We start from the raw sequence: 576,716 nt of genomic DNA, 5'->3' as shown, positions 1-576,716 counted from the left end.
AAGCCTCTGCCTTCAGCTCAGGTCATGGTACCAGGGTCCTGGGATAGAGCCCCACATTGGGCTCTCTGTTCCGCAGAGAGCCTCCTTCCTCCTCTTTCTGCCTGCCTCTCTACCTACTTGTGATCTCTGTCAAATAAATAAATAAATAATCAAAAAAATAAAAAAATTAAAAGATGTGTCTGCCCCAAATAGAGGAAAAAAAAAAACACTACTCATACATTTCTTAAAAAATGATACTGTTGTGGGGCATCTGGGTGGCTCAATAGGTTAAGTGGCTGCCTTCGGCTCAGGTCATGATCCCAGGGTTCTGGGATCAAGCCCCATGTCGGCTACCTGTTGAGTGGGGAGTCTGCCTCTCCTACTCATGCCTGCTTGCTCTTTCTTACTCCCTCTCAAATAAATGTATAAAATCTTAAAAAAAAAATGATACTGTTGAGAAGCAAGTAACAATGGACTTTTCAAATAACTCAGAAAGAGCCTTCTAATTTCACAGTATTGGGAGATTCTACCTGTCACCTCTAGTCATAGCTATTATTACATAACCATATAGGTTTATTAGCTATGTCAAAGGTGAAAATCAAATAGAGTGTTTGCTGTGTATGTCTTTGTACCCATGTTCGTGAACATAAAAAATACTTTTAAACAATGGAGGGAGGCATGGAAAGTAAGGGAGAAATTCAAGTGGATCATTTTATATTCCTCAAAGTTTTCAGTACCCTTGATCACCATCTTTCTTTTCCTAGTATGTCACTCATTACACTTGCAAAATTCAGAAATACAAAAATATTCCTGAATACTAAGCAATCTTTCTATCTTGACCATTCTTCCACACACACTGTGTACTTTATTTGGTTTGCCACACCAAATCTCTTTTCACAAAGCCAAGTTCACTTTCCAAGGCAAAACTGTTTTCTATTGTATATGCCATAAATAAAAATTAATACAAAATTACCAAGGTTGAGTTTTATTGTCACAAGATATATTTCATTGTTGCTCCAGAGGAAACTACATAAATATCATCTTTATCTATAACAACATAGAGGAGTAACAGTCTGTATAAAATTATCTCCACCATGACAGTAAAAGTTAAAATGGTATTGTTTCACTAAGTGGTCAGGCTATGCCCCAGGATAGAATATGAGTACAGCCAAGGTTAAAAGGCAGGTAAGTGCCACCCAGGGAAAAGACCAGTGCATGCTTTGAGATCCCTGAGAACAGACAACAAGCATACCAAGTTCAAGTGGTACAGTGTTTATTTACAGCAAGAGAAGTGAGTACACGAGAGCCAGCTCCTTGCAATGTGCTGGTCCCCCATGGCTGGCTTCTCTCTGCAGCTGACATGGTCACTGCAGCTGTATGTACTCCACATCATGCTTCAGCAGAAGAACCCCAATCTTCACTCTGTGGGTCCTATAATACAAAAAACTGGGGGCATGCCCAAGGTCAATAGCAGCATATATAGATAAGCCAAAAAGTTTGCCGGTGCCAGATACAGAGGAAACAGGGATGTGTGTACTGGCTATGCTCTGAAATTTTTGCATGCAGTGTGATCTGTGAGCTTGCCAGCATGTCCTTTATTAAGTGCAAAGCTCTTCTTGGGAACACAGAGGAGGTGTTCAGCTGAACTTGGATCCTACCCACATCGATATAAACCATTTTTTGGGAAAAAAAAAAAAAAAAGACTGCAATAATTGTAATCAATTATAATACTTACATTTTATAAGCAACTCAGAGATTAGAAGTCCTTATATAATCACAGTTGATCTTCTCAACAACCCACAGAATAGGCTGGCCATGTTTAATAATCCTCATTTTCAAATGAAGAATAAACTATAATTTAAAAAGTTTTAGGAATCTACCAAAAAGCCCACTGTAAATGAGTGGTGGGATTACTTAACATAATGATTCTGGTTAATTTGGTATGCACTTAATATCTATTTCAACTACCATGTTTTACTAAAGGTTTAAAAGATTGGAAATGATAATGCTTTGCTATCTCTGTGGAAATGCTGATTAGTCCTTATTGGCAATTATAACTATGAAGATATATTTGAAGGTCTTTGCACTGATATCAGACCTTTTTATAAAAAGGATTTTATGATTGGGGTTTTATTTTTATATTTAATTTATGGAATATACTGATTGGAATTTAGGTTTAATTCTAAACTTCAGTTGTTCAGTATCATTTATAGAGGGACATGAAAAGAGATTTAAACTGCTAGAGATATGGATATGCTCCTTTAAAAATTAATATAAGGGGCGCCTGGGTGGCTCAGTGGGTTAAAGCCTCTGCCTTCGGCTCAGGTCATGATCCCGGGGTCCTGGGATCGAGCCCTGCATCGGGCTCTCTGCTCAGCGGGGAGCCTGCTTCCTCCTCTCTCTCTGCCTGCCTCTCTGCCTCCTTGTGATTTCTGTCAAATAAATAAATAAATCTTTAAAAAAAAATTAATATAAGAATTTGTTACAGGATGCTTCTTTATAAAATGCTAAGTATGCAGTTATTTATCTCATCACTTATCATTTAGTATGTTTCAATATCTATATCATGAGCTGAAAACTTAATTATGACCAGTTCAACAAATATGTATGGTATACCTACTAGAGGTAAAGCCCTCTGCTCACCTACTACAGGGACACAATGATTAATCAAACTTTGATCTCACTTTCTTTTTAATTAGATTTTTTAAAATTTAAATTCAACTAACATATAGCATATTATTAATTCAGAGATAGAGTTTAGTGATTCATCAGTTGCATGTAACACCCAGTGCTTATTACATCATGTGCCCTCCTTAATGCCTATCACTCAATTACCCCATCTCTCCACCCCCCCTCCTCCAGCAACCCTCATTTTTTCCTATAGTTTAGTCTTTTGTGGTTTGTCTCCCTTTCTGATTTTGTCTACTTTTATTTTTCCCTCCCTTCCGCTATAGTTATGTTTTGTTTCTTAAATTCCACATATGAGTGAATCCTTTGATAATTGTCTTTCTCTGACTGACTTATTTCCCTTACCATAATACCCTCTAGTTCCATCCACAGTGTTGTAAATTATAAGATTTCAAATTTTTGATGGCTAAATAATATTCCATTATATATATATACCACATCTTCTTTATCCACTTGATCCCACTTTCAAGGAGTTTTTACTATTATAAAAGATGAGATATAGGTAATATGATTATATTACGATGCAGAAAGACAGATATATAAAACTTCCATAGAAAAATAACAGTGGGGTTTAGAGGGACAATAATTTAGAGAGACAATAATATATTTAGTAAGGAAGTCTGGGAAGGTTTCCTGGAATAAGACTTGGAGAAAAGTCTTTCAATGAAATGTGAACATACTAAGTAAGATGGAAATACTTTATATCCTGGGTGAATAAAAAATAATTTGTGAAACCAGAAAGTGGAGTTCAGCCTATATATTAAGAAGAAGTGGTTTCATAGAAGGTAAGTTCAGAACAGAAGGAGCCAATTCATTGAAGGCTTTGACTGATGGACAAAAAAGTTTGTATTTAGGTAATTAATATGGTCAAGCATACCAGGTTTTATCAATTGCTTAAGTTTTCTGGCAAATTATAATCCCTAAGGTCTATTTTTTTTTTAAAGACTTTTATTTACTTATTTGCAGACAGAGATCACGAGTAGGCAGAGAGGCAGGCAGAGAGAAAGAGGAGGAAGCAGGCTCGCTGCTGAGCAGAGAGCCTGACTCAGGGCTCAATCCCAGGACCCTGGGATCATGACCTGAGCAGAAGGCAGAGGCTTTAACCCACTGAGCCACCCAGGCGCCCCAGCCCTAAGGTCTTAATCATAACATTTGTCTTACTGAGGTCTATCTATTCATGAAGATAAATGATGAAACTAAAGGTAGTAGTGTCCATTAAAAATATAAAGAAATAAACTTATTACTAAAACATTGCCTCAGTGTAACATGTTTCGTATAATACAGAAGAAACAATATAAACATTATTTTAAAAGCATCATTAAAAAACCTGGCTAAATGTACATGTATTAATGCCAGTATGACTTAAAACTTATATTAAGTGTACAGGAATTTTTGTCTTAAAAAATCAATTACTGTTTCTAGCAGTAATAAGAGTTAATCTTTCCTGAATATATATATATCAGGTGTTATACAAAAGTTGGGTTTACATACACTATCTTTGACCATCATAGCAACTTTATAATTTGGGAATTGCTAACACTACTTTACAGATGATGAAATTAAGATTCAGGAATGCCCAAGGTCACATAGTAATATAAGTTTTGGATATGGGATGATTTCCTAGGTCAGCCAAGCTGCTACACTAGTGGTGTCATTTCTTTTTGCCATCTTAAACACCAAACTAGTATCTCTAAAAGTAAACCTGATCTCTGGAGATACTAATACCTTTAGGTTTTCCAGATACTAACTTAACTTTTATAGGATTAAAAAAAAAAAAAGTGAATTGTTTTCTATGTTCTTCTTTTACCTGGTCACAGAAATAAATGATATTTTTAAGGAAAAGCAACAAGCCCAATGAATACTGGAGCAAAGACAAGACAGAATTACTGATTCTGCAGGAATTCATTCTATTCACACTTTTATAGAAACTCTATTGGCACCAAAACTGATGTTTAAAAATGTCAAGTCAATTTCAAGCATAATCAGTTCTTGTGAATCCCAAGTCACACAGAAGTTAAAGGATGATACAGAACACATAAAATTTAATTTTCTTATATTAAAAAAAACTGCTGATGCGGAACCTCCAATACAATTCCTAGAAATCAGTTGGGAAGATGATCTGATAATCAGAGGTATAACACTGAAAAGGGTTTTCTCCCTCCCTTTCTCCCTCCTTCCCCCTTCTCTTTGCTTAGCCAACACCCCCTTCTCCCACTCCCTTAAACATTCCTCCCATGTTGTAAAAAGTGATAAGATACTACAAGGAATGTTGAAAGGTCAGTCTACATGCTAATAAGGGATTGTGGTCTGGCCAATGCCGATGGTCAGTCTACATGCTAATGAAGGATTGAAATCTAGCCAATACTGTCTGTTTCCCTTTTGTTAAGGACCAATGAAAGTAACTTCCCACTATGTAAATGAAGGATGCTGAGCGAACCAATCAGGGGTATTCCCGCTCACCAAGTATGCCTTTACATTCAAACCAGCCAATGAAAACTTTGTAACCGTGCTTCTGCTTCTGTACGTATGCTTTCGCTTCCCCAAACCCCATAAAAAGGCCCTGAACTAAGGGCTGGCGTGCGAGTCCTCCTAAGACTTGACCGCCCGCAGGTACCTGTGTCTACTCAATAAACCTCGTGCTGTTTGCATCTGACCAGTGGACTCGGCTCGGTTTTTGGGTCCGGGGGTCTCCTCCTGAGAAGGGGTCCATTCCGGGGTGCTTGGAGCCCCGGGGGGATCTTTCATTTGGGGGCTCGTCCGGGATACGAGACCCCCCACCCAAGGACCACCGACCCACTGTCAGGAGGTAAGCTGGCCAGCACTTTATTCGTTGTGTCTGTTCGTTGCGTCTGTGGCTGCGTCTGAACCTGTTACTTGTGAATTTGCGCATGCGTTTGGTTTGGGGTTCGATCGGATCCATTTGTATTTGGCGGGGGCCAGAAGGAGCTGACGGGCTCGGACTTCTCCCTTGCAGCCCTGGAAGACGTTCCAGAGGCGTTTGTAGTCCCGCCGGGCGGGACATTTGGGTCCTTCGGGACATTTGGGCCCCGGTGCAGTGGGGCATTTGGAGCTCAGCCTGTATCAGAGAGATACGTGGCCTTGGTTGGAGAGGGGGAATCCGGACCCCCGGGATCTCCGCTTGAGTTTTTGCTTTCGGTTTTGTACCGAAATCGCGCAGCGTCCTTCTTGTTAACTGTTTTGTGTGTCTTACTTATTGTCCTTGGTGTTTTCTTTGACTCTAAAATAGGGCAAACACTTACCACCCCCTTAAGTCTCACTTTAGGTCACTGGAGAGATTCTGAGTTTCTCCTAATAGATGTGGGGGTTTCTCCCTCCCTCACTTCCCATGTTAATGGCTATAACTGGAACCAACTGGGGTTGGTCTAACTCGAGACAGAGACCATAAGGAATATTCCCGAGCAGCTGCCGAAACTCTCTTTGTTTCGGGGAAGTTTCCCTGTGTTCTCTGGCCCGACTTGGACTGCTTAACCCCTCCCCCCTTGCTCGTGGGAAAGCATGGCATCTGCTCCTCTGTTGGGGCTTATGAGCTCCAAAACTGGGAATCCTTTCTCTGCCTCCTAGCAGCACTTTGTTTTCCTCTGTTTCCCCCTTATCGTGTTTCTACACCAACGTGCGTGCAGCCTGCATGACTAGCCTCTAGATCATGCACCATGGCTCCTCTCTCCACTGTCAAGGAGCAAAAAGAGCACCCCCTGGACCTAAAACCCCCACTCCAGATCTTCCCATGCATGTCTCAGGTAAACATTCAAAGTGGAGTGGGCCCAGGTGAAAAGTAAATCACTATTGGAACTAAGTTAAGTTTGTTGGTTTAATTAAGATAAGACCTGTCTTTTAAGTTAACAGTAGTAAATGTAAAACTTGAAAGTTTACTGAAGGTCAAACAAGCTTGTGTTATTTATTAAAATTTGTTAGCAAAGAAATGACTAAACTGATGGTTAATTGTCTGTCCCAAAGTTCTAATGGGTAATTGCTGAAGTAGCTTTCAAAGTCTTTGGTAACCTGAAAGTTTTAAAGTTTTGCTTGGATGACAAACGGAATTGAATTGTGGACATCTATATCTTAACCAAACAGGATAAAATGCTAAGTCGTTAATTACTGGATGTAGGTTTGTGCTTTTGACTTCTTAACTGCAAAGAAACTAAGAGTATTTAAATCTGCTGGTAAACTTGTTTTCCACTTAACTGATTCATAAATTTGCCACCTGAAGAATTCTGTTGTAACAGTTCACAAATGGCTAATAACTAAAGGTGTTTCTAACAATACAAAGTTCTGCTTAGTGTAACTAAGACTGATAGAAATAAGGGAAACTCTGTATGTAGGAAAGTAGGAGATATGTAAGAAAGATTTAAGGAATGGGAATACATTTTGTTGAAGGTAAGGGAAGGTAATTTTGTCCTAAATGAGATGGTCGTTTGGAAGGAAATGGCTTGGGACAAAACCTGAATGCAAAGGAAAGTTGTAGAAGGTTTGTGAAGGGAAATCTTCAGAAAAGGAATTTTAGCTATGGTCAAGAATGGACTAAGATTGAAATGGATGGGTTTTAAAGGTACATTGGTACAAGACTGAAATTCTCTGTTCAAAGGACAAAGTTTTTCTTAGATTAATTGATCTGCTGTTAAGAAAATGTAAATGGTTTTCTCTTTGCCTGCGCAGAAAATTCAGTTCCTATGTTTTGTTTTATCAGGTGTTTAACATCCCTAATTATATTTAGGCAGGTGCTTTAAAACTTTATAAGATTTTAGCAAATGTTGACAAGATTTAAGTTGTAAATCTCTTTAACTCAGGCTTTTCCTTGGTATGCGAAGTTGCTCATGAAGTACTACTGAACCAATGATAAACCTTGGCTTACAATTGGGAAAATGCTGTAACTCTTCTAGAGATTCTACGCACTTCTAAAGTTTTAATGTTTTGAGAGATCATCGCTTGATATTATAATTATGGAAATGTTACATGTCACAGAAGTAACCTGATTTCCTTGCAGCTAAATTGTAAACTCCCGTCTCTTCAGCTCTAACCATATGCATTCCGAGTTTTTGTCATTTATAATTGTTTTAATTATCTTATTTTTAATGAGTTTTATCTTCAAGGAGATTCATATAAAGGACTTCCAGGACAAATACAGGTATTTGATATACTTGAAAATCCTAAAACTGAAATGGGTAAGAATTCCCAAAACTAACTAAAGGTGCATTCACCAGAATTAGTAACATGGAACTAAATGAACTAAAAGATTATAGTGTTGTGTCTCTTAATGTTTTGTCTTACTTTAAACATTGCTGGTTCTCTCTAATGTTTGCTCTTCCAGACTAGGGATACTTCCTCCTAGTTATCAGTAACTCATAGAGATGTAAAAGTGCTCCTTTGTAAACGAGTCAAAGCATTCAACTTTTCTCTCTATCTGAACCCTCTGAAACCAAAAGGTCTCAGTTAAGTATTCTTTCTTCCATGGCAATCAGTCATTTGCATAAGTTCAATAAGAATCTGTTCTCCTTGTAACAGGACACTATTGGAAACTGGTTATTTTACCAAGGCTTTGACTGGGATGTCATATTTGAAAAGACTCAGATATGACCAGACAGTTTAAAGGAACTAAGGTTGACTTTATGAAACCTGGAGCCATAAAGCCGCTTGGGACCGTTGGCCTGATACCTTGCTTACAGAGTTCCCAGCAGCCTCACCAGGTGAGTAAAGAATGTCACTCCTTGGTAGGTGCAGTCTCAGAAGAGGAATTCGCCCAAATTGACAGGTATTGCAGGCACACCTGATGGCAAGTACAGGGCTTGGCTTCTGGCCCGGAGAGGCTACTAAAAGTTCAACCTAGAGATTCCTTATAAGAAGTTCCAGCAAAGCAGATTCTAAAAGATTTATTGATCACACTCACTGTTCTTGCTGAGCTTATGTAAATAATTAGGCCAAGTCTGTTAAAACTGGACTTGTTTCACAAGTGAATTAGGCCTGATTTGGCTATCTCTGTAAATGAGGGTTATTTTAGAGAGAAAAATTATGTTTTAGTAACACACCTTTATGGATGATGGAGGCCGACTTATTAAATACTGGGCTATACTTACAGATATGCCAGAAATAATACTTAAAATTTGTCAAAGTTTAAACCTAGTTACCTGTATGCCTGAACCTGACCACTGTACTTCTTTCTCTATAGAGCAAAACTGTTCAGAGGTTATTGATCTTGCTTACTCTATCTGGCCAGATTTAAGATGCCCCTGTTAAAAATACGAATGACAGTTGGTTTTCTGATGACAGTAGTTTTCATAAAAGCTAGGTATACTGTAGTGCTCGCTAGCACTTGCAATTGCCAAAGCCTAAGAATTAATATTTATACTGACTCCAAATATGCTTTCTTGGTACTACATGCCCATGGAGCTATTTGGAAGGAAAGGGGATTGCTATCAAGCCATAACTCCCCAATCAAATATGGGCCTAAGTTACAAACCCTCCTTATCGCTATACTGAAGATGGCATATATCAGACCTGTGATGCATATCTGTGGCTTACACCCACGATTGGACGGCTCAGTCAGAAGGCAGTTTTATGCTGGGAACAAAGAAATCATACGAGTGATATTTGGGCAAATAACACACGATATCTGGGACGGCTATCATTAGAAATGTGTTGCCAAGTAATAGTTCTCCAGGCTATTGACTGGACAAGGTGACCTGGCATTAGATGGCCAGCTCCAAACAGAACCCACTGGATATGTGGAACAAACCTGTGGCCCTGGCTTCCTCCAGGGTGGATAGGTCGCTGTACCTTAGGATTTGCCTGGATTCATGGGCGCATTACTAAAACCATTACAACTCCAGCTAATCTCCCCAACTTGAAACAAAGATGGATGCGATCTATTTTTAAATGGTATGATCACTTAGCATCCATTTTTGTTCCATCTTTGGGACTAGAGGATGTCATGTGGCATATGTGCAATTATCAAGACAGAATGTTATGTGTACATCCCAGACTATCACAAAAATGTCACAGGATTAATAAAGGATATGAATGCCCAGATTAAGGCTCTACAAGATCCTTCTCTCTCTCTCAGCAATTGATTAGCTTACTGGTTTGGAGGAGGACTGCGGCCAAATCTCCTTTTTGGGCTTCTCATTCTTATTGCCTTATTAGCCTTAATATGTTGCTTTGTTCGCTGTTTCTCTACTTGGTGCCGAGACTCCATCGCTGCAATGACTTCACCACAACAGATGATCCTTACCATGCGCAAAGATACTTTTTCACTGTCAGCACTGGATTCAGCTGCCTCCGCCTTTCGTAACTCCCCTATACATTCCTCCACTGATCAATGTTGACCTGAGTAGGTAGGGACAGCTCTACGCCCCTATTCAGCAGGAAGAAGTTACAGAAGATAAGACCTTCCACCTTCAACCACCTTAAAGATTTAAGGGTCAAAATTGTTCAGGAGGCTGGCTGAGGAGGGAGCAGGGGCTGGCGCCTTGCACCCCCTCTCCACCCACTCCCCTTGGTAATATGTATGACATTTCACAGGCACCCCTGACTGCCCTGAAAGAAGAACAAATGTTTATATTGCAGAGATCACAGTCTTGTAAGGCAGAAGTCTCCCTTTGTTTGCAAATGTCCTTGAGATTTGCAACAAAGAAGTTACCTTACAAAACAGAAGAGGCTTAGACCTACTGTTCCTAAAAGAGGGTGGCCTTTGTGCTGCTCTCAGAGAAGAATGCTGTTTTTTTGCCGACCAGACTGAAGTAGTAACAGAAACTCTAGACAAATTAAAGAAAAGGCTAAATAAGCGTAAAAGAGACTTTGAATCCCAACAGTCTTGGTATAAAGGAGTTTGAAATCGTTCACCCTGGTTTACTTCCCTAATAACCTCCTTCGGGCCATGCATCATTAACAGAATAACCCAATTCGTAAAGGATAGATTGTCGCTTGTCCAAACCATGGTATTAACCCAACAATATCATGCAATAGGGCAGCGGGAGATTAGCCCCTAGTAAAGTAAAAGATTTTACTCGGGCCAAAAAGAAAATGGGGGAATGAAAAGGGTTTTCTCCCTCCCTTTCCCCCTTCTTCCCCCTTCTCTTTGCTTAGCCAACACCCCCTTCTCCCACTCCCTTAAACATTCCTCCCATGTTGTAAAAAGTGATAAGATACTACAAGGAATGTTGAAAGGTCAGTCTACATGCTAATAAGGGATTGTGGTCTGGCCAATGCCGATGGTCAGTCTACATGCTAATGAAGGATTGAAATCTAGCCAATACTGTCTGTTTCCCTTTTGTTAAGGACCAATGAAAGTAACTTCCCACTATGTAAATGAAGGATGCTGAGCGAACCAATCAGGGGTATTCCCGCTCACCAAGTATGCCTTTACATTCAAACCAGCCAATGAAAACTTTGTAACCGTGCTTCTGCTTCTGTACGTATGCTTTCGCTTCCCCAAACCCCATAAAAAGGCCCTGAACTAAGGGCTGGCGCGCGAGTCCTCCTAAGACTTGACCGCCCGCAGGTACCTGTGTCTACTCAATAAACCTCGTGCTGTTTGCATCTGACCAGTGGACTCGGCTCGGTTTTTGGGTCCGGGGGTCTCCTCCTGAGAAGGGGTCCATTCCGGGGTGCTTGGAGCCCCGGGGGGATCTTTCAACACTGGTGAGAAGCCCCCTCAGCAAAGGACATTTCTCACAGAAATGTATTTGCTTTAGGAATTCCTAATGGTCATTAAGGTAAAAAAGGCTTCATATAATTTCACCCAGTCAAGCTTACCCCTTTCCTCTCTGGGTTCCTAAGTGTATTCGTGATGGTATTTGGAGGTGGGGCCTTTGGGAGTTGACTGGGTTATGATGGTAGATCCCTCATAAATGGGACTAGCGCCCTTACAGGAAGAGACCCTAAAGATCTTCCTCCACCTTTTCCATCTTGTGAAGACACAGCAAGAGGAGAGCTGTCCACAAACCGCTAGACACTAAATCTTCTAGCACCTTGATTTTGGATTTCCTAGTCTCCAGAATTGTTAGAAATAGAAATTAATTTATGTTATTTTCATTTATAGCTGCCCCAGTGGACTAAGATATTAGAATAAACTACAGTCAGGATGGCTACATTGTTTAAATTATAATCCATGAAACAAGATGGGATAGGGAGGGAGACAAACCATAAGTGACTCTTAATCTCACGAAACAAACTGTGGGTTGCTGGGGGGAGGGGGGTTGGAAGAAGGGGGGGTGGGGTTATGGACATTGGGGAAGGTATGTGTTTTTGGGTAAATTGGAAGGGGAGGTGAACCATGAGAGACTATGGACTCTGAAAAACAATCTGAGGGGTTTGAAGTGGCGGGGGTGGGTGGGAGGTTGGGGTACCAGGTGGTGGGTATTATAGAGGGCACAGCTTGCATGGAGCACTGGGTGTGGTGAAAAAATAATGAATACTGTTTTTCTGAAAATAAATAAATGGGAAAAAAAATTAAAAAAAAAATTACAACTGGAGGATCCCAAAAGACTTTGACTTAACTGTTTACTCCTGTTTGTGATTTAAATATTGAAGATCTCCTTCAATAATAATTTTTTTATGCAAAAATTGAATAATAATACTCTTGTTTATATTTTCCAAAAACAGAAGAGAGAGATTCAGAATTTTATTTTAGGAACTCAAAGTATCATTTTAAATAGTGTCAATGTTTTTGGAAAAGTCTTTTGGTTAAACCTTAAGGCATGATGGAAAATTTGTATTTTAAAAATTATGTCACATTTCTTATTAAAATTCACAACTACCTTATTGAAATCAATGTAAATATTTCACTGAACTTAAACTTCATCTTATCTCTTAATCTTTTCAGGTCCTTCCAAGTAAAATGGCAAGATTTTTATTCCTTTTCCACCCATATTTATTGTTCAAATATGATTTTGGAGGTAACCTCTAAAGTACTTTAATAAATTTCTAACCTCTCATACATTTGTCTTAATCAGTTTTGATATCGTATTTTTATGTCTCCCACTGAGGTTTCACTAAAATTGCTCACAGTTAATGTAGTAAGACTTGATTCCACTTAAAAGGAAATAATAGTTGAAACACAAAGAATGAAGCATTTACTATGACCTAAATGTCTTTCACTTAGTATCAGAGCCTTTTTTTTTTTTTTAAGATTTGTTATCCAGAGGATCAAAACATTTCTTTTTTTTTTTTCTATTAGCATGTTGTTATACACCTAGATAGATTATCATCCCCAAGGAGAGTTTGTCGATTGTCATTGCATTCACCTACCCAAAGCCTCAAGTTTAATTTAATTTCAGAATGTGTTTGATTAGTATGAGAAGGAAGAGAAAAAGATGTTGATTATAACCACATGATCAAAATAAAATACCGGTGCAATAAGATGTTAAATGAATTTAAATGATATGTAATAGTTCCTCAATTATACTGCTTTTCTTGTCCTTTCTCTTCACTTTTGGAAATGAAGATGAGTTTTTTGGGCATTGAGTAGACAAGTTATTTCTTTTTCTCCAGCTTTATTAAGACATAATTGACATCTAACATTATATAAATTTAATATGTACAGCATATTGATATTGAATATTTTAAATTGCAAAATGATTCCTATAGATAGGAGCAAGCTGTGGCTCAAGAGTTTTATTGGTATAGGTTAAATCCTTATTTATTTCAATTATATTAATAGACCATAATTTTGGGGCGCCTGGGTGGCTCAGTGGGTTAATGCCTCTGCCTTCAGCTCAGGTCATGATCTCAGGGTCCCGAGATCGAGCCCCACATCGGGCTCTCTGCTCAGCAGGGAGCCTGCTCCCCCCCCCCACCATGCCTGCTTCTCTGCTTCCTTGTGATTTGTCTGTCAAATAAATAAATAAAATCTTTTAAAAAAAAAGACCATAATTTTTACCTGTTACACAATTTATTAATCATATTTGTCAATTGTAATTTATGTATTACTTCTCTAATGATTTTAAAAATTAAAAAAGAGGGGCGCCTGGGTGGCTCAGTGGGTTAGGCCGCTGCCTTCGGCTCAGGTCATGATCTCAGGATCATGGGATCGAGTCCCGCATCGGGCTCTCTGCTCAGCGGGGAGCCTGCTTTCTCCTCTCTCTCTGTCTGCCTCTCTGCCTACTTGTAATCTCTCTCTGTCAAATAAATAAATAAAATCTTTAAAAAAAAATTAAAAAAGAGATGAAAATAACTGGGGGACATTAGAAACTGACCACCAAATAGCCATCCACTCTTCTCCCTCGTCATCTTCCTCTACTCTAAAGGCAAGACTTGGAAATGTGATCCAGCTCTGGCAATGCTATGTAATTAATAGTCACAGGATATATGCGAGGGGAGTTCTTGGGCAGTTGTTTCTAAAAGTATATCCTCTTTAATCCTTTGCTATTTAATTTCTTTCCAATTCCCCTATCTAATCCAACCTGAAAAAAAGAACTGAAACCTGAAGATACAGAAGTCATCTTGCAACCATAATGTAGAAGGCCATACTGTTGACCATATACTCATAAACCACACCTTTTTTTCTTTCTCCTTTCATCACTGATAGAACATACTGGATTAAATAAAAATTGGGCTTCCTAGTTGATGAATGTGATAACAAACTTTCTTAGGGTATATGAACCATTAGTATATATAGATGAAGTGCAGAACACCATCTTAAGAAGTAGAAGGGAAAAAGCAGTTTTCTTGCCCCACCATCATAGAAATGGCTGATCAGAAGATGGAAGGAGCCTGGTTCGTCCTAATATCATTGAGCCATCAAGTCAGTCCTAGACTGCTTAAAATGAATTAATGTTTATCTAAGGCACTGTTGACTGTTTTTCTAATGTTTGTAGCTGTAGACATTCCCTTGGTGTTTCAGATTTCTAAATTCAGGAAGAAAAAATATTCAAACCATTGAATTATGTTTATTTATCATCAACTGTATCACTGGATTGCTTTAGAATAAAAACCCCCTAAACTGAGTTTCAACTGACGAAGTCAATCACATGTTTGCAAAAACATGGATATATTAGATCCAAACCCGTCTATTGTCATAAAGTAAGTTTGCTCTCTTGATCCTTCTCTGGGATTTCATTTTTCACTCAAACTGCTTCACACTTTTCATTTTTCACTCAACCCACTTCACACTTAAAAGTTTTACGATTCAAACATTACCAGAGAAAAGATAGAAAAAAATAGAAAGCTATTTCTTACCACTACAGAATTTTTGAATTTTATAATATTCACAGACACTCAATATAGTAGGCAGGACAAAGACCTTCTTTCAAGAAAGAAAAGATTAATAACTCCTGAATGCCCCTTGAGGTGACATATTTTGGGGCCACCTTAGGAGCTCATTTTCTTTTGTTATTCTTTCTCCTTTGAGAAAATTCTAAGAACCCAGAAGCACAATTTTCTAGATAATAAAAAAGAAAGCAGTAAAAGCAGGTGTTAAGTACTATGACAACAGACACATAAAATGGTGTCCCATGACCAGTCAAACCCTTTATGTGCAGTAACATACCAGGCTAGGTACAGGTGGAAGTAGACTTACAGTTAAAGAAACAAGAAACTCAAAAAAAAAAAAAAAAGATTACAATGGGAAGAAAACAAACAAACAAAAAAAGAACTAAATAGCCAGAGAATGTACAATAAGCTCATTTCCAGCAGTATTTTATAAGTTATTTCCTATTGATAAATTCCATCTTATATTAGGAAATATTGATTCCAAGACTTTTCTTCTCTTCTTAGATATTTTCAAGATGTATCTTTTTATTTTTGGCTAATATTTGTTTCATATCATTCTTTTTAATTCTCCTCAGAGACTTGGATTTTTTAAAAACCTTAAAATTCTTTATTAAATTTAATTTTTTTATAAACATATAATGTATTTTTATCCCCAGGGGTACAGGTCTGTGAATCGCCAGGTTTACACACTTCACAGCACTCACCATAGCATATATCCTCCCCGATGTCCATAACCCCACCACCCTCTTGGGAGGGAGACAAACCATAAGTGACTCGTAATCTTACAATTCTTTATTGATTAAAGCAGTATCTTTCAGATGTTTTCAAAAAATTTAACTTGAATTTTTTTGGTTATTTTGTCTATTGTGTGTTCCTTCTTGTGATCAATAGCATGGTTGTATTTTTAATTTCCATTGTCAGTAATTTTTGTTTGTACGGTAGACATTGCATATTTTTTTTAAAAAATGGTAGAGGTGGGGCACCTGGGTGGCTCAGTGGGTTAAAGCCTCTGCCTTCGGCTCAGGTCATGATCCCAGGGTCCTGGGATCGAGCCCCGCATCGGGCTCTCTGCTCAGCAGGGAGCCTGCTTCCTCCTCTCTCTCTGCCTGCCTCTCAGCCTACTTGTACACTCTACCTGTCAAATAAATAAATAAAATCTTTAAAAAAAATAAAATAAAATAAAAAATAAAAAATGGTAGAGGTTATGGATGATGATATTTTCAACTAAAGAAGTTTTACTCTTTCTTTTGCTGGGCAGATGGGGTGGGTGTAAGCTGATAATCTTAATGCAGTCTTGGAGAGAATGATGTCAAGGTGAGGAGTCTACTTTGATGGACCCAGGCTACCTCTGGTTTCCTTCCTTCTTACAGGATGGTCTTTCATGACCCTGCTTGGAAATCTTTGTGAATCTTCGTTTCTTCAGTGACCGTTTCACCTTTTTGTAAGACCTTTATGACTTAGCTGTTTAGCTCCTGCCTTGTAAAGCTTCATTTCATTTGACAAATGTCTCAATAAAAAGAAATTAAAGGCATTCAAATCAGCAAAGAAGTTAAACTATTGCTCTTTGCAGATGATATAATACTTTATGTGGAAAACCCAAAAGACTCCACTCCAAATCTGCTAGAACTTATACAGGAATTCAGTAAAGTGTCAGGATATAAAATCAATGCACAGAAAACAGTTGCATTTCTATGCACCAACAAGACAGAAGAAAGAGAAATTAAGGAGTCAATCCCATTTACAACCGCACCCAAAACCATAAGATACCTAGGAATAAACCTAACCAAAGAGGCAAAGAATCTGTACTCAGAAAACTATAAAGTACTCATGAAAGAATTTGAGGAAGACACAAAGAAATTGAAAAATGTTCCATGCTCATGGATTGGAAGAACAAATATTATGAAAATGTCTATGCTACCTAAAGCAACCTACACATTTAATGCAATCCTTATCAAAATACCATCCATTTTTTTCAAAGAAATGGAACAAATAATCCTAAAATTTATATGGAACCAGAAAAGACATCAAATAGAGAAATGCTGAAAAAGAAAGTCAAAGTTGGTGGCATCACAATTCCAGACTTCAAGCTCTATTACAAATCTGTCATCATCATTTGACAAATGTCTTAAGGGAGATTACATGTTTTTGTTTGTTTGTTTTTAATTTTTTTTTAATTTCTTTTCAGTGCTCCAGAATTGTTTATGCACCACACCCAGTGCTCCATGCAATGCGTGCCCTCTATAATACCCACCACCAGGCTCACCCAATCTCCCACTCCCCTCCCCTTCAAAACCCTCACTTTATTCCTCACAGTCCACAGTCTCTCATGGTTTATCTTCCCCTCCAATTTCCCCCAACTCCCTTCTCTTCCCCATCTCCCCATGTCCTCCATGTTATTCCTTGTGCTCCACAAATAAGTGAAACCATATGATAACTGACTCTCTCTGCTTGACTTATTTCACTCAGCATAATCTCTTCCAGTCCCATCCATGTTGATACAAAAGTTGGGTATTCATCCTTCCTGATGGAGGCATAATACTCCATAGTATATATGGACCATATATATCTTTTTTATCCATTTGTCCATTGAAGGGCATCTTGGTTCTTTCCACAGTTTGGTGACTGTGGCCACTGCTGCTATGAACACTGGGGTTCATAGCCCCTTCTTTTCAGATTTCAGATTTCAGAAAAGATTGCCCTTCTTTTCACTAGATTGCATGTTGTTTTGAGGCTCCTTAAGTCCCTGATTTTATAACATCAGCCCTGCTCCACTGTCCAAAAGTTGTATGTCTGTGTGTGTCTGTGTTTCTGTGTTTCTGTCTGACATCTGTGGTCTTCCTTCCTTCCTTTCTTCCTTGGGATAAGGAGGTTGAGGAGATCATCAAAGCCACTTTGCCACTCCCTCAAGAGATTTCAACTCTCACCTGGTATTCTCATGTACCTCTCCTTGCATCCACCATCAATAAGTCTTTATTTTCCAAATATATACAAATACTAGTAACTCATACTTTTACAAAGTTTTTGCTCAAAGCCTGTATAGCTTAAGAATTCAGGAAATGTCAGAGTTGGAAACTGTACATGTGTTTGAGACTTCTCAAATTCCACTTTTGTTAATCCAACCCAATAATGTTGTAAAAAGTTCTACTAGTCTGCCTTTCCACCAGTAACCTTCTGTCTGAGCCTCACCCAAATTTGCAATTTGCAGCCTCTGTGTAGATCCAGTAACTGTCCCCAGTGACCACTGCAGATCCAAAACTCACTTTTGAAAGGTTCTCCCGGTCTTATTTAACTCATTTTAGTTCTCATTGTTTCCACTGCTCACTAATGCCTTAAAAAAAAAAAAAAAAATATATATATATATATATATATAGAGAGAGAGAGAGAGAGAGAGAGTAATTATTTGGCTTCTCTGTTTGTTTTAATTAGAGTTTTGGCCTACTATAAACTATTTTATCCTTCTTGGAAATGGATGACTGCTGTTGTTTAGAATTCCCATTATGCAAATAAAACCCTCATTTGCTTATAATTTTAAGGCCTGCAAAAGACACACAGAGAATCCTCCATCCAGCTTAAGAAGTAAATGTTTGCAACTCTATCCTCTTCCCAACTTAATAAATTACTGCAAGTACAGTAAGGTCTATGTATACAATTCCTTCCAAAAAATTATTCATTAACATAAATTTAATATTTATCATTCTTATACACATCTTCATGCCTTTTATTTACACTCACCCACAACCACATCCACAATCCCCAAACCCCCACACATATGCATTCAAATTCATAATTTACTTAGTATTTTTGTAAGTTTCTAAACTTTACATAGTTGGTATCATACATTGATTTGTATAATTTGTATAATTTTGTACAATTTGTTTTAAAAATTCAACATTCTTATTTTGAAATTTGTGTTGACAAAGGTAATTCTTGTAATATGCTTTCCTGAGCATTTCGATTTTTTTGATATTTTGCCATTGCAGTCAATACAGCTATGAAAATCCTTATGCAGCTTCTTCTTTCACGTATGTAAGAATTTCTCTGGAGCTTATACCTAAAAGGACAATTGCTGGTCAGATGTTATGTACATCTACAAATTGCTAAGGTGACAATATTAATTTAAATGCCATCCACATTTTATAGGAGTTCTGTTTCTCTACATCCTCACTAATACATTATTTGGCCTTTATAGTTTTGCCAATCTGGTGGCATGAATATCTCACTTTACTTTTTAATTTTACATATTCTTATTTATTGAAGGAATTTTTACATATTCTCAACATTAATGTTTTTTTAATTATATGTATTGCAAAACGTTTTTTCAATCTATGAGGTTTTTTGTTTTTTACTTTATTGAGTCTTTTAATGTACAGACATTTAAAACTTCAATGTATTCACTTAAATGCTCATCTTAAATATTTTGGGCTTTAATTCATCTATAATATCTGAAAAAGGTATGAAGTAACTACCCAATTTTATTTCTTTCATATACATAGCCCATGCATTCAGCATTCCTTCGCTGATTTACAATGCTACTTTAATCAGCTGCTTACTTTTCAGGTATGCATGTATTATTTTTTGAATGTCTATTCAATTACATTCATATTTATTCTTTCATCATATATTTATTTGTTTTCAAAATAAGTTGCCTATTCTGGGCATTTTTCCTCTTTGTATAATTCTGGGCATTTTTCCTCTTTGTATAGTTTTGTTAATCTAGATAGGTAAGGCTCTGCTCTTTAAACAAAACAAAACAAAAAAATCACAAAATTATAATGACTTTTAAAAAAGTGACTCTCCTTCAAGTGATGAAACAGGGAACTAGGCTACCTCATCTGTAGCTTCTTGGCCATCTCAGTGGTTTCAAGGTCACCTAGATGCATATGATTTCCTCTCCTGTTCCATTGACTAGTGTTAATCACCTGGCTAAACCAACTGTATGGAAAGCTGGGAAATGTAGAGGTGCACAGTTTCTGCTATATGCATAAACATTTATGCACATCTGTTGTAATTTAATTATATTTCATTGCATTCATGGATGAAATTTAAGGTAATTGATTTTTTTAAGTTAAAACTTTAATTATTTAGAGCAGTTTTAGGTACGCAGCAAAATTGAGGGAAAACAATACAGGTCACTCATTTACTCCCTGCCCCTACACATGCATAGTTTTCCTCATGGTAGTTAAGACTATCAACATCCCTTATCAGAGTAGTGCCTTTACTACAATTAATGAACCCAAAATGACACATCATAATCATCCAAAATCCATAGTTTACATTATAGTTCACTCTTCGTATTATACATTCTATGGGTTTGCACAAATATATTAACATATATCAATCATTATTGTGTCATACAGAATATTTTCATTGCCCTAAAAATCCTCTGTATTCTATCAGGTGTGAGTTCTGTGTCTGGATTCATTTTTTTGCCTATTGTCTAGTTGTTCCAGTACCATTTGTTAAAAAGACTATGTTTGTTCCATTGTGTTGCCTTTGTTTATATGGGGGGTTTTTTGGTCAAATATCAGTTGACCATATTTCTGTAGGTTTATTTGTGGGCTTTCTAATTTGTCCTTGACCTATTTGTCTACTCTTTTGTTAACACCACACTGTCTTGATTTTTGCAGGTTCATAATAAATCTCAAAGTCAGGCAGTGTCAGTCCTCCAACTCTAGTCTTCTTCAAATATTGACTATTCTAGGTCTTTTTGTCTCTCCATATAAACTTTACTATTAGTTGTTGATATCCACAAAATATCTTGCTGGTATTTTGACTGGAATTGCATTGAATCTTTAGATCAATTTTGATAGAACTGAACCTTTATAATATTGAGTCTTTCTATCTATGGATGTGGAGTATTTCTCCATTTATTTCATTCTTCTTTGATTTCATTCATCAGCATTTTGGAGTTTTCCTCATATATGAAATCATTCCTCACATATTTTGTTAGATTTATACCTAAGAATTTCATTTGGGGGATGCCTACATAAACGATAATGTGTTTTTAATTTCAAATTTCACTTGCTTATTGCTGGTATATAGGAAAACAATTGACTTTTGTATATTAGCCCTATATTCTACAAACTTGCCGTAAACATTCACTAGTTCCAGGAGTTTTTTGGCAAATTCTTTAGTGTTTTTAAATAGATGGTTATGTTATCCAAAAACACAGTTTTATTTCTTCCTTCAAATCTGTGCACTTTTTGTTCCTTTTCTTGTCTTACTGCATTTGCTAGAACTTCCAATATAATGTTGGAAAGGAGGGGTTAAAGGAAACAAAATTGGTATCTTTCCATTATTGAATATTTCTGCTTATAAATGCAGTATGTATCCTCTAATTTATTTAGATTCTTTTTAGAAAACTCCCCACTTATAGAGAAGGGGAACTGGCTACAGTGTTATAGAGACATGTGAGAGTAGGATGACTTAACTTTGCACATTGATGCATTCCCTCCACAAACTTTGGTAGTCCATCTACTATCTGGCTGGCTCTGTGTGCCAAGACCAAAAACTAAGATGACTAAAAGCCTATTTACTCTAGCTTAGCACTTTTGATAACTCCGATATACTTTCCTTGTGATCTAAGAAATAACAGATTCTACCTACTGTGTATAACCATGTTGGCCTTATTCATTTTCCCTAAGATGAAAATTTAGGTTATTTCTTTCAAAAATATTGAAAATATGCAATTTTATCACTATCTTCGTCCATAACATTCAGTGTTTCTCTTACACATGTAGAAAAATGCAACAAGAGCTGTTAACCCATTGCCTGCTTAGATTTCAGAGTTTTTTCTATATGGCAGTGAAAAGAAGGCAGTATGCACTTGAGATGCTTCCTCTAATCAGTTCCTGGGAATCCAGACAACTGGTCCAATGAGGGTAATAACCTTTATTATTCTTTATTAGTAGTAACTTGAGAAAATAAATGCATATGAATGATTCCTTCTTTTAACTACTTTTCATGCTTTTTACATAGTAAGTGCTAAAAAGTCATCAAATAGAAAGGTATATTTAGTTTAACACAGCTGTAAGTACCCAAAGTTCAGAATTTAAATACAGATATCCCATGCAGCAACTGTGCACTAACAAAATTGTCTCTAGGAATAAATAACTCAAAGAGAGGACATTTGAAACTAAAGGAGGTGCATTCTTTGTTATTTTTTAAATTGCTAGGATGACAGTTAGCAAATGAATACTCAAGTCTATTTCAGCAGCCTGAAAGAATTAATTATATACCCCAAATGCTAAAGTTATTGCTAGAAAATAAATTATACAGGAGACCCAGCTGGTCAGATGCTTCTTCACAAAGCAAATGTATTTTGGGAAAAGTTTTATTGTGGTGTGTGTGCATGTATGCATATGTGTGGTGAGTGAGTGAGAGTGAGTGTGTGTTTGTGTACATGCGTGCGTCCTTGAGGAGTGTAGTAAAGAAATGGATAACAGACAGACATTCTCTCTCCAGAAATAATTTTATATACTCCAAACTTCACAGTATATTACCTATATCTCCTGGTACGCAGCTGCATTGTAAGAAGCCACAAAAGTGATATCCTTTGGCTTTTCTGTAGAGGAATATATTTTTCAGTGAAAATTAAAGGACAAGTTTCCTCCAACTATAGTTTTGAAGTAGCCCTATTGTAATGTTTGTATTATTCAACATTCCCATCCTGCCTTAACCAGCCCTATGGAAGTTCAATATTCCTACCTAGCCCTAGTAGATGAAGAAGGGATTTCCAGGTAGATTCTGTGCTCAATCATGGCTACAACTGAAGTTCCAATCAGCTGGGCCAAATCCAGGACAAATTTCAAGATACAGACCCTTGTGGGAAAAGTTTAAAACTTTTAAAATTATTGTAGGGCATTTATTGATTTAAGAAAAAACAAAATAACTACATAGCCTGTATCCATCAGTTTAGAGACTTTATGGAAGACTGCTTAAAAAACAAATGAACAGGGGCACCTGGGTGGCTCAGTGGGTTGGGCCCCTGCCTTTGGCTCGGGTCATGATCTCGGGGTCCTAGGATTGAGCCCTGCATAGGGCTCTCTGCTCAGCAGGGAGCCTGCTTCCCTTCCTCTCTCTCTGCCTGCCTCTCTGCTTACTTGTGATCTCTCTCTGTCAAATGAATAGATAAAATCTTAAAAAAAAAAAAAAAAAAACAAATGAACAAACAACAACAACAAAAAAAAAACTTTAAAAAACAAGAATTACTAATAAGTATATTTTAAAGGAGATAAAGAATGGATCTAGGAAATAGAGACATCTAACTTAACTTCTATACTTGTAAAAAGGACTAGAACAAATATAGCACCAAGTACCTAGAAAAGAAGAAATGGAGAAAAACCACCAGCCTTGCTAGACAAATCCAACCTGCTTTTATGTAAGAATGACCTAGTGGACCTTACAATGTGCCCATAGTCCAACAGCAGCAACACCTTTCAGAGATTAATTTGAATGCAACCTAATTACTGAGTATGAGCAGCATCTTTGTTGATGACCATTAGAGCAAGTGCTTCTGGATGGTAAGCCCTAAAATACTCACCAAACATGATCCCAATACCTGCTCTCTGAAAGTGTGGAGGAAATGTGTATGATTTCTAAAGACTCTATTCATTATGTTTACTTTTCCAGTGGTTTTTGATGGCCTGAAACAGTGGGAACCTGGCTGGTATGCAAAAGTTGACTTCAATCTGTAGCCATAAATTTGTGGAAATAGAGTAAACTTTGTCAGGTTTTCCTCTGGGGTTCCTACCAATATAAAATTAACAAACAGTTCACTGACTAGCAAATATAGTTGAGGTAAGGGAAAAACAAGCAATAACACATGCAAAATATTTCGGTTTGTTGTTTGTTTTTTAACAAAAGTTTTAAATTCTCCCAACAATATAGTCACCAATAAACTAACAAATTAGTTAAAATTTGTTACCATTTAGCTGCGGAACTCTGGTAAAAATCCCAAATTTCCCTAGGTCCTCAATTTCTCATCTCTGAAATGAAGGTGTCAAATTATTAGGTGATCTCTACAAATCAATGCAGCACTAAAACCTTATGGTTCTTAAAAATAAACTGGAATTAGGGACGCATGGGTGGCTCAGTTGGTTGGACGACTGCCTTCGGCTCAGGGCGTGATCCTGGAGTCCCGGGATCGAGTCCCGCATCGGGCTCCCAGCTCCATGGGGAGTCTGCTTCGCTCTCTGACCTTCTCCTCGCTCGTGCTCTCTCTCACTGTCTCTCTCTCTCAAATAAATAAATAAAATCTTAAAAATAAATAAATAAATAAATAAATAAATAAATAAACTGGAATTATATGCTTCCCATTATGCCTATCAAAATTATAACTGTAAGCTAAGTAAAGAATGTCTCTTAGCAGTTATTTTTAAGGTGCTGAGCTGGAGAAGGTGGATAGTATCCTGTAAGTGGTTATTGTTATACAAATCAGACTTTTATATTAAATGAATAGTCAACCAAAAATATACCTGTTGTCATTAGAAAGACAAAAAGCTAATTCATTTTTTAGAATAAGCTGTGCTGCCTTTTTTTTTTTCTTTTGAGAGGTTTTGGAAAAAACAGACCATGAACCAAGCAAGAGCTAAAGAGAAGTAACCTAGGTTTTTAAAGAGAATGGAGCTTCACCTGGAGATCCAGGTATGCATACAAAGACAGAAGTTCCACCTAAAGCTGAAATACAAAAGAGGAAAGGAAGCTTGAATATTCTAGTAAGAGAGCAATAGTAGCAGAGCTTCAGCAGGAAATCTAAGAAATAAAGCAAGGAACAGGAAGGAAGGACCAATACTTTAAAAATAAAGAAAATTACAGAATAAAATCACCTGCAATTTAAGAGAAAACAGACCTAAGAAAATTATTTTGCCACCAAGAAAAGAAAAATCCCCTTTCTATAACATAATTCTAAAGAGATGATTCCAAAATCAGTCTGTGCAAATAAACTTTTGGTTACACTAAAGTATTTCTATTTTTTGTCCCCACCCCCGAGAGAAAGAGAGTGAGGGCAAGTGGAGGGGAGGGGCTAGGAGAGGGAGAGAGAATCTCAGTGGGCTCTAAACTCAGCACAAAGCCTGAGGAGGGGCTTAATCTCATGACCCTGACATCATGACCTGAGCCAAAATCAAGAGTTGGACACGTAACCGACTGAGCAACCCTGGTGCCCCTAAAGTATTCCCAATTGTTGAAATATATCCGTATTCACCTTATTCACCATATTTCATCTGCTTTTATAAATAAAATTTAAAACTCCTTATAAAGATACTCTAAAATACTACTGTGAAGGAAGAGAAATTACACTACCATCTTTCACTTAAGGATTGCAAGTTTGTTTGTTTGTTTTTTAATTTGAGATATAGTTATATTTGTGCTTTTTTTTTTTTTTAAGATTCCACTTATTTATTTGACAGAGAGAGATCACAAGTAGGCAGAGAGGCAAGCAGTGAGAGAGGGAGAAGCAGGCTCCCGCTGAGCAGAGAGCTGGATGCGGGGCTCCATCCCAGGACCTTGGGATCATGACCTGAACCGAAGGCAGAGGCTTAACCCACTGAGCAACCCAGGCACCCTGCAAGTTTCTTTTTATTGGACATTTCACTTTCCTCTTCTTTCCATAAGTATCCATGTAACAATGGAGATTATGTTTCAGTACTATTATATGTCATATATATATATATATATATATATATATATATATATATATATATACCTATCTCCAAAGATCTTTGGTTCAAAGCCGGCTTCAGGGGGAATTACAAACCTGAATGAGACAGCTCATGACCTCCTTTAAGACTAACTTCAGAAATGACTGCTTCATGCTTCATCAACTGTCTTTAACATAATGAATTATAAGCCATGGTTAAATCACCTTGCAGGGACTATTTAAAAGTGAATAGAGTCCCTTTACTTTCCAACTTATTACTCCTCTTTGAGGAAGATTAAGAGAAGACACCAGATGGTTAGTTGTCCATCCATACTAATCTTAAAGGCAGTCAAATGTCAAATGATCCATACTACCATTAAGTTCTTTTGTGCATAGTGTGTGAGTCATTTTTGAGGGTCACTAGTAGACTAATCATAGTAAGTAGGTAAAAACAGTTGTTGAATTGCACTGCATCATACTTATTATCCAATATAAGTAGGGTCATATGCTAAACATATATCTAATTATAATATAATAATTGTACTAATTGACATAGGTAATAAAATAAAGATAAGTACCTGAATAAAAGTTTTAGTAAACTATTATCTGGAAACTAAGAAAATAAGAAAAAAGTGCAATGCTCTCACACTACAAAGAAAAAAAAAGCTCCTTAAACCTAGATAGTAAGATTTCTCAGCACCACCAAATGCAACTCTGAGAAGAGAGGGTGTTTTTAAGTCTTTTAAGTATGTCTTTACCTGTGCATTCCCAGGAACTTTACCATAGTTTGAACTAACCTAGTTAAGTTCTCTGAAATATCGCAAAACTTAAATCAATTCCTTTTGGAGTGGGGGTGGGGGGATGGAGTACTTGGTGATGGGCATTAAGAAGGGTACATGATGTGACAAGCACTTGTTGTATGAAACTGATAAATTATTGAACACTACATCTGAAACGAATGACATACTATAAGCTGGCTAAATGAATTTAAATTTAAAAACTAAAATAAAAAATTTAAAAAGTTACTTCCCTTTATACTATCTAACTCTCATCTGTGCATTCTACAAACCACCAACCAATTATTTCTCATGACATTGTCCAGGTCCAAATCTTGAGTTGCATATACTGTTACCAATAGAATTTACCTACGTCCAAAGCATTCCTTTGCAGAATCATTCTGGGTTATCAGATAGTTTCTATGTAGGTAGAAAGGAGCTCATAATCCAGTTTTTGTATTCTCAATCACTAGCTATTTGAGCTTGAAGAAGGCACATTAGGCCAATCTAATACTGATCTTCAGATTGTAAAATTCTGCATCTATACAGAACTTTGGCAGGCAGAAAGCAGTTGGAGATCTAAGGACTTCACTTATTCTAAAACAGAATTTTGACCAATTCTCCTGGCTTTAGCCCTGTTTTACACTTACTTCCAAAAGTACCTCTTAGCACCCAATGAAACCTTTGGGAGATCTAGATATAAGCTCTGTACTTTCTTGGCTTTCTGTGCAATTACCCTAAGATTTAACTTTTTTAATACTACTAGATTAGCTATCACCTGTCCATCCACATTTTGGTTTCCAAGATTATGCTGCTATTGTCTCCTCTTCTCTTTTCTGTATGGGTTCATATCTTTAAAAAAGTTACTCTATCCTTTTAACAGAATTTCAGAAAAGAGTGAAATAAAATGCACATGTCTGATTTGACATCATTACTCAGAATTAAATTTTCTTAAACTTGTTTCAGAAAAGGTCTGCTGTGAGGGCTAATTTCAGCAGACCTATAATTGGCCTGAGCTATGTTACTAAAATAAGAAATGTACCTGCACAGCAATGACACCAGGTTAAGGCATGAAATGTACTGATTAATAGTGTTGTTTTATAACCACAGGTCCAAAGAGTTTGGAGGAGGTTTGTAACAGCTAGCATTGTTTATTGGTAACAGTGACATTGATGATTTGCATTTGGTCTCCATGAGATCCCTATAGGGCCTGCTGTTGGGGCTGGTTATGTAGCATAAATCTGTCTACATGGACCAGCAGAGTCAGCTCTGGGCTGAGACCCCATTTGGCGTTCTTGCTTCTAAGGAATTTTGTGTACATCTCCATGGTTCCTGATCTGAGAGAGAAAGTGCATTCAGTATGGTCTTTATTAAGGAGGGCAATTGGAGCTGGCCTCTGCCCCTTCTTGAGCCCTGGCTGTGAAACAGCCCTTGGATGTAATGCTTTTCCTTAATTAAATGCTGTTCCTCTATTTCATCATTTTTCCTGAAATAAATTGTAGGTTTGTATGCATCCTTATTTTGGGTCCAGTGACTCTTCTTAAACAATCCAACATTATTTAACTGCCCTTGTTAGTGCAACAGGTATTCACATAATTTACATTTTCATAATATTGCTTCAGTAATTTCTGCACAACAAATTAATGTGTTATATTTACTAGGTAAAAATAATTTTTATTGGCTTCAGGTCCTAATAAAATAAAAGCCTCAGGTATGAGTAAATCAAAACATGCCAATAATTAATCTCAAAACAAACAGAGGCTTAAGAAACAAAAAAAAATGAAAAATATAAACCAGCACCAGGCAGCAAAGTTAAGCACATTTTTCATGCCATGTGGATAAGGTATAAATAATTGATTACTCATAATTTACACTCTAACACACACCATCATCTGTTATGAAGTAATGCACCTTGTACTGTGAGTTTAATGTCATGAACTAAGGAGTCAGAATATATAGAGAATTCCATAGATATAGATTTTCCATCAACATACCTGAGAATTTTTAACCGAACTGCTGCTGTTAATTTCAGCAGTTAAGCTAATAAAAAGGAAAAAGGATCAGAGTTGTGGTAATTCTGGCCCATATCCAGAGGAATTTCAAAACCCACAGTGATCATTTGAAATACATTTTGAATCAAGGTTAGTGTTCACTCTGAAGATACTAGTGTGTTTCTTTTTTTTTTTTCCTAAGATTTTATTTATTTATTTGACAGAGAGAGGAGATCACAAGTAGGAAGAGAGGCAGGCAGAGAGAGAGGGGCAAGCAGGCCCCCCACCAAGCAGAGAGCCCAATGTAGGGCTCAATCCCAGGACCCTGAGATCATGACCTGAGCTGAAGACAGAGGCTTAACCCACTGAGCCACCCAGGCTCCCCACCAGTGCATTTCTAACCAGAATAACATTGCTAAATCTTGTACTTGCTGAAACACTAATCAATCACATTTATATATGAGCCATGGAAACAATAAGCCCCCATGGAGACTGGTGGTGGCCTGGGTTGCTTCTATCAAGCTCCCCTATCAAGACGGTATCATTGGCCATATTTCAAAAAGAAATCAGGCAACTGAGCCAATGTTAAATTCTGGATGCAAAGTATAACTTTAGAGCGCTAGGTCTGAGGAGTCATAGACAAAGGACGAGTACAATTTCTCACATAAAGCAAAAAGAGCCCTATAGTTTTTGGACATCTACCAAACGTGAAGCATGTGATCTAAGAGTTTTATATGTAGAACCTGATGAGAAAAATGTAATTATTCCCATTTTATGAATGAGAAAACTGAGGCTCGGTTTTATGAATGAGAAAGCATAGAGTTTAAGTAATGGGCTGAGATTCCCAGTGTTTGAAATGTCATAAACAGAACCTGAACGTCAGTGTGCGTCACTACAATATATTTTCTGCTCTATCAGGCTCTCCTAAAACAGCTCTATTAATCTCCCATCCTCTTTCTCTACATACTCATAGTTAAACCCCCTTTGTATTTAATGTGGCTATCTTGCTCAGTTATTTTCTTAATAATCTGAAATTTCAACAAAGTAGCCATTTATTCAACCATTTAATCATACATACATTAAATAAACAGTTTCTGAGCACCAACATATTCAAAGTGATATAAAAAATGCAGCGACCCATACAAATAAGAATACAGAGACCCTGACCAAGGGATTATCCCCAGAATAGAAACCAACTTGCATTTAGGATATACTTGATCACCTAAAATGAATTTCACATATCCAACAGACACATCACACACCATTTTAAGCCTTATTTGCTCACATTCTTAAATTTCTTCCCCGTGCTAAATTATAACCTTTCTAACTTCAGCTGATGAACAAATATGTCAAGCTACTGAACAGTGGGACTACCTGATCACCAGCTTTGCATGGCTGTGCCATCACATAAAATGTACTTTGTCTATACAATGACTGTTTGAAAAATCATAATGATATTTTATTGCACTTTGCCTTCATTTTATTAAAAAATGACCAGAAAATAGAAAAAGAAGGCATTGTTTTAGAGATAATACAATTGAGACAAGATGAAAATGGTTAGTCATGCCAAAAGTGATGAATCCTAAGCTGATTGGCTCTGTTTTCAATTGTAAGGAAAATAGCACAATCCAAAATCACGAAAAAGAACTGCCAGACTGCTATCACTGAAGATTTTGTTTGAAAGCCTCCATTTAGTGGTAGATAAAATAAATAAGCATTTTAAATGATAAGCTTAAAAATAAAGGTTCAAAAGCTCACCAGTAATTTGGATTTGGAGAGGGTTTTACAGTCCTACAGAAATACAGCGATAGTCATTATAGCCTCCTTTACCAAGAAGAAAACTTGGAGTTCACATTTCTTTTGACAAACTCTTCAAGGAAGTTGATGAGCCATTCCCCCCATACAACACTTTTTGGGTTCCCAGACCCAATTCCAATGTGGAGGAGGGGGTTCTCCGCAACCCCCCCCCGGCTCCCCAAACACAATACCAAATAATTCCCAGATACCTTGCAGGTGTCTAAGAATTTAACCCACTTCTGACACTACCTACCATGAGATAGCACGAGATTCCACAGGTTTAGGGCTCAATCTTGCAAGACAGCCCCTATCTCCCATTTCAGATGCCAGTCATAAGCCTCAAGGCTACATACATCAGCGGTTTCCAAGAAATCCTCTTCAGGTTCTTTAATTTGCTCAATTAGCTCACAAAACTCAAGGAAACACATTTAGTAGTTTACTAAAGGATGTGATAAAACACACGAATCAACAGCCAGACAGAGAGATACACAAGATAAGCTACGGGGAAACAGTGGTCAACCTGGAAGCTCTCTGAATCCAGTCCTTTGGGGGTCTTATGGAGCCTTCACTGCACACTCATGATTGACCAAGTTAGTTATTGTCTCCTGGAGGATTCAACCTCCTATGCCTCTGGTAGCAAAGAGTGGGGTGCTGAAAGCTCTAACCCTCTAATCACATGGTTGGTCCTCCAGGCAACCAGCCTCCAACCTTGGGTGGGGTCTAAAGTTAACTTCCTTAATTACAAAACATCCGTGTCGTTGTTGTTGTTGTTGTTGTTCTGAAGCATTCTTCAGGGACTGTGGATGAAGACAAAATATATATATTTCTTACCGATCATTATATTGCAGCCATCAAAGTGAACAGCAGAATCTTCTTTTCTTTTTCCTTGCACAATCATCATTAAATACTTCTCACTATCCAGGTACCTTACCTGAATTTTCCTAAATGTCATTCAAGGAAGCTGTGAAATTAGCTAATTAAGTTATAGGAAAAATATTGCACATTCATGTGTTTTAAGTAGATCAGGTAAACTCTCCTTTTAGAGATAAATTTGTCTATATTTAGGATATAACCTGGTTTTTAATTTTTAAAATTGCTACAAACCATACATCATTAAAATTCAGTAATTATATAATAATTATAGATTTTATCTCTTTTTAACTTTCTGGAAATGGAATCTCATTTATGAGAGTCTACTGTTTTTCTTTCAGGTATTCAACTATCAAATACATTTTTTAGAAACGTTTTTACTTGGAGGTAAGTGACAGCTTAAACCAGGATAATTCCTTTAAAATATGTTTGGGAAGAACTTTTCATAGAAATTAGTTATAATTTAATAAGAGTATTTCTCCTTGTAGAAATTAGGCAATATATTTAAGTATTAAATTAATGTTTAGATGTTCAAAATAACCAGATTCTAACTTTCTGCAAATATATGTCTTATTTCACATAGGTAATGGACAAGAGAAAGTTTCGCTTTCAGTACCTCACCAGAACAACTAAGACATCAGCTGGATTCTTAGAGCCATTCAAAAGTTATTATTTTAAAAATTAGACTCCCCTGCCTTAGAAATAGTTCATCTCTCAAATGAAATATCTCTGTAATTTTTCCCACTCAATATCAGTGTTCTCTTTTTTATTAAAAACCTTATAAATATTAGATGGCACATATCTTTGAACTTGTTAAATATATTAAGTTATCCTTAGATAGCTAAATCTAATGGGATTTATTACAGGTCTTTGTTACACTGGAGCCTTTGAAATACATGCCCAGTTCATTTTGAAATGTTTTATGCAACCATCTCTTTTTAAGAGCAAACATCTCAGGATACAGAGTGTACTTCTGCTCTTGGGAAGGGAGAGAGGTATTAATTAGGGTTAGATAATTTTTAGTACCATACAACAAAACTTTAAATGGAAATCATTCCATTTAATTTTTGAAAAATAAGAAAGATAGAAGTAATAATTTCCTTGTTATTTTGTTCTAAAAGTGTGTTTCTTTTATTATTTTCAAGTCTATTATAATAAAATAGCTAATAGTTTTGCATGCCATTCCTTTCACAGAAAATGCTATCTTATAAAATAGCATTTTATCATCCTCTAACAATGTAAATGCTTCCATAAAAATAGGGAAGGAGAAAAAATGACCATGCCCTTAAAAACACAAGGACATGATTTTAGTTTCTCCATTTTTGGTCCATTATTTTTTCAACCTTCTGCCACCTAGTCAATATTAACGTGAATAGAAAAGCTGTAAAATTGTCTATTACAGGAAAAATACAGCACAGTGATGCATTTTAATTATTTTGAATGTCAGATTTTGAGTCAGAGGCTCTAAGTAAGACATGGCAGAAAAAGAAAAAGAGAAAGAGAAAAAGAAAGAGTGAAAGAAAAGGAAAGGGAAGGAGAAAAGAAAGAAGGAGGAAACAAAAGAATGAGAAAGAGAGAAGAGAAGGTAGGGAAGGGAGGAGGCAGGGAGCAAGGAAGGGAGAAGGAGAGAGAGTGGGAAAAGAAGGAAAGAAAGAAAAGAAAAGAAAGAAGAGAGAGAAAGCAAGAAAGAGAGAGAAAGAAAGAATAAAAGGGAAGGAAGGAAGGAAGGAAGGAAGAAATTGTCCTAACATTTTAAGGTACTTATAGACAACCAAGCCATGGTAAGTGCCAGGTTATGAGGTAGATACCTAAATTTCAGCAGAATAAAAGCATGAGTAAGCAAATTAAAATATCACTTCTGTCATTTAAAGAATTGACAGTAGAAAAGAAACTGAGGTTGAGCAACCAAATCCTAGTAAGAACACCAGCATGTTGTAGTGTCTGAAATATCAAGAAACAGTTTCTGAGTAAGGAAGGAGTGGCCAAAGATACTGGTTGATGCCAAGATTTCAAGCAATAAACGGACCAATTGCCCTGCATATTTAGCCCCTTGAATATTAATGGAACATTAACATTCAGTGGAATGATCTCAGGTGAGTGGTAACTACAAAAGTTGGATTATAATCAGTTGAGAAGTGCATAGGAATTGGGAAACTATACCCAAGTTTACATTACCATGTTGACATGTTTATAAGCAGAGGGAGAAAGAAACGGTAGCTGTTAAAATGGGACAAAGGATACACCAGCACTTTGTTTCTGTTATTGCTTTAAAGCTAGAAAGAAAATCTTTAAACATATAAAGAGAGGCATCAATAAAGCAGGAGGTAAGGTTTCTAATAAAATATGAAGGAAACATCTTTTTTTTTAAGTTTTATTTCATTTTTTCAGTGTTCCAAGATTCATTGTTTAGGCACCACACTCAGTGTTCCATGCAATATGTGCCCTCCTTAATACCCACCAACAGGCTCACCTACCCCCGAACCCCCTCCCCTCCAAATCCCTCAGTTTATTTCTCAGAGTCCACAGTCTCTCATGATTTGTCTCCCCCTCCAATTCCCCCCAATTCACTTTTACTTTCCTTCTCCTAATGTCCTCCATGTTATTCCTTGTGCTCCACGAGTAAGTGAAACCATATAATAATTGACGTTCTCTGCTTGACTTACTTCACTCAGCATAATCTCCTCCAGTCCCGTTCATGTTGATACAAAAGTTGGGTATTCACCCTTTTTGATGGAGGCATAATATTCCATTGTGTAAATGGACCATATCTTCTTTATCCATTCATCTGTTGAAGGGCGTCTTCCACAATTTGGCCACTGTGGCCATTACTGCTATGAACACTGGGATACAGATGGCCCTTCTTTTCACTACATCTGTATCTTTGGGGTAAATATACAGTAATGTAATTGCAGAGTCATAGGGTAGCTCTATTTTTAATAATATAAAGGAAAAAGCTTGACAGCAAAGTAGAAGGATACTTCTTCTACCCTGACCTTATTAAATGATCAGTGACATGGTGGAAATGCAGGTGTATTGGTAAATGTGATGTATGGGTATTGATTCTGTTCCTAACTTTGTTCCTTTGATTTTCTCTGTGCATTGACAAGAGATGTTAAAGGTTGAGAATGGTGGGGAGATGGTATTCAAAGCTATATAAGCAGAAGATGTAAGAGAAAAAATAGACATCATAGATAGTAAATATTTAGCTTCAGTGTTTAATATAGGTACTTTAATAGTTTGCATACTAAAACCAATAACTTTATGTATACTAGAACACTTTTTTCAAAGTTTTTTTTCAGAGATTTTTTTTTTTTTTAAGTAGGCTCCACACCTACCAAGGAGCCCAATGCAGGAGGGCTTAAACTCATGACACTGAGATCAAGGTCAAAGCTGAAATCAAGAGTTGAACACTTAACTGACTGAGCCACCTACACACTCCTGAGATTTATTTTCTGTAATAGGTTTGTAAGTACTAACTTTTTAGCATTTATTTACTTCACTTCAGTGAATATCCTTTCTTCATTTTTTCGTTAACTTTATAAGTATTATATACATTAATGGGTATCACACCATCATATGTTGACTATGACAGAAAATATCACATTTAAAAATAATGCATCAAAAGTTAAAAAATACATAGGAATAAATTTAATGAAGAAAGTGAAGGATATAATGCTAAAATTTGTGTGTAACCTCAAAAGACCTTGACAGCTAAAGCAATCCAGAGAAAAAACAAAGCTAGAGTCATCACACTTACCGATTTCAAACTGTAATATAAGCTAGAGTAAAGCAGAATAGAACTAGCACCAAAGTAGATATATGGACAAATGGAATAGAATTGAGAGCCCAAAAATAAAACCCACATATACAGACAACTATTCGACAAGGGAACTCACAATATTCAATGAGAACACATAGTCTCTTCAATAAATGGCACTGGGAAAACTGGATAGCCACATATAGAAAAAATGAAATTGGACTTCTATCTTACACCACTCAAAATGAATTAAAGACTTAAATGAGGGTGCCTGGGTGGCTCAGTGGGTTAAGCTGCTGCCTTCGGCTCAGGTCATGATCTCAGGGTCCTGGGATCGAGTCCCACATCGGGCTCTCTGCTCAGCAGGGAGCCTGCTTCCCCCTCTCTCTCTCTCTGCCTGCCTCTCTGCCTACTTGTGATCTCTCTCTGTCGAATAAATAAATAAAATCTTTAAAAAAAAAAAAAAGACTTAAATGAGATACTTGAATCATGAAACTCCTGGAAGAAAACATAGGAAAAAAGTTCTTTGACAAAGGTATTGGCAATGATTTTTTGGATATGATACCAAAAATGCAAGCAACGAAGACAACAATGAAAACATCAAACTAAAAATCTTCTGGACAATGTAAGAAACAATCAACAAAATAAAAAGACAATCTACGGAATGAGAGAAAATATTTGTGAACTGCATATGTGGAAACAGGCTAATATCCAAAATATATTAGGAACACATACAAATCAATAACAACAACCATACAACAATCTGATTTAAAGATGGGAATAATAATAATAATAAATGGGCTTGATGCCAAAATCCTAAACTGGAAAATTAATTAAAATAAAATAAAATTTAATTTAATTTAAAAAATAATAATAAGCAGAGGAATTGAATAGAAATTTCCCAGAGAAGAAATACAGGTAGATGGTCAACAGATGCATGAAAAAATGCTCAATATCAGTAATTATTAGAAAAATTCAAATCAAAACTATAATAATCACCCCATATCTGTTAGCATGGCTGTCATCAAAAAGACAAGAGAAAAAGTGTTTGTGAGAAAGTGGCAGAGAAGGAACTCTTGTGCACTGGTGGGACTATAAGTTGGTGTAGTTGCTATAGAAAACAGTATGGAGGTTCCTCAAAAAATTAAAAATAGAACTACCATAGGAACCAGTAATCTCACTTCTAGGTATATATCCGAAGGAAATGAAACTAGGATAATAAAGAGTTATCTTCATCCCCATGTTTACTGAAGCATTATTTGTAATAGTCAAGATACAGAACCAACCTAAGTGTCTGTCAATGGATGAATGGATAAAGAAGATGTGTATATGTACACAGACAGACAGACAGACACACACACACACACACAGGAATCTGACCCAGCCATGAAAAAGAAGAAAATCCTAACAATATGGATGGTCCTTGGTGGCATTGTGCCAAGTGAAGTAAGTCAAACAGAGAAAGACAAATAATGTTTCATATCACTTATAGGTAGAATCTAAAAAAAAAAGTCAAATTCATAGAAACAGAAAGTAGAATGGTGGTTACCAGGGGCTGGGGAGTGGGGACAACAGAGAGATGTTGGTCAAAGGGCACGAACTCCCAGTTAGAGAATAAGTTCTAAGAATCTAATGCCCAGTATTTGATTACAGACAACAGGACTGTGCTCTATCCTTGAAAGCTGCTAACAGGTGACATGGTGAAGGGGTTAACTAACACTCTCGTGGTAATCATATTGCAATATATAAGTGTATCAAATCACACATTGTGCACCTTAAAGTTACACAATGGTATGTATCAATTACCTTTCAAAAAACTTGGGGAAAAAGAGAATGATCAAATGAGTTAGAAGACAAATCACAGACTGGGAGAAAATATTGGCAAAAAACACATCTGATAAAAGACTTATCCAAAATATACAAAGAACTCTTATAACTCAATAATAAGAAAACAATCTAATTAAAAAATGGGCCAGAAACCTTAACAGACATCCCACCAAAAAAGATATACAGATTGCAAAGAAGTATATGAAAAGATCCTTCACATCATACGTCTTCAGGGAAATGCAAATTAAAACTGTGAGATACCATTATACACCAACAGAACGGCCAAAATCCAGAACACTGATACCAAATGTTGATGAAGATGGGGAGTAATATGAACTCTCATTCATTGCTGGTGGAAATGCAAAATGTCACTTTGGAAGATGGTTTGATGGGCTGTTACAAAACTAAATGTATCTTACCATACGATCCAGCAATCACATTCCTTGGTATTTAACCAAAGGAGTTAAAAACTTATATCCATACAAAAACCTGTACACAGATGTTTACAGCAGCTCTATTCACAACCACCAAAACTTGGAAGCAAACCAAGATGTCCTTCAGTGGGTGAATGAATAAACTGTGGTACAACCAGACAATGGAATATTATTCAGTGCTAAAAAGAAATGAGCTCTCAGGCCATGAAAAGACATGGAGGAAACTTAAATGCACATTACTACGTGAAAGAAGCCAATCTGATAAAGGTTACATACACTACAATTTCAACCATATGCCATTCCAGAAATGGGGGAAAACTATAGAGATAATAAAAAAATCAGAAGTTGCAGGAAAAGGGTTCATAAGAGATGAATAGGCAGAGCATAGAGGATTTGGGGGACAGGAAAATATTCTGTATAATATAATAATGATGGGTATATGTCATTATACATTTGTCCAAACCCATAGAATGTACAGTACCAAGAGTGAACCATAATGTAAACTAGGATTTGAATGATTATGATGTGTAGCTTTGTCCTTGGTTTGAAAAAATGTACCATTTGGGTGAGTGATGTTAATAATGGAGAAGGCTAGGGCACCTGAGTGGCTCAGTATGTTAAGCAGCTGTCTTCAGCTCAGGTCCCAATCTCAGCATCCTGGAATTGAGCACCATATTGGGCTCTCTGCTCAGCGACAAGCCTGCTTCTCCCTCTCCCTCTGTGCTCCCTATCCCTTTTGCTCTCTTTCAAATAAATCAAGTCTTTAAAAAAAAAAAAAAAAAAAACTTGGAGAAGGTGATGCATGGGGGTGGGGGGCCAGGGGATATGTGGGAAATGTATATACCTGCTTCCTCCTCTCTCTCTCTCTGCCTGCCTCTCTGCCTACTTGTGATCTCTCTCTGTCAAATAAATAAATAAAATCTTTAAAAAAAAAAAAAAGGTGATATGAATGCCTAGGCTTAATTTTATTCTCCTGTTTTAGCTTCTTCTCTATTTTTAATGCATACTAGCTTTTCAACTTGTTTTTCTTTTCAATCTTTTTAATGATTTGATTTTTGCCCTGATTATCAAAACTCCGTTAAAAATGTGACTTTACTGGTACCTGGGTGGCTCAGTGGGTTAAGTATCTGCCTTCGGCTCAGGTCACAATCCCAGAGTCCTGGGATCAAGTCCCTCATCGGGCTCCCTGCTCAGCAAGGAGCCTGCTTCTTCCTCAGCCCTTCGCCCCACTTTTGTGCACGCTCTCTCTCTCAAATAAATAAAATCTTTGGACTTAACATTTTTCATTGCCTAGGATATGTGAGAGGGAGGGTTCTGTTTTATAATGATTAATAGATTTAAACTTGGATATCTTCCTTTTAACCTAAAAAGCAGATGTTAGATGAACATTTTTCTTAAGGAGCCATTATATAGCTCTAGGGCCCTCTTCTGAATTGCTTGATTCCCACTGATCCACTTAAATATTTTCAATTGATTTTTTTTAAATGTTGTTTCCTAAAAAATATAGCTACATAATTTCAGTTTATAATCTTTTTTTTTATTTTTTTTTAAAGATTTTATTTATTTATTTGACAGACAGAGATCACAAGCAGGCAGAGAGGCAGGCAGAGAGAGAGGGGAGGAAGCAGGCTCCCCACGGAGCAGAGAGCCCAATGTGGGGCTCGATCCCAGGACCCTGGGATCATGACCTGAGCTGAAGGCAGAGGCTTTAACCCACTAAGCCACCCAGGCGCCCCAATTTCAGTTTATAATCTATATAGGAAACATTACTTAAAGTGCCCTGAAAATATTTTTATGCGTGTATGTGTTGGGGTAAGGACATTCTAAAGTGAGGAAATACAAAGAGATGATAATGGAAAGTGGATTTCACTCTTTAACACAGGCATGGCAATGTACAGCTTTAGGAGGAACCTGAAAGCCTAGATCCAGAGCAACAGAGGCAAAATCTTAAAAAATAACCCAGGATGTTGAATTTCATAAATGGGAAAACACTAAAACAGTTCATAATACCAGAACGTTCTTCAGCCTCACTATAAAAGGCAAGTTTTATTGTGTTTCAAAAAGAGAGCAAGCAAAAGGGTACAAACTTTCAGTTATAAGATAAATAAGGATCTAATGTACAATATGGTGACTATAGTTAATAACACCCTATTGCATACTTGAAATTTGCTAAGGGAGCAGAGCTTAAGTGTTCCAACTGCACACACACACACACACACGCACACAACAATATGAGGATATAAGGTGATAGATGCTTTAATTAACTTGATGGTGGTAAACATTTCATGATGTATACATATATTAAATCACCATGTTGTACACCTTTAAAAAGGGGGCAAACAGTATAGGACAGTGATTCATCACACCAACACAGGATTCTAATAGATCTGGATTCAAATCATAACTTGATCACTTCCAAGGTATGGAATATAAAGCATACAAGTAACCAAGTCATTTAGCCACAGAGTCACAGTGCCTTCATCTGAAAGGGGAGCTAGGTAGTAGTACCTAGCATGTTGAGATCAAATGGGTGACCATAACAGAGGACTAAACACTGGCAATAATTTGGTGGCATTAGGCATAATTATCCCCCATGAATAGACTTTTCTTTATGTATGATTAAGTAACTCTACTTGATGAATTGCAAACACCAACTATACTACGATCTGTTATGCCCCCCTTTTAGATGACACGAAGATAAGTTCCTTTATTTGAACTAAAGAGAATGTGCTCTTTTTTTTTTTTTGGTCCCTCGTGTAAAAAAGTAATTAGGCCAGTGGTGTGTTATTCTTGTAAAAGAATTCTTAGAAAGTTCAGTGTATGTGACATAGAGATTCTCTATGCTTTTCTATCTTCTCATTACAGTGGCCACTGTTTCAAAAAATCTTTTATCACTTTCTTCTTTGCACAGGTATTTGATAACTGAAAACCACTTTGCTTTTGGTGCATCTGTGCTTGAGTACCCTCTCCAGGCTTTAGGTGAGAAGACCCCATTCTAAGCTTCCTGGAAAGAAACTTCAATTCTCAGAGAAGCAAGTTACTAAAGGTAAACTACTCCAGTGAGGAAAACATGAAAGATTTAGAAAGCTCTCACAAAAGTTCAGAGATGTTTGCGCGCAGACTTGCCAATTGTAGAAATGAAATCAAGGGCATGGAAATTAATGGCAGCTTCACCCCTAATGTGCTCAAGACAGACCTCATGAGCAAAAACAGGTCAACCTTCAGTTTGCTCTAGCTATTATTATTCCTCACAAAGAGTTTTAAAACCCATCACAAAGCAAGATGGTGGCATCTAATGCTGAATTCTCTAACACCAGCAGTTTGACTCATCTAAGGCACGTCTGGAAATCATCCTTCTTCCCAGCTATAAATAGAAGTGGCTCAAGCTCCCTGAGAGCAAAGGTGGCAGAAAAGGTGTTCCTGACAGCAAACGGCACCTTCAGCTACAATAGGCTGGACCCTCCGGGCTGCCCAGGGGCCCACTGTCCCATTTGCAGCTGCTTTCTGTGGCTGATTTTTGGCTTGTCAGAGAAACTTTCCTCAGCCTCCATGCACACCAGAGTCTATCTGCCACGGCAGCTGAGCCTGTCTCCCAGAGAGGCTGGCGGAAAGCCCAGGTACCTCAGGGATTCCAGGAGGTTGGAGAAGGAATCTTTCCTCTCCTTAGATAGGAGTGCAGTTGGCTTGCAATTCTGAACCCAAACTGGATAATTAAGATCAACAAATGTTAAATTAAATAATTATAAAATCTTAACTGAACATTTAAAAAAATAACATAATCCTTTATAGAAAATAACTGCAGTAACACAAGCTGGCTTTTTTGTTTTTTTTTTTTTTTTGCCTTCCCAAACTTCAGATTCCTTAATAGGATAAGGAGGATAAGGGCCTAACTGGAGAGAGGAAACTAATGGTAGAAACTGTTTAGAAATGACTAGATTTGAAAGTTGACAAAGAAATTTGTCCTATTAAAATAAGGAAATCCTATTTTATACCTAGATTTGTTTTAGGAAATGAAACTTGGGTAAATGTCAGTTATTATTTGGGTTTCAGCAGGATTTTTTTTTTCAGCAGGATTCTTTAAAATGTAAACCTCAGAATATTAAAATTACAAAAGAATCAAACACATATGATAATAATTTTGGTATTGAATATAACTAACCAACTAATTTTGAGTATACTGGCAAATTTTTATCACGTTTTATTTGGTTTGTAATATTGAATTTTAGGTTTTTATATTGGAACTGAGTCTATTTGCAAGGTGAAAACTCATCTTCCAGAAATTCTGAAAGTTTTCCCATTTTTAAATGAAATAATCTCAAATTCAAATTCTGCAATTTGTTTAGGAAAATAATCCTATCATTTTCCTTACACATAAGCAGCAATCATTTGCATTAAAGTTACAAGATATATTGATTTCTTTTATTATAGTTGCTATGACAAAAACAATCTTTAATTATCTGACTTTTGCTTTTTTTAAAGATTTTATTTATTTGATAGACAGAGATCATAAGTAGGCAGAGAGGCATAGAGAGAGGAGGAAGCAGGCTCCCTGTGGAACAGAGACCCCAATGCCATGCAGGGCTTGATCCCAGGACCCCAGGATCATGACCTGAGCCAAAGGAAGGGGCTTTAACCCACTGAGCTACCCAAGTGTCCCATCTGACTTTTGATTTTTTTAACAGGAATTTGTAAATATGCTGGATTATTAAGTATGAAATCTATATCCACCCCAAACCATGGTGATGCTACATAAGGAGAAGGTAATGCTTTCTTTTGGAAATTCAAAGAAGAGGGTAGGTTTCCTTATTATGATTTCCTTAGTATGGTTTCCGATTAGTCTGGGTGCTCAAGAGGTTCACATACTATTAAGTGTGTCTTCAAGTCTTCCCCAGCAACAATGTGACTGTACTGTGCTGGAAGAGTTAAAGTACCCTGGCTTTTTCTTCTCCATACCCTCAAGGAACTGGAAATAGGCTGAGTCTTATTAGCAAATGCTCCCTTTTAAAGCTTGATTTGTCCACTCATTTATCTGTCCTACTGCTATCCCAGGTAGCTGAGCTGATTATCCAGACTAACATGTTGCAATGTTCATTTATGTTTTGATCAATACTGGAATAGCACACATGTTTCAAATCTATCCTCTGACACACACACATTATTTATGTAGTCCTCTAAATGCTTATGTTGTTTCACAGTTAAATAATTATAGCTGTTGTCTTTGATTATTCATCTTATTCTAAGATATCCACCACACGCAATCTTTACTAGCCTGGGGAAATGGAGTAGTTAAGTTACCAAGTCTCAGGGGAATGACATAAACTAGGAATTGGTAAAACAACCAAATAAGCAAAACACTTGACCAGTCTATCCCTTCAGTACCTGTGCTATAATTTTTCCCTTGTTAGTGTTCACAGAATTTTATGGAAGGTACTTATGTTAGCTTGGATTCTGCCAGAATTAGATCCCCCAGAATTAGTGAGGAGAGTTTGAGTGCTAGTATGTAGTTGAAAGCTGATCTCAGGAAGCACCAATAAGGGAGTACAGAAGTGAGATAAAGATAGGTACATAGCTGAGTAGGTTAACGCCTTAAGCAACTGTCATGCTAGGGAATGCTGGGAGACAATACAGAATATTCCTCAGACTTATCCCACCTGGCAAACAAGAAGCTGGAAACTTACTTCCAACTTGAATATGTTATTCGCTGAGGATGCTCCTGGTCACAGTAACCTCTGGGCACGCCCCACCTGCCCTGCATGACGTCCAGAAACCCTCAGCTAGAGAGAGACAAGACTTGCAGCAACGACATGTGCTAGTATGGCCAATGTTGAGAGGGTTATGGGCAAAAACAAAATAAAGGGTGGGTACTACTCTCTTTTACATAGCAAGTAATGTCAAAATATTTTATATACTTTAAAGGATTTAACAAGACTGCTATTTATGCAACAATAGTTTTTCAATTGCCTATGATGGGCTAGAAAGCATTGTGCTATGCTAGAGTTCTATCACAAAGTTTTTTGCAAATCAAATGCCCATTCTCATTGAGTTTTTTGCTGTTCTTACAGATTTTCACACTTAGGTGTGCATAAAGCATTCCTTACCATTTCCTCCCAGAAACAGAAAAGTCCTAAAGAGGCTGGTATGGAATATTTTGTACCAAATACCTTAGTTCTCCCACCCTCCCATCCATCTCTATCAGTTTTCAAATTCTTGATAAAAGTGCGACTATGCTAGAATTTCAGCAGGACTTTTTTCATTTTATTTCCAAGGCCTGGTACAAAGTGAAAGAAAATCCTGCTCAACAGCCTTATATTTATTCTCAAGCTATTAGGAATTATGGACTAGGTATTGGAAAACCTATAAAAACTTGTAGTTTATGAATAGGTAAAATAATAAATTTATTGTTAAATATGATATAGTATGTAGAAATGCTTCAAAACATACCCTATCTTATCAAGCCAAGTGAAGCATTTCCCTACCACATGGACATTAAACTATCATTACATTTTCAAAATATCTCAGCATAAACCTTGGGAGTAAACAGAAAAGCTGTGAAGTCAGGTCTGCAAGAGTTAATTCTGCTCAACTCACTGAGCTAAAATGGGATTATGTTTGGCAATGGAAGGATAAAGGGGGGGAGGGAATATTTTGAAATTTCACAGCAATTATACAGTATTGTTAGTCTGAGTTTTCAAGTTACATATATTTCATCCTCATAAAACTTTTCTGAGGTAAAGTGCTGCTTCATTCCATTTTCTAAATAGAAAATTTGGTAGCACTGAAGATTTCCCTGCCAGCCTTGCAAGGAGCTAGAAGGTAGGGGATGATGAAGGTAGCTGCCATGACGCCTCCTACCTTTGTTGCAGAAAACCAAATACCATGCCACAGGCCACTGGCACTCTGAAAGAATCCCTTCTAAGACCGGAAAAGTTCAGTGTTTCTCATCGACATATAAGCAGAAAATAGCAAGACTATAAAAAAAAAAATCCTCACTTCATTTTGTATGGAGATTACTAACCATTCTAGAAGCCTCTTCACAGTAGATGGATTTATACTTAGTCACTATGATATTAAACTGGGACTTTTTAAATATGAGTTGACATAAAGCAAAAAAGCATAGTTTATTATTCTGTAGCTTATATTTTATTATGTAGAACAAGCTCTTCATTTCTAAAAGGTTACCTAATATTTCAATTAAGTTTCAAGATTCAATGGATGTATCACTATTACCACTTTAACAGAGTTCTTACTAAATATGCATGATTTGTTTTAATAATGTTTAAGAGATATAATTTATTAAGTATTCCTGCTCTGGAGCTATTTTGCAATCTAACGGACACATTGAACTGAGCCATGAAACAGCTCTCTAATTAGAAATAGATAGTCAATATGTAACAACCCATTTATGTAAATTTAAGAGTTTTATTAGGATATAAGATTATACATCCATATAATTTATGCAAAACATCTCTTATAACCTTTATTTATAAGAAAGGATAGTCCCAAATCTTGAAGGGCTTTAAAATATTAAACAAAAGTATTATTTTAGTTGATATAAGTGTACCAAAATATTTCAATTGCCTAAGTTAACAGTATTATCACACTCAAGAAAAAAAGAAGTGCCCAAAAAAGAAGTATCATATTTGCAAACAAGAAAAAAAATGTATTTTTAATAAAAATAACAATGTATGGGGCACGTGGGTGGCTCAGTGGGTTAAAGCTTCTGCCTTTGGTTCAGGTCACGATCCCAGGGTCCTGGAATTGAGCCCCCCACATCAGCTCTCTGCTCAGCAGGGAGCCTGCCTCCTCCTCTCTCTCTGCCTGCCTCTCTGCCCCTTTGTGATCTCTGAAAAATAAATAAATAAAATTTAAAAAATGTGTATGTCAACTATGCCTCAATAAAAATGAAATAAAAATGATAATTTAGAATGATAAATAAATCACTATTAATAGTTCTGAATATTTTTAAAACAAAATAACTCTGTAGTTTGATTCTACACAAACAATTTGATAAAACCACAAATGATTGATCAACTCCTGACACAAATTGTGTCTTTACTAGAAGAGCTAGCAAACATATGTGACCAGAAGAACACTTGTTAAAGACACACTGGCAACATACCAATTAAATCATAATGTTCATACAAGTGAAAGTAAAATTGTATATGCTAATCACAGTGACAGACTTGAGTCTGGTGCTGGTAAGAAGCCAGGTTAAATTATTAGGTCAAAGACACCATTTGAGCTTTTTTTTTTTCTCCCCTGCCAAGGGACTCTTAGATTCTTCAGCATCTAAGACAATTTTTCCAAAACCTCTTTTTAAAAAATTTTATTCTTCCACATTTTAAATCTGAAAACCAATGTCAAGCAGGATTTCTACATACTGAGTGGAAATATTTTATTTTATTTTTTTTCCAATTTATTTATTTTCAGAAAAACATTATGAGTGGAAGTATTTTAAAAAGTTTACTGCTAGGCTCAGTTCAAAAGCACATCAGGCTAATATTGTTGACAATTTTTTTTGTGAAGGATTGGGACCCTCCAATCTCCTAGTCAGCAGCAATGCTCACAATAGGATATGATCTTATTGAGGATTTTAACCTAATGACAAAGCCACATTATTCTTAGTGGGTGCAACATGAGAAGAGATACTCTTAACATACTTCAGGACTGAAGATATGCAATCAAAAGATATAAGTGCACTCTTAATTCATCAAAGGAAGCGCTAGCAAAGAAAATCTAAGTGACTACAAGTTACCTGGGTTTTGACATGTCTGAAAAAAAAAAGAGAATATTTTTGTTAAGTAGATTAACTTGCTGTATTGTCCATCAAATACACAATTATCCCAACTGTCACCTGATAAGTATCAACAAATCAATTATTTTCGCAAAAACTGACTCAGGGAGATTAAGACTGGAGACCAGTTTTCAGAGAGAGACAGTCTCGAAGAAATTCTATATGACAGCATCCAAATGCTGGACTAAACAGAGAACTGTTATCTCTCCTTGCCTTAACCATTGTAAAAAAAAAAAAAAAAAAAAAAGTTGAATGCTTTGCATTGGTGGGGAACTTTATCTGACCTCCTACCCTACGGTTATCAAAGGACCAGAGTTCTTAGAGTCCTTTTGGATTGGGAAATACAACCTAAAAGTTGAAATTTTATCATAAAGAATTTTTCCAGCTTTATTGAGGTACATTGAGGTATAATTAACATGTAATATTGTGTAAATTTAAGGTACATGTTGATTTGACTCATATGCATACTGCAAAATATGGTTACCAATAACATTAGTGAACACTTTTATCACCTTACATAATCACCTTGTGTAGTGAGGAGTGAGAACATGTAAGATCTAGTCTCTTGGCACCTTTCAAGTATAAAATCCAGTATTGTTAAGTATAGCAGACATACATCCTCAGAACTTATACATCTTACAACTGGAAGTTTGTACATTTGACCAACATCTCCCCATTTCTTCCATCCATAGCCCCTGGCAACCACAACTCTACTTTCTGGTTTGTTTGTTTGTTTTTTTTTAGTTCAGCTTTCGTAGAATCCACATATAAGGAAGATCACACAGTATTTCTCTTTCTCTCTCTACCTTATTTCACTCAGCATAATGCCCTCAAGTTTCATCCATATTGGTGCAAATGGCAGCATTTCCTCCTTTCTTAATGACTGGATTGATGGCCCTGTGTGTGTGCGCACATGTCTGTGTGTGTGTGTCTATGTACACCACATTTTCTTTATCCATTCACTCATTTATGAACATTTAGGTTGTTCCCATGTTTGGGTTATTTTAAATAGTGCTGCAATGAACATGGGAGTGCAGATACCTCTTTGAGATCCTGTTTTCATTTCCTTCAAATATATTCCCAGAAGTCAGATTGCTGGATCATAGGATAGTTCAATTTTTAATTTTTGGGAGAATTTCCATACAACTTTCCATAGTGGCTGTACCAATTTACATTCCCATCAACAGTCCACAAAGGTTCTTTTTTCTCCAAATTCCTTACCAACAGCTGTTATCTCTTTTTTATGACAGTCATTCTAACAGGTGTGCAGTAATATGTCATTACGGCTTTGATTTGCATTTTCGTGATGATTATATCACAAATAATTTTTAATTATCAATACTGGTATATTTCTCTCAGATGTATAGGTTTGTAATCCTTACCTTGCCTGAATTGATGTGCTATCTTTGAAAAAGCCATTACTACCCACATATGAATCAGTCAGTAGTGGTAACTTTTTCTTTCAAACTTTCCACATCCTAATGTTTTGCATGTTCCTTTGAAAACACTACATTATTATATTTTTTAACACTGTCCAACAGTCTTTGAGATTGAGATAATTTAACCATTTTCCATTTTATGTCATTACCAAAATATTGGTTGTGACCTGGCCATCTCATCCTTTCTATTTATTCCAACTCTACTCACAATTTTTTTTTTAATTTTTAATTTTTGGTTTCCTTTTAGACTGAATGTGCTTTTAATTAGCATTTCACTTTTTCATCCAGTATTATACAGTTTTCCATTCTCCCAGAATTACTCTAGAAATTATAGCACACATTCTCAATTTATCAAAGTCATATGCCCCTCCCTCTTCAGATAAATCAAGGACCAAAAAAGCCAGTTTAAGTTCATTTAACTTTCCCTTGACTCATATAATTTTTTTGTTTGTGTATTTTAATTCTCTCAACTCAATTTATTAAATTTCATTATTTTGTAAAGCCAAATTTCATTTTGATTTATGTACACATTTATCATCCTTTTTGCTCTTTATCGTTTCCTATACCTGTGGGATCATTTTTTTTAATCCACAAATTAACTCTTTCAGTGCAGGTTTGCTGGTGATAAAGTAAGATTTTGTTTGGCTTTTCCTTTGTCTGATTTTCCCATTTTTTATACTTTGTTGTTTTATGATTATTTCCATTAAGTATAAATTTATAGATAAGCAATTATTTCCATTCAATACATTGAATAAAACATTTCACTTTCTTCTGTCTTCCCCTGGTGTTGCAGATGTTCTATCTAACTTTTGAAGGAAAGCTGTGTTTCCCCTCTGGTATTACTGGTTCTGTAATTTTATTGTGATGTGTCCAAATATGGTCTACTTTTAAAAAATTTACTTGGGATTGTTTGGACTCCTTAAATCTTTGGATTAAAATTTTTAATCAGTTCTGAAAATTTTGTAGGCATCATCTTATCAAATATTGCTTCTGCTTCCTTCTTTCCTTTCCTTCTAGAACTCTATTAAATGCCTGGAAAGTCCTCCCACTATTCTCTTGTCCTCCTTTCTTTATCTTAACCTGACAATCACAATTGCTTCTTCTGCCTCAACTTCCAACTTGGTAAGTACCTCTTCTTTTGTATCTAATTCAGTAGATTCTTAGTTTCAGTTATTGTATTTTCAATTCATAACTTCAATATGATTATTTTTCAATTCTGCTATTTCACCCTTGCATAGATTTTCAAGTATGGGTACTTTTCCTCAATGAAAATACCAAAAATATATTTATTTTTTTATTTAGTGGTATTGCAGTTTGCATCTGATAACTTAGATATCTTAGGTCCTGGTGGGCCTAATATTTCTTTTCAACTTCTCATTTTCATATAATTTCAAAGCTACAATAAATTTCTAAGAGTAAAAGTAATACATAGAACATCCACATAACCTTTCCTTGATTCAATACTGTTAACATTTTGACTCTTTGCTCTGCTGTTCTATTTATAAATATATGTAATACATGTAAGTGTCTCTAAATAAATATTATGTGTAATTCTCTTTAAATAAATGCTATGTATAATTCTTCCCTGAAAAATTTGAAAGTAAGTTATACACACAATTCTACTCATAAAATCTTTAGTGTTCAGTTTCTAAGATGAGAATATTATCTTATATAACTACAAGACAACTACCAATAAGCTAATTTAACATCATTATAATACTACAATGACTCAATGTTTGTGTCCCTCCAAAATTCCTATCTTGAAATCCCAATCCCAATGTGATGGCATCTGGAGGTGGGTCCTTTGGGAGGTAATTAGGTCATGAGGATAGTACCCTTATGAACAGGTTTAGTGCCCCTATAAAAAGAATTCGTAGAGCTTGCTAGCTCTTTCCATCATGTGAGTGAGGATACAGTGAAAAGTCAGCAGTCTCCAATCTAGAAGAGGTCTCTCCCCAGAACCCAACAATGCTAACACTCTGATCTCGGACTTCAATGCTCCAGAACCAAGAAAAGCAAATTTCTGTTGTTTATAAGTTACCCTTTTTATGGTACTTTGTTATAACAGACCAAACTGACTAAAACAAATAATCTTATCTAGTCCTCCATCCAGGATTCTATTTTATGAATTGAGACAATAATGTCACTTTTTAAAAATATATTTTATTTATTATTAGACACACAGAGAGAGAGATGACAAGTAGGCAGAGAGGCAGGCAGAAAGAGAAGGGGGGAAGCAGGCCCCCTGCTGAGCAGAGAGCCCAATGGAGGACTCGATTCCAGAACCCTGAGATCATGACCTGAGCCGAGAGCAGAGGCTTAACCCACTGAGCCACCCATATGCCCCAATGTCACTTTCTTTTTAAAGATTTATTTATTTGAGAGAGAAAGAGCAGAGGGAGGGGCAAAGGGAGCAGGAGAGAAATCCTCAAGCAGACTCCCCACCAAATGCAGAGCCCGCTGTGGGGCTTGATCCCAGGACCCCGAGATCACAACTTGAGCCAAATCAAAAGTCAGACCCTTACCTAACTGAGCCATCAAGAGTCAGTCCCTTACCTAACTAAGCCATCTAGGCACCCCAGTAATGTTACTTTATGCCATATTTATCTTTGTGGTACAGAATCTAATTTAAGATCATGTATAGCATTTAGTTGTGATGACTCTTTAGTCTCCTTCAATTTGGGACATTTCCACAACCTCTGTCTTGTTTTATAACACTGACATACTTGAATAACATAGTCTTGCTCTCCCTCTTTTAAATAGAATGACCTTTCATTAAGGCTCATCTGTTGTTTCTCAATGATTAATTTATACATTCTGAACCATCCTATTATATAAATGATACTGTCTCCCTGTCAGAACATTATATCAAGAGGCATGTGATGACCATCTGCCCTTCATTGACAATGTTCATCTTGATGACCTGTCAATGTGTATTTGGTTTAAATGTATACTGAGTATTACACATGAAAAATAATTCACTAAAACATTTCAAGCCTAAAATGATACTTCCTTCAGAGAGGATTTTCATTTTCTTCTGCCACACACTCAGGATGCTACCGGCTTGAACCACCTTAATCTGATTTCAAGGTTTGTGGTTTTCCAGGCTACTATATAACATACAGGTGGATTGCAAGTTGATGCAAAGAAAAGTTGGCTTCCAATAAACTTACTTTAAGGCTCAGCTTCTTAAAAGTCCAGTCCCAAAAGAGGGATAGTTAGTTATCCCCCTATGGAGGTTCTGGGATTCCACCCAGACCCACAAGATCACCAAGATTACAACTCAGTCTCTCATTTTTCTTTTGGATGGTAAAAATATGCTCCAATGGTAGACGCAGCTCTCTCCCAGATTTCAGCACTATAATCCTTCATTACCTTTGTTACTTTTAAGGTTTTCATTTTCTTCTCAATTTCATGCAACTTTTGGTGGTGGTGGAAAATATGGTTCAAATTAATACGTGCATCATCACTGGAAGTTATGGTTAACAGAAAATGATCTGCCCATTGTTATCTAATGGCCATTGGGCAATTTTTGCATTCACCCAAATGCTAATGAGGTTTGTTCTGTTCCCTTGGAGTCTATACATCTTTTCTCACAAAAATTAACCCAGAAATAAGGAATGGCAGCTTCCAAGAAATTCAGAAAGCTGAAGTTTATTTGTAGCAAGTCAAATGAAGTGGATGTAATTTCTTTTTGTATCCTCAACAGCTTTTGTTAGGCTCATGATCAGTCCTTGTATGTAGTTCCAGAGAAGAAATGTATAGGCATATGAGTCAGCACTCTTTTCTCCTGATCACACTGATTCAGTCACGTCACCCAAATTGTGACCTTTCCCAGAGTTATGGGACAAGAGCTTCATGCTTTTTTTTTTCTTTTTTCTTTTCTTTTTTTTTTTTTTTTTTTTTACCATTTTTGACATCTTTAATTTGGAGATTGCCAACCTTGGGGTGAGAAAGGGGGAATGTGAGATGTGAGGAGGAGAAAGAGAAACTGCCTGACAATAAAACCAAGCAGAAGCTAGCCATAATACAATGAAGCAGGGCTACAGAATACCTCCACACCCCTGGTCGGAAAACTTTGATCCTGCTACAACTGAATTTACCCCTTAGGTCACTCAGTGATACAAACCAATAAATTTTTCTCACCTATTTTGAATTGGAATTCTGCCTCTGGCAACTCATAGCTCAGACTGATTAAAACGTTTTAAATTCTATGTCCCCACAATAAAAATCTCTGTGTAACTACAGAGTATGTCTCCTCTCAGAACTTGCAGGTCAGTAAGCAATAACCAAATGAGGAGGAGAAAGCATATAAAATGATAAATTGTGTAGTAGGAATTAAATCTAAATGGAAGAAAAGTTGGAAATGCTAATAGCACATTTAGCTTTCACATAGTCAAATCTTTTAGTGTTTTTATTATTGATAAGTTGCCTTAGGAAATATAAAATGCACATACATGATAAGTGTCCAGTACTGTTCCCCAGTGAGTCTACAGCACTTTGGTTTCTGCCATTATCCTCATATAGCACGTAGAATCAAAAGCCAGACATTAGCAAACAAGATAATTCATACTCAAAGTGCTTGAACATAGCTGAAGTGTTTCTTCCCTGTTTCCAAGACCACCATTCTCTCTCTGTGGATCTCTGAAATAGCTCTAAATCATTTCTTACTGGGCCTCCTCTTTCCTATTGTGAGCTCTACACCTGGCAGCCAGAAACCCATCAACCCATCTTCCCAGTCAAAACCCTCCATCTGTTGACACTTCCAAGTCTATAATCCTTTCTACAGACTACAAAGGGCTTATTTTCCTTACCTCTCCAATCTCACCTACATTCTTCCTTACTCCTTCCCTCTAGTAGCACTAGGTTGACTAAAGTGTTTCTGACACACCAGGCTTATTCCTTCCACAGCATCTCTACCTGGAGGATTTGTTCCCAAATAGTAATGTAGGAACAAGGCATGGTCCTTTTTTAAATTCAGGTCTCTGCTCAATATCACATCTTCTGAAAAACCTTTCTTAACCTTACCTAAAACCTTAACCTTACCTAAAACCTAAAGTTCATACTTCTATTAGTGCCTATGTCCTTCTTCTTTGTTTTTATTATTTTTTAAGTTTCTATTTACTTATTTATTTGAGAGAGAGAGAGAGAGAGAAATGAGCAGGAAGAGGAGCAGAGGGAGAGAGACAAGCAGATTTCTGGCTGAGTGTACAGAGCCCAACATGGGGTGTGGCAGGGTCTCCATCCCGTGACCTTGACTGAGATCATGATCTGAGCCTAAATCAAAAGTCAGAGACTTAATCAACTGAGCCGCCCAGGAGCTCCTGATTTTGTATTTATTCATAGCATTCACATTACCTGATATGCTATTCTATTGCTTCTATGTTGCCTCTCTCCTCCTTCCCCTGTCCTGCCCAGTCTATTACCTTCCTCACCAAATAAAATGTAAACTCCATGAGAATATAGAGACTTTGCATTCTCAGCCCTTAGAACAAAATCTGGCACATAAAAGGGACTAAAACTAGAGCTGAATACAGAACTATAATTGAGGCTAAATATTTTTTAGTTTTTTAAGCTAGCCAATAAATAAATACATAAATACATACATACATACTCAGCAAGGAAGATACTGGCTCACCAGACAAATAAAAGTTGCTCAGTGAAAATAATGCATTCCACTGAAAAAAATTAAATCATAAACAAGATTGCACATTGCTAAAAGAAAACGGTTCACTCTTTATGTCTACACAGAAAATTTTGTATATATTCTTGTTCATTGTTTTTGTGGTATGCACATGAAATTTCTGTTAAAACTAATACTTATTGCATTGTGTATGATATCCAAATATTCATTAATGCACTAGTTATTCATTCAGTTGAATTGTAGTTCACACTTGTTTTGGACAACAGCATTTGCTGAAAAACAAAATGTGAGTAAAATACATAAATAGAGAAAAGAATCTATATACTTCTTTCTGATTACAGTATACCTATTTGAAAAATGAAAATATAATACTAACTTTGCTATACATGTATTTTCCAAATTAAATTTTTCAAAATCATCAAGTTAAATTGGTTTATAAGGTATTATCTTTTCACCCTTCGTTGTTAATGAACTGGGTTCTTGGAACTACAATGTGACTTGAAGATAACATGGATATTCATTATTTTCTAATTCATTAGATGACTAAGATTAGAAAGCAACCTAAATAATTTTTAAAAGGAAGGTCCATGTCACTATGACCACTAGAACCTACACTAATTTTGCCACACATAAGAAGTGGTTCATAAATATGAAGTAATACCCAAGACATGGATATATGATTCTAAAGCACATAAACTCTTGAGTCTCCATCTTTCTTATGTTTTCATATTATCTATTTCTTCATTCTGGGGAACTCTGAAAATCTTGCTATTTTTTGGGGGGGAAATCTTAGAGTACAATAATTTAGTTTTGAGCTAGCACTGTATGTATAAAAAGTAACTGAAAAGAAAGCAAAACAAATGTGAGGAAAGAAAAACAATAATAATGATTAATGCTCAATCTACCTTTTCTGTTCTGGAGCATCTAGTATCAAATATAGACCAAGTTACGCTTAATAGTCTTCAGTCAGAAGCTATGAGAAGTCAGTTTCTTGAAATACAACATTAATGTGTTTAATTTTAAAAAAAAGTCATGATTGTGATTCATGGCCCCTTGGATGTTAAGCTAGGTCCTGCTGGGTAAATCACTTTTGCAAGTGGTAAAGCTGCAGATATAAATATGACAATGAATATGACATTAAGAGAGCTAGGAAACAAGGCTTCAGGTGTAAGTCATCAGTTCAAACATGAGTTAATCACTGAGTTTCTGAATACTAAAATCTTTGCTTTAGATTATTTTTGGATATTTTTCAGAATTTTATGTACATGAAAATGATCAGCCATCATAAATAGTGGTATAAAATACTGATGGCAAAATATAGATTTGAAATCCTATCTGAGTTATAGGGGAAAATTAAGTAGGGGATATCATTTTCCCCTCACCAACTAAAAAAATGAAATAAATTATCACCCTAAAATGAGGCTTTAAAAAAAAAAAATCTAATAGTAGTAATGCACTCAATTCCTCATTCCCATTCTCCCTCCCCACCAACCAAAGGTTTGGTTAGTAGCCAAATATCTTAATTTTATTTTTAAACTGACTATCTGGAGGGAATCTTATTGGAGGATTTCTCAAATTTGATTTTTAAATATCCCTTATTTCATTTCTCCATTTTAAATTGCAATGTGAAATAGTAAAACCGCATAGTAAACTATATGACAAAGAATATGAATAAGACAGAAATTATAGTCAAAGTTAGAGGAAGATGCACTTGTTTTTCCATTTATTAGACTAATCTGGGCCTGTTTTCTTGAAATCTCCTTTCTTGCAATAGATATAAATAGATTTATATACACATATATTCGTATATAAATATACATAAGCACATGTATGAACATGTGTGTATGTATGTATATCATAAATTTCACCTCCTTTATTCAGTTTGTTCAGCAGAGGGAAAAGTTGAAAATTCGATCACTTTATGCTAAAAGACAATTAACAAAAATAGAACACTTTTTGTTTGCAGCTCTGGTGTTGGATCCCTGGCTCTATCCAAAACACACTTTTAAATCTTAGAAAGATTACCTAACCTTTATCTTGTTCTTAGTTTCAACATCTATAAAATGGAAAACCTACCTCCTAAGGTTTTGCTAAGTTTGAAGTCATATTATGTCAATAAAATGATTAACACATAGTAACACTAGTACTAACTAGTATTAACACATAGTAACACTTCCAAAGTTATTTACTCTGAAAAGCTCTCAGTGAAAAGCTCAATGAGGCAGGAACTACTGTCCCGTTTACTAAAATGATATTTTAACTTTATTTTCAAATTTTGTTATGTCACCCCTACTCCTAATCATGGACTGAACATTTAATTATAAATGTTATTTTATTTTATTTTATTTTTATTTTTTATAAACTTAATTTTAAATAAATGTGTTTTTAGAGCCTTCAAGCTATTCAAAGTTATTTTAATAAAAATACTCACAAGTTGAAGCTATTATCCGGTGTCGGTGGGAAATTTAAAAGTGAAATCTCTGAGTTTGGCTAGGAAAAGACAAGAGAAGAGAAGATCTTGGCAATGATATGGCTAAAATGTACAATGGAGGGAGGTTTCTGCACTTATAAGCAAAACAGAGGGGCACCTGGGCTGCTCAGTCAGTTAGATTAAGAACCTGCCTTCAGGGCACCTGGGTGGCTCAGTGGCTTAAAGCCTCTGCCTTTGGCTCGGGTCGTGATTCCAGGGTCCTGGGATTGAGTCCAACATCGGCCTCTCTGCTCAGCAGGGAGCCTGCTTCCTCCTCTCTCTCTCTCTGCCTGCCTCTCTGCCTACTTGTGATCTCTGTCCAATAAATAATAAAATCTTTAAGAAAAAAAAAAAAAAAAGAATCTGCCTTCAGCTCCAGTCATGATCTCGGGGTCCTGGGATTGAGCCCCACATTGTACTCTCCGCTCAGTGGCATGTCTGCTTCTCCTTCTCCTCCTCTGTGGTCTGTCTTGCTCTTGCTGTCTCTCAAATAAATAAAGTCTTTAAAAAAATTAAGCACAACATGTTGTATTCTTTAAAATGTGACCAAGCCTCAGATGACAGTCCTGGCCGGCCGTAGATGGGGCATTGTCCAAAGCAAGTCCTTTAGAAAGCATTTCTTTCTACTGTGACTTCAAAATGATCCCATTATCACTGATGTACCATCTCAGAAAATAACATCTTTATTATGAAGAAATTCAAAATCAGCTCACTTGACAGGAAAGATAAGTAGACAGAACTGTAAAACAGTGCTTCAAACGTGAGATGACACTCTTCTCATTGCAGTCTCCTTGAAATTAACTGTGAGCTTTACACTTTGAAGATAATGTGATAATCAACTGGGCAAAGATAACAAGATAGTCTACGATACAAAATGCACTTCAGTAAAGAGAGACAATGCCACCACATTCATTTTCCAAAGAGCTAGTGGAGGAAAAACATACTTCACATTTTCCCTTCCTACTTCACGTCAACTTAACAAACTAACTCATATGTTAAAAGAAAAAAAGGGGGTTATTTTTCTCATTGTATTTTAGTTATTTGCTTTTTCTTAAAGATACACAACTGTCATGGGCAAGCTTATCTAGTGTCCATCTATTCCACAGGGTAATCCTATGTGCATGATATATTTGCTAGGTTATTAACTTTCCCTGCATATATTTTAATGAACTACGTAGCGTTTAATTAAGAATTAGGAGACAGTCTGATTTGGCTTAGAGTGTTTGATAAGGAGAAAGATCAGCATGATAGAAGCTTAGTGAGCAGAGGGGAGAATGTTGGGAGATTAAGTCTAAGAAGTAGGCAAAAGCCATGTTCAGGACTGTTTAAAATATCTGAATTTTTCTTCCAAAGAGAAAAAATATCTATCACAAGGAATGAGACTGAAAAGAAGTTCAGTGATTAAGATGTCTTTAGATGTATAGAAGGAAGTGAGAGAGCACTTATGAAGAAAACATGCATTGCACTGCACAGTCCAGGATAAACTCACCTTTGTATAAAAGATGAAAAATCACATATCACTGAGTAGTGGTAAAGAACATAACCAAACACTATGATTTATATTCAGTGCAAAATATCAAAGACAAAAGGGAAAATCTAATTTTTTTTAATTTAAAATGTTGTAAAACATTCTAGAAAACGGGATAAAAAGATAGGGAATGAATTACCTGTTTTCCCACCACTTTACAATCCATTTGTAATTTCAGTGTTGTTACATGCAGGTTTTATACAGCTATGGTAGGACTAATATGTAATTTTGTACCATGTTTTCCCCAAGAAACATTATAGCATATGTATTTTATTTTTTTATAATTCTCATATCTACTTTTAATTGTTGTATGTTATCCTCAATTTTACATGCCTAGATGTATTATTGGCCATTTGAGTTGCTTCTGATTTTATATTTTACATAATACATCCATCAACATCTTCAAACATAAGACCTTTTCCATATTTTATACTATTTCCTTAGGATAGATTCCCAGAAGGAATATTAATGGATCAGACCGTATGAATATTTTGTATTTTTTTTCCCAACATGCTGCCAAATTGCTTTTCAAAAGGGCTGTGCCAATTTTAATTGCAACGAACAGTTTCTGAATGCTCCCAGTTCACTGTATCCTTGCCAACATGGGACATGATTATTTTTAATATTGTCATTTAGTAGACGAATATCAAGCACTCACAATGCTCATATAATTTGTTAGTCTAGTAGGCCAGAGGATAGGAAAAAAAAAGATTTGAAATTAAGGAACAATCTGACAAAATTTCCCTATTTTCATAGCTATATTTGTGGCCAAGATGGTTAAGCAGATGCTGGAAGATCACCAAACAAAATTAGTTCACAATAAATTGCATACCTACAAAGCATGCTGATAGATAAGTGTAAACCTGGGCAGGAGTCTCTAGGGAAATAGGATGAATGGGAGTCTTGGGTCCAGTCTCGTTAAGCATTATTTTTTGTTTGTTTGTTTATTTATTAGAGAGAGATCACAAGTAGACAGAGAGGAAGACAGAGAGAGAGAGGGAGAAGCAGGCTCCCGGCTGAGCAGAGAGCCCGATGCAGGGCTCAATCCCAGTACCCTGAGATCATGACCTGAGCCAAAGGCAGAGGCTTTAACCCACTGAGCCACCCAGGTGCCCCTCATTCAGCATTATTAATCATGCAACTGAAGACAAGAAAAGCAAGATAATTGAATGAGAAAACAAATGCACATTCATTTTCAAAGTAAACAAACACATATATCTAAATCCAGGGATTCTATGTCTAGGTCCTGCAGAGTCTTGCATATGTGAAATAATGTACAGAAAGTTATTAATGACAGCATTGGTTGTGTTAACCAGAATATTTGAAAAAATGAAACCGTTCATCAGGAGGAGACTGTTTAATAACAAATAAATTACGGTAGTTTCAACAGATGTTATACCATGGAGCTTAAAAATGAGGAAACTTAATGTACCTACTTTGACTGTCGCCCAAGATTGCTGAGTTTAAAAAGCAGGAAGTAAAGTATGTAAAAAAAAAAAATGTTACCATCTGTATAAAAGCTGAGAAATGGAAAAGAAAGTTTCAAAGTTTAGTGTTTGTATGGGCTTGGCAATCTCTGAAAATACACTAGGCAACAAATGAGTGGTTACCTATTGGGGGCCATGAGGACTGAGTGTAAAGGACAAGGATAGAGAAGAGAGAATTTTTACTGTGCATTTTTTGTATATATTATCCATTTGGAAACTGTATACATTAATTTAATAAGAGAGAATAATAACAACAAAATTGGCCCTATCCTACAGCCTGGAATGGAACTAGCTATCAGATTGTACATCTCCATGAGTCACAAGAAAGTGGCGGCTTTTAGAGGGAACCAATGATCAGCCAATTTTCTTTCTCCTCTTCTGTTCTTTTCCAATTAATGCATTACTTGTTCAAGTATAAGTCACAAGATCATCAAAATCATTCTGTATAGAGCTCAGCCAATATGCCAGAGTAAACTGCTATTGAAAAATGTATTATAATAATAGCATACTTATGCTTTTAGGAAAATTCCACCCATTGCTATATCGAGACCCCTTTGTTCTTCAGCATGTGTAATTTCTAAGCGGTAGGGTATGAACCAAGAAGAAAAAAAACATTTAGGGGCACCTGGGTGGCTCAGTGGGTTGGGCCTCTACCTTCGGCTCGGGTCGTGGTCTCGGGGTCCTGGAATCGAGCCCCGTGTTGGGCTCTTTGCTCAGCGGGGAGTCTGCTTCTCTCTCTCTCTCTCTCTCTCTCTCTCTCTCTCTGCCTGCCTCTCTGCCTACTTGTAATCTCTGTCTGTCAAATAAACAAATAAAAAAATCTTTAAAAAAAAAATTCAACCATTCAACTATATTTGCTCTCTAGTTTATATAAAGACACATGGTTTTCCATCTTGGGATAATGAAATTTAACAGAATATTTAATTGTACTTAATAAATAGCTGGACCAGACTATAATTTATCTTTTTAAGATATAGTAGCTCATATTGCCTCAATTTAAGCATGAGCTAATGAGTATTAGCAAAGTAACTAATGGAAAACACACACATATCAATACATGTAATCACTTTTATTCTTTTTTTAACTTCTTATGCCAATAAAAATTCTTCATTTGAACCATAAAATGCAAACACATTTCCAATTCTATTATACTGAGATAAAGACTTGAAAAGCAAAGTCCAAAAATGACTCCTGACTTTCAAAGTAGGAAACCTAGCCAAACTTCACTTACAGTAACTTATAATATGGAAAAAAAAAAGAAAGAAAAGAAAGGATATTGTATAATTCGCTCCTTTCCTTTCAAAATTAAGTATAGGAGTCCAATGTTTTGCTTCCAACACATTTGTCTGGAAGCCCAAAGCCACTATCATTTCTCTAATTATTCTTTTGTTTGTTTTAATATAGATTTTTGTGTAATTATTAAAGCAGTGCCTGCTCCTGGCAAAGAATATTTTTCTACACTTAAAAGTAAAATTCCCATAATCCCAGTACTCCCCCCAAAACAAACGTTAATATCTTATTCAGGACTTTTTATATACGTAAATGTCAGTTCTTCTTGCATAATAAATTTTGCATTCTGCATTTTTCACAATTATTTTATCAACATTTTCCAATTCAACCTTTCAAATTTATGATTTAATGTTATACACCATAACTTAATCATTCCTCTATTATTGGCCAAATAAATTATTTTTACTATCAATCTACTACAAACAACAAATTTTTAATGACACTGTGTGTATTTCTAGTTAGTTACAAGGAATTAATTCCTAAAAGTGGTGTTACTGAAACAAAGGGAACATTTTTAAGGCTTTTGATACACATGGTGGAAATCTGTTGTTTTTTACCTGTCAAGTATCCTTTTTCCCTTCTCCTGGTAACAGTGTCTTGATTTTCCTTTGAATGTGTTCTTGATAAGACTGCCCAATGATTCACTGACTAAACTGTGGGCATGAAACCTGAGCTAGGTCCTATCTCTCATTCCAGGAATTTGGTCCTGAAGCAAACGGACACGTGGGCAGAAAAGGACTGACGCTGATTCATCCCAGTGATGATACCTGGCAAAGATTTCATCACCTTCTCCCGTGATCTCTGTAGCTCTTCTGTTGATTTTAATTTCTTTTTCTTTTCTTTTTATTTTGTAACCTACAGAATACCCTCTTTTAGTGTGGATCTTACTCCTTATATTAGTCACAGGTAATTTCTGGAGCATGCAAGGGAAGAATTCTGTAAAAACCAATGAATGAATCTTACCAGAAATTTGGGAGAATCTGCAGTTTACTTTCATCTTCAACATCTACATCAACTTTTTTTTTTTTTAAATGAATCAACCTTCACTTTTAATCTTTGTTGTTTAAATGGGCTAAAAAGTACTACCATTTAAAAATTTGTGGTAGTACTCTTCATCATTAACTTAAAATTTTAGATGCATATTAGCCTTATATATTTCTGGGATTTGTAGATTATTTTTCTCTTTTTCTATTGGTATACTTATAATTTTCTAGTAGCCAATAACAAGGCCTCTCACTCCCCAATTATGTTCAAGACACTGGGGAAAATGATGAATAAAAATCTCTCTTTTTCAAGAAGTTCTCAGATAGTAAAGGGAATGGATATAAATTGGGAATGACAATATTTTGAGATAAGTCCACTAATAGAAGAAAACACTGAAAGGTTTTTGTAACAGTGAATATGAAACTGTTATTAGCAATCTGTGTTGAAAATGTTTCCTTTATTTACTTTTGGCATTTCTGACTTAAAACTGTTAAATTTAATAAGGTCATATCTTTATATTTGTCCCACTATATTTGTGTTTATGAGGTCTCTATTTTCTTCTAACTTGAATCAGAGTTTCTTTCTATTAAGTCTTTGTTTCATCTGACATTTATTTTGGAATGCAATATGAGATAGGGAGTGTATGTTCTTGACAAATAATTACTCAGTTTCCCCAACACCATATATTGATCATTTTTCATTTTCTCACAGACTTGTGATTATTGCATATTATACTTTATTCTCACATATCTCAGACTTTGTGTCTTATTTGTCTGCATGTTGATTCACTGTATTAATTATTGACATTTTTAATATCTTTTAGTAGTTGATAGCTCAACTCTGTCTCAATGTTTTATTTATTTAAAAACTTTTTGCCCATTATAGCTTATTGGTTATTCCATGGGAACTTCAGAATCTCTAAATTTTGCAACAATCTCTTCAGATACAAATTTGGATTGTCTAAGTATATGAATGCCTATATACATGTATGCATGTTTGTAATGCTATCATCATTTTACCGACACAGAAACTAAAGTAGTGATGGGCTATGATGGGAACTCACCAGCACTCTGACTGGCACAGACAGATGTAGAGTGGAATCTAGCTATTAGTTCGTATGCTCTATTCATAAAGCCTATTCATCGTGCATTGTGTACATCTAGTGTAATTTTTCTTGTCTAATAGTAATTAAATTACAAGTAATTGTTAACAACCAAACTCTATTTCTGGCAGTTGTTTCTGATTGAGTGCTAAGGGCCCTGATGAAATCACCCACAAATTTTATTGTCCCATGAGGAACTGATTCAGTCCTTGATGTCATCTTGTATGTCATGAAAATATTTCATAGTTAAAGACCAAACAAAATGCTAACTACAATAACTCAAAACCAAGTGCAGTTTTATAACTACAAGAACTAAACCATTCCTTCAGTTGCAAGTTTGAATTTTAGGACAATGAAGCAGCTCTTCCAACCACTGTAGGAACTGTTTTCTGATGGAATTTAGCAGGAGGGTTTCCTTATCTTCTTCTTTTTCTTCTTGAGTCAGAAAAGTACTAGTTCTTTAAAGCCCTCTCCCTATCCGTACATGTTCCCCTTTCTGCCTGCTTTTGTGTTTGATTTTTGTTTTTGTTTTAAGTTTTTGTTTTAATTACTAAAGCAGTAGCTCTTAAGCTTTTCTGAAAAATTTTTCCTTACAATGGAACATTCAAAAATGCAAAAAGTTTGCAAACAATTTCGGTGTTTCTTGGAATCCCTGAAGCTCACCTATTGATTACTTTGAAGTCCAAAGACCTTTGGAAATTAAAAAAAAAAAAAAAAAAATTCCTATGTTAGAGACATAAATATTTAACAGCTGAATTAAGTATAAATATTTTACACACAAACTTACCTCCAGCCCTATAAATCTTAGGTGATATTTCTAAATGCATCCCAATTTATCATTTTCTTGATCCCAACATAATATTAATACAATGCAGTATTATGTTAAATATTAAAATACTTAGATGTGCAAATTGGTGGATGCAGTTATTTCTTATCATTACTATTTTATAAAATGTAGAGCTGTTTAATAAGCAACTGGAATGAAGTTAACTTACACATTTAGTAGTTGACAAGCAGTGTTTCTAGATCTGGCTCTACTTTCAACTGACTTAGGGCAATTATCAACTTCCAGGAGTAAAGTTCTTCCCTTACACATAGGGAAGGTTGGTCTAATGACCCAAATTCTTCCCAGGTGTAAATATCTGGCCCCTACATAGCTCTCATCTAACATTTTCATCATCAGCCAGAGCTGACTTTGTATGCAAGGCATGATAATTACTGTTGGTTTACTTGTTTTATTACAACACTGTTTTCTTAGGGTTTTGCATTTGGGACAGAACAAAACAAATAAACAAACAAAAACAGGCAAAAAAGGTAAAGGCTTAAGCTGACAGTATATACATTCTTAAATCTAAATAAATAAAATATTGTGATATTAGACTTATCAGAAGACTTTTCTCCATCTCCTAAAACTGGATTATAAAGCAGCAATCTAGAAGATTTTTTCTTAAATGATGGAAATCCACTCAGAAATGAATGTTAGCATTGTGTTAGTGTTAATATTTTATCATAATAGAACTTGTGAATACGTTGGCATTAGTTCATTATATAGTACAGCTTCTTAAGCATACAATTTCAGCTTTCCTCTAATATGAAAATATTGTTCACAAACCAATTATTGGAAGTCAAGCTAGATTCTTGATTTTCTTCATATGAGGGTTTAAAAAAAAAAGAACTTTGGAGCTGTAAGCTCAAGACCCTAAAGGAAATAATTACATGAAAGTACAGAAAGTAAAACTGGAATTACAGTTATACTCTCTTTTATGCATCATAGAACCTGAGAAATTATCACAATGTTTTATCTGTAATTGGACTACCTGGATAACCAAGTTGATTTTGAAATAAAGGCAAAGTTATTTTGAAATATTTGAAGTGTTTTGGTATTTTTTTATTAGAGAATTGGATCATGAGTCTTTTTTTCTGATGCATCAACTTTAGGGAAACTTTGACCTCAGATGCTAGAATTTTTGATCAACTTTCACAGAGGTACAGGAGTATGTCACTCTCAATGTGGAAGAAGAAAATTTTTCATTAAAATTATGTTTTTGGACCTTTCCTTACTACTTCTAATTCACTCATCCTCTTTAAATGACATTATATAGATTTGACCTTGGATAGTCACAAATGCCTTTTAAAATACTGTTAATTTGAAACAAATTTGTTAAAGGATAATGTTTCCCATTTCAGTTCCTTTGAAAAATATAATTTGATTTTAAAGCATTTTAAAGGACAGATATTCGGTTATTTCATTGCTTAATCACCTTTGCATCCCTCTCTTACCTTTAACCTTCATCTTAGATAGTGCTGTGATTGTTCAGATATATTGCTTCATGAGTAACACGTATTAGATTATCACCATGATTACCTTCCAGTTCTTAGATTGAGTACATTTATGGGGGTGTGTGGATAGGTGTATATTACTTGGAAAGAAAATGAGATGCAAAGAGATGGGGCCATGGGATGGAGATTTAGAAAAAACTGGTCAGTAGGAGAGATAAATATTCTGTACTTTTTTACTTATTATGTTTCTTGTTTATGATCTATTTCATCCCCAATAAAATATAAGCTTCATGAGGGCAAGGGCCTTTGTGATTTATTCTCTGATATAGTCAAAGCAACCTGAACAGTGTCTTGTACATCACAGAAACATAGAATTTGTTAAATTTTAATCAAACCAGTATCATAATTAAATAAAAGCTACAGCTTTTGCCTTATAAAGTACTTTCATCATTCAGGGTGGGTTGGTGAATTTGTTTCTAATGGAGGGTGTTTACACTCGTCCTGAGAGACTTTCCAGTATATGTGTGTATGTTTGCATGAGACAGAGAGACAACACAATGAATTTCTGATATACTAAACTGGCTGAGGTTTTCCAGTCCCATAAGTGTGTTAGTTTTCAATTAAAAACTGATTTGGTCATTACTTAAATGAAAACAAGCTACTATTAATAAAATTAAATAAACCTCACTATCTGACCTAATAATATAGAAAATCTAATCATGGCTATTTGACAAATTAAATGTTTACTTGATAAGATCATAATATTTTTGTACTATTTATAGTAAAGGTGATATTTTTAGAAAAGTTATGCAGTGTTGAAAGTAAAATCTGGTATAGGTCAAAAAGTGAATTTAGTGGCCTAGAGACTTGACAAGTTGACATTTACTAAAATCCATATAGAAAATATGGCAGTCTGAGCTCTTGGGCTGCCCTGAAGCAAAACAAGTCAAAACTGAAGTGAATTTGCAGAACTGGCAGAACTTGAATTGCTCATATAAACTAAATGGCTGGCACTATTACCTCCTTTAAGCCTGTGCTCCTCCACCACACACACACACACACACACACACACACCCTGCCTCATATCTGCTTTCAGTCATAGATCTTACTGCTTTACCCTAATATTTATGTTCTTTGATGCATTTCACTACATTTGATAAATACATCTGCCCGATATGGTTTTAAAAATGTATTTATTTGAAAAAAAAAAAACTCCCCAAGTAAAAGTTCCCCTGGTTAAAAATACCCACACACTCCTTAAAATGAGTACAAAAGCTCTGTTTCTGTTTAAAGACTTGTGGCTTAGCCCAATACATAATGCAGTGGATTTACAAGATGTTAGTTTACAGCTATGTGAAAAACCACTTTCTTAGCTAAGTAGTTAAAATATTCCTCAAAATTTCCACTTTTAACACTGATAACTTGATTTTAACTTAATCTTATCTTTAAATTATTAATTATTGAAACACAATTTAATTTCCCCATATCAATTCATAGGGGAAAACTATTTTGCCATCTCATAGCATTGCACAAATGGAACACAAAACTAAAATCAGCTGCTTAATGTGCTTAATAATCTTAATAAAGTCCTGAAAGTTAGAATGACTAAAATACTGCAACATTAAATTAATCACCTGGCAGCAGGTATTGAAACATAACAACCACAAGCTATACTCTATTTAATTATATCAGAAAACTCAACTTTTAAGACACATGTGATGACTACTAAAGGAAAAACATTTACTACCAATTTTCTACCAGCCCGAATGCATAGTGTAAGTGTTCAATTAAAAGAGTATTAAAAATTCCATTTACAGTTCACGAATTAAGTGATGAAAAACGTACAACCATCTTCGGACAAAAAACTAATATCACTGCTAGTTTACCAGTAAGTTATTCATCGCTACAGAATAATTTACATTACAAAATTGGGAGAAAATTGAACCTTTACAATCAAAAACGTAAAAAATGCTGACATTTTGGACAGCTCCCTTCTGATCCCCCCCCCCTCCCCCGGATTTCTATTAGGTGTCTCACTTTCATTTCTTTGGGCTTTACCAAATCCAAAATGAGCCTGACCAAAGTGGTTTCTACTGTTTGGGTCTGGGTTTTATTTTTGTTGTGTTGTGTTTTGTTTGGGGGCGAAAGATTCTTCCAGGGAAAGGAGATTAAGGAGCTACGTAACAGGGAAAGTGCTGTTCTCAGTTCCGGCTCCCTGTACTGAGCCAGTTTATGGGTTTCCAAAGATTCTAGCTGGCAAGCTGGGAGCTGCCCTCTCCACTTCCATTTCCCGCTGCCACCCCATGGCCTCTGTAAAAGACCACAGTCCCTCTCCATCTGCGCCTGAGTAGGGACAGTTCGTTAGTGCCGAGGTATTTCAGGAACTTTCCCTAGCAGAGACTCCTAAGGAGACACAGGTCACATAAAAAAACAATCGCCAAGAGTAAGTTTGTGCGTCCTGAAGAGGGATGGAGAAACCACTCCACTGAGCTACGAGATTCGGACTCAACCCGGCAGCACGATCCATTTACAGCAGCACATAAAATCCGCCTTCTGCAGAAAGGTTTGCAGCGCGGGTCCAACTCCCAGAGGCTTTACAGGGAAAATAATTTAATACAGAATAAAAGCAGCGTCGGCACTGGAGGAAGCTGGGTACGTAAACCTGGCTCCACTTTGTGGTCAACGTGCCCTAGGTTGGGTTGCCCGGACCCCAGCTGGCAGGAACTTTCTCGGAGAGCAGAGCCGCCCGCAGTCCGCAGCTGCCCCGGGGATGCAGGCCGGGTCCCGACCCCGGAAGATGCCCCGGGCGAGGCTGCCCTGAGAGGCAGTGGCTCCACCTGGACGCCCGCTCAAGCCCCGCCCCGCTTCGGCCCCGCGGTCGGGTCGCTGACACGCGTGTCCCACGCCGGCGCGGGCCAGGAGCGGCCTCTGACAGCCCATCAAGGCGGGACTCTCTATCCCCAAATCTGCGCTCCCGAAAAGTGGAATGAGCTCCCCACCAGGAGCGTCAGACAAAAAGCCGCCACTCCCCAAGCCTAGCTGCACTCCTCCTTTCCTTTAGTCTTTCTCTTCAGCGAGGCGGACTAACCGTTACTTTCCCCTCCCTTCCTTCCTCTCCTATCCTCTCCGAAGTCCCCGGCGCAAAGTGGGACTTTGGGGAGCCTCAGCGAATGCGCCTGTCCCCTGGCGCGCTGCATGCACAGCTCCCTCTTTTCATTAAAGCAGTAAAGTTCCATTTGCCCGGCTCTTCACGAGCCACGGCGGACTTCCCTGGGCTTTCCGCGTGCTCTCGCTCCCGCTGAGCTAAGAGGCAAACCTATTCACTCCAGCCCAGCCTGAATCCCTGAAGGACGCCGGCTCACGTCAGAGGGGACCCACCGCGCTCCCTGCGAAGTGCCCCAAGCCGCGCGCCCACACACGCTTATACCCACACAATGCCATCTCCGCTCTATCAAAGTCGGGCAGCGCCGACGGGAGAACGCACGAACAGGAGCGGCTCCGGCGCGGGCATCAGCCTAGCCGTGCGTCCGGACTCGCTGTCCGGGTCCCAAACACCGTTGTCAGGATGCCCCGGGCACAACAAGCCTCGTAACCCCCAAAGACAACACCGGCGGTCCCGGGAGCGCGCGGGCGCCGCCGGGCCGGATCTTACCCGCGGGGCGCGCGGTCTCCCGCCGCTCAGCTGGCCAGCGGGCCACGGGGACGCTGCAGCCGGGGTCCCGGAGATGCTGCTGCTCCGCTACCGCTGTCCGGATCCCCCGCGCCAGCATCACTTCTCCGCCGCCTCCGCCTCCTCGTGCTCTTCTCTCGGCCGCCCCTCCCCGGCGGCCGCCAGCAAGACCGGCAGCGCCAGCGGCGCGGCGGGGTGGGCAGCAGCGGAGGCGGCGGCGGCGCCGGCGCCCGCACGAGCTCGCCCAGCTGCACCAGCTCGAGCAGCCGCGGCGGCAGCCGGAGCACCCGAGCCCGCCTGCGCTTCCCCGGAGAAGGCTCCGGCCTCGGCGACTGACAACGCCCGGCAGCCAATCGCTGCCTCGCCCCGCGCGGCGGGGGGAGACCAATCAGAGCGGAAGGCCCAAGGTTTTCCTCCGCCTTTGCTCAGCAGGCTTGTTTCCGGGAGCGGCGGCGACGCTGCTGGGGTCTGGGATGGGGGGAGGCGCGGGAGCGGCGCTGGGTGGGGGACTCCTGGCTCGGGAGCCCAAGGTGCGGCGAGACGGCCGGGCCCGCCGAGGTGGGCCTGGGGCGCTTTCTGAATGCCAGGAGCCCGCGGTTTGGCTGCAAAGGGCGCCGCGCGGTGACTCTGTCTCCAGAGCCTCGGCCCCGCGCTTCAGCGTCTTGGCAGCCCTGTGGAGCGGTCGTGGGTCCCAAGTACGACCCGCGCTGTGGAAGAACGGATCCCTGGAGGTGGTCGCCGCCTTGAAGGAATCCTGCGAACAGTCACCAGACAGCGCCCCCGTCCTTCTCCCTTTGGCAGTTTTGGTAGCGGCAGAGTGGTACTCCAGAGCTGCCGAACCACCCAGTGATCCGCCCAGAAGTGTCTGAGCTATAAAGAGGCACATGGAGAAATGTTCTCAAAGTTGTAGGCAGAGTGGACCTTCCTTACCCTCCCTCCAAATAAACTGTCCTACCTTCACCCCGCTCAACAAAACAAAAAACGCCTCAAGAACCAATGCAGAAAGATAGTTTAAGCAGTCAGTCTACTTGGTTTGCTTCCCCCCTCCCCTTTGGAGAATCACTTCTGAATAATACAGTAGGACTGTGTGTGTGTGTGTGTGTGACACAAACACCAGATAAGTGATGTCATTTAGATTTAGCAAGGCAAGGAAAAGAAAACAAATGTGGGAAACTTTTTCCACACCAGTTCTCCCCAAAACTATAATGATCTTTCTTTGTGAAGCAAATACATCAGAATGGTCCAGGGTTCTAAATCTATAATTCATGTTGCATTAAAAAAAAAAAAGTAAACTAAGTTCTGCATGAAGACTTAAAAGAGGTGTGGATCTTTTCCCAAGTGATCTTTTCTATCTTCTCTCTTACAAGGTTGTCCTGAAGGTCAAAAACCAAGTACATGAATTAGCTACAGGACTGGCTGACAGTTGGAATCAGTATGTATTAGCTATGCTGTTGCTGCTGTTTCTAATTATATTTTAAGTGATCTTTTTTTCTGGCCATAATCACTTCTTTCTTCATTTACCTCCCTTTTAAGATAACTCCTTGCATCCTGTGATATCTAAAATAAATCCTGCCTAAATTTTATGAGCACTGTATGGAAAATTCAATTGCAAATAGAGTTATGTATTACCATCTTTTAGTATACCAAAAATGCATGCATATGAGCACAATTCTTGTGCCTCTTCCCCCCACCTTCAGTCATTTGACCAGTCTAGTTTGGGAGCTAGACTATTTCTTCTTGAGGAACCAATTGTGCTAAAAGAGGTAGTGATGTTTATTTTTTAGGCTAAAACCAGAAATATGCAACATATCACTTTGAATTTTTTTTAAGATTTTTTTTATTTATTTGTTTGACAGATAGAGATCACAGGTAGGCAGAGAGAGAGAGGAGGAAGCAGGTTCCCTGCTGAACAGAGAGCCCGATGTGGGGCTCAATCCCAGGACCCTGGGACCATGACCTGAGCCAAAGGCAGAGGCCTTAACACACTGAGCCACCCAGGCACCCCTCACTTTGAATTTTTAATCAAAAGAAGGTTTTTTAGGGGCGGCTGGGTGGCTCAGTGGGTTAAACCTCTGCTTTCAGCTCAGGTCATCATCTCAGGGTCTTGGCATGGAGCCCCACATTGGGCTCTCCACTCAGCGGGGAGCCTGCTTCCCCCCCACCACCCCTCTGCCTGCCCCTCTGCCTACTTGGGATCTCTTTCTCTGTCAAATAAATTTTAAAAATTAAAAATTAAAAATCTTTTAAAAATTTGCTTTTAAAAAAAAGATTTTTGTCATTTAATTTTTTCTAATTATTATTTATTGTTTATTTTTGTTATTGTGTAACTTACAGTGAATACCCTCATCTACATGAGGTGATCCATAAAACAATGGAGTTTAAGTGTGGTAGAAAAAGAAATAAAAAATGTTTTATCATTCAAACTTCATAGGGAAAAGAGTTAATATTTGAAAAAAGTAGAAATATTAAATAAGTATTAAAATTAGAAAATTATAACATAATGGCAATTTAGATCTCTGATAGAAATTAAGAATTATCTTCAAGCAAAAGAAAAATTTGACTAAAGAATGTTAAATGTGAAGATGTTATCAAACTCCGGAATGTGGTATGCTACTTAGAAACTGTGATATGCATAGACAGTATTTACATAATTTTTCTAACCGCTTCTCCATGCCCTGACAAGTATATTATTTTTCAGATATACTATCTTTTTATGTTATCTGGTATTTTGCAATATTAATCCTGAAAACATATGAGTTCTACATACCATATTCCTTAGTGATTAAGATAATGAAATGACTATATTACTGAAGCAAAAAAAGTTAAAACCAACAGCATGCACACAGATATAAAAGTAATCTATCATATCACTAGTGCTATGAATAAGCAGCTCTGAGTAAAACAAAACTGCACAATTAAGAACCTACTAACAGTGAAAACCATGTAATATTTCAAATCAATAAAAAAAAATTAAGAAATTCACTTTAAAATTAAAAATTTTTAAAGTGACTTTCTTAATTTTTCTTTAAAATTTTTTCTTTTCTTTCTTTTAAAATTAAAAAATTTTTAAATCGCTGAAAGAATGCATGCTATGCTAGTTTATATATTACTATAAATCTCACGGGATGTATTGGATAGAGAGTCTAGTGTTAATTATATCAGTATTTAATTAGCTAATTATATTGAATTAAATAAATTATGTTTCTTTTTTTTTTTTTTTTTTTTTTTTTTTTTTTTTGCTTACTTACATTTGTGTGTTTTTCTCCCCATGCAATGAGAGAACTCACTCATCTTGTTAGTGGAGAAAGAAATTTGTTTAGGCACTCCTTAAATCAATAACCATTTACCTAATCTTGAAAAATAAAAAAAAAAATATATTAATTGGTGCTGAAATATATATTTATCAATAATAGAAACTGAAAACTTCACTGGAATCAGTTCTGAAAAAAGCTAGATCTAGCAGGCAGAAAACTGAAGAAAAAGAAAGAAATCAGTCTAGTTCCAGCTCCGGTTATGACTGGGTGAGTGATTGCAAGTCACTTCAAGTTTCCCAGCATTCTATGTCTGTAAAATAGAGATTAACAACAAAATCAACCTCATAGCTGCTTTTCCCAGATGTGAGGATTAATTTATAATTGGAACAGCAAGCCACAGAAAAGCCCTTCCTGGAAGGTAGAGCACTGGACTTTCATGATGTTATTATCCTCCCTCCAGTGGGGCTGAGCTTCATTCTCATGATGACCTATTCATCCAGGACATGTGATACCTATTTCTACAAAGAAACATATTAAGTTCCAAAGAGGTTCTTTTACCAATTTTGTGATAAATTGACTATCAGGCACATTCATTTATTTGTTGATGCTGTCCAGCAGAAATGTTTTTCCCATGGTTCTTTCACTGTGCCACTTCCAATATGGTTGAAATATGCAAGTTTCAAGTCTGTCACCTTAATTTAAATGAAGGACAAACCATTTCATTTAATATTCGAGGTCAGTTTAGCCTGGGATAAAGCTGTTTCCCCAAATAATATAATTAATTAGGCAACTTTGCCACATAAAGCCCGTTTTCATATTTAAATTCTAGAACATCTATCACAATGGATATTGCTCTTACTTATGTTAAAAGATTACTATTTAAGTCTTTTGTGTAAAAGATTGAACCAAAATCAAGATGCAAAACCACCCAAATGGAATTAGATTCTATTTAGTTCATCACAACTATTTTTTTAAAAAAAAAATCCATAAAACAATGGAGTTTAACGCACCGGAACCAGTGCGTTCTCTCTCACACACACACAGATATTCACACATACAGGCACACACACACACACACACACACACACACTCATTAAGTGGAATAAAGTCACTCATCAAAATTTTATAGGAAACAGGACGCCAAACCAAACGTTCACATTCCTAACCCAACAGTCTTCCCACCATATCATACCTTCCTTCTGAGATTTGGGAGTTATCAACAGAGATGTTGTCATTGAAAACTAAGAGAACATAAAAAGATATTCAAGTATAAAATGTAGACAAATCAACAAGCCTAGGAGACCATTCATAGTTAAAAGAAAATAAGGATTTGGGGTTTTTTCGGTTAGGGGTTGGTGGCAAAATTTAATCTGATATTTAGGAAGACAATAAAAAGTAATTTGGTATCATGGACTCCAATAAAAGGTAAGTTTGTTAAAAGACTGAAAGTTGAATATATCACCTTAACTGTAAACATCGACAAGAGATCATGGATTAATTGAGATCTTTGGTTTCTTTTGAAAGGACAGTTATGGTAGGGTGATTAGGATAAAATCTTTTGGTCCACAAAGAATGGGGAAACGGTCATTCAAGTGAATATATTTCTATTACATTATGTGATTTTAAGTTCAGTATTTTGAAATAGCAGTAGAGTTGATTTATGCAGAAGGCTGTGTAAAGAAGCGTGATTGACCTAAAGTCTTAAATTATTGAGCCTTTATTGTTATCATTAAAGTCATTTGCAGATTTGCAGCCCTTTCGGGAGTATGTATGTTATAGAATCAAACCATCATCAAAATTGAAGAAAAGGTATTTATTTAAATACCCTATAGAGTCCATCTTCAATTATTGTGATTTTGAAGTAGGTTATTTGCTCGAACAAGAGAATCCAACCTATTTTTTTATTTAAACTCAATTAGCCAACACAGAATACATCATTAGTTTCAGATGTGTTCAGAGACTCATCAGTTGCATATAACACCCAGTGCTCATCCCCTCACACCTCCTCCTTACTGCCTGTCACTCAGTTACCCCATCCCCATCCACCTTCCTCCAGCAATTCTCAGTTTGTTTCCAACCTCTTATCATAATGAGCTTCCTTTTTCCCCTTTGGCCTTAATCACTAAAAAGGAGCTGCCTATTACATTGGTCCGTCATGTAGTAGAAAAGTGGAAAGGAGACAAGTGCATGTGTGTTGAATGTGTGGGGGAGCTATGGTAGGTGGGTGAGGGAGGGACTAGGACAACTAAGGAGAGAAGGAGCAAAGTTTACAAGTAATTTGCAGAGCAGTTCTCCACAGTTTTATTAATCAATCCTTCTTTCAGAAGCCACTTAAAGCAGAGGACACTAAAAAATTAATTTTAAAAAATTAATGACGTCTACATCACTACAACAAAATGCTATTTAGGTGCCTAGTGTAGTGCTAGGAGCTCGATAAATGTTTAATCAAGGAAAAATGAATGCATAAATGTTGCATGGGAATTTTTTAGGGGTTAAGGTGGGGTTGCAGCTAACAGTTGAAACCAACTGGTAACATTTAACATTGTCCTTGGGATTATGGCTATTTTAACTTTACATAAGTGAAATCTTAACATGTAATTTTATTTTCCAGGATTTTCCAGGGCTTCTGGTCAGATTACACAATAGAATGTGTCCTCACACTGAATTTTCATTTTCCCTTAGCATCCCAGTCCCTCCCCATCAGGCTTTTAACTAATTCTCCAGGTGTTTTAAGGTGATTAGGAAGTGTGCCTGGAGAAGGATCCTATCTGCTTGGGAGAAAAGTGCTAATAAAAGGTCAGAGCTGAGTTCCTAGGGACTGTGGCTGCTGAAGCTAATAGCATGAATCATCATTAGCTTTTACTGATGCCAAGTCATGCAAGTCTGTGAAGTTCATACAGAAAGAGAAATTTCGATCAATAGGACTTTATGCTACCATGCAGCTTGATAATTACTTTCTAGAAATTAAGTTTGTAAAGCTTTTTTCCTTTCTTAAAAAAATTAGTCTTTATTCTGAAAGCCTGCCTTAGTCTTTGTAACTATAGTGTAAGAGAAACCTAAAGTGTTTTCCTTTAGCAATCTTTTTCTTTTTGGATTTGCATTACTATGGAGGTTGGCTGCATGCATACTTTATATTCAGTAACCTTTGGTGTGTATTTAACAGTGGGATAATATCTCATAACAGGATTGATATTTTAAATCCACTTCTCGACTGTCTGTCTACAATGCTAAGTCACAAGCATATTTTAGTATTTCATTTGCAGTCTGCTATTATACTGACTGTTGACCTGGTGATTCTAAGGATAGGTGGGCTATGTTGTTTAGTTGATAAGTGAAGCATGCAAACCAGCCCTATTTCTGTTTTATTGCCTGTTGATTACAAAAGACAAGTGAGAACAATGGAACACATTTACATTCACAGGGAAAAATGAAATAGACTTGCATCTCTCAGTGTCAAAGACCTTATAAAAATAGCCAAGAAAATATTTTATGCCCTCACTACGTCAAGATATTTCGAGGTTTTATTTTTATTTTTTAAAGATTTTGTTTATTTACTTGAGAGAGGGAGGGAGAGGGAGAGTACAGAGGAAGAATGAGAGGGAGAAGAAGACCACCCTCTAAGCAGAGGGCCCTTGGATCATCACCCGATGAGCCAAAGGCAGCCACTTAACTGAGTGAGCCACCCAGATGTCCCAATAATTGTTGAGGCTTTGAAAAGAAACAGGGAGTTGGGAGCATGTGTTATGTGCTTACCACTACAGAATGTAAGTTAACTTTGCATGTAGACACAGTCATGACCATTTGCCCTTAGCTGCCAGCAGAAAGTACTTTTACATGTGATTAGAGAAAGAAAGTAGAAGTAAATTTTTTTAAGTGTTAAAAAAAAAAAACACGAATTTCCTTATTGGCATTCATTTAATCATAAAGCAAAACTCTGGTTTCATATTTTGAAATTTTCTTAAAATCTAGCTTACTTATATATTAGAAATTCTGTAGTCTCAATTTTTATGTTCCAGGCTTACAATCCTTTCTAAAATACTTACAGCTCTATTCATCTACAGATGATTTTTCTCACCCCAAAAATGTGAACTGCGAACAGTTTATGTGACTGTCTCTGAATAAAAAAACTCTTTTAATTTAAAAAACTTATAATGATAATGGCTTCCATGTTTGTATCCTTTAGTGCTTTGACTTAGATTTTATGTATATACTATGTAGTCAAAAAAAATTTTTTTTACATTAAACTCACCAGTTAGACCAGTCTAGTACTTGACTTGAGGACTTCATTCTTAGAGAAGCAATTCTGATTCTGTATCAAGAACTTCTCCACTGAGACATTAATTATAAATATTTATAACAAGGACATTGTCAAACATGGGTGCACAGGGTAAGATAAGTCGGATTTCCAACATCATACATTTATAACATCTCCGTTAGCTTTTAGGTACTCTAGAAATATCCTATATTAAATTTAATGTTAGTATGTCTAAAAAAGATAGATGACAATGTATTTTATTTTGCTTGTATTTAACTATCTCCCCCACCCTCCTGGGTGGTCAACTCTCATAAAGCCACTGACCTGTGATTTTTAAGTCTATAGTATAAATCTCCCTGAATAAATCCAGTGCTAAGCCACATGCCATCCTAAACCCTTCTAACAGCACCCAGGGTTACATCCTCTGATCAAGTATACAAAAGATACTGTAACAGGACAACCTATTAGATTCTATATAAAGTCTCAGCAATTGTAGCAACTTGGAAATCCCTTAACAGAACATTTAAATCAAGTACTTTAATGTAACTAATTAGTGTCTTTTTAGTCTTTGAAAACATTGTTATTTCTGAGAATTAAACAGGAGACCCTGGAATCTAAAAGCAACAGATCGAATTTGAGCTGAAAGATAATTTCCAACAGCTGGTATTGGCACTAGACCATAGATCCTTTTTGTTGGGCTTTAGCCTCTGGGAGAAGAACATCATGATTTTCTGAAGAGTAATAGGATAATTACATGAAACACAATTTTACATCAGCTAAAAGAAGAAAAGAAAGACCAAAAAAATGTGCAAGTATCATTCTTTGCTTGACTTTTAATGAGAAACTAATGAATATTAACCATAAAGTCATTAATACATTATGTCAATATTCACTAGAAGTGAGTGGTTAGTATACAATGATATAAACACAAATAAGTTATAGATTTTTATGGGGTTTTCTGGACATTAAATAATAGTGGTATGACAAGACAAATGCTAGTTTTGGTGATCAAAGGAAAATGTGTTTAACAAAAGCACAGTTCAGATCAGTTTGGAAAACTTAACCACAAAATCTCAATCATCCCATGCACATTTTCAGTTATATCAAGTGGGTAACGGCAGGGAAATTTGAGTGTTTTACTTCCTAAGAAATAGAATGAAGCAATTAAGAATGGAGATTTTAGGGGCGCCTGGGTGGCCTAGTGGGTTAAGCTTCTGCCTTCGGCTCAGGTCATGATCTCAGGGTCCTGGGATCGAGCCCCGCATTGGGCTCTCTCCTCGGCAGGGAGCCTGCTTCCTCCTCTCTCTCTCTGTCTGCCTCTCTACCTACTGTGTTCTCTGTCAAATAAATAAAATCTTAAAAAAAAAAAAAAGAATGGAGATTTTAGGAGCATAACAACTAACAATGAGTTGAAATTCTAGTTCTACCTCTTATGAAATGTGTTACCCGGGCAAGTTACTCCATATCTCTGTGCCTTAGTTCCCTATTATATAAAATAAGGATAATAGTAATATCTAGTTCTTAGAGAGACTTTGAAATTTAAATGAGAACAGATTCTGAGTGTTTAGTACCGGAAGATAACTTATCAATATATATTAGCTGTACAGATAACTGTCATTATCAATCAGATCCCTAACATGATACATTTGTAACATCTTTATTATTATCAAATCAGCATTATTATCATAAAAGTGAGGTGGTTGACTTACCTCAATTTCCATCCATTATTTCAAAGATCAATCCAGTCATTCTCTTTGCTCATGCTTTCCCCACTAAAGTAGATCTGTTTCTTCATCGCATGTGAATTTCAGGAGCCATATCAGTTTCTTTCCTTTTTTTTTTTTTTTTTTCCTTCTGGGAAGTCTTAAGAAGTCTTTCTTAAAGTATTTGTTAGGATAGTTATTCTGCAACACATAAACCCTCAATATATCAATGGCTTACTATAATAGAAATTTATTTCTCAATCATTCTCATTCTGTTGGTATAGAGAAGAGGAGAAACAAAGGGATTTGCTCCACCCAGTCATTCAGTGTCTTTCATCTTCAACACATAGTTTTAAAATGCTGTATATAATTTTGGGAATCAACATACAGATGAAAGATAGAATATGAGACAGGATGGATTATTCAGGTGTAGCACCTGCCATTTCTATAGACGTTTTATTTGCCAAAATTCAATACCATGGCCATCAGTTGCAAGGGAGTATGGGAATGGCAATCTAACTAGGAACCCAGAGGAAAAATAAATGCTTTCAGTAAACGGCTCATCAGTTTCTCCCACAGATTGCCCTTCTTTAGTTTTACTCAATCCTCACTATGATCAGAAAGATAAACCAATTCCCAACTAGATACTGCATCTGGCTCAAAACCAAGACATATGTGTACTGCATGGTCTTCTCATAAACTATAAACTAAAAGACTGGTTATCCACTATCCCCAAACCCAGTGAACAATGGCACACTTAAAAACTACTTTCTTAGAAATGAGAATTATGGGAGATACTGAGGGGACACGGGTTGACAGCAATCAAGAAAACTTTATTGTAGGCTTTGTGAAGGCCCACATATTACAATGGCCAAAATCCCCAAACCAACAGCTGGTGAGAATGTGGTGCAACTTAAACTCTCATTTATTACTCATGGAAATAAGGAATGATTCAACCACTTTGGAAAACAGTGTGGCAAGTTTCTTAGAAAGGTAAATTTTGCTATGCTTTGCTAGATGGTATCAATAAACCACACCATCAACAATTATGCTCCTGGAAATCTACCCAACCGATTTGAAAAGTTACGCTCACACAACATGTTTATACCTACATACAATCATTAATAGTAACTTTTTAATCACAAAAATTGGAAGCAACCAAGATGTCCTTCAATAGGTGAGTGAGTAAACTACAGTAACCCATGTAATGGAACATTATTCAGAGAGGAAAAGTAAAAGTAATGAGCTATCAAGATATACAAAGACATGGGTAAATCTTCAATGCATAATGCCATGTAAAGGAACTCAGTCTGCAAAGGTTAAAATATTGCATTATTCCATTTACATGATATTCTAGAAAAGACAAAATGATGGAGACAATAAGCAGACAGGTAAGTGGTTGCCAGCAGTTCAAGGTGGGTGATGTTGAATAGGTGAAGAAATTTAGGTTGCTGAAATTACTTTTTGCGACACTACAATGGTGGATACATGACAGTATGCTTCTCAAAACTCATAGAACTTTTTAAAAAGTTTTTATTTATTTTTTAAAAGATTTTATTTATTTATTTGACAGAGAGAAAGATCGCAAGCAGGCAGAGAGGCAGGCAGAGAGAGAGGGGGGAGCAGGCTCCCTGCTGAGCAGAGAGCCCAATGTGGGGCTCAATCCCAGGACCCTGAGACCTGAGCTGAAGGCAGAGGCTTAACCATTGAGCTACCCAGGCGCCCCTAAAGTTCAGTTTAAATTTCAGTTAATTTCAGCTAATATAAAGTGTAATATTAGTTTAAGGTGTACAATATAGTGATTCAACACTTATCTGGTGCTCTTCACAAAAGTGCCCTCCTTAATCCCTATCACCTGTTTAATCCATCCCCACACCCACCTCCCCTCTGGTAACCATCAATTTGTCCCCTATAAAAACTCATAGATCTTTATACAAGAAAAAGCAAACCTTAATATATTAAACTAGAAAGAAATTATTTAGGGGGTTGGTGAATCTCAGGAAGAAAATTCTATAAATACATAACTGGAAATAACAATTACCTCTTGATTATGAAATTGCATTGACTTTTAAAAGAAATTTAATTATATCAAAATGGGGGGGGATAGACACCATTATATAAATTCTAAATCTTGTCTTAGGGATTTCTTGGCTCATACTACTTCCACTACTCAAAATTCAGGCTCGTGGAGTCTTCTCCCAACCCCATTATTACTCAAGTATAGAACTTGGAACACTTTCCTTACTAAGACCAACACACTCCTAGTCAGTTTCCACTATTAGAACCACTGCACACCTCACTCATTTCTGTCTACATCTCCAAAAGTTACACACCAGGAAATGGTCTTCTTACAATTTGTCAACTCTTACCACCTGAGGTCATTGCCATTGTCACTTACACCAAGTGAATTCTTACTAGACTCCTAGCTTGCTTTTTGGTGCATAGCAGCAAACAGCTGCTGCCAAGGTCATCCATGCTTTCCTTGGCACCTGAGCTGCTGGATGTCTTCCTGCTCTGATCTACCCAGACTGCCCAGCAGTTTTGGCAGGGAGGATCCTCACTTAATTCTAAATGTACGCTAAGCTTACATTATATAGAATTCACTTGATTTCTCGTTTATTTTGCTCTTATGTCTTAAAAATGATACAAATTGGGGTTGGAATATTACAATACACCCCTACTGTACTGAAGGATTTGTTGTTCCAGAATTGTTTATCCCATCTTTAACACCAAAACATATTTTGGTAAATCTGTCATTTATTTATGAATGTAGTTTTAGAAAACTATCAAGAAAAAAGTTGCCTTATTTTTCTATCTACATCCTTTTTCTTTTGTTTGGTTTTGAAATAATCATGAATATTACCAAGAGGGTTTCCATCAATAACATTTAGAAAAGAAGATATGAAGGAGATGCCTTTTTTGGAATACAAAAAGGGTAATCTATATAATATTCCATTTTTTACCCCCCTGGCTGGCACTCAGTGACTTTTCATTTTTTCATTTCCAAACTTTTTTGGACAGATAAGACTAGTACTATCAATGTCTTAGGATAGGGCAAACTAGAAACGCACTGTGGACTCTCTTTGGTTTTCATACATGTTTGCTCTGGTCATTCAGTGTCTTAAAACACCCTAACATTTGGGAGATTTAACGTAAAAATTCAAATTTCTGGCTTATCTGTTTTTTTACAGAGGACTATCTGCCAACCTGTGCCCACATTCTCCAAAATGGCAGTAGTCTCTTACTGAGAAGAAGCTGCCCCTTCTGATGAGCTAAGTACACTCCAGTTGCCACAGGTCCTGCTGCTCCCTTTTCCTTGTCATGGAAGGTAAGTATTAGTTACTACTTATGACTGAGCTTACATTCTAAAATCAACCCTTATCTTATTTAGTAGTCCTGATTGACTTGATGGGCATTTGTGTTTGCTACCTCTTATTGTGTATTTTCAGACCTATAGGAGAGAAACACGCAGTATACCAAGTCTACACCAGTTTCTATGTCCTGTGCCTTCTAGACTACTCTGTGCTTCAGTCATAAATCTGAAATTTGAAAGGGATTGAAATGTGTTCAACTTTTGCAGTTTCATTCAAAATGAGCAATATATTTAGGAAAAATTATAATGATGGGTCAACATCTAAATTACTTTTTTTCCTTCCTGTGAAATGTGAAATGTCTGGTGAATCCAGGAATTATTCTTTATTTTTTATTCACAAGGAAAAATTACAGAATCATGGAAAGAACACTAGATTTATAGATAGAAAACAAGGATGTGGTATTCACTAGCTGTGTCTCTTTGGACAAGGCATTGAACTCTTATGAACACATGCATAAATTTATCCATAAAATGGATCTAGTATCTCCTCTATCTTTCAGATAATTGTTTCAAGGTTCAGGTATGATTATGAGCATGATAATGCCTCAAAAAACACGAAGCTCTTAATGTAAGGGATTATTTTACAATGAAAAATAGACTCTCAAATATTAATGAATGAATGAAATTCAGGCATTTGCCTATTTTTTTATTGCCTTTCAACTGAGTTAGGCTGAATAATGTCCTCCCAAGGATAAACATATTATCCTCAGTCCCTGTGATTATGTTACATGGCTAAAGGGACTTTACACACGTGAGATGTGAAGATGGCATTATTATCCTGGATTGCTACTCTGCTGACTTACATGAGACAAGGGTTCTATGAGGCTCCTAGAAGCTGGAAAAGCAAGGAAGCAGATAAAATCTGCTAGAACCACTAGGAGGAAATCTCTCCTGTGGTTATCTTCATTTGGGGAGTTTGACCTCCAGAAATACAAGATTATAAATTTGTGTTGTCTTAAGCCACTAAGTTTTTGGTTATTTGTTAGAGAAGCAATAGAAAACTAATGCATCTTCACAATATGCAGAGTCTGAACATTAAAAATGAAAGGGAAGCATGCCACAAGCAATATCGTATTTCCTGTATTACTTGGAAATTTGATTACTCTTGTCTTAATCCTGGTCCCACATGCCTTGGGCACATTTACCTCAGCATACTTGTTCTTTATGTGATTTCCTATATTTTCATAATCATATTCTTAGCATTATTTCCCCTCTCCAGTATCTTATCTAACTCTCCTCTTCTTGGTATCTAAATATTTCCCCAAATATTATTTCTCATTTTGTTAGAGTGAAACTAGAGCTATAGTATCTGAAAGCTTTTGGGCTGCTCCTATTCTTTTTGACTTATGTTACTTGTTAAGCGTTTATATTCATGCTTCTATTTTATTTAGTTGTGGTGGTTTATTAGGTTGTCAGCATCAAATGTTGTCTTATCCTGGGCTCATAGGTACTGCATAAAAATTCAATCATTTATTTTGAAAACAAAACACACTGTCATGCTCATGTACAATTTGGTATTTTCAATTCATCAGTCCTTATATATTCTGCTTAGGCAATTTCACCCATATCCATATCTATATCCATATCCATATCTATTTTGTGTGGATGAACCCTAAGGCAGTGCCTCTTTTTTTTTTGAGAATACAGACATGATAAAGACACATTTTCCCAGCCTCAGGATGCTTGACAACTTGTTGTATTTCCATGCACAAAGGTAATATGAAGTGTAGAGGACAGGTACCTAAGTCAGTCTAGGGTGGTGAAAAGGATCTTTTCAAAATGATATGATGCTAGAATTGATCTTGAGAAACATGTGAGGTATGAATTAACCTAGAGAAATGGTTTCCTGGAAGAAAAGACAGCACAAGTTAAAGAGAAAGAGAAAAATGGGGAGAAAAAGAAAGCGATGAGACAGACAAAGAATAAAGAAAAAAAATAAGGATGATGACTAGCTTGCTGAATTAAGTCTGTGACCATCCCACTCAATTAACAGATCGCAGCATGTGGCACACAAACATACAAAAGGGCAATGCTTGTGGAGAGCTTCAACCTGCTGTATTTAAGGTCTTTGTGAAAAAGCAAACAATTAAAAACAAACGGCCAGAGCTCAAGAGGAAGTTCTGGACTCTAGAGCTAGGGACATAGCTGTGGGATTGTTCATACAAGGTGAACATGGAGAGTGTTTAAAGACAGAAGGAGAGAGGGATGAAAAGAAAAGTGTAAATTCCAGAGAGAGATAGAGGTGAAGTTGCACATGGAAAAGGCAGAGAATGAACCACTAGAGAGTTGGAAGAGAACTAGGAGAGATGTGTATCAAAAGGTAAGGTCAAAGATTGTTTTCAAGAAGGGTGTAGTCAACAGTGTCAGATATTGCAAAAAATTGAAGGGAAATGGGCCAGACCTCTTATTTCAGGGGCCATTTTGAAGTGACCAGCTCTGGGAAGAGTTTGAGGGTCCACAGTTGGGGGAACAGGTCAGGGGTCTTTGTGTGAGGGAAAGGATCTCCACCACAAAAGAGGAGGTAAAACCAAAGATCATGAAAGGCTCCAAGGTTCCAGAAGCCAAGGGAAGAATAAAAAACATCACCACATCTAGGAAGGTCAATAAAAGTATGAAAATGCAGTTATAGAGCCACAAGGACAAAGAAAAGAATTCATAGGACCTGGAAACAGAGCAGTATTAGAGCTTCAAGGATCAGAGACAAACAGATTGAAAGTGGTCTTTAGGTTCCCTAAGAAGATGTCACTAGGAATAGCTCGGTGATTCCAGGTTATAGTTGACTGAGCTGCCTATGAAAGATGAGGGAGAATCAACTGCAACTAATATATCTATATATATATATAGATATATAGATATATGCTTTTGGGAAGATTCATTGTGAAAGAGAGAAGACACATTGTAACTAATGGAGGATGCATAATTAGAAAGCCTGGTTTCCCCTTAAGATAGAAATGATCAGAACATGGAAAAACAGACAGAAGTTTGGGAAACAGGAAATATAATTATGGAGCAAGATCCCTGAAGAGGCCAAAGGAAGAAATCCAGAAGAGAAGAGGAAAGTTCAACAATAATTTAGCTTCTGAGATTTCTGATATTGGGGAAAAAAGAAAAAGAGAAACTTGTGCTTCCTGTATTTTGTCCATAATAATGATGAAGTTAAATAAAATGTAAAAGTGTAGTATGAGAGCCTTGTTGCACCATTTAGAGAAGTATATGCACAACATATTTATACCTATAGATACAGCACCACACACTTTTCAAAAGTCTAAGTTCATTTAGTATGACAGATCAACAGTTTATTTTTAAAATCAGCTTTGAAAAAGCCAACTCTATAATAAGGTGACACCTGAATCTATTAATTATATATCTTATTTAGTGCACCATAAGTCACTTATTTATTTGATGGGGGAAAATAAACAACTCCTCTTTCATAGGCAGAATGTGTTCCCTAAATTCTTTCAACACATTACTCAGTGGGTGCTAGTAATTTCATGTTCAATAGAATTGAATTAACTTGTTAGTTAATATGTTTGAAGTGTATTTCAACAATTAGAATTCAAATAAGCTTTAGAAGACACCTGTGTCTGATTAGGCATCTAAGCCAGGTTTCTCTATAAATATAATTGCGTTTCAATACTTGAAAAAAAATAATTTATCCATTTATATATTAACATTATTTATATTCTGCTCCATGCATCTGGGCTCTAAGAGACCACTTTATTGTCCTCTTATCAAGAACAGAGTATGAATCATCTTTTGACATGTAGGAAGGCCTGGATTGAAAGTAAAGACCATACTTTCCAAAGTATTCCCAGATTTTTGCATCCATAAGCTCAAATAGGCACCCAATTTGAATAAACACAAGAAAAATATGAGGGAACACACAAAGCATACAGAGAAAACTATAGGGCTAAATTAAATAGTTTTAGGTGGCCAAGTACTCAGAAGTATCCTTGCAGGAAGAGGGGGCAGAGCCATGTTATGGGATCCATGGGTGTGTCATATACCATTGCCTGCCTCCCAAAATGTGGACTTTCCCATAATCTTCTCTAGCAAAAAGGAAGAGGTCACAGCTAATGCAAAGCAGTAGCTACTGCCAATACCAAACCATTTGTGTTTGGATTTAGAATGTTTTGTCCCCAGCACATTTATCTAAAAATGCTAATGATCGACTTTTGGAAATTGTCCCATTTTCCCTCAGAATCTGGCGCTAGAGCTATATCTTTGCCAACCCATTGGTAATTTCTATTCTCACCATCTCTTTGCTTTCTACATTCTTGTAGGTTTAGCGGCAGTTCCCCAGTCTCCGGCATGGCATCTTGAAAACCTCCTGCAAACGACTCTGGAAACAGTAACCAAGTCATCCATATCCGCAGGGCTCTCACTCGGGCTCTCCGCTTGTTCTCAGTTCTCACAGCTGAATCAATACCGAAGCCTCTCTCTGACCACAAGCCTCCCACCTGGGCAGCCTCCTTACCCTTCTATGGTTGGAGGGGGGCTGCTTTGAACTCTCAGGTGTTTCATAGGCTTCAAGTTTGATTGAAATCCCCCAACCTGAATTCTTGAGTTCTGGAATGTGAAGTGCCTGCCTGCTTGGTCTCCACTTTGCCTGATGCTAACTCCTGAGTCTGAGTGCTGCTGGACTTTTGGGATATCCTTGAACTAATTGCTCAACTCCCCAGATATTGCTTACAAATTTGCTTTAGCTTAGATTCATTAATACATATAAAAATATCTAGGGAGGCTTTCTAAGTTAAAGACTTAAACCATACATGTACAAATTTTAAAGAATCATTTCCAATAATAAGCTACGGAAAACCAGATGTGGTTGGGTATCTGAAAGTCTGGATTTCCTTTTCTTTAAGATTTATTTATTTATTTTGGAGCGAGAACAAGTGAGCAGGGGGAGGGGCAGAAGGCAAGGGAGAGACAAAATCCAGCCAACTCCACACTAAGCATGGAGCCAGACTCAGGGCTAGATCTCCCGACCCTGTGATCATGACCTGAGGCAAAACCAAGAGTCAGCCGCTTAACGACTGAGCCCCCCAGGCACCCAAAGTCTGGTCTTCCTTTTATCTTATGGTGGCAGAGGTTCAGTAACATGCATGTTTTCATTTTCTTCCTGGGTCTGAGATTGTCTGCATTTCCCAGGTCCCTTACAGGTTGGCGTGGCCATGCTCCTGAGTTCTGGAAAATGAAGTTTAGGCAAAAGTCACAGACCCCCCACTGGGAGGCCCAGTCCATAGAAACCTGCTGCTGGGGAGCCTTATTCTCTTCTCCCTCTCTGTCCTCCAACTGAGGGCATTCCAGGGCTTCAGAGAATGACGAAACTGCCATAAGGAAGGACTGAAGCTTTGTACGACTTTATGGAGCAGAGTCCTCACCAACCCACTGCGGATTGTGATATACCAAGAATTAAAATTTTCTTGTCTTAAGCCACTAAGATTTCAGGGTGTATCAGTTACACCTGGAGCTACTGTTACCAATATATTACATTTAAATACTTTCTTTGCTTCTAAATTTTCAGTGCTAGAATCTGAACCAATCTGGTTACCTATCCTCAGTGACGGAGCACCAGTGATGGTGTTATGTCCTTTACTTTTCCTGCATCCGTTCATTACCGCCTTCATTTAAATGAAAAACAAAACAAACAAAGAATCAAAATATCCTTTTAAACTCTTTCTCTGGATAGTTTTCTCCCTTACTCCTTCCCACACAACTCTACTTCTCAAATCCCTGAGATTAATTTAGGCACACTAATTTTTGGCCAGTGTCCCCATGGTCTCTCACAACTTACTGTGATCTGCCACTTTTGAAAGCAGTTTCCTAAGGGTAACCTTGGGAAAGTAGTTAAAGCCCTTCAAAACATAAGTTCTTTACCTAGAGATGACAACATCTCAGAACTATGTTGTCAAACCAGATGAACGTCAGTTAACTCGATTACCAAATCATGACACTAAGAGGTACTTTATATATTTTAATATAAGTATCAAATGGATATTAACTGGTCTTTATTTTAAAAAAAAAACAAAACCCTGAACGTTGGCAAAATGTAGGCATTCTTTTTTAATTTCTTCAGTGCTCCAGAATTCAGTGTTCCAGAATTCATTGTTCATGCACCACACCCAGTGCTCCATGCAATACGTGCCCTCCTTAATACCCACCACCAGGTTCACCCAACCCTTCACCCCCGTCCCCTCCAAAACCCTCAGATTGTTTTTCAGAGTCCACAGTCTCTCCCCATCCAATTTCCCCAACTCCCTTTTCCTCTCCATCTCCCCATGTCCTCCATGTTATTCCTTATGCTCCACAAATAAGCAAAACCACATGATAACTGACTCTGCTTGACTTATTTCACTCAGCATAATCTCCTCCAGTCCCATCCATGTTGATACAAAAATTGGGTATTCATCCTTTCTGATGGAGGCATAATACTCCATAGTGTATATGGACCACATCTTCCTTATCCATTCGTCCGTTGAAGGGCATCTTGGTCCTTTCCAGTTTGGCAACTGTGGCCATTGCTGCTATGAACATTGGGGTATAAGTTTCTACTTTCCTTCTTCCTTTTCCCCTAAACCTATATTCTTAGCTATGTTTGGGGACAAAGGACTGAACACGTTTTCTGCAAAGTGCCATTATTTGCCCACAGGAACCTATACATTCACTCATTCATTCAGTTATCAAGTATTCATTGAGTGCCCATCATTTGCTCCCTTAAGGAAGACAGAAGCAGGCTGCCATAGCTAATGAAAAAAATCTAGAAAAGCTGGTGGGGGAGTAAGTGTATCCCAGAAGGTGGGAGGGAGATGAAAGGGAGGGCCCTACGGGCAAGTCTTCAGCTGGATCTTAGTAGAGGATTGCCACTGAAAGCAGGAGCAGCCAAAATTCAGGGTATGCCATTTCTGTTCACAACTCTCTTCCTCCTGCCTTGGAATAAAAATATCAGTGGAAATTATTCTGTAAATGTGGCCATTATGTTTTACTTCTGATATTGAAGTTCGTCCTTGTTCCCCGAGGACACAGGTGAGGGTGGAAGGGAGGCAGTGGTCTGGGTAGGTTGGAGACACCAGCCTGGAATTTAATATTTTCTGTAGGCAATCTCTTCATGGGTAATTGAAAGTGGGCTCTTTGAAATGCTAGTGATTTAATACTTTTCTTATGAATTAAAAAATAGGCACATGCTCTTCCTTTATTCTTTATAAAGTAGCCATTTAAACATCTTCCAGTGTTGGAAGTATTTCCAGCTTAAATATTTTAGAACATTGAAAATTAAAAGGTTTAGTATTTAGGGCAAATAGTCCCTGTCCCGTTTCACGTAACCAGAGCTGAACCTTTAATATCCTGACATTTCCTGGCACAGGGACAAATGCTGCCATGTTTTACAGCTACACAGAGAGTGAGGTAATCACTAACAGCAGAGGCATTGATGTCTTCCTCTAAGTTATTCACAATCTTCAGGTCCCACATGTGCCTATTCCTACCTGACATCTCCTCTCTGCCACATTCAATTGCTTTTGTTAATTTCATCGATTTTAAAAAGAGCAGTTCTGCTTTCTGCTTGCCTTTAAGGTAGGCGGGAGGATTGATGTATTTCCTTCACTTCCATTCCCTGCGGTTGGTGACATTTTCAATAAATAATCTTATTTTTTTGTTCTCTACTTTGCATTATAAATGTCTTCGGAATGTACAGGCATAGGTACCTGGTTTTACTCACTATTACATGAGCACCTGTGTGTCTGTACAAACATACATATACACAGAGATGTACTCACACAGGAAAAATACAATGTGTACAAACATTATAAATATGTAATTTCACAAGGTGGGTCAGTGGGTCAGTCCTTAAGCATCTGCCTTAGGTTTATGCCACGATCCCAGGGCCCTGGGATCAAGCCCAGGGTCAGACTCCCTGCTCGGCAGGAAGCCTGCTTCTCTCTCTCCCACTCCCCTTCTTATGTTCCCTCTCTTGCTGTCTCTTTCTCTCTCTGTGTCAAATAAATAAATAAAATATCTTTTAAAATATATAATTTCACTATAATATAAGAATTTATATAGTCAGGCAAATTACTGATTCATATTTATATGTATACATGTGAACATTTCATGTATATATTTTTACACACACATTGAAGTGTTGAGAAGCCAGAAGGATGTAGAAAACCATGTTTAATATTTCTGGTCAGTTAGGACTAATTTCAGTCCCTGTCTCTACACCTAAAAGCTGGGTTACTTGGTAAACTCAGTCAAGTAACTTAACTCCCTAACACACATATTCTTCATCAGAGTTAATAAGAGGTAAGGTTTTATTAATATGCTCATGGGATATTTGTGAATATTAAATAAAATCAAGAACCACAGTACTCACCCTTGCTGTGAGCTTAGAAAACAGCAAAAGATGAATGTTCCCTGCTACTAATTTATATTGTTTTTGTACAGACATGAATAGCCATTCTCTAATTAATGATAATTGGTTCCCTGCCTAACTCTAATTTCTCGTTAAAGAATGGTTAATCCAGACCTTTTTTTTTTTTTCAATTCTTGTTAAGAATCTTCCCAAACCAATGGACTCTACAGGTTATCTGAGTTTACTAAAATGATCAATGTGTTAAATTTCTAAATATATTGAAATTATGCTTTATGTACAAAATCTAATAAATTATATTTTTCAGCCAAATCACGAGTAGGATGTTAATTAAGCAATGGATGTTTCATGTGGTTCTAGAACATATACATGTATATGTACACACATAAATGTACATATATGCATAAATAAGATATGTGCATATATATACAGTACAATAATATACAATGATAAATGCAAAAGCATAAAGTTAAACCAGAGAATAAAAATTAAATTCATGAGAGCAAAATCACAACACTTTCATAGAGGCTAGCTTGGGTAGAGAGTAGGGCATGGGACTTAAAACAAGAATTCTTTTTCATGTCTTTGTGTCACAATACTTCAGCATGTGATCTCAGACAACTCAATATCTACAAATCTTGCTTTTAACTATTCAACCTAAATGTTCTATAAAAATTATTGTGCAGAAAACTTTAACTTCAAGGTATGGGAAAATGTATATTTTACATTTTAAGGCTAATAGAGATTTCATGTCCATGTATCTGTGTGTGTTTATATGAATGAATTCATCTATCTTTAGGTACTGGATTCATTTTGGCAATCTTTAAGATAATGTGTTTTCCTGTAACATCTGCCTAGCCTTATTTGTAATAATGAAATCTACTCATGAAGCCATTGTTCTAAAGTTCTATCCAATGGTGGTGTCTCTGGCATCTAGATATGCAATTTGGGAGCATAATGGCAGCTCTTGTGAAAGTATTATTTTTACATGGTATAAACATGGCCTGTGGTTGATACTTAGCATATAATCCAAAAATCACTCCAGGATATATCCTTATCAATTTTCACAGGTTACTCTATGTACAGTGGCTCAAGTTTTAGATTTGTATGGTAATTGACTCTTCAAACAAAATTTACCAAATGCCCAACTATGCCAGACTTTGTGCTGGGAACTGGGGAAATCTGGAGAGTAGAATCAGACCCAGTTCCTGTCTTTGTAAAGCTTCCAGTCAGTATGGGGAGCAGCATGCGAGAGAGTGCCATGGGCACACCTCAATAACTTACAAAAATGTGTACAATTGTAAATGTGATTATGTGTTAGGAAGAAAAGAGGAGAGCAATATTTAAGTAGTAAAAATCAACTGGATTTGGAGACAGATTTTAATTGCGACTGGATTAAAGAAATAAGGATATAAAATATGACTCTTCATTTTCTGGTTTAGTAACTGGATAGATAATGGTGTCTGAGATATGAACTGCTAGAAGAATACCAAGGTTGAGGTTGGAGGTGAGATGTGAGTGATGCTTGGGTTTGGATAATTTGGATTTAAGGTGCCACTGAAACATCCAAGAGAATCTATCACGCAGGGCAGTTATCTATATGATTCTAGCATTCAGAGGACAGTTCAGGGAAGGTGATATACATTTGGGAGTCACTAGTGTTATGAAGATAATTGAAACCTTGGGCATGTATAAAATTACTAGGAATAGTATAGACAAGGAAGTAAGAGAGATTAGCAAAACATTTTGAGAAACTATAAATAGTTATCTATGTCAACAACAACAAATTGATGCAGGTACTAACAAAATTCAGGAGTAAAGTGTATAATCTGAATATTACAACTGATAACATAAATATTATCCATTTGATAATTAATATTTATCTACCTAATGCTATTAACTTATGACAAATATGTATTCAGAGTTGGTGATTTTGATGGCATTAAAACTGAACATGTTGGCTTGCTAAAACCAGCCTGAACAGCATTGAAAATGCTGATATTGATGTTTTCATAATTTGGACATTAACTATTAAACACATATTCACATGCTAACATTCACGTGAACATATGCACTTAGCATATGAAATGTAGAAATTGAGACTTAAAAGAGATCAGTTAATGAGGTAGGGCAGAGCATTTAATAAGTTTTTTCATTATTTGTTCTTAGACATTGCCAGCATTAATTGTGTTTTATATATGATCTCAGTTACAAAATCACTGAAACTTTTATTGAACAATAAATATTTTAGATCAGCTAGAGTTCAGGAAATAATAAATTAATTTTAAATTGGCTTTTTAATTAATTTGTTTGGGGAAATACCTATATGGGCAAATAATGATAATGTAGAAAGGTATGTTCAACAGAAATATCCTTTAAATAGTTTGTCCTTCTCCTAAAGGAAATGGTTTAATGGGGATGAAAGGAACATCATGATAATTAATAAATAAACATCTGCCACCATCTTATGAAACATGCAGTAAATTAGAGGGTGGACACAGTAGTGGTCATTACCAATTACTTTCTCTTTGAACCTTTTAAATCATCATTCATCAAAAACAGGTTAAGTTGAAATGATAATGAGATGGATGGATCCAAGTACAGCTGGACACTTTCCTTTTGTTCCTGAAAAGAACCTGTGCTTGCTAAAGGACATGCTGACAAGCTCACAAATCAAAATGCAAAGAGCTCACAGCAAAACCAGTACATCCCTGTTCCCTATGTATCTGGCACATGTAAACTTTTCTTGGAACTGCTTAGCTAAAGTGAATAAATGGCTCTTGGGCACTCACCCAGCTTTCTGTGTTCTAGATCCCATGGGGTAAGGGTTGGGGTCCATCTGCAGCATGAAATGGGGCGCCTATAGCCACAATGTCCACATTGGATGGAGTAGATATACCGGCCTTGGAGAGCTTATGCATTACAAGAGGATGGATTTTGTGGACTGCCCTCTTCTTGCTGTAAGTAAACACTATACCACTAGAGCCTTCTGGGGCTATTTCTCAATCTGACTCTTTGAATACAAGACTTGCTTTGACCATTAGAAGGAGGCAGAATTACTGGTGAGCCAAAATCTTCCTTTCTTTTCTTTTACTTCTGTCTTCACCATGAGAAGGGCATGCTCGAAACAGCTAACTGGTCACAGGAAGAGGACATTAATAATCTAATCAGAGCTATTCTAGCTAATGTGCCCCAACCAAGCCTAGAACACAATTCCCAGCATACTTGCTGATGATTGAGTGAGGCCAACCAAGACCACCAAGAACACCCAGCTGAGCTGGAGAGAGGTGTCTGCATCATTTCTGAGCAAAAGTATGGATACTAACCTTTAATATATAGGAACATCCCACTTCTATAGCCTCAGAGGGCCTGGAGAACTCTGGGGTTTCAACATTCTTGTTGAAAACTTATTTCCATCCATGCTCTGGATCCCATTCTTTTCCAAACAAGTCCTTGACCCTGGCAAAAATTAACCTTTCATGGGGTGTCAGCTACTTTTAAAATTGTTGATTGACACTACCAGCTTTGTGTTAATTTTTTTCCTAGAGTGATAGGGGTAAGCAATGAGCACTCAATTCAATTTTCATTGTGACTGCTATTTCTCCGCCATGTCTCAAATATTTGATACATGGTACCAGCTATGCATTTGCTTCAACCACTATAGGCATCCTTGTTTACTACTGCTGAGAATTTTGGCAACTGCTTGGCCATCTTATGCCCCTTGTCAGCCAGCAGCAAATAGTTCAGCTTTAAAATATCATCCCAGTGTCTGCTTTCTTGGGCCACTCCTAGCATAAGGTTGTCCAGGTTGGGTTCTCAAAGATGTAGATTATGAGACAGGGATTAATGTTGAGGAGGTTTACCAGGGTGTTCTCTTGATATCAAGGGAAAGGAAGGGACATGAACAAAGCAGGGTTGACATAAGGAGAAGTGGGATAGTTGATGGAGGCTCAGTGGAGGTCTCGGCCAACCTTACAGGGTATAGTGACCCTTCTGAGTTCTGTGAGCTTTTCTTCACCGATCACTTATTGAACATAGCCCATGTGGAGGAAGTGACTCTCTTCAGCTAAAGCAACCCTGAAAGCTGAAAGTTGAAGGTTTTCTGTGGGCAGCACTTCCAGTATCTGGAGAATACCTTTATTCCTGAAGGAGGATCTTGAGTCTTCAACTACATAATTACATTAAGTAAATTATGACTATGACACAAGGAAGACAGTTCAGCTTTTAAACCAAAAGTTTTCACCTATTTACTTACTATTATTCTGAAGTCTTCTAATTTAAGAGAACTCTTTGTGGCTATATATTTTCCTGTGTTAATTCACTCTACATACATAAATATCAACTTCAATTAATTTTTTTAATGTCCCTTTTTCTAGTCAGAGAGATTGTGTAGAAGATGCCATGAGTTATCCTTAAAAAACAAAAGTCACTCTGCCAGCAAATACCAAGGACTCCATTTTGTTGAGTTGCTGTTGACAGGATGATAGATACCACAGTATTTATTTGTCTGACTTTCTAACCATTACTCTACTTTCTACAAAAAGGTAGTATATCAAAAGATAATGAATACACTGTAGATATTCCACTATTACTATTTTTCCTCTACTACTTCATTTGCATACCTAAGGTTTTACAATTTTTCATGATATTTAAGGGGAAAACAGCTACAGTAAATGGTCCATGTTAAATAGATTGAATTAGTCTTTCCAAAGGCCTCTATCAAAGCTGAGATTAAACTACTTTTAGATTATATTTATCTAAAAATTTATTTTATCTTCTATTAGAGTTAATTTCCAGGGGATTGAAGCTCTGCACTGATCACCACCTCTCATATGCTCTCAAAGCTCTTATTTTGAAACTGAGTATCATGTCCATGACCTATTTCTGATCCCCCTGCAAATTTGATTTTTCTAAAATTAGATTTCACATTACTGTTAATACCTGCAGATTTCAAAACTTTTACATTAGATTTGGAAATCACTCTTGGTTCTCAATAACATTTTTCGGAGAGAGAGAGAGAGAGAAAAGTATTGCACTTCTCTTTCACTTCAACATCTGTGATTATCTTTCTCTAAGTTCATTTTCTTGGCAATGGAAAAATTTTCTACTCCTCAATTGGATAGTAACCAATAGTCAGTAACTATCAAAACACAGCAGAGAAAGTATTTTTCCTATCTTCCCATTCCTTAAAAAATTGATGTGCCTTTAGAAATTACTCTAGAGATGTTTATAGAAAATTGTTAGTTTGGGGAAAAATATGCCAGATGCACATGTTGGTTGCACATTAGGGAATGGGTGGTAGGTTTGCATTCCATACTTTTACTGCACTGTGGGAAAACCATTGTTCTAATCCAAAAAATGTGCTTCCCAGAGCCCCAAATCTGTCACTAGGATTGATTGTGTGGAAGCTGCAAAAGACAATTCAGCACAATTTTCTGGGGGATAAAACATTTTTACAAGATTCATTGGAAGGCCCAGTCTCAAGTAAATAATGCAAAGACCCTTACATGCCAAGCTCTGCCATCACACAGCTTCCTCTGGTAAAACATTTGGTTTATCATGGACCCATTTTGACTCCTTTGAAAGAGAATTCTCTTCCTGGAAATATTAATTTTTATAGCATAAATATAGATATGATATAACCTGTGATTAAATCTCGAGTAAAAAATAATTGAGATGTTGTTTCATAACATTAACATGTTAAAAAAAAAAAAAAACCCTAAAGGTAAAATGTGGTTTCTTGATGTTATGGGTTGAATTGTGTTGCCCTAAAATTAGTATATTGACATCTGAATCCCTAGCATCTCAGAACATAACGATATTTGGAGTCTTTAAAGAAGTAACTAAAATAAAAAGAGGTCACAAGGTGAGCCCTAATCCAATATGACCGGTGTCCTCATAAGAGGAAGAACTTTGGACTCAGACACATACAGAAGGAATGTGCATGGGCAGAGAGAAGCTGACCATCAAAAAGTGAAGTAGATAGGCTTCAGAAGAAACTGACTTGCCAACTTGATCTTGGACATCTAGCCTCCAGTACTGTGAGAAAACAACTTTATTAAACTTTTGTTTAATCCACTCAGTTCAAGGCATTTGGTATGGCAGCTCTAAAAAACTAGTAACATGAGTCTTAGATCTATTTGTTGAGAACATGCTAGCAAGAAGTCATTATACTTTCTAAGGAGAAATAGTTTGCAACACTATATTGTGTTTTCAGACTTAATAGAAACACAGTGGTTTGTATTTATATTAGAGAATAGGGAATAAGACCTGTTTTCACGTATGTACACTCCAAATGAATGAGAAGCCACTCATTTATATTCACATCATTTTTTCCTCGCAAAACCATCAAATGTATTTGCGAGAAGGCAAACTACGGAAAATTCAGAAGACAAATTTTCCAGACTATTGTTGTAATGGAAAAACTCAATATCCCTCAAACACAACAAAAACCTGAAAAATGTAGTAGTAATATAATTCATAGATTTATTGATTACATATGGTAAGCAGTAAAATGAAATTTGCCTACTTTATTTAAATAACTTCCAAAATCTTTGTCATTTAATTTCCGAGTAATTTAATTTACATTATTTTGAAGAAAATTTGATATTTTTCATTAAATGTTAATAGATATATTCCATGATACTTTAATATAGGTTATTATTTTAAAAACATAATAATCATCATATCTTTAAAAATACAGAGCAAATGAGATGCCTGGGTGGCTCAGTCAGTTAACAGTCAGGTAGTTAAGCCTCTGCCTTCGGCCCAGGTCAAGATCTTGGGAGTCCTGGGATGGAGCCCAAGGGGAGTTCCCTGCTCAGTGGGCAGTCTCCTTCTTCCTCTGGTGCACCTCCCTCTTGTGCTCTCTCTCACTTACTCCATCTTTCTCAAATAAATAAATAAAATCTTTAAAAAAATACAGAGGGAAGTGTTATATATAACTAATGAATCATTGAACACTACATAAAAAACTAAGGATGTACTATATAGAGGCTAACTGAACATAATAAAAAAGGAAAATTTTGGGCGCCTGGGTGGCTCAGTGGGTTAAGCCGCTGCCTTCGGCTCAGGTCATGATCTCAGGGTCCTGGGATCGAGTCCCGCATCAGGCTCTCTGCTCAGCAGGGAGCCTGCTTCCTCCTCTCTCTCTCTCTGCCTGCCTCTCTGCCTACTTGTGATCTCTATCTGTCAAATAAATAAATAAAATCTTAAAAAAAAATTAAAAAGGAAAATTTTATATTTTCTAATAATACCATGGCTTTGATTTAGTATTTTATTTTTTCCAAGTGTGTGTGTGTGTATGTGTGTGTGTTAAATACATGCCCCTGAAAAGACAGTTCCTAAATTATGGAAAACATATATACTTAAGATGTCAATATATTTGGAAAAAAGTTACAGAAGTATTTTGGTTGCACCCCAGGTAATTTCATTTTATTTCAACAGAAATTATAGAGAAGGTATAAGAATTGTGATAAATATCAGCAGTACAGAATCTTGCCTGTGTTGTTATCCAGCATGGTGAAAAACAGAACGATATCCTTACATGTCATTTGACAGGAAAACAGAGCCATATTGTTTCATCTTTTCATTCCATTCAGAATAAAAGTAGATTCAAACCGATTATGGAAAACATTGTATAGCTTAATAAGGAAAATCCTGTTGTGACAGACATGAAATTTCTGACCATCAAGTTTACAACAAGTTCAACAAAATGTTATTAAACTCTCTCGTCTTATTTCGTGACATCCAGGTTTCTCGGTGCCTGAGTGTGGACTACGAGTGGCCTCTAGAGATGTTTTACTCAGTGTCACTGTAGCACCTGTTCCTTTTAATTTGCTCTTCCACAGTGAGTTGTTCAGGCTGGACCTCCACTCTGGGAAATGAAGGCTTAGCTGCACATTCACTGCTCTGTGGACCAAAACTTGGATTCCCATTAACAGGGGCTATTCCTATGGCTTCATCATGCCAGTGTTTGACATCCTTCCCCAGTTCTCTTAGATACAAACATGGCATATTTTTCATGTGGTCTACAGAATCTATGAAGTCATGTTTGAAAATATTCTCATCCTTTTTGGAAAAAGCAGTGATTTTCATGGTATTAGAAAAGAAGAAGTGTAGATTTTTGTTATTTGCATGGTTTCTTTTGATGTTTAAGATATTTTTATCAGAAGAGGTTACAGAACTTTCTTCCTTTACTATTAATCCGCCACCGAGGCCCGGTTTGGGAGCAGACTGCACGGGACTGCCCACAGTAGCTCTGTCAGCCTGTTTTCTGAGAGCCATCCCAAGTACATTCCTCGAATATGCCTTTTCAGATTCAAATATGCCAAGTAACTCTGAGATTCTAGATGCATTTTCTAAATTTTCAATTTGATATTCATTTGCAGTGTAGTTTGCTTCTCTTGACAGTGGTAATAGATTAGGAAATTCTAAAATAGATGTCTTCTGCCTGCAATTATTCAGACATGAGACGGCCACATAATTGTTGTTATTATTCTTATTCAAATTCTCCTTACAACTTTCTGGCACCACTTCACCATCAGTGTTAGTAACCTGTAAAACTTCTGCACCATCAGGTTCATTAGTTTTCTCATTTTTCTCCTTCTCAGCACTCTGCACAATCACATTATTGTTGTCATTAAGATCCATTTCACTTTTCCTTTTATAGTTTGTATCTTCAGCCTCATTCAGCTTATCTTGCACATTCTTATTTCCTTCCTTCTTCTCCTCTTTTCTTGCTTCGTACATTTCCGTTTCTTTGATTCCTACAACATCCTCCTTCTGACATGTATGGATGGACTGCAGACACGGTTGCAGGAAAGAAATGTTATCTTGAGCTGGTCTTTTATTTTCCAGAGTTTTAACGTGTTCTATTAGTGATTGACTTTTGAATTCAGCAGATGTAGCAACTGTCATTTCCGGTGGCCACTTAGGTTTACTCATTTTGAGCTCTTCCTCAAGGGGGCAGGTTTTCTTAGGCATCTCCTTGGAAGGGGGCCAAATGATTTTTAATTTTCCCCTCTCCCTGAATTTTCTCAAATCATCTCTTTGCCCTTTACTGAGACCATCGTCTAAATGTTTATGAGGATCCCCAAGTATGGCAGCATTTTCTGCACTACTTTTACATGTATTTGTTTTTTCATTAGGAGTAAAGTCCACTGAGCTGCTTTGATTTTTGCAATTCCATTGATCTTTATGTTGTTTGTGTCCAAAACCTTCATCATAATTTCCTTTAGATTTGAAAAGTTGGTTAAAGTGAGGTTTACAATATATTTGTCCATGAAGTGATGCATAATTTCCCAAACTGCCAAGAAGAAAAAAAAAGTTTAACATTCCATATATACACTGCAAATTCATAGGGAATTGGGTAATTAATTATTTCAAGAATGAGTCAGAGATTCAGTGCAGCTAACTTACTGGCAATAAGAATGTGCTTATTAATTGAACATCCTTGTTAGGTAACAGTTACCGCTAATACCCCACATGATGCATGTCTTATAGTATTTAGAATTTCATGCTAGATGTCAAGTATTGGTATAATAGGTATTATAGTGTAATGTATGTGTGGTTATAGATGGTAAAAAATAATAGGACTAAATCTCTGCTAACCCAGTGATTTATGTGAGAGGGCCGCAATTTTCAATAAATACTGAATAGCAAATACACACACAAAAATTAACCATTTAAATTTCCTCGTTAACAAGATTTGAATGAATTGGAAAGCTTGACCATGCAATTGTTTATTTGGCCTCTTTTGGGGAGATTAACTAGTAGAGTGCCAGTTAAAATTAAAGTCAGTTTAGTCAAAGGCATCATTTTTAATATCTCGGAATCTCCACATACAATCAGATAGACCAATTAGATAGTAAAACTTAAACCCATGGATAAAATTTATAAACAAATTAAGTGACAAGGTACCCCTTCCAACCCCAAGACACAAGGAGGAAAGAATAAACTAAGAGCTATAGTGGCATCTGTGTGAGTGATAGCAGAGAGAGTAAGGAAGTTGTATGAAAGACCAGCAAATATGAGACCACAAAATAGCCAGCCAGTGTTTCCGGGAAAATATCATACACCAATCAGAGAACAGTAGCTGAACAAGGAGGGATTTTACCTTCTCCATTAGCCAGTGAGTGCAAGGGCCCTGTGGTAGGAAAATCTGAAGAGGATAGAGAAGTCAAACTCTCAAAGCTGACAAATTAAGATTCTCCTTTTAGGACAAGACTTTACACTGACAAAAAAAAAATGTGGGGATGGAATCAAAATGTAATTGGATATTGATGACAGCAAAGAAAGACAAGGTCCTGACTAACATGGGGGAGAGGAATCAAGGCAGGAAAACCCAGAAATCAAAACATATATTTTTTGGACAGTTTATGAAAACTGGAAGAGGTAGTTCTATGAAGTTTGGGAAACCATCCTGAATTTTGCCTCTTTCTAAGATTTGGGAAAACAAATGCAATAAAAAAATAAGTAACAGGAGAGTGTTGAGGCCAAATATTATATAATGTTATTGTAAGAAAAAACAGAGTAAGGAGCTTTCATTAATATCCCCACAGACAATGAAAACATGTTAGAGAAACATGTTTTCAATATCAAAATTTTAAAAAATGGACTAAGAGACCTTAACACATGATAGAGACTTGAAAGAACAACACGAATTATAATTAGAAAACATCATAAATGTGGTGTTAGAAATAAGGGAAAAAAAGAAGTAAAAGAGAGAAAGTCAGTAATAAAAACTAAACTAAAAGAAATAAAAGAGTAAATAAAGACAAAATAAAGTATTTTAAGAAGAACTAGGGGAATAAAAAGATGAAAATTGACAATCAGAGAAAAGGAGAAGGATTTGAGAGAAAGATAAATATTAAAGATAGGCACAAAATAACAATGTAGGGATAAGAGGAGTTCCTGAAGTAGAAAATAAAACAATGAAATAGGTTTAATATTAAAAAGCTATAATTTAAGGAAACTCTCCTGATATAAAGTGGTCTGAAACTGCATACTGATAGAGCACACTTGGCAACTAATGTTGTTGACCCACAATGACCAACATCAAGAACTATTCTAGTCAAATTAGTGGACTTTATTTTCATTTTTTATTTTTTGGACTTTAAATAAAAAAAAAGTTCCTTTGTATTTATCTAAAAAGAAAAAAAGAGAGTCTATGATTTATAAGGGAAAGAAAATTAGATTATCAGTCATTTGCAACATTTTATGCCCCCCAAAATGGAATAATGAATTTAAGATATTCAGTGAAAGTAAGTATAAGTCAAAGATTTTACTTTCAGCAAAATGGGCTTCCCATTATCAAGATCACAGGACAGACTTTTCTGAGGGAGATGCTAGAAAATAAGCTTGCATAGCCAGACGGGCTACAGAAACATCTTCATATAGATTGGTGGCAAACATTGTCTATATTGTCATCTATAAACTGATGAGATGAGGACTGAGGGAGATGGTGTGACACATGATGGCTGTGTCATATGACACCAAAGACAAAGCACACTTTTTTAAAAAAATGGGGTGTGGGGGCGTCTGGGTGGCTCAGTGGGTTAAGGCCTCTGCCTTTGGCTCAGGTCATGATCCCAGGGTCCTGAGATCGAGCCCCGCATTGGGCTCTCTGCTCAGCAGGGAGCCTGCTTCCTCCTCTCTCTCTCTCTGCCTGCCTCTCTGCCTACTTGTGATCTCTATCTGTCAAATAAATGAATAAAATCTTTAAAAAAAATAAAATAAAAAATAAAAAATGGGGTGTGGATGAGTGGGGAGCAAATGCCATTTTTAAAAGTTTTCATAATCAAATTAGGGATGCTGATAGTTTTGCTATTCCAAAATTTTTATTCAAACAAATATGGGATGTTCTAATTCTGTCATCTCCTTTGTCTTTGAGGACCAGAAGTCCTGAAGCGAAATCAAGGAGACAGACATGGAATAGAGAAGAGGCTAAAGCAAAAGCAATTTAGTTTTGAATTCAATTTGGAAATATTCCTACAAATTCATGATGTATTTTTTCATTATATATAAATATTTGCTACTCTTAACACTAAGAGAGCTTCAAAATGGTGAAAAGAGCATGGAGATTATAGTCTTCAAATGCTATTTCTTATGTGAAGAAACCAGGGCTTCAGGAAATGACTGATTCCAGGTTTGGGGAAGTAAATGTACCAAATGAACATGCAACATCTGGTCCTATCAGGTAGTGAGGAAACTATCAAAGATTACTTAGTCTTGCCAAAAAGACTCAGGAAGCAACACGAAGAGGCCAAGGATAGAATAATTTGAGCTTCAGTAGTAATAACTGCATCCAGTTGGAGCCAGTCACATATATGCAAATCTATGAGATTATAAAGATACTACAAATATTTTTTAAATTGGTTACCTCTAGAGGATGATAAGGAACCATTTCATTACATTGTTAAATAAATAACTGATACACTGGCAAACCAGATAAAGGGAAGAAGTTATGCATTTCTTCTGCCTTTCCTCTACCAAGGATACCACTAAGTAACCAAATAGTAGATGAAGGGAAGCAACTTCTGTAAAAGTACTCAAACTAATAATGAAAAAGGAAGACTGAAGTGAGAATATCAACATTTTGCAAATGTCAATTAATGGATATGTGTTGAGCTTCAATATCTGCTATGATCACAAAATGAGAAACAAGCAGACGCTGTGCTTACTCTCTTCTTGCCAACATTCCCTGTGTTCTTGCAAAAGGTATCAAATCTTTACACTAGAATCTAGATTCAGCTGACAGTTTCTCAGAAATGCAAGAGAGAAAGGAGTATGTGAATGGCATGGCTAGTGTGTAACCAGCAAATCCAGACTAGAAAATTCTACAGGTCAGGTATCTTGGGCTCTTCACAAATAAATTGCAAGGAATGAAAGAAATGGACAGGAACCTTTTAAAAGACTTAAAAGAAATGTCAAAGTTTAAAAAACTGAGCAAAACTATAGTATCTATGAGAGTATATTTGGATTTAAAAAACTATAAAAATGTAAGGAAGCAATGATGAAAAAGAATACTGTTCACTCACAGAGAGGTGGTGTTTGCGTGGGGCACATAGAAGGAGCTTCTGAAATTACTAGCAATGTTTATTTCTTGAACTTGGTACAGGTTACAAAATGTTCAATTTCTAATCATTCATTAAACCATACATTTGCTTTGTTTTTCTGTATTTGTGGCTTTTTGTACAATGATTTTTTTTAAAATATCAGTCATAAAATACTTTTGAGTCCCTACTGAAAGTCAGCCTTTACTAGGTGTTGACATTCAAACATGAACACATTTCCTACAGCTGGGTAACAATTACATTAGATTGTGTTAAGAATGGGCACATCAGGGGGTGCTCTGGGAGCACACAGGAGGGACTCCTGATCCCTATATGGGGCTCAAAGCAGCCTTCTTCAAAGACATGAACTCTCAGTTGAGGTCAGAAGAATGAGTACATATTAGCCTGGTGGAGAGCTGGAGGCGAGACACAAGAAAATTCCTACAAGGAGTGGAAATGATACATGGGACCAGCTAAATAAGAGAGAGAAAGATAATGATTTTAAGGAACTGAAAGAAATGAAGTCTTCATGAAAAATAACACACAATGGGAGGAAGGGGTGTTGGGAAAGGAGCTGGGACAAGATTCTCTATTGCCTGTAGTAAGATGCTAATTTGACTTTGATAGAGAAAACCATAATATTTTAAACACAGAAGTGATCTCATATTTGCATCTTAGAAAAATCATTTTCACTACAGCATGGACCATGGCATTGGGACAAATTCTTGTCTGTGGTGATGGAGGTAAGAGATAGTGGAGGCAGGGAGACTAACTTGTTAGAAAGACTGTTGCATTAGTACAGGTGAGAGATGACATTTGGAGGATACCTGGTCTGTGGTATCTCCATCTGGGGATGGAGAAAAGTACATTTATAGGACCTCAATTATAGTACTTGGTCATTGCTTGGACATGGGGAATGAAGAAGAGGAAGGAGTCAAAGGTAACTTCATGTTTCTGTCATTGAGTTAAAGTTAATGTTAATTTATTGAGAGAGTATCATATAGATCATGGGTCAAGGAAGGAATTTTGGTAGAGAGAAGATAATGGGGCGTGTTGAATTTGGTATTCTTATGAGAAATGTAGTTGGAGATAAATATTAGTAATTAAGAGATAAGCATCTGATAGATGACAGTACTGGGCTACCCCTACAGATTTCAGAGTTAATCCACATGGATGATGATTAAAGTCATGGGAGGGGATGCAATAACCCATATTTTGATAAAGAATATTGACAGTGAGGGGGCGCCTGGGTGGCTCAGTGGGTTAAGCCACTGCCTTCGGCTCGGGTCATGATCTCAGGGTCCTGGGATCGAGTCCCACATCGGGCTCTCTGCTCAGCAGGGAGCCTGCTTCCCTCTCTCTCTCTCTGCCTGCCTCTCCATCTACTTGTGATTTCTCTCTGTCAAATAAATAAATAAAATCTTAAAAAAAAAAAAGAATATTGACAGTGAGAAGAATAAATGGTCATAACAGAATTCTAAGAAACTCTGTTATGGTATTTCAATAATTGACAGAGAAAGAGTCACCCACATAGGAGTCTGAGAAGGAACACCCAGGAGGTAGGAAGAAACCATTATACTCTGGTGTGATGGAAACCAAGAAAAAACATGTTTCAGTAAGGAGTGTTTGACATTGTCAGTTAAAGCCAGGAAAGATATAGCCTGATACACATTAGATTTAGCAAAATAATGACAATTTCAGCATCTCAGGTTCTAGCCACACCAAATGCCACTCACTAAAATTCATTTGTAACTGTGTTGATATGGTACTTCTGTGGCACCAGAGTGTTGGGGGAGAGTGTATTTAACCTGACATTGACAATACTCTAAATTATTATTATTAGTTTTTACTTAGATGGAACACTCAGACCGAGGTAAACTCCAGCCCACCACCTGAATGTGTATACACAGTTTAATGGGAATAGAGTTGGGCCCATTAGTTTACAGCCACACTTGTTTGTTTCGTTATCTGTGAAAGTTGTGTAGCAACAGAACTAGTATGGCCTATACAGTAAAAGATATTTACTGCCTGGCCCTTTTTAGAAAAAGCTTGCTGACTCCTGATCTGAAATCTAGTTTTTAGGGGCGCCTGGCTGGCTCCATCTGTAGAGCATGCTAACTCTTGATCTCAGGGTCTTGAGTTCAAGTCCCACATTGGGCTTACTTAAAAAAAGGTCAAAAGTAGAATCTAAACTTTAGACTAAACTAATAACTTAAAAATCCTGATCTGCATAGCATTTCTTGATTTTTCTTATCTATGTGATCTCCAGGTTTGGACAAAAGGGACCCTTCTGGATTTAATCAGGAAAGCAAAATTTCAATAGGAAAAAGTCATGGCTATTCTGAAAACACATAACAGAACCTGGCCACATTCCCCTTTATAGTTGTTTTAATGAATGACAACAAGATCTAGATACATGTGTATCTTCTAGAGACATGTGTACATTGCAGATTCCTCCAAGATTTGAGCCCCAGACTACACATTTTACCTCAGCTGACTCTTGCAGTGGTGGCATCGGAAGCAGGACTTATGGAAACTCTGCTTGTCTGCTACTAGGCACTCCATTGGATAAACAGTCTTTTGACAGAGTATACATATTTCCTTGTCTTGGAGTAGCAGCTTCTAAAAATAAAAATTTGCCAAAGTTTACATGATACTATTTTCACTCACATTGTAAAACCAAAACAAAATCACAGCACATCAACTGGCCATGCAGTTATAATCAAACCTCAAGATGGTTGTCCTCTTCTCGGGACATAGGCCAATTATCAGATTTGGGGTTTTAGCACAATCAACAACCAAAGTTTTCATTTTTAAGGCATTCTGGAGAGATTTTTCTACAGTACCTACACATCTTTTAAAGCTGAGGTTATTGTATTTATTTAAATACTTCCTCGATGACTTCGTGTTGGCTCTGTGACATCATTTCTGAACTTAAATACATGAGACTCGTGAATACACTGAGATGCTCCAGGTCATTTCCCCTCAGTCTAAATGGCTTTCCATTTTAGGGTGCTTTGGATTCTCATGTTTGCCTTTTATACTTTTCCTACTTCTTCCCTTGATCTTTGGCTCCAGGCTGCTATGCTCAGGTGAAAACTGGCTCCTGGGACTCACAGTGGTTCTAGCTATAACCAGGTTTAGACAGTGGTTCCAAACGGACACAGAACTTTTACTTCAGTATTGTTTTGATCCTCACCACAATCCCATGAAACTAATGAACAAGCTTTCATATTAGTTATATATAAGAGTATATATGCTCAGGGTTCTTTTTATAAATAAGAATGTCCTTTAGGGCTTTGATGCTTGATTTGAGCTACTAAGTGATCTCCTTTGTTTATTTGGTTCCCGTAGGACACATATTTCTATATTTACACCGGGTGTTTTTGGTTTTGTTTTGTATTTTCTATACGCTTTTAGCCATCTTAACAGAAACTGAGCATTTGAAATTAGACAGCTTTGCTTGATTATGCCAGAAGCAAACACATTGTGAAATCATATTAATCTAATAAACTAGACACATATGTTGCAAATATGATAGAGGCAAGATTATTAGATTCAGCAGTTTTTATTTTTGAGCTTGATACTTCCTTCAATCTGTTTAGAAGAATGGACTACCCTAAAGGTGTACATTAATTATGTCAAATCCTTTTATTGTAAAGCCTCATTAAGTATAAAAAGTGGGGAAATATAAAGAAATAAACTGTTCTCTGATGTTCAAAAAATACTAAGTTCATGTGTTTTGAATCTCCCTCCTTCTAAATATATAGTCAAAATTTTTTTAATGTATTGTCCATATTCATCTGTGAATGAGGCCAACTGAGCTATCAATTGGAATTTAAGACAGGTGAAATGAAATTATTTATAGAAAAAAAACTAGCAGCCTTAGAGAATGCTAACTCCATACGACTTAAAAACAATAATTAAATATACAAAAAATCTAATTCCATCCCTATACTTTTATCAAAGATAGCAATCAATAAAAATCATTAAAGCACCTGTGGAGGGTGTAAATTGTTTGTGGGACTATTACCAGGCTGTATTGAATTCAAACACAAACACCACTTAAGTCTGGTAGTTAAATTATGTCAAAAGTAGGTCAATAGATGTTATTAAATATTGTCTTAAGTGGATAAAACATTAACTTTTAATAAAAATATTAATGTGCTTTGGGTGTACCATTATTAAATATACAGTTAGATACAATTATCAATGCTATTACAATAACAATTATTATATCTGCTGCTTTATCCAAAGTCTTATTTAACTTGACAAATCCAGATCTCACTAATCTATGTAATAGCGTTTGTTATTCTCACACAGTGCAGATGAATCCTGTATTAGGTGCTTTTGTAAAAAGAAAGCAGTAAGAGCAAGCATTGTGAAGAGAAGGCTATAACAGCCAGGGAACGCTGTTAGTTTTCGGTTATTTCCCAACACCCTTTGAACAGCAGATCACCCCAGCTAGGGACCAGGTGCCTTTAAATGGGTTAGTCTTCACACTCCACCAGCTGGTTTACCGCTTATGAATGCAGATTCCTCTTGGAAGGTGGTTCTCATCTCAGTGGCAGAAGCATCTGAGGTTTCAAACCCCAGACTTTGAAACACGCTTTCACTCTCCTGCCATGCCTTCTGAAAGTTCCTCCTGAGCTCTTTAGGTGAATCAGAAATATCTAAACTATGGCCAGCGATGACATCTTCGTAGGTCGGCGGGGCATGTTTGAAGTCAAAGCCGGATTTGCCAGCCTCTGAGCCATGTGATGAAGACACCGTGGTCATCGTCGACCCCACGACTCGATCCTCAAACGCATCCACCCCCGAGAAACATTCACTGACAGACCTCGTTTCGGAGCGGATGCCGGGATGCCTCACGGGATTGCTTTCTTGCAGCTCTCCAGCACGATTGCAAGAAAAGCCCGTAAAACTCGAGTTTTCTACAGACGTCGATCCATATTCCTCCTTACAGAACGAGCGACTTTCTTGCTTAATGCTGTGGTCGGCCTCTCCGTTTGTATAAACTCTCCTGGTCGACTTCGCTTCGAACACGGGGCCAGCCTCGAACTCGCGGAACCACCTGTCTATTTCATTCTCGTGGTCGCTCAGGAAACTGTCCGCCAGGCTGACCGCGCGGCTGGCGGCGTCGAACCTCTGCGCATGCTCCGCGCGCCGCGGCCCCTGCACCGTGCGGATGATTTCCACCGAGTCGAAGCTCTCCGCGTCCGGCAGGCGGCGCGGCGCCGAGCCCCCCGCGTCGTGGTGAACGTAGGTCGCCATCTTCTCGACTTGTCTAATTTCCTCTTGAGCTTCCCGGGAGCCTCGGAAGGACCCGCCTTCGACAGGGTTTACACTAATAGGGATGGTGATCGTGGGGGGAGAGTCCCTACCACGAGTGTCTATCTTAATTTGACGCCGAAGTGTTGCAGGAGACGTGATGATCTCAGATCTTCTCTCCACTAGGGGAACCGGGGTCCCTGATGGGCACGGGGCGGCCCCTCTGGCTAGCTTGGCGGTGGTGTCCTTGAGTCTGACGAGCTGCTCGGAGCGGCTCCTGGGTGGAGAAGGGGACGCTTTTGCAGGGCCAGCTCCGGATGTTTGTGGCGCAGGGCTTCTCGGGGAAGCTGCCGCAAAACCGTCTTTTCTCGGGGACTGAGAGAGCTCGTCCTTAGGAGAGGCTTCTGGCCGCCGGGCAGTGGACTCGATTGTTATAAAAGTTGGCGACGGTGGACGTGTTTTCAAGGACGGAGGAGGGACCTTGCTGTCCTCTAGTCTGATTTCCTGATGGGTTTTCATGTGATGGCGAGCAGCTGCTTCGTGCTGAGCGGCTCCTTGGCGGCGCTCTGTCTTTTCTACGATTGTATTTTCTTGCCGTTCACGAACGTTCGACAGTTCAGATGACGTTTCATTAAGGCTAGTGGGTTTATTTCTCTGCTTTTCTGCTTGGGAGGACATCATGGCTGTCTGAATTATATTCTCACAGGACACAAGCATCTCCTCTGCTTGCCTTTTAATATGCGTTATTTCTTCTTTGATTTTTTCTGTGTTGTTCTCCATAGCAATGCAAACACCATATTGTCTTTTTTCTTCACTTAATAGCCATCCCGGAATAATATTTAGCAGGGTCTGAAATGTGTTAAAGCCGTTTTTATTTGGCTCCACTTCAAACTGTTTTACCCTAGACAGAATCTGTTGTAGTTCTTCACGTTTTCTCAAGAATTCCAATATATTTATAGCACACGTTCCATCATCCTGCTGGGATTCTTTCACGGAGGAAAATAGAGATTTGTTCTGTGTAATCTCTTGCTTTGAATCTTTAGTATTAGAAAAGACTTGTTTTTGTGGTATGCCCTTGACTCCAAGACATTTTTCTTCCTGCAGATTATTAGATGGCTGGGGCAATTTTTTATGTTCAGCTTGACTTCCAGAAGTCTGTATTTGCATTTGCTGAAAATTCTGTGTCCGTGAATCAAGATGTACATCAGTAACCTTTTGCTTGACTACCTTCTGTGATGATTTATTCAAATGTTCTTGTTTTCTTTCAACTATTAGTCTCTCTTCCTTTGGACCAGTTGTTGATGGTTCCTGATTTGTTCTTCCATGTCCTGGAGGTTTCCCACTCTCAGATTTTCTAAATTCTCTTTGCTTCTCAGAAACTATATTGAGTTTACTTTCATGGCTTTTCTCTGTGGGTTCCGTAGGTAGTTTCATTGTTACTCTTTTCTCCTTCTTAGGTAATTGATAATATTTTTCAGCTGCAGATTGCTTATCACTATAGTCAGTGCTTGCTTCAGTTTTCTCGGTTTTCTGGTACTGTTCTTTGCTGATGGTTTGAACATCAACGTCGGATTGCTTTCTGTGGCTTTCATAGATGTGGTCTGCTTCATTTGATTTGTGATCTTCAGTAGGAAGCTTGATAGTTTTAACTTTGAAACTTGGGGAAACAGGTTTTCTTTGGGGCAAATGCAAGTCCTCCAGATATTTCTGTTGTGTTTCTTGTGCACTATACTCCTGGTGCCTCTGTTTAATTTCACAAGATGATATAGATTGTAACGTGTCCCACGAGCTCTGTAAAACTTCCTTTTTCATGGTAGCTTTTTCTTCTGAGGCTGCTAGAACATGTTGGAGCCCCTCGGTGGTGACCGTCCCCGTTTGTGTTGTGGAAAGCTGGTTATCCATACACACTCCTAGGGCTTGAGAATGACTTTGGGAGTCTGGGTTAGGTTGAACCAAAGTGACCCCTGAATCCAGTCCAGGTAGGGGAGCCTCCTCATTTGTTTTTTGTAACAGTACTTCCTTTTGTAGCTCTGGCATGTTTTGATTGGGGCTTTCTCTTTTGACTATGTTGTAGCAAGAACTCTCAAGTTTCTGTTTTTCAAGCTCTTCTCTTTGTTGTCTGTACTTTTCTTCAGCTATCATTAAAGGTGTCTTAAATTTTCTCATATACGGTTTTGGACTTTGTTGTCCTGAATCTGCTGAGAATGAATGAGATTTTATAAGAGGTGCCATTGTTTTTTCCTTGGGTAGTGAAGTTTCTGGAACTGTCTGTGAGAGAGACCTCCTAGAGTCCATAAATAATTGTTTTCTTTCATCAAGACTTCTAGACATGTTCTTCTTCATCTCCGTCTGTTCATAGCTAGTCGCCATTATTACTCTTTCCTGACCCTTTGAGGGAGTAATTTTACATTCCGTATCTGGCAGGGAAGTTTCCAACTCAACTTTTGGGGAACCGTGGTTCTTTTTATCTTCTATCTGTTTGGGAAATTTGGGTTTAGGGAGTGTGGGAGGTGGTAAAAGTACTCCTGATTTTCCCATTAAGACTTTAGCCTGAGAATGAGTTTGCTGAGAACTCGAGCCTTCTTCAGAATATTGTATGAATGTTCCCCTGTGCTTTTCTTGAACAGAGGAGGAAAGGAGATGCGCTGGTTTAAGAGATGGAGTTGGAGGAGGGGGAGGTGGTAGAAACGCTGATAGACATTCTCTTTCAGATTTATCAACTTCTGGTGGTGGAGGAAGAGGGAGGCCTGGGAAACTTTCAAATTCAGCCTTTATCATCTCTGGGGCATTTTTTTCAGACAACATCATTAAAGGAGGTGGAGGAGGAAGAGGAAATTCAATTTCAGATGATGCATTGGAAGGTGGAGGAGGAGGTGGAGATGGAGGTGGAAGAGAGCACTCACTTTCTTTTCCATTATTTGCAGGGTTGCCGTTGATTGAATTAAAGGACATTTCCATTGCCATTTTTAAGTCTGTGGAAGTATTTGTCTTCATTAAAAAGTCCTGGCTCTTCAGATGAACATCAGCCTGCTTCTTGTCAGTTGCCTTAAATTTACTATGACTTTTGGGGGAGACTTTCACTTGTGTTACATCTGATATGTCTTGATCTGTAGGCAAAGTCGGTTGAGGGTTCATGTTCTTTTTCTTTCTATATTTATTAGAACATTGTAGTTCTTGCTTTAACAAAGTTTGTGTCTGCAAGTCCTCAGAAGCTTTACAAGTTTCCCCGACTGTCATGTTGACCAGACCCTGGGTTGGGCTGGGCTTAAGGCTTTGTTTATCTGTTGGTATTTTAGTGTTTTTGGTATTTTTAGAACTCTTTACAGAGAAAGATTCAGTCCTCTGGTGGTCATTCCTCAGTTTGCAAGTTTGAGTCTGTTGCTTTTCTACTGTTTTATCGACAGATTGGATAGAGTTAAAGACAGCATTCTTCCATTCTGTCACAGTCTCTGACTTCTTAGTTTTTAGATTTTCCTTAGCTGACACCGTTGAAGTCAATTGTCTGCTCACATGTTCATCACTAAGATGCTGCTCTGTTGTGGTATCAGTCCAGACGTCTATTTTGTCCCCTGATTCCAGCATATTGTTAATAGCTTTGTGGTGTGAATTAGATAGTTTTCTAAGGCTTTTCTCAAGAGCATCATTGTTCTGTTCACGATCTATGATAATCTTTACAGTGCCTTTGGGGGCTCTGGGGAGAGTAACTTCAGTTCCTTCTTCTATTAAATTCCCATGATAAGATTTGCCTGTAGTTTGATTAGGAACGTCTGCTCTTTCTTGCCACCTGGCTGCTGGCTCAAATGGTCCTGGTCTTGGCTGAAGAACACTTCTTGTGTCCCTCTGGACAGCCACCTGATGAATCTTTGTTTTCTGCTCTTCTGAGGATCCTCCCATCACACCTTTCACATTTTCTTTTACTACAGCTCTTTTATCTACCTCTTTGAAAGCTCTCTCTGCTTCTTTCAGATTCCTTAGTGATATTTCAAGGTCATCTCGGATAAGCTCCTTTTTCAGGATTTCTGTTCTTGTGTTCGCGGTCTTTTCAAGGCATTCAATCGCTTTTTCAATGTCACCAGGGATGGCGTTGGGCTGTTTAGATTCTTTCCATTGGTGGTTTGATTCCTTAAGTGATTCGAGTGTGGCCAGCATGTCGCCTTTTATAATTTCTTCAGTTTTAGCCACTGTTTTCTGATTTGTGGCCTGGCTGAGGGAATTTAGAGTTGATTTCAAATCGCCTTTTATAATTTCTTCTTTGGGGGTCTTGCAACATGTTGTCTGAGGCTCTGTCATAAAAACCTTAACTGTACTCTGCACATCTCCTGGGAGGACGTCAGTTTCACAAACAGTACGTTCAATATGAGACTGCCTTTTCTTTAGTAACAGTTTTGTACCCTCCACATCGCCACCAATTATTTCTTCCTCTCTTTCTTGTTTCCTAGCTGTCAGTGTTTCACTTGACTCCATCTGGAGTTGTTTAAGATAATCCAAAGCTCCAATTTCTATGCATGTTGTGAAAAATTGAACATTTCCCCTCTCAGAAGCATCGATTTTAGCCCTTTCAGATATTTTATTGTTTGATATGGAAGATAGCAAATTATGAATGGTATGTTTTATATCACCCCCTATTACTTCTTCACGCTCAACTCTGTCACCAGCATTTTCATGAAGAAGACAATAGATAGTCATATTAATATCTCCTCTTTCATCTTCCTGAATTAAAATGCCCTTCTTTATGGATCTTTCCTCGGAGAACAGGTTTTTTATTGCTTGTTGTACATCACCACTCACTATTTCTTCTTTTTCAGCATGAAATTCTGTTGATCTGTTTAATAATTGAGTTTTGGTCAAATTAACATTTCCCTTCTCTTCTTCACTAACCCAAATTTCCTTTTTTGTACAGTCTCTTTTGGAAAGCAGGTTCACCATTATATTTCTAAGATCAACCCTGATAATGTCTTCTTTCTGTATCTCAGGAGACGCTTGATTCATTAGCTTGTATTTTGCCATGCGAACATCCCCAACTTCATCAGCTTCAATGATGATTCCAGGAGCTGCAATAACTTTTTGAGAGTAGAGTTCTTCTAACGTTTCCTTAATGCTCTTGCCGATAATTTCTACCTTCTCTACCCTACTTTCATTAAATTCATGAAGGGGTGTAGTTTCAAAGAGCCATGTAGTTGTCTTGACATCAGAGGGAGGGATTTCCTCCTTGATAATTTTTGTGGTGTTTTCATCTGCTTCCTTAATAGAATCCAAAGTTTGATTTTCAAAAAGCCACACTGCCTGCTTAACATCACCTTTCTGCATATCTTCCTGTGTGACCGTTTTGATATGTTCAAATTCTGACCCTTCTCCTCTCAGCTCATCTAGGGTGTGGGTTTCAAATAGCCAAGTAGATGTTTTAACATTGCCCTTTTGTATTTCGTTGACACTTACTGTTCTTATATAAGTATTCTTACCACAATTTTCAGACTCAAAAAATTGTTTACTTGTCTTTACATCCCCACCTTGAATATGGTCCACAGTGGACATAGCATCATGTGATTCTTCTGAAATCTGATCCAGCGGCTGGGTTTCAAATTTGTATCTGACAGAACTAACATCTCCCTTCTGAATGTCTTCCTGTGTGACAGACTTAATAACATATACAGTCTCTGACTGATTAATTGAGTCTAGTGGTTTTGTTTCAAAAAGCCACCTAGTTCCTCGTACATCTCCATGAATTACTTCTTCCTTTTTAACTGTTGTCACTTCATGGTAATACCCTTCTCGGTCTTGAATCGCATAGAGTGGCTGGGTTTCAAAGAGCATTCTGTAGCTTTTTACGTCACCCTTCATTACTTCTTCAGTAATTGTTTTCTTGGTGCTGAGACAGTCAGATTCTTCTTTAATCTCATCTAAAGAAAAAGTCTCAAAAATAAAGCACCTCTTTCTTACATCCCCACCTTGTACATCTGTCACTGTCTTAATTAATTGATCACCTTCTTGGCTCTCTTTTATCATATCAATTGGTTGGTTTTCAAAAAGCCACCTGCAATTTAAAACATTACCTTTCTGAATATCTTCAGTCTTTAGGGCTTTGATCTTTTTCAAAACTTCCTCTGAACTGGAACTTATAGAATCTAAAGATTGATTTTCAAATTTATGCCGCATGCTGGAGACATCCCCAGCTTGGATATCCATTTCCATGACCTTAATTTCTTTTCCTTCTTCTCCTTGTATGCTGTCCAAATTTTCTGTCTCAAAAAGAAAACATGCTGTACGAACATCTCCACCTTGGATCTCTTCCTGTTTTACAGTTTGCAATTTGACTGTTGCTTCAGAGTCATCTTTTATGGTGTCAAGTGGCTTAGTTTCAAAGAGCCAGGTACAGGCTTTGACATCTCCCTTATGAATTTCTTCACTGCCAGTCATTAATGAAACTTTTTCATAAAGAGACTCCATTGGTTGGGTTTCAAAAAGCCACCTGCAAGTTTTGACATCCCCTTTAATGATGTCTGTCGCTTGTTCAGTTTTACTTTCTCCTTCTTCCACATTACTAAAATACTTAATCGAATCAAGAGGTTGGGTTTCGAATAGCCATTTAGCAGATTTCACATTTCCGGTCTGTATTTCTTGAGCAGATATTCCTCTGATTATCTGGAATTTATGAATGCTTTCATCAAACTGGTCAATGGGCCTTGTTTCAAAAAGCCACCTACAACTTCTCACATCACCTCTTAGGATTTCTTCTTGTTGGACTGTCTTAACTTGATGATATTTCCCAAGGTGATCTTGAATGGCATATAGTGGTGTTGTTTCAAAGAGTGATTTGTTTAACTCTACAGCACCTCTGGTGACTCCTTCCACCTCTATTTTATGTGATGCATCAAATTTAATTAAATTGTTTGATTCAAAGATATGTGTGTAATTCTTTACATCTCCTCTGTCAACTTCTTCAAGTTTCACTGTTCGTATGTACTCTTTTTTATTTTCTCTAATGTCTTCCAGAGGTTGGGTTTCGAAAATCCATTTTTGGTGCCTAACATCCCCCTTTTCTTCTTCAGAGGCAGTAATTTTTTGAAGTTTTCCTACATCAGGGCTATCTTTTAAAGCTTCTATTGGAAGTGTTTCAAATAGATGCTTAGTAGTTTGTACATCACCCCCTATTATCTCTTCAGATCTTAGAGGACCTGCATCAGGAACTTCTTTTAGAATGTCTAGTGGCTGAGTTTCAAACATCCAACACTTTCTGGAGACATCTGTACCTATTATTGTCTCCTTTTCAATGATGACCTCTTCTGACTCTTCTTTGATTTTCTCCAGAGGTTGAGTTTCAAATAACCACTTTGCCCTACTCACCCCACCTTTGACATTTTCTTCCATGGATATTCCTCGGACAACTTTAATTTCTGTGATATCCTTGTTAATTGTGTCCAAGGGCTGTGTTTCAAACATCCAATGTGCTGTTCTCACATCTCCCTTTTCAACATCTTCTCTGTGAACAGTTTTAATTTCTAGCATTTGACCTAAACCATCTCTAATAACATATAACGGTTGGGTTTCAAAACATTTTATACTTCTCCTAACATTTCCCTTAATTTCTTTGAGCTCAGACCTGAGTTGCAATAAGTGAACTTCATCCACTGAATGAAGGTGTCCTAGCTGATCCAGATGTTGAGTTTCAAACATATATCTCACAGTCTTGACATCTCCACCAGTTATGTCCTTTATAGCAGTTACCCCTGATTCTTCTTGATGCATTTTATTCATTGAGTCTAATGGCGTTGTTTCAAACATCCACCGGGCTGTGCGGACATCTCCTCTGGCTAGCTCAGGAATTTTCTCAGCATTTTCTTCAGTGCCAGAAGAATGATCCCCTAGTGTATCTATGGGTTGGGTTTCAAACATCCATGTGGTATATTTCACATCACCACCAGCAATGATTTCTTGATTAGCAATGCCCTTGTTGATATTATTTTCATCTGGAGAGTCGTTATTGATGGAATCTAAAGGCTGGTTCTCAAAGATCCATCTCATGGACTGTACCTCCCCCTTCAGAATTTCATCCCACTCCAAGTGTTCTCTTTCTGCGTTCAGAGCTTTTTGAGAAGTGTCATTCGTATTTTCAAAAACATACCGGGCTTGTTGCACATCTGCTGAAACTGAGCTCCCTGGGTTCACTTGACTAGAGACAATTTCAGAAACCTCACTGATATAATCTTTTTCTAAGTTTTTTCTTAACTCAGGATGCATGTGTTTATATAAACGGTTTAATTCGTACAAATTTCTTTGCTTAGAATATAATTCTTTGGGTACTGGTGGTATTCTAGGAGGGTTGGGGAATTCAGGGGACTGGGAAAATGCTGCCATATCTATTGGAGTTTGAAATATATCAGGTGGGGGAGGAGGAAATTCTTCTGTTTTTCCCATAGCAGTGGCATTAACTTGTACCAGAGTTGAAGAAGTGGCACTGTGGTCATTATGTTTTGTGGTTGATGTTTCCTTCCTCTGGCAGGTCGACATGCAGGAAGTGGAAGAGGTATCCACAACTGATGATGCTTTTAAAGTCTCTTCATATTCACTTCCGATCTTTAAGGGAGAGAAAGTCAAATCTTATAAAAATGGGTGTAGTGGTGAAGACTTCCTAGGCATTGCCCCTCACCTGTTCACATGCTGTGATACCTCCACTGGGAAACAAGTGACAGACTCCTTTGAAAGACCTACTTAGGAGCGATATTTTGTGTTTGTTACTATCTTTCCTATAATGCATTGCGCTTTCAGAGTTATATTCCCCATTCGAGACATCAACAGTTCAGTATTTTAACAATCACACATAATCTTGAGTATTCTTCCTCCTTTGCTTAATATGCTATGCTGAGTAATCTAGAGGGAAACAATAAAAGCCTTAAAGTACTTTTGAGGGTTGTTTTGTTTTCCTTGGAATTTTAAGCAAAGTATCTGACATTTAAACTTGACTTTATTATTTTATCTAATGCTAGTTATTAAACTTTAGAGTGCATATAATTTTTCCATTTTTCTCTAGTGAAGAAAGTTTTAGCTCTACTGCTTTTCTTATGTAGATTAATATCATCCTTCGGAACAGAAGAGTACTGGCTCAGGATTTATTTCAAAAACTGCATCAAACATTCAATAATTTGAAAGTGCTAAGCATCTACTTCTGGTTTTACACTTAACATATTTCTATGTAGAGAAATTGTCTTACTTTACTCTGCTTGGCGGGGGTCATCTCTTTGTCAGAATAAAGGACCTTTTCCTGGGCAGACTTTTCAAAGTGCTCTTTTAAAAACTTAGTTGAAACCTTCGGAATCTCTTCGTCCTCAGGTGTATCAATGACTACAAACAGAAAATAATACCAGGGGTGTTATATAGCAAATAAACATGACATTTGAGAAGAAAATTATAATACTATGGGAAGCTTCTCACAATATATGTTAAATAAAAAGGTTCAAGGTATATATAGTTAATATATGTACACAAGTTAATATATGTCAAGAAATATAGGAAGAACAGTGGTGATGGTTATATCTGGATAGGAAGTCATAAGTGATGAAACTGTTGTTTATTTTAATTGTATATATTTTTCAAGTTTTAAGACCTACTTCCTTTTAGGAAAACAAAAATAAAGCCAAAATAGATAGAGCCAAGTAATGATTGGGTCACAACTGGCTTAAATCATCCTTTGTAGCTCTTCAAGGCAACAAAGCTTTTCATTCCCCTTTTATAGGCAAGACAAATTGGGCCTTATGCAAACTTGCACAGATTTGTCTGTAGTTTAATGTCATATCTGTAGGTCTCAAAACTGAATTTAGAAGTGTTTAAATCTGTTATTAGAAGTAATACAATCCAGATAACATTTCTGTGCCCAGGGAGCTTGATAAACATTAAGTTTTATTCTAGGTCCCTGAGGCAAAAAGCAATTCAGAGGTGGCTGGCGTACCACCTTCTAGGCTTTTAGGATGAATTCATAAGACTGATGGGCAGTGAACTATTTCAGAAGCTTATTGCATCTATTACCACACACAGAACCTAATTATATATAGAAATACTACTCTGTCCCCTTTGGGACCATGAGTCATAGTTACTAAATGTACTCAGTGGGAGGGATTGTGCTTTGGAAGGCTTCCATTCAAACACAGACACATCAGCAGGAGCAAGGTATATTGGGGACCAATAATAACAGATTCTCACCTGTTTCTTGAACATACTGATGGAGCTGAGAAGCTTGGCTTATTTCCTCAGTGTGCTTTTTAAGATGAGAGGCCTATGTTTAAAGATAATTTTAAATCAATAATTGTTTCTAAAAAGTCAGTTATTTTAGTACTATAAATATATTCTCCATTTCACAGTGATTTTCTTTCAAGACTTCAGTGAACATTGAGAGATGCTAATTAAACTTCTATTCCTTATTTTTATGCATGGGCACATGCTGTAAAATAATATATATGAATTAACATCTAAAGTGCACTCATATTTTTAGGATGCTCGTTTTATTTTTTAAAGAATGTCAACTCCAAAGTACAGAAATAAACTGATATATATTGATATTAAACACATAAAGGACATTAAAAGCAATTGCTTCCAACAAGGTCAGAATTTCCACACAGCTTTGTAAACTGTTTGGAAAGTATTGTCTTTCTAAGTAGTTACCATTTCTGTTCCAAGAACATCACTTTTGTGTGTTTTGGAAACTTCTTGTTCATTTCTTTCCGTCTCCTGGCTGTTTCTTGAAATGTCGACCTGGCTACTGTGGATTACCTCCTGAAAATAAATGAATAAAGAAATATACAATGTTTTAAGAAAAGTCTGAAAATGTTAACTTTTTTAATTAATGGAAAAACTTAATAAAATTAAAATTAATAAAAAAATGGAAGTTCCTCAGTGTATTAGTTTGCTTGGATGCTGTAACAAATTATCACAAACTTAGTGGCTTATAACTGCACAAACTTAATATTTTATGGCTTTGTAGGTCAGAAGCCCTGACTGGGGATTTTGACAGGTGTTAGTAGGTCTGTATTCCTTTCTGCAGGCCCTAAAGGAGAATCTATTCAATCCTTGTCTTTTGCAGTTTGAAAGACTTCCTGTTTTCCTTGGCTCATGACCCCACTCTATCAGGCTGAGGCTTTCTCTCACTGCCATCTCTGATTCTCTCTTCCAATTCCCTGTTCCACTTTTAAGAACCTTGTGTTTACAAATGGGGCCAATCTGAATAATCCAGGATTCTCTCCCTGTCAGAAGGTCAGCTGATTTGCAGCTGTAATTTTATTTGCAATCTTAATGCTCCTTTGCATGTAATTTACATAGTCACAGATTTTGGGAATTAGGACATAAATATCTTCAGGAACCATTATTCTGCCTACTACCCTTAGTGAGCTGCAATGTAAGAAAGATGAACCTCAAAAAGAAAATGCAAATTCTTGATGAAAAAATTGTATTTTGTTATTTACAAGCCAACTTTTCAGGTTACAGAAAGACCCTGCAGTCTTCAACTTGGCCATCTAGTTTGATGACACATCCAGAGTTCAAATGAAGACTATAACCAACATAAACAGACCATATTATGTTAATGTGTGTTTCTCTCTCTTCACACATGGGGCTACTTTTGATTTTATTCAAGTTAGTACAGGTGACCCTGGCTGATTTGGATGCATTGAAGCTCCTCTTTATTTTGGTGATCCAGTCCTGCTGTTACTAGAGACTGTGATCTGATACAAGTATATGACTGACTGATTGATTGATTGATGTGATGAGTCACTTGGCATATTGTTAAAAATCTTAACATCAAAAAATAAGGATATGAAGAGATTACTCTTCAAGAACCCATGAAACTGAACTTGTTTGAAGTTGGGCATTCACTTTCATCTACTTTACCATCAAACACTATTTTTGAGATACGATTTTTTAAAAATTTGTCTTTGTAGAGAATAGTCAGGTGAGCAAATGTCCATTATTATTCATCATATAGGAGCACTAATTTTTTTTTACACAAAGTTAAAGATTTGAGCTGTCAAATTCTAGTCCTTTAAACCAACAATAAATTTAAAATTAATTAACAAGACCTTGATTTTTTGTTTTTATTTTATTTTTTTAGTGGGCTTGTAGTGTGTGACTTTCCCCCCCTAAGGGTATTCAGTATACAGGGTATAAATTCTGGTTAACCAAGCAGCTGTCAGACATCTGCTTAGAGATACATAGTTCGATCTGATCTTCTACTTTTCTAGGAAGGAGACTTAAGAAAGGGCATCTTCCTAAAAGTTCTACAGAGAATTGAAGGCAAAATGTAGGTTTATACTTTAGAAAGTAGATTATATTTCATTGGATGTATTAGTTAACTAGAAATCCTTTCACAATGTATACATATATCAAATCACCATAATGTATACTTTAAATGTCTTATAATGTTGTTAACTATACCTCAACAAGGCTGAAAAAATGTGGACTGTATCTCATTAAATTGAATACCAGTGTAATTTTTTTCCCCTTGAAGCAGAATGGTTTTCTAGCCTGAGTTAATAATCCACATATATAAAATGATTTTTAATAATATGCTTGGCATACATATGTGCCAAGGAAAAATTTACTTAATTAGTGGATGACTAAATTAGCAAACTTCTATTAATAAATTATTTTCATTGAATCTTCTATTTGCTGGAGAATGTCCTGGAAATGAGATGAAACAATGAGCAAGTCGTGTACTTTACTTTCTCAAGAGGGAGTACAGAAAATAAATAATCCATATCCTTTCCTTTAAGTTCAAATAACCAAAGTTTGATTTAATAGGAAGCTTTGCACAATCAAATTTTATTTAAGGGTATCAGTAACATCAGACTGTAGGGAACAGTAACAATCACTGAAAATGCATGAGCACAAATAACAATTCTTTCTGTGACAAGTGTTTACAACTGTGAGAAGACTTTCCATCTATAAGGATACGATGGAAATATTCTATGGCCTTCTTATGATGCTGATTAAACAGACAATGAAAGGACAAAGGGCAGTGGGAACCTGACCAGTATGAAGGTTCTTAATGAAGTGCACCATGATCATTACTACAGAATCATGCCTCTACTTACAGTTCCATGGGACAAGCCATGGCACAGAGACATGCTTATTTGGTCCAGGTGGTGCTTTTACATTTAGAATTAGTTATTACTTATAAAAATTAAGACTTCTGCCTGCTTTTGTAAACTTTAAAGATCTGACAGTCCTGGGTTCATAATCCAACATGTGAGTCAGTTTCTTGCTGGAACAAAGTAATAGCCAACCTTTTTACCTGGGACATGTACTTTTCAGCTGGTCACTATTCCCATCATTTGCTAAGTAACACAAGTTGGTATTAAAAAAAAAAAAAAAAAAAGCCTGCCTGGAACCTATAGAAATTCTAGTTTCTTACACTTGCCGCTTATTATCAGACTGAAAGACTAGAGTTAGTGATTTGAATCTGTACATTGAGAAAGACAAATGCAAACGTTGGGAGTAAAAAACAGTAAATAAACGTATTTTTGATATATTTTGAAAGTTATTTTTTGGGCACTTTATACTGAACGTGTATCTACTTCAGTAAAAACAATCCATGCTGGGTGCCTGGGTGGCTCAATGGGTTAAGCTGCTGCCTTTGGCTCAGGTCATGATCTCAGGGTCCTGGGATCGAGTCCTGCATCGGGCTCTCTGCTCAGCAGGGAGCCTGCTTCCCTCTCTCTCTCTGCCTGCCTCTCCATCTACTTGTGATTTCTCTCTGTCAAATAAATAAATAAAATCTTTAAAAAAAAAAACAATCCATGCCTATCCTATCTAAATATATTTTCTTGTAAGAGATGACACAACATGAACAGTACCAGGGTACATAAATTTGGCTAGCGTTTCTACTTGTGCTATTACTCAATAGAACTGTAATTGCTATGTGAGTTTGGTATGTTAGTGTCAACATATCAATTTTACTGCCCCCAGGTTGCTGTAATTTATATAAAATCTCTCTTAAAATATGCCAAGATTTTATTTCTATTGTTATGGTGTTTCATATTTTGCAACTAGTTGAGCTTGAATTTTTTTTTGAACTTGTGAAAATTTTTATTTTTTTTTAAGTTTTTATTTATTTTTTAAATTTCTTTTCAGTGTTCCAGAATTCACTGTTTATGCACCCCACCCAGTGCTCCATGCAATACGTGCCCTCCATAATAACCATCACCAGGCTCACCCAACCTCCCACCCCTGTTCCCTCCAAAACCCTCAGATTGTTTTTCAGAGTCCATAGTCTCTCATGGTTCATCTCCCCCTCCAATTTCCCCCAACTCCCTTCTCCTCTCCATCTCCCCATGTCCTCTGTGTTATTTCTTATGCTCCACAAATAAGCAAAACCATATGATGAGTGAGCTTGGATTTTAAATCTGTCTTTCACTCTTCTCAGTGGTTGGTGTCTACAAAGAACAGGGTTAGGTAAAAGGATGGATCATCATAATGCTCAAGAGAAATCAAATTACACAAATAAGATGTAATAAAAGAATTCTGGCAAGAACACTATACATAAATTCACACAAAAATATTAATAAAATTGGTTCTTGAATATTAAATTCAACTATAGCTCAGGCTACAAGAGACAAAATGCAATCCTGTTTACAAGTTGGATCAACCAGGAGTCAGAAACAGGATTTTATATTAACTCGCTCCTCTACAAGGTATGTTGTAATCTTGGGTAAGTCACTAAATCACACTGGAACTTTTTTTTTTTTTTCATCTCATTCACCCATTTATAGAAAGAGAAACAGATGATATATGTGCTCTAATATGGAGTCTAACAAAGAGAATGTGGCATAATCTCAAAATAATATGATGCTTATATAGTTCTTACCAATCTGATGTCAGCTCATATGTTAGACAAGTATCTTACAAAAAATCTATCCTTGATATATACTTCTTTTTCTTTAAACAATTTTATCTATTTATTCATGAGAGAGAGAGAGAGAGCACAAGCAGGAGAATAGCAGGCAGAGGGAGCAGGTTCCCTGCTGAAGAGGGAGCCTGATGTAGGACTCAATCCCAGGACCCTGGGATCATGATCTGAGTTGAAGACAGATGCTTAACCGACTGAGCCATCCAGGTGTCCTTGACATACACTTCTAAGGAGATTTCTCCAGCACAGAAAAGACTTCATGTTCTGCCTATCCAACTTGTCATTGTTACTATTAGTACCGGAAAAGGCACTGTATATTCCTACCAATAAAAATTCAAACTCATTGTAGCATAACGAGTAAGGAAAGAATAGAACGATTTTTTTTTAAATGGTGACTCACTGTTATTGTGACTTTTGGAAGTATACCCAATAGAAAAAAAATATGATAAAAATTTGGTAGAATAGTATGGAGTAACTGCCTCCCTAGAGTGGAAAAAACAGTTGATGCTCAATGCCAATAATTCAGCCATTTTACCTATCACTAATCTCATTTTTAATAAAACTAGGAAGAGTTATGATGTATTAATGCTATTTGCATCTTTGTCAAACAGACATAAACAATACCAAAAATGTGCTATTTATGTTACCAAAACTGTCAGCAGATTCAAGGTTTGAAAGAATAAGCAATTTTTTTAAAGTGATGAACATAACAATTTCTGGTTAATGTATTGTGTTTCTCTAGATTTGGATATATTCAAATTCAAACCTGTTTCTTTGGTCATGGGCTTTATTTTTAAAAAATTTTCTTTAAAAATTTACAATATAAAATTTGATTTCCCTAGGGTTTGAGCTTCAGGTTAAGGCTTTTCTACATTTACTATACATTTTTGAAATCATGGCTCAAAAACTATTTTCTGTTTAAAACCTTTCCTGAGAGGCACCTGAGTGGCTCAGTGGGTTAAAGCCTCTGTCTTTGTCTTGGATCGTGGTCTCAGGGTCCTGGAATCGAGCCCTGCATCGGGCTCTCTGCTCAGCAGGGAGCCTGCTTCCCTTCCTCTCTGCCTTCCTCTCTGCGTGCTTGTGATCTCTGTCTGTCAAATGGATAAATAAAATCTTTAAAAAAATAAAATAAAATAAAACATTTCCTGACTTTTCTAAGTCATCTATTCCTGCTTATTTTGTTGTTGGTGTATTTCCATTCTGTCAGTACACATCTTTATTACCTACTTATCACATTTCACAGTCATTATTTGACAATATGAATCTCCCATTTAACTGAAGTCATGCATCCTCAAATCTCAGTTTTAGCATCCTGGCAGATAGTAGATGACTGCCCCTGCCCTTCCCCCCCCCCCCCGCCAGCCTTAAATGTCAAGGAGTAAGTGCATGGGCAAATAGTCATATTTTTTCCAAGAGTATGAACATTTTATAATTTTAAATCTAGTTTAAAAACTGAGAGTCTAAATTTTTCCCACATAATTCTACAGTTTTTTAGTATTTTAGCTAACAGTCTTTGATACTGAACATTTCGTAATTGGTTGGTGAAATTACTGAAGCTGATGTGTATAACAATAACATGTCCATCACTTTACAAAGTTCTCAGAAAGAGCCCTCTTGAAAACATTGCTAGGGATCAGGACATCTTTGAATGAATATGGGCACTGTAGTGATGCTATAAGGAGTAACTGGCATTAGAGGGAGGAGAAGCCTGTACCAAGAAACCAAAACATTTACAAAGACAACGAACATACACAAAGGGAAAGAACCTTTCAAAATAGAAAAATATATTTTCAAATAGGCTTTTATAAAAGTAACTTCATAGTTCTGGAGTGCCTGGGTGGCTCAGTCGGATAAGCATCTGCCTTCAGCTCAGGTCATGATCCCAAGGTCCTGGAATCGAGGCCTGCATTGAGCTCCCTGCTCAACGGGGAGTCTGCTTCTCCCTCTCCCTCTGCTCCTCCTCCCTGCTCCTGCTGTCTCTCTTTCTCAAATAAATAAACAAAATCTTAAAAAAAAAAACAAAACAACTCTTCATGGTATTAAACAGACTAGTTTGTATTTCTTTTTAGTGAATTAGTATTCATTGAGTTGATGAAATTGAAGTGTTGTCAAGCATCATCTAGAAACAGCAGTATGCATTAAGCAGAATTACTATGACATAAATTAAGTTGAGATATTTATGATGACAATGAAAGACAATACTTTATCCTAATTTTTAATTTATACAAATAGGGAAAGATATCAAGGGGAAAGAAGAATCAAGCAATTGTAAGTCCTGATTCTTTGTCTAACTCAATGTACTCAGAAGTGAACCCTCCAGTTTCATTTGGCTCAATAGTAAAGCTATGAGCATGTAATAGTTGACTTGTCAGATCCAAAGAGACTGATGGTGCAAAACATTAAAAGAAGCTTAAAAACGTAAGGTGGTGACATTTTCCTTTGAAACCATTGCATCCCTAAACATAAGTGATGCTATACAGCTTCACCTACTCATTTATTCAACCAACAGCTCCTAAGAACCAAACAACTATCTCCATCACATTGTGTGAGGCATTGTCAGTATTGTTTTAATAAAAGTTTCTACAACTAAATTTCAATCTACTTAAATGCCTATCAATCATCTCTCTATCCATCTATCTCCGTATTTGTGCAATACAGAAAAATGTATTCATATATATTTAATGGAATAAAAAAGCTCAGCTTGAAATTCTCTTGAGGCAAGACTTGTAATAAATAAGGTACATGAATTATGTAGTTTTATTACATAAATCTCTAGGAGAAGTATTATCATTCAATTAATTACAACTTTTTTTTTTCACTGAAAATAATTAGGCATTGGTCATGTTTAGCTACTAAGAGCAAAACTTATCTTTTCTAATAAAAAATACTTGATTTGAAAGTAGAAATATTTGACTTCAAAGAGAGATTTCTGAATAAACAATGCCAGCTTTAACTGCTAGAACTCTGTCCTCTTCATTTCAAAAAACATTATTTATAGAGCCATATCCCTGCATCCAAAAATGCTGAAGATCCATAAAAAGAACATATAAAAGATGTACTCTCAACTGGGCCATCAAACATATTAGTTATATAAATAACAATATTTATTTGACAAACTAAAAAAGCAGGATACATAAAAACATTCAATTTGCAGTAAAGGATGCCCTCTGGAAGTTTTATGTAGATGTGTGTTAAAGATACACATACGTATACAATATTTCAATCCAACATAGACATAAAGCATCTTAAAACCAAAGTGCCACAAGGATATAAATAAATATAAAAGCACAATAAAAGAGGATAAAACTTTGAGTCTCAAGGAACACTGAAATGACAGATAAAAAGCTTATAAGAAGAATGAAAATATTTTAAGGAAAAAGAAAACCAGAGGCTACATATATCTTATGTTAATTAATGCAAACTGAAATAGAGAAACAGAAGAATTCTGCCTCTTTATTACCACCCTATATTACCGATATCCAATAGATTTTTAAGCCCTACTAATGCTATGTTTAATTATCTCTCAAGTCAATGCAGTCTCTACACTAAACTTCTGACCCATGAAAGTCCTTGTATAATCTATTTCAGCAGTCTCCTAACTCTCCTTCTTCCTTCTAAATTGGCCCCCTTTATTTCAACACTATAGAGCCAGAAACATCTTTCTTAAGTGCAGATCTATTCATCTTACTCTCTTGTTTAAGTTTCTTCAATGGCTCCTGATTGCCTTCGAATAAAATAACAGTTCTTTAACATAACATAGAGTTTTCTTTATTATCTGGGCTTTGCTTACATCTCCAGCTTCATACCACAGTTTTGCCTCACTGTATTCACAAATATACTATTTTACCTTTTGTATAAGGTGCTCTTCTTGCCTAGAATGTAATTCTGTATTCATGAAAAATTATTTCAAGTCTCAGCTGGAGCATTCTCTGCTCTTAGATGTCTTCCTTGGCCTTCTTTTATTCAGAGTAAAGTTTATCACCTCCTGGTGTCCCAACAATTCTCATTTATATTTTCTATCATAGAATAATTGTGCTTTAATTATTTGTTATATGTCTATTTCTCTGATATAGTGAGCCCCTTGAGGGCAAAATAATATACACATCACTGAATTTTTGTTCCTGACATATGGTGGGTGCTTAATGACTATCAGCCGAATTAAAAAAATACAAGGCATAGACTCCAGAAGCAACCTTCTTGAGTTGGGATCATTTCTGTTTACTTTCTTTGGGCAAGTTACTTAACCCTCCAACATGTCCATTTCCCGTCCTCTCCACCCTCCCCCACCAATAAAAAGGATTAATCAGGGAAAAATAATAGTGCCTATGTCAGAAGGTTATTATGAGGAGGAAGTAAGTTAATATAAGGGAACACCTGACTCATAAGTGTTACATTAGTGTTTGCTATCTTTACGTAACAGATATCCATTGCACACTTACTTTGTGTCAGCTATTTACAAGGTAAGAAAGGCCAAAAAAAAAAAAAAAAAAAAAAAGATGGGATGAAAGTATTTTGTCTATGACCCTATGAATTTTACTATTGAAATTTACCATGAATTTTTCATTATAGAACTAAGCCCAGAAACTAAAGAAGAAACGAGCTCTAATATATACATTTTTTTTTTTTTCCCACCAGAGAAGTAGTGGATTTGGGGGATTTATTCAAAGAGAGAGAAACAAAAAGCTGCCTGTGCACATTAGGACTCTTCCAAATCGTTCTGGCTGCTAGGACGTGGAAATACTCTACAGAGACATGGCCAGACTGTGGCTTTGTGATCACCTATTCAGTCCATCTTTCATGAACTCATACCTAGTGAACAGTCAGTTCACAGTGATTTAATCCACAATTATGCATTTCTTCTCACACTTGCTCTTTCCTAAAGATCCTACTGTATGACTATCATTTAGACAATAAATTAAGAATGTTAAGATTTATGTACTAGCCATATATATATATATATATATATTTTTTTTTATCCAGTCACAGCTCCCAGTTTCAAACATCAGAATCTGAGCGATTTAAACAGGAAAGATAATTTGTTAAAGAGAAACTGAGTGGCAGAGGTGGGGAGTGGAATTCATGGAATCTCCAGATTTCAGAAAACAAGACCTGGAGGTTTTGTAGTCAGTAACAGAGCTGAATAATGCTGCAGAGCCATCTGGTGAACGCACCCCATGCTGTTGTCACTGAACACCAGACACATTCATTGCCGAAGTTATCAAAACTACATAATGGATGTTGCTTCTAGAATAGTTACTTCTTGAGATTGGATGCTGCTAATCTCTTGCCACCAGCCATAATTAAGATTAATTCCACATAGTCCCTGCCTCTCATGTCATTTCTTCATTTCTTTATGCAAAGTCTGATTTGGGGGTATCTGATTGGTACAATCTAGTTCATACATTTGAGTCCTAGTTGCCAGGAAGCCTAGGAGAGTAAGTGTGTGGTATTTGCAGCTTCTACTCATGGAGGCTGGTTCTGCCTCATTGGTAAAAGGCATTCCCAAGTAAAGAAGGAGTTTCGAATGTCAAAAAGAGTGAAAAGTGGCTATTACTCTTGTTATAATAATGTAATTCATGAACACTGAGGTCTTCTTAACCAAACGGAAACCAGCTAAAAACGTTAAGTAAAGGTGTTTATTTTTGACAACAGATAACATAGTAGGAAACACTATTCATGTCTTATAATGGAATTGATTTGGGCCTATTTCTTGGCCATATATGTTCCATGTGATACTACAAGGACATATACGAAGACTTAGAGATAGTACAATTGGCCTGCCAAGAGGTTGGAAAGAGTTCCTGTTATACAAACTTTCCTCCTCCTTTTACTGTCCCTCTGTGTCTCTGTGAACATCGGTCTTGTTCACTGGGAGGAATGACATTTTAAATCTTTATATAAAATCCAAACAGAGGGAAGAAACACAATAAAGTGGATTTGGCTCCGATGCAACCATTTCAAGATTATCTGTGCAAACAAGGCAGTGTAATTATCAATTATGGCTACAAATGAATTATTCTGATCACTTGGGTTTTCTTCAAAAGGAAAAAGGAAAAATGGGGGGAAATAAAAGGGTAACTAATTGCAGTTTCACTGGTGAATGTATCTACTAGCAACATGGGGAATGAAAAGAGATTGAAGTGGCAGACAGGGATATTAGATTATAGCTGGAGTTTGTCATCAATTCAAGTGAGAAATCAGGTAAATAAGTTACAACTAATTTCAGCCTCACTTAGAATCCTCATTTGTAATCTGCCGCAACAGAAAGTGGGGAAGCACTGAAGGAGATAGAGATGAGGCGCTACCATGGATTGAGTGTTGTACGTGTCAGGAAATGTACAAGGCGCTTCACACTTGTATAAAACCTCATTTCCTTAGAACTCTACTGTTCTTAAAATCTACATGCTGATTATATACAAAAGGGATGGAAGGAAGAATGATACACAAATTTTAAAAACACCAAACATACACCACGAATATAATGTTTTCATAAGAATTCCATCAGCCAGCTATTTTGAACCAATGTTTTTAACACCTAAAGGCAGTAAATGACATATTCTATGTGCACTTATTATGTGCTTAGAGTGTGTTTAAGGTAGAGACAAGAGAAAAGGAAAGACATTATCCTCAACCAGTTAAATACCTTGAAGAACAGCACAATTCTGAGAGTCCTTGAAAAAACCCCAAAATTAATAATCATGTACACTAATTTGTATTGTGTCTTAACTCTTGAAAAATCACTGGGTCTTTCACTACAATATCTTTTTCACTACTATACCAGGTAACTACACATTTGTTTTCCTTTCTTTTAGGGCTGGTGATTCAGTGAAACATCTTTTCTATCAATTTAATATTGGTCATCAATGCAAAGGTTTGACAAATACAAAAAAATCAATGCCAGAAGTTTAAGAGGTCTCAAAATTGAAAAGAGGTTCTTACTAAAAAGGACCAAGGACTATTTGCTTTAAGTATGTGCTTATGTAGTTTCATTTTACATTAAAAAAAAAAATCAACAATTATTTTAAAAATTGAGCCATTTAACTCCTACAGACTTATTTAAAAAAATCAGATGACATTTAAGGACATACTCTCTGATCTGTAATAGAAGTCCTCCCAAATAAGCTAATATAATTCTGGTGCACTGTAAATGACAGAAAACCTACCCATCTGCTGGAGGCTCATAACTGAAGATCAGGTTTGTTTTTAAGGATGGATCAGAGCAGATGAGATTCAAACAGGCATTGATAAAAAGAAATGATAGGTCTTTACAACTTACTTCAAATATTCAGATAAATACTTGATCTCCTATCTCAAGGTGATAAGAAGAGAGATTATATTGAACGTAAGTGTCAAACACAGAGCCCATGATTATTAAATGATTTAACTTGCATTTTGTGTGAAAAGATATTCTCTGTCTCACCACTGTTCTTATAGGAAGAAATCAACATATTTACGTTTGGCTGGGACCGTACACCTGTCAAATGGTAACATAGGTGTCCTAAGGCGAGCTCAGGGAGGACAGAAACCTTCCGTGGAGCAGAAGGGTCAAAGCTCTCTTGATTTTGATTTTCAGTACTAATACGAACCATGAAAGTTGGGCCTCGTGATCCTTCTTACTTTTTAGGTTTTAAGCAGGAGGTGTAGAGAAAAGTTACCACAGGGATAACTGCCTTGTGGCAGAAAGTGTTCACAGCTACGTCACATTTTGAAAAACAACAACAACAACAATACACACACACACAAACATATTTGCATTTGGTTCTGATATAGAAAACGTAAATCTGTATGTGTCTGTAATTCTCTCATGCATAGTTTTTTCACATTCCTTCTTCTCTGCAAATTATTGCTTCTTTTCTTTGTCTGTTTTCTATAACCAGACTTGATGGTACACTTTGTCATTATCATAACTCCCCCTGTAATGGAAAAGGTCTAGAAAAATAAGAGCATGAAGGAAAAGGAGTTGAGCGGGAAAAAAGGAAAACTCCTTTTTTTAATCCTCTAAAAGAAAAAACAAACAAACAATATAATTGGGGGGAGCTGTTGATATTTGTAGAATAATGGCACAAAATATTTATGATAAAAGGCTCACAAACTGAACCCCAACCTAAAGGGCTGACTTCATCAAAGTTCCCCCAGATCTCCCCAAAATGTGTCTGAATACCATGTGATATGAATTCTCGTATTAACTTTTTGTGATTTGTACTCTGGAGACAGAAACGAATTTCAAATGCAGGATGAGGTCTTTAGCATTCTTGGTATTTCCCCCGGGGCGGGGGGCGGGGGGGGGGGGAAGGAAGATAGATTGAGCACTTGGCTCCCCCTGTTGGTATCAGTTTGGTGGCTGTCTACAATGTGTTTTGTCCTGATGGGGTAGGAAATGAAGTAGCCTCAGCTGGTTCCTACAGAGATAATAACTTGCTCCTTTCCATGGTAGATGACTCTGGACAGAGAGGGATAAAGAACAAGGCTGTTGGAAGAAGATGTGATCTTATTCCCTGTGCTGTGATCTTGAGATCTGCATAGAAACTGCAAAATAAATTTACCAAGCAATATCCCAAACAGTTATCTCTGCAATAGATGGTTCTGAAGACAGAATGCTTTAACATCGCTTCCTTTTCTCAGGCCTTGTTTTTTCCCAGGTTATTGGGGGTGGGGGTGGGGAGGGGAGTATGCTAATTTGTTTGTAATTATGCAAACTAATCAATGAACATGCAAAAGAATAGACAAACGTATCTCGATCTAATCATTTTCAAAGACCCATGAGGATGGGTTTATTTAGAGAAATACTAGATCCAGAAGAAGTAGAAAAAGCTAATATTCTTATGTCAAGTGCTTACAGAAAACACCCATTTTCCTAAAACTAACTGTGGAAAAAACATTTTGCCCCTTCTACAAGTTTTATAAGCATAATGATTCTGTTACATTACGGTTTCTTTTGCTATAATTTTCCTTGCTCCTCAAAAACTAGCAAAGTCTGTGAACTTAAAATCCCGTAGCTTGCCATTCTAACAATTCAAAAATAAAGCACCTCTAATTAGTATAATGTATTATTTCTATATTTGAGAATTCTATTAAGTATAATTATACAAAGAGCACATTTCCACTTTTAAACTAATATGAGACTTCAAATTGAAGGAGGGGCTGTATCAACACATTCCTTCCTCCAGCTTTCCCTCTGTGGCTCCCACCTCCTGTAAGTACAAGATGACATAAAATTCCATCATGTCCCAATGTCTGTCTTTTACCTCTTCATCAACATCAGATACTTTGGGGGATCCCTGGGAACAGGAAACTCTGGGCGGTGATTTTGTGTTTTGTGGGAAAGGTTTCTGGTGACCCTCTCTCAATATCCCTGGGCCCTGAGATAAGAACAAACAATACCACTCCTTTCCCCCTAAAGCAATCCCAATTCATTTTCCTTGAAAGGAGTGAAGGGTGTATCTGTAAGTGCACTTGTCTTCTGCAAATGAAATTGAAAATGGGTTCTATAAGAACAAATAGGTTTACAGAAACCCACAATACCATTAAGAAGAAAAGCTGTGGTAGTGGTACTCCAATAATTGGGGTAAACATTGCTCCTACAAATTCTATTTTGGAGCACAAGTAAGATGAATCTTAGAAAGAATAGCAACCAGTTCGGGACTTTTTGAAAGCACTTATGTCTGTGCTTGCAACTCAGTCTTACTTAGCGGGTTTTTGTACTAACCCCCAGGCTCTGACAGCCTGAGAAATAGTGCCAGGGCACCCTTTGTAGGATAATATTTCGCATCCCCTCCAAGTCACCAGGCAGATTAGCTCATTTAATTATTAATGGCATAGGAAAGGCGCCCAGGCTGATTGCACATACCAGAAGGACTGCATTATTTCATCAAGAGGACAGAGTTTCCACAAAGGACCAAGGCAAACATTTTGCCAGGGGTTAGAATGAGTTTCCCTTTTTAATGATGCACTGGATTGTCCTGAAGTGCTGTCCAGGGAAGGTAGGAGTGAATCCCTCTCTGCACTAGCAGGAGAACTCACATACCAACCAATTCTGCAGAAAGTAGCTGAAACTGGAAGTTGCAAAGGGACCATGACGAAGGCTTTATGGTCACACCTCAGCAGGCAGTTAGTAATTACCATCGACTTCATCTGGGGACAGCCGCCGTTGAGAGTTACAGTGTGTGGCTCCAAAGTAATGCTGTTGATGTTGGTAGATCACAGACATTAGTCTTAATTGTACTTTTTGGGCATACCTCGTGTCTTGGGGGAAGTGGACACATTGCTTTAGTTATGTGAAGAGCCAAACGACTATGAGCCGGTTTACTATGTTATTTAATAAAGTTGATCACTTTGCAATTAAATCCCATGTCTTTCAGAAAATAATAACCATATAGAAATATCAAAGGTATAAACTCAAGAGACATTAGGTGTACAGACTGTATAATCTTATAAAATTAAAGCTTTTTTGATAAAAGATTACAATAATAAGAAGTTAAGTATCAGTTTTAGTTAATTATTGGTACGTTAGTGTGGCCTAAACTAATAAATTCATTCACTTTTTAGTTTATCTTTGTTCTAATCAGTTTTCCTTAAGACTTTGGATGTATCTTTCCTTAGTTCATTTATACCATTATCTAGTTTAATTTTAATATTGAAATATAACTGTATATATACAAATAACAGTATTTCAATAGTGTCTGAAATTAACAAAGGAGCTAACAGGGTTTGGGTACAGGTAAATTGGTTGTTTGGCTGACTGACATTTATTATATTCACCATGATTTCCTTATGCTTTTGTTTTCTCTGTTCTCCACAGACCCGAAGTGCAGTACCATTCCCCCATCCCTGACCGCAAGCCAGAACAACTTAATCAGAATGACCTGGGCTGCCTGGGGAGTTCCTTTATTAATTTACACTTAAGGGTCTAACCTTACTGAGGGCCTAAGTGACTCAGGGGACCTGAGCTCGCTCAGAGACTCTGTCCGTGTCTCAGCCTCACAGGGAGAATGGTTTCATTCTAAATCCTTATCTCATCAGAGAAGAAAGAGGTAGGAGGGGACAAGTCAAGGGCTCTGAAAAGCCGTCCTGCTTCAGGTTGGGGGTGATGCAGAAACTGATGGACAGAGGACTCATTGGAGACCCACCACCACTGCACTGCTGCACCCCCAAACAGGAAGCTTCAGGTAGAAGCATGGAATAGGGGCTTCATAAGGAGGGTGGGGCACACTTCTAGATGAACCAGGCTCATGCAGGCCATAATGGAATCAGGGTTTGGGGAGCCCATAGGAAAAGACTTTCTTTCTTTCATCCTGAGAAATACAACTTCTTACAGAGTTTAGTTTGTGTTTTTGCCTTTGTATTCATTGTAGTTGGTGTGAGTAGTACTAACTGTGGTTAATTTACCTTGCAACTTGAGCAAGGAATTGTTTTTACAAAATAGAATTCTTTTCGATTTGGTATCTCTAGAAAAAAGTATGGGCTTCCATCAAGTCCTACAGAACCAGAGGAAGGTAGACATGGATAGGAAGAAAAGAGACAGGTGGAGACTGAGTTAATGGCAAGGTCCCTGGTGGCAAGATGGCAAGGCAGCTTCGACCAGGGCACAGGTGTGGAAAGCAATAATGAAATGTCCATTCATGAAGGTAACGCAGATAGTTTTGAATGTAAAAGTAGAGGTGAAAAATTCAGTTTAGCAAGTGTGCATCTCCAAACCCACAACTGGATCAAAGTTTGCATTTCTACTTCTTGTTGAATTAAAAAGGAAACTGAGTTGTTAGTGTAGGGCAAAGCTGGTTTGCTATATGGCACCAGGAACTGGGATGTTTTGATTAATAAATAACTCAAGTGAACCAAATTCTGCATAAACCAGCTTGTACAGGCCTGACTGTTAGTGGGTTATAGACCTCAGTTGGTCGAGGCCATTGTTTTATTGCTTGCTTTATTTTGTAAACTCTTGTTCTTCTGATTCTGACTCAGCATTCAAAAATTAATCTTATTAGTTCTTTTCAGTACCAAAGCTCACTCACAATAGGCACTGAGAAAGAGCTGCAGAAGATGGTTTAAATGGTTTGGCTAGTGGGAAATTTATGTGCATTCACTGGTCTATCTGGAGAAAGGTCAGGCTGATTGCCTGGCTGGTGTCAAGGAAAGAAATGGTTCTCTGGCAAATAGGGGCCCTTATTTCTTAGTATTTGTACATATTAGCATTGATGTTGAAAAAAGCACTTACTATATTTTATTCAGAAAATTGGTGGAATGTATTTTACCTTCATTGTTTTGAAGCACAAACCAGAAAATGTCACAAGGTAGGTTCTACTCCTTACAAATGTTTTCCTCTCCCTTCCACTAAAACGAGCTGAGAGGCTACAGCACTTGCAGAGATGGAAAAAATCAACACTGGCTCAACTCTTTCTCTTTTCCTCATTTATTCAAGCAGGGTAGGCTTTTTTCTCTCTTGCCTGATTCAATTCCTATATTAATTATATTTTCCTCTCAGTACATCATGTCACAATAAAGCAGTGAATAAAGCAGTCTTCAAAAGCAAATGCTATGTTATTCATTTGCTCCCACTTGAAAAAACATGCTTTTACTCATAACGGCATCCCGGGGCGGCAGTGAACCTGTGTAAAGTATGTCCTATACATATTCCCTTCTTTGGCTTTCCCAGAGATCGCCCTCATCTTGTCATTGCCTAGAGTGGGGGGTTAAGCACTTTTTCCTCAGAAGGAGACCTGTTATTATAATTTTTAAAATACGCACTAAAGTTACTGACTACTTCAGAACAACAGATGCCCAAAGCATTCAGAGAGATGTTAATTTTAAACTAATCTTTAATTACTTAATGAGCTCCTAGGAAATGATTCTGTCTCCAAGGGCCAAAGAGCTAGGAAAAAAAAAAAATTGAAGTGTGTGAGTTGTGAGGCATAGAGCAATGTTATCCTTCTTTGTCTTTTTACATATACATAAAATGTTTATGAATCATATTTTCCTTTGAGAATAATTAGCACCTGATTATTCTCTCTTAGCTTTAGCGGAAATATTGCTGATGATAATTGCTGGTGTTTATTGAACAATTCATATATGCCAGACATTTTACTAACAACCTTACAGGGAGCACCTTATTCTATTCTTAAAACACACCCGCTACTTCATCCTCATTTTACGGAGATCAGGAGGCTAACACAGAGGATTCTAACCTGGGCTGTCTGGCTTTGGAGCTAGCAGGCCTGCCATCACTCTGGATTCCTGTTTGCATGATGTTACTTTAAGTTGTAAGAGTCATTAAAAAATACTATTAAAAAAATAGCATACACAATTAAAATACAATATGAGACGCACTTTTGATCATAAACTTATCTGTTGATAGAGATTTAGGTTAGATTGGGGCTGTCAATAGAAATCTACGACCTTGAAGAATTACGTACACGACAGAAAGCTAAAGGTAGGTTTAAAGCACTTATATGAGAAATGCTTTGCAATGTGGACATTTCCCTGATGAAAAATGTTTAGTCTGCTAGAAAATAATGATGGGTCACCTTTAAAGAGTCTAAAACACACAGATGTCAGATTATATCTGTCACAAGCTGTCAAAAATGTTTTCTATCAACCTAAAATTGTCTAGGGATTGTTTCAAATCCACGTAACTTTACAGAGTGCTAATGTTTGCATTTGGGTTTTTGAGACAGCAGATATATACAGAAAGATGCATACTGGCTCGCAGCTTCCTCATGGCCCACATGAAGGGCGGCCGCTGGAGCGGTCAGGAAGACCTCACATTCTTGACATGGATTTGGTGTAGCCATTTTCACATAAAAGCAGTCGCCTAAGCGCTGTGTTGCACTGATTACTTCCAAAATTTGGGGGGCTCCATCTGCTCCTTCCCACTTAAGCCACTTAGAAAAGAAAACACCAAACCAAACCAAGCAACCTCAGAAGAGTACAGGCTTCCAGGACTCCAAAATTAATAAGCAAAGAGCTACTCAGGACGGTGTAAGTATGGGGGAAAGAAAACAAAGACATTCCTGTGAGAAGATGAAGGTCAAATCCTGAGTGTGAAAATATGGCACAAAAAGGAATGTTGGAGACTGCTAATGAGTCCAAGGTTTATCTTGGGGGTGACAGGGAATGTCGTAAAATTGGATAGCAGTGACACTGTATGACTTTGTAAAGACACTACACAGCCACCGAATTGTACGCTTAAGATGGGTGGCTTTCACGGTACGCCACTTCTATCTCAATAAGGCTGTTAAAAAAGAAAAAAAGAAGGAATGGAAAGTCTTGAAAACACGGAAACCATAGTATAGGCAAGTAAAAATGAACTCAGAAAAGAGATGATGGTCGTTTCACATCAATAACACATGCATTCTAATACTTTCTGCAGCGTATTTCAAGGCACCCTTTTAAGAATTCGGGAAAAGGGGACACCTGGGTAGCTCAGTTGGTTAAGCAGCTGCCTTCAGCTCAGGTCATGATCCCAGCATCCTGGGATCGAGTCCCACATCGGGCTCCTTGCTCACTGGGGAGCCTGCTTCTGTCTCTGCCTGCCACTCGGCCTGCCTGTGCTCAATCTCTCTCTCTCTCTCTGATGAATAAATAAAATCTTAAAAAAAAAAAGAATTCGGGAAAAGATTAAATAACATTTCCTCAACACATTCTTTTAAGAAGCTGAACCCTCGTCCCATGCCTCCCTCACCCAGTGACTCTGATGGTCCAGAGTGGCCGCTTTTTCTAATTTACATAAGGATTCTCCACAGGCTAGCAGTGGTGATGCTGCTTACTGAAACAGGCAGAACCATGAAGCATGACAAGTCTAGAATATATAAATAGGACATTATCCCAGACGGCATAAATGAAGTTCCTATATTTTATACCTCCCCCCCCTTTTTTTCTATTTCAGAATCCCTTTTTGAATAAAAGGCAGTCTGGTAAAATAGTCTGATCAATCAGCAGACAGAGGGATCTTTAACCTGAGAGATAGCTTAATTTCCAAAACTTGTCTAACCCTGTTGTTCATCTCCCAAACGACTACCAAATAGCTAATTACCCTGAAACATCTGACTTTAGTATATTAGAAAGGAGAGAGGGAGATTGAATTTATTACACCTTATAAGATTATTAGTAATTGTGACATCAAATATTGTCAGAAATTCAAAACAAATGCTCTTTCTTAAGTCTAATTAAATTTGATATTCAAATTAGTATTAGTTTTTATATGTTAACAATTTTTTTTTTTTTTTTTTTTGCCAGGGCAGACTTAGCGGAGAGGTAAATCTCAAGTACTTTCAACAAGCAGACTGAAAATACCATCTGGGTGGACAACATCTTTGGGAAGACAGAATTAACTATCTGCCTTTACCTGTAAACATCCTCAATCCCCGCTGATAAGAGAAGCAATTTTTAGAATACATTAGATAGCTGTAAAAGTTTAAGTGAATAGATAAGACATGATTTTCTACGTTTTCCCCTCTATAATCAAATTTGATGTGTGTCTCAAATTTGTAATAAGGATTATAAATTAGTCATTTTATTTTCTAAGTACAGATGACTTTTTTTCTTTCATCTTCCCACAGAGTTCAGCATACAGTTCAATAAAAGATATTTACTAGTTTATTCTAACATGTTTCCTTTATGTATTATTTATATTACATGGCATCATGACCAAGGCTTAGTCGTTCCCCATGGAATTTTTGCGTATTATTAGTATGTCTACAAGTAGATAATGAAACTGAAGTTCAGAGAGGTCACTATTTGCCCAGGGTCCTGCAGATATTCAGACTTCTAGTGCATGGTTTTATTTATTACACTTATAGGCATTAGTATTTCATGTTCCAGAGGAGGGACTATCGCATATGATAATAGATTCCATTCTCAAGGAGCTTATAGTATGTATGTGTGTGTGTGTGTGTGTGTGTGTGTGTGTATGTGTGTGTGTGTGTGACATTTATATGTTACTGCTGTGGGTTGTGCTTTTATCCAGCATCCATTTATTTTCCCTTGATAACTGAATGCCGAGAATTTCCACTTAGGTCAACAGGTACAGAGGCTTCAGCCAATCAGTGTCCCCCAGCTGTAGCAATTAGTTCTAGGAAGAACGTGAGTGTTCCATTTAGAGTCAATTAGATGCAGTAAGGCTTGGTCCCAAAACTTCTGGGAAAAAGATCTCACTTTTTCTCTGCATCTTTTTTACTACTATCTGGGGGAAACCTGGGTGAGAATGGGACTAGCCCAGAAGAAGTGAGGTTAAGAAAAAAAAAAAAATAGAAAGAAAGAAAAGAAAAGAAATATGTTGAAGGTGATACTTATTATTTTTAAATACACACTGTGTTATGCTTACAATAGGCCAGGCAGGCATAGCCTTAAACGCTTTACAAATATAATCCATTTAATCCTCTTAACAAACTTATGAGGTAGGAACTATTACAATCTTGACTTTATAATTGAGGAAACTGAGGCACAGATAAGCTAAGGAACTTGCCTAATGTCACACAACTAATAGATGAAGGAGTATGGATTTGGACGCAAGTAATCTGGCTCTGGTTTCTATGCTCTTAACTACTATGCCAGGGACATTGTTGAGACCATACATTAATAGTAAGGAAATACATATTTAACAATGGGTTCTCAAGGAAAAAAAGAGATAAAAAGGAGAGAAGGAAAGGAAGAAAGAAAGAGAGAAAGAAAGAATATTCCTGATTTGTTGTATTTGCCAATTTCTCTATTTCAAATACTCTGGCTGTGGTGGATTTCAAGCTATTAACATGACATTATCTGGTTTGCAGCATTCCTAAACACTCAATAACCACAGTCTTGGTACAAGACAGCTGCTTCAATATATCAGTGGAGTGGATACCAGATCTCCCTTCCACAAGACTGCATGTTTGTGAATCTATGATGTTCCACTTGGCTTAAGCCACTGTTGGTTGGGCTTTCTCTCTCTTGCAATATTAAGGAGTCCTAACTGACTTCAGGTTTCATGGATAATGAAATACTTTATGGAAACTGCTCTTTGTCATATGAGACCTCCACATGACATGGACAAATCCTTCATCAGATACCCCCATCTTAATCAGAAACAGAGAGTTGAGGGGTGATGAATTTGGTCTATGTGGCACTGACTACATAATTTTCCAGACCTGGAGCAAAATGAGAATGCCAGGCCCAGATCCCTTTTTCTAAAAGTATTAAGAATTTCAAGATGATGATAGCAAAGCATTAAGCTAAGTGCCGCTCGCCTCTGAGAATGCTGCCCTGAGGGACTCCCCAGCGCCATGACGGTGAAGGTGTCCTTGTGTTAGTGTCACTCAGCTGGTAGGTGGCGGGGTGGGGGGGTGCGGCAGGTGGGGGGGGCTCTAAAGTCAGATCTACAAATCCCGTAGTGCTTACACTCTTTCACAATGTTTCCTCACAAAACAAAGGATCTGTCCATACACAGACTTCCCTCTGGAATTTTTTACTTAAGTTATTAATGATAACTAACAACACTTTGTATTGTTGATGCGTTTTAAGCAAACACACAACTGACTCACTTATAGACTCCTGTGTTGCTGCAACAGCTATATATTAGACCACAAATATATCTAGTCTTAATTTCTTATTTACATTTTGTTTCCTTTAGGCAAAGTTAATTCTTCCCCTAAATTCATTGAGCTATTTATATTGTGCAATTTTTATTTCTCAGACAAAGCCAGAAAAAGAAAACAAATACTATTTCACATATCAGATTTTTAATCATTCTGTTTGGTATATTCTCCCCCTTCCTCCCCCACCCACACTATACGATACAATTGCCTTAATTTTAAAAACATAGGTAACTCCAAATATCCTAAAGATTTTTCTTAAAACAAAAACCAAATGAACAAAAACCCACCTTTTATCTTCCACTACAAAATTTTAGAAGTACCCCAGTTACTCTCTTCCTCATGGAAAACATGGACCTAAATACAGCTGTTTCCAGTGCAATTACTATTTTTCAAAGTGCCGAGCTCAATCTAATGGGTTTTATTACTGAGATTCTCACATTCAAAAATCATTATAACCCATGACAATATTTGGTGATCTATGATAATGGAGGAATGAAATGGGGGAAAATCTTTTATGTAAGATAAAATATAGTAGTTGCATTATGCAGTTTTATGTAACATCTGGGTTCTACTACTCAATTTTTGATGATTTTAAAGAAAACAGAAAACTAACCACAATGATCAGCTAAACAGTGCTTCACATTTAATCTATAAAAACAACCAATGGATAGTTTATCATGAATCATAACCTAGAAGCAGAGGCTCAATATAAACGTGGCCTTCAACATTTCTATTTACCTGTTGACTAACCCAGGCTATTTAATTTTCATTTATGTTTGAAACATGAGAAGTGGAGAAGAAAAATATTCCAGCATGGTTTCCTAGAAATATGAAAAAATGCTCCTAGAAATATGAAAAAATGCTCCAAGAAAGCAAATCAATACATTGATATGCTTTAAAGATGATTTTCTAAAGCATCTTAAAATTACAATATTTGTTAATGAGTAATGAAAATAAATGTACCAGTGAACAGGAGTCTTTCTGCTTTGGCACAGAAATGAGAACACTTAGACCATATGTGATTTATCCATTTACCTGAAGTCACATTACCTGCTCAGATCTGTTGTGGTGCTGGTATTGGTACTGAGACAAGGTATTACAAGAAGAAGCAAATTTGTCCTTCTCAAATTGTTTCTTCACTCTGGCCAAACCACCAGGTACTGTGCACATTCCAGATTCTTCCATCATCTAAGACAATTTAAGAAAAAAGGAAAATTCAGCTTTGTATTTGCTCAAGATGGGACTTATAAGTTATTATTTTTTATAGTTGACAATTATTAATGGGTGGTATATTAAAAAACGTGAACACACACAATTATTTCAGTAGGACCTTACAGAAAACCTTAATAAAAAATAATCTCTCCATGTTGTTTTCTCATTTATCAGTGTTTGATATAAAGTCAGAAGGAACTTCAAAATATTGAGTTAATTCTCCTTATCTCAGATAGATTTTGATATCTGGAGATGAGACCTGTAGGATTGTAGGATGTATTTCTCTAATAATACACAGACTAGAAGAAATTAGAATAATGGATTCAATTTTAACTCACAGTAAGGTTGTCATTAAAATCCCAAACATCTACATAAACAACACATTATTAAGAATATTAAAAAATTTGACTCATTCCAAAATGTATTCAAACCACTAAAGATGAATAAAATAAGCATCTCTTATGTAAAAATGTCAATATCAGTCATAGTAACAGCTACTTAATACTAGTGCTGAGTGGTTTGTATGTGTTTACATATATCTTGTCATTTGATGTTTCTCCATATTCTGCGAGACATGGGCATTTATTCTCATTTTAAAATGGGGAGATTGAGGTTTGAGCACGTAAGGCAGCTTGTTAAGTTCTCATTGCTGGGGTGTGAGTAGAAGCTAGAATTTGAAACCATATCTGTCTTAATGACTGCTGTCTGTCTTAATCCCTAGTACGAAAGGACAGGCAGAAAAACTACTCTGGGAGTGGTATACCGCAGGACTTAGCTTGGAAGGTTTAAGCTTAGAAAGATTCTAGGCTACTACTGGCATTTTGCAGAACAGAAAGCCTTATTCAACAGACATCATTTGGAGCAACTTGAAAAACACTGAGGAGCCTTGTCAGATCTTATGCCCCTGTGGGAAGTGTGGTAACTTGAGGGCTTTGGTTCTGATGATTCAACACACTCCCCAGCCCAGCAGGCACTCAAGCCCAGATGGAATGACAACTCTCAAGCAAACAGGCCCCATGCCAACCAGTCCTCCTCCAAGAAGCTTCCAGGACCGCTTAAAACTGGGAAGGGATTCAGCAACCCTTCAAATCACAGGAGGTTTCCTGAGGTCTGGCCCAGTCCTGACATAACCCTGAAGCCTTGAGACCTGGAAGTAACTTGATGTTCGTGAGCTGAAGTTCCCCTACCATGGACTGTGGACTGCTGGGATCCGGAAATCATGACCCAATATGCAGTTTCTCAAACAGATACTAAAAACACAACTGTAATCTTGGGGTTTCCCATATTCCAAAATATCGGAGAATGAATTTATAATAGGCATTATCGGAATTACTAGCAAATCCAAATGGATGCTTTAACAAATTTATAAGCTTTCTAAGAATATGTATATTTGCAGCATGGGAAGAAAGGATAAAAGAATGCATCCTTCTGTGTTTTAGATACATATTCTAACAAATTCTGCAACGAACTTCAAATAGAAATCCTGGTCAGTTACTGCCATTTGATACGTGTTAAGGTCATGAGAAAGTGTGTCATCTATTTTGAAATTTAAGATAAAGAAGGGAAAGGGTGAATTAAGGTCATAATATTTCTTATACCCCTCCCTGACATTTAATGTACATAAGTGGCCTTCCGTGATTGATCAAACATAGATAATATATGAGTATTAAATTATGAAAATTAAGGCAATTATTGTTAAGAAAAAAACCTACGCTTTCCAACAACTATAAACAAGGTCCAAATCATGTGAAATTAATCTACTAAGCCTCAGTAATCATGCTAATGACTGAATACTTTCCTAATAAGTGCATTTTCACAAAAATATCAGTTCCTATGCTGAACATGTTGCCTCTCGGATTAAAAATCCAAAATATCCATTCTTTTCTTTAACATTGTGCTTTGGATTCAGACCATATTACATGTGCAAAAATTCATATAGTTAATGAATTTTATCAGTAGTCCTTCTATTACACTGTTACTGCTGCTCACCCACTTAAGTGAGAAAGTCTTTTGAATTATAATTGAGCAGTGGTGATGTGGTTTCTTTATTTAGCTCAGCTTGTAAGTGAACATTTATATATGTGATCTGGCTGGACTTGCTCAAGGAGCCGTCTGTGGGCAAGAGCTGCAGTGATGTTTCCTTGCGCGGAAGAACATGCCTGTGACTTTGCCTTGTTTAGCCCCACATGCTACATAGTTCAACTAATCCACGTTATTCTAAGCGACTACCTAACAGGTTGTTTTGTGTTAAACATTTTTATGCTTATCCTTATGGAATGTTTCTTATTCTTGGACTCAGAAATAAGATTCGGAATCTAATGGGTATGCCCATAATAATTAAGTCATTTTATTAACAAGTTAATTTAAATACCTACTTAACATTAACTCCTTTCAATAATAAGGTACTTTGGGCACCTGGGTGGCTCAGTTGGTTAAGCGACTGCCTTCAGCTCAGGTCACGATCCCGGAGCCCTGGGATCGAGTCTCACATTGGGCTCCCAGTTCCACAGGGAGTCTGCTTCTCCCTCTGACCTTCTACCCTCTCATGCTCTCTCTCAAATAAATAAATAAAATCTTAAAAAAAAATAATAGGGTACTTTAACTACCTGACACTTACTTGGGTTAATATATTACACAATTATCTATTGTCTTTACAAAGAACTATTGTTGGGTCCTTGGGCATAGTAGAAATAACATAATTTGGGGGTTGGATAAACCCCAGTTCTGACACTTATGATCTCAGACTAGAATTCAAGTTTTATTTCTTATAAACTGTGAATAACAATATATTTTCCACATATTTCTTGCATTAAAAAAGATAACAGAAATAAAATCTCACAGCACAGAATCTGACATTTTAATCCATCGCTTAACAAATGTCACCTCCCCTTTCTCTTCTGGGACTCTCCCGCAGACCACTGCCTTTCCACAGGCATGACTTTTATTTAGGTTCCACCAAAAGCCATCTGGCTAGGGCTAGGACCAAGAGAAACTGATCTCAGTGTGACTGAAACATAATGGATTCAGTTTGGGGCCAAATCAGAGACCTCCAGATTTTACATAAAACACTTCAGTTATGTGTATAGACAGAAATGTTGTTAAAGGCAGTTTCCATGATTTTGTAATTGAACAGACATTTGATATGTCTGACCAGATAAGGCAGTGAGGCAGTTACTTTGTTTTTCTTTAGATATTTACCAGGATTTCTCTGAGATAATATATGGGCTCTTCCTCCCCAACACCTGCATAATATAACTTAGGCATTTGTTGGGCCACAGGTGCTTTCTTGTGTGAGAGGAGGCAGTTGAATTCAGTTAGAAGAGCCCGGGAATCCACACACCAGGGATTTAGTCTGGCTTTGTCTCTAATGCATGATCTCCCATAAATCACTTCCCCTCAGTTTGTTTTGCTTATAAATGGGCAGAGAAGAAAGGATTATTAAATTCTTTACATGTAGGCTACCTTTACGATATAATTAACGTTTCATTTTTGCATTAAATAGTGGGATAATCAAGTTTTCTTAGTGCCCGATTTAAATATTCTCTTTTGTATAAAAACAAATTTGTCTTATGGTGTATTCTCCTAGTACCTGTAAAGATAAAAGTCTTCCTAAATATATGTACATAAAATGTTTACTGAATAACCCTTCTCTCACTGGGTACTTTCAAAATCTGTTTGTTTCCCCAAAAGTCTTTTCTCCAATTTCAAACACTAATTTGTAGTAAAGTTTCTTGATGATCCAGCAGGGGGCGCTATCTAAGAAGACTGGCAGGAGGCACTGGTGTGAGTCTGTTTATTTTGGAAGAGCTTGAGCTACTTCTGTGATTTCTGTACATTCATTCAAAATCCATGCTGCATCTGAAATGGATTTTAATGACTATGTAGAAACTTAAATGTCATTTGGAATTACAATATTGTTAATGAGTTTGGCACAGTTAGACTTGTCTCTAAATAATTTGTAAAGAAGAATGTTAAGAGTGGCTATTTTAGAACACCACTCTTCTTGGCTATTCTTTCTCTTTCTCTTTTGGTTAAATGAACAACTTTGCTAATTTGGAGATTATAATTATAAAAGAGTATCCTTACATTCCATTAAGCTATAAAGCTGCTACTAATAAAATGACTCATCAAACCCTGTGGATTGAAGGCCACAGATGATGGAACCCAACAAATTCTTTTGAATATGACTTTATTATGCTTTGGCTCTAAAAATTGGTGGTCCTACTGAATCCTGCTGTTTCCTATAATCATAATTGGTTTAGCAGAGTGCCTACATTGCTAATCTCCCTCATTTCTATGTTGATTAAGCTACTCCTAATGGATTTAGTGCATACAGAGAAATGAGAAAAGCAAAAAAAAAAAAAAAAAAGATACTGCCAGTGAATTTAAATGAACTATCCATGAGACCGAGGAGGGCAGCATGCAGACCCACATTATTAAAATCTGAAATTAATTCCCAACCTTCCTGAGGAGAATAGCTATAGGTTAAATGATAATGATGGCAATAATAACACATTTCTACCCTGCCTTATGGCTTACACGTAAATTATCTCTTTGACTTCTCTCTAAGACCCTCTGTGCTGGATGGCTAGTCCCATTTTGCAGTTAAAGAAACTGAAGCTCAGAGAGGGGTTAGGATAGTAGCCCAAATTCACACAGTGAGGAATTAGCAGCTCTGAAGCTTAAACTCATCATCTTCTGACTTTGATTCAAACTAGGTCTGCTTTTTCTACTATATCCCACTGCCCTGCCCTATCCTGTACTGCGAAGGAAGGAGGGTGTGTGAAGCGCAGACCTCAGTGAGCCCATTGCCTCGTGCAGAACCATGGGGAGCAGCTTACATTGGCAGAGAAGCTGCGGTAGTCACCCCTGGAAACAGCTGCCTGGTACCTCTCCATCCGCTCCTTCAAGGTCACCACTTCCTGGAGGTCTGACGTGCCCTCGCTCTGTGCACCACTGTCTTCCGCAAATCCACTCGCAGGTTTGTTAGGGCCAACAGTCACTGAAAGCAAATGTAGCGCACTCAGATATGTGTTTCGGGCTTTGAAAAGAAAATAGCAGCCCCTTATGAACAGTAAAGGCATTTTAAATATCTGCTCTTATAAAACAGACTGCGACCTTTCACAGTACCGTGTTTTCAATGTCCCACAGTCACCCTCTTCAAGCTTTCAAGCAAAGCTACAAAATGCCTATACGGGGCATATGGTCATGCACACGTCAAACAAAAATATTGTCTCCACTCTTACTCTTGTGATTACTCTGATGAAAAACAGTTATTAAGAGTTCCATAATGTTAATAATGAACCTTCCTGAGGCACCGTGTGTTGAATTTAGGTTAAACGCTGTGAAGAGCATGATCTCACTTACTTCTCTAAGAACCTCATGAGGTAGGTGCTATTCTTTTCTGAAATTTATAGCTAAGAACGTAGAGAGTCACAGTGGTTAGAAAACTTTCCCATGATCACACAATTAATTAATTTGATGGGTGGACTAAATCTTTAGCAAGTCTAAAAATTGCTTCTCTCTCTCCACCCCTTAACACTCGAGGAGATGGATCTAGCTAATATAAAGGATTGCCATGAGAATTATAGACTGTGGATTTATTTCTTTTATTCACAGAGACATGTGTTACGTGAGAAAGAAATAATAGTACTGTTAGAAAAAGCTTTGTCAGTCACCCATTTCAGATGGTCTGATATTTTCCCATTTACGCCATCTAGCTGACAAAAATACAGGGTAACAAGAATTGCATGCCTGGAAACACAGCAAAAGATTGACTGCATGATCACAGATAACAGTGGTTAGAAACAGAAAGGTCTTCAAGAGCATGCAGTCCAACCTACTCTAACCAGCTCCTTTTAGGCATATGGAAACATGTCTAAGTGTTTCCTTATGTGAAAGGAAGACAAGGACTCTCCATGGTTCTTCAGTTACATGTGCCAGAGCTGGACTCAAAACTAGATTTTCTTCCTAATCTAGTATTCTTCGCTGTTATCACTTTGCTTGATGGTTTGCCGTTCAGTTTCAAAAACCCTAATTCCAATATCATTGCAAGGGCTTTTTCTGGGGCCATTCAGTGTATGGTCCCTATCTACATGGAGATACACATGTACATGTGTGCATGCATGCCTGTATCATGAATATTCACTACTCGTTCATGCACCCCCTGCCATTCACCTTTGGACTGGTAATTTCTGGAACTCACAGAGCAGGGCTCTTCAGTGTACTTTGTTACTTGGATTGGTTTAATTTAATCACTGTAAACCAAGACCCATACAATTCCTGGTAAGAGATAACCAAGCTGTTTCTTCCCTTTCCTGTTCTTCCTACCTCCTTCCCCAGCTCCCACACTGAACCATCTTATAGAATTGTTTGCTTTTTCTATTTTTAGTTTCTTTTAAGGTTTATGTACACAACAGATGAGAACAACTTCTGTGATTCAGAAAAAATGAATAATTATTTGTTTTGGCTCCCTGAGTATCTGATTTTCCATAGGGAGTTCTTATTCAAATAAACATTTTCACATATTTAATTAAAATTGTAAATATATTTTACTTTACATAAGTACAAAATATATGAGAATACGAAGTTGTGATATATGCACATTATGACTGTACAACGCTGATCAACACTGATTTGTTCATAACAAATGTCAGTTTTTGTGAAATTCACCTGACATTCAAAACCTCATATCCATACAAAAGTACATTCCTCCAGTTGATTTTGATAAAAAGACATTCTCTCATGCTACTGAAAGTCTTTCACATGTAAAGAAAGTATATCTTTATTTTCCCCTGTGGATTATCTATCTACACAGATGAATTCACTTTCTATTCAACTATACTATGACTTTGTTATGAATGATCACTATATAGATTTTACTGAACTTGATTCCATAAAGTTTTTCCACATTAAAATATAAATTTCACTTTGTATATTATTCATAAAAGATGTCATTCTTTTAGTTATCTTAACAGAAAGTCAGCAATTTATTTTTGCTAAAATTTACAGATGATATTTAATTTTCAGATATTTGACTTTTATCATTTTTCATCCTACAGGGAAAGGCCCAAGATTAATGGTCAGGAAATCAATGGCCTGATTATTAAGAGATTCGGATTCCATTGCCTTGTGGGCTTTCATTTTGATCACAGAAAATACACTACATCTTAATTTCTCTCTCTTTCCCATCAGTATTTGCCTACACAGATAGTCATAGAGTAGAAACCTTACCTTGAGTTAACGAGTTGTGTCCATATTGTTTCTTAACCTTCTAACTCAATGTTTATCCTTTCCTCACCTGATAAGTGATTTTTCTTGCCCAGTGTACTATAACACGCTGTATCTATCTGCTCCTATCCTGATGTTGATGACACCTGATATAACTTTTTAAGGTTGATCAGACAGCCCCCTATTTTTAAGATTGTTTATTTGAGAGAGAGAGAGAGAGAGAGAAGAGTTGGGGGTAGGTAGAAGCAGAGGGAGGAGAGAGAGAATCTTGAGCAGACTGCATGGTAAGCACAGAACCCTACTCGGGCCTCGATCTGACGACCCTGAGATCATGGCTGGAGCCAAAACCAAGAGTTGGATGACCAACTGACTGAGTCACCCAAGTACCCCTAGACAGCCCCTTTCTTAGGGATAGATGAGGAAGAAGACAGGGACATTGGTCCCCCCACCTCTTACTGTGCCATCTCAGAAGGCTTGAATGCAACTGAGATTGGAGAACACCGTGAAATGAGTTTAGGGAACCTTTAAAGAGAGGGGTGACACAGAAGAACAAGTAAAGATGCTCATAAAATACCTATGGAAAAATAGGGGGAGATTTGCATACCTATAGGTATAGAAATCAGACTGTGAAAGAATATGGGACAAAGCTAAAGTGGTCTGTGAAGAAGGAAGGGAAAACAAACTTTTCAAATGACCATTTCTGCTAGAAATCATTATAAATATTAACAACACAGAATCATTGTACTAGAAGTGACTTGACTCCGGGGCTTAATGGCAATCATTGTTGAGATGAGTAAACGAAAATCCAAAGAAGTTCAGTGAATTCTCCCAAATCTCCAGAATTAATGGCTTATCTGGACACAGAATCCATTGCACCCTAAATGTCAACTGTTCTCTTTTGTTTGCTGATGAGAAAATAATTGCTAACCCACCCAAAATAGTTCTATGTAGAACAGAATAAATCCTATAAAGCAGAAGGAACATATAAAGGAAGCACTTTGAAAGAAAATAAAACACTAAAAAATACAAGCTGTTATGAAAATGATTATATGCCAAGGATAAGAATGTCTTTTATAAGAATTCTGAGGTTCTTAGGGAAAAGATTTATATTATTATTTTTATATTTTTTTGTAATATACTACACATACATCTAACTTATGTCCACTTATGTATACTTATGTACATACATAAATATACATATTTATAATATACATACATGTACATATATATGCATACATAAGTGTACACTTACATGTACTATTTCCTTAAATCATGAGAGACTGTATGACTACAGATCTATTTTTTTGGGCTTGAAATATGTGCTTTTCCTCTGCAGTTTTAAAAAACAAGATAACTAAATTAACCAATAAAATCTGCCTAGTTACAAAACTCATACCTTCCCGAATTTTACTTTTTATGGAGAGTCCATGTTTAAAAATTTTTTTAAATGCAAAGTAGTATAATATAAGATAGAATGCTCTTCCTTTCCTGACCAATTATTCACCTGCCTATAGTCAGTCACAGAAGGACTGCGTAGACACCCTTCTGTGTTTCTATGGAGTAAAATAAAATAATAGTTTTAAGAAGTCAGATATGGAAAACAATGAGGAATAGTCAATGTAATTAATACACTCTGGGATTTTCTTCTCATTTCACAACTTCTATTATCAGTGAAAGAATTCTTAGAAATATGCACAGATTAGTATTAACAGACATTTCAAAAAGGTTCATTATTGGGGCGCCTGGGTGGCTCAGTGGGTTAAGCCTCTGCCTTTGGCTCAGATCCTGATCCCAGGGTTCTGGGATAGAGCCCCGCATTGGGCTCTCTGCTCAGTGGGGAGCCTGCTCCCTCCCACTCCCCCCGCCCCCCCCCCCGCCCCCACCACCGCTGCCTGCCTTTCTGCCTACTTGTGATCTCTGTCTGTCAAATAAATAAATAATATCTTAAAAAAAAAAGGTTCATTATTATGAACCATTCTTCTAACCAGCTGTTCAGGAAAATTTAAGTTTGGAATTCAGTGGTCTATAAAAGGATATGTTCTTACAACATTAAGAAATAACATCTCTCTTCATTTTCCATTAAACAAATAATTGTCTAGAAATTTGGAGTAATAAATTATATATATTATCCTAAGATCTTCATAGAGTAAGAATTTGGAAGTCAAGGTCAATATTTGATATGATAGTGCTGGGGTCAGTGCCTTGCTCAAAAATATGGTCAAAGGCAGAAAAATGTCTCTTTAGAAAATACCCAGTGTGGCACAGTTCACAAAGCCAAGTGCTCTGTCATGATCTTATTTCTAAAGCAAGATTCCACCTCAGCACATTTTCTAAATGTAATTTCTTACTTTCAAAATATGGGAGGCACATTTCTAAACTGTAGTTGAACTTGATAAAGTTTTATGGAAAAGAGGACCATATAACAATACTATAATGGACAAAATTGGATGAAAGGTAGGTATTAAACCCCAGGGCTTCAAAACTGGCTTACACAAATACTGTTTAAATTTTTGTGAGTCACCTTATTTCTTTCTTCTTTTGCCTACCTCATATGGATTATGTGGAAGTCTGTAGAATAAAGTAAGATACTTTGACCTCTACATTTCATTGACAGACCACTTGCTAGTGTTGCAAAGCTGGTATTAGCTGTGTCTGAATTACAGCAGGCACCTGGCTGAGATAAAGTCAGAAGAAAAGAAAGCTGCCAGAGATGAGAAAAGAACTAGGGGTGTTAAAGTTTTTAGAAGGGTTAAAATACACACTGGGGGCAGTAAATAGTGTAATATATGTTGTGGAAAAGAAAATCACTAACATTAACAGCAATGTGAAAGGCGATGACAGAAAACAGAGAGCAAAATCCAAACTGTAAATTGATAGCATTTCGATGAGAGGCTGGGATGGGGAGAGTGGGAGGCAGAACAAAAAAGATATATTCGAAGAAAAATTACTGAAAATAAAATTTGGGCATGGTTTTAAAATATGTACTATAATCCAGAAATAAAATTAAGTTTGAAACATCAGTATAACAGTAAATCCTTTTAAAACATTGCAAGTTTTGCAAGGAAAGAGAAAAATTCTATAATTATTTAAAATTATGAAGCATTTCTGTGATGAAGAAACAAAATTCAGACATTCTTAGATGCCTTTCTTATAATATTGAAAACCAAAAGGAATTAGAAAACTGGTTACTGGTTACTGAAATTTTAGTTCTTTGAGCTACAGTCTGTATGAATCCAAGTTGGTACTGGTGTGGCGTCAACATCAAACTTAAAAGACAGTCCATACAACAAAAGACATCCAAAAAGAAAACAAAAGTCTTTACATTTTAAAAACCTAAACAAGAAGGTAGGAATAAGATCAGTTGTAATAGTCATAAAGATAAACACAGTTCAAACTCCACACTGAAAGACAAACAAATAAATCCAACCATATGCCACTCACAAGACATCAACCTAAAATAAGACATAAAGTTCAAAAAGAAAATATTGGGTAAAAATGTTACAGGTAAATATAAAATGAAGAAAAGTCATTGTGACTATATTATTTTCATGCAAAATTACATTAAAGACAAAGTGTCCTAAATGAGATAGCAGGGCCATTGACAGTTGGAAGATACTAATCCCACTGTGAAGCTTTAACACTGTAAACCTCTACATGCGGACTAGCATAGTACAGAAACATGTAAACACCATCAAAAACAAGAAAAAGGAGAACTGCAGGGTGCCTGGGTGGCTCAGTGGGTTAAGCCTCTCCCTTCGACTCAGGTCGTGATCTCAGGGATCTGAGCAGAGAGCCTGCTTCTCCCTCTCCCTCTGCCTGCCTCTCTGCCTACTTGTGATCTCTCTCTCTCTGTGTCAAATTAACAAACTCTAAAAAAAAGAAAAAGGAGAACTCTATGGGAATTTAAATGCTGTGAGTGACATTCATGTATCTCTCTCCATCTTTACCATATGACATTTCTTTTAAAAAATATTTTATTTATTTATTTGAGAGAGATAGAGATAGTAAGAGAAAGATGAGGGGAGAAGCAGACTCCGCACTGAGCAGAGAGCCCGATGCAGGGCTTCATCCCAGGACCCTAAGATCATGAAGGCAGACCCTTAACTGACTGAGGCGTCCAGGCGCCGTGCTATATGAAATTCAAAAGGAAATGATTCATACTATATAATTAATATGACTTCCTTTAATGTATTTATTCATTACCGTTAAACAACGTGGGTTATCTACAGTAAGCATATGACGCACTCACTATGCTTTCCAGCTTTCAGACTAGTTGGAGAGAAAGAGAGGCAATTATAACCCAACAGTTAATGGGTTTGCACCAGGTGAGTGGAGAGCCTCCCAGGGAGGACATAATCCACTCGGGTGTGTGAACGAGCAGGTGTCAGGGAAAGCATCCTGAGAAGTAGGACATCTGCACTGAATCACGAAGGAGCTGGCCACATGAGTATGTAGATGAGCAACAGGACGAGACAGCAACATTACTAACAAGGCGTGTTGGGGAAACTGGGTAATGATTTTGTGGAAAACATCCAACAGTTCTTCACCTTGAAGCACGTTACAGAGTATCAGATGGAGTAAAGAGCTAAATGCTTTTTGAAATGTTGAAAAATCTTCGGAGAAGTAGAAAATGATTTCAGTTGGAGTTCCTAAGCTTAAAAAATAGTGTGAAGTAAGAAACCTTTTAAACCAAAATAATTATAGGACAAAAGGAAAACTGGAGGGGGCAATTATAATAAATAGGCCGAAAGTATTACTTTTTTAGTAAAGAACATGGACATATCAGAAATAAAACTGCAAACATTACTGAACAATAAAGGACTCAAAAGAATGACTCACAAGTAAAAAAGTAAGAGCACATATATATGAAGTGTTTTCTGTGTGTCAGACATTAATCTACTGAATGCCCTCAACCATCCTATGAGGTAGAGACTATTTTTATTTTTTTATCTCCATTTTACAGATAAGGAAACAGAGACACAGCAAGGTTACAATACTTGCTCAAGGACAGGGGGCTGGTGAGCGTCCGAGCTGGGAGGGGAAGCCACGCAGTCTGGCTCCGGGTTCTGTGACATTCCAATTCTGCGCTACTTCTCAAGGAATGCACGTGTCCAAAAACCAAAGCCAAACCCAAATAATCACCTTCCCAGAGTCTTCAAGCGACAAAGCGGTGCCTTCTTCTGGGGTGAACTGACTCCTATCACGTGTACCATAAAAACAGAAAAAATAGTCCTAGATCGCTAACGCAGTGTATAATCATAACTCAAAAGAAATCCTAAGGTTTAATAGTAACTTGAACTCTTGAGCAAATAAATGAGAATGTAATGATTTTTTTCCTTGAACTTTTCTAAAGTCAATCCAGGAAATCTTTATTTAGTCCACACTAAGAACCGGACAGAACGCTGGCAGGCCCCACAAGCCCACGAGGCTGAGGCGAACACACTTCCGGTGACACGGCGATAGTCTCGTGATTGTATTTTGGATGGGTTATAAAGAAGTCAACTGCTTGGTACTTGAAAAATTGATTTAGAACTAAATTGGGGAGTGATGAACTAAATTCCATCAAATCGAAATATATGATCTATAACCCAGTTTGAATTTGTGAATCAGGATCTCATACTGATGGACATAGCATTGGCTCACAGCCATTAGCATGAATAAGATTTCTAGAATTCTTTTTTTTTTCCAATTTATTTATTTTCAGAAAAACAGTATTCATTATTTTTTCACCACACCCAGTGCTCCATGCAAGCTGTGCCCTCTATAATACCCACCACCTCGTACCCCAACCTCCCACCCCCCCACCACTTCAAACCCCTCAGATTGTTTTTCAGAGTCCATAGTCTTTTATGGTCCACCTCCCCTTCCAATTTACCCAAAAGCACATACCCTCCCCAATGTCCATAACCCTACCCCCTTCTCCCAACCCCCCTCCCCCCAGCAACCCACAGTTTGTTTCGTGAGATTAAGAGTCACTTATGGTTTTCATATTCCTCAGCTGATAATGAAATTCATCTCTCTTAAACATCTAGAATACTATTGCTAAGTCAAATTTGTAATCAATTTTTTAAAAGATTTTTATTTATTTATTTTAGAGAGAGAGAGCAGTGGGAAGGATGGAGAGAGAGAGAGAGAGAGGATTGCAAGCAGACTCTGTGCTGAGTGCAGAGCCCATGGCGGAGCTTCATCAAATGACCTGAGCTGAAATCAAGGGTCGGGCATTTGACCAACTGAGCCACCCAGGCACCCCTACGTTTGTAATCAATTTGAGTTTTATGTATTTTACTCCATTTGAATATTATAAAATTAAATAGATGGAGAATAAAATTAAAGAGATAGTATATAGTACAATCTTGCATTTACAGCTCTCAAAAAAACATGGGGAGGAAGGGCAAAACATAAAATGAGTGGATGTTATGCCACACTTCCACACATAAACTTGGCTCTGGCATCCATCCAGCATGTGAGCAGAGTGAATCAGATTCCATTTTTTTTTTTTTTTACATTTTTTAAAAAAGATTTTATTTATTTATTTGACAGAGAGAAATCACAAGTAGGTGGAGAGGCAGGCAGAGAGAGAGAGAGAGAGAGGGAAGCAGGCCCCCTGCTGAGCAGAGAGCCCGATGCGGGACTTGATCCCAGGACCCTGAGATCATGACCTGAGCCAAAGGCAGCGGCTTAACCCACTGAGCCACCCAGGTGCCCCCAGATTCCATTTTTGAACTAACCTCCCTATAGTCCCATTCCCTCCAAATGCACTGTGTTGTTGTGTGTATGCTTGTCACCTTCCCCCAAATCAATTCTTTCATCTGATTTCATCTGCTCACCATGCTTTCTACATTAACAAAAACAGAGAATCTCTCAGGATAATACAAAGAATTAGTTCTTGCCTCCTTATTCACCCTTCCCTAACCAGTACTCTCCCAGTTCACCAGATACTGGAAGAGATGCTGTGTTTCCAATTGCCTGTTAGAGGAGGAAGACAAGATTCAGCAACATTGGAAGCAAAATATCGGTCCTCCAAAGATGTTCACATCCTTCTCAGAATCTGTGACTTTATTATTCCACATGGCAAAGGGACTTTGCAGTTGTGATTAAGTTAAGGGCTCTGAGATGGGGAGATTATCCTGGATTATCTACGTGGGTTCCATGTAATAGTCTCAAGGGTGCTCATAAATGACAGAGAGAGGCAGGAGAGTCACAGTTAGAAAGAAAAGGTGGGGACAGAAGCAGAGGTAGGGGTGAAAGAGAGGCGGGTGGGGACAGTACAAATTTTATGTTACTGGCTTTGAATGTAGAGGAAAGGTCCCACCAATTAATGAATGTAAGCAGCTTCCAGAAGCTGGAAAAGGCAAGAAAACAAGATTTGCCTCCGGAGCTTCTGGAATGAGCTTGGCCCACCCAACGCCTTGATTTGGTCCAGGGAAACCCATTTTGGATTTTAGACCTCCATACAATACTATAACAAATTGTGTCATTGTAAATGACTACTTTTGTGGTAATTTTCTGGAGCAGCAATAGGAAACTAACACGAACATCCACAGTACACATTCGTGCAAGTCTTCAAGTCAGAGATCACCACACGGTAGATCCTCTCTAAATCATATTAGTTCCAGCTCCCCCAAATCACTCCAATTTATATATTCAAACCACCTTGCAATAGAAACATCCTTGAAGTTATTCTTCATGCTCCCCTAAAGAAATATCCATCTTCTTATAGATAAGACTGGGTTTAGATGTCCATTTAGATTTTAATCTCTCTGAGTAAGAGAACTGCCATTTCTAATTGTAATGATGTACTAGCATATAGACTCATCCTGTTTCCTGCAGCTCCTGTCATCTCACAAGAAGTACTTTTTATACTAAAGCAGTTATGAATGAATAGAATTTAGTCAGAAATTAGATAATAATTAGTAAAGTAATATGCCAGTTTGGGCATATTCAGAAATTTAATCATATTGCTGTTACATATTTTTAAATTGATTGTTTAATTTAGTTAAAGAATTGCCCCCAGTTACAAAAATCAATAATTGAATACACTGACTTAAATATTTTTGGAATGGTCAAATAAATTAGAACTATTAAATGCCTATTGATGGTTCATATTTTTACAGCCAAGTCCCTTGTTAGACATTTCCCTAGCATAATCAAATTTATATTTCATTATAACAATAACTGTCTGTTAATGAGTACTGATTATGTGCTAAGCATTTTACATGTATACTTTACATCTAATTTTTATAGGAACCATATATGATAGGTGGTATTATTTCCATTTAGCCAATGAAGAAAGTAACATTCAAAAGATAAAATCATATAGTAAGTGTCTGAGCCTGGAATTGAGTTCAGGTATTTCCAAACTACCTAGTCAACTCTATGGAGTCTCCTATGCAAATATTTTTAATTAAAATAAAGTGTTTTATTAGAAAGTACATTTTTAATTGAGGCTATATGAATCCTCCTTTCCGCTTCCTAAACATCTGTCCACAAATCCTTTCTGAACATTTATTTTAGTGCATGTAGGGATAAGTCAAATGGAGACCAATAAAGTTGAATATCTCTGACTCTAATTGGCTCTTTTTTCGTCCTCATAAGCTTGAGTTTAGAACTGGAAATGGAAGCAACTTTTTCAATTATACTTCCTTGGTCACTACAGAGATCAAACTTGAGACAGGATTAGGTAGCTATCTGACCAAGCAGGGAAAGGGACGAACTTCACTCTAAGGGAAGAGAGATGCAAAGCAAGGACCACTGCCCTAATTTTCTCTTGATCTATTGTGCTCCACGGCATAAGAGTTGGTGTCATGCTTCCATCACAGTGTCCTCCTGTTAAATCTGCATGTCAGATATACAATTAATCTCTTATACAATTATAATTAATCTGTATATCAGATATACAATTAATCTGATAATCTCTCTTCTTAAGGCTTCAGTCATGCATTCAGTAAATAGCTATTGCCCTTCCACTGTAGGCCAAGCACAGTGCTCCAGGCTGGGTGCAAATTATATACAACCCTGGTCTGCTTGAAGAGAGAAGAAAAGGAAAACACCAGAGAAAGCCTCAAGAAATATGGTATTCTAAGAAGTGTTGATCTGGTCTTATGTCTAAAAACAGGAATACAACAGGTTGCATCATTTCAACATGCTGACTTCTTTTTTTTCTTTTTAAAATTTTATTTATTTATTTAACACAGAGAGAAAGATCACAAGCAGGCAAAAAGGCAGGCAGAGAGAGAGGGGGGAAAGCAGGCTCCCCACTGAGCAAAGAGCCTGATGTGGGGCTCGATCCCAGGACCCTGAGATGATGACCTGAGCCAAAGGCAGAGGCTCAACCCGCTGAGCCACCCAGGCCCCCCAACATGCTGACTTCTGAATAAAACAGGCTCCCAGATGACTGGTCCTGCAAAGGAAGTTGGCTTGTCTGGAGACACACCAAGTGCAGCCCTTCCTAGAAGGGGAATCTTGAGGAAACTGGTGGCACACACTCCATATCTCCACCCCCAAAATCACATTTATTTATATCGAGATGAAATAAATTAAGCTGGATCAAGCCCAATCATATTTGATGGAATTAAAAAGCCCCTTACAGGTAGCCTGCCGTGAGGCTCCATTTCCCTTCAGATTTCCCCCACTGAACCCAGGCGGAGAGTAGCTCCCTCTGCTGTGCCCTCCTATCACTTAAAAACTATACTTCTAAAAAAAAAAATTATACTTCTATTTGTATGACATTACTTTGTGGTGTATCTTTGAGTCCCCTCCCCCGCCCTATCCCCACTTCTGTCACCTTCCACCAAAATGCACGTCCCTCCAGCCCAGGGCAGAGCTAAGATAATTTTGTAAACCTGTTCTGCTCCAGCCTCTGTCTTGGGCTGTTATCCAGCAGGATGCAGACCCACATGTGGATTAACTATCCACTCTGGACCCAGAAAGCCCACTATTTAACCTATTTCCAACACTCACTTTTGACTTTAGGCAAATTGCTTAACTTTTCTGAGCCTCTTCCTTCTTCTCTATGTCTTAAGAATGATAACAGAACCTAGGGATTACTGTGAGGACTGAAGGAAATCTTACAAAAGTAGAGTTTACTGAATATCTTGTGCATAGTAAATAATAAATGATCACTAGCTTCCAGTCACTCTAGGTGTTATTATCTCTCCCCTGCAAGTGTAATCATCCAGATAATCTGAGCTGATATAAGTCGGGACAATAAAAGTTATGAAATTTCCCAAGGCTCAAAGCTGTAAGTGGAAAGGACAGGACTTGACTCTGATCCACCTAAACCTAAAGCCTTCTGTAAGGATAGTCCATTCCTCTTTACAAATCAGGTATCCACCGTGTTTCCCGAGAGAAGGAAAACACAAAAATAATGAAGGAATGGACAACTACATGCTGAGATTGAGACAAAGAAGTTGGCGTAGTCCTACTCATCTGGCCACAGAGACAAAGAAAATATATGAAGGAGGTGAAATTACTAACTCAATGTTATGATATCCAAAGCATGTCTTGGCGCTAGCTGATGAATCATGAATTTTTCACCAGCAAGCAATAAGGTAGTACTCTGAAAATGTGAAGTTCATGAAAATCACCCTAGTGTATCACGTGATAGGGACAGATTTATTCTCTTCCCCCCTAAAAAAAATATTCTTTGTGGTTTCCCCTGTTCTACATAATTTAGGTAAAATCATGAAACCATCACTCAGTTAACATTTTTCATTTCCCTCTGCAGCCTCTGAGCAGTGGGCACAACATGGCAAACTCTGGTCTGGACCAGCCAGGTGGGAAGGATGGGGGCCCTCCCTAGTCTCTGCTGCCCTGTGGCTGCCTACCACTGGCAAGAAGGGTCCTAGATTTCCTCATCTGTGATCCATTCCACCATTGCTCTGCTAAGTACCTATGCACCGCTAAGTATTACTGCTAACTACTTCTACTAAGTACCTTTATTTAGGTGTTAACTAAGCAGTTGTTGCTAAATTCATTTAGTTTTGAATATAGATATTCTTCTTTATTGAGTATTCCTTCAGAATTCCCTGATACTTTCCCTTTGTCCGACTTTCACCTCTCTCCTAAGGTTAGCAGGTGACAAAGGATATTCAAAGAAAGCCCAAACCATCAGATTCTGACTCTCACCAATTTAGGCAATTGAAGCTGTGGCAGCTTTTCACCTACTAATCACCCTCTTCCTCTGGATAATAAAATATATTTAATTTAGGCCTTTTGTCTTACAGAAAGTCAGTCCCTGAATTTACACAAACTCTTTTCAAAGACCTTAAGTCTTTGTTTAAAGTGCTTTCTCTGCCCAGATCCTTTGATATCTTTTTTTTCTTTTGAACTTAATGTCTCATAGGCTTGATCAAAGAAGGGAAACCACACTGATTCTACATACTTTCTTTACTGAACGTTTTTTGGAAAAACTAAGCAATTGAGGGGAAAGAGAAAATGCTGAAATAATGTAACATATTGCTCAGTAAATACCTGACTCTTCTGGAAATAAGTTCACCTTTCCACAGCAGTGATGTACTTAGAAAAATTCCACCTAAGAGAATGAATGCTTTCAAAACAATGTGCTCTTTAATCATTTAATCTCAGGTAGGAAGACAAAAGTGTTAATGTTCAGGAGAAATGTTAAGAATCTGGTAGAATACTGTTTTTCTTACCAAAGCTATAGGTTTTTCCAATGTGCTCTAAAATGAAAGGTAATTGGCATCTTTTTCACATGTTTGTACTCTCTCATATACTTCCTGGTTATTGTCCCCATTATTGTAGGGGGCACTAGAAAATGCTCTGTACATTTTAAATAGTCTTTTAAGTATAGAACTGGTATGTTTATAAGTTAAAGTGTAATAATTTTAATGTATCAAAACTTTGGTTCAGTCAGGTGCTGGGTTATTATTCTCCCTGTCACCATTACTGTGCCCTCCATGCCCTTTGCCTAGAAATGCAGACTGTAACTTCAAAAGAAAAAGATGATGTCAGTTTCCTAATGAAATGTCGGTACTAGGATTGGTCCAAAGAGTGGACGTAATTTAATAGTCTGCCCTGCTTAAGATACCCATGAAGTACATAGTTAGTCAGTCTCATCATCCTTTAATTTATTTATACTTATTTATCTTTACAAATTTGGCACTGACATTTGTTTCTTTTCTCAGATTCAAAACCTAATCCTGTAAGTGCACCATCACTTTATGCTGCTTACTTCACTCCTGTTTTTAAAGGGTGAAGTGTAAAAATCACCCTTTAAATGTTACTCAGATTAAAACTTGCTCTTTCCATGCACATTAAGACAGTGACAACTGTGAACAACAAAGAATTCAATTAAAACTTGCAAACAAAAGTTTTCTTAGACCAATGGTATTTAAACTCAAGTGTGAAAGAAGGTAAAAAGAGTGAAGTTGGGGGGAGTGAAATGTAAAAAAAGCAATTTAAAAATTAGATATTGGGCTTCATTGTAAAATTCCATATGAAGCTTTAAAATAGAATCACTTCCCTAGACTCTTCATTTTAGGTATCAAAAGCCTTGGGCAGAGGGACAATGCATTTCAACTTAGTGTAACCTGCTACGGTATCAGGACAACTCACCTGAAAGGGAAGAACTCAGATGTAATGTTAAGCATCTCTTTGTCTTCAGATATTATTTTTAAAATTTTAGACACAGAAAGACAATTGCAGGTTATCAACCACTAGCCAAGAGCTCAGCATCAGTTTCCATCTCTTAAGTCTTGTTTGCTTAACCATATCTACCATGATTTCAGTCAAAGAGTCTCTTAGCTTCATCAGTTTACAAAATGGCAACACATACATTGTGCATATGGAGGGATGGTCGTCACTGAGTGGTCCCCAAAGCTCCTCATGCGCTCTCATTTGAGAGTAGGAAGAATATAAAGCATGTCTAAGAATGATATGCTTGTGCTTTCCCCAACAATGAGTGGCAGAGCCTTTCCTAACATTTTTGCTGAAGCAGTTATTAAATTTTTATTGTCATCTAAAACTAAAATTCTAGATGGACAGTTGAGAGTCAGACAGCCAACTTCATAGTTCCTTAACATTTGACATCATGGCTGATACACAGTGAATGACCATGAAGCATTTATCAAATGGATTTGTCTAGAAATAATAGTGCAAGATCCAAGACCCATCTTTTGATGGTTCCTGTTGACAGATTTTGTTACTTTCTCTCTCCTACTTCTTTTTAAAGGGTAGAAAACAAATTCCAAATTCTGCAACAGAAGTTGTTTAAGCAGCCCGGAGATGTGAAAATTGGGATTAGAGCTTCTAGGAGGGAGCAAAAATAAACTTCTTGCCTGTGAACCTGTGAGTCTCCCACAATAAAATCCAGCTCATCACCAAAAATGCTCCACAGGATACCACATGAGCAAGTGAAAATTAGAACCACACAAAAATGTTTGCTTGAAAAGTGAAACCAGTCAACTTTGGGCTTTCTGCCAAATTAAATCTCTGCCAGAAATTCTCCTGTTATTACATATCTTCAGAAAGCAATTAGAAAAATATTATAGCTAAAAAAATTCCAGATACACTCATGTCTCCATTACAGTTTGGTCCAGAAGAAAATACTAGCCTCCCGAGTCCAGTGGGCCAAACACAGGAGTATAGGCAGACAATGCAAACACTGACATACACACATTTTTCCTTGGAGTACCATCTAATCACAAGTAGTATCCCGTTTGTTTTGTGAGAGCTAGGAGGAGGACCTCAGAAAGTTTTCAGGGTGTCCCAGTGCACTTCCGAGTTGGAAGCTTGCCAAGGAAAGCAGGTGTGACAGAAAGCCCTAGGTCTCATTCACCAGCAGTGCAGGGCCTGAGGAAAATGTCATAAACCTCACCAAGCCTGACACTTGCCATTACAGAAAGTATCTCGGAAGGAGGAATTAAAAATGCTGATGCTTTGCAGCACTCTTTGCATTGTTCTTTATAAAAAATCTCAAACCTGAGTATGGAGTTGGTAAGTAGCTTAGACCAGATACAAATAACACTCATCTATCATGACCAGTCTCCTGAAAAATTCCCTGACACCCAACCATGTGTAATCTCCTGGGCTCCATCCCTAGTCTTCTGTTTTTGTCTTATCACACACACACTATCAGCTCTCGGCTTCATCTATATTATACCCAGTGTCTATCTCTGGTGACTATTTAAGCCCTGATTGTACACTGCCAAACATTTCAAAATTCAACATAGACTTTTTTTTTAAAGTATTACCCACGAACTTGTTTCCATTCTCAAATTTTCCAGTTGTAAATTAGAATAGACAACATCTAGGATTGTCAGGAGTAATGTTGAATGTGATAAGGAGTGTATATAATATATATAACATATATAATATATACATATAAAATATATATGCATATATAATACATATATAATATATATAACATATATAATATATATAATATATATATATTTGAATGGAAGCAAAGATCATACATTAGGGGAAAATGTTGAATTGGTTTTTGTTGAGGTAAATTTAGCTTAAGAACATAGGGACAAATGAAACGGGGGGGCATCAGTGGAAGCTGTACTGTTGCAGCGGACAGTGGGGTCCTGGCTGAAAGGGCATTAGGTCTAGTATGGTTCCCTTAAACTATTATACCCATCCCTGAAGCCTGGATACAGGGTCCCTTAACTTCAGGCCTCCAGTACTCCTGAATTGTTCTTGGTCTTAGTTTGAAATGCATACCTGGGTCTATCACAGGCTCTAATACTATTTTATTTCTAGTCCTCCTTATTTCTGACCTTGGCATTTATTTTCCTGTTTATAGTTTATCTGGATCCCCCAAATATGATGCATTGCACCTTTCATTGGCTCATGATCTTTTGCTTTTATTTTATTTTTTTAAAGATTTGTTTATTTATTTGAGAGAGACGGTGGGTGCACGAGTGAAAGGGGCAGAAGGAGAGAGGCTAACCTTGCTGAGTGGGGAGCCTGATGATGAGGGCTCCATTGCACGACCCTGAGATCATGACCTGAGCTGAAATCAAGAGTTGGATGCTTAACTGACCACCCAGGAGTCCCAATTTTTTGCTTTCTTTTCAGTTTTTGGATTCTTCTTTGCCTTTGCTGATCAGATTCCCTTGAATAAACAGTCTGGTCCCTACAGCCCCATCTTTCTGTGCCTCCCTCCTGAATGAGTGTTCTTCCATCTTCACTCAGACATTGCAAGGGGACCCAAGATGCAGAGTAATGAGGCAAATAAAAGCAGAGAAGATGATGGGCGGAATGTGTTCAGGAGGGGACGATTATGCTGAGGGCCAAGATCAGGTTTAGTAGAAAATAAAGAAAACTGTGGTCTATATGTCAAGAGTCCAAGAACTAAGTCAAAGTAATGACAAGGTCCAATAAGTGGCTGGGAGCAGCTCCATCAGAAAGAAAACAGAGTCATTAGGTTTGAGGGTAGTTGAAGAGTTTGATTCCTTGAAGTAATGTGATGTTGACATCGAGAATAACAGGAAGGTTATTAGTTTCAAGTGTTGAAATTATTATAATAGAAAGAGAGCACTTAATAGCTTTCTACAACTCTGGAGAGGACAGAAATTTAATTTGAGCTGAAAAGTGCATCTCTGCAAGGTAAGGATGCCTTTAACAACAGAACATCTTATTAAATCAGGAAGCTGATTTTCTCTCTTCAACAGTTTTTAGTGTGGTAGTTTTTTTGAATGGTCAGTGTCTAGGAAAACTTGGTACTTTATTTTCTTATCTTGTTCTCTGAGAAAGAGATAATGATTATTATGTTGTAAGGCCTCATATATTAATAATAATGACAGCAATAATAGCAAAAGCTTATACAACACTATGTACCAGGATTATTGTTTAAATCATTTTACAACTATGAATTTATTTAATCCTCCAAACAACATTATGAAATAGATATTAACAGTATCTCCATTATCGGATGAGGACATAGACACAGAGGTATTAAATAATTTGCCTGAAGTCATTCAGTTGGTAAGTGTAGGAGTCAAATTCAAACCCAGGCAGTTTGGTTCCAAACCAATAAAGTGTTATCTGGAATTCATTTGGAACCTCTTCTGGCCCTAAGAGATGGTGTTTTGTGATTCTGATAAACTGAGGACACTGCATATACATTAAGGATAATTTCGGTCTCAAGGTTAAGGAATATATTTCAGAGGTCTTTAATAGAAATGAGATAAAAAAAGAAGGAAGAGGAAAGACAAGATGGGAGAACATGTTACAACATTTAAGAAATCTTTCTGATTTCAAGAACTATTCAGATGATTAAAATGTAAAGATGATATCGATAATGAAATTTTATACATCAGCTCCAGGAAATTTTAAATTAAGTCTATCCAAGGGAGAATAATCCCAAAGAAAACGTTTATGTTTATTATTATTATTGCTGTTGTTGTTGTTATAAAAATGTCGTTTGGCACTTTCTCAATATAAATGTTTACAAAATTTTGTGTCACATTCTCCACACAATGTTCTGCAAAGAGTAAAAAGAAATGTCATTTTGGATTATATTGTGGTTATTGGCTTTGGTCTGAAGATTACTCTTCTTTAACTGAACATGCAAATGCACTTCAAGAACGTAAAAGAAATGGAAAACAATACAGAGGCATCAGTAACACCATTCTTTACAGAAAAGAATATACACATACATATATATGTGTATGTATACATATAGATATATAAGCATAATGGAACATGATGGGAAGAAATGGTAATAACATAATATAATGACATAGTCAAGAAGCTGGGACCAGTGGGTTGAAGTGGTGAGGTAAGTGGAAAGAGGTGAGCATTGAAGTGTGCGGTATTTTACAGCTTCTATTTAAAGGATGGAGTATTAGAAACTATAAATAGTAGTTTTGAGTCAATAACTGCAATAGTTAGACTAGATCTTTTCAGGAAAAGAAGAGTCTGTGGCTTAAATACAAACATATGCCTTTCTTTTCAATTTTACTTCTCTGGTATTTTACAGTGTAAAAGGTGGGGCTGTTGTCAGGCTCTGGATGACACATGAGTGTTGAATCCTGAAATTATTCCCATTCCAGGATGAGTCAGGACCTGAAGCAGACATGGACTAATACAGTTCCGTTCCTAAGAATACATGGTTTTTCATCTTCTGGGACTCAGGGAGTTAGCATAGTTTCTACTGAAGAAGTCAGGGCTGTGATAAAGTTCTGCTCCCACTCTGAGCATCCCGGGATGGGCCAGAGGACAGAAGGAACTGAGCAAGCTGCTGCTTGCTGTCTATTGCTCTTCCACTGGCATCCCCAGCTCTAGCCCCTGTGTTCCAAAAGAAAACTGCTGCCGGGTGTCACCCCTGGTAGTGAAACAGCCGACTTCCACTCTATATAGCACTCAGGAAAATGGCTTGGGATCCAACAGAAGAAGGCCCAGTGAATTTTAAATGGCACTTTTAGCTGGAGTTGACAACCTTTAATAATGTGAACGAACTCACTTTATTCTTGTCTCTATCCCAGAAATATTCCAATTTAGCAAAAAATCCCTTGTGTGGACAGTCAAAAATTCTAACTTATAAAACAGGTACATTAAAAGGTGACCTCTAGTTTTATGAAAAGATTTCTCATTGTTTCCCTGGAGCACTCATTTACTATGTTACCTATGAACCACAAATTATTTGACAGAAAGGCTTACTGGTTAGATAAGGTAAAGCTAAATTATTACGACAGTATTGACTACAAACAAACAAACAAAATTATCATCAGCAACAGAGATAGTTATGAAGCACCCATGAAGTTAAATGCAATTCAACAGGGAAATGTGACTCTACATATCACAATTTATATAGTTAAAAAACCCAGTCTCTTTATAATGTAAATTCTACCCACATTTTATTTCAATGCAATTAAGTTCCTATGAGTTAAAAAATTTTAAAATAAATGATATTCAGATTCTATTTATTTATTTATGTGACACAGAGAGAAAGAGCAGAAACAGAAGGAGTGGCAGGCAGAGGGAGAGGGAGGACCAGGCTCCCTGAAGGGCAGAGAGCCTGATGCGGGGCTTGAACCCAGGACCCTAGGCTCATGACCTGAGCCAAAGGCAGACGCCCGACTACTTAGCTACCCAGGCACCCCAATAAATGATATTCAAACATTAGTTTATATTCATTCCACATTTATTGAACTTTACATGAAGAATGTGTTTGGAAACCATTTATAATGCTGGACTCTGCTTGTAAAATTAATGTTTTTTTTTTTCTTTTAGGTTTTTCAATGGTAGTAACTACCAAGTTAATGCATTTAGAAATATACATGCTGATATATTCAGATTCTTTAGGAAGATGCTATTGGATATTTTACAAACAGAGAAATTTCCCAAAATAAATTTGCGTATTATATTTATTTTAAATCGTGTGTATGCCTAGAGCAAGTTGGCAATTACTTACTTTTGAACAGTCAGATATAGCTAAAGTGTTCAGTTCACCAGGCAGCAGGATATATCCTACATACAATTAGAAAAATGGAAAAGACAAATCTACTTGAAGGTCTGCCAGAAAAAGTATTGAAAAATCATGTTCCAGTGAGAAGACAGTGGGGGATGGGGAAAGCTCATCTAACACAGAAGATGAGCAAACTTACATGTTTAGTAAAATTTAAAAAAATAAAGCAATCATCATATTTTTCATTTTAACTGAATACGTGGATCAGGTCTCCTTTTCCACTATTTTTCATCTATTTTTTAAAGATTTTATTTATTTATTTGACAGACAGAGATCACAAGTAGGCAGAGAGGCAGGCAGAGAGAGAGGAGGAAGCAGGCTCCCCACTGAGCAGAGAGCCTGATGCGGGGCTTGATCCTAGGACCCTGGGATCATGACCTGAGCCAAAGGCAGAGCTTTTAACCCACTGAGCCATCCAGATACCCCATACAATTTTTTATAATTTTAAGAGAACAGGACATACACAACAAAAAGTATCAAAAGCCTACTACTGGCAAAAAAAAAGGACTTTACTAAGGTATACCTAAAAAGGTGTTATAACTCATGGGAGTAGAATGGGATTGGTTGATGTCATGGCATAAATCTTTGTAGAATGACATATAGCATTGAAATAGAAGTCAAGAGAGTTGGCTTCTATTTCTCTGTGCTTAGTAAGAGTTACTAGTTAATGTTCCTTTGCCTCGGTTTTCTTATCTAGAACTTAAAAGCGTTATACCAAATAGTCACTGAGGTTTTCTGGGTTATCTGTGTAATAAATTCCTTTTATTCTTGGCAATATTTTAAGAAGTCCAGCCACTCTACCAAGAATTTGGATTACCTACTGCACTGCTTACTGGTAGATTATTTTTATGCCACCATTTATGTTCAAAAAGCTCATTAAATATAGCCACACCATCATCTGTTGTATCTAAACTGATACAAATAATTCATTGAATTTGCCGATTTTCATCATTTTTAAGAAAATAAAATCTCTGCTCTTTTTGTCGCCAAATTGTTATTGTCCTTTGTGCTTTTACTGGTTATACGGTACAAATCAAAAATACCCAGGTTAGTTATGTTTGTGAAAGAAGGATTCTAATGATTAGGAAAGTAAATAGTATGAAAGTTTTACTCTGGAGTTCCTAGGTAGCATTTCAAAGAAGAGATTTTGCAGACACATGTGACATATGTGCTCCTGGCACACAGCTCCTACAACTCTTGGAATCTCTTGTTGGGCAGTGTCTATGGTATGTTAATGAGATGACTCCTGGTCTCTTGTGGGCATTAAGGAGGAGTAGAAATGGCTTCAGGATGGTGGCTGATTGCCAGAAAAAACAACCTAGTGATTAAAGAGTTAGAACATTCAACCCCACTTCCCACCTTGGAAAGGGAGAGAAGGGCTACAGATTGAATCTAATGACCAGTAGCCAATGATTTTGTCAATCATCCTATGTAATGAAATCTCTATGGAAACCCTAAACAACAGGGTCTGGGAGGCTTCCAGGTTGGTGAACACATTGATAGGTATGGAGCCCAGAGAGAGTGTGGGGGGCTCTGTGCCACTCTCCTCCACCCGCTTTGCCCTATGCATCTCTTCTATTGGGCTGTTCTTGAATTCGTGGCTGAAATGGGGACAATCTGTGCGGTTTTCTCTAACTCCGGGAATGAGTACGAAAATTGAATTAAGTTGTATACCCAACTGGTGTCAGAGAATTGGAGAATTGGTTAGTGCCAGAAAATACCACACATCTGTTGTCAGGAAAAAAAAAAAATGCAACATATCCCACAGTCCTATAAAAACCATGCACCTGGGCGCCTGGGTGGCTCAGTGGGTTAAGCCGATGCCTTCGGCTCAGGTCATGATCTCAGGGTACTGGGATCGAGTCCCGCATCGGGCTCTCTGCTCAGCAGGGAGCCTGCTTCCTTCTCTCTCTGCCTGCCTCTCTGCCTACTTGTGATCTCTCTCTGTCAAATAAATAAATAAATAAAATCTTTAAAACAAAACAAAACAAAACAAAAAACCATGCACCTATGTGGAATAAATCAATGCTCTAAAAAAGTTATTCCTGAATCAGAAAAGCTGAAGTTACCCTGCCATTCCACAAGGGATGAGCCTGTAATTTGAATGACCAAGTGTCTCTAACAGAAGCAAAACTAACAAACAAAAAACAAATTACAATTTAATTAAATTTCAAAGTGTAATTTGAATGCTTTTAAAATAAGAGGTGGGAAACAAATAAAAAGGACAATGTAATGTCAATTAGGCTCTGTCCCCCATAGATTGTTCAATCAAACATGTTGCAGTTACACTGCCAACCATTTTTGGTCTGCCCTGCTCCATAAATTACTGAATCTAGACATAACTCCCATCTGTGAATCAAGTCTTACAAAATGGTCTTTGGGGTCCAGAATTGTGTGTCTGTGTGAGGCAAAGACAGAGAGAAACAGAGAGGAAAGGAAATAGTTTCCAGGACCAAGATTATAAGGAAAGTCCAACTCCAAATCACCTCAACATAAATAATATTTTACCAAGTGAGTAGAAAGAATACTGATGTACATAAGTTGTTCAGTTGTGGTAAATTTGAGAGACAGAACAAGGGAGCTGGCTTACTAGCGATAGCTCTCAATGGTAGACAACTGGAAATGATCTATGAACTCTGTGGGCTTTTTACCCAAAAATAAACCAAAGGAAAGGCAACCAACCCTCTCTTCCTCTGTATTCACTGAAGACTTGAGGCCTGGGCTGACATTTTTACATGAGCATATTTTTTAAAACCCTCTGTGATCATTAAAGAATGTTACTTTTATTTTTCAGGAGGTGGAGGGAAGCAGTATCTTAAAGATGCCCAACATCGGATGAAAGCAGAAACATTTACTCCGGACTACGTTTTTCCCCAAACACCTGGCATTTTGCCATATTTGCAGACATCCAAAATGCTGGCTTTAAAAAATGGGACTTGTTGTGCATTTACATGTTAATAGTAAGGAGGTAAAATATTCAAAGATTAGGCAGAGCAGTAGAAAATATTTAAGCATAGAATTCAAAACTCCCTCCTTTCTGATCCAATATTTTGCCACTCAATGGTAATATCTTCAAAATTCAAAACAGGCGCTCTTTCATATTAAAATTCATGGCTCTGAATGTAGCTGAGGTAAATATTTTACTCGTCCTTTGGCACTCTGCACATGAAATTTTAAAATAATTTAAACAACCTACAGCTCGTCAGTGACCAAATGGAGCTCTGGTAAAAATAACTATCTTTCAGTTCAGCACCAGCTGGCTATATTTATACCCTGTATTATGTAATCTTAAAGTGTCCTTGCTTTTAGTTGGTGTCTTAAGATATTCTGTTATAATGCCTGTCCGAAATCACTTCAGCCTCTAACATCTAAACACTTCAGGCACAACAGGATCAAATTAAACTGTTCACAGGCAATCGAAGACAGAAAAAATCCATTTGAAACAGTATATAGGCCACGATACCTTTAAAGTAAAATCTCAGTCTTCTCTCTTTAAGTTTGTAGTTACTATAATTAGGGCTGGCAGATCCAACTGGCGGTGGTTTTCTTAATTCTGCAAAACATCTAAGAACCTGATTCTTTAATCCTTACTCCAGTAATACTCCCAAAGGAGAGGAGACTGTGGCTGGGGCAAGAAGTACAAAATCAAACTGAGGCTGGAGAAAGAATCATTTTCAATACATTTTTCTGAGCAGGTGGCGACAGCTGAAGATATTTTAAACTCTTCCTTTCCTTCACCAAATTCCAAGTAACACAATTTGTATTTTTTTTTTTTACTATATTCATTGTATATTGTATTAATTTATGGTCATAGAAGATACAGTAATTTTTTCAGTTTTCTCTTTTAGCTATAAGCTGAAGTATAATTCTCACTCACGGTTTTCTAGCTTAGAGTCTGGTTCATTATTTTTCAACACTGAACACGAAACATACCATCTGGCAGGGATTAATATACGAAGCTTTACGTTTCATAATATAAAGTAATACCAAATATTATCTTCAAAACAAAATCTGATTGGATATTTTCTTTTATAACAATTATAATTTGATCTATGGTCTTCACTGATCTCAAGGAATCAGTAAGAACACGTTACACCCAGGAAGCGGATATGTCTCAATGACGATCATCACACATACCTTCTGTAAAAGTGAGACCTAACTCCGAGTCAGTGAAGATGTCATATATCTTTATAGTTCTTCACTGGTGAGCTTCCTCCCTGGTTTCATGTACAGCAAATTTCCCAGTCCCCTGAAAACAATCGGCGTGGAGGCCGGCTCCACTGAAGGGTCTATCAAGCAAGTCGATGGGACGGCTGAATTTATTTTAGCCCTCTGTCTAAAGGGTGCAACTTGGCACCTATTTTTAGGAACTGAGCTCTGTATAGGTGGGGCCTGAGTCAACCACTCTTTTCAGAAGTGTGCCTCTGAGGGCATTCTGCCTCATAGTGTCCTCAGTAATGTATGCATGGCTTTAACACATGTGCAGTCAATCAAACCCCTTCTAAAGCCATAACCATCGAGCCCCCGCTCAACTTCGAAAGGAAGCCTAAACGACAACCAGCACTGATAAGGAAAAAAAGGGCTTAAAGGCCTTGAATTTCTCCTATCTCTTTGAAAAGCTTCAATCTTTTAAGAGTCAAGAATACGAAGATAAACCACGTAGGAAAGAGTTCTAATGTATCCCGGTGGAATTTGGATTCTCAGAAAGAGGAAGCATTATTTTTATTTAGAAAATGTGCTTAGGTATGGGAAATGTTTGCTTTTTGAGGCTTCACATGCAAAGATTAACATTGTTGTAGTGTTTTTAAAGTAAAGAGCGAACTCTGGTTAAAGAAGCGAGGAAAGAAGGGGTTAAGAAGGCATTCTAGCTTAAAATTATTTGGCATGTGGAAGAGCAGTCAGGGGAAAAAGTCACCTCACATGCTCCTGGGGTCATAATATTAAATGTCCTGTGCTGCCACCCTACTTACTCAGCATGACCTGACCTAGAAGAAGGTAGACCTCCCTAAGAATTGTTATTTAGCTCCACAATGCCAAGACCTAATACATCCTAAGTAAATAAAAACAACCAGCTTTCCCTATCTGTCCTCTCTTGTATTATTTTCTTTATGCAGCGTTAGGTGTGTATGCTTATGGCCTCACAGCAAACCCAAATAAGGAACAAGAAAATTGCCCTTTGACTTAAGAAAAGACGACATATGTTTATACTCTCGTTTACATAAAATGTTTACAAGCGAGCTCTCTCCCATATCACTTACTAAGAAACACCAGTAAAATTACATTTTTCCATATACAATATTGAATTCTTTTAAAAGTAGGTCAAGGAGTGATATCCCGGCTGATCAACTCCAAGAAAAACCTTCTAAAATGGTGTTCCTGCACACTTGACGAGATCTTTCAGGGCCAGGAGCCCGTATAGTCTAATTATTTTAGACTGTGAGGTCCAGTGTGGTAGCCACTTGTGGCCATTTAAATTTTACTTGATTACAGTTAAGTAAAGTTAAAAATTCAGTTCCTCATTGTGGCATTTGCTACATTTTAAGTACTCTATTGCCACTTGTGGCTAGTGGCAATGCCTTAGTGCCTATATAGCACGTTTCAGAAGATTCTAGAGACAATGCTGATTGAGAGCACAGGATTTCAACACAGCTTTGATAAGAACTAACCTCTTGGATTGGCAAGTTTCCTATGTTCTCTAAGCTTCACTTCACTCATCTGCGATTAAACACAACTAAGTTTAACTACTTTAAATGGTTGCTGTAATATATAGGGACGCCTGGGTGGCTCATTCGGCTAAGCATCTGCCTTGGCTCAGGTCATGATCCCGGGGTCCTGGGATCCAGCCCTGCATGGGGTCAGGCTCCCTTCTCAGTGGGGAGACTGGTTCCCCGTCTGCTCTTCCTTGCCATTCGTGCTCTATCTCAAATTAAAAAAAAAAACACAAAAAAACTGTAAATAGAATAAAATAATATATGTAAAATATTCAGTTCAGTCTAAGTCTAGGGCAAAATGTTTATTTTAAAATGATTATTGTTATGTTATCTTGCTATATATTTAAAATGGCACTAGATCTAAAATCACAGTAATTTGATTGAAATTATGAAGATCAATCTTATAATGTGTATGTAGTCAACTTTACTCTTATATTTGCATACAGATGCTAATGATGTTTATAGTGGTTTTATTCTTTCTACATATTGTCAATTACTCAAAGATTTGACTGATAGCTCCTTCATTTTTTCTTCTTATTCAAAACTACCTGCTTTCTCATTCCACTGTGTGTTAGATTTCTTCAACTGGTTCTTTAATTTCACTTAAGATAACCTTTCTTCAAACCTCCTGTTTTTACCCTTTCAGGAAGGAAATATATTCGATTTAAATACATATACATAAATAAAATTTTATTTTCATATTTTTTCTCATTATAAATTTTCCAGTGTTCAAAATCATCCAAAAATTCAATAATTATACATTGCTAAAAGGAAAAAAAAAACAGATAGGAAAAGAAAACTTGGTGGAACATCATGATATAACTGGTAATGGATTAAGAGCAGTAAATGTCAGCTCTATAGTAGCATGCATAAATTAATTGACCTAAGATAAAGCAAAAGTTTGCAGTTACAGAACTGATTAGCTATCATACAATTTGGTTTACTCATTTTAGTCATGAAGACAATGAAAACATCAGCACCCAGATTTCCTTACCATTTATTATTTTAGTTGTTTCAGACACTGATTTTCATTCTTCATCTGATAGGTGGATGAGTGGATGGATAGTTGGGTAGGTGGATTATAAGATAGATATATAGGTAGGTAAATAGATGATAAATAGGCAGGTAGAAAGATCCATAAGGTGATTCCTTGTATCAAAAATTTTAGAAAGTTGAAGTGGAACATTTGCTCCCTGTCCAATACACAAAAGTACTTTAAATTATCTTCATAGTGCCTGATACCTATATCTGTTACAACCTTTTGGTACTCAGCTGAAACCTATATAAGACTGTTGCTTCTTAGGATCAGACCAATGCCCTCACTGAGACTAATTTTAAAAGCTGGATCAATTACAAATATGTGTGTGTGTTTATGTGTGTGTGTACATGCATACATATATATGTACATATATACATACATATACATACAAATATGTATGTATCATCAGGGATCAGCCAAACAATAAGGACCAGAGGGAGTACAATTCAAGAAAGGCAAGAACTTTGAATGTGAGCGGACGATCTGAGGCGCCCCTGGCGGTTATTTGTTGATCTGGATGCAGTTAGAGGCTGAGCATCCACGCCGGCCAAGAAAAGCACTGCTGTTGGGGAACAGGAAAACACAACTTTTGGCAGTTCCATCAAACTGGAATGACAAAATTAGAGAGTAGTGGGACCTCAAATTTGGTTTTCTCTCCAAAATACCTGCTAAATTCCAACATTTCATGGGATAGCACGTATCATCATAAGCCCAAATACAGAAAAGAAAAAAAAAAAAAAGGAATAGTCCACATGTTCACGTTACTTCGGAAACAAGATCTACGAGGAGAACAAGACAGTTGAAAGACCTCAAAGAAAAGAAATGACTAAAGAAATCTGCAATAACTGCTTTGTCCCTGCAGGAGCTTAATAGCATGGAATTAGCTAGAGGAGGAATGAGGATTCTTACTGGAAGAGAGGGGATGAAATAGCAAAGATTTTGGAACTTGATCTGGCTTCAGGTGATAAAATTGGTGGCTCGAGTACACTCAAACACAACCAGTCCCCCCTCGAGACATTTATCAAATTCTGAAGTTTCACAGGGTGTGAGGCTAAATATCCAAGCTGAAGACTTCTGAAAAGTAGAACAAAAATAGGATCTGACAGATTCTCAATGAAACCCTAAATTAAGGTAGTCAGCCTCCTCCCCCCTCCACTCCATCTGCCTAGCAGAGAAAAGGCTGAACCTCTCTGATGAAAATAATATCACCTGGAAATTTTTCATTTTTGTATTTGGAAACACAGTGTCTGATTTTCAATTAAAAAAGCAGGGTAAGCATACAAAGAGAGCACTGTTACTGAAACGGAGAAGAAAAAAAAATGGAAAAGAAGCAGATGCTGTAGATATTTGAGTTTGCAGATAAAAACTTCAAAATAATAATGATGGATACATTTTAGAAAATATAGGAAATAACATACAAGGTATATGAAGGTATTGGGGTGGCTGGGTGGCTCAGTGGGTTAAAGCCTCTGCCTTTGGCTCAGGTCATGATCCCAGGGTCCTGGGATTGAGCCTCGCATCAGGCTCTCTGCTCAGCAGGGAGCCTGCTTCCCCCTCTGTCTCTGCCTGCCTCTCTGCCTACTTGTGATCTCTGTCTGTCAAATAAATAAATAAAATCTTAAATATATGAAGAGATGGACAATTTTATAATTAAATTATATAATTTTATAATTAATATAATATCAATCATATAACATATATTAATATATATTATATATTATATTAATTAATATAATAAACTATATAAAATTATATAATTTTATAATTAAAAGTTAAAATTCCAAAGTGATATTGAAATGGACATCTGGAATTAAAAAAAATACAATTATCAGAAATTAAGAACTCAATGGAAATTTTAACAGTAGATTGGAGACAGCAAAAGATAAGATTAGAAATCTTGAAAACAGATGATTAAGGAATAGAAAGATTTGATTTGTATATTTTATACTGAATATCAAAAAGTGCTCACCAGATTTTCTGCAGCAATATAAGACTATTGGATCATACAGCTACAGTCCATTAAAATCTAGGTCTTTTTTGCATATGTTTTTGAAAGTCACATCCACAGTTTCTTATATTTGTTTAGTTTATGCCTAAGTGAAGGGCAATAGTGCCACCCCCTTATTACAGCTTACTTCTGCCATCCAGTATTGTTGGTCTCTTCCCAGGTTGCAATATATATCTTATCTAAGTCTGTGATAAAAGATATTGAACAGAAGAGAGCCTCTAACATATATAAAGTCAGGCTACTCCTAAAGACCTCCCTCTGAGGGGAAACTCAAAAATGAGTTTAGGTCTACTCATGTGTCTGCATTTGTAGGTGTTCTTGATAACCTGAATTAAGACATATCTAGTTAAGGGATTTCAAAATTCTATGTGCTTCTTTACTAGGTCATCAGTCATCTTGAATTTGTTCCCTTTCCTACTTTTGCTGGTACTACCATTTGGGGCTGAAAGCCTATTCTCCTTGACATAAAGTATAGACATCATCTCAGAATTCATTTGGTTTACTTTCTTTTTTTGTTCATTAATATTAAAGCTTTCCAAGAAAAGCTAGTGAATATTCTTTTTTTTTTTTTAAATTTTCCCTTAACAATTATATATATACAAGAGTTCTGCCAGGGATTTAAGTAGGTGATTTACATTTGCTCTCTCTTTTGGTCACAGTAATCCCCAAAAGTTGGTGTTATCCCCATTTCATATAAAGAAATTGAGGACGAGTGAAGTTAAACTTTCCAAAGACAAAAGTTGATCATCAGCAAAAATGGGGCCTGGACTCAATTCTGTTGCTTCTAAATGTTTGGATTATTTGGGATATATTATATATCATGACCTTAATCTAAAAAAATTCCATCCAATCACTATTGTGTATGCTGATTGATATACTTTGAAAGGGATCACCTCTTTTACATATTAATGAACCCTATGGTTAGGCATAGGGTAGATCTAGAGTATATAGGCTCTGATAAGGCCTTTCTTTTACATGGTAACAAAGTGAATGATGAGTGGACACTCTAGAGATAAGATGAATGAATGAGTGAGGGCTTTAAAGTTGTGACAACTAAACTTCAGTCATCTGAGATGTAATCCCTGGACCAATGGGGTCAATCTAAGATTTTTTGAAGAACAAAAATTTTAGAGTTTTTAGAATTAAAGAAATTGTATATATAAATATTCAAATCCTACTTTATTATCTAAGCCCCCCAGGTAGAGTTGAGCAATATGCTTTGGACAGTTAGGGATATAACTCATTCAGTTGTCATGAAAACAGAATTGGGGTACTAGTAACTGAATTGTAGTTGAATTTAATTAACTATAATTTTCACCTGCTCAAGTGTAATTCTGTTAAAACTGTGTCATGATGTTAAGGATACATGAATAAAGCCTTCAGGCATATAGACTCATATTTAAATCATATCTCATAATCTTATGTAGGGTGATCATATGATTTGTCATGCAAACCAGCTGGTTGTACGAGTGAAAGGAACACTATTAATAATCATCCTAGCACAATCTAGGACAGTCCAGGGAAAACAGGGACGTGGAATCACCCAACAATAAGCCAAACATGGACTCTCTTGACTCACCATTGGTGTCCACATGTAGGGAGATTTTCAGTGACCTGGATTCCAGCATAAAAAAGAAAAAAAGAAAAAAAGTTCTTTCCAAGGTTCTTCAGTGTTTGGATAACTCCTATTGTTTAAATATAATTTGGATTAAACCTGTCCCTTTTAACAGAGACTGGAGTGAATTAACGAACTCCAGGGAACCTATGAAATTTGATCCAGAAAAAAAGAGAAGTAAGTTATAATTAGGGAACTACCTGGTTAAAAAAATGGACAGAGGACTATATATTCCTGATAGACTTCTTATTAAATTTTAATAAAATAAGAAAATAAGTAGGAAAAAGCAGGATAAAATAGTATGAATTGCTAATAATGGGAGAGAGAATTTGTATGTTTTTGTTTGTATAAGAGAGATGAACACAAAGAAGAAAATGAGGAAGAGGAAGGAAAGAAGAGGAGAAAGGGGGAGGAGGAGAAAATATGCTGAAATTTTTACAGAATTTCCAATGGTGGTTATCACTGAGAACAAACATGAATCTCTTTTGGATGACACATTGCACTGAGCACCCTCTGAATCAGAAGAGGACACAGAGCTTTCCCAAATAACAGAAAAAGACTTTGACTCATGTTACTATGACCAAAACTATGAGGTCTTCCCTCAGTACCATGTGAGATACCACTGGGACCCACCCAAGCTCTAGTCCTAACTCATCTCCACTCCTACCCCTCTCAGTATGTATTCAGCCATGTACCACATCTCTCAGAACAGAAGGGAAAAGATGAAGTGGGCCCTTAGGTTCTTAACGAAGCCCTTTAGAGATACATGGTGGAACTCTGTATAATTTTTAATGCTTCGTACTATACAAAAGATAGTTTACACATTATATCTGACAACCTAAGTTAATCTTGTAAGGTATGGGTTAGAAGTTTCAGGCTCTACTCAGCAAATTTGGATAGGATCAAAAATTAAAGACTTCAGATGTAGTTCTGAAGAAAAAAAATTCTTAAAACATTGAGAGAAATTATAAGAGCCAAGTGTTCAGTGATGGTAGAATGAAAAAAAAAAGAAAAAAGATTGCCTGCCTTATCCAAAAGAAATGCCACACTCGAATCAATTTCAACATAATGCAAGTAAAGTAAATAAGTCAAGATATCATAAAAAAGCACTGCTGGAGGATGGTAAGGGGCACTGAATTGATGAGGCAAACTGATAACATAGCTTTTAAAATTAGTTCATTTTTGAAATAGTTGAAAAATTTACATGTTATATTTCTTGATGTGTGCAAAAAGATTCAGGAAAAGAAGCTTCTACAGAACGATTATAGGTGTTATTAAAGAATGAATAAGATAAAATAAAAGAAAGGGGAAAAAGGCTAAAATAGGTTGCAAGAAGATATAAAAGTTAAGAGAAAATTAAAATAGAATTTGAGATAGTAACAGGCACTTATGAAAAAAATAAATTCCATCAATGGAGTGGGGGAAAGACCTGAGAAATCTTTCTGTAACACAGGAACAAAATCAAAAGATGAGAACGATGACCTAAATAATGATGGGTATGAAGGATAGAGATATGATCAAAGGAACATAACTGCTTCAAAGGAAGAAAGGGAAAAAGAGCAAGGACATATAAAATTAAACTTAAAAGAAAAGTTTTCAAGCTGAAGAAGGATCTGAGAGGACAAAACCAAAGGCGCATCAAGATACCTGGATGTGCCCTTATAAATTTTTGAATTTTAAAGATAAAAATATAACAAATAATAAAAAAGACAAGCTGATCTCAAAGTTCTTCACCAAGACATTGTATTTGGGATAGAGTAGAATATTCTGTATAAGGTGTTTTACTTTTGTTTGTTTTCATGATGGACATAAATTTGAATGAAGAATTCTCTTTATAGACAAGATTCTATTATTTATGTATGTGGGATTAGAGTCATATTTTCAACATGAAAAAAAATTCTTAGATAAAAAAATGATTGATATATCCTCACTGGGGAGGAAACTAAGATACTATGCCTTTTGCATCTGAATGCAAAAGATGGTTCCAAATTAAGAATAGAATAGGAAATTTATTTTATAAAAAGGCTTATTATTTGAATTAAAACCAAACTAATATCATAAATGTAGTTGCAAAACTGAATGTAAATGCAAAAAAACCTTAAAAATGTATATGGAAAAGAATATATTATAGATATTCGTGACATTTATCTTATCTTAATAATTGATAATTCAGGGTTCTAATCACAAATTAAAATAGATTATGTAAATGTGGAAAGTGAAGAAAAGCAAGCGAAATAAAACTGAGGTTTTTTTTTTGGAGTTTGATGGATTTAAACATTCATACATTCATTCATTGAGTGAATAAGTCATCAAATATTTATGGAGCACCTGTATGTCAAGTTCTGTGCTAGATACAGTCTTAATAAGGTAACATACAACATCTGGGCCCATGAGAATGTTTCTTATTCATGGGCCCAAATAAATACAGAAATATATATAAAGTGGGATAAGTTTATGAAGGAGAAGAAATCACTGGTACAAAAAGGAAAAGTGAACGCTTTAATTTGAGTAGTCAGGGTAAGCACCTTAAGGTGCTGACCAAATTTTAAATTTCATCAGAATAAATAAAAAAAGGAACAAAAAGAATGAGGCAAAGGACTTGATAAACCAATATGGCATACTAACTCTAACGAAAATTATAATTTACAAAGGTAACATGAATTCAAATGTAGTGAAATTACCATTGAAATCAACTTTCCTTTTATTGGAATAAAAATAATCATCCTGAATTAAACAACAGTGCTTAGTAAATGTAAGAAAATGTTTTTTTTTCCCCCAGAGTTTGGAAACTCAACTAAATAATTAAGGGAAAAAAATCATTTCAAAGGCTCATCTTATACTTCAAAACATATTCCAAGCTAATAAAATGCTTAAGTGTAAATGCAACAAATAACAATAAGAAATAGAAGTATGGCTTTTCAAAGTTATATATAGTCAACATTTCACACAGCATAAGAGTATGCATAAAATAAAAACTTTCTCCTGGCCCAGACACACAATGCTTTTTTCATATGCAAAACAGATTGCTGTTAAATTCTTTATGTATCCTGAAATGTTCTCTGTATATAAAAGCATATGTATGTGTTATATGTGCATAAAACATATGTATACATATATGTCTCTGTATAAAGCCATACTTTTCATTTTTATACAAATGGGAGTATTATATACCCAGTGTTAGTTTTTACTGAATAATGATGCAAATCCATTTCTATCACCATACTGAATAAAGTCATTCACCATAATTAAATATTAAAAAATGTTTAAGTTATTTATCATTTCAATAAGTGAAGAGACAGGAATGCCTGGGTGGCTTCAGCAGGTTAAGCATCTGCCTTGGGCTCAGGTCATGGGATAGAATCTGCATCAGGCTGCCTGCTCAATGGGGTGCCTGCTTTCCCTCTCCCTCTGCCTGTTGTTCTCCCTGTTTGTGCTCCCTCTCCTTCTCTCTCTCTGTCAAGTAAATAAATAAAATCTTTAAAAAAAATAACTGAAGAATATTCAACACCTATTCATGACTAAAAACTTTTGACTAAGAATAAAATAAACTTTAAACTTCGCAAACAGCATGTGCAGAGAATCCTACAACTAATACCACACTTAATGATATAAAGTGAATGCTTTATCTTTAATAAGAATGATATGGGAGCACCTGGCTGTCTCAGTTCATACAGCATGTGACTTTTGATGACAGGGTCATGAGTTTGACCCCTGGTTAAACCCCTGGTGTAGAGCTTACTTTAAAAAAAAAGAAGAAGAAGAAGAAGAAGACAAAAAGACAAAAATGTCTTCTCTTGCTCCCTTATCTTGGCATCGTACTGGAGGGTTCTGCCAGTATAATAGGACAAGAAAAAGAAATATGAGGCATAATCATGAGAAAGGAAGTACAATTATCATTATTCATAGATAACAAAATTATGTATTTTAAACACTCCCCAAATTACTATAATTAGTAGAAGCACAATCAAATACCACCACACATCTAGTAGAATGTAGAATACTACAACACATTTAGCAGCACAGCATTTTAAAAAAATGAGTATTTCTGTATGCTCATATGCAGGTCCATATGTAGCGCAAAAAACTAGGAGGAAAAACATCTGTTTCTCACTAAGTAGGAATATCAATCATTTTTTATTTTCTTTAAATTTTCTCTATCTCTTAATAGAAAACCACATAGTGGATTTACAAGAACCAAACAATAAACCCCCTTTACATTTTTTCAAATAAGAAACATACTGTCATTTGCCATCAGACAATATGTATTTATGAGTAGATGAACTTTGTGGCAAGAGACTTTTATGTCTTGTTTTTCTGTTGTCTATATACATAAGAAACAACTAGATTGTTTTTTGTTTTTTTTAAGATTTTATTTATTTATTTGACAGAGAGAGATTACAAGTAGGCAGAGAGGCGGCAGGCAGAGAGAGGAGGAAGCAGGCTCCCTGCTGAGCAGAGAGCCCGATGCGGGACTCGATCCCAGGACCCTGAGATCATGACCTGAGCCGAAGGCAGCGGCTTAACCCACTGAGCCGCCCAGGCGCCCGAGAAACAACTAGATTGTTTACAGGATTATTTATTAACAATCTTCTCTCCACCAAACCTGCACATGTCATTCTACTATTTTCTAGTATTTTTATAGGTTGGAGAAATAGTCTGGGCAGCTAACTTTTGTTGCTTTGTACATGACTGATTTTTTCTTTCCAGGATGCTTCTAGATTTTTATTCTCTATCCTAGATATTTCAGATATTTTAATGGAAGAAGTATATAATATATGATAATAACAACAGTAGTCTACAAATAAGTATGTGTAAGTATATGTATAAGGAAGTATATGTAAGTATGTGTATGTATAAGTCAATTAAATTCCAACACATTTCAAACATCCGCCAATGTATTCATAAGAAATATATGAAAAAAGGCCCCCCTTTTGATTTTTGGTTGCTTTTGTTTATTTTTGAATGAAGAAACAGAGATACAGGGAGGTTAAATATTTTTCCCAGCGTACTTTCCTGATCAGCAATTAGACCCAAAGAGTCAGAAATTAGACCCAAACAGTCTGGTGCCAAATTCAGTGCTTTCAATTGTGAGGCTGTAAGTTTTGTTCTCTACAATAATGGGCAAAACATTTAATATCAAAATTCTTTATCTTTCAGAAATAATATTTTTACAAATAATTCATAAAATGTTTTTAAATTACTTCACCCATGATATAAGAATAAAATAGACTTCCCCATAGTGTAGTTGTATCAAATAAATGATGTGATATAATTCATCTCAATATTCTTGCTATACCAGTGTGCCATTTATCACTCTATTCCTCTAAGCTGCAGATCTACCCTCTGTGGGCACTGCTCAGGATATGGAACATTTCTCCCTTGCTAGCTGGCAAGACAGTAAGTTTCATCAGTGGAGGACCCTGGAGGGATCCTGGAGGAGAAACTGTTCTTGGTTTCTATGCATTCTCTCTACTGGCAGGCTCCTGTAGTGCTCTGTGGCCAGAAGCACATGGTACCTCTCCACGGGACCTGTCTTAGCACCTGAGAAGGCGATTTCCTGGTCAGTTTTTCAGTGAAGCCCCTCAGTGACTATGTCCGCCATCCAGTGGGCACAGGGATGCCCTCTCCAGTGCAGTCTGACTTTCAGACTTACAGGTTAGGGATCTGTTTCCATATTTGGTTCTTCCTTGGGTGCTTGGGGTTTCCCTAGAGATCATAGCTATTCCCTGTAATCTGCTTTTTGCACATTCCTTAGAATTCTATTTAGGCCTTTGTACCCAATCACATACTCTTATCTCCTGTTATAGCTAATGATTCTTTAAACATCCCCCCCTTTAGATTTACTCTATGTTTCTTGTCTCCTCATTGAATTCTTACTGGAAAAAAAAAAAACATTAAATTCTATAAAATACAAATGGCTATTTTCGTGGTTGAATACCCTGTATGTGTATTTGTGGTTATTTCTGAACCTCCTAGTCTTAAAATGTCCAAGTTTCAATAATCTTATTTATATGCTAGAAACAGTAACACCTATCTTCAAGGATAGGAGTAGATAATACAAATGTTTGTAAAAATACTTTCCATGGTGTGAAAGCACAATAGAAATGCAAGTTATTATTAAGAGAGAGTAACGTCTGTGAGGGTGGGTCCATTTCTATCTTGCCATTCGTCGGTAACCACTGTCTCTCACAGGGCTTGGCACACTGTGGGTGCTCACTACATGTTGGTTTGGTAGACAGATGTGTGTATAAACCCATCTCTATTACTTCATTTCATTTTTGTTAGATCTATTTGAACTGAATTTCAAAAAGGTCACATAAATCAACTGCTTTCAACTTTGCAAAAGGTAAATATTATATCATAAAATATACACAATATTATTCAACTATATCGCAAAGTCTTCTGGAATCTTACCTCAAACATATATGTTGTTATAAACAAAGATAGAAAATATGGAGCAAACTATGTGATCAGAGACCAAAACTTTCGTGCACTGTTTAATTTAATTAGCTATTTTCAGGTGCATTTTGTAATGTTATTCACTCTTTACAACCTGATAAGACACATATAATTGACTATAATTCTTCTTTTGTTATCTTTAAGTGAAAATGATAGTTTCTGATGGCTAACTGTTTATAATATGGCATACCTTGAAAACTGTTTAAGGTATTTATTAAGTGGATAAATAACTTCAGATTTGATGCCCTTTATTTTTAGGGAGAAGAGAAATTACTTTCATAAATTGTTTTTCACTCTCAATAGTCTCTCCTACAATATTTTCACCAAAAATTTTAGACAGATATCAAGCTAAAATATGTCACTATGGCCAAGAGGAAGCCATAGTATAATTTTTCCCTCTTTCATCAGTACATAGGCTTGTGTACATATACACTGTTCGTTCCTTCCATTGTAACATTTTTTTTCTTAATGATCTCCAGTAGCTTTGTCAAGGATTTTCATTGTTCTTTGTTTTTTCCCTAAGAGTACAGAATTAGTAACATTTCACAAGCTGCACAGATTATAAAGAGGAAAGAAAAGCAAGGATTCTGGATTGCAAACACTTTTTCTCAAAGTAATAAAAAATTACTTATTTTTAGGAAACTTCGTGTGTGTGTGTATGTGTGTGTGTCTGTGATGTTTCTAAAAAGAAAGGAGACAAAGGAAAACCTCTGAGCCATTATATGCTTATATTTACACAGTGTAATATATGTGTAGATGTTTCCCTTTTGCTTCACATAAATTAAGAACAACATCTGTATAAAGTAGATACTGACTTTGTGATTTAACAACATCCCACTGAATGTTCTAGAATCTCATGCTACCCCGAACAAGAATAATGAATTAAATAAAAAACACACCTGAAACACATATTTGTCTTATGAAATATGTAATAAATAAATAGATAAGGGAATGAATGAATGGATGAATAAATGGAAGCTGAGAGTTTTTGAGGGACAGATTTAGCAATACACAACTAGGAACACTGGGCCCTCTCATGAATTGACCACTTTTTTCAAGAATGTCATAAACTGCTTTGTGTGTCTATTAAGAATGTTTGCATCCTTCATTACATTTGTTATTGTAAGTAACAAAGCATAGTCAACATTTCTAAGTAACATTTGGTTCGTTTCTATTGGGAATTGGGAGAATATGTAAGAATGGCTTAGCATAGGCATTTTAGACAGTGAATTGAAAAAATAAGCAAGAAGAAATAAAACTCTAAACAAAAAGTCACTGGGCATGGAAGAGGGAAATCCAGAACAGCTGGTGTCATAGTCTTTGAGGCTTTAACTGAACATCGTTTCCTCATCTGTGTTTATTGACTAGCCAAACAGCTGGTCATGTTTTGCTTCAATTATCATTTTAGGTTGATAGGTCAGTTTCTCTTACTCTTCAAGACTCAGTCATTTAAAAAAACAATATGCTATTGACAGGTCATAAAAACGTGGGCGTTGGCAGTTCTGTTTAACACAAAATTTCTTCAGAGCTCATCATTTCAGTTGTATTAGAAGCACAGTCCACAGCTGATCACCTTGCCTCAAAGTGGGAAATCATGTATTCGCACAAACATTCCTTGCCTGTGTGCTAGGCACAGAGTAGGCAAGTACAACTTGTCTTGCACTTGATGATCTTAAGGTTGTTTACTGATTCAAAGAACCTGGAAACATTTTTTTTTTTGAAGATTTAATTTATTTATTTGACAGAGAGAGAGATCACAAGTAGGCAGAGAGGCAGGCAGAGAGGCAGGCAGAGAGAGGGAGAAGCAGGCTCCCTGCTGAGCAGAGAGCTCCATGCAGGGCTCAATCCCATGACCCTGAGATCATGACCGAGCGGAAGGCAGAGGCCTAACCCACTGACCCACCCAGGTGCCCCTGGAAACAAACATCTTACAGAGATGTTTTAAAATAGTTCACTCTGATTATAAATGTATCTTACAGAGGTTTTACAGAATACACTTGCCCTGGTTGGCAAACAAAAACTCTGTTTTAAATTTCTATTAAAACTACTGCCATTTTGAATGCTATACAGCATACTTTTCATGTAATTATTCCAAATAATATTCACAACATGTCCAAGAGATACTACTAATAACTTTATTATCTTAAAAAGTAGAAAACTAAAGCCAAGAGTATTGAACTAACTTTCTTAGATTGCACAATTTTTAAATGCTAAATACAAGATTTAGCCTGGGCTTGCCTATCACCAAAGTATATTTTCTTTTCTTTTCTTTCTTTTTTTTTTTTTAAAAGATTTTACTTATTTATTTGACAGAGAAAGATCACAAGTAGGCAGAGAGGCAGGCAGAGAGAAAGGAGGAAGCAGGCTCCCCGCTGAGCAGAGAGCCTGATGTGGAGCTCAATCCCAGGACCCTGGAATCATGATCCAAGCCGAAGGCAGAGGTTTTAACCCACTGAGTCACCCACGCGCCCCACCAAAATATATTTTCAAAAATTTTATCACATGAGTCTGTATATGAAAAAGGATACTGTCATATGTTCACAAATTATAGCTGTGTTCAGTGATTCTCAGTATTTCAAAAGTAAGTAATGTATTTATTAAGTATTTTGAATATATACTCCACAGAGGGCACATACTGTAATGTAATTGTGAATAACACAGACAATAAATCATAACACAGTGTAGAACATACCAGAATCATCATATAGATATATAGAGAGGATGACGGTGCTATTTTGAAGGAGGGCCTGCATTTGGGGGAGCATCAGAAGGAGACATCCTGGGATCACGTCATCTGTCACTCTAATGCCGGTGGCTCAGGACACCAACTTCCCTTTAAGTCACTCAGCATTTTCTATTTTGTAGAATCCTGTACTTCTCAAAGTGATTACATAGGGGGACATCAAAGAGGTGAACAATTTTCCACAGACTAATGTCTCTTATTGAAACAGCTACTCACATATTTAGAGCTGAGGTTTCTACCATACTGTCGTTCCAGTCCTGATTAATGATAGTTTGACTTGTCTTGCTTTTCGAGTCCAGGATATGCTGGGCATAGAAGACATACCAAATCTATTGTTGTGAGGAAGTAAACGATTATAAATGTATAAATGAAGCATATAAAAAAAGCAATAATAGCAGGACTAAAAGAAGTAAGCTTGAGCTGAATGAAATGAAAATAGATGGTTGGAACAATTCTATTACAGAAAGAAGTATCAGGCACAGGAGCTACTTCAGGAACTGCTGTAAATTGATTTACAAATATGCCAACAGGAAAAGAGGATTGATATCACTTCTGCAATCATCTGACAGCCTACTAGCACATAAAGAATTCAGAAAATATCTTGCCAGATTCAAGAGCTAACTCTATTGAAACCCAGTTAGAAATTCAATTTTAAAAATTATGTTTAAGTGGTTCCCTTGTCCTTAATAATCTCATAGCCACTCAGGGGACCCAGTTTTCTTCCTTTACTCTCACAGTTCATAACTGCCTATTTTGTACAGGATTATGTATTTACTGTCTACCTTCTCCACCAGAATGAAATCCCATTTGGGCAGGAGACATGTTTTTGTTCACTATGGTCTAGCAGGTGCCTGATCCACAGGGTCATTCCATGAATTTGCTGCTTGAAAAAAATGAATAGTGATTTTATAGTTCTATTAGTATTTACTCAATAATTTTGTATACATGTCCCTCTTCTCCAAAAGAAGAGAAGAACATCCGTAAGAACCAGATTATAATCTTAACTTGTATTTGTGTCTTCTGAAAGAGATACTCAACCATTTAGGGTTTGGTGAGTTAATTCCCCCCGGAAGTTGCAACATTGCTTCACTGATGAAGACAATTCCAAGACAAAACTTCATCAAATGACTATAGTGGAGAGAGAGGGAAGATCCTAGGACTTACTGAAAATAGTTTTGTCTATTTCCATCTAAAGAAACTTTTGTTAATTTGAATTTTTATAGTACTTTTCCGTGTTTATGTGCCTTATATTGTTAGTCACTTCCATGTTTATGTGCCTTATATTGTTAGTCACTTCCAGTGACCTGTCAGTCACCTGTCAATCTTGAAACTTTGATCCCACTCCAGCCCCACTCCAGCCTCTCTCCAAACACAGGCTAGATCTTGGTACAAATGAGAATTCAATGGTATTTTCCCTTAGCAAACAAAAATCCAAGATAATAGCTTACTAGACAATAGTGCAAGAAATCATTTGGGAAGTTTATAAAAATGCACTGATACTCAGAGAGTCTAAATCACTGAGAGTAAGCTACATTTTGCTCTAAACTATAGGTTGCACAGAGAAATCTGAATTTTAATAATCATGCTAGGAGGGTGATTTGAGAACCTCTGAGCCAGATCATGAGTTGGTAGTCTAAAAAGGATGTTTTATGCAACCTTGCACTGTCAGTGCCTATGTCTGACACATAATTGGTGTTTACAACCTCCCTTAAAATGTAGATGTCTATGCTCCCTAGGCAATCTGTTTTTCATGATATATTTTCTTTTGTTAAACTCTTTCCACCACAGAATTCAGTTCCTATTATTTCTTGCCTTATGCTTTGGTTTGGCCACAATAGAAATTCAGCCTATTGACTTATATTTAATGAGAACCTTCTTTACACCATTAGCAACTTCCAATGTCACTTAAGATATCTGAATTGTTTATTGAGAGTCAGTTGAACACACAAACTTAGGCAAAGTCCTATAGCCACTGGGACCCATCCAAACTGCTTAGTAACAAATGAATAAAAGTTGAATTCACTCTTTTACAAACCAGCAAAAGAATCTAGATTTTGTTTGTCAGATAATGCAATGTCATAAATTGAAATGTTCTTAAAAATAAATTTTATTTCAAGTTATATGATTTTATATTAACTCTCCTAAAATACTTTATTCACTACGATTTTAAAATTGTGACTCTCTAATAATCTTTCACAAAACTGAACAGAAATTAAACCACTGGTATCTAAAAATATGTGCAATTAAACAACAAAAGGACAGTTTCACTGCCCAAGTGACCAAATTTTAATATGATAGTTTTTGTTCATGTTATTATTAAAAAATTTAAACTTAAAATTTTTTATAACTTTTTACAGTTCTTAAGCTCATGGATATATAGGCTATAAAATTTTTAGTATCATAGTACCACATTTACTTAGAAAGATGTCACCTCTTAGAGATTTTTCTATTTTAAAATTTTTTAGTAATACATGAACAGTGTTTTCTTGCTGTTAAGAATTATAACAGTACCGCAACCAAAATGATACATCTTAGAAAGTTCTCCATATCAGTACCAACTGAACTATCCCTTTTTAAAAATTCTGTATAATATTTTGTGATATGAACAAACCACAATTTACTCATTCCCCTATTAATAGTTATATAAGTTTTGTCCAATTTTTTTCTTCTAAAATCAATACTGCAATAAATACCCTCCATCATTGTTGGTTGTACTCATGCATAATGTTTCTTTTACATAAATAGATACAAGTTGACATGGAAGTTTTTGGCTGATATTTTGAATTTTAATTAAAACTATTGGGGCACCTGGGTGGCTCAGTGGGTTAAGCCTCTGCCTTCAGCTCAAGTCATGATCCCAGCGTCCTGGGATCAAGCCCTGCATCAGACTCTCTGCTCAGCGGGGTGCCTGTTTCCTCTTCTCTCTTTGCCTGCCTTTCTGCCTACTTGTGATCTCTCTGTCAAATAAATAAATAAAAATCTTTAAATTAAAAAAAAAAAACCTATTAAATTGTCCCTCCAAGAGAGCACACCATTTCTGTTCTACCCCCAACAACATATGACAGGGTCTATTTCTTATATATGATACAAATGTGAATTGTTACACAACTTTTTTTTCATTTTGATGAAAAATATTATGCTTATTATGTTAATTTTATTTTTTCAATTATTTGTAATGCTTTTCACATTTTCATATGTTTATTACCCATTTATAGTTTTGCTTTGGTTTACATACTTTGCTCCAATTTTAAATTTGCTTGTGTCTTCTATATGCTTCCTATATATCCTGGACACTAACGTTTTGTTGCTTATATGTGCTGTATTATTTTCTTTCTTTTTTTCTAGTTTTAAAATTAGTTAATATATTGTTCATAGAACAGAAGTTTAACTATTTTTGTGATATCAATCTCATATTTTCTCTTTCTGGTTTCTGTTTTTAGTGTTTCTTACAAATTATTTTTCCCCCTCTGAAGGATTAATAAATATAACCTTCTATAATTGTTCTAATGTATGTTAGAGTTTTGAGTTTTATGTTTGGCACTTTAAAACATCTAGAAGGGATTTTGTGTATGATGAAATGCAGGATTTTATTTGTTTATTTATTTATTATTTAGACAGACAATTATCCAAGTCCTATTTCGGTGCTAGTCTATCCATTTTCAAGAACTTGAATGCTAAATGTTTTACAAACTAAATTCCATAGGATATAGGATTCCCCTTCTGGAATCTCTGATTCATACCTGATGTCTATGTAGGTATAGTTCTACTTAATTATACTTGTTGGCTCTTTTTTTTTTTAAATTTTATTTATTTATATGACAGAGAGAGACAGATCTCAAGTAGGCAGAGGCAGGGAGAGAGAGAGGGGGAAGCAAGCAGGGAGCCTAATGCGGGGCTCAATCCTAGGACCCTGAGATCATGTCCTGAGCCAAAGGCAGAGGCTTAACCCACTAAGCCACCCAGGAGCCCCTACTTGTTGGCTCTTACGTAGCCCTGTTTCTTATCTATATTGTGATTTTTGATTGTGAGCTCATGTTCATTGGAACTTTTTCTTTGGGATTTTATTGAGGCCCCAGTTGAAGCTACATTTCTCCAGAGAGGATTTATATTTTGTTTTTATTAGTCATTTACCAAACTGGATCCATTATAAATTAATATTAAAATTCCTTAATAGTTTCCTGTCTGTAATATAAATAAAACTAATGGAATACCTGTTCTAATACCATCTCCCATAGTACAGTATGTCAGCCTTAGGATTGGAGAATGAAGATAGTCAAGCAATGAGTCGAAAGTATTATGACTTGTTGGTATAAAATAAGTTTGAAGGTGGTGTATCAATTCTTCCCTGATGTTTATGAAAAGAATGGTCCTACCAAGTCACAAGAGAGTGATTACATATCCTCTAATAAGTCTGGAACTATCTAGAATTTTAAGTGCTGAAATACTAGACCAAATAACTGTTAAACAGAAAGAGTTTGGCAAGAAAGGATTTTTTGTTTTTTTAAACAAATGGAACAACTGGTTCTTTGTCTTAGGCAATACAAAGTTTATGGTATTCTCTAAGAATTTCCGAGACCCTCTGGCTAGGACTTTGTGTACTCTTCTAATTGAGGCCTCATATACTATTTCATCAGTTTGGTATTGCAAATAAAGAATCCTAACCGTGACCTGCAGAATTTATTCATAGAATATTATTTTAGCTCCATCCCCATATTTATAGATATGGAAAAAGAGTCAAATATAGAATCATGTATTTCTTCACAAAGAGAAAGTTTCATGTGCTATTATTATTTGTGTTTCACATTTATTATTAATAGATTGTTATTCTTAGAATTCATCACAGACTCTATATATTTTAAAGGGCATATGAATCTTCATTAACCAGGAATAAGAAGTTTTAAGTTAAGTACTGGTAATTAATTTTAATTTCAAGTAAATAAGGTATTTCTAATATTAAATATCCATACAAATTTTACAGGGAAAATACACATTTTTAATAAATATATTTGGCCCAAAATCTGAAAATACAATTACATCACAAATTTCATATATTTTGAAAAATGGATTTTTAAAAAATCGTTAATTAGTGAATACTTTTAGTGGCTTTTTGCCTTCTTCACATATCTAGGGATATCTAGAGTTTAGGATTGCCCCTAGAATGTTTCTATCATAGTGAAAAATAGCCAAAAACTGCACTTCTTTAATTTTGTAACATTTTTTAAAACATGTCAGTGAACATTTTAATCAACCCTGGAAGCACAAAAGTTAAGTGTTCCCTTTTCATTTAAACCTGAAATCCTTGTTAATCTGACAGCTGAGTATAATTAACCTGAATTGTTTTACTATAAGCTTAGAATCTAGTACTTTCTCTTGCCCTACCTCATGGGGATAGAAAGACATTTATTGAATTGCTATGCATCAAACATATAAAAGCATCCCTATTTCATCTCAGATTTCTTACTTTCAATGCTTCTTCGTGATTTTGCTAGATCTACCTGGAATTTTCACCTTTCCTTCTCAGTAAATATTTCTTGAATTTATGGATATTGCTACTACTTCCTTTCTGTCTTTCTTTCTGACACTACCACCACCACCAACAACAACAAATAATTCTTTAATAACTGGACTCTAGCTACTTCTCAAAAGATTCATAGAACTGTTTTATTGTTTTTTTTTTCCCATTCTCTTCTGAATTTTTTCTCTCCATTCTTGTTTTGTCTCTCTTTGTTTCTTTCTCTTCCTCCCTCCCTTGTCCTCTCCTCTCTCCCTCTCACTCTTGATTCCTTTCTTTTTTCCTTCTTTCCTTTCATTAAAAACCATTGCACCAGTGCATTCTCTTAGTCATGTGCTAATCCTTAGTGACAGAGCTTTTCTTCCTTAAACCCAACTAGGATTGCATCACCAACACCTGTCACCAAACTTGTCCAGTATGGACCTTCTGCATTCATGAACCTCTAACGTTGCCTTTATTTTGGAACACTGATGGTTATTTGAGCTGTGCCAACCTGGATAAACACATTGAATCATAAACTCAGTTTAAGATGTTGGGTTCTTGTGTTTCACCTTTGCGCTAACATTCTAATTCCAAACTATTAGGTAATTCTCAAGTCCCTTTCCCTAGAATAACCAATTCCTGTTTGGCTCCCATATATGGACTTCACCTCTTCAAGCCAGCTCTGTGATTCTGCCTGTACTCTTTGCCTCCTATCTGGATCTGTCCTCTGGAGACCACAAGAGAGCAAAAAAATACCTCAAATATGCAAGACCTAAACTGAGGATCAAAGGGAGAAGTAGTTCCATACACTTCGCATTGGCAATAGCGATAAAGTATAAGGGTTTTAATGATGTATATCTTTCCTCTGCTTCAAGTTACTAGGTAGAAACTAGCAGTATAGTTGCTCTATTGATGGGAAAGAAGATCACCTAGGGAGGATTCTACTCCAAATCTTCCTGAATATCATCAAAATAAAACTTTGTATGCTTTTAAGAATGAAAGAAAAGGGAAAATATTTTTTTTTCAAGTCTTAGCTTAAATGTCATCTTTGTGTTATGGCTGATCATAACCATTCCAATAAAAAAATGCAAATCTTCACCATGCCCAGTTCCCTTTATCACAGTTGTATTTTCTATAGAACTTACTATCTTCTGGTGTGTAATTTACTTCTTCATTATTTTATTGTTCAGGGTGTGTCTCTGCTTGTTATAATACAGGTCACACAAAAGCAGGGCTTTTCTTTTCTTCTCTCTCTCTCTCTTTTTGGTCTGTTTTATTCATTGATGTCCCCAATCACTTAGACTAGTACCTGGGAGATTTAGACAGTCAAAAAATACTTACTGAGTGAAAGAATAAATGGGCAAATGAAAATACCACATCAAAAATGTTCTCTAGGAATAGATATACATTCTGACTCTATAATCAGAATATTTAAAAACAACAGTTCTTTCCAGCTGCAAGGAGGTAAAATGAATGAATGAGTTTTAAGAGGGATATTTATATTTGTTGTTCTCTTTCTTTGGTGGCATCATGTTTTAAAATTAAGTATGACCTACACAAGCTCAAAATGAGGTCCTGGGATTTTGATTATTAATTAAATGGAAATTATCCAGCATTCCAAGGTGCTGATTTATAGCCTCCATGTGAAAGACCTCATGAATAGACCTTTCATTACAATTTCCTCAGAATAGCAAACTCCCAGCTGCCCCTTCCAGTGAAGCCCATGATTTAACTCTGGAATTTGTTTTGACTCACAGACTATAAAAGCAACATGTGGGAGTCATTGAAAAACTGCAGGTAAAACCCACTTTAAGAAAGAGGGAGGTGGGAGAGACTGAATAAACTGAATAAACACATGAAACATACCAAATACTTATGATATGACAAAAGGATTCTTCGTTTTATAAAGGGTGTTATCTCAGGATTATTTTATTTTATTTAAGATTTTATTTATTTGTTTGTTTATTTATTTATTTATTTGTTTATTTATTTATTATTTATTTATTTGTTATTTATTTATTTGTTTGTTATTTATTTGTTTATTTATTTATTTATTATTTATTTATTTGCACTCAAGCAGGGGGAGGGGCAGAGCAAAAGGGAGAAACAAGACTCCCTACTGAGCAGGGAGCCCAACATGGGGCTTGATCCCCGGACCCCAAGATCACAACCTGAGCTGAAGGCAGATGCTCAACCATCTGGGGGAGCCACCCAGGCACCCCCTCAGGATTATTTTAAATTATGCTTCACTGACAACATTTTTACTAAGGAAAAGTCTCCTATGTGAGTTAAAATGACAAGGGTGTTTTATAGGAGATTGTCTGGGGCATGAAAGAAGATATGGAGCCTGTGTTGGGAGTCTTGGGTCCACCATGGTATTTGTACATAGATTAGGTCTAAAGCCTGTTGTCTGAGTCTCATTAGACAGAACAAATCAGTCAGAGCCAATGGTCTTCAGTGGAGCTGCTCTGTGACTAAATATCTGATTTATTTATGTTTCCAAACAAAGTTCTTTTTTTAGTAAAGGAATATTTCTGTTAATTTTAAAATATCCTATTACTGCATTTCCTTTAATTTTGTTGACTTTAGGTATTTAGAACATGATTTGCTTCCTGACCTGAGAGGATTCATATTCCCAAGAAAATTAAGCCCTAGAAAAGACATTACAGAAAAATGCATAACCTCACAGCAGATATTTCTGTTCCAATGGTAAAAACTTATTTTTCAGTATGCTGAAAAGGAAACACAGGTAAAATGGTTTTTTCCTTCATTTTATCACTAGGAAATACTACAGAGAGGAGACCATCACTAGCTCTTGAAGGCAATCTTTTTAATATGTGGATTATTGATACCGATTTATTTTACAAACATGGATTATCTTTACACATATCCACATGCATTTTAATTAAGGTAAATCTCAGAGAAAGGGTAACTTAAAATCAACAACTAGCATCTGAATCCCTTCCAATTAAAAGGGTGGACAAGTTCTTTGGAGAAATGACATCTGCAAAGAGCAGGCTGTCCAAAACAGTGACCATTTAAATTAATTAGGATTCAATAAAATCAACAAGTTACTTTGTTGCACTAGTGATTTTTCAAGTGCTTAATAGCCACAGTGTGCTAGTGGCTAGTGGTTAGCACATATATGACAGCAAACATAAGGAGCACTTCTATAATACAAAAGCATTTCTCTAAAATGTCTCTAAAATGATTTTAAGTGAAAAGATATATAAACAGTGACAGACATAAACACATATATTGCACATATATCAGTATTTCAGAAACACTGATAACTGAAAGGATCCCACCACCTATAGAGCAGTAGAAAATTAAAAAAAGAAAAACCAGAGCCCTCAGTTTGATTTGTAAAATCTATCAGAGAAGATGAATGGCCATTCTAAGAATAAAGAATGAATCTGCTTTAATGGAGCAGAATAAAAAGAGAAATACAACAGGTAATTTCTAAGGTTTATTACAAAAGCCTTGAAAGAGGGACTTTGTATATTTTATCTGTTAGCATTTTACATGTTGATGACTTAGAAGATTAATATTAAAATTATGGTTTAGGGACTAAAAGTGAAAAGCAGGTAATTATCATATTAAAACATTTAAACTTGATGGACATTACCCAATCACCTATGCTCTTTGAAGCACCCTTTGATTCAGAGTTTTTCTGCAGAAAAAATAAATGTCTCACTCTACATACAGGTAGATCAAACTGAAGTAGATCAAACCATATAAATAAGATAGATACTTATTTATCTAAGACTCCCAATATTCACTCTCCAACTTACTGGTTTTAAAATATCTAAAAGAAATTTCACAGATAAGATTTTATATCACTGTGGTACAGTTAGTCAAACCATTTATATGCATTTGTTTGTTTCTCTTGTATCATTACATCACTCAGATTTGTCAAATTATGGATTTGTCATGCTTGACATTTAATTTCAAGTGAGCCGAGTCTTCCTAGAATCATTGGAACAACTAACAATTAGAGTACATCCCAAAGAAAATGTGAATGGGATGCACCAATGTTCACATGAAGCACTATGATTTTTTTCGACACATGTGTATCTGTAAGGAAAATGGAGCAAACACAATAGAGGGTAGTGGAAGCAATTAAACACAACCTGGGAGTCGGTGGATTATCAAGCATAGAAAGAAATCTGGAGGGTTCCCAGTGCCTTTCTGTGCAGCTACCCAGGACCTGTGGTTGAGGATAAGCCGTGGGAACTAATCCAACAGCCATTGCTATTCCTGAGTCCTGAGATGCATCCTTTGAGCCATTTGCCTTGATTTTACTTAATTATAAGAATGCAGGTCATTAGGTAGCTACATTGTGATGATCTATTGAAGTCTCTTTCTAAGATTCTACTGTTTATGAAAGAGCTATAAATAAATATTGCTTTCAAGTATGAAACCCCTGAGGCTACTTAAGATATTTAGCACGTGAGCTATCACAATTACTCATCTGATCCTACACTCTGACATCTTTGTTCCCACTTTTTATTCGGATACACATGTTTATCTTCTTGGAACAAATTCTCTGTGCAGCAGAACAGCAACATCAGTGTACTCTTCAGTTGTGTAGGTTTTGTCAAGCCTGTCAAAGCCTGTCAAAGCTAACTACAAGTATTAAAAGGGCCCATACTTTTGTCCCACCAAAGATAGGAATTTTGGGCACCTTGGAAGAGTTAAAAGGATCCTATAATGAAGGAAGTTTCTTTCTTTTACAAGCAGTGACACGTAGAAATTACAGTGCTTGTGCATTGTGCAGATAAAATAAAAGTTAGCTGCTATGTTCATCCCTAGTGCCATTTTCCCACCCAGTGTTTTTCAGTTTAGCACTTGATATTTTCAATATACTGGGAAACTGAAACCTGAGGTCACTCTTAAATTTAAGTCATATATTGACACTCAATAATGGTTACCTTCCAGAACACCTTTTTAAGTGTGTAAAATAAAGAGGCTTTTGAAAAAATCTTTGCATGGGATCTAAGAAAACAGAGGAGAGAAGCCAGGCAGGCTGACTCAAGGTGTTTATGTCATAAGACACTGATCAGTTTGCCAACCTCATCTTTGCCTCCCTATGCTAAGATCTCCACAGGGCCGCATCTGAACATAAATCATTCCTAAAGCTTCCCTTTTTTGGCCTCTTCTAATCTAATTCTATTGCATTCAGCCAAGTACCCATTAAGTTGAATCACAAGCCCGAAATACGTGGAGTAAATTCCTTAAAACTTATACTAATCATATGAGGATATCAAATGGGCATACATAAATGAAATTAAAATGAAAGCTAGAAATTGAGATCCCAAATCACCTGTATTTAGAAATCCATATCTGTCCAGTTCTTCTTTGGCAAACTCCCCTTTAGTCTTCCCACACCCACCTCCCTCTCCAAATTACAATACTCAATCAATTTGCATCAGAATGGGCTGAATCATATATAAAATTATCCAGAAGTGCATAAAGTTTCTCAGACTTGAATGTGCCACATGAATTATCTGAGGATCCTGTTAAGATGCAGATTCTGGTTTGATAGGACTGGTCTGAGGCCCCGAGTTCTGCATTTCTAATATGTCCCCAGGTGACGCTGATACTCTGAATAGCAAATGTTTAAAGCTGAGCATTATTAGCTTTCCAAAATTGTGAACTGCCTGTCCATGCTGACTGGCAACTTGACTTCCTAAAAGTTGTACTGATTAGGACCTTTAACAAATATCACAAATACTCTAATATGCATTACTTGGCTGAAATGAAAAGAAAGCAAAATGTGACGAATCAGAAATAATAAATGATATAATTTCCAACAAATTATTTGTATTTTGCACTTCTGTCATAGTTGAAAATTTTATTAACAGTGTAATTTCTAACATATGAGCTATTAACTTTTTAATGACATTTGTAAAAGATTAATCAAATTTATGAGGTTTTCTCTTAAATTGTGACACTCTCATGTCACTTTTTATTCCAAATTCATTAGGCACATTTGGTTTAATTGTCTGAAAAAAGAGATGCTGAAGGCATTTTTAATTTTTTTAAATTTTGCCACTGACAGTTGCTTATATTTTATCCTTTTATTATCCCACAAAGAGAGACAAATACGTTTCCTTTCTTTTCACAAAAGAAACAGTCAGACGATGGCCAAATGATGGTTCAAAAGTCTAATACTGAAAATGCTTATTGTGCTAGTTTAGAATCAATTAAAATATATTTTATTTAGCTTTAAAAATTAAACTATAATAGGGATAGAAGTATTTAAATCTAACTCTATTTTTCCTAAATTGTTTCTTGAGCTATATTCTCTCATTTTTTTCTTCTTAATTTTGAAAACAAAACCTTAAATATTTTCTTATTAAGCACTCATGTTGTACAATATACAATCCCAAGAAATCACATCAAAATATTGTGCTAACCTTCAAAGACATGGCTGTGACCACTTTCAGGTGACATCTTGTCAAAAGATGTTTCCTCGCCTTTCTTGTCTGAATCATTCACAGAATCATCGGACTGGCTCCTGGGGTAACTCTTAAATGTTGGTGAACATAAACTTCTCTCAATCTCCACTTCCTGTTAGAAGACATTAAAAGGATGCATATTAAAAGCTATCAGTGGGAAACAGATGTGGTTTTCAAGGGGTTTAGAGGCAGGAATGGGGGGGGTTCCCATGACTGATATTTTCCAATATGCTCCGGGTAAAATTTTTAGAACTTAGCCAAGAATTGCAAACACATATCTGACACTGAGTTTACTTTTCTGCCACTAGTTCCACTTATGAATTAGCTTTTCTTTCATGTGCCTTTTTTCACTTTCATAAAAGAGAGAAAGTGGAAATAAGGGTCACAATACAATGTAATATATGTTAATAGATGCAACTTCCCAAGACATGAGAAATGTCCATGAGGGACTTCAAAAAAATAGCAATATATTGACATTAAGTGCTTAGGAGAGAAGGAAATGAGCTTTTTTTTTTTTTTTTTTAAATGTCATGCTCACCGTGTAATAATAATCCTAGAAATTACAGAGCTCCCAAATTACAAATCCATTCAGCCACTATACAGTAAGTAAGTCTGGCAATTCATAAAGATTGCAAAATTACTTCTTCAAGATAGTGGCTTAAAATCCAAGCGATAAAAGTCCCCCCCCTAAAAAAAGGATAAAGAATATTTCAAATAGAGGGGATCTACTATTCTTTATTTTATAGATTAAGTAATAGAATCTAATAAAACAAGCCACATCAATCCAGATTAATCATTTCAAATAAAAAAACTGTAAAAAGCTTGTAAATGAGCTAAGACAGCTTGAAAAGCAAACGTATATATATATATATTTTTAAAAATCAAGTAATATAGTGAAAATTGTCTCAATAGCTACTCATACATTTTAGATTTTTGTATATGAAGTTATATTTTCTAAATAACAGCAATTCAAACAATGATGTGACAAATTGCTCTTCCCATTCATTACATCTAAAATATACTGGAAGGAATGAGTTAAGTCTAAGAGACTGCTATAAACTCCAGAATATCTCTTAGAATAGATATACACTTTCTATGTCTATGATAGGATGGAAAGGCAAGGCTTTTGGAAAATAACTTCTTAGCATGCTTATGTTTTCTAATTTTCACGTCCATTTACATATATCATATCAAATGTATATATCAATACATAATTAGAAAATAGTGGTATGCATTTAATCATCTCATCTTCAAATACCCTCCAAATACATGATATATACTATCTTCATTACTGTGAACTTGGTCTGGAACTAAAAACATTTACAGGAGAAAAACAGAGGAAAAGGGGTTTCCGTTTTTTCAGGGCATTGCCCTTAACATTTGTGCTTGCAACTACTATAAAAAACCCAAAGTTTCATAACAGTAGTGACGTTTACATTGTTGAGACACAATGTCAGACATGCCTGGCATGGGGGTGTGAGCTCTTTAACTAGTGAATATGCAGAATCCTCACCTCGGTTCATTCTGGTATCCTCTCTCCCGGTCATGTAAATTAAATGCTACGAAATGGATGCAGTATTCATTTGCCTTTGTTTCAGCAATTTAACCCAACTCCTAGCACCAGCAAAAATAAAAGAAGATAAAGAGAAAATGAAGATGCCTAAAAAGCAGTGATTCCTGTTCCGAAAATTTTGTTTTGACAAAGGGTGGAATACTAAATATGGTCCCTGGACTCAGTTCTTGACATAAAAAGATCACCTCTCTGTTTAATATAGAAATATGGTAATGTGATTTGGTGAAACTGTTCAATAAAATATCTCAGCCAGTGATGACACTAACTTATGCTGTATTGGTGTTCTCAACTTCAAATTCACAAATGCCAACGAAACATCATATACCAACGTGGTAAAAGACCCCATAGTCCACATATGAACATGATAGACCTTTTTTCCAAGCCTTGACCTTCAGATCCAAGTCATTCTGTGGCAAGTTCCTTAGAGTGAATTCCTTAAGTCAAGTAGGAGGGAAGGTTTGTGTAGGGACAGAAAGGATCTTAGATAAGTTTCAACTGGGTTGTCTCTAATTACAGCAGCAATCTGCTTTAATCTCTTTTAATCTGTTTTACGTACTGTTTCCACAAAAAGACTTACTTCAAGTAAAAATCTACACTCTTAAACAAATGCACAAAACACCAGTTTAGAGGGAAAATATACAGCACTTGATGATGAGAAATTTGGATTCAAGACCTCTCAATATTTATGAAGCTGTGTGACCTTGTTTGGGTTCCTTGATGTATCTGGAACTAAGTTGTCTCATATGCTTCGTAAAGAGATTTAGTGACTAAATGTCTAATATTCAACAACCAACCATTTGTAGTGCATTTTTATCTGAAATAAAACAAAATAAAAGGTTATTATTCATCTTTTGTAGCTTCTACTCTAGTGACGAAGACAGTAATATAGCACATAAATCAATGTAAATATGCAATTATGTACAGATCAGAAAAAAGAGGTATATAAATAGTAAATGTCTATACTGGGGAAACTAACCTATTGAGAAAGGTCATGTAAAACTCCCTTGGGGGAAATATCTGCAGCTGATATTTGAAGAAGTGGGGCTTAACTAAGTGAAGAACTTTTTAGGTGGAGAGAACAAAATGTGCAAATGTCCTGGGGTGGGAGGAAGCTCAGTGGCTAGAGATGAGACTGAAGCAAGGAGCCTGAAAGAGAACAAGATACGGGATGACCTGAAGTGGTAGGTAGAGGTTAGAGTATGATCTGGAGGGCCAAATTAACTATTGTGGTCCTAATCAAATGGGGAATTACTGAAGAATTTTAAACTAAGTATGTGCACGCACACGTGTGTGTTCATGCATGCACACATGCATATGCACACACGACATAATTAAGTTTGCATTGTGAAAAGTTCAGTCTTTTCCTAGAGTAGGTTTTTTCAACATTGGCATCATTGATATTTTGAAACAAACAATTCTTTGTTATGGGAGCCTATTCTGTACATTGCAGTATATTTAACAGCATTTCCTGTTCTACCTACTAGATGCCAGTAGCATTACCCCTCATAGTCATACCAATCTTCTGCAGGGAGCAAAATCACTCCTGTCTGAGGATAGTGCTAGAGTGGGATAGACTGGAGGAAGGTCAAATTATCCATGGGAAGATCAGTGAGGAGCCTGACAGTGCTCCAGGCAAGTGATACCCCTCTTGGACAGAGTAGTGATAAAAATAGAGGGGAGTGAACTAAGTGGAAAGCTATGATGCAAAACTGACAAGGTTAGCTAATGGATTAAGTCTGAGGGGAAACAATTTCATTTTTCTTTCTGGCAAATACAATGAAAGGGATTATAGTATTATTAAACAACTCAAAGCACCGGAAGAAGGCTGGTTTGGGATAAAAGACAGATCATGAATTGGGCATCGAGATGTCCAAATGGCATCTGGAGCTTAGAGGCAAGTTCCTAACTGAACAAGCTGTTTGTGAGTTGTCTGTCTCTTAGTGGTAATGGAAACACCAGATATGGATGAACTTGCTTTGAGTGTGATGAGAAACAAGTCCAGGACCAAGCCCTGAAAAATGCTGACATTTAATTTTATAGTAGAGGAGCAAAAGCAGACAAGAAGAAACCAGAAAATCAGAAGGAAAGGATATCTTTAACAATATTGAACTCTTATTAAGAGTGTAAATTCAGTAAGGAATTAAATATGTCCTTTGCGTTTAACAACTTGGATATAAACTTTTGAGCAAAATGATTTTGGGGAAGTAAAAAGGTTGGAGGGCAGATTGCAGTGGGTGAAGGATTGACTGGGAGATAGTGAGTATAGATAAGCTCTTGAATAAATTAGTGTTAAAGTGGAAAGGAGAAATAGAGCAATAACTTGAAAGACATATTTTGTATAGTTTCATTTTCAAGGGAGAGGCTGTATATGTTGAAAAACCAACTGGAAGGATTTGGTGAGACTAATTTTAACAGACTTCTGGCTATACAGAAGAAAGATGGAAAAATAATAATGTAAAACTCCTGAGAGGGGCAAGAAGATGGAACCCAAAGCACAGATGGACATATAACCCAAAGATAGAGAACACAAGGCATTCTCGTTATCACTGAGGGGAAGGAAAGTTACATTAATGTATATATATAATATGTATGCTTAGTAGCCTCAAGATAAGTACACTCCTGTCTGACATTACTTATTTTCTCTGATAGGGTGTGAGGTCTGATGAAAGTGGGAGGAGTATTTGTAAAGAATAAAGAAAGTTTAATTTCATTGCTGTGGGGAATGGAGAAGGGAGATGAGCAGACAGAGATGACCATGGGTAAAGCTGCACTGGGAACTCATTTGGAGTTGATGATATTAAAATTACAGGGCTACACGAAGATCCTGTTGAGTGACTTTGTCTGAAAATTCTCCACAGTTTTACTTCAGGGGATGACGAAGTAGGGAGCTGACTTCAGCCAGATAGAGGTTTTGTGAGGAAAAAATGAAAAGAAAATGTGTGGTGCAGGGTAGGCTAAGGTCCACGTGGGAGGACAGGCACAAGAGAATGTAGGTTCCTGTTAAGACAATTGAGAGACTGACTGGGAATCATACACCACGGAATGTAAGATGGATTAAAAGGGAAGAAAGTAAAGGAAGGGTAGACTGGAAGACAGTAAAAGGATCAACAGGGTGAAATCATGGTGAATTTAAAGACTGCTGGTACTGTGAATACTTGGCAAAGCAAATTGGAAAGAGAGGAAACCAAGATGTTTGCTTTGGTGACTTGAGTAGTAGGACAGTTATAATGGCTAGGATCTGGTTGTGACCACTAAAATGGAAGCAGAGCGGATAGAGGAGAAAGTCATTAAATAGGAGAAAATCTAAAAACTCAGAGAACAATGGTCTCAAATTACATGAGGATTCAGGGATAGTGAGGTTTTCAGGGATATCCATGTTTCTCTTAAGCATGAAGGTAGAGGAAGTACTTAGAGAAGAATTGGAGGATACAAAAGAAGTTTCTGATTATGGAGAAGTGATACCAGAAGCACTGGTAGAAGCTCTGGCTTAAATAATATCTAAATAAATAAAATTTCTCAATAATGTCTATAATTTTTTCTAGCTTTAAGACATCTTGAAACCAGGAAGATATGGAAAACTTAAGCTGAAAAGAGAATGAGATAACTTTTCTTTGTTATTTATGTACATTTCTTTCTTTAACATAATGTATAATTATAACCTTAGAAGATAAATTATGTGTTTTTTTATAAAATGAGAATGGAAAATGACAACCTTTAATTATGAGCTACCATTTACTTCACAAGAGACCATGGCGCTATGTAGGATCATCTAAAATATTCAGAACATTTTACCAGGAATTTCAAAAGAAAATGGTTTGCCTTATTACCTTATATTTTTTTCATCTTAGTTTGGATCCTTGAGTGAAGAAGTCACTGAGGAGGGAGGAGGTGAAAGATGAACATAGACTAATAAAATGAAACTTTTTGGACTTGTCTATACTTAAAATGCTGAGCTAGTTCATGCACATTCTCAAACTCAGTGCATTCTTGCCTTTAGAGAAATAAAAATGTTGAACGAGGCAAATGCAGGAAGCTTTATGCCGATATAAAGAGAAGGGCAGAAAGAAAGACAGAAAGAAAGGGAAATTACCAAAATACAAGGTACAAGAAAAGAGATCTTTTCATAATGAATTCTGTTACACTGTGGGGAAAAGGAGGACTCCAATCATGGCTTGATCAATGGATGAATGAACAAGAAGATTGTTGTTGTTGTTTTTAACACTTTATTTACTTATTTGAGATAGAGTGTGTGGGTGAGAGAGAGCAGATGCAGACATGCTGAGCAGGGAGCTCGATTTGGGGCTCGATCCCAGGACCCTGGGATCATGACCTGAGCCGAAGGCAGAGGCTTTAACTCACTGAGCCACCCAGGCGCCCCCAAAATATATTTTTTTAACATTTAATATGTCTCAAGCACTGCTTGAGGCACCATGAATACAAAGATAATTAAGGTGCACGTTGGGTCCTCAAGAAGCTCATAGTCTAGTGCCAGAGACAGATGTACCGACTGAACCTTATAGTACAAAAATGAGTGTGTAATAATAAGGAAACATAGGCACATAACAAGGAAACATGGACACACATACAATAATAAGGAGACACGGACACACAGAAGGAGGATTTCTGGGTCAGAGAAAACTTCCTGAGGAAAGTTGTATCAGAGCTGAATCATGGGCTAGAGTTGAACTCCATCCTGTAACAGGAAACCTTGAACATGAATTAAATAGGGGTGACAGGGTTATGTTTATAGTTTAGATAGATATATTTGTCAGCTATACGAAAACTATATACTAATGGGATAAGATGGCAACATTGTATAGAGTTAAGTGTAATAAGGAATTTATTAAAATTTCCAACGAAGAAACAGAAAAAGCCTACAACAAATACTGAGTAGAAAGGAAGAGAGAATAAGACTGAAAGAGAGAGAGAGAGAGAACACATTAAAAAATATGTGAGCAAAAAATTAGTAATTTGTAGGATAAAGTAATTTGTAGGAGGAGTGGAAAAATTCTAGCATAACTCATAGATGTTCTAATTTGGTGATTCTTTGAAATTAATATATAAAGATGAATCTCTTCCCTCAAACAATCAGAGCCTCAGTGAGTGAAGTCAATTTCAGGTTCCCTTTTGTACCCATGACAATGCACCAGGTGATCTAGCAGGGACCCTGGGACAACAGTCTTGTGACAGTACTGCTCTGGTTGAGAGTCACAGGGGGAGGAGTCTCACAAACATATAGTCCTCTGTTCCTCCCAATATACATTTCACACATGAAGGTGAAGCTGAACCTTTTTCTGGAAACACTGATAAAGAACAACACATTGTCTTGGTTTAAAAATGATGCCTGGGTTTCACTGTTGAGGGTCTGGCAGTAAATGAAGTTTTCGACAGGTTGAGTATGAGTTTTCCATGAGACATCTAGATAAAGACACCCAGGAGGCAGTTAGATTTCTCAAAAGAGAAGTCTGTGTCAGAGTGAAAGATTTGGGACTCATTAGCAAGAAGGTGATAGTTATAATAGTAAGAGTCTATTAAATTACCCAATTAGAGCATTTAAAATAAGTGCAGCGAGCTGAGAAAAGCAGCTCAATGGCATTCAAGGGACAGGCAGAAGAAGAGTATCTGGGGAGGCAATGAGGAGGAAGAGTCAGAAGCAGGTACACTCCCAGCCCACACGGTACCCCTGTGTGAATTAGTAAAAAGATGCCTCTTCCTCAAGACTATTTACTCCTATCTTTCAGAAAGTTGTCACAATAGACTGATTTTGTTAGATCAGAACATGTTACTGCCACCTGCTGGAGATGGCTCTAATAGAAGTGCCACTACTTATTTTTGACATGCACCTCTTTCCCTCAGATGTGTGACCTTGGGTAGCTTACAATCTGCACAACTGTATATGTACCCTCTTCAAGGAAGAGTAAACACCATGAACACCAAGGATGTAGGGTATTTTAAAGGCAGCAGGGAGTTTAGAGGAAAATAATCAATGAACCAACCATATCCCCTGGTTTGGGCAATTATGAGGTGACCTAGGTAAAAACCATAGAAGGAAAACTAGATAAGGTAGTTTGTCTAGAAAGGACTTATAATGAACATAAACAATGATATAAATAATCCGAATCCAGTGGAATTTGAATTTTCATAATAATAATAATAGCAGGAGAATATTGAATACTCGTTACATATCAGGCACTGTTTTAAGCACTTTTCATCTATTTCACTCACGTAATCATCATTTCAACTCTACAAGAAGGTCTTATTACCCCATTTTAAAGTTGATGACACTCAGGCTCATAGAAGGGGATGGACAAAGGCATAGAAGGTGAAGGCGATATGGAGATGTGTACGGAGTGGGAACGAGATCAGTGCTATGAGCCTTAGTGGCTTTCTCATTTCTGAGAAAAGCTCATGATGAGTCATGTGAGGAAAGGCAGAGGGCAGTTTTCCCATAAGACCCAGTTTGGATTCAGAAGGCCAGAGTTCAAGGTGAAGCTATTCCATTTAATAACAAATTCACCTTGGCCAACTCTTAACATCCTTGAGCCTCCGGTTCCTCATCGGAAGAATGAAGACAACCACTGTCTACCCCCATTTACAGACTTTTTGAGGAATTGCTGCAAAGCAACAACAGTAGTCCTCACTCACATGCTCACATGCAATGTCATCTTCCACTCCCCTGTGGAGAAGTAGTCTAGTACTCTACCTCTTTGAATCAGGGTAGTCCCTCTGGCGGCTTTCCCTAATGAGTACAGCAGGTGTGCTTACAACTGGCTACCATGGAGTAAAGGCCCTGAAGAAGGAGAGGAGAGGAGAAGTGAGGAGAGAAAGCTGGCAGCACATGCGATATGCAAGTGAAGAATTCTTGCAGCTTCCAGCCAAGTCTCATGGAATGCTCCCTTTCAGAAACATCACTGTGCTTTGAAAAGCTCAAACCACTTGGACAGATCATTTGTGGGTGCTTCATTCTATAGTCCCAACTGATTTCCCAGGTGAAAGGAGCATCAAAACCTCAGGTTGTGTGAGCCACTTTGGCTGTTCAGTCCTGTAAAGTCTTCAGATAACTATGAACTATGGCCCTAGCTCACATTAGATGGAAACTGCAGGGAAGATCCTCAGGAAGAACTGTCCAGTTGAGTCAAGGCAACCCACACAACCAGGAAAAATACAAATAAATTGTATTAGGTCACTAAATTTTGGGAGTGACTTGTTATGCAATTAAAAAATAGCCAGAAGATATTATCCTTACACAGTTCATATCCTATTGTTCAGCTTGTGTGGCCCTCATTTTTTTACTCAGACATAAGAAAATGAAGAAAAAAATATTCCTTGAAGAAACATAAAGGATAGCATTTCTTTCTTTTCTGTTTCCTTCCCTCCTTCCTTCCTTTCTCTCCCTTTCTTTCTTTCTTTCTTTCTTTCTTTCTTTCTTTCTTTCAAGATTTACTTATTTATTTGAGAGAAAGAGAGAACACGAGGGAGGGGCAATGGGATAGGGAGCAGACTCCCTGTTAAGCACAGAACTAGACATGGGGTTCCATCCCAGGACTCTGAAATCTTGACCTGAGCCAAAATCAAAAGTTGGCTGCTTAACCCACTGAGCCACCCAGGTGCCCCAAGGCAGGCATTTCTTTAATGTTACTTTGTGGCGATTGCTCTGCTCTACATACATTGTTTTTATTTAACACTTCTAACTGTACCTTGAGGCAGTTACCTCCGTTTTATAGTGAAGAAACTAAGGTTGGAGAGCTTAAGTGACTTGCCAAAGGCCATATAATAGAAAAAGATAAACCTAGGTCTCAAAAGCTGTCCTGGCTCTAAATCAGTATTTTTCATTGCCACATCAGCGTGTCTTGCTAGTGTAATTTATTGATTTATCTAGTGTAATTCGTCCTGGAAACTGAAGTAATATGGGCTAGAATTGGATGGCAGGTGAAGTATCAGCTCCGTAACTGTTGTAAGTGTGTCTTCTTCCTCTTCATAACTCTCAGCATTATGCCTTATACACAGTGAGCATTTAAGAAACATTGAGCTAAATTTTCAAAATCTCATGACATTTTATATTGCATAGCATCCAGGACCAGAAGCAAAGGAAATAGGCCAATACAATAACTAGATTGGGAGATCATAATGATTGTCACAAATATGATCACACTCTAGGTGCATGTCACCCAAGAAGGGGCAAGAGAAACCACTCCCTCATTTTAACCACACTTGATAAAGAATTTTGATGTGGGGTTTAGCTGCTGGGTTAACTGGGCTGCCTCATTTCCAGGAACTTCTCAATAACTTGACATTTAGAACCTTTTAGCCTGGCTCTGCCAGGTCCCACTGGTGTGAGGGACCATCCCTCTGGCTATTCTCAAACAACACCTAGTGTTTCCTGAATCATCTCTGCACTTTCTGTTCCTCCTGTGCTCATGTGTACTTGTCTAAAGAGCACTCTCCAATGACCCCACTTGCCATGATTTTCTACAGAAATTACCACTCTCTTTTCCCCTGAGGCTCAAGGGCCACTTGCTTTAGGAAGCCTGCCTGTAATGCCACAGCTAAAACTAATCAATCCCTCCTATGTCAAAACTCCTCAAGCATTTGCAGCATTTAGTGCCTTTTTTCCATTCTGCTTTGTATTCTAGTCATTTTTGACACATCTTGTTTTTCCCATTACACTGTCAGCTCATTAAGGACATGCTTTATTCATCTTTATAGCCCACATGGAATCTAACACATTGCTTTCCTTGAACACTGCAGATACTTACTAAATGTTTGTTGAATGGACTCAAGTAACTTGGATTTTCTATTCACATAAAGTATTCAGAAGAAAATACAATCTAAAAATGTCCAAAGATGGGGAAGACATGTCTCAAAGAGTGAAAGGGGCAGACATAAAGGAAACAGGCTAATTCCCTTGGGTAGAGAAGGAAAACAAAATTTACACATGATGAACCGAAACTTTACTGACAATACTTTTAAATGTCCCTTCAGATAGAACTTTGCACCTGAAATACAAAATAACTACCGTAATTTTTAAAGATTTATTTATTTATGTGACAGACAGAGATCACAAGTAGGAAGAGAGGCAGGCAGAGAGAGAGAGGAGGAAGCAGGCTCCCTGCTTGAGCAGAGAGCCCAATGCGGGGCTCGATCCCAGGACTCTGAGATCACGACCTGAGCTGAAGGCAGAGGCTTTAACCCACTGAGCCACCCAGGAGCCCCCGTAATTTTTAAATGTTTAAACAAACAAACAAAAATCCATGATATACGGGAGAAATAATAGGAATACTAAAGTTATCTATAAATGAGAAAAATATGCATTTTTCTAAAGCATTATACAACAATTCCTTTTTTTTAAAAAACTGATTCATTAGTTCTCATGATATTTCTATTACCCCTTCCAGAATGGGTTTAAATATTGAATAAAAAATAGAAGCTACCATTTTCTAGGGAAGAAAATACATCAACAATTTTTATGATCTTCATATTGCTTTTATCAATTCTTATTTACTCTGTGGTCATAAAATCAACACCATACATGTCACTTTAAGAGGCACTTACCCCAAGTAGTTTCCTGTTTCTATTCCCATGTGCTCAGCATATCCAGCCATGTTAATTAATTCATTTCACTTACTACTGTAATGCAATGAATGGTGTGTCTCTCCCTAAATTTGTATATTAGAGCTCTAATACCAGGAACCTCAGAACGTGACTGTATTTGGAAATAGGACCTTTAAAGAAGTGATTAAGTTAAAACAAGACAATTTCAGCAGGCCTAATCCAATCTGACTGGTATCCTTACAAGAAGAGGAAATTGAGACACACAAAGAGATGCCAGGGTAGCACATGCACAGAGGGATGACCATGGGAAGGGGTAGCAAGCCAGTGGTCATCTGCAGGCCAACGAGAGAGGCCTCAGAGGAAACCAGTGCTGCTGATACACTGATCTTGGACTTGGTGGACTTCAGAACCGTGAGAAAAGAAACTCTTCTTAAAACCCACTCACTGGTGTTATTTTGTTATGGCAGCCCCACCAAACTAATATGCTCCACTCAGACTGGAGGGACTAATGATATAAAACAGCACGGAATATATCTACTAAATTATAAGTTCCTCAGTAGCTTTAAATCAATAGATATATTTAACTGATTGTATCTCATCAGCAAGACTAAAAACTCCTTGCTAATGCTACTGATTCTGCCTCACCTTACTAGATGAAAATAACAAAACAACAAAACCAAAGTGGTTGCACACTCATATGAATGTACATTTGTCCCACCATGTTTATTCTGCATTGGGTTTAAGGCTCATGTGTGCTAAAAGGTGTGCAGGCTGTAGATTCTGAGACAAAGCCACAGGCAAAGGTAGCCTAGCTATTTTATAACCTCCTGATCAAAGTGAGATACAGTCTTACAATGCTGAATTTTTCAAACATTCTCACTGTAACTCTGCCTGCATTCTAGTCAACTTTATTAAATTTTGACAGATTTTTAGGTCCTTGGGTGAAATGAATACAAGTACCATCTGGTCCTTGACAAGCCAGCACAAATTAAGGCACAGTGTCCCATAGAATTTCCTGGCATAAAGACCGAAAACAAAAAAAGTATGAATGCATAAATAGCATTGACCATCAAGATCATTCTATGTTTTATTTTGTGTTACATTTAATTTCTTGTCATTTAATTCTTGACTCACCACTTAAGGTCATTCTTCACCCGACTTTGGTTCCGGAATGATATAAAGACATCCTGAATTTTATCACTCTGGCATACGATCCCTAAACCTGAGATGTGCACTACAATCCACACCCCCACCCCACCCCATCATTTCTTCTGTAGGACTCTTAGAATGGATGCCATGGTCCTCAGGAACCAGGCTGCATCTCCTCTGTCTTTGACCTTTCCCACTTAAGAAAGGGGGTTAGGGATGGAGAAGGCATGCACTCAAAAATGTTCTCAAAATAAGACAGTTTCTTCAGATCATCCAGTTTGATGCACCAATCAATCCTTACCATTGTCAAGGCATTTGATAGACATATTATTTTTTAAAAAGAGCCTTTTGCTCGCAAATGCAGCTACTGGGCAGCCATGTGGCTGCAGACTCCGGGGAACTCAGTCACAGGGACCTCTGATCCCCACCGAGGCAGAACCAGGGGCTTTCAGAGGATGCTCTCTGGTGCCTGTGCCATAGCCAGGGAGGCCAGTGAGCCCAGACATCCAGGCCAACACTGTCACACAAACCTCACTTCTGGGGCTGGAAACAATGTTGCTATTATCTATGGGGAGTCCTTCAACCCTTCAGACTCCTATTACCCTATTTCCCTGCAGAACGAGCCTGTTCCTTCTCACTTTTAGAATGTGCAGGTGGGTTAAAACCATTCAGCGTATGGTCACTTGCAAAACCTTGTAGTGTGTCCTATGTGGTGAGATGTCATCATCTCTATTTCCTAGGTGGAGGATATTAAAGGCAAAGGTGTCATAATTAGCGTCCTGGCTCACAACCCATTTTTGGTTAGGTCCAAAATTATAATTTATACGTCCTAACTTTTTGAAAGAAGATTTTCTGCATGTGTGCATGCAACATTATTTAATATTCTCAGAAGAAAAACTTCAAGGAGAAGAAAAGCTGATTCAAGTCACATGTGCACATTCCCTAATTTCTTTAGATTAACTGGTCTCATTTAGAAGCTGGGCATGTACACCATCATTTTGCTCTCTGCTCTTGACCTAACAGAAAGAATGCTGCAAAACTGAAAGAGGTATGTTTCCAAGTTCACTGAGGTTTCCCATGTACGTAGATAAATCACTTTGCTATTTGAGCTTTTAGTGGCTGAGTGTATCGTTATGCTCTTTTGTTTTTCACTTCTTCAGAGACCACGTTCCTCTGACTTGCTGTGTGCCAAAGAAAGCCTGTGCCATTTTATGCTCAGGGAGAACTGAACACAAATTCCCCATGAGATGGAGATTTTTACTACTTTGAGCTCTTATTTTCATGCTGGCATCACAATTGGACAGTTAATTTTCCATATAAAGCAGAAATAATGCCTTCTTTCCCTTCTCAGTCAAGAATAAAATCTGCAACTTGCCCTACTCACTCCCATTTTCTTAAATAGGGCCCTAAAGTATTTTATGATTATCTTTATTAGTTGGAGACTATATCCAGGCTTGAAATAATTCTAATGAAAAGAAAACTTCTATTAAAATATTCTAACTAGTTTCAATTGACCATATTACTGGCAATGGAAAAAATCCCTAATGGCTGAACCTTTTAAAGCTAATCTACTTTAACACATTTTCAAACTGATGTGCCATTTGAGATTTAGGTGTTAGCTTGCAAAGTGTTTTCTTTTCCTATTCTTACACTCATTTGTTATTTCATTTCCCCTTAACTTTTTGAAAATGAGATAACCCAGTGATACTCCCTAGAGTGGCATGAATGAGTTAAAAACAAATTTCTGCCTTCAAGCTCTCATACTAAAGATATGCAAAAGAGTAAAGTGAAAAATGTGTATTTGTGTGGGTGGTGATCTAACAATTCTCACACTGACTCAGTTCTGTTTATCTGAGGATTACAGGTAAAACATTCACGTAATTGTGCTGAGTCGGGGTGACATATTGGCAAATGTGTGGAAGTCAGTCAGACCTGGGTTTAAACCCCACGTTTACCACTTTCCAACTTAGTGAACTTGAGAAAATTACTTCATTTCTGTCAGCTTCTATTTCTTCATCTGTAATATTATGATAATATCACTCACTTTGCCATACTAAATATGGCATTTGGTACAGTAAGCATTCAATACTTGATGGCTACTCCATTGACATTTCAATACGAAATTGTAACAATTACCAGTGAAATGCGAAGCAGCAAACTAAATCTTCTAAATTCAAAGAGACACTTAAGAGATTTCTTGAGGATTTTATTTGATTTCTGGCTGTGAACTCTCTTCTGACACTAAATTGAATATCTAAGAAAAATGTGATCCTTATAAGGTATATATATTTATATTCATGGGCTAATTATGCCATGTTGAGATTTTGTAAGAAAAGAGCCTGATATAAATGCTTTTATGAAACTTTTGGCTGTCCATATTTTATAGAAGACAGAGTCTTCTAATTATCAAAAAAAAAAAAAGAGATGAGTTTTTATCTTCTTTCATTTCTTAAGAGCAATTGGGAACTTAAATATAAACTCCCTTTAACTCTTTATTTTTACTGTAAAATGAGGGCAATGAGTATCATTACCTGCTGTAGTAATAATGAGAATAATTACTTAAAACAACATTTATAAAATGCCTTACATGCCTTGGAGGCAGTGTGTTCTCATTCAGAGTTAGAATTGTACTGAATCAAGGCGTAGAAATTTTGAGACTCATGAAATAAAGTATTGCCCACTCTAACACAGTTATTTGCTGTTCTTAAGAAACATAACACTCAGCACCAAGGAGGAACAGATGGCAGAGAAAGCTTTCTGAAGTCCTTGCCTCCTTGGGGACTGTGCTCTCTGCTAGAAATAACAATGTGGAGCTCAAGGAAGCCAGATATGGCCCCTGAGAGAAAGGGTTCATGGAGTGGCACTGAAGAAGTACAGAAAGGACCATCTTTTCTAAAGCCTTTCCTGAGAGAGTTCCTGTTTCCACATTACTGGACTACAGATGGTCACAAAATGTCAAGGGAAATCAGCCCCACAGCGACTGAAGTAAATCCTTTTAAAGGCTCAGTAGAAAGTGAAAAGCACCCTAGCACTTAATGATTTCTCATTTCCCAGAAACTCATTTTATAAATCCCCATGAACAATACAACAAGCTATTTTAAATATAGTAGCACAGAATGGGAGGCTCTGAGTGGACTATCCATATCACGTCTTTATGATGCTGAAAGAGAACACAGTGCTCTTATAGGCCAATTAGATCAGTACTTTGCATGGGTGACAGACTGATGTTTAACATTTACAGCAATGTGGGAGAGAAGAGAAACAAAATTGTCCTATAAATAAACTACTGAACTTTAGCATGTGCCATATTAAGAAATTTTCAATCTTCTTAACTCTGAACCTGTGTGCTTTGAATTGTAATGATTTCTGTAGACATTGCAACAATTGTGGGCATCATAACCATAATACATTTGTTCACTCAGCAAATATTATTGGGCACCTAACAAATGCCAGAACTTTGTCAAATACTGAGATTTTACAAAGAACAGTCAAGAGCTGTCCTTCAAGAGCTCACAGCCTGGCAAAAGCACTAATGGGCCAGGGCAATTGTCCATGGACACGGTGAGTCGTAAGTGTTGAACTCTGCTTTTGGGCAACGTATACTCCACCTTAACTCTGTTTCAACTGAGAAAGGGTGCAAGAAAAAACAAAAAAACAAAAAACGAACAAAAAACAAAAAACCCACCAAAAACCATGAGTTTTTCACTTAGGAAAAAGCATCATTGTTATGACTACCATCTATCATATGCATTTAGAAATGAGGCCATGGAGACTACTTAGTCTCACATCAAGAGTTGAAAGAGTCATTTGTCATTGGGTTTTTGCTTTCAAAAGTGGTTCTTGTTTAGGAGATCACACTTGTGGGGTGCCTGGCTGGCTCAGTCAGCAGATCATGTGAATTTCAATCTCAGAGTCATGAGTTCAAGCCCATTGTTGGGCATGGAGCTTATTTAATTTAAAAAGATCAAAAATTAAATTGTTCAAAAAAAAAAAAAAGAAAAAAATCACATTTGTAAAGGGAGAACACCTAAGAAACTAAGTTAAATAGGGTGAATTTAACAACTAATATTCTATGAAGACTGTTAAATTTACCTTAAAATGTTCTTTCTGTCCGTGCACATAGGAAATTAGAGAGGTGACTCTATTTGACCCAATTAAAATTTTGCTCCATTTCAAAGAAACTGTATCTGCTTTCGCACTGAGATGAAACAAAACAGCCATCATTTTTTCCCTCCAAACCTATGAACTTGCATCAACAGTCCACCCTTGTTTCTTTTCTATAGATGATAGCATCCTTATCTCTAAGGCCAGTTCCCTCACAGGCACTCTATTAGCACACCTTCTGCCACTGTTCATCTTTGGCTTTTGTAGGACTCTATTCTATACAAATTAAATCAGAATCCCTCAGTATGGAATCAGGGTTTAACTACTTTTTAAAACTTTTTTAGGAGAGGAATACCTGGGTGGCTCAGTCAGTCAGGCGCCTACCTTCGGCTCAGGTCATGATTCCAGGGTTCTGGGATTGAGTCCTGCATCTGGCTCCTTGATCAGTGGGGAGCCTGCTTCTCCCTCCGCTTGCCTCTCCTTCTCTGCCTGCTGCTCCACATGCTTGTGCTCTCTCTCTCTCTCTCTCTCTGACAAATAAATAAATAAAATCTTCAAAAAAAAAAAAACTTTTTTAGGAGATTCCAATGTGCAGCCAAGTTCAGAACACTGTCCTCTTGTTATCTCGGGCATCTTACTTTATAGTTATTTGGCATTTCTAATGTATCTTATAAAAAAATTATCTAAGAGGTAAAATCAGTGTGGAATGCATTTAATCCACCTTGTGCCTTTACTACTCATCAAAAGTCCAAAGACCGGGACGCCTGGGTGACTCAGTTGGTTAAGCAACTGCCTTCGGCTCAGGTCATGATCCCAGCATCCTGGGAACGAGTCCCACATCGGGCTCCTTGGTGGGCTGGGAGCCTGCTTCTCCCTCTGCCTCTGCCTGCCATTCTGTCTGCCTGTGCTCGCGCTCTCTCCCTCTCTCTCTCTCTCTCTCTGATAAATAAATTAAAAAAAAAATCTTTTTTTTAAAAAAAAAAAGTCCAAAGACCAAGATTTAGAGACACATCTTAATATGTGTATTTTTGTTGGATAGAGATGCAAATAATTTCTGGCTGGTAGAACAGATAACCATAGGGATTTCTGGCCTATTGCACATAAACAAGTTTTACATCTAACCTAGTAATCTTATCCTAATGCATTTTTGTTGTATTGCTTCTAAATATCTTAGCTTCTTGGATGGCGCAGGAACAGGTCATAATATCTCACTGCTGTCTTTATTAATTAATGAGTTATATAAAAATTTTTGACTTCATGTTTTCATTTGTTATGATTTTGCCTTTTTAAAAATTATATTTTAAATACTTATAACTTCTCTCCAGTTTTTAGATTCTTCCCAGAGAACATTCCAAGAGGGTAATGTTTATCTAATGTTAAAATTTAAATAAGAAAACCCCAATCATCTCCTGGTTTTGTTTTTTGTTTTTTTTGTGTTTTGGTTCTCAAATACAATTTTTTTTATTATGTTCAATTAGTCAACATATAACACATCATTAGTTTTTGACATAGTGTCCTGGTTCTTTTTTAAGATCTTCCTATCTTATTCCTCCTCTGTAAAAGCCCTTGAAAGAACTATCTACTGCCACAACCTCCCTGTCATTACTTCTCATTTGCACCTCAGTCCTCCCCAATTCAGCCTCTGCTTCTACTGATTCATAGTATTGATCTTCCCATGGTGTCAATCCCATCAGTATCCTCCTTGCTGTTTAAATCAATGGACATATCTCAGTCTTTAACTCACTTAACACTCTAGGATCTTTCTTACTCTTGAAATTATATTCTTCCCTGGGTTTTTCTGACACTGTACTCTTGATTTTTCTCCTATCTCTCTGGCCACTCTGTCTGATTTCTTTCTTGTTCCATCATAGCTCTCTTTTTTGTGATTTCCGTCTATGTATTTGTAACTCCTTATCAACCTTGTTGACATCAGACGGATAAGAAAGAAATATTCTATGTTCATCTTTCTGTACATAATATGACAGTTTAAATGAAAGGTACTAACTCCTTGAAATTCACTAAATACCCGATCTACCCAGCATGAAATATATGTTTTTCATGACTCTGTACTTATTAAGGAAATTGAATTTGTAATTCAGAAATCCTCCCAAAGAAATATCTAAATTTAAAATGGTTTCACTGAAGAATTTTACCAAATGTTTCTACAAGAATTAGTACAAATCATACAGAATCTCTTCCAGAAAGTAAAAGAGAAGGGACCATTTCTCAATTCATTTTTTATATGAAGCTGTTACTATAGTGATATCAAAACCAGACAAAGGTAGTAACAAGAAAAACAAAACAAAACAAAACAACTGCAAACCAACAATCCTCATAAATATTTTTTATCAAAATTCCTAAAATATTTTCAAATACAATTTATTGTAAATAGAAGAATTTTATATCACAAACAAGTGAAGTTTATTACGGGGATGCAAGGTTGATTTGGTATTCTAAAATCAATCTATGAAACCTACCATATTAATAGGTAGAAGAATAAAAATCTTAGAATCATAAGATTTAAAGCAGAAAAGTTTTTGACAAAATTAAGCATGAATTCATGATTAAAAATCTTAAGAAGTAAATATAAAGTGGGAACTTCTCCAACTTGATAAAAAGCATCTATGAAAAACCTAGAACTGACATGAAACTAACGGTGAACACAGTAATGATGTTTACTATCACTGGCCTGACTCAAGATAATACTAGAAATTATAGCCAATACAAAAGGCAAATAAAGGAAATTGAAGTATACACATCAGAAAGGGAAAAATAAAACTGTTCTTATTTGCAGATGACATGGTTGTCTACATAATATATCCCCAGTTACCTACCAAAAATCTCTCAGCATTAGAAAGTGAGTTCAGCAAAGTCACAGTATATGAGATACACATGCACAAAAGTATTGAATTTATTTATACTAGCAATGAATACTTGGACAACAAAGTAAAAAAGAGTAGATTTATAATTGTTCAAAAATGAAATATTCAGGTATAAATGTAACAAACTACATGCAGTACTTAGACACTTAAAACTACAAAACACTGATGAAAGAACTAAAAGAAGAGCTAAGTAAATGGAAAGACATATTGTGCTCAGAATTTAGAAGACTTAGCCAAGATGCCAGTTCTGCTTAAAATAATGGACAGGTTTAACAAATTCCTATGAAAATAGAGCATTTTTTATAGTTATAGACATGATTATTCTTGGGTAGGGAAACAAAAGAAATCAGAATAGCTAAAGCAATTTTGTTAAAAAAATAATAAAGTGGGGCCAAGCAATCAACCTGATTTTAAGAGTTATTATACAGCTACGGTAATCAATACAGTTAGACACACAGATTTATGGAACAGAGTATACAACTAGAAAAAGGTTCATACAAACATGCCCACATAATTTTTGACAAAAGTCCAAAAGCAATTTAATGGAGGAAGGATAGCTTTTAGCTTTTTCAACAATTACTGGAGCAACTGGATGTCAGTAGGCAAAAACGAAGAAATGAACAACAATAAAAACCCCAAGGTAAACCTCACACCTTACATGAAAATTAAATCAAAATGAATCATGGACTTAAATGTAAAATGTATAAACTATAAGACACTTAGGAAAAAATATAGGGCACCCCTGGGGCTAATAATACATTATATGTTAATTAAAAAAAAGAAAAAAAATAGGGGAAATTCTTTAGGATCTAGAATTAGTTGAAGAATCCTTAGACTTGTCACAAAATAATGAACCACAAAAGAAACACTGATAAGTTAGACTATCTCAATATTAAAAACTTTTGTTCAACTAAAGACCTTGTTAGGAGGGTGAAAAGACAAGCAACAGATGGAAGAAAACATTTGCAAATCGCATGCCAAGCGACTGGTATCTAATATATAAAGAACTCTTTAAATCCAACAGCAATTAAAAAAAATACCCAAAATTCAGTGAGAAAATGGGTGAAAGTCACAAAGAGCTATTTCACCTCAGAAAAATATACAGATGGTAACAAGTACATGAAAATATGTTCAATGTCATTAGCCATCAGGGAACTGTAAACCAAAACTCCTTAACTATCACAACCCATTATCAGAATGGTCAAAATAAAGATAGTATTAACAGCAAAAGGGCACGCAAGGATGTCAAAAAACTGGATCCTTTATACATTGTTAGTGGGAATAAAATAGTGCAACCATTCTCAAAGATATTTGTCAGGTGTGGGTTTTTTGGTTTGTTTTGTTTTTTTTTCCCCCCATATGAAACTACCATACAACCCAACATTTGCACTTTTGGGCACTTGTCCTAGAAAAATTAAAATTTATGTTCACACAAGAACCTGCACATGAAATGTTTGTAGTGCCTGTATTTGTAATGGGCCAACACTGCAATCAACACATATCCTTTAACTTGTGATTGGTTAAACAAACAGGTAGATCCACATCATGGAACATTTTTCAGCAATAAAAAGAAACAAACGATTTACACATATATTCAACAACTTGAATGGATCACCAGAAAGTTATGCTGAATGAAAAAGCCAATTGCAGGTTACAAACTGCATGATTCCTTTTATAGAACATTCCTGAAGTGACATTATGGAAATGGAGAACAGATCAGTATTAGTCAAGGGCTGAGGAGGTAGAAGTAGATGTGACTATGAATAGGAAGGATTTATGTAGTGAAGGTGATAATTTCACTACATTTAGTTAATGTAGTGAACTAAATGTTACCATATGTGAATGGTTACCAATGTGAATAACCTGGTTGTGATATTGTACTAGAGTCTTTGCAAGATTTCACTGTTAGGGTGAAACACGGTAAAGGGTGAGAAGGTTCTCTATGATTTCTTCCAAATGTGTATAAATTTATAATCTTCTCAAAATAAAGCCTAATTAAAAATGAATTTACTAAATCATTTGTGGTAGTTATTAATAAAATGTAGATTTTGCTAAGAGTTTATTTGCTCCTCCTTCTCTTTTTGTCCTTTTGTTCATTTGTTTTATTTCTTAAATTCCACATATGAGTGAAATCATATGGTATTTGTCTTTCTCTGACTGACTTATTTCATGTAGCATAATACTTTCTAGTTCCATCCATGGTGTTGCAAATGACAAGATTTCTTTCTTTTTCATGGTTGAGTGATATCCCTTTGTGGATATATATATATATATATATATATATATATATATATGGCTGTCTTCTTCCCATTGCATATTCTTTCCTGCTGTGTCAAACATCAATTGACCATACAGTTATGGATTCGTTTCTACATTTTTCTATCCTGTCCTACTGACCTATGGGCCTGTAACATACTGTCTTGATCACTACAGCTTTGTTACACAACTTGAAATCCAGCGTTGTGATGCCTCCAACTTTGCTTTTCTTTTTCAAGGCTGTTTTGGCTCTTCTGATATTCTTGTATCAATGCAGTGCATCACATTGATTGATTTGCAGATTGAGCCCTTTTGGCATCCCAGGAATAAATCCCACTTAATCCTTGTGAATGATTCTTTTCATGTATTGGTGGATTTGGTTTGCTGGTATTTTTTGAAAATTCTGCATCCATGTTCATCAGGGATATTAGCCTATAGTTCCTTTTTAAGTGGTGTCTTTATCTCGTTTTGGTATCAGGGTAATGCTAGCCTCCCAGAATGAATTTTTAAGTTTTCTTTCCATTTATACTTTTTGGAATAGTTGGGAAGAATATGTATCAAACTTTAAATGTTTGGTGGAATTCACCTGTGAAGCCACCTGGCCCTGCCTGGACTTTGGTGTGTTGGGAGTTTTTTGATAACTGATTGCTGGTTTTCAATCTTGTTTTTGGTTTTGTTCCTGTTTCAGTTTTTGTAGTTTATATGTTTGTAGGAATTTATCCATTTCTTCTAGGGTGTCCAATTTGTTGGCATATAGTTTTTCATAATCTCTTACAATTGTTTGTATTTCTGTGGTGTTGGTTGTGATTTCTTCTCTCTTTTTTGTGATTTTATTTACTTTGGGTCTTTTCTCTTTTCTTTTTGATAAACTGGCTAGAGGTTTATCCCTTTTATTAATTTTTTTCAAAGAATAAGCTCCTGGTGTTATTGACCTGTTCTAGTGATCTTTTTTCCCCCAGTTCCTTTGGCTGGCTTTATGTGTCTTTGTTTCTTAGTATTTTTCTAGCTCCTTTGCATGTAAGGTTAGGTAATTTATTTAGGATTTCTTTTGCTTCTTGAGATAGGCCTATATTGCTATTTGCTTTCCTCTTAGGACTGCTTTTGCTGCATCCCAATGGTTTGACACTGTTGTGTTTTCAATTTCATTTCTTTCTAGGTATTTTTAATTTCTTTGATTTCCCAGTTGACTCATTCATCATTTAGTAGCGTGTTATTTAACCTGCATGTATTTGTGTTCTTTCCAACTTAACTATAGAGAACAAACAAATGGTTAGTTACCAGAGGGGAGGTTGGTGGGAGGGCTGGTAAAATAAGTGGTACGATTAAGGAGTGCACTTACTGTGATGAGCACAGGGTTTTGTGTAGAAATGATGAATCACTCTATTGTATACGTGAAACTAATATTACACTGTATGTTAGTTAACTGGAGTTTAAATTTAAAAAAGACAAAACAATAGTGATGCATTTGAAATGACCCTTGTATAGATCATGTATTGCTCATCAAATATATTTCGCTAATTAAAATAATTTAATTTTTAAAAAAGTAGATTTTGCTATTCAAATATATTAACATTTCATAGATCAATTTAGAAAAAAATAGTTGAGGAACTTACTTTTACAGTTAGTAAACAGTTATAGTGGATGATTTCATCATTTGGACTATTAGTTTAAATGAGCTAAAAGGTAGATGCAGAATAAGGATAATTGAACGTTATTATAAAGAGGCATTTTGAGTGACCAAGAAAGCCAGTTGAAGGTAGCTGTGCTGCTATAAATTCATCATGACTATGACTGTGGGTCAACTGACTTGATTCATACATATGCCTAACACTACTGATAACAAAAACTCAATTTCAAGTAGGAAGAAATAAAATAAGCAACACTAAAATAAAACCACAAAAACACAGTATTTACCCAGCAGTTACTTAATTGGCAACTACAATTATTAAGAACTCAGAAAGGCACATAAAAACAAATAAATATTTCTAAGAAACCAAGAAATGTCACTAAGTTCAAACAATATAGCACAAGCATTTGATTCAGGTCATTACTTTATTCATTTAATTTTACTTCAGAAAAAATTTTCAAATAGCTTGGTTATTTGATGTGTTAGAAGTGGAAAATTAGAATCTGTAAGAGTATATAAATGTAAATTGAGAATATTCTGCAAGGATAGTGGCTATAATGGGGGAAGGAATAAAATTGTTATGTAGAGTTGGTAAAAGTGTGAAGGGGAACTTATAATTTTTATTCTATATGCGCTGGTATTTTTTTTAAACTTTTTGCCAGGACATTTTTTTCTTCACTAATTTTAAAATGAATGAAGTGGAAAATAAAAATGATACATGAAAAATACTCAGGTAAATTCTATAACAAAAATTAAGATGATTATCAAAACAAGTAAAAATACTAAAAACTTTCATGAGAAAAACTATGAGAATAAATGACAATTTGTTTTAAGAACTAATCATAGAAGAGTATCAGTTCATGTCAGCTGGTGGGCTGGTAACTTAGTTTTTGTTCTCATGCAAAACCCAAATGAACACTTTATAAGAGAAATTCTAAAGGATCCCTAATAATAGCTATAGCATTCAAGGTTTTACTAGGAGTATAGGCTGGCCCAAAAGGGGAATACAGATGAGGGGAGAAAAACAATAATTTGTGCTAGTAATAATGCAGCAGCTTAATAGAGTCTAGTGATAAGGGTAGCTACATTTAAAGTTAGCTACATTTTGGCCTTGGCATTTAATTTTTTTTTCTTAAAATTGAAGTCATAAGCATGAGTTTTTATATGGCTAGGCAAGGACACAGCTAGTGTTTGACACCATTTAGCTAAAGTGTTTTCTGACAAATGAATTTCTGTATTTCCTTAGGTATAACTATGTTATGAAAGGTTTCTGTAGAACCAAAATATAAAGAGTAATCTGTTTTTCTACTCTGTAATAACATCTGGTCAAATAACAGCTTTCCTGTAGCCCAGAGCATTCTGTAATATTGGCTAAGTCTGTTTGCTGGCTTTGGGCAACATAAATTCCTGGAAGCAGCAGTGACTTCCTAAATCTCGAGATTTGTTGGAAAATCCTGTTTGGGTAAGAAATATAGAAAGATTTTACTGTGCAAATCCAGAAGAGGCCAGCAGCACAGAGCAACTGCAAAGAAAAAAAGAAAAGCTAAAACAAGTTTTGTTTGTGATAGACCATTATCCTCTTCAGATAGCATAGCTAATGATTTTCAATTTGGAAAAAAAAAAAAAAAAAGCCAATTCTCCAAGTACTGTGCCAAAATAAGATACAATTCTTTCTTTGAAAGTAATAATAATAAAAAGTTAATCTGGTAGACTGCAGTAGGCAAAATCCAATGGGTATTATTCTTTTTATTTATAGGAATTAATCTTTTCTTTGACAGGTCAGTTATAAAAATATATATATATTGAAATAAAATGGCTCAGGAGGTAAAGAATAAGACCTCAATCTCAAAGGAAAAAATAATTCACTTGAAAACCAAATAGTGGCTGAGCACAAAATCTACTTAAACAAAGTCTGCTATATCCTGTGGAGAGACAGGAATTGGGGGTGTGGGGAATTTGACACTGTACATCAAGTCCAAACCAGAGAAGGTGTGTAATGAAAACTGAGTTGGTAGTCTCTTTGTCTTCCTGATTTTTCTGAAGATGGCTTTTTTTTTTTAATGGAGATTAAAGGAGAGCATATATTACAAATTTATCCTATCTAAAAAAAATTGGTATCTTCACCATTTTAAATGATAGATTTACAATGAAATTCTTCATAGTAATATATCTAGGTTAGTGATAGAGTAAGTGTAATTTTCACACACAGCATGTTTTCAAGCTTTAGCTCTAATTCTTAGCTATCTTGAAGCTAATTGCTTCTTTATAATGTTTATTTGTATGTTAAGTAGTTTATATGCACACCAGCATGCCTGCTATTGTAGTTATTTTTGACAGAAAGTGGTTCACACATTGCCATGTTAAGGCACATAAAGGTGGCCAGTGAAAAAGGATGATCTCAGTCTCAAAGGATTTCTCTGCTGTAGGATTCTGATTATTTCATCTAGCATCTACGCTTTGTTTTTTTGCTTGAAGATTTTATTTATTTATTTATTTGACAGACAGAAATCATAAGTAGGCAGAGAGACAGGGAAAAAGGAGGCTCCCCGCTGAGTAGAGAGCCCAATGCGGGGCTTGATCCCAGGACCCTGAGATTGTGACCTGAGCCGAAGGCAGAGACTTTAACCCACTGAGCCACCCAGGTGCCCCTAGCATCTGCACTTTGTAATGCCTCTCCATGTCTCACAACTCTATTTCCCCAATCTAGTTTGCTCCCTGTGAACTGGTGTCCTAGCTAATTCAATCAAGCAGTTACTACCAAGGTTCAACAAGCTCTCCATTACTTCCCAACATGAGCAATTAAACCCTTCAGCTGAGACAACTAATGAGCACTGGGACAACCTGGACACAGACTGTGAAATTCGCCTTGACCAGACAAGCATTCATTTTTAACTTCCAGAAATGCTGATACCATCCCTCTACTTGTGTCCTGGAGGCACATTGACTCCCCTTCTTCCTACTCTGCTCCTCCCCAAACAACTCAAGTTTGAAAGGTAGCACATTATGGAGATTTAATAAGTGGTTTTTGGACGGATGGATGGATGTGTTATAGTCTATATAATCATATTTTGAAAGCTCTTGAATTGTGTCACTTTATTAACTTTTTTGGGGTTGAAATTACCTTGAGCATTTCATAAAAAAATTTGAATGGTACAAAAAAGTGTACGAGTAAAAGGTAAGTCTCCCTTTTTACCACAGAACTCAGAAACTACTCTCAAGTAAGTCTACTCATAGTTAATGCATATAAAAGTATGTATGTACATACTCAAATAATTTTTTTCATATTTTTCAAATGAGATTAAACTCTTCACACAGTCCTTTTTAGTTAACAATGAAACATGTAAATTATTTATATCATCACATATAGACCTTCTTCATGTTTTTCGCAACTAGATGCCATTCTGATATGTGAAATGCATAATAGTTTTTAGTTGTACCTATAGAATTAGAATACAGGGAAGAAATGACTAAATCTCAGGTTTGCAAAATTACAAACTGGAAGAATCAGGGTTTTTTTCCTTAGCCTCCAAGTGACCTTGAAGTGACCTCAAGTGAGCCTCTAGGTAAAGATTAAAAAAAAAAAATGATGAACAAGTGTAAAAACAAAAAAGAAAAGTAGCACAAAAAGATCCTTTTTTATTTGAACTTGTAAGAAATAAACTTCTGCTTTATTTTCTCCATAACTTATTTTTCTTGCAAGGAATGAAGAGATGTGTTAAGACATGATGCTATCCAGGACAAGGGAGCAGGGAATTACTAATGATAGAAGGAGTAAGGGAAGGATAGAGGTCGGAAGATCAAAGTAGCACGCACAGATCTGACAGGAGGGAGCTCTTTGATTTCTCATCAACCAGTATCCTGAGTGATTATTGCAGGCAAGATACTTACTTGCTTTTAATCTAGAAAGACAAATGACAATTCGGCACAACATATGCTCAGTCCCAGGTGAGTGATTATAGACCGTAATTGCTAAAGGAGTCTGCTGAAAATATTAACACTCATGTAGCTTTCTTCTCAGGCCAAAGGAAAAGTACTATAGTTTTTACTGGTCTGTGTCCCTGGGGGATAGTTTAGAGCTACTAAATGGGAGAGCCTGTTCTCAGGATAATAATCTAAGCAGGCTAGCATCTCAGATATGGTTCAATAATTTTCATGCAACAATTGTGTTATTTATCATTCATATAAATCTTGAATTTAAGAGATTTTATGCACCTTGACAAAATATGAAATTTGAAAAAAATTCAAAGAAGTGACTGTTTCCTAAGGAAGTTTTTACAATTTACCATCCTAGTCATAACCAGAATTCTTTGCACAATATTTCATAGATTATATATGTTTGTAAACAAATATCTGACTCTACAGTTTTTTCCTCCTACTTTTACACTATGATGTAGTGGGAAAAGCATGGTTTGAAGGATCATATAAGCCTGGGTTCATATCTCATTTCAACTATTCACTGGCTGAATCATTTCTGTAAAGTGTCTCCTGATCTCAGTTCTCTATTGTGGTGAGGCGTAAATGAGGTAATCTGTACAAGAATTTTATTGAATTAAAAAAATATGCATTTATATATATATATATATCAATACATATTTATTTAGATATGTAGTTATTAAATTTATTTTACATATTATATTACTACATAAATTATATTTTCTTAGTGTTATTTAATATATTGTTATATATCATGGCATTATGAAACTAATTAATATAACTAATTATACATATATATTACATCATTATTTCCAAGTGTTTAAGTTAAACAACTGTAGTACAAGTTAAAGCTAGGATACTATAAAATAAGAAATAAATTTTCATTTTTAGATCTATTTGCACAAATATGTTTTTCTTTAGCTTCCATTTTACAATCATGTTATCATCGAACTTAATAAAGCATTTAGTTCTGGTTACTTCTCTAGGGAATATATATACCAGATTTTTAAATTTTAATTTGCTGTTACAGTCTTTTTATACTTCAGTTAAAATTCATTATTCTTCAATAAAATTCTTCACTATTCTTCACCTTCCAGATCAGTATCTGGTGTGTAATTTGCTTAAATCTCTTTCTACAACTCACAAATAATCATCAACATAATAATCATCCTATAACTATGTTTTTTCTTATAGCCAATTCTTAGATAAACCACAATGGGTCCATGGCATTGGTATATTTAATTATGTAATCTGTACATGACGTAGTCAAGAAGGCAAAAAAATTATTGAAGATAACTGGCAAGAATTATTACGGAGTCCAAGAAATAGTGCTTGATTAGGAATATTTTTTAGATTCAACATAGAAACTAAATCCAGAATGCAATCCAGGGACAAATCATAATAAATTGTAATGCCACAAAGAGAAAAATACTTTTCCTCAAAAAGCACATTATTTGATGGAAGGTCTTTTATAAACTGCTTTTTTATTTTTGCGCAATTCTGTGTGATTAAGATTAGAATATAATTGAGACATAGAAGCGCAATGATAGGGTCTTTCTTCAAGCATGAAAATATCACTTCCAGATGGAAAGTTAAGAAAACTTTGCTATTGTTATTGAAATCCACGATACTAAAATTAAACATATCATAATATTATAGGATATGACCTATGACCTATGTATTACTCCAGAGAAAAAAATGTATAAAAAAATGAGGTAATGAAGAGTGATATGAGGAATAGGCAATCACAGAGATGTTCTCTTTTTTTTCTTTTTTTAAGATTTTATTTATTTTACAGAGAGAGACACAGTGAGAGAGGGAACACAGGCAGGGGGAGTAGGAGAGGGAGAAGCATGCTTCCTGCTGAGCATGGGGCTTGATCACATCCTGGGATCATGACCTGAGCCCAAAGCAGACACTTAATGACTGAGCCACCCAGGCTCCCCTTGTAGAGATGTTCTAATCCAGAATTTACTTCCAGTGATTGTAGACTAATTGACTGAAAACTGGACCAATATTTAAAAGTTTTCGAAGGCACTGGAAAGCCAAGTAGTCTCTGTCTCAATTGCTAAACTCAGTAGCTGAAGAGCAAAATCACCAGCAGATGATATATAAATAAATGGGCAGGCATGGCTGTATTCCCATAAAATGCTATCTTTAAAAGAGTAGTTGTGGGTTAGGTTTGACTTGTGGGCTATAGTTTGCTGACCTCTATTCTATGACACATTTCCAGTAAAAACAACACACACACACACACACACACACACACACACACACACACACAGAGGTCCACTTAAAAATGTCCTTCTTGGAGCACCTGGGTGGCTCAGTGGGTGAAGCATCTGCTTTTGGCTTAGATCATGGTGCCAGGGTCCTGGGATCGAGTTCCAGGTTGGAATCCCTGCCCAGTGGGGAGTCTGCTTCTCTCTCTCCCTCTGTCTCTCCCCCAAATCATGCTCTCTCTCTCTCTCACTCTCTGTTTCTCAAAGCAAGTAAATAAAATCTTTTTTTTTTTTTAAAGAATGTCCTTCTTGAAGCAGTAGAAATTATTGATTTTATTAAAGCTTGCTATTTGAGTACACATCTTTTTGGTATTCTTTGTGATATAATGGGAATCAAGCATAAAGCATTTTGCCTGAATGCTGAAGTAGGATGATTGTCTGGAGGAAAAGTATTTAGGTGATTGTATCATTTGGGAGATGAACTAATTGCTTCTTTATGGAATGCCATTGCTACTTGAAAAAACAATGGATGAGCTACAGTTATTTAGATTTTGAAATTTGATAGTCTAGCCGATGAGAAATGAAGGGAAGTCTTATAATGGGTTTTGGGGAAAAATGCTTTGCTATAAAAAAAGACACCTGTAAAAAAATAGTTGCTGTATTAAAAAAAAAATAGTTGCTCTTCCTCCACTGGACGTTATCCTCTCTGCATGTGATGCCCAGAACTATGATAACCATTTTGTAAGGTAGAAAGAGGCTTACCTTGAAGACAAAGCCAATAGCATCCTAAGTGACATACTGCTAGTATCCTGAGATAGGATTATAGTATAAGGGTTACTACTCTACTTTTATTGGGTCATTAGTTTATTCACTTATTTACCAAGCATTTATTGAAAGCTAATTATATTCTAGGTACGAAGGGAAAATGGCAGAATCTCCCACTTCCTAGAAATTCTAATACAAAAGATAGAGAATGAACTTATAATTAGATGCATGAGAAGAATTCAGAGTGCCGTGGAAGTGTGACCTAGTCTTGGGTGAAGGGAAGGCTTTTCTGAGAGAATGTAAACTATAAGCGAAACCTGAATGAGGAGCAAGTGTTGATTAGGATGAAAGATAGGAAAGGTTTCCAGAAAGGAAACAAATACACTTAAATGATGAAAGAGCAGGGAATACATGCTATGAAGTTAAGAGAAGTCAATATGCAAAAAGAAAAGGGGTGGCAGCCATGGTGGCTGAAGAAGTGATTGGTCACCCTGAAATCTTGTAATATTATGGACGTAATTAGAGATTTTGAACTTTATCCCAGAAAACAGATTTACTGATGGTTTAAAGTTGGACCTTGATATGGTCCAATTAGAATTTTTTAAAAATGGGGGGGGTGCTAAATTGGTAGCCAAGTAGAAGGGGATTCTTTGAGTGGAGAGGGTATATCAAAAGTGACAAAGACAAGAATGGAAGGGAGAAAATCTCCAGAAACTATGTCAAAATCAGTAATAAAATGGCTAAATACATATCTATGAATAATTACTCTGAATGTAAATGCACTAAGTATTCCAATTAAAAGACATAAGATATCAGAATGGATATAAAAAAAGGCCCATCTATATGCTGTCTATAAAAGACTCATTTTAGACCTAAAGACGCTTGCAGATTGAAGGGGGATGGAGAAACATTTATCATGCTAGTGGGCATCAGAAGAAACCTAGACTAGCAATACTTATATAGGACAAACTAGACTTGAAACTAAAGAATGTAACAAAAGATGAAGAAGGCCACTATATCATAATAAAGGGGACAATCTAACAAGAAGATCTAACAATTAGAAATATTTTTGTGCCAACACAAGAGTACATACATACCTTTATATATATATATATATATATATATATATATATACACACACACACACAAATGTGTTTGTGTGTGTGTGTGTGTGTGTATTTACACTCCATTTACATCTATGGACAGATTATGTAAACAGGAAATCAAGAAGAAAACAATACCTTTGAATGACATACTGGACGAGGTGGACTTAATAGATACATTCAAAACATTCATCTGAAAGCAGTAGAAAATACATTCTTTTTAGGTACACAAGGGATACTTTCTAGAATATATCACATACTAGGTCACAAATCAGGCCTTAACACATCCTGAAAGACTGAAATCTATTCATGTATATTTTCTGATCACAATGGTGTGAAGCTTGAAGTCATAAACAAGAAAAAATGTGGAAAGACCACAAGTACATGGAAGTTAAACAACATGCTACTGAACAATGAGTGAGTCAACTAGGAAATCAAAGAAATATAAAGATACATGGAAAGAAATTAAAATGAGAGCACAACAGTCTCAAACCTTTAGGATGCAGCAAAAGCAGTCCTAAGAGAGAACCATATACCAAAACATGTCTACCTCAAGAAGCAAGAAAAATCCTGTATTACACCCAAAGGAACTAGAAAAAAGAACAAGAAACAGACACATAAAGCCAGCCAAAGGAAGAAATTAATAAAGATTAGAGCAGAAATAAGTGATATAGGAACTGGGGGAAAAAAAAAAAAAGATCACTAGAACAGGTCATTAACACCAGGAGCTGATTCTTTGAAAAAACTTAATAAAAGTGCTAAACCTCTAGCCAGTCTTATGAAGAAAAAAGACCCAAAGTAAATAAAATCACAAAAAAGAGAGAGGAAAAATCACAATCAACACCACAGAAATACAAACAATTGTAAGAGAATATTATGAAAAACTATATGCCAACAAATTGGACACCCTAGAAGAAATGGATAAATTCCTACAAACGTATAAACTACAAAAACTGAGACAGGAACAAAACCAAAAACAAGACTGAAAACCAGCAATCAGTAACCAAAAAACTCCCAACACACCAAAGTCCAGGGCCAGATGGCTTCACAGGTGAATTCTACTAAACATTTAAAGTTTGATACCTATTCTTCCCAACTATTCCAAAAGATATAAATGGAAAGAAAACTTAAAAATTCATTCTGGGAGGCTAGCATTACCCTGATACCAAAACGAGATAAAGACTCCACTTAAAAAGGAACTATAGGCTAATATCCCTGATTAACATGGATGCAGAATTCTCAAAAAATACCAACAAACCAAATCCACCAATACATGAAAAGAATCATTCACAAGGATTAAGTGGGTTTTATTCCTGGGATGCAAAAGGGGCTCAATCTGCAAATCAATCAATGTGATGTACCGCATTAATATAAGAATACCAGAAGAGCCAAAACAGCCTTGAAAAAGAAAAGCAAAGTTGGAGGCATCACAACTCTGGATTTCAAGTTGTGTAACAAAGCTGTAGTGATCAAGACAGTATGTTACAGGCCCATAGGTCAGTAGGACAGGATAGAAAAACGCAGAAACGAATCCATGACTGTATGGCCAATTAATGTTTGACACAGCAGGAAAGAATATGCAAAGGGAAACAGTCTCTTCAACAAATGGTGTTGGGAAAACTGTATATCAACATGCAAAAGAACAAAACTGGCCCACTTTCTCACACCAAACACAAAAATAAATTAAAAAGGAGTTAAAGATATAAATGTGAGACAGGAAACTATTAAAATCCTAGAGGAGAACACTCTTTGACATTGGCCATAGCAACTTCTTTCTAGGTATGTGTCCTAAGGCGAGGGAAACAAAAGCAAACATAAATTATTGGGACTACATAAAAACAAAAACCTCTGCATTGTGAAGGAAAAAATCAACAAAACTAAAAAGCAATTTATAGAATGAAAAAAGATATTTGCAAATGACATATTTGAGAAAGGGTTATTATCAAAAACATGTGAAAAAACTTTGGAATCTCAATATCCCCAAAGAAATAATTCAGTTAAAAAATGGGCAGAAGACATCCAGATGGCCAAGAGACACAGAAAAGATGCTCAGCTTCACTCATCAGGGAAATACAAATCAAAATGACAATGAGCTATCACTTCGCACCTGTCAGAATGGCTAAAATCAACAACACAAGAGACAACAGGTGTTGGTGAGGATGTGGAGAAAGAGGGACCCTCTTACACTGTTGGTGGGAATGCAAGCTGGTGCAGCCACTCTGAAAAACAGCATATAGTTTCCTCAAACTGTTAAAAATAGAACTACTCTATGATCTAGTAATTGCATTACTAGGTATTTACGCAAAGAACACAAAAATACTATTTCAAAGAGATACATGCACCTTGATGTTTAAAGATTTTATTTTATTTATCTTTTTATTTGACATACAGAGATCACAAGTAGGCAGAGAGGCAGGCAGAGAGAGAGGGGAGGAAGCAGGCTCCCTGCTGAGCATAGAGCCTGATGTGGGACTTGATTCCAGGACCCTGGGATCATGACCCAAGCCGAAAGCAGAGGCTTTAACCTACTGAGCCAACCAGGCGCCCCCACCTTGATGTTTATATTAGCATTAAGAACAATAGTTAAATTATGGAAAGAGCCCAAATATTCATTGATGAACACATAAAACGATGTGGTGTATATACACAATGGAATATTATTCAGCCATAGAACAATGAAATTTTACCATTTTAAACAATGTGGATGGAGTTAAAGAGTATTATACTAAGCAAAATAAATCAGTCACAGAAAGATAAATACCATATGATTTCACTCATTTATGACATCAAGAAAACAAAACATTAATCATAGGGGAAAAAAGAGGAAAACCGAGAAATAGCTGTTAACTATAGACAAAACATAATGGTTACAGAGGGTTTGTGTGTAGGGGGATGGGGTAAATAGGTGATGGGGATTAAGGAGTATACTTGTTATGTGCACAGAGTCTTTTATGTAAGTGTTGCATTGCTAAATTGTATACCTGAAACTAATACTCCACAGTATGTTAACTCACTGGAATTTAAAGAAAATCTTGAAAGTCAACAGAAGAAAAAAATGAATATCCATTTAAAGATTGTTTAGGGCACAAAACCACCTTTACCTGAGACTGGTGGATGGGTGCCATGTTTATTCTCACCAAAACAGAAGTGAGGGGTTTTATTTGATGACGAGATCTCCGAACTGCAGGTTGGGAAGCACAAAACATAACCCTAACCCTGACCCTAAAACTAACAATACCGCTAACTAGTGACACTTAACTCTACCTCTAACCCTAACTCTAACCCTATTCCTAACCTCTAGAGTAGTCTCTGAACTGCAGGATATGAGAAACAAACTCTCACCCTAACCCTAACCCTATCTCTAAACCTCATCCTAACCCACATTCTAACCTTAACACCAAAACACTAACCATAAGCCCTTAACCCTAACCCCACATAACCCTGACATGAAACTTTTCCCTCAGGAGAGGATTCTGATCTGAAGGATAGTAAGCAAACACCCTCACCCTGGCCTTGCCTTAAACCCACGCCTAACCCTTATTCAAACCTTAAAATGAACCCTAATCCAAGAGCTGAGGAAAAAAATGAACATTTGTTATATATAAATAAAGGAATATTAGCGAGAAAGAAGAATGAAATCTTGGAATTTGCAGTGGCATGGCTGTAGGTAGAGAGTATTATTCAAGGTGAATACCTATTCCTAACCCAAACAATAGCCCTAACTCCTAACCCTAAACCAAACCATAACATAAGCCCTAATCTTATCCCTCTGGAGAGGTCTCTGAAATGGAGGATATTAAGCACATACCATCACCTTAGCCTTAACACTAACCCCAATCCTTATTCTGGCCCTAAACCAAACCCTAATGCTACATGTGAGGGGAAAAAAATGATTTGGTATAAATATGCAATGGAATATTTCCTAGCTATAAAAAAGAATGAAATTTACTATTTGCGAACAAGGCTGCATGGGCCAGAGAGTATCATTCCAAGCAAAATAGGTTAGTCAGAGAAAGACAAATAACTTACGACTTCAACTCATATATGAAATTTAAGAAAAGAAATAAATCAGCAAACAGAAAAAAAAAGAAACAGAGGCAAACCAAGAAAAGTCTTAACTTAAATCACACAGTTTTGGTTACCAGAGAGAAGGTGGGTGGGGGATGGGTTAAATAGTTGATGGGGATTAAGGGGTGCACGGGTGATGAGCACTGGATGTTGTATGGAAGTATTGTATTACTACATTGCACACTAGAATTTAATATTACTCTATAGGTTAACTAAGTGGAAATAAAATAAAAACCTTAAAAAAAAAAAAAAAGAGAGAGAAAGAGACTTCTGGCCATAGTGTGGAAAATGAATCCAGGACCTCAGGAAAAAGTCAGGAGAGAGATGACATGTCTTTCACTAGTGCAGTGGTAGTGGTGTTGAAAGACGGAAATGTAACCTAGGATACATGTCAGTGAATGGGTGAACGTGAGGTGTGAACACCCGAAGGATACCTAAGAGATGGGTGGGATAAAGAATAGTAGGAATTTTTGACAGACTTCCTGTTTTGGGGTTGAGGCAGGAGGAGAGTATAACTAAAATGTTTTCTAAGTCCCAGATAAACATTTCTCAAATTTTTGCCCAGTTTGACAATTTGATAGTTCTATATATCCTAGATTCTGCCCATCTAAACCTGCTATTATTTCCAAAGGAAAAGTTTAAGATCCCTATTGCCAGAAACGTAATAGCTGCCCAATGAAATATTCTCACATGATTTACATATTTTGATAAGTTTTTATGTGAATACATTTAATTGGTTACAATACATGATTAAATTGATATAACTGCATGATTCCACTAGTCCTAAATATTCTTTCTCACAGAAGACACCAAACTTGATATCCCTTCAGTATTTGTAAAAAATTTAAAAGGAAATCATACATCAAAGCCAGCTATACATTTTCGTGTGCTTGTTTCTGTTAAGTCTTGAATAGCTTCATTCTAGTCATAAGTTAAGGGATCTGTATTTAAATAATTTCTGGCTTCCAACTCAGAGGTTTATCAATAAATTTACTCCTGAAACTAATATTACACTGTATGTTAACTGGAATTTAAATAAAATCTGAAGGAAAAAAAGGAAGCGAGGAAAATCTTCATTTTAGATAAATAACAAAAGATAACATAGATTTTCAGAAATTGAAAGTGCTTTATGTAAGAACAGTCTTCAGTTCATCTATTTTCTTAATAAAAGACAATTTCTTATTGAAAGTAACCATGTAATATACATTTTGATCCCTTCTCATGGGAGGAATGAAGGTTCTTTGGCTCCTTTGGAAGCTATAATACTATGAAGTGATCTATCACTTGTTGTTTCATTTAGTAATATAAATATATGTATAAATTTTAAAAGTAGACTTAAAACAATTCTTCCAGTATTTCTTGGTCAAATCATTTTATTTTCATTTTTATTTTTAAAAGATTTTATTTATTTATGAGAGAGAGCAGGGGAGGGGCAGAAGGAGAGGGAGAAGCCGATTTTCCTCTAAACAGGGAGCCAGATGCTGGGCTCAATCCCAGGACCTGGAGATCATGACCTGAGACCATGACACTTAACCAACTGAGCCCCCTAGGATCCCTCATTTTATCATAGAAGTTATACAGATCAGAAAGTTGTTTCAAATCCTTTGAAGTTGCGGTGCCTGGGTGGCTCAGATGGTTAAGCCATTGCCTCTGGCTTAGGCCATGATCCTGGGGTTCTGGGATCCAGCCCTGCATTGGGCTCCCTGCTCAGTGGGAAGCCTACTTCTCCTCCCACTCGCTCTGCTTGTGTTCTCTCTCTCACTGGCTCTCTCTCTGTCAAATAAATGAATAAAATCTTTTTAAAAAACCTTCAAATTTTTCATATCTAATGTTTTGGAAATTATACAATATTTCCTTAGTTCAATCTTAAACATCACATTTAGGAAACTTCTATAAAAACATGGCTAAAAAAACAAACTGTGATCATGGAAATGTTATATTTCTCTCCAGAAATGGTTCTTTCATGTAAGGAATGGTTCCTTTGGAATCTTTATTTACAGACAGAAATGCTCTTATTTCACAACTCCAAAGCACAAACTAACGTTCATACAGTAAACTAACTCATGAGTTAATTCATTTAGTCAAAAATATATATTTGTTTCCAAACCTCTCTAGTGAGACGGAGCTGTTTCCACCTCTATTCCTTCTACCTCTTTGTTCTTCTCTTCATCCCCCAGAGGGTGAGTGGGACTGACTTTACTTCCAGTATTCCTCACCCTGCTCTGGCTCTTCCTGTTCATCATTGCACGTTAGTGCATATGGTGTCACACTGGATACTTGCCCTTTGGTACCCCCTGGCATTAATTTCTGCTACCTCCTTTGAAAATCCTCAGGAGAGGATTCTGAGACTACTATAGCAGTACCAGCAAATATTCTGGGCCCGTGACTCTTAAGAGTCCTGTTTTATCTATGAAATTTGGCTTTGTTTAAGGATTTATTCAGAGATTGCTTGCTATCTGGTTAGTTCCTTGAAGCGCTCAAACAAAAATTCTTACTTTTGTCTCCCTGCAGCTTTATTTTAGACTTAATCTAAGTAACCAGGGTCACCATTGCAGCAAACAGTACCATAGTCAAAATCAAATAATTTTTTTAAGTTTTTTTTAAAAAATATTTTATTTATTTATTTGACAGAGAGAGATCACAAGTAGGCAGAGAGGCAGGCAGGGGGTGGGGGAGGGGAAGCAGGCTCCCCACTGAGAGAGAGCCGGATGTGGGCTTTGATCCCAGGAACCTGAGATCTTGACCTGAACAGTAGGCAGAGGCTTAACCTACTGAGCCACCCAGGTGCCCAAAATCAAATCATTTTTAAATTTTATTTATTTATTTATTTTTTTTTATTGCTACTCCTTGGGTCCAAGTCACTATTGTATCTTGCCTGGATTATTGCAGTACCTCCTAACTGGTCACTGATTTCATTGTTCTTACATACCAACAGACTATTTTTAAAGGACAACCAATATAATCTTGTACAAACCTGAAACAGATAGTGTTGCTTCTCTGCTCAAAACCTTCCACAGCTTCTCCATTTCACAGCCAGACCCTTAAAAGCAGCCTATAGGTCTTCCCTTTGACATTCTCAACAGGCCCTTGCCTTGGGGTCCTACTGCTTGTTGTTCTGTGAGGCTGAACCAGTTTCCCCAGGGTTTCCATATAGCTTATTTCTTTATGGCTTTTGGATATTTACTCAGATGTATTTCAGTGACTTGGTTGCACTATTTAAAATCCTAATCTACCCCTTACCTCTGCAATTGCTGTGCCCTTACTATTCATTATTCTTTTTCTCTAGCACTTAGGGCATACTGTGTATGTATTCATTTATCTTATGTTCTGTCACCTGAAAATCAGCTGTGAAATGGAGAAAATTCTGCTTATTTTTTTCTTTTAACTCTTCCATCTTTAGTGTGTAAACTAACACCTGCCACATAATAGCACTCAACAATTATTTTTTGAATAAATGTCTCATTATAGATACCAAGAAAGCATGGCAATTAGTGTAATATCAGAGAAGCATACTCTTCCATTAAAATAATTGTAGAGGTGCCTGGGTGGCTCAGTGGGTTAAGCCTTTCCCTTCGACTCAGGTCATGATCTCAGGGTCCTGGGATGAAGCCCCACATCAGGCTCTCTGCTCGGCAGGGAGCCTGCATCCCCTTCTCTCTCTGCCTCTCTGCCTACTTGTGATCTCTCTCTCTGTCAAAAAAATAAATAAAATCTTTAGAAAATATAAAATAAAATGATTGTAACACCAGTTTCTAACTATAATCTGACAAAGCTCACCAAACTACTCTATTCACTGTCACAAAGGTTCTCCATCATTAAATAATTGCTTTTCTTTCCCTCAAAATAATTCATAGAAACAAAGCAAAACCAAATAAGTAATCACAGTAGCTGTTACCTTAAAATCGAAAAACATTTTCTTAGAATTTTCTCCTTGCCAAATAATACATTTGTACGTTCAATGCTTATGAACACAGTGAATCCTCCATTTCAAAAATAATTTTCACAACTTGAACATGTAAATTCACCTAGACTGAAGCCTAATAAATGACTGCTAAAAGGCAAGGAGAATATTTCTAGAGCTTACAAACTGTAATTAAGGAAGAAAATTCTGTCCTTGTTTTTCTTTAATAAAATTCTTTCCCTCTCCAGTCTGTATTCATTTTTCTGTATATCAACCATCTTTTATTTCTTGATTCATTTTGCAAGTTCATTTTTTCCTCTTCCATGGGCTTCCTCTTGCATATAATAGACAATGTTTTCTGAACATTCATCATGTATTTTATAACAGTTTACTCACCTCCCTCTGTTGTGTTATTTTAACTTCAACAGTAACTGAAAGACTTTCAGCTTGAAATGTCAGCATTAAAATAAAAGATTGAGTATACTCTAAGGCAGAAATTGCTTGGATGCCATATAAATCGCTTCTAAATTTCTTTGGAAATGTTACCCTAACTTTCACCTATCATTTGAATACCTAATAATTTAAGATCATTTACATTTCAGAAAAATAGAAGCTAGGGAAGTGAGCCACCATTTTCTATCATAATTAGTACACATCTGTCGCTCACTCTCATGATACCATCCTCCGCATATTATGAAGGTTATACTCCAGGAATCCATTTTCCCTTCAAAGAGAACAATAAAGAAGGGCCTGTTTTGCAGGATTGGCAAAGTGCACACTCATTAGACCTTGTTGAGAGACAAATCTTACTAAAGGAGACAAAGAGGATTCTTAACTCTCTTCTAAAATATTGGTTCTGAATGGAAATGATGTCTCCAAAAAATGGACAGAGAAAATAAAACCCAGAGACACTCAGAAGCAAAGTTTTAATAATCTAATAAAATTGTCTCTTATTAAGAAATGATGACAAGACCTAGATAGAGCAGCTGTGAAACTGTTAAAAAAATGATGCACCTGAGTGTGAATTAACGGTCATTCCAGAAGTGGGGGAAGAGCTCAAATGTAAAAAGCAAGTAACTCTCCACATCTTTTCTTGATATTGTTTGACCAAGTTGAAAAGTCTACTAAATAGGCAATGATTATTTTTTTATGCCACATTTTAAAACACTCCTTTCTTCCTTCTCTCCTTCTTTCCTCCCTCGGTCCCTTCTTTTCTTCCTTCCTTCTCATCTCTGTTCTGTTTTTTCCTCCTTCTTCCTCTCAGGGAAAAAAAATAATAAAACAAAAAACAAAAACATGCAGTACCAGTAGGGACCAGACAGTGTTCTATGTGCTGTGGAGACAAAAATAATTAACAGGATTTATACTGAGAAAACACACACACACACACACACATACACATTGTAGATATTGAAGCTGGGAGTAAATGCTAAGATAAGTCATCCAATCCCCATTTTACATCTGATGATTTTGAGCTTCTTTTAAGTAGATGCTTACTAAGATCACTTTTCTAATTAAATGGTGAAAACATGGTGCTAGAAACAAGGATTTCTGATGTGGGGTCCAGTTCATTTTCTCCTAAACCATGCTGTCAGGGAAAACCAAATATACAAATGAAAAAATATTTAAAACTGCTAAGCTGAACTATACTATTAAAAATTTAAAGGGTGGCTCAGATGGTTAAGTGCCTGACTTCTGCTCAAGTCATAATCGCAGGGTCCTAGGATGGAGCACTGTATCTGGCTCTCTATACCCGGGGGAGTCTGCATCTCCCTCTCCCTCTGTCCACCCCCAATAAGTGTGCACACACGATCCCCCCAACTCAGATAAATTCAAAAGATCTTACCAAAAAAAAATAAAAAAAAACTAAACTTGATTTGACATTCAAAGATAAGGTTATAAATCTAAAATGTTTACTATTCAAGTCTGTATATCTTTTTCCTGCTTAACGCAAAAGGCACAATTTAGTTTTAGAAATAATAAATGGAAAAGTGGCCCCAGTATAGTTAGGGTCATATATACATGAAAATATTCCATAGTTATGAGAACAGAGAGTTTTTGACTGATACATTTAAGGAAACTTTTTAAAATAATTTAATTTATCTATTTGTTCCTTCCTCAAGCCTCTAATTTTACCTGTAGATTTAGACAGGTAGACATTTGCTAAAAAAGAAGGATTGAACCTTAATGAGGCACTACATAATGAACGTGATGACACTCATATCTGGTTGCCATGAAAGCTCAATGCAGACTGAAATAAAGTTAAGTGGCAGATCTTATAAAGTTGGTATAGCAGTACTATATGCTGGCTAATTGAACATAATAATAATAACAAAAAAATAATAAGAAAGAAAGGAAAAAAAGAAAAAAGAAAGAAAGAAAGACAGACAGACAGACAGACTGGCTGCAGTAGATTAATGGAAATACCAATAACCTACTATAGAATTCTCTTATAAAACAGGAACATGGATCCTATATAGATAAAAATTTATTTAATATGTTTTCACTATGTAATAAAGGACAAAATAAATATTTATATTACAAAGGAATTTATTCACATTTTTAAAAATGGATATCTTCTTCAAGGCACTTAAGTACTGCTTTACTAATTGTTAGAGCAAATGTTGGACAGAAGAAAAACTAAAAGATCAAAGGCCAACTTTCACAGATAATGGAAGGTGATTCAGAGAAAAAGATAAGCCATTTTGAAATAATAATTCAAAGCTGAGAGATTTAATTAATGATCATTTAATGTGTGTTTAAATGAATTGTTGTAATGATTTTCAATTCCTCTTTAAAATCATTATTTATGGGACGCCTGGGTGGCTCAGTTGGTTGAGCCGCTGCCTTCGGCTCAGGTCGTGATCCCAGGGTCCTGGAATCGAGTGCCGCATCGGGCTCCTTGCTCGGCAGGGAGCCTGCTTCTTTTGCTGCCTCTGCCTGCCTCTCTGCCTGCTTGTGTGTACTCTCTCTCTCTATCTCTGGCAAGTAAATAAAAAATCTTAAAAAAAAAATCATTATTTATGGCTTACTGAATGAATCATGGTTTTTGAAATTTTAAAAATCTTTTATTTTTTGGTAACCAGTAGAATAAGACTAAACTGGAAAATGTACAATGCTTTAAAAAATCCATATTTAAAATTATGCTATTAAAAAAAGAAAATTGTGCTATGCCATGTTGTAAATATACTTTATGCATAGCATGTAGCCCTCTCTGTGATGGGATTTAGGAGGCTAGGGAAGACCCTTCTGAACCCTCAAATGCTTCCCATATGCCTTGTAGGATGGGAAAATCTAACTTGAACATAATATTTTTACTTAAACAATGATGTCTACAGTGTAAATATTGATTGTAAAGGTGACCCAATAATAAATCAGGTTTAGCGTAAAAGCCTGATAAATACTCATTTGAGGGAAGCTTTTATTTGGGAGAACATATAGTTCAAATGAACTTTCTTGTGGAGTGCCTGGCACTCTACATGGGCTGAGGATTAGAATAATACATAATTAGTCTATGTATGCTGAATAATAGGACATAGGTATTGTCATATCAAAGAAGTATAATCAGTGCTATGACAAAGGTAATCAGGGTACAAGATGATCCTACAGCAGAGCAATCTAACCTAGAATGAAAAACGAAGACCAACTTATCAAGTAAAGGAAAAGTAAAGTCTGCTTGGCAGAAAGTGGTGAAAAGAGCAATCCAGTCAAGGATTACGTGTTTACTAATTTAATATGTTCAAATTTTTGCCTAGTATTATGTAAAACATATGAAATCACTGTTTTCTATGTACATTTGCCCATAAAATAAAACATATATAAATGATCACCTGAGAGGTGAAACACTCATACATGCATACAGTTATGTATGCATAAGTGTAAATGTATGTAAATATATATTTACATCTATGTATGTAAATACATATTTACATCTATGTATGTAAATACATACATAGTATGTATGTGTAAATACATCATAGATGTATTTACACATACACAGAAACACTCATACCGCACAAACATGCACACATATCTGATACACATGCCTATATATGTACATTTTATCTGCATATGTATATTATATCCATATTACATATTAATAAATATTTACCCCATTGTGATGCTCTATTAAATAATCATTATTTTAAATACTCTATTCTATGTGTGATATGCAATAATTCAGTGCTAAGTTCCTATTAATTATTTCTTAAGTATAATGCCTCACATTATACTCTCTCTCATCAAATATGATGTTGATAGTGACCAGATGTATTCCCTGTCTGGGCTCTTGATTCTCCACCTGTATACCTCGGAACCTTGTGAATGGCTGATGCTGTTTCCTCACAGAAGATATGCCACATTTATCAGATGTTGAACCAACAATGTGCCTCGTTCTCAAGAGTACCCCTTCCTCGAAGGCCTGTTGGCTTTCAGTAGACATAGAGTTAATAATACTGTCTCCCTTTTCTAATTTCTCATGTTTTGATATGCTGCCTTACATAGTTTAATAGCTTCTTTTTTCCCTTTGCAGATAAGAATAGGGGAGAAAATGAGCCAGGAGATAAATCTGGGTGACAGACCCCACTGTATATTTAGAATCCCCTTTCCCTTCAGAAAAGTATGGTTTTAATATGAGACCAAGCTTCTTTTATAAGTTTGCTCCCATAAGATATTTTAGTCCTAAATAAAATAGACTCTGACAACTGTCCTCTTTAGTTCCTCAGGAATGCATGCTCAGATATGTAGGAACTACGACAGTATACACACCTTAGGCTTCTCTTGGAATTCTTGTATTTGTGACATATTATTTCCTAATGATGGACACCTTTTGGTAGAGATAATTTAAGGAGTCTGTTTCTAATTTATTAACTCATAAAATTTTGTAGACAAAATGTTGTCCTTCATACCAGTTTAATAGTAAAAATTCATTTATAGTCTGTTAACACAATCTAGGTCAACTTGAAATCACATTTGTTCATACTACATTGTTTTAATTTGACTCTTTCCCTAATAAATCATTATTGGAGACTTTCTATGTCATGGTAGAGAGCTAATAACCCATATATTCAATGCATAAGCTTTGGAATTCAGAAAAAAAATTTGGTAAATCTCTCATCCTGGCACTTGCTAAATGTTTGCTCTTGGACAAACTAGTTAATTTTTCCAAGCCTGAGTTACAAAATGAGGGTGATAGAATACTCACCTTGTGATGTTGCTGTGAATTTTAAATGAGAGAGATTCTGGATAAATGCTCAGCGCAGTTATGTCAATATAGCAAATTTCCAAGAAGCAATAGTTATTGTTATTGTATATTGTTGTTTCTTTGAGATATTTTCCCCCTTCTGAATCAATTTGACAAAAGGGTATCAAGATGAACTTGTTCTTTAAAGAAAAATGCCAAAACCATGGTATGGATAAAATAACTTTTTGTGAATCTGGTTTGCTCCAACCGGTCTTTTCTTAATGGCAGACTTTCCACCAGCAGACATATTGCTGCCCCTATAATAAAAAGAGGGCACCTGGGTGGCTCAGTGGGTTAAGCCGCTGCCTTCAGCTCAGGTCATGATCTCAGGGTCCTGGGATCGAGTCCCACATCGGGCTCTCTGCTCAGCAGGGAGCCTGCTTCCTCCTCTCTCTCTCTGCCTGCCTCTCTGCCTACTTGTAATCTCTCTCTGGCAAATAAATAAATAAAATCTTAAAAAAAAAACTCATAAAAGAAAAGAACAGATAAAAATGATGATAAGAAAGGCTATTTTTATTGAGTGATAAGAAATAGCCATCTGGGGTCCTATGGACATTTTAAAGAACAATGTATCTGAATTTAAACTCCAAACTATATTCAGTCATTAAATTCAGAATATGTCGAAGATAAATATTTCAATTTCACTAGCCTGTTCAGTTACTAAAATTCATTTAGATATCAGATTTTCTGTATATGTGGTTCTATGTGGCTAACCTGAAGGTCAGTGAGCTAGAAATGTGATGCTTTCACCAGGGGGGGAAAAAAATCAACTAGCTAATAAAAGACTTATCTGAAACTGAACTTTCCTAGATTAGGAGGTCATAGAAAGAAAGGCCAAAGGGTGTCAAAACACTAAATAAAGGATACTCAACAAAGATCATCAAATATTTATTGAGTTCCTGCTATGTGCAAAGCTCTGAGCTGTTAGACACCAGGGAATCCAAATATAAGCAAGACCCAATCTCTAACTTCGAGGAGTATGTGACTATGGAAAGGAGTTAAGTGGACATGACTTCTTCAGGCCAAGACCCAGAGAGGTTAGGTTAAGGAATTCCAGTCAAGAATATTTAGAGATATGGACATTGGGGAAGGTATGTGCTATGGTGAGTGTTGTGAAGTGTGTAAACCTGGCAATTCACAGACCTGTATCCCTGGGGCTAATAATACATTATATGTTAATAAAAAATAAAAAACTATAGTAAAAAAAGAACATTTTCTTTGCATACCTGAAAAAAAAAAGAATATTCGGAGAGTATATGGAACATTCAGCAAGTTAGGACTGAATCATTACATACATTCAGGCATGTGGTAGATATGTAGACACATGATTGTAATATAGGTTGAGGTCAGACTGTAGAAGGCTAAGCTGATGATTTTTTGCTTAAATATTAAGCCATCTTAAATTTCTTTGCCTCCAACAAGGTATAGTAGCTCATGGCAGGACAGCACTCCTTCCTAGAAAAGCTAGGAAAACCAACTAAAATATAGACATCATCTGTTGGAAGGAAGTGGAAAATTACAGAAGCAATGAAAAATAGACCAAGATGACAAAGAGGGAACCAACTAGAGAACCCCAACCTAGGGGCATATGCCAACTCTGGGAATGGGCAGGAAATTGAAAATCCAGATTTAAGTTTGGTGGGAATCCTTGGGGGAAGGCCACTGTGGTGTGGATGGTTCAAGGTGGACACCAGAGGCTTGGCAGTTTTCAAGTATAGGGCAATTTTTGCCCTCAGGATATCTTCCAAATATTGAGATGCATAGGGTAGGAGATTAAAAATTTGAGCAGAAAGCCTTTAGAAAGCAGAGTGGAAATGTTAGAATTCTGACAGAGGGTGATTAGAACTGATGACACAGTAGAGGGAGGGATTTGGAGATTACACCACATTCTTAATAAAAAATGCTGAAGGGTCATAGTTATGGCAGAGGTAGACAGAACATTATCAGGCTTTTAATCAGCTTCAGTTCAGCACAGTCCCTGCTTATATTAAGGTGATCAACCACCATTCTATGTGGCAACCAGAAGGAAGATTCTATAATGGAAGTTAAGAATCTTTAGAGTAAGGCAATAAAATAATATTTTATAATAGTATTCGATGCCAAAATGTTTTATAAACAATTGCTAAATATTAATCAGAACTTCTACATAAGAAAAATAAAGACTTTTTCTCTATATATATATTTAAGATTAGATTAAAAAATAATCTATGTAAGGTATTATGGATATTGGTAGATCATGGTGGGAAAGTAACATTATTTGGTCTATTAAAGAAAACAGCTATTGGGGCGCCTGGGTGGCTCAGTGGGTTAAGCCTCTGCCTTCAGCTCAGGCCATGATCCCAGGGTCCTGGGATCGAGCCCCGCATCGGGCTCTCTGCTCGGCCAGGAGCCTGCTTCCTTCTCTCTCTCTGCCTGCCTCTCTGCCTGCTTGTAATCTCTCTCTGTCAAATAAATAAATAAAATCTTTAAAAAAAAAAAATAAAGAAAACAGCTATTTATTACAGAATGTGTAGTTATGGACTTTTGAATATTACTATTTACTTAGTAGTCTATAATGACCTTGAATAGTCCTCTATGCAAGTGTATACTTAGTCATTTCAAAAAATGCACACAATTATTTGGCTGATTTTGTACCAAAGTATGTTAAAAGAGCACTATTTTCTCAGTACTGTTCTGAGATCACATGGGGTATTCACATGTAGTAAGCTTCAAACATATTACTATTCTGCAGTTAAAAATTTATTTAAAAAATGTGATTTGCTGCCTCAATATATATTCTATAGAAGTTTTTTTCAGATATATTTTTCTAAGAAATAACAACAAAAACCCTGATTCCCATTTTGCTCAACCCTACCTGTAACTTTGACCTTGATTTAGATTATCTTCTTGAAAAAGATAGTCTTATCTTATCTTGATAGCAATCTATTACTTAATGCTGCCTCATTTCCTGTCTTCCCTTTAACTCTGTTTTCAGAAAGATGTTTATACCTGTACAACTAGCATCCTATTTCCTACATAATAGTTGGTTTCCATCTCTGAAAGTCCAGCCTTCTGATATTTCACAGTATTGAACTAGTGCCAGTCACCATGGGCTTGGTAAACTATGGTCACTGAGACAAATCTGCTTTGGGCAGTTTTTATAAGGCCACAGGTGAAAGTGTTTTTCATTGGTAAAATGTTGTTCCCAAAAATAAAGAAAAAGAAAAAGAAAAAGAAAAAAATATATATATGAGATAGAGACCCAAAGTATGTGGCCTTCAAAACAATAATTGCTATCCCTTTCTCTGAAGCTTCTGCAATTATTTATGCAAACTGTTTGTCACTCAATTAAATAAAACTATTCCTGTTAAAGGAAGGACCACATGACTGAAAACCAAGAGAAAAAATACACAAATGGAAAAGATATAAAGATGATTTAGATACTGGTATTAGTTGAGGGAGATTTTAAAATTACTATGTTAATATGGTCAAAGAGTTAGAAAAAAAGATGAAAATATAGAAGGTAAATTGGAGATTTTCATAATAGAAAAAATCTAAGGGAAATTCTTTATGGCGAATATTTTTGGTAAATAACATTCAGCCAGGATTAGTAAAATGTAATAATACAGGACATTAGAAAAATGGTTATTGAGTCATAAAGGAAAAAAAGGGGAAATGTAGAGAGGTATTTATGACATGTAGAATAGAATTATTATAATTAAATTAACTTAATTTGGAGTCCCTCACTGAGTAAAGAGAATGAGCAGAAGCAAACATCAAGAAAGAATGGCTGAGATCTTTTAAATCTTAGGAAAGGTGTGGAGCTCTAGAGAACACATAAAAAAAGAGTCCCAGCAATGTGCAGAAAGGGTCTTTCAAGGCTTTGGCTGAGTTATGATCTGTACATGAATAAAGAAAGCTAAAAACTACGTAAGGCTTGAGAAAAAGCCTTCAGAAAAGAATAGGACAAACAATTCCCAGACATTAAAGCAGCAATTATAAATACCTTCATAGTTTCAAAGTATTTATTATAAATATATCTATACTAGGTATAATAGGTATAAAAATACAACATATGAAATTGAAAATTAATCCCAACACTGGTTGGGATTAAAAGCAAATTAAACATTGCAGAATAAAATCTCAGTGAATTTGAGGACATAGTAATAGAAAATGTTGAAAATAAAGCATGGATTAAAAAAAAGACAAAAATTAAATAGGCCATCAAGGAACCAGGACGTACTATCAAGTGATCAAAGATACATGCTAACTGACGTCTCAGGAAAGAACATAGAGAAGTGAGGCAAAACATATATTTGAAGAAATAATAACTGAGAAATGTCCAATCATATGAAATTAATTAATTTATTTATTTTAGAGATGAAGAAAGGGGGAAGGGCAGAAGGAGAGAATCTTAAGCAGATTACACCCAGAGCAGAGCTTCAAGCAGGACTTGATCTTATGACCCTGGGATCATGACTTCAGCCAAAATCAGGAGTCAGAAGCTTAATGAACTGAGCAAGCCAGGTGCCCCTAAATTTCTGAAATTTATTATGCCATAGATTCAATTCAAGATCATCACTGACTCCTAGCAGGATAAAGATAATAAAACCACCCCAAAGTATATCTTTATCAAATTGCTTAAAACTTAGAGTAATTAAGAATAAAAAAGCCAGAGGTAAAAAGCTAGCCTCTATACACATTATGTATAGAGATCAAAGATAAGAATTATCACAGATTTCTCATTAGAAACTATGCATGTGAAAGGAGAATGGAAGGATATTATTAACATACTGAAAGAAAACAAACATAACACACACACACACACACACACAACCCTGTTGGCCCTGAATTCTTTAACCAGTGTAAAATTCTTTTGGAAATGAAGAAAAATAAAGACTTATGAGCTAAACAAAAGCTGAGAAAATGCATCCCTGGAGGTACACAAAACAAAAATTATTACAGAAATTTCTTCAGACAAAAAAAGAAATAACACACGGAAATTTGAATATACACAAAGAAATTAAATAAGTCAGAAGTAGTAAATATGTAGATAAACATTTTAAAAAATTTTCTTCCTTTAAATTCTTTTAAAAGTTTATTTATCTACCATTGGATTTGGCACTGATTCTGGGATATGACACCAAAAGCACAGGCAACAAAAGAAATGTAGATTAATTGATCTAGATCAGAATAAAAAATTTCACTGCTCATGGAAATTTAAAATAGTACAGCCACTATGAAAATCAGTATAGGCATTCCTTAATATTTTAAAAAATGTAATTACCATAATATCTATCAAATCCCCATCTGGGTATATACTTCCCAGAAATAAAGGTTCTGTAACAGATATTTGTACACCTAGGCCCATAAAAGTGTTATTCGGTGTAGTCTAAAGGTGGAAGCAACACAAATGACTATAAACAGGTGAATGTATAAACAAAATGTGGTATAGGCATACAATGAAATATTATTAAGCTTTAAAATGACAGGAGATTCTGACACATACTACAACATAGATAACTCTTGAGAACATCATGCTAAGCAAAATAAGCCAGACACAAAAGGACAAATGTTATGTAATTCCACAAATATGAGGTAACTAGAGTAATCAAATTCATAAAGATATAAAATAGAATGGTGGTTGCTGGGACTGGAAGAAGAGTTGGGGGATTTGTTGTTTTACTTTTTTTTTTAAAAAAAAAAAGATTTTTATTTGTTTTTTTGAGAGAGAGAAAGAGAACATGAGTGGGGGAGAGGCAGAGGGAGAAGCAGACTTCCCGCTGAGCAGGGAGCCCAATGCAGAGCTTGATCCCAGGACCCTGAGATCATGACCTGAGCTGAAGGCAAATGCCTAACTGACTGACCCACCCAGGTGCCCTACAGAGCTTTAGTTTTGCAGGATGAAAATATTCTGAAGATTGGTTGCATAATAACATGAATGCACTCAATACTACTAAACTGAATACTTAAAAAATGCCTGACTATAAATTTTAGGTTATAAAATTTATAACTAAAAATAAAATTAATAAGGTGGTAAGAGTGATGGTGTTTAAGGGTACAAACTTATATTAAGTAGTAAATAAGTCACAGAGATCTAATGTACAGTATAATAAATACAGACAATAATATTGTGCTACAATTATATAATGTGACAAATATCACTGTATCAGAAATCACATTAGAATATATATATAGCAAAGTAATAAGCTGTGCACCTTAAACTTACACAGTGTTACACATCAAATTTACTCTATAAAAAATTTGAAAAAATAAATTAAAAGATCATTTATAGTTCAAAGCAAAAATAACAATGTATTTGGTGTTTAGATTATACACAGGTAATATGAATAACAATCACACAGAGGACAGGTAGAAGAGAATAGAGGTATACTGCTATAAGTTACTTATTCTATATATAATGTGGTATAATCATGTGAATGAAAAGTGTGATAAGCTGGAGATATATACTGTAACTTCTAGAGCAACCACTATAAAATAAAACAAAGTTAGCAAACTGGGAGCTAAAATAAAATCTTTAAAAAGGACAAGGGAACAGAAAAAAAAAAAAAGAACAAATAGGAAAAATTGAAAGAAATAAGTTGATCATATATTTAAATCTAACCCAATCAATAATTATACTAAATGTAAATTGTCTAGATATTGTATTTAAAAGGTAAAAAGTCAGGAACCCCAGGTGGCACAGTTCTTGGTTTTGCTCAGGTTGTGATCTCAGAGTCCTGAGATTAAGCCCAAAATCAGGGCTCCACACTCAGCCCAGAGTCTGCTTGAGACTCTCTCTTCCTCTCTCTTCCCCTCCCCTCTACTCACACTCTCTCAAATAAATAAATAAATAAATAAATCTTTAAAAGGTAAAAAGTCAGATTGAATCTAAAAGCAAGATCTGGAGGGGTGCCTGGGTGGCTCAGTCAAGTGTCTTCTTTTGGCTCAGGTCATGATCCCAGGGTTCTGGGATCTAGCCCTCATTGTTCTCCCTGCTCAGCAGAAAGCCTGCTTCTCCCTCCCTCTGCCTGCTGCTCTCCCAGTTTGTACTTTCTCTCCATCAAATCTATAAACAAAATTAAAAAAAAAATAAAAAAGCAAGACCTGGAGATATGTTATCTATAAGAAGCCCACTTAAAATAGATACATAGATTAAAAGTAGAATAATGATTTAAATATAAACTTAGAAAACACACATTTTAAAAAAGCTGAAATGACTATATTAATATCAGTCAGTCAATTTTAGAATGAGGAATATTACTAGGAGTAAAGTGAAACATTTCATAATTAAAGGGTATCAATTTATTAAGACATAATGAACTTAAATATATATATATGCCAATTAATGGAGTTTCAAAATATCTGAAACAAAAACAGATAGCACTGAAAGAAGAAATAGATAAAGCATATCACATTCACACATACACACACACACACACACACACACTACAGTTATATTGGGAAGTTCAACGTATATGTTTTTCTATAACTGATAGAACAAGTACAAAGAAAATCAGGAAGAATATAAATACTTGGATAACAATAACAACCCACTTGGATAAACTGACATTCACAGCGTGTTCCAACCCAAATCAGAAGACATGTTCTTTTCAAGTATATACACAACACTCTCCAAGATAGACTATATCATAGATCATTAACCAAGTTTCAAAATACATAAAAGGATTGAAATTATATAAAACATAGCCTCTGAACACAAATTAAATTGGAGATCAACAAGAAAAATATTTTTGGAAAATATGCAAATATTTGGAAATTAATAAACTTTTAGATAAAGAAGAATTCACAGGAAGAATGAGAAAATATTTTGAAGACTGAAAATAACAATATTTAAAGGACATTTCTAAAGAAGTTCTTGGAGGGAAACAGAGTAAATAACACTTCATTTAGAAAGTAAGAAAGGTCTCAAATCGATGTTAGAAGCTTCTACCATCTACAGAAAACGGATGATAAAATTAAACTTCAGCAAAATGAAAAAAATAATAAAGACAAAAATTAATAACATACAAATAAGAATATTGATAAAATGAATAAATCCAAAAGCTGGCTCTTTGAAAAGATCAATAAAATTGATAGACTTCAGTCACACTGATGAAGGAAAAGAGGGAAGACACCAATTATAAATACCAGAATGAAAGGGAGATATCACTCTTTTAAGGCACTGAAAACATTACACAGGAATTTTATAAGCAACCTTAGGCACACAAACTCAACAGATTAGATGAAATGGGCAGTTCAATGATGAAATATCAGCTACTACCAGACTTGCCTAAAAGGAAAAGATAACCTGAATAGCCTTACATCTATTAAAGACATAGACATCACAGTAAAAAACTTTTCCACAGAGAAAATTTGAGGCCCAGGTATCTCACTAGAGAATTCTGCCAAACACTGAGGCAGAAATACCAATTTTACACAATATTCTCCAGAAGTAGAGGAGAAGGCAATAATCTCTAACTCATTTTATGATGGCTATATTACCTGTTATCAAAACCACACAATAACTTAACAAGAATACTTGACTCTAATGGCCCTTATGAACAAGAAAACAAAGAAATAACACTCCCTTTTTTAGATTTTTAATTTTTTTTGCAAATAAATAAAACTCCTTAAAAAAATTTTAGCAAACCAATTCCAAAAAAATACAAAAAATTATATATGGAGACTAGCAGATTTATTAGTGCGTCTAAGTTGGTTTAACAGAGTGGTGTGCTTTTATTTTACTGAGTGTGGAGTTTGAAAAAATGTGCACAATCAACATACCACTGGTTTAACACTTAAAAATCAATTCAAATAATTTATCATATTAACATACTATGAAATTTTTAAAAAATATATGGAGATTTCTTTAAAAAACTGAGTGTATTAGTTTCCTAGGGCTGCCAGAACAAGTTACTACAAACTTGGATGTTTTAAAATAACAAAGATTTACTGTGTCATGGTCCTGTAAGCTCGAAATCCAAAATCAAGTTGTTAGTCGGGCACAATTTCTCTGGAGCCTTGAAGGAAATCTATAGCTTGTCTTTTGTTAGCTTTTGGTGGTTGCTAGCAACCCATGGTTTATCTTTGCCTCCATCTTTAGTGGCCTTTCCTGCTTCTGTCTCTGTCTTCTCTTCTTATAAGGACAATAGTCATATTGGAGTAAGGCCCATACAGACCCAATAAAACTCATCTTAACTTGATTATATCTGTAAAGACCCAAAGACCCTACTTCCAAATGATGTCATATTCACATTCTTTGGGGGTTATAATTTTAACATGTCTTTTGGGGAACACAATTCAATATGTAATACTGAGTAAACATGGGCCCATGGTATCTACACAGAATCTGCCACTAACATCAGACTTAGAAGACCACATGCTTTTACTCTAAGATTTATTTTAAAAGGCAGTTTTCTGGTCACACCACTTTTATTCAATATTATACTACAGGTTCAGACTCGTACAGTAAGGCAAAATACAGAAATGAAAGAATATAGATAAGAAAAAATAATAAAATTGTGCTTATTCACAGATAACTTGATTGCACATGTAGAAAATCTTAAGTAATGTACAAATTAGCTATTAAAGCTAATTTATAAATTTAATATTGTCACAAGTATGATCAGTATACAAAAGTCAATTGTACTCCTACATATTGGCATCAAATGAAACTTGACATGAAAGAATTCAATTTTTAATTATATAAAACATGATATAATTGGGGATACATTTAGTAATATATATTCAATATTGTATGCTTAAAAACTGCAAAATATTGCCGTTACAAAGAACACCTTGATAATTAAAAGAATACATGAATATAGATCAGAAGGCTTAGCACTCTTCAAATGTAAATTCTTCATAAAGTGGTCTAAAAATTTAATGAAATATCAACCAAAATTCTTTCATGTTTTTCTAAAGTTTATATGAAATTGGGAAGAACTTGGATAACCAAGGCAAATTTGGAAAAAGAAAATAAATTTGGAAAGACTTCTACTATCTGATTTCAAGACTAACTATAACTCTAAAGAAATTAAGATGATAGTATTAAATTATTTCCCTGACAATGAAACCAAACCACAATGAGTTACCACCTCTCAACTTTCAGAATGGCTAAAATTAACAACACCAGAAACAACAGGTGTTGACAAGGATGTGGAGAAAGGGAAACATTCTTGTACTGTTGATGGGAATGCAAGCTGATGTAGCCACTCTGGAAGAGAGTATGAAGGTTCCTCAAAAAGTTAAAAATAGAACTACCTTATGATCCAACAATGGCACTACTATGGATTTACCCAAAGGATACAAAAATAGAGATTCAAAGAGGTAAATGCACTCTAATGTTTATAGCAGCATTATCAACAATAGCTAAATCATGGAGAGAGCCCAAATGCCCATCAACTGATGACTGAATAAAGAAGATGTGGTGTGTAGGTATAAAACAAAATATTATTCATTTATCAAAAGAATGAAATCTTGTCATTTGCAACAACATGATGGAGCTAGAGTGTATCATGCTAAGCAAAATGAGTCAGTTAGAGAAAGACAAATACCATATGGTTTCATTCAGATGTAGAATTTAAGAAACAAAACAGATGAACATATGGGAGGGGTCAAAAAAAGAGACAAAGAAACAAGCCATAAGAGACTCTTAATGATAGAGAACAAACTGAGGAGTGATGGAGGGAGTTTGGCTAGTAGATGGGTGACGGGTATTGAGGAGGGCACTCGTTATGATGAGTATTGGGTGTTACATGTAAGTGTTGAATCACTGAATTCTACTCCTGAAGCCAATATTGCACTGTATGTTAACTAATTAGAATTCAAATACATTTTTTTAAAAGATAGTGTTAAATTAGCATGAAGATAAACATATAGATCAATGAAACAGAATAGATCCATAATAGGTCCACACATATATTATCAATGATGTTTGAAAAGTTTCAAGGAAATAGTCGTGGAATTTCAACAAATGGGCCTTGGTCAATTGGATATTTACATGCAGAGAATGAAACTTAGTCCTTCCTTTATACTCTACATGCCAGAAATACCTCAAAACAAATCATAAACACAGGAAATAAAAGAAGAAAACTTACAGAAGAAAAGTTAGGGGGAAAATACTTTCCACTTTTGTAGGCTTTGTTGTTAGTGGGAAGGAAATATTTACAGGAAGAATTTGATATAGTTGTATCTTCTCATGAACATACTACTCCCACCAAATTGCCATATTAAGGAGGAGTGATGGAGATTTTAATGTTTTTAATGGATGTAAATTGCCATTTCTTCTTTGTCCTTTATATTCTGCCTCGTGTTTATTGTATATGGAATTACATAGCATTTCTAGTCTTTTCTCCCCCAACTATCAGTTTTTGTTTTCATATTCTATTATTGCATGACAAGTCATCCAAAACCTTAGTTGTTTATAAAAAAAAAAAAAGCACCTATTTACTCAAAATTCTGCAATTTTGAGAGAATTTGTTAGAATCTGGTTGCCTCAACTTCATGTGACATCAGCTGGGGCTGCTCACATGGGTACATTCTGCTAGCAGCTCAGCTGAGATAGAAATGTCCAAGATATCCATCAGTTCTTCAGGGCTTCTCTCCAAGTACTCTCTTATGATTTGACACTCACAGTGAGAGCTCTATAATGATATAAGGATAGGGCAGCAGGATGCTAATAAACACTTCCCATGTGGCTACACCTCATTGGGTCAGCTGTTGTAAATGTCTGTTAGTACCATGCTTGTTGGTGGCTTATTGACAAAGCAAGTAACACAGACAAGGCCAAATTTAATGCTGGAGAAGAAGATACTAGATGTGTAATCTGGAGATGCATTTCACTGGGGACCTCCAAAATAACTGTCACACAACTAGGTGCTGGGAGTAGGTAGTTCTCTTTTATCAGACTATTCTATTTTTTCTAAAGTGACAGTTTCCTTTGCAGAGATATTTTATAAGGCTTTTTTTGAGCAATTTTCTTTACAAGTTAACCTAAACGTCATTATAGCTAAGTCTTCTAATGATATCTACCAACTTTAAATTTACAATTATTTTTCCTTTTTGTGATGAATTAAATTTTCCTCAAATATCTTTTCCATCCTTTCTCTGGGTTTTATGGTTGAAAGCAAAGTCGACACGTAGGCTCTGTCTACCATACAGTTCTGTGGTGATGAGATGACCCTAGTTGGTTCCATCTTTGGATCCTTTGTACTGGAACTGCCAACTTCTCCCATTCTCAGTATACCCACAGTCTTATCTTCCAATATTCATACTTTTACGTATTTCTCACATTCGCCCGAGAGGCTCATTTACATGACTTGCTTTCATCAAGGGGGTTTTAACCACCATGATTCAAGTGGAGGCATATCTGCATTTTCGCACTGGGAGTTATCCTTTTGAAATGTCTCTCATGGAACCCACTAGCCATGCTACAAAGGCTATTCTGCTGGAGAGAGGTTACATGGAGAGGCCCTGGTTGATGATACTTCATGGAATGAGAGAAATGTTATGTCAAGGAGAACTAAGACACCCCAAATGACACCTGGCTGGCTGAATGTAGCCATATGAGTGATCACAGCCTCAGCCGTTTGGATCAGATCTGACTAGTCAACCCCAGAATCACAAGAAATAACAAATCACTGTTTTAAGCCACTAAATTTTGGGATGTTTTGCTATGCAGCAATAAATAACCAAAACATACACAAAGGAAAAACTGTCCTTAGACAAATTGGGCTACTCACTTTCCCTTAAATTCTTTTTCATTTTGCTCTTGTTTTTACTTCCTTCTAGAATGTGCCTATTGAAATCCTACACATGCTTCAAGATGTTGAGATATTAAGTATTAAACAAAGTGATAAAGGTATCCCGTATTTCTAATATGTTTTGGCTTATCTTTCTTTACTTCTCACCAGGCAGAAAATCCCCCCAGGATTTATGGTTGTCTCTATTTTCATTAACCAGCTGAAACTACAATACTGTATCATTATTTTAAACCCAAGCAATTGTAAACTGTTGCCATGCTAAGAAAACTGCTATTGTAGATAACTAAAGCTGTTTAGGAGTTCATTTTCTTCAGCTATCTAGCTCCTGTAATAAATGGAAAATAGACCTAATGACAATAATTATCGCAATCATTTTCTGAATGCTTGCTGCAGTGTTAAGACCTTTACCTATGTAATCTAGGTGTCCCAAATCTCAGCATGCTGTGTTTCCTGAAGGTGGTCATCATCTAAAAACTATGATACTATTCTCCTGTTCTGGTTCCACTTATTTATGTCTCTGTTCACAAATCTACCTGGTGAAATCTCATAGTGTTATTTCCCATCACGAAAATCCAGTCCACACTAAGATTGCAGTGTCCTTATATTCCCCCAAATTTGGGACGCTTTGGTTTGAGATGCAAGTGGATGGCTGGGAAAGATAGACCCCTGCACAATTCTTTCTCTGCTTATTATTTGGGCCCCTAACCAGATCAGCTTGTACAGAGTCTCATAGACAATAAAAGCAGCAATAGTAGTAATGACTAGATATTTACTTTAGATATTTACTAATTGTTAGGGTCCGTAATCAAAGGAGTGAGACCCACACAATGTGAAAGTCAAAAGCAAAGCTTTATTCCGTGCCAAGCATTGAGAATCATTCTCAAACTGACCGGTAGGGCCTGTCTCTTACAGAGAGGTGATGATCCTGACAACGTCGCTACCCCAGCCTCACAGACTAATTTTTATAGAGCTGGTTGAGCCTGGCTTATACACAGGTGACCAATGGGATTGCAATACACAGGGAAAACTGCACAGTCATGCTAGGTGGGCAATACGGGTGGCCAATTGAATTTCAACTTACCATAGTAAATATATGTGTGCCCCACTGATTGGATGTCTCCATCCGGCCTGGCTTGACCTTGTATCTGGGCCCTGCAAGTAAGTTCCTCTGGGAGGGGTAGGGTCAATCCAAGTTTACAATGAAATGGTTCCCTCTGGCTAACCAAGCCCTTACACTAATCATTGGCTAATCATTTTCCTTTTTTATCCATGGTCTCTTTTAATGCATCCAGCACCTCCATGAATAGTTCACTATCATCACCAGTTCACAGACAGGAATGAAGACTTAGAAAGATTAAATTGCCCCCAATTAAACAAATTTTCAAGAAATTACATCAGTTTTTTTCATGACTCCTCTAATCATAGGAGCACAGATTAGTTCAAGGAGCCTGATGTGTGTCCTATTCCCTTCTATGTGCTCACGTAGGTCTGACTGACACTAGGCACTTTCAACACATCCCCAAAACCACCTCCTCAATTTTGTAACCAAAGCTCCCTTATTAGAGAATAAAAACAAATATGGAAGGAAGCAAGATGTAGAGGAGCTGCTCACATTAACATGTGTATGTAATTTATCCAAAATGGCCTATTATACCTGCACTATCTCTCACTATTCTAAACAAAGTGTATATGATTGTTATCCTTGTTCCTATCTGATAGTTGAAACTAACTTTCAGCAGTGCTAACTAATATGCCCACACTCAAAAAAATATCAAGTGATTATGAGCAGAGTAATTAAGAGTAGAGACTGAGCTTATAATCTGTCATACTATCTCCTCAAAAGGTCTTAGGGAAAGGGAAATATAAAGAAACAGTTTACATAAACTGGGGATTTCCAATATTTATTTTAAATAAAATTTCACAGTTCTTGCCTTTTGAACAGAAGGACTTTCAATAATTAGAGTTATGTGTCGAGACTTTCAATATATAAAGAGATAACATGCAGAAATGGACAAGAAACCACTTTAATCAATCAGCAGAAATGTATCCATAAAAGAAAAGTAATTTCACATTTATGTTACATTGATTTTATAATTTCAGGCTTCTAGCTGGAAATGAGAGGAATACCCTCTTATTTTCCCTCAGTGACTCAGAAGCCTATGTCCATCAGCAAATAATAGATGCAATCAGTTTCCTCAGTAAATGCCAACCTAGCTGCTGCTTCTAATCCAGGTGAGGTTTGTGTTTTAAAGACAATTGGCTTAATTTTTATTATATGCTTATTAAGGAACATCTTTACTTTCTAAAATGAAAACTAATGAGGAAGGAAATAAATTCAGATAAAATAAAAAGTATTTACTAGACCTGGTATATTTATGAACAAAGGCCTGTGGTATCCCACCTAATTATGAAATTAGGCTTCATTTAAATTTGCAAATGTTCTTATATTATCTCATTTCATAGAAAATTAAATTGTACAGCACACAGTCCAAAGTAGTAGATAAAATTTTATTCTATGCCCCTAAAAATACATAAATGAAGATGAATAAGATGGTAGCAACCTAATTGAAGATCAGCTTGCAAGTTTTAGGTAACAATAAACCCCATTTTAGAATTTTTATTAAAAGCATTCCTTACTTTCCTAATATATTCTTTCATATACAAGGCTAGTATTATAAATATGTTCATTTACCTGAGTTTCTTATTGAGTAAAATAAGCATATTCAGAGATGAGTCTACATTATCATTTCATAGTTTTGATCAGGAGGGGTACAATGGACTGAATATTTGTATCCCTTCCAAAATTCATCAGTTGTAATCCTAACTCCCATGTGATGGTACTAGGAGGTAGGGCCTTTAAGAAGTGGGCAGGTCATAAAAGTTGAGCCCTGCTGAATGAGATTAATGCTCTTATAAAAGGGACCCAAGAGAGTTTTCTTGCCCTCCTTCTACCACATGAGAATACAAGGAGTTAGTTAGCAATTTGAAGCCAGAAGAGGATTCTCAGTAGAACTTGACACTGCTGGCACCCTGCTTCCAGACTTCCACCTCCAGAAATGTGTGAAATAAATTCCTTTTGTTTATAAGTCACCTAGACTATGTTCCATTGTTATTGCATCCCAAACTAAAACAAGTTACATGTTTTAGAATCACTGACGAGAAAGGCTTATATTTCTGATAGTCTCCAGCAAATGACATGTAAGTTCTTTCATATTTATTCTTATAGTATAGAATTTATAGATTATAATTTTATTAGATGAAGTGTTCTACACAATATCCTCAATGAAAAATACCTTCTTGTAAGGGATCTCCTCCTTAATTAAATTAAACACATAAATCCCCAATGTTTTACTACTAGAATGATAATCACTAGCTGCTGAGAAGCAGTTAGATTGAAGTTAGATTGAGTTACTCCACATCAGTTGTTCTTGAATTGTATTTTCTCTATCCTTACTTAGTCTGCTTTGTCCTCAGGTATACACTGTTTTTTTTTTGTTTGTTTGTTTGTTTTGTTTTGTTTTTTCCCTTTTCCTTTCTTTTTCAATTCCTCTTCAAACACAGGCACAGAATCTTCCTTTTTGTTGTCCTTAGCATGTTTAAAATAAAGGAATTTTCAACATTTTCACAAAATACTGAGATACAAGAAATAGAAAGACACAGAAATAGAAAGTATCTGAAGCTTAGGTGGGTTTCTGATTTTACCATAACTAGTAGACCTTCAGTTTACCACAGATGCATGAGTCAGTCCAGCTGAGCTCAGACTTTAAAAGAACCCTACAGCCAGGTTAGATTGAAATTTTGATCCATTGACTTGTGAGCTAAATAAATAACTGTTTTAAGAACCAAGGTTTGAAATGGGTTTTTTGTTTTGTTTTATGTAAAAAAAGAAACTAATGTATTATGGTTAAAAATGATCTATTTTAATTTGGAAGGTAAATTCAAATGTCAGTATCATCTTTTAGGTTCCATGAGCACATGGATGGAGCGACAGAGACAGACAGGCACACACATACAGAGAGAGAGCAAGAGCAAGTGAGAGAGAAAGAGAGGAGCAAAGACAGAGACAATGATGATTAAGATAACTTTCAGTTGGGCCTGGAAAATCACATACACTATCTTGCCAGTAAAGTTTAATTCAAGGATAGTAAGTCAAGAGTAAGATAAAACATGATCCTGATTACTACCAACCTCAGAGCCATGTTAATTACTACAGAGTTGGCTTTACTATCTTTTTTTTTAAAGATTTATTTATTTATTTGAAAGACAGAGATCACAAGTAGGCAGAGAGGCAGGCAGAGAGAGAGAGAGAGAGAGGGAGAAGCAGGCTCCCTGCTGAGCAGATAGCCCTATGCGGGCTCAATCCCAGGACCCTGAGATCATGACCAGAGCCAAAGGCAGAGGCTTTAACCCACTGAGCCACCCAGGCACCCCTTGGTTTTACTATCTTATAACTGTTTTTGCTAAAGCATTAATCAAAGATATTAAGTATCTTCTATCATAGAACAGATCATGAATGATCAAAACCTGCAAAGCATCTATTGTAGCTGGTGTGAAAACTCTGTTGAAACTAGAGATAGTAAGGATATTTTTCTGTTCATTTTTCATTTTTTAGTTGAAATTGTGATAAAAACTATGTTAGTACATTTTTTTAAGGCAATCAATGCAAAGTATTATGCTGGCCATCTGTTCAAATATTAAGCGGTCATACCATTACTGAAGTTTAGTCTGTAAACTTTAGTTGTGGAAACTATTGCAATTACATTCTCAATATGTTTAGGAAAATTTCAAGGGCAAATACAAGGTAATTCTTCAGCCACAATGTAAATAATTTCCCTGAACTATTATTTAACTATTCAAAATGTCACAATTTTTAGTGTCTCTTTGCTCAGCCTGCTTCTTACCAAGAACATCTGACTCTCCTCCATTGTTATTATCATGAACATTTACTGAGCAATGTGCTTTTGTTGTTTGATCTCTTAAGAGCTAAGAGGAATGTAAGATGTCAAAAGCCAGCAATTACAAGTTTCAGATTAAATATTTAATGACACTATTAAAATAAAGAATTACTTAGAGTATAACTGCCTTAAAATCTGATTTGTCTGACATAAGGATTGCTGCTCCAGCTTTCTTTTGATGTTCATTAGCATGATGAATGTTACTCCATCCCTCACATTCAATCTGGAGGTCTCTTTAGATTAGGTCTACAATGAGTTTCTTGTAGAAAGCATATTGATAGGTCTTGTTTTTGTTTTGTTTTGTTTTGTTTTATCTAACCTGATATGGTGTCTTTTGATTGGAGCATTTAGTCCATTTACATTCAGAGTAATTATTGAAAGATATGAACCTAGTGCCATTGTATTACCTCTAATGTCAGTGTTTCTGTAGATTGTCTCTGTTCCTTTCTGGTCTTTGTTACTTTTGGGTTCTCTTTGCTCACAGGACCCCTTTAATACTTCTTGCAGGGCTAGTTTAGTGTTCATGAATTTCTTTAGTTTTTGTTTACCCTGGAAACTCTATTTCTCCTTCTATTCTGAATGACAACACTGCTGGATAAAGTAATCTTGGATGCATGTTTTCCATTTAGCACAGTGAATATATCATTTCAGTCCTTTCTGGCCTGCCAGGTCTCTGTGTACATGTCTGATACTACCCTTATGTTTCTACCTTTGTTAGTTAAGGACCTCTTTTCCTGAGCCACTTTCAGGGTTTTCTCTTTATTTCAAAATTTCCAAGCTTCATTATTACATGTTGAGGTGTTGACCGATTTTTATTGATTTTGAAGAGGGTTCTCTGTTCCTCCTGGACTTGAATGCTTGTTCCTTCCCCAGATTAGGGAAGTTCTCAGCTATAATTTGTTCAAATAAACCTTCTGTCCACCTCTCCTTCCTCTTTTGGGACCCCTATTATTTAAGCATTATTTCACTTTATAATATTGTTGATTTCTCAAATTTTCCTTTCATGATCAAGTAGTTGTTTTCTTGCTTTTTCTCAGCTTCCTTCTCCATCATTTTCTTCTCTATCGGTGACTCTTCTGCCTTGTTTATCACAAAAGTTAGAGCCTCCATTTTGGACACCATCTCAGTAATAGCATTTTTAATTTTGGCTTGATTAGATTTTAGTTCTTTTATTTCTGCAGTAAGGGATTCTCTACTATTGTCTATGCTTTTTTTCAAGCCCAGCTAGTATTTTTATAGTCATTGTTTTGAATGCTAGTTCTGACATCTTACTTATATCCACATTGATTAAATCCTTGGCAGGGAATACTGCCTCCTGTTCTTTCTTTTGGGGAATGTTTCTCTATATTATCATATATCCACAGAAGAATAGATGAAAGAGAGAGAAAAGACAAAAATAGCAACAACAACAACACCAGAAAAATACAAACAAAACAAATCAGAAGAAAACAGAAGCAAAATAAAAGAAGAAAAAAATCAAACACCAAGTAAAATAGGATAAAATAATAAACTAGACCCTGGGTGTAATTTGGTTTGTTTGTTAAAGAAAACTGGATCTCAAAATAGGAAAGAAAGAAAAAACCTATACATCTGTAAAGATAAAACACAATGAAAGGAAACCAAAAGTAAGTAAATAAATAAATAAGCACACAGATAACATATGTAAAAAATAAAAACTAAAGAGTTTTAAAGAAGAATTGATAAAATAAGAGAATATTCAGTAAGAAAATAGCTGAAAAAAAGACAAAAGAATAATAATAATAATAAACAAGGAATGCTATATACTGTTTTCCCCAAGAGCTAAAGTTTTAAAGTTCTCTGTGATCAGTAAACTTGGTGTCAGCCAGTTGTTCCTTCTGGTCTTCTTGGGGAGAGGCCTATTGCACTGATTCTGAGGTGTCTTTGCCCTGGTGGAATTGTACTAGGTGGCTGGACTAAATGTAAGCAGACTCAGATTGCTGTAGGTGGTGCTGTTTTGCACCCTGAAGGCTTTCAGCATGGGTAAAAGGAAGAAAATGGTGGTGCCCTGATCTCTAGCCCTGGAGCTGAAAGTTCATGCCCCTCACTCTTTCCTCAGGGAAAATCACCCAATCACTCTTGCCTTCCTGGTCTCCTGTAACATGAGCCCCTGTTGCTCTTCCCCTGGGGAGGTCTCAACTCTCTTCTGCCTTTTCCTAGTCCCCTGCGTGGAGAGCAGTCACCCAGCTATCCAATGGTTTGTGGTTTGTGGTAACACAGAGGTGAAAGCCGGTGCCTAGACTCTCCGTTTGCAGCCAGCTTCCCTACTCCAAAACTTGGGAACTCTGCCACACTTGGGCACCCCCATTCTTTTTGTGACACCATGGATCCTGAGATCACACTGTCTCACCTGTGATTCTGCCCCACTTTGCCATCCGAGTGCCTTTAAGCCAGGGATGTCCCCAACTATAGCAGAACTCTGAATGTTCCAGTTTCCCACTCCGCTGTTTATACTATTTTCTGGTAGCCTGATTAGGGGCTCCCTCCCCTCTGTGGTTTATCTTCCATTGTATCACCCCAGATTCATAGCTCCACACCACCAACCTCACAAAATGTGGTCGCTTTTGTATTTGTAGAACTGCAGCAATTCTTTTCTCAGATCTTCTATTGATTTCAACAGGTGTTCAGAATGATTTGATAACTATCTAACTGAATTCCAGGGACAAGACAAAATTAGGGTCCCCTACTCCTCCATCACCTTAACTCCTACTCAAGGAGAAATGTTACGTTAGGTTTTTTAAAAAGATCAGTACTTCATCTCTGTTAATCAGGTTATTGGGTGACAGTGTAGAAATGATTTTGTCTTTGGGGCCTCATAAAACAATGAGCCTAATGTTTCCACAATCAATTATTTTAAAATGCCATTTGATCAGAGTGTTTATTTTATTCTATAGTGGTATATATGTCTTCTTTGTATATGTCTCAATTTATCCTGATTTCCTTTCTAGCCCCACTATCCCAAAATAAATGACTATCATTTTACAAGTTAAGAAGGACTATTAAATAGATTCATAGAAGAAAATCATAGGTATTTTATACCAAATGTGATCTTGTAGACTAACTGGTTTAAGGTAATACTTTTGTATCGTGGATAGGATCAGATGTTGAGTCAACTACCTACATCATACTGTGAATTAATGGTATAAAAGCTATCTTCATTCCTACCCTATCATGGGTATCATGCTATTAAGGCAAGGCAATGCATTAAATAAAATGAAATATCATAAACTGATATTTTAATTGGATTAGGCAGAGTTTAGATGTCATCTTCCTTTTGCTTATAAATTATCCATTTAAATTTCTTATATAATAACAACTTAATATAAAAGAAACTCTAAATATTGGTAATCTTATTGTAGAGTAAAGCAGCAATTACTTTGGGCTTCAGTTTTCTTATTCATATAAAAAAAGAAAAGAGCATTTACTCTCCAAGGGTATTTTAAGGATGATATCTGTTATTATCTTGTGCTGTAATTTATTTTTTCCTACTCAAAGGTAATATCCTTGAAGGTAGGATTTATCTCTTACCTTTTTTTCTGAAGTGCTTTTATATTGTTAGCTTATGGCAGTCATTCTAGTTTTCATTTCTTAGCAACAAAATAACAAACCCAAAGTTTTCATCTTAAAGACAAAAGAAGCAAATTTATAAAATCATATTTATAGTAATTACTATGTAATCAAATTCATACTAAGAAGTTGCAGTGACAACTTTTTAAGAAGTGGGTGTTCACTTGATAGTTCAAATTTTATGTCACCATTTGCTTACTAAAGGCAAGTTCAGTTAGAGAAAGACTATATAATTTAGTTAATGATTCATATTGTCATCGCTGAAAATTTCTTCTAAAGCACTTGCCAAAGTTTTTTATGTAAACTATCTTTATGTGTATTAAAATATTTTATTATGAAAGACCTTGACCAAATAGATAAAAATGGATCATTTATAACATACTCAATATAACAACATGATTTATCCAGATATTAACATTTTGCTATACTGCTTTAAGGATTTTAAGAATGGATATGTTGCCTTAAAATGAATACATTTCATGGGCAAAGACATGAACAGACATTTCTGCAAAGAAGACATCCAAATGACCAACAGACACATGAAAAAGTGCTCAACATCACTCAGCATCAGATAAATACAAACTCAAAACCACAGTGAGCTACCACCTCATACTAGTCAGGATGACCAAAATTAACAAGTCAGGAAGTGACAGACATTGGCAAGGGTGCAGAGAAAGGGTAACCCTGCTACACTGTTGGTGGGAATGCAAGCTGGTGCAGCCACTCTGGAAACCAGTATGGAGGTTCCTCAAAAAGTTGAAAATAGAGCTACCCTATGACCCAGCAATTTGCACTACTATTTATTTACTCTAAAGATACAAATGTGATGATCCGAAGGGGCATCCGCACCTCAATTTTTATAGCAGCAATGTCCACAATAGCTAAACTATGGGAAGAACCTAGATGTCCATCAACAGATGAATGGATAAAGAAGATGTGTGCATGCGCGCGCGCACACACACACACACACACACACACACACACACAAAATGGAATACTATGCAGCCATCAAAAAATGAAATTGTGCCATTTGCAACAACATGGATGGAACTAGAGGGTATTATGCTAAGCAAAATGAATCAATCAGAGAAAGACAATTATCATATTTCAAACAATGATCATATTTGTTTGATCATATCATTGATCATATATCTAACAATGATCTCTTTGATATGAGGAATTTGAGAGGAAGGGTAGGGGGTTGTGGGGGATAGGGGGTAGGTCGTGGGGGATAGGAAAAAAATAAAACAAGATGGGACTGGGGAGGAGAACAAACCATAAAAGACTCTTAATCTCAGGAAACAAACTGAGAATTGCTGGGTGGGGAGGGCTAGGATGGCTGGGTGATGGACATTCGGGAGAGTATGCGCTATGGTAAATGCTGTGAATTGTGTAATACTAATGATTCACAGACCTGTACCCCTAAAGCAAATATTACATGTTAATAAAAAATTTTTTAAAAAAAGGACACATTTCAAAAATGTTTAGTAGAAGTTATAAAATGATATGTAAACTAAACTCCTTAAAAACCCACAATAAAATAGTTGATCATGTTTAAATGATCTAACTGTACATTGTTCATGTGTTGAATATCATTGTTTTTTTGTTTAGTGTCCACTATGTTCAAGTTATTTTTATAAGTACTGTGGAAAATGCAAAACATATAATCCATAGTGTCTGTTACCAAATAAATTAGAATAAATTAAGGTAGGTAATGCATACACTATTAATGTTAAGGCAATTAAAAAAATATGGACATAAAGACACAAGTGTCTTACAGTTTTAGAATCCGATGGATCCCATTATTTCTGGCTAGTGTGAGATACAGAAGGTCTCATGAAATTCTCACACTACCTGGTAGAAAAGATTAGATTTTGGTTGGGATTCAAAGGAGGTCTGGAAAGTGTACATATGAGGAGGAAGGGCAATGACCAGTATGAAAGGTGGCTCTAAGCAAAGAAGGCACTAGGTGTTTTCCTTGAACAGAGAGGAGTGTGGTTTGTTGGTGCCTAAAGTGCCTAAAGAGGAATTATGAGAATTTAGAAAAACAGAACTTTGCATATGTATTATGGAAGTTTAAATTTCAGGAGAGAATGTTTAAACTCATTACAGTAGACAACAGAGCATCATTTCAGTGGTGTTGTGCATCTCCTTTAAGCCTCTTCCCTGCTGTCCAACAAGGCAGCCAGAGCAATTATACAAGAAATGTGCTGGCAGGTGCTCAATATTTACAGTGTCAGTTCTGAACCATCCTATTTTTTCCACTTACATCCGCTTGTTGCTGTCTTCTTCCTTTTCTGTTTCACCCCCCACTTAACCCTCTGGTTCCATTAATAACCTGATTTTACCAGATTCTAATCTTTTGATCAATTCTCTTAGTTTCACAAAGTTTTCGCTTTGGTGATATGATCTTTGAGAAAAATTTAAGGACTTCTTTTCCATTAAATTGCTCTTTCTAGCACTCCCTGTTTGGTGCTATCAGGTCCAGTGCATATGTTCCATTTTAACAACTCTGTGTCCAAGTATCATTTCATTTACATTATTTTATCTCATAGTGACTTTCCAGGTATACAGTCCCTTGTCATACCATCACTTTGGTTTCACTTAGATAATGAAATAAACTATACACACACACATACATTTCTCAAATGTGTTAATTAGAGCTCCTGTTTTCACAGATTTCTTATGACCATCATGTACATTTGTGATAACCAACTAGTCTGGAGAGACTTGTAAATTAAATTGAATCACTGTTAAAATCCTATCTATATCACTGTAGTATACTTTTCCATATGTAAACAGCTGAAAGGCAACTTGTACTTCAGAACAATAGCTCAGGTTTGTGGCAATTATTCTATCACTAGTCACATTAGGAACAATAAGAAAAGCAAAAAATCAAGTAAATTGGCAACTGGCTTTCAAAGCACATAGAACACTATTCTGCATAGATAAGACAGATGCTGTTCAAATTTCAAGTATTGAAGTGGAAAAAAAGTTCCATACCATAATGTGTGGCAACTCAGCTAGCATCCAAAACTCATTCCTGAAATAGCTTCTTCCAAATCAAAGCCTGAGGGAATGTGAAATCTTAAATCCTTCATCTTGTAAATAGCCGCCGTAGCTGAGAGGAAACAAAGACTACTATGTTCATCACCGGCTCCTGGCAGGAAACTTCCTACCACATAGTTCACATTACTACTTTTTATTTTATCTCACACTATCATTTTTCATTTATCTTCTAATTTTGGTTTTCTCTCCATTTGAAATTAATTGATACTTGAAAAGAATTAGTGTTTCCTAAAAAAGCGTCTAGCAAAAACAGCAGAAATAAAGATAAAAGCTAATTCAAACATTCTAATGTTTTTATTGTGGATGTGGAAAGATAATTCCTGTGCTAAAAATTTTCAATAGATAGGCACAAAAGATATAAATTTAGGATTCATTAAAGGGTTTTAACATATTATGAACTGAGGAAAGAGTAAGTTGAACTGTGCATTTCTTAATTATGTGATTTTTCTGTGTAGAGTCTCCATTATTTGTAAAACATACCTGTGAAATATACAATAACTAGTTAAGAAATAGAAACTATGACATTCTGTCCTGTTAACACTATATATTTTTAAAAATATAAACAAAGCAAATGTAATATCATTCGTCAGCTACATATCATGTTGGTTTTCATTTGGTAGTAAACAAAAGACAGACAAAATTTTAAAATAAAAGCAAATTGAAAAATCAACGGTAGTTCAATTTCTGGCCAAGGTGGCAAAGCTTGCACCAGACCAATAATGACACTGAGATTAACTAACAAAGACCAATAATAAATCAGTCTGTTTGAAGACATCTTAGAGTCAGACATCAAAAGAGCCAGAAATAGAGAAAAACAATGAGAAAGAGAAAGAGACAGAAGTATGGGGGAAATGTTTAGAAAGTAACTCACTAATGTAAGCCCAAATCTTTGCATACTAGTTTTCTTTTCCATGCATTTGCCTACTTTTAGTTTAGGAGAGGAACCTAGAAGCTGGACAGAGAGAACCAGCTAAGAGGCTGAAAGACCAGCAGGGCTTTCAACAATCCCACAATTTTGGGGAGGATAAAAACAGAATTCACAGATATGAAAGCAGCCAGAATGCAATGCACAGATCATGGAGGAAAAGAGCTGGCACACAGAAAGAAGACTCTTTTCCAGTGTGTACATCAATATAAAGAAGTAGAATATAATCTGGAGTACAAAAAATACAAATAAATTTCAGAAAAAATATATAAGAGAAATATCAATCACAGTAAATATGTATGTGGCTTTTATAATTAGGCCAGCTAGGGAGATGAGAAGGAATGGATTAGAAGCAATATTTGGAGAGAAGTTAAGAATTTTACCAAGATTTAAAAAAAAAAAAGCTCCCCTCCCCCACATAAAACCACAGGTTGAAGAAATTCTAGATCCTCAAGTGGTATTAATCAAAGAAAACCATACCTAGAAATGTCAGAGTAAAAATACTTAAAAACAAAGATAAAAATTTAAAACAAACTAGAAAGAAGAAAAGACAAGTTAGTTATAAAAGATCATCATTAGGTTTACTACTGATCTTCTACAGAACAATGAAAACTAGATGGCAATGGAATAGTAAATTAAAGGTGATGAGAGAAAATAATTGCCACTCAAAAATTCAATATACAGGGAAAATATCCAATACTAAAAGCAACTGAAAAATATCTCTAGACACACTCTTTTTCAAAGCCCCACCAAAACCCCAAGAATTTATCACCCTCAATCAAATTCAATAGGAAGAAGAAAAACTATTGTAGAGAGAAATATGAGAATGCAGTAAAGTAGAAAGAAAAGAAATGAGGTTAGTGTCTGAAGGGAGAAAAAGAATGTTAAATGATTACATCGATGAAAACAGTGACTTGTGAGGTTTAAAATACATGTTAAAAAAACATAATAAAAAATAATTCATGAATAAAAGTTTATTCCAGGGATTAAATGGTTGACTAAATTAATAATTTTAAAAGGAAAATTTTGTGATAAAATATGTCAGCTCTGGGGCACTTGGGTGGCTCAGTTGGTTAAGCAGCTAATTGTAGATTTCAGCTCAGGTCACAATCTCAGGTTCATGAGCTCAAGCCCCATTTGAGGCTCTGCATTGGGCATGGAGCTGGCTTAAGATTCTCTTTCCTGCTCCCTCTGCCACAGCCCAACCTAAAAAAATTCAAGCCCCATTTATGATAAAAAAAAAAACTTAACAAAATCAAATGATCAAACAGCATAAATTAATCATAAGTACTTAACAAAAACCTATAGCAAACATTACATTTAATGGTGAAATATTTAAAGCCTTCCTCTTGAGATCAGGAATGAGATAAGAATGCCAGTTATTACTTCCATATAATATTGTACTAGAGGTTCTAGCCAGGGCCTTATGGCAAGAAAAAATATACAGGGATGGGAAAAAAAAGAAAATGGTAATTTTCATAGAAAACATATTTGTTGTATACAGAAAAATTTTAGAATCTATAGATGAATTAGAATTCTAATATGAATTAGAATATGAAAAATATACCCCCAAATCAATATAGTACATAAGAGTAATTTCTAAAAAAATTTACAAAAAGAAATTTAAATAAACCTATCATTTATAATAACATTAAAAATGCCAAATACCAAACAATAATTCTACCAAAAGATGTGGAAGATGGAGAAAACTGTATAATTATTGCAAAAAAAATTAAAGATGACTCAAATGAAAGATGTATACCATATTTGTAATATGGAAGATTTAATATTATAAAGATGTATATTCTCACTAAATTGATATAATTTGAATGCAATACTCAAAATACTTCTAGCAGTGTGTGTGTGTGTGTGTGTGTGTGTGTTTGTGTGTGTGTGTTTAAGATGGAGAGAGACAGAAAATATTTCTCTTTTAGTTTAATCACTGTGTATTCAGGTATTTTGTTACAGCACGATAGGTAACTAATATAACAACCTCATTCAAGTTTTATCACTTAACACTTGTGTGAATTTGAGAAAATCATGTAAATTTTCTGAGCCTTCATTATCTAAAAAATGAGATATCTAAAGTCCTTCAAACCTAAAATCATTACATGAGTTTTAGGTAAGTGTTTCAAAATTATGAGGAATTATCCAAATGAATTGATGATCTCTATGTATTATTGAGATGTCTTTCTCTCTAAGCTATTTATTTATTTATTTATTTATTATAAAGATTTTATTTATTTGACAGAGATCACAAGTAGGCAGAAAGGCAGGCAGAGAGAGAAGGGGAGGCAGGCTCCCCGCCGAGCAGAGAGCCTGATGCAGGGCTCGATTCCAGGACCTGGATCATGACCTGAGCCAAAGTCAGAGGCTTTAACCCACTGAGCCACCAAGGCACCCTAAGCTTTTTTTTTTTTTTTTTTTCAAATAAACATCTTAAAATGAATGTCTTTGTAGGCAGACAGGTCATATAAGAAGTTACTCTGTTTCAGTACCTATTTGCATACTTTTTATAGTCTTAATTCTGTTTTAATGATAAAGCAAGGTCTTCAGTGTTTCAAGTGTTCTATCTTCAAAGTAAATATATTGCACAGCATGGTGTCCTCAGTGAAATGATTCAAGGATTAATTTTCTAGGATAACGTATTACTATAATGATCAGTGTTTTCCTTTGTTTCATCTATTCCCCTGAAACACTTTGGCTTACCAAAAAAAAGAAAACCAACTGCCCCCCCCACCTAAAAAAACCTTTCTCCAATAAACTCACAGGATTTATTAAATATATGGTTCATTCAAAATGTATGATCTTTTGAGTGTAAAGTCCAAATTTTACATGATTTTGTATCTTTCATAACACCTAGCAAAGTGTTATTATGTAGAAGTTGCTCAATAAAAATATTTAATGATAAATTAATTTTTCATTAATGCTTAAGTAATAAGCCTTGAAAGCTTGTTAGTGGAAGTACCAGCTTCTCAACTTAACTTGCATTTGTTCTATTAAAATATGCATTTTTTGGTAAGGAAATAGTGCTAAGGTATTTGTATCACTAACTATAACAAAAAATTCCATTTCTGGAACTTAAGAGCTGCTAATTTTGTAATTAAAAAAGGGTGTTAATGTCTTTCATAAATGTTAGCATTCACAGCCACAATATTAAACAATATTATAAATCTATCATTATGATAAAATAAAATTTATTTTTATTTTTATTTTTAGAGAGAGAGAGTACAAGTAGGGAAGGGCAGAGGGAGAGGGAGAGAGAATCCCAAGCAGCCTCCACCACTCAGTATGGAACCCAGATTCCAAGGCGAGGCTCCATCTCATGACCCCCAGATCATGACCTGAGCAAATTAAAAGTCCACTGCTTAATAGATTGTGCTGCCCAGGTGCCCTGACAAAATATTTAGGTAGGTTTCGTTAGGTTACATAGTGATAGTAAAGTTAAGCTAACCTTAAACAACTACTAAACAAAAGGACACATCTAGTCAGGATGGATTTATAAGTTTGTATTTATGCATTCCTTTAAATTTACTCTGCCTCATTGCCTTCATTACTGAAACTTGTAGGAGTAATCATTTTCACAATAGTTCAAAAGTGCTTTTGTATGGCCATAGACTTAACAAATAAATGCCTGGCATATCAGAACTGTCATTAACCATAAGTAAGTGGTGATTGTGACTTTCAGCTCTGTTTTGTAATTAATATTAATGTCTAAAATTTCATTGAATTATTTTATTAGTTATATTAGCCTATTTATTATTTCTTTTGATTATTTTAGATAGATGTACATACCATCAGGAAAACCATCAGGAAATGAGTTTCTTATTTCCTTTCTAATTTTTACCCTTCTGTTTTTCTTTACAACAATATTGATCAAAATCTGTAATACAATGGTAAACAGTAGTTGAAGTAGTAGATGTCCGTATTTTTTCCCTATTACAGGGATTTCACTTAATATTTTTTCATTAAGTATTGAGTTTCTTCATTAATTAGAAAATTTCTTTCTATTCACATTTTGCTGACTTTTAAAAATACTAAATACGTGTTGAACATTATACAGTGCTTTTAGAAATGTATTGAGATAATCATATGATTATCTCCTTTCAGTATATTTCATTGCTTTTCATTTTATAGAACATACCACATTTTAGGGGTTCCTAGGTGGCTCAGTTGTTAAGTGTCTGCCTTTGGCTCTGGTCATGATTCCAGGATCCTGGGATTAAGCCCTGCATTGGGCTCCCTGCTCAGCAGGAAGCCTGCTTCTCCCTCTCCCTTTCCCCCTGCTTGTGTTCCCTCTCTCATTGTATCTCTCTCTGTCAAATAAATAAATAAAATCTTTAAAAAATTATAGAACATACCACATTTTATTGTTTACTTACTAATAAATATTTGTTTTTTTCTGTTTCTGTAATACAGAGGGTGCCATAGCTAACAATGATACAAGTTATCCTTTTTTTTTTTTTTTTTTGGTGTGAGATTTTTTTAGTGAGTATTTATCTGTAGGTGAAATTGTTCAGTTACGAGTCTCTTCAAACTAAATACACAGTATCAAATTGTCCTCCAATACATTGTTACAACTTAAAATTAGCCAAGCATTGTATTAGAATATAATGTAAATGTTTATACTTTTTTGTAGCTCCTATCACCTACAGGAGAAAGCACAAATAATCAGTGTGATGTACAAGGTCATTTCCCCTAGTGTACCAACCCTGGCTTTCACTATCTCTACTCCTCCCCTTCCACACATTCCCACCATACCACTTTTTCGCAGATTCTTTCATATTGTTCTATCTTTTGGAATCCTCTTCTTTCAACCACATAGCAATAGGAATGAGAAGTTATCTTTAACTCCCTCCAGACAGACTTGTTCTTTTCCCTGCAATTTACTCTTTTTTTTTTTTTTTTTTTTATTTTATTTATTTGAGAGAGAGAGACAGTGAGAGAGAGAATGAGCGAGGAGAAGGTCAGAGAGCGAAGCAGACTCCCCATGGAGCTGGGAGCCTGATGTGGGACTCGATCCCGGGACTCCAGGATCACGCCCTGAGCCGGAGGCAGTCGTCCAACCAACTGCGCCACCCAGGCGTCCCCCCCCTGCAATTTACTCTTGACCTTGCTTCATAATTATTTGTTTCCTTGACCTTGTTTTCTCTCACACCTGAATTCTGAGGTTCTACAACTTTTTACTGTGTATTTTCCTAGCAATGACTTTCAGTGTCTGGCATATAGCAAATACTGTTGAATAAATGAGCAGATAATTGAATAAATGGATGGATGAATATAGGAAAATTAGGGGTCTTTATAAACAAGGACAGTAAAACCAGTGAAACAAATGTATTTTTCTCACAAAGGTTGGGACTTGCCAAAGTTAGATTTATTGTTGCTCTTTAGAATTGTCTTTATTTTGTGACAAGCCCTTCTTCTATTGAAATTAGGTATATTTATGTGTATGTGTATCTTCCATATTGAGTTTTTGTCAAGATCAAATCGAATAATTCAGTGAATGTTCTTGGAAAAGTATTACATGACAATGATTCAAGGAATTAATATTTTTATATTGAAAATAAATTTTGTTAGGAAAATTTGGTGTGTTCAACTATTTTGAGAAAAGAAATTTAACTGAACATGTCAGTACATTTTTTTTGGTTTGGTTTTGTTTCTTAGTGATTTGACTAACTTGAGTGGTTCCCTGTAGACTTACTCTGTGCCTACACACAACCACACACACAATTCTTAAATCCTTATCAATGCTTTAATATTCTGAGTTTTACAACCAGTTTAGTCAAAGTTTCCAAGGTCATGAGTACTGTGCTACTAACAATTATCCCTAAATCACTGAGATTACATTTCAAGCTATTAGTATGAATATAATGAAGACTCTATTTTTAAAAATTAAATAATAAATATTAGCATTTATTGTTTTAGGTTTACTATTTATACAATGGAAAATGAAAGAAAAACAAGAAAGGGATTTGTCTCATTAATTTTATAATTTATTTCAATAACAAAGATAAAAAATTCAAAAACTAAGATTGCTCTAAATAAAATTTCTGGGACAAGAGCTTAATCTTATTACATAGGATAATGTTTACATCCATTATTCATGGACTTTAATGATCATTTAATGCACAATAATCTTTATGGATACTGATTGGAACAAGATGAAAATAAAGTATGTTATAAAAAGTTTGTACTTATAGGTAAGTATGGCATACTTGACCGATTTTTAGGGCCTTTTTGAGCTTCATTGACAATTGAGAAGATGATGTAAATAACAAAGTTAGTAAATTTTACATAATCCTAAATCAAGATAGTTAAAAACAGTAGCAACTTTGAACTAGAAAGATAGCAATGCAAGAAATTTAAATTTTTCATTTTAAAATTCTTACAACGCCAAAGGAAATACAGTCATATATTATAGAGCTGATGTGAATTATGTGAAATTTCTTAAATAAAATAAAAATATTTGTATTGAAAATATTTTTTAGAAGATTTTATTTATTTATTTGACAGAGATCACAAGCAGACAGAGAGAGAGGAGGAAGCAGGCTCCCTGCTGAGCAGAGAGCTCGATGCAGGGCTCCATGTGGGGTTCCATCCCAGGACCCTGGAATCATGACCTGAGCTGAAGGCAGAGGCTTTAACCCACTAAACCATGCAGGTGCCCCTGTCTTGAAATTACTTCTATAAACAAATAGAAACACTTTGGCAAACTTCTCTTTTCTCTATGTTTGCAAAGATTAGGTTTCATCCAATGTGTTACTTTAATTTAATTTACCTTGTTATTTTTCTGCCTCAAAAAAGATAAATCTGATTGAAGGAAAATTTAAAATATAGAAAAAGCTTTTGAAAAAAAGAAAAATCATCAGAAACATTTAGAAATTTAGAAATAACAATCTTGCTTTTTTTGATATAATTCCAAATTTGGCTTATTGCAATCATATATTTTCCCATATTTTCATAGAGTTAAGATAATTTTCTACATACAGTCTTTTATCTTGATTCCTTATTTAGTATTTATAACATTTGTTATGTCACTGATCATGTAATACATAATATCTTGTGGTTTTAGGTTTTTTACCTATAATTGTAGTTAGTAGGTCATATGTGTTTGTGAGAAACAAATGAGATATGCAAATAAAGTATTTAATAAAATGCCTGGCATAGAGTAAATACTACCATAATTTAAATCAACAATTTCCTTATTGTTTAACATTTGTAATTGGAAAATGTTTAATATTTTAATAAAACTATATTGAACAGGTTTGATCATAATGTGAGCTATGCTTGTAGAGTTAATGTAAGAAAGAACAAAATGTTTTTTAAAGTATCAAATCACTTTCCAAAAAAGTTATAACAGTTTATTCTCCTCCTACCATTAGTGTGTGAAATCTCATTTTACTATACCTTTACCATCATTTTTAATATTTACTAGACAAATATTACAGGAACAAGAACCTGGTGTTTTAACTTGCAATTATTTGTTTACAAGTAAAGTTTGGATTTTTTTCAAATTGGATTGCAACTAGTTCATTTTTTTTAGATTTATCTGCTTATGGTTTTTTATACTTGCCTCTAGAGGAGTATCTGTGACTCCTGACCCTTGTGGGAGAGTGGTGTGATTAAGAACCCAATGATTGAAACCAATATATGTTGGTACAAACTCCAGCTCTGTCACTTACTAATTAAATAATTTTGTGGTGTTCATTTTGTGGGTGTTTTTAACATTTTCATACCTCTGTTTTTTTGACTATAAGAATGGACACATAATATATGATGGGTATGCTTTAGGGAAATTAAATAAATTAATGGAATAATATCCAGCAATATGCACTCAATAAATACAGGGTATTATTGATTAAATAAACTACTCATATTTAATGTATTTTACAAAGCTTTATTTTCAGGTTATCTGCCATTAAATTTTTATAATGTTGATTATTTGTTCTATTTGGAAAGTTTTGATGTTTCCATAGGATTTGATGTTGTCTCAGGAACCCAAATTCTGCTACCACCGTAAGTTTAGATACTATTACTCTATCATCTATTAGAATATTCCATCTTAACCTTTGTACATTTGTGTGTATGTATATGGTCTAGGAGAAAAAATTTAAAAGGTTCATATTACAATCTTGATTATGGGGTTTTAGGACTGCTTAGGAAAGTTCTTCAAGTACAGCAAACTATTGTGGTGGTCATTAACGTATAAGATGTGAATAAGTTATTAACATTTAGTTTTTATCCTGTATTTTGGACCTTTACTTCTATAACTTTTAAAATTAAAAGAACTAATATGATGAGACAAAATAAATCTAAAAAAATAAGGAAGTTGATACCAATTTTGCAGATTTTTCATATAATAATGAATCATTTTTATAATGGCAATTTTTTTTAAAGATTTTTTTTTTTAAGTTATTTATTTGACAGAGAGAGATCACAAGTAGGCAGAGAGTCAGGCAGAGAGAGAGAGGAGGAAGCAGGCTCTCTGCTGAGCAGAGAGTCCGATGCGGGACTCGATCCCAGGACCCTTAGACCATGACCTGAGCCGAAGGCAGCGGCTTAACCCACTGAGCCACCCAGGCGCCCCTATAATGGCAATTTTAAAAAAGATTTTATTTATTTATTAAGAGTGAGAGAGAGAGAGCATGAATGAAGGGGGGTAGTGGCAGAGGGAGAGAGAGAAGGAGACTCCCTGCTAAGCAGGGAGCCCAACTCCGGGCTCAATCCCAGGACCCTGGGATCATGACTTGAGCCGAAGGCAGACACTTAACCAACTGAGACACCTAGGCACCCTATAATGGCAATTTTTAAAAGAAAACTGTCCAACAAATTTTAGAAACTACCAATAAAAAAAAAGGGAATAGGGAGCTTGAAAAGACTATTTCAAAAGTAAGAGCTTTAACAAAGTTCAGTATTACTAATCATAAATTTTCAACTACCATGATACAATAAAAATAATATACTTTGGGAACAGAAATATCAGAATATAATTAGTAAATAGTTATATATCCATAGAACTTTACCTGCAAAAATTATTGAAGTCATTGGCAAAAGAACTACATTGCAGATAGAGCAATAAAGCATAACACGGAAACTTTTGCAGTGGGATGATTTATTCAAACAAGATTGTGCCCAGGCATCACACTGCAAAACAATCTGAAAGCACAGCTTCTCTGGCATGATGGGTGTCAAAATGATTTTATGTGAGAATCATCTAGGAAGTTTTAAAAGCATGGAAAGCAGATTTGCTCACGGACAATTAAAAATAATAGGGCTCCAGAAAAAAAAATAAATAATAGGGGTGCCTGGGGACTCCTTCAGTTAAGTGTCCGACTCTTGATTTTAGCTCAGATCATGGTCTCTAGGTCCTGAGATCAAGCCCTGCATGTGCTACTGGCTAAGCACAGTCTGCCTGAGATTCTCTCTCACCTTTTCCCTCTGCCCCTTCCCCCACTTTCCCACACTCTCTGTCTCTTCCTCAAATAAATAAATAAAATCTTTTAAAAAAACAAAAATAATAATCCTTTTAAGTGATTCTAACATGCAGCCAGGGGTGACAATGAGGCTCTGGAAGAATTAGAAAGTGATTTGGAGACACATTTACTTGGACCACCCTTGTCAACATAAGAATCTGAGAAATAAACTTTGAAGACCACTGGACTAGAGGGTTGGTTCTACTCAACAACAAGTAAATAAATTATACTTACTTGTGCTCTTTCTCTGTCAAATAAATAAATAACAAATCTTTTTTTTTTCTTTAAGATTTTATTCATCTACTTGACAGAGAGAGAGATCACAAGTAGGTAGAGAGCCAGGCAGAGGGGGAGGGGGAAGTAGGCTCCCCACTGAACAGAAAGTCTGATGTGGGGCTTGATCCCAGAACCCTGAGATCGTGACCTGAGCCGAAGGCAGAGGCCTTAACCCACTGAGCCACCCAGGCGCCCCCCAAAAATCTTTTTTTTTAATTTTTTTTATTTATTTGACCGACAGAGATCACAAGTAGGCACAGAGAAAGGCAGAGAGAGAGGAAGGGAAGCAGGCTCCCTGCTGAGAAGAGAGCCCAATGTGGGGCTTGACCTCAGGACCCTGGGATCATGACCTGAGCTGAAGGCAGAGACTTTAACCCACTGAACCACCCAGGTGCCCCAATAAATAAAAAATCCTAAAAAATCCTAACATATTGCCACTTCTCAGTTAAAAAAAAAAATGAATGCAAACACTGCAAATCTGAGTTTAAAAAAAAAAAGACATGGTGTTATGTATTATATACCATAGTATGTGTGTGTGTGTATAATATGATATGTAATAATATATAATAATATATATAATATACTCTATACACCTACATATACACTCATGTGAGTTCATTTTAAAAAGATTAAATAACTTTGGCCTTTGGTGACAGGAACTTGTAGGTTATTATGTATCTTTGATTATTAACAAATGTTATGTTTAAATATTATATAAATATATTTTTAGCAACTATTTAAGTAACTAAAAACTTCGTTAATGAACCTTTGCCTGATAGATGACATAAAAATGAAGGTTGTAGTGTTAATTTTTAGGATCACCTACATGTTCTTTCATCCTGGATTTCTTTTTTCACTTTTAATTTTGGTTGAATACAGCCTCTATTAAAATTGGAACACAACTTCTAAATATAGATGGCAACAATATCATCAGAGGACATACTTTGATTATGCTTCAAAGAATGAGTGATATTAGAATCTACTCCCTAAAAGCTAATAATGCAATTTTTTTGTGAGCCACACAATAAGTTTTTTGAAAAACAGAAAGTAAAAATACAAGCTTAAAAAAAAAAATCATCTCACTACAAATAGAAGCATTTAGACTGGCAATAGAAATGACTGCTATAAAATGTATCTCATTTTTATGTATTGATAAAAATGTGATATTTTTCTCAGATGGGGAAAGTATAAAACTTTAGGAATCCATAACCCCTGAACTATATAACTCATTTCCTGATATTTTTGTCAAATGTCTTACTAATAAAAACTCAAGGTTATGAAAATAGTTTAAAAATTAAATTTGCTTTAATCAATGGAAAAATCTTCTGAACATATTGCCACTTCTCAGTTAAAAAAAAAAAAAAATGAATGCAAACACTGCAAATCTGAGTTTAATTCAAGACTAAAGGTCTTAACCCTGGCTGGCTAATTGGGGATGTTTGACATTTGCTTTATTGCCTTGTTCTTTTTCACTTTGAATTTCTTCTTTAATGAAGACAAAATTCCTGACAATCACACTGCCCCAGAGATTAGATTTGTAGCAAAGAGGTCAAGTCTCTCTATATTTATATTTCTCCCAAATTCTCATTCTTTTTAATAATATTATCCATTCTTACCCTCTCCATGGTAACTTATTTCATCTAACCTTTGTCATTCATGGTATTATTATTGGGGTCACTATTGCAGTCAGAGTGTGTATTTTGTTATTAGTTTAAAATACAAACTTTTAACTTTTTCTTTATAGGTTGCCTCTCAGACGTTGATAACAGCAAGGAGTGAATGGTGCCTTAAGGAGTCATCTACTTTTTAAATTACTTCAAAATTTTAAGTCTAAACCATCTCAGGAAGTTAAAAATATTTCACTGTTTACAGGGAGATTTTAGGGTTTACTTGGTACTTTGTCTTCATCACTGTGGTATTCAGGTTTTTCAACACCTAACCTAAGTAGACCTCCTTTGGTCCCTTGTGCATGTATTTATTCATTCAGCAAATACTTGTTTAGCATTTACCAATCCTAAGAAATGTGGTAGACTGTAAGAATGCAAAAATTAAAAAAGAAAAAGAAAAAAAAGAAAAGAAAGCCCTTGCCTTCCAGGCGTTCACATCAAAGATCAAAGCAAGCAGACTTTGGTGTACATTGGGATCCTGGGGGACTTGTGAACATTTTACATGTTGTAAGGAAACAGAGAAAGAGAAGGGAAGAGAGAAGCAAAATTTCCCCAATGGAAATAAATAGGAAGTCAATTTTTGAATTATTGGTAAATGTCAGCAGTGGTAGGAAATGGTGCTTCATGTCTCTGCTGGCCAAAAACGCACTGTTCACATCTTGTACTGCAGGGAGCAGAGCTGACTGAGCGCCCCAGCTGGACTCATGACTCTATTTACAAAGAAATTGTGTTTTTCTTGGCCTCTTCAAAGTCCAAAACTGAGAGACGTGGGGACCTTGTTCAGGTCCATTCCTGTGGGATGTGTGATTCTTCTAAGGGATGACTTTGGCTCCACTTCTCTTAGAAATCTAAGCTTTCTTAGAATTGTGCCAAAGACAGAATCTTCCAGGTCCTCCTTCCTCCCCACTCTCTTTTCTCAGGGCAGACCTCTCGCCATGTACTGAATTGTTTTTCATTTCTTCTTTCTCCCCTTTAGTTTTTCACATTTTTTACCCTCAAAATATTTCTTTTATGACTATCCTCTATTGGAAACTGCTTGGAGAATCTGAATGAACACAAGTGACACTGAGAGTGGTCAAGGAAAATGGGGTTTGGGGACTGGCTCCCTCGTAGCATGGTAAGTAAAGAGGACACCATCCTGAGTGGTATTCGGGTATGGTTAGCCCTTGGCAAATGTCGTGGCCTAACTGCTGATGATTTCACTGAAGGTAACCTGAGAAAATGCCCTGGTACAAGGGAAGCCCCATGAAGGTGCAAAGATTGAAGAGTTTAAAAAGTATGGAGGCAACAGTTCCTACAAGGACCTCAGAGTTGGCTGGTTAATGCTATACTGAGTTGACTTCTTGCATGGGAATGATGAGAAACCAAAGAAGGTTAGCAAGCAGTAACAGTCTACATGTGAGTTCTAGAGGTTGCAAAGAGCTTTGTCTCCTGAAGTGCAACTATGGACCCAGCTGGATCCAGTTATGACTTGATATTTAGATTCATAAAATTCCATGGATGTCCAAATGTTCAGGCAAGGTCGATCCTTTACGCTGAATTCACAGCTCTCGTTAGGATGGTTTGGGGGCAGCTGGATAAAGAATGCCCCTGGGTATGCTGGCATGAAGAATCCCCTGATCTAGCAGAGTTTGCAACAGGGGTTCTCCTCTTCCTAGTAAGGGGTAGGAATCTGCTGTGCTAGAAGATGCTATGGTGGCTTCTCCCCATCAAGACAACAAGGCATCCTTCAGGAGCTGTACCTACTTCCTTCCCTGGCTACCAGGGTGATAACTAGGGTTAAATCCCAACACTTAAGGGAGGAAAGATAGAACACAATGAAGGAAATGTATTAGCACACACTGGGATTCAATTTTGAACACATCTTATTAATGGGGTGAGATGTAAGGATAAGTAATCAAGAACTTATTTACTTGGGGAGCACTTTTTGGGGATGCAGGATTTAATACCCTGCATTACCCTAGGGTATGAGGCAAATTTTTTGCTTGGGTGGTTCTTACAGGTCTGAATAGGTTATTCCCCATGCGAGCAAAATAGAAATGCCTGATTTGCACTGGCGGATGTTAGAGGAATGAGCAGAAGTGAGGGAATTGTGCATACTAGAATAAATATATTGTATGAGGCCAGAAGACTTCCTAGGGCATTATGTTCTACAGGAGGGCCCAGAGAACACAGCATTCACCATGGCCATTGAGAATGCACTGGAGAGAGAATGCACTGGCATTATTAAGGAGCTTAGTGGTGATGCTCCTCTGTAGGCCAGGGATGATGCTAGGAAAGGCAGCCACAGAGCTAAAGTGATTAACATCCATGGAGATAACACCTCCATCTCAGTATTAGGGATGAGGTGGCATTGCTTAACTGTCAGAATTCAGGAGACGATAATGAATGTAATAACCTAAAAATCAGAGGTAGCTGAATGACAACATGGTTTGCCAGCCTGTTGGAACCACCACCATCTAACAGGCTGGCAACCAAGCTACATCTCCTCTGTCTTACTCCCAGCCAGTGACTGAGCATGACGGGGGTGCAGTGCACTTTCATTTGGAAGGATCACTGGACTCCTTTAATGGGTAATTTTGGTTCAAAGACTCCCCATTAGCTTGGCTGAAACCTGCTTGGACTGTGTTGTGGGCTGGGAATCCTTGCTTCTCTCCTTTCATCTACAGATGCCAGACCTGAATGCGCTCCTTGCCTACTACATCTGCTTTCTCCCTTTCATTCATTACAGACATTTCCTCCAGTAAACATCTTCTCATCTAATTCTACCTGGGAAGCTGTCTCTCAGAGGAATAAAGAGGCAAAAGCACAACTTGTTTGAATAAATCAATGTTTTCTCTGATTGTAACACTGGGTACATATGGGTATGTAGGAGAGTATGAATTTTAAAAAGAAACAGCAAGATGGTGGGATGTAACTGAATTATGATATTTTGTTTTGTCTTGTCTTGCCACATTGAGGAGTTTTGTCTTTCTTTAGGGGGTTAGGGAGTCATCAAAGGAGACTTCTAGATAAGATTTGTATTTTATTAGATTCACTCAGCTTTGTCCAGAAAGGAACATAGGTATATCTGATTTAGGAAAGAGGACAGACTACATCTAGTAAAACTGACTGTAGGAATGGAGAGTAATAGACAAAGAAAGATTATATGATATCAACTAAGACTGGTTTGACTGATTAAGACTAAGTTTGATAAGGAGGAAATTGACAAAGATAAATTATAGCTTCACTTGAACAAAGGGTAGTGAAGATAGTGAACATGGAGTCTTGGAACAGAACATAAAAGGCATCAGATGTCATGAGTTTGGGTACATGGGGAAAATGGAAGTGGTGTTACCTGTTCAATATGTAGGTTGAAGGTCAGGAGAGAGAATCGGTATGACAAAGATATGATAAGCATTAACATATATAATAAATGTTCTCCAAGTGGTTAAGATTACCCAGGGTGGCTATCCAGAGTGAAAAAAGATGATAGCTGAGAACTGGAAGAAGTTATATAATCATTTCCACTTAAAAACACCTACAAATATACATATATATGACTGACTCTAAAATATTGAAGACAGCTCAAAGTAGGGGGAAATGGCATCCTTTACTGATTTAAATTGGCTGACTAACAAGAATACATACTACAAAAATTGCTACAAAGATTCTCACACTATGTCTAAAAACTATGCAACTGTTAGAGGTATCAATCAAAAGGAAAAAAAAGAAATTTATTTATATTTGAGTCTACAATAACTTTAGTTGATGAGGTGGTGTCTGGTGGCCTCTTTATGACCAATTTATGTATGAACTCAGGAGGGTCCTGTGAAAGAATTCGTTTTCACAGGAAAAGAAGCCAGGCATGCTCTGCCTATATGAGCATTTTAGTGTGAACTAAAATGAATGTGTTAGTCTTCAAAGAAGATTGGTGGAAGTGCAAAATTATGGTTGAACTGGACAATCTACTATTGTAGATTGAGAAAAGCTCTATTTGAAGAAATTGAAGAAAGCTCTATTGCTGTTGTGTTAGAGTGGGGAGATTAATGTCTAGACCTAGCTCCACTACTTATTAGCCAAGTAACTTTGAGCAAATGATTTAACCTCTGTAAGTCTTCATTGTCCTAACTACAAAAGAGGGCTAAACACTGGGCACAGAAAATGGCAAACAATAAACAGTAAGGAATGTTAGTTATTATTGTTACTATTACATCATGCTGTCTGCTCAACAAAAGCACAACTTGTTTGAATAAATCAGTGTTTCATGGGTCCTTTTATTCTTAAGATATTTCCTCCCTTTGGCTCTGGGAAATTAACTTCTATAATGTCCTTCCTTTTGTGTCATTATTTACTTTTTGACCTTCTGTTGGTCTGATACTCTATTAAATTGTTCTGTGTTTCATCTTTCCTTTTATATTTTCTACTTCTTTGTATTTTTGCTCTGTGCTCTGAAAGAGTCCATCAGATTTTATCCTCAAGCCCTCTCACAGATTTTTAAAATATGTAATCATGTTTCAAATGTCTAAGAGCTTTATTTTTCTGTAATCTTTCCTTTTTATAGAATCATATTCTTGTTTTGTGGAAGCAATATATTCTTGATTTTCCCTGGTGTTATATCTAGATCTTTTTATATCTAGCCAGCTAGCTTGTTAGATTATTGACATAGTCCTTGAAACATCTGTTTCTTTTCTGTTTGGATGGTCTTTCGTTTATTTTGGCCTTTTTCCATTCTATAGGTTTTCCTCAGATGTCTAGTGACCCTTGATTATCTCTTTTGTTTTTGCCACCATGCATTGGTCTGTCTCTTCCTTGAAAGGGGAAGTCTGTATGAACTACCAGTAGGCAAGACATGGTAAATCAATTAAAATTGAGAAAGAGAGAGAGAATGAGTTATTATTTCTATGTAAATTTCAACAGCAGATAATTACTAAAAATCATTACTGCTGGATTAATTATAAGCAAGGCAATGATAAAACTGCTTAAATGCTGTACTTCTAGAATATTTTCATTTAATTTATTTCATGAGTGTCTTAAGTTCTCATATCCCTTTTAAAAAAACTGATATTAGTTATTTAGTCAATACCTTAGTGATTTAGTCAATTACCCTACAGTAGGGTAAGATCAATAAGTGTATACTCGCCTTGGGTCTAAGTGAAAAGATTGTGCCTAAATGTACATTCATAATTTTAAAGCTTAAATGAACTACATAAGATATCCAGGTATCATTTGATAATAAGTGGCTTTTTAATCTACTGGCTGAATACTAATAGTATCACATTAGAAGTGTGTACTAAAATGGCAGACATATTTGTCTTTAACAAATACAAAAAAGAATAGTGTTGCAGCTACTATATGAATACTATATTATTATACTACTATATAGTAGTATTTATTCTACTATAAATTGTATATAAATATACTACTATATTTATAGTAGTATAAATACTACTATATTTTCACATATGTACTCTTTTTTTTTTTAAAACATTTTTAAAGATTTTTTTTTTTATTATTTTATTTATTTGAGAGAGAGAGACAGTGAGAGAGAGAATGAGCGAGGAGAAGGTCAGAGAGCAAAGCAGACTCCCCATGGAGCTGGGAGCCTGATGTGGGACTCGATCCCGGGACTCCAGGATCACGCCCTGAGCTGGAGGCAGTCGTCCAACCAACTGCGCCACCCAGGCGTCCCCACATATGTACTCTTTATATTATTTTAGGGCTTCTTGTATAATCAATGTATTTGATATACATTTTTTAACATGAGGAAGAGCTCTGCTATACACTAACCAGAAGTATCACTATCACCTGGAAGCTTGTTAGAAATGTAGATTTTTAAGCCTGTCCCAGACCTACTGAATCAGAATCTGCATTTTAACATGGTTCCCAGGTGATTCTTATGCTCATTAAAGTCTGCATCAGCAGATAGGAAAGAGGATCAAATTGAGTGTCATTATTCCTCATTCTAGAACTAGTTGTTCCTTTTGATATATTTAATGTTGAAAATCATACTTCAAAATCTTGCAAGATTTGGTATAACATATTCATAAAAACGTTAAGGGAAGAACAATGAGGAGCATTTCAGTTCATTTATTTGCATGAAAATTCATGTACTTGGGAACAGACATGCACTGGAAAACTCTGGTGGAAAATAAAGGCAAAAAGAAGTAACTGGCTTGGTCTTAGAAATGACAAAACTGAATCAAAGATAAGATATAGTAATGTTGGACTTTTTAACTAGGCAGACAGTTTCTGGATGATTCAGTGTAAAAATAGGATGGCTGGTCAATTTTTCACTTTAATTGATGCCAATGTTGATTTTACCACTGAGAAGGAAGAACAAGTGACAAGAAATTTTACTACTGTTGTACTAATTTTTACCATCATGGAAGAACCAACTGATGAATTAGAAATAATAAGATGCTGGTGAAGGACTTAGCTGTTTCAGTCTGTGATAAAAAGGGAAATCAAGAAATAGCCAGACTGACAGGCTAGATTAGGGGAAGTAAACTTAAAAAAAAAAGAAAAGAAAGAAAGGAAGAATGTTGGATATGATCCCTTCGCCTGAGTCTCTAAAAGAAATGTGGTCAGAAGAGAAGCACTCCAAAAAGAATTCACTTAAAATTCCAATGGAGAAAAAAAAAAAAAAAAAAGAAATGTAGCTGAAAGAACCATTGGAGCTGAACAATAAGCTTTACAAGGACATAGACTGACATGAGAAGATCTGAAAAATGAACACATGGGTTAGTTATTTCAGAATAATGACAGGAAAGTTCATCCCTGGAAAGACATTGGCTGATAGGTATAGACTACATAGTGGAGATTGTGATATAATGTTATTAGCCATGAGAAGGAAGCCAGATTTCTCAAATCCTACCTTCTGTCTTTTTACTTGTATTATAATTACTTGCTCGCATTTGTCTCCCTCACTAAACTGAGGACAGAAACCTAGTCTGATTGATTTTATATTACCAAGATACAGAATAGAGTAAAAACTCATTCAAGTAGAAACTCATTCAACTCTGTTAAATGGATAAGAAGAATAAATATTGGTAACTGGGAGTTACAACAACTGTTATTATAAAAGAGAAGTTCTCTCTTAAAATATTATTGTATGTATTTTAAAAAGCTGTGATGATGATGAATCTTTTTAGAATTTTGTAAAATTCTAAATTAGGTAAAAAGGAGTTTCTCCTGAACTCAGAGAGGAGGAAAATTAAGTACAGTACCCTAGTCTTGATTAAAGAGATCCAAAATGATTAAGAAGACATGAAGAGTAAAACCCCAAATTATCATTTTCTATGGATTTTGCTTAGATGAAGAGATGTTACTTGGACACAGTTAAGATATCAGAATATGCCAAGGTACATTATTAATTATGTGCTTCTTTAATTTCATATCAATTATGCTTAGTTTTCAGTTTTCATAATGATATGTGTAAACAACTTAGTTTACTTTTATTTATCTGTGTGATATAAACGAGTTCACATTATGCTTAAATTCTTCCCTTGTTCACTTCTATAGCTACTCACTTCTATTATTCTCTTATGTAACCTTTTATAGCTTCTCTCTGTTTTGATACACAAACATGAATCTACATTTTAATTTATTTTCCTCTTTTTTATAAAAATATTAACAAATACATACAATTAGTATACACAATCATTTCCAGATTATGTTTGGTAATTGTTCCACATACATATGTAAAGATATTTCCATTTCCACTTCTTTTTCTTTTTTTTCAGAGAAAGAGAGTGAGTGTGAGGGTAAGGGTGTGGTGGAGGGGAAGAGAGAGAGATGAAGAGAGAGAATCTTAAGCAGGCTCCATGCCTAGCACAGAGCCTGACACATGGCTTGATTTCATAACTCTGAGATCATGACCTGAGCTGAAATCAAGAGTCTGACACTTAACCAACTGAGCCACCAAGGTACCCCTGTACTTTTTATTATGGAAACTTTAAAAACAAATATAGGTAAAAAGAACAATATAATGAAGTTCCAGGGCTAATTATCAGTACTCTGCTCATCTTGCTTAATCTACTCTCCATTTCTATTTTTCACTTATTTTATTTCATCAATGAATACTTCAGTATATATCCTTAACAGAGGGAACCCTCCTACACTGTTTGTGGGAATGCAAGCTGGTGCAACCACTCTAGAAAACAGCATGGAGGTTCCTCAAAATGTTGAAAATAGAACTGCCCTATGACCCAGCAATTCCACTACTGGGTATTTACCCTAAAGATACAAACGTAGTGATCCGAAGGGGCACGTGCACCCGAATGTTTATAGCAACAATGTCTACAATAGCCAAACTATGGAAAGAACCTAGATGTCCATCAACAGACGAATGGATAAAGAAGATGTGGTATATATACACAATGGAATACTATGCAGCCATCAAAAGAAATGAAATCTTGCCATTTGCGACAATGTGGATGGAACTAGAGCGTATCATGCTTAGCGAAATAAGTCAAGCGGAGAAAGACAACTATCATATGATCTCTCTGATATGAGGAAGTGGTGATGCAACATGGGGGCTTAAGTGGGTAGGAGAAGAATCCATGAAACAAGATGGGATAGGGAGGGAGACAAACCATAAGTGACTCTTTTTTTTTTTTTTTTTTTAAAGATTTTATTCATTTATTTGACAGAGAGAAATCACAAGTAGATGGAGAGGGAGGCAGAGAGAGAGGAGGAAGCAGGCTCCCTGCCGAGCAGAGAGCCCGATGCGGGACTCGATCCCAGGACCCTGAGATCATGACCTGAGCCGAAGGCAGTGGCTTAACCCACTGAGCCACCCAGGCGCCCACCATAAGTGACTCTTAATCTCACAAAACAAACTGAGGGTTGCTGGGGGGAGGGGGGTTGGGAGAAGGGGGGGTGGGGTTATGGACATTGGGGAGGGTATGTGCTTTGGTGAGTGCTGTGAAATGTGTAAACCTGGCGATTCACAGACCTGTACCCCTGGGGATAAAAATATATTATATGTTTATATCCTTAACAGATAAAGACATTTATTTACTTGAATAGCCACAAAGCTACTATCACACTCAGCTAAATCAGTAATAGCTCATTTATGTAACCCAAATATCAGACTGTGTTCAAGCCCCTCCCCATCTTTGCTCAAAATCCATTTTGACAAATGGTTTAATTGAATCACTATTCAAACAAGTCTATAGATTGCATTTGGTTGATATGTCTCAAAGTCTCTTCTAATCTATATTTCTCTTTCTTTCTTTCTGGCTTCCTCCCCCTCCTTTTTTTAAATGTAAGGATCACTGTCTTGTAAAATTTCCCATATTCAGAATTAGTTGTTTCGACATTCAAGTGTGGATGACTGTAACCTCTTAGAATTTAACATGGTCCTCTACCTACTCTACTTCCTGTAAAGGAATAGTTAGAACTGGAGGCTTTTTTACCAGGTGCTTTATTAGATTCAAGTGTAAGTATTTACAAGCAGCCTTCATAAGTGATTCTATCTTCCTCCTGATGCATCTTGGCAGGATGCATTATCATGGGATAGTTACACTTGTAGTAGTTAATCAGCACATTTAGGTGGTACTGGCCTAGTTCATTCAGTATAAAATTCCCCTGTAAGTCTCCCATAATGCTTTTAGCAGCCATTGATGATGGTTCCTTAGATCCATTATCTCATAAGGAGTTGTAAAATGAAAATTTAATAATTCTATTATCCTTCTTGCTTTAGCTTGCTGTAATTTTTGATAAAGAACTTTTACTCACCAACTTCTGGATTACTATGTAATACCTAGAGGAAAGACAGGATATTTAACCTATTTTTGGAATGAAGAATTGGTTTTCCAGCATCCTGTAATAGTGGCTGATGGGGTAGTTTTTTTTTTTTTTTTTTTGGTCATTTTGAACTCATGAATTTTTATATATTTAATATATTTTAATTTGCTGTAATCATAATTCCTTTGAAGCTTCAATTGCCCTATTTCACCATTCAGTTGCATTGCCTTTTTTTTTAACTGATGCATATTATCGTGATGTATGGACAAATGCTTATTTATTTAACTAATCCTCTATTGATGGACATCTAGGTTATTTCTGATCTTTTGCTATAACATGTAATACTGTAATAAATAACCATATATAAGTTGTTTCACACATGTATGAATATATATTAAGGATAAATTCCCCAAAGAGGAACTGGTCAAGTGATACACACATTTAAAATTTTGTACTGGAAGTACTAGCCACAGCAATAAGACAACAAAAAGGAATAAAAGGCATCCAAATTGGTAAGGAAGAAGTAAAATTGCCATTATTTGCAGAAGACATGATAAGATACAGAGAAAACCTGGAAGACTCTACCAAAAAAACTATTAGAACTGATAAATAAATTCAGTAAAGTCACAGCATACAAAATCAATTTGCAAAAATCTGTTGTAATGAAGCATCAGAAAGAGAATTAAGAAAATAATCTTATTTAAATTGTACCAAAAATAGTAAGATACCTATGAATAAAACTAACTAACAAGGCAAAAGACCTGTACTCTGAAAACTGTAAAACACTGATGAAAGCAACTGAAGATGACAGAAAAAAATGGAAAGACATTCCATGCTCATGGAATGGAAGAACATGGGTTGGAAGAACAAATATGTTAAAATGTCTATATCATCCAAGGCAATCAACACATTCAATGTGATCTTTATTAAAATACAACTGACATTGACAGAGCTGGAATAAATATTTCTAAAATTTGTATGGAACCAGAAAAGACTCCCATATAGCCAAAGGAATGCTGAAAAAGAAAACCAAATCTGGTGACATCACAATGCAGACTTCGAGTGATACTACAAAACTATAATCATCAATAGAGAGCCCAGAAATGGACTTTCAACTCTATGGTCAAGTAACCTTCAACAAAGAAGGAAAGGATATCCAAGGAAAAAGGACAGTCTGTTAAACAAATGGTGTTGGGGAAATTGGACAGCCACATGCAGAATGAATCTAGATCATTTTTTTATACCATGCACAAAGATAAACTCAAAATGGATAAAAGACCTAAATGTGAGACAGGAAAAATCCTAGAGAAGAACACAGGCAGCAATCTCTTTGACCTTGGCTGTAGCAACTTCTTGCTAGACATATCTCCAAAGGCAATGGAAACAAAACCAAGAATGAACTATTTGGACTTCATCAAGATAAAAAGTTTCTGCATAGCAAAGGAAACAGTCAACAAAACTAAAAGGCAATCTATGGAATGGGAGAAGATATTTGCAAATGTCTTATTAGATAAAAGGATAGTATCCAAAATCTATAAAGAACTTATCAAACTCTATACCCAAAAATCAAATAACCCAGTCAAGAAAGGGGCACAAGACATGAATAGACATTTCTCCAAAGAAGGCAAACAAATTGCCAACAGACACAAGGAAAAAATTTCCATATAACTTAGCGTCAGGGAAATACAACTTAAAACCACAATGAGATAACCCTTCACACCAGTCAGAATGGCTAAAATTAACAAGTCAGGAAATGAAAGATGTTGGTGAGGATATGGGGAAAGGGAAAAAGGGGAACTCTTACACTGTTGGTGCGAATGCAAGCTGGTGCAGGCACTCTGGAAAACAGTGTGGAAGTTCCTCAAGATGTTAAAAATAGAGCTATCCTATGACCCAGAAATTGCACTACTGTGTATTTACCCCAAAGATACAAATGTAATGATCCAAAGGGGCACATGCACCCCAAAGTTTATAGCAGCAATGTCCACAAGAGCCAAACTATGGAAGGAGCCCAGATGTCCATGGATGGATGAATGGATAAAGAAGGTTTGGTGTATGTATACAGTGGACTATTACTCAACCCTCAGAAAGGTTGAATACTGACCATTAACATCAATGTGAATGGAACTGGAGATTATTACGTTGAGAAAATAAGTCAGTCAGGGAAAGACAATTATATGGTTTCACTCACTTGTGGAATATAAGAAACAGTAGAGAGGATCATAGGGGAAGGGAGGGAAAACTGGATGGGAAGACATCAGAGAGGGAGAAAAACCAGAAGAGACTCTTAACTACAGGAAACAAACTGAAGGTTGCTGGAGAGGAGGTGAGTTGGGGGATGGGGTAATTGGGTGATAGGGTTTAAGGAGGGCACATAATGTGATGAATTGAATTTAAATTAAACGGTGAATACCCAACTTTTGTAGCAACATGGACGGGACTGGAAGAGATTATGCTGAGTGAAATAAGTCAAGCAGAGAGAGTCAATTATCACATGCTTTCACTTATTTGTGGAACATAACAAATAGCATGGAGGACATGGGGTGTTAGAGAGGAGAAGGGAGTTGGGGTAAATTGGAAGGGGAGGTGAACCACGAGAGACTATGGACTCTGAAAAACAATCTGAGGGGCTGGAAGTGGTGGGGGGGTGGGAGGTTGGGATACCAGATGGTGGGTATTATAGAGGGCACGGATTGCATGGAGCAATGGGTGTGGTGAAAAAATAATGAATACTGTTTTTCTGAAAATAAATAAATTGAAAAAAAAATACTGTGTAGAAAAAGAAAAAAAATAAAAGCTTCTTTGTGCAAAGAAAACAATCAATAAAATGAAAAGACAGCCTTGGGAATAGAAGAAAATATTTGCAAATTACATCTATAATATATTAATATATTTCCAAAGTTCAGTGTAGGTCATTCTTTTTCAAATGTTCTTCTGGAATGTTTAAAGTTTTCTTCACCTAACACATGTATAGTGTTAGGTATTCGTAGATATCCTACCTTGTTTGTATTCTAAAAGATAATTTTTTCTTTTATAACTTTATCTGGATGTTGTATGTGTATAACAATATTTATGTTAATTTTAGACTATGGTATCTTATCAAGTAATTATGTTTTGCTGCTCTTCCCTTACATTTACATCATTTCATGAGTTAGGTTTTTCTAATGTATGTTAGGGAAATAGGGGTAGTCTAGTCTTACAGTCTTTTTTATTTATATATTTATTTATTTAGTCTTATAGTCTTATTCTTTCTTACAACCTAGTGGTTTTCTCTGCTTCCACATAGAGAACTTCTTGAATATACTACCTTTCTGGATGATTACTTAGGTATTGCCACCTCCTCAAAACCAAACTTAGTTCACAAAGGCTTCTGTTGCCATACTAATTCATTATCACATTCTTGTACCAGTGTTCAAAACATAAAATGCATAATATATACTAATTGTGTTTCACATTTCCCTTTTAGGAAAAATACTTTCACTGAGATGTACTGCTGCTAGGCTGTCTCATCATTCTCCTTGGCTCTTCATTTTTGCCCCATAGGAGTACTGCTTACTCTTTGCTGATGTTGGCAGTTTTTACATGTATTCTGGAGGCTTTAATTACATGAGTCTCCTACTTCTACCCAAAATTAAAATTAAACCTTCATTTTTAAACTTTTCTTGTTGTATTTGGGTGGCTCCAAGAGAAAGAGAAAGTATTAACTAATGCCACAATTTTATGCCATAATTCTACCAATTGCCATTATTAGCCTCTCTCATAAATTGTGAAATGAGGGTGAAGAGAAAAAGATGAGGAAATAGTCTGTCACAAACTTTAAAATGCCTGAGATTTGACCTACTCACAAACTGGTAAGTGAGCCAGCCATGGTGTCATTCCTGGTGCCAGAAGACATTAATTTCCTGGGTCAGAGACAAAAACTATTATAGCAAAAGGTGTATATAATGCATGTTTATGTCCGTTTCTGGAGCCCCATTTCCAATAAAAGTGATGCAAATGGGCCTACATGAGTATCTGTACACATAGTGAATTATGTTACACAAGAAGAACTCTGAGTCTAAGAAACCCACTACCTTATTATACCAATAAGCAAGCAGGCTCTTTGTCCCCCAAAAAAAGACATTATTTCATCCTTAAAAGTTGTTTCCTGCAAACACAATCCTGAGATATTAACTAAGTAAAAGCAGTTAGGATACTACTGTCTTACATACCCAGCCTTAGCAAGAGATCCTAAGAGATACTACAGGATCTCTCCTGTAGGAGAAATTCATGAAGGATTATATGACATTCTTCCAAATATCATTTTGATATTCAAAACATGGAGGAAGCAAGTTCTGTTAAAGCCAAAAAATATAAACATTCTAGTTAAAATTACATATTGTATTACTAAAATATATTTTGTGAGTCCTTGAAAAAAAGTAGATTACTGAAGAAATGAGTTTATTCTTCTCAGAAAAATCTTTATTTTTTTTTCAGAGCAAAGAAATTTGGCAGGCATAAAATATTTGAATTTTAGAAGACTTCCTTGTGGAAAATTGAACAGTATATAATGGTAGATTTATACCTGATTTAATGAGAATAATATTACTTAAAAAATTATATTGCTTAATTAGACAAACTAACCCTGGAGGGAGGCTAATTGTGAGCATACTTGTCACCAACAGGTGATTTTTTTTAAGTTACATTATAAATAGCATCTAAAATGGAATAACAGAAATACTATTGTATTATAACACTATTTTATGGCTTTACTGTAAATTCATACTGTCAAGTATCACTAATTTTTAAGAGTAATATGAAGCATAGACAGAAAATAGAGATTGGTTTACTATTTTCATATGAAAAGCACTTGATGGAACTGAGCATACTTTCCATCATAAATAAGACAGACAATAAGGAGAATAATAGGTCCATTTTGGAAAAAAAAATTAAGGTTGTTTTATTTGGTCACTGATGATTGAGCCTTGGTCCACAAGTAAAAGATAATGGGCTGACAAGTTTGAATTCAATGTAAAGAAAAATGATCTAGCAACATGTCCTATGATAAAGTAAATTTAATCCAAAAATGTCTCCTGGCTTTGTGGGATCTGAGATTTTTGCAATTTGGGGGGCATTCTTTAAAAAAAACAAGCAGAAATACACAGCTGAAACATAAAATAGGTACAGAAGTAATTATTTAAAAAAATTAATGTATCCATTTGAGATAGAGAGAGCAAGAGAGAAAGAAAGAGAACACAGGGGTGAGGGGAGGGGCCAAGGAAGGGGAGAAACAGGACCCCCCCCCCAAACAGGGATCCTGATGTGGGGCTCAGGACCCTGAGATCATGACCTTAGCCAAAGGCAGATGCTTAACTGACTGAGCCACCCAGGTGCCCCCCAGAAGTCATTATTTTTTAGAATGAGAAAACACCCAACAAAGTATGCTTCTGAAAGATGTCAAATATGACAAACATCATAAAATCCAAAATATTGCCCAATATTTTAATTAGTTAAACATCCGATATACTTCTATATTCCCAACACCCTATATTTTTGACTATATACACTCTGAATCTTTTTTGGATAATACTCTTATTATTATATTAGGTATTAGAAAGATAACAGTTCTTTCTCTGGCATGGTTGGCTGATTTACCTTACAATTATAATTTAGAAATGTTTCTTTCAGCTTCATATCTCATTTTTAGTAAGGCTATATTTTTTCTAAATTAGATTTCTGAATCTGTGACTAAATCACTTCTAATCTCATTTTAGCTCCTACTCTTTAGTACAGTCTCCAGGTGGATCTTTAACTTAGGTTAAAAAAAAAAAGATCAGCCTTTTTGGATGTAATTAGGTACTTCTAATAACATAATCTCTATGTTATGTTATGCCACCATCTTTGAAGAATCAAAATAGCCACAAATTAAAGAAAGTGTTATTTTTTATAAAACATTTCTGCTCATTTTAAGTTACACTGTTTTAGGTCATTTTCCTTTGGTGTATTACACTAACACTAATTATTTTGATTCTGTATCCATAGAAGTCTTCTTTATTGTTCCTATAGATTGTCATATGACTTTTCTAGATTACCCTAATGAAACATGAACAGCTTTAAAGAAAACGTGTCAGAGAAGAATGGAAAAGGTGAGAGTATGAAAAGGATGAGAAAGGTAAAGCACATAAGATAAATTCTTACGATGGTCAGAACATTATTCAAAGAAAGTAAAGTATTATAAACAGAAAGAAATTTACTGATAAGATAGAATTTTAACAGTGCTTTCAATTCACCCAAAGGATTTTTAATTCAGCTACTGACAGAAAACCTGTATGCATTGTTCACAGATGCTTGGTCTCTTTTGCCCCCAAAGGATTTTAAGTATTCAGCTGAGCTTTGGCTCTGACTAACACAGTATCATTTCCACCTCAGAAGGGGCTGTCTTGTGTACCAGCTAGTTCAACACCCCATGGTAATATTATGTAGTTCACTTTAAAAGCAGGAATGATACACATGCTTTCCACAGAAGAATATACCTCATCTGTGAATAAGTGACAAGGGTCTTAAAAAAAAAAAAAAAAAAAAGTATAGTTCAGATACAAGATGTAGCTTACTTTTCTCACTTGGGCAATTCCAGAATTTTTTCCCCTCATTTTTGTCAAAGAATTTGGTTCTTCTATACCCCCTGTTCTTTTATTTCATGGAATTGTGTGTTCCTTTACCATCTACACTCTCCTTTATGACTCCCAAGGGGGGAAAAACTCTTGACAGCTTCTAACATCACATGAAGTTTGTAGAAAACAAAAGTAGCAATTTCTCAACATTTTTATTTCCAGATATCTTACACCTCCTCAAAATGTTTTTTCTGACTTCTTTTTAACACAGCATCATCCTGATTGATTGATTGATTGATTCACTCATTCATTCAAAAGTAATATCAAACATCTAAGACATACCAAACATAGCATTATGGTTCTGGAATACAGTGAGAAATAAAATTAACACAGTACATAGGCTCATGAATTTTACATTCTTAAGGGAAGACAGATGTTATGGGTGGAATTGTGTCTCCCCCCCCACCACCACACCCAAATTCATACATTGAAACCCTAACTTTCACAAATTACTATAACCCTTACCTCACAAATTACTATATTTGGAGATGGGGGCCATTAAAGAGGTGATTAAGTTAAAATGAGTGCATGAGGATTCATTAATCCAATCTTACTGGGTGTCCATAGAAGAAAAGTAAATTTGGACACACAGAGAGATGTCAGGATTGTGTACACACAGAGGAAAGACCATTCGAAATCATAGTGAGAAGGTGACCACCTGCAATCCAAGGGGAGCGCCTTAGAATAAACCAAACCTGGCAATACTTTGATCTTGGACTTAGCTGGCAGAACTAAGAGAAAATAAATTACTGTTTTTTAAGCCACACTGTCAGTGGTGTATTGTTACGCTAGCCCTAGAAAACTAATAAAACCAACCTTAAATCATCACATAAATACTTTAAATCTACAAATAAGACAAGAGTTATGGTTCTGATGTGATACGCACCAGACTAAATAGATTTGGAACAATGCTACCACCCTCACACACACACTAAACTCAAAGCTAGAGGGATGTCAAGAATTAAGCTGATTCTAGTCTTGGCTCAGCAAGTAGTAGTGTAATTGGTCAGTTCTTTCAATAAAGTAATTTTTCCTGACATATATAATAGTTTCCAGAACCTCTTCTTTGTCTTTCCCCGCATCCCCACTATGGAAGAATTTAATTCATCCCACCCTATGCTAAACTACGGATAAACCTATGACAGCTACATGTTCTTCTACTGAGTAATCTTTATAACTGGAGGTTACTTATGGGATCATTCATTCTACAGCCTTCTCAATTGTACTTTGAATAATCTCCAAAACTTTATAATTGTTCTAGAAATATATAATTATTCTAAATGATTCTTAGTTAGTCTAAATAATTCTCATTTTCTCAACATTTTCATCACCACTAATTCCCTGGGTGACCTTAATTTCTCTGCATCTCAGTTTCCTCATCTGCATAATGGACTTGAGATATCTCAAAAGTCTCCTGCAGCTGGACCATCCCATGATTCCTCACTGGTAGTTACTGCACTGACAAAACAAACAAACAAACAAACAAAAACAAAAAACAGATAAAAGAGAGTGCCTTGCTCTAGGCTAATCTACTCTGAAGAAGAATGCTAAAAAATTCACTCTTCTTTCTTTTTCTAAAAAGTAAGTGGGAAGAGTATATCTATTTTACTCAGGATGGAAAGTAACTTTCTTTCTTATCATATTATATACTCAGAGAAATGGGAAGAGTCCTCAAACTGGTTCTAAATTATTATCTTCAAATGTACCATGCCAAAGAGTTAAAATAAAAATATGGTGGGGTTATGGACATTGGGGAGGGTGTGCTATGGTGAGTGCTGTGAAGTGTGTAAACCGGGCAATTCACAGACCTATACCCTGGGGATAAAAATACATTATATGTTTACAAAAAATTTAAAAAGATATATTTCCCGCCCCACCACATGGTACTTTCTAAAATATTTTAGTTGTTTTCTTTGTTTAGTTTATCATTTCTTGCCAGTAGATAGTTGGATTGTCTGCTACACAGAAAACCTATAGATGCCAGGCAATATAACAAGAGTCACCAAAGTCACTTTGGTGACTCTTGTATCATTGTATGGTTGGAACATTGTATCAAATGTTAGTCATAAATGGAGATTACACATGTCAGGATTGTCCATTCTTTTACTTTTGTGAGAATATATACATTTTATTCTAAATAATGGACATTTTTCTTTTACAAATTGCACTGTACTTCTATACAGTTTGAGAACTAGTATCTTGCCATTATAAATGCTTTAGTTATATTTACATGTAGGAAATGAAATTCACTAATAGAATATCTTGAAGATAAAATTTGACTTAAAAAAAAATTCTAAATAACAGTTAAGTCAAATGGCTCTGCACCTATTATTGTGATGAACTCGGGAAGGTGCTAAACTTCTCTTGGCCTCAGATTCCACATCTATACATCTCATAGGGCTAAATAAAAATCAATGGACACATGTACATAAATGCAACCCAAAAAGGTGACTGAGACATAATATGCAATTAAAATAAATGGTGGTCTCTGCCCTCTATTTCTCATAATATCCTCATGGACAAAATTTTTGGTTTTCCCTATAATGCTTCAAAAACAAAATATTCCATGGACTTTTAATTTTTTTATATGAACTTTGAAATGAGGAACTTAACACATTCATCAGAATGGAGAACATAGAAGTTATTTCCTGCTCTGAGTAGAAAATCATAATTAAAAACCTTCTATCCTTAAAAAGGGACATCCTAATTTAGGCACTTCTATCCCAGTAATCAAATGTTTTGCAATTCATTTGATTTCAGTTTTCCAGTGTAGATGAAGCTTTTATAGCAGAAACATAATTTATTAGGACAAAGTCCAAAAAATATGCTTAAATATATTTTGTATTTTTTAAACTTTTAATTGTAACATCAACTGGAGTTATTGGTTTAAATATCAAGTTCATTATTTTATTTACCACCTAAAAACCTCCAACAGATTTCCATTGCCTTGAGGATAAAGTCTAACATTTAGACACTCTTTTAAAGCCCTTTTTCTGATACCATTCTAAGCCACTTCCTTTAGGAGTAAACTCTTCAGCTACTCCAAAATATTCATTTAATAGATATCCAACCATACCCAATTACATCCTAGTCCAAAATCTTTCACACTTCTTCATCCTTCATTAAATTGAACTTCTGCTGTCTGTATCTGAAATACCTCTCACTGCCTCTCTCCACACAGATACTTGAAGAATAAAATGTATTGTACACTCTGAAAATCAGTTTAAATGCCACCTCTCTTTTGAAGTTTCCTGACTACCTCCAACCCCCTCCCCCAAAACCATTTTTTTTTTTTTACCTGCCTCTGTACTTCTCAGTGTTCCTTTAGCACTTTTCAGTTACCTCTTTACAGAACTTAATTCATCATTTTGTACTTAGGTTTTTATATTTCTATATTCTATCTTAATGGGGAATTCTTCAAGGGAAATGATCTGGGTTTTTTTTTTTTTTTTTCATCATTTCTCTCTAACTATTCCAGTCTTTCCCAAGAATTTGTTGACTGAATAGATGAGACTCATTTGTATGCAATGTTCACCTGCAACTAATGAATATTATATATGTCTTTTATTTTTAAGTTATATCTCTATTTTCCTCTCTTTCTAATGTAGACATGTTTCATTGTCTCTCAGTATTTCTACTTTAAAACAATTTGTTTATTTTATGAATTATTCAGTAGGAGAAAGATAAGAAATAATGGTTTAGAGAACTATGCAAATATGACTAGTGACTTTTCTTTTTCAACTTTCATAAGCTACAGGGTTAATAAGCCATGAGCATTTGACAATCCAAGCATCAAACAGGAAGCACATGTCTTGAAATACATTAACACCACATTTATTGCATTTGAATATTTAAAGGGCTGTTTACCAGATAAAGATAACATTATCATCTTTTATTTTGCTGAAACAATACATTAATTAATTTTTGATTCATTCAAACAAATATTTAGTGAAAGCTATTATATAGCAGACATTAGATTTGATGCTCAGGGAAATATTTCTTACTTTCAAAGAATTTAAATTTAGGAAGATATACCATACATATAAATAAGCCATTGACAAATGACATGAAGTAATAATGAAATACAATAAAAGTTCAAAGTAAGGAAAGATAATTCCCTTTTAGAAATAGAAAACTTTTGAATTGTACCTTAAAACATTAACAGTATTTGGACATGTGATGATAGAAAATTACCAATATTTCAACCCTTTTATATTTGTCCATTTTAAATTCTAGGTGAAGAAAAGTGCATAGATATTTAAAAACTATCATAAGCCCTTTAGATATACTTAAATCACAGTAAGAACAACATTATGAGTGACATCATGATGATAATAACTATATGTATATTGGATATTGAGTCAAAGCCTAACTGATTTCTCTAATGATGTACTGTTAAGATTAGATTTTTAACAGATTTACCTAGGCTTGTGACTGACTCTCTTTTCTAGTTGGGCTATTCAATTATTTTAATCTGCATATTTTAGATAACTGGAATCTAAAAAATATCCCAGGAAAATAATATTGTCATATAGTCATCTAATTGTATTTGAGCCATATTCAACCTGGAAAATGCCATGTAAATCTTTTTTTCTTAATTTTATTTATTTATTTGACAGAGAGAGAGAGAGAAATCATGTAGCCAGAGAGGCAGGCAAAGGAAGAGGGGGAAGCAGGCTACCTGCTGAGCAGAGAGCCTGATGTGGGGCTGGATCCCAAGACCCTGAGATCATGACCTTAGTCGGAGGCAGAGGCTTAACCTGCTGAGCCACCCAAGCCAACCACACCATGTAAATCTTTTGAGAATTATTTGTATTGCTCTCTAAAAAATCATGTCATTTTGCAAAGAATTAGAGTCTTACTTTAGTGAGGAATAAATATTTTTCAAAAGTATTTTACTTCTAGTGAAAATAAAGTATTTTAAATGATGTAGTTGGAATTAAATAATATTTTCTACTATGGCTGATTGACATAAAAGGTAAAATGAAGACAATAAGAATACCAATTAAAGTGTTGCATAACATTTTACAAATATCAAAACGAATGGACATATTCTCCACTTATCTCTCATTTAGGGTTCTTTTAGCTAACATTACATTTAGGAAATTATAAAGTTTCAAGAAAAAGATGATTCTCACAAACATAATAAATTAAAGCCGAGTGAACATATAGATATCTGAAAATAAAAAAAAAAAGATATGTTTCTATACTAGGGACACTTAGAAAATCCTAGGTCGTACTTCTCCAAAGAAAACACACAAATGGCTAACAGACACGTGAAAGAGTGTTCACCATCATTAGCCATTAGGGAGATTCAAACCAAAAGCACATTGAGATACCACCTTACACCAGTTAGAATGACTAAAATCAACAAGACAGTAAACAACAAATGTTGGAAAGGATGTGGAGAAAAGGGAACCCTCTTACACTGTTTGTGAAAATGCAAGGTGGTACAGCCACTTTGGAAAACAGTGTGGAGATTCCTTAAGAAATTTAAAATAGATCTACACTATGACCCTGCAATTGCACTACTGGGTATTTACCCAAAAGATACAGATATAGTGAAAAGAAGGGCCATCTCTACCCCAATGTTCATAGCAGCAATGGCCACAATCACCAAACTATGGAAAGAACCAAGATGCCTTTCAACAGATGAATGAATAAAGAATATCTGGTCCATATACACAATGGAGTATTATGCCTCCATCAGAAAGGATGAATACCCAACTTTTGTATCAACATGGATGGGACTGGAGGAGATTATGCTGAGTGAAATAAATCAAATGGAAAGAGTCAATTATCATATGGTTTCACTTACTTGTGGAGTATGAGGAATAACACGGAGGACATTAGGAGAGGGAAAGGAAAAGTGAATTGGGGGAAATCGGAGTGGGGAGATGAACCATGAGATACTATGGACTCTGAGAAACAAACTGAGGGTTTTGGAGAGGAGGAGAGTGGGGGGGTTAGGTGAATCTGGTGGTGGGTACTAAGAAGGGCACATATAGCACTGGGTGTGGTGCATAAACAACGAATCTTGGAACACTGAAAAAAATAAAATAAAATGAAAGAAAATCCTAGGTCTTGCAGGATATATTTCATTTCCTTGTTAAAGAGTTGACTAATAATGGGCTATTTGCAATAGAAAAACATTTTATTGGTAAAATTTTCATTGGCAGTAATAATTAGGTGACCAGCAGATTATGGTATTATTCCCAATATCATATTTTTTATAGTTTTATAGTTTACCTTATACAAAAAATGATAATTCTATATTCAGAGGATAAGATTTACTGCATGTGTGGAAATCATAAGAAAAGATGTTGAGAATATTATTTATTATAAACATAACTGAGTTGAAATGAGGAAACTGCATATCAAATATGATCCCTAACCCTTAGCCCAATTGCTAGACCCTTTTTGAATCAGCAAAGTTTCCTTTCATTGTAGAAATTATTCAGGAAGGTGAGGTATGGGATGTCATGGGGAACATAGGCTATTATGTTTCTCAAGGAAATGTGGAACTGGCAGTGCTATTGATGATACCCTTTTGGCATTTAGAGTGCTTTGTGTTTGAGTTATTTAATGAATAGGCACAGAAAAGCAGTGCAGGATATTTGCAAAACTAAGTCATTGACCCCACTAAAATATTTTTTTTAATCAGTATACAATTTTAAAGAAAATATTGAAGTAGTAACTACAGAAAATAATTAAAACTTGTCTAGACTCCTTATACCCATTTCATTCTTTATTATTTCTGTTAACTGAACAAGATAAAGGACTGATCATAACTTGTTGAGTGTTAGACTATCAAAGACCATTAAAATTATGTCAAAGGACACAAAAATTAATATGAATATTTTCGTAATGTTCAACTTTGAGCCAATTGTAACTTAATTTAAGAAAATAATGGCAAGTGATTGAAACACATATGTGTTCAAATCCACAAGTCCTTAATGTACTAAAAAAACAAAAAGTAGAAACAAAAAAACAATTGGTGAGCTTATTAGTTAGTTGTTGCCACAAAAATACTGCAGTTTCACTCACATATGGAATATAAGAAACAAAACAGAGGACCATAGGGGAAGAGAGGAAAAACTGAATGGGAAGTCATCAGAGAGGGGAAAAAAAACAAGAGAGACTCTTAAATATAGGAAACAAACTGAGGGTTGCTGGAATGGGGGGATGGGATAATAGGATGATAAATTTTAAGGGTGGCACATGATGTGATGAACATTCGGTGTTATAAGTAACTGATGATTTACTGAACTCTATATCTGAAATTAATGATGTATGTTGGCTAACTGAATCTAAAAGATACAACACAATGAGATAGAAACCCTACACAAACTTAGTGGAATAAAATAATAATTATTTATTCTTTCTTGCATATAATAGGCTGGAAGGGCTAAATGATCTAGGTTGGGTTTAACTGGGCTTAGTTCCAAGTTGCAGGTTGGGTTATGGTTTTTTCACATCTTTCACAGCTTACATAGGTAGGTAGGTTTCTTAGAGCATGTTCTTCTCATGGTAAAGACAAATGCAGAAAAGAAAGTTCAACCACAGAAAAGAAAGTTCAACATACAAACGTATTTCATGTCTCTGCTTGTTTTAAATTTGCTAATAGCCCACTGGCCAAGAGAATCACATAGTTGGATTCAAAGTCAAGGGGTCATAGAATACATTTTTTGCTTTGATTGGGAGAATCTGCAAAGTCACATAACAAAAAGGATAAGGAAGAAAACCAGAGGTCAATAAAAAATTGGGTCCAATAATAATATCTATTGTAATGAAAATTGAAGGATGCTAAGAAAACAACATTTTTTTTAAATAATAAAGAATCAAGTTTTATTCAGCTTTCTTATAGAAACTGTATCTTTGTGTAAACAAATAGCTGAGGAGATGTTGTCTCTTTATACTCAATTTTCAACCCCTAAGTAACTCATAAATCTGAATATCCCTGGTCATTAACATAACAAAGAGATACATGTTTCTTTTCTTGGAAAAAAACAACAGAAACATAGCACTTATGAAGTGGTCTTGGCCATAAAACAAATAAGCAAATAAATAACAACAAAGAAAAAAACATCAAACTCAACTAAACAAACTTTAGACCCAATTACTAAAGGACATTTGGAAATCAGAGGAACTTAGATTTACAACTGGAAAAGATACAGATAGGGAAACTCTGCAGGAAAATTGTCTAAATTTCTTCAATAGATAATTAAGAAAAAAGAATGATTAAAAGTGTCTCATGAGGGGTGCCTGGGTAGCTCAGTGGGTTAAAGTCTCTGCCTCCAGCTTGGGTTGTGAACTCAGGGTCCTAGGATTGAGACCCGCATTGGGCATTGGGCTCTCCGCTCAGCAGGGAGCCTGCTTCCCTTCCTCTCTCTCTGCCTGCCTCTCTGCCTACTTGTGAACTCTGTCTGTCAAATAAATCAATAAAAATCTTTAAAAAAAAAAAGTGTCTTATGAAACCCACTAAATAATCACATGTGGAGTTTTTTTAAATCTTGAATCAATAAGAAACTGAAATTTCCTTTTTTTCTTTTCTGAAAAGAACCAATGAGCAAAGGCACAAAAGCAATGCTTTCAAAATCATGATGATGTTTCTCTAATATGTTCTCTAATAGTCCCCAGCAAATATTATATTTAGCTTCCCATAAATGAAATACTTTCATATTTATGACAAGAAACCCAGTGGGCAACTTAAGTTTTACAGTATTTTCAGGGTTGGAATTTTTGTAATACACATTTAAAATGAGAATTAATTACTCCAGACACATGTTTACTTTATAGCAAACATTTTAGGTTAATGTAAAATAATGTATAGCTCTACTTGAAATCTCTATACAACAAATATTTTTTTCTTAAAAATAATTTCCTTCCAGCTAACCAGGAAGGATATAATAATTTTAAGAACAGCAGTAAATTCTATGAAAATAGTTGCTTTTCCATATAGAATCCCATCAAGAATGACTTGAAATGCCTGAATTTTCAGCCGTCTATGTTGGAAAATAAAATACTGTTGACAACATAATCATCTCTTATAGTTTATAAAGAGTTATAAAGTTATAAAGAAGTTTATAAAAATACTTTGTATTTCCTTATAAGACAATAGAATTGAAATGAAGTCATTTATTTTAATTGAGAATCAAATCTGGAGTAACAGTCTAAAATACTAAATTATATAGAAATAGAAGTGGCCTTTGAATGAACTATAGAAGTATATAAAAGTATATAGTCAGTAGGTCTTCCAACATAAAATTTACAAGTAAAATTATATATGAGAACTTGCATATACATTGTCTATATTTTGACAATGGTGTCTTTGCTTTTGGTCACAATTAAAAGAAACCAGTGCTCAAACACAACAAATTATAGGCTACCACTCTTCATTTTCCCTTTCTAAATATTTTCTTGATTTCTTAAATTAAAAATCTTAGGGTGTATGATTTTACTTTTGTGACATATTTTATTTATTCTTGTCAATCCTTTTTTTTTATAATGATTAGCTTTTGCTCTACTTATTACACTATTGTTTCTCTATTCTAGATTTTTTCAGAAAAATCTGTTTTTATTCCAGCTATTATTTAAGTTCATTTTTTCTGAAAATATTTATATATAAATATATGTTACATATAATTATTTCTCTATTTTCTTCTTTAAAAATAGCTATGTTCCATCTCTTCTTATTTGAAAATAAATTAGTATCCATCTTCCTTCTTGCTTCCCCAATTTTTTATTTTATATATGGTGTTTTTAAAATTATTTTGCCATTTTACATTATTTGTGTTGACTATAAATTTGACCATGTTTGAAGCTATATTTATGATAATTAGCAAGGTAATTCTGTAATTCTATGCTTAATGTAAGTGTCAATGCTGACATCACTTCTTTATGTTAATCAGTCTCCTGCTAGGCTAGAGTGGTTTCTCCACTAAGGGTGGAAAGTTATGTGGTTTCTGGATAGACTTGTTCTTTAAAATGTATTTCTCTTGTTTTCTCTATGAATGACAACTTGGCTGGGTATAAAAATCTTGAATCTCAAGCTTTTCACCTCAAAACACTATATATTTTCCCTTCAATTTTATGTTTATTCTGAGGCCAACTTGATTTTTCTTTCTTTTTTTTAAAGTTAGCTCATTTTTATACCTGCGTGAATGGTCAGAGACATTATTGATTTGGGCACTAACACCTCACATTCTTCATACTTGGACAGAATTTCACCTTCTATGAGTTTTAGTGGAAGAAAAGCATCCACGTCTCCTTATGGAAGCTGCACATCCATATATTTCCTCTCTCTCCTCCTTGAAAGGTCGAATCCCTGTCTATTTTCCAAGAATGGTTCTGCAACATTTTTACAACTCCTACAAACTACATAATAGCCTTTAAAAGCACCAAACCTGGGGCGCCTGGGTGGCTCAGAGGGTTAAGTCTCTGCCTTTGGCTCAGGCCATGGTCCCAGGGTCCTGGGATCGAGTCCCACAGCCCTGGGATCGGGCTCTCTGCTCAGCGGGAGCCTGGTTCTTTCTCTCCCTCTGCCTGTCATTTCCTCTGTTTGTGCTCTCTCTCTGGCAAATAAATAAATGAAATCTTTAAAAAAAATAAAAAATATAAATATAAATAAATAAATAAATAAATAACAACACTAAATCTTTTCTCTCAGTTAGCCAGAGAGAATTTCTGTTTCATTCAACTAAGAGACTAACACGCTGAGAATTCTTTCCTTTCCTTTACATGCAAAATTTTTTGTATTAACTATATAGGTAAACATTTATATATGCATGTATGTGTATATGTAAATATTTATATGCATATGTATATGTGTGTATATAAGTAAATATTTATATATACATGTATATATGTAAACATTTATATATATCATGTGTATATATGTGTATATAAATGTTTATATATAACATATATATATATATATATATAAACACTTGTTTATTCTTGCTTTCAGAGTATTTATTATTTCAGGTATCCTTTCAGATACCTCCTCCTAAATTGAGATTATTAAAGGTTATAGCTATATTACAGAAATGGAGCATTGCCTTCCTCCACCCTTGGTTTAAACTGGTTTAGAGATCTCTTAGTAATCCAGACTGAGAGATATTTGTTAGTTCTGAGATCTAGTTTTCAAAACAAAGTATACATTAGGCAAATCATGAGTAAACTTATGGTATAAATTCACCTTTGCATATTTTCTTCTCTTCATTAGGTGAAGCCATTCTCCAAAGTGCCAAACACAATTTAACACATTTTTCGTACTTTAAAAGTAATAGTCTTCTACATTTTATCCAATGTTGCCAGAATCCAAGCAACAAATAGCTTCAGTGCTTCAGAAGACTGCTTACAAGTGGCTAACAGTTGTACTTTGACCTATAGAAAGTCCATGGCCCACTGCCAGGTTCAGATAGGGTAACAAATTACTGTTTATTCCAGGAGTCTCTGCTTATGTCTACCAACCTTATCTACTATTAACAGAATCCACTTTCACTCTCAAAAATGCCCCCATTTAGTTGATACACGAGGTGCAGGGCCTGTATACAGTGTCCAAGCCCAGTTTTACAAAGCAGTCAATAACAGTATCATGAAAAATGAACAATTCCCAAAGACAGTGTTCCTCTAGAGCTTCTGTCATCACAGCAACCAACCAAATCTCCTACTGCCACAAATACTGTATTCAGTATTAGTTTCAGTGATCAGCATTGGTTTCTAGCCAACTGGAACTCTTTAATCAAGAAGTCAACTGAATTATAAAAACAAAAACAAAAACAAAACAAAAAAAACCCTTTTCTATTTCAGAGGAAAATCCATCCTAAAGTATCATAATGGCCACCAGTGTCCCTGCTCATTAGTGTTTTCTGGTTGCTGACTCTCGTCCCATGACTAAGAATTTACAGTAACAAAAATGATTTAAATTGAGCTTTCTTAGCAAGCCTCATGAATCACTCCTCACGCCAACTCTAGCTATTGTATGGGAGCAAGTTTTGCCACTGCAAGATATGTTTCTTTGGCATATTGTTTATTCTAAGCTGGATATTTTTAGGAAACTGCAGACACAAGAAAAGCTCTGAAAACCAGTAGAAGTCACCCTTTTGTAAGAGACGTTTACATGTATAAGTGAGATCTTCATTTGTTAGGCTGCCTCCCTTAGTTCCAGGAAGAGAGGAATGACTAAGTCTTTAGAAACAGTTACCAGTGGAGAGACATGGTCTTAAGTCTACATAATAATCTTACCCTTGTTTACTGTATTTTTCTTGGTAACCTCTCATAACTGATTCCCTGTTCTAACGTCTTTTGTTTTTAGCTGGGAATGGTATTTAACATGATGGTTTACACTATTTCAGTGAGTTACTCTGTTTTTCTGGGCCTCTCCCATGTATAAAAGAGGTCTACATGTTATCAAACTTTGTTTTTTCTTTTCTTTTCTTTTTTTTTTATTAATCTGTCTCATGTCAAGTTAATTCTGAGACCAGGAAGAAGAATCTTGAATGGCAGAGAAACATTTTTTCCTCCCCAACACTATTGATATTTCTTTTATCTTTTTCATTTCTTTTAAAAAGATTTTATATATTTATATGACAGAGACAGACACAGGGAGTGAGGGAGCACAAGCAAGGGGAGTGGGACAGGGAGAAGCAGGCTTCCCGCTGAGCAGGTAGCCCAATGCAGAGGTCCATCCCAGGACCCTGGATCCTGACCTAAGCCAAAGGCAGACTCTTAACAACTGAACTACCCAGGTGCCCCAACACTTGATATTTCAAGTTCAGTATTGTACAAATGGTCCATGATTTCACTGATATATTTCCATTTTAACAGTGATCTAATAGGTGATTTATAAATTGACCATGTACTTCTATGATCTAATGTAATCTATCCTGTAACAAAAAGAAATGTCTGAAATTTGGGGATATTTTTATGACTATCTTCCTTAGTTTAGAGGGGGGACTGGAATTCCCCCTTTATGTACATGCTCTGGATTAGTTATATTGTAATCGTGAAGGTGGGGATGAGGAGAGTTGCATGTTGAAAGCAGTATGTGGGGGCGCCTGAGTGGCTCAGTGGGTTAAAGCCTCTGCCTTCAGCTCATGTCATGATCCCAGGGTCCTGGGATCAAGCTCCACATCGTGCTCTCTGCTCAGTGAGGAGCCTGCTTCCTCCCCTCTCTCTGCCTGCCTCTCTGTCTACTTGTGATCTCTGAGTGTCATATAAAAAATTAAATATTTTGAAAGCAGTATGTGTTTGCAAACCACGTTAAGATTTTTTTTTTATTTTTTTAAAAGATTATATTTATTTATTAGTCAGAGAGAGAGAGAGAGAGCACTGTCAGACAGAGTGGCAGGCAGAGGCAGAGGGCAAAGCAGGCTCCCTGCCGAGCAAGGAGCCTGATGTGGGACTCGATTCCAGGACACTGGAATCATGACCTGACCCAAAGGCAGCCACTTAACCAACTGAGCCACCCAGGCGTCCCAAGATATTTTAAATGTTTAAAAACTTACAACTAAATATTTTCAAAACACTTTTCTCTAACTTCTTCCAATTCTGTAAAGCATATGACTTTGCCTAAGGAAGCAAATATAGCACTTGAGTGGGACTCATATATATTTAGAGTAGCTACTGCAAACCTGTTATGTCCAGAGTATAGCAAAAGAATCCACAGGTTTTTACTTTGAGTTTGTAATGAAACGTAGCCATGCTTTTTTTGTCGTTTTTGTTTTTGATGTGTATGTGTATATGTGCATGTATAGTTTCAGTTAAGTACTTTTTATACCATGACATAAGTTAAAAATAATATGTAATTTAAAATCTAGAATAGATGCTTATTTTCTCAAAAATTCATTGAAATGTAAAAATCTTTAAGTCAATTTTGAGTAAAATTTTAGAGATTTTAAAGTTTTCTAAAAATTAACCATCTCATATTTTAACTTTTAAGTTAATTCTACTGGATAGAGCTTAGAGTCACATGCACTTGATGGGTATGATCAAAGAATTATAAGGAATGTCTTAAGCCATTTATGAACTTCACAACAACACACATTTTTTTTCTCTACCTAACTCTCAAGTTGAAGCTCTTTATGTAAACAAAAAATTTTAAAAAATGCCTATAAGGTGCAAGACACAGTTCAAAGAGTGATGCAAGAAATAAGATTAACAATGTGGTAAAGAATAACAGGTACTTTGGAAAACCAGAAATTATTAAATTATTTAAAATCCTGCGAAAATAACTTCTCATATTCTTAAGAACTATCAGTGCTAAATATATTCTGATCATCACCAAAGATGTAGGGATGATCTTGTATTTAGAGTAAGCAGACATCTTCTTCTTAGTACAAACAAAGCAAAGCAAACTTATCTTTATTCATTTTTCTGTCATATTTAGGTATTTTTCATCTTAGTCATGTTTTTATTTAAATTTAGTTGTATTTTTATTTATGGTCTCTCTATTAAGGTAGAAATGTCATTTAGAAAGGACAAGTATTACTCCTTCTTGAAGTAATTTAATTAGTCTTTTGGAAATAAGAAAAGGCAAGGTTAATTTTGAAATGGAGATGGAGGCCAGGATTGCAGATTGAATGAATGCCTAAGTTTTACTTTATTTTTTTAAAGATTTTATTTAGCTTTTTGGTAGAGAGAGACACAGTGAGAGAGGGAACACAAGCAGGGAAACTAGGAGAGGGAGAAACAGGCTTCCCACAAGCAGGGAGCCTGATGTGGGGCTCAATCCCAGGACCCTGGAATCATGACCTGAGCTGAAGGCAGGTGCTTAATGACTGAGTCACCCAGGTGAATTCCTAAATTTTAGAGGTAAGTCTGTGTATGCTTGTGTATGTGTATGTGTGTGTGTGCCACATGACTTTCTGTGAATTGGTGTGGTGGTGGTAAGAAGGGATACCAAGTTGAGAATAACTATGTATCATTTTGGCTTAGGCGGACTATATCTTATTGCCTCACACTAAATACCTGGAGTTCTGAAATATACTAAAATCTATGCCCAAATATACATTTTAGAATATTGCTTAGATTGACATATTTTATGAGTTTGTAACTTGGGCTTGGTTTATTCTTTCTGAATTTGAATAATTTTCTGTCTTTTCTTTCTTTTTTATAGTTATTTCTTATATAAAGCAGGACAGATTTTATTTTTTCAGCTTTACTGAGGTATAAATGACAAATTAAAACTATATATATTTCAAGCATACAATGTGATTTTTTGATATATTTATACATTGTGAAGAGACTATCATGATTAAGCTAACTGATACATCCATCAACTCACATAGTTACCATTTATCTTCTTTTCTCCTAAGTCATTTACTCACTTGCTTTTTCCTCTGTCAACTAATTCCTGCATTCCTACCAAGTACCAGGCACCCTTCAAAGGACTGGATATATGGGAATAATAAGACTTGGTAATAATAAGATTTAGCATTTGAATAAGATTCAAGGAGCCTACAACTTAGTGAGGGAACCTGAGAAATGAAATAATTCTAAATCACTGAGATTGATTCCTTAACCATCCTGTTCAGGGGGCATATAAAAAGTGGGGGGGGGAGAAGATAGAGAGAAGGGATGATATCAAGGAGATTAGTTATTAGAAAGTGATGAGGGAAAATAAATGATGATTCAAGTTAGGTTGGTGAAGAAGGAAAAGTAAGCCTCAGGAAGGTGGAAGCATTAAGTTCTGAGATAGGAAGTAGCATTTGATGGCTTGGCATGAAGGCCAAAACAATCTTCTTCAAGGAAACAGCCAAGGGCAAAGAATTTTCCTAAATTTTCAATCTGTTACAAATTTCATACCATCCTAAAAGGTCAGTAATGTGGTCCACCTTCTAAGAAATGCATATTTGAAAATCACTTTCATAACAAAACTTCTCTATGGAAACTGTTTTTATGCCCCCCACCCTTTTTTAAATCTCCACATTATAAGGGATGGAGAAACTAATCTTGCTCTAATTTTATAATAGACTCAGGCTTTTTCTCATTCTCTTTAAGGTTAACAGCAATAGAAGAAATATGACTAGGAAACTGGTAGATGATGTGACAAATTTTATAGAAAAAAAAGATAATTATTGAGCATGCATCTTTAAAGTTACATCACAACTGATTATCAAATGGCCAACAGTTCTTGAGAATATATACAGCAATTCTGAGAGGCAACACTTATGGTAAAGCATCACTTAGAGCACTGATGTTTTTGCCTTGAAAATTAAACAAAACTCAATCAACAAGCTATATATCAAATGGTAATTTCAAGCATTGTGCATATACTAGCCATTTCCTAGAACCAATCAATAGAGTTTTGCTTTTAAAAAAATCAAAGCACACATTTTCTCATTTGTAACTTTTTATTTTGTAATATTTATAAACTTAGAAAAAAGTTGCAAATACAGTGCAAAATTCCAATAAGCCCTTCAACCAGTTTTCTCTGATGGTAGTATCATTTACATAACCATATTACATGACTGAAACCAGGAAATTAATAGTGATACAACATCAGTAACCAGTCTACTGATCTTACTCAAATTTTAACAATTATCCCATTAATGCTCTTTTTCTGATACAGGATCTATTCTAGCATCCCGCATTGTAGTTAGTTATCATGTCCTTGTGTCTCTTCCAATCTGTGACAGCTCCTCAATCTTTCCTTATCTTTTGGGACCTGGTATTTTGAAGAATACTGGCAGTTATTTTGTACTATGTCCCTCTAGTTGGGTTTGTGCGATGTCTTCTCATTTTTGGATTGAGTTGTATGTATAACTGGCAAGAACACAGGAGAGATGTTGTGTCCTTTTTAGTGTGCCATAGCAGGAAGCTCATGATGTTCATGTGTCTCATTATGTCTGATGCAGTTATTCTTTTTCTGTTGTAATTAGTGTCTTTATGGGGAGACTAAGCAAACCTAGTATTTTTCATCATACTTTTGCTTGCTAGCTTTAGAATCCATCAGTAATTTTTGCCTGCCACAATTGTTATGGAGTTTACCTAATAGTTGTTTTATATTTCCGCCATGCATTCTATGAGTTAATTGGAATTGTATTGTATGAAAGAATGTATTCTTTCCCATTTTCTATTCAATTGCTTGTATTAATACGAACTCATGCATGGATATTTGGTTTATTATATTGGTTGTAACCTGTTAATATTACTACTTATTTTGTTGTTTATGTTGTCCTCTGTTTGGGCATTGGGAACTCCTTCAGATAGAACCCTATTTGCTTTATATATTCCTCCATCATTTTTTGAGTACTTCTTTACTTCCCTGCACATCAAAATGTTTCAAGAACAGCTATTTTCCCTTCCCAATCACTGAAACCAACCACTTCTATAAGAAGCCCTACTCCTTTAACTGGATAATGAATTTTAGAAATCAAGACCTGGGTGCTAGTTGAAATGCATACTTTTGAAAAGTTTTATAAAGATTTGTTATGTTTACAACCTTATTCACTGATAAGTTTGCCAATATTCACTGATGCTATGGATAACCTAACCTTAATGAACACATCATCAATACCATTTTCTTAATATTTACCCCAGGTCATGTCATTGTGTGAGTAGATGTCAGAAATCCAAGATTCTATGTAGAGATGTCCAGTGGGGTGGTTGTCAGTGGTTGCCAGGCTGCTTGCTATTTACTTGGTCTTCCTGTTAGACTTTAGATGATCTTCTTCTTGTTGCCATCTACCTCCCCAGAGTCTTTAAAATCGAGATTGATTTACCTTTGGGTCTTTTTTTCTTAAGTTTCTCCATACAAAGTCCAACCTCTTAGGCAGACACTGTACTCGTCTGTCTCCTGACTACTCAGAACTAACATGAAGGAGACTTGGATTAGCTTATCTTGCCTTGCAGGGGTCTATATTAATCTATTTTTTTCTTCTCTCTGTCCCGGTTAAAACTCCTGGATCTTCAGAATTGCTGATATGGGTTAGATGTCGAGAGGAAAGCAATGGATTTAAACATGGTTATAGTAGGATAAATATCACTGAGCTACTCTCCATTCAGATTTTCAAGTTTTATTTGATGTCTAAATGAGACTGTTAACTCAGTGAATTCCAAGGCTGGTAATATATTGAGGTAAAACATTTGGGAAGGATGGAATATATTTTGGATTATATAATTCCTGTAAAATCCTCAAAATGCATAAAGCCAACTCTAGACAATCCTACTTATTTTTCAGCATGTGAAAAGAAAGGTCAGAATCTCCATAGAACGTATTTATGGCATACAGCCTCTAGCATCACCTCGTTTATCTAAATGCATGCTATATGACACCATTTCACTGTACAAAAAAGTTAAAGTAAGGAAGTACAAAGAATTACACTTTTGACATATGCCTACCAATCCTGGATAAGTGACTGACAGCAAAATGAATGCCATACAATATGTAAATATTTCATAGTAAATGTTTCCGTTGAAATGAGCATTGATATTTTATGCACACTTGAAAGAACTACAAATATTTTATAAAAATCCTCTGTCAGGTAGCAACATCAGTGACATAGGGATTTTGAGGTATTGGCTATGTTGATCATGGTTTGAGGACACTGGGAGAATATTTTCAAAACCACAGAGACTGTTAGAATGTTCCATACTATGGGAACAATCTCAAAGCATTCCTTTGGCCACATAATAAAAAACCTAGTAAATTTAAACAAATGAAGATGTGTCTCCTAGTCTCAAAACATCTCCTATCAGATACAGACATTGCCAATACAGCTGGGTGGCATGTAGATTATATGTTCTTTCCCTGGTACAGCCTAGAGCTCCTCTCCTCCCGCCCCTATAGGAGACATGGGTACAGCTTCCCAGCTCCATCTGTGCCCTTCTCTCAGTTTAGAGCCCTGCTTTCCCAGTCCTGGTCATGATTCTTCTCCTTCCACATGACTAGATCATTTGATCTTAGAAATATGAGGCTTCCCTCTGGGGGGGGATACTAAACCCTGGGAGTATTATCACTATTGTTTTCAGAGCTGAATGATCAGAAATTCCTAACATTACTTCACATTCAGACCAATAGTAACAATAATTGTTAGAACGATTTTGAAGTAAAGGTATTAAAGTAATTATGCAATTAAAAACAGTACTCATAAAAAATATTTTGGCAATGCTAACCAGTAAGTGAAAAACAACTAAATGTCTGAACAAATACACATGGTTACAAGTTCTTATAACTATAAAGATTTGTTTTTTTCTTATCTCTCTCTCTCTCTTTCTGACCTGCCTGTTAGCTGGGATCACTTTGGTGTACTCGTAATTGGTTTAATTGCTATTTTAATTATTTCCATTCTTAATGAAGACAAAGGGGGGAAATAATTATAGCATGTGTTTAGTATTAATCCAGTCACTATTAAGGACCAAACTTTGTACAAGATGTGAAAACAAAGAATTATATAACATACCCAGCAAAAAGAGTTCTGAAGGGTACATGGCACATATACAAACAATTACAACTTAATGATAAGCAATGAATTAGAATAAGTGAATTTATAAGAGCACTAGGATTGTGGGGTTAGGTAAGGGCATGGTAACTGGAACTGAATTCAAAGAGACAGTGAAGTTTGAGTTGAGTCTTATAATGCTAGCTCACTAGCATATGCACGTGAATGACTTGGCCTTGGCCTGATTCTCTCACCTCAATGTCATAACTCCTGTTTGAGTTGCAGAAACTCAACTCTGATACATTTTATGAAACAATTTTATTCAAATACTTTACATGCATCTTTGACATATGTCTCCATAATCATAGAATGACATTTTACTTTAAAATAGAATTCCCTAATACATCATCAGTACGCTCTGAATTGTTTTAAATACAGCACATTTAAAAAATATGTTTCTGATGTTTAAATACTTAAAAAAAAAAAAAGAAAAAACCCTTAGGATAACATCTGTCAAATGGAAGTATTTTTTTCTATTTATTTGTATTTGTGATTCCTATATCTTATCTTATGGTGTCAAACTATACTTTAATAAGATGGCTATAGAACAAAGTGCAGAAATGGAGTAGCAGGTAGAGGGAGACATGTGATTTTAAGGACTGTGTTTGTTAGCTTCCTTTGGGACGAGATACTATAATTTTTTTTAAGATTTTATTTATTTATTTATCTAAATCTATCTATCTATTTATTTATTTACTTGAAAGAGAGAGAGAGAGAACCTGAGCAGCGGGGAGGGACAGAGGACGATGAGAGGAAAGTAGGCTCCCCACCGAACAGGGAGCCCAACGTGGGACTCTATATATCCCAGAACCGTGGGATCATGGCCAAAAGCAGATGCTTACCTGACTGAGTCAACCAGGTGCCCTGAGATACGATAATATTGATATAAAAAACTGGTAGAAAAAGAAGATAGGGACTTCTTCATCTGGCCATAATTAACAGTAGAGTACCCTTCTATCATACACAATTATAAACTTGTACAAAATATATAGTCAACACAATCAATTATAGACAACATGTGGCATAATAGTATACTATCTGTGAAAAGACAATTGAGGAGTCAAGCCATGTCCACCCTGGCTCTTTGTCTTGGGACAATCTACAAGTTTTTCCACAAAAAAAGACAGAATTTGGAGTGAATCTCATCAAGTTCAGGGAGACTGGTACATACTTTGGTATATTCACAGAAAAGGCATTAAAGTGAAGAGTACAGAAATTCAAAGGGACCAGCCGCCAACTGACTTCATGAAAGAATAAAAATTGACACTCTTCAGAAGAAGACAACAAAATTAAGTCTCTACAGTATACTAACTAAAATGTTTAATTATATAATTACTAGATACACAATAAATGAATAGATAAATAAGTGAATACATACACATATCCATACATACATAAAGATGGCCTGGATGTTAGATTTAACTGACAAAGAATTTAAAGCAACTATTAAAAGTATGATCAAGATCTCAAGTGAAGTAAAGTCCTAATGAATGACAATCTACAAAATGGAATCTACAAAAACAACTAAAGGTAAATTTTTGAATGGAAAAGTACAATAAGTGATACAAAATTTCTCCAGGTAGCTTTAAAACTCATGTTGGAAATAGAAGAAAAGATTAGCAAATTTAAAGATAGATCAGTAGAATTATCTAATCTGAACAACTGGGAAATAAAAACTGAAACAAAAACTTGACCTTTAACTATGGGCAAGTAGCTCTGATTGAGTGAAACTCCCCACAGATAACAAATTACAAGCTCTGGAGAAATACAAACACAAAACAAATTAACAATAACACTAACAACAAACCCAACTGAAGGCACTAGAGAATGACTCAAAACAAACAGAAACTTGAGGTAACTTGGCATTTAGTAGAAGAGAGAGAAATCTGGGGTAGTTTGACATTTTAATGGCTGTTACTGAGACAGAAAATACTAACCTGTGCTGTGCAGGAAGACTAAAAGTCCAATGGAAATTTATAGTCTTGTCTTGCAAATGACAAGATAGACCCTGGAAAGGGGAAAGGAAGATGATATAGCTGTTGGAATTAGCACAATTTTTATTTTTCTTTTTTGAGAAAGCCTGCTGGGGGTGGGGAAATGTAGGGGCAGAGAGAAAGGGAGCAGGAGAGAGAATCTAAGCAGACAGCACACTCAGTGTAGAACCCCACACGTGCCTTGATCTTAAAACCCTGAGATCATGACCTGAGCTGAAATCAAGAATCAGATGCTTAACAGACTGAGACATCCAGGTGCCCCCAAATTAGCAAAGATTTTAAAGCAGCCATTTTAACTGTGTTCAAAAACCAAAAGAAAATAACCTTGTAAATAGTGAAATGATAGTATAAGCAAATTAAAATCTTGAGGGAGGAATGAAGAATCCCAGGAACGGTATACATGTATACATATATATACATATACACACACACACACACACACACACACGTTTGCGCATACATACTTTTTTTTCCCCTCTTAAATTTCTTACAGGGAAAATTACCGTTAAAAAAAAAGAATAACACTAAGATGGGGGCTAAGATATGGAGAAACCAAAGATAAAACAACAATAGCACAAAGGATGGGAGGTCATATGTGGAGCTACACTATCATAAATGTCTTATATTTGTGAAGTGGGATGTGGAAAGTGTCAGGTACCAAGTGAGAAGTAGAAGGTGGTTGATATGGATTCTAAATATAATGTGGTGATTTAAAGTTTTCATCAAGATTTCTATAACAGAGTGCCACAGAGAGGGTGGCTTATAAACAAGAGAAATTTATTTCTAACATTTCTGGAAGCTAGAAATCTGAGATCTGGGTGACAGCATGGGTAGGTTTTGGTGAGAGCTATTTCCTGGGCTCCAGACTGCAAATTTCCTGTTGTGTCCTCACATGGCGGAAAGAGCAAGCTGGCTCTCCAGCCTCTTTCTTCTAAGGGTAATAATCCTATTCATGAGATCTCGTGTTTATGACTTAATTACCTCCCAAAGACCCCCACTTCAAAATATCTACACACTGGGATTAGAATTTCAACATATGAATTTGGTGGGGGGAGAGGGGCACAAACATTCAGTCCATTGTAAAGGTACATTTTGTAACTATTCCAGCAAACACTAAAAACATATTTTAAAGAACTATATCTATTGAGAGAAAAGCTACTAATAGAAAACATTTATTACTACCCTCTACCAAAGAGACATAACAGTAGCAGCCAATTAAGTAAGATTCAGAATACATAAATTTAAGCCAATAACACAAAATGTGAGAGTGGAAGAAATGCCACACAGCTGGAGAAGCTGGCCTTGGATAAAATAGACTTGCCTTTGTATCCTTTGAAATGATAACTGTAACAAGGATATACAAACAATGATAGCACTGGGACACTGATTTGTCTTATGTGATAGAAAACATCTTATTATTGCAGCCATGGGCCCAGTGGGTTTGGGAGGTAGTTATATACTTAGATGAAGCAAGGTCATTTTTAGCCCAAGCAGCTGTAAATGAGAGATCAAAACAAAGGTGGTATTTATTTGATGATCTAGGAAAATCTCTTTCATATTTAGCCATGTCTTCATCAGGATGAAGTGGGGCTTTCAAAGCAACAACTGGATGATATCAATTATGTATATCAGTATGTTATATTATTTATATTATATTGTATCAAGAAAACTGTTTCTCTCAGGACAGGTTAAGGAATACAAGTTGCATGCTAAAGAGAAAACTTGATAATTTCCTGTAGTATTTAAGATATATCTTGTAGTATTTAAGATAAATAAAATAAATAAATCAATACTAAATAAATTCCTTGTAGTATTTAAGATAAATCTTGATAACCTCCTGTAGTATTTAAGATGTTATATAACCAAACTATTGACCCCTTTTCCTTATTTTCTAAGGAACCTGAATATAAATTACTAGGCTTATATTGTGGCAAGAGACTTCATTTAGCCATTAGAATGTCCAAATTACAGAAGATGACTACCAAAGAATATCTGTGTCGGGGTATTTAAGGCTCCGTCTACAATAATCATGGAAGGATATTTCTGCATATACATTGAAATGCATAGATATTAGGTGTATAATTCACAGAGTTTTAATAAAAACACAGCCCTATGCAACCACCAATTGTGTTTTAGAACATCTCTTAACATTTCTATTACTCTAGAAAATTCATTGTTCCAATCTATTCTCATCCCACAAGGGCAACAACAGTTGTGATTTCTATCACCATAGCTTTATTTTACCTATCCTTAAACTTCATATCAAAGAATATGCATTCTTTGTAATCTTCCTTCTATTGCCTAGGATAAGAATTATATGACTTATTTATGTTGCTGTGTGCATTAGTACTTTCTTTTAATTGCTGAGTAGCATTCAATTATATGGATATACCATAGTTTGTTTATGCATTCTCTTGTTGATGCATATTTAAGTAAGTCCCAAAATGGGACTCTTTTGAATAAAGCTTCCATTAACATCCTTGTGGTCATGTTTTCATTTATCTTAGGTAAATACCTGGGAGTGAAATTCCTGTTTGATAGTGAAAATATATGGTTAACTTTGTGTATGTCAGTGACTAAGTTGCTATATATCCCCACCAACATTCAGTGTTATCAGTCATATTAATTTTAGCTATTCAAGTAAGTACATAGTGATATTGCAATATTTTGGTATCTCATAGTTTTAATTTGGCCTTCCTTGATTAATAATGGTAAACATATTTTTGTAAGTATGTGTTAAAATCTTCAACAAATTCTTAATGAGTTGTTTTGCTTTAATTATTGCTTTATGCAAGTCCTTCTTCTATTCTCTATACAAGTCCTAGGTCAGCTTCGGGTATTTGCATCTGTTTTTTACTTTTATTTCACCTACACCAGGAGAGAAGGGAAAAAAAAACTGGACTTAATCAAAATGAAGAACTTCTGGTTTTCAAAAGATACAAGGAAACAAGAAAGAAAGCTACAGACTGAAGAAAATATCAGCAAGTCAATTACCTAAGAAAAGATTTATATCAAGAATTTACAAAAAACTCTCAAAATTCAGTAACAAAACAACTCAACTTAAAATTGGGCAAATGACTTGAACAAATATTTCATCAAAGAAAATAGATAAATGGTAAATAAGCACATGAAAAGATGTTCAACATCTTTAATTATCAGGGAAATTAGGCACTAAGTAATACCACTACCCATCAATTACAATGTCTAAATCTAAAAAGACTGACCATACCAAGTGTTGGCAAGGTTGTGGAGGAACTGGAATTCTCATATACTGCTGGTGGGAACATAAAATGGTATAATTACTTTGGAAAAACAGTTGTAATTTCCTTTAAAACAAACACCTAACTTATGATCTAACTATTCTATTCCTAGTTATTTACCCCAAAGGGTGAAAGATTATAACCATACAGAGACTTCTTCATAAATGTTCATAGCAGCTTTATTTGTAATAGTAAAAAAAAAAAATTAAAAAAAAAAAAAAGGGAAAATACCTAAATGTTTATCAACAGGTGAAAAAATAAGCAAATTGTGGTCTATCTATATGATGGAATATTACTCATCAATAGAAAGGAATGAATTGTTACTCTAAACAGCAATATGTGTGTATACCAGACAAAGCATGCTGAAAGAAAAAGAGTACATTCTGTATGATTCTATTTATATATAACTCTAGAAAATGCAAACATATAGTGACAAAAAGCTAATGTGTGGTTGCATGGGGTGACATAGTGGGGGATTATTGAAGGCCGGTGGGAAAGATCACAAAGGATCAATTTATACACACACACACACTTCAAAATTAATCAAATTGAGCTCCTGGATGGCTCAGTTGGTTAAGCATCCAACTTTTGGTTTTGGCTCAGTTCATGATTTGAGGGTTGTGAGATCAAACTCCATATCAGGCTCCCTGTGGAGTCTGCTTCAGATTCTCTCCCTCCCCACCATGACCCCCTACTTATATTCACTCTCTCACTCTTTCTAAAATCAATAAATTATTTTAAAAAATTATGAAAGCATACACTTTAACTGTATGTGGTATTTGTATATCACCCAGCTGCCCAATTGTATGACAAAAAATAATAAAAAATTTAAAAAAGATTATCCAGGCTTTATAAAATGAATGTTCCCTCTTCCTCTGTTTTGTAAAATTGTTTGTATAAGACTGATGTTGTTTCCTCTTTAAACGTTTGACAAAATTTATAAATGAAAACATCTCAGTTTTATTTATGAAAGGGTTAATACAAATTAAATTCTATGCATATAATAGATATAGAGTGATTCATATTTTCTCATTCTTTTGAATCAGTTTTGGTAAGTTAAGTGTGTAAGGAATTTGTCATTTTATCAAAATCATCAAATTTATTAGTAAAATGTTTCTCATGATACACTGTTATACTTTCAATATTGTCAGATCTGTAATAATATGTTCTGTCATTCTTGATATTGTGTATTCTCTCTTTATTTTCTTGATCAATCATCTTAAGTTTCATCAACTTTACTAATATTTTCAAAAAAAAACCACTTTGCTTTTTAACTTTTTTCTGTTTGTGTATTTTCTTTCATTGATATCTGTTCTAGTTGTAGAATTTCCTACCTGCTACTCACTCTTGCTTTAATTTGTTTATTCTATTCTAGCTTTTTAGGGTGGTACAGTAGACAACTTACCTTAGATGTTTCTTCTCTTTTAACATAAGAATTTAAAGTCTATAATATCCTCTAAAAACTACATTATTTATATCCCACAATTTTTTCTGTGTATGTTTCTATTTTGATTCAGTTTGAAATAATTTTTATTTTCCTTTGGGATTTCTTCTTTGGTATATCTGTTTTTCAGGGGTGTGTGTCTTAATTTCTAAATATTTAACATCATTCTAGCATTCTAAATTGCCTTGTTTTCTAGCTTAAATCAGCTGAGTCACAGAATATGTTCTATTGGGTTTCAATTTTGAAAGTTATTTAGATTTAAATTTTGCCTCACTATATGGTGTATCTTGGCAAACATACCACATCCAATCTTTAAGAATGTTTATCCTATACTTGATGATTATTCCACAACATCAATTGGGTTAAGTTGTTCAGCAGTGTTGTTTAATCTTAAATCCTAATTTTTTTCTAGTTTTTCATCAGTTTCTGAGAAAAATGTGTTAAAAAAATGTGACCATTATTCATCTATTTCTTCTTTTAATTCTGTCAGTCTCTCCTTCACATACTAGATGCATAAATATTTATGATTATTATGACTCACTCATCTATTGACCTTTAATCATTATGAAACCGTACTTCTGATCTCTCAAAACACATCTTGTCTTGAAGTCCTGTCTGATATTAATATAGTTATACCAACTTTCTTGAGTCTAAAGTTTGTATGGTGACTCTTTTCAGTACTTTTACTTTCAACCTATGGTTTCTATTTTAAGATATGATTCAGTTGGACAGTATATTGTTAGGGTTTACATTTTTATTTATCTATTTTGACTTCTTATTTTTTGGAATGTTTAGCCCATTTGCACTTGATGTTATTATTGATATATTTGGATTTATGTGTACCATATTGGCAATATTTTTGTATTTGTCCAATCTGTTCCTCTGTTCTTCCTTTGTTATTCTTATACTGCTTTATTTTGATATAATCACATTGTAGGCAGCATGTTTTAATTCTTTTTAGCTTTAACTCTTTAATTATTACTTTTTATTTAGCAACCGTGCTACTGTTTACAATATTTTCCTTATATCAGTTTGTTTAGGGTTAGGCTACCATTGTACCACTTCGTGTAAAATGTAGGAACTTGGACAGCATAATTCCATATATACACAGTTTTTAAACCCCACATTAAGAGGTTTTATTTTTGCTTATTTTTTTTAAAGAAAGAGAAAAATTAATTGTCTTGTTTCGAATCCACATAGTATTATTTCTAATGTTCCTCTTTTCTCTCTAGAGCAGAGTTTCCTTTTGGTATCATTTTTCTTCATCCTGAAGGATTTCCTTTGTTATTTTTCTTCCACAAACCCTGTCCTTGAAATCTCAAACCAGTAAGGATGCAGTTTTTCTTGTAGCTAGCCAACTTGCACTGAGCAGACCAGAGAATGATCTCAGGGAAAAGGCCACATAAACACAGGCTGCTCTCAGTGCCCATTTTTTTTCTCAGTGGAAACATATCTTCCAGTTTCTACCTACATTTGTTACTCTGATGGTCCTTTACATAGTTGTCTTTCATAATTTATCCTAAGTTAAGTTTTATTTGGCATAGATTTGTCTTCTGTGAGACACTCCGTCATTACTGACATTAGCAATCCTTCATTTGCTCAATTTTAAAATTCAGTTTTATAACATTATAAGCTTCTGTATTACAAATAACCACTACCTATTGATAGATCCACAAGTTAGTGGACAGTTAATAGAATCATTAGACAAAATGATTTCATGTCTGACAATCCAAGTATTTATAAGGTTAGACATGTGGTGGTATTTTCATATTTTTTTCCTACCCCATTCATAGAAAATAACTGAGACACTGTATTATTAGGGTGAAGTTTTGTCTTCAATGGCACAAATGATCTACCAAAAGCACCACTTTCTAAGCTTAAATGAAAAATTTTAAGACTGTAAGGACCTATTTAGCCAGAGGCTTCCATCAAGGTTAAGACAATAATGTTGTTTAACCCTTAAACTGTCCCTGATCCCCTTCCCCCAGGGGACTTACTTAAAAACAAGACCCGGAAACCAGCCTCAGGTAACAAAGCTCAAACAAGCATGGGTCAGGCCAGGTGGAGACATCTGATCACTGGGGGGTTGCATACTGTCTCCCTAGCTACCTGGGCCCTGCCCTTTGGGAGCCTTTTGGGTACCAGTTCTGACCAAGGTGATAGGCTGGGTCAAATGTCTACTATAGGGTAAATTGTAATTTAGTTGGTCACCTAGCATCACTGTGCAGCTTTCTCTGTGTGTTACAATTTCATTGGCCACCTGTGCGTGGCCAGGCCCAACTGCATGGCCTTTGCCCTTAAAAGCTAGCCCGTAAAGGAGAGGAGGGTCGCCCTCTCTGTAAGAGGCACGGCACTGGGTGGTCAATTTGATTCTTGATGCTTGGCACGAAATAAAGCTTTCCTTGACCTTCGCTTTGTATCAGTCTTGTTCCTTTAATCACGGACCCATTATTGGGGCATAACATATGGGGGCTCATCTGGGATTAAAAGATGAGAACTGAGCCAGCATCAAAATTTCTGGGAAAAGCCTCCAGAGGTAAGAGGTAAGATCTGGGGATCCCGTCTGTAGGGGGCTGGGAAATCCCCGCCAGTGGCAAGCTCTGGGTGAGAGCCACGGGGCCTGGTTATGTTCTGTGGCTTATCCCGGTGAGCATCTGTGGCTCTTTCTGTGAGCGTCTGTATGGGGTTGGGAAACCCCCATCAGCAGTAGGCTCTGGGTGAGGGCTGCTGGGTCTGGTTCTGTTCTGTGGCTCGTCCCGGCAAGTGTCTGTAGGGAGCCAGGAAACCCCTGCCAGCAGTAGGCTCTGGGTGAGGGCCACTGGGTCTGGTTCTGTCTGTCTGGTTGCAGAGCTCCAGGTATAGTCCATCAGGGAGAAGCTGGATGCAGCCATGCTCCCCAGGGCTGGAGAGGATGTGGGGACGCCCCTTCCCTCCACTCGTAGATTGCCAGGGGGTTCAAGTCCCCCTAGACAGTTGGGGGGTTCGAGTCCCCCTAGGCGGTCACCTCTGGTTCTGAACCCTTGGGCCTGCGGTTTTCTTTGTTTTGTCTTTTCATTGTCTGTTCTGTTGTTCATTCTGTTTGCAGGGCTTGGATAAAATTCCCGCCAGCAGCAGGTTCTGGGTAAGAACCGCTGGGCCTGCGGTTGTCTTTGTCTTGTCTTTTTGTTGTCTGTTGTGCTGTTTATTGTGTTTGAAGGAATGGGGCAAGCAGAGAGTAAGAGGACTCTGACTTTCGTCTCTCCATTCCTCCTAATAGATGTGGGGCTTCTCCCTCATTCATTTTGTGTGTAAGGGCTATAACTGTAGCCAACTGGGGTTAGTCTAACTCGAGATAGAGACTTTAAGGAATATTCCCAAGCAGCTGCTGAAACAAACTTTGTTTCAGGGATATTTCTTGCCTTCTCTGGTAGGACGTGGACTGCCTAGCCCCTCCAGGAAAGCATGGTGTGTGCTCCTTTCCTGGAGCTGATGAACCTTAGAACTAGGAACCCTTTCTCTGCCTTCTGGTGGCACTTTGTTCTCTTCTTCACTGTCGGGAAACAAAAGAGTGCCCCCTGGACCCAACACCCCCCACTCTGGACCTTCCCACCTGGGTCTCAGATAAACATTCAAAACGGAGTGGGCCCAGGTGGAATGTAAATCAGTATTTAAACTAAGTTAAATTTGTTGGGTTAATTAGGATGAACATGTCTTTTGAGTTAACAATAGTAAATGTGAAACTTCAGAATTTTTACTTCAGGTCAAATAAGCTCATGTTATTTGTTAAAATCTGTTAAAAATCTGTTGAAATCTATTAGCAAAGAGATGACTAAACTGATGGTTAATTGTCTGTCTCAAAGTTTTATTGGGTAATTGTTAAAGTAGCTTTCAAAGTCTTTGCTAACCTGAAACTTTAATCAAATGGGTTAAAAAGCTAAAGTGCTGGTTGCTAGAACTAGGTTTGTGCTTTTGAAATCTGTTAGTAAAATGTTTTGTGCTTAATAGATTGATAAATTTGCCATCTAAAGAATTCTGTTGTAACAGTTCACAATTGGTTTATATTTAGTCTTCAGTAGAGGTTAAGGTATTTCTAAGAGTACAAAATTCTGCTAAATGTAACTTAAGACTGATAGAAATAAGTGAAGCAACTCTGTATGTAAAAAAGTAGGAGATAAGTTAAAAGAGAGAAAAAACCTGATGCCTGATCCTGTTTGAATAAGAAAGAAAGAAAAACAGCCCCGAGGCCACTGTCGAGCTAGATCCATTCATAAAGAATGGAAGGAGAGACTGATCGCCTCCCATTAGCCAGGGATACCCAGAGGGGGGTGTCCAACCTGTTTGAATGAAGAGTGCCTGACTGTGTGACTCTATCTGTATGGCTCCACCTCTTCGGCTACGGAGTCTGAGTGGGCTGCACCCTGAGTCTCGCGGGGCGTCATATGGCATGATGGTCATCTACTCCACAGAGTAGCCTGGTCCGGGGCTTATATGGACAGACCTTAGCTAAGACACTCCTAAGTTCCTGCGAGGGACGCAAGCAGGACAGCATCTGAAAGATACCCCTCCCTTTGTTTGCGATATCATTCATGATGGGAGGGAAACCCAGAAAACTCTCAAGACTGCACGCTTAAGAAAAAAAAAAAGAGGAAAGTCACTGGTATAGAAAAGCTGCTTTTCTCTCTGTCTAAAAGGACAAGGTTTTCTTAGGTTAATTGAAATGTAAATGGTTTTCTCTTTGCCTGCCCAGAGTTGTAAATGAGATCTCTTTGACTCATAAGGTTTTTTCTTGATATGCTAAGTTACTCAGGGAGTACTGCTAAACCAATGATAAACCTTGGGTTACATTTGGGTAAATGCTGTAACTACTCTAGAGGTCCTATGCATTTTCTAGAGTTTAATGTTTTGATAAGAGTCATCACTTGATATTTAACCATATCTATTCTGAGTTTTTGTCATTTATAATTGTTTTAATTCTCTTGTAAGATGACTTACACCTTAGAAGAAATTCATATGGGAAGACTTTCGGGACAAATACAGGTCTTTGATATGTTAAAATCCTGGGAACTGAAATGGGTAAAAATTTACAGAAGTAGGGGCTACATTCGGACTAAACCAGAATTAGTAACATGGGATTAGATGAACTGAAAGGTTGTAATGTTGTGTCTCTTAATGTTTTAAACATTACTGTTCTGTAATGTTTACTCCTCTAGACTAGGGAAACTTTTTTTAAAATTATCTATAACTTACAGAGATGTAAAAGTACTTATTAGTAAACAAATTCAACTTTTCTCCCTATCTGAACCCTCTGAAACCAAAAGGTCTCAGTTTTCTTCCTTGGCAATCAGTCATTTGCATAAGTTCAATAAAAATCCATTCTCCTGGTAACAGGACACCATTGGAAACATGGTTATTTTACCCAGGCTTTGACTGGAATGTCATATTTGAAAGGACTCAGGTATGACCAGAGAGCTTAAAGGAACTAAGGTTGACTTTATAAAACCTGCAGACTTTTGCAACTGTTAGCCTGATACCTTGCTTACAGAGTTCCCAGCAGCCTCACCAGGTGAGTACAGAATGTCACTCCCTGGTAGGAGGAGGAGCCTCAGGATACTTTGGGTACCTCAGGGAGAGGGATTTTCCCAAGTCAACAGGTATTGCAAGCATGTTTTATGGCAACCACGTGGCTTGGCTTCTGGCCTGGAGAGGCTACTAAAAGTTCAACCTAGAGATTCCTTATTAGAAGTTCCACCAAAGCAGATTCTAAAAGATCTATATGATTACTTACTGTTCTTGCTGAGTTTATGTAAGTAATTAGGTCAAGTTTGTTAAAACTGGACTTGTTTTTCAAATGAATTAGTCCTGATTTGGATATCTCTGGGAATGGTTATTTTAGAGAGACATGTAACATGCTTCAAAACATGCCTTTATGGGTGTCAAATTCTAGATTAGATTGTTATTAAATTTTTGTTTACCTAAGCTAGGCAGCTTAAGGTAAACTTCAGAGAAGTTGGACAATAACCCATGTAGACGATCTTGCCTTTGCCAGTCAGTCAGCCCCAGATATAGGGAAGAAACTTCAGAAAATTGAAGGATTTGAATGGAAGAATCTGACTGAGTTAGTGGGAATAATGGAAATAGCTGCTGAGGACTAAGGGTTATGCTTGTAGGGGTGACTGAAAGAGTTTTGACTCAGACTCTGAGGCCTTGGCACAGGCCAGTAGCCTATCTTAGCAAGAAACTAGATCGAGTAGCAGCTGGATTCCCCCTTGTCTCCGCATAATTGCTGCCATAGCTCCCCTGGTCAAGGATGCAGGTATATTTGCAGAAATGGACTAAATTAGACTATAAAGGGGATTGGGCTAAGACTAGAATGGTCTTCCTAGTCTCGAAGACTAGGAAGAAAATTAGTAAGCCAAATACATCAGGGCACTCAATTGGGGACACACAAGCTTAAAGAGCTAATGGGCAAGCAGTTCCAGGTTTCTAAATTAGGGTGTCTGGCTCAAGATATGGTTGATAGATGTACTCAATGTCAGGCGGTAAATGCGGGAAGAACTAAAATGGGAAGAGGGAAAAGAGATAGAGGTTTAGGTCACCTCTTGCGATCGGGTCAGACAATGATCCTGCATTTGTGAGTTCAGTCTCACAGGTTTTTGGCCAAAGCCATAGGCACTAAGTGGAAACTACATTGTGCCTACCGGCGCCGGAGCTCAAGGCAAGTAGAAAGAATGAATCAGACGCTTAAAGAGACCTTGACAAAGTTAATTCTGGACACTGGCAGTGGATGGGTAGATCTCCTTCCCTTCGCCCTCCTCACGGCACGATGTACACCCTACTTAAATAAGGTGATCCCATTTAAAATAATGTTCCGGAGACACCCCCCCGCCCTCGATTACATGAGGTTGCTATAGCAGAAATGACTGATCGGTCTGTATTCCAGTCTCTACAGGCATTACAGTCTGTCTTAAAAAGAGCCCATGCAGGGATCCGGACTGCCCACACTGGGACAGAGATGGAGATGAACCCACATCCTTACCAACTCGGAGACTTGGTTTGGATGTGCCGCCACCAAGTGGGAAACCTGGAGCCTCACTGGAAGGGACCGTTTACTGTCATCCTGACCACCCCCATGGCAATAAAAGTAGAAGGCATCAGGGCCTGGATTCACGTGGGTCACATCAAATGAGCCGAGGATGAAAACACCCCCCAGAGGTGGATGCCACTGCTGATGGACCCCGCCAATTGTGGACTAAAACTAAGACTCCAAGAAACAATGAGTTTACTAAACTCATTGTTGCCACTGCTATTAAGATATAGTGGGAGGTATAAGCAATTGCAAAATAAGAAAAGGGAGGGCTCTGCATAACCCCAGGAGAGAAATACTGTTTCTGGGTAAATCACACTGGACTCATTAAAACAGTCTAGCAGCCGTTAAAAGGAGGATATAGAACTGACTGAAAAGTCAAAGATTTGACTAATCTCTAAAGAAAAGGGGGGAATGTAAGGACTTATTTAGCTGGAGGCTTCCATCAAGGTTAAGACAATAACATTGTTAACTCTTAAACTGTCCCTGCTGCCCTTCTCCCAGGGGACTAACTTAAAAAACGAGTCCCGGAAAACAGCCTCAGGTAACAAAGCTCAAATACAAGCGTGGATCAGGCCACGTGGAGACATCTGATCACTGGGGGGTTGCATACTGTCTCCCTAGCTACCAAGGAGTATGGGTCCTGCCCTTTGGGAGCTTTTTTGGGCGCCAGTTCTGACCAAGGTGATAGGCTGGGTCAAATGTCTACTAGGGTAAATTGTAATTCAGTTGGTCACCTAGCATCACTGTGCAGCTTTCTCTGTTTCTCTGTGTGTTACAATTTCATTGGCCACCTGTGTGTGGCCAGGCCCAACTACATGGCCTTTGCCCTTAAAAGCTAGTCCGTAAAGGAAAGGGGGGGTTGCCCTCTCTGTAAGAGGCATGGCCCTGGCCAGTCAGTTTGATTCTTGATGCTTGGCACGAAATAAAGCTTTGCTTGACCTTCACTTTGTATCACTCTCACTCCTTTAATCACGGACCCATTATTGACTACCTTAGCTTTATATATTTGATGTGGGAAACAAAGGCAGAAGAAAAAATATTAAATTTCTTTACTGCCTACAGCCATTGACAAGTCCTTGAAACAGGTGGAGTAACAGTCCTCTAGGGACTCAACTACCTCGATATTAATACTTTGCTAAGAGTAAAAGGCAATCTTAGCCTGCCCCCACCTTTCCAGGATCCAATAAGCCTACTTTAACATATAAAATTTCCTTTGGAAACTTATCTCTAAATCCCCCAAGATATGTGTTGGCAGTCATCCCTCAAGCATATGACCCACTGATTTACATCTGAAGGGTCTCATGACTTAGGTTTTATTAGATGGTAATAAATGACATTTTACCAATAATAGCTAGCCCCCTCAAGGTCCTGGAAATCTTGCTTTCAAAATTCCTTAGAGACTTATGCTACCCCAAACCTCCTCCCAACATGAAAGTACATAATGGGCCACTCCTCATGACACCAGTTCAGCAATTTCTGTCCATAGGTCCTGTCCCCATGCTTTAATAAAAACCATCTTTTTGCCCCGAAGACATTGCAAGAATTCTGTCTTGGCTGTCAGCTTCAAACCCTATCATCTTTCCTACATCAAACTCATCTGGAAAGATAGGATAATTACACCTACTTGGCAAAACTGTTGCCATATTTATGTCTTCAATTTTTGTAAGGTACTTGGAACACAGAAAAAAAAAACAATAACAGAAGCTCTTACTAGTCGAATAGAAAATCTTGTTATGCCTAGAGAAAATATATTTCCCACGATTTTCTAATAAGGAAACATCACATTTCCATATAAGCAGTTACTTCTTACTTAATAGTTCTTTCTTAAAATACTCTATTCCCTGTCAAATTCATAAATCACATCTCTCTTTTCTAAAGAAATTTTTCATTTGACAAACTATGGTAAACTTACAGAAAAGGAAAATGGCCTACAAAATGCAGAGGTGTGATATGAAGCAATAATTCAAGCCAGACACACTCAGGCCTTTAAAGAATTTACAAAAAAAAAGATAGCTAAAACAAAAAGTTGTGTAAAGCCTTTCTGGAACATGAAATGTGCTTTCAAAATTCACATCATGTCAGACAAGTCGATGATAAATTTAGAAAGCATTATTAAGGTATCTGGAACATGAAATATTTGATTTACAAAAATTGCCACTCTCCTTTTGACAAGTCCCCTTTTAGTCTAGAATTTATCCCTCGAGACTACACCCTAAGTCTTATCACTAGCTACACCCTAAGTCTGAATGACAATAAAGAGGAATAAAGATTAAAACAGTTCCCTGGAGACAGGAGACCAATTCTTATGTTTCCCACTCACGAGGAGGGTGCCTGATCTGCATATGCAGAAACCTTTTCTGACGTATAAATCCTTTATGTTGCCAGTCAGGGAATACCTATTTGTTTTAATAGTTAAATAAAGTTTCAAGATGCCTTCATTTTACTACAATGTATATTTTTTATTCAAAGGGATATCTTATGGGTGGGAGTTGCAGAATGTGAACTGTGTTTTAAAGCACATTCCCCAGTGCCCCACCAAAATGTATTTTTTCCCTTTTCCTTCCTATATAGAACTTTCCACAGCAAAACAAGGTCCAGTAACAGGTACAGATCTTGATTAGATTAAGCCAATCATTTAGCTGGTGGCTGCTTCCGCATCAACATCACTGAGCTGCTTATTATTCATAGGCATATGGAGATCATTCTACCCTACAGAAAGGTGTTGTATTAAGTCAGTTTGAGTGGCTATAACAAACTATCATAGACTGGGAGACTTCAACAGCTAACATTCATTTCTCACAGTTCTGGAGATTGGTAAGTCTAATGTCAAGGTTCTGGCAGATTCAGTGTCTGTTAAGAGCCTTCTTCCTCATTTGTAGACAGGAGTCTTCCTGCCATAATCTCAGTCCACAGAGACTCTTTCTCTTCTTTGAATGACACTAATCCCAGCATGGTGGCTCTAACCCTCCTGACCTGATCTAAAATTAATTACCTATTAAAAGCCCCACCCACTTCCAAATACCATCATGCCTAGGGTGTTAGCATATGAATTTGGGTAAACACATCCGGTGCATAGCAAGTATCCTGTATTTTTACATCCATTTATTTTATGTATTTTTCTGTTTCTTGTATTAAAAATGTAATGCAATCCTAGGCTAATTATTGGCACTCTTTTGTACAGAAGCAATGCCCTTCACCCAAGCTGTTAACTATTTTTGCCATACTATGTATGCCATGTTGTTTAAATTCTGTCCCTGTCAGAGTCTGATAATTAAAAATGATTTTCCTGGGACGCCTGGGTGGCTCAGTTGGTTAAGCAGCTGCCTTCGGCTCAGGTCATGATCCCAGTGTCCTGGGATCGAGTCCCACATCGGGCTCCTTGCTTGGCAGGGAGCCTGCTTCTCCCTCTGCCTCTGCCTGCTTCTCTGTCTGCCTGTGCTCGCTCTCTCTCCCTCTCTCTCTGACAAATAAATAAATAAAATCTTAAAAAAAAAATGATTTTCCTAAGGATATCTGAGATTGTTACAAAATAGTTTTCATTAAGTTTTCTAACATAGTCCTATATTCAATCTGTAGGTCAATCTCTGATTTTGTAGAATTACTTAGAGAAGACACTGCAAAATGGCTACCTTGAAAAAAAAGTCATGATATTAATATAGTCTAATATATTTAAAGGGGGCTAACTATGTCTAGCAAGTAAATTTTTTTTTTCATTTACTGCCTCATAAATCACAAGCTTGTGGGACAAAGTGGGTGAGTAGGAAGTCTAAGATATCAGAAGTAATGACTTCTTTAATGAAACAAAATATTTGCATTTTAAGAATCTCCCGAAATTAATATTAGAGCCCACTAAATTGCTTAAATTTATACCCTTTATTTTTCCTCTCCTCAAACTATCTCCTAGAAGTAATTGGATTTTTCATATTAGTTTCATTTATTCAACAAATATTTAGCAACTCCTACTATGAATTAGGCAGCATATTAGGGTCTAAAATACAATTAGCAAAATCATCCTTAGTTTCTTCCCTGATGCAGCATAGATTCCAGGAGAAGAAAGAGATTGATTGAAACTATAAAACAAAGTAAAATTATAATTGCATTCAATGCTAAAAGGTATAGATTGCATCAGGGACATTGAGGGGTATATGTTATGGTGAGTGCTGTGAAGTGTGTAAGCCTGATGATTCACAAACCTGTACCCTGAGGCAAATAATACATTATATATATATATATATATATATATATACATTATATAATAATACATTATATTATACATTACATTATATTAAAATACATTTTAATAAAAATAATTTAAATGAATGAAAACCAGAAATTATAATAAGTAATGCATATTAATTGATTGGAGTAATTATTTTAAAAAATGTGATATGGAAAAATAATCTCAATAGAATTAACTCATTTAATGATCCCCTTAGTCCTTTACTCATTCAGGCTATTGAATTTAGGTGGCCATGGCATTGCCCTAACACTTATATTAAATGATCTATCATCTGCCTAAAAACTGGGATGACACTTTACCATATACTTGTATATGTACTTGGTTCTGTTTCTAGACTTTATGCATTTTCATTTCTCCATTTATGAGCTGTTTTTAAGGCCTTATAATATTTTGGTAGTACATTTATTTTAAAAATGAACTTCGAATCAGTTTGGTAAACTATAAAAGGAAAACAGTGTTGATATTTTTACTGGAATCACTTTTAATTTATATGTTAGCTTGAAAGAATTGACTTTGTCCCCAATTAAATATTCCTATCAAAGATCATGATGTGTCTTTTCCCTTAGTCATGTCTTCTGTTAGCTCCTCAGGTGCATATCATTTGCTGAGGCTGTAACTAATGTGTTACACACCAATAAAGTCCAGAAGTGAGAAGAGTTCACCTCATTATTTCAGAAAATAGTGACTACAGAATGAAATACTACGTTCAGCCTGTCATGTTATTACTTTGTTGATTACCAACATTCAACTGAATTCAACTGGAAAAGAAACGACAACAAAACCTCCAAAAACGCAACAGGAAGTTTTCTTGCCAAGAAATGACATCATTTTAGACATATGTAACTATCAGGTAAAATTACAGTGATTTCCATACTTAGAAAAGATGTAAAGTTACAAGAAATGCATACTATAACCTAGTACGAAAAGGTAAAGCAAATCACTTTAGATTATTCATGCCTCCCTCATCAAGACTTTTGCAGATCCCAAAGGGTAAAAAAAGTTTAACCTAGGAGTATATATACATACAGTATGCAAAGGATTTTATGTAAAATATAGATGCTTTTCATAATACAAGTTTTTAAAATCTGCCATTTACATGTTATCCGTGAACATTTCACATTATGTGGATAGACAATGTCCCTTCCCATCCAGAACCACAAATGAAAAGCAAAATGATCCAAATGCTAACAGTTCATGAAACTGACCTACCAGGGTTTTTTTAGTCTCTACTTTTAATTCGCTGTCCTGAATGTGTACAAATGTTTCTTGGGAGAGGTTTTAAGGGTACAGGGGGAGTTGCTGCTTATTTAAACAATTTTAATGAAGGACTAACCTTTTACATTTAACATTTGTTCCCTTCATTTTGCTTTCTGGCAGCAGTTCATACTTTTTCTTTTTTTCTCCCAAAGGACATAGCATAATGAACATACACGAGATTATTTAAATGAATGGTTTTAATGAGTTCTTTGAATAGATTCTTTAAAAAGCAAGCATGAAATTGCTTTCCCAGTTGGGATACTTTGAAATACTTTTAGAAAAATTCATATATAAAGCCTTAAAATTCTAACCATTTTTAAAGGAATAATAATTGAAAGTTGTTTCTTTCTTTCTTTTTTCTTTCTTTCTTTCTCTCTTTTTTTTTTTTTTTTTGGTAATGTGATTTATTTTCATTCATACTGCTGCAGAAGACATTACAAAACCCAGTAGGATTTTTGAATTATTTTAATGGGTTATCACATTTCATATTAATAAGTCGTTATTTGTTAAACTTAAAGGCTGCAGCTCTTTCATGCTACTTCCATGCATGGAAACATGTAACCTCTGTGGTTGGAAAATATTGGCTAGACATGAGTAAGTTTACTTTATCTGGTGAATATTGTGCCCTCAACCCCTTTGAATTTTTGCTCAAGTGTCATTGTCTTGGGATGGGTGAAGTTGATCCCATCCCCTCCTCTTGCCAATGTGATTGTTTCCAAAGTCGGCATGTACTTCATTTGTTCTCATCAAAGTGATGTTCAAACTTCTGCTCAATGATTTTATTCAATCGAGGAATTAACTGGGAATGAGGAAAAGTGTAAACCCAGGAAATTCTGGAAACTTAATCCACCATGAGAACTAAGGATAAAGCAGATACATGGAACAAGAGTGTGTAATAGTGAGAGTTATAGACAAGAGTAATCGAAATTTGTTAAAACTCCTCTTGACACTTGCTATGGCCTCAAGCTTTTCTGTTATGTGAGGAAATAAATTCTCTATTATTTAAGCCCCTCTGCAAATAAGAATATGGAACCCGAGAGTGGCATAAACTGCCTTTGGCAAATAACATTGCCTTAATTCTGAAACCATTTATCCATCTGAAAGCATAAATTGTTTGATTGTCTCTGCTTGGATTCAAATAAACTACTAAGATAGCGAAGACCCTTAAAACTGACATTTAAAAAATTAAACTACTTTGTTAACTAAAAACTAAAAGTTACATGTTGATCAGTCTTAAATTATTATTCTAACACTTTGTGTACTCTGTTTCTGTCAAAAATATTCACATGCTATTGCACCAGCTTCTGTAAAAAAATTAGAAAATATTAAATTCAAATTTTTCATCTTTAAATGTTAGTTGTCTAGCATGATATACACATATTTTTGAAAACAGAGAACACTTAATGTAAAAGAACATGGTGACAATATAGACCACTTTCCAGATTATTTCTTCTTATGTAAAAAGACTTTGTAACCTGATGAGCAAATTTCCTTCCAGCTTTAATGTCCTGATTCTATGCAAATGAAATATCAGGGGCCAGAGGGGGAAGTGGTTGAGGCGTGCAGCCCATGAAGATCAACAGGAAACTGGAATCTTCTTGTCCTTTAAAAATTGGTTATTGTTTTTCTACTTTATGTTCTTAAAGAACAAATTCTGTGACTGTTTTCTGTATGGTTTTCACAAAATATGCTTTGATGATAATATTTAATTTTTTGTGATCAGATTTTTCTTCTTAAGTGTCTTTTCATACCAGTTATATACATAAAAGAATATCAATTTGATGTTAAAGATTTAAAAAAACTTAGAATCTAAAAGGCTCAACACTGGAGAGTTTTTCTCATATTGGGAGAAGACTTCCAGCATGTTTTCCATGTTGTACCTCTTTGGGAATTCCTTTGTTGGTAAAAGACTCATTAGCCTCTAAAAAGCTCATTCTACTTTCATATATTTCATACAGTTAGTTCCTCCATCTACATATTTGGTTAATGTATATTCCTTAGAATTCTAGATACTCATCTAACAAACTACTACAATGGTAGCTACATATATTCCTCTGGAGAAATCTGCTATCCTAAATCATCAGATTGTGCTTATTTGTGTCAGACTTTCTTAAAACATGCAATTATTTATATAAAGAAGTGCAATGGCTTATCACCAAAGAAGAATTTCGCCAGTATAGATTCAGTGACTTAAAAATCACCACTGTCATTTTTAAAAAATCATGTAAATGAAATTCTTTCCTACTTACTATTATAGTTATGTGGGGCATGATTGAAAGGGTAAAACTATTCTCTTTGTAAATGAAATGTTTCACTGATTATAGTCACAATCCTAGTTAGAATATTGAATATGGTTATTAGTAGAAAATTGCGTGCTTCAACATTTTGTGTGAGCACAAGACTTCTGTCCTCCTTGCATAGGATAAAGGGGTCTCTCTTTATCATGTATTTTTTCATATCAGTTTTCAGATAATGTATACCACTGTGTTAAAGCAATAAAAGTATACCTTCTATACTCCTTCAGAGAAGCCTCAACTACTTTGTGCTGGAAAACAGGATCAGCATCTACATCAATATGAGTTAGCAGTACGTCATTTGTGCTTTATGGACTTCACATGTAATAAGTGGTTCATCAAAGTTACTTTGAATTACTTTCATGTCATTCAAGAAAAGTTAGCTTCCCAACTAAATAAGACTTCAAATTTGTGAAAGTAATCTATTTTTCCTTAACTGGGGAAAAGTTTGACTCTTAAGAGTAGTCTTATAAAAACAAAACAAAATGAAACAAAACAAAAAACTTGTTATAGGGTTTCTGCAAACATTTTATTATTTTTTTAATGGTTTCTTAACTGGGTGATGAAATGAGTTTTTTCTTCCTCCTTATTTATCAGGCTCCTGTAACTAAAAAAGGCAAGGCAATGGAAAGTGGCATTTTGTTTAACTGAAAGAGAGACACATGGCCTGGTAATATATTGTCTATAAGCCAGGTTTCTCAAACTTTGGAGTACATACACATTGTACGAGGACTGTCAAAAAGCAGCATCTGATTTAGTACATTTGAGATGGGTCTGAGATTTTAACAGGATTCTAGGTATTGCTGATGCTGCTAGTTCAAACACCTTACCCTGAGTGGCAAGGTGCTAGAATATATGCTAAATGGAATATGCACAAACTGTAGGTTGACTTTTTTTATAATTGCTCATATTATCTATAGTTTACTCTGATATCAGAACATTATGAGAGCCTTTATTCTTTCCCATAACCTACCTTCATGATCTAAATCTATACATCTGTCTCTTTATAATAGCAGAATGGGATGGAACAAATGAAGACCAATAACCCATTCAAGAGGTAGGCTCAAAGTGGAGTCGAACTGTGAAGGATTAAAAATACCAAAAAGTTAGATGTGGGGAAGGGGGAAGAAATAAAATAAAAGGGATGTATACATATTGGCAGAAGTGCCTAAGGAACAACATGACCTTTGGTGTCTGATGTCTGAGTGTATGACTAGATCTAAGGTCAAGGGTACAGCCCTGAACCTCTGCTATGCTCTATAAACCACAATATAGGACTTGGAAGTAAAGGATTGGATGAACAAGTCTCACCCCTAGAAGAATCTTTCTCTTATAAAATGTGCCTTATCTCCCTTCTTAATTAAGTACCATACTCCTGTGGTTATGCCAGTTTAAAAAGTACTTCAGAAAAAAATACTCAAATCTGCAAATACCAAATATTAATAAATCAGATATCTCTAATCCATTCATCTATAATGCTGTTACACAGTTTTGTGTAGAATTGAAAATAATAAATTTCTGGGGATACAGAGAATTTTATACAAATCTATCATTGTTGAGTATCCATGAAGCCCTGTACTGCCTTTTATTTTTATTGCTGATATATTGTAGAAATCCCAACTTATTCATTTATGCCTATGTGAAATTATAAAGGTAAAAAACCACTGGAGTACAAGTGATAGACATTTAGTGACAAGCAAAAATCAGGCATATTCTGGTATAATTACTGTGTAATAATAAGCTAATATATAATAGAAGGTATTATGGCTCTCTTTCTAGATAGGTAGATAGATATCTGTTATCTATAGAATCAGTAATATTTGGTGAATGACTGACATACCTCCTGACGCGCAACACCAACATCAACATTGCAAATATATAGACATAGATATATAGAGAGATCTATATCCATATCGATATCTAAACCCATCTCCTATCAGGATGCAGGCAGGTTAGTAGTTAGTAGGTTAGTCATTCACTAAATATTACTGACTTTGTCTTCTAAGCACATGTTAGAATGATCTCATGTATGATTGGTTGAAATGCAAGACTATTTCTGTTTACTGAGTGTAAAAAGAAGCTACATTCATCAAATTTGAGTTACAGTACTTAATGACATATGTAGGATTCTCCCTCCTGCTCTTTCCCTATGGTGGTGAACTGACAATGATCAGGGGGGTTACTGCTCTGCAGACCATGTTGCTTAATGACTACAATGAACAAAACCTCCCAAGTGACCAAGGGTGGATGTATAGCATGAGTATGAATATGAACAAAAACCAAACCTTCTGCTTACAGATACTGTTTGATGCTGTGACATAATTAAGTCTAACCTGCATGACTTAGGTGGGCAAGATATGGATCATTGGGAGCTACTAGAAGAAGAGGTGTGAATCATGGAAGTCATGATGGGTGTCTGAAGCAAACTCAACTTACCCCAAAATATTGTCCAACATTTCTGAAATGTATATATAAGCTAAATACATACACAAACAGAGCTAAATCAGAGGTGACCAAAGTATTCACTTTGTCAAATTGGTTTATGAAGATGGACATGAGAGAAACAAACTGATAGTTCTACAGCCACAGGTATGTAGGTGGACAAATGGTAAAAGGAGATCAAGACCAAACTTACTATCAACTGACTTGTCAATGTGTTTTAGCAGATAAGTGTCACTTTTTATTAAAAGTCATTTCAAATCTTCAGGGGCATCTCGGTGGCTCAGTCAGTTAAGCATCTGATTCTTGATTTTGGCACAGGTCATGATCTGAGTCCTGAGATTAAGTCCTGTGTCAGGCTCCACACTCAGCAGGGCGTCTGCGTATCCCCCTCTTCCTTTGCACCTGCCCCCATCCCACCAGTGCCGTTCACACACTCTCTCTTTCTCTCTATAAGATAAATAAATAAATCTTTTTTTAAAAAAGTCATTTAAAATCTTCTATTTGTGATAATCAAATTAAAAATACTTTAAGGTGATAAAATCACATATTCATATCTGAACCTACAGCACTGACATTTCTTTAAAGAAAAGTATGGTTTAGATAGCCTTACAATTACGTCAAACACAATTTCAACTTTTTAAATTTCACTGATTTTACTGTCCTTCTACATTACTTTACAAGAAAAACGACTTGCTTATACATTAACAGAATGACAATATGATTAATACAATTAAATATTTGAAAATGTCAACAATATAATTTTAAATATTGATCTAAAAGAGCTGCTGTAGTAAAAACTTCAAGCTTTAATTGATTTTTATACATACGTGTAGATGTAGCATATCTGTAGACTCAAATTATAAAGCCTAACACAATGACCATCCTTACCCTAACCTACTCATGTCCTCTAACAAGAACCTATCAGTTACCTTTATTTATTTTCCTTTGGTTTCTATATTCACTTCATCTGCAAGTCCTGTCAGATCTACTTTAAAAACACATCCCGAGTCCAACCACTTCTTGTTACTCTTGCCCCCACTAGCTTTAGAACACACCATCTCTTCACCTGAACAATTATAACTGCTTCCCAACATTGTTGTTTCCATTTTCCTTAGATTAGCCATAATCATCATAAACTTCCTCTGCCTAAAAGTTCTTAAGGACTTTCCACTGATTTTAAAATAAAGTGAAAAATCCTCACCATTGATTACAAAATCCTACATGATGTAGATGTTGCTTTCCTCGCTGACTTCTTTTTTGTTCCATGAGTACTCTCCCCTTTTCTATGCTTGAGCCCAGCTGGCCTTCCTTCCATCAGGCTCATAAAACCATCCCACATATGCCTTAGTTCCTTTCTGTAACTTATTTCTCTACTTGAAATTCTCTTAACCAAAATCTTTGCATTGATGACTCATTTATCTTTGAGACATCTGTTTGAATATTTCTTCCTTAGACATGCCATGTCTGATTACCCCTTGCAAGACATTCTCTCCTCCCCCATATCTTTATCCTTAATATTATTTTATTGCTGTCATTAACAATTGTTGCTACCTATTTAAAATTATCTTATTTACTTATTTTTGTCTACCCTGCCCTGACCATATAACTCTATGGAAGTGACAGATTTGTCATCTCTGAATCTCCTGCAGCTTGAAAGAATGAATGGAGAGGAAAGTGTTGAAATGAAATACAAAAAACCAAAGATGAATTCAGTGCTAGTTTGGCTCTCACTGCTTATAAATTATTCAACAAATTTTATTTTTTTAAAGATTTTATTTATTTATTTGATACAGAGAGAGAAAGAGAGAGAGAGAGACAGAGACAGAGTGCACAAGTAGGCGGAGCAGCCCCAGAGGAAGAGGGAGTGGTAATGTAAAATGGTGCAGCCACTGTGCAAAAAGTATAGAGTTTCCTCAAACAATTAAAGACAGAAGTATCATATGATACAGCAATTTCACTTTGGGCATTTACCTGAAGAAAATGCAAGTACTAATTCAGAAAGATATCTGCATCCCTATGTTTACTGAAGCATTTATTTACAATAAATAAAATATGGAAGCAATGCAAGTATCCACCAATAGATGAATGGATAAAGAAGATGTATGATATATTATACCCATACGCACACACAAACATGCATCCATCATGGACTATTACTCAGCCATTAAAAAAAAAAAAAGAGGGGAGCCTGGGTGGCTCAGTTGGTTGGACGACTGCTTTCGGCTCAGGTCATGATCCTGGAGTTCCGGGATCGAGTCCCACATCGGGCTCCCAGCTCCATGGGGAGTCTGCTTCTCCCTCTGACCTTCTCCTCGCTCATGTTCTCTCTCACTGTCTCTCTCTCAAATAAATAAAATCTTTTTTAAAAAAAAAAAAAGAGTGAGATTTTGCCATTTGGGACAACATGGGTAAACCTAGAGGGTATCATGTTAGGTGACATAAGTCAGTCAGAGAAAGACAAATACATACAATTTTACATACATGTGAAATGTAAACAATGCAAAGCAAAGCAAACAGACAGAAACAGATTCATAAATATGTAGAATAAACTGGTGGTTGCCAGAGAGGAGAGGGCTGGAGGAAGGGCAAAACAGGTGAAGGGGATTAACAGGTATAAACTTCCGTTACAAAATAAGTCACAGAAATGAAAAGTACAGGGAATAGTCAATAAAATTATAATAATATTCTGTGATGACACATGGTGACTACACTTCCTGTGGTGAGCACTGTATAATGTATAGAATTTTTGAATCTATGCTGTATACTGAAATCAACATAACACTGTAAGTCAACTATTCCAATAAAAAAATAAGTAGGAGACTCTTAAAAAAAATCCCATGTAGTAAGTTAGAATAACTCCCCTTCCCATAAATTACTGACCTTGGATCATCCCTGTGACAAATTATCTTAAACAAAGTATGCCTTTATTATATCACCATTCTTCTTTATCTAGTCCAAGAAAAATCTTTGCATTACTTTTTCCTAGATTATTTTTGCTTTTGAAGTAAGTCTGGAGTAAATTTTTAACATGATTATAATCCATTGGTTTAAGAATTTTCTGTTATATATTTATGAGATATTGTTTCTGACTCCCCAAATAATTTGGATTACATATGTTGAAAAAAAGTCCAAGTGAGATAAATTTGCCCTGAGTACTTCCTAAAGCAATACAATGCTATTCTCCTTTAAGCTTTTGTACAGACCACCCACTGTTTTATAGATACAGTTCTTGCGGTTTTACTCGTGCAGTTCCCCAGACTTAGATGGATTTGCCATCCCAGTTTTTTGCATGCTAAGAACATCTTTAGTCTCAAAGGCACAGTCCAAGATCTAGGTCTTCCAAGAAATCTCCTTTGAATCTTCTACCAATATTTGATTTTCCACAATGGCAATTCATGCTGTTTGGATGGCTTATGGAAATACGTGACTATTTTAACTTTTCAATCTTTACAAGATGGGTGGGTGACAGGAGCTAGGGATTCTAAATGTATTATTCTGCCCAAGATGCTAATAGCATCCCCATAAAGAAACTGGAAAAAGACTACAAAACCCCCCAAAAACCTCATCCTTTTAAAAACTGCCATTACCTTCATTGATCCCTTTTTAGCCTCTCCTTTAGGTACATATTCAAATCCTTCTGATGAGGGAGCACGTGGCTGGCTGAAGACAAAGCAAATGTTGGCGCCTTGCACCCCCCTCTCCATCCGCTCCCCCTCTGTCATATGTGTAGCATCCCTCAGGCAGCCCTGACTGCCATGAACAATAAGCAAATAGTTAACTTGCAGAGCTCACAATCCTGCTAGACAGGAGTCTCCCTTGGCTTACAAGTGTCCTAAATCTCACTAACAAAGGTGATTGATAGCAGGATTGTGACACCCCACCAAAAAGTCTCCCAACTATCTTAATGTTAATGGCTGGTCCAAAGACTACATTGAGCCAGCCGCAAGGGCAAGGCCTGCGGTAGGCCTGGGACTCCTGGCACCTTGTAAGCCCTCTTTAGCATATGAAAACTCCACTGAAATCTCCCCCTCACCTTCCCCCAACCGCAGGGTACATAACCTGCCATCCCTCACAACCCGGGGCAGCAGCTCTTCCTGCCCATGGGTCCTGTCCCCATGCTTTAATAAACCACCATTTTGCACCAAAGATGTCTCAAGAATTCTTTCTTGGTCATCGGCTCGGGACCTCCGCCCACCGAAACTCACCTAGGTTCTAGAACTTCATCACTTCTACTATCTAAAGATTCCTTGACTACTTCCTGGATTTATTCCCCATTCATCCTTATTTTCCATACCAGGCAAGTGTTCAATGAAAGTCTTTTTTGAAAAAGTAGATGATTGTATGTATTTTAATGTGTTCCATTAGCTATAGTACATGCATATTTGTTAACCTATCCCAAAATAGTAAAATTAATGGTAGAAATTTCAGGTATGCTGAATTGGAGTTCTGCTCCATGGGAGAAAGCAGAGAATTTTTTTAGGAGATGGGGAAAGAAGATGGCCATCTGGAACACTATAAATAGAAACATTTCAAGGTAGATGTTTTGTCCGCTTTGCAATCCCTTACTTTAGAAGCTTATACAGTAAAATTCTCGTAACTATTCCTGACAAAACTGGGGAAAAAAGAAACATACTTGATCAAGATTATTGCTATATTTCCTTATTACATACAGCATATTTCATTTCATTTCATGGTTTTCTAAATAGAATACAAAATAAGTGAACAGATATATAAGCTGTTTGGAGGCTAATTCAACTGTCAAAGCTGAAATTATTCTTGATTGCTTTTCTCTTTTTTTAAGTTACTGATAATGCAAACTTGGATTTATTGAGACAATTTAAAGCAACCCCATGGCCCTGAAATTTACTGGACATCAATTCTGAAGTCTTCAAGAAATATACTGAGGGTTTAATTTGATGCCATCCTAATGAATTTAGATGAGGTCTGTTCCAATGTTCTCTGGAATAGCTCCCTTTGATGCTGGGCAGGTCACTTTCTGTCCAAGGGAAGAAACACTCTAAACGATAATTAATACAAAATAACACAATCGTTGTTTTTAATGGCTCTGATCCCCTCACATAGAAGTGAGGGTTAACTTTGCTCTCTGCAAAACAGTCTACTCTTACCTGGAAGCTTGCTAGCAAATCCATGGGATACCATCCAGAACCCCAGAGAGGGGGACTGTGAGGGGCAATTTATGTTAACAGCACTCTTCATATTCATGTTATGCTAATTAAGCCAGCCCAGCAATCCAATGCAACGATGGTACTTATACTGAGCTTACTAATAGCAATACTATGTATGCCTCAAAGGGCACAAGTCAGTGTCATGCCGATGAGTATAATCCATGCTTGGAGAAGTTAAAGGTCAAGTTACGATGTGCCAGTAAGTGCTTTCAAAGTAGGGAGCTTGAATTAAACCCAATTCTAGTCTCTCTAATAAAGTCCTTAGAAAAGCCCCTGACTTGACTTTCATTATCAAGTCTTTTGCAAATATTAAATATGCTCATGTCTGCTGCTATTGGGATAAATGATATTGATCCCAATTCTCTGATTTATAGGTGTTGCAAATGACCTTAATCTAAGAGTAAGCTGTGATCTCATACTAAATTAATCCCCAATAAGACATGCTGTTTTTAATCTGAGATTCAAAAGGATGTTTCAAGCAAATTCTTATAAACTTACCCTCTGTAGAGCAGTGTAAGGATTCAAAACAAATCTTTGCAAAGTCCCTTGCCTTTGTGAAGACATCCAGTAATATGGCCATGAAAATCATCAAAGCAGAGGGTTGCAAAAGGGGGCCCACACTGAACTTGATGGGAGACCGAGGACCCTTAATTTTGAAACATTCACCTGCCCTTGCCATAAATATAGGCTAAGTGACACGCTCACATGTTCCCTCTTTTCTTCCTTCCTTCCCCTTTTCTTCTTCTTGTGCTATTTGCTCTGGGAGCTCTAAATGAGACAAATTTTGTTGTTGGTCCTTTCCCACTCATTTTTCATGGTTTTTCTCTCGTCATTCAACTAACATATCCGCTTTCCACCAACAGCCGAATCTTCCAAGGCTGCCATTTCCTTAAAAACAACCCCATTTTGAGTACAGTGTTCTCACAATGTATAGATATTCTGCAGAACAAAATGGATTTTCTTTTGTTTGTTAATAACCTCATTTTTTAAAACAGTAAGTCTATCTACACTGAAACATTCTCAAATTACAGACCGTGAGACATGAAACTGGCAGGGTAGAAATAAATGAAGCGCGATTATAATTGTGATTTAAAATTATTTTTAATTTACTCAATTATGCTTTCCTATTTTCCTAAACCTCAGCTACAATTCATCTCCATTTCCTTAAAGCAATTGTGTTTATCAGTTCCACTAGGTCAGCTTCTTGTTTAATAGACCTTGCTTGGAATCACAGAGACAGTCACTAGAATGCGTTCTGTGAAATGGAAGATGTTTAACCTCTAAGCCTCACTGTCTTCAGTGCAGTAATTTGTGGGCAAACTATCAAAAGCACAATAACTGTGTCAAAGTCCAACCCCAAGGAAGGAACAGCAGGGAAATGAGCCTTCTTACACTGAAACTTCGGGGCAGTCAGGAAGACTTCTGTATCTGAAAGCCTATCTAATCATCATAAATGGTCGTTAAAAACCTGCCAGCGTTTCTCCAGAACTTGTTGCCTATGTGTTGTTTTCTTCGCTTTTCGATTTTCCATCCAGAATGAAGGAAATATTGCATCACTTTCCCTTTCCCCTGCGTTTCTAAAACCAGGCACATACTGTAAGTATACAGCTTCTGAGAAGCAATTAGAGTTAATGGGATTAAAAATCTAATCACACTACTGCTCTTGGCTTGTATGTGCAGGACGGCATAGTAAAGCTTAGCATTGCAAATGCACAAAAATGAATTATTACACTAGTCCGTGGAAGGTCTCCATAGCCCTTGTTTTATCGGGCTCCCTCCAGGGGCAACTTTCATGGTTTGATCAGAGAAAATGGCTCAGATTTATTTCTTACGATAGGGACATTTGCACTTTCTTGCTTTTAAATTGATTTTGATAAATGTTAAAGACGACAGTGCGAAAAGAAACAGGGGTACAACAAGCACTAAAATACATTATAAAATAGCTTGAGTCCAGAGTGAAGACAATCCCCACAGAGACTCCCCACTTTCTTTCAGGAATGTTTCTAACTTTAAGAAGTTGAAAGAAACAGAGATGTTACTGCCAAAGCATTATGGAAAGTGGAGCCATCACTGTAATACTCAGAGGGCCGGGGCTGAAGTCCTCCTGACCCTCTGTGACAAAAAGGGGATTGGAAGAGATGTCCTCTAAAATACTTTTTGCCATTGAAATTCCATGAGCATTTGATGTGAATGGAAGGCTGGTGATACACTTATCATGAAGATAATTTAATTTTTAAGGTACCAGAACAAGAAGATATACTTTGGAAGAGAAAGACATGATAAGAAGCAATTCCACCACGGAAAGACAGATGGCTTATTCATGATGTTTTCCTGCCCAATAAAATAAAAATGAATAATAATGATGATGGTGATGATAGTAATAACAATTTTAACACACACTGAGTACTTCCAACTCCACAGCCCTATCCTGAACATTTTCTATATATTCTCATTTAATTTCACAACTATATGAGGCAGCTACTTTTTTTTTTTCCACAAAAAAAGAAATTGAAAAAAGAGAAATTAAGGCATGAGATTGGTAATTCAACAAGGTGACATACTGTGCTGAAGCCAAGACTGGGTGGCTGTTAACTACCATGTATAAGTGAGAAGGTCTGCTTGAAAATCATCAATCTGATTTTGCTCATATGCAGAGAACTCTTAAATGCCCTTCATAAACAGTTAAAAGTCTATGCACAGAGAAAAACAAAACCTGCCCTCAAATCTGAATGCTTTGCCATGCCATTGAGTCAGCTTTGTTATTGCTGAATATATATGTATTTAACTTATACAGTTCCTCAAGCATTTTTAATGATCACCTCCCACAACTGTCTGGTATACATCTAATCATCTTACCCAGAGTCAGCAGGTCTTGTCTGTCAGTGCATTCCTGGGGAACACCCAGACAGCAAATTGAAATTTATTATTATTTTAATTGAAGAAGAATACAACTTGCTAAGTTGCCCGTATTTTAAGAGCAAATATAAACAACACTTAGATTTCAATATCACCAATCATGTTGGATTCTTAAGATTTTCCCCCTTCATTAGCTTGTAATTATACTCAACTATCATCAACATTTGGTAAGTAGGGAGCAATTCCAGCCAGCAAAGGACGTATCACAGGAAGTTCATAACACAGTTTCAAAAGGAAATCAGCTGTATATAATGCAGAATATTTACTGGAATAATATCTTTTTTTTTTTTAAGATTTTATTTATTTACCTGATAGAGAGCATGACAGGGGAGAGGTTCAGAGGGAAACGCAGACTCTCTGCTGAGCAGGGAGCCCGTAGAGTCATATCTTATATAAAGTTAAGCTATAAAGCCAATGATTAATGTGAAAATCAGTTAAACAAGAAATTGTCCTAAAAGAGAACCTAAATCATTCATATGGCTTTGTCTACATGGTCTGTTCAACACAGAACTGTCTCTTGATAGGGTCTATATACGCAGAATAGACCACAGTTCTTCCACTGAGCAGAAGATTCAACACTTCTACATTTAGGAATCATACTGTGTTAAAAAGAAAAAAAAAAAAGTCCTACCCACCCCCCCCATCTTGCAAACCATATATAAACTTGCAAGCAAAAAATATACAATTTATGCAGCATCCAGAAAATCCATAGAAACAAAGATAATTGTTAATGTTAAGCCCTAGGTTAGTCCATCTATTGAATCATAAATGTAAATTAATGTGTATTTGCCTAGGGAAATAGTATGAAGTGAAACTTTTCAAGTTCTAACAACTAAAACAGCAATATAAAGTGGAATAAAAAGATATTTTTACTTTAAATGTCGAAGTTTGAAGGAAGTTAATTTAACCAAAGGACTAAGAAAAGGTAGATACAAATTTTGGGAGGACCATTTTCTACATTTTTTTCCTTATTCAATTTTAATGGAGAATGACTTTTCCAAATTGATATTTTTATTAAGAACATAAAATGTTAATATCCTTTGAACACCATTAAGGGAACTCTTCAAATAAAGGGAGAAAATCAACAACATACAGTACTCAACAAAATGAAAATATATGTGATTAATGATACCTATCTTTGATCAAATATTATATGATATTCTGGCACAAGGCTTTTAAAGATGGGTAACACTGTATAAAAGCCTTAAAGTGAAATTACAAAATGCTCCATGTGCAAATATCATTAGTTGCCTATTCAATTCTATTCTAACCTCCTTTTTTCTTAATTAAGAGAATTCCAATTTCTAAAGAGGAACAATATAACTAGATTCAAAATAGACAAAAACATTGGCTGGACTGCTACACAGCCAGAACTGGTCATGTGATACATTTCTGGCCTTTGTGATAAAAGTGGGAGTCAATCTTCTAGGGAAGCTCTTTCAAAAAGGGATGGAATCTGTATATATTCTACCCTTGGCCCTTCCCTTTCTTTCTGCAGTGTCATGCTCCACATAGAGCAGCCATCTTGAAACCATGAAACAATGTAGGAGAACAAAAGCTACCTTGTAAGGACAGCTGACTTTATAAAGAGACAGAGCCTGGGTTCCTGATAGCTATCTACCCTGGATTTCTTTTTTATGTGAAAACAAAACGAAACAAAAACCAGAAGCAAAAAACACCTAGTATGTTTAAACCACTCTTTCTCAGGTTTTCTTGGGATTTGTTACTTGGATCTGAATGCAAATTTCAACTGATATAACAAATGATATGAAACAATGATCACACACACACATCACAATGCAGGCAGTCCTTTGCTTTGCATAGTCTCAATATGAATATATTTTAGTTACTATAATTTAATTAAACGCTTACAAATATTTCACAATATTCACAGTGCAATGGATAAAATCCTGGAAGCTGAATCCTACTTAGAAAAAGGAGAATGACAATTTACTAAGGCAGAGGAAAAAATGATCACTCCATATCATAAATTATATGGATGTGAAGAAGATAATCACTATTCAAACTCTACTCGATAAGTTTTTTAGATATTGAGGCATATTTTGCATGTCATACGATTTTTCGTGTGCATAATTCAGTAATTTTTCTCTTTAGTAAATTCATTAAGCTGTATCATCATTACTATTCAAAGATTTAAGAACATTTCCTTCACCCCAATAAAAACCTTCATGTTCATTTACTGTTAATCTTGTTCTCCTCCACCTCCACCCGAGGCAACCAATAATCTTTCTATCTCTATAGATTTGCCTTTTTTGGACATTTTATGTAAATGGAATTATACAATATATGGTCTCTTAACTTTTGCTTTCTTTCATTTAGCATAGCGGTTTTTAGATTTATCCATGTTGTAACATGTTTCAGTAATTTGCTGTTTTTTATTGCCAAATAATATTCCATTATGTCCACAATTTGTCTATACATTTACATACTGATGGACATTAAAGTTGTTTCCAATTTTTTTTTTGTTTCCAATTTTTGACTCTTATGAATAATACCAGTAAGAACATTTGTGCATTTTGATAAATTTTACATTGATAGAAACACTTTAATTCTCAATATTTCTAGTGCTTTAAATGACAGTTTACTAAACATATATGTTTTATTAATTTTAAGTTTCCATATGCATTTATAATTGATAGGAAAGTTTTTAATATTTTGACAATAATTTTAGATTATGGTACATTTATAAATTTTCCCATTGATCATTAAGATCACTTTGTACATTTGGCTTAAATGTTTTTTTTTTTTTTCTTTTAATGGTCTTTTATATGGTCCCACACTACCATGGAATGTGAAGCCAGCCTCTACACACATACATAAGATTAATAGGATTGCACAAAATATTAGTTGTCTAGGATGATGGGCTTATAAAGCACTTTTCTAATCTTAATATTACTTTTACTTAATATTACTAAAAAATAAAATATGAAAATTAATTATTGAGAGAAATTATTTCTTTTATCTGAATATAGGGATATCATAGTGCTTTTAAACCTGTCAGCATAACAAAAATCACATTTTGCCTTTATAAAAATGAAGGCAAAATGATGGAGAGAAAGACCAATTAACGATCACCATGCAATAATTAGATAGGGGAAGGAAGGAAGGAAGGAAGGAGAACATTAGAGAGACTATAAGAATACCTTACTAATGTCCTGTAACAGAAAGAAGCTGTGGGTGGAATAAGGGTCTTTGGAGAGGTGGTGCACATTCTGAGTCCTCACTTCAGAATCTACTGGTTTCAGAGCTGATGAAGCATTCTACTTCCTTTCCTAAGGCAAGGCCAGACTAATAAAATCTGAAAGTGATAATTGTAATCTGTTGCTGCTACTTTAATTTGACCAAATAAAAAATTCAGACATGTTTCTATGCCTGATAACATCATAGGACTACCCAGTAAGACTACATCTTCAAGAGTTCTTCTAGATTTCTGTTGATAGACTATTGAATTTTCTTTTAAAAAGGCAAGAGTCTTAACCTAGGCTCTGCAAGTGGCAATCTGATGTACACTGTGCATTGGCCATTGAGAGTATCGAACACAACAGTGTCATTCTGCATGACAGAATGGAACACATTGCAGTATGGTCCCACAGTGCCCTAGCTGGCTGCAGACCCAGTAGGGTATTGTAAGAAACAAAACAAAAAAATGTTAGTTCCTGTAAAATCATGCATGTGTTGCTTGACATCGCTCTATCAACATGTGAAATCATAAGAATGTTTATGGGAATACTTAATTTTAGAGCTGAATTTGACATTATCTGTATCTATACAATATAACTGAGGTAGCCACAATGAAATCAAGAAAGAGCCTTTCTTTTTTTTTTTTTATTTTTTTTTTATAAACATATCATGAATTTTTATCCCCAGGAGTACAGATCTATGAATCGCCAGGTTTACACACTTCACAGCACTCACCATAGCACATACCCTCCCCAATGTCCATAACCCCACCACCCTCTCTGACCCCATTCCCCACTCAGTTTGTTTTGTGAGATTAAGAGTCACTTATGGTAGATGAACCATGAGAGACTATGGACTCTGAAAAACAATCTGAGGGGTTTGAAGTGGTGGGGGGGTGGGAGGTTGGGGTACCAGGTGGTGGGTATTATAGAGGGCACAGCTTGCATGGAGCACTGGGTGTGGTGAAAAAATAATGAATACTGTTTTTCTGAAAATAAATAAATTGGAAAAAAAAAAGAAAACAAAAACAAAAACAAAAACAAAACAAAAAAAAGAGTCACTTATGGTTTGTCTCCCTCCTGATCCCATCTTGTTTCATTTATTCTTTTCCTTCCCCCCAAACCCCCCTTAAGAGCTTTTCTTAATCATTTATTACTATACCTATACTGACTGTGAAGTTAGTTGAGAGTATAAAATTACAGTCCTTTTTAAGAGTTGCTGAAACATTGCTATTGTCCAGAATTCAAATTTTATTTGAAATGAGACTTTAGAACCAAATTCATGGATAGTTTGAATAAAAAACACAGAGTAAAGTTGAATAAAATTGGCTCTTTTATATTTTAAAATATGATTAACTGATCAAAGTTGCTATAGTAAAAAGCTAAGCCTTTAGAAGACTAGTAACAATTTATTATTTAAGAATTCATGTGGGAATATTAATATTAATCACCAAAGAGAATTGGTGTTCATGGTGATAAAAAGCTACTCTCTGGATGTGGAGAGGTGTGAAATTTGTATAATTCTAGACATGTTTGTCCTAATTGCAAAAATCCCAGAAGAATGGACTTTCTTATTTCTCCCTGGGGTATTCCTTCAATCTATTACTTTAAGAAGTTAAATACTGGCATGTTAAAAACCTCAGCACTTCAGATATTACCTAAATTGAAATGTGTTATAATGTGAATTTTGTTCATTTTTAAGTGAGTGAACATTAACAGTGCAAAGAGGTTTGGTTTGAAAGATAAGAGTTTCAAAAGATAAGGGATTGGCAGGAAATGGAGACTTTATAAATGGTTTAGTGGTGTAGGCTTTTTGTAGAACAATGAATTGGAACAGCAAATAATTTTTGACTATTTTTAAAAATTATGTCTCCATAAAATTAGGTCTGGAAGCCCATATCTTTGACACTGTAGGTCCCATTTCAGAAACAGCTTAGGTTCAAAACATCATTGTTCAAAGGAATAAAATGTTCAGGGAATAAAATGTTTAGGGCATAAAATTGTTCGGGAATAAAATGAACAAACTATAAAGTTTAACTTCTCAAATCAGCCCATCCATACCAAAAACATGTTTCAATTCAAGTTCTAGAGAACATAATCAACATTTCTATGTTTACGGGAGACATCGTTTCATAAAACCACTTTTTTTTTTTTTTTTAAATGAGACACAAGTTCCTCTCCTATGTCTCTCTCTTTATGAAGAGGAAAGATTAAGGAGGACCTGGAGCTTGAAACACTCTGAGGGTTCAGGGAGGAAAGGAGGAGAGGGGGCCTCTCCTTACTGCAGTGCCCCTGTTCTGGGATCATGTGCTGAGATGACCCATTGTGGCAGCAGCTTCCAAAATACAGTTGAGGTGAAATCCTTTATAAGTAACAATCCTTAGTAGGATCTCAATGACAACAATGGCAGTGCCTTTCATCTTTTTGTTTTTTCATTTAATCCTTACAGAGTCTGACAGGGTAGAAAGCATTAAGTCCATTTTAGAAATAGTCCTAACTAAACTCTATGATGTGTTGTGCTATTTTATCTGCATAGGTGGTTGTCCATGATTTCTCCCATTCTTATGTTAAGTGTGACATTCCTCTTATCAAGAGGCCAAGTCTAGGGGCGCCTGGGTGGCTCAGTGGGTTAAGCCTCTGCCTTCAGCTTGGGTCATGATCTCAGGGTCCTGAGATCAAGCCCTGCATCTGGCTCTCTGCTCGGCGGGGAGCCTCCTTCCCCTGCCGCCCCTCCCCCCGCCTGCCTCTCTGCCTACTTGTGACTTCTCTCTCTCTCTCTGTGAAATAAATACATTTTTAAAAATCTTAAAAAAAAAAAAAATAATAAAGAGGCCAAATCTATTCCACTCTCCTTCAGTGACTTGCATTTACCAACTGAATGCAGCAGAGGTGAAGTTTGCCAGTTTAGGCTTAGCCCTTCTGCTTTTGACTCCTTGGAATACAGTTGTCATGTTATTTGGAAGTCCAGGATATCCTCCAAGAGTGGGAAAAGCAGGATAAGAAATCACATGAGGGAGGGACAGTAGGAAAAAGAATAAGAGGGGCCATCTGACTGCCAGTACGTGTGAGAGATGACTTCTGGGACCTTCCAGCGTGGTTCATCAGCAGCTGAATGCAGCTCCAGGTGTGATCCTAGTATATCACTAGTATCTAGTATATCACTAGAGCAGAAGAACTGCCCAGTCAACCTCAGGATCAGTGTTTTATGCCATTAAATTTTGGGGTAGTTTTGTGATACAGCAATAGAAAACTGAAAAATGTGCTTACACATTGGAAGGTTCCTATATCAGTTCATTTAATCCACACAATCCGATGGGGCAGGCAATGTTACTACTGTCCTCATAATATGGGTGAGGAAACCAAAGTACTGAAGATAAAGTGGTTTTCCTCATATTGCACTGCCAGTGCTGGGACCTGAGAACAAAGCCGGATCCCATGATCACGCTCTGCCTCTCCTGTGAGCACAGAAAGAGGAGGGACGTGAAGCAGCTCTCAGTGGGAGCAGATGTCAAGTCTGCGTATGCCAAAGAATGTGGTCTTTTGGGGTGTGACAAGCAGCAGTTCAGTGTAGCTGAAACTTAGAACTCATGGGTAAAATTTGTAGGAGATGAGAGTAGAAAGGTAGTTTGGAGCTACACTGTGAAAGGCACATTCATCATACTTTAACCTCTGGTCCAGTGATTCCTAAACCTTAGTCAATAATTGAATTTTGTCTGATCCATGACAAAATGACAAAACAATACAAAAGTATAACACATTCATAGGTGATGTTTATTTTAACCCCCTTAAAAGGACCCTCCCTTCATTTGTAACAGTGTCCTTCCTGGTTAAAAAAAAAAAAATACACTTTATTTTGTAAAATAATGGAGAAAACAAAGTTATAGTTGTTTTCTTAATCTTATTACTTAGCCAGATTTTATGTGTGTGCGTGTGTGTGTGTGTGTGTGTGTGTGTTTTGTTTTTCAGTTGCCCTGTGACATCTAAAAGCTAGAAGCCACAACTACAGAATGACAGACCTCCAGGAACTCTGGAAGGCTACCTGGTAATTTTGTCAAGGAATCAAACTTAATTAATTAGGACATTATGAATGCTTAAATACATGGATATTTGTGCTTAAAACTGTTTGTGTGGTAATAATTCACGGTTTTTAGTTATCTTCCTTTCTCTACTCTTTCTTTTGTTTTATATCCCTATTTATTCATGCCTCTTTGGAGAATGTTTGGGACCAAAGAAAGGAGAGACAAAAAAAATCCAAGCATCATTTTTAGCTCTTCCTAGCATCCCTGGTTATACCAAGTGTGCTGCTGAACATATACAATTAATTGCTTATTTATTGATCAAATGACCTTTTAAGGAGGGAGCTTTGTATTATCTGTACATTTTAATAATTATTGATATCACCGGCCTTGGAAATGACTGGACAGCTTCCACCATATACAACAGGAAGATACAATTGTATGGCTCTAAAATGCTTTAGGAAATCATTCCAAACTCAGCTAAACAAAAAGAATGGTGGCAACAAGATTTTATTTTAGCACTCAGTTTTAATTTATGAAATTCGATGATGGGCAGTAATTTAGAGAAATTGCTTGTAGTGTAAATCATGTTTTTTCTATCTTCAAATCAGTTGAAAAATATTTTAATACAATTTAGATTTCCTTCTACAATAGCTCCCTGTAATTATGCTTCCACTAATTAAGGCTTTTATATTTTGGGTTTAATTCAGCCTTCAACTTATTTTCTATCATTTTTTTTTTTTTTATCTGTGAGCTGTCAAAAGTAACAACTGTACTCTCATTTTTCCTTGTATAAAAGTCAGAAATTACTCCCAAGACCTTACCACAATTAAATACACAAATGGAAAGGCAGATATTATAATGGGAAGCAAATTAGTTTTCGCCTCAGTGACAACAAGTACTTGAGATTCTATGAAGATTTTTCAAATAGCAAAACAACCAGGGAGGGCACTTCAGTTGCTGAATAAACAAATACTACATGCAGATATTCTAATCAAGAACACTGCCAAATGTTACCTTTAGCATTTGGCTTGCATTTCTAACTTAAATTATTGAATGTGGAGTAATATCTTGGAATTGTAAGGAACTGCTGGCCATGAGGTTTGTAAACTATGTAGGTAATTCAAACTATCCTTTTACAACCAAATGTGAAGTCTGATATTCAGTTTCTACTCCTTCAAAGACATTAAGCTGGAAAAGATTAATAAAATGGAAAAGGGAAAAAAAAAGCATGAATTTGAGACAAGGCCATCCAGAATTTTAAAGTACACACTTCGGATGAAGTCATTTTACAGTTTTAAGGTCAGTGAAGAAACTGTAGAAATGCCATTGTTACAAATACGATGTAGAATACATTTTTATATGAAATTCAAAGAACTTTACATATGCTGGTGCATTGGTTCTGCAAACAATCTTGGGCAATCCTTGATTAATGACCTGGTCCTAGAATCATGAATATGTTTATTCTACTTGATGTGACGTTAGTCATACTTGCTGTTCGACTAACATGAATCACAACTACAAATAAATTTAACCAAGTGGAAACATGGTTAATAAAATTTAATAGCATTAGGTGCAACATGGTATTGACATAGTGAAATAAAAGCAAGGTAATGAAGGAATGTCTCTAACAACAAAGTGAGTTAAAACAACAACAACAAAAACAGAGTAAAACCCCCAGGCTGTAACTGCTGAGGCCCACCGTGTAACAGCAATTTAAAAGACCAAAATGAAAACAAGCTTCAATAGTCAACCTTGACCAGTTAATTATTTGCCACAAACAAGGTACCTTTAACTTCTATAACACTGTAAGGTACATTTCATGATTATATTCCTCATTTTAAGAATTAGGGGAAAAAGGCACAGAGAATGTGAGTAAGCTGGTTAAGTACACAGAGCTGGTGGGGGTAGATAGATTTTGCTCCAAAGCACTTTGCTCCAAAGCCTCTAATCTCAAATCACTATATTCTGTAAAATAGTAATGCATTTCAAAATTGGAAAGAAAGCAAACTGGTAAATCTTTGATTTGTTAATATCATGCTGAAGTACTTGCTAATAAACCTGTTTAACTCTCATCTAACTCTCTTGGAGAATGTAATTCTATTTTACTAACAAGGGCCCAGGTGTTTTTCATGTCTTTACAGTTTGAGATTAATCTGAAAACAAAACAAAACAAAACAAAACAAAACAAACTGATGAGGTATGATTTTAGACGTGGAGCATCAGTAGGAAAAATAACTCCAAAAGTTTTAATTTTATTACCCGGCAGGATAACAACCAGTTTTGTATCTAACAATCTTTACACTGGTATTTCTTTCCTTGTTGGCTAAACAAAACTATGCTTTTCAAGTACTCTTGGAACCTGCTCTCTTGTCTTGCTATTGGTTTCCTAATTAATTAATTAGATGAATCTTTGATATACGGTCACTACTGATCTTTCTTTTCTTTTTTTTAATAACTTTCTCTTGGCAGATCAGAGTAGGGAAAGTTTGAAATAAAGAGGCATCATGATGTAGTAGTAAAAGTGTACAGATATTAGAATTAGAAAACCTTTGGAACAAGAACTGTAACCCCTCTGGGCCTCAATATCATTATCTATGAAATGAGGATAATAATTCTTAGCACATAAGAATTGTTGAAAGAATTATAAAGAATTACACTCCAGAGGTAGCAAAACTGTGGTTGGCCCATTCTCTCTAAAATTCTTAGCTCTTTACCCTCATTTTTTACAGCTGAGATAGTCAGGTGAAACAATGTTCTGGCACCACACAATAATCTTTTAAACAGCACATTTAAATAAGGGTGTGTTGGGGCCCCCAGGGCAAAATTGAAAAAAAAAGTAAAAATAACAGAAAAGTAACCAAAATGAACATAAATGTCAAAATTAAATATGATAAAAATTAAAATATTTTTTCTTTTTGAAAATAAGATTCTGTTTTCTAGTATATGAAGAAATTTCATGCTGAAGTAGAATTATTATATATTTTACATTTCAAGAAGTATTTAAATAAATGAGTTCATATTCCAAAACTGTCTTCCAAAGGATTTGTTTTAAAGTACTGTGTGTCAAACACTGTTTTAGACTTTGATGAAAGCAAATGATTTTTTCCCATGGAAAATTCATAAATGCTGCCCATAAATCCCAGGCAAAGAACCCTTGTTTTAAGGGAACTATGAAAAATGAGGTGATAACTGTTGCCAAAAGCAGAAATGCTTTAGATGTCACCTATTTTATAATTAAAATTAATTTGACATTGACATTTGACATTTGGCTTTGAATATATCCATTCCTTTATCTATATCTATTTAATGACAGATTCTTGTTTTTAATAAAAAATATAAAATAATTGATATGGACCAATGGAAACAAGGTATCTAGCATACCCTTCAGTGTTACTAGATTCTGTGGGGAGGCTGTGTTTTCAACATTTTTGAGCTATTTTTCAACTTTATAAGTTGTCCAGAAGTGATAGCATTGAAAATGAAATTTTCCATAGAGATGCAAATTGTATTCAGTGGAATCTGGTAATTGTTCTTTGAATATTGACCTGTTTTGCAGTTTTGCATGTATTTGTAAATTAACTTAAGTACTTTTAATCTATTAATATGTGGTACTTTGAATTCTTCTTTGCACTTGTTGAAATTTCTTACTGATTCCCTCTTCAATTAATGAGTTCAATAAAATCTTTGGCACACTTACTTTTGTATTTGTATAAAAATCATGATCTTTACCCTTTCTGGAAAGTCATTCCTTATCTATCAATCTATGTCCATAAATATTTATGAGTCTGTATATTTAAAAACTTCCCAAATCTTTGGGCTTCTTGTCTAGGTGAACTACAAAATGATTTGTCTTAGTGGCCGAAGGTGCTCTTAGAACTTACATCCAAACACTAAGGCCAAGTCCTTATTTTCAATATTAGTCTTTACTTGAACAGTGCAGACTATTCTAAGTTCAACCATAATAATCAAGAAAATTTGTTCTTAGTTTGAGATCTTTCATTTAAAAAAACACAAATATATTTATTTTTTAAGATTTATTTTATTTTATTTTATTATTTATTTATTTATTTGACAGAGGCAGTGAGAGAGGGAACACAAGCAGGGAGAGTGAGAGAGGGAGAAGCAGGCTCCAAGCAGGGAGCCTGACAATGCAGGGCTCGATCCCAAGACCCTGGGATCATGACCTGAGCTGAAGGCAGATGCTTAACAACTGAGCCACCCAGGTGCCCCAAAACACAAATATATTTAATAGCTCTAGAAATTGTAATTATCATTTTTATACCCTGTGAGCCAAGACAGGATGAAGAGTTTCTCATTTGTGGGAGATCTGACAGAAATCATTGAAAAGGTAACCAAAGTTTAAATAGCTACATTTGTTTTAAGGTGATATGGGCAAATGAAATTCACTGGGTGGTGACAATATTCACTTTTTTCCTGACCTGTTTGGGTACTGTGGTGCCATGTTAAGTCCTGCAGAGGCTCTACACCCTCTTACTTTTGGAGAACTTACCCTCTTTATACCAAACCTACTAAAATCCACCCGAATATAAGTTGATTTGGGTTACCAATGTCTTTTCAATATATTACTTTTATAAACATTTAATTAGATATTTACATATTTTGGGTTTCTTTTTTTCCCAGCCATTATTTTTTAACCTCTTAGAACTTTTAACCAACCTTAAGAAATTCATAGATCCTGAACCATGTACCTAGAGTAACAAATTCTTTTTTTTTTTTTTTTAAGATTTTTATTTATTTGTCAGAGAGAGCGAGCACAGGCAGACAGAATGGCAGGCAGAGGCAGAGGGAGAAGCAGGCTCCCCGCCAAGCAAGGAGCCCGATGCGGGGCTCGATCCCAGGACGCCGGGATCATGACCTGAGCCGAAGGCAGCCGCTTAACCAACTGAGCCACCCAGGCGTCCCAAATTCTTAAAATGTCCTTTAATGGATTTGGAAATCCACATCAGATACAGAGTCCTATCTTTACACTTTCTTAGGGATGACAACGTTCACTGAATAAAAACAGAGCAAAACCACTTACCTTTTGTAAGTGGGAGCTAGAGGGGAATGTGGAGGTGTTTTGCTTTTTGTCTGTTCAGTAGGCTGTCCAGTTCTCCTGCCTTGGGAAACTTGCTTCACTTCAAATTATGGAAGTGAGTGTATGGCCCAACTCCAAACAGTCTTATATCACCTGGTGTCAGTAATATAAGCCTGCTGGAGGTCAGAGTCTTTGCTAGATTGAAAAGTCAGTATAAGTAGAAGGGGATATAATCAACATAATGACAGAAGCAGAAATAGGCAGAGTTGACTAGATGAAGCACAGGAGCCCTGCTGTCAGGTATTTCTTTGGCGGCAGCTCCCACATTTCCCAAGATCTACCTCGGACCCAACAGCATTTGAGTCACCCTAGTCTGATGACTCAAGACGTGTTCTCTGCAGCCCAGGTGGCATGCAATCAAATCCCAGCTCTGCTACTTATTACTTGTTATGTCCCCATTCACTAATGTCTCCATAGCTTGATTTCTTCAACACTGAAAGGATAATGATGATGATGATGATGAGGAGGAGGAGGACCTAGGTCATAGGGATTTTGTAAAAATAAAATGAGATAATACATAAAGTGTTTATACTTCTCCAAAGAAGATATACAAATGGCTAATAGACACATGAAAAAATGTTCATCATCACTAACCCTCAAGGAAATACAAATCAAAGCCACAATAAGATGCCACCTTACTCTAGTTAGAATGGTAAAAAATTAACAAGACAGGAAACAACAAGTGTTGGCAAGGATGTGGAAAAATGGGCACTCTCTTACACTGTTGGTGGGAATGCAAACTAGTACAGCCACTCTGGAAAACAGCATGGAGGTTCCTCAAGATGTTAAAAATAGAGCTACACTATGATCCAGCAATTGCACTACTAGGTATTTACCCCAAAGATACAAACGTAGTGAAAAGAAGGGAGACATGCTCCCCAATGTTCATAGCAACAATGTCCACAATAGCCAAACTACAGAAGGAGCTGAGATGCCCTTCGACAGATGAATGGATAAAGATATGGTATATATATACAATGGAACATTACTCAGCCATCAGAAAGGATGAATGCCCACCATTTGCATTAACATGGATGGAACTGGAAGGGATTATGCTAAGTGAAATAAGTCAAACAAAGAAAGACAATTATCATATGGTTTCATTCATATATGGAACATAAGAAATAGCAAGGAGGACCATAGGGGATGTGAAGGAAAGCTGAATGGGAAGAAATCAGAGAGGGAGACAAACCATGAGAGACTCTGGACTCAGGGAACCAAAGTGAGGGTTTATTTTTGCTTTTGTTCCCCTCACTTTAGGAGACATATCTAGTGTTAATACTATTTGTGATCCCCATTATATAAATAAATACATTGTTTTTCTTAAGCTATTTCTTAAGTTAGGCTCCTATAACGTGCAATTGATATAGCCATGATTATTAAAGGCACCTCTTGGTCCCTCCTCTCCTATGACATGGATATTAACTCCCATGATCTCTCCTAAAAAGCATCTCTTTCTGAGAAGGAATGCAGCATAGTGACTATCCCAGATTTCAGAATAGCTATGGTGTCAAATAAACAAATAAAATCTAAACACACACACACACACACACACACACACATTTATTTATTTATTTTTAAAGTTTTTTGTTGGTTTGTTTTTGATAAAGAGAGATAGCAAGAGAAGGAACACAAGCAGGGGGAGTGGTAGAGGAAGAAGCAGGCTTCCTGCTCAGCAAGGAGCCCAAAGCAGGGCTAGATCCCAGGACCCTGGGATCAAGACCTGAATGGAAGGGAGATGCTTAACCGAATGAGTCACCCAGGTGACCCCAAAATACATAAACTCTAAATAAAATAATATTAATGGGATACATTAATATGAACTAAGAGAGAAAATAAGGCATACTGAGATAAACTATAAGATTCCAGTAAAGAAAATGTAAGCATTGAAATGTGGTTTAAAAAAACTATTAGGTTTCATGCCAACCTTAATTGTACCAATTATTCAATTTTTGGTTGGAAAAAAATTCAAAGGGTCAAAGAGAAAAGGATGCCATTATCCATATTTCACTTCTCATTACTTCCAATTTTACCTAATTATATGCACCAAGGCATTTACTGTGTAAGGATTCCTGCTCAGGAGTTTTTCTAAACTGGAAATAATTGAACTGGACATGAAATCAAGCCCTGGACAGAACAGGAATCTCTACTGTAGAGGAAAATCACCTTGATAGAAAAACCCAGGCTGAAAATCACATCAATGACCCAGCTCATCTCTTGGAGTATCAGGAGAAAGGGTGAAAAGAAAGAGATGAAAATGAAAGGCTTTCAAAAATTCTAATTTGAATTGCTTCTATATAGGACATACATCATTTTGGTAGACCTGCAGAGGGCCAGTCATGCACCTTCCATCAACCAGTCACTGTGACATAGGACAACCGACTGAGTCACCTGCCCCACTCCTGAAGTAGGGTGGTATTCTACACATCTTAACATGAACGGAAATAGAAGGATGTTGTTTGCTGTAAGAAGTCAAGAATATATAGGATAGATGGTTACATCTGGTCACATGTTAAAAACAATCCATAAAGGTCCACTTTTATAAAGAATCAATATTTCTGCCTGATCCTACAGGCAGAGAGAGATCACAAGCAGGCAGAGAGGCAGGCAGAGAGAGAGGAGGAAGCAGGCTCCCCACCGAGCAGAGAGTCCGATACGGGGCTCGATCCCAGGACCCTGAGATCATGATCTGAGCCGAAGGCAGCGGCTTAACCACTGAGCCACCCAGGCGCCCCAGAAGTAATATTTCTTTTTTTTTTTTTTTTTTAAAGATTTTATTTATTTATTTGACAGAGAGAAATCACAAGTAGATGGAGAGGCAGGCAGAGAGAGAGGGAAGCAGGCTCCCTGCTGAGCAGCGAGCCCGATGCGGGACTCGATCCCAGGACCCTGAGATCATGACCTGAGCTGAAGGCAGCGGCTTAACCCACTGAGCCACCCAGGCGCCCCCAGAAGTAATATTTCTAAGTAGGCTTTAAAGTGAGACCAAAGGAATTCTCTGACCAAAGCAAAGACAGAGTAAAGAGAGAGCCAGAACCATTTCATGACAGCCACCTCTGAGTGTTTTCTTAATTTTTCATGTATTGAGTTACTATATTTAAAATTAAAAATAAATTATGTAACATTTGAATTATCTTTCCTTTACTTTTTAAAATAAATTAGGAGAAATGATACAAATAGATAGGAATTACATTAGTCCTATGGTAATAATGTATAGTTGGTTATTTACTTGTCACTTTTTCTCCTGTGAATCCTGAAGAAAAAATGTTTTCATTCTGAATAACAAAGAAAACAATGTTTCTCATAGAAATGTTTCAGTTAAAAATATTTAATTGTTCTGATAGCCATCTATTCATATTTGATGGTGTTGAATTCACATTTAATAAAAGCAGATTTAAGTTAATTCATCTTTCCTTAGATATTATTCCAAATGATTCACATATATTTTGATGTTTTTTCTTACTAACACAAGAGATGCTATTTGAAAATTTCAATTTAATTGGTAATATTTTGATGCTGTTAATTATTTTTAACACTTATGTCAGCAATTTGGTTGATGCTCTAGAGCTTAACATTCAAAACAGTCCCTCTTCAAGCATTTATTTTGCATTTTAGAAATACCTGACACTGATACATCTTTTCTAATGAGAGGCTGTGAAAAGCAGAACTTTTCAATAGAAAGACTTGTTTTGAAAATAATAATTTTAACATTTCCTGCCTCCTCTTAGGAATTGTTTATCAGTACCGGTTTATGAAATACGCATAATCACAATAGTCTTTAAATAATACATAGAATTTGATGCTTGTGGCTATATCCAATATTTTTATGGAAAGAGCATAACGAACAATCTTGGACTTGGCAGTTTATTTGAGTGCTGGCTCTACCACTTACTAGATGCATGTCCTTGGACTGACTATAATTGCAAAGGGCATCATTTTGCTTATATAGAAGATGGAAAGAATAATATCAAGCAATGCATTTTAATGTCTACAAAGGATTTTCACAGAAATAAAGTGAGATAATATCTGTGAAAGTATGCTGTTTATCTTCAAGGTCTATACAAATTGAAGGTTATATTGTTGCAAGCGTCTTTGCATGACTCCTAATATTATGTTTCTCCAAGAATTCCAAAATGCAATCGGGTCAATGGGCTTTTAAAGCCTGAACTGGGTCATGATGGTTTCATGTAGAATGGAAATGACAGTAAGAGGGATTTGGTTCTGCCACCTCCATGGGGCTTTCTGTCAACTTCAGAAGATTTGCTGGGTCATGGGTGCTTATAGAGTTTTGTAATAGCATTGGTTGCCTCATTTGCTGACATAGTTACAGCAAGGTGAGGAAGGTAGTGCATACTAACCACTGAAGACAATAAATACCTTCTTTTTGGAAAATTTCAGAATTAACTAGCAGGAACTTGAAGTGCTAGAAATCCAGAAAGAACAGAGAGCAAAACCAGAGAAATATATCTTATTATTGTCCCTTTATTATTATATTATATATAATATATAATATTATATATTATTATATCTTCATCATAAGGTTAGTGCCATGTAATTAGTGGACTTCCGGCAAAGATTGGTATCAGCAGGAAATAATATTTGGAGAATTTTCTACTCAAAGGAAAATACATAATTGTCCTGAAATAACCTAATGTGTTTTCATGATTTCCTCTTTTATAGAATATTTGTTCTGATGATCATTTCTTTTTCAGATACTTTTTACTTTGGGATACAAGATATACATGCAGAAAATTTTTAAAAAGATAGAGGGGCATAAAGAATAATATAAAAATCTCTAAAAAATTGCCATTGTTAGCATTTTGATTCTATTCTCTATAATCCACCTATCTGTCTAGCAATCTGTATTTCTAGCTGTCATTTATCTATTTATCTATTGGCTTAATAAATTTTGTATAGCTAAAAATATATTTTAAATATGATTTTTGACATCGTACTTTCTTCTTATAGTATTATATAATCACTTCTTATAGTATTATAGTATTATAGTATTCTTTTTTTTTTTTAAAGATTTTGTTTATTTATTTGACAGACAGATTACATGTAGGCAGAGAGGCAGGCAGAGAGAGAGAAGGAAGCAGGCTCCCTGCTGAGCAGAGAGCCTGATGCAGGGCTCGATCCCAGGACCCTGAGATCATGACCTGAGCCGAAGGAAGAGGCTTAACCCACTGAGCCACCCAGGCACCCCAGTATTATAGTATTCTTATAGTATTATATAATCACTATTTCCCCACATCATAGATTCATTTCCTGGAATCCATAGTTGCTGCTACCACCAATAGATATTTCTTAACATTTCACTTACTTCAATAGATAGATTAGCCAGAGAGAAAATCAATAAGGAAAAATAAGCCTTAAATGACACATCAGACCAGATGGACTTAGCATGTCTTTCTAGAATGCTCCATCTAAAAGCAATACACAATCTTCTTAAGTACACATGGAATATTTTCTGAGATAGATCACATGTTAGGTCACAAAAGAAGTCTTAATAAATTTAAGAGGTATAAAATCATATCAAGCATATCTATGACCACAATGGCATGAAGTTATAAATTAATTACATGAAGAAAACTGGAAATTTCTCACTCATTCCAAAGTGTCTCTTTTTGAACAGGAAGGTTCTGAGATAATACAACATTATTTGTAATGTCTGGAGTGGAAGAAAAGAGAGCAGCAGTAGTATTAGAAAACCAGAAGAGCTTCTACAGAAATTTTGGAGAATCATCATTTTGGAGATATGGAAACTGACATCTGGAAGTTAAAATGAATTGCTAATAGGGGCGCCTGGGTGGCTCAGTGGATTAAGCCGCTGCCTTCGGCTCGGGTCATGATCCCAGGGTCCTGGGATCGAGCCCCGCATCGGGCTCTCTGCTCTGTGAGAAGCCTGCTTCCTCCTCTCTCTCTGCCTGCCTCTTGCCGACTTCTGATCTCTGTCTGTCAAATAAATAAATAAAATAAATCTTTAAAAAATAAAATAAAATAAAATAAAATGAATTGCTAATATCATCAATAAGTCATATTAGTGTTAGTCAAGAAGTGCATCAGATACTATTTTTCCAACTTCCTAATTCAAATGGATTTATACAAACAAGAAAATAATACATACAAGGATACCTTACAGAATCAAGTGTCTTTCCCTCAAAATGATTTCAATATTGGCATGTATCAACCATTAAACTGCTCCTGCAACAATTATTGCTTATCTATTATGTACCTTCCATGAACTTACTGAAATATATGCTATAAATAGAAATCCAAGACATTTGCAATTGACTTTCATTCTCAGTAGTAATATAATATTTGCAAGGACAATAAAAAAGAAAAGCTCTTTTGTGATCAATACCCTGTTTCAGGAGGGTTGCTTATTACGTGTGAGGGGGGAAGGGGATCTCGCCGGCTAAATGCCAGATTCGAGACCAGTGGTAAATGGCATGTTTGATGTTGTGGTCAGAAGATTGCCCGCACTTCTGAAATATGCCATATGAGAAATTGATGGGAACCATTATGCATCAAGTTAAAAATAAGTGGAAGCACTTTACATTAATCATAATCTAGATCTTACCCACATTGCTGATATCATCCAGATCTCCAAAATATCCATTAGCAACACACACAAAAAATAGTATCTAGTATAGCAGCTTGGAAACAATGTTCTGAAGAAGGAAGAACTTGGATCTGAAGGAAAATACCTCCTCGTGATACTCAATCTTAGCTATACATTGTCATCATTTGAGCATTGTTAAATGAGAATAATTCTCAATAATAATATCCCAACAACTAATTATTCTAATTTAATTTGATCTTGAGTGAGGACTAGATATTTCTACATACTTAAAATTTTTCAGAGTGCCTAGGTGGCACAGTCAGTTAAGTTGTGATCTCAGGGTGGGATTGGGCTGCACCTCACTCAGCGCAGTCTGTTTAAGACTTTTCCCCCCTCTCCATCTGCCCTTTCTCCTTAAGCCCTCTCTCTTTCTCTCTCTCAAATAAATAAATAAATAAATAAATCTTAAAAACTGTCCTATGCTGGGACACCTGGGTGGCTCAGTGGGTTAAAGCCTCAGCCTTCAGCTCAGGTCATGATCTCAGGGTCCTGGGATTGAGCCCGGCATCAGGCTCTCTGCTCAGCAAGGAGCCGGCTTCCCTTCCTCATTCTCTGCCTGCCTCTCTGCCTACTTGTGATCTCTGTCAAATAAATAAATAAAATCTGAAACAAAACAAAAATTGCCCTTATGCCAACACTGAGAATCACTTATTCATTTGAGAAGAATGAATACAGATTTTTAAATAACTAAGGAAATCATCTGAAGTACGAAACCAAATGTAAGAGAAGAACCAATGAAATACGTCTTCCAAAATGTCTAAAATACCATTTCTTTTTAAAAATCAGTATGGACAGGGGGCACCTGGGTGGCTCAGTGGGTTAAGCCGCTGCCTTCGGCTTGGGTCATGATCTCAGGGTCCTGGGATCGAGTCCCACATCGGGCTCTCTGCTCAGCGGGGAGCCTGCTTCCCCTCTCTCTCTCTGCCTGCCTCTCCATCTACTTGTGATTTCTCTCTGTCAAGTAAATAAATAAAATCTTTAAAAAAAAAATCAGTATGGACAGAAGAAATTAAATACAAAGATGTAATGACAAATTTTGATTTAAAAACTGTCAAATAGGGGCACCTGGGTGGTTCAGTGGATTAAGCCTCTGCTTTTGGCTCTGGTCATGATCCTAGGGCCCTGGGATGGAGCCCCGCATGGGGTTCTCTGTTCAGCAGGGAGCCTGCTTCCTCCTCTCTCTCTGCCTGCCTCTCTGCCTACTTGTGATCTCTCTCTCTGTCAAATAAATAAATAAAACCCTTTTTAAAAAAAACTAGTCAAATATAGAATAAAACAATGAAAAAACACAAAACAGCACTGGTTTCAAGGAAGAAGTAGGCAGAAATATTCCTCAATAGTATTTTGACAATACTACAATTACCATAAGCTAATAATACTATAGTAAAATACTATAAAGATTCAGTCACAATAATACTCCAAATAATACTGCAATCCCCAATAATGGACACCCATCAATCTAAAAAAAGAATTAAATAGGGGCTACTTGAAGCTTTTGACTCGTTTTTCAAAGGTATCATAAAAAAGTAAAATTTAAATTTAGGAGATAATCTTTGCATGCCAGAATTCTTATCAATGTGACTGGAAGCAGGGTGTTGAGAATAGTAAATAAACATGGAAAGATCCCAAAATACTATATACTAAGGACCTCACTTCTCAAGAAGATATATTCTAGTAGTAAATATGTCTTACCTAGTCTAATTATAGACTTACAGAGCAGTGGTTCCCAAATGTTAGCACACATCAGAATTTGCTGGAGTGTTTGTTATAACAGGTTGCCTACCCCACCCCAGAGTTCCTGATTTAGTAGGCTATGGAGAGGGTTCCCCCATTTTGCATTTCTAATAAGTACATATGTGATGCTGAAACTGCTGACTGGGGTACCACTCTTTGAGAATCACTGATACAGAGTGTTTACAAAGGTCTTATGGTTATCCTTAGTATTTGAGAACTAGAGCAAATTTTTTCAGTCTATTACACTGAATAGTAGAAATTCTAAGGAACTTCCACAATACTAATTCCACACTGTTAAGGAACTCGTGGTGAGATAATAAAATAGCCCAAGGGTGACATTTGCTTTGGACATTTACTTCATGCTGGCCATCCCAAGAAACCCTTCTTCATGAAGAGACCTACTGAGCATAACCACATTTGGCTGGAAGATGAAAGGTGTGGAATGTTCACCACCATTCTATCCCATCAGCTGTTTCTGTTTTTCATGTAAATAGGATATTTGAGTTAAACACTTTGGGGAAGCAAAGGCTTCAAAAGGTCTTTTAATTCCATGAGGGAACTGGGACCAAGAACATCCAAATTTTTAAATGATGGCAAGTAATCTTAGGTCAACTTCTCTCACAGTGATGTTCCCTTCTCTGGGATTGGTTCCACGTTATAGGGATGGATTCCTGATAACCATACTTTTATTTGGCTCTTCCCCTTGCTAAATTTTAAATGCAGTGGATATTTAATCAAAGCCAGACCAGGAGGTATTTTCTAGAATTTTAAGTGGAACTAGGAATCAGTATTGCTTTGTGGAAGATGTTATAAAATATAAAACTCAGCTGCTGAGTAAAAGAGGTTGTTTCCCAGCATGAGGATCGTGATGAACGGGATAGATGTCATATTCACCAGCATGTGGTGGAAGACGGTTCACACTCATAAAGAATTGAACCATTACTGGGAAGGAAAAATATATGGCTAGAAAAGGAGAGAAAATGAGCGAGAAGACCTGGCAGAGTTTGGCGATCTCTTTAGACTAGCTTAGGATGTTCAACTGCATACTTTGCCATCCTATTAGCTGATGGTTTAACTTTTCTCTGTGTACCAAGTTTGCTTACTTTTTTTGGAGTTAGTTGTTATTAACTGCAATTTAATTTGAGACTCTTCTCGCTATTAAGCTTAAGTCAAGAGGATGCTGCTTGAAAAAAGAAAGCCATTGAAGTTAGGGACTCTTAGGGACAGTGAGAAAAAGAAAGGTAACAGAATAAGGATAAATGGAGTAGTTAGATGTGTATTCCTATTCCCACCATCTAGGAATCTTGTGGGTGAGCATAAGATATGTGAAGAAAAATCCAAGGGCAGAAAACCCTTTCTTGATCGATATTTAAAGACTTCAGAGAATACTTTTATGGAGTGTATTGTGTAACAACTTGATGCACATCAAACAGATTAAGGAGCAGGATAGCATGGCCGGGAACAGAAGGCAGTGGCTAGCACTCCTGAACTTCCCTTCATTCCAATGGGATATAGGTATTTAATTGAAAGCCAGTGAAATTACCCACTGTGCCTACTGCAATGGGAAAAACATGACCCTTTCATAGATACTGGGGTTCTGGCTCTAGAGTATCAAGGAAAGGGACTCAGGTATCTGTGAACAATACAATCTGAGGGGTAAGGTGGGCTCAGGAAGAGAGATGGTTATTGGCTCCCCTGAGCACTGTTTTAGCCAAGAGTATGAAGTGCAAAGTGGCCAAGAAGAGTGCATAGCATCAGAGGCCAGCAGGCCACCCTTCAGTCAGAGAAAATGGGCTGTTTCCCTGGAGAACAGAGAAGCAAGCACAACAAATTCTTCCTTTCCCTCTAGAGCAGACATGATCTTGAAAAGAAGTTGAGAAAGGAAATTAAGGATTATAAAATGAGAGCACAGAGGGGCAGAATTTTATTCTCCAGAGAGACACTGCTTATACTATTAAAGCAGGATAAGTTTTAACAAACAGATCTAAAATTAAGTTGTCTCATCCTTGGCCTACCTCTCTTCCCAACAACCAGTAGAGAGGGATTTGGGATAAGAACTATGCCAGTTCTAGAGATTTAAAGGGGTTACATTTTTCTCTGTATATCTAAATGCAAAGTGACCAGAAATCTAATTGTTATTGTTTTGTTCCTAACTAATGTGATAATTTATGATAAGCTCCAAATGATCTTTAGTATTGTTTAATTTAAAACACAGATTGTTATGATAATCCAATTAATCCTTTTGTGTAAGGCTCAGTCTCCTCTGGATAAGAATGCTCAGTTTCATTACCTTCCTCTTCTCTCCTTCACTTTGATGGTATTAAGTGTACAGGGAAGGTGTGTCTCACAAAATCTCCTTTCAGAGCAGAGCCCCTAAGCACGATCTGCCTTAGCTACTCTGGCCACTGGGCCAGGTCCCCTGACCATCTGGAGCTGATGTCATCCAAATTCATGTTCTTCTCAAGAGCTCAGTGATCCTTGTAGCTGATGACACTTGACTTTGGCTTCCTATATACCTCCCTCTGTGACTTCATGCCATCTTCTCTCCACATTTTTGCATCCTATCTTTTCCTTTCTTCTTTCCAACATCACCTGAGTCTGGGAAATGAGAAATCTTTCTTAGACTTCTCCTATTTTATATATTTCTACTCTCTAGCAATACATCCATGTCTTTTCTGCAGTAGAGAGAAGGAATATCTTCTCTGTAATATGAGAGAATTCTTTGGGGTAGTTTTCTAGACTTGGACCTTGATATACTAAAGGCAGAGTTAAAAATTTTTTCTACAAATTCTTTTCAAGAGTTCCAACTTTGAATGTCAAAAGGAGTATTTTTAGAAAGCCATTCTTTAACCTTCTTAAGAATTTCTAATTTCCTCTATAGCTAGATGAAAGCTAGGGTCCATCTAGTGAAAAGATAATATATTAGAAAAGATAAAAATAAAAAGCACATGTATAGTTTGAAATGTGATCTTTATTTTATTATTAAGGTAGTTAGAATAATGGACCCCAAGTCCATGTGCTAATCCTTAGAACCTGTGAATATGTTAGGCTACAGGGCAGAGGGAAATCAAGGTTGCAGATGGAATTAAGGTTGCTAAACAGATGATCTTAAAATAGAGAGAGTATCTTGGGGAATCTGGGTGTCCCAATGTAATCAAGAATTCTTAAAAGTGGAAAGGTGGACAGAAGAGGTCAGATTGATACTACCCAAAAAAGATTCCGCCCACTATTGTTGGCTTTAAAGATAGAGGAAAGGGCAATGGGCCTAGTAATAAAGGCTGCTTCTAGAGGCTGAAAAAGGCAAAGAAACTCCACTAAAGCCTCCAATAAGGAATGTAATCTTGCCAATACTGATTTTATCCCAGTAAGACTCATATAGGACTTCTGACTTCTAGAACTATAAGATAATTTTTTTTATTAAGACAATAATTCTAAGGTAATTTGTTAGAACAGCAATAAAAAACTAATGCCATTATTTAATAATTTTTAAAAATTTATTTGACAGACAGAGATCACAAGTAGGCAGAGAGAAAGAGGAAGAAGCAGGCTTCCCACTGAGCAGGGAGCCCGATGTGGGACTCGATCCCAGGATCCTGAGATCACAAAGGCATGAGCCGAAGGCAGAAGCCTAACCCACTGAGCCACCCAGGCGCCCGAAACTAATGCCATTATTGAAACTGGAAACTGGCTTGATAAACCTAAAACGAGGCTCATATTTTCTTTTTTAAATTAATTAATTAATTAATTATTATTATTATTTTATAAACATATAATGTATTTTTATCTCCAGGGGTACAGGTCTGTGAATCACCAGGTTTACACATTTCACAGCACTCACCATAGCACATACCCTCCCCAATGTCCATAACCACACCTACCTCTCCCGACCCCCCTTCCCCCAGCAACCCTCAGTTTGTTTTGTGAGATTAAGAGTCACTTATGGTTTGGCTCCCTCCCAATCCCATCTTGTTTCATTTATTCTTCTCCTACCCTCCAAACCCCCCATGTTGCATCTCCACTTCCTCATATCAGGGAGATAATTTGATAGTTGTCTTTCTCTGATTGACTTACTTCACTAAGCATGATACCCTCTAGTTCCATCCATGTCGTCGCAAATAGCAAGATTTTATTTCTTTTGATGGCTGCATAGTATTCCACTGTGTATATATACCACATCTTCTTTATCCATTCACTGTTGATGGACATCTAGGTTCTTTCCATAGTTTGGCTATTGTAGACATTGCTGCTATAAACATTTGGGTTCATGTGCCCCTTTGAATCACTGTGTTTGTATCTTTAGGATAAATACCCAGTAATGCAATTGCTGGGTCATAAGGAAGCTCTATTTTCAACTTTCTGAGGAACCTCCATACTGTTTTCCAGAATGGCTGCACCAGCTTGCGAAGGGTTCCCCTTTCTCTGCATCCTTGCCAGCAACTCTAACTTCCTGACTTGTGAATTTTAGCCATTCTGACTGGTGTGAGGTGATATCTCATTGTGGTTTTGATTTGTATTTCCCTGATGCCGAGTGATGTGGAGCACTTTTTCATGTGTCTGTTGGCCATCTGGATGTCTTCTTTGGAGAAATGTCTGTTCATGTCTTCTGCCCATTTCTAGATTGGATTATTTGTTCTTTGGGTACTGAGTTTGCTAAGTTCTTTATAGATTTTGGACACTAGCCCTTTATCTGATATGTCGTTTGCAAATATCTTCTCCCATTCTGTCAGCTTTCTTTTGGTTAACTGTTTCCTTTGTTGTGCAAAAGCTTTTGATCTTGATGAAATCCCAATAGTTCGTTTTGCCCTTGCTTCCCTTGCCTTTGGCGATGCTCCTAGGAAGAAGTTTCTGCGGCTGAGGTCGAAGAGGTTGCTGCCTGTGTTCTCCTCAAGGATTTTGATGGATTCCTTTCTCACGTTGAGGTCCTTCATCCATTTTGAGTCTATTTTTGTGTGTGGTGTAAGGAAATGGTCCAATTTCATTTTTCTGCATGTGGCCGTCCAATTTTCCCAACACCATTTATTGAAGAGGCTGTCTTTTTTCCATTGGACATTCTTTCCTGCTTTGTTGAAGATGAGTCGACCATAGAGTTGAGGGTCTATTTCTGGGCTCTCTATTCTGTTCCATTGATCCATGTGTCTGTTTTTGTGCCCTTAAAATGTTGTCTTGATGATGACAGATTTGCAATAGAGCTTGAAGTCCAGAATTATGATGCCACCAACTTTGGCTTTCTTTTTCAATATTCCTTTGGCTTTATTTTTCAATATTCCTTTGGCTATTCGAGGTCTTTATTGGTTCCATATAAATTTTAGGATTATTTGTTCCATTTCTTTGAAAAAAATGGGTGGGATTTTGATAGGAATTGCATTAAATGTGTAGATTGCTTTAGGTAGCATAGACATTTTCACAATATTTGTTCTTCCAATCCAGGAGCATGGAACATTTCCATTTCTTTGTGTCTTCCTCAATTTCTTTCATGAGTACTTTATAGTTTTCTGAGTATAGATTCTTAGCCTCTTTGGTTAGGTTTATCCCTAGGTATCTTATAGTTTTGGGTGCAATTGTAAATGGGATTGACTCCTTAATTTCTCTTTCTTCTGTATTGGTGTTGGGGTAGAGAAATGCAACTGATTTCTGTGCATTGATTATATATCCTGACACTTTACTAAATTCCTGTACAAGTTCTAGCAGTTTTGGAGTGGAGTCTTTTGGGTTTTCCACATATAGTATCATATCATCTGCAAAGAGTGATAGTTTGACTTCTTCTTTGCCAATTTGGATGCCTTTAATTTCCTTTTGTTGTCTGATTGCTGAGGCTAGGACTTCTAGTACTATGTTGAATAGCAATGGTGATAATGGATGTCCCTGCCATGTTCCTGACCTTAGTGGAAAAACTTTCAGTTTTTCTCCATTGACAATGGTATTTACAGTGGGTTTTTCATAAATAGCTTTGATAATATTGAGGTATGTGCCCTCTATCCCTACACTTTGAAGAGTTTTGATCAGGAAGGGATGCTGTACTTTGTCAAATGCTTTTTCAGCATCTATTGAGAGTATCATATGGTTCTTGTTCTTTCTTTTATTGATGTGTTGTATCACATTGACTGATTTGTGGATGTTGAACCAACCTTGCAGCCCTGGAATAAATCCCACTTGGTCGTGGTGAATAATCCTTTTAATGTACTGTTGAATCCTATTGGCTAGAATCCTATTGGTGAGAATTTTCACCAATATCAAGGATATTGGTCTGTAGTTCTCTTTTTTGATGGGGTCCTTGTCTGGTTTTGGGATCAAGATGATGCTGGCCTCATAAAATGAGTTTGGAATTTTTCCTTCCATTTCTATTTTTTGGAACAGTTTCAGGAGAATAGGAATTATTTCTTTAAATGTTTGGTAGAATTCCCCTGGGAATCCATCTGGCCTTGGGCTTTTGTTTGTTTGGAGATTTTTTTTAAATTTTTATTTATTTACTTGATAGACAGAGAGAGATCACAAGTAGGCAGAGAGGCAGGCAGAGAGAGAGGGGGAAGCAGACTCCCCGCTGAGCAGAGAGCCCGAAGTGGGGCTCGATCCCAGGACCCTGAGATCATGACCTGAGCCGAAGGCAGAGGCTTAAACCACTGAGCCACCCAGGCGCCCCTGTTTGGAGATTTTTGATGACTGTTTCAATCTTCTTACTGGTTATGGGTCTGTTTGGGTTTTCTATTTCTTCCTGGTTCAGTTGTAGTAGTTTATATTTCTCTAGGAATGCATCCATTTCTTTCAGATTGTCAAATTTGTTGGCATAGAGTTGCTCATAGTACGTTCTTATAATGGTCTGTATTTCTTTGGTGTTAGTTGTGATCTCTCCTCTTTCATTCATGATTTTATTTATTTGGGTCCTTTCTCTTTTCTTTTTGATAAGTCTGGCCAGGGGTTTATCAATCTTATTAATTCTTTCAAAGAACCAGCTCCTAGTTTCATGGATTTGTTCTATTGGTTTTTTTGGTTTCTATTTTATTGATTTCTGTTCTGATTTTTATTATTTCTCTACTCCTGCTGGGTTTAGACTTTCTTTCTTGTTCTTTCTCCAGCTCCTTTAGGTGTAGGGTTGGGTGATGTACTAGACACCTTTCTTGTTTCTTGAGAAAGGCTTGTACCACTATATATTTTCCTCTCAGGACTGCCTTTGCTGTGCCCCACATATTTTGAACCATTGTGTTTTCACTATTGTTTGTTTCCATGAATTTTTCAATTCTTCTTTAATTTCTTGGTTGACCCATTTGTTCTTTAGAAGGACGCTGTTTAGTCTCCATGTATTTGGGTTCTTTCCAAATTTCCTCTTGTGATTGAGTTCTAGCTTCAGAGCATTGTGGTCTGAAAATACACAGGGAATGATCCCAATCTTTTCATACCAGTTGAGACCTGATTTAGGACCCAGGATGTGATTGATTCTGGAGAATGTGCCATGTTCACTGGAGAAGAATGTGTATTCTGTTGCTTTGGGATGGAATGTTCTGAATATATCTGTGGTGTCCATTCTGCTGCTCTCCTTGGTAGGTGAACTTGGTCTTGGCTGGATTTCTTGTTGATCTTCTGGGGGAGGGGCCTCTTGTAGTGATCCTCAAGTGTCTTTACCCAGGCAGAATTGCACCGCCCTTACCAGGGGCCAGGCTAAGTAATCCGCTCAGTGTGTCATTTAAGGCCTTTATTTCCTTGTTGATCTTTTGATTGGATGATCTGTCCATTTCAGTGAGGGGAGTATTAAAGTCCCCTACCATATTGTATTATTGCTGATGTGTTTCTTTGATTTTGTTATTAATGGTTTATATAGTTGGCTGCTCCCACATTAGGGGCATAGATATTTAAAATTGTTAGATCTTCTTGTTGGACAGACCCTTTGAGTATGATATAGTGTCCTTCTTCATCTCTCATTATAGTCTTTGGCTTAAAATCTAATTGATCTGATATAAGGATTGCCACCCCTGCTTTCTTCTGATGTCCATTAGCATGGTAAATTCTTTTCCACCCCCTCACTTTAAATCTGGAGGTGTTTTCGGGTCTGAAATGAGTTTCTTGTAGGCAACATATAGATGGGTTTTGTTTTTTCATCCATTCTGATACCCTATGTCTTTTGATTGGGGCATTTAGCCCATTAACATTCAGGGTAACTATTGAGAGATATGAATTTAGTGCCTTTGTATTGCCTGTAAGTTGACTGTTACTGTATATTGTCTTTGTTCCTTTCTGGTCTACTACTTTTAGGCTCTCTCTTTGCTTAGAAAACTCCTTTCAATATTTCCTGTAGAGCTGGTTTGGTGTTTGCAAATTCTTTAAGTTTTTGTCCTGGAAGCTTTTAATCTCTCCTTCTATTTTGAATGATAGCCTAGCTGGATATAATATTCTTGGCTGCATGTTTTTCTCGGTTAGTACTCTGAATATATCATGACAGCTTTTTCTGGTCTGCCAGGTCTCTGTGGATAAGTCCGCTGCCAATCTAATATTTTTACCATTGTATGTTACAGACTTCTTGTCCCGCGCTGCTTTCAGGATTTTCTCTTTGTCATTAAGAGTTGTAAATTTTACTATTAGGTGATGGGGTGTCGACCTATTCTTATTGATTTTGTGGGGGGTTCTCTGCACCTCCTGGATTTTGATGCTTGTTCCCTTTACCATATTAGGGAGATTCTCTACAATAATTCTCTCCAATATACCTTCGGCACCCCTCTCTCTTTCTTCTTCTTCAGGAATCCCAATTATTCTCATGTTGTTTCGTCTTATGGTGTAACTTTTCTCTCGAATTCTCCCCTCATGGTCCAGTAGCTGTTTGTCCCTCTTTTGCTCAGCTTCTTTATTCTCTGTCATTTGGTCTTCTATATCACTAATTCTTTCTTCTGCCTCATTTATCCTAGCAGTAAGAGCCTCCATTTTTTATTTCACCTCATTAATAGCTTTTTTTAATTTCAACTTCGTTAGATTTTAGTTCTTTTATTTCTCCAGAAAGAGCTTTTATATCTCCCGAGCGGATTTCTCTAATATCTTCCATGCCTTTCTCGAGCCCGACTAGAACTTTGAGAATCGTCATTCTGAACTCTAGGTCTGACATATTACCAATGTCTGTATTGATTAGGTCCCTAGCCTTTGGTACTGCCTCTTGTTCTTTTTTTTTGTGGTGAATTTTTCCGCCTTGTCATTTTGTCCAGATAAGAGTATATGAAGGAGCAAATAAAATACTAAAAGGGTGGCAAAGACCCCAGGAAAATGAGCTTTAACCAAATCAGAAGAGATCCCACCAAATCATGGCGGGGAGAAAGGGGATAAAAAGAAGTTCAGAAAAGAAAAAAAAATAAAGAAAGAAAGAAAACAAAGAAAAAATATAAAAAAGAAATATATATACATATATATATATACATATATATATATTAGATAAACTAGTTAAAAAACATTAAAAAAGAAAAGGGTAAAAGTTAAAAAAATTTCAGCAGAACAAAAAAAAAATTAAATAAAAAAAATTAAGTTCACCGCAAGACTAAAGAATCATGGGGAGAAAGCCTTGAGTTCCGTGCTTTGCTTTCTCCTCCTCTAGTATTCTGCTGCTCTCCTTGGTAGGTGAACTTGGTCTTGGCTGGATTTCTTGTTGATCTTCTGGGGGAGGGGCCTCTTGTAGTGATCCTCAAGTGTCTTTACCCAGGCAGAATTGCACCGCCCTTACCAGGGGCCAGGCTAAGTAATCCGCTCGGGTTCGCTTTCAGGAGCTTTTGTCCCCTGAACGCTTTCCGTAGAGTTCTGGAGGACAGGAATGAAAATGGCAGCCTCCCAGTCTCCGGCCTGAAGGAGCCGAGAGCTGGGGGCCCCACTCCTCAGTGTGCCCTCAGAGAAAAGAGCCCAATCCCTCCCGTCTCCCTGGCCTCTGGCCACGCTCAGAGCTCACCCAGCCTGTGACCAGTTCAAGGTAACCCTGAGCTGAGAGCTCACTCTTTGGCTCTGTCTCTGTAGCCGGCTTCCCTGCTCTAATACCTGCGAGCTCTGTGACACTCAGACACCCCCTGACCTTTCCGTGACCCCGTGGGACCTGGGGCCATGCTGACTGTGTGTGGGCTTCACCCCAGTTTAGCCTCTGGAGCGATGTCCCTCCGTGGAACAGACTTTAAAAAGTCCTGATTTTGTGCTCTGTTGCTCTACCCCTTGCCAGGAGCCGGCCCCTCCCCCCGTGGAAATTGCTGTTCTTCTTGTCTTCAATCTCCCATTGGATTTGTAGGTGTTTGCAATGGTTTGATAAGCTATCTAGCTGATCTCCTGCTAACTGATGTAGTCTCAGCCTGCTACTTCTCCACCATCTTGACTCCTCCCCTAGATGAGGCTTATCTTAACTGTCAATTGCCATTGCTTTCCTCTGCTATTACTACTCTGATCACTTCTATAGGTATTCATTTTGAGCCTTAGATTTGAAGTTTTTAGCAGTGAAGAGAAACACAAAACTAAAATATGAGTTTCCCCATTTGAAAATAACTGCAGAAAAATAATACAGTAGGAGCACATTTCAAACTAATGGAAAACATGTATCTTTTAACCTTTTATTCTCAACTCAGTGGGCCATGTTTCTCTTTGCCTCCCATTACTGGGAACAACGGAGAGTTAACTATTTAAAATAAACAATATTCTCAAGATTTTGAGCTATTGCTGACTATATTATGACTGGTACACTCTGCCTGCTGGGTCAGTGGACAGCTGCTGTTTTATTTATTTGTAGAATCCTTAAAATGCTACATTTTAAGCATGAAAAATATTGTACAAGGCTGATGTTTCCTCTGCTCTCTAGTCTGTCCACTGAGTAAATTCTGAGACAATGAGATTATGTTTCTTTGGCAGGAAGTAAACATTCAAGATAACTCATGTCAGGATTAAATTCCTCACAGAGCTTGAATAGTAAAATGATGCCATCTGAACATGGACTCTGTTCTGTCAAATGTAACACTAAAGTTCATATGGTGCTAGAAGACAGAGTTGTCCCTAAGTAAGAGGATTTTATTATATAAGGCAGGTTAATCTGGATATTTGTTATAAAAGCAATGATTATTCCAGTTGGCCTCTTGCGCCTTTTGAATGCCACAAAATAAAAACACTAGTGCTCCAAGACTCTTTTTAGCAGCAATTATGAAAATGATAGCTGGCAGCAGATTGGAATGGGAGCTATTTTAAATAAAGACAGATAGCTTTCTACATTTTAGGTGGGAATGAATGTATAGATTATTCTGGCCAGATTTCAAAAATGACAGATTATTTACAGTTATCATAATAATGGAGGAAGAAAGGTAGGACAGGAAAAATATTTTATAAAGAAATTTGGGAATTGTCTCTCAATATGAAAGAAACAAATACATAACCCCTCAAATAAATGGGATAATAGAAGACTGCTTCAGAAAACCAAAAAGTTCAGGATATTATCCTTCAAATCTAATATATATAATTGTCAAAGGCACAGGACTGCTTCAAAATGGATTGGTTTATTCAACAAACATCAACTGCATGCTTACCTCTGCCTATAACTCTGCTAGACATTGGGGACACCAAGAAAAATGCTGACATGGTCTTTAACCATGGGAACATTGGGGGAGGTATAAGACATATACATAATACTTTTGGTATGATACTGGCATGTATTTATTTAAAGATAGCCAGTGCATAACCTGAGTTGAGCTAGTTATTATGCTTCAAGCATCTATTAAATCCAAATAGATGAGAAATTTCAAATATGCTATAAACTAAAAAATAGATAAATTTCCTTTTTAATCACAATCTCCAGAATAAACCTAGCAATGGAAAAGATATTCCTGATTGCATATTTGGTCATCTAGTAACTACAGAAGCTTAAAGAATGCATAATGTAAAAAAAATAAAATTCTAACTTAGAAACAGAATTAAATGGCTCAGTGAAAACCATATAAACCTTTTATCTTTTATACCAAAGTATTAAATACCTATGTCAAGTCATCCTTCAGATGTTTCACAGAATAATACTGAATGCAGGCTGACAGCTGTCTAACTGGAGAGTTAAGATTTTTGATAAATATAGCTACTACGTATTATATGTGAAAGTATAGCCTATGATCCTTTTATTTTATTTTTTTAAAGATTTTATTTATTTGACAGAGAGAGATCACAAGTAGAGAGAGAGACAGAGAGAGAGGGAGGGGGAGGAGGAAGCAGGCTCCCTGCCTAGCAGAGAGCCCGATGCGGGACTTGATCCCAGGACCCTGAGATCATGACCTGAGCTGAAGGCAGAGGCTTAACCCACTGAGCCACCCAGGCAGCCCAACCTATAATCCTTTTAATATAGAGAAAAACACACAGAGTAGAGCTGGTCTAACACAGGTATTGACAAGTAGGAAAGAGGAGAGAAAAGCCTACATGCTATTATAGTTTTAACAATATCTAATACTAAAACATAGACTGAAAGCTTCATTTGCTGATCAAGAGACAGAATATAAAGTGTTCCTGCCTTTGGTTTAAGGATAAAATAAATCAACATTTAAATGTTAGCTCTACAGTCTCCTCAATAATTTCTGAACTAACATGGCTTATTTAAATCCTCCAGTGATCTTATTCTCCCATCACTCTTGAACGTGGCATCATAAATCTTAATTTAGATTGAAAGTTATCTATAGATTCAATGAAGTCTCTATCAAAATTTCAATGGCATTTTTCATAGAAATAAAAAGAATTCTAAAATTTGTATGGAACCACAAAAGATCACAAATAACCAAAGCAATATTGAGAAAGAAGAATAAAACTGAAGGCATCACACTTCCTGATTTTAAACTATATTACAAAATTATAGTAATCAAAATAATATAGTACTGCCCCCAAACAGACATATACACCAATGAACAAAATAGAAAACTCAGAAATAATCCCATGCATGCATAGTCAATTAATTTTTGACAAAGGAGCCAAGAATATACATTGGAGAAAGGAGAGTCTCTTCAATAACTGTTTTGGGAAAATTGGATTGCCATGTGCAAAAGAATGAAACTGGACTACTATCTTACCCAATACACAGAAATCAAGTCAAAAGGGATTAAAGACATGAATGTAAGGACTGAAATCATAAAACTCCTTGAAGAAAATTTGGGGAGTAAGATCCTTGACATTGGTTTTGTGATGATTTTTTGGGTTTAACACCAAAAGCAAAGATAGCAGAGGAAAAAGTAAACAAGTAGGACCACATCAAACTAAAAAGCTTCTGCTCGGCAAAGGAATCCATGAGCAGAATGAAAGGGCAACATATTGTATATTTGCAAAAACACATATCCAATTAGGGTTAATATCTAAAATCACAAGGAACTCATACAAGTTAATAGCAAAAGCAACCCAATTAAAAACACAGGCAAGGAACTTGAATAGACATTTCTCCAAAGGAGACATGCAAATAGTCAACAAGTACCTAAGAAGGTGTTCAATGCCACTAGTCATCAGAAATCACCAGAAAGGGGGCACCTTTGTGGCTGGGTGGGTTAAAGCCTTTGCCTTCATCAGGCCATGATCTCAGGGTCCTGGGATCAAGCCCTGCATTGGGCTCTCTGCTCAGCAGGGAGCCTGCTTCCCCCCACCCCCGCCTGCCTCTCTGCCTACTTGTGATCTCTGTCTGTCAAATAAATAAATAAAATCTTTAAAAAAAAAAAAAAGAAAAGAAAATAGAAATCAGAAAAACTCAAAGCAAAACCACAGTGAAATATCATCTTACCTCTGATAGGATGGGTATTATCAAAAAGACAAGATATAACCAATGCTCACAAGGATTTGGAGGAAAAGGAACTCTTGTAATATGTTGGTGGAAATGTAAACAAGTACAACTACTATGGACAACAGCTGGGAGGTTCCTCAAGAAGTTAAAAATAGAATTACCATATGATCCAACAATATCAATTCTGGATCTATATCCCCAAAGGAAGTAAAACCGTTACTTTGAAGAAGTATCTGCACTACCATTCTCATTGACTGCATCCTTATTCACAATGGCCAAGGTATGGAAACAATCTAAGTGCCCACCAATGGATAAATGAAACAAGAAAATATGACATGGAAAATTATTCACCTTTGAAAGAAGGAAATTCTGTCATTTGTAAAAACATGGATGAATTTTGAGAGCATTATGCTAAGGAAAATATGTTAGACAAAGACAAATACTCTACAATATCACTTAAACATGGAGTCTTAAAAACAAACAAAAAAACACCTCAAAGAAACAGTAGAAAAGTGGTTGCCAGGGATTGGGCTTGGAGAAAATAGAGATTAGCAAGAGTACAAATTTTCAGTTATCAAATGAATAATGCCTAAGGATCTGACATTTGACACAGTGACTACAGTTGAAAACAGTGTATTATATAATTGAAATTTGCTGAGAGTAGAATTTAAAAGCTCTCTCACATATACAAAGGGTAAATGTGTAAGGTGATGGATATGTTAATTAACATCCTTGATGTTAATTAAGGATCAAGTTAATTGATCCTTTCACAATATACACATATATCAAACCAAGCTGTTTGTTGTTAAGTATCTTAAAGTTTTGTTTGTCAGTAAAGTTGGAAAAAGAAGTATCACAGTGCTAGATGCGGAGAAACAGAGCTGGGTGAGTGGGACGGTTGGAGTGGATTGAAAGAAAGGTTATGTTCTGTTATTTGGCATCCTACAAAAAGAGTTTTAGCAGCAGAAACACTTAGGAAGCCTCTTATCCTTCAACTCAGGTCCTTAATCTGCCTGTAATGATAGAGAAGATAATTGCCATGGGAAGGAAGAGGCTATGACATGTGCAAGCACAATCAGTCAAAAACAAAACAAAAACTAGTATACATATGCTTGTGAGTGAAGTTGTAATTGTAAAAAAATTTTTTTTACAATTTTTAACAAAGGAGTAGCAGTAAAAAAAGACAAAAATGCTACATTTGGCATCTATCTATGCAAATGAAGCTGCTACACAGCCTTGGTTTGAAGCCTAGCCAGAAAAACCAAAGCCTTAACAGGGACATATTATGTCAGCACCACAGGGTTCTAACAGTTCTGAAAAGTAGGAACTGCACTAAAGAAAGGTAATAAAAAATGCTGATGGAACCCACAGTTGTCAAATCCTCTACCTTTCTAATAACCCAAGTGCTTCCTGAAACTCTTGGACGAAAAAACAGTCAATGACATCTGTCTCTGTCATAGCTGCTGGCATTCCCAAATGGGTCCACTAATGTATTTCTTTTTTTCTTTTTTTTTCAAGATTTTATTTATTTATTTGACAGACAGAGATCACAGGTAGGCAGAGAAGCAGGCAGAGAGAGAGGGAAGCAGGCTCCTTGCTGAGCAGAGAGCCTGAGGTGGGGCTCGATCCCAGGGTCCTGGGATCATGACCTGAGCCGAAGGCAGAGGCTTAGCCCATTGAGCCACCCAGGCACCCCTACTAATGTATTTCTTATGTATCTACCACCACCAACAAAAAAACATAAAACACAAAATAATTTTTAAAACATCTACAAAGGAAGATAAATGTATTGGCTGACCTATCCAGCACAGACTTCTTAATTAATGGCCAACCTTTATTGGAGGGAGGGATGATTTCAGAGCATCTGTCTTTCCTCAGTGAGAACCTGCTGAGTCATATCATGCCCTTGTCATGTGTAGCTTTAGCCTGGACTCTTCCTAAATCACTCAGGAATATCCCGGCCTCACCTCCTACTGCTAAGTTGTGTCCTGAGCCCTCAAGATTAGACACAACCTGTCATTTCCCACAGTAACAAATGGAAAATATTCTGTACTGCTTCAAAGGGCAAAACCTTACTCAAAACGTGTATGTTCCCAGGAGACACATTCTCTTCAGCATGAGGATTAACCTTCTAAGAAAGAGAGCCATTTGACAATAGAGAGAACTGCTTTGCTGAAACATGAATTCTTTGAAAACTGGAAGTGTTTAAAGGAAAGCTAGGCTGCCATCTGTCTGGGATATAACATAGATTCCAACCTTGGGAGGAAAGTTGACTCAATGACATCTGAGGGCAGTTTTCTCCTTTGAGATTCTTATCATTCTACAACAGTCACTTTAACTGCCATATCTTTTTGGAAATGGATTGTCTCTGGTTTTTTAATGATTAGCTACTTTGGAACCACATTTGCTAGTTAAAAGTCAATATAATCTTCCTATGCTGGGAGAAGACTTATTAGTAATGTTCATATTGGAATGGGAATAATTTCTTTGGAAGAATTTATACTTCCTAATTTCTCTCAGTAGAAAATGATGAATGGGAAAGATCTCACTAGGTACATTCTTTTGAGATATTTCTGAGCAATATGCCGAAAAACTCCAGGGAGAACTCTGGTAAAATATGTTGCTATGGAGAATTTGTTTATGGTAAACTGATTTTAACTTTGCAGTTACTTTTACCTTTCAAACATTAAAAACCATTTGGTATAGATTTATTTTTGCTTATACAGCATCTATACTTCAGCTACTACTTCTAAGTTATTATTAGTGGCATTATAAGAAAATAGGATCTGTGCTTCCTAACAGTACTTTCTTCCTTCATTTCCACCCCCTCATTCTCTTTGGAATGATAGGAAAATTACCTATATATTTTTTTATTTGGCAGCAAAGAAATTCAGATGCTGAACATCCTTGAGGACCAAAACTTTGGTTTTATTCTCTGATGAAGTATGAGAAAGAAAATATGATGATTCAGCACAACTATATCTATGAATGTTTCACTTTGAATATTAGAAACCATTTACTTAGGTATATATGCTGTAAACCTTTGGTTTCCTTTCTCAAAAACAACAAAAAAAGAAAACAGAAAGGAAGTAGCTGGTTTTCTAGTTGGCTTATTTATTGTGTATGTGATAGGGGCAGCATGTATTTATTATTTATTCGGAGTCTTGCATCTGTTGAGTTTATCTTCTGTTTTATGCAGAAATCTTCAAATACTATTGAAAAGAGGGAATTTGGACATTAGCACGAGATGAAGCTTTTTGCTAGCCAAAAAAAACTTTCAATTCCATGGTGGCCTATACAAAAATGATCTCAATGTCTGAGAGTCTTTATAAGCTCACCACTGAATTTTTGATGCAGAGCTACAAGAAGATGCAGCATATATTTTTAGACTTTTCTCTATAGCTGAAATATTTTGTAATTTAAAAAGAGTAGGAAATAATTGATTATTACTTAATGTTTTCTAGAGGAGGAAAAAAAGGTCAAATAACAGCCCCAATACATTATAAAAGGGCTTCCTGAGCAGGCAGTGGTGGTGGGTGGGTGGAAGGGAGGATCATGAGGTAGGCTCTACCATGAGTCTTTGCAACATAGAGATGAAAGCACCTTCTACATGCGTATATAAGGCATTGTCTAGTAATGCACCAGAAAAAATGGAAGAAATAAGAATTGTGAGACAGTTTATCCTTTGGGAAGCTGGTAGACACAGCTTGACGGCAAAGTAAGGTCAGACTTCAGACTAAGAATGAGCAATAATTTTTTCATGTCTATTTCTTGCACAATTTCACTAGTGTCATCTATAAGGCATATAGAATGGTAAGATAGGATGTCCAAACTAGAGAAGCTGGTATATAACCAATGACAAAATTGCTTAAGTTGGAATGACCATATGCAAGGGACGGAGGACATTAGGTTATCAGATCCCTGCCATCAAATGAGAAGAAGGAATACAACTACAGGTAATGTAGGCTTAAAAATTTCTTGACGCTGAATCCTAAGAATGGAATGCTAATTCATATGAGCTGAATAATGGACAGTGAAAGAGCTCATTTTAATGGAAGATTTTCATCCACCTATTCCCAAGGTACTTAGAAATCCCACCTTGTGCTTAGCACTCTGTTAAAAACCATGGGGAGGGAAAGAAAAGAAAGAGACCAACGAACATGCCTATAGACCCAAAGGGGTCAAGATAGCACCACTGGCAAAGTGTCTGCATGAAATCAAGAGCTAGAAGGAAACAGATTTTTAAAAAATTTTCACTGAATAAAAAATTCCAACAAACACTCTTGAGAAGCTTCTTTTGGATCAAAGGGAGGCTTACAACTAGTCCCAGTAGCATGCTCAGCATTCACGCCAAATAAATCACTATAAGCAGACTCATGTTGCATTACCTTCTCCATCTATTGGCACTGCGACCTGGATAACTTCCAACAATACAATGTCTCTGAGCATTTGGGGGTAAAATGAAAAAGAGAAGGTTAGGCATCCTCCACCTGAGGCATTAGTATGAAGTGGGAAGGCAGAGATATAAACTGGAACAAGCAGAAAGAGTTCTAGAACACTTAGAAACTACGAGGAGCATTTCAGATGGAGAGGCTGGAATGCCACCGAGTAGCCAGTAGAGCATACTGCCCAACAGATTTTCTTCCATGATGGAAATGCTTTGTATCATGCTGTCTCAGTAACTGCTAGCCATGTGCAGCTATTAAAAACTTGAAATACAGCTAGTGTGACAAAGCAAATGAATTTTTAATTTAACTGTAATTAATTAAAATTTAATTTAAAGTGACCACATGTGGCTAGTGACTCTATAGTGGACAATACAGCATTATACAAAAGAACACACATATATAACATATGTAAGTATATGATATGGTACACAAGTCCACAGCTGTGGGAATTAGAAGATTAAGCTTTGACAAAAGGGGTTTACTCTAGAAGAACTAAGATACTAGAAAGGAAGAACTTTTGGGTTCCTAGACCCAATTCTAATATATGTGAAATTCTAATACATGAACATCAGTTGTGTATCATACAATTACACTCAATTCTGACACCATCCACCTGGAGAGAGCATCAGATCCCATGGGTTAAGGGTTCAATCTAGAAGATAGCCCCCCTACCCCCTGCCTCCCTGTTTCAGATGTCAATCATAAGCTCATGTTGTTACCTATACTTCTGACTGACTGACTATAAATCAGAGGCTTCCATGACCTCTTCCTTTTTTTGGTTCCAATAATTTGATAGAGCAGTTCACAGAACTCAAAGAAACATTTTACTTATTAGATTACTGGTTATTATAGAAGAAGATAACTCAGGAGAAGCCAGATTAAGAGATGCATAGGGCAAGATGTATGGGAAGGGACATGGAGCTTCTATGCCCTCTCCAAACATGCCATTCTCCCAGAATTTCCATGTGTTCATCAACCTAGAAGCTCCTTGAATCCCGTACTTTTTGGTTTTTATGGAGGCTTCATTACATAAGGATGATTGGCTAAATCACTGGCCATTGGCAACTGATTTCACCTCTCAACCCTCTCTGGTCCCCCTAAATTGGTAGGGGAGTACTTAAACTTCTAATCCTCTACTCACATAGTTTGCTCCCCTACCAGTTACCCATCAACCTGAGGGCTTTCCAAAAGTCACCGCATTGATATAAGAAAAGACATCTTTATCACGCTTACTATAGGAAATCCCAAGGGTTTTAGAAGATTTGTGCCAGCAATAGGGTCAAAGACCAAACACATACCTCTTGTTATAAATCATGGCATCAGAGAAGGTATTGCAATAAGCCAGGTGTGAGGTAATAAGGGACAGGTGGTAAATGAAAAGTGAAAAGAGAAATTGAGAAATGGGGATTGAAGACAAATGAGCAGGATAAATTAAACTAGCAGAGAGGGCTCTCGGTCACTGCGTACAAGGTGTTGTCATTGTAAATAGAGGGCTTTGGGTAAGAAGTTGATTTAAGTGGAGGATAATGAACTCAGACTTAGGTAGTTGAAGAATGTCTAGGTGCAAGTTTTCAGGATAGGTTGAAAAACTGAGGACAGAATTCAATTACAAAAATAAAATTTGAGATAAATAAGTCAGTACTGCCTATATAGAGTAAAAAATATATGCCACAGCAAATGTAAAGGAATTTAAGTACTGTAGTAGTAAGAAATTCAGAGGATTAAAAAGGAGCACACAAAACAGAAAAAAAGACTACATTCTTGTTCATTAAATTTACATTTTTTGCTTGGTCTTGATCTTCTCTCTCCCTCCTCTCTGGGTCCCTTTTCTAGCAACTTTTAGGTTTCAAAAAAAATCTCAAACTTTTTGTCTAGACTTTGGTTTTATCAACTGGATAATTAATTTTTGGCTTCTAATGGGTATTAAACTTCTAAGGCTCTTTTTCCCCCCTTTAAAATAAATTCTTTCTCTCTCTCTTTCTTTCTTCAAATATCTCTAAATATCTTTCTTTGGGTCATGTTGCACTATATTAATCTCTGCTTGCACTCTCGGTCCCTAAAAGAAGAAAGAGATAAGTTCAATATAACACTTATTCTTCCTACCAAATAAGTCACCAATTGTTTTCACTTCTTTGTAAAGCTCCTTGTTAGTGTGAAAGTTATTTTGCACATGAATATTTATTAAGCTATTCAAAGATGTTTAAAAGTATGAAAAAGTAAGCACCTTAGAATTGAGAACATGTGGTTTGTGGCACTCATAATTTAAATGCTACTGTGATTTCTATGACCATCAAGGATGTATTCATACCAGAAACAGCTGTGAGATCCTGTATGGAAATGGACAACATGAATCCAGGTAGCATTCAGAGCAGTATTTTAGTATTATGGATTCTGGATTGAGATACTTGGGTTTAAATCCCTGTTCTATTATGTACCAATGGTACATTTAACTTCTTCACCCTGTAACTGTGAAATGGGAATTATGATAGTTCTTATGTTCTAAGATGGCTGTGGGTATTAAATGACAGTAATGTCTTTGGAGCTCTCAGCACAGTGCTTGGCTAGTACTCAGTGCTCCATAATACTATTAGCTTGCCAGTAGCAGCAGCCTGGGGCCTCTTGCTCTAGTCCAAGGGCAGACCAATGTTAGGACAAGGGGAGGCATTCAGGGACAACCTCAGAAATGAATAAGCCCTACAAAAAGACTATAGTTATAAACCAAAGAGCAGAATTGAAACATGTCTCAGTAAAAACACAATTGCTGTATGCTGTTCCTGGATATATAGATCTTTTTAGAGACAATGACACATATATATCCCACAAATTTTCAATTTTACTTTTGAACATGAAATATTTTAAAAGCCTGTGTGTGTGTGTTTGTGTGTGTGTGTGTGTGTGTGAGAGAGAGAGAGAGAAAGAGAGAGAGAGAGAATGGGAGAAAGAGAGTATCTGTGAAACCCCTGGTTTTTGTTTTTTCTTTTATTGTGCATAACTTGAATTTCCTCTCCTACTAGAATTTCAAATATATTTCAAGACACAAGGAAAAAAATTTCTCCTAACACTTAAAAATAAAGGTAAATGGAAAAGAGATTAGATCTTAAATAATAAAATCATCTTGATCAGAAATGGGAATATTTTATATCACCTTTATCATTAATAAAAAAATTCTGACATCTAATCAAGGTTGAAATCAGAACATTTTGATTAATTTAAATGTTTGCTCCTGACATGTTTTCTCAAATGGGGGGAGGGGAAGAGGACTGCATGTATTATGATGCATTACCATGCTTTAGAGCAATTTGTCTCATAGCATCCAATAAATGACTTACATTGACATAAAACAAGTTAGTACACTATTAAGTACCATAAATCATCATATTTGGTAGTTGGTATAGATGAGAAACATTAATGGAGCTTGAATTTATTTCAGGTGTTTGAAACTCATTGCATTCACTCACCACTACACATTAAACAGACAAAGAAATATCTTTCCAAATAGGAAAATGCATTAACTATTGGGTTTCCATACATAATATAGTGAGTACTAAGCAGGTGCTAAAACAAGGGTAGATTTCCATGTCTAAAAGTTGGCTGATGTCCAGGATGAGAGGACTAGGATGGCTGTAACTATTATGATAACCATATCCATTTTGGATTGTCAGGGCCTGACTTTTCTCCATGCTAAATATCCTGAATTTCAACTCTGACAAGTTTACAGACTTCTAAGTTCAGATGAAGGACTCTGAGGAATAAAAAAGGGCAATTATATTAAAGAGGGTGTTGCTGTATCAGTCCTGAGGCTCAGTTCACAGCGAAAAAGACCTGAAAGGAGAGCCTAGGGAGTTGAGGAAGGCCTAGTCCAAAACAGAAGGAAAACACACACACACACACACACACACACACACACACACACAGTGGAGGAAGGTCTAGTCCAAAACAGAAGGAAAACACACACACACACACACACACACACACACACACAAAACTTCCTAAGTAATTGAGAAATCCATCAAAAGACTATATCCCCTGAAAAAAGGGTGACCATTTTGAAAGGGCTCATAATGTATCAGAGAGACTGAAATTTGCTGTCAAATCAGCATCAAGGGGCGCCTGGGTGGCTCAGTGGGTTAAAGCCTCTGCCTTCATCTCGGGCCATGATCTCAGGGTCCTGGGATCGAGCCCCGCATCAGGCTCTCTGCTCAGCGGGGAGCCTGCTTCCTCCTCTCTCTCTCTCTGCCTGCCTCTCTGTCTACTTGTGATCTCTTGTCTGTCAAATAAATAAATAAAATGTTTAAAAAAAAATCAGCATCAAAAGGGCAAAGATAACTATAGTTCATGGAGTTTGCATTCAAGACAAGAGATAATTTGAGTTTCTTGAATTTGAGATAATTAGTTGAAGGAATATAGGTCAAGATAAAACTAAGGGTCTAGGGGTGCCTGGGTGGCTCACTTGGTTTAAGCATCTGCTTTTGGCTCAGGTCATGATCCCAGGGTCCTGGGATCCTCCCTCTCCCACTTCCCTTGCTTGTGTTTCCTCTCTCGCTGTGTCTCTGTCAAATAAACAAAAATCTTAGAAAAACAAAAACAAACAAACAAACAAAAAACTAGGGTCTAAACAACAGCAGCTTTGACTACAGTAAAAACAAGACAGCGACTCTACTCTCTACCCTGAAAATGTAGTGAAACTTGGTGAGTGAAAATGAGATATAAATTTAATCCAAACCTAACTGTAAGGCTGTCTACATACTCAAATACTGATTAGGCTTCTTAAATTCTCCTTGCCAAGAAAATAATTAACTGCAGAGAACCTGAGATTATAGGCAGAGAGAAATGACTGAAACATTCAAGGTTTTAGAAGTATAAGGGTGTGAAGCTAAGGACTACATTCTACAAGCGGATATAAAATAATAATCTGTTAGGTTTGGAAAAACTCAAACAAAAGAGACCATGATCCTCCACTACACAGTGCTAAGGCCTCAACAAAGATCAAAACAATTATTTAACTTTTTATTTTGAAATAACTTTAGACTTATTGAAACGTTATAATACAACAGAGAATTCTCATATACCAATTGTCCAGCTTTCTCTAATGTTAATATCTTTTCTTAAAAAAGATTTTATTTATTTATTTGACAGAGAGAGAAAGAGAGAGATCACAAGTAGTCAGAGAGAGAGGGAGAAGCAGGCTCCCTGCTGAGCAAAGAGTCTGATGTGGGGCTCGATCCCAGGACCCTGAGATCATGACCTGAGCCGAAGGCAGAGGTTTAACCCACTTAGCCACCCAGCCCCCCTTTAAACACAGTACAATTTTGAAATCAGTAAGTAATCAGACCTTATTAGAATTTTACCTACTTTCCCAGTAATGCCCTCTTTGATGGTCCAATTTTCAATGGGCAACCTTATCCTCTCTTCAGTTGTGATGTCTATTAGGTCACCTCCAGTCTATTGCAGTTTCTCAGTACTTTTCCAACAAGGCCTTACACTTTTGAAGTCATGACCAGCTGTTTTATAGAATCCCCTCTACATGGACTATCTGATGTTTTTTTCATGATTAAATTGAAATCATAATGTTGACAAGGACCCCACAGGGGTGATGCTTTGCCCTCCACAGTTTATCACATCAGGAGGTACTTGATATCAGGATATCTTGTTACTGGTGATACGGGCTCTAATCTCTTGTTAAGTCGTTTCTTCCAGGTTTCTCCACAGTAAATGGAAGTTTATCTCTCAGGGTATTGTCAAAGGAATTCCTATGCTGACTTATTTCAGGATAGCCCTTGGGTTGCTGGTGGAGTTTCAGGACAGGAACATCATCTCCATGGCTCTTGATGGAGTTCAAAGGCTCTGAAGAAAGTCCAAACTTCTTTTAATCATCCTTTTTAATGAGTTTTATCAATTTCTTTTCTTTATTTCCCCTTTAGCTTATCCTTATGGTGAGAGGATTCTCCACAAGAATATGATCACGTATGAAAATTAGCACAGGGAGAACAGGGAAGGGCAAAGAGAATCATACATGGGGCTCATTGAATTAATTCAGTCAGTAAGTAGAAATGTTGGGTAAATATCTGGAGAATATAGGATGAGCAAAAAAAATAGTGGGTTCACAACACAGGCAGCAGAGCTAGCATCAATATTCCTATAACAGAAGGGTGAAAACTCTCACTAGTCATCCAAGTAAAATGTCAAAGAATGCCACCCATAAACCGACAAAAGTTTTCCCAGATGAGGGTGAGTCAATATTGTTTACCATCTTTCTGTGGTTACTGGAACTATATTTTTTAACAATGTCATATTGTGACCGCCTAAATCACTGTGAGACAAGAATGAGAAGACATGGCGGTTACTTCTAGACATCTTTAAGGCCAGCTTTAAATTTACCATCGGATCACAGAGCTGCCTGCTCCCCCCAGCTAACATAAAGCACTGGACAACAGACTGTAAGATAATAAATGTATAAATGGGTAAAAAGAACAAAGTACTAATATTATTTCAAATGAAAGCAAATTACACCACTGAGAAAAAATTGCATAAAATGAAACATTCCTATCCTCGTGGTGACTTTGAAGTTTCTTCTTTGTGTGTGTGTGTGGATGTAAATACAATAAACACTTTTATAACATGTAAGCTTCATCTCTCTTGGATTTGGATTTGGATTCCCTAAATGGCAGTGACTGTCTCTATTAATTGGAAAAGACAATGAAGGTGTCACTGTGTCTCTGTTTAGGGTTTCAACAAAGCTTTTAAAACTATAATTTAACAGATTATTGTCCTTTGTCTCATCATCTCAAAATGAGGTTATAACTCATGTTGGAAAGTTTCATTAGCATTTGCTGTACTGAATAGTCAATGAAAACCCTTCTGTGTGGGGTCTGTGTAAAAGACTAGGGTGTTATCAGACACCCTAGTGTCTGAAATAAAAACTTCTTTGCCCAAAGCACCTTTTTATTTTTACAAACCATAGAGTGTAAGCCTCTACCTTTCTAGGTAAGAAAACAGAAGTCACTGAGATTAAATAATTTCCCAAAGGCATGTGTTAAGTTACAGAAGTGATGCTAGAGAAGACAAAATAGAAAAAATACCCATTTGGTGCTACATTGGTACAATTTCTTAAATTTTATGTGGTGCTACCACTTAAATACCTCTTCTCCATCAGGTAGTATATAACTTTATCTTCAGAAAAATCTTGTGCTGTATTAATTTCCTCATTTTATAGATGTGAAAATTAAGGATTAATGAGGTGAAATAATTCACTCAAGTTTATATGATGGAGAAGTAGCTGAGCCAAGGCTTTCAGCTGATGCTTTGTCACCAAATATTATGTTCCTATATTCTATGCGGAAATGAAAATTATGATTCCATATATTCCCCCAATAAAAAAAGTAATGATCTTTCTCATTAAAACATTTACTTCAGTTCTACAAAAAAAACTACTTGCCCATTTTTCAGGCAAAGAAAAAATACTTTATTTCTTCAAGGACCTTTAAAATGTTTCCCACAGGAAAAAAAAATACTTTTCAAAACTGTAAAAACCTCTGTCCTGTTAAGTGATTTTACAAAAAAAAGTCAAGCTTGACAGAAATTATCTCAGGAACACTGATTAGAGAGGAGGGTGGGAGATAGAGTCAGAAGGCTGTGACAGGTAACTGCTTGAAAAGAGACTTTCCTGCTCTGAGATTAGATTAGATTCGATTAGATTAATCCCATAGTCCCCATGTGCCTGGGTTTCTGGAGCAAATGAAACTTTAAGCATCTCGTGGGGTGATTTTGTAGTGGGAGCCAAACTGCAATCATGATTCACCTGTACTTTCAATGGTCTGATTTTATGCAAAACTAAAAGTAGGAAATGACAAACTAGTCATTAAATGAAAAGCCAGAGGCTTTGATTATTGGAGGGAATGAAAATAACATAGTCTAGAAACTATACCAGATTTAATGATTTATATCCTGTTTCGTCACTGATGCCCATGTAGTTCCATAGTCCCTTAGCCTTGTGTCTTTGTATTCTCATCCAAGCCTTCAATTATACAATAGATTGAACCAATGCATTATGAAACAGCACAACTAAAATGCAGTAATTGTGTTTTTATTTTGTTTTTTAGTCCATCTCATGTATGAATGGTCTTTGTCAACTGGAGGGGCTTAAGTAAAAGATAGAAATATTTTCTCTTTGGGCATTAGGTAAATTCAACATGATTGCACAAGTGAGTGGGATTTTTGAGAAAGATTACAACTGTGCATAAAAAACATGTGACCATATGACCTAATGACCACATGAGTCATTTAAGTAACCTACTGTGAAAAATCAGATCATTAACCATTTGGAGTCTAAAGACATGAATAGGAAAAGTCAAAATTAATTAATTGAATCAAGAAATTCCTGATTTCTGTGGGATCCCTTGAGGGCAGCTTATTCATTGGTCTCACTATCCCAGTTCTATGGACAACTGGGAGCTTGAAAGAAAAAAGGAGGAACTTATACCATCTTTTTCCACTTTAAGTGAATCTAAATGATGTTCTGAACTGACTAGGTAGAGCTTAATTGGTTTTATTTAAAAATTGCACATATACTCCACAGAAACTTTATCAGCCACAGAAGTAACAAGAATGGAAACAAGTGTATCCCACAAAGTTTTAGTGTTTATTTGTTCCTTTATAATATTCTTTCTCTTTCTCCCTCTCTTTCCCTCCTTTGCCAAACTCCTTCTTCTTCTGGTCAATTCACCTTTTAAGTGATGAGGTATTCCTATCAAATACAGATCACCCCAAATTAAAATATATTGATGTTTCTGATAACATCACAAGCATTCATATCATCAACTACAAATAGAATGACATCAAAGATCTAATTTTGAAATATGGGAATATATTCATTGGAGAAGAACAGAAAAAAGTCCAAAATCACATATGACCTAACCATTTTTAACAATGTTTGAGGATCCTATAAAACAATTGTATTAGTTTCCTAATGATTCTGTAACAAATTTTCACAAACTTACTTATTTAAAACTATACAAATTATCTTATAATTGTGGTGATCAAAGTCTGAAATAAGTTTCACTGTACTAAGGTCAAGGTGTCTTTAGGTCTACATTCCTTATGGATGCCCTAGAGGGGAGCTGATTTCCTTGCCTTTTCCAATTTCTACAGGTTGCCCACACTCCTTGAGTCATGGCCCTGCATCCTTCCTCCCTCTCTCTAGCATCCTAACTCCTTCTCTGACTCTCTTTCAATCTGACATTCCTGCCTCCCTCTTATAAAGACCCTGTTTTCACCTGGGATAATTCAGAAAAATCTTTGCAGCTCAAGTTCCTTAACTTAATCTCATTTTCAAAGTCCCTTTTGCCACATCAGGTAAAACATTCACAGATTCTGGGGATTAAGAGAAGTGGACATCTTTGGGAGGCCAGTATTCTACCTTGAACAGTAACTACTATCAGTCTAGTGGATTGACTCAACAAGAAGAGAAAGAAGTTTTGTCGGCAAATAGTTGTCAACATCAATCTTTTTGTGTTAGACTCTCCTCCTGATATTTGCATTAATTCATGATATATTAAAACGTTTTGATTCTTGAATGGATTTAGATAAACTTGCCAATGACTGACTGTCTGCAAAGTGGCCATAATTATTTCTTTTCTTATATCCATTTACCTTGTAGTGTGAGTTTGCAATTCCTCCCATCATGTCTACTTTAGCACATTGTTAATCCCGTGACTATTTTGACAAATAGAATATAGAGAAGCGATGTGTAAGCTCTGAATACAGGCCTCTAGAGGCCTTATGCTGTTCTACTTTCTTTCTTGAAACTCCTATGGCATGTACATAAATCTGGGCAACCCACTGAAGGAAGATGGACCACAGGAGGCAGAGCTGAGTTGTCCCAGCTCTATAGCCATCCTAAAGAGTCAGAGGCCAGATGACTTGGCAACTGACCATAGATACAGGAGAGACTTGTAAACAATATTAAAGGCTTACTGTTTCAAGCTGCTAATGTTGGGGTAATTTGTTACATGGTAAATGCTAACTGATACACTGTCTTATATAATAACATTTTCTTAGTGTTGCAAGGTATGTCATTCATTCCAAGATTAATGATCTTAAAATTCTACGGTTCTTCAAAACTCTTTTAAAATCCTGTTCTATATCAATTATTTGGAATAATACCTATGTGAATTCATTTCTGTGTGAATTACAGTCTGCCTTATGAGCATAAAAAACCTTCAGTTTAAAAATTCATTTCAAGTTAGTTTTAAAGGGTGTTTTAGAAATGGTAACAAAAGGTTATGTCTCTTTGGAATTTACAAAATGTCATCAGACAAAATTATTTTAAGAATTTCTCATTAATTTTCTACTGCAATCATATTATGATAAATTATTTTTTAAAAAAGCTCTGGAATACTCTGAATATATGACAGATTGATACCATCTTTTTTTAAATGAGCTTGACCACTTCTAGAAAAAAATATTGACTCTTATGGTTTTCTTTTTCTCAATTAACAAATAGTTTTCTAAACAGAACAATCCTTAAATGAACAGTTTTAAATAAATATAAGCATATCTCAGAGATATAGCTGGCTTGGTTCCAGACCACTGCAACAAAATGAGAATTGCAATAAAGCAAGTCAAATAAATTTTTTGTTTCTCCAGTGCATATAAAAGTTATATTAATACCATACTATAGTTTTCAAAGCATGCAATAGCACTATGCTGAAAATAATACCTTAATTAAAAATTAATATCTTAATTAAAAATACTTTCTTCCTAAAAAACACTAACCATCGTCTCAGCAAGCCATAATCCCTGACCACAGATAACCCTGACAAAATAATAAAGAAAAAGTTTACATTATTTCAAAAATTACCGAAATGTGATATAGAGACATGAGCAAATGCTGTTGGAAAAATGGTACTGATAGACTTGTTTAATCTCAGGTTGCCATCAACTTTCAATATATAAAAAAAAAAGAAAAAAATGCAGTATTTGCAAAGGGCTATTAAGTGAAGAAGTATGAAACTAGGATATACTGAAAAGATGGACTTTGATTTTTGTTGAAGATGCTTTAAATAAATATATGTGTGCATCTGCAAATACACATCCATATATAAAAATATTCCACATTTTAAACAATTCCACATTTCTACATTGAACCCCAATAATTTCATACAATTTTTCTTAAAAAGTACCTATTGCTGAAGAGTTTCCTTCTACAGCAACATTGAAATGTACTGTTTGTTATTGAGATGATTTACTAAATTGCAAGAACTTTTCTGTCCTTGCTTTTAATATCATAAGCACTGAATAACTTTCTCCACATCACCAAAATCTCAACAGAGAGCCTTATAAGTATCATAGCTAAAAAGTAACTAAAATATTTTTGCATATTCATGCAAATAAATATTACCTCATTACTTTATAATAATAACAAAATTGAACTAAAAAGGAAGAAAAAGATCTATAGAAACAAATGGTTAATTTGTACGTAATTATTATGTTTTGGTGTGAAATATACAATTTCAAATTGAGTTGAACTAGGATTCTTTTCACATGTCTAATGACGTACAAAATAATGCATTAGAAGAAAGCCAGTTAATTCCTCACCGCTGTCTCTCTCTCTTTCTCTCTTTTTTTTTTTTTGGTCTTGTTAAGAGGTCATATGAAATTTATATAGAATTCTTTTTGAAATTTATATAGGATTTTGTGGACATTCATAATACTCATTTATGTAAACAGATTCTAAAAATCATGTGTATCTGTTGTCGATGAGAAATTTCTAAATGTACAATCCATGTTTCATACATTTAAAGAAATAACATTTTATCACATAGTATCATAGAATACCTAGAATAAAGTATATTAAACATGCTAACCAAATTTCATTTTTACTATCTAAAGTGTTCGTTTTCATATATCAGTTTATTTCCACGATTATTTTTGTGGACACTAGATCTAAAATCACATACCGTATAGAAATAACCTCACATGTCAAACAGAAACCCTTATTAATACTTCATTTTTTTACTATTACATTTACCCTACTCCAGATGAGATAAGTTATATTACATAATTTATAAAGATTATTTTTTCTACTTTTGGCCATTTCTTTTATCAGTTATCTTAAGTTAATGTCCAAAATTGTTACACTAAAATCAATAGGTATTCAATAGAAACCCTTTCTACGGCTTTACTTTCTTTAATTTGTTAATGCAAAAAATAAGTGACATTGTAAATATCTATGTCAGGTAAACCCCAATCCCTAGGCATCCAACTAAAAGATATTATAAAACTACAAGCAAAAAGGATTGTGCTTGTATAATAAAAAGGAAGTCAAGAAAGTTCTCAAATTAGGGATTGGCAAGTAGTTGCATTTTTGAGAAACGCTCTAGTTTTAACACAACCTCATTCATAAATATAACTTCATATTCTATATTTATAATAAATCAAGTAGGGTTATTTGAGGTATAAGAATAGTCTCATTGTAAATACTAAATATATCCCAATAGGAAAACTGGGAACAAGTATTAGCAAAATAATTTATTTTGGAAAATTTTCTATTTCTGTGAATCCTGTGAGTGCTAATTATCCATTAAGAAGGGTAGGACTGTACCTTTCTGATTAGTGTCACTAGATAAAAAAATATTAACAAAGATGGAGTTTGCTTCCAATCGGAAAACCTGAGATCATTTAGTAATTCTTTATTAAATTAACTATAATCTCTTACATAAGGACCCTGATGGGTGCAATAAATTAAAGCACTTCCAATTTAAACAGTAGCTGCTTTTAATTGAAAACAGAAGCACAAATGTGGTCTTCATTAATAATGTTGCTAATCTTCCTGCATTTGATTAAATGTCTTCTTTAGTTAATAGACTTGTTTCCTATGTGACATGATGGTACACCACCATCACTGAACCATGATCATCACCTCCCACAAAACATTCCAGACTCCATGCCTAGTAGTTTAAATATAGTATCAATAATCCTCACAATATCCCTGAAAAGCAGCAGATTAAGACATGTGTATTCTCAAGGTTAAGTGTCCTGCAACTACAGAAGTCAATGGCAGGTTTTAGGATTAAAATCTAGTTCACTGTGGTTCCAAATCCCTCACTTGTCCCATTTCAACACCATTATTGATAATCCTCTCTGAGCTCCAACTAAACACAGCACCATTTGTTAGATGTCTGAAATACAGAGTGGTTAGAAATTGCCCCTGCCTCTAAGGAACTTATAACCTAGTTATGGAAACAAGGCATGTACGAAAAGAAATAGCCCATCAAAGCTGTTTTCGTGGGACTGAAAGGAGGTCGAGCCCCTACTGGAACAGACCATAGAGGAAGTCAATGATAGAGGATGCCATATTTCACACAGCATTACACGGTTGCTTCAAGACATGTCTAGAGTACAGGTGAGGAGAAACACACACACACACTCCAGTACATGCTTAGAAGTAAGTGGCAGGCTAGGCAAACTGCCTAGCTTGTCAACTATAAATTTCAACTCTCAATTCTTACCTTTTGGCAGTACTCAGCTGGTCTGTTCACACTCCTGGGAGCCTCAAACACACTTCTCAGCTCATCAAGGGCAATGGAGAAGCGCTCGATCCTGCGCCGACCAGTCAAGGAATCCTCCTTCAGCACTTCAGGCCAGCCAGATTCCCTGGAGTTGTCACTCTTGTCCTCAGGGTCCTTCCCATCAGGCTCCGCATTCAAGGCCTCTTCTACACCATGGGGCAGACTAGGGGGATCTGCAGGTCCATGTGCTGACACTACTTCTCCTTTGGGTTCAAGCAATTTTTTTTCTGGAGGCTGGAAAAGCCTGCAACGACTGCCCCCAGGGCAACATTCACTTTTCTGGTAATCACTGGATTCCCATTTCTGCCTCAGGAGGATCAGGGAGCCCTTCTGTATGGGGAACACAGATGGCTCCAGGTTGTCCTGCAATATCAAAAGTATCTTTCATCAAAGATACACTCAGACATGGGAATCATTTTCAAAATGAGTGCCAACTCTTGGGGTTTGTGTGAGAGTGGAGAAATCCAGCTTTGCTATATAATTTCTGGCTCTTGACTTGACCAAAGTATGTCAGTTAACTTAGGTTACAGAGAGGACTGATTTGTACAGCCGTGGACATTTGAAAATAAAGAGACAAAAACTAGGTAGACATGATTTCATTCTCTTTTCTATGTAAAATCACCCAACACTTATTTACATAATGTTCATTCATTGTTTAGTATATTCTGAGAAAAGAGCAATTTAACAAGTCTAATATGAAATAAAAAGGTTCATTTCCTGCCTCTAACAGTTCAGGACTTCTTTTGAAATTACTGGTTTCCACAAATGTCTTAACTTGACAAGTAATAGACTAATAGCTAACAGTTATTAAGTTTTTGTTATAATGCCTTTGATAATAATTACATATATATATGTATGTATGTAATTTTAATCTCAACATCACCACAATTAATAGGTTGCTACTATGATGATTATTTTCCAGGTAAGGAAACTGAGAAGTAATTTGTCCAGTGTTCTAAGTGACAGAGTCTGGATTTGAAATGCATCTGTGTGACTCCAGAACCCACCCTTTAACCACTGGAACCTAATTTTTGCATTCAATTCACTTCTCACTGTGAACCTGATTAGAATTTCACCTTGTTTTAGAGTTCCATGGTGAATTAGGGAAAAAAAAAATAAAATGGCAAAATACACCCTTACCAGAAACAAACCTGCGCATACAAATACAAATCACAAAGAAAGAATTACATGGTAGCATAAATTTTTGCCATAGAAACAGCTACTTTCCATTCTAATCCAGAGATTCTACACTATAAATTTGAGGCTTTAAAAAATAAAATTTTAAATAAACAAATAAATTTTGCTCTTGAGGGATGATGAATTTTCTTGGAAAAGTATTAACAGAATCTCACTTAGATTAAGGCCTGGAAACCTCTCAAAAAGTCACCTAATACAATGGCTCCAGACTTCTTTGACTGTAAACCACATTATAAAACACATTCTGTGCATTAGGACTCAGCACATATACAACATAAATAAAAAAAAATCAGAAACAAATTTATGCTTTCATTAAATACTGTCTTTTTACTATGTGAACTATCTGGTGATAGATTCCTCTCTGAAATCCTTTACTTTAAAAAAAAAAAAAAAAAAAACTTGCTACCCACTAAATTGATCTAATGGTCTCCTAATGGTTCATGGACTGCTGGCTAGCTCTACTTACAGCAGGAGTTCAAACTCAAGTTGGGTTTCATGAATAGTGAGACTTTGCAAAAGTTCCGTTCCTAAAATGGATTTCTAAACATCATGGCTTTATTTTGAAAAATACATTAGATAATGCATATAAAACTTCCAGGGTATATTAGACACTCTCCCCCAATAGCTCTTAATTCCATTCTGTGCCCTATCTTTTGCTAAAACATCATTTGAATCACTCAGATATTTATGCTACACATGAGCCTCCCACATAAGAGTGCTTGGAAGAAGGATGAAGATATTTTAAGCCACAAACCCACAGACTGAACAGACTGGAAAATTTGGCTTTAATAATATTGCTAGTTAATAAGTTTGGATTAGTCATTTGTTATAAAAAATTTCAAAAAACAGTAGCACTCAACAAGACCTGAATATCTGTTTGGAAAACTGATCAGCATATGCTGAGAATCTAATCAACATATGCTGGAAATGTCTGTGACTCATGTGTAAATGGACTTTGGAAAAGAGTTTATTAGCAAGGGAATGACTGAGACATTGTCACAGCTGGTGATGGTGACCTTGTGAGGTTATTTAATGAAAGAATTGTTCCTGAGCCAACCTTGCAGAATTAGGAACAGAAATCCAGGAAGAAAAAAAAATTGCCAAGTAGGGAGGAAAACCATTTTTTTACTCCTATAGGAGAAAAATCTTACATTTAAAACTGATTTGGAACTTCTGATTCTGGATAAAGATGGAATAGACATAATTTTCTCTTCCTTCCTACTAAATATGGCTAAAACCCCTGGAAATTATATATAAAACCCAACATAAGAGGACTTTGAAAGATAGAGAGAAGGCAGACTGCCTAGGTACTCTGAGATTTTGTTTTGTTTTGTTTTGTTTGTTTGTTTTTTTAATTTGACAGACAGATCAAAAGGAGTCAGAGAGGCAGGCATAGAGAGAGAGAGAGAGAGAGAGAGAGGTAGGGAAACAGGCTCCCTGCTGAGCAGAGAGCCCAATGTGGGGCTCCATCCCAGGACCCCAGGACAATGACCTGAGCCAAAGGCAGAGGCCTTAACCCACTGAGCCACCAAGGTGCCCAGTACTTTGAGATTTAAGGAGCAATATTGTGGTGAATTCCATGAGTTTTCTTCCAGCCTTATATAGCCAGAACTAGTTGCTGAAAGAGATAGTAACTCACTAACTCCTTATGGGAACAGAGGAACTTCCCCAAGAAAAACCTCACTAGCCAAAGAAACGGGAAATGAGGCAACTTAGCATGACAGAAAATATTAGACCATGATTGCCATACCCCAGGTAAATATAGAACTATTTTTGCTCATGACACATGCGTATGTATGAGATTTTCTTTCCCTACATCAACCAATTGTCCAGCTCTCTGGATTCTAAGTAGGTGTCCTGTGACTAGCCACCTGGCATTAGCACAGATTTTAAATAGGAAGATCTCAGGCTCCTGACATGGACCCCACCTCAGGGACCAGTCACAAGGCCCCAGGTTGCCACTAATACTTCTGACCAATTGGCTAACAGTTGAGGGTTCCTATGATCCCTCTATCAGGTTGGATTTATTAAAATGATTCACAGAATTAGGATGGCACTTTACTTACCCATTCATTATAAGGGATGTAACTTAGGAATAGTGAAGTGTAAGATATACGTTGTGTAAGATACGAGGTGGGTACAGGACTTCCATGCCCTCTCCTAGAGCACTGCTCTCTCAGAACCCTGATGTGTTCACCAACCCAGAACTTCTGGGTTAGATTTTATGGAGGTTATTAGGGGATTTTATGGAGGTTTCATTATAGGCATGATTGATTAAATCATTGGCCATTGGCAATTAACGCAATCTCCAGCACCTTTCCCCTCCTTAGAGGTCAGGGCTGTGATTAAAAGTTCTAACTCTCTAACCATGTTTTTGTCTTTCTGGTAAACGATCCCTATCATAAAGCAATATAGGATCCCATCTACCGGTCATCTCGTTACCATACGAAAGACACTCTTCTCACTCCAGAGATTCCAAGAGTTCTAGGAGTTATGTGCCAGGCACTAGAGACAAAGATCATTATATATTTATCACAAACACCCTGAAAAAGACCAGCTTTGCTCCTTGTTGTCTCCTCCAACCTCCTGTGTCAGTGAAGGCCTTGTGAGGGTCATGTAGTTTGGCACTACAAAGAGGTCATGAGATATTTCTCCTTCTTCCCTTCTTTGCTTATATCAGAGGGCACAGAGTTGGCAGCTACAACTTTCACCATCATGTTGGTAAGGTTTCTCTTCTAACAGTGGTGTCAGTGGAACACTCAAAGAGAGCAATAATGCTGGGGTTGAGGTGGGGAGTGGAAACCAGGTTGATATCAGTGAAATCTCAGTGCCACCTAAGAGTAATGGATCACTCTTCTCCTAGGAGTCAAAGGAGATTAACTGAGGAAACTGGACTTCTACTCCCACTTGAAAATAATAAACCTTCTCCCTTCATCTTCTGAAATAGATATAAATAAGATTCAAAGTTTATAACTTAACTTCCCAAATGTCCAGGGTATAACTGAACATCACTGGTCGTATTAAGGACCAGGAAAACCTAATTTGAAGGAGAAAAACATTCAAAAACATCAACACTGACAGGACTCGGATATCTGGAAACCCCTGAATTTTAAATTGGTCATCATAAAATCGTTTCCATGAGTAATTACAAACATGCTTGAAATTTTTTTTAACAATGGAAAAATCTTAGGAGATATAAAGATTAATCAAGTGGAAATTTTACAGTTGAGATATATGCATAACCAGTAACAAAATTCACTGGATGGTGAATGGAAAGGACAAAAGAAAAATATCAATGAATTTGAATATAGAATGTTAGAAATTACCCAATGTAAACAACATAAAGAAAATACATTGAACAAAAGAAAAAAATAGTAGGACCTTAAGAGCCAGAGATCATAACATAGATCTCTGAACATCTTCTGGGACTGAAGTCCCAGAAGAAGAGAAAGATGGTGGTGCTAATAAACTAGTCAAAGAAATCCTGTCTGGAAATTACCCAAATTTGGCAAAAGACATGAACCTATGGATTAAAAAAGCTGAGCTAACCACCAAGACACATCAAAATACAATTTCAGGAAACAAAATTAAAAAAAAAAATTTGAAGGCAGTAAGAAGGAAATGACACCTTACTGGGTTGGGTGGGGGTACAATTTAAATAACAGTGGATGTCTCATCAGAAATTGTGGAGGCCAAGAGAAAGAGTCACAGTATTTTTCAGGTGCTAAAAGAAAATAACTACCAACCCCAAATTCCATTTTTATGAAAATTATCCTTCTAGGAATGAAAGAAAAATGACATTCAGCTGAAGAAAAACTAAAAGAATTCACTACCACCAAATTTGCCCTAAAAGAATGGTTAAAGGAGTTCTTAAAATACAAAGAAAATTATAAAAGAATTTTGGGACATGAGGAAGAAAGAAAAATAAAAAGATTTTAAAAATCATGTTTAAATACACTAGACTTTCTCTTCTTAAATTTCCTAATCTATGGTTGATGGCTGAAGCAAAAGCACAACATTGTTCAATATGGTTTATTATATGTGGAGGAGTTATTTAAACAATATCATTATAAATTAGGAACAGTAAAGGAATAAGAGGTAAAGTTTCTACATTTCACTCCAACTGGCAAAACACTGACACCAACAGACTGTGGTAAGTTATACATAAACAACGTGGTATCTCAGAAATCACTAAAAAATTCCAGCATGTGTGTGATATGTTAAAAAGAAAAAAAAAAACAACAGATAAATCAAAATGGATTCTAAGAAATAGTCAAGTAACTCACAGAAGTCAGAGAAAAGGAAACAAACAAACAAATAAAAAACCCAGGGAAAACTAAGGTAAAACAAACTGAAATGTCACGGTTATCAATTAATAATAATAATAATAACAATTATTACAGAAAATTTAAATGATCTAAAAACATCAGTGAAAAGCTAGTGATTTCAAAGAACGTAAGAACCATTTTCCAACTGTATATGAAATGATACTATGCTGAGAAAAAAAGCCAAGCTCAGAACATCATATACTATGGAATAGGGGCATAGAGATGTACCTACCTATGGGTCAATATTGGTCAGTTGGGGAATGTATAGGGGAGTTACAAATGGGGGAGGCAGCTTGGGATGACTGAGTGGCTCAGTTGGTTAAGCCAGTGCCTTCAGCTCAGGTCATGATCCCAGGGTTCTGGGATCAAGTCCTGCATTGGGCTCCTTGCTCATCAGGGAGCTTGCTTCTCTCTCTGCCTCTGCCTGCCTCTCTGCCTATTTGTGTGTTTTCTCTCTCTCTCTCTCTCTCTCTCAGTCTCTGACAAATAAATAAATTAAAAAAAAAAAGTGGTGGGGGAGGCAGCTGAATCCAATGTGGTCAACACAGATAAACCTCTTTGAGTAGAAAGGATCATCTGTTAGTTGACTTACCAATCTACAAGAACAATTTCTGTCAATAACCTAGCCTCCAGAAGGAAATGCAGATACAATTAAATGCTATTAGAATCTGCAGCTCATTGACAGATATTTGAAGCGGGCAGAGTGTAATGTTCTTCCAGGAAGCTCCCAGCTACCTTCATGTTAATGCCTTGCTGGATGGAAAACAACCTTAACTTGACAATGCCAAGGCTTCCTGTATCCAGTATTCTGTGAGTCTTCTTTAACGTATGAAAATCCTTTTGAAAACCTCCCTTTTCTTTACCAGCCCCAACCACATAGTATATATATAACCAGCCACCCCTCACAATCCTGGGGGCAGCAGCTCTTTTTGCTCACGGGTCTTGTCCCTGTGCTATAAATAAAACCACTTCTGTACCACCTCCCACCCGCAAAAATCACATACTACTTGATTTCCTTTATATAACATTCTTGAAATATTTACATAACAATCTTGAATAACGGTTTATAGATATGCTGAACAGGTTAGTGGTTGCCAAGGGTTGTGAATGTGGAAGGCGCCGTAGTTATGACTATGAAGAGGTAGCACAAGGGAGACCTTTGGGGAAGTGGGGTTGGCAATGTTCTGCTCTCCACTGCTATGTCTATAAAGAATTAAGAATTGTGATGCCACCAACTTTGGCTTTCTTTTTCAATATCCCTTTGGCTATTCGAGGTCTTTTCTGGTTCCATATAAATTTTAAAATTATTTGTTCCATTTCTTTGAAAAAGATGGATGGTACTTTGATAGGAATTGCATTAAATGTGTAGATTGCTTTTGCCATTTGCGACAACATGGATGGAACTAGAGCGTATCATGCTTAGCGAAATAAGTGGAGAAAGACAACTATCATATGATTTCCCTGATATGAGGAAGTGGTGATGCAACATGGGGGCTTAAGTGGGTAGGAGAAGAATCCATGAAACAAGATGGGATAAGGAGGGAGACAAACCATAAGTGACTCTTAATCTCACGAAACAAACTGTGGGTTGCTGGGGGAGGGGGGTTGGGAGAAGGGGGGTAGGGTTATGGACATTGGGGAGGGTATGTGCTTTTGGGTAAATTTGAAGGGGAGGTGAACCATGAGAGACTATGGACTCTGAAAAACAATCTGAGGGGTTTGAAGTGGCGGGGGGGTGGGAGGTTGGGGTACCAGGTGGTGGGTATTATAGAGGGCACGGCTTGCATGGAGCACTGGGTGTGGTGAAAAAATAATGAATAATGTTTTTCTGAAAATAAATAAATTGGAAAAAAATGAAAAAAAAAGAATTAAGAATTAACAACTACAGTAAAAATGTAACAACTACAGAGGATAAAATGCCCTATATATACATATATAAATTATATATACATATCATGTCAATGTTAATTTCCTAGTGTTGATGCTATACTATACAGTCATATAAGATGTCACATTTGAAGGAAACTAAGTAGTGATTGCTAGGTCGCTCTGCACAGCCTTGGCAACTTTCTGTAAATCTAGATTACTTAAAAATAAGATGTTATAAAACAAGCAAGTCATTTGATAATCACTCCAAGTTTTATTCTACTTAGAGGGCCTAGTGAGACACATAGACAGCAGTACCAGCACACAGGACTGTGAGTCACGCTGCTGCAAAGGCCACCATTATGAATGATTAAATGACATCTGTTTCAGTTGTCAAATGATTGCCTCTCAGTTCCCCCAGTGTAGTCTTCCACACATGCTCCTCAATAAAATGCTGAATTCCTTTAACTAGTTCTCCTTTAAAGTATGTACAATATTTAGCTTTCTCAGTAGAGGGCGCTGGAGGGTCAGTGCAGGAGGAATAGGCTTTCTGCAACTTCCTGCGAGGAAATATATCAGGGGTTGTATTATGTGAGAACATCCAGTGGAGCCCGCCCAGTCACAGGGATAGAATGCCACCCTATGATCTTACAGCCTTGGTCTGGGGTTAATCTTTCCGTAGCTTTCTCAACATGGAATAAATCCTATACTGTCATTGACCTGGAGGGTGTCACAGAAAGTAGAGGTTGCTTCTTCAAGCCTGCCTGTGGCCCAGGAAATAAACACAGATCTGCTGCTCCCTCTGTCATCCTCTGCATAGCCCCCATGCTCTGAATGCCTCTTGCTCAGATAGTTGCTATGACTTCCAGTGCATGGAAGTTGCAGATCCCCTGTTCAGTGTGCACCCTGGAGGGTGGCCTCCTGCTTTCTAGAAACTCTAGAGGACCTCCAGCCTGTCTACATGAGCAAGGTGCTCTGCCCTTTGGGGGCTGCACCATACCTTCTCCAGCAAAGTCTGAACCCTTTGTAAATTTGTCCTTCCTTGGTTACTCTTCCTTAGCCCTAGGATACCAAAAAATGTTTTCTTATATATTATGGTTATACTTCTTTGAGTGGTTATACTTTCATATTAAATTTCCCCTGTCTAACCTGTTGTGTGGTTATATTTTCTGACTGGACGCACCCTGCTATAACATGCTTGCTTAATAAGAGAGAGATACTATCTAATTCCAACAGTAGATCATAAGGATACATGTCTTTAATATTGTCATGACAATGCATGCTACTGTACCCCTTATTACCAAGTGTGCTGATGTGTAATGTGCAGTTGGCAAAAACTCTTTTTCTCAAAGTCCTTTGGGAATGACAACCAATGTGACATTGGTTTTTCCCAAAAGTGTCCCGTTGAAGCATTTTCCCAAGTGTCCTGTTGAACTTGTCTTCCATATGGTCTTCAAAAAACATTACAGCAAGAATTATTTAGACAAGTGAAACTTAAAAATGTAATATCCATCCCCTTCTGAAGAGAATTACACTGTGAACTTCCACATTAAAAGTTGGGAAAAATCAGAGAAAAAGAAGCCCAAATAATTCAGTGTTGTTCTAAATTTACTTAATGAGAGACTCTTTTATCATAAATTGTCCTTAACATTCTCAGATGTTTTTTCCCACTGGAGTCATTTTGATAAACGTTAACATAAAGCAAAGCCAAAGCTTCGGATTCCTTCCTAGTATGTGTGTGTATATATATGTATATGTATAGTATGTATATATACATATATCTATATCAGTAAAAATGATTATTCGTCTCACCTAGTCATGAATTTGACAAGTTTTTAATTAAAAAACAACAACAACAAAACTGCGTTGAAATAGAGATGCCAAGGGGCCACACAGGTGATCTCGCTGTGACCATGCTGCAAAGGTCACCAGTTGGTTACAGCATCTTCTTTCACACGTCATGAGACAGATGTGGATTCATGCAGGATTTACTTCTGTTCACACAACCAGAGGCCTGCTGCTGGGCGTGCAGGTTCGGGCCCACCCCCTCAGGTAGCCACCCAGGTGAGGAGTGCTCAAAAATGACGGGAGTACAAGAATTCTGAACTGTCACTTTTCTCTGTCAAGTGAGTGTCTTTTCTAAGTTAGGATATCACTACGTCAAATCATTGGGACTGAGGTTGTAGCAGGGTAGGCCGAGGTCGGATAAGACTGAAAAATGTCCATAGAGACTACTAGACTCATTAATGACTTAGGAAAATAAGAGCATCAGAGCTTTACACAACCAATGTTGGCCTTTCCCCAGAAATTCATGCTGTTTCCCATTGTCACAAATAGCACACAAAATGTTTTGGTTTAACCTAAGTAAATGAGCTCTGCATTTTTCCTTGCTTAGGGGATGGTTTTGGTAATGTAAATGAATCTGAGAAGATTCCCCTCCATCGTTCCTCTGTCTCTAGGGTTTAATCCCTCTGTCCTTTTAGTCTCATGCATTCCTTATTTCCTCTCCTCCCACAGGACCTTTGCAAACACTCTTCCTTCTGCCTCAGTTCTCTTCCCTCTCCTGTTCCACAATCTCTTACTGCTAATGACTCAGAGAAGCATTCCTGACTTATCAAAGTTGTGATAGCTTATTATTTAATAAATGTCCAAGGTAATTTTGAGGAAGGTGATCTGAAACCTATACTTTGAGAATAGAGAGAATAAATAGAAATAAAATAATAAATAAAATAAATAAAGTAAATTTATAAATAAATAAATAAATAGAATAAATAGAATAAAGAGACCAACTGTTTGCATGGACTGACAGGAAAAAAAACGGCCAAGATTTTGTATGTATGTATGTATGTATGTATGTACTGATATTCACATTAGGATTCCAAGACCAGGAGTTAATGTTGCTGCCAGGTGATCTGCTAGGTCTTTTGGAAGATTATCAGGTATGTAGAAGGAAATGTTTTCAGATGGAAAGAAAAGCCTTATCTAAAGGCTAACAAATTCGTGTTAAGTTGCTCATGTATTAAAAACTGGATTCTCACAAAGTTGTTCTTATATGGTGTGATCTCTGTAATTTTAAGAATTACCTCTTGACTCTATGATTGTAGCAGTGAGCCTCTTTCTAATTATAATAATAATGTAAGGTTTGTGGTGCACATCATAAAACAATAAGAACAGTAACGATTTTGCATGTCAAGCGCACCAATGTGCTCAAAGAAAAATTAAGTCTTTGAGTGACTCCTGGTGCAAAGAAAAATTACCAAATGCTTTCCTGTTCTACTAAATTTCCCTTAAGTCAAATTTTAAACAAGCTTTGTAAATAGTCTCATCTGGCTGATTTATTAAGAATTCTTATAAATCATAAGTCTTGTTTCTTGTATTTGAAGACATGCTTTGGTAGACATTTCTACTAAGAGTGCCTCAAGTTTAAAGCAGAATTATTTATCAACTTGAAACACATTCCCAAATAGAAGAAGTAGGATTACTACAGATGATAGCAAGTAGAAAGTTTTAAACTGCCTGATCGATGGCAAGAGTGACAAAAGTGCTGACATCTTTGGCCTACATTTCCAAAAAGGGAAATTTATCCTAAAGTAAAAATTTAATAGAAGAACATTCTTTTTATGCAAATGTACCATGCAGCATTCTTAAAGTCATTAAAAAAAAAAAAAAAAGGAAAACCCTAAAATTCAAAGCAAGAGGGATGCTTTATTCCATTATAGGATCACCCCCCAATGAAGTTATGTAGCCATCTGAACTAGCAAGTCTGAAGCACACACAGAAATGTCAAAATAAATTTACAACATAACCTTAAGCACAGAAATGCACAGAGGGGAATGCATTTCATTATTTCAAAATACATGCATGTGCTTAAGAACTGGAAACATTTGAAAAAATGAAAATAATCGCAGTTTTGTATTGGGATTTGAGGCAACTGACTTTTCCACATGTTCAAAGAACGAAAAAAATACCATCTGCAGCAGCATTGAACTGTTAACCAACTTTCATGGAAGAAAAATATTGTGCCTTTTACAACCATTATGGATGTTTTTGTGATATTTTTAAATTTCTCACCCATTACTCTAATATTTATAGCATCAAATTCCAATATTCTCAGTTTTCACTAAGCAGAGAATGACCGTTGAAGGTAATTGAAACCCAAGAGTCAGTTTACTACAGTCATCTCTGTTTTAAATTACAGCACCACCAACCCCTCCCCAGAATCAGCATGTGATCCATTTTTTCCCCTCTGGTGGTTTCTGTATAAAAAAATATATATATATATTCATATTTTATATATATATATATAAAATACCTGAACCTGACTGCAAGTGATATCGTTTTTCTTGCTTCCTTTGCTTTAAAATCCAATAACTAGTCAAAAGTCATTTCAGAAAAGAATACAAACTCAGCTCCAAAATTTGAGAAGTCTCCTCTATGTATTCCCTGTAGCGACCTGCATGGAAAGCCTTTCGCCAGATGCAGGCAGGTAGAGAGCTCTCCGGGGGCTTACTTAAAGCTGTTTCACACTTATCTGATCATTTACTATTTATTTTGAAGTTCTGAAAGCACAGCACGCTGCAGAGGGTCTAGGATCCATGACAGAGCTGTTTTGGACTATTATTTCAGTTATAAATCAATTTATTTTGTGTGTGTGAGAAATCACCAGATGCCTGTCTCCTGCCTGTCTCCATTCACATGATTTCTATCAGTTTCTATGCGTTCTCTCTTTCCCAACACCCAGTGTCCTCTTAAACATTGCATCTCAGTGATGAGAGCATCTCCTGAAAGCCTTTTAAACATGACTATAATGTGCAAAAAAAATCAGGTATAATTTAACAATTTTCATACCAACTAAAGCTATGAAACTTTTGTTTTGTTAATCAAAATGAAGGCTCTATCAACTTAGGAATAAAAGAGACATCAGAGTAGAATAAAAATGTATTGTGGGACAGAAGTGTTTTTAGTGGGCTTCTCATCTTTGGTAACTACAGCTATATGCCTGGAAGGGAAAAAATATTTTGAAATATAATGCTAGCTTCCTTTAAAACAGTACCTAATGAACCCAACAAAATGACAGAACATAAAAAGATTGCGGGGCGTATCAGCATCAGCAAGCTGCAGTTTCAAACTACAAAACAAAAGGTTTCCAGGAACCTGCCAAATTTGTGTTGTCACTGAGCCAGATTCTCTGCCAAGGAAATCCTCAGTCTTACAACCACAGAAAGCAAGTTAAGGTTAAGGAAATCATTAAACTAGCACCTTTCCGAAAGAGTATCTCAAATGTTAAAATTATAACACTAATATTATTGTGATTTAATTTTTCTGTTTTGCTTACTTTTTCAATTATAAAGCATTTAGTATTTTTGTTGTCACTGAAAAATATTCTCAGACAACTCTCCTTTTTTTTTTTCCAGAGAAAAATCCTAAAGGTAGTGACTAAAAATGTTTGGGGAAAAAAAAAATTTGATCTTTTTTGGGAAAAAAATTGTAATTAGCTTTGGCAGACAGTTGCTGTACATCCATCTACACGATAAGAACATGAAAGAAATGAGTCAAGAGTTTCAAAGGGATGGCATTTTCAACATTAAAAAAACAAAACAAAACAAAAAAATCAAAAAAACCTAACCAAAGCTTTAACTGTAAATGTTGCCAATTCCATTAATTTTTCTGGCTAATGTAACCTCCTCAAAACAGATTTTCCATTAGTTTTCTTTCCGAAAATACACCCAAAATTAGTACATTAATTTGCCACTAAGAAGATGCATGCATAATTCTTATACATGGAGAAAAATATAGGAATAATGCATTTGTTTTTTTTATCTCCTCATCCACATTTTTTTAAGCAAACTGACAAAGCACCTCACTAAGACAAATTATTACAGGAATTTATGAAGTCGTATATTTGCAATAAGCTTTTCTTACCGCCATGTCCTTTTCTGTCAAGTTCCTGTCCTGTGACTCGGCTACCACAGTTACATATCCATTAAAGGAAAACACAAATTTAACAGTTCTTTAACTCACTGATCTCATCTAACTAATGAACATCAAGCATGATGGACATACGCTGCTAGATAGCTGTTACAAGACACCAAATCTCTCATAGCTAGCTCTGGGAACTACATTATTTAGTAAGTCATGCAGGAGAGAAGTGCACTTTCGACCATAACCCCTGCTTGTGCTGGGTACTCAGCTTACAAGTTTTACCAGGTAAAGGCTGACTGAAATGACTTTTGTTTACAAATTCTGTAGAACAAAATCCCATGCTCAAAGGACTGATCTTGCAGCATCCCAGGAAACTGTCTGCAGGATGTAGATAATTAGTATGCAGTAAAAGAAGATCGTCATTATATGTTTTATGAATCATCCCAAGCAGCCTGGGTACCAGGCAATATCTGTTATTTAGCACAAAGCTGATGTGCTGTCACATAGGTAAGCTTCTAACACTCTCATACACAGGATACATCTACGGGAAAACATTCATCCAAAACTTGCTCTTGTGAGGTTGAAAAAATGAATTCAATGTCAGAAGCAAAAAAAAAAAAAAAGGAAACTTTTATAGTTTATCACAGGAAGTTGCCAGAGACTTAGAAAAGAAAAATCCTGCCTTTTTACAGCCTGTCAAAAGCACTGCTTCTTACTTTATTGCACATCAGCATCACCGGAGATGCCATTACCGCCATAGATTCCCCAGGCCCTGATTGGGGAATTCCAATGGAATTGGAATATGGCCTGGGAATCTGACTTCTTACAAGCCCTACAAGTGATTCTGATACCTGAAGCCCATGAGCCCCACACTTTAAAATTACTCTGCTGGGGCACCTGGGTGCCTCAGTCAGTTAAGCATCCAACTCTTGATTCCGATTCAGGTTGGGATCTCAGTGTCGTAAGATTAAGCCCCACGTCAGGCTCCACATTCAGCAGGAAGCCTGCTTGGGATTCTCTCCCTACCCCTCTGCTTCTGCCCATCCCTCTGCTTACATTCACATGTGCTCTCTCTCTAACAGAAATAAATCTTTAAAAACATTCTGTTACATCAACAGAAATATCAATGAACTGAAGAAGGTACAATAGCATTCATGAATTCAATAAATGCTTATGATAGCTTACTATGGGAGAGGTACTAAGCTAAATACTTATAACATATTTATAAAACTATCAAAGAAGATACAGAAAATAAGTGTTAGTGAAGTTATGGGCAAATTGGAACCCTTGTGCATTGCTAGAAGTATGTAAAACGGCACAGCTGGTCTGGAAGACGATATGGTGCTTCCCCCAAAATTAAATGTACAACTACCATGTGATCCAAAGATTCCACTTCAGAGTTTATACCTGAAAGAACTGAAAGTAGTAATTCAAACGGATATTTGTCTTCCTATGTTCATAGCAGCATACTCACAATAGTCAAAAGGGTAAAAGCAGTCCAAGTGTCCATCAATGAATTAATGAATGAAGAAAACGTGGCATATACACATAATGGTATATTATTCAGCCTTGAAAAGGAAGGATACTGAAGGAGGAGCAAGATGGCAGAGGAATAGACCTAATATCATCCATCAGGTCCCAGGAGTTCAGCTACATAGTTATCAAATCATTCTGAGAACCTACAAACCCAACAGGAGATTGAAAAGAAGAAGAGCAGCAATTCTAGGAAAAGAAAAGTGACCATTTTCTAGAAGGTAGGACGTGCAGAGAAGTGAATCTGAGGCAATATACGGGAACACAGACCATGGGGCAGGGGCTGGTTCCCAGCAAGTGGCAAAGCAGCAGAGCACAAAATAAGAACTTTTAGAAGTCTGCTCCACTGAGGGACATCGATCCAGAGGCTATGAGGGGGGCTGGAGCCCTTGCTGAGACAATATGGTCTCAGGACCCATGGGGTCACAAAAAGACCAGGGGTGTTGGAGTATGGCAGAGTCCCCAGGTATTGAAGCAGGGAAGCTGGCTGCAGAGACAGAGAGGAGGAGTGGGCTTTCAGCTCAGGGTTACCTCAAACCATGATCCAAGACACATTCAGGCCACTGCTCTTCAAGCAGTGACCCTATCAGTGGTAGATCTGAGGATAACCCCTCCTTCCTCCTTTAGGAGGAGTGATGCAGGAGTGTGCTGCAGGAATCTGTGGGGTTTGGAGACTCCAAATGGAGCCGTGCACCAGAGATAGAAATGCTTGGCCGTAGGCTGGGTGAGCATGGAGTGCAGCCAGAGACCAGGGAGACGGGAGTGATTGGTGGCTTTTTTCTGAGGGCACATTGAGGAGTGGGACCCAAGCTCTTGGCTTCTATGGGGCTGGAGACTGTGAGGCCACCATCTTCATTCTCCATCTCCAAAGCTGTATGGAAACCATTCAGGGAACAAAAGCTCCCCGAGAGTGAACCCAAGCAGATTACTCAGCCTTGCCTCTGGCAAGGGTGGTGCAATTCTGCCTCCGGCAAAGAAATTTGAGAATCAATGCAACAGTCCCCATCCCCAGAAGATCAACAAGAACATCCAGCCAAGACCAAGTTCGCCGATCAAGGAGAACTGCAAAAAACCTCAGAAATATGGGAATATAGCATATGGCATTCGTGGCCTTTACCCCATGATTCTTTAGACTTTCAAAGTTAAATTTTTTTATTTTATTTTTTTATTCTATTTAAAAAAACTTTTTCCACTTTCCTATTCTAATGTTTTTTTAACTATTTTATCTTATCAATGCCTTTTTTTTTAAAGATTTTATTTGTTTATTTGACAGAGATCACAAGTAGGCAGAGAGAGAGAGAGGAGGAAGGAGGCTCCCTGCCGAGCAGATAGCCCGATGTGGGGCTCGATCCCAGGACCCTGGGATCATGACCTGAGCCAAAGGCAGAGGCTTTAACCCACTGAGCCATCCAGGTGCCCCTTATCAATGCCTTTTTAAAAATCTTTAAAAATTTTCATTGTTATAGTCATATAGTCATATTCTATCCCTTCAATGTATTTAGCCTTCTTTTTTATATACATATAGGTTTTTATTTCCTTAAAATTTTGGGATATAGTTTCTTCTAAAGGATCAAAATATACCCTAAATCTAGCACATGGTTTTGTTCTAGTCCCCAGACTGATCACATTCTTTCCTTTCCTTTTTCTTTTTTCAACCAATTTATTATCAAATTCCATTTTAAGAATCTTTCTTAATTTTCATCTTCACAGTCATATTCCATCCCTTCATCATGTTTACCTTTATTTTTGATTTGTATATTGTGTATATATATATATATATATAAATTTTACTTTCTTTAATATTTTGGGAGCCAGTTTCTTCTAATAGACCAAAATACACCCAAAACTCAAGTGTGTGGCTCTCTTCTATTCACCAGTCTAATATATATATATTTCTTTTATTTCTCCTTTCTTCTCCCCCTGGTTTCAGGTCTCTTCTCATTTGATTAGTGTATATTTTTCTGGGGTCATTGCTACTCTTTTAGTATTTTGTTCTCTCATGCATCTATTTTTAACTGGATAAAATGACAATGTGGAAAAACTCACCTCAAAAAAAGAACAAGAGGCAGTACCAATGGCTAGGGATTTAATCAATATGAATATTAGTAAGATGTCAGATCTAGAGTTCAGAATGACAAGTATCAAGTTGCTAGCTGGGCTTGGAAAAAGCATGGAAGATACTAGAGAATCCCTTTCTGGAGAAATAAAATCCATTTCTAGAGAAATAAAAGAACTAAAATCTAACCAAGTTGAAGTAAAAAAAGCTATTAATGAGGTGAAATTAAAAAAATGGAGGCTCTTACTGCTAGGATAAATGAGGCAGAAGAGAGAATTAGTGATATAGAAGACCGAATGACAGAGAATAAAGAAGCTGAGCAAAAGAGACACAAACAATTACTGGACTGCAAAGGGAGAATTTGAGAGATAAGTGATACCAGAAGACGAAACAACATTACAATAATTGGGATTCCAGAAGAAGAAGAAAGAGAGAGGGGAGCAGAAGGTATATTGGAGAGAATTATTGTAGAGAATTTCCCTAATATGGTAAAGGGAACAAGCATCAAAATCCAGGAGGTGTAGAGAACCCCCCTCAAAATCAATAAGAATAGGTCCACACCCCCATCATCTGATAGTAGAACTTACAAGTCTTAGTGACAAAGAGAAAATCCTAAAAGCAGCGCGGGACAAGAAGTCTGTAACATACAATGGTAAAAATATTAGACTGGCAGCGGACTTATCCACAGAGACCTGGCAGACCAGAAAGAACTGGCAAGATATATTCAGAGCACTAAATGAGAAAAACATGCAGCTAAGAATACTATATCCAGCAAGGCTATCATTGAAAATAGAAAGAGAGATAAAAAGCTTCCAGGACAAAAAACTAAAAGAATTTGTAAACACCAAACTAGCTCTACAGGAAATATTGAAAAGGGTCCTCTAAGCAAAGAGAGAGCCTAAAAGTAGTAGACCAGAAAGGAACAGAGACAATATACAAATAACAGTCACCTTATAGGCAATACAATGGCACTAAATTCATATCTCTCAATTTAGTTACCCTGATTGTAAATGGGCTAAATGTCCCAATCAAAAGACACAGGGTATCAGAATGGATAAAAAAACAAAACCCATCAATATGCTGTCTACAAGAAACTCATTTTAGACCCGAAGACACCTCCAGATTTAAAGTAAGGGGGTGGAAAACAATTTACCATGCTAATAGACATCAAAAGAAAGGTGGGGTGGCAATCTTTATATCAGATCAATTAGATTTTAAGCCAAAGACTATTAATAAGACATGAGGAAAGACACTATATCAAACTCAAAGGGTCTGTCCAATAAGAAGATCTAACAATTTTTAAATATTTATGCCCCTAACATGGGAGCAGCCAACTATATAAACCAATTAATAACAAAATCAAAGAAATACATCAACAATAACACAGTAATGGTAGGGGACTTTAACACCCCCCTCACTGAAATGGACAGATCATCCAAGCAAAAGATCAACAAGGAAATAAAGGCCTTAAATGACACACTGGACCAGATGGACACCACAGATATATTCAGAACATTCCATCCCAAAGCAACAGAATACACATTCTTCTCCAGTGAACATGGCACATTCTCCAGAATAGATCACATCCTGGGTCCTAAATCAGGTCTCAACTGGTATGAAAAGGTTGGGATCATTCCCTGCATATTTTCAGACCACAATGCTCTGAAGCTAGAACTCAATCACAAGAGGAAAATTGAAAAGAACCCAAATACATGGAGACTAAACAGCATCCTTCTAAAGAACAAATGGGTTAACCAAGAAATTAAAGAAGAATTGAAAAATTCATGGAAACAAACGATAATGAAAACACAATGGTTCAAAATATGTGGGGCACAGCAAAGGCAGTCCTGAGAAGAAAATATACAGTGATACAAGCCTTTCTCAAGAAACAAGAACGTCTCAAGTACACAACCTAACCCTACACCTAAAGGAGCTGGAGAAAGAATAGCAAAGAAAGCCTAAACCCAGCAGAAGAGATATAATAAAGATCAGAGCAGAAGTCAATGAAATAGAAACCAAAAGAGCAGTAGAACAGATCCATGAAACTAGGAGGTGGTTCTTTGAAAGAATTAATAAGATTGATAAACCCCTGGCCAGATTTATCAAAAAGAAAAAGTACTCATATTCATAAAATCATGAATGAAAGATGAGAGATCAGAACCAACACCAAAGAAATGCAAACAATTACAAGAACATACTATGAGCAACTATAGACCAGCAACTTTGACAATCTGGAAGAAATGGATGCATTCCTAGAGACATATAAACCACCAAAACTGAATCCGGAAGAAATAGAAAACCTGAAGAAACACATAACCAGAAAGGAGAGTGAAGCAGTCATCAAAAATCTCCCAACAAATCAGAGCCCAGGGCCAGATGGCTTCCCAGGGGAATTCTACCAAATATTTAAAGAAGAATTAATACCTATTCTCCTGAAACTGTTCTAAAAAACAGAAATGGAAGGAATACTTCCAAACTCATTTTATGAGGCCAGCATTACCTTGATCCCCAAACCAGACAAAGACCCCATCAAAAAGGAGAATTATAGGCCAATATCCTTGATGAATATGGATGTACAAATTCTCACCAAAATAGTAGCCAAAACGATCCAACAGTACATTAAAATGATTATTCACCACAACCAAGTGGGATTTATTCCTGGGCTACAAGTTTGGTTCAACATTCACAAATCAATCAGTTTGATACATACATTAATAAAAGAAAGAACATGAACCATATGATACTCTCAACAGATGCAGAAAAAGCATTTGACAAAATACAGTGTCCTTTCTTGATCTTCACAGTGTAGGGATAGAAGGTAATATCTCTATATCATAAAAGCCATCTATGAAAAACCCACAGAGAAATCATTATCAATGAGGAAAAACAGCTTTTCCCCTAAGATCATGAACACAGCAGGGCTGTCCACTATCACCACTGCTATTCAACATAGTACTAAATGTCCTTGCCTTAGCAGTCAGACAACAAAAAGAAATAAAAGGCATCCAAATCATCAAGGAAGACGTCAAACTCTCACTCTTTGCAGATAATATGATACTTGATTTGGAAAACCCAAAAGACTCTACCCCAAAACTTCTAGAACTCATATAGGAATTCAGTGAAGTGTCAGGATATAAAATCAGTGCACAGAAATCAGATGCATTTCTATACACCAACAGCAAAACAGAAGAAAGAGAAATTAAGGAGTTGATCTCATTTACAATCGCACCCAAATATCTAAATACCTAAATACCATAAATACCTAGGAATAAACCTAATCAAAAAGGCAAAGAATCTGTACTCAGAAAATTATAAAGTACTCATGAAAGAAACTGAGGAAGACACAAAGAAATGGAAAATGTTCCATGCTCCTGGATTGGAAGAACAAATACTGTGAAAATGTCTATACTACTTAAAGCAATCTACACATTTAATGTAATCCCTATCAAAATACCATCAGTTTTTTTTTTAAAGAAATGGAACAAATAATCCTAAAAGTTATATGCAACCCCAAAAAAACCTAAATAGCCAGAAGACTGTTGAAAAAGAAAACAAAGTTGGTGGCATCACAATTCCAGACTTCAAGCTCTATTACAAAGCCATAATCATCAAGACAGCAGGATACTGGCACAAAGAATAGACACATAGATCAATGGAACAGAATAAAGAGCCCAGAAATGGACCTTCAACTCTATGGTCAACTAATCTTCGACAAAACAGGAAAGAATGTCCAATGGAAAAAGGACAGTCTCTTCAACAAATGATGTTGGGAAAACTGGACAGCCACATGCAGAAGAATGGAACTGGACAATTTCCTTATTCCACACACAAAAATAGACTCAAAATGGATGAAAGACCTCAGTGTGAGATAGGAATCCATCAAAATCATTGAGGAGAACACAGGCAACAACCTCCCCCTAGAAACATCAACAAAGATAAGGGAAACAAGGGCAAAAATGAACTATTGGGACTTCATCAAGATCAAAAGCTTTTGCACAACAAAGCAAACAGTCAACAAAACTAAAAGACATCTGACAGAACGGGAGAAGATATTTGCAAATGACATATCAGATAAAGGGCTAATATCCAAAATCTACAAAGAACCTATCAAACTCAACACCCCAAGAACAAATAATCCAATCAAGAAATGGACAGAAGACACGAACAGATATTTCTGCAAAGAAGACATCCAGACGGCCAACAGACATGAAAAAGTGCTCAGGATCACTCGGCATGAGAGAAATACAAATCAAAACCACAGTGAGATACCACCTCACACCAGTCAGAATGGCTAAAATTAACAAGTCAGGAAGAGACAGATGTTGGTGAGGATGTGGAGAAAAGGGAACTCTCCTAAACTGTTAGTGGGAGTGCAAGCTGGTGCAGCTACTCTGTAAAACAGCATGAAAGTTCCTCAAAAAGTTGAAAATAGAGCTATCTTACTACCCAGCAATAGCACTACTGGGTATTTACCCTAAGGATACAAACATAGTGATCCGAGGGGGCACGTGCACCTGAATGTTTATAGCAGCAATGTCCAAAATAGCCAAACTATGGAAAGAACCTAGATGTCCAACAGATGAATGGATAAAGAAGATGTGGGTGTTGTGCATGCATGTGAACACAAACACACACACAATAGAATACTATGCATCCATCCCAAAACCCCAAATCCTGCCATTTGCAACGATGTGGATGGAACGGAGTGTATTATGCTAAGTGAAATAAGACAATCAGAGAAAGACAATTATCATATGATCTCACTGATATGAGGAATTTGAGAGGCGGTGGGGGAATTATGGGGGGCAGGGAAGAAAAAATGAAACAAGATGGGACCAGGGAGGGAGACAAACCATAAGAGACTCTTAATCCCAAGAAACAAACTGAGGGTTGTTGCGGGGTTGGGAAGGGAGGGATGGGGTGGCTGGGTTATAGACATTGGGGAGGGTATGTGCTATGGTGAGTGCTGTGAATTGAGTAAAACTGATGATTCACCAACCTATTCCCCTGAAGCAAATAATACATTATAAGTTAACTTAAAAAAAGGATGGAAATTTTGGCACATGCTATTAAATGGGTGAAACTTGAATATGTTATACTCAGTGAAATTAGCAGTCATGAAAGGACAAATATTGTACAACTTTGTATGAGATACCTCAAATAGTCCAATTCACAGAGACAGAATATTGAGTAGTTGTTACAGGAGCTATGAGGGGAGGAGAAGAGAGACTTAATATTTAATGAGCCCGGAGTCTCAGTTTGGGAGAATGAAACAATCCTGGAGATGGATGGAGGTGATGCCTGCATTATAATGTGAATGTATTCTTAGAAAAATTTTTAAAGATTTATTTATTTATTTGACTGAGAGAGAGAGAGAAAGAGAGTGCATAACAGGGGGAGTGGCAGAGGGAGAAGGAAAAGCAGGCTCCTCACCAAAGAGCCTGAGGCAGGGCACGATCTCAGTACCTTAAGATCATAGCTTGAGCCAAGGGCAGATGCTTAACTGACTGAACCACTCAGGCAGCCCCAACTTTTTTTTTTCTTTTAAGCAGGCTGCATGTCCAGTGTGGAGTCCGATGCAGGGCTTGAAATCAAGACCCTGAAATCAAGAGTCAGACGTTTAACTGTCCAAGTTACCCAGGCACCCCAACGTGAATGTGCTTAATGACACAGAACCGCACACTTAAAAACAGTTTAAATGATAATTTTTATATTATTTTAAAAAGGTATTGAAAATCCTGCGATGAGCAATTATCAAGTGTAGAAAGTTCACTGAAAATTTATTGTGATAAAATAAAATAGCCTTCCTGGTGATGAGAATTTTTGTCTGTGGTATTGAAGGCAGAGGGACCGGATCCCCAGTGCCTCCATCAATCTGACAACCGCCCTCTAAAGCAAACACACACAAATCAAGGGGAAATGGAAACTTGGTAAATTATGATATAATACAAATATTAGCCCATCTCAAACACTTAGAATCAGATGCCACTTAAATTCGGTCAGTAAGGGGACGCCTGGGTGGCTCAGTTGGTTAAGCAGCTGCCTTCGGCTCAGGTCATGATCCCAGCGTCCTGGGATCGAGTCCCACATCGGGCTCCTTGCTTGGCGGGGAGCCTGCTTCTCCCTCTGCCTCTGCCTGCCATTCTGTCTGCCTGTGCTCGCTCTCTCTCCCTCTCTCTCTCTGACAAATAAATAAAATATTTTAAAAAAAAAATTCTGTCAGTAAGGACACAAATGGATACATAAAGAACTTATGTATTTAAAGAAGCATTTTCAAAACTAAATGGAATGACTCACTTTGAACTCCAGATTCTACTGACCAAGGTCTTCGACCTTCCCAAGGTTCTTACTTGCTGAGGGAGGGTACTCTCAATGAGCTCTTCACCTACACTGTCGTGAACACGGCAATTCTCTAGCTAACAAGGAAAACAGGTTGTATCTGTGACAGGACTCCCCTCTAGTCAGATCCTCCATGACTCATTCAGTAAAACAGTAATTTACAAATTGTCTTCTGTGGGGAACTGGGTGTCCCATGGTGGGGCCTGTGGGACCTGGAGAAGAGGATAATGGTAAGATATTAGCCTCTGCATAATAAGACAGCATGACATGTCAGTAAAGAAGAAAGAGTCATAGCAAGTGAGTGAGTCTTTCATGTGTTGTCAGGAAAACACAAAAACCCCTTTCAAATATATTTTATTAGAACCTCTTTCAGCCCTTTTGAAGATTGCTAACCTAGAACTAGAAGTTGAATGCTTCCCTCTGTACCGAGTATCCTGAGCTCCTGTCAGTCCCAGCTGGGTTTCGGCAGGCCTCTCTTCCCACAAGATTGTCTTCATTTATAAGAGAAGCTGAAATTCTGATACGTTTAGAGTGTGGCCGTCTTCAGTCTCTGGCTGATGAGCATCCTACCCTTTCTGCCTACAACTCAAACCTTAGTAAACAACAGGGTCTTATTCTGAGTCTCTTATTTTTTTTTCCCCTGAAATACAACAGTCATTTGTGCTTAGAATATTTTTATATATTTGTATATATACTCATATGTGAATTTTAAAAAGTCATATTGTGACTATAATATTTAGAAATAACTGTACCTCTTAACATTTGGGAATCCACTGAAATTTCATGTGGTTACAAATTTCAGAAATTCCTGCCTCAGCGACTTAAACTGAAAACCATACAATGGCAGTTTCACTAACAAATGAATTCAGAAGTAGTCTAGGATAGGTTATGACACCAGCCTTTCCTCACCAGCCTTAGCATGTGACTTCCATCTGTAAGTGTACAAGAAAGCTGCCACACTCCTAAAAATCACAACCATGTTCTAACAAAAAATGGAAAAGTGGAAAAGCCAAAAGTTTTCTCTTGGTGAGGATATTTTCTATTTGTTTCCTCCCCAGAAACCCCAGACTATATCCCAGTGGCCAGAACAGTGTCCCACAGTCAGTTCTACCTGCAAGGAAACCTGGGAGATTAAGTCCTTTTTGTGGACACATTGTCACCCCAAGTAAAACTGTGTTTCCCTTAGTAAGAAAGATAAATGATTGCATAATCTTGAAGCAGTGTCTATCACAATTTTTTAGTACAAATACATCTATGATGCTATAATTCTATGCTTATATATTATATAAAAGAAAAAAAAAAGTAGTGTCCTGTCAGAAGTATCTATGGAGAAGTTTGGGGGTGCCTGGGTGGCTCAGTGGGTTAAGCCTCTGCCTTCAGCTCAGGTCATAATCTCAGGGTCCTGGGATCAAGCCCCACATTGGGCTTTCTGCTCAGCAGGGATCCTGCTTCCACCTCTCTCTCTCCCTGCCTCTCTGCCTACTTGTGATCTCTGTCAAATGAATAAACAAAATCTTTTTTTTTTTTTTTTAAAGAGAAGTTTGTGTAGGAAATCTATGGAAGAGACAAGGTTTCTTAAGAAGATCTTACCTTTTTTTAGATGCTCCAGTTTTGTAAATGTTCCCTCTTGGCTGCCTAGGGACCTGCTGGAATTCTCCAAATAATCTTGATTTCCTGGGTACACAGAGAGATTGAGTTCTAGAAGAATTTGTCTGCACTGTGCCCTATCAAATCCAGATTCTGCTTATTATTTTGGAACTAATAAATTAATCTGCTCCAGATGCACTAATGGGTGCTATTAAGTTAGTTATTATCATTTTTGTCTACAGATTTCTTAAGATATGTTTTAACTTAAAGACTGAGTTTGAAACTGGGTATGATATTTGTGAGTTCAATGACTAAAATAGACACTATACATACTAGACACCGTATGTATAAAAATGAACATAAGATCTAATTTAAGGTCATTTGTTTGGGCTTAAGACATTTGACTTTTTTTTTTTTTTTAAGATTTTATTTATTTGACAGAGAGATAAACAGCGAGAAAGGGAACACAGGCAGGATGAGTGGCAGAAGGAGAAGCGGGCTCCCTGCCAGCAGGAAGCCTGAGATGTGAGGTTCAATCCCAGGACCATGGGATCATGACGTGAGCAGAAAGCAGACACGTAATGACTGAGCCACCCTATGAAGTGATCAAGTAAACAGAGTCCACATTCAGACTAACTGGCTTCAAACTCCTGTTAAACCACCAGCATTTATATGACATTAGCTGTATTATTTAAGCAGCTGAGCATTAATTTCCTCACCTAAAAATTGGATGATAATAATATCTCCCAATGGAAATCTTATGAAAAGAATGAAGTAAGTGAAATCATGTCTATTAAGAACTTAATAGTACCTGGTGTGGTACTAAAAGTTCAGTGCATGTTAGCTGTCATTAGCAGTATTTAAATGTAGTGACCAGCATCCAAAAAGTGCTTTAAAATATCAGTGATCTTCTTCTATAAACTATAAAGGACCACAATTTTGGGGATAATTTAATTTTATATATTTTAAGCTAGATATTATTTTGAGTTTATTAGGAATCTTTCTCCTCAGAGAATGTAATCATAATATCCTACTAACCATGAGACTTTTATGCACCAGTCTAGAGATTTTCACATGTTATTGTTACAATGACATATTATTCAGGAAAATGTTGCTTTTTTTGTTTGTTTGCTTGTTTTTGTTTTTTTGGATAAATGAATCCAATGGCAGAAATGTACTGTAGCATAATATCTTAAATCTTCCATGTTTAAGCAATGAATTTTATTACACAAAAAGTACTATAAATTATATAAACAGATGCAGTTTACCAGTCTTCAAATGGTAAGTTTCATAAGACCTATTTGAAATCTTAAGATACAGGATAGTTGTGATATGTGGAAAAGATACAGGGTGTGATATAAGGATTCTATTGTAAAACTAATTTATAAACTGGTTATATTGAACTTCAAGTTCTGGTGAATCAAAACATTTTTTCCCCCAAGAATCTTCCTATTCAATGAAGAACAATTAACAGCTCAACATCTTTTAATTTAAAAAGGACTTGGGGATTCAACTACATTAGAAAGACTAAATGCAGTACTTATCTTAGTGTGTTTCTCTTTCCCACCCTGGGAAGATTAAAAAACAAAACAAAACAAACCTAAAAATTACCAGACCTGTCATCATCACTACTTACTTGGAAACATACTGAAACCCATCATCAAAAAATCAATTTGCAAGCACCTAGAAAATCATGGTACCAGGTAAAATCTGCTTGGCACTGTAAAAAATAAATCCTGTCAAATCAACTTAATTTCCATCTATGACAGAGTGACAAGAACAGTAGGTACAGAGAACTTGATAGACAAAATAGTTCCTGTCTTGGTTAGAAAGCAGAGGCAGCTCCACATTATATATAGAAAAGATACAGTTTGGGTGTCACTTGATCTTTTTAATCTCCTATTAACCATGGTGCTTATATCTGGGAATGATACTCAATTGGCATATTGACAAACAGAGTAACTGGTAAGATCAAGACCAAACAACTGCAGGCTGATTCTGATAGTTTTCTTATTAAAAAAAACATGAAATGTTAAAATATATTAGGAGGTATTAGAATTAAAACCGAGCAGGAATCACTACAGCTTTGCTGCTTCTGCTTATATCATACCTTTTGCAATCACCATTGCTCTCCTCTTGACTTCATACATAGCTTTAATAAATTAAAAGCTCAAATTAAAGATTTGCAAGTAGACTTGGTATTCAGAATGATATGTCCATGTAATGTCCATGCAATGTTTGAGCTTCTGGGGTTTGGAGAACAGTTCAATGGCATGGAAAGGTGTCACTGAACCACTGCTTCCGCCCAGTGGGGAATCCATGTTTACATGTGATCCCAATAGTTTCTTTCCACAAGAAGAATTTAATACATCCCTTTAATCTCCAAAGACTCAGGACATTTAACAAAATGAAAACAGCATGCTCAAACCCAAAAAATTGTCCTACTTTTGTGAAACAGTAGTTCCTAAGCAGTAAGTTAGAAATTTGAGTATGTATTAAAATATCAAACCACTTAATAAAAGTATTAAAGTGAATTTTGAGGAATCATATTAGCAGATATTATTTAGAAACAGTACTAAAGCACCTGATTTCAGTACTAGACATCCCAGCTTGGACAATTTAAGTTCCTAAGAGTGGAAGACAGATGAACACAGCAAGGGAAAGAACAGCGCATACCAGGCAAATAATAGAGTACTTCCTTAGACACAGACTTGAAAATAATTTTCATCTTATATACCAGCTCTAATGTGTAGTGGCTAGACCTACTATAAAGAGTATTATAAGCAGCAAGTAAACCAGAAGCACACTGACTCTTCAACTTGATTGGGTGGGAGACTTTGCCCTCTTCCCATAATGAGTAAGTTTATATCAGAGCCTAACTATAATATTTATATTTGTATAATAAGTCCAGAGGCAGTAATCATTCTTAAACATCAATTTATTCATTTTCAACTAGGCATCTATATTTTCCTTAGGATTTAAAGGCTTTCTTCAGGTATTGTTGTGCATACTTGATTTGTACAAACCAATCTAAATGCTGAAGTCCAGATTTTAATATGCAGAATGTGCAACCAGGACCTTTTAGAGAACTATGTTTTAACAAGACTAATTTTGGTTTGGCTGTGATAATTCATCTCATCTAGACAAATATTTTTGCCTGAACTTCTCCTATATCTATGAATGGGCCCTTCAGGCTGGGCCGGAATATTACCAAAAATGATTCACTTTATTAATTCATTCATTCACTTGACACAATCTGATACTCAGTTATGTCCCAGGAAAAGATACCAGACATTGGATCAAAACCCATTCTGTCTTTGTTCAGGATTTTATAGTCTGGTGAGAAATTCTATTGAATTAATCTTTAACTTAATTCATTGACATTAATTCCAAAGCTCTAGCCGTGATGCTCTAGCAGTACAGAATAGAAATTTATATTAGCTCTGATTTTAAAAATGATTTCTTGCATCAACTCTAAATATCCCTGTAATTTCCCCCTACTGAGCATGTTCTAAGCCTTAGGCCATTAAGAAGAAGTCTAATCTCTATCTTCCCCTTGAGAAACCTTTAAAAATTTGAAGAAAACTCTACTAGGTCCTCTAAATCATCTTCTATCCAAGCAACCATCCCCAAATGTATCTTATTAGAAATGGTCTTAATTCTCCCAAACACCTCAGCTGTAACCTATCACTCATAATTAGAATTAATCATACATTCGTCTAGCATTTGGTAGGTAAGTCATTTATCTCTATTCCTTTAGTAGACTAAGAAATCTTCAAAGAAAGTTAATATTTTGATTCATTTGTGGTTTCCTGCACATTTTGTGCAAAGCCAAATTCAATAGATTTTTTAATTAAACATAAAAGGAAAAAATTCAATGTCTAGAAAGTGAATTTAGACTATCAGGGACTTTTTACAAGTGTAAAGGATTACAGTGGCTAGTAAGATTCTTTGAGATATATGATATATTGAAATCTTAGGAATTCTTTATTTTATTTTATTTTATTTTTGCTAGAGTCATTTTCTGACTCACTGTAGACTATAGCATAAAGAAATGATAGTCAAAATATTTAACAACTAATATCACATTTCTTAGTATTGAAGCAAGATCTCGGAAGCCCTGACTGTATTTTAGAAAGTTGTGGGAGTCTCAGGGAAAGCCAGCGGCTATTTAAAAACAATTTCTAAATTATTTCAATATTTTAAAAATCATTAAGGCAATAATAGTGCACAGTGGTTAAATAACAGCCTTTGAAACACAGACTTTTAGCATTAGAGGTTTTAATGGAAACCCTGTAATCAAGTGCCCTCATTGTCCTGGTCGTGAGAGGAAAATAGCCTGTTCACATTCATACAGTTAGTGAGACACAGTGGTGTAACAGATCAAGAACAGCCCTGATGTTTCCTTCAGCTTATAATCATCAAGAAAGATAATGCCTCTATTTCCCATTCTCTGCGGGATAGTAGTAGCCTAAATTCAATAACTGCTTATTAGTAAACAAAGATGGTCTAATCGCACTGACCAACGTCTCTACTAATGCCCACACCCCCACCCTGTACATTTCAACTAGCTCACACCAGTGCCTAAAACTCCCCCACACCTTTGTTTCAGTGGAATTAAGTCTAATCTTGCTCCCCCACTGCTATGGTCTTAAACATTTAAGGAAAATTGTATTCAACTTTTCCAGTGCAATTTTCTTTGACAGAAGCTGTATCTTCAAAATCTTGATCTCTTTCTCCCACATCATACTCCTTCCAGCTGGTAGTTGTAGTTACCATATAATCGACGGAAGAAAGATAGCCACCACTTTCCCTCGATGATAATATAAATAATACTCCATGGAAACTCCTTTTTAGAATATTGGTGTTAAACTTCAGCATGCCTAAGAATTTCTCAGGCTAGAGCACCTGGGTGGCTCAGTCAGTTAAGCATCTGCCTTCAGCTCAGGTCATGATCCCAGTGTCCTGGGATCCTAGGCTCCCTGCTCAGGGGGAAGTCTGCTTCTCTCTCTCCCTCTTCCCCTCCCGCCCTGCTTGTGCTCTCTTGTTCTTTCATGTGCTCGCTCTCTCTCTCTCTCAAATAAATAAATAAAACATTTACAAATTTAAAAAATTTAAAAAAAAATTTCTCAGGCTGCTCTTAGACAACATAGATTCCCAAGTTCTGATTCAGTAGATCTAAGGTATGGCCAGAAATATGTATTTTAATATGCATCAAATGATCCCTGTCCTATAAAGATTGCTTTAGATTGTAAGTTTGTGGAGGAAAAGGGTCATTTCTATCTTGGTCACCATTCTATCTCCAGTATAGCACTAGCATTCTGTAAATACTTGAGTAGGTGACTGCTTTTGCTTGAATATTTTCCAATATAGATACATATTTTCCTTCATGGAAGTCTGATGCTTAGGACCAGCATCTTATATATTATCTGCTTCATAAATTTGTAAATGCCTGAAGTTTTTTTTTTTTTTTAGAAAGTAATAAATGCCCTAATAACAGTAGTACATTGTTTCAATTGCAATTTGCAAAGTTTTCTTTATTTTTTTAAAGATTTTATTTATTTATTTGACAAAGAGAGAGAGAGAGATCACAAGTAGGCAGAGAGGCAGGCAGAGAGAGAGGGGAAGCAGGCTCCCCACCGAGCGGAGAGCCCGATGTGTGACTCAATCCCAGGACCCTGAGATCATGACCTAAGCTGAAGGCAGAGGATTAACCCACTGAGCCACCCACGTGCCCCTATATTTTATTAGATCCTCATAGCCACACTTTTAGGGAAACATGTTATCTTCACATTTCGCAGATGAGAACACTGAGTTTCAGAAAGAATTAGTAATTACTAATTAAAACACACAAGATGACAGAGAATAGGGCATAGTTCATAGTTCTTTTGACTCAATATAGGGCCATAGAGAAAGTCTGGCAAAGAACTCTTTTAAATTCTGTATTCTATTACTTTAGATCTATGAATGTTTAAAATTTTTTTTAAATGTATGTTACATGGTTTATTAATAGGGTTATATTTTGCATCTTAATCTTTAAGTGAATGTTATAGATTTAAAATTATATTGAAAATAGGCTTTGCTTAAATAAATTTATTTGTGTGTTTTTTTGAGTTTTTCAGAATCTTCAGAAGTGTGAGCAATTCCTAGTTTTAATTTTATTTTTATTATCTCCTTGTTATCTTTTAAAATTAGACATCAAAAAGAAAAATATGAAAAAAATATTACTTTCCATTGCCCTATGTACTGTAAAAAGGTTCTAAGGCTTACAAAATACACAGTTGTATCTAACTGATGCTGTAGATTGAGTAAAGTGAAAAAAAAATTTACTTTCCTCTAATTAAAAATCAAAAAGATTTTTAGAAACATTCAAGTTCTACTGTGTTGCTCTTTGGAATTTTAGGTCCATTAACAATTTTTCTCTATGGATACACTTAATAACAGTTTCATTTTCTAATAAGTACCACATTTTGTTGTACAAAATTTAAGTTTAGACAAAGCTGATCTATAAAGTGGTTCCATATTTAGTGGAGGAAAGAATATTGCTGGTGTATATGATACTTGATTTTGTTAACTATTATTTCAGAGAATAGTCAAATATATTTCTGAGATTTCAATATAAGCCTTCTGTGGAGGGCTTAGATATCTTCTCTATTCCTGAATGTAGCCACTTTATAAATCAATTTGCATAATTTCCAAGCTTATGAGTATCGCACTTAACATTGTTTAAATATGTGCAAACATCGGTCTCGAGAAAAACATGAAAGCTTTAGATGAAGGTAGGGAGAAATCCTTCACCAAACTGGAATCAACAGCAATCTTCTCAGCATATCAAATACAGTGATATTTGTGATATTAGTGATATTTATGATCTAGTGATATTAATGATTTCAAATAGAGTTAAAATTTTATTTTACTAATAAAATGCCCCCATTGTATGCCTCATTCAACCAAATATTCTGAAGTCTGATTGTAAAAATGTCCTCTCATTTTGTTCTTCTTCTGTAGTTCTAGCTGAGTTCACCAAAAAGGCAGTGTGGCCCCCTGTCTACAGTTACTTTGGCACTTTCTCACCAGCTCTCCATAATCTGGAGTCCAGTCTTGCCACATCACAGAACTGACACACAAATTCAAAATCACTTCTATACTATAGGATTATATGGACATGTTATAATCTTCATCTCATTGAAGCTTTCAGTTCTTAAATTTTTCTACTTCTTTGCTTTTCTTAAAACCATGAGAACTATTTTGTGATAAGACCTAATTGCTTTTATTTCGAAAATCTTTTTGAAAACTGGAGCACTAAGCATTTCATGCAAACAATGAATCATGAAACACTACATCAAAAACTAATGATGTACTGTATGGTGACTAACATAACATAATTGAAAAAAAAAAAAAAAAGAAAACTGATCTGTAAATTACCAAGCATTTGAATCATTCATGCTAATTACTAAGCAAAGCAAAGTATCTATGCTTAAAATAAACATCTTAACAAATAGTCCTGATGTGAAGAACAGGATGGTATTTACTAATTTCTCTGAAAAATCTTTGCATTGGGCCACTCTGGAAAAAAGCACAGAAGTTCCTCAAAAAGTTGAAAATAGAGCTACCCTACAACCCAGCAATTGCACTACTTGGTATTTACCTTAAAGATACAAATGTAGTGATCCAAAGAGGCACATGTGCCCAAATGTTTATAGCAGCAATGTCTACAATAGCCAAACAATGAAAAGAACCTAGATGTCTATCAACAGATGAATGGATAAAGAAGATGTGGTATATATACACAATGGAATACTATGCAGCCATCAAAAGAAATGAAATCTTTCCATTTGCAATGGCGTGTATGGAACTAGAGGGTATTATGCTTAGTGAAAAGTCAAACAGAGAAAGACAATTATCATATGATCTCCCTGATATGAAGAATTTGAGAGGAAACGTGAGGGGTTTAGGGGGTAGGGAAAGAAAAAATAAACAAGATTGGATCAGGAGGGAGAAAAACCATAAGAGACTTAATCTCACAAAACAAACTGAGGGTTGCTGAGGTGAGGAAGGTAGGGAGAGGGTGATTGGGTTATAGACATTGGGGAGGGTATATGCTATGGTGAGTGCTATGAAGTGTGTAAACCTGGCAATTCATAGGCCTGTACCCCTGGGGCTAACAAGACATTATATGTTAACAAAAAATTAAAATTTTTTTAATTTTAAAAAATCTTTGCATTGGAAGGGTCAACATGTAGTAGGCATAGCTTTGTGATAGATCAATATTCCCTCAAACTTTTCCAGCAATTGTTCAACTTTACTTGTTTATTATATTTATACTGTATATCTTCACTCTGGAAAACTTGCTTTTAGTAGGCTGTGGAGGAGGATAAGAGGTCTTGCTTAAAATATTTTAAAGAACACACCCTGCCCAACCTCTTTTTCCCTGCACTGCACCCCTTAGGCCATACCCACAAGCTTCTGGACATCTAGCCTAGGACTAGCAGCTTAGTGTGAATGTTGATAACACTGCATATACACTGTGCCCAGCCACCCTGCACACAGATGCCAAGAGCCCCCAGGCCACTACCACCACCACTGTTGCTGCTGAGGACAACAACATGGCAATCAACAAGCTGTAGGGGATCTGCTTAGGACTACTCATTCAGCGCAAATTTTGCTAACACCATCACCCTGCTTCTGAGCCCTTCTGCAGTCAATCCCCTTGGAGCTGGCCCGCCTGGGTCTCGCCAACATCACAGAGAATAAGCACAACCCATAACATGCAGAGTCACAGCAGACTTCTGGACTGAAAGGAAAAACTAGACACAATAACAGGATGGAAGAAACACACATAGGAGACTCCTGTGATACTCCTCACTGGCATTTCAGGGGAGTCTGGTGAAAGGGGACAGCATACTGCAGGGCACTACAGGGTCTCTTCTTCACAAAGCCACTACTTTTAAGAATAGAAGATGTAGCTGACTTCCCTAACACAGAGAAACACAGAGAGGTGGACAAAATGAAGGGACAGGGAAATATGTTCGAAATGAAAGTACAGGACAAAATCACAGCAGGAGAGCTAAGTGAAAGAGAAATAAGTAATACGCTTGATACAGATGTTAAAGTAATGATCATAAAAATACTCATTGGATTTCAGAAAAGGGCAGAAGATAGAAGTGAGATCCTTAACAAAGAGATAAAAAATAAATAGCAGAGATAAGGAACTCAATAAGTGAAATAAAATATACAATAAATGGAATAAATAGTAAGCTACAGGAAGCAGAGGCACGTATCAGTGACCTGGAGGATAGAATAATGGAGAGCAATCAAGCTGAACAGGAGACAAACAAATACTGCATAATGAGAACAGACTAAGAGAATTCAGTGACTCCATCAAGCGTAGTAACATTCACATTATAGGAATCCCAGGAGGAGAAGAGAGAGAAAGGGGGCCAGAAAATCTGTTTAAAGAAAGAGTATGTGCAAACTCCCCGAATCTGGGCTAGGGAAACACAGATTCAGATTTAGGAGGCAGAGAGAGATCCCCCAACAAATTCAACCCAAGGAAGTCCACACCAAGACACAAAATAATTAAAATGGAAAAAGCAGTGATTAAGAAAGAATTTTAAAAGTTGCATTAGAAAAGAAGACAATTACACACAAAGGAAACCCCATATGGCTAAGAACTCCCTTTTTAGTAGAGATTTTGCAGGCCAGACAGGTATTCAAAGTGCTAAAAGGGACAAACATGCAACCTTTGCTGCATTCAACTTTGTTGCATCAAACTTTGTTTGCATGCAACTTTGATGTATTCAAAGTGCTAAAAGGGAAAAACATGCAACCAGGAATACTTTATCCAACAAGGCTGTCATTCCGAATAGAAGGAGAGGTAAATAGTTCCCCAGATAGTCAAGAGTTTAAAGAATTCATGATCACTAAAACAGCCTTAAAAGAAATGTTAAAGGGGACTCTGTGAGTGATAAAAACCATAAATAAGAATAAAAAAAAATAGGACCCACAAAGGAAAGGGGGAAAAAAGCGCACATACACACATATATATAGATATAGATATAGATAGATAGTTCAAGAAAAGCACAAAATAAAAGGATATAAAATATGATACTAAATACCTAATAGTGTCAGAGACGACTTGAATTGTAGGGCACCCAGCTGGTGTCAGAGAATTACTAGTTGGGGTGAGGGAAATAACTCTCCTCCACACACTGGAATTAGGTCCAATATCCCAAAAGAACTACATATATGGTCTCTAAAGACACTCCCACCCTAGTTCCCAGAATTGGTTAATGTTACCTTATGTGCGACTTTGCCAATGTAATCAAGAAACTTGAGATGGAAATATTTTTCTAGGTTACCTGGGCCCTAAATGCAATCCTAAGTATTATAAGAGGGCAGCACAAGGAGACTTTACCAGAGAGTATAAGGCAAAGTGAAGACGGAGAGAAGAGAGGTTTAAAGATGTACTGCTGGCCTTGAGAATGGAGGGATGCAAGGAAAGCAACTCTAGAAACTAGGCTAGTCAAGGAAATAAACTCTCAGAGAACCTGAGAGGGAGAGCAGTCCTGGGTTTTGGCTCTCTAAAATTCATTTTGCACTTCTGGTATCCAGACTGTAAAATAAATAAGTCTCTGTCATTTTAAGCCACACGGTTTATGGTAATTTGTTTCAGCGGTGATACTAATACCCGCCCCCTCCCCCCCACCTCTGCTTCCTGGTAAGAGTTCAAAAATTGTGGAAGACTTTAAGCAAGATTTGACTGCTAATGTGGAATGTTGGGGGAATTTTTTAAGGAACATTCATCTAGAGCTTTGATAGTCTGAGGAGTCTGGATATCAGGCTGTGAGTCGAAAAGGAGCACTAATGGCTTTCATAGGGAGAATTAATGCCAAAGAATGTCCTAGAACATATTTTTTCCTGATAGTAGAAGGAAAACAAAGAATGATCATGGTATCTTCGGTAGGTAGTTGGATGAATCCATGTGTGACATGATAGGGATTTAGACAGTAGTAAAGAAAGTTTAAAATGACTTAAAAATTGTTAAAAACTTGAGACTAGAAGAAGAGTGCTCTTAGCAGAATTAGTAATTACTGGGGAGGGGAGACTGTTATTATGAGGAAGACCAAATGATCCAGGAGGGTTTTTTTTTTCTTTTTGTTTGTTTGTTTGTTTTTACATTCCACTTGGAAAGATCCAGTAGAAACAGAAGTCCCTGAAGTCACTATTTTGATGCATAAATTAAAGTTGCAGATGGAGCTCCCTCAATGAATGAAACCCTGACAGCAGATGAGTTGTGTGAGACTAAAGAAACAAAGGTTGAAAAGTTGATGTAGAAGGTGAGTGGTGAAGGAAAGAACTAAAGACACTGAGGTATATCACTTATAGCAGAAACATTTTCAGCTGTATGATTTCCACTTTAGCCTAACAATCTGGATATATATCAGATTTCACAGGGTAAGGAACAAGCAAGTGAGAAGAAACAGGTTAAATCTGTATGTCTCCTCTTTATGATTTTTCCCCCCCATTTAGATCACAGACATCTTTAAGACTTCTTTACTGCAGGAAATCCACACCTGTATTTCCTTCTCCAAGCAGAGTCCCTGAAGAACTACTTTTTTTTAATAAAGAACTTTAGGGCATGGCCCAGTCAATATTGTGAGCCATAATGTTGGTGTTTAACGGTCCTAATTTTATCACCTGCATCTTGGGAGACCAAAGGACTTATGCATTTTGTCTGGTTCCCTTTATGCAAAACCTTTAGGCAAAAATTATTATTAAGGCTGTGTTGTTTCTCCTATATCTTTGCATTTTATTTGGAACAAGGCACTCATTGAACTTAAGTTTGGAATCCAGGCATTATTATACAGACTGTCATAAAAGATTTAGTTCCCTTCATTTCCTCTTTCCATTGTCTTTGTTTTCTGTTCTTCTCTTTTCCTTTCTTCCTAATGGGAGAAAAAAGAAGCACCCCAACTTGCTAAAACAATATTTCATGTTTGGCCAAATCAGGTAGCTCTAGTAAGGTTAATTGCAGATCTTGTGGAGTCCACAGAAGATGGAATGATGCTTCATTGACCATTATTCCATCTACCAACATAACAATTTCGTTTTAATTGTGAAACTACCAGTTTTGAGTAAGGTGCAAAACGAATCACCATGAAGTTTAATGCATTTTTGCATTCTTCTGTTCTAGCAAAAATAGAACAACAGATGGCCATAAATTCAGGAAAGCTTAATGAATTGGCAAGTTATGACAAAGTAACTTGGAAGGGAGTAACTTCAGTGTCTATTAACAAAGGAGAAAAACTCTTCAAACATTATTTTGGAAAATAGAACAAGTTATGATTTATGATTTCTGTTTTCTTTATTATTTCCTTGATGTGATTAATTTAAGAAAATCAGACACAGATGCGTAAAACTCTCTAAAAAATTACGCCATGGTGAATTTTGGCCAAAACTGTTGGTATTCAATTATACTCAGACTCCTGAACTTTCCACTTTCACCTTTCCATTTCCCCTGGAAAGTTCAAGATTCTCTAATAAACCTAAGACTGACAAGGAAAGTCTCTGAGACAGATGATAAATTCTCTAGGATGGGACTGAGTCATATAAATTCCTTATTGAAGTTCGCTCTATATCCCAAATATTTATAACATCATTTTATATGTAAATGTCAGGGACACAGAAAAGAAGATGAGAGAGCACTCTTTGAAGACTGGATGATTTGTGGGTAGTGGATATTAGTCTCTTTTACCATATATATTTTTCAATTACATTAAACTTGTACAGTACTTTTATTTACAGACCTCACTGAATACATACTGAAACTAGGAAAAAGCATGTGATATTCTTTAAAATAGTTAAATTTTTAAAAAAATCTCAAAATTTTGATTCCACGATATTAATGTAATATTATATTAGTTTTAGATGTATAAGACAATGATTAAACCATTCCATCCATCGCCCAGTGCTCATCACCAGTGCACCACGTAATCTGCATCACCTATTTCACCATCCCTGCAACCACCTCTCCCTGGCAACTATCAGGTTGTTCTCTATAGTTAAGAGTCTGTTTCTTGATTTGTGTGTGTTTGTGTGTGTGTGTTTCTTTTCATTTGCTCATTTTTGTTTCTTAAATTCCACATATAAGTGAAATCATATGGTATTTGTCTTGCTCTGACTTATTTCACTTAGGATGACACTTTCTAGCTCCATCCCTATCATTAAAATGGCAAGATTTCATCCTTTTTTATGGCTAAATAATACTCCATTGTAGATACATACTACACCTTCATCCATTCATCTACTAATAAACATTTGGGCTGCTTCTAATTTGGCTATTTTAAGTAATGTTGCTATAAACATAGGGGTGCATATATCCCTTTGAACCAATGTTTTTGTATTTTTCAGGTAAATACCCAATAGTGTGATAGCTGGATCATAGGGTAGTTATATCTTTAACTTTTTGGGGAACCTCCATATTATTTTCCAGAGTGGCTGCACCAGTTTGCATTCCCATGAACAGTAAAAGAGGTTCCTTTTTCTCCACATCCTTGCCAATACCTGTTGTTTTCAATTTTAGCCATTCTGACAGGTGTGAGGTGATATATCACTGTAGTTTTGACCTGCAATTCCCTGATGATGAGTGATGTTAAGCATCTTTTTAAGTATTTGTTGGCCATCTGGATGTCTTTCGAGAAATGTCTGTTCATGTCTTCTGTTCATTTTTTAATTGGATTATTCATTTTGGGGGGTGCTGAGTTTTATAAGTTACTTATATATTTGGATACTAACCCTTACTGTATTTGTCATCTGCAAATATCTTCTCCCATTCAGTAGGTTGCCTTTTAGTTTTGCTGGTTGTTTCCTTCACCACACAGAAGCTTTACATTTTGATGTAGTCCTAATAGTTTGTATTTGCTTTTGTTTCCCTTGCATCAGGAGACTTATCTGGAAAAAATGTTGCTTTGCTGAACTCAGAGACATTACTTCTTTTGCTCTCTGAGGATTTTTATGGTTTCAGGTCTCCTATTTAGGCCTACAATCCATTTTGAGTTTTTTTGTATATTTTGTATATGTTGTAAGAAAGTTCCATTCTTTTGCATGTAGCTGTTCAGTTTTCTCAGTGCTATTAAAGAGACTGTCTTTTCCCCATTAGATAGTCCTTCCTGCTTTGTCAAAAATTAACTGACTACATAATTGTGGATTTATTTCTGGGTTTTGTATTCTGTTCCATTGATCTAGATATTTGTGCCAGTAACACAGTGTTTTATTACTATAGCTTTGTACTATAACTTGAAGCTGGAACGGTGACACCTCCAGCTTTACTTCTATTTTCCAAATTTGCTTTAGCTGTGGGGTCTTTTGTGGTTCCATACAAGTTTTAGGAGATTTTGTTCTTTTTCTGTGAAAAATGCTATTGATTTTTTTTTTTAAAGATTTTATTATTTGAGAGAGAGAGAGAAAGAGAGAGCATAAGAAGGGAAGGATCAGAGGGAGAAGCAGACTCCATGCTGGGCAGAGAACCTAATGTGGGACTTGATCCTAGGACTCCAGGATCATGATCTGAGCTGAAGGCAGTTGCCTAACCAACTGAGCCACCCAGGTGCCTGCTGCTGATGTTTTGATAGGGATTGCATTACCTCTGTAGACAGCTTTGGGTAGTATAGACATTTTAACAATATTTGTTCTTTCATTCCATGAGCATGGAATGCCTTTCCATTTCTTTGTGTTATCTTCAATTTCTTTCAGCAATGTTTTATAGTTTTCAGAGTACAGGTCTTTCACCACTTTGGTTAGGTTTTTTTCTAGGAATGGTATTATTTTGAGTGCAATTGTATCCTTTGATTTTATTGAATTAATTTATCAGTTCTAGACATTTTCTGGTGGAGTCTTTAGGATTTTCTCTATATAGTATCATGTCATCTGCAAATAGTGAAAGTTTTACTTCTTCTTTACCAATTTGGATGCTTTTTACTTCTTTTTGTTGTCTAATTGGTGTTGCTAGGACTTCTGGTACTGTGTTGAGTAAAGGTGGGGAAAGCGGACGACTTTGTCTTCTTTCTGACCTTGGGGGGAAATCTCTCTGTTTTCCCTATTGAGAATGATGTTCACTGTGGGTTTTTCATATATGGCCTTTATTATGTTGAGGTATGTTCCCACTATACTTACTTTGTTGAGTTTTTATCATAGATGGATGTTATACTTTGTTGAAAGCTTCTTCTGCATCTATTGATATGATCATATAGCTTTTCTCCTTTCTCTTATTGATGAGATGTATTACATTGAGTGATTTGCAAATATTGAACCACTCTTGCATCCCAGGAATAAATCCCACTTGATCATGGTGAATGACTATCTCAATATCTTTAACTTAATCGCATCTTAAAAGTTCCTTGTACCATGTAAATTAACACATTCATAGGTCTGGGGATTAAAACTTGAACATTTTTAGGGGTTGGGACATTAGTCTGGCTATCACATCAAATATAGCTGAATTTTAAAAAATCAATTAGGCAATTTTCACCCTTAACTGATGTTTTCTCCGTTGATTAGAGAATCTTGATAATTCAGGTCTTGTATCTATCACCTTACATTCCCTTTACTTTCTTCCTGTTTCTTTCTGTTTTCATATTTTAGATTTTGTTATCTAATTCTATTTGCTATCTATTATATTAGGATTTATGAATTTTTATATCAGAAATAAACATTTTTACTATGGGGAAAAAAAACTGCAATTAATGAATCAGAGAAAAATATAAGTACCATAGTGTTAAACTAAGTGGAAATATCAATATGAAGCACACATTTAAAGTAAATCAAATGTGTTTATTTTATTCCTTTGTATACTGATAGGATCTAGGAGCACTGTTACCCCAGCAACATGAACCTCCTATGCAACCCCAGTACCTCAATTATGACCTCTAACACAATTCTCAAGTAAAAAGATCCAAGGTGATTTCAATCAATGGAATTTTCATACCTGTATCAGTAAAGATACAAGATAGATTTTGGATATATTAGGATGCCCTAAATAAAGCAAACTTTCACTGACTAATGACATATTTTCAAGAGGACACAGGAATCCTAATAAACTAATGAAACTACTGAATTAAGTTCAAGTTTTCTTATATAGATCTATTTCTAGTATACATCATAATAGGAATATGTGTGGAATTTACTTTGTTTTAGAATCATTCATAACTCACCCTGAATGGCTACAGAAGTATTTATTGATATATGATTTGTTGCAGTTTATTTCAAATTCATGGTGCTATCATTTCAACAGATGACAGTTCTTTATTTTTCAAGAATGGCATTTTTAGATGTTGATATTTAGGTTCTGGTAGAGTAATAGAAATCAGTTCTATTGGTCTACTTTATGAAATGTAGGAAAAAGAAAAACTAGCAATTTTATCTCTGAAACCCTGTACAACTGTTTCATTTAGCCATCATCTGGTTTATCTGCCATGGTTAAATATATGTTTATATGCATAAGATTCATATGTATGACTTTAGGCTGGGCAAAACAATTCTATCTTCTATGTTCAGTTTCAAACAATATTAAAATCTATATGTTTTCACATATTCAATTAAGTTGACTTTGCAAAATCCTGTTTTATTTTACTATCTTCTTTACTTTAATAAGCTTAAACTCATTTTTGTTAATAAAACATAATATTCTCTTACAGCCTTAATACATTTTGTTTTGTGCTATTATGTCAAGGCTTACAAATGTATCTATGCAGTTTCCAGTTACCATTATCACTTAGTACCACTAAATTCCTTTTTTTTTTTTTTTTTTTTTTTTGGTTACAGGAGGATTTTGAGGAAGAGATCTAGTATATTAGAATTCCCTATTATTGCTCAATTAGTATACACACAAAATGTTTTTTGAAAATTTGTTTGAGATCTTCTTATATCTCAAAATTTTGAATACATAAAACTTGAATTTTTATAGAAAGTCTAATGAAGAATTCCAATATATCCATTATTAAAATACCATGTTTAAATTTCTTAGTCAACTAAAATATTAGAAAAACAAAATTTATTAAGAACTAAGTAATTAATTTACTAAAATATTGTCACAAAAAATGCTTAAGACTCATACCTTGAAACTTTCCTAAATATCTGAAATAAAATTTTTCTATAGAATCATAAAAACTTAGATCATCTGGTTCATTAAAACATTAATAGAAAACACTAGATTTTACAATTGTTACATGGTTTAATAACCACACTTTCTCTTTTAATTAATATGTTCTACTTTACACTTCTATAAAAGTTTAGCTATTAATTTACAGTGCACAAATCAAAATTACTCAGAAGGAAAGGATGCCATGCTACCAACTGACTATTTTGTGTTTGGAGTAACCACATTTATCAATACAGAAGAAAGCAATAGAGTTATTACTTTTAAAATTAATGTTAAGCATCAATTCTTAGTTATAGAATACCTTATATCTTTTTTTAAGGCTACATAAATTTTCCTCTTTATTTTTTTTAAAAATTTTATTTATTTATTTATTTATTTGACACAGAGAGAGAGATCCTAAGTAGGCAGAGAGGCAGGCAGAGAGAGAGTAGGAGGCAGGCTCCCTGCTGAGCAGAAAGCCTGCAGGGCTCCATCCAGGACCCTGAGACCATGACCCAAGCCGAAGGCAGAGACTTAACCCTGTGAGCCACCCAGGTGCCCCAAATTTTCCTCTTTAAATACAATCTTTATTTTTAAGAAAAAAAATTGGCAAACATTGAAATTACTAAATAATTTTTTATGTCATCTAGCCTCAGGCACCTAAGCCTTTTATTTCCTACCTGTGTTTTATCAAGAATAATGAGTTGATTTATGAGCTTCACACAATCCAAAAAGAAACAATTACTGGTTTACAAATGGTAATTTCCAGGATTTTTAGTTACATTATTCACATAGTCATTCTGTCCTTGTAGCTAGGAATGTACACTGCAGCAAATTATTCAGACTTGTTTTTGTTTCATTTTGTTTTTTACTTTTACAATAAAACAGTGTTTACAGTAAAGTTTTTAAGTTTTTGCTTATTTGTAGGTCTCATCCCCTATAACCCTTTTTCAGACCCTGAGATATGTGAATATATTTCAAGATCTATTAAGTTTATATAATGTGGTTTTATGAATAATAGTAACCAGAGCTTCTTTTCAAGGGAATTGATCTTTTTATCATCAGAGCAATTATCTAACATGTAAAAACAGAGTTGTTTACAGGTATTCATAATTGAAATCTCAGAGTCCACTCAATGTCTCTTGATAGACTAGGGCTCCCAATTTCAAGTATGTGTCCTCTGCCTTCTTATCTTGTGTTTTGTCTAGGCTTACTCCAAATATAGAATTATTCTATTTTGACCAATTTCCAATTACTTGAATGTCTGTTCTTAACAGCTAAATGGTCTCCTGGGTGTTCTGAGTTTTTTATTTTTAGAGACTGCTTATCACAAAACTCAAGATCTTTGGTGATGGTGCCTTGAAGACTCAGTCTTAATCTTGGGCAATTTGAAAGATTCCTGGCAATCCCAGAAACAGGGATTCAAGTGGCATGTGGAAACGTGAGACAAATGTGGACTTAGGTAACTCCAGGAAGAGAGGTAGAGGAGGAACATGACCCTCAAGAAGGTTATTATCTTCTGATAGGAAGAGAGACCAGAACAGAGTTTCAGAAGCTCATACTTCAGTAACAGCAGTGATGAATGAATACTCAGGAGAGTTTTTTTAACCTATGTAAAAATGCCACTTCTTTAGTTTTATGTCAACATATTTTTACATATTTTGTGATTTTTCTGAGTATTTGAGTGGTAAAATTCATTTCCCCACACATACTATTAGGCCAATTGGCTAGAAAGTATTTCTTTCATGTCTTAGGATTTCTTAGATGTCTCAGGATATCATGGTGTCTAGAGTCATCAGTAGGAAACAGTAATTTTGAATGATCTCTGATATAGATATAGATATAGATATAGATATAGATATAGATATAGATATGAAATTTTACAGATTGGGAGCCATAATTGTTTACTGTTTTCTAAATAGGATAAGAATGTTCATTCTGTTCTTGAAACAAGGAAACACTTATGGGGGATTGATCTGAATTTGAGACAAAAACAAGCACTTGCTACTTTCATGGTGTCTTATAGTAAAGATAAGGAAGTGTAGAAGTATGACATAGAAGCTAAACAAAGATTCAGTTATGACTCCTCACTAAAACAAAAAAGTCCCTTGAACTTTAACAGTTTGGGACCTACAATATCACTCTCAGACAGCGGAGGGCAGACAGGGAAGAAGAGCCAAAAGAAAAAGTATCAATAATTTACCCACTGGTATTTCTCATCTTGCTGACTCATTCTACTATTTTGAGTTCCATGCCAATTTAATATTAAATTGTTACTAAAGACTAGATTGTTGCTGAAAATAAAGCCACAGATTAAGAATTTACAAAGAGACTGTCATTTGTTTTTAAAAACATAATGCAGAAAAAATATGATGCAGAAAGAAAACAAGGACTACATTAATTATCTACTGCTACCTAACAACATTACTATAAACTTAGCAACTTAATAAACCACACATGTTTATGATATAACAGTTTCTATGGACATGGTTTAACAGAGTTGTCTGCTGCAGGGTGCTACAAAGCTACAATCAGTGTATCAACTAGGGTTGCTGGTGTGAAGCACTGTACTAGGTAGTAGAAATATAAATATGAAAAAGCCACATACAACTCATTCCTCTGTGGATTTTATAACATAATGGGAAAGTTATACGTATACATAGGTGATTCCAATATATTTGTTACTTAGGCTATCCAGAGCTGAGATTTAGTAAATCGGATGTGAAGAGCAAGTTAAGGGTGCCAGTCAAGAAAGACACCTGGGTTTTCACCTAAGTAAACTGGGTGGCTTGTGTGCATGCACTGATATTTAATGCACAAGAGTAACAACTGTCAACAATTCACCCATAAATACGCTTTCCTAGAATGAGAGAATTATATTTTATTAATTTCTCATGATCTACTTTCCATTATACATTTACATATAAATAAATATGTACAGGTATTGTAAATATCTCTACTAAAGAAAGACCTCATTTCCTCTAACTTATCCTTAATTAGCAATGTCATTCCCCTGACATGGCTGATTGAGCCAAGAGTAGCTATCCAACCCCAGAGGAACCAATCCATAAACTAATCTGAATTAATCAGATTCCCTTTTGAGAATTTGAACTAAGATACTCAGAAACCTAATAAGTTGCTAGCTGAGGTAATGGTAGATCATTAGAGTAAAGGTCCATGAACTCCTACAGCAGAGCTCCCTAGAGCTTCATGTTTCCAGACATGCTGAAATCCAGTTGCACTATTTTCTTTAAATTTAAATTTTTTCAAAAAATCTCTTTATCTCGGGCTAAGTAGGATTTTATTACCTGCAAACATTTTTTCCTGCCCAAAACATTTTGAAGATTGTTGATGTCTACTGAGAAATCAAGGAACAAATACTTTTTTAGTCTAATTTTAAAAAAATTATATAGGCTATATATTTAAAATCCATACACTAGCTTGAGTACAAAGTTCTCTGTATATGATATCATTTATTAAATAATTAAGCTCTAGCAACTGCCTATTATTTATAGATAAGGGCAATTTTTACCAAACTTCACTTTCTTCAAGATACTTTATGCAAAACAACACTGGGAGTTTTGTCAAAGGTTTCTTCATTTCAATACACTCTTTTTCAATTCAGTCAACTGATCTAATTGCAGATTTGTCATCAGTCTTTAGTTCTTTGTCCAAACAATGCCATTCTTCTTTCCAGCATTATTCATATTATGTGCATATGTGGGTGGTAGCCTGGTGGTGGGTATTAAGGAGGGCATGGATTGCATGGAGCACTGGGTGTTATAAGTAAACAATGAATCTTGGAACATTGCATCATAAACTAATGATGTATTATATAGTGACTAACATATCACAATGAAAAACTAAAATTTTAAAAAATTTTAGGTAAATAAATAAAATGGAGAGTAGCCTGAGACGAATGCAAGCAACATACGTCTGCACCAAAAATATCAATTGTTATCTATCTGAATTTCAGTCTTAACTGTGTATCTTATATTTTTGTTTAATCTGTAAACTTCAACATGGAAGAACCATGGGATTTTCAATAATATGTTTTTGAAATGGAATAGTAAAAGAAAAAAAATCCATAGATGAATCCAGAGAGTTTGGAATGCACAGGATAATTGTGTTTTGACACATTAGGAACTTAAGAAAGCACGTCTGAGGGGCGCCTGGGTGGCTCAGTGGGTTAAGCCTCTGCCTTCAGCTCAGGTCATGATCTCAGGATCCTGGGATAGAGCCCCACATCTGGCTCTTTGCTCGGCGGGGAGCCTGCTTTCCTCTCTTTCTCTGCCTGTCTCTCTGCCTACTTGTGATCTCTCTCTGTCAAATAAATAAATAAAATCTTAAAAAAAAAAAAAAAAGAATGCATGTCTGAGCATTTACTATGAGAAATGACAACCAGGACTCAAGGAATAAATCTGAGATTTCATGCCAGATAAGTTGTTCCTACCTGAATTTAAAAACAGACCATCTAGATTAAGAAACCATATTTTAAGAAGCCACTATGTCTGAATTTTTTCTTTGATGGGTCTTTTGTATATTCTTGCATTTCATTAACAATGTGAATTTAGGATGTCTTGGTTTTCAAATCATATTGCATAAAGTCTTGTTCTTTTATAGTCCCAGAGTACCTATAGCAGGGGCTTAATTAATTTTGGTATTATTTTCATAGGGGAAAAATGCACCCTATTAAATGTGGAGGAAACTGTTTCTATTCCCAGAACATAAAGCAGGCACAATATTATAATCAGATCTCACCCAATGAGGTATGTGACCAGTTTATAAAAATGGTATTTTTAGCTCTGGAAGACACTGAAGAGGCCAAGAACATCCATTTTTTACCTTACCATTTTCTCAGTGATTATACAAAATTAAGGTGATTCTTCTCCATCAAATATGATCTGCTACTTGAACTATGCTGAAATTTTAGAGAATGACCTAGAAAACTATATGTACCATATTTATATATCTTTGTATCTTAAGATAAAAGGATTGGGAAATTGGTCATTTATAAAATCATACATTGACCCCAAATTTATTTTTTCTACAAAACATAGTATTGTTTGATATAGGACCTACATATGGACACATTCTGACTTCTAGGCACCGTGTAGAACTAGATCTACTGTGGGTGACAAGACACTACACCTGACTTCAAGGAGCTTAAGATTTATTTTAAATTTATACATGCATTTGTGGTATGTTTAAAATACAAAATACAGAACAATCTAAGTGCAGAGTGTTTTAAATGACTTGTGCCAAATCATTGACCCCATTTCTTTTGATATTTTTTAAAGGTTTTGTTATTTATTGAGAGAAAGTGAGCAGGAGGGAAAGGGAGAGAGAATCTGAAGCAGACTCCACACTAAGCTCAGAGTCAGAGGCTGGGCTCAATCCCAGTATCCCACAACAATGAGATCATGACCTGAACCAAAACCAAGAATTAGATGTTTAACTGAGCCACACAGGTGCCCCTTTCCTGGCATTTTTATAATGGACTATGATGTCCCAGCATAAGCAAATGAACTCTCCTCTGCTTTAAAAACATGTTTTCTTGTTTTCTGCACTTACATCAACAATTAAGAAAGCATTAGAGTTAAATATTTTAACATATGAATATACTGTAAATTTTAAATCCAGTGATAACTAATTTCGTAATTGAGAATCTAATTACTTCCTCAGCAGTGAAGATGTTAGTTTCACTAAAGGGGAATGTGCAGGAAGACATACGGAAAAGTGTTTTCAAGTAGGCGAGACTGGGTAAGCGTGCTCCCTCACCAGGTCATTGTGTTCAGTCAGAGAGCAAGAGAGACGACTTGGATTGGCACATTAAAGAACTGATCCATCCGATTAACAGATAGAAGTCGCTCTTGAAAACCAACTTTGACATGCAAATATTACCAGAAATCACAAACACCAGTAAGCCTAAATTCAAATGGAGCATATGGTATCAAAATTTCTCTCAAAGTCACATTTCCTCCCAGTTTTGTATTGCTAAAGATTGCTTTCATCACTTGATTAAAACAGTTTCAGTTCATACTCAAGTACTAAAATACAGATCTTGAATGCATTAAAATTGCTTTTCTCCTTATTATTTAGAGTATCAAGTGTGCCTTGAGAAGATCTTAAAATCCCAGAGTTTTAGAAAATCTCTGGCAGTTGACTTCTGGTTAATTTGTCTCTCTCCCTTCTGAACCATCTTCAAAAGTAGACACTGACAATATGATTTACAACTTCAGCCCCACCAAAATCCTTCAATCTGAACTGTTTCCTTCATCTGAAACATTCTCTTCATCTGAAACATTTCTTTCTCAGTTTAATCATTTAAACTACACCTGCTATACTGACTCCCTTCACCTAGCTTACAAAGGAAACTAGCTCATTTTTTTTCACCATTCTACACTAAAAAAAAAAAAGTTCCCAATTTTAAGAAAGTCTGTTCATTCATACATAGTATATCTGCCCCAGAAACATACTTTTTAGTGTCAGCCATGAAAGGTTTTCCTGCCTGCTTTTTAGTCAAGAAAATAACAACTAGAAACACACCTTTTGGAACATCTCCTGGCATTAAAGACCACAAATTTGAATACTCCAGCCAGATGTCACCTGTCCAACATATTTTACATATTTTTAGTTTAGTTTTACATATTTTTAGGAAGAATGAATTCTTCCTAAAGCAGGAAAAAGAATAGTGAACCTATGTTGAAAAAAAAAAAATGAGTTTCTTAGGAGGTTTCCTAGCTCTTAGTGAAACACAGCGTTGAAAAACAACACAGTATGAAAACAACTTGTTTTATTAGTTTTTTTTTTTCCTTTTCACCAAATACCAGGAACTGGTATAACTTCACACCAGAAGAGTTAACATATATGAAATCATCCTGTGACTCTAAACATGCACTGAATTTCCAGGATCACTGCCTTTTTTTTAAATCTTGCTCACATGAGCTAGCGTGCTTAGGTTTGCTATTTCTCCTTCCTAGGAAACAGAAAATTGATATAAATGATGTGTTTTCCCCTGCGTCTCCAAGTAATTTTCACTGTTTATAACAAATTATATAAGCATTTTGTGATTCTTTTCCAAATTCTCAATTCATAAAGAAACGTTATACTCCAATTAATTACTGAAGCCACATGCCGTGTATATATAAATATGAATTGTTTGTCAGTTTTGTTTGTAGTTTGATTCCTTGAAAATGCCTAAGAATTTAAGCTGAAAACCAAGATGGAGAAAAGCATGCCAGATTTGTCAGTCTGTCTAATGTTCCTCCTAGCTCGTGTGGTCTCTCCATATGGTTGGCACATCTAAACTTAGTTGCATCATGTAAACCATACCTGCTCTCCTGACCACCCCTAAGTTATTTATTCGCTGTGAGGTACTCATTGTGCTTATTAATATACCATGTACTCTGATTCCTTTATCAGTCTTCCTTTTCCAGGTCACAATTACAAATATGCACAATTCCTCTCAAGTACAGTGACTGTAGGTACAATTTTTCAGGCACTATACTAGGAATCATGAATGAATTTGGTTGAATGAATTACATAAGTGGTCTTTTGCTATTTTCTAAGTTATAAAATGGGAGAAGTAGGCAATATTAGCAGAAAAACTGGTGAAGCTGTAGGGCAAATTCCATCCATAGACACTTCATAGATTTCTATGCCATGTATTTTTCTCCTAATGTGAATTTTCACTCCTTGAAATAAAAATTTCTTCAGGTTATCATAGAACCTAATCTCCTCTCTTAGAGCAAGTTCAGTTCACACATTTACAACCTGCCTGGTCCCTGTAGGCATCTAAGTTTGCAGCTCTGAGCTCAAAGAGGTCTAAGGTTCCATAGAGTCTTAAGAAGGTAATAAACTGAAGGATTTTTTTAAACAGTACATTCAATTTCGTTACTGATTCATTATTAAACATTAGACCATGAAACCAAGATATTAGGACATTAAATGTGGACAAACAATATAAGAACCATCAGCCTACAGGGAAAGCAATGAATGATCTCATTTAATTCATGGAAAGTTAGATGGCAGAAATTCTGCAAATGAAATTAAGTGCCATGCCTCATTGAATGAGCTCAGAGCTCTCCAAGGGGAGATCTGAGTTCCAGTATACAGCAAATAATAGGCAGTGTCTTTAATTTAGCTGTAATTTTGAAATGGTTAGTTGGCAAAAGATATTGAGAAGAAGGATGTAAATGATCCAACCCAGCAGGAAGATGCGAAGTACCCATGGCAATGAAGCTCTCAAGGTTTTCAACTGAAATAAAGATACGCTAGATTTCTATTTGTACTGTCCACTGATCAAATAATTGCCAGTTTTCCAATTCATTCCCATACCCCTCCAAAGAAGCTGGATCTAAGTTTTGGTGAGATTCTTAATCAGACCTTTCCTCTCAACAAGTTCAATGACCATTTTTTATAACCATTTTAATCATTATTTGACATTTTCTGCTCTATTGCCACTTGGGTACATTTGTTGATTTCTGTGAATCATAAATTCTGGGACACACTGAAATGTCTGTACTTTCACTTAGCTTATTTTGAAAATCTATCTTAAAAATGTATGCAGGTGAAAGGGAGGTTGTAACGTAGAGGAGGTATATGGAGCAAAGTGAAGGCAGTGCGTGGCAGTTCAGTGCAGGAGCAAACTGTAGTCTACAGCACACATGCTTCAGTGTAATTAACTCTCTGTCTAATAAAACCATTATAGATAGCAGATGTTTTATTTGGTACAGACTTTTTATTGAAGTCATCTAGAAGTTTCTTCAAATATTTCATTAATCTATAACTTAAGACATTGGAACTAACTCAACCCTATTGCAGCAGAGATTTTCTCATTTCTCTTTCTGCTTTTAAGGACTCATCAAGAAATGACTTTGTTTTCATCTACTACTCAGCTCTTGTTTATTGGATAGAGCACCAAGGGCAAAAACAGAAGATCTGATTTCGAATCCTGACTGATACTTGATAGCCTAACATTTTTTTAAAGTCCCTTAACCTTGATGACTGCCCATTTTCACATCAGTCAACAGGGATAAACCTACCTCATCAAGTTGCTGATCTACCCCATGGAGTTGCTGAAGAGTTCTAAAGTAACAGGTGTGAAAAAATTTTGTAAATTGTTGACCACAATTTTAGGTATTAAAATTAGGTATTAGATACCAATACTATTAATTTCTGCTAGAAATTAAATTGAGATTTAGCAAATGCTTAAATGGCACTTTATGTTAACTGGGTTCATTTGTATTAGCTCAAATGACTTAATTAATTATAATAAGGCAAGAAATAAAGTTATTCTTCTAGGTTCAAATAACAAGGTAGCTTCTCTAGACAGGCTGATGGAGGGACCATTTCATGCTCTTCTAGTAACCTCATTGTGTCCAACTTCCAAAGAAATGGCTAATGATCCTAAAGTTCACTTTTAAAACAAACTGATTAACAGTATTCTGATAAAATTTTTCTGTAATTATATTTTTTAGAAGAGCTTGACATGACAACAAAGTAAAATGGTATAAATCATTCAGCTCTCCTAAAAAATCCCTAACAGCATGTCTTTAATTAAAATGTAATCCACATGCAACGAATTGTACAGAACGAAAGTGTGGAAGTTGATTAGATTTCCAAATGCATATGACTATGTAACCCACATCTTATAAAAACAGAGAATATTTCCATTACTTCAGAGAGCTCCCCATGCCTTCTTCCAGTCAATAATCCCATATATGATCACGTGATTATTGTCATTATAACAGATGATTTTGCTTATTTCAGTTTCATAAAAGTGGAATCATTAAATATGTACCTTTAAAAATATAAATAAATATGTGCCTTTTTGTGTCTGGCATCTTTTGCTTAACAAAATGCTTCAGTGTTTCACTAACGTAGTTTTATAAAACTGTTGTTTATTCATTTTTTTCATCGCTGAGTACTATTTTACCAACTGAACATATCATAATTTGTTTACTCATTTCCATGTTAATTGGACATCGCATTCTTCCCAGTTTGGCAACGTTAAGAATAAAACTGTCTTAGTGGACATACACTTCATATCTCTAGAAGTGGTATTACTAGGTCATAGGATAAGTACATATTTCATTTTGAAAGAAATTGCCAAAATATTGTTCAAGATAGTTGTATTATTTTACACCTCTGCCATTGATGAATGTTTCAGATGCTCTGTACCTTCATCAAAAATTTTTATTTAAATTCAATTAGCCAGCATACAGTACATCATTAGCTTCAGATGTAGAATTCAGTTATTCATCAGTTGCCTATAATACCCAGGGCACATCACACCACATGCCCTCCTTAATGGCCATCATCTAGTTACCCCATTCCCCTACCCACCTCCCCTCCAATAAAACTGTTTGTTTCCTATAGTTAAAAGTCTCTCATGGTTTATCTCCCTCCGATTTCTTCCCTTTGCACTGTTTCTTATATTCCACATATGAGTGAAACCACATAATTGTCTCTCTTCTCTGACTGACTTATTTCATTCAGCATAATACCCTCCAATTCTATTCATGTCAATATAAATGGTAAAATTTCATCCTTTCTTATGACTGAATAATATTGCATCGTGTGTGTGTGTGTGTACCACATCTTCTTTAGCCATACCTCTGTCAATGGAATCTGGTTCCTGAACATAGTTTGGTTATGGTGGAAATTGCTACTACAAACGGTGGGGTGCAGGTGTGCAGGTGCCCCTTTGGATCGTTACATTTGTATCTTTGGGGTAAATACCTAGTAGTGCAATTGCTGGGTCATAGGGTGGCTTTATTTTTAATGTCTTGAAGAACCTCCATACTGTTTTCCAGAGTGGCTATAGCAACTTGCATTACCACCAAGAGTGTTAGAGGGTTCCAAAATTTGATATAGTCTTGGATATTTTAATTTTAGACATGCAATATGGTGTCTCCTTTTGGTTTTGTTATTTACAATGATGATTTTGAACCCATTTTCATATGATTTATTTTGAACACTTTTTTAAAAAAGATTTTATTTGTTTATTTGACAGAGATCACAAGTAGGCAGAGAGGCAGGCAGAGAGAAGGGAGGAAGCAGGCTCCCCATTGAGCAGAGAGCCCAATGTGGGGCTCGATCCCAGAACCCCGAGATCATGACCCAAGCCGAAGGCAGAGGCCTAACCCACTGAGCCACCCAGGTGCCCCTAATTTTGAACACATTTTATAGGATTATTTAGCCATTCGTACATCTTTGTGAAGTTTGTTTATTTGACCATTTTTAAAATTTATTTGTTTGCCTTTCTGTTGCAGATTTATAGAAATTCAAAATACAAGACCTTTGTCAAATATATGTAATGGGAATACTTTCTCCTAATCTGTACTGCCTTTTCATTCTCTTAATAATGGTTCTGGTAAGTTGAATGTTTAATTTTGATGGACTCCTGTTTCTCATATTTCATTTTATGAGTGGTACTTCTTGTGTGCTCTCTGAAAAAGTCTTGTCTTACTTAGGTCACAAAGATATTGCCCAATATATTTTTTAATAGGCATTACAGTTTCAGCATTTACCTTTGGGTCTATGATCCATCTCAAATTAATTTGTTGACAGAGGTAGAGATTCATTTTTACCTTGCTCATCCTTTTTATCCACATTATTTATTGAAAAGACTATCCTTTCTTATTAAGTTGTCTTGGCATCTTTGTTGAAAGTCATCTATGTCTTGGTCTGTTACCAGATCATCTTTTCCCTCCCATGATCTGTTTGTTTATACTTAAACCCATGGCACATTATTTTAAATAGTCATTCTATATCAAGCTTGAAATCAGGTAGTGTGAGTCCTCCAAATTTTTTTCAGGATTGTTTTGACCGCTCTCAGTCCTTTGCATACCAATGTAAGTTTAAAATAAACTTGTCAAATTCTCCCCAAACTAATTTCGTTGAAATTTGAATCAGGGTCACATTGAAACTATAGCCTAATTTTGAGGGGATTGACACTTCATATTCTCAAAATTCATGAATATGATATAGATGGTGCCATTTATTTAGTCTTTGCTTTCTCTCAGCAATATTTTGCTATTATTAGTTTAGAGGTCTTACACTTACTGATACTATTAGAAAATGGAATTCCCCCAGCCCTCATTTCATTCTCCAATTATTTGCTTCCAGCATCCCTTAAATATTGTATCAGTCTACTATTGCTGTGTAAAAAAATTAGTCTTAGTGATTTAAAATAATACTCATTTGTTATATCTCAGTTCTCTAGGTAAGAAGTGCAGGCACAACTTAGAAATTCCTGTTCTCAGGGTCTTCTAAGGTTGAAATCAAGAAACCAGCTATTGTTTGGAGCCTTAAGAATCCACATCTAAGATCATTTAGGTTGCTGGCATAATTCGGTTCATTGTATTTGTAAGACTGAAGTTCTGTTTCCTTATCGACTCTCAGAGGACATGATTCCAAGTTCTTATACAATGCCCACATTCCCTGCTACATGGTCCCATCCATTTTCAAAATGGAGACTCCCTCATGTCAAATCACTCTCTTGCTTCAAATCTGTCTCACCAGCAAGAGCCCTGTCCTACTTAACAGCTTACCAGATCCACTAAGGATAATCTCTCTTTTAAAGACAACTAATTTGGGATCTTAATTACATCTGTGAAATTCCTTCACTACAGCACTGGGATCAGGGTTTCCATTAAACTGGGAGAAAGTACAAATACACCCAATGAATAGAAGCTTGAGATCTTAGAACTCATCCTACATATAAATTGACATTATATTCAGCAATGTCACTTTATTCTCTTATTGGTTCTAATACTTACCTTATAGATTTCTCAGAATTCTTTATGTAAACAATCAAACAGTGATCATTTTACTTCTCACCTATCACTATTTTCTTCCTTCCTCTCTCTTTCTTTCTTCCTTTTTCCCTCCCTCTCTCTCTCTTTCATTTTATTGAACTGGTCATGACTTCAGTTCATTGTTGAAAAAAGTGAAAATGGATATCCTTGCCCTATCTAATGCTGACCGTTTTTATCACAAAGCCTGCAACATATGATCAAATTATTCCTGAATGATAGTTTATGGTTACATATTCAATTTCTTTAATAGCTATATATAGTTAGATTTTCTGCTTCTTGTTTGTTCTGGCTGTGAACAGATGTTCTTTTTTTTTTTTTTTTTTTTCCTGAAAGGTGTTGAAACTTATTTTATAGCCTGCTATCTGTTCCATATTGTGACTTGTTTATGTGTCTTTTAAAAGAATGTCTTTTCTCGGGTGCCTGGGTGGCTCAGTGGGTTAAAAGAATGTCTTTTCTTTTCTACAGGGTATCTATTGTTGTTCACAGTATTCTATAAATATCAAATAGATCAAATAGGTCAAAGTAGTTGATAATGTCAGTGAAAACTTTTATAATTTATTGATGTTTTGTCTAGTCACTCTATCAATTATTAGCAATACAGGGGCATAAGTATCTCCAACTCTCATTATAAATTTTTCTATTTCTACCTCTAAATTTGTCAGTTTTTTTGGCTTCACATACTTTGAATATCTTTATTTAGGTATATAAACATATATGATTTTATTGTCTTCCTGATTAATTTTTATCACCAAATAGCCTCAATCACTGGGAATATAACATATCTTCAAGTCTACTTTATTCTATATTAACATAGCTACACTGCCCTTCTTATGCTGTTTGCATGGTATATCTATGTTCATATTTGTATTTCAACCTCTTTTAATCTTTATTTAAGATTTTATTTATTTGAGAGAAAGAGAGCAGAAGAGGTGGAACATAGAGGGGAGGGGCAGAGGGAGAGGCAAGGAATCTCCAGCAGACTGCACTGAGAGTAGAGCTCAACACAGGACTTGATCCCACAACCCTGAGATCACGACCTGAGACAAAGCCAACAGCTGGATGGTTAGCCAACCGAGCCACCCAGGTGCCCCTTAAACTCTCTCTTATCTCTAAATTTAAAGTGTATTTCATGTAGACAGCATATGTTTAGATCTTGCTTTTTATAATTTTCTCTCTATATTTCCATAGCCATCCTGCCTCTCCATTTTTTGTGCTGTTGATTTCATATACTTATATCTACATGTTATAAATCCCACAACCCAGTATAATTTTTGTCATTAAGCAACAATATCCTGTTTTAGCATTTTTAAAAAAATGCTACTTCTGCTCTCCTTTTTCTTAACCACTAGGCATAATTTTAAAATAAATTTTCTGCTCCTTTAAAATAAACCTATTTCTTTTTTTAAATTTCTTTTTAAAAACCTTTCTTTTTAGAATTTTTTCCTTTCCCCGCAGCCACCAAGATATTCTGTTTTCTTTTTAAATATTTTATTTATATATTTGACAGAGAGAGGGAGAGAGATCACAAGTAGGCAGAGAGGCAGGCAGAGAGAGAGAAGGGAGCAGGCTCCCTGCTGAGCAGAGAGCCTGATGCGGGACTTGATCCCAGGACCCTGAGATCATGACCTGAGCTGAAGGCAGAGGCTTAACCCAGTGAGCCACCCAGGCTCCCCCACCAAGATATTCTTAACTTCTTATGACTTTTTAATCCTAGATTAAAAAAGATTTTTAAAAATCTGGTTATATTGAAGTAGAAGAGACATTAAAAAATAATACTGAGGATCTGTATGTCTGACAAAGGAAGTTAAAAAAAAAATGAGTATCCAGTAAGGCTTCACTCTCCAGAAAGGGTAGGTAGGTACACCCTAGAATCCATGAAAAATATAATAACTGTAAATGTCTTCTAGAAATCATAGGGACTAGATGCTAGAATATCTACTTTTCTAGTTAATAGTTATTACCCAAATGTAATTTCACCTGGCCATACATATCATGTTCAAAGATGTGAGTGATGACTCTACCCAAATAGGAAAAATATATTCCCAATTCCCTCAACACTACCAATTTTACTTTAAGTAAATACTACTTGTTCCAGTTGACTGTACTGAACCAATGTTTATTTATTATTAGAAATAATTATAATAAGTCTTTCTAACTTTTTGTCTTTTTAATCTAAAAGATAGTCTTAGGCATACTTTTAGGCATAAAAGCTAAATAGTTTTCTTCATTTTTCCTACAAATTGAGAATCCTAGAGGTGTGTGATGATTAAGGGGGGCAAAAAAACCTCTTGAGACTCTCTCTTATCCACAGAGAAAAAATTGTTGGAAAACTGTTTAATGGTATTCCTTAAGTGAAAAAAGGATCTTTTGCTCTTCTCAGATGTACTCATCATTTCTTTAGAATCATACACCACCTACCCACATTGGCTCCACATTTGTATGTCAGTGACACGTGACTATGCCTGGAATACATATATATCAGGACTAACTAGATCTTCCTGTTAACAGTTCAAGTTTTTCCCTATTGCTATTTAATAATTCATTACTACTGCCAAAGTTGTGTAAGATTCTATTTTAGCATCCTTTTCTACCTACACTGAGCTACCCCCACATGTTCACATACATGTACACACAACGTCCCTCAATTCTAGTCATTCTGAGAAGCATAAATTACTACATCTATGAATATTTATCTCTAAAGTTTAGATAAATTACAGTAAAAATTACAGTAACATCTTGAAATCTAAAGATCTGATTCTAAGAATAGATGACAGTTATGTTTTTAACACTTAAGTAGACAATAATTAGTACTGGCCATACTTTCTTTTACATACTTTTACATACTTTTTTTTACGTACTTTCTTTTCTAATCATCACATTATCCCTTAAAATAATATTATCCCTGCTTTATAAACAAAAGAATTTAAACTTAGAGTAATTATGTAACATGGCCAAAATCACAAAGTTAGTAAGTGCCAAATTCAAGAAATATTATCTTAAACGTGATTTAATGAGAGAATGGTTTTCACATTTTGTGGGGCAAAATCTTTCTTAACCGCATCAGTCTTATAGACAGGTTGGGATTCCTTTTGCTTACCCTCTTACAATGCTGTACTGCTTCAATGGCTTATCTTAGCTGTAATGAATAAATCACTTATTATTGTCTCCCTTCCTTGCTGGATTATAAATTTCATGTTTGGCCCAATAAGTCCTTGATATATTTGTTATATAAATAATTGAATGATTATGCAGTGAGTCTCTAATAAAAGGAAAGATTTCCTAGGATGTATTTTCACAGTTCAGACAATGCTGAGTTATAATTATGTAACTTGGCCCTCACATAAAAGAATATGTGTAGTCACAATTAAGTGTCAGTTTGATCTCACTGTTTATTTCTCACTAACATTTCACCTAAAGTTTTTAAGAAATGATGACAGTTGTTATTGACTGCTTAGCCTTTGTGAAACAGAGGTGAACACCTTTAATCGGCACATTAACATAGGAAACAGTTTTGTTAGGTCTCTCACAAAACATACTACATAAGTAGCCACACATTATATGCCATCATGATTATATAATAATTATATTAGCTGACGATTATGTTCAGAGTTCTGGTGCATCTGAAACTGTGTTCAACATATCTCACTTAGTCCTCATGACAAATACAATACTATATGATATGTCTTGTTATTCATCCATTTTGCAGATACAGACACTAAAGCTCAGAGAGGATATCAACACAATAGTGACTGTAGGCTAGTCTTTAAATCCATGTTGCTTGCCTGTAGAGAGGGCTCCTAACTACAATAAGTTACCATTATTAACCAGCATAAAATTCCATAGTGTACTAGATTCTGTGAATTACTTCTCACTGATAACATTGGAAAATAGATTGCCTCAGAATTAATTTTAAGAAAATGAAGATTGAAATTTTCCCCTTTGTTTAAAGGAAAAGACCGGCCATATGCTGATGTATTCTGGCTATTCCTTTCCAAAAAGATAATGTTAAATATTGTAATTGTTGGACATTTTGTAGTTTGACCTCTAAAGGATCAGACAGTAGTGTTGGCATTTTAGTGATATACAATAAGGAATTATACTGAGAAGTGTTGTCACAGGAAGAAAAAAATTAAAAACCTGTTTTATTAAATTAATCTTCGTTTTTTGAAGACGAATTTTGAACTTTCCCTCATGTGGTGGATTCCCTTTCTTCATAGAACTCTAAATTTGGCAACAATCTGGTGGGTTGAAGATTTGAGTAAATAACAGAATAAAGGCATCTCTTTCTCTCACCTCATAGAGTAATTATTGGGTAGAGCTACGTACACCAATTAAATTCAAAATGTATTAAGAAAGGTCTTAGACCTAACTCTCAAGTGCTGAGAAACAGTATTTTTTTTTTCTTCCGTGCTCTGCAACCCCAAATAGATAAAGTGGTCAGAACTAAGAAAACTGATAGAAAATATCTCTGCACTATAAATACCTCAGGGCTTGGTGTGTGACCTGGGAAGGGTAAGAAATATAGGGAAGAACAAGAGTAAGGAGGGAAAGTGGAGGAAGGTATAATCTTCTTGGCATTTTTTTTATCTTTATAATTGACACATAGTATTGCACATACTTAAAGAAGGCAATCCGATAAGTTTCACCACACAGACATGCCCAGGAAATGATCTCAACAAGCTAGATAATGAACATATCCATCATCACCAAAAAATCCCTCATTCCCTTCATAACTCCTCTACTGCATCTGGTATCTTTTATTCCACATCATTTTTCTGAGGTTCACCTGATAGTTCTTTCCTTTTTATTGCTGAATGTATTCCACTTATGTGCTTTCCACAATTGTTTATCCACTTATTGCTGATGGAAATTCAGATTGTTTCCAGTTTGAGATATTAGAAATGAAATTACTACGAACATTCCTGTTTTAAGGCTTTGTATGGACATATGACTTCATTTCCCTTGGGTGAGTATCAAGAAGTGGAGTGGCTAAGTTATGGAGATGTACATTTAAGTTTTCTTTAATAGATTTTTGTGGTTGGTTTTAAGTTTACATAAAAACAACTGAGTGAAATATACAAATTCCCATACACATCACCAGCCTCTCCAATTACCCCTGTTGTCAACATCTTGTAATTAGTGTAGTCCATTTGTTACAACTGATGAGCCAATATTGATGCATTATTGATAATTAAATCAAATTAAATGGTTTATATCAGGGTTCACTCTTTGTATTGTACATCCTATGGGTTTTGACAAATGCATGATGATACGTATCCATCACTACAGTATCATATAGAATAATGGTCTTGCTGCCCTAAAAAATGCCCTGTGCTCTACCTATTCATCTCTTTCAAATGCATTCTTAGAAACTGACAGAGAAATATTCCAAATGGAAGAAGATACATTCTCCCTCTGAAAGAGAAAGTAAAGGTGAGCAGGAAGAGGGCAGAGATGAAAGAGATGGAGTTAAAATCGTTCCAGGGATCATCCCTTGCTGAGAGAATGGCAAATTGCAAAGCAACTAACATCTCTTTTTCCCTTTTCATAAGAGAATGGAAAACTGAGGTCAAATTACTGAGCATTACTCTCCCAACTCTGACTAGGCAGGACTCAAGCACAGAATTTGTTATTCCTTTTAGGAACTATACCATGAGGAAAACTGGGACACAGGGATCATTTTTAAATGAACAATTAGCATTTTAGAAGCTTAGGCTCACCAGGGTGCCCTGCTGGAATATAATAATATTTTACAAAGAAAAGAGCTAAAATGGCCTTTTCCAGATTGTTCTGTAATGAAGAGCACCAGAGCCTGCATTTTATGCTGGAAATTCTGGCTTAGGTCATCTTCAGAGATCAGAATATGGAACTAGACAGAATCAGATTTGAGTGTATGAGTTATGGTTTCCTGAGGGCATTTTGAGAGGTTCTGGAACAACTTCTGCTTTCCAGACTATCTCCTCCCTTGGCTTGTCACATTGCTTGGTCAGAGTTCATACAGTGTGAGAGGGGACTTGCTTTGAGCTAATTTGCAGATGTTTGGTGTTAATGTAGCCTCCTGTTTATGTGTACTTCAGTATCCCTCAGTTTGTTCCATCCTTTCTTAGCTGAGGACACACAGACAATAAGGGATTAGACCAAAAGGAAGAAGGCTTACCATCGTAATTTTAGAACACTGGGAATTTTTGAGATGATCAGGTTGGTGGAAAGAAGTTTACAGCAACCAGAGAGCCGTCTGAGGGCATTAGGTACCAAGAAGTCAGGTGAAGAGGGTCTCCAGCAGTGGAAGGACAAAACCAAAGGGAAAAGAAGAACGCAGCAAACCACAAACTGCGTCTGTCAGAGGACTGCAGAGGTCCTGTCCTGGGCATATGAGTCACACAAGGTTCAGTTCTAACGTGCCAGAAAGAAAGAGAAAAGAAAGTAAGATGGGTATATTTGCCAACAATCTTCCAATGCATCCACTCACTAGCATTCATCTCTGTTTCTACCCTAACATGTTCTCTTTTCAAATGTGTCATGTTCCCAGACAAGCGGGAGAACGTAGGGCGGAGATGATAGAGCAAGATATAATTATGAAACAAGATGGGACTGGGAGGGAGACAAACCATAAATGACTCTTAATCTCACGAAACAAACTGTGGGTTGCTGGGGGGAGGGGGGTTTGGAGAAGGGGGGTGGGGTTATGGACATTGGGGAGGGTATGTGCTTTCGGGTAAATTGGAAGGGGAGGTGAACCATAAGAGACTATGGACTCTGAAAAACAATCTGAGGGGTTTGAAGTGGCGGGAGGGTGGGAGGTTGGGGTACCAGGTGGTGGGTATTATAGAGGGCACGGCTTGCATGGAGCACTGGGTGTGGTGAAAAAATAATGAATAATGTTTTTCTGAAAATAAATAAATTGGAAAAAAAAAAAAAGTTTTTTAGAGCAGTTACTGCCCTCACTTTGCCCACACCATTCTGATCTTTCAGTATGAGTGATGCTGCCAGTATCTTCATCTGTACCTGAGGGTTGTTTTTTTGTTTTTTTTTTTTTTTTATTCCTGAAACTGCAAATGTCAAGGAATTAATGTTTCTTCCTCTTACCTAGCATTCCTCAACCAATGACTGTCCGACTCCTTGGCTGGGATAATTCTGAGGCAAGTGTTTTGCACATTTCCCAGAATTTTCCCATGAGTTTTAAGCTCCTCTAGCCCCCTATGGTAGCTGACTCAACAGAACACCCTTTATCGACTGCCTTCCCATTCCAGGACCACTTCCACACCTTCCTACCAGTCACACGTAGTTCCCAAATAGGTTATCGTTCACTCAAATCTCTCTCTCTCATTCTTTCCCAAGAACACAAGTCACATAGTAAACAAAGAAGAAATTATTGTAGTACTAACATCTGAAGGTAATTATAGGTAATTTTTTTCTTTTCTTGTTAAGATCTTTTTATTAGGGTTACCTTTTTTCAAGAAACACGGAACGGAGGCTTCAGTTGGATTCAATGGACATTTTAGGAGTAATTATCCTATGGCAGACATTTAACTAGGTTCGTTAGCATGTTATCTTCTTCTTATAGTCTGATTACAGTTTACTTTCACTAGCCACTAACTATGATTTTCATCCACTCAATTCATGACCTTTGTTTCTCTAGGGTTCAACAGCCAAGAGATAAATGACAACATCACAATAACAGCCAGTGAAAAATATCTTTTTGTTTATGCCCAGATTTTTGGGTGGACTTCCAAATGCCCCTTTTGAAAATCCCTATACCAAAGCAAAAATATGGGGGAGGGGGGGTAATCTTGATTGTTTTCACAGAGTCATCTTCTTTATCATGTGGCATAATCCATTTACATTCCCCTCTACCCTCACTTTGCTTCCTGAAACATCCATTATCCATGTTATTGATTGAAGTTGAAGTTGCTTATTTCTACTACCATGCATCAGCAATGATTTGGAAGTTAACAGAATACTTGGCTCACAGTAGCTCCAGCACTAGACACTGAATTATCACATATAACAAAAGTCTGGAAGTCAACAACTTCAGAACGGATGCAGTGGCTTGATACTACCTTCAAGGACCTATTTTGTTTTTTTCACTTTGTCAACTCAATGTGTTGAAATATTATTCCTCACGGTTGCAGAATGACTACTACTAGCGTACCTCACATTACAACATTCTAAGTGGTAAGGAAAGGTAAGACACACTCAGACAAAAAGGTACTTTTCCTTTGTTTTATTAGAGAGGAAAATTTTTGCATAAATACGAGGAGAGTTTTCTTTATGTCGCATGGACTAGAACTGAATCACATGGCCAGGTTATCTCCTTGCTAACATGATATACTGATTGACTTAGCTCACTGATAATTTATCCTCCTAGCTTGGTCAGAGTTCCAACTAAAAAAGAACAGGCATTCTGCTGACAAATATAATGAAGGGATGGCTGAGAGATGTAGTAAGTGGTGCCTGTCTGCCAGGCTACAGTGCCTATTGATATCCACCAAAGTACTTCTCTACAAAAAGCCAGCATCACAGTCTTGGTTAATGAGAATTCCTCTCTTTACTTTTTAAACTACTTTAATAAGGCATGATCGACATTACAAAATGCTGTACATATTTAATGTATACAACTTGAGTTTAGAGATAATTATACCTCCATGAAACCAAAAACACAATCTTTGCTATAAACACAACCATTAACTCCCCAAATTTCCTTCTGCCCTATTATTATTATTATTACTATAAGAACACATAGCATAAGATTTGCCCTCTTGAAGTAGACAATGCAGTATTATTAGCTTATAGGCTGTGCAGTATATCGTTAGGATTTATTCATCTTGCATCAATGAAATTTTGTATCCTTTGTATCGTTACCTCCCATCTCACCCTCCCCCAGTTCCCAGCAACCATCATTCTATTCTCTGTTCTATAAGTCTGACTGCTTTAGCTTCTTCATATAAATGGTATCACACGGGATTTGTCACTTACTTTTGGATTGCTCTTTTAAACATTCTATAAAGCTGCGTATCCCTTATTTATAACGTTTTACAGATTTTTGGGGAGGGAAGAGAAATTTTTCTTTTTAGTCTTCTTCCCTTATTAAACAGAGTATTAACATGATGATGAGTTGAAGGACCAAGAATGATAAGCTCTGTATTATGATCCTCCTTGTTATCAGTATGGAGATTCTATTACTGCAACAAACCTACATGTCTACCTCCTTCTACACTTGGGATTTCTTTCATTCCTACAACCCTTGCTGATGCTATATGAAACTGGTGATACTACAGTCTCCAAAGAAATATCTAAATCCTAGTGTGAGTATAACTTTCTCTCTGCATGAGACCTTCAAATACACACACACACCTGGATTCTACTCTTCTGCTTCTCTTATGAGTCTATCTTTTCTCTTTCAGGATTTTTAAACTACTCATATAAATTTCTTAGAGTTATGAAGACAAAAGTTGAAAAGAGTGAAACTTTTTAGTCTCTGCTTTCCTGTCATGAATTACCTTCAATTTTTCCTAATACCCATATTAATTATTTAAGTGCGAAGTAGAAAAACAAAATGTGAAAAACAATTTAAAGGCTAAGTTCCCTAATATACCAAATTCAACCATTAAGCTCAGAGAGGCATTATTTATCCTATAACAATAATATGATATTCAAGTGTAAATTGTTCTTATAATTTATGTTTATTTCTGTCCTAGATTCATTTTAAGTGCATAGATAAGAACAAAAAACCACATGGCCTTTAATTATCTGCTAGGTGATTAAAGATCTATAAAATAAAGTATGATGACATCTTTCAGACTGACATGGTTATTAATTCTAGAAATCTTTTCCACTGGCCCATCTTTTGCCATATCTTGTCTGCAGAATTCTTTGTTACACACTGTCTTCCTTGACAATCACATTTACTCACTGCAGGATATCTATATGATGATAACTATCAAATCTTTATCTCTAGGCCAAGACGTCTCTTTTGAGTATGAATTGGCTATAAGACATTTTTACTTATCTTTAATTATCCTATAGGTACCTTAACCACAGATCCGAAATTGAATATACCATTTTTTCTGCTAAATCTACTCCTATTATTGTTCTCTCTATTTCAGGGCTTTAAACAATGAAGCCACCCAATCTTTCAAGTCAAGAATCTTACAAGTTATATTTGATTGCCTCCTCTCCTTAATCTCCCACTTTGACAAGTACTTATTAGTCCTATCAATATTAACTCTTAGTTATGTGCTGGTTCTATCCACCTACCTCCAAACTTTTACCCTAGTTTAAATCACCTTGAAATTATATCATCTTTTTCACTTTCACTTTGAAATTACATCATCTTTTTAATTTTTTTGTTTTTTAATTTTAGGGTGCCTGGGTGTTTCATCAGGCTCTCTGCTCAGCAGAGATCTATACTTGTGATCTCTCTCTCTCTCTGTCAAATAAATAAATAAAATCTTTTTAAAAAATTTATTTTATTTAAATTCAATTAATTAACATACAATGTATCATTAGTTTCAGAGGTAGAGGTCAGTGATTCATCAGTTGCATAGGACACCCAGTGCTCACTACCTCATGTGCCCTCCTTAATGCCCATCACCCAGTTACCAATCCTCTACCCACCTCCCCTCCATGAACCCTCAGTTTCCTATAGTTACCAGTCTCTTGTGATTTGTCTCCCTCTCTGATTTCATCTTATTTCATTTTCCCCTCCTTTCCCCTATGATCCTCTGTTGCGTTTCTCCACATAGGAGTGAAATTATATGATAGTTGCCTTTCTTTGATGACTTATTTCGCTTAGCAAAATGGATGGAACTAGAGGGTATTATGCTAAGGAAAATTATTATATCATCTTAAAAGTGATATTTTATCTACCAATAAGATCTAATCTCCTATGTTCTGATTCATACTCTGTCAGCCAGAGATTTTTCTAAGACATAATTCTGTCCTGCTTTCTTACAACAATCATTTCTTCCTTTTACTCACAAGATAAGCCCCCAATTCTAGTAGGCTAACAAGTTTCCTTATTATTTATTACACTTTGGTCTTATCACACTTCACACCCTATTCTAATGTCACATTCCAGAAATACCAAAGTGCCTAGGATTTTATGAATTGTCTATGACTTTGTTCCTTTTGCAGGTGTTCCTACAAAAAGAAATTCTGTAATTCTTTTCCTCATTCTCCCTACTTTACCATTCCCATGTAATGTCTAGCATGAGAATTTTAATGACATTTTTGCTCATCCACTTAAGAAAACCACCCCCTCATTGCCATCACTGTAGTCAGTATACCTTTTTATTCTAGACCTGGGTTATCTGGGTCTTCCTTTTAGACTGAATATTCCTTGGGGCAAGGGAGAATGTGTCATTTACCTTGGGATGCTCCAGGCACTACTCAAGTTCTAGCATAAGTAGGATCTCAATAAAATAGTTGTTGAATGGACAAGTAAGCCTAGATTGTACAGTTTTCTGCCTACATTTTGTTTCTTATTTTCTTCCTAAATCATTAAGAATAATTGCCTACCCCTTCCCAGTTTTACATGCTTATATTCTCATGCTTATTGCAAACAGATTTTGGAGAACATTATCTTGAAAACAAATCTGTAATCTATTTGAAGATTAAAAAAAAAGAAATAAAGAAAGAAAGAAAGATAGGAAGAGGAAAAGAATAAAGTGAAAAAGGAAATGGACCTCTTGTATCTTGTTCTTTATACTGCTCCAGAGAACTGAGCTCACGGAAAGGGCATCGACGTGGTACTTCTACTCCCTCAGATCTTCACACTGTCTCTATCTTAACTTTGATACTTTTACAAGTCTCCACACACCAAGTTGACATTTTTCTGACTCTACAGTTTTCACTGATAATGCTTTATGTTAAAACAGATATACCTGGGGCACCTGGGTGGCTCAGTGGGTTAAAGCCTCTGCCTTTGGCACTGGTCATGATCCCAGGGTCCTGGGATGGAGCCCTGCAAGGAGCCTGCTTCCCCCCACCCCCTCTCTCTGCCTGTCTTTCTGCCTACTTGTGATCCCTCTCTTTGTCAAATAAATAAATAAAATCTTAAAAAAACAAAACAAAAAACCAGATATACTTTTCAGGAAACCGAAGTTATAAACTTGGGTTCATAAGCTTCATTCTAAAATTGTTACATTTTTTTGTGGAAATAACACTACTGAACATTTTAACGCTCTATATTGTATGCAATATTGAATGTACAACTAAAAAAAAAAAAAAAATGTAGCTCCAAAGATATTTAACAAGTAGTTCCAGTTTGTGAATGTCTCAATTGTTCTAGGCATGATTAGGAGCATTTTGAATTTGTTGGGGGTGCTGACTGCTGAAGCCAAGGGGACAAAGACAGAGCAGTTTCTGAAGGAAGCTGAGATTAGCCAAATCCATTCTCCTAGAAGGGATTAAATCAACAAATTGTAATATTTGGAATTAAGGCTGGAAAGGAGAATTTCTTTCTTTCTTTCTTTCTTTTTTTTAAATCAACATATAATGCATTACTAGCCCCAGGGGTACAGGTTTGTGAATCACCAGGTTTACACACTTCACAGCACTCGCCATAGCACATACCCTCCCTCGCCATAGCACCAACCACCCTCTCCCTGCCCACCCCCAGCCCCTGCAACCCTCAGTTTGTTTTGTGAGATTAAGAGTCTCTTATGGTTGGTCTCCCTCCCGATCCCATCTTGGTTCATTAATTCTTTTTGGAAAGGGGAATTTCTAAGTTTTAGAGATTCAAATTCAGACCTAGATTCAGTAGGGAGGGGAATGATACGCACTTTTAATTAACTGAAAAGAGAACTCAAACTTGCTGACTAAATTCAAAATTTAAGGTGTCAAAAGCAGTTACCAAGAATGAGGACACAGAGTAGAGAAATTAAAATCAAGAGGGACAAGTACAAGAAGAACTGGTGTCAAATTAGTTTCAATTTAGGATAACTGCCTTAGCTTGGTGTGTACAGTGACCTCAAGCATGTCAGTTGTGATATTCTATGTGGCTAAAATATTTACCCTTAAAGGCAAGAGATAAGATAAAGAGGAATTTGTATTCCCTTATTCTTCAATACTCTTTGGGCCTGGGTCATTGTTTAGGAAATAGTACAAAAATACGGCCAGCCCTGGAAGGAAAAGTCTGTGATTAACAATAATAAAACATAGATTTCATACTTCCCAGGTTCTTCAGAGTAAATCTTTTAACATTCTGGGAAACAGAATGCCAAGATCTTACCTGATAGAATAATAGTTCACCAAACTCATTCTTGCAGTGGTTATTCAAAATGACCTCAATCCAATAATGTCACCCAGCCCTTACAATTGGAGAGGAAAGATTTAGTTATCGTAAATCCTTTCAAGATATTCCAGAACCTTTCATAAGGCCTTAGAAAGTTTTCTTTGTTGTGACCCCTACATAGACAGGCTCCAAGCACCACCATGTAAGTGCTGCAGACAGTTTATATAAAGCAGTCTGGAGCCAGAAACACATAGAGACCTTAAGAAAACTGGTATTGGATAGGATTTCATTTCCTATAAAACTATACTTTTGGGGTTTGACAAATATTAGATAATAAAGGTTTTTGAAGCAAGTTAAATCCTTTGAATTTGTGAAGAAATGTATTTTATATAATCTGTGGATTAAGTATATGTACCATTTTGACAACGGGACAAAGGGGAGTTCTTAGAATAATAAAATCAAGAGACAAGTGTAGGATTAGAATGAGCCAATACCCTATGCCAAAAAGGGAATTAGCATAGAAGAGATGCAATTTCATAGGATTTGTAGAAAAGCTTTGCCATCAGCAGTCAAAGGTCTAGTGTGGGAGGAACTCGATATTTCACGTGTTTGTGATAGTTGTTGTAGAAGCAGAATAAATTTATGGAGTTTTCCTTTAGGAAAAAAAAAGAAAAAGATAAAAAGCAGATTTTAAAAAGCCATATGGGCAAACTATAGCATGGAAGCTTTGGTCCAAGAGCTATCAATTCATCCCAGACAATAATGTGTAATTGTACATAACCCGGACTAAGTGTTCTGATCTCAGACCCGCCACTAATGAGCTGCACAACCTCAGACAAGTCTCTTGACAGCTCTGGTCTCACTTGGCATCCGCATTTGTAAAAGGAGGCAGCAGCATTATATGCTTCCTGTAGTTCCTTCTTGTTCTGTGATTCAGTGAAATGCTAAAGAATCTAGAAACTTTACATTTCAAACTGCCTCTAACTTTGTACCAACAAACCAAAAAAGCCATGATTTAGATAATGTAATAGAGCCAACATTCGATCCCGATATTTTTTAGCCTCATCGCCAATGCTGTGTACAATCTAAGCTAGAATGTACTTGAAAATTAAATATCTATACTGTGTTCAGGGGCCAACACAGGCTGCATATTGGTTGACAGAGTCATCTTTTCTGTTTTGGTTGAGACAATTTGACACGGTCATGAAAGAACTCTACTAGAGGAAGATCAAAAAAAGGCTGAGTACATTATTACTCTAAAAATGGCTTAAAATATGGCTACACTAATACTATTTCTAACAAAATGTTTACATATGCCCTAGAACATTTCTGAAAGGAGATACTCCAGTTTCTTTTGGGGACAGAGGGCAGGAAAGGAAAGGGGGTCATTTTTACCCTTTTCACATACCTTAACTATATGAAACTGGTAGGCAATATTTCTATAGTCTCACAAAACAACATAAGATATATAGTAGGAGGTCAGTTGTGGTCTTTGTGTGTGTGTGTGTGGGGGGTAACTTGTCAGTATTTGCGGTGCGTGTCCTCAATCTGACCAAGGAACACAAACAAAAAAAGAGATAGGGCCCCTATCTCATGCCCAGTCTATGTTTTTGGTTACTTCTTTAAAAAAAATCCCTAAGTCCCTAAGTAAAGAATATTAGGTGAAGCTGGCTTCTTCTGGTATCTTCCCCAATGTCTTCAAGATGAAGAGAAAAAGATTTTGGTAAAGTATGGGTGCCCATAAGGTCATGCACTTGAAGATGAAGACTGGATTGGTTTTGCTGCCAGATGTAGTCAACCTCTACAGGCTGATTTACTAACAGAATGTCATGAAATGTTTCTGTCACAAACTGGCAAATTATATAGTTTCAAGAAGTAACATCCCCCATGACCAAACTACTGGCAGGCTATGCCCACCTATCATATTTTTTTCATATACTTTCCCCCCCAAGTAAGCCAGTGCAGGTGATAGGGCCCCAAAATGAACTCTGATATTATGAAGTAACTAACTCACATTTGCTTGTTTTGGCAATTTGGCAGGGACAAAGACCCCTATTTCAGTGAACTATCTGCAATAATATAATTAAGGATAGGAGGCACGATGGGAAGACAGAATATGGGGTAGAGTCATATTTGATTATTCACTTTCTAAATATATTGTGTCAAAAACAATGCTGTGGTAAAGTTGGCTGTCTAATAGAGTGTGTTTAAAAGCATGTAGGTGCCTTAACAGAAAATAATGGAGAACAATAGTATAGTGAAATGAAGAATTACATACCTGTACAAGTCCCCAGCCTTCATTAGCATCATTTATCAAAATAAAACACAGTAGCTTCAGTTTGCTAAGAAAAATTGAGTGTTGTTTTGGTGCTTTGTGTTTCCCCCCACTGAAAAATATAAGGCTATTTGCAAACAATGTTTCTTTTTGTTAATGCAAAAAGGCACAAATCTGCATCCCTAGTAAGATAAAATGTTTCACTATGGTGAGTGACAAACATTCCCGGATTTAGTATGACAACTAAAACAAAGTAACAGCCTGCCTGCATAAAGCTGCAAAAACAAGTCAACTGTGAGAAGCAGCCAAGGGTATCTATTTCCTATTTCTATTCCACTTCTTTACATTGTCCAATGTAAAGATACAATTATGCAATGCTTTATGAAGACTACATAAATGTGCTAATTGGATGGTCTAGTTATCTGAGGGATTCTGAGTTCGCCACTGTCTAGGTTCAGATGAAGAAAGGAAATGAGGAGTCATCAGATCCTAAAACCAAAAGTGAATAAAAAGCAATTTTATACAAACACAAAAATTAATCACTCCCATCAACTAATTTCCGGTACCTCTGATTAGTAGGATGCTGTATCACAAAACAAAACACAGAATTTGAAAAAAAAATTAACCATAAAATAAATGATGTGATGTTAAAAGAGTGATTCCTCACAGAGCCTTCAAGTAGATTTCTCTCCGTAATTCAACACGTTTCAAATGACAGGACTTGCATTGTATTCCTTAGGGCATGAATCCACCACCACGGAGATCTCATTACAGCATCACAAAATGTTTTCTGATATCCAATTCCATCCCCCTTTTTAAAGCTCCCTGGACACCTTAAATATACCTGCTCTCCCACTGGAGTTCAGGTTTCCCTGGAGCCAGGGTAATTCTAAGAGTTACCTGATGCTCTCCTCTTTGCCTCCTACTCCCCTGACCTTACCCCTCCCTCTATGCTGCTCAGGCTGCAACTGACCATGTCAGACAGACCTGTTTTCCTGGGTTCTTTTCTTGCTTTACTGTCCTTACTTGCCCCCTCCCCAAGTCTCTTCTTTTTCTCTCTGTCTCTCTCTCTCTTTTTTGAACTTCAACCTTAGGGTGTCCTTGACCTCTTCCCCATGCTTTTCAAGACCTATGTGCTTTTCATGACATTACTGTCTATATATTTTCTTTACCACCTGTGAAAAACGATGAATTAAATTTCCCCTGAAGTTCTGGCCATGCCAAACTGTAGTTTTAAATTTTAATCTGCTGATTTTTCTGTTAAAGAAGAAAGCTCTCAGAATTTCAAGGTTTATAATAATTCAGCTTTTAAGTATTCATAATTAGGTATATACTGAATTTATTCAAGTCAATGCTTTTTTAGTCTTTAGGTAAAATTATTAGGGCCAAGTGATAGTTGACTTAAATGACTTGAAGATGAAAAGATTTATTCTCTTTTGTTTTGTTAGCTTTTTAAAAAAATCTTTGACCCTGCTCCCACATGATCATTCTAATAACTACCTGCTCATAGAAACACAGTGTGGGGATGTTTTAAAGAGATATTTAGCCTGAACATGAAATTCCAATGCATTTCCTAACCTTCCAGAAGTATGCTATTCACATCTTTCCTTATAGGGTATACATTTTCTTTAGAGAATGCAAAATTATATTACTTCCTCAACCACCAAATACGCCTTATAGGTAAGGAAGCTACTATTCCCTATCTTCCTCCATCTTTTGTCTGTTAGGTGCTTGGTCAAAATCTTTCACATGCTTCATCTTGCTTAAACATCACACATCTCACAATAAAAATGCCATATCCCCATTTTCGCACATGAAGAAACTCAAGTTGAAATAAGTAAATTTAGTTGCCTAGGTCACACCAAAAGTTTGTGACAGAGGTCTTGTTATATATTGACTAATAAATATCAACCTGAATCAAATGGTCAAAAACCAAGTCTTAACAACAAATATTATTAAGTATGAGAAGTGTGACTATTCAAAAACCTTGTCCAGTTCTGCTCCCTTTTTCTTCCATATCAACTAGATAATAGGTACATTATTTATTCTTCTCCATTACCAGTCCATGTAAGTTATCCAGAAGATTCAATAACCTATGAGACTTCCATCTTTTGCATACGTTCATAGTTTCAGAGAGTCTTCTCTTGTTTAAAAATCAGTATTATGAAAGATCCTTTTCATCTAATGATTCAAAAGACAAATTGGATTAAATTTTTATCCACTAACATTGGTTCAACAGTTTATGACATTTCTCTTGAATTAAAAGAACTACTTCAGTCTCAGAAATATTTTTTCATTTCTTCAGGACTGAAAGTTCTGTTCCTATAACTTTATTGAGTTTATCTCACTAATCCAATAAGGAAGAAAAGAATTTCCTTTTTTTCTGGCTTCCTATTGCCATATAATTATTTTTCTCTTCATTTATGCACAGGTTTTTCCATATAACACCTGTCCTTTGCAAATTACTTTGTATATGACCAGGTATAAAAGACATATTCATTTCCAAATAATTGCACATTTTATAAAAGGAAAAATTTACTCTTTGAAAACCATTCTGATTTGAATTAAGTAATGTGAATTAAGTAATTATAAAGTAATTGCTTCAAATAATTCTAAAAACACATGGTTTGGCAAAATAACCTGACTATTAAATATCCTTGAAAATGATTGCTACGGCACTTATTCACTTAATTCTTTCTTTGCTTACAGAAGAGATGCCTTGATAGAGATTTAAAACAGACTTTTAAAACTATATGAAAATGCACACAGACATGCAAATATATTCAATTTGTAAAATTTTAAGTGAATAAATGGAACTAAAAATGAATTTTCACCTCAAATTTAAGGTTTTCTTAGAAATAATACACCTAATGCTTGTTAAAAATCTATGAATATTTGTATCAAAAAGAATGCCTAAGAATAAACTTAACTGAAGATTAAAAGATCTTACTCCAAAACTATAAAATAATGATGAAAGAAATTGAAGGTGACACAAACAAATGGAAAGACATTCTATGGATTGGAAGAATCTTATTAAATGTCAATATTACCCAAAGGAATCTATAGATTAAATAGGATTCCTACCAAAACACCAATTGTTCAAGTTTTATGAAAAACTTGAACAAATTATACTAAAGTTTGTATGGAACCAAAAAAGACTCTGAATAGCCAAAGCAACCCTAATAAGAACAAAGCTGGAATTGTATCGCAATCCCAGATTTCAAGATATACTACAAAGCTGTAGTAATCCAAACAGTACAGTACTGCCACAAAACTTACAGATCAGAATAAAAACCCCAGAAATAAACCCATGATTATATGGCCAATTAATCTATGGCAAAGAGGCAAGAATACACAATGAGGAAAAGACAATCTTTTCAATAAAAGTTCCTGGAAAAACAGAACTACATGCCAAAAATGAAAGTGGACCTCACCCCACCCACTCACACCCACACACAAAAATAAACTCAAAAGAGATTAAAGACCTAAATTTGAGACCTGAAACCATAAAAATCCTAGAAAAGAGCACAGGTAATAATTTCTCTGGTATTGGTGGTAGCAACGTATTCCTAGATACATCTCTTGAGGCAAAGGAAACAAAAGCAAACATAAATTGTTGGGATTATATTAAAATTAAAAGCTTCTGCACAGCAAAAGAAATTGTAAACAAAAGAAAACAAAACAAAAAAATACAACCTACCGAATGGAGAAGGCATTTGCAAATGATCTACCCAATAAGGGGTTAACATACACATATATAAATAACTTATGCAACTCAACACCAAAAAAACAAATAATCCAATTAAAAAGTATGCAAGAGGGGCGCCTGGGTGGCTCAGTGGGTTAAGCCTCTGCCTTCAGCTCAGGTCATGATCTCAAGGTCCTGGGACCAATCCCCGCAGTGAGCCTGCTTCCCCTCTCTCTGCCTGCCTCTCTGCCTGCTTGTGATCTCTCTCTCTCTCTCTCTGTCAAATAAATAAATAAAATCTTAAAAAAAAATGTGCAAGAGACCTGGAGATATTCAAATGGCCAATGGACTCATGAAAAGATGTTCAATAACACTGATCATTAGGAAAATGGAAATTAAAGCCACAAAGAAGTATCACATCACATCTCTCAGATTGGCTAAAATAAAAATGACAAGAAATAACAAGTGTTGACAAGAATGTGGATAAAGAGGAAACTTTAGACACTATTGGTGGAGAGGTAAATTGGTATAGTCACTGTAGAACTCAGTATGGAGCTTCCAGAAAAATTTTAAAATGGCAATACCATATGATGCAGTAATTCCATTATTGGATATTTACCCAAAGGAAATGAAAACACTAATTTGAAAGATATAAGAAGCCCTATGTTTATTGCAACATTATTTACAATAGCCAGGACACAGAAACCATCAAGAGAAGAAAAAATAGCATGCACATGTACATGCACACACACACACACACACAGTGGAATATGACACAGTCATAAAAAAAGAATGAGATTGTGTCATTTGAAAGAACATGTATGAACTTCGATGTTATTATGCTAAGTAAGATAAGTCAGACTGAGAAAGACAAACACCATATGATTCCACACATAAGTGGAGTGTAAAACAAACAAATGAACAAAAAGCAGAATCAGACATATAAATACAGAGAATGAACTGGTGGTTGCAAGAGGGGAAGCATATAGGGGGTTGGGGAAAATGGGTGAAGGGAGAGGGAGACAGGCTTCCAGTTATGGAATGAATAAATCATAGGAATAAAAGGCACAACATAAGGAATACAGAGAATGATACTGTAGTAGCGATGTAACAGGGCAGATGGTAGCCACACTGTGGTGAGCATAGCATAATGCATAAACTTGTCAAATCACTAAGTTGTACACCTGAAAGTAATGTAGCAGTGCATGTCAACTATGCTTTAAAAAAAATCGAAAAATGCTATTTACAATGGTTAAATTGAAAGTCTAGGGTATTTTAATTTTTTTTATTAAAGTAATATTAAATTCTGAATTGAAATACATATTTCCACATCATAGAAACACATGGATTTTATTCTTTAGCTGTTTCTGAAGCCAGAACAGTTGAATTAAGAGTGAAGTGAAATTTAGCATTGAAATGAAAGTGAGAAAAAAGTGGAGATTGCCATCATTATATTATGTTCAATTAAGCAAGAAAATTTAGTTGAAGATGTATGTTTCTATTAATCATAACACTTTTAGAGACCATGACCTTGAGCATTTTAACATTCTAAAATTTGCAGATATCCCGATATAGATCATTGTAATATAGACCCACTTATTTCAAGTAATTCCAGTCATTTATTTAAAGCAAATTAAAGAAATTTTCACTTAACTTTTTCTTAGACAATTGATATCATTTTAAGTCTGCTATGGGAATGGAAAGACCTAGAGAGACAGACAACTATTCTATTGTTTTTATATCATTTTTTTTCCTGGAAGGGCTGACCATTTCCCACGCATGTATTTTAAATGTCTAAAACATTGATTTGTAAAATACTATAAAGATGATGCCAATAATTTCAGCAAAGATACTAACTTTTCTCTAGTTTGGGAAAAAGTGTATTGGAAAACATGAATTTTTAAAATAGATATAAAAATTTGAGAAGCAACCCTTTTAATACAGGCAAGTGGTACTAATTTGCGTTGAATTATAAAATATTAACTTGATTGAAAATGTAACATTTATGATATTGTTTTATCAAAAGTCTAATGTCCTATAGAAAGTAAAACAAGTAGTAGGTTTTTGGTTTGTTTGGGTTTTTTTGGTAGTGCTTTGATTTTTAAACCATCTTCCTTGTATGCTTCCTTAGAAACTGTTTTTATGACCTCTGAGTTATATCAACTCTTCACACCACTCTTCATTACATTATTCATAGAAAGCAAGTATTAAGTCATTTAATACGGGTGGCTCAGTCAATTAAGCATGTAACTCTTGATTTCAGTGCTGGTCATGATCTCAGGGTCACAAGATCAAGTTCCATGCTGGGTGCGGAGCCTGCTTAAGATTCTCTCTCTCTCCCTCTCCTTCTGTCCCCTCCTCCTACACGTGTGCACATGTGCTCTTTTAAACAAAACAAAACTCTTTCCAAAAAAAAAAAAAATTAATATAAGTTCTGCCAGACATTTTTAGGACATATGTAATAATTTTTTGTATGATGCTGTAATTTTTTTCAAAAACAAAATCATATTAAATGCACTTGCATTTTTTTAAAGGATTTTTATTTTATTTATTTGACAGACGAGCTCACAAGTAGGCAGAGATGCAGGCAGAGAGGTGGGAGGAAACAGGCTCCCTGCTGAGCAGAGAGCCCGATAAGGGGCTCGATCCCAGGACCCTGGGATCATGACCTGAGCCGAAGGCAAAGGCTTTAACCCACTGAGCCACCCAGGTGCCCCTGCACTTGCATTTTTAAGTAACAATATATAACAAGACATTTTATATATGTGAATATATAAATAAATCTTTTTAAAGAACATTGACATTTTGGATGTATGGCTCATACAAGCAAACAATATTATTTTAAAGTTCACCGTACTTTTAAAAAGCCATATTCTTTTTTTTTTTTAAGCCATATTCATTTTTAACCATTTTACTGGTTTCTCTTATTATTTTCATAATAATTTAGATGTTTCCTTTAGCGTTTTAGACATACAAATATACAATATATGAAAATGATAACTTTCCCAACTTTATAATATTGATACCATTTTTTCTCACATTTATTACATTGCCTAATATTTATAGAGCAAGGTGAAATTAATTTTCATGAGTAATCTTTGTTTAGTCCTGATTTTAATAAGAGTAATTGATATTTTTTACTATTAACAATGTACTGATACTAGTTTCAGGAAATTTCCTACCCTAATCCTAAATTTTACCCTAACCCTGATAAGCTTAAACCTTAATTATGTTCAGAATTTTTCTATCTAGTTCTGGTTTTACAGGAGTTTATCAGAAGTATACCTTATGTATCATCCTAATTTTTTTAAAGATTTTATTTATTTATTTGACAGAGAGAGATCACAAGTTGGCAGAGAGGCAGGCAGAGAGAGAGAGGGAAGCAGGCTTCCTGCTGAGCAGAGAGCCCTATGCAGGGCTGGATCCCAGGACCCTGACACCAGGACCTGAGCTGAAGGTAGAAGCTTAAACCACTGAGCCACCTAGGCACCCTCTAATTTTTTTTTTTTTTTAATTGAAATTGTTTTTGGAGGATTTTTAAGTCATTTAATTGCAGTTCACATTCATCTTTGTTAGAACAGCTCTATTTGGATCTTCTAATTATCCAACCTTAAAGTGGATTCTCCTTGACACCTTTCTATTTTTCATGAGCTCTGTTTCCTCCAATGTACACTGGTCCCATTCCCTGAAGAAACAACTTCATGTAGGTGGATAGGTTCCCAGAATGGCTGCCAGAATTCTACTTTGCCAGTGATTCAAAGATGTAACTCGATTACTAATAGTATGATTTCAGCTCTTTACTGTAGTTAGAACTCATAAATTTAAGCTCTAGACAGATCCCAGCTGTTCTTTTGGCACATGTGAGTGTTAGCAATATGGAGGGTCAATATATTTCCAACATTTCTTAGATCTCAGCAGGATTTTAAATTAATAATGCCTGTCTTCTAGCAGTCACCAAAGCTATAGCTGTCCGGTCTGCCAAGCAGGCCTATGTCATTCCTGGCCCCATGGGTCTAAGGTCTTCCCTAATGCTTTCAGCATACTGACCTACCACAGAATCTGTCCATCTGCCAACACTTCTCATCAACACTGCCCTCATCCTTGCCACTATCAACTCTAGCTTAGACAAATGCTATTATATTTCCACTCTTGACCTTTTCATTTCCCTTCTATCCAGTTCCTTAAAGCAACCCGAAGGATATCAATAAAATATACATCATCAGATCATATTACTTTCTCTTTCAAAACTTCAAATGGTTTTTATTGCATAGAGGATAAAACATCACATTTTACCATGATCTGCAGGGTCTGCCAGGACTGACCTACCTCACCATCCTCATGACATAAAACTCTTATTCACAACAGTGAAGGCTTGTCTGTACTTCCCTTGTTTCTGACAACCTTGCCAGCTTTTTTTTTTTTTTTTTTTTTATAAACTCTGGAGCTGTTCAACTTGTTATTCTCTTCACATGGGAGGTCCTTCTCCCGACTAACTGTCTAAATAATTCCATCTCCAGGTCTCAGTTTCAATGACACTCTCTTAAGGAAACTTTTCCTCATTCCTTAGGCTAAATTCCCATCACCTATTATATAGTATCTCAGAGCACACAATTATTTTTCTTTTCCTATTACATGAAACAATTGCATATTTCTAATAATTCCCTTCTATAAAATCCTATGTGTTTTTCTCTCTCTGTATTTTCAGGAACTATATACAGAAAGATATGGTATTCAATAGGTATTATCAGAATTAGTGAGTAATGAGTAAATTAATGGATGAAATAAATGTGTTTCACTGGCACTAAAAGATTTTCTGATTATCTGTATTTGACAACTCTGGTCAGCATCCAGAAAAGTGTGTGCCATCATGATTCCTTCCCTACCCTGCTCTTTGTTTCAAAACCAGTCCTAAGAAAAATCCATTCTTAGCTTACTACTTCGGACTCTCAACTGTATTTGAGACAAGGTGACATACATCCACCAGCCTTTTGAGTTCATGGCCTATTGAATTTTTCACATCTGCCTTTACCTCCTTTCAACCAAGATCCAGATCTAGACATCCATACTCAACAATGACTTTTGTTACCACCATAAATTTTGAGTACATATTATCATATAAATGATCTAGGTCTTTCTTTCCTCAAAAATTCTTCACACTGTTTTGTATATACCTTACTATTTATAGAATTTAAAGCATTTTAAAAATCCTTGCATTGTGTGATAGCATGGACTTTTTAAATTTAATTAAGTATTTTAACCCAGTCTTTGCACCTCTAAAAATTATGGCAGCTATGCCATTCTGGAGATATGATTATCCCTTCATATATAAAGTGTTCTATTTCAGTGATCCAGTCAGAACATCCTAAGGACATACTGGGACCTCTACACAGAAGACAAACAATAATAAGAGGAACAAAGTGTAAAACACTACATTTTACCTGAACTTCATAAAAGAATTAGTAATAATTACATTTAGGAAATAGGGTTTGGGAGGTAAGCTGTGCATTCCTGACATGATTTGACTTGATTTATCCCTCCTACTAGGTTTTTATCTTTGAAATTGATGATCTAGATGATGCCTAGGATAGGCCAATACTCCAGATTTGAGTGAGTGAGCCACAAAGCCAGATGAAAACATTTATCTTGCTTAAAAATCACTGAGTCCTTTCTTCCTTTTCAATCAACTTCTAGGATGAAAATGTTATATTTTGATTTAAATGAATACTGAGAACTATCTGCTATAGAAGATCAAGGTGACACTTGTCCAGAAACTCGGCACATCAGAAAAAAGTAGGACAGTAGAGTCAATGACAATAATCCCACCTGCATTAAGTATTTCCTGAACTATATATGATGCCATATTCTAAATACATTTTAGTAAATTAGTTTTCTTTAGAGGTTTACCCAGATGAGCATTAAAAACTTTCTTTGGTGTCTGTGTATTTTCTCAGGAAGCTATTACCGCATGCAAAGTTCATTCTTCCTGTTTGCTAACATACTCATCAGCTGATATGGTCATTATATGTATATTAATATACATATATACACATAGTATTAGAATATGCAGAAAAAATTTCAGAAGGATTTACACTTTTAGCACTTCCTTTGTTATCCTTCTGTTAAGTTTGAAAAACTACATTAGTATATTTATGAACATCTATCCCTTTTTAAAAAAATTTTTTATTTATTTGATAGAGAGAAGGAGAGATCACAAGTAGGCAGAGAGGCAGGCAGAGAGAGGGGGAAGCAGGTTCCCTGCTGAGCAGAGAGCCCAAAGCAGGGCTCGATCCCAGAACCCTGAGATCATGACCTGAGCTGAAGGTAGAGGCTTAACCCACTGAGTTACCCAGGCACCCCAAATATGTATCCCTTTTTTAAAAATTAAAAATCAGAAGAGCTTAAAAATCTAACATTACAGTAGACTCTTAAAGTAAATAAATCTAGGGATGCCTGGGTGGCTCAGTCATTAAGAGTCTGCCTTCAGCTCGGATCATGAACCCAGAGTCCTGCGATCAAGCCCCACATCAGGCTCTCTGCTCTGTGGGAAGCCTGCTTCTCCCTCTTCCACTCCCCCTGCTTGTGTGCTTCTGTTGCCTCTCTCACTGTGTCTCTTTTTGTCAAATAAATAAATAAAATATTTTTTAAGAAAGAAAATAAATTTAACATCTGTGTTTATGACAATTAACTCCTGGTTTTGAAGGTGATATACAAAAACAGATCATTCTCTTGAAACATACATTTGAATTGTATACACTCTGAAAGCAGGAAGCAGGAAAAGGTCTCTCAGCTGGTACCTGAGATGGGAAGACTTCATAGAATATCCATTTCAACAGGACTTTGTTGTTCTCTATTTCATGTTGCATATCTAGTGATAAGTCTTTGTCTCTTGGTGAGAAATAGTCCCTAAGAAAAATTGGCTAGCAGTGCCACATGTGGAAATGAGAGGGCAAACAGGCTTAAAGTATGATCTTACTAGAAAATGGGAATTTGGGGGCGCCTGGGTGGCTCAGTGGGTTACAGCCTCTGCCTTTGGCTCGGGTCATGATCTCAGGGTCTTGGGATCAAGACACACGTCAGGTTCTTTGCTCAGTGGGGAGCCTGCTTCCTTCTCTCTCTCTGCCTGCCTCTCTGCCTACTTGTGATCTGTCTGTCAAACAAATAATAAATAAATAAATAAATAAATAAATAAATAAAATGGGAATTTGGAAGAAAGCTCAGAATATATTATTAATTTATGACTTAAATATAATTAATTCTGTGTAATTTTCCTTGAACACCAATTCCATGCCAAGTACTGTTCAAGATAAAAGAGATATAATGATGGCCAAAATGGACATGTAGGCTGACCACATGGCTATAGTCTAGCCATGCACTGTACACTTTAAACTGTTATGTATACATATGTCTGTGTGTTTACATATATAGGCTTTTCTTTACTTATTTCAACAAGGCAACATTTATATAACTTTTACTGTCTGCAATATACTTTTTTTTAAAGATTTTATTTATTTATTTGATAGAGATCACAAGTAGGCAGAGAGGCAGGCAGAGAGAGAGGAAGCAGGCTCCCCGCTGAGCAGAGAGCCTGATGTGGGGCTCCATCCCAGGACCCTGAGACCATGACCTGAGCCAAAAACAGAGGCTTTAACCCACTGAGCCACCCAGGTGCCCCATGCCATATAGTTTTTAACACTTGATAAATCTAACTCACTTTATCCTTCTTCAACCTGCAAGGTAGGTGCTATCCTCATATTCATTTTCCAGATAAAGAAAATGAGCAATGTGGTTGAGCAACCTGATAATGATCACACAAATAATAAGTGGTGGAGTCAGGCTATGAATCTCAGTGGTCTGGTTTTAATCATTTCCTTTTCCCTCTAAGAAAAAAGAAAAAAGGTGAGAGATGTAAACAGTTAAAACCATCGCTCCAGACAGGGAGGGCAAAGGTTTAGATAAATGGAAAATATAATCAACTTTTTTCCTAAACATGTGAAAAAAAATGTGATTCAATTGAATACTGATTCACATACTTGTGGGGTAAAAGAGGAAAAGGCAGTAGTTTTGTAACTGATTGACTTTATGATAAATGAAGATTTCTCTGAAAATGTTAAGAACAAGTTTTCTTTTATAAGTTAAAGTTACAGATTGGATCACTTCTGCTGACCATGTTATTGCAGAAATGTTCCTCTCAAGCTGAACAAGAATATGGAAGAGGACATTTACAAGCTAAAGAATGTATATAGTACAGGCAGTATAGGATCATGGTGGAAGAAAAGGACATCGTAAACATGCACTTCCTAGGAGGAGAAAATATGAAACACTGGTGAGTAGGAGCTGGTTGACTATACTACATCATAGGATAGTCAGTGCTACCCAATCAATTATTGAGACAGGCTGCCTCTACTGTCTTTATAAACCCTACAAATGAAGAAAAATAAGAACCTCTGACATTAAAGCTAGCTATTTAATAAAAAGTTTGGGTCATGGTTCAACTCTATAAAGAGTTGCAGAAAGTCTTTGAAGAAAGAAATGTCGGCACACCTGGTTGGCTCAATTGGTTAAGCGGCTGCCTTTGGCTCAGGTCATGATCCCAGCGTCCTGGGATTGAGTCCCACATCAGGCTCCTTGCTTGGCAGGGAGCCTGCTTCTCCCTCTGCCTCTGCCTGCCACTCTGTCTGCTTGTGCTCTCTCTCTCTGACAAATAAATAAATAAAATCTTAAAAAAAAAGAAAAAGATTCTATTAAAAAAAAAGAAAGAAAAGAAAAGAAAAGAAAAAAGAAATGTCTTCTCTCCCAGAAACTTGACTCATCCTGGACCATAAAGTCTGCCATTTTTGTATCTGACTATTCACTTTATATATTGTTTTTTGATATTATTTATCCCTCATTTTTCCAATGAGGGTTTATAAATTATTTCATGGTATATGAGATGTTATATTTTTAATTATACCAGAAAAATCAGGATAAAGAGCTCAACATTAATATGAACGCATGCTGGAGAGAGTAAAAATTTGATTTGTCATGACCACTAATAATAAGATAAGAAAAAACAAGTCGGAAGCAGTGAACAATTCCATTAAGGGCATTAAAGAAGGAGGAAATCACAAGTCTCCTCCAGAAGACTTATCTCTGGAGAAAACAAAGTGAAGCTTGTCATGTTTTATAGAAAATAGGTGGCAAAAATAGTTAAATTGATATAGAAAGGCTGACTAATGAGATTTGCAACAATAATATAGCTCCTATTTATTGATTTATATTCGTGTATCAGTCAGGGATTAGCCAGAACAATAGAAGCTATTCTTCATCTTCTGAATGAAAATTGTCCTAAAAATATTTAGTTGAAGTATAATGTGCATCCGTAAAATATACATAATTTTACAGCTCTATGAATTTTCTTAGAAGGAACATACCCATGTCACATGACCCAGATTTAAAAATAGAACATTATCAGCACCTCAAAAGCCCAATCATGCTCTTTCTGTCACTTCTTTACCTAAAGACATTTATGTAAGATTTATAGAGTAATTGGGAGGGTTGAGAAACAAAAGTCACTGAGGCCACTTCTAGCCTTCAGGAAATCTGTAAATACAGAGAACAGAGGGATGTCACCATAAATGATCTGAGGTTTTTGGAGCACTAAGTTGGTGCCTTGGAAAGAAATCTGTCTTGCCACTTGTCTTTGCCCAAAAATCTGTCCACAGTTGCTACCAGAAAATAATAGTTTCTTTTTTGACTTCCAAATATTTTGCCACTGACTTTCACTGGTTCAACATTTCTTCATGAGAATTTTAGAAATGTCATACTGTTAGCAATCTCTATGGCTGACAGAAAATCTTAGAAAGGTAAAGATGGTACTGAGCATCAACTGAAAATATCTAGTTTTTTCTATCAGTTTAGCTTCTGGGCATCTGTACACACACTTCTGTGCATATCTAAATTACCATATCATAACAGGATGCTATCATTCATCATACAAATGGGGATAAAAAATGGGAAAAAGAAGTTTCATAAATAATTCCATCCATTTTTAGCTGGCACTTACTTCTTGATCAGTCATAATTATCCAATGATTTTATGTAACTTAAATACCAATATAACACCTTGCATAAACTACTGAAGGAAGGAAAGAGAGAGGGATAGATGATGGATGATCAGTAATAGATATGTTCAAATACTACTGTTCTTGTTTTTGTAAATAACCAATGCTACCATAAGCACCTCACAATGCCTTTCTTCTGCCACTACCCTTGTTATGCTCCTTTCCCTCAGTAAGAATAAAACCAATAATGGTTCTCATTTATTGGGTGAACAAAATCTTCATTCATCGTGTCTGGGATAACTGTGCCCCTGCCTGAATGAGATTGTTATAGTTCTCCACGAACAATTACACTAGAAATGGAAGCAATACTACCTGCTTGAAAGAACCCCTTGATTCCAGACATACTCTTCCTTGTCCCTGGTTAGAGCAGAAACCGTAATTCCCCTTGATGGTTAGGATTCATCATCCCAGGCAGTAAAGTAGCCCTTCCTTGTTACCGGTTCAAACCAGAAAGTACTTAATGTGTTCATATTTAAGCCTCAACTTGCAATTCAATTTGGTGATAGCTGTGTCTCCTACAAAAGCATAGCTCCCTTGGAAACTAAGATTCACAACTTTCCCACTGTTTCCAGGGCACATGCTTTCTTCTGGCCATGGGACAAACATCTTCGTATGTTTTTACAGGTCATATGTTAAAATTCATATAGCACCACGCAAGCATTAAGATTTGTCATTGCCCAGCTTTGCCATAATTGAATATGCAGTAGCCATTTCATTGTCAGTCTTATTTTATGAGAGTGATGTGATGAGAATATGGTGTGGTCAATAAATCCGATGGCTGTGAGCACATTATCCCACTTATTCTGCTTTCAAATTAATTATAACAAAGTCTCAATCCAAATTATACCAGATTATTCTGATAAACTGATTCTAAAATATCTATGGGCATGCAAAAAATCTAGAAATAGCCAAACCATTTTTTAAAAGAATTTTTATTTCAAAACTTACTATAGAACTATAGCAACCAAGATAGTGTCGCTTTGACAAAAAGACATATGGATAAATGAAAAGGAAAAGAAAATCCAGAAATACCCCATGTCTATATAATAAGTTAATTTTTGACAAAGATATCAGGATAATGCAATAAGGAAAAGAAACTACTTTCAACAAAAGGAGCTAGTGCAACTGGATATTCATGTGAAACAGAAGTGAAACTTGACTCCTATTTCTCACTGGAAACAATAACTTAAAGTAAATACATCTAACATGAAAACTATAATTATAAAATATATTTTATAGAAGAAACATGAGATCTTTGCAACTGTAGAGTAGGTAAAAATTTCTTAGATACAGAGCAAAAGCCATAAAAAGATAAAATTATCATAAAAACTAAAACTTTGTTCTCTGAAAGACATCATTAACTAAAATGAGAATGCAAGAAATACGCTGGGAGAAAATATTTGCAAAACATGTCTGTCAATGGAACTCCATCCAAAACATATGAAGAACTCTTACAACTGCAGCCTAACAACCCAATTTTTTAAATGGGCAAATGAAGGCATATTCCAATAAGCACATGAAAAGATGCTCAGTGTCATCAGTCATTAGAGAATTATTCAAAAATCAACATGATGAAATATTATATCTTCTATACTGGCTAATAATAAAAATATTGACAAAATCAATTATTGATGAAAATGTGTTAACAACCAGAACTTTCCTTGCCTTATATGTGGAAAGGTAAAAATGTTTACTACCACTTTGTGGAAAAAGTTTTGGCAGTTTCTCGTAAATTAAACGTGACTTAATCTCTAACCTAGCAATGCCACATCTATGTAAGGCACACGAGAAAAAAAATGTACAAAATGCACAAAAATGTCCATTGCAATTTTGTTCATAAGAGCCAAAACCACTGGAAACAACCTAATTATTTGCCAGTTGGAAAATGGGTAAACAAATTGTGGATTATCTACACAATGGAACCCCACTCAGCAACATAAACTAATGAGTTACAGACACATTTCACAATGTGGGTGAATCTCAAAAAATCCATTATGCTAAATGTAAAGAACAAGAAGCAAAACACTTTATACTGTATGATTCCATTTATATGCAACTCTAGAAAATTCAAATGCAATATATAGTCATAGAAAGCAGAACAGTGTTTGCTTAGGGCCAAGGTAGAGGATGGGGGTGTGAGAAAGACAAGTGGGGACTTTGGGGAATGATGGAAGTAGTCCAGACGTTAAGTATGGTAGTGGTTAAAGAAGCATATGCATTTGTCTAATCTCATTAAAGTGTACATTTAAAATGTAGGTGTTTTATGGCATACAAACTAAAACAATATAGTTAATTCAGAAAATTTGTTCTTGATCAGAAGCAATATTTGAGCTGTAGTAGTATGTAGTGTATACATGATGAGATTCAACATGATTATGGACAAGGTCTTCAGGAAGTCCATTGAGTGTGGTACTGGTACAAGCACTGTGGGGAGGAGGGTCAAGTCCAAATGTAGAATCGGTGCCCAGAATATTGGGAAAAGATGGGTAGGCAGAAAGATTCAAAACTACACATGATCCTCTAAGAACTGAATGTATGATGCTGCATAAGAAAGAGCCTATCATTTACAAATATCACTATATCCCTCACTTTTATTTTTCAACGCTTGAATTTTGGTGAGGTTTTTGCTGAGAGCCACAAAAATGTCTAGAGGAAATTTCTCAATTTTTGTAAACTGACTTCATACTACTAAATAAAACATGTCCTCATCATTGTCATACATCAAGTGCATCTTATTGCCCAAACAATACAGCTTCATTTGTTATCATTATTTTAATTTGACAGATTCAGTTAAGCTCTAAGTTAATGTTAATAAGGAAAAAATGATTGTCACATGGTATGGAATTTTTGTAAAATAGTAGTAGTTTTATAAATGCATTTATTAGTATGCCGTAGAAATTATCAAAGACAAAAAAACATTTAAGATGGTCAATTATATTTTATCGAATGTTAAGGGGAAATTATGTTAAAATTGCATTACTGATTTGGGAATTCACAAATATCTTGGTATATATCCCATGTGAGTATAACGAGTGGTCTCTTAGGCTTTGCCTCTGAGTCTCATTGCAGTAAAAATTTTAGCCAAACATTACTTTTTGCACCCACAGCTTGAGGGGAATATATGCAAACTGATTCTGTATTCTGCCACTTCTAATTTTCACTGACATCCCCATGAAGTGCATTTTTTTTATTTCTTCATTAAGCAAAACCTTATTTTCTACTACAGCATCACATTAAGTTTCACTACTTTGTTTGTGAACCATATTTTATACTAATGTTTATTTTAATGTTGGAATATTGTAACCTATAAAGAAATGTAACAACAAGGGAGCTTGGAAAGGACTTAAAGGGCATGTTTATATATGATGTGTCCAAATTATGTTACCATATTCATATCAAAAGGTAGTTTTTTCAAACTATGAATAATATCTATCAAGTAATTTAGAATATAAAATATTAGAGTTGGGGACGATTTCATAAATGAACTATTTTATTCACTCAGAAAACTGAGGACCAGATCAATTAAATAATCTATAATAGCTTGTGCTGTTCCAAGGCCTGAAACTTTGATTTAATCCAGTACAGGTTTCCACTCAAAATTTGCATCTAAACATACTGTAAATGAGGAGTAAATATAAAACAAATACATAAAATCCTGTCAAAACATATAATTCAGGATATAAACATTTTTCTTCCAAGCAACTTTTGCAATTTCTAAGTGACTTTTTCTGAGCTATTACTTATCTATAGGCTCACATATATACATCTTTTTACTGCAGACTACCTTAGGAAGGCTTTTTTTTTTTTCTTAATCAAAGTCAGTTTTTAATTTTTATTTATTTTTTAAAGACTTATTTGAGAGAGAGAGAGATAACGTGAGCACCCACATGCCTGTGTGAGTGGGAGGAAGGGCAGAGGGAGAGAATCTTCAAGGAGACTCCTTGGTGAGCATGGAGCCCAACCTGGGTCTTCATCCTCTGACCCATGAGATCAGACCCAAGACAAAACCAAGAGTCAGAGGCTTAACCAACTGAGCTACCCAGGCGCTACTCACAGACAGTTTCTTAAAACACTTGCACATTTCCAGACAAAAAGAGAGAGAGAGAGAAAATAGTATAAACAGCATCCATATACCTCTGCACCTAGTTTTTGCCATTATGAACATCTTAATATTAGTACGGTGCACTTCTTATAGTTAATGAACCAAGGTTGATACATTATTATCAACTAAAGTACATGTTTTATGCAAATTTCCTTAATTTTTACCAATGTCCTTTTTCTATTCCAGGATTGCACCCAGGATACCACATTTACATATCATGTCTCCTTTGGCTTCTCTTGGCTGTGACAATTTCTCAGATTTTCCTTATTTTTGATGACCTTAACAATTTTGAGGTGTACTGGTCAACTACTGTAGGATATTTTTCTCATGATTAGGTTGCAGTTATGGGTTTTGAGGAGAAAGATCAGAAAGGCAAAATGACATTTTCATTACATCTTATTAAGAATACAAGTGATCAATATGATTTATGACTGTTGATGTTGACCTTGATCACTTGGCTGAGGTAGTAACTATCAGAATTCTCCCCTTGGAAATTAGTTCTTTTTCCCCCTTTCTATACTATTCTCTTTGGAAAGGATCTGCACAATTATATTTAAGAACTAGAGAGTTATGCTAACCCTCCTTTAGGTCAAAGTACCTGCATAATTTTTTTGTACTTCTGCACAAGAAATTCCTCCCTTCTCCCTATTAAGTACGGACTCATTCATTCTGTATGTTGGGTTATAATTAACATTATTTAGTTGCTCAATTTGTTCTACATCTAGCCATTAAGACTATTTTTTGTTGTTCTTGTCTCTTCTGCCCCTCTGATTATTTCCATCAGTGCAGGTTTTGTTTGGTTTTGTTTTTCTTTAACACAAAATGCTCCAGGCTCATTTCCAAATTCCCTGCCCTAGTCCTAGAGTCAACCAGTTCTCTAGGAGTTTTGGTATTTTCTTTCTTTCTTTCTTTTTTTTTTTTTTTTTTTTTTTGAGAAACGTATAGGAAACCAATATCTAGGTGCCCATTGAGCCCAGAGGCCTCTGTGAAATCAGGGGTTTGGTGCATTTTGTCCCACCACAATGGTATTTGTGAAGGAGTGAAAATATACTATGAAAGATAATTAGTAGTGGATTTTTGATATGTTGCTCTATCTTAAAGATTTTCTCCTATATTTCCTGAGTAGAAAGATGATACAATGATATTTAATATGGAAGCTATGTTTTAGATGTATTAAAAGCAATGCTTTGATTCCCCAATGATTCCCCCCCCCCTTTTTTGTGTGTGAATAACTCTTTGCTTACTTGAGTTTTTCAAATGCTCCCTTCACTTCCAGGCCCCAGAGAGTTGATAAACAGAATACAACAAAAGGTCAGTGACCTCTAAACCTGAGTTCAAGCCCCTGGGCACTCCACTCAGTTGAAATGGAATCACCAATGTTTTAGCTTTTATAGCTTATTCTAGATATTCTAGAATATTTTCATCTGAAAAATGAATTTTCTTATCTTGTAAAATTGACCTTCATCAGAAAGATTTTAAGAAAGAGCAAATGAGTTTTCTGGCAGAAGTAAGAGAGGCTGGGAAGATGGTACACTATACCCTGAGTCTTAGGGAATTCCGAATATCATATATGCCAAAAGAAGAACAGTAGAAATTATTGCTCCAAGATGTGAGCTATAGAAATTCTTTTAAGGTACTAGATTATGTGTCTATGTTTGTGCCAGTGCCATATTGTTTTGAACACTACGGCTTTGTAGTATAACTTGAAATCTGAAACTGTGATGTCTCCAGCTTTGCATTTATTTTTCAAGGTTGCTTTGGCTATTCAGGGTCTTTTGTGTTTCCATACAAATTGTAGGATTGCTTGTTCTGGTTCTGTGAAAAATGTTGTTGGTATTTTGATAGGGATGCTTTGAATGTATAGATTGTTTTGGGTAGTATCAACGTTTTAACAATATTTGTTCTTCCAGTCTATGAGCATTGAATGTTTCTCCATTTGTTTAAGTTATCTTCACTTTCTTCCAGCAAGCTTTATAGCTTGCAGAGTACAGGTCTTTCACCTCTTGTGTTAGGTTGATTCATAGGTGTCTTACTGTTTTCAGTACAATTACCAATGGGACTGGTTTTTTACTTCTCTTTCTGCTGCTTCATTCTTGTTGTATAGAAATACAATAGATTCCTGTACGTTGATTTTGCATGCTGAGACTTCACTGAATTCCTTTATCAGTTCTAGCACTTTTTTGATGAACTCTTTCAGGTTTTCTTTTTTTTTAAGATTTTATTTATTTATTTGACAGACAAAGATCACAAGTAGGCAGAGAGGCAGGCAGAGAGATAGAGGAGGAAGCAGGCTCCTCGCCAAGCAGAAAGCCCGATGTGGGGCTCGATCCCAGGACCCTGAGATCATGACCTGAGCCGAAAGCAGAGGCTTTAACCCACTGAGCCACCCAGGTGCCCCTCTTTCGGGTTTTCTATACATCGTATCACATCACCTGCAAATAGTGAAAGTTTTACTTTTTCATTGCTGATTTGGATTCCTTTTATTTCTTTATGTTGTCTGGTTGCTGTGGCTAGGACTTCAGTACCATGTTAAATAACAGTGACGAGAGTGGATATCTCTGTTTTGTTCTTGACCATAGAGGAAAAGCTCTCAGTTTTTCCCACAGAGGATGATGTTATAGCTGTGGGTTTTTCATAGGTGGCCTTTGTGATGTTGAGGTATGTTCCCACTAAACCTACCTTGTTGAGGGTTTTTATCATGAATGGGCATTGTGATGTCAAATGCTTTTTCTGTGTCTACTGAAAGGATCATAATGCTCTTGTCCTTTCTTTTATGTAGTGCATCGCATTGATTGATTTACAGATATTAAACCACTCTTGCAATACAGGAATAAATCCCACTTGATTGTGGTGAGTGATTTTTTTAATGTATTGTTGGAATTGGTTTGCTGGTATTTTACTGAGAATTTTTGCACCCATGTTCTTTGAAGATATAGGATTGTAGTTTTCTTTTTTAGTAGAGTATTTATCTAGTTTTGGTATCAGGGTAATGTTGGCTTTATAGAATGAATTTGGAAGTTTTCTTCCTTTTCTGTTTTTTTGGAATAGTTTGAGAAGAATAGGTATTAACACTTCTTTAAATGCTTGAAAGACACATAAATCAATGGCACATAATAGAAAACCCAGAAATGAACTGAAAACTAAAAAGCCAATTAATTTTTAACAAAGCAGGAAAGACTATCCAATGGGAAAAAGTCTCCTCAACATATAGTGTTGGGAAAACTGGAGAGCAACATTCAAAAAAATGAAACTGGGCCACTCTTTCAAACCATATAAAAATAAATTTAAAATGGATTCAAGACCTAAATGTGAGACATGTAAAAATCCTAGAAGAGAGCACAGGCAGTAACCTCTTTGACATCAGCCATAGCAACTTCTTCCTAGATAGGTCTCCTGAGGCAAGGAAAACAAAAGCAAAACCAAACTACTGGGACTTCATCAAAATAAGAATCTTCTGTACAGTGTACAGTGAAGGAAATAATCAATAAAGCTAAAAGATAACCTATGGAATGGGAGAAGATATTTTCAAATAAAATATCTGATAAAGGGTTAGTATCCAAAATCTACAAAGAACTTATACAACTCAACACCCAAAAAACAAATAATCCAGTTAAAAAATGGACAAAAGACCTAGACATTTTTTTCAAGAATGACATCCATATGGCCAATATACACATAAAACAAAGCTGGATATCACTGATCATCAGGGAAATACAAATCAAAATAATAACTTCACACTTGTCAGAATGGCTAAAGTCAAAAACACAAGAGACAATAGGGGCTGGTGAGGATATGGAGAAAGGGAAATCCTATTGCACTGTTGGTAGGAATGCAAACTAGGTGCAGCCACTCTGGAAAACAGTATGATGTTTCCTCAAACAGTTAAGAATAAAACTACATTACAACCCAGCAATTGCCTTACTAGATATTTACCCAAAGATTACAAAAATACTAATTCAAAGGGATACCTGCACTCTGTTGTTTATTGCAGCATTATCGAAACAGCCAGAAATGAATAACCAAATGATGAAAACAGCCCTAGTGTCTATCAACTGATGAATGGATAGAAAAGATGTGGAATACATACAAAGGAGTATTACTCAGCCATTAAAATGGAATATTGCCATTTGAAGCGATGTGGATGGAGCAACAGACATGCTAAGTAAAGTAAGTTAGAGAAAGACAAATACCGTAGTATTGCACTCATGTGGAATTGAAGAAACAAAACCCAATGAACAAAGGGGAAAAGAGAGAGAGATAGACAAACAAAGAAACAGACTCTTACCTGTAGAGAACAGACTGATGGTTACTAAAGGGGAGGTAGGTGGAGAGGATGGGTGAGATGAGTGCACTTGTAGTGAGGACCACTGGGTGTTACATGGATAAAGTAATGAATCACTATACTGTATACCTGAAACTAATATTACACTGTATGTTAACTAACTGGAATTTAGATAAACCTTTAAAAAATTAAATTAAATGCTAGATTATTGATTTTCTCTGGAGATTTCCTACACGGAAAATGAAAATAAAATCTCTAAAGAGGGCATACTATCAACTTTCATAATACTGGAGATACAAATATTTTCCTCTTTACTGTAAAAATGTGAATAGTATTCAATGTTAAAATATTTGTTCTTGGGGCACCTGGCTGGCTCAATCGGTAGAGCATGCCACTCTTGATCTCAGGGTTGTGAACTGAAGCCCAGGTTGGACATAGAGATTACTTTTTAAAAAAAAAGGTAAAAAAATATTTGTTCTCCCTCTATGTTTATATGAAATTATTCATGTTTGTAATCTATTCAGTGTATTATTCTGGACTTTCATCCCTCTTTCACATGTTAAACCTATTTGATGCACTTAAGTCACAAGAGAAGATAGCTACAAAAACAAGAGTTCTGACAGAGGTATGTCGGCTTTATTCTTTTAAGCTAAAGGCTTATAGGAAAAACACTAAAGTGAAATTTTATTTTTAATTTAATCTGCTTCACAATTGATATTTTTAGATGGTGCTTCCTAAGTGCCAAACTTAAATGCTATAGGTATTTTAAATATAGTAAATTCCTTCAAAATGAAATGAGTATTCTAATTCCTAAAAAAAGATAATAGCCATAGTGTAAAAATTTACCTAATTCTATGCATATATATGTATGTGTATATCTATTAACCTATTTATTCATTTATCATCAATTAATTACTAATATGTTATTGGAAAAAATACATATCCACATGTATTCCAAATTTAATTGGTTTTTTAACTATCCCCTAAAATATAATTAATTAGGATGTTTTAGGTTTTTAGTACTCCTGATGGTGTCACAGGCTACCATTTCTAAATAAAATTTCTAAAAAAAAACTTTCAGATTTTTTTTTTTACTAAAATGAATTCTGAGATATAATGTAGTCCACTTCCAACTTCATCAATATTTACTCGGTTGTCCTTAGCCAGCAACAAACTATAATTTTACCTTAGTATCCTCAATCTGATATCAAAGAACTGGTATAGGTGATGTCTGAGTTCCTTTAGAGTTCCAGCATTCTATGATCAGGTTTGGTTCTTTGATTCTATTCTCTCCATGAACAGAATCAATGAACAGGAAAAATGGCCCTTGAACAAATAATTATTTCATGTCCTTTCCTATTCATGCAATGTTTCAATAATAATTTTCTTCACAAATGGGTATAAATAGGCATGACCAAGAATAAGAAACTGAAAAATCAAGCCTTTTAAATTGAAAGGTTTAGGTTTTTCCCTCAGTGCATGCAACAACTTAGAAAACAGTTATTTTTGTAAGGAAAAATGATTATATCCTTTGCCTAACTTTATTCCATTCATGTATTCTGGGAATAGCATTCCTTAATATTTTAGAAGCAATCAATAGCAGATGATACCTCTTAGCAACTCTTCTACTCAGGAGAACCAACTTTATCTTCATTTTATGCAGAGTCAGTGCTCTATTTAACTCTAAATTATTTATTATGTACCGTTTGGGATATAGAAGAAGCTGTGTTTTAGAAAATGATGGTCATGTAAAATAAATTAATTCTAAATTATTATTCATGTATGTCTTGCATAGGCTTTGGATTTACTCCGAAGAAACACTGAGCAGCAAACAAAACCAAGTGCTTCTTTGGAGTGAACTTTCTAAGCAGATTTTTGAAACTGAGACACAAGAGTATGACCACACTAGCCTCTCTTGTTTGTAGGTTCATCTACAATCCAAGGAGAATTTTGTGTTTGATCAAGGTAGAACAGACCATTGAGTATATTCTGACTGTGATCATGAAAATTTAACATGGTGCTTGAAACATAGCCAACACTCAAAATATTTTTGTTGAGGGAATAGATACACACAAAATAAATAAATAATTGAATCACTTCAACCTCCTTGGTTAGGAATTGTTTTGTAATGTTACCACTCTTGATAGATGTAAGACATATTAATATCTATATGAAACCCAAAGCTTCATTTCTATGATTACTATTTTGTTTGGTAGTAGTTTTTACCAACCACATTGGCAAAATGCTTTGAACTTCCTCAAGGCAATGTGCTATGTAGTCATACACATTAATTATAAAACCACTGCCATAGTGAAATAGACTCTTACTAATTTTCTCTGAAACTTAAAACTTCCTCTAAAATTTTCCTTCTGTATTCTATAAACAAAGTCATAGAAATCATGTATGCCAGAGGAGGTCATGATTAGAACTGTGCTTATAAACAAAGTCATAGAAATCATGTATGCCAGAGGAGGTCATGATTAGAACCGTGCTTTTACCAAGGCATCCGTGGATGACATAGCCTGCTGACTACAGAAAGAGGCACATTTCAAAAGAGAATCTGATTCCGTTACAAAGCAACGAAGTTAAAAAAAATATATATTCATCAAGCAGCCCATAATATATAAAACTAAGAAACCAGAATTATTACAATACTATTCTCTAAAGCAGAGACTTATTTGGATTTTACCTTTTACACTCACATCCCTTCTCTCTTCCAGGAGCCCAAGATACAAATTGCATTTTGTCATTATTTTATTATAGAATCCTCCAGGCTTTTATGGTTTCTGTCTTTCCTGGTTTTTATAACCTTGACAGTTCTAAAGAGGACTGGTTAGATATTTTGCAAAGGGTCTTTTGTTTGACTGTATCTTTTATATTCTCATGATTAGAATAGAGTAATTCATTTGGGAGAAGAATACCACAGAAGTGAAGGGCCTTTCTCAAAATATCAGAGAGTATCTGATACTAAGGTGACCTTTTCTGTGGTGATGTTACCTTGAGAACTTGGCAAAGGTGATATCTGCCAGGTTTACCCACTACACACTTCTCATTTTTCTCTTGCCATGCTTCCTTCTTTGGAAGTTAGTCACCAAGTCTAGCTCACAGTCAAAGAGAAGAAGATTCATTTCCTTTTCTTTGAAGGAACATCTAATTGTATTTTTTGACATTCCTCTGTATCTCTGTATCTCCTCCCCATTTATACTTACGTATTCATTCATTCATTCATCTCACTATATACTACTGTTCAATAATGCCCTCCTCACTACTGTTAAGACCACCAGCTGTCCTCCCTTCTTCTAGACTTGAAATCTTTAAATATGCTCTTTGCACTGTGGTTAGAGTGATCACTACAAGCCAAAGGTATAACTTTGATATTCTTCTGCTGTTATTATTCCATAGCTCTCATCCTTTCCCCACTAAGACATCATTGTCACAACTGGATACAAAAGTTTGGCACAAAAGATCTTTAATTGCTTAGCCCTGCCTACTTTTCTAGTCCCATCTCCCCATGCCCACTGCTTTAACCTTTATATTCTGGCAGTATACACTTTTTCCCTAAATGCATTGTCAGTTGTATGCTTACATAAATTGGTTAATGCAGAAACACTCTTCCTATCTTTCTTCACCCTAGCCTATGTTTATTCAGACTTGAGCTTAATACCCACATCATTTCCTCCCAGAAACTTTCTTCAAGTCCCTACATGGGGCAAATATCTTCCTGCTGGGCTCACCCAGCTCTCAGGCCATGCAACTCTCATAGCAATTACCTGGTTGTATTAAAATGATCTGATCATATGTCTGCTTCCCTTAGCAAACCATGAGCTGCCTGAGGGCAGAGGACATGTTCCCATTCTTCATCTTTATTATCTGAGTGCCTGGCACAGCCCTTGCCCTTTGAAGGCATTTAGCAAGTGTTTACACAGTTGGTGAAAAGGAAAATCTAATTTCAAATCCACTTTCTGACCTTAAACTTTACTATTCCCATTATACCATTTTTTTCCTTTTCTTTTTTTTTTTTTTCAAAGATTTTATTTATTTATTTGAAAGACAGAGGCGCCTGGGTGGCTCAGTAGGTTGGACCTCTGCCTTCGGCTTGGGTCATGATCTCGGGGGCCTGGGATTGAGCCCCGCATCAGGCCTCTCTGCTCGGCAGGGAGCCTGCTTCCCCTTCTCTCTCTGCCTGCCTCTTTGCCTACTTGTGATCTCTTGTGTCAAATAAATAAAATCTTCAAAAAAAATTAATTTATTTGAAAGAGAGAGAGAAATAGAGAGGGAGCACAAGCTGGGAGGAGAGGGAGAAGTGGGCTCCATGATAAGCAGGGAACCTGATGTGGGACTTAATCCCAGGACCCTGCAATCATGACCTGAGCCGAAGGCAGACACTTAACTGACTGAGGCACCAAGACGCCCCCTATTATGCCATTTTTATCTTCTGTCAGTAATATTAGGTGATTTGTTTAATAAAAATATTGTGGAAATAATTACAGAAGGTATACAATGCTTCACTACTTGATACACTGGCTTTCCATTGGTTTATGAGGAGTAATTACCTATTCTGTTCAGTAGGATAACTATAGCTAAGGTTTTTGTAAATAAACATAGATTAGGGTTTGAGTCTTTCATTTTCAACCTATATAACTTTGACAAGATAACTTATTCATTTTTTATAGCTGATGGGACTGAAGATTTGGCATCAAATGAAATAAATACTGTTGACTCTTAAACAACACAAAGGTTATGGGTGCTGACTGTCATGCAGATGAAAATCTGTAAATGACTTTTGAGTCACCACTCAACTACTAATAGCCTATTGTTGACCAAAAGCCTTACCTATAACATAAACAGTCACTTAACACATATTTTGTATGTTACATGTATTATATACTGTATTATTAAAGTAAGTAGGAGAAAAGAAAATGTTCAGAAAATTATAGGGAAGAAAAAATACATTAAGTACAATACTGTAAAAAATCAGCATATAAATGGACCTACCTACACAGTTTATACCAGTGTTGATTAAGGGTCAACTATATTGAGAAAATCCAATAGAACCTAAGATTTTCATTGGTAAAAGAAGTGTTTATTTATATTATTAGTACTCAAATAACTCATACAGCAATATTGAGTAATGTCTTATTTTAGCTAAAGTATAAAGGTACCTGTCATAGGATATAATTTTTAAAGAAAATAAATACACATATGAATCTTTCTGGAGAAAACCATCACCTCTTTTAGGGAAGTGCTGTGAGAATCTCAAAAGACTATTCGTGTTCTGTTTCATTTTATTTTACTTTTTGGCAGGGTCTTAGAGATTCTTTGTGAAGATTCACTGAAAGAAAATATTCTATGGATAAAATTACCATAGTACAACACCGTTCCTTCTAGACTCTCAACACTTACATTTTTCTGTAAATTATATAGCAAAGCATTTTAGGGACCCCAAATGCATAAAGCACTAAGATTTTAATGGTATGAACATAAATCTACATAAGTTGAAATGACCAGAAGAATAATGATACAGGATCTTTGACCATAATTGAATAAATAATTCCAAATGTGGTAAAAGTTAAAATGCATAGAACATATATTATGGTAAAGATTTCATATTGCTTCACTTTAAGCTTATAATAACTTTTGAGAAATTTCTATTCTCCTTCTATCAATGTGAAAATTAAGCCCGAGAGAAATCGGGTAACTTGACTGGAGTGATAGACAGCAAATAATGGTGGTATCAGGGTTTGAATCATGGTACCAGAGTCCATGTTCTCAAATTGCTGTATTTTTATACTCTGTTGGATGTCAAGATTACAAACTCGAAAACATCATAGTGATCTAGACATTTCTATATGGGGTGTGGGGGGTGGGGTGAGGCTTTTATCTTGAATATCTATTAAAGTGAAGACATTGGAACTTCCAGGGAAGATGGCAGAGTAGAAAGATCCTAAGCTTACCTCTCTCCACAGATACATCTAGGTAACACACCCATATCAATGTGAACAACCCAGAAACAACCTGAACACTGGGAGAACAGACTTTCCACAGCTAGATTTAAAGAAAAGGCCACATGAAAGAGGATAGGAAGAGTGGAGAGAGGTGGACATGAGACAAACAAAACCCTAAGACTGTCCACTGCAGAGAAGGATGTCATAGATGCAGAGAGGGGAAAGAAAGAGACCCTCACACCAGGCACCCCCGGCATGGGAGACTTGCACAGGGGTTATAAATCCCTATACTATTTGGCTTTGAAAATAAGAGAGGTCCAACTTAAAGAGTTCTTATAATCTGTGGGGCTTAAAATTTAGAACTTTAAATATCAGTGGGCTTTGCTCTGGGAGAGCTGAGAGGGCAATAGGAAGCTGAGTGTCTGCCTTTAATGAGACAGCACAACAAACAGGCCCATTGAAATACAGCATAGAAGCAACAGTTTGAAAAATACTTGGTGTATAGGGGAGGGATATTTGTTTACTAATCTCTGAGTATGTACTGGAGGAGCAGAAATCTTGGGAGTCTTCCTCAAGAACATAAGACTAGCAATTAGCCTTTCCCTCCCTCACCCAGCCTAGATACACAGATACTTGTGGGAACCTGTGCAGTGCCAAAACTCACTGCCTAGCTTGCTAACAGTGCACCCTACCTCCATGCACTTCTCTGAATCTGCCCCCTCCAACCCTGTGGGCCTCCAAAGGAGACTTTCCAGGCAGCAGCAGGTCCCCTGCCACAGCAACAACACAGACCTGGTTAGTACTACACATCCCAATGTTCTCTTGCAGACCTGACCCCTCCAATATATCCATGGCCAGATCCCATCCATGGGGTGCCACAAAACTGGCAATGGGGAAGCAACCCCAACAGAAGCTAGCACAATTCGAAAGTAAGCCCTGCCCTAGGAAGAGGGGAAGAAAACCACACTAACCAGTCCCACTGTAGTCCCAGCAATGAGCTGAGGGCAGACATCAGGTCTGGCTGCAGACCCCACCCACAACAAGAGCTTCTCAGAGAACAAAACAAAAAAAGTTTCTGTAGTTTCATGCTACCACATCACCAACAAACACCTGTCTGAATCAACTAAAGCCCAAGGTGGCTTAAGACTGACCTAACCCCACAGGGACAAAACCCTGCCCACAACAGGCAAAGAAAGCCACTGCAGATGACTGGACTAAAGTCAAAAGTAGTTCATCCACAAGTGTAAGTTGCATAAAACACACATAGGAGATTCCCCTGAGCACGAGGTTCTGGTGAACAGAGGATATTGGACTGCAGGGCACTCTAGGGACCTCCTTTCCATAAGGTCACTACTTTCAAGAGCACGAGACATTGCTGACTTTCCTAACACAGAAGCAAACACAGAGTCTTAAACAAAATGAGGAGACAGAGTAATGAGTCCCAAATAAAAGAACAGGACAAAAATCACACCAAGAGAGAAAAAAGTAAATAAATAATATGACTGATAAAGAATTTAAAGAAACGGTCATAAAGATAACTCACTGGACTTGAGAAAAGAGTAGAAAACCTCAATGAGACCCCCAACAAAGAGAAAGAAAACAAAATAGAACTAATCAGAAACGAAGAACTCAGGAAATGAAATTAAAAATATATTAGATAGAATAAATAATATCTAGAGGAAGCAGAAGAATAGATCAGTCACCTGATCTTTGCATTATTCTATACAGGATAGAATAATGCAAAGCAATCAATATGAACAAGAGAGAGAAAAATAATAATAAATCAAAATAGACTAAGGGAAATCAGGAACACCATCAAGTGTGATAATATTCACATTATAGGGGTCCCAGAAGAAAAGCAGGGAAAAGAGGTCAGAAAATATATTTGAAGAAATAGTAGCTGAAAACTTCCTGAATCTGAGGGAGGAAGCAGAAATCCAGATCCAGGCAGCACAGAGAGATTCCAACAAAATCAACCCAAGGAAGTCTACACCAAGATACATAGTCATTAAAATGGCAAAAGTAGGGGCGCCTGGGTGGCTCAGTGGGTTAAAGCCTCTGCCTTTGGCTCAGGTCATGATCCCAGGATCCTGGGATCGAGCCCCACATCAGGCTCTCTCCTCTGCAGGAAGCCTGCTTCCTCCTCTCTCTCTTCCCACCTTTCTGCCTACTTGTGATCTCTGTCAAATAAATACATAAAATCTAAAAAAAAAAGGCAAAAGTAGTGATAAAGAGAATTTTAAAAGCAACAAGAGAAAAGAAAACAGTTACATATGAGGGAAACTGTGTAAGGCTCTCAGCTGATTTTCTATTAGCTTTGCAGGCCACAAAAGAGTAGCATGATATATTAAATGTTCTGAAAAAATAAAAACCTGAAACCAAGACTATTCTTTCCAGAAAGGCTATCATTCAGAATAGAAGGAAAGCTAAAGAGTTTCCTAAAGAAGGAAAGCAAAAGAGACAAACAAACATTAAAGGAATTCATCTCTACTCAACCAGCCCTCTAAGAAATGCTAAAAGGTACTCTATGAGTGGAAAGAACATAAGAAGAAGTAAGGAAAGTAGGAGCCATAAAAGCAGTAAAATTAAGTATATCTATAAAAATCAGTCAAGGGATTCACAAAATAAAAGTATGTAAATTATGACACCATATATAAAAATGTGGGGGGGCAAGAGAGGGATAAAGGATAGGTTCAAACTTCAGCGATCATCAACTTAATATAGATGACTATATGCATAATATGTTATAAGTAAATCTAATGGTAACCACAAATCAAAAACTGATAGTAAATATGCAAAAAAATAAAGAAAAAGAAATCCAAGTGTATCACTGAAGAAGCCAGCAAACCATGAGAAAAGAGGGTAAGAGAAGGAAGAAAGAAAAACCATAAAAACAACAATAAAACAAATAACAAAATGCCAAAAAATACAAATCTATCAGGAATTACTTTGAATCTAAATAATAAGATGTAAGATGATGAAATGGATTAAAAAAACAAAACCCCCTCCCAAAAAACAAACAAACCAAAAAAGACCCAGTTATATGCTTCCGAAAAGAGGCTAATTTCAGTCCTAAAGACAAATGGTAAATGAAACTAAAAAGAAGGGGGGAAAAAACACATTTATTAAACAAATGCAAATGAAAAGAAAGCCAAGATACCAATACTTATATTGAAGGGAATAGATTTTAAAACTGACTGTAATAAGAAACAACAAAAAAACACTATATAATCAAAAAGGCAACTGGATTGTTATCCGGTAAGAATACATAAAAATTGAAAATATTTATACACCCAGCATGAGAACACCCAACTATATAAAGCAGCTAATAACAACATAAATGAAGTAATTGATGCTAATCTAATAATAGTAGGGGACTTTAACACTCCACTTACATCAATGGGTAAATCATCCAAATGAAACCAACAATGAACAAGTATTGGATAAGACGGATCTAGTAGACCATTCCATCCTAAAACAGCAGCAAATACATCCTTTTCAAGTGGGGGATTAAAGACCTAAATGTGAGACATGAAACCATAAATACCCTGGAAGAGAGCACAGACAGCAATGTCTCTGACATCAGCTATAGCTGTATTTTTCTAGACAAGTCTCCTAGGGCAAGGGAAATAAAAGCAAACATAAACTACTGGGACTACATCAAAATTAAACGTTTCTGCACAGTGAAGGAAACAAACAAAACTAGGAAACAATCTACTGAATGACCATAGATATTTAAATGCAAATGACATATCCAACAAGAGTTAATATCCAAAATATATAAAGAACTTGTAAAATTCAACACCCCCAAAACAGATAATCCAATTAAACAATGGGCAGAAGACATGAACAGGCAGGTCTCCAAAGAAGACCACCCAGGTGGCCAACAGACACATGAAAAGATGCTCAACATCACCCATCAACAAGGAATTGCAAATCAAAACTACAATGAGCTATCACCTCGAGTCTGTCAGCATGGCTAAAATTAAAACTACAAGAAACAGCAGGTGTTGATGAGGAGGTAGACAAAAAGGAACCCTCATGCTCTATTGGTGGGAATGCAAACTGGTACAGCCACTGTGGAAAACAGTGTAAAGGTTCCTCAAAAAAAAAAAAAAAAAAAAAAAAAAAAGAATTAACACATGATTCAGTATTCCACTACTGAGTATTTACCTGGGAAAATATGAAAACACTAATTTAAGATGATATATTCACCCTTATGTTTATTGCAGCATTTTTTGGTAATAGATAATAATAGAAGTAGCCCATGTATCTATCCCCTGATAGATGAATGGATAAAGAAGAGGTGGTGTGTATGTGTGTGTGTGTGTGTAAAGGATTTTAAGAAGAGGTGGTACACTTACATATATAATGGAGTATTAATCAGCCATAAAAACAAAATCTTGCCAATTGCAACAACATGGATAGAGCTAGAGAGTATAAAGTTAAATACCACTCAGAGAAAGACAAAAACCATCTGATTTCATTCATATGTGTAATTTAGGAAATGGAAAAAATGAGCAAAGAGGAAAAAAAGAGAGAAAGAGAGAGAGGGGAACAAACTGAGAAATACTTAACCATAGAGAACAAACTGATGATTACCAGAAGGGAGGTAGGTGGGGGATGAATAAAATATGAGATGAGGATTAAGGAGGGCACTGGTTGTGATGAGCACTGAGTGATGTATGGAATTGCTGAGTCACTATATTGAATGTCTGAAAATAATAATACACTGTATGTTAACTCTACTGGAATTAAAATAAAATAATAATAAAGTGACTGAATTGCTTCCTTATGGGCAGCTTCCTGGCATTCTGTTGACACTGAACAAAAACATATTTATTCTGCACATGATTATTGTGTTAACATTAAACTACCTGGAGGCTCTACTTCCCTTTGTTTCTTCATAACTTTAATGTCCACTTGGCACTTCAAACCTAGAAGACCATTAAGTATCACGTTTTCCTCAATAACACCTAGCTGGAAAATACATACTTTATGAGGATGAAATTATTTAACAGTACTGTATTCTCATTTATATGTCTCATGGGACTATAAATTTGAGGCCTGTACCACACTAGGTGTATAATATTGTAAAAGCTGTCTTCTGTAGAAATTTCTAAACAATGCTCTTGATGTATGGACAACTTTATGAAAAGAGAATATATTCATATCCTCAACAATTTGATAACTAAAACATTAATTATAACTAAATATGAACAATGTCTATGTTAAGAAATTGTAATTAAATAACTAAGTATCAATCATTGTAGAGCCTAATTCAATGTAAGACCAAAAAATGTAAGATTTCTAGACTCTAAAAAATCTCTAGTGAACCATTTAAAAAAGGAAGCATTAAGACACTGTAGACTCATTGGGGAAACTGAGAAGAGGAGGAGAGTGGAAAAATAAGATTTAAAAAAGTGAACTTAAAGAATATTTCTTCATAGTTAACCATTGAACAAAATATATTTTTAAGTTGCATGAAATTATCACAGCTAATCTAAACAAAGAACAGCTAGTCTAAACAAAGAACATGTAAAAGCCATCTTTTATCATTGACATGTTCTTTTTTCCAAATGATCAACCTCCACCTGTCAACCAAAATTTAATATGAGTTATACTTTTTTTTGTTGTTGTTTGTCTTCCTTTGTTTTGGGAGGAGAGGTTTGTTTTTTAATTTGAGAAAGGGAGAATAGGAGCAGGGAGAGGGGCAGAGGGAGGAGAAGCAGACTCCCCGCTGAGCAGGGAGCCTGATGTGGGGCACAATCCCAAGACCCTGAGATCAGATGCCCCACAAACTGAGCCCCCCATGCGCCCCTATTTCTCTTACTTGTAAGAGAACATTGATATTAGGCATATAGAATCACATGATCTTAGGTATATATTGATATTAGGCATATGTTGTTTTAAGAGAAGACCATTAACTCTCCTGGGTCTCCATCTTGTTAACCATATCAGCCAATTCTTTATGTGAAATCTCTTTCCATTCATTCTACCAATTCTATCGGTTCTTTCCATTCATTTTACCAATTCTATTGGTTCTCTTTCTGCGAAAAAACCCTAACTAATACAGAGAATAAGTTAACCAGAGTAGATGCCCATGTTAGGTAACTGTGTGCTAATTTTTTTTTAAAAAGATAAAACTTATAAGCAATTCTTAGAGATATAATGGTATCCCCAGGGAATCTATTTCTCAGATTTTTCAATAATTTTGAGGACTTTTGATGAGGTATATAATAGGATGTTCCCTAACTGAAATTTGTCTCATCGGTTTCTCTTGATATGCCTGGAGTTTCAGGTTTGGGGGAGGATGATCACAGTAGCAAAGAATCATTCTCATCACATTATATCAAAGGTACATACTATCAACAAAACTTGACTGTTGATATTGACCTTAATCATTTGGCTGAGGCAATGCTTGTCAAAATTTTCCACTGTGAAATTACTCTGTCGCCTTTTCCATACTGCACTCTTTGCAAGGAAGTCAATATTTGTAACCTACACTTATGAAGTAGGGAGCTATCCTCCTCCCCATCCTTCAAGGTTGAGTATCTACATAAATTATTGGAAATTTTCTGCATTGGATATTTGTCTTTTCTCTTCTATTTAGTCAGTCATTTTTTTCTATCACTATGCATTCACGGATATTTTACACTTTGGATAATAATCCAATACTGCTTAATTGACTTTGATACTTTGTCAAGTGTTTGTTTTCTTTGCTTGTTTTAGCATTTCTTTAATTTCTGGTACTACAAGATGCTCTAGGTTCTTCTTGTAGGTTTCCTACCTCAGTCCTAAAATCAGTCATTTCACCAAGAAGCTTTTAAGTGCTAGTTTATCTGACGATAATAGTACTAATCCTAGTTTCTTTATGGGGGGAAAGGAAAGGGGTGGTGGCATAGGATTTTATTGGTACCTATCAATTTTCTATGTTTTAAGCTTCACCTTTACTGGGTCATTAGATTTAGGTGTATCAGATTTGTTTTTTCTAAATGTAGAATGTCTCTTTGTAGGGTAAAAATAATCAACTTGTATTATATACATTTATTTATATGTCTTCACTTACCTTTAACTTTAATTTGTTTTGAAAATTCATATTTCCTTCCATATTTCATTCCTTTCATTGTATTAAATGAATTTATTTTCTTTTCCCCACTTCTTGTTTATATACTAAAAGATATTTGAAGTTTTAGTGGTTACCCTCAAATTTTTAGCAGGTATACTTGTCTTAATGAAGTCTATAGTTATTATCTCTTCCTTCTTTCTACATAATTACAAAACATTAACATAATATTGTCCAAGTTTGATCACCTTTTCACTTTTTATATTATGCTGTCTTATATTTAAGTTTTATGTATCTTATAAATTTGGGTTGTATTGGCAATAATTTCTTATTCTTTTGAAAAACTTAGAACATTCTAGTGGTGACTGCCTTGACAATAATAACCACAAATCTTATTCAAACCATAATTTGAGAAAGCAGTGTAAATTGGGAAGGAAGGAAAAATGTAAAGCACACACACACACACACATACAAATATGAAAAAATCAGCTCATCAGAAAGATTCAAGCAGTCGGAATAATCACTCACCATCTAATTAGCAAGTGAAGAATTTGTTTCCTTAAATGTAATAATCAAAATTGCTATTCAACTTCTATCTTAATATCAATAATTCTGTTAAAGAAATAGGTGTGATTCTTGTTTTTCTGAAGGACTAGTATAGCGATAGTGGATTTTAAGACTTTATTTCTACAGATACAGAAGATGTTTAGTTGTACAACATGTGGAAAATGTGCACCTTTGGCACAGGCAAGTTTGAAATTATTCTCTTTCAATAGACACACAGGTGCCAGATAGCTTATTACCAAGTCTTTAGAAACAATCAGAGGAATATGAGAAAAATAAAACTACAGAGGTGAAAAAAAAAAGTATGAGAATTACACAGAGCTGCCAACCAGCTTTAAAGTTTCAGCTTAGCAAACAACTTGATTATTGACTAAGGTTAGCAGAAATGAAAAACATATTTGAAGACTCAAGTCAGAAAGATAAATATGTAATACCCATCTGGCAGGCAAGCAGCATTTTCTTGTGGAATAGGGGAATCATCTCTAGAGAGAAGACTGGGTTTATTCAGAGTTATATAATCCAATTGCAAAGACTTAAAGAGAAGGAAATAGAATTGAGAAAATCTCCCTGCAATTATTTAACAGACCACTAATTTGAATCTCATACTACAAAACTTTAATTGTTTAAAATAAACTAGGAAATTAACAACAAAGTCAAACACAAATATTAACAACAACTATTGTGGTGAAGAGACCAGCCATGATCCGGACCTCCTTGTAACTCCATCTTTGTGTAATCCCCTGTTTATTCAGTCTGTCTGTGCTTTAGCACTGGGCTGAATCCAGAGCTAAACCAAGGTTTACAGCCTAATGGACAGACACTTGCTCTACTGTGCAAGTATTTGGAAGAAATAGAGGATTCAACTGGAGCTACAGGATGTTTTCTGTAAAAAAAAAAAAGAAAAAAATATATATATAATATAAAATCTGAAATATACATTTTCTAGGGGAAAAGAATGTGAAGACAAGAATGTTTCAGAAAGAGACAATTCACATAATGCTCAGGATGAAACTGAAAATAGATCAGCCTAGCAGTTTAGATGTATGTGTTTGTGTGTGTTTGGTAGAGGTAGGAGGTAGCAAAAGATTGAATAAAGAAGTACATTTATGCAGGTTTATTCTTGTAAATCGTGTTACAGAGTTTGGGCCATACCCTAATAAACTGCTATTTTCCTTTAGGTGTGTGTATCATATGCTATTTTGTCTTCACTTATTAAAGTTTCCAGATCATGAAAGACAGAGCAGTTTTGTTTTGTTTTGTTTTCATCATTCTGGCCTCCGTTCACTCTATCTCCAACTTTCTTATATGAAGTAAACACTGATATTTGGTTGGAGAAAATGACTAAGAGAGCATCGCAGAACCTGCCTCTAACATCAAGGCTGCTGTGTACAGCCATGCAAGCGGAAATAGTAAGAACTCCAGGAGATTTCAGTCACATAGAGCAATGTTTTTCAAACAGCACTATGCATAAAAATTACCCAGGGATCTTTTTGAACGTGCGGGTTCCCATTCAGTAGGTCTGGGAAGGGCCTCAGATTCTCAATTAACAGGATCTCAGGTGATGCTGATGGCTGCTGCTCTAAAGAGCACACTTGCAACAGCACAGAAAGAAATCATGAGGTAAATCACAATTTACATATAATATAAATCATAATGAGTCCTCCAGACTTTGTTATTTACAACTAGTAGCACAGTAGGGGCATCATGAATTTCAGAAATCTCAGGCGTGGCTAGGGCTGTGATAAGACTCAATTAATTATAGTGAGAGATTTTTTAAATATGAAAGGATTTTTTGAGCTCTTTTGAATAAAGAATAGTTTTAGTGTGCCTGATTCTAGTTCCTTAGGTTATGTACTATGATTAAAATCGAGTTTAGGGCTTTATGAGCATTTTATATCTAGTTCAGTATTGAGCCCCCCTACCAGCTCTGAAATCCCAGGCAGAATTCTACAATGGGAAAATGGAATTGTAGTTGAATTTGTGAATACATAGAGAGGAAAGGTTATCTCTGGTGATGAAAAAAGATAATATATACAGTATATATATAACATACATACTATATTTAGTATGTAACATATAGTACATAGTGTCCCTTCCTATATCAAGCAAGGGCACATATCCTTCTGCTACTGCTCCTTTCAACTCTTGCCCCAGGAGACCTCGGCTCTCAGATAAGCCCCTCTACCAGACAGCCCTGCAGCCCCCAGAATCACTCTCCAGACTCAGTTTCCCATGATCTCGTGGCCTTATTCTCTATTAAGCCTATCCTCATGAATGAAAACATATCCCAACAAATCATCATGACTCTTGTCAAAGCTTGGTTCCACCAGAGAGTAGTTCTGGTAGAATTTTGCATGCAGGAAGTTTTTTTGGTAAGCCTGTTGGGATCAATAGCTGTGAGAACATAAGAGCAGACTGAGCTGAGGAAAAGGGTAGGCGGTGATAAAGTCCTAACAGAGGCCTGAGCTAATCTCCTGGGAGGTCTGGCAGTGGGACAGTCCCAAAACATGACCACAAATTGAGGCACAGGGACAGCCTATTCTACGCCCCGCAGAAAAAAGAGTCATTGTATGTAGATGGCCCCTGGAAGGGGGGCTTGGTATTTCTAGGCCAAAGCAAACATCAGGAGGGAATACTCAACTTTTCCAGCCATTAACCATCAACATTCCCAGAAGCTGAGGAGAAAAAAGGTCTCTATACCCGAATGAGGGATTATACAAACTTCACAACAGAATATCTACTATGACCCCTTCCTAACTAAGGTGTTTTAAGCCTTAAATGCCTTAATACAAGAATGCAAAAGAGCAAGTAATGTAGCCATGCTGTGCTGTATTACAGAAGTCCTTTAGAATATGGACGTTTCTCAGACCATCCAGGTCAATGTGAAGGACCAGGGTTTTTTCCCTACTATTTCAAATTGGTCATAAATAGACCCCTGGTCTTCTCACACATGACCAGGGCACAGTCTGCTCCAGGACAGTTGAGCAACATCTGAAAGATGAACTCTTCAGCGAGATATGTATACTGGCCACAATCTTAAGGGTTGCAGCAATGCCAAATCACTACAAACATTTGTAGAAGTCATTCTCTCTCCATTTTTGTACTTACAAAGGACTAGCACAGTTCACCTGGGGTGGGGGGGCTGGTTTTGTGTGCTATTCAGATGCATACTGTAGTTTCTGAAACCTTGTTTCAAGTGCTCACCTGACGACCATCTCTAAAAGAATTAATAAACAATCTAAAGAACAAACAATCACAACAATAAAAACTACAGCAATAATGCCATCGATTACATCCTGCTTGGGAAAATAGCTATGTAAGACTTTTCTTGTTTCTTAGCTTGGATTCAAGGCTCAAGTGAATCGAAGTTCCCCTGTCTTTAAGTCTAACCTTTTTTCTAGGTTATTTTAACTTCAGTCTCTATCAGGAAAGGACATTTGTCAGTCAATGCCCCTGTTTCATGGAGGTGATATTCCTTTAGCTGCTTTTTAAATTTGTATCCCCTTTCATACTTACGGGACATTTTCAGACCACACTGTGTTGTTTCTGAATCAAATACTGACAGAAAAGGTCTGTTTTCAAAGCTTATTCCTGCTGAATTTGAGTCAGCCTCCTGTCACAGTGTCATTCTAAAGTTTAAGCGGCTGTAAGTTCAAAAAGATGTGAAAAGAGAATGAGACAGGACCCTTCAATGGGTAGTGCAGCTCCTATTAGGTCTTCTGAATACCAGAACTGCTTTGACAATACACTTGGACTTGAGCTGAGAGGCAATATTGTTCTTACGTGCTAGGAAGCAGCTGCCCACTACAGGCAGAACTTCTTAGAAAGCACAGCTTTTTCTGTTACCATTAGATTCAAAAAATAGCATGTCCTTTATAGACATTCTTCTATTCCCTCCTACCCCAAAACACAAAGAGAATAGAATTCCATTTTTGCTTTGGACTCTGATAATCACAACGCCAAAACAGAGACTCTATAATAACTAACTGACCTTGAAAACTTAAAAACCTTCTAGATTAGGAAAAAAGATTCTAGATTAGGGAAAAAGATTCCTGGAAATTCCTACCATGTCAAAGCCTAGACCATAGGGAATGGCTTCTGACAGAAAAGAATATGTCAACCCTAATACCAAATAGGGATCCCCTAAATTGAGAGGGAGGGGGAGTAACAATAGAGCTGCTCTGTATTTGTAAGGTAGTTAAACATATTCTTATATCACGAACTAGTGATTATTGTAGTTTCACATACATTTAAATAGAACAGAATTTGATCTTGAAAAAACAAAACAAAGGTTGCTACGAATGAACTAAAAAATTATATCTCAAAGCATCATCACCATCATTATAATCATTGTAGGAGCTTTAACCATGTGCCAATTACTGTTCAAAGTTTTCTAACTTGAACGCATCTAAGCTTCCTAATAAACCTATGATATAGGTAGCTATTAACACAATTATCATACATATATATATACACACATATATATATACCTCAACATTTTTTCCTAAAGTGAAAGATACACGTGTGGTTTATTATGTATATATATATATACATATGTATGTATGTATGTATGTATACACACATATGTATGTATGTATGTATATACACATGTGTGTGTGTGTGTGTATATATATATACATACATAATAAACCACATGTGTATCTTTCACATTAGGAAAAAATGTTGAGGTGACAGGATGGCTTCAGTCAGTTAAGCATCTGGCTCAGGTCATGATCTCAGGGTCCCGAGATTAGCCCTAGACCAGGAGTTTGCTTCTCCTTCTCCCTCTTCCTCTCTTCCTGTTCTCTTTCTTTCTCTGTCTCTCTCAAAAAATGATTAAAATCTTTAAAAAATTTTACTGAGAACTATATTGAGTTCCCATTAAAAACCAGCTACTTAGATGATTAAGTTATTTGGCATTAAAATAACAGCCTTATATTGAGGGAATTTTAAAGAGAGAGGAATGTCTTTTAAGCCAGTGTACCAGTGTAAGATGTAGTGATGACCATTTGCTTTAGCTTCAACACCAGCCAGACAGCAAAGTATGACGAATTTTATTCAAATTCTGTACATACACAGTCTTGGACTTTCTAAGGAAAAACATCATTAAGTTGCATGCTGTGAGCTTCCTACTGTAAGTTTCAGGTATGCTTAGAAAAATTTAGCAAACCATTGTTATGAATATGTTTTCCAAAGTTGATTAAAGAAATATTCACTTTCATTTCTAGAATATGTAACCATCCTATAGGAATTACTGAAACAGATTTGCTCATTCTATATATAGACCAAGGTAAAAATAAATAAATAAAGTCTTACTATTCAGGTATCTGAAGCTCAGAGGAGAGAACATAATGACCCTTTTTTGACCTCTCCTTTCATTCTTTTCTCTTTGGTCTCCTTTTCTTCTGTCCTATATCTAAGTAATTCTCAATAAATCCACCCTTAAGAACTCAATTTCAGGTTTTAGAGAGCAGTGTACAGTTTCATTCTATAGTGATCAAAAATGAGCAAGGTAGAGCTTCATTTTCAATCCACTTGACCTATTTTTTTTTTCCAATTTATGGCGTCAAAGTGTTTCTAGAATCACACTCCAGTGCTGAAACTCGGGGGCTGATACAGCCCTTTTCTCTTCTTACGCATGCCCAGCACCATCTGAAGAAGCAGGGATCCTGATGTGCTTCCCCGGGGATCACCAGAGCTACGGCAGCTAGACTTAGAGAGAAGCTTCAGCTCAATAATGAATCAAACTGAAGCACCATCCACTGGGAGGTGACTGAGCTACACCAGTGCACTAAATTCTTTATCAGAGCAATATGATCGTAAGACAAGGAATAAAACTCGAATTGCTTCTACATTTACTTCACAGATTTCACCTGCCACTCCTACTCATCTTCAGAAATGTGCAATAGAAAATGCAGTAAAAGATCATGGTAATTTTTAGGCTGAAAAACCATCTTTAGGAATAGATTTTCCTGGCTATGTTGTTACATGTGCCAATGGGGCTCTACCGGCTGAACGGATTTGCTGATTTAACCATAATTTGCTTCCTTGATCATTCAATCAATAGATGTTTATTAATCTCTGGACTAGTCAACAATATTCAAGGTACCCTGATAAATATAAAAGCCAGTAAAATGGATCTGTGATATCATTATTAGGTGCTAAATTACATGGTGTATGTGTAAAGCACAAGAGAAGAATGGATAAAGAAATTATGGATGTAATGATAAATTCATTGAGGAATTCGTATTTAGGTTTGTCCTTAGAAACAGGATTTTAGTAAACAAAGATAAGGGAAGAGAGGGGTACGAGAATACTGGGCAAGTATTTTTGAACTAGAATTTGAATATTTTTGAACTAGAATCTAAATATCTCTTATTCTAAAATCAGAAGATTTTAATATTCAATTTTTTAAAAAATCCAATTTCTAAAATTTGGGGATTATGCTCCCTCTATTTGAAAAATATGAGGGACAGAGTCAAGTGAAGTCTGGACATATCATGATATTCATTTGAGACATTTTAGAACACTTTTATTAAACATTTACATTGTTATATGTGTGCGCTTCTTTGTGTAGGGAGGAAGGGATGGAGGGAAAGAGAGAGAGAAATTCATTTCAACATACCCATACTTTGAGCATGAATAAAAGCAAAGTACACAGAAGTCCATACGAGCATGCTTGTATAATCTAAAATTACTTATACAAACACTCACATGTGTTTGTCTATACATAAACATGTTCCAGGAAAAAAACAAGAACAACAGCAAATCCAAAACCCCAATAATGTTATTTGGGAAGAGAAACTAGTAAGCATAGGAATGGAAAAACAGATTTCCAATTTTGTACTCTTCTGGACTATTTGCTTTGGGTAACATGTTCATATATTGTTTTTATAATTAAAAATGTAGTCTAAAATTTGATACTAACATTTGTACAATAACAAAAGCACACAAAAATATGTTGGCTGTAAAGATCACATGATAATGTACTTTCAAGTGTCAGTGGAAATCATTTTAAGTTAATTTCCTGTGCAATTTGAAAATGATCCAGTCATCAGAGTTCCAAAATGATATAGCTGAGCGTCTTTCTCTTCCTGTTTAATTCCTCCTTCTCTGGGAACATTTGCCACATGGTTGTGACTGATGGCAATGCGACTTCTAGACTTCAGCAGGAAGGAATGATTTCCATTTGCTTTCTCTTATGATTATGAGTTCCTGGAGAGTTACAAAGTGCAGAATGAAGGGAAAGTATTCTGTCTGACAGGAGTTAGTAGTAATAAGCTGTCATCCTTTAAAAGGAATTCAGTAAATATTTCTTTAAAGCAGCTTCTCTAATAACTTACACAGTAGTGGAAAGCAACATGATGCCTCAACTTATTGCTACCCTTCAACCAAGTGACAATAGGTCTGACAGTTAAAGATAGGCCTTTCCCACTAGCCCAGAGAATTAAAGAAATTGTTCATTGATTTCTTCTATTCTATTCTGCAGAAGACTTGAACTCCCTGACTACTCTATTTATATATATACCATCTGTAGACCATTCAAAGTGCAAAGGCATTTGGATAAATTTTTAGTTTACAAATATTACTGTGCTTTTGAGTTTTTCATTTTCTCCCATTGCCATAATACTGGGCAATGTGAATATTTTCTTTGAGATTAAAGCAAGTTATACATTTATGGGACTGATTGGTGCCTAGAAGTTGGGATAAATATCATTAAAGTCAAGGAGAGAGATTAACAAATTATAAATGTGAAATTTCACCTGAAAGATGCAAACTATTTATAATAAATTTCAGTTGGACTTACATAAAAGAACAATAGAAGCTATTTGAAAGGTTGGCTCATTTTCCCAATTTTTGTCAAAATAAAATAAAATAAAATAAAAGTCTGTAGACATTTAACTTCCTTGTCTTAATTAGAAGGGACTAGAGTAAAAAGATATGGTGCAAAATACATTCTATCACACTGATCTGAGAAAATACAAAGAAATGATCCCCCTGCTTCTAATTATTGAAATAATTATTGAAATAAATAAACTATAAGGAGACCAGAGTAACTGACTTGACTATATACATTCAGCATCATTCTATTTTTCAAATTTTCACTTGTTTGCCAGGTTTTCTATTTGTCAGCTTCGAGATCAGCGCAGAAGGTTAAAATCTCTCAAACTGCCTAAGATTAATGAATTCTGTGCCCTGAAAAAATGACCAATTATCTCAGTGAGCTGTTCAAAGTTGCACTTGAAGGGGAAAATATACTATTTTTGAAAAAGAAAAGTAATGGAAAAATGTAAGTAGTGAAATTCCTTTATCAGTAATGCTACCTCATTGAGCTGTCACTATGGGTGTTTTGAATAAAAGTCAGTTTTTCTATTATCTGTAGGGCTTTTTTTAAATAAAGGCACACCACAGTTTATAAAACCATGTGAGTCAGTTTTTCCTTATTTCAAGGACTATTCTGAAGGACATAATTAATCATTCTTTTAAAATATTTAATGTGCAGCAAACTAATAACCCAATTTAAAAATGGACAGAGGAACTGAATAGAATGTTTCCAAAGAAGACATACAGATGGTCAACAGACACATGAAAACATGCTGAACATCATTAATCATCAGAGAATTGTAAAATAAAACCACAATGAGATATCACCTTAGACCTGTCAGAATGGCTAGAATCTAAAAAGCATGAAGTAACAAATGTTAATGAGGGGATATGGGGAAAAAGAAACCCTCACCCACTTTTAGTAGGAATGTAAATTGGAGCAGCACTATAGAAAACATTATGGGGTTTCCTCAAATCCCTAAAAATAAAAATACCATATGATCCAGTAATTCTACTAGTAGGTATTTACCTAAGGAAACAAAAACATAAAATTGAAAAGATGTATATCCCCCTATGTTTATTGCAGAAGTATTTACAATATCAAGATATGGAAACAACCCAAGTGTCCATCGATAGATGAATGGATAAAGAAGAGGTGATTTACACACACACGCACACACACACACACACACACACACACACAGCAAAATAGTACTCAAATCTTGTCATTTGCAAGAACATGGGTGAACCTAGAGGGTATCATATAAGTGAAATAAATCACACAGAGAAAAATACCATATATTGTCACTTATATGTAGAATCTAAAAGAATAAAACAAATGAATAAACTAAAAGCAGAAACAGATCCATAAATACAGAGAAAAGAGGAGGAAGAGAGTGAGGGGTATAGGCAAAACAGGCAAAGGGGAGTGGGAAATACAGGTTTCCAGATACAGATTAAGTAAATAATGGGCAATGTGAATATTTTCACATAAATTTAGATAAATTTAGAGTATAAGGAAAATAGCCAATGATACTGTGATAGTGTTGTATACTGAAAGATGAGAGTTACATTTGTGGTGACTACAGCATAATGTAGAGACTTGTTGAATCATTATGTTGCATACCTGAAACTGATATCAACAACAACAAAAAATCGTTAATGTGTTCTAAATAATGCTGATCACTTAAAACCGTCAGGTTAGTATTTCCAAGTAGAAAGGATTAAGCATACAAAACTGTGTCAAGTTCATAAGTGTCAAAGGTAACAAACTTGAAAATTTTTAAAAGGAAGTAATGAGTGTAAAGTTGAGCCAATTTAGCTCTGTAAGACATACATCCATTTTTGTAATCATTGCAACTACTCCTAATACACACAGAAAACCCATACTTCAAGCAACAACACATCATGTCTTTCTGTGGTTTTTTCTTTTGTGACATAAGCGTTAAAAATTTGAGCAAACCTTTTTTCCCCTTTAGCTGAAAAATTTATTTGGGGAACCCTCCAATAATTCAAAAGTAGTGAAATCAATTTCACTCCAACTTTTAAAAGAAATAAATGTTATAAAAGTGCAGGGTAGAAGCAATAGTGTAAAAGAGTAACAATTTCCTGGTGCCAGCTCTTGGATAAAGAAGTACTACTTTCCTATTGCTTTGAGAGCAGATTTATATATGGATGCACTAATGACATAGATATTGGTCATTTAGGGAAAAAGCTAGCTCCAATGAGTGAACTTGCATCCCAGACAGCTCTGTTTGGATTTTTTTTTTTATTTTAACTAATAGCAGTAAACATATGCCCCTAGAAAATTACTGGAAATTTACTTTGTGTTTTACAAATTTAAAGGGGGGTGGGGTGCGGCACATCAGTACAGACCAATGGCAAATCCTGTAGTGCCCTTGCATTAAAATACAAAGATGCATTGTTGATACAATGCAGTATCTCACCCTATAATGTTAGAACAGGAAGGAATGGCCTAGATCAACTGATCCATTACCTTCACTGCAGAGCGAGGCAACTCCAGTCCTACAAGGTAAGGTGACCTGTGCCTACTACCCATAGAGTCAGTGCTAAACCTGGCCGGAGAGTACAGAATTACTAACCATTGCACCATCACTCTTCCCATTTAAATTAGGGCAATGCTAATAGCTGGATTTCCAAGGTCCAAAAACGTAAAGGTAAAAATACAACGGAAGTACACTTATGGTGGATGCAACAGACCTGGGGGGATGCATCCCGTCAGTGGAAGTTGGCTCAGTTACAAAGTTATTTTGGTATCTAGGCAGCCTACAACTCTGAGGCTCTTTTTTTTCCCCATCTTCTGAGGCTTTTTAATGAATAGTTCCCAAAGTTGTCTGAGAAGGTCATGTCCTTCCTATTTGGCTGGAAGAAGGAAGTAGCACGCAGGAGAATATTGAAGAGGAAGTTTTGGGGATCATGGCCAGAAATGACAATCATTACTTCTGATAGCATTATACTGACTAGCACCTAGTCCTCTGGCCACAAGAGAGGCTCAGGAACTAGACTTACTATTTGCCTACAAGAAAAGAAAGCAAATTTCAGTGACTATCTAATAGTCTTTACTTCATAGTAAATGATATTAATATGCATGGATAATTTAGAAAAGGCATCCTGCATCCCCACCCCAGGCTCTGCAAATCAAAGCGATAACCAGGTAAATGAATAAACATCTAGTAATCTCTTCCACAACACTGGACTATTTTATGGTAGGTGGTCCTCATCTGTGAGAGGGCCTCAGTAAAGGGGCACCCTGAATCCCAGCGCTGACTTCAATATCAGAAAGATTTGGGGTGGCTGCCCCATAGTTTAAATCACTGGCCATATCACTAAAAGCGGCTTCTCCTACACGCCCAGTTTGAATGCGGGAGCTCATTCTTCCGTTCCGTGCTGACCTCACATCTGTCTCCACTTGTATTTTAACACACAAGTATTAGGGGAAATAAGATGTTACATCCACTTTAAAAATAAATTAACTATTTTATTCAGAGTAAACATCTATTTATATGCTGTGTATATATTTTACAAATGAAAATATACATTGGAGAATCATTTGACCTAGGATCACAGGGACATTTAATCTGAAATTCAAAAATAAAAGCTTCTCTTCTCTGTGAATGGATTTTTTAATTCACGATTTTATTTATTTACTTATTTACTTACTTACTTCCTTACTTTAAGTAGGCTCAGTACCAAACACAGGGCTTGAACTCACACCCCTGAGATTAAGAGTCGCATGTTCTGCCGACTGAGCCAGCCAGGCACTGCTGATAATGAGATTTGTTTTGTTTTGTTTTGTTTAACGAATGGTCAATTTATGCAGACAAAGTGGATAAACTCTTTAATATTTATATACTAGGACCCATACTTTAAAACATTTATACTTTTTATATATTGAAAGTAAAAAGATGTGAGGAAAAAAGCAAAGAAATAAAGGCTTAATTTCTAATTTTTGAAGTTAGAAACTGGAAAAATTAAAAGCACTCAAATCATAGGCAATAGATTTGGAGGAACCACACACAGTAAAAAATAGATTATCACGTAGAGTCTATAAACCAAATCCCCTGTCTGAAGCAAGGGGAGGGGGAGAAGGAAATAGCATAGATGTCCCTGAATGAAAAATACAGACAATAGCAAGAGACTTTGTGTGTTTTACTTTAGCCTTTCTGTCTGGGTGTAAGTGCATCTCACCGTCATTTTATTTTTCTTCTTTTTTTTAAATTTATTTTTTATTTATTTTCAGCATAACAGTATTCATTATTTTTGCACCACACCCAGTGCTCCATGCAATCCGTGCCCTCTATAATACCCACCACCTGGTATCCCGACCTTTTAATTTGCATCTTACTGATGAATAGTGATGTTCACCCCAATTTCAAAAACTTAGTAGTAATTTAGATATCCTATTTTGGGAAATACTTCTTAAAGTCTTTTGCTTATTTTTTAAATTTTTTAAATTAATCTATAGGAGTTTTTTCTTTTAGTTTTACTAAGATAAAACTGACAAACAGCATTGTGTAAGTATATAGCACAATAATTTTATTTACAGATACTGCAAAATGGTTACCATTTTAAGTTTAGTTAGCATCTATCATCTCATCTAGATGCCAAAAAAAAAGTCTCCCTTGTGATGAGGACTTTTAGCATCTTCCTTAACAACTTTAAGTATACCACATAGCAGAGTTATATTTTAGAGTTGTCATGTTGTACATGACATCCCCACTATTTAAAACTGGAAGTTTGAACACTTCCATCCAATGTCAGATTTTTTCAATATATTGTATATATATTTTTAAATATATCATGTGTATTTATATTAATATATTCTGTATGTATGTTTTCCATATTGTATATAATATATGAAATATATAATATATAAATATATAAAATTATATGTAAATATATAATATATAAATATATTTCATATATATGAAATATATATCCATATATATATGGATAAGATTCTTTGTCAAATATACGTATTGTGACTATTTCTCCCTATCTGTAGCTTGCCTCTTTACTCAAAATGCTGTCTTTTGTTAAACAGAAGTGAATAATTTTAATGAGGTCTGAATTTTATTTTATTTTATGGCCAGTGTTTTTTCTATCCTATTTAAGAAATTACTTTTTTCAACATGATAAAGCCCATATATAAAAACTCACAGCCCCAGTGCCTGGGTGGTTCAGTCGGCTAAGCATCTGCCTTCAGCTCTGGTCATAATCCTGGGGTCCTGGACATCCCACAGTAGGCAAGCTTCCTGCTCAGCAGGGAATCTGCTTCTTCTTCTATCCCACCTCCCCTGCTCATGATCAATCTCTCTCTCCCTCTCTCTCTCTCAAATAAATAAAATCTTAAAAAAATTAAAAATTAAAAAAATTAAAACCCACATCTAACAGCATATTTGATGATGAAAAGATGAGAGTTTTTCCCTAAGATCAGAAATAAAACAAGAATGTCCGTTCTCACCACTTTTATTCAATATAATAACGTAAGTGCTAGACAGAGAAATCAAACAAAAATCACTCAGACTGATAAGAAGGAAAAGTCACTATTTGTAGATGATGTGATACAATATATAGAAAACCCAAAAGATTCCCTCAAAAAAGAAAAAAAAAATACTGGAAATGGTAAGTGAACTCAGTAAAGTCACAAGATACAAAATCAATATACAGAAATCTGTTGCATTTATATAACTTAATAATAAAGTTGCAGAAAGAGAAATTAAGAAAACAGCCCCATGTACAATTGTGCTGAAAATAATAAAATGTCTAGGAATAAACTTAATCAAGAATGCAGAAGACCTGTACTCTGAAACATCAGAACACTAATGACAGAAACTGGGAGATGACACACAAACAAATGGATGAAAAGATATTCCATGCTCATGGATTGGGAGAACAAATATTGTTAAAAAGTCTACCCAAAGCAATCTACATATATAATACAATCTCTATCAAATACTAATGGTGTTTTTCACAGAACTAGAACAAATAATCCTAAAATTTGTATGGAACCACAGAAGACCCAAAAGAGTCAAAGCAATTCTGAGCAAGAATAACAAATCTGGAGTTATCAATCCCAGATTTCAAAATATATATAAAGGTGCAGTAATCAAAGGAGTATGGTAATAGCAAAAAAATAGACATATAGGTCAATAACACAGAATAAGAGTCCAGAAATAAACTCATAATTATATGATCAACTAATCTACAACAAAGGAGGCAAGAATATGCAATAGGAAAAGGACAGTCTCTTCAACAGTTGGTGTTGGGAAAACTGGACATCTACAGGCAAAAGAATGAAACTGGGCCACTTTCTTACACCACACACAAAAATAAACCCAAAATGAATTAAAGATCTTAATGTGAGACATGAAACCATAAAAACCCTGGAAGAGAGCATAGGCCATAATGTCTGACATCAGCTGTAGCAACATTTTTCTAGATATGTCTCCTGAGGCAAGGGAAATAAAAGTATCTCCTTCTTTTCCTCTCCCTCCCCTTCCTTCTCCTCCTCTGAGATTGTCTTAACTATTCCATATATAGTTCCATATAAAAGCATTCTATAATATGAGATAATATTCCACAATAAATTTCCACTTATTTCCCATCTAAAATTCCATATAAATTTCAGACTAACCTGGCCAATTTTAACAAGAACCCTGTGATTTTGACTGCAACAGCGTCATCCCCTGAAACCTCAAAGTCTGTTAAGTCTGTCCTTTGGTCCTGAGAGGCAAATTGAGTCATATCTGAGGTAGGAAACTCCTTCAAATGGGGCTTTTTTTTTCCCCCCTTAAACACAGGAAATAATGGGAGATAAGGTTCTGACTTTAAGGAGTCCTCAAGCCCAGGGCCCCTGATCCTCAGAACTCAGCAAACATCCCAATGTGGAAGATACCTCTGATTTGGGGACTCCAAGTTTCCATCTGTCATGTGAGGTCCACTTAATTCTCAAATCTCACAGGTCTCTCTCTACTACCAATAGTGTCTCTTGAAGTGCAAACTTCAGTCTTACACTCTGACAAATAGCCACAGGTAGAAAAGAGCCAGCAATCATTTGCTTACCTCACAAAGACCCTCTTTCAGAATTAGAGTTCATCATTGCTTCCTCAACTTTCATTTAAGAAAAAAATTTTTGTGGGATGCCTGGCTGGCTCAGTTGTGCCTTCAGCTCAGGTCATGATCCCAGGATCCTGGGTTTGAGCCCGGCATTGGGCTCCCTGCTCCACAGGAAACCTGCTTCTCCCTCTTCCACACCCCCTGCTTATGTTCCTTTTCTCACTGTGTATCTCTGTTAAATAAATAAATAAAATCTTTAAAAAATAAAATAAAGTAAAATAAAACATTTTGTAATATATCCAGCCTTTTCTTACTTTTGTAGCAGGAATACTGGCTTGATGAAATCTACTTCATTCAAGTTAAAAATGAATGACCATTTCTATATGTATTCTTGTGGAAAATATGCTATCTTGAAAAAGATCCCAATTTTATCTTCATTTCCCACCTCTATACACTTAACATTATATAAATAATAGACTGTGAATAAGAAGATACCTCAGATTGATTTTAACAGGTTTTTGTTCCCCATGTGAGAGAGGTATTTGAGATAGAAATTGAGTTACAGAAAAGAATAAAATTATATTTCTTGTTAACTTGAAATTTTTTGAATAATACAGGTATTCATTATTCAAAACTTGGAAACTTATTTGAGTCAATTTGAAACAAAAACTTTGAAAATATTTCAGAACGTTTTTTTCCTTATAAAAGAAATTTCCCTCAGAAAGATTCTTCAGCGATTTAGATGGATAGGTGATATGACATCAGCTACCAGGTTTGTATGTATTTATATAGTTTATAGGTCAGATTATGATTTTATTACTTGAAAATGACACAGAGAAAAACTTAGTAAGCTTATAAGTATGTCCCAGGCACAACAAAAATAATGAAGTGAGGAAACATTAAGTCAGTTAATTTTGAGGCCAATCTCTGGGTGAGAAACAGACAATCATATTTTGAATGCATACCCTTATGCTTAACTGTAGCCTCAATATTTCTCATATAAATTTCCCTATTCTTCTGATTTATATAGTGCCCAGCTAGGCATATGAGAAATAAAGAGGCATTTTATAGGACTAACTCACAGAATAATGTTTAATAAATATCTGAGGTTATATTAGACCTTAGACATCTTTGAAAAATGAGAAAAGTATACAATGTCCAGTCCCTTATAGAGCTGATTTACAGGTTCGATGGAGAGACTGGAGGAACATACATGAAAATAAAACTTTTAATATAACAGTATACCAAAGCAGTACCTGATATTGATAATTGAGGTCTTTTTATTGTTGCTTTGTACTATCAGATTATTAATACTAACACTATACTGGCTTTCTTCTGGAGGAACCATAGCTATAATGAGGGCTCTTGGTTCCTAATAATCCTTTGGCAGATTATCAACTGAAAATAACCACCTAGGCTCAGAAAATTGTGTTTTAATAGATTCTCTTGAATTTCGTGTTTTCTTTTTCCCACTTATGCTCTTAAAATCATTTCCAGAGATTTTAAATAGTTTAGTTCTCTCCTTTTTGTTGTTGTTGTTTTCTTTTATTTTAAATCAGTTTTGTGGGAGAGCAGGTCTGTATAGCACTGTGGTCATGCTGGAAGTAAAACTCTGCACATTTTCTATTGGTAACACTTAAGAACTTTGGAGGGGGGGTTGGCACCGAATAACTCATTCTGCTGGGTGACTGCCTTTGGCTCAGGTCATGATCCTAGAGTCCTGGGATTATGTCCCTCATTGGGCTCCTTGCTCAATGGGAAGCCTGCTTCTCCCTCTCCCTACTCTGTCTGCTATTCTCCCTGCTTATGCTCTCTCTGATAAATAAGTAGGTCAAATCTTAAAAAAAGAAAGAAAGAACACAAAAAGTTTATACTTATATGTTTAAAAAATGAAAAAAGAACTTTAGGCTTTGCTTAATTTAGACATAAAAAGTACATTATGGGGTGCCTGGCTGGATCAGTTGGTTAAGCATCCGACTCTTGACTTTGGCTCAGGTCACAGTCTCAGGAGATTGAGCCCCACGTCAAGCTCCACGCTCCGTGGGGAGTCTGCTTGAGAGTCTCCCTCTCCCTCTTCCTCAGCCCCTCCCCCCACTCTCATGTTCTCTAAAATAAATAAATAAATCTTTTTTAAAAAGTGTATTATAGAGGTTATTTCTTCATTGCTACAAGCAGAGGAACTGAAGATCAATATTTCCAATAGAAAGGAGGTATTTTGGGGCCATTTTCCAGTAGTAGCAGTTCTTTCTCTAAATAAATACACTTTACATTTCCCTTCTTGGCTCTAGCTCAGGACACAGCTGATAAAGCGATGGTGGTGAGGGAGCATGTGAGAGCCAACAGTCTATGCTTTCCCCTGACTCATAATTTTTTAAGTAACAAAATAAAATTTCCCTGGAATGTCTATATTTTACACATCAGGCACATCGAGACATGTTGTCAGTTCCCATTTTTAATTACTTGTCTAATTGGTTTTCATTTTAAATGCTACCATAAACCTCCTTCACGCCACCTGCTTACTCACAGTAGAATGGGAAGGGAATGGGGAGAAAAAGAGCAGGCAGAAATTATGGTTCAAATAAATTCTTTTTAATCTTAGGCACTCAAGAATGTGCTGCAAATGAGAATGCTGCCTTGACTACTAGATGGCACGAAATAATGTAATCAATAGATAGCGTGAATTCTTTGTCATCTAAATCAGCTTGTGTTTTACACATGGAATTCTAGACACATAGGTGTAAAACTTACCCAATTTGTGTCTCTGATATGCTCAAATACCATAGGTTCCAGCCTATTTTGTAAACTACTAAAGATGTGGGATACACTTCTCTATATCAGAATTCTACATTGTGTGATTTTCTGTCTACTTGTCACAGAATACCCAGAAGTATTCATTTAAAATGCCAATTCTATTTCTTATTCAAGTCATTATCTTTAGAGATTGAGAACATAATGATGCATTTTTAACAAGCCCTCCAGGTGATTTCAATGCACACTAAAGTTTGAGAGCCTGGTTTTACATGAGGGTCTCATTGACATGCTTTGCTGGAGGAACTAATGTTGAATGTAGGGACGGACATCAGGAAGAGGCTGCTCTGACACTCACGAGCTGATGACAGCTGAGTGGCTTGGTTCTTTCTGAGCACTGAGCACTGTCTCTTCATTTATAAATGGGAATAATATCTCAGTTCCCTTCTTAGGGCAAATGTGACTATCAGGCAAGATGGATCAATTCAGCAAAACCACTTTGCAAAATGGGATACTCTCTACAAACAAAGGACACCTAAGATAGAGGTTTTCTTGTTTGTTTGGTTTTTGTCCCTTTTTCCTTTTTTTTTAAGTTTATATTTAAATTCCAGTTAACATATAGTATAATGTTATTTTCAGGTATACGATATAGTGATTCAACACTATCAGACAGAACACATTGCTCATCACAGCAAGTGCACTTTTTTTTTTAAAAGGTTTTATTTATTTATTTGACAGACAGCACAAGTATACGCAAAGAGGCAGGCAGAGAGAGAGGGGGAAGCAGGTTTCCCACTGAGCAGGGAGCCTGATGTGGGGCTCAATCCTAGGACCCTGAGATCATGACCTGAGCCGAAGGCAGAGGCTTAACACACTGAGCCACCCAGGCGCCCCCATCAGTTGGTTCTTTATAGATAAGTGTTTCTTGGTTTGCCTTTTTTTTTTTCTTTTGCTTTTTTGTTTCTTAACATTTTGTTTCTTAAATTCCACATATGAGTGAAATCATATGGTATTTGTCCTACTCTGACTTACTTACTTAACATTATACTCTCTAGCTCCACCCAGGTCATTGCGAATGGCAAGATTTCATTCTTGTTTATGGCTGAGTAACATTCCACTGTGTATATATACCGTATCTTCTTTACCCATTCATCAATCAGTGGACAGTTGGGCTGTTTCTATAATTTGGCTATTGTAGGTCATACTTCTATAAACATCAGGTACATGTATCCCAATGAATTAGTACTTTTGTATTCTTTTGATAAATACCTAGTAGGACAATTGCTGAATCATAGGGTAGTTCCAGATTTAGATTTTTGAGGAACTGTCATACTGTTTTCCAGAGTGGTTTGTACCACTTTGCATTCTCATCAACAGCACAAGAGGGTGCCCCTTTCTCCATATCATGATTTTCTTTTATCTCTGCAATGACTAAGATGTATTTCACAACTTTACTGGTATGGAAAGCAAAAAAACACATTTTAGAAAATTATAGTTACAGAAAAAAAAAGATATATGAGAAAGCCTTCTTTCAGTTTTTTTTAACAGGTGATGTAGGAGCTAGAAAATGTACATACATCAAAATATGCCCAAAGCTTACATTTTGATGGGCACCTTAAATAAATTTGGTGAGTCAGAATAAGTTATGGGTGACATGCCATGATTAATAATGAGGATATTAATTATATTCTTGAATTGTGGCACCTACATTTAGTCTCCAAAGAATAAAATGACGGTCACAGCTAGCAATATTTATCAAAGTGACACCAAAGTCACAATATATGAATTTACTCTTCACCTCCTGAAATTTACAGACTTTGATTAAGTCATGTGATAATACAGGCAGGACATCCTGGATCTATTCTATATCAAAAGGACAACACAACTGACAGCTTCCCCTTGAAACATCTGCAAGTGACCAAATTCCAGAGAGCATATGTCTGAGAATTCTACCAATGACATACTCTTTTTTTTTTTCAATGACATACTCTTAATGGATGAATCACTTATCTGCCAAAAGTCCTCCAACTCTCTACTAACATTCTGTTCCTATTAGAAGTCACTGATTATTTTTATTCAAGGATAAAGGGACATTTACATTCGCTAGAGTTTTTCCTGTACAACATCTAAAGCCCATGTTAAGAACAATCAATCTAGAAATTTACAGGGGAAACTGTCATCATGACTATAATTGGACAGGGCTAACATATACCCTTAGTAATATAGCTAGAACAAGTGGGTCAAGTTTCAGACAACCATAACCTTGTTTCTTTCATGTATATTTCTTGATGTGGCTAGTTTAATCACATTGATGCATATACGGACATTTAAAATAGAGTTACAGTTTAGAAAGAGACTACTGAAATAATACATCTAAAGGACTCCAACTCAAATATTTTTAGAATAATTAGCTAAGGTAAGTACATAGAGACTGATGGTTTCTGCATGGACAGACATTTGGATTCACATGCATGAAAAACAGATGACTATTCTGTCAACTGATTCACCTACCTCTTATTTCTGAGTGAGGAAAGAGCCAGAACCATAAAAATCATGCAGCATTTTAGTAGGAGGGCCCAGATTACAACCCAATTCTACTAATGTATTCAATTTTGGTTTGATTTATAATCAAAGCTAAGGCTACTTTAATACACCTATTATAATTTATACATTCCCTAACCCAAATTTGAAATACAGAAGATTTATATATTTTATTTTAAATCATCCAGTTTATGACTTCCATTCATTTAGATATCTTGGCAGCATAATTCTGAATATACTAAAGTTCTTTGAGTGCTTGATTTATATCACTAATTTACATAATACTTAATTTTTTCTTATTTTCTTAACTGTGCTTATCATGATGTGCTATACTTTATGTCTATAACTACACTCGCTTCCAACAAGAAGTATATATATACATACTTGTACAGACACTTAAACTGTTTTCTGATACATCTAGGGCCTGCGTGGCCAATAGATAAATTTTATACAATCTACTTCTTTAAAAGATTAGCCAGTGAAATTTATTTCTTCAGCATCATGATACTTAATGGATTATTAACCAACTAAATTGCAGAATTTTATTTAAATGAATACTTGAACAGCAACTAGGAATCCAGATGGCTGGTATATTTAATAGGCAATATGGGAAAAGAAAGTAGGTGAGGAGAGCTGTCTTAAAAAATATTAAACAACTTTTAAAGCTTTTTGGCGTTCTGGTAATACTGCTTACACATTACAAAATGCCTTTATATGTTAAATACCACTAACAAATGCATAAAGCTCATAAGTATATGTTCTCACTTTTAAACAGCGGACATAACACACATAAATACAAGGTCCTAAATAAATTATAAATTTATACCCAGATGCTATAAGGGTAGACAAAAATATGCTCTCAAAAACCTAATAGCCAGCTCATTAAGGACATAGTCACCTTTTTCTCTTCTAATAGTTTTATTGTAAATGAACACCACAGAAAACAGATATTGTGAACAAAGTAGACACAAGTTAAGAGCGCGAAAGAAAAATGGACAATTTGAGAACTTACTCCCAAGGATTTGGGTCTATGTATTAGATGCCAAAAAGTAAAAATGCACATTTCTTAAACCATAACCAAAGCCAATATTCTATTTTATAAAATAAAAAAGTTGAAATATTCTATTTTCAGAAACACATTGCAATTAATATTTAGCTCTTAATAATAAATAAAGATTTATATTTAGAGTACACATACTTTAAAAATTTATATTTCTAGAGAAGAACAGATCTTCCTGAGTAATGAAAGGGAAGAAAGGGGAAGGAGATGTTGAATACACCAAGTGTCAAGGGTCAATGGAAATGTTGGGACAAGGGCTGGAGGTTGGATTTTAAAATACCTACTGAAAATTATAGCTAGAAGAATGAGGGTAAATAGGTAACTGATGAAAATAATGTACAAAGAAAGAACTAAAGCTCTGTCTAAGTTTCGAACTCAGAATAGAAGACCTTGAAGAGAGAAAGGGACATGGCATTAAGAGGAAAGAAAATTACAATGATAAGGATGTTTCATCAAAGCCACAACATAGTTTGATTTTAAGAAGAGCTAGAGATGCAAATAGAATGGACTACCCACACTCCTGAGCCACAACTTCCTCACCTACTGAGAGAAAGTACTTAGAAATTCCCAAAGGTTGCTTCAGTCCAAGCAAAATTCTGTCAATTGGAAATTAAGTAGTTGCCTGCTTTACAGCAATTTCAAGGTACTGGGGGAAATGAAATTCAGATTTCAAGGGCTTATTTATGAATAACAAAAAAAATGCTTTTATATTTATCTATATTTTTAACATTTCAAGTTTTTTTTATTTAAATTCTAATTAGTTAACATTTAGCGTAACATTAGTTTCAGGAGAATTTAGTAATTCATCAGTTATATATAACACTCAGTGCTCATCACAACTGCACTCCTTAATAGCCATTACTCACTTAGACCATACACCACCCACCTCCCTCCAACAACCCTCAGTTTGTTCTCTATAATTAAGAGTCTCTTTCAAGGTCTTGTTTAAAAAGTGGGTGGCTGGACAATGGTTAATCTCTGATGGAATCAACTTTGTCAATGACTTTCAAAATATTCTAAATGTATAAAATGTTACAAATATTTGTTTATTTAACATTTATTTAATCTGCAGAATTGGCTATTCCAGATATAACTATAGCTATTTTTTTATTTTTATGAAGTTCTTATCCTTATAGAAAACTTTAAGGTTAAAATGTTGCTATTAATCACTAAGACATTCCTGAAACTAGCTTTGATCTTAATATTAACTGGGAAAGACCAGTGAATATGTAAAGAATGAACAAGAAACTGTAGCAACAAAATCACCTATGATAACTAGGAAAAGGCAGAGACACATCTTTCCAAGTAAGAGAGCTCTGCCTCTGTTCTCTGTAGATGATGGTTACATTTACAGTTTAAAAGAAAAATATTTAAATACCAACTAAAAGAAAGTATTTGGTGGAATACTAATAAGAGGACAGTATTATTTGTGCCAAACTATTTAGAGAGATAAAGAGGGAAGGAACCCACCAAAAAGACGTAACATTTATGAACTTGCATGCACTAATAAATTTTCTAGAAAGAGATAAACCACATACTGATATGATAACAAAGAGGAAAAAAAAACACTGATAGAGGATGAATGTAATATACTTTTATTAGAAACCGATAAACACTCAGCATGAACAGAAATGTAAGAAACATAATGAATTGATTTTATGTGAGATTATGCCCACGTATCTGTATTTATAGAACCCTATATTCTAAAAAGAGGAAAAATACAAAATACATAATTAAGACATATGGAATAGAACATATAGAACATGTATAAAATTTTCATTAGGTACTAGGTCTCAAAAGAATTGTTTTTTAATTATCATGTTGGACCCCATTCTGTAAATAAATGAAATATAATTTCTTGTAAAGAAATTATACAAAACTGTAAGTTTTGTGTGTTTATACGACCGAGTTCTTGCAAATAAAATGGGGTATAAGTGACAAGTACAACTTCTGTATCCCTGGTTACAAGGGACTTAGTTGCCTTAGATTTGCTTGTTTTCTTCTTTTCTATAAGGGGGACTTCAGATAGGCATTAAGTAGCTTTTACTCTCCAGGTAAGGAAAGCACTCAGGAGAAAGCAGAACAACTAAGGAAGAAGACTGGTTACCTGAACCACATTGTGGAGCAGAGCTGTCCTACTGGTCTGGACCAGGTAGACTGATAAAGTGAGACAGAAGACACACTCTCAATCATTGTTATAGCAACTTAGAATTGATGTTTAAAAGTATGTTCCAAAGGATTTAAAACCTCTGGGAAGCTTCAGCGCTTCCAGGTAATGCAGTCATGTCTATATAGGATTTCAATCACTTTGGTGTTGTAAAATATCTCATGCTCTCATTAACACATGCAACTCTATTGCAGCCAAGTTGTTGTCAGGACTATCTAAATCCTTTTATCTACAGTACATTGTTCTCTATTTTCAGCTTTCCCACAATTCAAGATTGCACTCAAATGTTTAATGAGAAAACTGTTGTTTCAAACAAAGGCTAACATTTTGCATATCATAAAAATTATGTGTCCATATAATAAAACTACCAAAAGGATCAGATTCTACACAGCATTTAGATTAATAGACAGTTTTGTGCATTTCTACCTTAAATAAAAACTCATAAGTTTAAGAGTTTTCTTCTGGGAGATAATGATCTGCAACTTGGGCTTATAAAAAAGTATTTGCTACAGTCATGGGGATATAATGTACAGCATGGTGACTACAGTTAGTAATACTGTATTGCATACTTGAAAGGTGCTATGACAGTGAATCTTAAAATTCTCATCACAAGACAAAGAATTGTAACTGTGTACGGTGACAGATATGATTATGATCATTTTACAGTGTTTATAAACATCAAATCATGATGCTGTCCACTTGAAGCTAATACAATGGTATATGTCACCTATGCCTCAACTAAAAAGAAAAGGTTAAACATACACTTCAGCAAATATGTGATTTTTGAGTATCAACTATGTGTTTGGCAGTGTGCTTTTATCACATGCCTGAATATAAATAATAATCTCCATGTGTTTAACTGATTTTGTAGTTTTTCATTTTATCATTAAAAGAAAACATCCCTAAAAGAAATTATCATTAAATATATTTATCAGATGAGAATACTCTGAGGCAGGTGATTTAAGTCATTGGCTAGAGATCACAGTGCTGAAATAGTTGCTGTGTTAATATGGACAAAGACCTCTCAAACCACTGGAATGTTTAAGCAAGAAATTGAATAACCCCTGAGGACTAGAAATAATATTTTAAATTCTCAAATACTTTTTCTTGTGTAAAAATTATGACCTTAACTTTTTATTTGTCTAGGTATTGGGGCTTAGATATCCCACTCATGAGAAACTTTTATAATTGTTGAGTTGACATCCCAGTTCTACTGTGAACTATCCATATGACCTGGGGCACATTTTCTTATATATAAAATAGAAATATTAATTTTTAATGAAGTTAAGTAAAATACAGATAAGTAAGCACTTGCTTGATCTTATTTCAAGTTTGAAACATTATGTACATTTATAAAAAATATAAATCTCTCAGTAACTCAAATATTTGTAGTTCTATCATTCACCAAATATTCATTAAATGCTGAATTTGGTAATTAGCAAATACTTAGCAATATATTTTTCATAATAATTTAGCAAATTCTTTTTACTAAATTCTGTCAACAATCTGTAATCTATTTATCAATATCTTTTAGTCCTTTCCTCTTATTTTACCTTCTGCCACTACTATATTCCTTTTACCTGCCTGCTTTAAAAGAAATATTTTTTATAAATATAAATAGAGCATTCAGAAATAATTTGTCAATTACTTGTCAAATCTTTTATTTCGAAACAGTAGTGCAGAGCACATTGATAGATAAAAAAAGAAGGAAAGGATTAATTATTCACAAGAACCTTGCAATCTTATTTAGAAGAAAAAAGTGATACAGCATAAATAATACATATAAGAACTATCAAATTTGTGACCAGAATATATAAAACAAATACACATTCAGAGAAAGGGGTGATTAATGAAGGTTAGAAGTCTTCTCTGAACAAGGGAAGACATCGGGGATTGGCTCAATGCCATCTCATTTATTATGCCTATTTTGGAGTTTCTTTTAAAGAGACTGTCATTATGGACATGTGTTTTAAGACCAGTATGTAGTACTCCAAACACATTTGAAAATCAACATATAATACAAACTTAATAGGACCTATCTTTTGGCCTTATGTCCTCCTTTATTACAGATTTAAAGTTCTTCCCGAGTAAATTATTCTATTGCTATATACCAGTGAAAAATCAAGGTAGGAAAATAAAAACTAAAGCAGTTATTTTTTTTTTATTTTACTTTTTTAAAGATTTTATTATTTATTTATTTGACAGAGAGAGAGATCACAAGTAGGCAGAAGAGGCATGCAGAGACGAGGAAATAGGCTCCCTGTTGAGCAGAGAGCCCGATGTGAGGCTGCATCCCAGGACCCTGAGATCATGACCTGAGCTGAAGCTTAACCCACTGAGCCACCCAGGCACCCCTAAAGCAGTTATTTTTAAAAAGAGAATTTTACACAGAGAATTAGTTAAACTGATATTAGAAAGTCAAGGGAACAAACAAATACTGAGATGAAAAGAGGTAACAACTGCAAGAAGTAGCTAATATAATTAAGGCTCAAAGACCAAAGAGAAGAGGTAGATAATCAGAAGCCAGCAGTTTGGAGGAACTGGAACCAAAGATCTAGAACCAGAGCCTGTGAGGAGCAGACACTGCAGGGCTAATGCTAGTATCTCTGGAACCTGAAAAAGGACCCTTGTGCAGCTTGACCTAAACCCTGAGGGAAGGAGGGAAGCTGGCTGTGCTGGCATTGCTGCCCGGGCTGCTTCTGACAGTAAAGAAGCTGGCAAGTGGACACACCTGCCGTTGCCCAAGGTGAAGAGCCAACACTGGAGCAATGCCAACAAAACAACATGCCAACAGGAAGGGGAAATCCCTTTCTTCCATCTTCCACACTTGTTCCAGTGTCCCTATTGGCAGAACATACAGGGGAATCAGTTGGCAAAGAAAACACATCGTTGGCAGTACACCAGCTCCAACATCAAAATGCCCAGTATGAAGGGTGAGTTCATAGCTGAGAAACAACAGCTTAATAAAAGTAACAAGCTTATGTTCTAAGATGATGAATAAAATGTGAACATTTCATAATAAATTCACCATTTTGTTGTGAAATTGAAATCCTTTCACATAATTCCATGGTCCTGCATTGAGCTTTCACTATTGCTGAATTTGCATCTCTCAGTGGGAAAGAGAAAGGAAAAATTCTTGAAAGGTGAAAGTAATATAATAATCACAACTATTCAAAGACTATTACTGTATGTGCTATGGTGGGTGCTGTGAAGTGTGTAAGCCTGACGATTCACAGACCTGTACCCCTGGGGCAAATAATACATTATATGTTAATAAAAAAATTAAAAAAATAAAGACTATTACTGAAAGAAGAACAAGATATCCTACTTTCATTACAATTGTGTTTAGTGCAAGCAAAATTTTAACAGACAAATTAATGTAGATAAGCGGGAATTAGAGACCAAAGCATATCTGTAGGTGTGCTGATGAATAACCACCACACACCAAATAAGATTGACTAAAAGATGACTAAGTGGTGAAAAGTGACACTAATGAGCGGCAGCTGGGTAACATTTTCCATCATTTCCCTGCTTTTGTATGTGAAGCAGAAATCCCTGTCTGCAATCACGGTGTTGTCTGGATTGCAATCATTTTGAGGCTCTAGTAGGGGAGATCTGTTTCAGGCTCAGCCTTTTAAGTTAGGAAGGGCTCAGATCCTTGCAGGCCATTGGCCAGAAACATAGGTTCTTGGCTAAGTGGGCATTCCTGAGAGCAGCTGTGAAATCATATGAAATATATACACTGGTCTTTGGCCCCTGGTTCCTGACATAGAGCTCCTAGAACCCTTGTAAATAGAATTGCTAGAAGAACCTTTTGTTCTAACATTTAGTCTCTGACTCCAGTTGGCTCCATTTCTGACACAGAATGCCTAAGATCTTTGTAATTATCTTAGTGATAGGAATATCTGATCCCAAACTCCTAAGCCCCTGAATTCCCTGAGTGATGGAAATGGGTTTTGTTCCAAAGATATACTCTTTTGTGGGATCCTCGATGGGGATTGGATACCATGAAGACATATTAGAAGTTTGGGACTTTTAGTCCCACCTTTCCATTCTCTGGAGAGGAAAAAGAGGCTAGAAATGGAAGAAAGGATCCATCATGCCCACATGACGAAATCTTCATAAAACCTGCAAGACTACATGGTTCAGGGAGCTTTCGGCTTGGTGAACACATCCATGGATCACGAAGGTGGCACAACCCAGCTCCGGGGGAACCAAAGCTCCTGCACTAAACACACACTGGACACCTCACCCTATTTTATCTCTTTGTCTGACTGTTCATTTCCATCCTTTATCACATCCTTTATTTTATAATAAACTGGTACATGTAAGTAAGTGTCTCACTGAGCTTTGTGGACTATTCTAGCAAATGATCAAATCTGAAGAATGGGTCATGAGACCTCTGATTTATAACCACGTGAGACAGAAGTTGTGAGCAATCTGGGGCCTATTACTTGTGATTGACATCTAAAGTGCGTTGGAGATGGGTGGGAGATGAGGGTCAGTTTTGTGGAACGGAGTCTTTAACCTATAGCATCTGTGCAAACCAGTTAGGGTCAGAGTTGAACTGAATTGTAGAACACTGAGCTGGTATTACAGAAAATTGCTTGTGGGAACCTGACCCCGTCGACTCCCCTGGCAAAAAAAAAAAAAAGAAAAAAAAATCTGGTGTCAGCAGTGTTATGAGTGAGGTAGTAGTATAAAACTAAAAGAGAAACCCACAGTTTGCTGGGGGGAGGGGGGTTGGGAGAAGGGGGGTAGGGTTATGGACATTGGGGAGGGTATGTGCTTTTGGGTAAATTGGAAGGGGTGGTGAACCATGAGAGACTATGGACTCTGAAAAACAATCTGAGGGGTTTGAAGTGGCGGAGGGTTGGGAGGTTGGGGTACCAGGTGGTGGGTATTATAGAGGGCACGGCTTGCATGGAGCACTGGGTGTGGTGAAAAAATAATGAATACTGTTTTTCTGAAAATAAATAAATTGGAAAAAAAATAAATAAAATAAAATAAAAAGAGAAACCCAAAAGAAGTGCTTTTCCTAGCATAGCACAGGGAGTGATTAAGATAGCCAGAGAGATCAACCAAGATGCATGCCACAGCCTTTCTGTAACCTTAGCTCAGAAATGACCACCCGTCACTCCTATTATATTCTATTCTCTCCAAGAAAATTCACTAAATCCAGACTATACTCAAGGAAAAGGATTATACACGGCCATGAATACAATCCCAGAAGTCAAGAATCATGGGGGACCGTGATATAGGCTGCCACTTGATTCAATGCTTCAATATTGAAAACAACAGGATGCTCTCTGTCCTGTGTTCTGACAGAATCACGCGAAGAGGGTTGGCATCAAGTTTTTGAAGACTATGGAATCCTCTACTTGAAATATTTACCTAATAGACCTGCCAATATTACATACTTGAGTAAGGTAATGTGTCAAATCAGGAGAAAACACGAGAGTATACCACAGAGCCACTTTCAGTTCCACAATGATTCTTCCCCCAAAGCTATAGTTCTGTGGGCATATAGTGATGGATTAAGTGGATCAGTATTATTATCTGTGTGACAACAATGATCATTTTGTGATCTTTAGGGCTTTTCTCTAGAGTGCAAGTTGGCTGCCACAACTCCAGGCATCACACCTTAGTTTGAGACAGAAAGGAAGGAGAAGAAATGGCACCAGCAAGCACTCTTCTCCTTTCCTGGAAGAAGGAAATCTGAGCAGCTCTCTGGCAGATTCTGCTGGCATTACAATGCTCCTCCAGAGACCAAATAAAGAAACTGAGAGAACACTGACAGGTTTAGACTGATCATGATTTGACCCCTGGGGCTGGGAAAAATAGTGCATCTCTATCTGTTGGAAATTCAGGTCTTAGCAGATCAGATGGTGAGAAAAGGCTTTTGGAAATATAGCGAACAATCTGCCACATATACAGTGAGTAATACCAAGTGTCTCCCCCTGTCTTGCATATTTTAAATTTAAAAAAACTGTTAAGATTCTAATTTATTTCCACCTTCTATCTTATCATATTAAATTATTAGCTGCAGAAAACAAATGATGCCGGATAAAGTCAGATGAGTCAAGAGCCTTAAGGCAAAAAACTTTAGCTTTAATTTTAGAGTTGTTAACTTGTCTTACTTTTAAACAAAAATGTATTAGAACAATATGAAACTATAGAAGCAATATACGTGAGACATTAATAGCAAACTTTTTTCTTTTTATAAAGAAATCTTTACCTTCTAGACAGTCTGTTACCTGGTGTATTGCTTCAGTCCCTTTTTCTTTAAAAAGTCTGCACTTTATGTTTTAAAGTATTATTTTAAACAATCAGAGGACTATAAAGTTGTTGCTGTTTTAATTTGTGCTTTAAAACTGCATTGAGGCTTGGGACACCTGGGTGGCTCAGTGGGTTAAGCCTCTGCCTTCAGCTCAGGTCATGGTCTCAGGGTCCTGGGATTGAGCCCCACATCAGGCTCCCTGCTCAGTGGGGAGCATGCTTCCCTCTTTGTCTGCCTACTTGTGATCTCTCTCTGTCTGTGAAATAAATAAATAAAAATCTTTAAGACTGCATTGAAACTTAAGATTATTTAATATACTTGTAATTGTAAGGGGTTTAGACTTTTTAAAACTTAAATATGGCATTGTAGGGAGTGGCTATTATAATAGATTGTTAAATTTTTAAAAAATGGCAAAAACTGGGGCACCTGGGTGGCTCAGTTGGTTGGGCAGCTGCGTTCAGCTCAAGTCATGATCCCGGAGTCTCAGGATTGGGTCCCGAATCAGGCTCCCAGCGCCATGGGGAGTCTGCCTCTCCTTCTGACCTTCCCCATTCTCATGCTCTCTCTCACTGTTCCTCTTTCAAATAAATAAATAAAAATCTTAAAAAAAATGGCAAAAACTACTTTCAGAAACGTATAATATGATAAAGATTATATTTCAAATTCATTCTCAGAACACTCGTGGTTTAATAAATGGTATTGGGATAGCTTGATAATCATATTTTACACAAAAGAAAATATTTACATAAGAAATACAGAGAAATATGGGGCATCTGCGTGGCTCAGTGTGTTAAAGCCTCTGCCTTCAGCTCAGGTCACGATCTCAGGGCTCTGGGATGGAGCCCGGGTCGGGCTCTCTGTTCAGCAGGAAGCCTGCTTCCCCCTCTCTCTCTGCCTGCGTCTCTGCCTACTTGTGATCTCTGTCTGTCAAATAAATAAATAAAACCTTAAAAAAAAAGGAAAGAAAGAAATATAGAGAAATAGAAACAATAGGAGAAAACATGAGAGCATTTCTAAGCCATGAAGTGAACAAAATTTTTAAGGCTAGAAAGACTGGAAACTCTAACAATGTATAAATCAGTCTACATTGCAACACACATACATGCAAAAAAAATATCCGTGATCACCCAGCACGAGGCTATTTAATATAGGAAATACTCCTCTAACAATTAAAAAAACTGATTAAGATAAAGTAGAAAATATACAGGGTATATGAGAATAACCTACGTAGAAGTAAATTCAAGTATTCTGTAAGTATCTGAAAAAATCTACCTCATTTTGAAAAAGTCTACCTCATTCATAAAAAGATAATGAAAATGAAAATGATAATACTATTTTCTCCTATAAGATTGCCAAAGAACAAAAATGTTTGAAAATAGAACAGTAAAATGCACATGAATGCACTGATGTCTATAAACTCATTAATTTTCAGAAAATACTTAAGAAACAAATAATGACTATCTAGAGAGATGAACAGAATGGCTATTGGGAAACATTTGGCTGCAAACCCTTTTGTGTTATTTGTAATTTGAATTGAAATAATCTATTCCAATTTTTTAAAAAATGAAGTATTTAAAATGTAAAGACTACTTCAAAATTTTTCAACTAATTGCAATGTAATTACATAAAATATTACCTAACAACTCTGCTTCTCATTCATCCTGGACCAAATGCCAACTTCCAATTGCCAGAGTTCTCTAATTATTGAAGTCTACTTTGTCTGCCTGTGCAACAAGCCAGAAGGACCTATAAATTAGTGCCCTGTAGGAATAGTACTAACCAATGACTGACAGAAGTAGGTATATAAATAAACTTGACCATCCCTTCGATGAGCTCGCTGAGAGATGTGTCCTTTGCAGGCTATCAGAGTTTATCCAGTGGGTTTAAACTCAGATTATATGATGGAGATTTGGGGGATTGGACCCAAGCAGTTCCAGATTGCACAGGTCATTTCTAATAACAAAGGGTCCAAGAAACTCAAGTGATAAACCTCTACTGTACTACATATCCACAGGTCCCCTTTAGGTTATACCTTTTAAGGAGTTTCCTGTGATCAGCTGAGCAAGAAACAAAATCACCAAGGTCTTGTTCAGGATGGGTTGCCTCCTTATATTGGAATGAATAAAAAAATAGATTGCTGCTAAAATCTAGCTTTACCAGAAGCAGCCCTGAAATAAAACAATTAGAAAAAATCTTCTTGGTCAATAATGTGAGCTATACACTTGATTGTTAGCTTGATATAAAGGGACAAGTGGATGGAAATATGGAGGGCCAAGAAATCCTGAGAAGTATTAAGTGACTTAACTAGTCGGTCAAGGCCCTCCCTGAAAACCCTAAGCTAGAAAACAAGAGAAAAATGTTTTGGGAACTCAACAAAAAGGTGGATTTTGAGACTGGGTACAAAGTGTGCAAATTTTATATTGCTTCTTAGTGCTCATCAGAGACATTCACCTCCATCACAGAGGAAACATGTAACAACCAGATAGAGAGGGTCTTCTAAAAAGCAGCCAACTTCTCTCCCAGCCCTCCAGCCCTAGGTTGTCTGATAGGCCCATGACAGGCCCAGAAGGGTAGGAATAGATACTATGCATGGGCCCCAAAGCATGGGCTTCTTCGCCATGATAACATACAAGGACAGGTCCCAAGTATCTTTGACAGGATGACAATAAATCATGAGTCATGGGAGAATTCCACACATCAATAAACTTTCTTTTATATAGCCTTTATTCTGCACCCCTTACTATCCTATCCTACTTTGCCCCTACAGAGACTGACACTTCCCAATTCCTTTTGATACCTATTAATCAGGTCCTTCAGATCTTTTGGTAAAATAAACAAAAATTTATTCCTCTAACAGGAATAGTAATTTCCTGACAGTGACATGTTGATAGTTTACCATTGTTGTTAACTTAAAAGCAAGGAGAAGATAGAGAAGATTCAGTATTTACATACAATGTACTATTCTCAGCCATAAAAAAAAAAAAAAAAAAAAAGAAAAATTTTTTAAAAAGATGAGATCTTGCCAATTCCAACAACATGGATGGACCTAAAGGGTATTATGCTAAGTGAAATGAGTTTAGACAAATACCATATGATTTCACTTGTATGTGGAATCTTAAAAAAAAAAAAAAATGGTTACCAAAGGGGAAGGTAGTGGGGGGATGGGCAAAATGGGTTAAGTAGAATGTATAGAATGAATAAGTCATGGGGGTAAAAGGTACAGCATACGGAATATCATCAATGGTATTGTAATAGTGTTGTATGGTGACAATGGGAATTACACTTGTGCTGAGTATACTACAATACATAAACTCATCAAATCACTACTTGTACACATGAAATTAATGTAACATTGTGTGCCAATTATACTTCAATAAAAAGATAAAAATATAAAAGCAATGAGAGGGCACCTGGGTGGCTCAGTGGGTTAAGCCACTGCCTTCGGCTCAGGTCATGATCCCAGGGTCCTGGGATCAAGTCCTGAATCAGGCTCTCTGCTCAGCAGGGAGCCTGCTTCCCTCTCTCTCTCTGCGTGCCTCTCTGTCTACTTGTGATCTCTGTCTGTCAAATAAATAAAATCTTTTAAAAAAAAAAGCAATGAGAAAAATAACCCACTGATCAAAGAAAAGATCACCAGAAAGCAGGAAATATCCTGTAGAAAATGATAATAAGAACAAAACTAAAAAATCTGTGGGATATAGTTAAAGCAGGACTTGGAAGGAAATTCGTAACTTTAGATACCTATATTTGAAAGGAAAGATTTACAAAAAATTATCAAAGTTTACAACTTAAGAAGCTACATTAAAAAACTAAACAAATCCAGAGTAAGTAAGAATAAATAACAAATATAAGAGGAAAAATAAATAAATACAAAGTAAAGGTTAGAATTAATATAAGTCAAAATCTTGTTCTATGGCAAGAGTAATAAAATTTATAAACATCGGGTGCCTGGGTGGCTCAGTGGGTTAAGCCTCTGCCTTCAGCTCAGGTAATGATCTCAGGGTCCTGGGATCAAGTCCTACATTGGGCTCTCTGCTCAGCAGGGAGCCTGCTTTTCCTTCTCTGCCTGCCTCTCTGCCTACTTGTGATCTCCCTCTCTGTCAAAAATTTAAATTAAAAAATGATAAACGTCTAAGCAAAGCAAATCAAGAAACAAGATAATAACACAAAATACCAATAATAGGAATAAAAATTGTGTTATCACTAGAACCTACAATTTTTTAAAAGGACTACTATAAATATCATTAGGCCTACATTAAAATTTTTATATGAAAAGAACAATTCTTTGAAAAATAAGTTATTAAAATGGACTTAAAATAAAAGAGATCATCAAAATTACATTTACCTATAAAAATAACCAAATTCATAACTAAAAAGTCAACCTCAACAGAAGCTCCAGCAGCAGAGATTTACATTAAGTTTGTCAGACTTTAAGGAAAAAATAACACCAATCCTGGCGTTGTTGTTTTTTTTATAAACTATTCATTAAATATTGATTATGAGCCTGTACCAATACATATATACACACCATTATATACATATACATACACATGTACAACTTTGAAAATAAAAGAAACATTTATGAATCTAAAAAAAAAAATAACACCAATCTTACAAAATCCCTTTTAGACAACTGACTAGAGGGTACTTTCCAAGATACTGTATGATTCCAGCATAATACTGAAACCAAAATCTGATCAAGACATCACAAGAAAATTATAAGCCAACAGCCCTTATAAACATACATGTAAAATATTACAAAATCAAATACAGAGCTATATAATCGGAAAATACATTGTGGTCAACTAGGAACTATAGGAATAAAAAATTCAGTGAAATCAATAATATAATTCACCACTAAAAGAATAAAGGGGAAAACTCATGACCAGCTTAATAAAGAGAAAGCCTCTGACAAAATTCAACATCCATGCATTAAAAAAAGTTCTCAGCACACTTGAAAAATAAGAGAATTTCCTTAATTTGACAAGGCAGTTACAAAAAACCTACGCTAATACTATACTTAGTGGTATAACTGACTTACTATCTGTAAGATCAGGATCTATGCAAACCTGTCCACTCCATCTCCTTATAGTTATTGTACTGAGGGTTTTAGGCAGTGAAATACAGCAACAATAATGGGAAAGAAGGAATAAATCTGTCTTCATTCATAGACAGCATACTTGCTTACACAGAAAGTTCTAAGGACCCTACAAGAAATATTCTGGAATAAGTAAAGTTAGCATGACCACAGGGTATGGAGCAAACATACAATAATTTATTGCATTCCTTTACACTAAGAAACTGAAATTTTAAAATGATATTTATGATAGTAAAAAACATGGTATTTCTTTAAAAATGATACTTTTAGAAATAGAGTTAATAAAAGATGTTTAAGATTCTGAGCCTAAAAACCATAAAATTTTATTGATAGAAATTAGCAACAATTTAATAAATAGAAAACTAAACCACATTCATAAATTAGAAGATTCAATATTATTAAGATATTTACTCTCTGCAAATTGATCTATAGATTCATTGTAATATCAATCATAAGTCTCACTAGGCATTTTTGTACAAATTGATAAGCTGATTTGATAATTTCTATAAGAATCCAAAGGACCTAGGATAGCTTTAACAATTTTTTAAATTAATTTTTATTTTTTTCAAAGTTGTTTATATATGTCAAATCAGTAAGGTAAGTCACCTGTTTATGAATGGGGAATAATACATATAAGAGGTGTTTCCAAAATTGTGTTTTGTGGAACACCAGTACCTTCAAGATCCCAGTATGTGCTCTACAATCTAATAAAATTAGTGAAATATTGCAAGCAAAATGTTCATCTTAAAGGTTTTAACATTTTATAGTCTGTGAGCAATTCTTAAGCCAATATAGCTATTTAGGTTTATTTAACTTATCACTTCAAACTTTTTGAACTAGAACCATTCTAAAACACTTCATCCTTTAATTTTATATCTTCTAACATCTTTACCTGTGTGTAACACAACGTGGGCGACACACACTAGCAGTTTCTCCTCAGCACCCTTTGTAGCAGGGGGATAAAAACACATGTGTTGACATCACAAAAGGAGACAGAAAAATTATTTCACTACAAAAAATATAATAACTAATAGAAAAATTGTACAGAATATTTATCTAGAAAGTCTATCCTCTTTTATACATGGCTTTCATTTAAATGTTTATATTAAACATAATTGCCATTTCAATACTTCAGTTAGCTAGAAATTCTTTTAAGTGAAAGAGCTTATACCAATAATTGAAGATAACAGGGTATTTTCAGAGTTTCCACATTATCAATATATCATTATTACATATGACCTTTATGTTAATTCATTCTATGTTCATATTTAATCATAGATTCTCTGCAGGGCCAGAATATGTCTCCTACATCCTTTGTACTTTCCCCTAAATACAATTAAGGGCTACCTATGTATTCACTAAGAGTTCCATAAATGTTTTTAATCAATATCTCATAGGAAGTATTTAGATTAAATATCTCCAGATTTCTCCATTTTTTAACCAGGACTTAGGCTGATTGTCTATTTGTTACTGCATATATTTAGCCTAAAAAATATACATATATCTGCATTTAAGTTCAAGTTTTTTAGACTATTCTTAGCTAATGGGTTATATTGCTAGAAGTTATATTACTACTTGATAATTATCCTGATTCATTCATTTCATTATGAACAATTTCACATTTTGCTTGTAGTACCTGTTTGTGTATCAACAAGACATTTATTCTGATAAATGTATTGAACTAACTGCTATCTCACAAATGGGTTATAATCTTAGCTAGAAGGACACGCTCTATAGACCTACATTTAAAATAGTATATCCTAATCCTGCCACCTTAAATCCATTTAAATATGTTCACTCAAGTGATTGAGATAAATGACTAGAAGGCACAATCTACTACACTGGATCAATCAACTAGGCTTTGATTGTAAATAATGGAAAGCATTCGTGAAATAATATTCATATAAGCAAGTGGAGGTTGTCATTGATCAAAATCAGAAATATTATACAGAAAGATGGTGAGATTCCTGACCCACTTATATACTTAAAAGCATTTTAATATCCCCAAATCATTTTATTTAAAAAGCTGTCAAAATGTATAAGAGTACCTAATTTTTCGTTATGTACTTTATCCTATACTAAAAAGGAGATTGGCTAAACAAAGACAGCTAGAATAGATACATAAATATTTATAAGAAGGATCCATATTTTACATGTACTAGTTTCAGAGGAGAGATGGTTAGTGAAACAGCTATTTGAAAAGAGCAGCTATTAAATCAAATAATCTCACTAGATCTGAACGTATCAACATAGACACATTTTCAAAGCATAGCGAGTGAAAACAGCAAGAATAGGCTTATTGAACAATGATAGCTTTATGATTTTATTTATGTAAGTTCAAAAAAAATCCCCTTTTCTGGGATGATAAACTTCAGAAGAGAGAGAAGGGGAACACATGATGGGAAATAGGTTTAGCCATATCTACACTGCCTAATTTATTTGCAAGAGAGAAAGGAAGGAAGAAGAGAGACAGAGTTCTAAAGCAAAACTAAGCAAACAGAAAGTGTGCTTAATGTCATTCATAACCAAATAATCCATAATCTCAATGTATGTATTCTCAAACTTCCTTTAAGTATTTAGAAACAAGAGGAGCAAACGAAGAGATGAAATTTTGGAGTTCATTACGATCAATCCCCCCGTGCTTATACACGGAGGAAAGAAGTGGTTTCAGAGAAGCACATCTATTCACAATGATGCTCTGTTACCTGAGTGCTATAACAATAATTAAAGCTTAAAGGAACATAGTTGGTAGTGTTCCTTGGGAATGGCAATTGAATAGCAGATTTTAGAAATTTAAATTTTTCCCTTTACTGCATGCTTATATTAAGAACAGTTTCTATTAATTAAATTGAAGGAGAGACTTCAACAATACATTAAAAGCCTCATACGCAACGAATCTAGTATACTGGTCATTTCATATGTATGTAAGTGCTGAATCTGTATGTTTAATACAAGATTGTATGTCAACTAGACTTCATTAAAAAAAAAAAGAACTTGAAAGAATGAATTCATACCAACTCTATTTACAACTTACATTTTCTGTATCCATTCATAAGTAACAGTAACTTCTCCCTTTCTCATCATCTTCAAAAGAAGTATAAACCAAATAAATGCCCACAGGGACAGACTTATTTGGAGGCATCTTTTGGAATATAAGACATCTGCAGCATACATTGTCAAGGACCATTCATAATTCCTTGGCAGTCAACATTCACACTGACAACCTCTTGCTCCAAGCCAGAGTGAGTTTCTGACAATATTTCGGCAATATGTGGGATGCCGTCTTATTATTTACATTTTACATTTGAGATATTGTTGACCCAATTGAGCTGGTAATTTTTAAAAGATTTTATTTATTTATTTGACACAGAGAGAGCACGTGCACACAAGCAGGGGGAGCAGCAGGCAGAGGAAGTGGCAAGCAGAGGGAGAGGGAGAAGCAGGCTCCCCCTGAGTGGAAAGCCCAGCATGGTGTTGGATCCCAGGACCCTGAGGATTATGACCTGAGCCAAAGGCAGATGTTTATCTGACTGACTGAGCCACTCCGGTACCCCTGGTAATTCTTTTTAAAGACAAATTTAATATTTTTGTTTTAAAGTATATGAGAATTTTTAAAATATGAAAGTATCTTTTCAAGTAGCCACCCATTTCAAATTTAACTGCTAGTCACTTTTGTATTATCGTCCCCTCCCTTCTTCCCACTCTCCTTCCAAGAATGCAAACTGCTTTCCTATGTCATTCTCCCCTTATGTCTTATCTGAACAAGTTACAGTGATACATCACTCAGTATCCCTAGCATCAAGAGGTACTTTACAACTAAATTGGGCTAATTACTAATTATTAATTACAACTAATGAGTGTGTAACAAAGATTTGTGTGCACCCCTATAAGGGATAAAGACATGTTGTTACAGGTACAATCCCAATCTCCTGCTACTGGTTAAGAATGCAAAAGTGACAGCTAACGCTCCGAAAACCATTTTGGATCATGAATTGATATAAGAATTCTGAGAATGGTTGAGAAGAAAATTAAGTAGGTGGGTGCTTGATGACATCATCACATCACAATACTAGCCCCGATAATTTAACTCTATCATGTAATTAAGAAAGCAACTTCTACCTTCTTCAAACTACAATAATTTGGGGGTAGGGGGCGCTAACAGAATGTGAAGGTCACTTCACATTCAATTCCAGTCTATTTGACTCCTGTTCTCATAAGGATTCATTTGACTCATGTACTCATGACGTTCATGCTTATCATTTATCCTACCATTCTCTTTCTTAAACTCTACATATATAGCCAAAATAAATGTACAGTTTTGTCCTGTGTATTTGTATTAATTAAGGTGAAGGATAAGATCCTTTTTCTGCAACTCACTTCTTTTTTAGTATGTTTTAAAGATGTTTGCACACTGATCTATATATAGTTAATTTTCATGTGCAATATTTTAAAAATATATGTGTATACATATTTTTATTATTTCTCTACCCATGGACATATATATTGTTTCAAATATTTCACTGTCGCTCACCAGTCTGACGTGAACATGTTTGAACCTATTTCTTTCAGAATATGATTAAATATATTCTAGAGTTGTTTCCTAGGTATGGAGGCACAGGCCACAAAATTGCACATTTTCAATCCCCATAGATGTTTCAGGTGGTCTCATAATGAAAGATACTGTTAAAAACATTTTTATACAAAGACAATCTTGATCATCTTTATAGTTTCACTGTTAGGAGGAATTCCTAGATAGATCTGGCTTTTTATTCATATCTATACATACTTATTACTAAAAACCAACATTGAAAAATTTAAAAATAATGAGTATAATCCTCCAGTTTCCTACCTGGTATTTGAGAAAAATGATGGAGGGAAATAAAAAGGATTAAGAGGACCAATAGCCAAGAGAAATTTAATAGTAACAAAATAAAATAATCAGTATGCTGAAAACAACAAATCAGTATGCTGCTTCCATTACTTATCAATTGATGGGCAGAGAAAGATAAATGGCAATGTGAAAAAGATAAGTTTTTCTCTGAATAATAATTCTTTCCTGTCCCATGGCACCTTCCTATTTGACTTTTGTTCAAAGGTCTCAGAGTTGTATATCTACAGATAAGCTCTAGTTTAAAAATTCAGAAAATAAGGTACTGTGAGACTTGTTCAGTCTTTAGGAAGGCCAGTGGCATCCCTGATTATAAATCTTCTATTACATCCATTCACCTTAATAAACCCCCTCTGTCTTAGAAATTGTGACCATGTTCCCTTAAACAGTCAGCAATGTCTAAAATGCTTACTTTCTTCAAAGTTACATTTTAAATGTTAATTTATGGGGAGCAGAGCTGTGCTGAATTATCATTTACAATATGTCAATCTCTTACTTTGAAGTCCGGGGAATGATGTTTGTAAATAGTGAAAACTCAGCTTCATTTTTTTTTTCTTTTGCAATCATTTAGCTTTCAAAATGCATCAAAATATACCTCAAAGATAGAAAAATCAAATTATAAACTTTGACATGTTTTTCAAAGATGAGTGCTTTCTTGTATTTATAAGACATTTTTGCATAGCTTCCCCTAGATTTTAATGACATAATTTAAAATTATAATACATATCCCCAATACAGGAGAAGGTTCATTTTAAATATAAAATCAACTTAAAAATACTTTCTCAGCATTTCTCCCATTAATTAGAGAAATAACAAGCAATTATTTAATTGTATGACTAATTATTTAGATTTCAAAAAATATATATGCATCCCAAAGTGAATGTATTATTTTAGGACTTCCTTTGTAACTTTCAAAATAACTAACCTAATGCCAAAAAAATGATTACCAAAAGCTTAAAAGTCTCACGTAAAAAACTAAGAGTTTCTTTTACAAAAACCTTACTTCCCAGTACCATTACTAAATCTGAAAACAAATGGAATCATTGATAAATTTCAAAAAATACTTCTATAGACTTAACAAGTTCTCCTCAATAGTCAAACAAAAATAGACTGTTAATATTTTACATTATGATTAGTTCAGTGCTGGTCTTATGTAAATGAAAGGTGTCTTACTGGCAGCTGTATGAAAAATGATTATTACTATAGTATCTCAGACCTGCTATTAAAGGTAAGTGTGTGGACGAGTTGAGCTCTAAAATAGATTCTAACAATTCAATTTTTACACATCTTATTTGTACTGAGATTACCAGCATCCTCAAAAATTTAGTCATTCGGAAAACTTTATTAACTGGGACTTAGATTACTACCATGGGAAGTAACAGTCCCTTGGTACAAATAAAACTAGTGGTTTTTTTTTTTTCATGCACTTAGATACAATATCATACATCAAATACAAAATGTTGATTCAGATAACTTTGACAAATGATAAAATGCTTAAGAGATTATGTACATTAGTCCATTTATCTAACTTGTTTGCCATTATGCGTTTCACCCTCATCCATAACACCTTTGACAAGCAACCCTCTTCTGATTTGCTGGAAAGAAATTTGAGAAGCTGAACTAGTTTTATTTTAACAGCACCAGAAATAAATGTGAAGGGTACCATGTCCTTTCTGAGTTTGTGAAACCAGGAGGCCTGGTCTGCTAGACTTGATGACTTGGCATCCTCATATCAGACATAATAAATTACATTTGAGTACATCCCCAAACATTTTTCATTTTTCACAGTGCCTTCTAACCTTTCCTCTGATGGGAGTCTGTTTCCATTGAGCTAAGATTTTCTCTTAGAAAATATCTCAAAGTTATTTTGTAAAGCACAGTATCTGGTACCTTTTAATAGTTGTTTTCATAACAGCAGATGTACAAACATTCAGTGAAATGTACGCTCAAGGTTAGAGTTTTCTCTTTTTCAAAGAAGAAAAGAAGAAGGTTCAAAAAGAAACCGCAACGTTTTGAAGTTGTTATCTCTATTCACTATTCAGCATCCTGTGATTTTTCCCTAAAGGACTATTCTGAAAATCATTTTTAGATGTAATCAAAATAGCTTCATACAGACCTCTCAAGCCAGTACTTTGACAAGACTAGTCAAGAAATGGATGTGAGAGCATCTACCAATTACCTGCATAGTATTAGACACTCTGTAGAATATAGGGAAATAGAGGTTCTTGCCTTTGTACTGTATTTCTTTTTACTGAAAATTACCTCTCTAAGCAGGTCTAGACAACTGATAATTATCTGTTCCATATGAATTATTTAAGTCTCCACAACTAAAATATTTTGAAGAGATATAAGTGAGCCATAATTCTTACAACATTCAAAGGACCTTAAATTTTATTGGCGCCCTCTTTACAGCACCTTAAAGGGCATGGTTATTCCTATCAATTTGATAATTAAATAAAAAGTCAGTTTTCACGGTTTATATGATAGTATTATTATATTATTAAACAACCTTTGTTTCTTAATCACCATTTTTGTGAAGGAGCATTGGCCACAAATATAGACTTCTGTTTATTTAAGACTCTACTGAATATGGTTTTTTCCTCTGCCATGTCATCAAGATGAAGGAATGGTTACAGCTTTTTCCTCTCAATTACAACCTGATAACTTAAACTATTTCCTTTATTTCATCTTTATGTTATCTGTCTTCTCCTAGAGCATGCAATGAGTTTTTTTTGTACAAAACAAATTACTGTATTTACAGGGCCTCACACACAATTTAGAATGGCCAGCACAATCCAGCCATTATCACTGAGATGTGTTATACTGGCTTTCCAATTTACCTCCACTTTCCAAGTAGTGTCAAATACCTAGGTGGAAGCAAGCTAAAGTTCTCTCAGAATTTTTATCCCTAATCTGTTTTCCCCACAGAAAGGTAAATACTAGGTAGAAGAAAAGAAAAAAAAAAATAGTAGAGTTGGAGAGTATAGGAAAGCTCAGGTAGAAATTAGGTCTGCATTTTTATAGCTTTATTTATATTTTTGTCTCCATTATTGCCTTTACTCATTTATTTATGCATCCCAGAATTAGAAGAAACAAAATTGATGTAGCATACCCAACTGATTAATGTTGCAAATAGTAGGTAAAGACAGTATCTATAAGCTGGAGATAAACTGGATTTTCATTTTCAAAGAATAATTGTATCAAGTGCATTTTTTGGAGACCAGCAACAGAATCCAACTCTGGCTAATTTACTAAAAATGAAATACATGGAAAAGGTATAAAATTGTTGACAGGGGAAGGGAAAGCTAAAGGATTCGGATATAGAAATGACAGGAAAAAGAACTATTCAGAGTTGAGGACTAAAGTGCAAGAAGTAAAGACCAGTCTCTTTAGGGCAGAACTTCGGAAACATAAATTCCAATTGTTTTCTCATGTTCTATTTTTAATCACTGTTCAATGTTAAAATTCCTGGAGGCATGTCCCATGGTCAATCTTAAATCACATGTTTAACCCTCAGCCAAGGGGATATGGATTCTCTTTACAGATGGTGCAATGAACACTGCATCTACGGGGGAAGAGAGAATTTCCCAGAACAGATTCAGGATCAGCCACTGGATGATGGGAATGGATGTTCAGCTGGCAGAACAGATCTCTACTATGATAATTATTAACAGATTTACGAGTAAAATTCATACTTTCATACTTATTGTAACAAAATATGGATGTATGTTAGTTTATTATAGAGATGACTTTTACCAGTAAATTAATTTAGTTCAATACAGCACACACACACACACACACACACACACAGTTACCCTTTTCATATATAAATTGTTTTGCTCTACCCTATCTTGTATATTTTACAGAGAGGAAAAAAAAAAACAGATTCAAAGAGAGTAAAGGATATTGCCATGGTTAAATGACAATGATAAAAAGGGCCAGAGACCAGAACTCTACCATTTTTTGGTTTTGTTTTATAAATTTTAAGTGCTTAAGTGTTCAAGTGTTCTGTTCTCATTCTGTATTGTAAGAATGAAGAAGGCTCTACTCCAATCAATATTTTTATATGATAATTTCAATATTTTTCTATAAAGGTGTTTCAAATAAAATTTTGCTTTCCTTGATAATGATGATTTTGCATAATTTGCAGGCCTACTTATGAATCTTTAGTTAAAGTTGGTCTGTAACACATACAATCCTATTATCCTAACAACCCAAACTTATACCTTCTTTCCTAATAAAAAGTGTTTTTTTCAGGGCACCTGGGTGGCTAAGTGGGTTAAAGCCTCTGCCTTCAGCTCAGGTCATGATCCCAGAGTCCTGGGATCAAACCCCGCATAGGGCTCTCTACTCAGCAGGGAGCCTGCTTCCTCCTCCTCCTCTCTCTCTGCCTACCTCTCTGCCTTGTGATCTCTGTCTGTCAAATAAATAAATAAAATCTTTAAAAAAAAGTCTTTCTTCATTCATTTATACTATGACACTTTTTATGATTTCACTTCTTCCTTTCTCCATGTTGTATCCCTGTAATTTTTTTTTTTTAAGATTTTATTTATGTATTTGACAGACAGAGACCACAAGTAGGCAGAGAGGCAGAGAGAGACAGGGAAGCAGGCTCCCCGCTGAGCAGAGAGCCTGATGCGGGGCTTGATCCCAGGACCCTGAGATCATGACCTGAGCCGAAGGCAGAGGCTTAATCCACTGAGCCACCCAGGCGCCCCCATCCCTGTAATTTTTAATTGAAAGTATTATTATGAACTCTGCTGAAATTAATTCTATTTTTTTTATGATTGACAATTTTGCCATTGTCTAAATTTGTCTTCCCCTTAGTTTAGGTATGTGTGCTTGAGACAAAGAGAAAATGTATTCTATTGATAATCCTGACACAAACACAAACCAAAAAAAGGATTTGCATATTCTCTTCCTGTTGCTTATACTTTTTTTTCATTTGTTCTTTCTCTCTATCTCAAACGCTCTTTGTTTTTCTTCATTTATTTAAATCTTAATTTGGGCAGGGGATTTTGAGAGTGCTTTCACAGATTTAACCCGACCAGACTTAACCTAAAGTTCAACTGATCAACCTCAAGTCCCAACTTCAACTGAAGCTGGGAACTATGCTCAGAACTGAGAAGAGACAGGCAGAAACTACCAAGATTCAGGAATTTGGGAGATACTTTCTTTCTTCCTTGACCTCTTATTGCTCCATTTGTGGGAATAACATTGGCCTTTCTCTGGGAATGGTTTTCGTTTGCTCATACGTTGTATTGTGTTTAAGTAGTTTTTGAACATACAGAAACTTAATATAAAAGGCACCTATACAACCATTCAAAGATAACTGATGTCAAAGTTTACATCTTTGCCTTGGGTCTCTTCTAAAAAATTAGTACGTTATATACACTGCAAATGACTGTCCCACTGCATTCTGATGTAGGAGAGACGTTAGGGTTCAAAGCTGATGGCCAAGAAAGAATCTTGAGACGTCTTCGAGCAAAAAGGTGGTTTTATTAAAGCACAGGGACAGGACCCGTGGGCAGAAAGAGCTGCACTGGGGTCATGAGGAGTGGCCCCTTATATACTTTCAAGTTTGGAGAGGGTTAGGGATAGTGTAGGCCTCTCATGTATTTTGGAAACAAGGTTTTCAGAATCCTGAAGGAGCCAGTTACTGTTAGGAAATGTAATTTATCACTGTTTGGTACAAACTCAGTCATGAAAGCATTCAGATATGTGTCAGTGGGTCCTATACTTGGGGGATGATTGCCAATATGTACCTTGCGGGGGGGGGTAGAGATGAAGTTTCCAAAGGAATTTTTTTTATATGTTCAAGTGGATTTACAGGATTCTAGGGGGTCAGACTAAGATTGTCTTCTGCCCTTAGCAAAGCATTAACATTGAGGCACCTGAGTGCCTAGAGGAATGTCACTCTGCCTGTTTCAAAGACTTGTCAGTGGGCTGTAGAGGGTAAGGAAATTTAATCATTATTCTTCTGCTTTCATTTCCCACATCACATTCCTTCATTGTATATGTGTACATATATGTGTATATTATATATACAAGTGTTCTGTTCTCCTTCTATATTGTAAGAATGAAGAAGGCTCCCTTCTCTGTGTGTGTATTATATACACATATATGTGTGTATTATACATATATATATGTGTGTATATATATACACATATATATGCACACATATATTCCTGTATTTATATATTATAGTCTATGTTTATAATGTGGGGCAACCCGATCAGGTAAAGGCCAGTGGCACAGGTGACAAAAGAAGTCACCCAAGACAAAACAAAGAAGATAGAAGTTTATTGAAGACACTGCAAGGGAGCAGTGGGCAGGAGAGCAAAGGAGACAGTGTCTGCCAGGAGGTAGTGGGGGATGGGGGCAGCAGTTATGGGGAAAATAAGGTATGGGAATGGTGAAAAGTCAGGTAGGCATGTTGTTAAGGAATGAAATCAGAATATAAGTTTCTTTTCTATAATGTAATCATCATGGAGGTAATATTATATCCACACATTACTATAGCCCTTTATATCTGGCACAGTTGACTTGAACATTTTAATCAATGAAATAAACAATGATTGTATGCTGCTTAGTGAAAATGGTCCATTTTTATTTTTTCTTCAGAGTTAAGCTTTTGCTATCTGGGGACTTGCATTTTTAGTTTAAATCTAATAAGTAGAGACACATTTTTTCTGTATATTGCAACTAAATTCTTTTCGGTCTTTATGAGGTCTATGAATTATTACAGCATATTCAATTCCTAAATACACTAGATCTCCTTTAATGTGTATCAACTTCTTTTAACATAATATTCATTTTGTTTGCCTAGTCAACTGAGACTTCCACCCTCTGATTAGAATTGTCACTCATTTTACAAGTCTGATTAAACATAAATTCACTATAAAAACGAACCTAAAATGCACTGAAATCACAAATGCAGATCAATTTCTCTGTCTAAAATTGAAAAAGAGGAAATATTTTTCTTGGTCTTCCAGCCTTCATAACATTGAGAGTATTTCCTTTCCATTTTTAATTTTGCATAAGAATTGCACTATTAACCACTCTGTGGTTTTATTTCTCCCTCCACCCCACTCCCATTTTGTTATTTACACTTCTATGTCCTTTCTTAGCTATTAAGTTGTATTTCCATTTCGGAGTCATGGCAGTGTGGGCCTAGAACCATTGACATCTTGCTATTTCAATTTCTTTCCCATGTTCTCTATGTTAAGAATTAAAGCAAATATTTGAAAAAGTGGATGGGATGACAGAATGAGAAGGAACAATAGGAGGTAGGAGTTAGAGGTAGTGAATTTTGACATAATATGCAGATCCTGTGCCCTGAGATTTAAAAGAGATCTTACCACTAAGGTATCTTACAACTAATGTTCTTCAAATTTATTTTTTAAAAAATATCTTAACTGATTGATTTCTTGCCCCCTCAACCCACTCCCTCTTCCCCAATATTTCTGTAGAATTCTTTTTTTTTTTTTTAGATTTTATTTATTTATTTGTCAGAGAGAGAGGAGCGAGAGTGAGCACAGGCAGAAAGAGTGACAGGCGGAGGCAGAGGGAGAAGCAGGCTCCCCGCCAAGCAAGGAGCCTGATGTGGGACTCAATCCCAGGACGCTGGGATCATGACCTGAGCTGAAGGCAGCTGCTTAACCAACTGAGCCACCCAGGCGTCCCTCTTTAGAATTCTTTTTTTTTTTCTTTTTTTTAAAAGATTTTATTTATTTATTTGACAGAGAAAGATCACAAGTAGGCAGAGAAGCAGGCAGAGAGAGAGAGGGAAGCAGGCTCCCCGCTGAGCAGAGAGCCCGATGTGGGACTCGATCCCAGGACCCTGAGATCATGACCCCAGCCGAAGGCAGCCTCTTAACCCACTGAGCCACCCAGGTGCCCCCTCTGTAGAATTCTTAATAACCCAATCTTTCGGTTTAGTTAAGCGAAGTTCCAACACTTCCCAGTGTTAAAAATCATTCCCCTTTTCAGAAAAGATTATGCCTCTACCCCATCCCATAAAAATTTAATTTTACAGGAATGCTTTGAGAACTGCATAACAATCTATTCCATTTTCTATTGGCTTTCCAATAGAAATTTGTATACGTTTTCTCTTTTTTAACTTCTGCATTGCCTGAAATATTGGGAGCATCTGTATTTACCTGTAACCATTGAATGAATTCTGATTTCGAGGCTTCACTTCTACCTCCTATAAAAATGTAGAGCTAGGATGGTTATAGTCAAAATGCTGTATTATATCCTTGAAATTTGCTAAGAGAGTAGCTCTTAAATGTTCTGACCACAAAAAAAGAAACAGCAATTACATTCTATGACAGAGGTGGTAAGTAATGCTTTAATGGTGATGGTTCTTTTTTTTTTTTTTAAAGATTTTATTTATTTATTTGACAAAGAGAGATCACAAGTAGGCAGAGAGAGGGGAGAAAGCAGGTTCCCACTGAGAAAAGAGCCTAATGCAAGGCTCGATCCCAGGACCCTGAAATCATGACCTGAGCTGAAGGCAGAGGCTTAACTCACTGAGCCATCCAGGAGCCCTAAATAAAATCTTAAAAAAAAAAAAAAAAAGGAAAGAAAGAAAAAGAAAAAAAAAAAAGAAAAGAAAAGAGTTTGTATTATATTCGGCATAAGAATAGCATTAATAGTCACCTGATCCTCCCCAGGTATTTGCAGAGGGCCAGGAGAATGTTCATTAACATACACAGGTCCCTCTAAATTTATGTGGTATCCTCTTTTTTTTTTTTTTTTATGTGGTATCTTTAATTTGGTGAATAACAGAAACCATGGGAACATTCTGTATCTGTAGAAAGATAGCATAGTAGCACAGCCAGAAGAGACAAGGGACAGAGACCACCTCCAAATTCCCATGCATTAAGGATTCTAGGATTCTCAGGTCCCAGAAAGCAGCTTGGAGCCTAAACCAGGTTGTGACCTCCCAGGAGGCTGTCCAGAGAGAGGTAGAGACAAAAGCTTTGGTGCTGTGGGGCTGAACTGTCTGTAAGAATCATGTGGAACAGCGTTCCTCTCTAGTGAGACCTAGAAAATTCCTAGGGACCCAGATCAGTCCTAGTGCCACTTAAAAGAGTTCATAGAAGAGCACTCTTGTCCAGAGCCAAGCATAGCTATCAACCAGTGAATGGGCCCAAGTATTCAAAACTAAAATGCAGAAGTGGATTTTCCCTTCCATTTTCAGCAAAGTAACCCTAACTTTCCTGACTTTCTTCATGATCCCTTCTTCCCTGTTACTTCTGAGTAACAATACAAGGCAAGCCCATGAAATTAGAAACGAGACCAGGACATGGAGAGGCAATAATGCCTAAAAAGAGGAAAATAATCAAGAAGGGAATTGCGATTAGTGATTGAACATAAATACTTGAACTTGGTGAAATTACACGAAAGCATGTTTCAAGTGTTCTGCTACTCTACAGGAATAGGAACACACGGAGGAAATTAAGATTAAACTGTACTGGAAACACAAAAATAGATTCAAAATGGATTAAGGACCTCAATGTGAGAAAGGAATCCATCAAAATCCTTGAGGAGAACACAGGCAGCAACCTCTTCGACCTCAGCCGCAGCAACATCTTCCTAGGAACATCGCCAAAGGCAAGGGAAGCAAGGGCAAAAATGAACTTTTGGGATTTCATCAAAATCAAAAGCTTTTGCACAGCAAAGGAAACAGTTAACAAAACCAAAAGACAACTGACAGAATGGGAGAAGATATTTGCAAACGACATATCAGATAAAGGACTAGTGTCCAAAATCTATAAAGAACAAACTCAACACCCAAAGAACAAATAATCCAATCAAGAAATGGGCAGAGGACATGAACAGACGTTTCTGCCAAGAAGACATCCAGATGGCCAACAGACACATGAAAAAGTGCTCCATATCACTCGGCATCAGGGAAATACAAATCAAAACCACAATGAGATATCACCTCACACCAGTCAGAATGGCTAAAATCAACAAGTCAGGAAATGACAGATGCTGGCGAGGATGCGGAGAAAGGGGAACCCTCCTACACTGTTGGTGGGAATGCAAGCTGGTGCAACCACTCTGGAAAACAGCATGGAGGTTCCTCAAAATGTTGAAAATAGAACTGCCCTATGACCCAGCAATTGCACTACTGGGAATTTACCCTAAAGATACAAACGTAGTGATCCAAAGGGGCACGTGCACCCGAATGTTTATAGCAGCAACAATAGCCAAACTATGGAAAGAACCTAGATGTCCATCAACAGATGAATGGATCAAGAAGATGTGGTATATATACACAATGGAATACTATGCAGCCATCAAAAGAAACGAAATCTTGCCATTTGCGACAACATGGATGGAACTAGAGCGTATCATGCTTAGCGAAATAAGTCAAGCGGAGAAAGACAACTATCATATGATCTCCCTGATATGAGGGAGTGGTGATGCAACATGGGGGCTTAAGTGGGTAGGAGAAGAATCCATGAAACAAGATGGGATAGGGAGGGAGACAAACCATAAGTGACTCTTAATCTCACGAAACAAACTGTGGGTTGCTGGGGGGAGGGGGGTTGGGAGAAGGGGGGTAGGGTTATGGACATTGGGGAGGGTATGTGCTTTTGGGTAAATTGGAAGGGGAGATGAACCATGAGAGACTATGGACTCTGAAAAACAATCTGAGGGGTTTGAAGTGGCGGGGGGGTGGGAGGTTGGGGTACCAGGTGGTGGGTATTATAGAGGGCACAGCTTGCATGGAGCACTGGGTGTGGTGAAAAAATAATGAATACTGTTTTTCTGAAAATAAATAAATTGGAAAAAAAAAACTGTACTGGAAAATTAGATTATTTATTTCCTATCTTGTTTTTTTTTATGCTTAAGTAATTGATAAACATTTATTAAACACCCACTATGTTTAAGGTCCTACTCTAGTTCCTCAAAGACAGAACTGAAAAAAATAGACAAAGATGCACAAAGCAATGAGAACTTAAAAGAAAATCCCTGCATATAAAGGCCAACTTCTATCCCTGCTCTGCCCCTTATTAGCCATGTAGCTCCAGATATGATCCTTGACGCTCTTGCATCTCATTTTCCTGCATTCTAATTTAAAGAAGAACAGGATTTGGATGGTCCCTAATTGGACTGTTGTGAGACTCCACTGAGAGGCAGTCAACTACAAAGCAGTATAAACATGTAAGGGATCATTATTCTCACCATTCTTGAGAAACTTGTAGCACAACTGCGGTATCTTAGCACAAGAAGGAATCTTGGAAAAAATCTAATCCAATTCCATTTAAGGAGGAAGAAAAAAAATCAGGGTGAATCACAGATTACAGAGATTATATGAATTACATATATCAGGCAAAACTGTATTATTTTTTCATGTTCATCTATTGTAGTTATAAATTGTGTCAGTTTCTAAGGAATTGTTTTTCTTTTAGGAAGAAAAAAAGATAATTGAATAATTTACCCCTAGGATATTTCAGAATTTTTAACCTTTCAAATTAGCATAGTCCCAAAATAAATTTGCATTCAATTGCACTATTCTAATACAATATGCATAGCTATTATCTCTCCATATTAAAGTTAAATATACAAAGGTACAAATATACATACCTTTTGTTATTCTCTTTTAAGCTACCATATGCATATCCTAACTGCTACTTTTTTTTAAATATTCCCCACAATTTTTTTAAGGACTTTATTTATTTATTTGACAGAGAGAGAGATCACAAGTAGGCAGAGCAGCAGGCAGAGAGAGAAGGGGAAGCAGGCTCCCAGCTGAGCAGAGAGCCCGATGCAGGACTTGATCCCAGGACCCTGAGATCATGACCTGAGTTGAAGGCAGAGGCTTAACCTACTGAGCCACCCAGGTGCCCTACCTAACTGCCACTCTTAACTGGATCTATGAACAATCTATAATGGATTATGTAGCCCCCTGCAATGACCCTACAAGGCAGAAATTCCTTTTGTTGTTAATAATACTGTTATAATTTTCAAAAGATAACTGAGGCTTAGTGATGTTTATTATCTTATTTCACTTTAAAAAATTTCATCAATGAAAAGGCCAGGTTTAGAACTCAGCTCAAGCCTCTCCTTTTAACTCAGACATAATCCTACCTCTCTCTTCAATTCCCCAGCAGCTTTGATCTACTCTGCTTTCAAATATATAAAAGCATTCCACTTTCTTTGGCAAACTGGGAGAGATGCAAAAGTAACATCAAATATAAATATATATTCAAGGAAAGAAACAGAAACCCGATAAGTCAGTGCCAAAGTTACCAAATTCTGAATGCTGCCAGTTCATCCAGAAAGTCAGAATGCAGATGGCCTATTTATTGCAATGAGAGAAAACTACTGAAGTACTCAAGTAAGAGTTACTAACATTGTGTTTGTCTCACTTATTGATACGAATCATAAAATGCTAGTATCCAAAACACAGAAAACTTAAAGAACAAGCAATCCATATACTATTATCCCATTTTAGTTGTACAGATTGTATATTACCAGAACCTTGCTCCATTTAACTGTAATTTATATTTAAAATAAGGTTGTTAGGATTCAGTTCCTGTCAGTTACTGCACCATTTCCTTTATTTTTCCCCCTCAGAGACTGAAAGCATTATATAAAATAAAGTTATCTTCAGATTGTGCTAGAATATATATAAGATTGCAGGTGGCAATCCAATATATTATTCATCAAGTTCTTAAATAATTACACTTTTTCATTGATCTTTATCCAATTCTCTTCAATATCTCTTTGGAATTAAGGAGTATGGCTTGAAAATGTTTTCTGGAGAGCCAAGATCAACAATTTCTAGTTACAAAATAGATGTACATACACTCTTCTCTGGGAATAGGTTTTGTAATGCATTCATTTTTATGAATAATTTAAAACTTTCACTCTTTTTGTTTCTCTTTGCAGAGTGTTTTTTTTTTCTTTTGCATAGACACAAAGATGACCTTGATTTGTTTTCCATAAATCCTCAGCACATTTCAGGGATTGTCTTTGAAACATATGTCTCACCTAGCTTCTTCTCTACATAGTATTTTTACAAATTGAACAATGTGCCACCTTGAAAACCCTGAACAAAGCACCTTGTATGATTTACTACTGCTTATTCTTAGAGCTCACTACAACTGGCCAAAATCAAAAATTACTCTGTTTAATTCTAACTCAGATAATGAACAGATGACATCTAATAATTCATGTACTCCTTCTATAGCACCTACTAGAGTTTACTGCAGTAAGATACTTCTAGAATTATATTCTTTTCCTAGGTCTATTTTTTCTTGAATTTTGGTTCTTCCTGTAAGCCCAACAAAATGCAACTATCTCATAAAAAGAAATTAAACATAAACATGTTGCTTTTCTTTCAATATTATTTCGACCCTGAATCATTTTCTCTAAGGTTATCTATTTCCTCTCTGCTATAATAATTATCAGTATGCAAATTGCATTTTGAGTTATGTCTTTCATAATCCAAACTTCACAACTTTGCCCTGTGTGACTATTGTCAAATGTTTCTGTAAGCTGGAACTTCCTTGTGAAATGTTAAAAACAGTTTCTTTTTTTCGTACTAAATATGATTCAGAGAATTGTATGGATGTTAAGTCTTCATTTAGGGGTAGGCAATAATGAGTTTTAGTGTTGCTTTTATCCATAAATTGTAGCAATTTATTACTTTGCTTTTTTTCCCCATAGTTAACTTATCTTGTACTCTGGTTTCTTATAGCATTATTTTACAATGGCATTTCAATATGATAAATACATCTGATTATGATAGCAAATAATATCTATTACTTTCTTGTAATTCCTTCATAACAACAGAATGGAAGACATTATTGGAATGTGAGAAGACATCACACCTGTTCTATGGTGAGGTTCAACATGGTAACTTAGGTAGCAAGATAAATCAGTAAGAAAAATTGATGTGAGGATTAGGTTTCAGGTAAAGTATGCCGCAGATGAAGAATGTCAGTATCATTTAAACTGAGTTAAATAATCTGAAACTAAGTTACAAACTGATCTGCTCTTAAATACAGTTTACTACAATATTTTATACATAGGCAATAATCCCTATTCCTTTGTTTAGTAGACTTTGTAATCGCTAGAAAAGTTTGCTTAGAAACCAGTTCTCTAATTCCACAATAAAAGAGACTGTATATTAAAATTTACTTATAATTTCTGAGTGTTCAATTATTAACACTAATCTGCTGACACTATTTGCACCATAGTCAACACTAAAGGATTTTAATACTACAAACTCCTGAGCTCATAGTAAGACTTTCTACAAAGTATTTTCCTTCATGTTTCAAATCTTATTAAAACCCAGTTTAGAAAGAGTTGAAATCAACTGAATTGTTTTTTTTATTTCATTCAAATAGAATTATGTAATTTTTCCCTCAAAATGTAACTTCTCAGACATTTTACCTATTGGTTGTTTCTGTAAAATAAATTTTTTAAAAAGCTTTCCACTCCTCTTACTGTACTCACTATGGGTCATAAATAACAATTTACCATTAATAACTCCAGTATCTCTCTACATATACTTCTTCATGACTCTCAAAGCAAAAGAATCAATGCAAACATAATGGCAAAAATTGAAAACTAGTTAAGATAATTCACTGCAAAATGAGATAAATGAAGGGATAATGACAATCAAATAAGCCAAGAAATTAAGCTTGTATTTTTAAATGAATATTTAATTTTATTATTTTAGATTTACATAAAAGTTACAAAGATAACAGAGTTCTCTTATCCACTTTCCCATATTGTTAATATTTTATACTACATAGCACACTTGCCAGAACCAGGAAGCCAGCCTTAGCACATTCCTTTTAACTAAGCACTATTTGTAATTTGGATTTCACTATCTTTTCTACTGATGTCTCCCCTCCCCCCACACCTAATAGAATCCTATTTAATATCAAGGATCCCATCCAGAATGTTACATTCTACTTAGTCATCATATCACTTCATCCTCATCTGATTGGAGATAGTTTCTTAGCCACCATATATCACCAATAATTTGATATTATTATCAAATTAATAATTTGATATTAATCAAATCTTTAATAAGATTTGAAACATGAAGGAAAATACTTTGTAGAAAGTCTTACTATGAGCTCAGGAGTTCGTAGTATTAAAATCCTTTAGTGTTGACTATGGTGCAAATAGTGTCAGCAGATTAGTATTAATAATTGAACACTCAAATTATAAGTAAATTTTAATATACAGTCTCTTTTATTGTGGAATTAGAGAACTGGTTTCTAAGCAAACTTTTCTAGCTATTACAAAGTCTACTAAACAAAGGAAAAGGGATTATTGCCTATATATCTGTTTTGTTTTTAATAGGACGCTGACAATTTCAAGGCATACTCGTCAATTATTTCGTAGAATGCTCTCAGTTTGAGTTTATGTGATGTCTTCCTCATGATTAGACTGACGTTAGGGATTTGGAGAAAGAATGCCTCCCAGAAATGAAATGCTCTTCTCATCCTATCCTATCACTGTTGCATGGTATCAACATAAGGTATCACTGGTAATGTTAACCTTGATCACTTAGTGCACATAGTGTTTACCCGGATTTTCCACTATAAAGATCATCTTTATTTCTATACTCTATTTCTTGGAAACAAGCTACCAGACGACCTCTTGTCCAGATACCTCTTGGTATCTGGACCAGATACCAGCCCACACTCAAGTAGGCAGGGGGTTAAGTTCTAAATATTGGTCGGGGCCGTATCTCAAAAATTACTTGGGATTCTTCCACAAAGACTTATCTTTTCTCCCTCATTTAACCATAAACCCTGTTTTTCATGGAGCAAAATAATAATCTGGCAAAATAAGGAGAAAGAGAAGAACATTTCAGATAACCTTCCTTTGATTAAGGAAGAGACCTTAGAAAGTGTGTTTTTTCCTTTAAAATTCTCAACAAGTACAAAAACGACCTGAAAACTAGATTCTAACATTTTGTAATAATGGCATAGGAGAAGAAGAAAAAAAGAGGACAGGACATTAAGATCACCATCACAGTTCTTAAACATCCATGTGTATACCAACTCTGGCCTTTAAGTATTTTTATAGAAGGATAAAAGAACTTCATGTCAAAATACTTCAAAAATATTATATTTTCAGGTCAATTTATCTATGAAAAATGTGAGCATTCAGTCATCCATCAGCTTCCAGTAACATCTGGTATGCACCCTAATGCACACTCTTGAGTACTCCATCTTCCCTCTATGAACCTTTGCCGAGACAGACTGCTTAACTATCCTTATCTATTCCAAACTCCACATCCTTTGGAGGATTTATTGTGTTCACCGTCCTATCCCAAACTCCAAAATGTCATCTAACATTATCTCAGAATCAAGGGGAACACATATAAGACAGAGGCTATCAAATACTTCATTTACTTCTAGATCAGTTATAGAACCAAATAGGACAAAGCTTTTTGTGTCTTTGGCACCTACTTTTTTCAAGGAAAAACAGTTGGGAGAGAATTAGTAGCAGGAAACAAAGCATCGATTATGCATGCCGGACTCTCATTTTACAGAGTGGGAGCTGAGTTTCAGACAAGGGACTGTGACTAGCAAAGATGCAGTAGAACCAAGATTAGAAAACAACAACCCACAATTCTTAAACAGAATAAATGTGTTTAAAAAAAATACTTTTATTATATCAAACAATTAGAGCACTACAATAGGCAATGTTTTATCAGCCACTATGAGAATTTCTCCAATTAGTGATGCAGAAGAAAATAACTTATGTACTTTGGTGATGTTTGCAAATATTTTCAATTGTCTTTTAGTTCAAAAGAACTGGGGATTAAATTAAATGGTGCCTAGCAGCCTGAAAGGATTTAACACTCTCTACAAAGTGAGAAAATCACAGATTCAAAATACCTGCCTGAAGAGGAACAAATTCAGTATAATAATGATTATTATACTCAGCCCTTTGCTTCAAATCAGGCTCAGCTGCTTTGGCTTTATTTTTTGCACTACATTTTTATTGTGTAATAAAATAAATTTTCATTTGCATATTTCCCCAAACTTTCTTACTGCAGTGACTGTTCCTTTCTCTTTCTCCTATCAAGTAATCATGTTCAGTCAACAGCAAAAGACATCAGAAAACTCAACTTCTCAACCTCAAAGACCTTCAGCAAGAATTAAAGGTTATACATTAATTCCAGGAGAGGCAAATTGATTTTAAGGTCCTTATTAACCAGGTGAAACAGGAAATACATTATTCTTGGTGACAAATGCATAATGCTTTAGGATCTCATCCTACAGTATGCTTTGGGCATTCTTCCACAGAATTACACAAACTGAAAATTTTACTCCTATTTATTCATCAGCCACAAAAAACCATTACTCAACCAAATGAGAATTTAAACATGTAATTTAGGTTTAACCTTTAAGGTCCCTCTGCCTTCTTTCTTTCCAGTCATGTTTTTAAGTTACAGGGTTTTTATAGGCATTTATAACTTGCCCTAAGAAGGTCTTCCTATCTTTATGGGCGTGGTACGGATTTCAATGTCAGGAGGAATCCTGAGCAAGATTTGATACATGCAGAAAACAAAAAAGTCCATCCAGGTGCAATTGAGTGAGCTAAGGGACCGGCCATACCATGCTGCCATTCACAGTGTGGAGGCCGGGGGTCTGTGTCTCTGAACACATTCTATGGAAGATAAGAGGGATAAGGACAATATGCCAATCCTGTAAAATTAGGAGGAAATCCCATGCCCTTGTTCAACTGTCTACACTTGAGCAGGGCTGGGGAAAGAAAAAAAAAAAAAGATTGAGGAAGAGTTGAGGAATGGGTTCTAGTCAGAAAATGCCAGAGAGGCAATTTGGCAAAAAGTATTCCATTCTTGGCTTGGCTGACCTAATAAAAAAATAGTGGGATAGTCAAAAAAAGGTAGCATGTGTAGCACTGAACAGGGACGGGCGTTAACCGGCACTTAACCATCAGTGACCAGTCATCAGTCTCAACAGGCTTGTAGGCTGCATCTACTATTTCTTTAGTTCTTTGCCTAAGAGAAACCCCACCATACATTGAAGGGTGAAGTTGGTGAGTAATCATTCATTCAGCAATCATTCATTCAGCAAAGCATTTTATAGTCCCCTTGCATTTGAGGTAGGTAGAAATGAGGATATAATCATAACAGTATCCACCATGCACTCTGGTCAGTGGCTCAGAGCTTCATCTTGGCACCACCCAATGAACTGAAACAAAAAGCCTAATGAATCACCTGACTGCATTTTAAACACACTGTGCTATCCTACATGGAAAGTGTTCAGGTTAAACTGCTCTCCCAATGTTATCTTCAAGGAATGCACAAATCTATTTTCCTCCTATGCTTGAAATTGATTAATGCTGAAATACAGCCATTCATCTTTAAGACTGAGCATACTTAGAAACTGAAAGCTTTTTAAGTTAAGATTCAAAACTTAATGGGGGGTGTTTTCTGCTCTAACGGTGTATCCAATTTTCCTGGCTATAGCTTTATCATCATCAAAACTGCCTATACTCAAGTGAATATTTTACAAAGAAAGTTAGCCATTCGCATAGTTTCTGCCTTCAAGAGATGGTGAAATAGAAACAATAGAAAATGTGCACGTGAACAAATTACTATGGCAATTCATTTTAGATTTATTTATGTATTTGTTTATTCACTTATTTATTTATCTGACAGAGAGAGATCACAAGTAGGTGGAGAGGCAGGTAGAGAGGGGGAAGCAGGCTCCCTGCTGAGCAGAGAGCTGGAGTTGGGGCTCAATCCCATGAACCTGAGATCATGACCTGAGCCGAAGGCAGAGGCTTAAACCACTGAGCCACGAGGTGCCCCTACTATGGCAATTCAAACAACACACTATGTGCCAATTATTTCAAAGTGACTCTTAAGAATATACATTTGTATCATTCACAGACTTCTCCAAAGCTTAGCACATTTTCTGGCATTCTAGTTATCAGCACATCTCTCCACTCCAGACTTTCCTTCTTTAACCTCTTATATTCTTATTAACTGTGCCTAATTGACTGCACTGCCTAGAAATTGTTTCGACCAATCTTAACTTCTACTCCATTGTCATAGCCCATGCCTTTATTTCTGTCCTGGTGTTCTTTAATATCTTTCTACTTTCCCTAGCTCCCTACACTCAATCTATGTACAGTACGACCGGAGTAACATTTCTAAAATAAGTAATAATTATTTGACTTCTCAGCTTTAAAATCCTCCAATGGTACACCACCACCTCAAGAGTGAAGCCTAAACAGCTTTCATGGGAAATCACCCTTGCTCCTTCCTAGCTTCCCTCTCCTGTCATCCTATCACCACCTTTCCACCAGCACCAAGATTTCCAGATACCAAACTGTCTGCAGTGCCTTAAATGACCGCACAGTTTTCTTCTTCTCATCTTTACCTATACTTTCTCTGTTGCCTAAATTATCTCTCATTTCTTACTTCTCCAATAAATGCACTCCTACCAAAACATACATTCATGTTCATGAAAAACCTTTACTCTTTGTTCAGTACTGAATTCAAATGTGTCCTTTTTCAGAAGCATTCCATGATAACTCCAGGGGACCTTTTATATGTTCCCTTAAATCATTGCTCCTACCTGTTCTTCATCACATATTACATTATGGTTACCAGACAGTCTCACGGCTGTCTCTGTCCCCTGCTTTGTTCTACTTATCTTTGTATCAACAGCACATCATTGGTACCTAACTCATCCCTAATAAATGAATATATGAGTGAATAAATGGAGGGAGGAATCTTGCTGGACTATGTAATAGGAAATACTTATTGGTTAAATTTTCTAGGATTTTTGTTAGAATACAATGTAACATTAAAATTATTACTTATTGGGGCACCTGGGTGGCTCAGTGATTAAGCCTCTGCCTTCCACTCGGGTCACGGTCTCAGGGTCCTGGGAGCGAGCCTCCCATGGGGTGGGCTCTCTGCTCAGCAGGGAGCCTGATTGCCCCCACCCCCCACCTCCTGACTCTCTGCCTACTTGTGATCTCTCTCTCTGTCAAATAAATAAATAAAATCTTTAAAAAATAAATAAATAAATAGAAATAAATAAAAAATAAAAACATTATTTATATTATTTATGAAATCTATTAGCATGGAATTATTAAATATGTTAATTAGATAAACACTGGTAAATAGTCCAAGAACTCTCCATCACACTGCCACAGCATCTGGCTCTAAATGCTCACTCTATTTAAATGTCTATTTGATTCCAATTTTAGACTTATTAAAGACAAGATAATACTTTCCTATTAAAAAAAAAAGTGCTTCTTATGTAAAAATGTGTCCTTTTTTATTTTGTAGTGAAATATAATCCCACCTCATAAATCCCCCTAATCTTGTCCATCTGCACATCTTCTTCTAGGAAAAATTCCTCTCTTTATTGAGAAAACTAGAGCTCTGTATTTGCACAGCTTCCCAACCTATAATTAAGGATGGAAAGCTGCAAAGGCATACTTGATCAGAGAGGGACCAGAGGATAGGAGGTGTCTGAAGGTAGATCAGGCTGCATGTGAGGGAAGAGAGGTGGTGGAAAAATTAAGTAAGAACCAAAAGTAAAGGGCACCCCCTTAGCACAATTCTGGGGCACCACTTAATTACTGTGCGTGATCTGCTTACAGGTGACTAGGGGATGGTCTGTTTATGCTTTCCTTCCATGTAGCTCCACATTCTAATATCCTCAAAAATTCTTTACTTACAGGTATCAAGAACAAAAAAAAAAAAATCCTAGATTTCTAAAATTTGCCAGGTAGTAATTTTTAAAATGTGGTAGATGGCACTTTTAATTTTTCCAAGTAAAAGCATTAAGAAGAAAATAACTTCCATCTATTATCAGCAACAATTCCTAAAATTCTTTAACACATAAAAGGATTTAATGAAAAATGTCTTAGTGAGGATGACTAGAATGAAATTAATTTTATGAACAATGAAGTACATTTCTCGTAGATGAATAAGGACTTCATCCTAAAGACTGATGTATGCCTTTAATGATGAAAATAGGCAAAGAGTCCACCTCTAAAGAAAGACAAGTTAAAGATTAATCAATTACTCAAGATGACAGAGGGAAATATAAGGGGATTCAAATACGGAAGTCATGTTCTTGGATTTACTAATGAAGATGTTTTGTTAAGTGTCAAGAAGATCTCTTCTGATAAATGGGGTCCAAAGGAGGACATATAATAAACAGAGTAATACCATAAGGCTAATATTTATAAATACCCATTTTGCTTTTAAGAACTCTATAATCAACACTCCCACTTTGCTTTACCAGCTACACTTTCCCAGTCTATCATTGCTTACTTTCCTTTGAGGACGTTTATTTCAAATCCTATCTTTCAGTGAAGCTTGTGTGAACCCTACCTCTCCAGGTAACACTTACCCTCACCTTCCATTTCTTTTCTTTTCTTTTTTTTTTTAAAGATTTTATTTATTTATTTGACAGACAGAGATCAAAAATAGGCAGAGAGGCAGGCAGAGAGAGAGGAGGAAGCAGGCTCCCTGCTGAGAAGAGAGCCCGATGTGGGGCTCCATCCCAGGACCCTAGAATCATGATCTGAGCTGAAGGCAGAGGCTTTAACCCACTGAGCCACCCAGGCACCCCAAAGAGACTTTATTTATCTATTTGACAGAGACAGCAAGCACAAGCAGGGAGAGTAGCAGGCAGGAGAGGGATTAGCAGGCTCCCCGCAGAGCAGGGAGCCTGATGAGGGACTGGATCCTAGAACACTGGGATCATGACCTGAGCCAAAGGTAGCCACCCAGGCACTCCTCACCTTCATTTTCTTAAAGATGAAATCAAAACTCCCTCTTCCTCTTTCAGGTAGACACCTAAACAAACCACCAGCATTATGATAATTTAAGACTCATCTAACACAGTAATTTAGAAATAACAACTTCTCTGAACTCTGCAATTCAATCTTATTTGCAATCCAAATTGTTTATAATGTCAAAGATAGAGTCTTCTTAATGCTATGTATATGACACCCTTAGAATAATGCCTCTACTGTCAACATATATACTTTCTGAAAGATGTCAACTACTAGTATCATGCTAAATAGAACGTAAGTTTTGTTGTAGTAGAGCATTTTTTTTTAAAGATTTTATTTATTTATTTGACAGAGACACACAGGGAGAGAGGTAACACGAGCAGGGGGGAGTGGGAGAGGGAGAAGCAGGCTTCTCACGGAGCAGGGAGCCCCATGTGGGGCTTGATAAGGGGCTCGATCCCAGGACTCTGGGATCATGACCTGAGCCCATGGAAGATGCTTAACGACTGAGCCACCCAGGCGCCCCAAAACATGAATTGTTAAATCTGCAGTTTAATTGTTTACTTACCATTTTGTTATAGAACTTTATGTGGACTAAGCACTAACATGTTTATCACAGGTTTACTATTTTTTATTCTAAGATAAGCATTGCCACAACTTAAAGAGAACGGAGAGCTACTAAGATCATATGCCTGAGGCACTCATTCAGTATAATTCTGTACTCCCAAAAGGATTCTCTGAACCTTAGCTTTACTCTGCTCCTGAATTTGCCCACTTCTATCATCTCACATGCATATATCTTAATTAATCCATCTAGATCTAAAAGTAAAATTTAAAAAATGGACAATAAATGTTAGCTTTGAAATCAAAAAGAATAGCTTCAAAACCTGGGATCAGTCTAACTTGGGTGAGCCTCGGTCTTCTCAAACTTAATTGGGAGTATCTTCTGTGTCTCTCTATAGGATTGCTTTGTAGCTTGAAAGGGATGATGCATATGCCAGCATTATAGAATGTTTCTTTCCATCCTTCTTCCAGCTTTGGGAATTTCAGATCCTTTTGATGGAGAGATCTGATTCAATGGAAAGCAAAAGCCTGAAGACTAGACATCATTTATAACATCATTCTTTGGCTGAATATTATGCAGTATGAAATACAGTAGTAAGAAAAACAACTGGGTCACTGAAAAAAAAAAAAACAACAACCCAGGTTCATTCTAAGTTCTGTACTGTATTTCTGAGAAATGGTAGCAAAAAAGTCTGAGTAATCCCAGGGAGAGCAGGTTTCTTGGTAAAGCAGCGACATACAGGGTGACATGAGTTTACCAAACATAGTGTTCTTATCTTAGGTCAGGATACCTTAGCTTCAAAGGCTAACAACCCTGATTTTATCTATCTGTAACCTGAATCCATCTCTAGGAACAGACTCCCATGAACCCAAGAGATTTGAGATTAAAACCAGAATGCCAAATCATTTTAGAGGAGAATTACCTTTGTTGAGATAAAAGATCCTGGGCTTCTCTCTTTCCCATGTACTTACCACCCCTATGGGCAATTCTAGAGAATGTCAAGTTAGAACTTGGATATGTTTGTTAATTTAACATGAAAACTCTAATCTATAACTGCCAAAAGGCACTGGACAAGCAGAATTCTGCAGTCAATATGTTATCTCTTGGTGAGCCAGCTTCAGGGAAAGCTAAATTATGAATGGTAGATTGCCTGGTGAGTATGTGATCAGAATAAGTTAAGTGTGTGACCCAATGCCATTAAACCTTTGAACCATAAAGAGAAAGTTTATACTTTTTCACTCCTTCTAGAGTCATAACTGCCACCTGGACCAAACAGATGACATGTTAAGTAATGTACTCTTGCTCTATGGGCAGTTTTAGCTAGTGTTTGCCTCTTCCTTTGACTCCATGACTGATGAATCTCTCTGCTGTCTATTACAGCCTTTCAGGAAGGTACATTAACACCTTCCATCGAGTACAGGCAGATCTTACAGCCTGGGACCTGTTGCCTCCATCCTGTGACAGCACTACTCTGTTTTTAAACAAGGTTTTTAAAGTTTAACAAGACAATTATTTTCTCACTTTGAATTCTTGGGAAACACATGGAGCCCTCATCTTCTGAAAAGAACAGGTCCAGAATGTATGATATGATGAAAATGAGGAGTCAGGAAAATACCTTTATATTTAGATAGGATCCTGCACAGAAAAGAGAGGTAGGGGAAGGAGAAGAACAACAGGAAGTTCTAATCATGGAAGCTGTCAGATTTGGGTTTGCAGTGTTCTACAGTACAGATTTACAGAAAACAATTTCTAGCTCATAACAGCAAACTTCTAATTAGCTTGGATCTCAGTCTTTCCACTCTGAGGTTACACAGGCAGGGAGAGAAATACTCAAATTTTATTTTGATTAAATATGTCATCCTTCCCGGTCAGTTTATAGGTTAAAATCTACTCAGGACAACTCAACAGGGCAAATTTGAGAAGCAGCGGACATAGTACTTCTCCTTCCTTCCTTCTGCCCCTTTTCGTAGAAAAATTGAATGTGTATAGGAACTATCACACACTGCAGGAAATCCCCCAATTATAGAATTCAATAAAAGGATTGTCCTGTAAGGCCTCCTGAACATAGTAAGTCATCCTGATGACTTGTTTGAATTCTCTTTTCATTTGTAACTCTTACGGCTCTTTTGATCACCACTGTCTACTCTGCAGTGGTTCAATACTTGCAAGATGCCAGAAGAATAGAAATCTCTAAGTCCTGCAGTGTATTTGCTTAAAAGAAATGTGTTCTCAGATTGCCAAGAAAAATGATCACACCTCTCTATTAATAGTAATAAATTCCATCAAAAAATGCTTCTGTGATAAAATATGATGCTTTCTGTGAATATATAAGAAGGCTATCACTGTTTCTCACCCTGACCAACTTTCTGAGCCACTGGAACAATGACATCATGTTGGATATTTGGTAGCTTTATTTCTATGTCTCCATTCACTCTCTGACCTTTCCCATCATCATTCTGAAAGTGAAGAAAGTCTATAGTACTCAGCGAAAGAGACATATATTTATTTTCTCAGAGGCACTGCTTACCATTTTTGTTACTTTACAAACCATTCTGTTTGTCTGCGATGTGAACTCCTTCTATGGTTATTGTCAGATAGAATAAATTGGTAAGTAGAATAAAAAAAACCAAAAGTAACTGCTTGCTTTTACTATCTTTATCCTATCCATGTAGAAGAGGATCTGAAATATAAAAATTGAAAAAAAGAATCTAAAGAAGATGAGAAGGGAACCCCTAGGACTTAGATGAAGAAATACACGTCTGTACGTCATCAAACCAACAGAATAGGACATACAGGACAATGGCTTCCCCGTCTGCACCTAGCCTGTGGATAAAGGTCATATACGTGATCACCTCCAGGCTGCTGAATAAGCTTGAAGTTAGACTCCATGCTCTCACCTCGTTGTAATTCCAGCCCTTTCTCTCTCATTCTGAAAAGCAAACGCAAGTGAGTGAACATGACATTATTATAGGGATAACCTTGAATCCACTATAATTTATAAGACAGCTAATCTTTCAAACACTTGAACCTGACACTACAGCTGATCCCCATGTGCTCCTATACCATAGTTAAACCTTAGGAGTTATAACCTGTAACAGGAATTATTATTCACAACACGTGGGATAGAGATTGCATGACATAAAAGGCCTGACTTGTAACTTAAGAAACCTTTAGAGTCTGCAGTGAGTTCTGCTTTTGCTTTGCTTAGGTGGGTAGTAAGGTGGGAACTCGAGAGGACAGTTATACAGGAACAGGAAAGGAGAAGCTGAGAAAAAGAACGATCAATCTGTCTATAATACAGAATGATGGATTTATGCATTTGGGAGAGAGGAGACAGGGGAGAAAAAAATTATTCAGTAATCAAGCATTTCCTTTTCAATTGTTTGATGAGTTTGCATTGGTTGTCATTTTTTGCCTAGACCGGGATAATGCTTCATGAATACTATCCCCTTGGGTTTCTCTACAAATGCAAGATGTGTTTCTTATGAGATTATTCCCCAGAGCCTCATTCTGAAATAAACAGTTCATTGCTTATAAGGTTTTTATAGAGCAAGTTCTCTTTCAATAGATATATGACTCAAAAAAATGGAACTGTATAAAAACTGTTCCTACACTCTCATCCCCCAAACCGTGGGATTTCTAACTTGCTCCTTTTTCTCTGGTGAGTCCTGAGGCTCCTTTCCCCCTTCTTTTCAAAAAGCAGCATACTATCAGTATGCAAATTGTTTGGCTCCCAAATGCAAATGGCTGTCTATCTAGAATATTCCACAGTCTTTTCTCAACACTGCATAATAAAGTAAGCCAGCACATAAATCATAGAGCAAAGCTCTATGTGCCATAGGTAAGTTCTTAGAATTTTTAACTACCTAGAAAATTGATTATAACACATGGTATCTCCAGTTTTGGCCTTTAAATTCAGTTTTAAACTCTCTGCTTTTGAAGATCTCATCTTATAAATGAAATGGATGTCTGGTTAGTGTGCTTGGAAATGCCTTAAAGGATAAAGCAAGAAGTACAGATTCCTAACATTTATTTTTATGAGCAATGTGTTCAGTACTTTTCACCATGCTATTTGTCTTTTAAGTGCTTTGTTAATATGCTGTAAAAACCAATTAATAGTCCCAAGGCACCAGTAACCAAGTAGTATTAACCACTTACTCAGACATTCAAAATGATTTAAAAAGGTTAAAACTTACTTCCACTACAGAAAAGGGAGACAAGAGTAAACCTAGTTTAATAATGAACTGTCCCCACCTATAGCCCAGATTTGAACACAAAGAAGCTATACATTCAAAAAATATTTATCCATTACGTTCCATTGCCTGAGCTGAGAATTGTAGCATGCATATAGCCAAGATAAAAGGCCATTTGGTCATTTACCTTGACAACCTAAAATCTGTTCAGTTGTTCAAGGTGAGAATCCATTGGAAGGAACTTAGGCAGGCAGGATCAATAGCAGGTATGTGAGACCTTTCTTGCTCTAGCACATTCTGGCACAGCACACAAAAATTGAAGAGGGTTGAACATCAGATTCCAGTACAAGGTCTTCCTGAGTTATGGGAATTTTTAAACCGCATTATTAGGGATGCATTGATCCTTCCCTATTGAAATTAGAAACCAGGGTTCAACAGCAATAGCACGTGTTAGTAACATGGCTCCTACCCTCTCTCGTCAGCTCAGCACTGACAGCTTGGGCAAGGGGCCACCTGTGAAATAGTAAGCCAGCAGCAGGGTGTACCAAATGAGCACTCATGACTGGCGAAGTAGCAAACCCACTCTGGCATGATCTCATCGTTAACCAGGTTTGATTTCCTTAAGTACTCTACCATAGCCTTTTTCCACTGAAATTCTAAGAGAACCATTTATTTTTCTGGCAAAGCTAACCTACAGTCAGTCTTAGAGTCTCTCAATTCACCCCTGATTCCAAATGAGGGACCATACTCTATATCATTGAAACTGTAAGAGCTATAAGGCCAGTTACTGAAACTGACAGAGGAGACCCAGAAGGTGATTGAGAAAAGTCAGCTAACTACCACAAGAAGAAAGTTATGTTCTCCCAAAGTAAACTAGAAGGTACTTTGGTAGTAACAGCCCAAAAGATATAGTATATCCATTCCAGAAAGTATAAGAAAGCTGCCACCCATAGCAGCAGCATGGAGAGGGAGAAATGGCCAGCTTTCAAGTCTCCCCCAGCAAAGACTAGAGGAGGAAAAGTCATAAGCCCAGCTCAGCTCGGGCTTTGGATGCATTGTTATTAGATTATTTGGCAGATATTGGGTGCTATAACTCAGTGATACTTTCCAGGAATCTGGGAGGCCCCAGGAACATAACTGCATTATTAGTAGACTCTGGAATGGCAACTAACTATCTACTTGGTAAGTCAGTTCTCCATAGCAAGCGTAACATCACAAGTAGCTCAGTGCTACTCTAAATTCAGTGCTGCCAGGTGACACTTCTCTTAGAAGACTTCCAGTGCAAAATCATTTAGTATGGATTCTCTTCTCACCTTCCATAACCTCAAGTACCTCTTTCTGGGCAGGAAAAGTTTTAGTTCCACAGACCCAGTTGCTCGAAACGGACTAAGTCCAAAGAAAGCTTTCTCTTCAACCTGACTCTTAGCCAGCTCCTGGGAAATAACCTTTGAGCCCTGGGAATATTTTGCAAGAGTCAAGTCTTTTTGTGTGCTTGAGGCCATAGGCCATGGTATACCAGTCTGACCAGAAAAGTTTATGCTAAAACATGTCTTAAGGCAAAGGTCTGCTTTTGCATTAGAGGGGTGTGTGTGTGTGTTTGTGTGTGTGCGAGTGTTATATGCTGGAGTCTGAGTAGCTGAAGTCAGTCATGCAACTTACACAACTGACTCCTAATAAAACCCCTAAATGCCAGGGTGCCTGGGTGGCTCAGTGGGTTAGAGCCTCTGCCTTCGGCTCAGGTCATGATCCCAGGGTCCTGGGTTCGGGCCCGGCATCGGGCTCTCTGCTTAGCGGGGAGTGCCTCCTCCTCTCTCTCTGCCTGCTTATGATCTCTGTCTGCCAAGTGAAAAAATAAAAATCTTAAAAAAACACACAAAAAAACCAAAAAAACCTAAATGCCGAGGTGCACATGAGCGTCCCTGGTGGCAACACTTTGAAAGTGCTGTCTCATTTCATATTGTTGCTGACAATTAAGTGTGACCCTTCGTGACTTAGCTGGGAGAAGGCATCTTGCTCCTGGTTCTTGTGGACTCCACCTCATGCCACCTGTTACCTTTGCTGGTTTTAATCTGTGTCTTTTCCCTGTAATAATATCCTTTCACTGTAAATGTGAGTGTAACAGCTTTTCTGAGCCATAGAATCCTTCCAGAGAATCAATCAGCCTGGGACACTTGGGGGTCCTGACTTATGTACCTGGCACACTAGGGCCGTTTTGCTTGCTCAGAGGTCATGCCATTACCGCCACACATTACACTTCCATGACCCTGTGGCAGCTGAGAGCCCTGATCTGCAGGAACAACCCAGGCAAGGACGGCCAGCATAGAATGTTCAGCATAAGATGTTTAGACTTGAAGCTGCTCCATACCATGAGTAGGGTACAAGGTAACAGCTGCAGCCACAGGTGGTTGGGTCAGGACAGCCAGGCAGTCACAGCAGTGCCTTCCAAGTTGGGGTTTGCTCATTCCTCGGTATAGGGTGCTGTTCAGATTTGCCAATCACTTGAGGAAGTCTGAGTACGGCAGGGGACAAAAAAAGATGGGACAGTTTATATGGATCAGATCCCTACATTCATTTGTGGAAATCCGGGAATTTCCTATCACCCTGCAGCTTGTGGGTCTCTAAGTGATAGGTCAGAGCAAATGGACTCCTACAAGAAAAAGCTGTCCTTAGGACAACATTAAGAAGTCCAGCCAGTCTCCCAGGAAAAGCAAGGGAAGTGCTAGTTCAGTTTGTCTCTGATCTAACTGTTCTAGGGCTCGCTGTGTCTCTCTCGATATACAGAATAGATACATGTCTACTGCATATTTCATCTATCTCATATTAAGAGCTAGATACATGTGGAATATTATATATATATAATGTTTAGATGTGGAATATAATATATATATAATGTTTAGATATGGAATATAATATATATATAATGTTTAGATATGGAATATATATGTATATATATATATATATATATATATATATATAATGTTTAGATTTGTAGCATATATATATCCACACACATTTTGGGACTGCCCAGTGTCAAAATGACTAAATTGTGAAGAGTTATCTGAAGGAATGATTCTGGATATCCTAATAGGAAAGGACCATCTATCCCAGTCCATTCGGTGATTAAATCATAGAGTCATCTGCATTAGGACAGTAAAAGGTTTTGCCTAGCTTTTAAAAAATTAGGTGACTCTGTGGTTTGAGGAGATCAGTTGTGACCCACCCTGGAACCACTCCATCAGACTGACCACTTTGCTATCTAAACTCAGAGGAAAGAGCTGATCTTTATCCATTTCTTCTGAATGGACAGTGTCCACCTCTAATATTCCCCCATCTTATGTACTGAACAATTGTAACCATCCTTCTAAGGGTGGGGGCCACTCATTTTCTCATACTGTATTGTTATTAAGCTGATTAGGGAAGTAATCCCTCAAACGCCTGGGTGGCTTAGTTGGTTAAGCTTCAGCTCAGGTCATGATCCCTGGATCTTAGGATAGAGTCCCAGATCTGCCTCCCTGCTCAGAGGGGAGTCTGCTTTTCCCTCCCCCCCTCCACCCTAGGCTTGTTTACTCTCTCTCTCTCTCTCTTTCTCTAGTTCACTCTTCTCTGAAATGAATAAATAAAATCTTGAAAAAAGAAAAGAAAAGCAATCCCCCATCCCCTGCTGTGGTCAAGGACTATGGCAAACTATCAATATGATGATATGGGCTTCTAGTCCCGTCTGGTGGCTTAGCTCTGGAATATCAAGTGTTGGGGTCCAAACTTTGTGGTTGCAGTCTTATATGTTACAGAAAGAAGCAGAATTAGCTATATCACCAATCTTGGGTAGTATAGAAACAGCCCATCCTCTTGGCATCATCTGAAAACTGGAGTCCAAGTCTTGTCCTTGACCTTAATTGTCTCAAGCATCAGCCATAGCTAATTTCATAGAGCTTTGCAGAGAGGTCAACTCCTTTCTTGGGAGACCAGCCTGCAGATGATGAGTGTTGGGACAAGTTAACCCTTTCCTCTTAACAGGCATAACAATGTATAAACTATTAAAAGTTTTATAAGACATCATTTCTGTCCTAGAAAATCTTACAGATCTACAGGGTGAAAGCTAGCAAGATCAAGATACTTTTAGCATCAGTAAAGAATATTCACTGCAGAGGGGCATTGCTTGGAGTCACGCACTTTCAAATTTGATAGTTACCTCATTTAGCTTGGTCACAGAGCATAAGGAACCAAACCTACATCTATTGTTCTCTGATTTTCATCCTTAATATGAAAGACTTTTTTTTTTTTTTTAAAGATTTTATTTTATTTATTTGAGAGAGAGACAGTGAGAGAGAGCACGAGCGAGGAGAAGGTCAGAGAGCAAAGCAGACTCCCCATGGAGCTGGGAGCCTGATGTGGGACTCGATCCCGGGACTCCAGGATCACGCCCTGAGCTGAAGGCAGTCGTCCAACCAACTGCGCCACCCAGGCGTCCCTGAAAGACTTTTTAAAAGCCTAAATGATTTCATATGTTTTAGCTGATATTAATAAAACCATCAATATTGTTATTATTGAAGTTTTACTAAATGGCTCTCACAACTTTAAGATGGGCAAGAGAAAAAAATTGAAGCAAAGTATATTCAAATACTATCCCTAACTCATAATACTTTGAGCCCTAGACTAATCACTTAATCTCCACACACCCTGATTGCCTTATTTACAAAATGAGAAAAGTAGAAGAGCTTACTCATCAGAATGCCAGAAAGCATATAGAGTGATGAGTATTTTTATTTAACCAACTGAAGATATGTAAATTATAACAGGCAGCAAGTTAGAGTGTTTTCCGATACATATCTTTGCCTGAAGAATTTTCTTTCCTCTCCTAAGCATCGAGCAGATTCATTTAGTGCCTAAATCACACTTCCTTTCTGACAGGAATCCCTTCAACCTAGCATTTAAGTTGTGTTGCATTTTTGTATTTCTATAAAACTCCTCTCCACAATAAGGCTATAAGCTTCCAAAGGGCAAATGACATGCCTAATGCTTCTCAGTGTCCCCATAATACCTAATGCATTACCAAGACCATAGAAGAAACTCATTAGGTATTTGTTGGGTTGAATAACATCACCGCTAAGCAGCTAGGGAGATAGCACAACATGCTTCCTCATACTTAATTCTCACACAGTTGCTTTATCAGGTACAAAACCTCCAAGTCTTCAGCCTCT

General features: G+C 36.1%; 1 protein-coding gene across 1 annotated transcript; it reads right to left on the bottom strand.

Moving 5' to 3' along the window:
- Positions 1-104,200: 104,200 nt before the first annotated feature.
- XIRP2 (xin actin binding repeat containing 2) lies at positions 104,201-399,586 on the bottom strand. The gene is made up of 9 exons (XM_044240927.1): positions 399,164-399,586; positions 197,768-197,921; positions 145,446-145,606; positions 140,443-140,580; positions 117,595-117,705; positions 117,136-117,208; positions 116,150-116,280; positions 106,194-115,515; positions 104,201-104,295 (listed from the first exon to the last, which is right to left on the bottom strand). The coding sequence occupies exons 2-9, from the start codon at positions 197,802-197,804 to the stop codon at positions 104,201-104,203; spliced, it is 10,068 nt and encodes a 3,355-aa protein (XP_044096862.1). The 5' UTR covers positions 197,805-197,921; positions 399,164-399,586.
- Between the last annotated feature and the right edge of the window lie 177,130 nt (positions 399,587-576,716).

Source organism: Neovison vison, chromosome 3 (assembly GCF_020171115.1).
Source record: "Neovison vison isolate M4711 chromosome 3, ASM_NN_V1, whole genome shotgun sequence".
NCBI classification, from domain to species: Eukaryota; Metazoa; Chordata; class Mammalia; order Carnivora; family Mustelidae; genus Neogale; species Neogale vison.
This window is presented reverse-complemented; position numbering and strand designations above follow the sequence as displayed.

Excerpts from the sequence above, each read along its gene's own strand:
- XIRP2 (XM_044240927.1), bottom strand. The coding sequence starts at position 197,804 with ATGTCACCTGAAAGTGGTCACAGCCATGTCTTTGAAG. Across the intron at positions 145,607-197,767 it reads TCACAGCCATGTCTTTGAAG|TGACTGTTGGCCCTAACAAA; the intron begins GTTAGCACAATA and ends ATTTGCTTTCAG. Across the intron at positions 140,581-145,445 it reads ACCGCAGCTTCTCTGCCAAT|ATGATGGAAGAATCTGGAAT; the intron begins GTAAGCTGCTCC and ends AAATTGTCTTAG.